Source organism: Hemiscyllium ocellatum, chromosome 35 (genome assembly GCF_020745735.1).
Source record: "Hemiscyllium ocellatum isolate sHemOce1 chromosome 35, sHemOce1.pat.X.cur, whole genome shotgun sequence".
NCBI classification, from domain to species: Eukaryota; Metazoa; Chordata; class Chondrichthyes; order Orectolobiformes; family Hemiscylliidae; genus Hemiscyllium; species Hemiscyllium ocellatum.
Genome location: NC_083435.1, coordinates 731,625 through 1,308,340, shown reverse-complemented (window position 1 = coordinate 1,308,340; position 576,716 = coordinate 731,625). Strand labels below are relative to the sequence as shown.

The window sequence follows — 576,716 nt, the reverse complement described above, 5'->3', positions numbered from 1 at the left end:
AACCATGTAAAAGCAATATATAGATCACTAGCTGAAAAGGATAAGATTGTATAAATGCTGGAATTAGACAGCTATGTCGCAAAAGCAGAAGGTGAGGACTGTAGATGCTGGAGATCAGAGTTGAAAAGTGTGTTGCTGGTAAAGCACAGCCAATCAGACAGCATCCCAGGTAAATAGTGCTGTGAGGAAGGCATATGGTGTACTGGGCTTTATTGGTAGAGGAATTGAGTTCCGGAGTCCTGAGGTCATGTTGCAACTGTATAAGACTCTGGTGCGGCCTCATCTGGAGTATTGTGTGCAGTTTTGGTCGCCATACTATAGGAAGGATGTGGAGGCATTGGAACGAGTGCAGAGGAGGTTTACCAGGATGTTGCCTGGAATGGTAGGAAAATCTTATGAGGAAAGGCTGAGGCACTTGGGGCTGTTCTCATTGGAGAAGAGAAGGTTTAGGGGAGATTTGATAGAGGTGTATAAGATGATTAGGGGTTTAGATAGGGTCGACACTGAGAACCTTTTACCGCTAATGGAGTCAGGTGTTACTAGGGGACACAGCTTTAAATTAAGGGGTGGTAGGTATAGGACAGATGTTAGGGGTAGATTCTTTACACAGCGGGTTGTGAGTTCATGGAATGCCCTGCCAGTAGCAGTGGTGAACTCTCCTTCTTTATGGTCATTTAAGCGGGCATTGGATAGGCATCTGGAAGTTATTGGGCTAGTGTAGGTTAGGTAGGATTCGGTCGGCGCAACATCGAGGGCCGAAGGGCCTGTACTGCGCTGTATCTTTCTATGTTCTATGTTCTATCCAAGGAGCAGTTGAGACAATATTTCAAGCATAAGCTCTTCATCAGGAATGTACGAATTTCCCAATTAAAAGCTTATGCTCGAAAAGTCGACTCTCCTCTCCTTGGATGCTGCCTGACTGGCTGTGATTTTCCAGCATCACACTTTTGACTTTGAGCTATGTAGCAAAAGCAGAGTAGTAAATTTGGGGGAATTTAATCTTAATACAGACTGGGAGAAACAGACAAGTAGCTGCCAGAAATGTGAATTTCCTGAGTGCGTCCAGGATAGTTTCCTACAGCAATATATCTTGGATGCAACAAAGAAGCAAGCAAGGTTGGATCCAGAAAATCCAAGTCCTCAACCGAGGATTCAACAGCACCATAGTTAAGAAGGCCTACAGCGGGTCAGACCCATTTGCCACATTTCGGACGTCACACCATCTCCTGCACCTCACAACAGCAATAAGGTTCCCATTGTCCTCACCTATTACCCCACCAGCATTCACATCCAGAGGATCATTAGCCGCCATTTCTGCAACATCTAACTGGATTCTACAACCAAACACAAATTAACCTTCCTTTCTTGTCAGCCTTCTGTAGGGACTATTCCCTCTGAGAAACACTCTTCTTTCATTCCCAAGACCCCCATAGTCCATGGCACCTTTCCCTACAACTGCAGAAGGTGAAACACCTGCCTGTTTACTTCCTCCCTCTTCAGTGCCCAAACTACTCTATTCACTACTCACGATGTCCTTTCCTATCCAAAAGGGAAACAAAGCGTAGACCGGGTGACAGCTTTGTAGAACACCCAAATAATTATAAAAGTGTAAGGAAATTTACCATAAGAACAAATTTAAAAACTTTGTATCCACATGCCTGCAGGATCACAGTTAAGGATCTTCTCGGGAGTAGTGACCACAGTATGATAAAATTCAAAATTCAATTTGGGCTGAGAAAGTGTAGTCCCACATTAGTGTTCTGGAATTAAACAAAGGAATTTATATAGGCATGAAGACAGATTTGGCCCGAGTAGAATGGGCAAAAAGGCTAAAGGATAAAACAGTGGATGAGCAGTTACAATTGTTTGAGGAGCTACACAATTTCTCACAACTAAAATATATCCCCGTGAGGAAGAAAGATGGTAACAAAGGGGTTAAAAAAATCCATGACTAAACAAGGAGATTAAGGACAATATAAAGTCAAAAATTAAAGTATGCCATATTGCAAAGGCCATGGCAGGTTGGAAGACTCAAACATAAACAAAGGGGTTCTAAAAAATTAATAAAAAGAGTAAATTGCCATGAAGAAATAAGAACTGTACAAATGGATATAAATAGGTTAGGATACTGGGCCAAAATGTGGCAGTTGGTGTTTAACGTGGATAAGTGTGAGGTAATGCATTTGGTTTGGAAAAATGGGAAAGCGACCTATTACCTAAATGTGGAGAGACTTCGGGGTGCTCTGGTACAAAAGGATCTGGGTGTCCTCGTTCATAAGTCACAGAAAACTAGTCATGTAAGTACAGTAGATTATAAAGTAAGCAAATAGAATGTTGGCTTTTATGGCCAAAGGAATAAAATATAAAAGTAAGGAAATATTGTTGCAACTGTACAAGGCATTGGTGAGACTGCATCTGGAGCATTGTGCATAGTTTTGGTCGCCTTATTTGATGAAGTTATTGTGGAATTGTGGCATTAGTGGCAGTTCAGAGGATATTCACTAGATTGATCCCAGAGATGAGGGGTTTGTCATATGAAGAGAGATTGAACAGTTTAGGCCTATACTCTCTGGAATTTAGAAGAATAAGGGGAGATCAAATTGAAGTATTCGAGATGATAAAAGCTGTGGATAAAATAGACGTGGAGTGGATGCTTCCTCTTCTGGGACATTCTAGGATGAGAGGTCATTCTAGGAAAAGGAGTAGCAAATTTAATACAAAGTTGAGGAGAAACTACTTCTCTCAAAGGGTTGTGAATCTGAAGAATTCACTCCCCTAAAGTGAGGTGGATGCTGGGACAGTGGGTAAATTTAAGGAGGAGTTAGACAGATTTTTAATTGGTAATGGATTGAAGGGTTATGGGGAGAAGATAGGGAAATGGCGGTGTGTAGCATGTCAGCCATAATTGATTGACTAATTCTGCTCGTATATCTCATGAACCTTATGAGTGTTATGAACCTTATGTGGATGAATGAACAGTTGATTATGCCTGACAGACCTCATTGCATTTTTTTAAGAGGTCACAAAGATGATGGATAGAGGTAAGTCAATGGATGTTGTTTATTTGGACTCTTGTGCGGCCAGTGACATTTCCTGTATGTGGGATTGCCTAAGTCACAAGATGTGCCCAAGGCTTCTTATCTGTCTCAAATTTGCATTAGAATCAAAGAGTGTGGTGCTGGAAAAGCACAGCCGGTCAGGCAGCATCCATGGAGCTGAAGAGTCGATGCTTTGAGCAGAAGCATTTGCTCAAAACATTGATAGGAATGGCATTCTTGATGAAGAGCTTTTGCTCAAAACGTCGACTCTCCTGCTTCTCAGATGCTGTCTAACTGGCTGTGCTTTTCCAGCACCACACTCTTGACTCTGATTTCCAGCTGCTACAGTCCTCACATTTGCATTACACTTTCTTGACCTCCCTGCAATATCTAAACTTACATGTTTAATTTGCTTTACTAATTGAAACTTTACAAACTATAAATTAGTTGAGAGTCTTTTTTCTTACTTACCAATCAGCTCTCTCTTCTACAATTGTAAATTCTTTCCCGTCCTATTTTAGATATCTATGCCTTTCCAAATTCTTGGTATGGAAATAAAGCCATTAACAGCAGCCACTCAATAACAAATCAATTCAAGGGTTTGCTGTGATGTTAGTCTTAGACTGTTTTCCCTTCTCCTCATACTATTTTAAGTGGTGTCTGCTTCTTCTCTCTCCCAATCAGATTGTCTGAGTTCTCCTCTCGCTCACTCAGTTAGGTGTTGGGAGACTGCATCTGAGTCCTCCTCTTGCCCTCTCAGTTTGATGCTGGTGAATGTATCTGGGTCATCCTCTCTCCCTCTCAGTTTGATGCTGGTGAATGTATCTGGGTCATCCTCTCTCACACTCAGTTTGATGCTGGTGAATGTATCTGGGTCTTCCTCTCTTCCATTCAGCTAGATGTTGGGAAACTGTATTGGGATCCTCCTCTCTACCACTCAGTTAGGTGTTGGTGACAGTATCTGGATCTTCCTGTGTCCCACTCAGTTAGGTCCTGTTGTTTGTTCTGGCTTCAGCATAGAGATCAATCATCTGACAAACAATATGTCTGAACTGATGTGGTTATACAAACTCCAAATTGTTGTTTTATATATTTCGGGATTTTCTGGTCATGGGAATTTCTTCCTGCAGCAGCATATATGATGTATTGATCTGAAACAGAGAGAAAGCATGGTCTGTAGAGTCATTGATGAAACCACTGCAGATAAAATGACTGTGTGCAGAATCATTGAAGAAGCACCAGCACAGGCTGGACTGGTCTCAGGAGTTGCTGTTTGGATAGTATGGATCCTGACCCTGTCCTCAACATTATTGAAACCAGATAAACACTTGTTCTGACAGAATCAGGTCTAGATTGATGTATAATGAATAATGTATTTTTTATATAATTTATTTTTAAGTTTGGATGTTTGAATTTTGAATCAGTGACACTGGGATTTTTTCTGCAAGTTTGAAAGGGGTTGATGATTAAATTTTAAGTATTTCTGTCACCATGGTGATTTATGAGAGAATGGTTTTTTGTTTACACTAGGAGAGTTAACAACAGAGCAAGGTGAATAGACGTGCCTCAGAATTTCTGTTAAAAATTTCTAGACTTTTGTTTAAACTTAGGGCAAACATCCAGAACTTGAAAATAATGTTTTGTTTTAAGTTTCAGTTTGAGGTAGCTCTGCAGAAGTTTGGGAACGGATAAAGCAATGCTCTTGAGAAATGAAGAAGATAATACAAATAGATTATCTTAGAGCAAGAAGTTGAGTAAATTCCCAGATCAGAAGTGTTTAAATAAAACCCTGAAGAGATTATTCTAAGCTGAATATGCATAAACTCAGGTGCATGAAAACTCCAGGTAAAGGCAATCACATGTTCTAGATGGGGAACTGAAGTCATAGTTAAATTAAATGTATTCAGATATTAGGGAAATAGATTATTTTCTAGTGTGACTCTGCAAATGGTATTCGTTTGGGGATTGTTTTGTGGATTGTAGACAATAGATAATAGGTGCAGGAGTAGGCCATTCTGCCCTTTGTGCAAGCACAATCATTCATTATGATCATGGCTGATCATTCTCAATCAGTATCCTGTTCCTGCCTTATCCCCATAACTCTTGAATCCACTATCCTTAACAGCCCTATCCAACTCTTTCTTGAAAGTATCCAGAGACTTGGCCTCCACAGCCTTCTGGGGCAGAGCATTCCATACACCCACCACTCTCTGGGTGAAGAAGTTTCTCCTCAACTCTGTTCTAAGTGGCCTACCCCTTATTATTAAACTGTGTCCTCTGGTTCAGGACTCGCCCATCGGCGGAAACATGCTTCCTGCCTCCAGAGTGTCCAACATGAGTGTTTTCGGATGAATGGAATTATATTTTACTGATAGCTTCACAACTGTGCTATATGTTAATAGTTTGGGTTTATCTAATGATCTAACAAATCAGATTTCAGTGTGGATTCTGACCTATCCAACAAAAACAGCTGGAACCATGACAACTGGCAACACATAATTATTTGGAGCAGTATCCATCTCGAGTTTAGGAGCAAGGAAGTCTAATTGCAGTTATACAAGATTTTTAGTGATCCAGCATATGGAAGACTTTGTGCAGTCTACGGTCTCCCTATCTAAGAAAATATATACAGTACTTGCCAGAAACAAAGAGAGAGAATTTAGAGGAATGACAGGAGATTTAATTTAAACATAGATAATTCTAACTGGCAGGACTGATTGTATGCAAAGATGATACTTTCTCTGGCCACAGGTTATAGAACCAGGGGTCACTGACTCAGGATATAAGGTAAAAAAATTTTCTACATTCGGAGGGTGTGAACCTGTGAAATTCACTGCCACATAATACTGTGGAAGTCACATCACTGAATCTATTGGTGGAAGAGATAGATTTCTAGAGGCTAAATATGTCAAGATGCATGGGAGAGAACAAGGGCATGGTATTAAGATAAAGGATAAGCTATACTCATATTAAATGGCAGGGAAGTCTTGATGGACTGAAGGACCTACGTCCATTTCTAATTTCTATGGTTCCTAGTCTGTGGGAGAGCAACAAATATTTTATGAGGCTAATACCTTGGATGAAAAGTTTATCCTTTGAGGAAAGATGAAATACTCTGGACTATTATTGTCTGAAATTTAGAAGAACGAAAAGTGGTGACATTCACACGTACAAATATTTAGCACAGCAGGACTTCTTCATGGTTGAATATATGGAAGAGAAGTGACAGTGAACTAAATAATCAAATAATAACAAAGCATAACAGAAACTGGAGATCTGAAATAAAACCAGAAATTGCTGAAGAAACTCAGCAGCATCTGCAGAGAACAAAACAGAGCTAATGTTTTGAGTCTGGTATGACTCTTCTGAACTAATGGAAGCTGAAACTTCTGTTTTTAATCTGTTGACAAAGTAGGTGGAGGGGTGAGTGGAAGAGATGGTGAGGATGCCCAGATTTTTTTTTAAGTGTTTCATTTCATTGCCACTTCTCTTTCAGGTTTGTCCAACTTGAAGAAGTGCTGTCCTTCTCTCCAATAAGATTTCCATTCAAACCTTTCAGATTGTTCACCTTTATTGCTTTTGATCTCAGTTCTGCTGTTTGAGAATATATTTCTAAAACTCACTTTCACAGTACAATCCTCTTCCTCAATGACTGTCTCATGCTCTGCCTTACCCAGCATGGATTTCAACTGAAGTTCGATTCTTCATGATTGAAATTCACCCCTGATTACAGAGATCTATGATGCATACAATGCTCTTTAGGCAGCTGGTCACATTGCATCCTACGATCAACACTCAGTGTCATGTGTGCCACATGCACACTCTTGACTTCTTTCTCCATCAGCACTGTCTCACATCATCTCAAAGCTATCCATATGCCCAGTTCAATTTTATATTTTTGACTCATTTCGATGCCTTAACAGAAAGAATTTTAAAAGTAAATCATGGCCAGTGATAAGCATTGCTAGCTGGGACCAGCATTTACTGCTTATTCCTAGATGCCTCTTGAGAAGGTCTGTTGGCTTCTTGAACTGTTGCAGTCCACATGCTGTGCATAGACCTAAATTGCCCTCATGGAGGGAATTCCAGGATTTTGACACAGCAACACTGAAAGAGTGATGATATATTTCCAAGTCAGGATGGTTAGTGGCTTGGAGGGGAACTTATAGGGAGTGGTGTTCCCATGTGTCTGCTGCCCTTGTCTGTCTAGATCAAAGTGGTCATGGGTTTGGAAGGTGTTGCTGAAAGACCTTTGATGAATCTCTGCAGTGCATCTTGTAGATGTTGCACACTGACTGTCAGTGGTGGAGGCAGTGGATGTTTGTGTTTGTGTTTGTGGCATTAATCAAGTGGGTTGCTTTGTCTTGGATAGTGTCATGATTTTTATTTCTTTTTCTGAAATTGCTGCACTTCATTCCATCGGTTTCAACCCAATCATGTTCCCATACTTGCTGATGAGGGTGACAGGTTGTCATCTAGCATGCCAAACTCACACAACCCACTCACACCTCCTTCACAAAATCCATAAGTCAAGATTGCCCTGGCAAACCAACCATTTCAATCTGTTTTGCCCCACTGACCTTATTTCTTCCTGTCTGTATTTTTCTCCCATTGTCTAGGTTCTACATACAGTTACAATTCTTTTTAAGATTTACATCAGTTTTACAATTTTGAGTTTCCTGACCTAGCTGCCTCGTCTCCACCATGGACATGCAACTATTTCTGATCAGGATGGTCTGAAGGTTCTCCATTTCTTCCTTGAAAAGAGTCAGGAGTCCTTCACCTGACAAAAAAAAAACAGTGCGCAGAAAGCTTGTGATTTCAAATAAACCTGTTGGACTATAATCTTGTGTTGTGTGACTTCTGACTTTGTCCATCGCAGACCAACACTGGCATGTCATCTTTGAAAAGAGGCCTGAACAATTCCCATCAACTTCCATCTTCCTTTGTCTGGCTGAGCTCTTTCTTCCTTTAGCACTTCTCACTTTCTACACATGTTTCACAGCTATGTCTGTCTCATTGTGAACTATGTAGAATATTCCTTGTTCTAATTCTACCACAAATCCTTCTCCAATAAATCAATGATATCATTAGTAATGTTTCCTGTTCTCATCCAGGAATGGAAAAGTTCATCAGTTTTACTTTAAAATTTCATCCTGACCTTTCTGACCTTCACCTGGTCTCTGACTCTTCTAATTCTCTCACTTGACTTCACTGTTTCCATTTCTGGATAGAGGTTTTCCAACAATACTCACTGACTCCCACAGTTACCATGACTTCATTTTCACACAACTTGTTTACTGCCTGGACTCCATTCCAGTCTCCCAGTTTCTCTGTGTCTGCCATGCCTTTCTGATGAGACTGCCTTCCACAGGGCTGCCTCTAACAAATCCACCCTTTTCTTCAACTGATTATTCTCCACAATTGTAGTTGAAAGGGTTCTCAGCAAGGTCCAACTCATTTCTCACAGTTTTGCCTGAACTTCTTCAACTCCCTCTTCGGTCATTAAAAAGGTTAGGGTTAGAGTTAGGGTCCTCACTGGCCAAAGCATTATTCTCCACTTCGAAGGATCATCCTCCACCATTTCCACCACCTCCAGCAGTATGCCACCACCAAACGTACGCTCCCTCTCCTTATACTGTCAGCATTCTGCAAGGACCATTCTCTCCTCGAGACCCTGGTGCACTCCACCATCACTCATGTTTAACCCTTCTCCATGGAACCCTTCCATGCAATTGCAGAAGTTGCATTTCCGATTGCTTCATTATATCTTCCTTTGTGCTCCATCCAACAACGTAGCTACTGTTAGTGGGCATATCCGCTATTCCCACAAGTTACCTCATGCCTGTATCATTTTCCATCTCTACTCAAACTGTTTCTTCACCTTGGTTTTCACTTCATTCCTTTCTAACACTTCTGTCATTCTTAACTGGCCTGTACACTTCAAGATTTAAATCCAAATCCATGTCATCCTAAAGCGATACTTCAGTATTATCTATCAAGTCACTGATTTCTTTCTATTTGATCTCTCAGTTCATCTGCATTGTTCAAATGAGTCAAGAGTGTGTTGCGGGAAAAACACAGCAGGTCAGGCAGCATCCGAGGAGCAGAAGAATTGATGTTTCGGGCCACAGCCCTTCATGCATTGTTCAAATACTATGTGCATTCAGACATAGAACCTTTAATTCCATCCTTTTGCTCTTTTTGTAAACTTTAGTCTTATTGTTGGTTTATTCTTAGATTTGAACCCTATTAATTCTTGTAACAGCTATTTATCATTTGCTGAATTAATATCTTTCTCTTGCCCTTGACACTACTCTTTGATTAGGTAAAAACAATGACTGCAGATGCTGGAAACCAGATTCTGGAGTAGAGTGGTGCTTGAAAAGCACAGCAGTTCAGGCAGCATCCGAGGAGCAGGAAAATCACTATTCTTTGATTCAATATCTTCCTAAATTTGATCTCTTGCTCCAATATTTAGTTTAAAATTCTCTTGATTTCCCTAGTTATACAGCCAACATAGCACATTGGTTCAGTGGTTAGCTCTGCTACCTCACAACACCAGGGGCCTGGTTCAATTCCAGGCATGAATGAGTGCACATTCTCCCTGTGTTTTCATGGGGTTTCCTCTGGTTTTTCCCATAGTCCAACGATGTGCATTTTGGGTGAATTGGCCATGCTAAATTGCCCATAGTGTTTCAGGATGTGTAGGTTAGGTGCATTAGTCAGGGGTAAGGTAAAGTAATAGGGTAGTGGAATGGGTCTGGGTGGGATACGTTTTGGAGGGTAGGTGTGGACTTGCTGGGTCTAATGGCCTGTTTCCACACTGTAGGGGTTATATGTCTAAACTTTGTTCTTTTCCGGCCTATGTCTTTGGTACCTACAAGGATGACAATAATTGAATCATCTGCCTCTCACTGCAAGATTCTCACCAACCCTGGTGAGACAACATGGTTGTCTGAAGGCATGCTCTTTGCTGCAGAGACAATGTCAATCCCCCAACAACTGAGTTATGTTCCAAATCCATTCCTTCTCCCTCCTCCTTTTAAATGGCTTCCTGTACCATGATATCATGGTATGTTTGCTCATCCATCCTGCAGCCCTCACTCTCATCCAGGCAAGCTGAAAGATCATCAAACCTGTTGGATAATTGTAATAGCTACAACTCCTGTGTTCCGTCCCTCTGGTTTTCCTTACCTGCCTGACTCACAGTGAGGTTTTCTCATCTCTGAACACTGACCAAACCAGATGACACAAACCTAAACCTGATAAAAAGGATCCAGGTAACCTTCCTCCACCCTGGTGTGTCACAGCATCTCTATTTCAGTTCTAGCTGATATATTTTGAGTTGAAGCTGCTCAAAGTTCAAATACATGTCTCACACATGTTTACTCTGGAGCAGATAGGCATCCAGGAACTCACATATGCTGCAGCTCTGACACATCAACTGTCCTACTATACTTCATCTATTTTGAAGAATTATTCAATTTTTTAAATCATTTATGCATGAAACAACTTTTTGTTCATGTTTATTTAACCTAACTATCATTTGCTCCACTAAAGGAATAGAATAAACCTTTGTCACTTAGCAGGTGCTATTGCATCTTCTTCTCCTGCTGCAGGGAAAGAATCAATTCCTAAAGCTTATAAAGTTTAGAAGAAGCAAAAATGTACTTCCCTTCCTTAATTTACTTAATCATTAATGCCAATTTTGCAGTAAGATGGAATGCCTGCATGGTCTTATATTGTGAAGGCACAGGTTTGCAGCACGGTGGCTCAGTGGTTAGCACTACTGCCTCACAGCACCAGGGACCCAAGTTCAGTTCCAGCCTCTGGAAACTGGCTGTGTGGAGTTTACACATTCTCCTCATGTCTGTGTGGGTTTCCTCCCACAGTCCAATGGTGTGCAGGCTTGGTGAATTGGCCATGCTAAAAAGATTGCCCAAAGTGTTTAGGGATGTGTAGGTTAGGTGCATTAGTCAGGGGGAAATGTAGAGAAATGGGTTTGGATGGGATAGTCTTCAGAGGATTGTTGGGCCCAAGCATCTGTTTCCACACTGTAGGAATTCTAATTCTAATTTGGCTATACTAAGTAAAACAAGTACACTAATGTTCTGACACAAGGAAAAGTTAGACTAGAGAGATGCAATTGTGATAAAACCTCTGTGATTTGTATGTATTTTGGCATCATTTATTTTGGATTTTAAACTTGTGGCATTTGAGTTTGACATATGCCTATGGATGGTGGAGGTGGCAATAATTATTAACTTGTCAATATTCCTGGGCTTGTAATTGTTATAAGCCAGCATGACAGAGGGAATACCTGGGTGATAATGGGAAGACCCCATAGCTCAGAAAGCTTTTGGTTACCATTTACACAACTCCTTGTTCAAGTTAGATGTATTAAACAGTTTCTCCTAGAGAAAGGAGATAGTTGTGAAAAGTTAGGAAATAGGTTGCCTGAATGTAAGGATTTTAGTTTGAAAGTTCCATACCAGAAGTGTTTGATTAGAAAGTGAAAGGGGTTATCTGAAGCTGAGAAAATTTAAGCTCATTTGTTTAACTAATCAAGGAAACATTAGCAAATTCTCAAGACTGAGAATTGAAAACAACAGTTAAGCTAAACTTATCAATGTGATGGGGTTGGAACTTTATAAATGGATAGTATTTGGAAAAACATTGGTGAGACCACTTCAGAAGTATCGTGTCTGGTTCTGATCATCCTATTATAATTGAGGGGATTTAATGAAAATGAAATGAATGAATTAAATGAAATAGGTTCAGAAGAGATTTACTAGGATGCAGCTGCACATTTTGAATTATAAGGAAAGGCTGGATAGACTGGGACTTTACTGGAATGTAGTAGGTTGAGAGGTGACCTTATAGAACAAAGAACAAAGAAAATTTACAGCCCAAGAACAGGCCTATCGGCCCTCCAAGCCTGAGCCGATCCAAATCTACTGTCTATACCTGTTGCCCTATTCCTAAGCATCTGTACCCTCTGCTCCCCACCTACTCATGCATCTGTCCAGACGCATCTTAAATGAATCTCTCGAGGCTTTTAAACGTTAGGGTTAACAGTAGGTTCCTTTTCCCTAGGACATGGGATTTCAAGACTGGAGGGCACGTTCTTGAGGAAAGAGAGCGACCAAAGACATGGAGAGCAAAGTTTTTACTCAGAGGGTGGTTCGCGTGTGGAATGAAATTCCTAAGGAACTAGTGTATGTGGGCACAGTTACAACATTTAAAAGACACTTAGATAAGTACATGAATAGGAAAGGGTTGTAGGGTATGGGCCAGCAGCACGCAGGTGGGATTAATTACATTGGCATTATGTTCATTATGTTCGGTTGGAGCGAAGTGTCTGTTTCAATGTTGTATAAATCTATGAGCTTGTATTTTTACACTGTGTTTGGAAATCTTTCAAATTGTGTCAAATTTAAGCATCTTGGTTTATTCCAATTTATCCTCTTTTATGACAGATTGTAAAGGTACACCAGACAATTACAGAAGAGTCAGTTTAATTTCAGTGGTGGAGAAGCTTCTCGATTATTCAGGGTCAAGTAGTTGAAAAAGGTGGGTTGATTTGGAATACCGGAAGAAACATCAAAGCAGCGCTTCACACGAGGCCCCAACAGCACTGATGATGTTCCCTAGCCAGGGAACGAAACGTTTGCAGCAAAAACTTCCAGCTCGGCGAGCAGAACCACAACAACGGATACCCGAGCTACAAATCTTCAATCTGATTTGGAACAGTCAGTATGGATTTCTGGATGGGAACTCATGCTTGGCTAAACTGTATTTGTTTTGAGAAGATAATGGATAATCAGTAAGAGCAATGCTGCTGATGTAGTGTACATGGCTTTTCAGAAGGTGTTTGATATGTCACACAGCACATGAGAAAAGTTGTAGAACAGAGAGAACAAAGAACAAAGAAAATTACAGCATAGGAATAGGCCCTTCAGCCCACAAAGCCTGCACTGATCCAAATCCTCGACCTAAACCTGTCACCTATTTTCCAAGGATCTGTATCCCTTTGCTCCCTGGTGAAAGTGAGGACTACAGATGCTGGAGATTAGAGTCAAGATTAGAGTGATGCTGGAAAGGCACAGCAGGCCAGGTTTCCTGATGAAACGTTGATTTTCCTCTCCTCAGATGCTGCCTGACTTGCTGTGCATTTCCAGCACCACTCCAGTCTTGACTCTAATCCCTCTGCTCCCTGCCCATTCATGTATCTGTCTGGACACATCTTAAATGACATTGTTTATCTCGCCTATCCCACCTCCAGTAGCAATGCGTTCCAGGCCCCCACCACTCTCTGATAAAGAATATTCCACATACATTCCCTTCAAACTTTTCCCCTCTCACCTTGAACTCATGACCTCTAATAATTGAGTCCCCTATTCTGGGGAAAAAGCTTCTTGCTATCCACCTGTCCATATCTCTCATGATTTTGTAGACCTCAGTAAGGTTCCCCCTCAACTTCTGCCTTTCCAATGAAAATAATCCTAATCTACTCAACCTCTCTTCATAGCTAGCACCCTTTATACCAGGCAACATTCTGGTGAACTTCCTCTGCACCCTCTCCAAAGCATCCATATCCTTTTGGTAATGTGATGATCAGAACTGTGTGCAGTATTCCAAATGTGGCCGAACCAAATGTAACATGACCTGCCAACTCTTGTACTCAAAAACCCAACTGATGAAGGAAAACATGCTGTGCGCCTTCTTGACCAATCTATCGACCTGCATTGCCAACTTCAGGGTACAATGGACTCAAATACCCAGATCTCTGTACATCCTTTGTGGCATCCTTAAATACAGGTGAGGTACCGGAGGACTGGAAGGTTGCTCATATTGTCCCCCTGTATAAGAAAGGTAGTAGGAATATTCTGGGTAACAACAGACCAGTGAGCCTGACGTCAGTGGTGGGGAAGTTGCTGGAGAGGGTACTGAGAGATAGGATCTGTTTATATTTGGAAAGGAATGAGCTTATCGGTGATGGGCAACATGGTTTTGTGAGGGGGAGATTGTGCCTTACCAACTTAATAGAGTTGTTCGAGGAAGTGACCAAGTTGTTAGATGAAGGAAGGGCTGTTGATGTCATATACATGGACTTTAGTAAGGCGTTTGATAAGGTTCCCCATTGTAGAATAATGGAGAAAGTGAAGTCATATGGTGTGCAGGATGTTCTAGCTAGGTGGATAAAGAACTGATTGAGCAACAGGAGACAGAGAGTAGTAGTTGAAGGGAGTTTCTCGAAATGGAGAAAGGTGACCAATGGTGTTCCACAGGGGTCAGTGTTGGGGCCACTGTTGTTTGTAATATACATAAATGATCTGGAAGAGGGCACTGTTGGTAAGATCAGCAAGTTTGCAGATGACACAAAGATTGGTGGAGTAGCAGAAACCATAAGGGACTGTCAAACAATACAGGAGGATATAGATAGACTGGAGAGTTGGGTGAAAAAGTGGCAGATGGTTTTCAATCCAGACAAATGTGAGGTGATGCATTTAGGCAAGTCTAATTCAAGGGCGAATTATACAATGAATGAAAGATCCTTGGGAAAAGTTGATGGGCAGAGAGATCTGGGAGTGCAGGTCCATTCTACCCTGAAGGTTACTGCGCAGGTGGATAGAGTGGTCAAGAAGGCATATGGTATGCTTGCCTTCATCGGACGGGGTATTGAGTATAAGAACTGGCAAGTCATGTTAAAATTGTACAAGACATTAGTTCAGCCGCATTTAGAATACTGTGTACAGTTCTGGTTGCCACATTACCAAAGGATGTGGACGCTTTGGAGAGGATGCTGAGAAGGTTTATGAGGATGTTGCCTGGTATGGAAGGTGCTAGTTATGAAGAGAGGTTGAGTAGGTTAGGTTTACTTTCATGAGAAATAAGGAGATTGAGGGGGGACCTGATTGAAGTTTACAAAATCATGAAGTGTATGAGAGACAGGGTGGATAGAGACAAGCTTTTTCCCAGGGTGAAGGATTCAATAACGAGAGGTCATGCTTTCAAAGTGAGAGGTGGAAAGTTTAAGAGGGATACACGCGGTAAGTACTTCACACAGAGAGTGGTTGGCGTTGGAACGTGTTGCCAGCAGAGGTGGTAGAGGCAGGCACGGTAGATTCATTTAAGATGCATCTGGACAGATACATGAGTAGGTGGGGTGCAGAGGGATACAGATGCTTAGAAATTGACCAACAGGTTTAGACAGTACATTTGGATCGGCTCAGGCTTGGAGGGCCGAAGGGCCTGTTCCTGGGCTGTAAATTTTCTTTGTTCTTTATCAATTTTCACCAGGCTTTTCCATTTACTGTCTAGTTCGCTCTAGAATTGGATCTTCCAAAATGCATCACCTCACGTTTTCCTGGATTGAACTCCATCTGCCATTTCTCTACCCAATCTATCTACATTCTGCTGCATTTTCTGACAGTCTCTTTCACTATCTGTTACTCCATTAATCTAAGTACCATCTGCAAACTATACTTTCCTCCAGATCATTTATATATGTTACAAACAACAGTGGTCCCAGCACTGATCCCTGTGGAACACCACTGGTCACATTCTCCATTTTGAGAAACTTCCTTCCACTACTACTCTCAGTCTTCTGCTGCCAACCAGTTCTTTATCCATCTAGCTTGTAGACCCTGGACCCCATGCGACTTCACTTTGTTCATCAGTCTACCATGGAGAACCTTATCAAATTTTTTACTAAAATCCATGTATATGACATCTACAGCTCTTCACTCAACTTTGTCACTTCTTCAAAAAATTCCAAAAAGTTGGCAAGACATGACTTTCCCTGCAAAAACCATGCTGCCTATCACTGATAAGTCCATTTCTTCCAAATGTAAATCAATCCTATCTCTCAGTATGTTCTCCAATAGTTTCCTTACCACTGACATCAGGCTCACTGGTCAATAATAGGCCATGTAATAAAACAGCAGGAATAATGTGGATAGAAAATTGACTGAGTGGCGGCAAACAGAGATTAATGGTCAATAGATATTTTTCAGTCTGGAGGAAGGTTTGTAGTGGAGTTCCCCAGAGGTTGGTTTTGGGATCCTTGCTTGTTCTGACACATATTCATGATCCAAATGCTTTCCATGCTCAGTTCGAGCAGAATGGCAGTGGTGCAGTCGCGCCCTCCGTCACTGCTGCTGACATCTGATCCTGTGAATCAACCCAAAGAAAGTGTCGGGCCAAGGTGGTGCCCCCAGTCGAGCACTCATATTGTGCGTGAACCAAATGGCTGAGATATTCACCGACATCTTCAACCTCTCCCTCATAAAAGCCGAAGTTCCCACCTGCTTCAAGAAGACTACCATCATCACAGTACCAAAGAAAACAATGTGCCTAAATGATTACTGCCCAGTGGCTCTGACCGTGATAATCATGAAGTGCTTCAAAAGGCTGGTCATGGCCCACTTCAACTCCAAACTCCTACAATTTGCCTACTGATGTAACAGGTCTACAGTGAATGTGAGGTCCCTAGCCCTGTATTCAACCCTGGAACATCTGGACAAGGACACCTACATCAGATTCCTGCTTTTTGACTACTGCTCTACTTCTATCATTATCCCTGCCAGACTGATCTTAAAACTCCATGAAATTGGTCCCCACTCCACCTTCTGCAACTGGATCCTGATCTTCTGACCCACTCACTGCAATTGGTGAAGATAGTAACTGCATCTCCTCCACAATAACACTGGAGCCCACGTAGAATGTGTCCTCTGCTCCCTTACCGTACTCCCTGTACACCCATGACTGTGTTGCCAAATTCCAAATGAACGCAATCTACAAGTTCACTGATGATATCACTGTAATAGGATGAATATCTAACAAGAAAAGATTTACAAGGATGTTGCCTGGGTAGGAGGATTTGAGCTATGGGGAGAGGCTGAATAGGCTGGGACTGTTTTCCCTAGAGTGTTGGAGACTGTGGGGCGACCTTATAGAGGTTTACAACATTACAAGGGGCATGGATAGGGTAAAAAGTCTTTTCCCTGGGGTCGGGGAGTCCAGAACTAGACGGCATAGGTTTAGGGTGAGAGGGGAAAGATATAAAAGAGACCTACAGGGCAACGTTTTCACACAGAGAGTGGTACGTGTATGGAATGAACTGCCAGATGATGTGGTGAAGGCTGGTATAATTGCAACATTTAAGAGGCATTTGGATGGGTATATGAATAGGAAGGGTTTGGAGGGATATGGGCTGGGTGCTGGCAGGTGGGACTAGATTGGGTTGGGATATCTGGTCAGCATGGACGGGTTGGAAAAAGGGTCTGTTTTCATGCTGTACACCTCTATGACTCTAATAATGAGTCAAAGATCAGATGGGAGATACAGAGGGCTTGGTAATCTAGTGCCATGAAAACAACCTCTCTCTTAATGTCAGCAAAACTAAAGAACTGATCATTGACTTCAGAAAGAAAGGAGGAGAAAATGCCCTGTCTACATCAATGGAACTGAGATTGAGAGGATGAACAGGGTCAAGTTCCTCTGAGTGAGAAAACCGACAACCTGCCCTCAATTTCCCACGTAAATGCGACAGTCAAGAAGGCACAACAAAGCCTCTTCATCCCCAGGAGTCTCAGGAAATTTGGCATGTCTATATGGACCCTCACCAACTTCTATAGATGCACAGATGAAAACATAGTCTTCAAGTGCATAATGACCTGGTATAGCAATTGCTCTGCCCAGGATTGTAATAAACTACAGAAGGTAGTGTGCACATCCCAAATCATCACAGAAGCCATCTTTCCATTCATGGAATCCAGTTATATGCCTCACTACCGACAAAAGGCTGCCAACGTCATCAAAGACATATCGCACCCTGGTAATGATCTCCTACAACCTCTTCCATCAGGCAAACACATGCACCAGCTGTTTGGGTACAGATTCTTCCCAGCTGTTATTAGACGGATGAATGGTCTCTCTAGCCTCAAATATTGCTGATCTTGCTAACATTGATCTCGCCTAGCGTACGCCCTATGCAATAATAACCTGCATGCCTCTGCTAAGTCTTTTTACAACCTCTGATCTGTATTCCTTGCTTACTATGATCTGCCTGTACCGCTCATAAACAAAGCTTTTTACTCGGCTTCAGTACATGTAACAATAAATCAATCAATCATTCAATCAGGTTACTGGTCTTCAGTGGAAAATTTTGAAATGTGGAAGAATAATAAACTGCGAGGAGGAAAATGCAAAAGGACATTGAGAAGTTGGTGGAATGGGCAAATAGGTAGCAGGTGAGATTTAATAGGAAAAATTGGGAAGTGACACATTTTGGAAGGTTGAACATTACAAGACAATATAAAATGGCGGGGGTGCGAGAGGGGCTACAAGCCTAAAAGTGATGCAAGTGCAGAGGGACTTGTGGGTATATGTGCCCAGATCATTGAAGGTGGTAGGACAAGAATAGAGAGCAGTTAATAAAGCACATAGTGTCCTCAGATTTAATAATTGGGGCATAGAGTACAAGAGCAAGAAGGTGATGTTGAACTCGTACATGATACTTGTTAGACCTCTGCTGGAGTACTGTGTCCCAGTTGTGGGCTCCACATTACAGGAAAGATGTGAATACATTGGAGAGAGTGTAGAAACGATTTACAAGAATGCTTCCAGGGATGTGAAACTTCAGTGATGAGGATAGATTGAAGAAGTTGGGACTGTTCTCCTTGGAGAGAAGAAGGTTAATAAATCTGATGGAGTTTTTGAGAATCATTTCTGGGATGGATAGGGTGTATAGGGAGAAAATGTTCCCTCATGTAAAAGTAACAAGAATAAAAAGTCATAAATTTCAAGTGGTTTGCAAAAAAAGCAAATGTGACATGAGAGGAAAAAAAACATTTTCACTCAACCTGTACGAAGTTAGGGCATGGAATGTGCTGCCTAGAAATGTAGTGGAGTTAGATTCATTTGAGGCATTCAAGAGGATATTGGGTGGTTATTTGGATAGAAATAATGTGCAATGGTATGGGGAAAACGCAGGGGATTACTTATAAGACTATTTATAAGTAGAAGTAAGCCTTTAATCCAACAAGTTTGCTTTACTACTCAATGAGATCATGGCTGATCAGATAATTTTTTTCCCATAACCCTTGATCCCCTTACTGATGAAAAATTGATCTCATTCTTGAATATACTGAGTGATCCAGCCTTGACAGTTCTCTGGTAAAGAGAATTCCATTGATTGTACTCTTTCTTCATTTTCATCTATTTAAAGACGCTCTTGCTGTCTGTCTTGATATTGCTTGCAAGTTTACCCTCAAAATTTATCTCTGTCCTTTTTTTGTCTGTCTTTTGTTGGGTTTTAATCACTATGTAATTAGCACTAGCTATTTATATTCATTTGCAGAGTCTATATAGAACAATAGTCACATGGCCTCCTTCTGCACAGTAACCCATGTGATCCTACAATTAATGTTCACTATTATTAAAGCTTTTCAGCATTGCATGGTTCAGTTTCAGTGAATTAAAAGTCTTTTGAAATAAAAAAAGAGCCAAATATGATCTATCAAGCCAGATTTCAGTCAGAGATCTAAGTATCTTTATGAAGTGCACTCCTATCTCGGTTGGGACATTTATTTTTTTGCTTTCTGCCACAAAGTCAAGATTTTGATCTGATTTTTCACTTCTTCCTGGATCGCATGGGTTTATAGTTTTGTGTCCAGACTAGCACATTTGACCTTGTCTAAAATCTTGTTAAAATTGATAAAGGCAACATCAAACAAAGTGCCCTCACCAAATACCTGCACAAAAATTCAAATAGATTATTCCAACGCAAACTTCCAAGAAATAATTAGTGACACTCTTTGAGTAATCTATGCCTTTCCAAATGATGAATCGTCAGAACTTTCTCCAATTATTTCCTAACTACTATACCAGGGGGACTACCCTGTCCTCAATCTATCCTTTTGTCCCTTTGTAATCACTGGTGCAGCATTCACAGTCCACCAGCCAAGAACCTAGCCGGACTGGGCTGGAACATGATAGTCAGAGCCTCTGCTATTTCCTCAGCTGCTGCACTTTTCATTCTGGGATACAAATAATTTGGGTCTTGTGATGTATCCATTAGATGCTGAACATTTTACTACATATTCTCAGAGCATGGATGGAACTTACTTCAGTCTGATGTGGAGTGAGCAATGTAGGGAATGTGGTAAAATACAGAGACAATGAAAATAAAAAGAAAATCCAAAAGAACTGCAGATGCTGGAAATCAGAAACAGAAATTGCTGGAAAAACTCAGAGCAATCAGTGGAGAGAAATCCAAGTTTGCATTTTGGGTCCAGCTCTGAGGAAGCATCATTGGACCCAACACGATAACTCTGAATTCTCTCCACTGATGCTGCCAGACCTGACTTTTTCCAGGAATTTCTGGTTTTGTTTATGAATTGCAGTGTCTCAAAAGATATTGCCAAATTTCCCCTCAAGCCATAATTGATGAATTCAGAGTCTTGCAATCAACTTATTTTCCTGTATTCGCATGTCATTACTGTCTCAACCTGCCTTACTGAAAAGCCACTTCCAAGTTCCCTCTCCCTTCCTGACAAACTAGATGGCAAAAAGTCCCGATGTACAAATCAGGGTCGGTATCTCCTGACTGGAGATCACTGAATGCTTGTCCCGACCAGCATCCAAATATGGTCCATGAACACTATTTAGCACACCCTTTGCCCATAAAAATTGGCGTTAGCAAACCAACAACCTTACCACTTCATCAGAACTTTTCACTGATGTGCAGACTCTACATTAGCCTTCAACAATTTACTTTGGTGTTCAGGGTCAACCATGACCTGCCGCTTCTGCCAGGTTGCTTTGCATTCCTGTACATCTGCACATGAAGTATCCCATGGCACTTCACTTGTTCACTTAGACCTCATTCACTCTGTACTTACCTGGAGGCTTCTAGCATCTATTTCATTGGAACAGGAATATGCTGTTCAACCCATCAAGCTTGTTCTGTCATTAAATGAGACCATGGCTGATCTGTGGCCTAACTCCATATACCCCACCTTTGGCCCACATACCTTAACCTTTGCTCAATAAAAACATGTCTACCTCAGATTTAAAATTAACAACTGATCCAGCATCCACTATTATTTGTGGAAGAAAGTTGCAAATGTCTGTCACCCTTTGTGTGTCAAAGTGCTTCCTAACCTCTCTCCTGAACATTCTGACTTATTTATCAGATTGCAACACACAAGTAATCACATGCTCACACATAACACACACAAAGACATGCACACAAAAAGCAACACAGATACACAAACACACAGTTACACATGCTCATGCAGTCACATGCTCTCACACTCAGACATATGCATGCATTTCGAGACACACACAAACACACTCACACAATGGGTCAGACAGACACAGAGTGACACACACTCATATAAATGCACACATTCACACACATACGCATAGAATGACACACGGAAAAATAAACACATACAGATTGACACAGTCTCACACATACATGCACAGACACATACACATGGGCGCAAGTGCACTAAAATGCACACACAGAGACATTCTCTATCATACACTTTCACATTTGTACACAGAGATAGTCACACAGACACATAAACACACACTGGTCATCACTGGAGGTCCCTCACAGAAAAGGATGACTCTCTTCCACTCTCAGGATGAGAGTGTGGCTGTACAGACCAATGTGGCTACTGCAGACTCTCACACTTGGGGCAGATGGTGGTCATGGGAAGGCCTGAGTGAGGTGTCAGTGTGGTCGTGCACTCCTTTTGCTGTTTTCACCTGGCTTCTGCTTTTTTCCGACGGCAAGTCTCAATGTGCTTGAAGCCTTTCCAGATACTTCTCCTCCATTTTGGATGGTCTTGGGTCAGTGATTCATAAGTATCTATTTGAATGCTGCATTTCACCAATGACACCTTGGAGATTTCACTGAAGCACTTCCCCTGTCCACTTGTTTGGGGAGTCTCATGTTGGCTATAAGACCATAAGACCAAAAGACATAGGAGTGGAAGTAAGGCCATCTGGCCCATCGAGTCCACTCCGCCATTCAATCATGGTTGATGGGCATTTCAACTCCACTTACCCGCATTCTCCCCGTAGCCTTTAATTCCTTGTGACATCAAGAATTTATCAATCTCTGCCTTGAAGACGTTTAGCGTACCGGCCTCCACTGCACTTCGCGGCAATTAATTCCACAGGCCCACCACTCTCTGGCTGAAGAAATGTCTCTGCATTTCTGTTCTGAATTTACCCCCACTAATTCTAAGGCTGTGTCCACGGGTCCTAGTCTCCTCACCTAACGGAAACAATTTCCTAGCGTCCACTCTTTCCAAGCCATGTATTATCTATGTGGATGATATGCCCAGCTGATCACAGCCGATCAAGGGTGGTCAGTGTCTCCATGCTTATGATGGCGGCCTAGTCAAGGAAGGTGATATTGGTGTATCTTTCTTCCCATGCACACACACAGACACACACACACACACACAGACACACACACAGGTATACGCAAATAGGCACACTCACATATACACTGTCAGACACTCACACACATGCACACACTGACAGTGATACACGAACTCTCTCTCTCATGCACACATAGTCACACTCTCACACAGATACACTCTCATACACACACACACATACAAACATTGACATACAGAAGCACTCTCACACATATGCAGACACACTTTCTGTCTCTCTCACATGCACATAAAACACCATTTATAATGTGACAAAATAAGAAACTAAGACACATTATAAAGAACATGTTTTGTTAACATACTGTATCTTCAATTGTGATTTAAAGATACAGTAAGATTGTTGGAGAATTATCATAGGTTTCTCAACATATGCCCTGAATACCCTTAACCACACTGATTTGAGTTACGTTTGTTTCAAAACCATCAGTGCAGCAATAACAGTGAGGACATTTGCTACAAAATTGTAATTTTACTTCTTTATTCATGGGGCGGGTTGCACCTAAATTAGAAAGGGACTAACACACTGGCAGGGAATTTGCTAGAACTGCTTGGGGGGATTTAAACTAGCAAGGTAGGGGGGTGAGACCCAGGGAGATAGTGAGGAAAGAGATCAATCTGAGACAGGTACAGCTGAGAACAGAAGTGAGTCAAACAGTCAGGGCAAGCAGGGACAAGGTAGGACTAATAAATTAAACTGCATTTATTTCAATGCAAGGGGCGTAACAGGGAAGGCAGATGAACTCAGGGCATGGTTAGGAACATGGGACTGGGATATCATAGCAATTACAGAAACATGGCTCAGGGATGGGCAGGAATGGCAGCTTAATGTTCCAGGATACAAATGCTACAGGAAGGATAGAAAGGGAGGCAAGAGGGGAGGGGGAGTGGCATTTTTGATAAGGGATAGCATTACAGCTGTGCTGAGAGAGAATATTCCCAGAAATACATCCAGGGAAGTTATTTGGGTAGTACTGGGAAATAAGAAAGAGATGATCATCTTATTGGGATTGTATTATAGACACCACAATAGTCAGAGGGAAATTGAGAAACAAAATTGTATGGAGATCTCAGCTATCTGTAAATATAATAAGGTAGTTATGGTAGGGCATTTTAAATTTTTTCAAACATCAATTGAGACTGCCATGGTGTTAAACGTTTAGATGGAGAGGAATTTCTTAAGTGTGTACAAAACAATTTTCTGATTCAGTATATGGATGTACCTACTAGAGAAGGTGCAAAACTTGACCTACTCTTGGGAAATAAGGCAGGGCAGGTGACTGAGGTGTCAGTGGGGGAACACTTTGGGGCCAGCGACCATAATTCCATTTGTTTTAAAATAGTGATGGAAAAGGATAGACCAGATCTAAAAGTTGAAGTTCTAAAGTTGACGGTATTAGGCAAGAACTTTCGAAAGCTGATTGGGGGCAGATGTTTGCAGGTAAAGGGAGGCTGGAAAATGGGAAGTCTTCAGAAATGAGATAACGAGAATCCAGAGAAAGTATATTCCTGTCAGGGTGACAGGAAAGGCTGGTAGGTATAGGGGATGCTGGCTGACTAAAGAAATTGAGGGTTTGGTTAAGAAAAAGAAGGAAGCATATGTCAGGTACAGACAGGATAGATCGAGTGAATCCTTAGAAGAGTATAAAGAAAGGAGGAGTATACTTAAGAGGGAAATCAGGAGGGCAAAATGGGGACATGAGATAGCTTTGACAAATAGATTAAGGAGAATCCAAAGTGTTTTTACAAATATATTAAGGACAAAAAGATAATTAGGGAGAGAATAGGGCCCCTCAAAGATCAGCAAGGTGACCTTTGTGTGGAGCCACAGAAAATGGGGGACATACTATATGAATATTTTGCATCAGTATTTACTGTGGAAAAGGATATGGAAGATACAGACTGTAGGGAAATAGATGGTGACATCTTGCAAAATGTCCAGATTATCGAGGAGGAAGTGCTGGATGTCTTGAAATGGTTAAAGGTGGATAAATCCCCAGGACCTGATCAGGTGTACCCGAGAACTCTGTGGGAAGCTAGAGAAGTGATTGCTGGACCTCTTGCTGAGATATTTGTATCATCGATACTCACAGGTGAGGTGCTGGAAGACTGGAGGTTGGCTAACATGGTGTCACTCTTTAAGAAGGGTGGTAAGGACAAGCCAGGGAACTACAGACCTGTGAGCTTGACGTTGGTGGTGGGCAAGTTGTTGGAGGGAATCCTGAGGGACAGGATGTACATGTATTTGGAAAGTCAAGGACAGATTAGGGATACTCAACATGGCTTTGTGTGTGGGAAATCATGTCTCACAAACTCGATTGAGTTTTTTGAAGAAGTAACAAAGAAGATTGATGAGGGCAGAGCAGTAGATGTGATCCATATGGACTTCGGTAAGGCGTTCAACAAGGATCCCCATGTGAGACTGATTAGCAAGGTTAGATCTCACGGAATACAGGGAGAACTAGCTATTTGGATACAGAACTGGCTCAAAGGTAGAAGACAAAGGATGGTGGTGGAGGATTGTTTTCAGACTGGAGGCCTGTGACCAGTGGAGTGCCACAAGGATCGATGCTGGGATCTCTATGTTTTATCATTTACATCAATGATTTAGATGCAAGCATAAGAGTATAGTTAGTTAAGTTTGCAGATGACACCAAAATTGGAGGTGTGGTGGACAGCGAAGAGGGTTACCTCAGATTACGACAGGATCTGGACCAGATGGGCCAAAGAGCTGAGAAGTGGCAGATGGAGTTTAATTCAGATAAATGTGAGGTACTGCATTTTGGGAAAGCAAATCTCAGCAGGACTTATACACTTAATGGTAAGGTCCTAGGGAGTATTGCTGAACAAAGAGACCTTGGAGTGCAGGTTCATAACTCCTTGAAAGTGGAGTCGCAGGTAGATGGGATAGTGAAGAAGGCGTTTGGTATGCTTTCTTTATTGGTCAGAGTACTGAGTGAAGGATTTGGGAGATCATATTGCGGCTGTACAGGACATTGGTTAGGCCACAGTTGGAATATTGCATGCAATTCTGATCTCCTTCCTATCAGAAAGATGTTGTGAAACTTGAAAGGGTTCAGAAAAGATATACAAGGATGTTAACAGGGTTGGAGGATTTGAACTATAGAGAGAGGCTGAACAGGTTGGGGCTGTTTTCCCTGGAGCGTCGGAGGCTGAGGGGTGACCTTATAGAGGTTTACAACATTATGAGGGGCATGGATAGGATAAATAGGCAAAGTCTTTTCCCTGGGGTCAGAGAGTCCAGAACTAGAGGGCATAGGTTTAGGGTGAGAGGGGATAGATATAAAAGAGACTTAAGAGACAACTTTAACATGCAGAGGGTGGTGTGTGTATGGAATGAGCTGCCAGAGAATGTGGAGGCTGGTACAATTGTAACATTTAAGAGGCAATTGAATGGGTATATGAATTGGAAGGGTTTGGAGGGATATGGGCCGGGTGCTGGCAGGTGGAACTAGATTGGATTGGGATATCTGGTCGGCATGGACGGGTTCGCCTGAAGGTTTGTTTCCATGCTGTACATTTCTACGACTCTATGACTCTATGTAGCCATCACTGGCTGGACTGAGCATTTATTGTCCATCCCTCGTTGCCCCTTGAGAAGGTGACGATCAGCTGCTTTCTTGAACCATCTACTGAGAGCAGATAGCTCGTCTTCCATCACTTTACAGATGATTGAGAGTACACTGATGGGGCAGTAAATGCCTAATTATGTCCTGCTTTTTGTGTACAGGACATCGAACACAGAACATAGAATGTTATAGCACAGTACAGGCCCTTTGGCCTTCGATGTTGCACTGGCCTGTGAAAATAATCTAATGCCCACCTAACCTATACTGTTCCATTATTATCCATTTGTATGTCCAATGCCCATTTCGATGGCCTTAATGTTGGCGAGTCTACTACTGTTGCAAGCAGGCCGCTCCACATCCCTACTACTCTCTGAGTGAAGAAACTACCATACAATTTGTCCTGAATCTATCACCCCTCAATTTAAAACTCTGTCCCCTTGTGTTAACCTTCACCATCCAAGGAAAAGGCTTTCACTGTCTACCCCATTTAACCCTCTGACTATCTTATACGTCTTGGTTTAGACGCCTCTCAAAGTTCTTCTCTCCAATGAAAATAGCCTCAGTTCCCTCAGCCTTTCCTCGTAAGATCTCCCTTCCATACCAGGCAACATTCTAGTAAATCTCCTCTTAACCTTTTCCAAAGCTTCCACATCCTTCCAAAAATGTGGTGACCAGAATTGCATGCAATTCTCCAGATGCAGCCTTACCAGTGTCTCGTACAGTTGAAGCATAATCTAATTTCTCAATCTAGATTAGAATGGTGCTGGAAAAGCACAGCAGGCCAGGAAGCATCAGGCAAAAGCCTTTCATCAGGAATGAAGGCAGGGAGCCTCCAGGGTGGAGAAGTAAATGGGAGGGGGGTGTGGGTGGGGATGAAGGTGATAGGTCAGAGAGCAGGGTGGAGCAGTTAAGTGGGAAGGAAGATTGGCAGCTAGGACAGGTCATGAGGATGGTGTTGAGCTGGAAGGTTGGAAATGGGGTAAGGTGGGGGGAGGGGAAATGAGGAAACTGGTGAAGTCCATATTGATGCCCTGGGGTTGAAACATTCCAAGGCAGAACATGAGGCGTTCTTCCTCCAGGCGTCGGGTGGTGAGGGAATGACAGTGGAGGAGGCCCAGGACCTGCATGTCCTCGGCAGAGTGGGAGGGGGAGTTGAAATGTTGGGCCATGGGGTGGTGGGTTTGATTGGTGCGGGTGTCCCGGAGATGTTCCCTCAAGCACTGTGGGAGAAGGTGTCCAATCTCTCCAATACAGAGGAGACCGCATCGGGAGCAATAAATGACATGTGTTGAAGTGCAGGTGAAACTTTGATAGATGTGGAAGGCTTCTTTGGGGCCTTGGATGAAGGTGAGAGGGGATGTGTGGACGCAGGTTTTGCAGTTCTTGAAGTGGCAGGGGAAGGTGCCAGGAAGGGAGGATGGGTTGTTGGGGAGGGCATGGACCTGACCAGGTAGTCACGGAGGGAATGATCTTTGCGGAAAGTGGAAAGGGGTGGGGAGGGAAATATATGCCATGTGGTGGGGTCCAGAAATGTGATGTGACAGAAGTGGATGTGACAGAAATGTCAGCAGATGATGCGGTTTATGCAAAGGTTGGTAAGGTGGAAGGTGAGGACCAGGGGGATTCTGTCCTTGTTACGGTTGGAGGGGTGGGGTTTGAGGGCGGAGGTGCGAGATGTGGATGAGATGTGTTGGAGGGCATCTTCAATCACGTTGGAAGGGAAATTACAGTCTTTAAAGAAGAAAGTCATTTGGTATGTTCTGTGGTGGAACTCGTCCTCCTGGGAGTAGATACAGCGGCGGCAGAGGAATTGGGAATATGGGATGGCATTTTTGCAGGAGGTAGGGTGGGAAAAGGTGTAATCCAGGTAGATGTGGGAATCGGTGGGTTTGTAAACAATGTCAGCGTCAAGTTGGTCATCATTGATGGAGATAGAGAGGTCCAGGAAGGGAGGGAGGTGTCAGAGATGGTCCAGGTGAATTTAAGGTCGGGGTGGAATGTGTTGATGAAATTGATGAACCTCTCAACTTCCTCGCGGGAGCTCAAGGGGGTGCCAATGCAGTCATTAATGTATCTCATCCATGTCCCACTTAACCCACAACATCGTTCTGCACTATCCACAACTCTGCTTACCTTAGTGTCATCCACAAACTTACTAACCCATTTTCCTCCGCCCTCATCCAGATCATTTATAAAAATGCTAAACAGCAGTGGCCCCAAAACAGATCCTTGCCCCACACCACTGGTAACTGAACCCCAGGATGAACATTTCCCATCAACCACCATCCTCTGTCTTCTTTCAGCTTGCCAATTTTTGATTGAAACCTCTAAATCATCTTCAATCCTGAAACTCCATATTTTGTGCAATAGTCTCCCATGTGGAACCTTATCAATCACCTTACTGAAGTTCACATACAACACATCACTGCTTTACCTTCATCCTTCTGTTTGTTACCTTCTTGAAGAACTCAGGGTAACGAGGGAGAAAATAGGGCCCCTAAAAGATCAGCAAGGCGGCCTCTGTGTGGAGCCACAGAAAATGGGAGATACTAAACGGGTATTTTGCATCAGTATTTACTGTGGAAAAGGATATGGAAGATATATACTGTAGGGAAATAGATGGTGACACCGTGCAAAATGCCCAAATGACAGAGAGGAGGAAGTGCTGGATATCTTGAAACGTATAAAGGTGGATAAATCCCCAGGACCTGATCAGGTGTACCCGAGAACTCTGTGGGAAGCTAGAGAAGTGATTGCTGGGCCTCTTGCTGAGATATTTGTATCATCGATACTCACAGGTGAGGTGCTGGAAGACTGAAGGTTGGCTAACATGGTGTCACTCTTTAAGAAGGGTGGTAAGGACAAGCCAGGGAACTACAGACTGGTGAGCTTGACGTTGGTGGTGGGCAAGTTGTTGGAGGGAATCCTGAGGGACAGGATGTACATGTATTTGGAAAGTCAAGGACTGATTAGGGATACTCAACATGGCTTTGTGTGTGGGAAATCATGTCTCACAAACTTGATTGAGTTTTTTGAGGAAGTAACAAAGAGGATTGATGAGGGCAGAGCAGTAGATTTGATCTATATGGACTTCGGTAAGGCGTTCAACAAGGTTCCCCATGGGAGATTGATTAGCAATGTTAGATCTCACGGAATACAGGGAGAACTAGCCATTTGGATACAGAACTGGCTCAAAGATAGAAGACAGAGGGTGGTGGTGGAGGGTTGTTTTTCAGACTGGAGGCCTGTGACCAGTGGAGTGCCACAAGGATCGGTGCTGGGTCCTGTACTTTTTGTCATTTACATAAATGATTTGGATGCGAGCATAAGAGGTACAGTTAGTGGTTTTCCAGATGACACCAAAATTGGAGGTGTAGTGGACAGTGAAGAGGGTTACCTCAGATTACAACATGATCTGGACCAGATGAGCCAATGGGCTGAGAAGTGGCAGATGGAGTTTAATTCAGATAAATGCAAGGTGCTGCATTTTGGGAAAGCAAATCCTAGAAGACTTATATACTTAATGGTAAGGTCCTAGGGAATGTTGCTTAACAAAGAGACCTTGGAGGCAGGTTCATTGCTCCTTGAAAGTGGAGTCGCAGGTCGACAGGATAGTTTGGTATGCTTTCCTTTCTTGGTCAGAGTACAGGAGTCTGGAGGTCATGTTTTGGCTGTACAGGACATTGGTTAGGCCACTGTTGGAATATTGCATGCAATTCTGATCTCCTTCCTATCAGAAAGATGTTGTGAAACTTGAAAGGGTTCAGAAAAGATATACAAGGATGTTAACAGGGTTGGAGGATTTGAGCTATAGAGAGAGGCTGAACAGGCTGGGGCTGTTTTCCCTGGAGCGTCGGAGGCTGAGGGGTGACCTTATAGAGGTTTACAAAATTATGAGGAGCATGGATAGGATAAATAGACAAAGTCTTTTCCCTGAGTCAGAGAGTCCAGAACTAGATGGCATAGGTCTAGGGTGAGAGGGGAAAGATATAAAAGAGACCTAAGGGGCAACTTTTTGACACAGAGGGTGATACATGTATGGAATGAGCTGCCAAAGGATGTGATGGAGGCTGGTACGATTGCAACATTTAAGAGGCATTTGGATGGGTATATGAATAGGAAGGGTTTGGAGGGATATGGGCTGGGTGCTGGCAGGTGGGACTAGATTGGGTTGGGATATCTGGTCAGCATGGACAGGTTGGACTGAAAGGTCTGTTTCCTTGCTATACATCTCTATGACTCTATAACTCAATAAGGTTAGTGAGGCATGTCCTATCCTTCACAAAACCATGTTGACTATCCCTAATAAAATCATTCCTTTCCAAATGCTTATAAATCCTATTTCTTATAACCTTTTGCAACACCTTACCCACAACTGAAGTAAGGCTAACCAGGACTGTCCTGACTCCCCTTCTTAAATAAGAAAACAACATTTGTAATCCTCCAATCTTCTGGCAATTCTCCTGTCGACAATGATGACACAAAGAGCGAAGCCAAAGGCTCTGCAATCTCCTCCCTGGCTTCCCACAGAATCCGAGGATAAATCCCATCCGACTCTGGTGTCTTATCGATTTTCAGATCTTCCAATATTGTCCAACATCTTGCCCATTATTGAGTAAATGCTTGGGGAGTGGAAAGTACTGGAGCATAAATCTTCAGTGTAATTGCCAGGGCCCATAGTCTTTGCATATCCAGCATTTCCAAGCATTTCTTGATTTCACATGGAGTGAATCAAATTGGCTGGAAACTGGAGGAGGTCAAGATGGATTATCCACTTGGCACTTCTGACTGAAGGTTGCTGTGAAATTGCTGTCAGCCCTAGCTTTTGCACTCATTTGTTGGGCTCTTTCATCATTGAGGATTGGGATATCTGCAGAGCCTCCTTCTCCAGTGAGTTGTTTAATTGTCCATCACTATTCAAGAGCTTACACCTGATCCATTGATTGTGAGATCATTTAGCTCTATCTATCACTTGTGGCAGAACTGCAGAGCTTAGATCTGATCTGTTGGTTGTGGGATTGCTTAGCCCTGTCTATCACTTGCTGCTTACGCTGCTGGCATGCAAATAGTCCTGTTTGGTAGCTTCACCATGTTGGCATCTCATTTTCAGGTATGCCTAGTGCTACTCCTGGCATGCCCTCTTGCACTCTTAATTGAACCAGGGTTGATCTCCTGGCTTGATGCTAATTGATGAGTGGGGGATATGCCAGGCCATGAGTTACAAATTGTGCTGTCTGCTGCTGCTAATGGCCCACAATGCCTCATGGATGCCCAGTTTCCATTTGCTGGAACTATTCAAAATCTGTCCCATCTAGCACAATGATAATGCCACACAACATAATGGAGAATATTCTCGATAGAGGGTATCCTCATAGGCTCCACAAGGACTGTGCAGAGGTCACTGTTATCATCACTCATAACACTATTGTGAACAGATGCACCTGCAGCCAGCAGATTGATAATAATAAGGTCAAGTATGCTTTTCCCTCTTGTTAGTTCCCTCATCACCTGGCACATACCCAGTCTAGCAGCTGTGTCCTTTAGAACCCACTCAGCTTAATAAGTAGTACTGCAGCTAAGCCACTCTTGGTGGTGGACATTGAAATCAATGCACATCTTGCACCCTTGCCACCCTCAGTGCTTCCTCTAAGTGCTATGCAACATGGAGGAATACTGATTCATCAGTCGAGGGAGGTTGGTACATTTTAATCAGCCAGAGTTTTCCTGACCCATGCTTGATCTGAAGCCATTTGAATTCATGGGGTGTGGAGTCAATGTTGAGGACTCCCAGGCAACTTCCTCCTGATTGTAAATCAATGTGCTGTTGTATACCTCTGCTGGGTCTGCCCTGTTGGTGAGGCAGGTCATAATCAGGGAACTGACAAGAGGGAAAAGCATACTTGACCTCATCCTTATCAATCTGCCAGCTGCAGGTGCATCTGTCCGCAACAGTATCACGAGTGACGATAACAGTGAGACATCTCTCCCTGTTGTGGCATTAGACCCCAGATGTTAGTAAGCAGAACTTTGCAAGGTCAACAGGCCTGTTTTTGCCTTTGTTGTTTCTGGTGCCTAAGTCAATAACAATAAACTATCTAAAAATCTGAAGCAATCCAGTTTATTTTCTCTCCCTTGTTGCTGTAAGTTGTTGTTTATAACCATAAAGTCAGAGACTTTGTAACTTGTGAACCAGTCACTCTGTGCTTCCTGTGAAGTGAAAGAACCTGATGGAAAAGGTTAAAGAACTGAAGGAATTGGAAAATCAAATGGAAGATGCCATTTTGTCCACCCATAATGCCAATTTTTTTTTGTCTGCCTGTGGCTGTAAATGTGTGTTATGTTTAAGAAAGAGATTAGAGTTTTCATTGGTTTTTTATGCAATTATGCATGATGAATTGACATGCTTATGGGTCACACTTCCCCATTAAGTCATGATGTGCAGGCACTTAAACAGACGTCATTCACAAAATCCTTCCCCAATGAAATAATCTTCCTAGAGGAGTCTAAAAACTCTGTAATAGTTCTTTCACAGAAAGAACACAGTGAGTGGAATTGAAGGTCAGCAGGAGCCAGGCAGGCAACTACACTAGCTAATGAGAAACACAGAATACAGATCCATATCAAGGTGATTCAGCCCTTCTTTCCTGCTCTGACTTTCAATATGATTATGGTTAATCATTCAACTCAAAACACACTGTTCCTGCTTTCTCCCCATATCCTTTTATCCCATTAGGCCTGTGTCAATATCTTTCTTGAAAGTCTCCAAGATTCTGGCCTCAACAGTTTACAATGGTTGCAAGTTTCACAGATTCATCATTCTTTGAGTGAAGAAATTCTTCCTCATCACTGTTCTAAATGGCCTGTTAGAGTTATATGTCAACAATTCAAAGTTGTTTACCTGTAGTTCTATTTAGTATCTATTTAGTAAGCAAGACATTTTGCTCAGAGACATGTAATTATTAGGCTTAATCAAAAATAAATTCAGAAAATTAAGATTCACTTACTCAGGACATGCTGTAGGACAAGGACAAATATTGCCAAGGACAGCGAAAGTGAAGTCTCCATCAGAATCCCATGTTCCTAAAACCAAATGAGAAATCATGTGATTTTTAGGAACATGCGATTTCACCAGACATTTGTGCATAATTTCAGGACAATACCTGGACCTTAACAAATTTGTTTAAGAAACAAGTAATTTCTGTCAGAATCTCAGGAAAACTTTGAGATGCTGAAGGCAAGCCAAATAAACAAACTGGCTGGCCACCCCAATTTTTCGAGACCTTTTAAAATAGCAATTGATGCTCATGACTTGGAAGTGTGTGCAGCTTTGTTGCAGGATGATGAATTAAGAACAGAGAAGTTATTAGCTCTTGCTACAGAGCAGGAACTGCCCTTATCTTTGCAGTATAATCTACTTAAAGCTATTTCCCCTCAACAGCAAAGCTGTAAGATTTGAAGTTTTTAAAACTGTAAGTTACAAACTTTATAAGTGTGAACCAGCACCCTAGGCCTCATTCCTATTGAAGGGCTTATGCCCAAAACGTCAATTCTCCTGCTCCTCGGATGCTACCTGACCTACTGTGCTTTTCCAGCACCACACTCTCGACCTTTTGCCTCCTACAAACAAGCAAAAGTCTCTGGAGAAAAAAATAATGAGGAACAGCAACTCCTAACAAGCTGAAACGATCATCACAGCGCAGACCTCAATGAATTTTTTTGAGAAGGTGACCAAGCATGTGGATGAGGGTAGGGCAGTTGAAGTGGTTACGTGGATCTCAGTAAAGCCTTTGATAAGGTTCCATGTGGCAGACTGTTGGAGAAAATGCAGAGGCATGGGATTGAAGGTGATTTAGCAGTTTGGATTAGAAACTGGCTTTCTGAAAGAAGGCAACGAGTGGTGGTTGATGGAAAATATTCAGCCTGGAGGCCGGTTAGTGCTGGTGTGCCACAAGGATCTGTTTTGGGACCATTGCTGTTTGTCATTTTATAAACGACTTGGATGCAGGCATAGGTGGTTGGATTAAGAAGTTTGCAGATGACCCTAAAGTCAGTGAAGTGTTGAAGAATGTTGCAGGTTGGAGGAAAACTTGGACAAACTGCAGAATCGGGCTGAAAGATGGCAAATGGAGTTCAATGCAGATAAATGTATTGATGCACACCCATGTACATCGATCCCTGAAAGCTGCCACCCAGATTGATAGTGCTGTTAAGAAGGTATAATGTGTGTTAGGCTTTATTGGTAGAGGGATTGAGTTCCGGAGCCGTGATGTCATGCTGCAACTGTACAAAACACTAGTGTGGCCTCACTTGGAATGTAGTGTACAGTTCTGGTCGCCCCATTACAGGAAGTATGTGGAAGCATTGGAAAAGGTGCAGAGAGATTACCAGGATGTTGCCTGGTCTGGAATGAAGGAAAGACTAAGGGACTTGGGTCTGTTCTCAGTGGAGAGAAGAAGCCTAAGAGAGGATTGAATAGAGACATACAAGATAATCAAAGGATTAGATAGGGTGGACAGTGAGAGTCTTTTTCCTTAGATGATGATATCTTTTTGTACAAAGGAGCACGGCTGCAAATTGAGGGGTGATAAATTTAAGACAGATGTCGGAGGCAGTTCTTTACTCAGAGAATGGTAAGAATGTGGAATGCCCTGCCTACCAATGTAATTAATTCAGCCACATTAAGGGCATTTAAACTGTCCTTGGATAAGCACATGATCGATAATGTCACAACGTAGGGTTACGGTGCAACATCGGGGGCTGAAAGGCCTTAAAATCTGATTCATCCCCAAACTCCATCAACAGACACATTGACCTGGACACCATATACAAACCACTACAACTGAAACTGACACCCGGAAACGGCAAGAACATCCATCAACAGACACATCGACCTGGACCCCACATACAAATATCCCAACGGAGAATTCACCACAAGGGTACACAGGAAACCAACACACACAGACCAAGTCTTAAACTATGAAAGTAACCACCCCAACACAGACAAACGAAGCTGCATCAGGACACTATTCAAAAGAGCTACAACACACTGCAGTACACCAGAACTGCGAAAAGAGGAAGAGGAACATCTATACAAGGTATTCGCCAAAAACGGATACCCACGCAACTTTATCACCAGATGCCTAAGAGATAGACCGAGGAACGAGGACATGCCACAACCAAAAGGACTAGCCACTCTACCATACGTCAGGAGCGTCTCAGAACTGACAGCCAGACTACTGCGACCCTTAGGACTCATAACAGCACACAAGCCAACATCCACGCTCAGACAACAACTCACTAGAACAAAGGACCCAATAGCCAGCATGAGCCAAACTAACGTAGTTTACAAAATACCATGCAAGGACTGCACAAAATGCTATATAGGACAAACAGGAAGATAGCTAACAATCCGCATCCATGAACATCAGCTAGCCACAAAACGACACGACCAGCTATCTCTAGTAGCCATACACTCAGACAACCAGCAACATGAATTTGACTGGGAAAACACCACTATCATAGGACAAGCCAGACAGAGAACAGCCAGAGAATTCCTAGAAGCATGGCATTCATCCCCAAACTCCATCAACAGACACATTGACCTGGACACCATATACAAACCACTACAGCTGAAACTGACACCCGGAAACGGCAAGAACATCCATCAACAGACACATCGACCTGGACCCCACATACAAATCACTGCAGCTGAAACTGACACCTGGAAGCGGCAAGAACAAACCAGTATAAATACCGGAAGAAACATCAAAGCAGCGCTTCACACGAGGCTCCAACAGCACTGATGATGTTCCCTAGCCAGGGAACGAAACGTTAGCAGCAAAAACTTCCAGCTCGGCGAGCAGAACCACAACAACGGCTGAAAGGCCTGTTTTGCACTGCATTGTGCTATGTTCTGTGTTCTAACTACTGAACTGCCTTCTAACCGTAACATCCATTTTTTTTTGCTGGCTGTAGGGGAGCTTATAAAGATGGGGGGGGGGGGGGGGGGGGGGGGATAGGGGGCGTGAGAGATTTCACATCTAGAAGTTATTTGTCGATGGTTCATAATTGTTTATCTATTTATCTATAATAAATAGTAATTCTTTTTAAATTTGGAAAACCCAATCCAAGGACATTCTTTCAGGCTTAAAAACAGACACATCCCTTGATGCAGATGAATTGCATCCGAGAGAAGCAAGGTAGGAAATTGCAGAGGCTCTGACACAAATTTTTAATATCTTCTGGCCATGGTGTATGTGCCAGAGCACTAGAGGATGGCCAATGTGGTTCCACTTTTCAAAAAGCGTAGTAGCACTGAACCAGGAAATTACAGATGAGTGAGCCTCATGTTAGTGGTAGGAAAGCTATTGGACAACATTCTGAAGGAAAGAATTAATATCCATTTGGAAAAGTGTGGGTTATTTACGGATAGTCAGTATGACATTTTCAGAGGGAAGTTATGCCAAACAAAATTGTTTGAATTTTTTGAAAATGTGATCAAGTATGTGGATGAGGGAAGTTTAATGCATGCAGTTTACATGGATTTTAGCAATGTTTTTGACAAAGCCCCACATGGGTGACTGATTGAGAAGGAACATAGAAGATAGAACAGTACAGCATAACTACGGTCCCTTCAGTCCACGGCGTTGTGCCAAACATATCGCCAACATGTGTTTTTAAAATAGGATTTACTGCTAAAATAAAACCTTGGACTCAGCTGTCTAGCAAATCTCTGTGTAGATTAACACTGTTAAAAGTCACACAACACCAGATTACAGTCCAACAGGTTTAATTGGAAGCACTAGCTTTCAGAGCTCCTTCATTAGGTGGTAGTGCAGGGCTCAATCCTAACACACAGAATTTATAGCAAAAATTTACAGTGTGATGTAACTGAAATTATACATTGAAAAATTGATTGTCTGTTAAGCCTTTCATCTGTTAGAATACCACGATAGTTTCACTTCTTTCATGTGTTAATCACAAAACCTTTTTTTAAAAAGTTGCATTCTCAGGTTAGCTGTTAACAATGAGGATAGCTAGACAATATGTTGAAGGTGTTAGCCTTGATGACATTTTCTTCCTCTGGACCCATGGCGAGGAGTCACTGATAAAACTACACAGTGACATCAACAAGTTTCATCCCACCATCAAACTCACCATGGACTACTCTCAACTATTTGTCTCATTCTTGGACACATGCATCTCCATCAAGGATGGACACCTCAGCACCACACTCTACCACAAACCCACATACAACCTCACAATGTTACACTTCTCCAGCTTCCACCCAAAACATATTAAAACAGCCATCCCCTATGGACAAGCCCTACACATACATCGGATCTGTTCAGATGAGGAGGAATGCGATGGACACCTGGAAGTACTCAGGGATGCCCTCACAAGAACGGGGTACGATACCCAACTCATTGACCGCCAGTTCCGACATGCCACAGCAAGGAACCATAATTACCTCCTCAGGAGACAGACACATGCTGCAACTGACAGATGAAAGGCTTAACAGACAATCAATTTTTCAATGTATAATTTCAGTTACCATCACACTGCAAATTTTTGCATAAATTCTGTGTTACGAGCAAGCCCTCCACTATCACCTGATGAAGGAGCGTCGCTCCGAAAGCTAGTGTGCTTCCAATTAAACCTGTTGGACTATAACCTGGTGTTGTGTGATTTTTAACTTTGTACACCCCAGTCCAACACAGCCATCTCCAAATCATGACATTTAATGTATAACAGGAACACTTCAGTCCCAAAAATATGAACTTATTCAAGCCCTTCAGGTGAACTCAGTCAAGTCTGTCGGATGAAGGTGTTACTGAGAATGAGGGGGAAGTAATGGCTGACTGACATCATTGGTACACTGCTAATGGCTAAGGGATTTGATTTCATAAACCCATAATGGCAATGTGGTTGACTCTCAACTGCCATCTGAAAGGGCCTAACAAGACACTTAGTTGTATTGATCATCATGAAGTCTCAACAAAGAAATTAAATGAGACCAACCACCTAACATCAACCTAGGCACTGGAAACTAAAAGGTGAAACAATCCTATTGACCTTCCAAAGACCTCCTCACTAACATCTGGGGGCTAGTGAATAAATTGGGAGGATTAGTCAAGCAACAGCTTTACACATACTCACGCAATTATACCTTACAGACAATGTCCCAGATACCACCATCAACATCTCTGTATAAGCCTGTTCTATTGGCAGGACATATCAGAGGTAATGGCACAGTGGTATACAGTTGAGAGGGAGTTGCCGTGGGAGTCTACAACATTGACTCCAGAACCCACAAAATCTCATAACTTCAGGTCAAATATGGGCAAGGAAACCTCCTTATTATTAGCATATACCATCCTCCCTTCGCTTATGAATCAGTATTCCTCCATGTTGAACAATATTTAGTGGAAGCACTGAGGGTGGCAGGGGCTTAGGATCTACCTTGGTGGGCAATTTCAATATCCATCACCAAGACTGGTTCAACAGTAGCATATATTCCGAAGATACCACCTTCTACAGGGGGCACTTCAGAAATCTCCACCTTTATCCTTAACTGAGAATTCGCCCTCCTCATGGTTGACAGAGGTCTCAGACCCATCCAACCAATTCCCTGCACTTCTGCCCTCACTTACCCTTTTCCCTCCAACAGCTATAGGATCCTCCCTGTGCTCACCTTACATCCCACCAGCATCCACATCCAGAGGATCATTAGCTGCCATTTCCACCTCTGCAGCAGGTTGCCACCACTAGACACATATTCCTTCTGCATCAGCAATTCTTTCAGTTTTTAATTCCCCTCCCTGCCTTGTCATCTTGTCACAGGGACCGTTCCCTGTGGAACACCCTGGTTCACTCCTCTTCCACTACCAACACCATCCCAGACTCCTATGGCACCTTTCTACACAATTGTGTCAATTTACTTCCTCCGTCCTCATTAACCAGATGCACCTTCCAGATGAAGCAACAATTTACCTGCATTTCATTCAATCTGGCCTAGTATTCACTGATCATTGTGTACTTTCCACCTCACTGAGGACAAGAAATGCAGACTAGGCAACTACTTTCCAAACAACAAACATTCTATCCTCAAGAATGAGTTTTCATTTGCCCGCCATTTCAACGAACATTTCATTGGCCAAGATCTCTGTCTCTGCCTTGCTGCAATGGCCCAGGAAGGGTCAAAACAAACTGGAATAACAGCATCTCATTTTCTGTTTAGGGATTCTGCAGCCTTCAGGCAAAATTGAGTTAAAAAATTTTAGAATCTGAACATCTCTTCCATGTCCATTACCCAACTCCCACCACAGACCCTCATGCTTTCAGCATAACCAACCCATCTGCATCTACTTTAGTCTCTGTTGTCACCTTTTCTTTCTTCTTGGCATAACATCACCCATCCCCTCCTCTTCCAAAATCTTGGTCTCTCTTTGTGGACTCATCTCCACCTACCCTCTCACTTCTTGCCATTCCCATTCCCACCCCTTCTTCAGCAAAATGCCACCTTTACTTCCCTGCTATCAATTCTGAAAAAGAGTCACTGAACTCAAAACTTGAACTCTGCTTTCCTTCCACAGATGAATGTAGGAGTTTGGAGATCATGTAGTAGCTATACAGGACATTGGTTAGGCCACTTTTGGAAAACTGGGTGAATTCCGGTCTTCCTCCTATCAGAAGGAATGTTGTGATACTTGAAAAGCTTCAGAAAAGATTTCCAAGGAAGTTGCCAGAGTTGGAGGATTTGAGCTATAGGGAGAGGCTCAATAGGCTGGGGCTGTTTTCCCTGGAGCATCAGAAGCTGAGGGGTGACCTTATAGAGGTTTATAAAATCATGAGGGGCATAGATAAGATAAATAGACGTCTTTTTGCTGGGGTGGGGTAGTCCGGAACTAGACGGCATTGGTTTAAGGTGAGAGGGGAAAGATTTAAAAGGGGCAGAAGGTGGTCCATATATGGAATGAGCAGCCAGAGGAAGTGGTGGAGGGTGGTACAATTACAACATTTAAAAGGCACCTGGATGTATGTGAATAGGAAGAGTTTAGGGGGATATGAGCCAAATGCTGGCAAATGGAACTAGATAAATTTAGGATCCAAGCATCTATTTCCATGCTGTACATCTCTATGACTCTTTCACTCCATGAACTATTGGGTTTCACCAGCAATTTCTGTTTTTGTTACAGATTTTCAGCACCTGAAGTTTTTTGTTTTATTATTATGATCGAGCTAGTTGGGTCCAAAAATAGACAGCTACTAGTCTGGATCTGCAGTAAATTGTGAGGGAACCAACACGATGGAAACATTTACTTGAGCTCATCTAAAATACTAGCATTTGTCAGCTTAGATCCCAAGTCTGCTTGAGGTTTGTTTCTTACAATCTATTAGGTGAACACATTAGTACCCATCATTTTAAACTGCAAGTACCAGTAAGTTGAACATATAATGGTGCATTGGGTATCATCTCAGGTAACAAATTTGTGCCTGTCAGGTAGTTTGGAGATAGTAAAGATTGCAGATGCTGGAAAGTCAAAGTCAATAAATTGTGAAGCTGGAAAAAACATAGCAGGTCAAGCAACATCAGAAGAGCGGGAAAGTCGAGGTGTCCTGAAGGTCCTGCCAGAAATGTCAACACTCCTGCTCCTCTGATGCTATTTGACCTTTAGTACTTATTCCAGCTCCACATTTTACCAAGCCTGATAGGTGGACACATCAATGCCTATCAGGTGAACACATCACTGCCTGTCAGATAAAAGGGCCCAGCAGGCAAATTCATAGGTGCCTATTAGGTGTCCATATTAAGCTCACGAACACAATTAGTGCCCATTAGTAAAATACCAGTTAAGTAAACATATTAGTGCCTATGAGATGAACACATTAGTATCAGTCAGGTGTACATGTCAATGTCAATCAAGTGAACATATTGATCCAGTAAAGGAGCATGTCAGTGCCAGCAGGTAAAATGCATTAATGCCCATCCCATAAACAGATCAGTGCCAATCAAGTGAATATGCTTGTGCCTGTCAAATGAAAGCATCAGTGATTATCAGGTGTCCACATTAATGCTTATCAGGCAAATACTTTAGTGCCCATCAGTTGAACACATCAGTGCCAGTCAAGAGAACACATTGCAGTCTGTCCTTTGAACACATCAGCATCAGTCAGGTAAATACATTAATTCTCATCAAGTACATGCATTGGTGTCAGCTAGGAGAACACACTGCTGTCAATCAAGTGAACACATTGGTGCCAGTCCAGTGAATACATCTGTGCCCATCATTTTAACATTTTAGTGCCCATCAGGCAAACATAAAAGCATTAATCAGATAAAAATATTAATGCCAGCCATGTGAACACATTAGTGCCCATCAGGCAAATACATTAAATCATCGAAATGTTATAGCACAGAAAATGGCCCTTTGGCCCATTCCATCTGTGCTGGTCAAAATTAACCGACTCGCTATTCTAATCCTATTTTCCTTGGCCCATTGCCTCGTTTGCTTTGATTTCACTTGTACATCTAAATACTTCTTCATTATGATGATGGTTTTTGTTTCTCCCACTCTTACAGACCATGCGTACTGATTACCCTCTGGGTGAAAAGTTGATCCTCATATCACCTCTAAAGCCTCTGCCTCTTACTCTTAATCTATGTCCCTTACTCACTGAGTAGCAGGTTTCTTCCTGTCTATCTTCTTAGTTCTACCATCCTCACAAGCAGTGAGTTCCATGTTCCAACCACACTCTGGGTGAAAAAACCTTTCTTCACATCATCTCTAAACCTTCACTGATCCCTCCAACAAGGGGAACTTTTTTTTCCCCCTGTCTACACTATCTATGACCCTGATAATTTTACACATCTCAATCATGTCCCGGTCTCAATTTCCTCTGTTCTAAGAAAAATAACCTCAGTATAATCCAATCTCTCTTCATAAGTGAAACCCTTCAATGCAGAAAAACATCATCATCCATCTCTTCTTCCCCCTCTCTAGTGAAATCACATCCCTCCTGTCATGTGGATTCTAGAATTGCACACAATGTCAAATGAACACAGTGGTGTCAGTCGGGTGAAACAATATTGCCAGTAATGTGAACATATCAGCATTAGTCAGTGGAACTCATTGTTGACACTCAAACAAACAGATCAGTGCCAAGTCAGACAAACACAAGTGAACACATCAGTGCCAATGCATTGAACATCTCTGCCCCTGCCAAGTGAACATAATAAGTCAATCAGATGAATATAATATTGTTCATCAGGTAACCTCATTACTGTGCATTTGATGTTCACATCAGTGCCATCATATGAGTATATCAGTGCTCATCATCTGTCTACATTAATGCCCGTCATCAGTCATATTATTGCCCAAAACGTTAATACCTCAGTGCCCGTCAGATCACAACCCATCAGAACTGTGCACACCAGGGGAACACATAATAGTGCCTGTTATATGAACGAGCAATTCTCAACAGTTCTCTATATGAATGCCTGTCAGGTGAATACATTGGTGCCCATCAGGTAAACAAACTACTGCCAATCAAGTGAATACATCACTGCCAGTCAGGTAAATGCACTAGTACCTGTCAGGTGAAGACATTACTGCTAGTCCTGTGAAATTACCAGTGCCTATTTGGTGAAGAGATCAGTACCCATCAGGGGAAGACATTAGTGCTAGTCAAGTGAACATAACAGTGCCGATCAACTGAACATGTCTGTGCCTGACCTTTCAATGCATTAGTGCCCATCAGGTGGCCGTGACTGTGCCCATAAGGTAAAGACAAAAGCACCTCATCAGGCAAATTCATAATCACCCATCAGGTGTCTACATTAATGCTCATCAGGCAAATATATCAGTGCTGGTCTAGTGATCACATCAGCGTCAGCCACGTGAACACATCAGTGCTGACCACTGGATCACAGAGAGAGACAGTAGTTTTCACTTCTATGATATGGGGTCTTTGGTGGTCAATTACCTGCCGACAATCTTTGATGGCTGACTCACTCATTCTCTCATATGCTGCTGGAACAGAGCGGGGCACCAATGAAAATTCTAGAGGGTGATCTTCAGTAAAGATCAGAGTGGAACTGAATTTTAATGCATGGTAGGTGTGAGTGGAGTTTGAAGCCTGGGGAATGACTTGGCATTTCCAAATTCACATACTGAAAGGAGACACAGGGAAAAGACCCTGTGGCGGGAATTCTGTCCCCCACTTCCCAGATTCAACTCCATCGGTAAAGTGCATTACAATCCACATCAATGCTGTCGTTAACCCACTCCCACCTAAAGTAATCTCAACACCAAGGCCTCTGCTGAGTACCTGTCACCAGGTCCAACAGGTTTATCTGAAATTGCACAAGCTTTCAGAGTGCAGCCCGTTTGACGATAACCTGATGCCACGTGATTTCTGACTCTGCCCACCCCAGACCAACACGGGCACCTCCAGATCATGTCTATTATGACCAAACACGGTTTATGCGGAATTACGTACAATTTTGGAGAAACCATTCAATTTTCTGATCCTGATTTTAAAACAGTGCATTACAAGAAAGTGACACCTTTTCACATGAGAGAGAAAACTTGACACACTCACACTCGACTGTCAGCTCGTAGCTGGCACTGGCTTCACTGAACGGGTTTCGTACAAAACACGTATATGTGCCAGAGTCTGATTTTTGAGCATTTTTGATGACCAAAGTCCTGCTATTGTTGATCAATGTGTATCGGTTATTTTGAGCAGCAAATCCTGAGATGAGCCACGTGACAGATTGGATCGCCGTTGACACTGAACAGGTCAATGCAATTGTACTGTTCTCCAGGGTGGAATTACTACTTATTTGCGGCTTTCCAAGCTGATCTGGAACGAGATGAAACAGAAAAGTTTAATACGAAGGAGGAAGTGAAACACATCCTCAAGTACATACCTTTCATATGCATATCCTGTATCTATGCTGGAGAATTAAGAGGAACACAGCACGCACTCCATTGTAGGAGATGCTCATCACTGCGGTTGGATGTTAGGATTCTGGGGAGGAAAGCTCTGAGCAATAACTGAATGAGGCTTGGACTATTTCTGAAAGCCACAACGCCCTTTTAAATCATTACATTGCACAGATTCTGGGGGGAGCGCAGGGTGACAAAGGGAAGAGCAGGGTGAAGGAGTGGGAGAAGGGGTGAAGGAAAGGAAGAAAGGGATGAAGGACGGGTATGTGGAGGTGAAGGAGGGGTAGAAGTGGGTGGAGGGAGGGCAAAAGAGGGTGAAATGGGAGTGGGGTGAAGTGGGGGGAGATCATAGAGATCTTCAGGACAGAGAAAACCCTTGTGGGCCATCGCATCAAAGACAATTGGAAACAACCACCTAACTATTCTAATCCTATTTTTTGCCTTCTATAATATAGCATCACAAATGCACATTTAAATACATCTTAAGGAGAGATTTTGCCTCGAGCTCTCACCACCCTCTAGGTGAAGAAGCTTTTCTTCAAATCTCCTCTAAATCTCTGTCCCTTAATTAAATCAATGCCTTCTGGTCATTGGTCCCTCTATCAAAAGGAAATGTTCTTTCTGTCCAGTCTATCCATGTCGCTCACAATTTTGTATATCTCAATCATGTTTCAAAGAATCATATAACACCTACAGTATGGAAGTAAACCATTGAGCCCATTGAGTCTGCACTAACCCTCAGAAGAGCATAACACCCAAATCTCTCTGCAGTCCCTGCAAAGGTGCAATACCATGGCAAACCCACCTAGCCTGCATATCTTTGAACTGTTGGTGGAAACCAGAGCACCTGGCGAAAACACACAGACATGGGGAGAATGTGCAAACTCCACACAGAGGGTCACCCAAGGCTGGAATCAAACCCAGGTCCCTGACACTGTGAGGCAGCACTACTAACCCCTGAACTACAGTGTCACCCATAATATCCTGTCAATCATATTCTAATCCATAATATCTTTGCAGTCCTATTGTGGTCTTGTCTTGTCCAACCATGCATACATGTCGTTAAGATTAGGCGAACTTAATTTTGATCAGTAGCTTAGTCATAACCCATTTCCTATATGTTTTAAGAATAAGTCCTGATTATAATACATGAGTTATTTTTGAGTTCAGTAGGAAGCCTGGTGGACAGTTCTTTTACTCTGAACAGAAGTACAAAAGACAGATATATCAGTCATTTCAAAGATAAAATAAATGATTAACATCATTGTGATACTTTGCGGAGTAGTGAGGCTGGATTATCAGCACATTCCTCCCACCAGACTCATCACATAGTCACATTTGAAAGGATCAAAATTTCTGGCTATGGTTCCATCAGGAGGCCTGAGACATTCAGTAAAGTCAGACAAAGTTTCATAGGCGGAAATAGGTAACCTTTGTAATGGAACAGCTTTGTGCTTCAAAGCTCATCTGGGGATGAAGCATGAAATTATCATGAACAACTTCCCTTAGCCACAACCAGTTGCAAGAGAGAAGGATAGAATGGATGGTGAGGGAGTGGAGTTTATGATGGGGCTGAAGACAATGATCTCAGTCTTCCCAATGTTTGGTTCAAGAAAATGTCTGCTCATCCAATACTGGATATAGAATAAGAAACCTGAGAATGGAGAGACAGTGAGGGGCTGAGAGAGCTGCTGATGGTGTGTTTATGCAGCATTGGTGAAGGAATCTCTTCATTAGAGCTATATACAGCAAATTACATAAGAACTACAGTGGTTGGGATTTAATAGTAATGGGAACAAATGGACATTTCTGTGGCCTCAAAAACAATTCCAAGGTGGTATGCTGCCTCCCTGATGCCAGGATCAGAGATGTCACTGAATGGCTGCAGGCCATTCTGAAGGGAGGGGGCAAACTGCAGGTGATCATGTCACATATTGGTGCTGATGAAATAGGTAGAAAAAGGGATGAGGTCCTGCAAGCAGATTTTATGGAGCTAGAAAGTAGGTTAAGAAACAGGACCCAAAAGTAGTAATCCCTGGATTACTTCCAGTGCTTCATATATGTGAGTAGAAGTTAGTCCACATGAATGTGTGGCTGGAGAGATGGTGAGGAGAGAGTACTTGAGATTTCTGGGACAATGTTATCATTTACAGGGGCGATGGAACGTGTACAAGGTAGATAGATTGCACCAGAACTGGAATGGGACCAGAGGCTAGAGAAGAAATTGCGGGGGACCTGGCTGATTATTTTGCATCAGCATTAGCCATGTTTGAGATCCTGGAAGACCAGAAGATAGTGAATGTTGTGCCACTCCGGGGACAGTGCCAATATTTAAGAAAGGCTGCAAAGAAAAGCCTGGGAACTATCGACCAGTATGCTTAACATCTGTGCTGGCTAAGTTCCTTGAGAAGATTCTGAGGGATAAGATATCCATGCATTTGGAAAGACAGGGTTTGATCAGGAGGCGTCAGCATGGCTTTGCGAGTGGGAGGTCATGCCTCAGAAATTTGTTAGAGTTCTTTGATGAAGTGACCAGGAAGGTTGACAAGAGCAGGGTGGTACTAATGGATTTCAGTATGGTCTTTGATAAGGTTCCAAATAGTAGGCTGCTCTGGAAGTTAAATCGTATGGAATCCAGGGCGAGCTGGAAACTTGTATGCACAAAACTGGCTTGATGATATGAAGCAGAGGGTAATAGTGTAAGGATGCTTGTTAGTCTGGAAGCCTGTGACTAGTGGAGAGCCTCAGTGGTTGGTGCTGGGCCCATTACTGTTTGTTATCTATATCAATGATTTGGATAAGAATGTACAAGGCATGATTAGCAAGTTTGCTGATGACACAATATAGACAGTATTGTGGAGAGACAGGAAGATTATCACAAATTGCAGCAGGACCTTGATCAACTTGGAAAGTGAGCCAAGAAATGGCAAAAGGAGTTTAATATAGATATGTCTTGCATTTTGGAAAATCAAATCAAGGTAGGAGTTTCATGGTGAATGGTAGAGCCTTAAGGAGCGTAGTGGAACAGAGGGATCTTGGAGTTCAGGTTCACAGTTATCTGAAAGTGAAGTCACAGGTATACAAGGCGGTGAAGAAGGCTTTTGGCACATTGGCTGTCATCAGTCATGGCATTGAGTATAGAAATTGAGAAGTTATGTTGCAGTTATACAGGACATTGGTGAAGCTGCACTTGAAGTACTGTGTTCAGTTCTGGTCACCTTACTATAGGAAGGATGTTATTAAATGAGAAAGAGTGCAGAAGCAATTTATGAGGGTGTTGCCTGGACTCAATGGTCTGAGTTATAGGAAGAGGTTGGACAAACTAGTCTTTTGCTCTTTAGACTGTAGGAGAATTGAGAATGACAGGGTTGGGGAATTGAAGACTGGAGGACATCAGTTTAAGGTTAGAGGGGAAAGAATAAAAGGGAAATAGAGGGGCAACTTTTTTACACAGAGAGTGTTACACATATGGAATGAGCTGCCAGTGAAAGTGGTTGAGGTGGGTACACTAACAACATTTAAAAGACATTTGAACAAATATATGGATAGGAAAGGATTTGAAGGATATGGGACAAGTGCAGGGAAATGGGGTTACCATGGACAGACATTTGGTCAGAATGGATCGTTTTGGGCTGAAGGGCCTGTTTCTGTGCTGTAGGACTCTGTAATGGGGAGGTTTAGCTAATGCTATTGGGGAAGATTGAAACTAACCTGGCAGAGGATAGGTTCCAATGAGAAAGTTCAGCAGGGGAGGATTCCTGGCAAAAACTGAAAGAGACAGTAAGTGAATTAGGAAGGCTCAAAATTATAGGATAGTTAAGGCTTGAGAGAATTAGGCAACATTGGATGGTATTTATTCTAATGTTTGGAGTCGAATGAATAAGGCAAACCGGTTGAGGACACAAATTAAACCATGAGGGTATGAAGTTATTGCTAACACTGAGACATGGTTGAATGAAGGGCATGATCAGCAGTCAATATTCCAGGATACAGGGTTTTCAGGCGATTCAGGGAAGGAGATAAAAGAAGAATGGTTGTTGCAATATTGATCAGGGAATAGGTTAGAGCTGTAAGGAGAGATGACATCTTGGAAGGTTCCTCAAATGAAGCCATATGGGTAGAATTTAAAGACCACAAAGAAGCAATCACGTTGCTGGGAGTGTACAATAGGCTCCCTTAATAATCTGAGAGAAAATGAAGAGCAGATATGTCAAAAATTTCAGAGATGTGTAAAAATAACAGGGTAGCGATAGTGGGGGATTTCAACTTCCCCAAAATTAACTGGGATAGTCATAATGTGTAAGGCTCAGGAATGAAATTCTTAAAATGCATTCAGGAGAGCTCTTTAAGCCAGTACATTGAAGGCCTTACAAGACAGAAGGCAGGCTTGGATTTAATTTTAGATAATGAAACTGGGCAATTGGTTGAAGTAACAGTAGAGGTGCATTTTGCAGACAGTTATCATAACTCAGTTAGATTCAAGATTGTTGTGGAACAGTCCAAGGATGGGCCCGAAATTAAAGTTCTCCACTGGGAAAGGCTGATTTTAATAAGATCAGGTATGATTTGGCCAGAGTGGACTTGGAGCAGATACTTTTAGATAAATCTGTGTCAAAGTAGTGGGATGCATTCAAGAGGAAATAGGGAAAGTACATGGCCAAGATGTTCCAATGGAGGAAAAGCTGTGAACCCTGGATGTAAAGGGACATATAGGATGGGACAAAGAAAAGAAAAGCCTTCAGGGAGATATTGAGGTCTCAAAGCAGAAGCCTTGAGCAGTATAGAATGTGAAAGGGAGAGCTTAAAATGGAAATTAAGAGAGCAAAAAGGGACAAGGTAAAGGCATGTTAAATAAAGGAAAATCCAAAGTTATTTTACAAGTTCATTAATAATAAAAGAAAAACAAAAGAAAGACTTGGACCCATTCAAGACGTCAGTGGCAATTTGTGTGTGAAGCCAGAGGATTGTTAGTAGAATTACACATGAATACTTTGTGCTGCTGTTTACAAGTTACAGGGACAATGTGGGAAAACAGGGAGAAGTGTGCATAACCTAAAGAAATTAGTATTGACTGAGAGGTCCAGTGCCCCATTTTTCCAGCATTCGCCCCTATTTCCCCATCCTTTACCTCCATCCACCCCACATTCAGCTCTTATCCCCTACCTTCACTCTCATCTACCCCTCCTTTGCTCCCTTCCCCCTTCTTTCCATCTTCCCCTTCTTCACACCCACCTTACTCATCTTCTACCCGAATCTGCATCTCCTTATCCCCATCTCTTCCTCCTTCACTCTCATCTCTCATTTTTTTTAGATTAGATTACTTTTAGATTAGATTACTTACAGTGTGGAAACAGGTCCTTCGGCCCAACAAGTCCACACCGACCCGCCAAAGCGCAACCCACCCATACCCCTACATTTACCCCTTACCTAACACTACAGGCAATTTAGCATGGCCAATTCACCTGACCCGCGCATCTCTGGACTGTGGGAGGAAACCGGAGCACCCGGAGGAAACCCACGCAGACACGGGGAGAACGTGCAAACTCCACACAGTCAGTCGCCTGAGTCGGGAATTGAACCCGGGTCTCAGGCGTTGTGAGGAAGCAGTACTAACCACTCCATCTATCCCTCATTCATCCTCACCTCCCCATCCTGACACCCATCTGTCCCTCTTTCAATCCAATCTATCCCTCCAAATTTTTTTACCTCTCCTTCACCCCCATCTACCCTTCATTCACTCACTCATAGATTAAGGGAGAACTTGCCATTTGGTTACAGAACTGGCTCAAAGGTAGAAGACAGAGGGTGGTGGTGGAGGGTTGTTTTTCAGACTGGAGTCCTGTGACCAGTGGAGTGCCACAAGGTTCGGTGCTGGGTCCACTACTTTTCATCATTTATACAAATGATTTGGATGTGAACATAAGAGGTATAGTTAGTAAGTTTCCAGATGACACCAAAATTAAAGGTGTATTGGACAGCAAAGAGGATTATCTCAGATTACAACGGGATCTTGATCAGATGGGCCAATGGGCTGAGGACCGGCAGATGGACTTTAATTTAGATAAATGTGAGGTGCTGCATTTTGGGAAAGCAAATATTAGCAGGACTTATACACTTAATGGTAAGGTCCTAGGGAGTGTTGCTGAACAAAGAGACCTTGGAGTGCAGTTTCATAGCTCCTTGAAAGTGGAGATGCAGGTAGATAGAATAGTGAAAGAGGCATTTGGTATGCTTTCCTTTATTGGTCAGAGTATTGAGTATAGGAGTTGGGAGGTCACATTGCAGCTGTACAGGGTAATGGTTAGGCCACTATTGGAGTATTGTGTGCAATTCTGGTCTCCTCCCTATTGGAAAGATGTTGTAAAACTTGAAAGGGTTCAGAAAAGATTTACAAGGATGTTGCCAGAACTGGAGGATTTGAGCTATAAGGAGAGGCTAGGGCTGTTTTCCATGGAGCGTCGGAGGCTGAGGGGTAATCTTATAGAGGTTAATAAAATCATGAGGGACATCAATAGGATAAATAGACAAAGTTCTTTTCCCTGGGGTGGGGGAGTCCAGAACTAGAGGGCATAGGTTTATGGTGAGCAGGGAAAGATTAAAAAAAAACCTAAGAGGCAACTTTTTCACTGAGAGGGTGGTGTGTGTATGGAATGAGCTGCCAGAGGAAGTGCTGGAGGCCAGTACAATTGCAACATTTAAAATGCATCTGGATAGATACATGAATAGGAAAGGTTTCGAGGGATATGGGCTAGGTGCTGGCAGGTGGGACTACATTGGGTTGGGATATCTGGTCGGCATGGGCGAGTTGGACCGAAGGGTCTGTTTCCGTTCTGTACATCTCTATGACTCTATGACTGTTTGACATCTACCCTTCCTTTAGATTAGATTAGACTTACAGTGTGGAAACAGGCCCTTCGGCCCAACAAGTCCACACCGACCCGCCGAAGCGCAACCCACCCTTACCCCTACATTTACCCCTTACCTAACACTACGGGCAATTTTAGCTTGGCCAATTCACCTGACCCGCACATCTTTGGACTGTGGGAGGAAACCGGAGCACCCGGAGGAAACCCACGCAGACACGGGGAGAACGTGCAAACTCCACACAGTCAGTCGCCTGAGTCGGGAATTGAACCCGGGTCTACAGGCGCTGTGAGGCAGCAGTGCTAACCACTGTGCCACCGTGCCGCCCACTAACTTCCATCTACCCCTCTTCACACCATCTCCCCCTCCTTCTCTCCCATTACCCCCTCCTAATTCCATATCTCCCACTCCTTCACCCTATTTATCCCCTCCTTCATCCCCATGTCGCTCTCCTTCAACCACAACCGCCCTTCTTCATCTCCATCTCCCACATGTTGACACCATCCACTCATCTCCCACTCATTTATTTCTGTCTCCCTCTCCTTCACCCCTCTCAAACACTCCTCCATACACATCTCACCCTCCATTACTCCCATTTACCTCTCCTTCGCCCTTCTTTCACTCCCAGTTTCCCCTCTTCTATCACTCTCATCTTACTCATCCTCCGCCCTAATCCACTCTTCCTTATCCTTATCTCTCCCTCCTTTTCCTCCTATCTCCTCTTTTTCACACCCATCTACCCTCTTTTCACTCCCATTTTCCCCTCCTTTATCCTATCCCCTATTTCACTCCCATTTTACTCATCTTCCACCCTAATCTACACCTCCTTATCCCCATCTCTTCCTCCTCCGTTACTCATAGCTCCCCACCTCCACTCTCATCTACACCTTGTTCTCTTCCAACTTACCTCCGTTATCACTATCTAACTCTCCATCACCCCATCTCCCCTTCCCTCCTTCACCCATATCTACCCTTCCTTCACCCTATATCCCTCTTCGTTCCCCCCATCCAATCTTCTTTTAGCCCATCTCTCCATCTTCACCTCCATCTACCCTTCCTTTACTCCCATTACTCCCATCTCCCCCCATCTATCCCTTCTTTACTCCCACTTTAATCATCTTCCATTCTAATATACGCCTCCTTATCTCCATCTCTTCTGCCTTCACCCATCTCTCCTTTTTCACCCAATCTACCTCTGTGTCACCGTCATCTCTCCATCTTCACCTCATCTGTCCCTCTTTCAAACCAATCTAACCCACCAAACCTATTTACCCTCCTTCACCCCTTCTCCCTCTCCTTCGCCCCATCACACGCTCCTTCTTTTGTACCTCCTACTCCTTTACCATATTTATCCCCTCCCTCACCCCCATTTCACCCCATCTTACCTTTTCACTCCCATCTCCCTCTCTTTCACCCCATCGCCCTCTTTTTCACTTGCCTACCACTTCCTCACCCTCCTCTTCCCTCCTTCACTCCCATTTGCCCCTCTTTCATCCATATCTAGCCCTCTTTCACATCTCATGCTACCATTCTGTAGTGATTGGAACAATGTCAGCCAGGTAGATTTCATAGAATGTGAGTTTCCTGACTAAGGCTATTAATCTGATCCGATCAGGGAGCCCTGGCTGAGATATAATCAGGACTGTCAGGGGTTCTGCTCACTCTAAAGCTGGCTATGTGCTAGCTGGATCAGTGTCATGTGTTATGCTATAAATAAACAGTGACTTAGTGATGGGATATGGCTTGGTGATGGGGCAGATGGGAGTGAAAAGGGGGCAGATGAGAGTGAAGGAGGGATAAGATGGGTTTAAGAAAGGGGTAGACGGTGAAAAAAAGAGGAAGATGGTGTGTCATATGGAATTATTTCAGTAATGCCAAGAGAAAAACATGCCCCTGAAGAGATTCACTCATTACAGTTGTCTCTGAATTAGGGGAAGCATTTCTGATATCATGTCTTTATTTGGGAAGCTTGACTCATTTTATCCTGCCATTGAAGACTGGATCTAGTATGTAGAAATAATTCCTTACTTTTAATGGGCAAATGACATTGGAGTAGATGAAAAGCAACAACTAATACTCTTGAAAGTATATGGACTCAAAGCTTTTTCATTAATTAGGAGCCTAATTTTCGCAGGGGCACCTGATATGAAAACCTCTCACAGGTTGATAAATTTAGCTCAGGAATATTATGATTCCAAGCCTCCTCTAATTCTGACACATTATCGGTTTTACTTGACAGTTCCAGAACCAAGGGAATCCATTTCAGGATTTTTGACGAGGTTATGATGACTGGTAGAGGTAATAGATTTTTGAGAGATGGTTTATTACAGGGATTAATGATATAACCATGTAAAAGAGACTACTAGCTGAAGTTCAACTGGACTTCAAAGTCCTGACTTGTGTCTTGGAGATGATGCATAGACTATGGGGTGTCAGGAGGTGAGTTATCACCAGAGTTTCCCTAGTCTCTGACCTGCTATTGTAACCACTATGTTTATGTGGTGAGTCCAGTTGAATTTTTGGTCTATGACAACCTCAACGATGTTGACAGTGGGGGATTCAGTGATGGTGATGCAGTGAATGTCAAGGGGTAGTGGTTAGAGTGTCTCTTATTGATGATGGACATTGTCTGGCATTTGTGTGGCACGAATGTTATTTACCACTAGTCGGCCCAAGCCTGGATATTGTCCAAATCTTGTTGCATTTAAACACAGACAGCTTCAGTATCTGAGAAGCCCTGATTGGTGCTGACCACTGTGCAGTCATTGGCAAACATCCTCACTTCTGACCTTATGACAGAGGAAAGGTTGTTGATGAAGCAGCTGAAGATTGTTAGGCCAAGGACATTATCCCAAGGAACTTCCGCAGAGATGTCCTGGAGCTGAGATGATTGACCGTCCACAACCACACATCTTCCTTTGCGCCAGGTATGAGTCTAACCAGTGTAGTATTTGTCCCCTGATACCCATTGATTCCAGTTTTGCCTGGGCTCCTTGATGCCACACTTAATCAACTGCGGCCTTATGTCAAGGGCTGTCATTCTCACCTCATCTCTGGAATTCAGCTCTTTTGTTCATGTTTGAACCAAGGCTGTAATGAATTCAGGACCTGAGTGACCCTGGCAAATCCCAAACTGGGCGTCACTGAGCAAGTAATCGATGAACAGGTGCTGTTTGATAGCCCTGTTGGTGACCCCTTCCATTACCTGACTGATGATGGAGAGTAGGTTGATTGAGCGGTAATTGGCAGGGTTGGATTTGTCCTGCGTTTTGTGCACAGGACATACCTGGGCAATTTTCCACTTTGTCAGGTCCATGCCAGTGTTGTAACTGTACTGGAAGAACTTAGGTAGGGGAGCAGCAAGTTCTGGAGCATCTTCAGTATTATTGCCAGAATTTTATCAGGGCTCGCTGTCTTTGCAGTATCCTGTGCCTCCAACCGTTTCTTGATATCACATGGAGTGAATCAAATTGACTGGAAACTGATATTTGTGATGCTGGGGCCACTGGAGGAGCCCAAGATGGATCATCCACTCGACACCTCTGACTGAAGATTGTTGCAAATGCAGCAGCCTTATCTTTTGCACTGATGTGCTGGGCTTCTCCATCGTTGAGGTGGGTATATTTGTGGAGACTCTTCCTCCAGTGAGTTGTTCAATTGTCCACCACGATTCACGACTGATTGCAGAATTTAGATCTGATCCATTGGCTGTGGGGTCGCTCAGCTCTGTCTATCACTTGCTGTTTATGCCATAAGGCAAGGAAGTAGTCCTGTTTGGTCGATTCACCAGGTTGACCTCTCATTTTTAGGTATGCCTGATGCTGCTCCTGGCATGCCCTCCTGCACTCTCCACTGAACCATGGTTGATCCCCAGACTTGATGGTAATGGTTGAGTGGGGTATATGCCAGGTCATGAGGTTGCAGATTGTGCTGGAGTACAATTCTGCTGCTATTAATGGCCCATAGCACCTCATGTGCTGCTAGGTCAGTTCAAAATCTGCCAAGTGCCACACAACACAATGGAGGTTATTATCAATGCGAAAGCAGGACTTTTGTCTTCACAAGAACAGTGCTTTACCTATACTGTCATGGACACATGTTTCTGCATGCGGCAGATTAGTAAGGATGAGGTCAAGTATGTTTTTCTCTCTTGTTGGTTCCTTCACCACCTGCTGCAGACCGGTCGAGCAGTTATATTCTTTAGGACACAACCAGCTCAATCACTCATGCTGCTGCCAAGCCACATTGAAATCCCCCACTCAGAGTACATTTTGCACCCTTGCCACCCTCAGTGCTTCCTCCAAGTGGAGGAATACTGATTCATCAGCCAAAGGAGGACGGTACGTCGTAACCGATAAGTGGTTTCCTTCATGTTTAACCTAAAGCCATGAGACTTCATAAGGTCCAGAGTCGATGTCAAGGATTCTCTTGGCAACTCCCTCCTGACTGTATACCACTGCTGGGTCTGTCCTACTGGTAAGACAGGACATATCCACGTATGGTAATGGTGGTGGTATGGGATGTTATCTGTAAGGTATGATTCCATAAAAATGACTATGTCAGACTGTTGCTTGACCAGTCTGTGAGACAGCTCTCCCAATTTCAGCATGAGTCCCCAGATGTTGCTAAAGAGGACCTTGCATGGTCCACAGGGCTGTTTGTGTTTTCGCCGTCACCTTTTCTGGTTCCTAGTTCAAAGCCAGGTGGCTCATCTAGTTTCATTTCTTTGTTGTGACTTTCTAGTAATTGATACAACTGAGTGGTTTGCTAGGCCATTTCAGAGGGCAGTGAAGAGTCAACCACAGTGCTGTGGCTCTGGAGTCACATGTAGACTAGATCAGGTAAGGATGGCAGTTTCCTTCCCTAAAGGACATTAGTGAACCAGATGAGTTTTTCTGACAATTGATAATGGTTTCATGGTCATCAGTTGACTCTTAATTTCAGATTTTTTATTGAGGTCATCGCCTCCCCAACACTAGACAACAAGAGTCCCACCAGGCCTGAATTCAGTAAGACAATCCAGGAGATTGCTCACCTTGGAAAATCCACCTATATCTGGTTTGGAACAGTTCAACTGCTTAGCAACATCCAAATCAGAACCAATCAAAATAACCATCTGGTTAAATGGTCACCCAGTTCTAATGGAGGTCGATATCTGCATCAGGTACAGTTGTATCAGTGATTGTAGAGCCAGTCTAATCCAAAATTCACCATGGACACGAACTCTTAAGTTTGTGTAAGACCTCAGCTTCATGGGAACTAAAGCAAGGAATCCCTACAGATTAAGGGTACAACTTTGATTCCCATCTTTCATGATAAACAGCTGGTTCAGTTATTACTGGTTGTAGTAAAGGCTCAGGTCCAAGCTTGATGGAGTCAAATTGGTTGAGAAAGATTCAGTGTTTGTCTCAACATTTTACGATTAGAAATTGGCTGCCTGAGTGAAGTCCTAATTAAATACCCAGAACCTTTTCAGGGAGATCTAGAGACTATCAAAGGGGCCAAAGCCACCTTACACGTTGAGCAAAAAGCAATTCCATGATGCTGCAAGGCCCACCCAATGTCATTTGCTTTGCAGGCAAAGTAGGGGCAGAAATTAGGAAGCTGGAAGCATCACACCAGGTCAGTTTACAGAATGGGCAGCACCTGCCACATTAATTGTGAAGATTAAGTTAGATTACTTACAATGTGGAAATAGGCCCTTCGGCCCAACAAGTCCACACCGACCCTCCAAAGACCAACCCACCCAGACCCATTCCCCTACACCTAACACTACGGGCAATTTAACATGGCCAATTCATCTAACCTGCACATTTTGGACTGTGAGAGGAAACCGGAGCACCCAGAGGAAACCCATGCAGACACGGGGAGAATGTGCAAACTCCACACAGACAGTTGCCTGAGGCGGGAATTGAACCCGGGTCTCTGGTGCTGTGTGGCAGCAGTGCTTACCATTGTGCCACCGTGCTGCCCTAAAGTCTGACCATGGCTGATCTTTTTTCAATCGAAAATGTAAGGGTGCCAGGATGGAAGCCAGATTACGTACGAATTTTCACTAATAATTCACCAACCCAAGACCTATGCACTGGCACAGACGCGGAAGCTAGAGTACCTTTGTTCAATCTCATTTTATTTTCCACAACAGGTGTAATCCGGTCCTGTCAACTCTGTAGCCTAAGTATGTCACTTGTCTACTTTGCCTTTGTGGGGATTTTAAACAAACGGTGAACTGCTTTTCGCAACTGGATAAATACTCAACCCCTCACAAAGTGATCGTCTACACAAAGCTGGCGGGGGGGAGGGGGTGAGGTGGTCCTTCATGAACCATGCGTACTTGCAATTGTGGTTAGATGAAGATTCCCAGTGTCATAGTACAATTAATATCCTTAAGGGTTTGTATCAATATAGGAGACTGCCTTTTAGGGTATCATCAGCCTATGCCATTTTCCAAGGGACGATGGAGAACATTTTACGAGGTCTATCGTAGGTCACCATTTGTTGGATGCTGTGCTAATAACTGGGAAGACCGATAAACAGCACTTAGAATGCTTAGAATAAGTGCTTCAAAGTTTCTCCAAGACAGGGATATGCCTTAGGAGGGAAAAAATGTGTTCCAGGCACCCCAAGTGACCTACTTGGGCTACAGAGTTGACAAGAGAAAATCAAAAGTAACCCGGCCTCCATTCTGGCATCCTTACATTTTCTATTGTAAAAGGTTCAGCCATGTAAATGGTCTCTTGGCCAAGATGTAGCTTTTAGGGAAGTGAAGAAGCAGCTACCATCATCTAAGATGTTAGCACACTACAATCCCAAGTGAGTTGTGGTGCCGACATGTGATGCCTCCCTATATGATACTGAGGTAACATTGGCTCACAGATGGCCCAGTGGAGAGGAATAACTAAAGCTATGCTTTGGTTGATGCTGAATGAAGACAGACGCAGATAGAGATTCAAGGTTCAATGGTCATCTTTGGTATGAAAAAGTTCCACCAATACCTTTACAGATATAACTTTGTAATAGTAATGGACCACAAACTCCTGCTAGGGCTACTCAGACAGGAAGTATAGAGCCGTGCCACCCATAGCTCCAGGTTGATTTCAATGGTGGGCTCTTGGACAATAACAAGTTGGAACAATGTCAAGTGGCAAATGCAAATGCCTTGAGCTGCCTCCCACTGGCAGATTCAGCACCAGTGGTGCTACCACTGGATGAGTCTGTTGTACAGTCATAGAGTCATAGAGATGTACAGCATGGAAACAAACCCTTTGGACCAACCCATCCATGTCGACCAGATATCCCAACCCATTCTAATCTCACCTGCCAGCACCCGGCCCATATCCCTCCAAACCCTTTTTATTCATGTACCTATCCAGATACTTTTTAAATGTTGCAATTGTACCAGCCTCCACCACATCCTCTGGCAGCTCATTCCATACACGTACCACTCCCTGTGTGACAATGTTGCCCCTTAGATCTCTTTTATATCTTTCCCCTCTTACCCTAATACTATACCCTCTAATTTTGGACTCTCCCAGGCCAGGGAAAAATATTTTGTCTATTTATCCTAACCAGGCCCCTCATAATTTTGTAACCCCCTATAAGATCACCCCTCAGCCTCCAATGGTCCAGGGAAAACAGCCCCAGCCTGTTCAACCTCTCCCTATAGCTCAATTCCTTCAATCCTGGCATCGTCCTTGTAAATCTTTTATGAACCCTTTCAAGTTTCACAACATCTTTCTGATAGGAAGGATACCAGAATTGCATACAATATTCCAACAGTGGTCTAACCAATGTCCTGTGCAACTGCAACATGACTTCCCAATTCCTGTACTTAAAACTCTAACCAATAAAGAAAAGCATACCAAACGCCTTCTTCACTATCCTATCTACCTGCGACTCCACTTTCAAAGAGCTATGAACCTGCACTCCAAGGTCTCTTTGTTCAGCAACACTCCCTCGGTCCTTACCATTAGGTGTATAAATCCTGCTAAGATTTGCTTTCCCAAAATGCAGCACCTCGCATTTATCTGAATTAAACTCCATCTGCCACTTCTCAGCCCATTGGCCCATCTGGTCAAGATTCTGTCGTAATCTAGGTAACTTTCTTTGCAGTCCACTACACCTCCAATTTTGGTGTCATCTGCAAACTTACCAACTGTACCACTTATGCTCACATCCAAATCATTTACATAAATGACGATAAGTAGTGGACCCAGCCCCGATCCTTGTGGCACTCCACTGGTCATAAGCCTCCAGTCCGAAAAACAACCCTCCACCACCACCCTCTGTCTTCTACCTTTGAGCCAGTTCTGTATCCAAATGGCTAGATATCCCTGTATTCCGTGAGATCTAACCTTGCTAACCAGTCTCCCATGGGGATCCTTGTCAAACGCCTTACTGAAGTCCATATAGATCACATCTACCCCTCTGCCCTCATCAACCATCGGGTTATTTCTTCAAAAAACTCAATCAAATTTGTGAGACATGATTTCCCACATGCAAAACCATGTTGACTATCCCTAATCAGTCCTTGCCTTTCCAAATACATGTACATCCTGTCCCTCAGGATTCACTCCAACAACTTGCCCACCACCGATGTCAGGCTCACTGCTCTATAGTTCTCTGGCTTGTCCTTACCACCTTTCTTGAACAGTGGCACAACATTAGCCAACCTCCAGTCTTTCAGCTCCTCACCTGTGGGTATTGATGACACAAATATCTCAGCAATCACTTCCCAAGCTTCCCACAGAGTTCTATGGTATACCTGATCAAGTCCCTGGGGATTTATCCACTTTCATGTGTTTCAAGACATCCAGCACCTCCTCCTCTGTAATATGGACATTTTTCAAGATGTCACCATCTATTTCCCTACACTCTACATCTTCCACGTACTTTTCCACAGTAAGTACTGATGCAAAATACGTGTTTAGTATCTCCTCCATTTTCTGTGGCTACACACAAAGGCCGCCTTGCTGATCTTTGAGGGGTTCTATTCTCTCCCTAGTTACCCTTTAATCCTTAATGTATTTGTAAAAACCCTTTGGATTCTCCTTAATTCTATTTGTCAAAGCTATCTTATGTCCCCTTTTTGCCCTCCTGATTTCCCTCTTAAGTAAACTCCTATTGCCTTTCTACTCTTCTAAGGATTCACTCGATCTATCCTGTCTATACCTGACATATGCTTCTTTCTTTTTCTTAACCAAACCTTCAATATCTTTAGTTATCCAGCATCCCCTATACCTACCAGCCTTTCCTTACACCCCAACAGGAATATACTTTCTCTGGATTCTTGTTATCTCATTTCTGAAGGCTTCCCATTTTCCAGCCGTCCCTTTACCTGCGAACATCTGCCTCCAATCCACTTTCGGAAGTTCTTGCCTAATGCTGCCAAAATTGGCCTTTCTCCAATTTAGAACTTCAACTTTTAGATCTGGTCTATCCTTTTCCATCACTATTGTAAATCTAATAGAATTAAGGTCGCTGGCCCCAAAGTGCTCCCCCACTGACACCTCAGTCACCTGCCCTGCCTTATTTCCCAAGAGTAGATCAAGCTTTGCACCTTCTTTAGTAGGTACTTCCACATTATGAATCAGAAAATTTTCTTGTACATACTTAACAAATTTCTCTCCATCTAAACCCTTAACACTACGGCAGTCCCAGTCTATGTTCGGAAAGTTAAAATCCCCTAGAATAACCACCCTATTATTCTTACAGATAGTTGAGATCTCCTTACAAATTCATTTATCAATTTCCCTCTGACTACTCGGGGTCTATAATACAATACCAATAAGGTGATCACCCCTTTCTTATTTCTTAGTTCTACTCAAATAACTTCCTTGGATGTATTTCCGGGAATATCCTCCAACAGTACAGCTGTAATAATATCCCTTATCAAAAGCGCCACTCCCCCTCCTCTCTTGCCTCCCTCTCTGTCCTTCCTATAGCATTTATATCCTGGAACATTAAGCTGCGAGTCCTGTCCATCCCTGAGCCACGTTTCTGTAATTGCTATGATATCCCAGTCCCATGTTCCTAACCATGCCCTGAGTTCATCTGCCTTCCTTGTTAGGCCCTTTGCATTGAAATTAATGCAGTTTAATTTATCAGTCTGCTTTGTCCCTGCCTGCCCTGACTGACTCGCATCTGTTCTCAACTGTACCAGTCTCAGATTGATCTCTTTCCTCACTATCTCCCTGGATCCCACCCCTCTACCTTACTAGTAGGGGAGTACTTAAATCTCCCAAGTAACTCTAGCAAATCTCTCTGCCAGTATATTAGTGAGGAAATTCAAACAGCCAAAGTACAAAGAGATCTGGGAGTGCTAGTCCAGGATTCTCTAAATGTTAACTTGCAAGTTGAGACAGTGATTAAGAAATCAAATGTAATGTTGTCATTTATTTCAAGAGGGTTGGAATATAAAAGCAGTGATGTGCTTCTGAGACTTTATAAAGCTCTAGTTAGGCCCCATTTGGAATAGTGTTTCCAGTTTCGGACCCCACACCTCAGGAAAGACATACTGGCACTGGATGTGTCGAGCGGAGATTCACACGGATGATCCCTGGAATGGTAGGCCTAACATGCGACGAATGGCTGAGGATCCTGGGATTATATTCATTAGAGTTCAGAAGGTTGAGGAGAGATCTAATAGAGCTGAAAATGTGTTGCTGGTCAAAGCACAGCAGGTCAGGCAGCATCCAAGGAACAGGAAATTCGACATTTCGGGCCAGACCCCTTCATTCATTCATTTCTGATGAAGGGCTCTGGTCCGAAACGTCGAATTTCCTGTTCCTTGGATGCTGCCTGACCTGCTGTGCTTTGACCAGCAACACATTTTCAGCTCTGATCTCCAGCATCTGCAGACCTCACTTTTTATTCGAAGATTTTAACCTACTACGAATCCTCTTGCAAGGATGCCTTCCTTGAAGAAGCTCTCTTCCTCCCTCTACAAGGATTTCAGTGAGTCTCTCTCTCACTGCACCCCCCAGGTCATCTCCTCTGCACAGAAGCTCTTCAGCCACGTTCTCAAACAGACTCGCTACCACAGCCACATCTCCTTCCTCAGCACCTGCCTACGGAACCGACTGATCTCACACGGACTCCGGACTACATTCCAACCAACAAAATTTGGACCCAACCAGGACAACCTGTACCTGCAACAAATCCGAAGCCTCCAGCAACAGACCTCCCTCCGGATCCTCCACTCCACCCTTGCAGCCTTGCGTCGCTACCTACACCCCTCATTCCTGATGAAGGGCTCTGGCCCGAAATGTCGAATTTCCTGTTCCTTGGATGCTGCCTGACCTGCTGTGCTTTGACCAGCAACACATTTTCAGCTCTGATCTCCAGCATCTGCAGTCCTCACTTTTTACTCGAGAGATCTAATAGAAGCTTACAAGATAATGCATAGCTTAGAAAGGATGACCCTGGGAAGTTGTTTCCGTTAGGCGGGGAGACTAGGACCAGTGGGCACAGCCTTAGAATTAGAATGGGTCAATTTAGAATGGAAATGAGGAGACATTTCTTCAGCCGGAGAGTAATGGGCCTGTGGAATTCATTGCCATGGAGCGCAGTGGAGGCCAGACTTGAAAACATTTAAGGCTGAGATTGGCAAATATTTGATCTCTCAAGGAATGAAGGGCCAAGGGGAGAGTGCAGGTAAGTGGAGTTGAAATGCCTGTCAGCCATGATTAAATGGCAGAGTGGACTCAATGGCTGAATGGCCTTACTTCCAATGCCTTATGGTCTTATGGTAAAGGACAGCATATTATTTTGAGGAGCAAGAGTGAGTGTCACAAAGATCATCATCAGATTCTGGCTGAATGGTGGCTCAGTGGTTAGTACTGCTGCCTCACAGCGCCAGGGACCTAAGTTTGATTCCACCCTTGGGCAATTGTCTATATGAAGTTTGTATATTCTACCTGTGTCTGCATGGGTTTCCTCTGGATGCTTTGGTTTCCTCCGCAAGTCCAAAGCTGTGCAAGTTAGGTGGATTGGCCATTCGGATTTAACTGCAGTGTCCAGGAATGTGCAAATTAGGTGGGCTAGCCATGGGAAATGAGGGGTTACAGTGATAGAATAGGGGAGTGAGTCTGGGTAGGATGCTCTTTGAAGGGTCAGTATGGATTCCATGGGCTGAATGGCCTACTCCCATACTGTAGGGATTCTATGAACTCCAGTAGGGTCATCCAGGAGTTTTCAAAATGAAGATTTTGTTGAAATGTAATGCCTAGTGGCCAGGATTGAATGCTGACAGCTACATTGGATAGGCAGTGCCCAGCGTGCCAACAAAAATAGAAGTTATTGCTAGCAGCTCTCCCACATTTATGGGTAAACCCTGGACAGGGTAAACTTAGTTCCACATCGACCATGGCAGTCCTTTCATGAGCTCTATATTTTTCATCACTGTGGACACCCACTCAAAGTGTTTGGACATACATTGAGTTAATTCATCAGACATGGGGTTGACAATAGAAAAGTTGCAAGCATGTTTTGTAATACATGCACTCCCACAGGTGTTGGTCACAGAAAATGGGCCAATATTTACCAGCAGAGAATTTGAGTATTTCCTGAAGTCAAACGACATTTGGCATGTAAGGGCAGCCCCATACCATTCATCATCCAATGAAAGAGCAGTCCAAATTTTGAAGGCGGGCTTAATGAAACAGTGTACAGCAACATTTGATACCAAACTGTCCCAGTTCCTGTTTGATTATAGGACCACCCTCATGTAACTACATAGATAGCTCCAGCAGAATTACAATTGGCGAGAAGACACTGCACTAGTGAAATCTGATCTTCCCAGCTCTGTTGGCAGGGGGAAGGATGAAACAGATTTAGAATCACCAATGCCGGACAGAAGACTCTTTGAAGCAAAACAGGCAGTTTACCTCATGGGACAAAGTTTGGTTTTGAAACCACGGTAATGGCCCTGCATGGGTAACAGGCATGGTCGATGTGAGGTCTGGTTCTCTGACGTATAAAGTTCAGTTTGGTGAGACAGTCCTATACAAGCAAATGAGCCACACGAAAACTGCAACCTTGCAAACGTACCCGGCCCCTCAGAACATCAGGTAAGGCTGTCAGAACCTGTGGGATCGCAACCTCTGCCTAGCATTGAAAACACCTCTGAGGACGAGATGCGCACAGCAGATGTTGCAGCCTTGACACTGTTACCACCTGAAGAAGAGGATGAATTTCAGCTAAGGCGCTCCGGGTGCAAGAGACAGGCAATGGTTTGTTACACACCATCAGTAATTGAGGCAGAGTCGGATGAACACACCAGGAAAATCTGCAGGAGAAAGAACAGGCCTACGTCCCAGGACTTAGAGAGCAGTGGATATAGTAATTAGAACAATGTCAGCCAGGTAGATCTCACAGTATACCTGTTCCTTTATTGGGGCTGTTAACCTGCTACAAACAGATATAAACAGGAGTGTTGGCGTTTCTGCTCAGTTTAAGAGCTGGCTCTGTGCTAGCTGGCTCAGTGTCATGTACTATGCATGTGTAAATAAAGGGTGACTTGTTGATGGGATACCAACCTTCATGGAGTTATCTCCCCCTCTTTCACTCCTATCTTCCCCATCTTGCTCCTCCTTCACTCCCATCTACCCCTCCTTCACCCCCATGTCCCCCTGCTTCTCCACATTTTCCCTTCCATCACTCCCATCTACCCCTCCTTCACCCCCATGTCCCCCTGCTTCTCCACATTTTCCCTTCCATCACTCCCATCTACCCCTCCTTCACCCCCATGTCCCCCTGCTTCTCCACATTTTCCCTTCCATCACTCCCATCTACCCCTCCTTCACCCCCATGTCCCCCTGCTTCTCCACATTTTCCCTTCCATCACTCCCATCTACCCCTCCTTCACCCCCATGTCCCCCTGCTTCTCCACATTTTCCCTTCCATCACTCCCATCTACACCTTCTTCACACCGATCTCCCTCTCCTTCTCCACATTTTGCTTTTATTTATTCATTTTATGAGATGTGGACGTTGCTGGTTGGCCAGTATTTATTGTTTGGCCCTGGTTGCCTTTGAGAAGACGGTGGTGAGATGCCTTCTTAAACTGCTGATGGTTCACCCACAATACCATTAAGGAAGAAATGCCAGGATTTTGATCCAGTGACAGTGGAACAGTGATCTATTTCCAAGTCAGGATGGTGAGTGGCTTGGAGGGGAATTTGAATGTGGTGTTGTTCCCAAATGTCTGCTAGCTCTGTCCTTCTAGATGGAAGTAGTCGTGGCTTAGAAAGTGCTGTCTGAGAATCTTTGGTGAATTTCTGCAGTGCATCTTGTAGATAGTACACACTGCTGCTACTGAGCATCAGTAGTGGATGGAATGGATGCTTGTGGAGGTAGTGCCAATTAAGCTGGCTCCTTTATCCTGAAAGATATCAAGCTTCTTGATTGTTGTGGGGGCTGCACTCATCCAGACAAGTGGGTTGTATTCAATCACACTCCTGACTTGTACTGTGTATATGGTGGACAGATTTTGAGGAGTCAGGTGAGTTACTCACCACAGTATTCCTAGCCCCTGACCTGTTCTTGTTGCCACTGTGTTTATGTGGTGAGTCCAGTTGAATTTCTTGTCAATGATAAGCCCCAGGATTTTGACTGTGGGGAATTCAGTGATGGCAACACCGTTGAATGTTAAGGGTCAATGGTTAGATGGTGTTTTATTGGTGATGGCCGTAGTGTGGCATTTGTGTAGCACAAATGTTACTTGCCATTTGTCAGCCCAAACCTGGATATTTCCCAATCCTGTTGCATTTGAAAATGAACTGCTTTACTATCTGATGAGTCGTGGATGGTAGTGAACATTGTGCAATCATCGGTAAACATCCCCACTTTTGACCTTATGCTTGATGGATGGTCATTGATGAAACAGTTGAAGATGGTTGGGTGTAGGAAACTATCCTGAGAAACTCCACACCAGCAACCCACATGACCTGGGCATTGCTGCAACATGCTCAGCACTCAATACCAATAACTGCCAATTTCCAGATACTAACCTATAACTCATCCGCCTCATCCTTAACCTCAATGTCTTCACCTTCAACAACCAGCTGTTTATCTGGACACATGGAAGAATCATGGGGACCACATTTGCACCCCAATATGCCAAAAGGTTCAAGCACAAGTTCGAGCAAAACTTCTTGGCTGTATAGGACCTCCAACTAATGCTACACACCACATGCATTGACATTTTCTTCCTTCGAACTCATGGCAAGGAATCACTAAATCAACTACATGCCGATATCAACAAATTTCATCCCACCATCAGAGTCATCATGGACTACTCTTCATTCTTGGACACATTCTTGCCTTTCCATCAAGGATGGACACCTCACTACTTCACTCCACTGCAAGCACATAACCTCATGATGATTCACTTCTCTAGCTTCCACCTAAACATGTTAAAAAAAGGATCCCTTACTGAGAAGCCCTGCATGTACACAGGATCTGCTCAGATGCGGGGGAATGGGACAAACATCTACAGAGGCCGAAAGACACCCTCATAAGAACAGGATATGATTTTAAACTCACTGATTGCCAGTTCCAATGTGCCACAGTGAAAAACCGTAACAACCTCCTCAGAAGTCAGACGGGGACACGACCGAGTATCCTTCATCGTCCAATACTTCCCTAGAGCAGAGAAACAATGTCAGGTTCTTCACAGTCTTCAACATGTCATCGATAACGAGAAACATCTCACCAGAACCATCGCAACGCCTTCACTTCTTGCTTTCAAACAACCGTCAAACCTCAAAAAGACCATAGTTTGAAGCAAACTACCCAGCCTTAATGAAAACAGCGACCACATCACCATACAACCTTGCTAATGGCCAACCTCTGCATGTAGTGCCAGATCATTGACATGGATACGACCATCACACATGGAAATACCACCCACCAGGCACACAGAAGGTACACATGTGACTCGGCCAATGTTGTCTACCTCATTCACTGAGGATGCCTTGAGGCATACATTCTGGCAAGACAATGCAGACACTACAACAACGGATGAATGGACATGGCACAACAATTGCCAGGCCAGGGATGTTGTCTCCCAGTCAGGGAATACCTCAGCAGTCAAGGACATTCAGCCTCCAGTCTTCAGGTAAGCATCCTCCAAGATGGCCCTCGAGATACACAACAATGCAGAATCACTAAGCAGAAACTGATAGCCAAGTTCTGCACTCATGCAGATGGCCTCCACCATGTTCTTGGGTTCATGTAGTGCTACATGTAACCCCTTTATACTGTCTGTAGTTGTAAAATCTTTCTTACTCTTCTGTTTGGACACCATCACCTTGATAACTTAGAACATAAGAACTAGGATCAGGAGTCGGCCATCTGGCCATTCAAGCCAGCTCCGCGATTCAATAAGATCATGGCTGATCTTTTCATAGCCTCCGCTTCACTTACCCAACCTCTCACCACAACCCTGAATTTCCTTACTGTTCAAAAAATTATCTATCTTAGCTTTCTTTATATAATATATTTTTATTAAGAAAAAATAGAGTTTTAAATATTGCAATAAATACAAAACAATGCAATTCAAGACAGTACAAAAATAGTACAAAACTAAACCCAAATAATAAAAAAGATTCCCCAACCCACCCTCCTATATGAATGTATAAACATATATAGAGAAGTATAAATTTTTAAAAACCCTAAACTAGCTGTTTAATGAAATAAATAAATACCTAACAACAAACAAATAAATAGTAATAACTCGGCCCAGCCAAACAAAACACTCATACATTCACAGTTCCTTCTCCCTGGATATTGGACTTATGAAACACAATCGTTACGGCTATATAAAAGCCCTTGTTAGTGTGGCAAATAAATCTGTGTCCAGGTATTTCATTTCTTGTAAAAATTCTCAGTTTTGTGGTGTACCATATTTGTGAGAAAATCCAGGGGAATATGCTCCATAACAATCTTCCACCAACCTGACAGGCCTGGGTTTTTTTCGGATAACCAACCTAGCAAGATATTCTTCCTTGCACAGAACGTAAGAATATTGAAAAGTTTTTTCTGATGCGTGTCTGTAGGAAATACAATAGATAGGCCCAAAAGGAGAGAAATAGGGTCCTTCTCCTCTCCTACACCTAAAATCCTCTCCATTGCACCCAACACAGCACTCCAATATGTTTGAAGCCTGTCACAAGACCAAAGACAATGGGTAAGAGTGCCCGTGCAGACCTTGCACTTGAGACATGCTGAAGATACCCCTGGTTTAAATTTTGACAAACGGTCTGGGGTTAAGTGGACCCTGTGGAGAATCTTCAACTGTAAAGCATGGGTCCTATTGCAAACTGATACCTTCCTTGCATTCTCCCAAATATCCTCCCATGTCTCTGAAGAAACTTCAACATCCAGCTCTCTTTCCCACATCTTGCAGAGTCGATCAGACTCATCTGAGGTGGCACTCCCAAATTGGTGATATAAAGTACTGACAGAGAGTGTACTCTTAGCCCTTAGTACCCCTCTTTCTGTGTCAGATTTGTAGGGATTAGTCAAAAGTGTGGTCTTTTTTTGAATAAAATCCCTAACTTGAAAAAAACGAAAGAGATCTCTATTCGGTAACTCGTACTTCCGTACTAACTGATCGAAGGACATCATTACATCTCCCTCAAATAAATCACCCATGCAACATATACCCCTAGCTGCCCAATGTTTAAATCCTGAATCTATCATACCCGGTTGAAAACCCAGCATACCTACTAAAGGTGTAAACAAAGATGTTTTGCCAATATTGCCTTCCCTCTGCCAAATTGCCCTCCATGCTTTAACAGTATTGATGACTATTGGGTTATGGCAATATTCCCTAACTGTCCTCACCTTGTCCAAAAACAGCAAACTGGTAAGGGGGCGCCTTGCCTGGGAGGCTTCGATATCTAGCCATATTGAAAGAGGGTCCCCACAAACCCAATCACTCAAGTAGGTCAAAAGCGAGCTTAATTGGTCTGGAAGGTCTACTCCCCCCAATCTGTGAGGCAACTGCAGTTTGGCTAATTTAATGAGGGGCCGTTTACGGTGCCAGATAAAGGAGCTGAACCAACCGTTCAGTCTCCTGAGTGTTTGTTTATTGAAAATCAGGGGGAGCATCCGTATAGGGTATAGCAAATGAGGGAGAATATTCATCTTAATAAGCGCTATCTGACCCAAGCATGAGGCTGGAAGTGCCTCCCATCTTTGGAGATCTTGTATAATTTTTTCAAATAATTGAGTAAAATTGGCTTTGAACAACCAATCCAGAACTGGAGTAATGAATACGCCCAAATACACTAAATACACGAAACCCCTCTGTGACCACTTAAATGGGAATCTATAGTCACTCTCAAGAGCTAACTCTTTCGTAAGACCACCCAGAGGCATAGCCTCTGATTTAGCAAAATTAATCTTATACCCTGAAAAAGCACCAAACACGTGAATGCATTATATCAGGCAAGGCACTGAAACTGCTGGATTTGTCAAGAAAATTAGAACATCGTCTGCCTGCAGCGAGATCTTATGTAATGTTGACCCAACTTCTGGAGCTGATATATTGAGATCCCCACGAATGGCCTCTGCTAACCGTTCAATCACCAACGTAAAAAGTAATGGTGAAAAGGGACAGCCCTGCCAGCTGCCCCTAGAAATATTAAAATTGCTTGATCGTACCCCGTTGGTAATGACCGCCGCGAGAGATACACTGTAGAGAACCTTTTCCCATCTTACGAAAACTTCGCCCAGACCAAACCAATCTAGAGTATAGATCAACAAATGCCTTCTCTGCATTGAAAGAAATCACCAATCCCTGTATCAAGCTGCTGGCATGCTTGAATTACATTAAGCAGCCTCCTAACATTATTGGAGGCTCTGCGACCCTTTATGAAGCCCATCTGATCCTCTTTAATAATAAGACGGTAACACAGTCTCCAGCCTTAATGCGATAGCCTTAGAGAGGATCTTAAAGTCCACATTTAAGAGTGAGATGGGCCCATGTGAAGCACAGTCTTCCGGATCCTTCCGTTTTTTAAGGATAAGTGAAACATTGGCCTCTCTCAGAGATGGTGGGAGACAATCATGACTGTATGAATCATTAAACATATTCAGCATCAGGCCTGACAGTATACTTATAAATTCCTTACAGAATTCACTGAGAAGTCCATCAGGACTGGGCACCTTTCCACTCTGAAGCTGCCTCACAGCTTCCTGCACTTCTTGCTCTGATAATGGGGCATTGAGAAAGGACTGTTGTTTGGGAGTCACACCTGGGAGCTTCAGATCTCTAAAATAGGATTCCATTTTGGTCTGCCCATCCTCACAATTCTCAGACTGATATAACTAAGAGTAGAATCTCTGGAACGCCACATTAATCTTTTTAGAATCATACGTTAGGTTCCCAGATCCTTCCCTAATCGCTGTAATGGTTTGTGGGGCACTTCTCTTTCTGGCAAGGTATGCTAAGTATTTGCCTGGCTTGTCATCATCCTCATATAAGCTTTGCTTTGCCAGCTTCTTCTTTGCCGTCTGTATGAGCACGGAATTTAGTGCAGACCGCAGTGCCGTAATCCTCTGTAGTTTGAACAACGAGGGTCTGTCAAAATAGGCTTCCTCGGCTGCCTTCAACCGTGCTTCAAGGAGACGTTGCTGCTCACCCTTCTGCCGCTTTCTACTGGTGGTATATGAAATAACTAACCCCCTGGCATAAGCTTTGGCAGTTTCCCAGAGAACAGATGAGCTATCAACCGAGCCTATGTTGATGTCTAGGAATGCCCGAAATTCCCTAGAAAAATACTCCACAAACTTACTGTCCATGAGAATAAAGGGGTCCATTCGCCAGTACCTTGAATCCACTGTAACATCCTTAATCTTAACCATGAGGAACACTGGAGCATGATCAGAGATGGCAATATTACCAATCGTACAAGATGCCACCAGATCCAGGGTTACTGCAGGGGTCAGAAAAAAAATCAATCCTCATGTGACACCTAAGCGGATTGGAGAAAAACGTGAAATCCCTACCTGTAGGGTGGAGACACCTTCAGACATCCAGCAACCCTAATTCCCCACACAAACCCAATAACCGTTTAGTTTATGCAGAGGGTATCGAGGGACCTTTAGGCAACCTGTCTACTGTGGGGTCTATGTGGCAGTTAAAATCTCCCCCTATAATGATGTGCCGAGACTTGAGACTTAGCAGTTTAGAAAAAGCATCTATCAAGAATTTAAGAGGATGAGCTGGGGGACAATAAACATTTAAAATACCATATTCTTCCTCATTTATCAAGGCTTTAAGAATTACAAATCTCCTGTATGTGTCTTTAACACATTCCAACAATTTAAATGAGAGATTTTTCCTAACCAATATAGCCACTCCTATACTTCTGGTATTAAATGATGAAAAATAAACTCGGTCAAAGCCATTCTGCTGTAATTTCAGATGCTCCTTGTCATCCAAATGGGTCTCCTGTAACAAAGCAATATCCACCTTCTCCATTCTAAGACTCAAGAGTACCTTCTTCCTCTTAATTGGTGAGTGACTTCCCTTGATATTCCTGGTACACTGTTTAATCAAATCATTAGCCATAATCTTCAGCAATTACATTTAAATTCCAGAGAGGAGGAACCCAAACCACAAATTGCTGAGCCTTAGTGTCGCATGGTCCACCAAATATAAAAACTACATAAACTAAAACCACTACATTTAACAAACATACAAAATGATTAAAAATAAAAATCAACAAAAACCAGAAAACAAACCAACATTTAAGCACCAATAGCACTGAGATGGGGAACTCACCCACTGCCCGGAGGGGGCAACTACCCGTCCCGAACTGCCCATAAATAGGCATCTAACCATCTCAACCACCTTCACTTCTCCCAGCTAGAGCCGCACAGCAAGCACAAGCTAAAAAGAATAAACACCCCGTAGAATATCAATACGAATAAAAAAACAAAGGGGGAATAAATAAATACTAGGCCATCCTTTGGTATGTCCTAACTTAGAAATTTAAAATGTACATCTTAACCACCGCCAGACATAGTTTGAACCAAATTATTATCAATAGAGGGAAAAAAAGGGGGACAAACAAAGCTCCAACCGTATTTCCTCCATTTCTTTTACAGAATGATAAACGCATACCCAAGCAACAATATTTATACATACTACAACTGTTTAAATTTGTCCACAAAGTCTCTTGCCTTCTCCGATGTGTAAAGAGATGCATGGATCCATCTAAGGTGATCCGAAGCACTGCCGGATATCTCAGGGAGTACTGAATCCCAAGCTCCTTCAATCTTCTCTTGACACCATCATACAATTTTTGTTTCGGGATCAACGCCGCTGAAAAGTCCTGAAAAAACATGATCTTAGACCCCTTGTAAGTTAGGGCCTTTGGATCCTTCCCCTGGAGTCTGCAAGCCTTCATGATTCTCTCCTTATCCCGGTAATGATGGAACCGCACCAGGAAAGGACGAGGGCGTTGACCCAGATCCAACCTCCGTGCTGTGACCCGGTGAGCCCTCTCTATCTTCAATCCTCTCATGCCAGTCTCCAAGTCAAGGAATTTCAGAAGCCACTCTTCAACAAATTCCACAGGCCGCTCACCTTCCTTACCCTCGGGCAGACCAATGATCTGAATGTTTTTTCTCCTGCCCCTGTTTTCAAGATCATCCACTTGGTCACGCAAATTACGAACCTGCGTCTTCAGGGTTTGGATCTCATCCTTGAATGAACTGGCATCAGCTTCCACCACTGTGACCTTGTGCTGCACCTCATCCGTCCTCTTCTCCAGGTCTCCCAGCTGCTACTCATGCTTCTGCAGCATGAGAGAGACTGGAGCCAGCTTCTCTTCAATCTGTTTCCCCAAAATCTGTGAAATTTCGAGAGCGGGTTCATCAGATCCTGGAGAGTAATCGGCTCAGAGGCTGCTGCAGGCTGAGCTGCAGGCCCTGCCTCAGATGCTCCTCCTCCCTTTTTAGGCATTTCTGGACAGCTGAAAATACAGGTAAGTCAATTTTTAAATGTTTCTTGGGGCTCCACAATCTTTCCAATGCCCCAAGAAATCCTGATGACCTGGGTTGGGTGGGTTAAAGGACCATCCTGCTCCTGCCGCGATGCGAAGCTCTGCAGTGTGATCTTCTCAGATTGCCACCATCTTACATCCCCTATACAACTTAGCTTTAAAAATACTCAATGAGGAAGCCTCAACTATTTGACTGGGTAGAGAATTTCACAGATTTATAAGCCTTTGGATTAAGAAATTCCTTTCAATTCAGTCCTAAATCTGCTCCCTCTAATTTTGAGACTCTTGTTCTAGTTGTGCCTGCCAATGGATACATCCTCCCTGCTTCTATCTCATCTATTCCCTTTATAATTTTGTTTGTTTCGATAAGATCCCCATCATTCGCTGAAATTCCAATGAATATAATCCCAGTCTTCTCAGTCTCTCCTGATAAACCATCACTCACAATTCTGGAATCAACCTAGTGAACCTTCTCTGCAACCCTCCAGTACCACTACGCCCTTTACCAAGTAAGGAGACCAAAGCTGCATTCAGTACTCCACGTGTGACCTCACCAGAACCCTATATAGCTGTAACATAGCATCCCTGTTTTAAAACTCTATCCTTTCAGTAAAGAACAAAATTCCATTTGCCTTCATAATTACCTGTTGTACCTGTAAACTAACCTTCTGTGATTCATGTACAAGGATGGTGACTCAGTGGTTACCACTGCTGCCTCACAGCGACAGGGACCCAGGTTCAACTCCAGCCTCAGCTGACCATCTGTGTGGAGTTTGCACATTCACCTCGTGTCTGTGTGGGTTTCCTCCGGGTGCTCCAGTTTCCTCCCACAATCCAAAGATGTGCAGGTTAGGTGAATTGGCCATGCTAAAATGCCCACAGGTTTCAGGGATGTTTAGGTTAGGTGCATTAGTAGGGTATATGTAGAGTAACGGTGAATAGGTTTGGGTGGGATACTCTTCGGAAGGTCGGTGTGGACTTGTTGGGCTGAAGGGCCTGTTTCCACACTGTAGGGATGTTAAGACACCCAGGTCCCTCTACACAACTGCATGCTGCAATTTTTTACTGTATTGTTATTCTACCAAAATGGATCACTTCACATTTATCAACATTGTACTCTATCTGCTAGACCTTTGCCCACTCATTTAAACTATCTATACCACTCTGCAAATTTTCAGAGTCCTCTGCACACTTTGCTCTACCACTCATCTTAGTGTCATCTGCACTTTGACACACTACATGTGGTCCCCAATTGCAAATCAACCATGTAAATTGTAATAATTGCAATTCCAACACTGATCCCTGAGGCACACCACAAGTCCCTGATCGCCAACCAAAAAAGCACTCATTTATCCCCATTCTTTGCTTCCTGTTAGTTAACCAATGCTCTATCCATGCTAATACATTGCCTGTAATGCCATGCACCTTGACCTTATGCAGCAGTCTTTGTGTGGCACTCTCTTGAATACCTTTTGGAAATCTAGATACGGTGACAAGGTGGCACAGTGGGTGGGCGGCACGGTGGCACAGTGGTTAGCACTGCTGCCTCACAGCGCCAGAGACCCGGGTTCAATTCCTGACTCAGGCGACTGACTGTTGGAGTTTGCACATTCTCCCCGTTTCCTAAGGGTGCTCCGGTTTCCTCCCACAGTCCAAAGATATGCGGGTCAGGCGAATTGGCCATGCTAAATTGCCCGTAGTGTTAGGTAAAGGGGTAAATGTAGGGGTATGGGTGGGTTGCGCTTCGGCGGGTTGGTGTGGACTTGTTGGGCCAGAGGGCCTGTTTCCACACTGTAAGTAATCTAATATACCACATCCTTGAAGGCTAGGCTGCAATTCCAGAGTTCAGTTAATTTATCTTCACCCTGTTGTTCCCCTGTACAATAAGGGTAGTAGGGATAATTCCAGGTAACGATAGACCAGTGAGCCTGATGTCAGTGGTAGGAAAGTTGCTGAAGAAGGCACTGAGGGATAAAATCTATTTATATTTGGAAAAGAATGGGCTTATCAGTGACAGGCAACATGGTTTTGTGCAGAGGAGATCGTGCCTTACCACCTTAACAGAATTCAAGCTGATAGCTGAAGGAAGGGCTGTTGATGTCATATACATGGACTTTAGTAAGGCGTTTGGTAAGGTTTCCCATGGTGAGCTAATGGAGAAAGTGAAGTCACATGGTGTGCAGGGTGTTCTAGCTAGATGGACAAAGAACTGGTTGAGCAACAGTAGATAGAGAGTAGTAGTTGAAGGGAGTTTCTCAAAATGGAGAAAGGTGACCAGCGGTGTTCCACGGATCAGTACTGGAGCCAGTGTTGTATGTGATATACATAAATGATCTGGAAGAGGGCATTGTTGGTCTGATCAGTAAGTTTGCAGATGACACAAAGATTGGTGGAGTAGCAGAAAGCATAGGAGACAGTCAAAGAATACAGAAGAATATAGACAGACTGGAGAGTTGGGCAAAGAAGTGGCAGGTGGAGTTCAATCCAGGCAAATATGAGGTGATGCATTTTGAGAAGTCTAATTCTAGAGAGAACTATACTGTAAACAGAAAAGCCTTAGGAAAAGTTGATGAGTAGAGAGATCTGGGAGTTCAGGTTCATTGCATCCTGAAGGTGGCTGCACAGGTTGATAGAGTGGACAAGAAGGCATATGGTATGCTTGCCTTCATCGGTCAGGATAGTGAGTATTAGAGCTGGCAGGTCATATTAAAACAGTACAAGACATTGGTTCAGCCGGATTTAGGATATTATGTACAGTTCTGTTTGCCACATTACCAAAAGGATTTGAATACTTTGGAGAGGGTGCAGGGAAGGTTTACGAGGATATTGCCTGGTATGGAAGGTGTTAGCTGTGAAGAAAGGTTGAATAGGTTAGAATTGTTTTCATTAGAAAAAAGGAGATTGAGGGGGAACTGACTGAGGTCTACAAAATCATGAGGGGTATAGACAGCGTGGAAAGAGCTAAGCTTTTCCTAGAGTGAGGGATTTAATAATGAGAGGTCACGCGTTCAAGGTGAGAGGTGAAATGTTTAAGGTGAATATACGCAGCAAAAGTACTTTACATACAGGGTGGTAGATGCCTGGAGCATGTTGCCAGCAGAAGTAGCAGAGGCAGGCATGGTAGATTCATTTAAGGTGCATCTGGACAGGTGCATGAGTAGGTCGGGAGCAGAGGGATACAGATGCTTAGGAATTAGACAGTGGATTTGGATCAGCTAAGGCTTGGAGGGCTGAAGGGCCTGTTCCTGGGTTGTAAATTTCCTTTGTTCTTTGTGTTGCTGCTCCACCCTCTGACTGCTCCCTGAAGGCTAGGCTGTGACTCCCGAGCTCAGTGAATTTTATATCACGCTGTGCTGCTGCTCCACCCTCTGACTGCTCCCTGAAGGCTAGGCTGTGACTCCCGAGCTCAGTGAGTTTTATATCACGCTGTGTTGCTGCTCCACCCTCTGACTGCGCCCTGAAGGCTAGGCTGTGACTCCCGAGCTCAGTGAATTTTATATCACGCTGTGTTGCTGCTCCACCCTCTGACTGCTCCCTGAAGGCTAGGCTGTGACTCCCGAGCTCAGTGAGTTTTATATCACGCTGTATTGCTGCTCCACCCTCTGACTGCGCCCTGAAGGCTAGGCTGTGACTCCCGAGCTCAGTGAATTTTATATCACGCTGTGCTGCTGCTCCACCCTCTGACTGCGCCCTGAAGGCTTGGCTGCGACTCCTGAGCTTAGTGAGTTTTATATTCATTCTGTGCTGCGGCTATGCCGTCCAACTACTCCCTGCAGACTCAAACTCAGAACTTGTTATGACCTCTCTACTTTTACTAGTTTGTACAGTTTTGGATTACTTGTTACTTTGGTTAAACACTTGTCATAGAATTCTTCTATCATGTTATTCTGGCCATTTGCTTTGTCTCATCGTATTTTTAATTAATTAATTGGATCATAGATCATTCATTCACTTGCTTTTCAGCTATTGACACATTACTCACATCAATTGTAACTTCTGATCAACGTCTGAGAAGATTTGTTATTCTCCCTGCTGGCACACCGCTCACACAATTTGCACTATCTTTTGACACTTTTAGTTATCCAGAATTATCTTGCAATGATCTCTCCCCCTATAAATTCTGTGCCTGTGTGTATACCTTCACTTCATCTTACGAAGGAGCTGCACTTCAAAAGCTTTCTCACAATATGGAGAACGGATATTAGCTCTGATAATGTGGAGTCTGTATGGATTGAGTTGAAAAACACCAAGGCATAAATAAAATTAGTGGGTGTCACATATAGACCCCCAAACTGCAGTGGTGATGTTGGCAATGGCATTGAACAGGAAATTAGAAATGTGTGTGATAAGGGAATATCGGTGATTTTAGTGTGCACAACCAAATTACCCACAATGCTATAGAGAAAGAATTCTTGATGTATATATGGGATGGTGTTCTTGACCAATTTAAGGAGGAACCAACTAGAGGACAGGCCATCTTAGACTGAGTACTGTGTAATGAGAAGGGAAACATTGTCAATCTAGTGCGAGATCCATTTGGGATAAGTGACCCAAATGGCTAAGATAGCCAATCCATGGATTACAAAAGGAAATCAGAGACAGTATCTGCTCCAAGGATGAAGCACACAGATGGCATAAGATAAACAGCAAGACTGAGGATAGGGAACAGTTTAAAATTCAGCAAAGAATGACTAAGGGATTAATTAAGGAGGAGAAAATCAGTACAAGAGTAAGCTTGCAGGGAATATAAAAACTGACACTAAGAGTTTCTATAGGAATGTGAAGAGAAAGAGATTAGTAAAGACAAATTGTAGGTCGCCTACAGACACAAATGGGAGAAAGTATAATGGGGACAAAGAAATGACTGAGCAACTGAATATATAATTTGGCTCTGTTTTTACAAAACAGGACACAAATCCGATACCAGGAATGTTGGAAAACGTGAGATTTAGTGAGAAGAACTGAGGGAGATTGATATTAGTAGAGAAATGGTGCTGGAAAAATTTAAGGGATTGAAGGCAGATAGATGCTCAGGGCCTGATAATCTACATCCCAGATTACTTAACAAAGTGACTCCAGAAATAGTGGATGCATTGGTGGTCAACATCCAGCATTCTACAAACTCTGGAAGAATCCCTGCAGATTGCAGGGTAGTTAATGTTACTCTAGTGTTCAAAAAGAAAGGTAGAGAGAAACCAAGGAATTATACACCAGTAAGCCTAATATCAGTTGTGGGGAGAATTCTCAAATACATTATCAAGTTCTTGATAGTGGAGCATTTAGAAAGCAGTGGTAGGATCAGACAGAGTCGGCATGGATTTATGTAGGGGAAATCATGCTTGATAAATCTGTTGGAAATCTATAAAGATGTAATTACTTGAGTTGAAAAGGGGGAGCCAGTCAATGTGCATATATTTGGACTTGTGGAAAGTGTTTGACAAAGTCCCAGAAAAGAGATGATTGTGCAAAATTAAAGCACATGGGATGGGGGAAGTGTATTGAGATGGAAGTGTATGAAATGGGGGAAGTGTATTGTCATAGTTTTAAGCTGGTTGGAGGAAAGTATAGAGGGGATGTCAAATGCGGGTTCTTTACACAGAGAGTTGTGAGAGCATGGAATGCGTCGCCAGCAGCAGTTGTGGAGGCAGGGTCATTGGGGACATTTAAGAGACTGCTGGACATGCATATTGTTACAGAAATTTGAGGGTGCATACATGAGGATCAGTGGTTGGCACAACATCGTGGACTTAAGGGCTTGTTCTGTGCTGTACCGTTCTATGTTCTATGTTCTATGGATAGAAAACTGGTTGGTACAGAGAAAACAAAGAGTAGGAATTAATGGGTTCTTTTCAAATTGGTATTCCTGATGAAGAGCTTTTGCCCAAAACGTCGATTTTACTGCTCCTCAGATGCTGCCTGACTTGCTGTGCTTTTCCAGCACCACCCTAATCTAAACTCTGGTTTCCAGCACCTGCAGTCATTGTTTTTAACCTATCTTTTCAAACTGGCAAGGAGTAACTAGTGGGGTGCCACAGGGATTGGTGTCTCAAGGGTGCCCACTCTTGAGATGCTAGATCTGTACAAAGTCTGTCCTATTTAGCACAGTGATAGCGCCACAAAACATCATGGAAGTTATTCTCAATGTGAAGACAGGTCTTCATCTCCACAAGGACTATGCGGTGGTCTCTCTTACCAATACTGTCATAGACAGATGTATTGTAGCTGGCAGATTGGTAAGGATGAGGTCAAGTACGTTTTTCCCTCTAGTTGGTTCCCTCACCATCTGCCACAGACCTAGTCTAGCAGTTATGTCCTTTATGAACCAACCAACTCCATCAGTAGTATTGTTGTTGAGCCACTCTTGGTCGTGGAAATTGAAATCCCCACCCAGAGTACAATTTGTGCTCTTTCCATCCTCAGTGCTTCCTCTCAGCGTTGTTGAAATGGAGGAGCACCGATTCATCAGCTGAGGGAGGACAGTACATAGTAATCAGCAGGAGGTATCCTTGCCCATGTTAAATCTGAAGCCACTTCATGTAATCCAGAGTTAATGTCAAGGACTCCCAAACCAACTCCCTCTCGACTGTATACTACTATGCTGCCACCTCTTCCAGTGGGACAAGATGTATCCAGGGACAGTGATCGTGATATCTGAGACACTGTCAGTAAGGTATGATTCCATGAGTATGACTATGTCAGGCTGTTGCTTGACTAGTCCTAGACCTGGCACTAGACCTCACCCATCTCCAGATGTTAGTAAAAAGAATGTTGCAGGGTTAACAGGGCTGTTTCCATTGTCTATTCCAGTGCCCAGGTTGGTGCCAGGTGATCTGTCCAGTTTCATTTCTTTGAGACTTTATAGTGATTAGCAAAACTGAATGGCTTGCTTGACCATTCAGAGGACAATTGGGTGTGCGTCTGAGTCACACCTTGGCCAGACCAGGTGAGGGTGGCAGACTTCTTTCCCTGAAGTACATTAGTGAACCAGATGGGTTTTTCTGACAATCGTAAATAATTTCATAATTATACAGTAGGTTCCTAATTCAAATTCCACCATCTGCCATGGTGGGATTAGAACTCGGGATCCCAGAACTTTAGCTGAGTTTCTGGATTAATAGTCCACTGCTAATACCACTAACCCACCTTACCCTTTCTTCGCCCTCATTTTTTCTTCCTTGACCCCTATCTCCCCTCCTTCAAACTGTTCTGCCCCTCTTTCACTTCTATCACCCCCTCCTTCTTTCCCCTCTCCACCCTCCTTCACCCTATCTGCATCCCATCTCATCTCCCCATTTTATAATATAGATAAAACATAGAACAGCACTGCACAGGCCCTTCAGCTCACAATATTGCACCGAGCATTTATCTTAATCTAAACTCAATCTAACCTGCACACCCCTCAATTTACTGCCATCCATGTGCTTGTCCAGCAGACACATAAATCTCTCCAATGTCTCTGACTCAGCGATGACTATTGTCATTAAATTCTATGAACCCACCATTCTTTGCGTAAAGAACTGACCTATGACATCTCTCCAAAGCCTCCTCCAATCACCTTAAATTATGACACCTCATGACAGCCATTTCTGCCCTTGGGAAAGTTCTCTGGTTCTCTACACTATCTATGCCTCTCACTACCTTGTACACATCTATCAAGTCACTCTCTTCCTTCTTCTGTCCAGTGTGAAAAGCCCAAACTCATTCAACCTCTCTTCATAAGACAAGCCCTCCAATCAGGTAAAAACAATGACAGCAGATGCTGAAAACCAGATTCTGGATTAGTGATGCTGGAAGAGCACAGCAGTTCAGGCAGCATCCGAGGAGCAGTAAAATCGACGTTTTGGGCAAAAGCCCCTTTTGCCCGAAACGTCGATTTTACTGCTCCTTGGATGCTGCCTGAACTGCTGTGCTCTTCGAGCACCATTAGTCCAGAAGCCCTCCAATCAGGCAGGATCCTGGTAAATCTCCTCTGCACCCTCTGTAAAACATCTACATCCTTCCTATAATGTGGTGACCAGAACTGGGTTTTAGAGAGCTGTAGTAAAACCTTGTGGCTCTTAAAACTCAATCCCCCTATAAATGAAAGCCAACACATCATATGCCTTCTTAACAACCCTATCAACTTGGGTAAAAAGGAGAAAGTGAGGACTGCAGATGCTGGAGACCAGCATCCTGAATTCCTGAAGAAGGGCTTATGCCCGAAACATCGATTCTCCTGCTCCTCGGATGCTGCCTGGCCTGCTGTGTTTTTCCAGCACCACATTTTTCAACTATCAACTTGGGTGGCAATTTTGAGGAATCTATGCTCATGGACCACAAGATCCTGCTGTTTCTCCACACTGCGAAGAATCCTGTCTTTGTCCTTGTATTCAGCATTTAAATTCGACCTTCCAAAATGAATCACTTCACATTTATCCAAGTTGAACTCCATCTGTCACTTCTTAGCCCAACTCTGCATCCTGTCAATTTCTGTTGCAGCCTGCAACAGCCGTTGACACTATCTACAACACCACTGACTTTTGTGTCATCGGCAAACTTATTAACCCACCCTTCCACTTCTTCATCCAAATCACGTATAAAAAACTACAAACAGCAGAAGCCCAAGAACTGATCCTTTGGGACACCACTGGTCACTGACTTCCAGGCAGAATACTTTCCATCCACTACCACTCACTGTCTTCTTTTGGCCAGCCAATTCTGTATCCAGACAGCCAAATTTTCCTGTATCTCATACCTCCTAACTTTTTGAATAAGCCTATCAGGCGGAGCCTTATCAAATGCCTTACTGATATCCATATACATCACATCAACTGCTCGACCTTTGTCAACTTGTCTCATCACTTCCTGAAAGAACTCAATCAGGCTTGTGAGGCATGACCTGCCCCTCACAAAGCCATAGGCAAAAGTGAGGACTGCAGGTGCTGGAAACCAGAGTCTAGATTAGAGTGGTGCTGAAAAAGCACAGCAGGTCAGGCAGCATCCGAGGAGCAGGAAAATCAACATTTCGGCACAAAGCCATGTTGACTGTCTTTAATCAACCTATGTTGTTCCAAATAGTCATAAATCATATCTCCCAGAATCCTTTCCAGTAACTTGCTTACCACAGATGTAAGACTGACTGCTCTGTAATTCCCAGGGATTTCCCAATTCCCTTTCTTGAACAGAGGAACGACATTCACCTCCCTCCAATCAGTCAGTCCTACTCCCGTGGGCAGTGAGGATGCAAAGATCATGACCAGAGGCTCGACAATCTCATTCCTCACATTCTATAGTAGCCTTGGATGTATCTGGTCTGGGCCTGGGGACTTATCTATCTTGATGCTTCCCAGAATTTCCAACGCATCCACTTCCTTAATATCAATCTGTTCAAACCTATTAACCTGGTCAACGGTGTTCTCATTATCTTCGAGGTCCCTCTCTATAGTGAATACTGAAGCAAAAACTCATTTAGAGCCTTCCCTACATCTTCAGACTCCAGGCACAAGTTCCCTCCCCTGTTTGGCCTTACCCTGTCTTTGAACATTCTCGTATTCCTCACGTATGTGTGGAACACCTTTGGGTTTTCCCTAATCCTTCCCGCCAAAGCTTTGTCACGTTCCTTCCCAGCTCTCCTCAGGCCATTTTTGAGTTCTTTCCTAGCTACTCTGTAATCCTCTCAAGCAGTGCCAGAAAGCTGCTTCCTCAACCTTAAGTTAGCTTCTTTCTTCTTTTTGACATAAAGCTCCTCTTCTCTTGTCATCCAAGGCTCTTTTATCTTACCATTCCTTGCCTGTCTCAATGGGACAAAGTTATCGTACACTCATAAGAAGTGCTCCTTAAACAGAATCCACATTTTTGTTATGCATTTCCTGTAGAACAATTGTTCCCAATTTATACTCCACAGCTTTAGTCCAATCGCAGGATAATTTCCCCTCCCTCAATTAATTAACTGCCCATACTGTGTGTTCCTTTCCCTCTTCATGTCTATGGTAAAGGTAAGGCAGATGTGGTCACTGTTACCAAAATCTTCTCCCACCGAGAGATCTGACACTTGGCCTGGCTCATTGCCAAGCACCAAATCCAATATCGTTTCCCCCCTAATCAGCCTATCTATATCTTGAGTCAGGATTCCTGGACACATCGAACAAAATCAGCTTCATCTGCACTAAGGAGGTTCCAATCATATTGGGCATGTTGAAGTCACCCATAACAACAACTCTGTTACATCTTCTTTCCAATCTTCTTTAATTTTTCTGCTGCTCAAGGGGGTCTATAAAAAACACCCAATAAAGTGACTGCTCCTTTCATATTACAGACTTCCACCCATCCTGACTCAGTAGACAAACCCTCCTCAAATAGCTCCTTTCTACAGCTGTGATGCACTCTCTAATTAACAATGCTACTCCCACTCTCTTTTACTCCCCTTCCCTGATCTTCTTAAAAGATCTAAGCCCTGGAACATCCAGCAACCATTCCCCCCTGTGAAATCCGTGTGTCCATTATGGCACAACATCGTAGTTCCAAGTACTGATCCATGCTCTAAGTTCATCACTCTTATTCTTGCATTGAAACAGACACACTTTAACGCATTTGTTCATGGAATGCCCTGCCAGTAGCAGTGGTGGACTCTCCCTCTTTATGGTCATTTAAGCGGGCATTGGATAAGCATATGGAGGTTATTGGGCTAGTGTAGGTTAGGTAGGCTTCGGTTGGCGCAACATCGAGGGCTGAAGGGCCTGTACTGTGCTGTATTTTTCTATGTTCTATGTTCTATGTTCTATCTCTTTGCCCTATCAACTATATATTTTTCCTAACAGACTCTCTGCATTCTACTTCTGCCTGTTCAACAACTACCCCGTCCTCTGATCTGTAGCTCTGGTTCCCACCTCCCTGCCAAACTAGTTTAAACTCTCCTGGAGTGCTCCAGCAAATCACCCTCCCAGTACATTGGTGGCCCTCCTTCACGCACAGGTTCCACGTTCCCCAAAAGGTGTCCAATAATCTACGAATCTGAAGCCCTCCGTCCTGTACCAGCCCTGCAACCACATGATAAGCTGCACTCACTCCCTGTTCTTCACCAGCACGTGGCACCGGTCGTAATCCTGAGATTACTACTCTGCTCATCCTGCTTTTTAGTTTCCAAACAGGAAAGGTGTGGTAACAATGTTGAGTCTGCACTACAGGCCTCCCAACAGCAAACGTGAGATACAGCACAAATATGTAGAGAGATCATAGAAAGATGGTGGAGCAACAGGGTGGTGGCGATAGAAGATTTTAATTTTCCCAGCATTGACTGGGATTCACAGTGTTAGAGGGTTAGATTGAGCAAAATTTGTAAGAAGCATCCAGGAGGGTTTTCAAGAGCAATTATGTAAGTAGTCCAACTCACGAACGGGCTATACTGGACGTGGTGTTAGGAAATGAGCCCAGCCAGGTGATTGAAGTTTCAATGGGAGATGACTTTGGGAATAGTGATCATAATTACATAAGTTTTAGGATACTCATGGATAACTTTTTTCTCTGTTTTTCAGCGGCAGCATCAACTCGAAGGGTGGAAGCTTGCACCAGGGGCCTGCCGGGAGAGGTGAGTCACTGATTGTGCCTGAGAGAATTTTTGATGAGGGCTTGTCTGCTGAGGTAGCATGGGCTGAGGTTAGAAACAGGAGAGGAGAGATCACACAGCTTGGAGTTTTTTATAAACCTCCGCAGAGTTCCAGGAAGGTGGAAGAGAGGATTAGCAAAATTGTTCTGAGTAGGAGTGAAAGGAACAGAGTGTCATCATGGGGGACTTTAACTTCCCCAACATTGACTGGAAATGTAATAGCTCAAGTCCGTCGGATGGATCAGTTTTTGTCCAATGTGTACAGGAGGGTTTCCGAACAAAGTATGTTGAAGGGCCGACAAGAGGGGAGGCCACACTGGATCTGGTGCTTGGTAATGAACCAGGCCAGGTGTTTGATTTAGTTGTAGGTGAGCACTTTGGAGAGAGTGACCATAACTCATTTATGTTAGTTTAGCGATGGAAAGGGATAGGTACATGCCACAGGTCAAGAGTTATCGATGGGGCAAGGGCAATTATAATGCGATTAGGCAAGAATTAGGATGCATAGAATGCTGGTCTGGAGGGAAGGTCTTATGAGGAAAGGCTGAGAGACTTGGGTCTGTTCTCATTGGAAAGAGGCGGCTAAGGGGGGATTTGATAGAGACAGACAAGATGATCAGAGGATTAGATAGAGTAAACAATGAAAGACATTTTCCTAGAATGATGACGTCAGCTTCAACGAGAGGGCATAACTGCAAATTGAGGGGTGATAGATTTAAGACAGATATCAGAGGCAGGTTCTTTACACAGAGAGTGGTAAGGGCATGGAATGCCCTACCTGCTAATGTAGTCAACTCAGCCACATTAGGGAGATTTAAACAATTGATAGATCAGCACATGGATGATTTTGGGATAGTGTAGGGGGACGAGCTGAGGATAGTTCACAGGTTGGCGCAACATCGAGGGCCGAAGGGCCTGTTCTGTGCTGTATTGTTCTATGTTCTAAAGACAAGATTGGTCCTAAAGGAAGAGTGTTAAATTTGGAGAAGGCCAACTATACTAAAATTCGGCAGGAGCTAGGGAATGTAGATTGGAAGCAGCTGTTTGAAGGGAAATCCACATTCGATATGTGGGAGGCTTTGAAAGAGGTTGATCAGAGTTCAGCAGAGATATGTTCCTGTGAAAATGAGGGATAGAAATGGCAATACTATCCAACATCACCCCCCTGTCCGCACCCCAACCCAGTCCAACACCACCCCTCCACCTGCACCGCAACCCCGTCCAACACTGCCCCCTTCTCACCCCAACCCAGGCCAACACTGCCCCCCTGCTCACACCCCAACCCCATCCAACATCGCCCCCTCTCACCCCAACCCAGTCCAACACTGCCCCCCTGCCAACACCCCAACCCCGTCCAACACTGCCCCACGCCTGCACGCCCGCCCCCAAACCCGTCCAACTCCATCCTCCTGCCCGCCCCCAACTCTGTCCAGCACTGCACCCTGCCTGTACCCCAACCCCATCCAACACCATCCACCCATCCCCCAACTCCGTCCAACACCATCCCCGCCAACCCCCAACACCATCCAACACCGCCGCCTTGCACATCCCTCAACGCCGTCCAACACCGCCTCCCCACCTCGTCCAACACCAGCCCCCAACCACACTCCAACCCCATCAAACACCGTCCCCCTGGCTGCCCCAACCCCATCCAACACCAACCCCCACCCTCCCCCAACCCCGCGCAACACCACCCCCGCCCATCTCAACCCCGTCCAACACCGCCCCCAGCCCATCCCCCAACTCCATCCAACACAGCCCCCAGCCCATCCCCCAACTCCATCCAACACCACCCCCGCCCATCCCCAACCCCGTCCAACACCGCCCCCAGCCCATCCCCCAACTCCATCCAACACCACCCCCGCCCATCCCAACCCCGTCCAACACCACCCCCAGCCCATCCCCCAACTCCATCCAACACCACCCCCGCCCATCCCAACCCCGTCCAACACCACCCTCAGCCCATCCCCAACCCCGTCCAACACCACCCCTGCCCATCCCCAGCCCTGTCCAACACCACCCTCAGCCCATCCCCAACTCCATCCAACACCGCCCCTGCCCACCTCCAATACCATCCAACACCGTCCCCTCGCCCTTCCCCCAACTCCATCCAACACCATCCCCGCCCATCCTCAACACCGTCCAACACCGCCCCCAGCCCATCCCCCAACTCCATCCAACACCGCTCCTGCCCACCTCCAATACCATCCAACACCGTCCCCTCGCCCTTCCCCCAACTCCATCTAACACCACCCCCCACCCTCCCCCAACCCCGCGCAACACCACCCCCGCCCATCCCCTGCCCACCTCCAATACCATCCAACACCGTCCCCTCGCCCTTCCCCCAACTCCATCCAACACCACCCCCCACCCTCCCCCAACCCCGCGCAACACCACCCCCGCCCATCCCCTGCCCACCTCCAATACCATCCAACACCGTCCCCTCGCCCTTCCCCCAACTCCATCCAACACCACCCCCCCCCCTCCCCCAACCCCGCGCAACACCACCCCCGCCCATCCCCAGCCCCGTCCAACACCGCTCCTGCCCACCTCCAACTCCATCCAACACCGTCCCCTCGCCCTTCTCCCAACTCCATCCAACACCACCCCAGCCCATCCCCAACCCCGTCCAACACCGCCCCTGCCCACCTCCAATACCATCCAACACCGCCCCCAGCCCATCCCCAGCCCCGTCCAACACCGCCCCCAGCCCATCCCCAGCCCCGTCCAACACCGCTCCTGCCCACCTCCAACTCCATCCAACACCACCCCCGCCCATCCCAACCCCGTCCAACACCGCTCCTGCCCACCTCCAACTCCATCCAACACCACCCCCGCCCATCCCAACCCCGTCCAACACCACCCTCAGCCCATCCCCAACCCCGTCCAACACCACCCCTGCCCATCCCCAGCCCTGTCCAACACCACCCTCAGCCCATCCCCAACTCCATCCAACATTGCCCCTGCCCACCTCCAATACCATCCAACACCGTCCCCTCACCCTTCCCCCAACTCCATCCAACCCCATCCCCAACCCTGTCCAACACCGCCCCCAGCCCATCCCCCAACTCCATCCAACACCGCTCCTGCCCACCTCCAATACCATCCAACACCGTCCCCTCGCCCTTCCCCCAACTCCATCCAACACCATCCCCGCCCATCCCCAACCCCGTCCAACACCGCCCCCAGCCCATCCCCCAACTCCATCCAACACCGCCCCTGCCCACCTCCAATACCATCCAACACCGTCCCCTCGCCCTTCTCCCAACTCCATCCAACACCACCCCCCACCCTCCCCCAACCCCGCGCAACACCACCCCCGCCCATCCCCAGCCCCATCCAACACCGCCCCTGCCCACCTCCAATACCATCCAACACCGTCCCCTCGCCCTTCCCCCAACTCCATCCAACACCACCCCCGCCCATCCCCAACCCCATCCAACACCACTCCTGCCCACCCCCAATACCATCCAACACCATCCCCTCGCCCTTCTCCCAACTCCATCCAACACCACCCCCGCCCATCCCCAGCCCCATCCAACACCGCTCCCAGCCCATCCCCCAACTCCATCCAACACCGTCCCCTCGCCCTTCCCCCAACTCCATCCAACACCACCCCCGCCCATCCCCAGCCCCGTCCAACACCGCCCCCAGCCCATCCCCCAACTCCATCCAACACCGTCCCCTCGCCCTTCCCCCAACTCCATCCAACACCACCCCCGCCCATCCCCAGCCCCGTCCAACACCGCCCCCAGCCCATCCCCCAACTCCATCCAACACCGCTCCTGCCCACCTCCAATACCATCCAACACCATCCCCCCGCCCTTCCCCCAACTCCATCCAACACTGCCCCCTGTCCAAACCCCAACCTCGTCCAACACCGCCTCCCTCACACCCCACCCCCTATCCAACACAGCCCCCATTCTGCCATCAAGCCCCATCCAACACTGACCTCCACTCTCCCCAACACCCCCACCACCGCCTGCTCCCCCCATGCACTCCACCATCCTCCTCCACCCCCTCTCCGGGGCAGCTGGACTGGACAGCAACAACAAGGCTCCAAGTAGCACACATATACACTGCCAAACACACGACCCTTTACGGCAACTTTTTGACAGGTTCCACCTTTACCTGTACAGGGCAATGTTCAAGAGATTATCTGGGGAAGGGGGGTTTAGGGTACATCCCTCTGTAGAACTTCAAGGAAAGTTTGGGGGTAGAGAGAGGGTGGGAGGTCAGCCATTTGGAAACGGTGCCTGTTTAATCGTTGTAAACAAAAGATGTGATCAGTGTTGGAAACACATCTTGATGTAATGTTTCTATTGGGACCGAGAGATCGCCTTCGGGTAATCCAATATTTGGCCAATTGATATACGGATAATCAAGGTTCCTCTGTATAAGAAGCAAGAGGGTAATGAGGGAAAGGGTTGGCCCGCTCAAGGATCAAGGAGGAAAGGTATGTGTGTAGTCAGAGAAAATGAGTGAGATTCTTAGTGAGTGCTTTGCATCAGTATTCACCGAGGAGTGGCCAATGTTGAGGTAAGGGATAGATCTTTTATTACTCTAGGTCAAGCCGGCATAAGGAGGGAGGAAGTATTGTTTATTCTAAAAGGTATTAAGGTGGGCACGTCCCCAGGTCCAGATGGGATCTACCCCAGTTTACTGAGAGAAGCAAGAGAGGAAATAGCTGGGGCTTTAAGAGATGTCTTTGCAGCATCTTTGAAAAACGGGGGAGGTCCCAGAGGACTGGAGAATTCCTAATGGTGTTCCCTTGTTTAAGAAGGCTTGCAGGGGTAATCCTAGTAATTAAAGACCTGTGAGCCTGATGTCAGTGGTAGGGAAGCTACTGGAGAAAACACTAAGGGATAGGATTGATACCCATTTGGAAGAAAATGGGCTTACCAGTGATAGGCAGCATGGTTTTGTGCAGGGAAGGTCATGTCATAAAAACCTAATTGAATTCTTTGAGGAGGTAACAAAGTTGATTGATAAGGGAAGGGTTGTAGACGTCATTTACATGGACTATAGTAAGGTATTTTATAAGGTTCCCTACAGTGAGCTGATGAAGAAGGTGAAGTCGCATAGGGTCCAGGTGTTCTAGTTAGTTGGATAAAGAACTGGGCAACAAGAAACAGACAGCAGTAGTGGAAAGGAGTTTCTCAATATGAAGACCTGTGACCAGTGGTGACCCACAGGAATCCGTGCTGGGACCACAGTTGTTTGCGATATACATAAATGATTTGAGGAAGGTGTAGGTTGCCTCATTAGCAAGTTTGCAAATGACTTGATGGAGTAGCAGATAGTGAAGGGAACTGTCAGAGAATACAGCAGAATATAGATACATTGGAGAGTTGGGCAGAGAAATGGAAGATGGAGTTCAGTCCGGACAAATGTGAGGTGAGGCATTTTGGAAGATGCAATTCCAGAGCAAACCAAACTGTAAATGAAAAAGTCCAGGGAAAATTGGTGTACAGACCTGGGTGTTCAGGTCCATTGTTCCCTGAAGGTGGCAACGCAGGTCAGTAGAGTGGTCAAGAAAAAATGGCATGCTTTCCTTCATCGGACGGGGTAATGAGTAAAAGAGTTGGCAGGTCATGTTATAATTGTTTAAGACTTTGGTTCGGCCACATTTGGAACACTGCATACATTTCTGGTTGTGGCATTTCCAAAAGGATGTAAATGCTTTGGAGAATGTGCAGAGGAGGTTCACCAGGATGTTGCCTGGTATGGAGGGTGCTAACTATGAGGAGATGTTGAGTAGATTAGGATTATTTTCACTGGAAAGAAGGCGGTTGAGGGGGGACCTGATTGAGGTCTACAAAATCTATGTCCCTCTGTAACCCACAACATCCTTCAGCACTATCCACAACTCTGCCTACCTTCGTGTCATCTGCAAATTTACTAACCCATTGTGAGAGCGCCGCTTGCAAATGTTGTTGTTTCTGCTGAATCATGAGGGTAAGCTAGATATGCCTGCACAAACAGCTACAAGTCACTGTTTCTTGCTTCTGCAGAAAACCACAATCAGAGGTCATAAGGCTCAGTGTGGGCAAGAAGTGTTGATTTAGCAAGCATATACACAGCTTGCAGTGAAGGGGGATGCACACTAAAAGTAGACCACAGAGGGATATGGTAAAACAGCCAAGCTAACACCTACACTTTGTCATGTACAAGATCAAATAAGACAAGAAACAAACAAGAGTAAGGGACGACAGGCTTAGAGTAGTGAGAGAAGGAAACAGAGGAGGAGTGAAGCTAGAGCTTGTAATAGGATTTGATGCTTTGCATGCTAAGCCAATAAGGTAAAAGGGGAGTACCGAGAGACTCAGCTGAACTGTATAACTTGCAATGTAACATACAGATCAGTGTGCCTACTCTGTAGACACCCGCCTTGCAAGAGCGTGAATAAATTAAACTGCTGCTTCAGAGATTGTCTCGGACTGAAATTATTTAAGCAAGTGGGTTCTATTTCCCACAATTGGAGGCTCGTCCAGGAGATCTTCTATCGCCGGGAGGGAGTGGCTGGCCCTGGACACCGAGAAGACGCGTCCCATTCCCAGTTGAGAAGCGGTTTCGTGTCCGCTCCCTTGGGCGACTGGTAGGAATCCTTGAAAGGAGACATCTGGACCGTGCAGTTGGGAGAGTAAACCCGGCTCTGAACGTGGAGAAGGGCCAGGCAACTCCATGCATGGACCATGATAGGAAACTTGACTTTTAAGTACTGCCTTGGTAGCTGGGATTGCGTTCTAGTAGTAAATAAGTGACTAATGAAGAAACTCAATATGCGCTGTGCTGAGGGCAAGGAAAAAGCCTCTGGAAAAAAAGGGAAATGGAAATGGAGGCAGGGTCCCTGACAACATACATCCAGAAAGTCTGTTGGGCAGGATGTTGTGGAATTGGAAAACTAACACTTGTACAAGGGGAAAAGATAGGAAAAAGATGATTAAGTATTGTTGCTTTGTATGGACTAAGGAATCCATTCTTCGTCCTGCCATCTTCTGGCCAAAGACAGGTTGGATGAAGACTGTATTTGTAAATATTTGAATTTATATGTCAACAGAAAACAGCCTTACATTCAGGAGGAATCAGATTATGCTTCGTGTCAGAAGGGCTAGTAGCTGAAGGGCTACTGAGGGTACACTTTGTAACTAAATCATGGCCAGACATCCAGAAAAATATTCAAAAGATAGAGTGGTGAAGCAAGAAGCCTCTAGAGGTGTTGTTGCAGGAAGCTCAGAAAGTGTTTGTGAGATAGGTGTGTGTGTGTGTGTGTGTGTGTGTGTGTGTGTGTGGGTGGGGGGGGGAGGGGGGGAGGGGGGGAGAGAGAGAGAGAGAGAGAGAGAGAGAGAGAGAGAGAGAAAAGAGCTGTACAGCTAATAGAAAGTTTAACCCTTTGTGATTCAGTTTGAATGCACATTTGTTTGTTGGTGATTGAGTGTTTGTGCTTTGTTCCCGGGAGCTTGAGATCCGGGACTGTTTTGAATCTGATTTCTATTATGGAAACTTAACATGATTTCTTCTAAGGTTAAGGATTTACAGTGGTTATGAAATAAAATGCTAACTCCTGTTCTTTTTACTGGTCATGACTGTCTTACTATCAGTTTCTAATTAATCTCTTTTATTCTTACATAAAAGCAATTTATGGAGGACAGTTGAAGTTTCAGTTGATTGTTAAAATCCTATGGTTAATATCTGTGACCTTGGATTCTGCCATTATTCATACATTAGAATTTTTTTTAACTTGAACAGACAAATCCTTTTAAGACAGCTCCAGTTATTTTGTGACCTATAGCATTGTACTTGAACAATGACGGGTCAGGGCTACTTAAGAAAACTAATTTTGGATTTGAATTAAGGGACTAAAACTGGGTAATTATAGTGGATTTAAAAGTTGGGAACTGTATGCATTTTACATTTCAAATATTAAATACTGAATAAATAAATTTATATTACATAAATATATATTTACAAGTAAGGTTCCAAAATGTATAGTTAGGAACAGGCTTTAAAGTTAGACAAGCAAAAATCGATGAATTGGTATTTGAAGTTATAGGGAGCAAGAAATATTGCAATATTTCTTTAAAAAAATTCAAGGTCTAAACAAAACATTGGGTGATGAAGAATGGCCATTTGCTGGCCCTAAAGTGTTCAATTGGTTAAATCAGCTCAGCAATTGATCTGGCAACATAACATGAGAAGCAGAAACAAAAGGCAAAAATAATGCTCGCCATGGTTGATGAGGTAATAAAGAAAAGGACAAAACTAAAAGGATAATGAAACCGGAATGGTGGCAAGCAGCATGTTGAAAATAAAGAGAGGAGAAGAGATCGGGAAGGAGATGTTAAGAGGTCTGGAAGACAGGAACAAGGATCGAAGTGGAAATCCCCGCAGGCGGGATGTGTCTGTTTCCATGCTGTACATCTCTATGACTTTATGACTCTATTACTGTGGAAAGACAGGTAACTTTACAAGAGAGAGTCCAGATCTGAAAAAGGAAGCAAAGGCAGTACCGTTTATGAACCTTGGTAAAGAATAGGGGTGTCAGGGGTTCCTGCCCCCGGGGATCCACTAGGAACCTTTGATAAATTTAAAGGTGGGACCATACAAAGAAGACGTAGTTTTCCTAGTCGATACGGGGGAACAAGGTCATCCTTAAATTTTAAGCCCAAGGCAGCGGGAACAAAAGAGTTAATTGGATTATGGTGACAGTTTTGTGATGAGAGGCACGAAGAATCAGTTTTGCGCTCATGACAAGATACTGCCACCAAATTGGGGATTGATTTAACTGCAAATGGTGCTATGGAATCTGTTGAGGTTCTTAAAAATGAATGTGCTCGAGCAAAACAACTACAGAAACAGAATGAGATGTCACAAGTGACTGGTAAACAAACAGAACTGCGTAATTACAGTTTTTAAAATGTTTTAGTCACTTGTTGTATTTCCACACTGAATTACAGGTAATGATTATTTTGTTTGTATAATATATATAATTAATAATTAATATTTATAATAAATCGATTGTGCCAGCTTGAATCAATATTCATTGGCAGGATTCCTTCACACATTCTCAGTGATATTGATTCATGGTTAATTTAAAACATGACTGCATTGATTCATTGTTAATTAAAGAATGGAAAGCTACATTACTGGCCAGAGTGTGTGCAGGCAGTGGCAGCAACAGCCTTCCTGGTAGAGGAGAGTCGGAAACTTACTTCTGGGGGGGCCTTAATAGTCAGCACCCCACACCAGGTACGGACCATCCTAAATCAGAAAGCAGGACGATGGCTCACAGACTCTAGGATCTTGAAATATGAGACAATCTTAATAGAGCAGAATGACCTTATGTTAGTCACAGATAGTTGCTTGAATCCAGCTGCATTTCTGTGGCAGGGAGAAGGGGTGGCCATTGACAATCCAGAACACAACTGCCTTGATATTATTGAATATCAGACTAAAGTGCGGGTGGACTTAAGGGATGTAACGTTGCATGTGGGAGCTCGGTTGTTTATCGACGAGTCCTCCGGGGTGATTGTGGTAAAAAGGCACAATGGATATGCTGTAGGAGACGGGGTAGAGGGAAGCATTATTGAGGCTGAAAAACTGCCTAATGGCTGGTCAGCCCAAACTTGTGAACTCTATGCCCTAGAAAGAGCTCCCAGAACCTTAGAAAACAAAGAAGGAACAGTATATACAGACTCCAAATATGCGTTTGGAGTGGTACTTACCTTCGGAAAGATTTGGCAAGAAAGAGGACTGCTAAATAGCAGAGGGAAAGGCATAGCACATGAGGAATTGATAAAACAAGTACTGGAATCTCTGTTACTCCTGAGGGAAATAGCGGTAGTTCATATAAACAGACATCAGAAGGGGAACGAACCGGAAGGAAGAGGAAATAGACTGGCCGATGAGGTAGCTAAAGAAGCAGAGCTGAAAATCCTGAAGAAGGGCTCATGCCCGAAACGTTGATTCTCCTGCTCCTTGGATGCTGCCTGACTTGCTGCGCTTTTCCAGCAACACATTTCCAGCTCTGATCTCCAGCATCTGCAGTCCTCATTTTCTCTTAGCTAAAGAAGCAGCCCTGAATCCACAGGGAGCAGTGATATACTCCCTAATACCTGCAATTCCAGATCTTCAGGGTACCCCGTTGTTTACTGCAAAGGAGGAAAAGGAACTACAAGATTTAGGAGCTGCAAAGACAGCGGATGGGAGCTGGATGTTACCCGATGGGAGGGAAATGTTGAGTAAAATGATGATACAAGAGATTATGGCTTGGGGAGTGCAAGCAATGTGTGATTTAGTCTGAAGGAAAAATGGATGCAAAGGGACATATACGATAGCCAAACAGATGAGTGAGGGATACATTACATGTAAAAAAAACAAGAAGTTGTTAAGGAAACAAGTCCCAGGAGGGAGAGAACCTGGACTAAGACCACTTCAGAGCATTCAGGTGGATTATACCGAATTACCCCAAGTGGGAAGACTGAGGTATATACTGGTAATGATTGATCACCTATCTGGATGGGTGGAGGTGTACCCTTTAGCCACTGCCACCGCAAGTGGGGTGTCCAAGATAATACTCGAACACATAATCCCCAGATACGGGATAGTGGAATGCATAGACTCGGATCAGGGAACTCATTTTACTTCCAGGGTACTCCAGGGAGTAATGAAGGGTTGGGTATCTCCTGGGAGTTCCACTCCACCTTGGCACCCACCCTCATCAGGAAAGGTTGAGGGAATGAACCAGACAGCCAAGAAGCAGTTATCTAAATTGGACTAAGTGTTTACCTATAGCCCTTTTGCGAGTGCAAACGGCCCCAAGGAAAGATACAGGGCTGTTCCCTTATGAGATATTATTTGGCCTGTCCTATCTGGGAACGAAAGGAGAACTGCCAACCCTGGAGACTAAAGATTTGTTCTGAAAGAAATGTATACTGGGCTTGTCCTCCGCTTTACCCATCCTCAGGAAACAGGGTTTATTGGCACAGAGTTCACCCCATGAATTCACCGTCATCTGATTCATCCAGGGAATTGGGTCCTAGTCAAATCATGGACTGAGACCAAATTGCATCCAGACTGGGAGGGGCCGTACCAAGCACTCCTCACCACTGAAACAGCGATAAGAACAGCAGAGAAAGACTGGAGTCACTACACTCGGATCAAAGGGCCAGTGGAATCTCCAGTTGAGACAGAAGTCTGGACAACAGAATCGACTAAAGAGCCACTTAAAAAGTTGAAAAGACTTTAAATAACTAATTATACAGTAGCAGCGCGAGCGCAGGATAGTTTTTGTAGTATTGTATGCTATGTCTCTCGGTGCTGACTACACCCAACACCAGCTCCTCGAAAACCACGTTAGGGAACTGGAGCTGCAGTTGGATGAACTTCGGATCATTCGGGAGGCAGAGGGGGTTATTGACAGGACTGACAGACAGGTCGTCACTCCCCAGATAAAAGATAAAGACAGACGGGTGACCGTTAGGGGACAGAAAGGGAACCGGCAGGCAGTGCAGGAATCCCCTGTGGCCATTCCCCTCAACAATAAGTATACTGTTTTGGATACTGTTGGGGGGGAGGGATGACTTACCAGGGCAAAGCAGTGGAGCACCTGCTGCTCAGAAGGGAAGGGGGAAGAGGAGCAGAACAGTTGTCATTGGGGACTCGATAGTTAGGGAACAGATAGGAGGCTCTGGGTGGATGAAAGAGACTCACGGTTGGGGTGTTGCCTCCCGGGTGTCAGGGTCCGTGATGTCTCTGATTGCGCTTTTGGGATCCTTCGGGGGAGGGAGAGCAGTCCCAAATCGTGGTCTACATTGGCACCAACAACATAGGTCAGAAGAGAGATGGGGACTTGAGGCAGAAATTCAGGGAGCTAGGATGGAAGCTTAGAGCGAGGACAAGCAGAGTAGGTTTTCTCTGGTTTGCTGCCCGTGCCACGTGCTAGTGAGGTGAGGAATAGGGAGAGAAAGGAGTTGAACATGTGGCTACAGGGATGGTGCAGGAGGGAGGGTTTTGGGTTTTTGGATAATTGGAGCTCTTTCTGGAGTAGGTGGGCCCTCTATAAGCAGGTTGGTCTTCATCTAAACCAGAAGGGTACAAATATCCTGGGTGGAAAATTCGCTAAAGCTATTAAGGTGAATATAAACTAATACAGCAGGGGGATGGGAACCAAAATTGTAGGACACGTACAGAAGAGGATGAGAGTAGGGAGTTCCCAAAACAAGTATCTGACACTGGCAAGCAAGAACCTGTTTTGAAGTGTGTGTACTTCAATCTAATCTAACGCGAGGAGCATCTGAAATAAAGTGGGTGAACTGGCAGCGTGGGTTGGTACCTGGGACTTCGATGTTATGGCCATTACGGAGACATGGATAGAGCAAGGACAGGAATGACTGTTGCAGGTCCCAGGATTCAGATGTTTCAGTAAGAACAGAGAAGATGGTAAAAGAGGGGGAGGTGTGGCATTGTTGATCAGGGACAGTATTACAGTTGCAGAAAGGATGTTTGGGGACTCGTTAACTGAGGTAGTATGGGCTGAGATTAGAACCAGGAAAGGAGAAGTCACCATGCTGGTAGTTTTCTATAGGCCTCCGAATAGTCCCAGAGATGTAGAGGAAAGGATAGCAAAGATGATTCTCGATAGGAGTGAGAGAGGCAGGGTAGTTGTCATGGGGGACTTCAACTATCCAAATATTGACTGGGATCATGACATTACGAGTACGATAGATGGGTTGGTTTTTGTCCAGTGTGTGCAGGAGGGCTTCCTGACACAGTATGTAGACAGACCTACAAGGGGCGAAGCCACTTTAGATTTAGTACTGGGTAACGAGCCTGGCCAGGCGTTAGATTTGGAAGTAGGTGAGCACTTTGGAGACAGCGATCACAATTCTGTCAGGTTTACTTTAGTGATGGAAATGGATAGGTGTACTCCACCGAGCAAGAGTTACAGCTGGGGGAAGGGAAATTACGATGCAATTAGGAAAGATTTATGATGCGTAGAATGGAGAAGGTAAGTGCAGGGGATGAGCACATTAATAATGTGGAGCTTATTCAAGGAAAAGCTCCTGTATGTCCTAGATAAGTATGTACCTGTCAGGCAGGGAGGAAAATATAGAACACATGAGCCATGGTTTATGAAGGAAGTGGAATCCCTGGTCAAGAAGAAGAAGAAGGCTCATGTTAGGACAAAACGTGAAAACTCAGTTAGGGCGCTTGAGAGTTACAAGGAAGTCAGGAAAGACCTAAAAAGAGGAGACATGAGAAGTTGTTGGCAGATAGGATCAGGGTTAAACCTAAGGCTTTCCATAGGTACATCAGGAATAAAAGAATGACGAAAGTTAAATTAGGGCCAATCAAGGATAATAGTGGGAAGTTGTGTGTGGAGTCAGAGGAGATAGGGGAAGCACTAAATAAATATTTTTTGACAGTGTTGACGATAGAAAATGAAAATGTTGGCGAGGAAGATACAGAGATACTTACATCTAGACTAGAAGAGATTGAGGTTCACAAGGAAGAGGTATTAGAAATACTGCAGAGTGTGAAAATAGACAACTCCCCTCAGCCAGATGGGATCTATCCTAGGATCCTCTGGGGAGCAAGGGAAGAGACTGCCGAGCCTTTGGTATTGATCTTCAAATCATCATTGTCTAAAGGAATAGTGCTTGAGGACTGGAGGATAGCAAATGTGGTTCCCATGTTCAGAAAGGGGAGTAGAGACAACCTTGGTAATTACAGATCAGTGAGTCTCACTTCAGTTGTTGGTAAAGTGTTGGAAAAGGTTATAAGAGATAGGATTTATAGCCATCTGGAAAAGAATAATCTGATCAGGGACAGTCAGCATGACTTTGTGAAGAGTAGGTCATACGTAACGAATCTTATTGACTTTTTTGACAAAGTGACCAAACAGGTAGATGAGAGTAAACCGGTTGATGTGGTGTATATGGATTTCAGCAAGGCATTCAATAAGGTTCCCCAGAGTAGGCAATTTTACAAACTGCAGATGAATGGGACTATAGCAGACATAGCAGTTTGGATCAGTTTTGATGAAAAAAAACAGAGGGTTGTAGTTGATGGAACATTTTCATCTTGATGTCCAGTTACTAGCAGCGTACCACAAGGGTTGGTGTTAGGTCCACTGCTGTTCGGCGTTTTTATAAATGACCTGGATGAGGGCTTAGAAGGGTGGGTTAGTAAATTTGCGGATGACACTGAGGTTGGTGGAGTTGTGGACAGTGACAAAGGATGTAGTAGGTTGCAGAGAGACATAGATAGAATGCAGAGCTGGGCTGAGAGGTGGCAAATGGAGTTTAATGTGGACAAGTGTGAGGTGATACACTTTGGCCGGAGTAATCGGAATGGAAAGAACGGGGCTAATGGTAGGACTCTTGGGAGTGCAGATGAGCAGAGATCTCGGTGTCCCTGTACACAGATCCCTGAAAGTTGCCACCCAGATTGACAGGGTTGTTAAGAAAGCATACAGTTTTTTGGCCTTTATTAATAGAGGAATTGAGTTCCGGAACCAGGAGGTTATGCTGCAGCTGTACAAAGCTCTGGTGCAGCTGCACTTGGAGTATTGTGTACAGTTCTGGTCACCGCATTATAAGAAGGATGTGGAAGCTTTGGAAAGGGTGCAGAGGAGGTTTACTAGGATATTGCCTGGTATGGAGGGAAGGTCTTACGAGGAAAGGCTGAGGGCCTTGAGGCTGTTCTCGTTAGAGAGAAGAAGGTTGAAAGGTGAATTAATAGAGACATACAAGATAATCAGACGGTTAGATAGGGTGGACAGGGAGAGCCTTTTTCCAAATATGGGGACAGCAAACACGAGGGGACACAACTTTAAAGTGAGGGGAGATATATAAGACAGATGTCAGAGGTAGTTTCTTTATTCAGAGATTAGTAAGGTATGGAATGCTTTGCCTGCAACGGTAGTAGATTCGCCAAGTTTAAGTGCATTTAAGTCGTCATTGGACAGGCACATGGATGTACATGGAATAGTGTAGGTGGGATTGGCTTCAGATTAGTATGACAGGGCGGCGCAACATCGAGGGCCGAAGGACCTGTACTGCGCTGTAATGTTCTATGTTCTGCGTTCAATACCACTGTAGAATGGGAAGAATGTTTAGGTTCACTATATTAGCTTTTCTAGTCTTAGGATTCTGTCAGGCCATGGTATGGTCGTCTTACTTAGTGACAACGGTTCCAGAAAGTACAAATCCACAAGTCATAGAAACAGATGCCTACAGCCTGGTGGATTGTGAAGATGTAAGAGATGTAACTCAGAGGTATGTCTTAGGTTCTATGAAAAAGCCCCCAAAAGGGGAGTCATGGGATACGAATAACGGGATGAAAGTGTCCCGGAGAGAGAAGTGTAAGGGATATCTTTGGGATAAAGAATGGCGGAGGCAGGAACACCTCAGAGGTGATCTCTTGATTAATCCACTCGTTACAGTACACCAAGGCCCTTTCTGGCCAGCTCTTGGCTGTCCCGATAAAAAGTGTAACCCAATATATTTAACAATAAAGAAAACCTCATGGTATGAAGCAGTTTTAGGGGGAGAAACCTATCAGGTCCAGTTAGACCAAATATTTGGGATAGAGATGTAAGCAGGCAGGAAGAATTTCCTGGGACCTTTTTTTTAAATACAGGTGAAAGACAGAACCCGAGTAGGAGAAAGGAATTGTAGAGTCCCTTACTCTGACCCTAAGGTGATAAAAATTGTAGAGGTAAAGGACTTAAAGCAGACCATTGAAGTAGAAACAGGATATAGGGATACAAATGCCTGGGTTGAATGGGTCAAGTACACTGTGAAAAGTTTGAATAAAAGCAATTGTTATGCATGTGTCTCTGGGAGACCAATGGCCCAACTAGTCCCCTTTCCGTTCGGGTGGAAGCGAAACAGGAGGGGCATGACACACATGATAGCCCTGTATCAGGATGAGACAGCACGGAGTAATAAAGATTGTATGCCCCTTCTATTAAAGTTCCCTCCTTTAAAAAAGGAAGGCTTAAAGATGCCCCCCATGTTTTCTGCCGTGGTCGGAAATCACACAGCGTGTGTAAACAAGTGAGGAACAAGTCGGTCGAGATATTTGGGGGAGCTGAAATCATGTACCAAGACTGAGTACGTGACGGAAAAGAGAGGGAACTACTCAGCATTAAGGATTCCCCCAAGTGAATCTGTGGTGGTACTGTGGAGGGAAAATATTGAGACCCAGCCGACCTCCAGATTGGAGGGGCATGTGTGCAATTGTACAATTGGCAATTCTGTTCACCCTGGCATTTGGAAAGAAAGAGATAGTAAAGGAAGGGGGACAAAGTAAGAGATCACTACTGGGTACTTTGTTTGATAATCAGGTATATCTAGACTCGATAGGAATCCCAAGAGGGGTACCTAATGAGTTCAAGGCTCATAACTAGATCATGGCAAGCTTTGAATCAGCCCTCTTCTGGTGGGTAACATAAACAAAAACGTGGATTGGATAAACAATATTTTCTATAGGTTCATCAATTACACCAGAGCAAAGGTTCATCAATTACACCAGAGCCGAACAACCTGATGCAACCAGCAGAATGGCCTGGGAGAATAGAATGGCCCTAGATATGATCCTAGCAGAAAAAGGGGGAGTGTGTGTAATGTTCGGAGGGAGCTGTTGTACCTTTATTCGAAATAACACAGCCCCAGATGGGTCTACTACTCAAGCCCCGCAAGGTCTAACAACACTAGTTGAAGAACTAGCTGAAAATTCAGGAGTCAGCACATCATTCACCGGGTGGCTAGAATTGTGGTTTGGAAAGTGGAAGGGTGTGGTGGTTTCAGTCCTTACCTCCTTGATCGTAGTGGTGGGAGTACTAATCGCAGTAGGATGCTGTATCCTACCTTACGCACTAGGGTTAATCCAAAGGTTGATCGAACCAGTTTTGGCCACACAAATGCCTCGAAAGAACAATTGGGGGGAATGGCTCTAGTCGATGTGGGGGCAACAAGGTCATCCTTACATTTTAAGCCCAAGACAGTGGGAACAAAAGAGTTAATTGCATTATGGTGACAATTTTGTGACGAGAAGCACAAAGAATCAGTTTTGCGCTCATGACAAGATACTGTCACCAAATTGGGAATTGAATTAACTGCAAATGGTGCTATGAAATCTGTTGTGACTCTTAAAAATGAATGTGCTCGAGCAAAACAACTACAGAAACAGGATGAGATGTCACACGTGACTGGTAAACAAACAGAACTGCGTAATTACAGTTTTTAAAATGTTTAGCCACCTGTTGCGTTTCCACCCTGAATTATATAACATATATAATTAATAATTAATATTTATAATAAATCGATTGTGCCAGCCTGAATCAATATTCATTGGCAGGATTCCTTCACACATTCTCAGTGATATTGATTCATGGTTAATTTAAAACATGACTGCATTGATTCATTGTTAATTAAAGAATGGAAAGCTACATTACTGGCCAGAGTGTGTGCAGGCAGTGGCAGCAACAGCCTTCCTGGTAGAGGAAAGTCGGAAACTTACTTCTGGGGGAGCCTTAATAGTCAGCACCCCACACCAGGTACGGACCATCCTAAATCAGAAAGCAGGACGATGGCTCACAGACTCTAGGATCTTGAAATATGAGACAATCTTAATAGAGCAGAATGACCTTATGTTAGTCACAGACAGTTGCTTGAATCCAGCTGCATTTCTGTGGCAGGGAGAGGGGGTGGCCCTTGACAATCCAGAACACAACTGCCTTGATATTATTGAATATCAGACTAAAGTGCGGGTGGACTTAAGGGATGTACCGTTGCATGTGGGAGCTCGGTTGTTTATCGACGAGTCCTCTGGGGTGATTGAGGGTAAAAGGCATAATGGATATGCTGTAGCAGATGGGATAGAGGGAAGCATTATCGAGGCTGAAAGACTGCCTAACGGCTGGTCAGCCCAAACTTGTGAACTCTATGCCCTAGAAAGAGCTCTCAGAACCTTAGAAGACAAGGAACGGTGTACACAGTCTCCAAATATGTGTTTGGAGTGGTACATACTTTCGGAAAAATTTGGCAAGAAAGAGGACTGCTAAATAGCAGAGGGAAAGGCATAGCACATGAGGAATTGATAAAACAAGTACTGGAATCTCTGTTACTCCTGAGGGAAATAGCGGTAGTTCATATAAACGGACATCAGAAGGGGAATGAACCGGAAGTAAGGGGAAATAAACTGGCCGATGAGGTAGCTAAAGAAGCAGCCCTGAATCCACAGGGAGCAATGATATACTCCCTAATACCTGCAATTCCAAATCTTCAGGGTACCCCGTTGTTTACTGCAAAGGAGGAAAAGGAACTAAAAGATTTAGGAGCTGCAAAGACAGCGGATGGGAGCTGGATGTTACCCGATGGGAGGGAAATGTTGAATAAAATGATGATGCGAGAGATTATGGCTGTCCTACATCAGGGGAGTCATAAAGGAGTGCAAGCAATGCGTGATTTAGTCTTAAGGAAATATGGATGCAAAGTGTTATATACGATAGCCAAACAGATATGTGAGGGATGCATAATATGTAAAAAGGTAAACAAGAAAGTGTTAAGAAAACAGGTCCCAGGAGGGAGACAACCTGGGCTAAGACCATTCCAGGTAGATTATACCGAATTACCCGACTGTATGTTGGTAATAATTGATCATTTATCCGGATGGGTGGAGGCATATCCTCTGGCCACTGCCAGTCCCAGAAACTAAAGATTTGTTCTTAAAGTATATACTGGGCTTGTCCTCCTCTTTGTCTTTCCTCAGGAAAGAGGGTTTATTGGCACAGACTCCGCCCCTTGAATTTGCTGTACATCCGATCCGATTGGGAGATTGGGTCCTAGTTAAATCATGGACAGAGACTAAATTGCAATCGGACTGGGAAGGGCCATACCAGGCTCTTTTGACTACCAAAATGGCGATAAGGACGGCAGAGAAAGGTTGGACTCACTGCACCAGGATTAAGGGAACAGTCGAATCCGTGGTTGAGAAAGAAGTCTGGACAGCTGAATCAATGCAACAACCACTGAAACGCAGGCTAAAGACACTTTGAGTAACTGATTATGCAGTGGCGACACGAGCGTGGGATTATTTCTGTAAGATTGTACATTAAGTCTCTCAGTGTTTCAGCATGATTTTTAGAATGTTGGGGATGCTTAGGGTTATGATACTAGCTCTCAGTATTGGGATTTTGTCAAACATCGTCTTCATATGTGTTATTAACGGTCCATGAGTCTGACAATCCACAAGTAATAGACGCCGATGCATGCAGCTTAGTAAATTGTGGAGTTGTAGATAATCAGAGACAGTACAGCAGCTCAGAGATACATCCTAAGTCCTACGGGGATGGCCTAGGGGATGGTATTTGGATTAATCAACTTGTCACAGTACACCGGACCACCTTCCGACAAGCCCTTGATTGTCCCCATAAAATGTGTAACCCAATATACTTAATGATAAAGAAAACCACATGGTACAAAGCGGTTCTGGGGGGCGGGGCACCTATCAGATACAATTAAACGAAACACTTGGTTTAGAAATGAAAGCAATCGGAAAGGATTTCTTGGGCTGTTGTGTCCGAATTAGCGTAGGAAAGGGAAAACGTGCAGAACTACTGGATAATAAGATACAATCTTTCACCCCTCCCGATGACCCTTAGGTGGTAAAAATTATAGAGGTGAAGGACTTGAAACAGACCATCAAATTAGAAACTGGATATGGGGATGCAAATGCCTGGGTTGAATGGGTAAAGTATACGGAAAAAAATCTGAGTAAGAGCAATTGCTATGCATGTGCCTCTGGTAGACCAGTGGCCCAGGTCATCCCCTTTCCACTCGAATGGAATCGCGACAGGAAGGGCATGAAATGTAAGATACCCCTGTATCAGGATAAGACTGCATGGAATGATAGGAACTGCACCTCCCTATCCCTAATGTTTCCTCCCTTGGAGAAGAAAGACTTAAAAGCTCCCCCTACATTTTCAGCCGCAGTCGGAAATCACACGTCGTGTGTACGTAGACAAGGTACAAATCGGTCCAAAGACTTGGGAGAGCTGAAATTGAGAATGTCCAGTGGATCTGTGGTGGTACTGTGGAGGCAAAATATTGAGACGCACTCTACCTTTAGACTGGAGAGCGATATGTGCAATTGTACAATTAGCAATCCCATTCACCTTGGCATTTGAAAAGGAGAAGATAGCAACAAAAAGGGAAAGGAGTAAAAGATCATTATTAGACACCTCTTTTGATGATAGGATTTATCTAGACTCTATAGGAGTTCCTAGAGGGGTACTGGATGAGTCCAAGGCTCGCCATCGGATTGCAGCAAGATTTGAGTCGGGCTCTCTCCTGGTGGTTAACGGTTAACAAGAATGCGGATTGGATAAACTATATTTTCTATAATCAGCAAAGATTCATCAATTACACTAGGGATGCAGTCAAAGGCATAGCAAAACAGCTTGATGCAACCAGTAGAATAGCCTGGGAAAATAGAATGGCCAGAGATATGATCTTAGCTGAAAAAGGGGGTGTATGCGTGATGTTAGGAGGGAGCTGCTGTACTTTATTCCAAATAATACAGCATCTGACCGGTCAATCACTTGTGCCTTGCGAGGATTGACCACCTTAGCGGAAAAGCTGGCTGAGAATTCAGGAGTAGACACATCACTCACGGGATGGCTGGAATCATGGTTTGGGAAATGGAAGGGAGAAGTAGTGTCTATCCTTACCTCCCTGATAGTGGTAGCAGGGTACTGGTAGCAACTGGCTGTTGTATCATACCTTGTGTACAGGGACTAATCCAACGGCTGATTGAGTAAAAAATGAGGTCTGCAGATGCTGGAGATCACAGCTGCAAATGTGTTGCTGGTCAAAGCACAGCAGGCCAGGCAGCATCTCAGGAATTGAGACAGCCTTGGCAAAACAGATGCCCCTAAAAGTTATCAGGCAGAGGAACTCTACCTCTTGAACAATGAGAGGATGAGTGAGACCAAGATGGACGAAGTGTCAGGGATGATGCTTGCAAAATTTGGGGGTGACATATGAGGGAAATGCAGAAGACAGCAATTAAAAAAAAAACGAGGGGGGATTGTGAGAGCCGCTTGCAAATGTTGTTGTTTCTGCTGAATCATGAGGGTAAGCTAGATATGCCTGCACAAACAGCTACAAGTCACTGTTTCTTGCTTCTGCAGAAAACCACAATCAGAGGTCATAAGGCTCAGTGTGGGCAAGAAGTGTTGATTTAGCAAGCATATACACAGCTTGCAGTGAAGGGGGATGCACACTAAAAGTAGACCACAGAGGGATAGGGTAAAACAGCCAAGCTAACACCTACACTTTGTCATGTACAAGACCAAATAAGACAAGAAACAAACAAGAGTAAGGGACGACAGGCTTAGAGTAGTGAGAGAAGGAAACAGAGGAGGAGTGAAGCTAGAGCTTGTGATAGGATTTGATGCTTTGCATGCTAAGCCAATAAGGTAAAAGGGGAGTACCGAGAGACTCAGCTGAACTGTATAGCTTGCAATGTAACATACAGATCAGTGTGCCTACTCTGTAGACACCCGCCTTGCAAGAGCGTGAATAAATTAAACTGCTGCTTCAGAGATTGTCTCGGACTGAAATTATTTAGGCAAGTGTTTTCTATTTCCCACACCATCCTTCTACGCTCACTTCCAAATCATTTATAAAAATGACAAACAGTAGTGGCTCCAAAACAGATCCTTGTGACACACCACTGGGTAATTGACCAGGATGAACATTTCCCATCAACCACCCAACCTCTGTCTTCTTTCAGCTAGCCAATTTCTGATCCAAACCACTAAATCACCTTCAATCCTGAAATTCCTTATTTTGTGTAATAGCCTACCGTGTGGAGTAGCCTTACTGAAGTACCTTTTTGAAGTACTCAGTAGGGTTAGTAAGACACGTGTCTGATTTTCAGATCTTCCAATATCATCTAACATCTTCCCCATTATTGAGTAGATGCCAATGTTATAGCTGGACTGAAAGAGCTTGGCTTGGGGAGTGGAAAGTTCTGGAGCATAAATCTTCAGTATAATTGCCAGGGTCCATAGTCTTTACATATCTAGTGACTCCAACCATTTCTGGATTTCACATGGAGTGAATCAAATTGGCTGGAAACTGGAGGAGGTCAAGATGGATCATCCACTTGGCACTTCTGACTGAATGTTGCTGTGGAGTTTCTGTCAGCCCTATCTTTTGCACTCATGTGTTGGGCTCTTTCATCATTGAGGATGGGAATATTTGTAGAGTCTCCTTCTCCAGTGAGTTGTTTAATTGTCCTGATGTAACTAACAAAAAGTATTCATTAAGTGCTTCTCCTATGTCCTCAGATTCCACACACAACTTTCCACGACTATCTTTGATTAGCCCTAATCTTACTCTAGTCATTCTTTTATTCCTGATATTCCTGGTTTTCCTTGATCTTATCCACCAACAACTTCTCATGACCCCTCCTGCCTCTTCTTAGCCCTCTCTTTAGACCTTTCCAGCTAACTTATAACTCTCAAGCCCCCTAACTGAGCCTTCACGCCTCATCCTCACATAAACCTTCCTCTTCCTTCTAACAAGAGCTTCAATTTCTTCAGTAAACCATGGCTCCCTCTCTCGACCACTACCCCCCTGCCTGATAGGTACATACTTATCTAGGATCCGCAGTAGCTGTTCCTTGAATAAGTTCCACATTTCAAGAATGTCCATCCCTTGCAGTTTCCTTCGCCATCATAAGCATCCTAAATCTTGCCTAATTGTATCATAATTGCCTCTCCCCCCCCAATTTTACCTCTTTCCCTGCGGTATATTTCTATCCCTGCCCATTGCTATTTAAACATAACCAAATTATGGTCTCTATCAAAAAGTGCTCACCTACCTCCAAATCTAACACCTGGCCGGGTTCATTCCCAAGTACCAAACCCAATATGGCATCGCCTCTTGTTGAACAAAAACTGACCCATCTAAACTATTTAAACTATAGTATTCCCAGTCAATATTGGGGAAGTTAAAGTCCACCATAACAACTATCTGGAATGGTTAAAAGTAGATAAGTCTCCAGGACCAAGTGAAATGTATCCTGGGTTGTCGAGTGAGGCAAGGAAGGAAATAGCAAGGGCACTGGCAATAGTTTTCAATTCCTCTCTGGCTGCAGGAGAGATGTCAAAGCACTGGAAGACAGTTAATGTGTGTTCATTATTCAAGAACTGAGCAAGGGATAAACCAGTAAATTATAGGTGGTCATTCTGTAGTGGAGATATAATTGGAAGTAATTTGGAGAGGCACAGATTTTGTCCAGTGCAGACTCAACGGGCTAAAGGACCTTTTTCTTCTGAGCTGTAGATATCTGTGATGCTATAACACTATGATGGGAGAAATGAAAGGAACAAAACCTCCGCATTCTATTCAGCAAATAAATCTTTGTAGTGTGCTTACCGTACACATGGAGATGCACTGTAAATATACGGGATTTTGTAGAAAGGTCAAGGTATTCGTAGATTCCACTGTCATCTTCCCGCACGTTTGTTAGCACAAAGGTCCGCATGTCTGAATAGATCAAGATTCGTTTGTCATACGTAGGTGAAGGTTTAGAAATTGTAATATGAGTTGCTTCATATCTTATTATCTCCACATGATTGCGGGTAACAAAAATCCAGGCTGTCAGTGAGTTTGGTCGTCCCTTTTCCGGTATTGGAAATAGAACAGAGTCCCCTGCAACAACAACCATCTCAACTGGATCTGAAATAGAAAGCATATTAAATAGAATCATTGAAGAATCATTGAAGAAACAACAGCAGATGATATGACTGAATCCAGAGTCAATGCTAAACACCAGCAAAGACTGAACTGGTCTCAAGAGCTGCTGTTGGGACAGCATGGACCCTGACCTTGACTCTGTCCCAACCATCATTGAAATGAGACAAACACTTGTGACAGAATCAAATATGGATTGGTAACATGGAAAATGAGGATTGTTCTAGAAGAACCAACACGGATTTTTTAATGGGTAAACGTGTTGACTAATTCAGGATGGTTTTGAAGGGGATAATTATAAAAAATGCTATCGATCTGATGTCCATGGACTTTCAAAAAGCAATCAACACAGAAACACACAACAGATCTGTGAAAAAAAATCCAGTTCATGGAAAAAAAGGGCTACTGACAACTTGGATGAGCTGTGGATTGTAATGGAGTGTCTCAGGAATTAGATTATTAGATTCCTTACAGTGCGGAAACAGGTCCTTCAGCCCAACAAGTCCGAAGAGTGAACCCACCCAGACCTATTCCCCTACTAATGCACCCATTACTATGGGCAATTTAGCAAGGCCAATTCACCTGAATTGCACATCTTTGGACTGTGGGAGGAAACTGGAGCACCCAGAGGAAACCCACGTAGACACAGGAAGAATGTGCAAACTCCACACAGACAGTCGCCTTAGGTTAGAATCAAATCCAGATCCCTGGCGCTGCGAGGCAGTAGTGCTAACCACTAAGCCACTGTGCCACCCCAATTGATTGTGAGACCCTTGTATTTTCTGATCTTTTCTAGACATTTGTGTGGAAGGGACAATTTCAAACTTTTTAAATGATACAAAACTTAGAAGCATTGTACACTGTGAGTAGAACAGTGTAGAACTCCAAAAGGAGATGGACAAGTAGGTGGGGTAGCAAGTTGTTGACTAATAAGGTTCAATGTGCAGAAGTGTGAGGTGATTAACTTTGGTCATCAGAATATGGAGACACAATATAAAAGAGAGAGTATAATAATTAAACAACTATGCGCCCCTTCAAGGTTCGACAACTCAAAACAGATCAGTCAACCATGGCTAACAAAGGTAATTCTGGAAGTTATAATATTAAAAGAAACCTTCAATAAAGTTGCCAAAAAAATGAGTAATTCTAAGGATTAGGACAAAGTTTGGGAGAAGATTTGTAGCTCGGGTGCTCGTTGTGTTTCTGTTCACCGAGCAGGGAATTTATGTTGCAGACGTTTCATCCCCTGTCTAGGTGACATTCTCAGTGCTTGGGAGCCTCCTGTGAAGCGCTTCTGTGATCTTTCCTCCGGCATTTGTAGTGGTTTGAATCTGCCGCTTCTGGTTGTCAGTTTCAGCTGTCCGTTGCAGTGGTCGGTATATTGGGTCGAAACAATACATTATCAGCCACTTTCAGTACCCAATAGCAACAATACATTCTCCCAAGCTAACCTTTATCCACCTCTTTTACCAACTGTTTTTCTCTCTCTCTGGACTCCATCTCCATCTATCATTTACTCCCCTGCGTCCCCTCTACCGAATCCTATATGTGCCAACTTTTTCCAAGCTATCAGTTCTGAAGAAGGATCACTGGACCCAAAACATTAATTCTGCTTTCTCTCCCCAGGTGCTGCCAAGCCTGCTCAGTTTTTCCAGTAATTTCTCTTTTTGAAACTTACTGTCTCTGAGTTCTGTTAAAGATACTTTATTAATAACAAACTGCTACATTTTGTTTAACTTATAACCTTGGTGTCCAACAATTGGTGAGAAACAATTGGGCAATTTGGAAAGTCATTGAATGCTTGAATATTTTGGGAATCTAGTGATAGTGAAGTTGTTTTGGCTTGGCTTGCTTTCCCTATGTCATAACAGGTGGCTGAACAACTTGGGGCTATGAGCAAGGGACAGAGAAGCCTTTGGACTATCACTAGCTTAGATGTTTTCGCTATCTGTAGCTACCTGATGAAGCTACAGCGCAATGAAAGCTTGTACTTCCAGATAAACTTGTTGGACTACCATCTGGTGTAGTGTGGTTTTTAAGTTTGTCCAACACTGGCATCTCCACATCATTTTTACAGGTGAATCAGTCACTCTGTGCTCTTTATGAGCCAGTGGAAACATTTGGTGAAAGATCACTGAGAAGCAACATTATGACTTGTACGAATCAGAATAATCATCTCAGGACTACTGAAATGTTTTCTAATTTTACTTGCATCTATAAACCCTGATATTTTTCCTCTGTCTGTATCTGTGTGTGCAAGGGGGAGTTTATAAAGGGATGAAAGTTTTAATTAACAGTTATAATGTTTACTCGTATGTAAAGTCTAATTTCTTCTAATAAACAATAGTTTAAGTTCAGCAGAGAAAGTTAGTCCATGATTTCTGTCAAATTTGGTCGAGAAGACAAGTAAATCTGTTAACCTTGGTGTATTTCTAAAAATCATTAACTAGGAATAGCAGAGCTTGATTTCCAGCATGTTACCCCAATGAATTGTGACAAGCAATCAGAGGAATGTTGCAGCATATAAGGAGGCCGATCAACCCATCAAGCCTGCATGGAATGATTATCATTACCTCATCTTAATCTTCTGATTTTCCCTTCATAAAAATCTTCTCTCCACATTTTTCTTGCCAAGGAGAACAGTTCTAACCTCTTCAATCTATCCTCATCACTGAGGTTTCTCATCCCTGGAACCATTCTTGTAAATCACTTCTGCACTTCCTCCAATGCATTTCCATGTTTCCTATAATGTGATGCCCAGACCTGTAAACTGTAATCTAGCTGAGGGCTAACAAGTGTCTTATACAAGTTCAACATCATCTCCTTGGTCTTGTACTCTATCCCCTATCTGACCAGAAACATTGAAATAGGAACAGAATTGGGCATTTGGGTCTTCAGGTCTGCTCTGCCAATTATTGCTATGGCTGATCATCTATCTTAGTATTTTGTTCCTGCTTTCTCCCCATACCCTTTAATCTCTTTAGTTCTAAGGCCCATATCTAACTCGTTTTTGAAAGCATTCAATGCTTTACCTTCAATCATTTTCTGTGGCATAGAATTCTACAGGCTCATCACTCTCTGGATGAGGACATTTCTCCTCATCTCAGTCCTAAGTGGCCTACTGTCTTTCCTTAAACTTTGAACCCTGGTTCTGGACTTCCCAGTCACTGGAAATATTCTGCCTGAATTTACCCTGTCACGTTCTATCTTTCCACAACCAGAACATTCTTCCTCAGATAAGAAGACAAAAACTGCACACAATACTCCAGGTATGTTCTCATCATGGCCCTGCAAACTTACAGCAGGGTATCCATGCTCTTGTTCTTGAATCCTCTTGCTTTGGAGGCCAACATACCATTTACCTTCTTCACTGTTCTCTTCAATGCCTGCTGCACCTGTATGCTCACCTTCAGCAACTGGTGTATGAGGAGACCCAGGTATGGTCGCACCCTTTCCTAATCCATCACCATTCAGAAAAACACATTATTTCTACATTTTGTTTTCTGTCTGCCAACCATCTATCCTGTCTATTCATCTCAATATTCTACTCCAACATACTTTAATTTTTTCTGCTAATCTCTTAAAATGCATTTGGAAAGTCCAACTAAACCACATGCAATGGCTCCCCTTATCAATTCTACTCATGACATCCTTGAAAGATTTGTGAAGTTTTTCTCAAGCATAATTTCCCTTTCATAATTCCATGGTGACTCTGTCCGATCTTGTCTTCTATGAATGTGTAGCAAATTTACAAAAGGGACTAGAGTTTCAACGAGACATATGATATGTTAATCATTTTTATTTCTGTTTTGCTATGGTTAGAATGTTTGATTTGTAATGTGCGAAGTACAGAAACCAGTCAGTGTTCTCTGTTAGCCTGAGTCCATCAGAAAGTTAAATTGGGGATAAAAACAACAAGGAGAAAGTAAGGACTGCAGATGCTGGAGATCAGAGTCGAGAGTGTGATGCTGGAAAGCACAGCAGGTCTGGCAGCATCCAAGGAACAAGAGAATTGATGTTTCAGGCATAAGCCCTTCATCAGCATAGGTCCTGATGAAGGGCTTATGCCCGAAATGTCAATTCTCCTGCTCCTCAGATGCTGCCTGACCTGCTGTGCTTTTCCAGCACCACACTCTCAACAGAAAAACAAATACTGAACAAATTCAACAGGTCTGGCAGCATTCGTGGACAGAGAAATAGAGTTCGCCACACTTTCGGTCTTTATTTCAGTTTCTAGCATCCATGATATTTTGTTTTTTACCTGAGACCAATTAGGAGCTCTGAATACTTCAATTAAATTGAGAATATTTGTGACAATCTAAGGGTTGTGGGACTCAAGTATTAGTACATGTTCCCAAAGATAGTAATAAAAGTCATTTGCAAACATAGTAAACTATGGTGTGGGGAATTAAGTTTTCACCCAACTAGTGACTTGGGTTGAGAATACTCTGCCTGTAAGTGTGATAAAAGGAAGAATCATCAAGATGGCATTTGATGATGATTTGAATGAAAAGTCTGCAACGGTATAGGGAAAAGGCAGGAGAATGGCACTAAGTCATTGTGCTCTTTGGAGGTCTACTACAGACATGATGGGCCAAATGCACCAGTAACATGGAGTAGTGGGGTGACAAAAATAGCTCATAGCAAGTGATGTGAATCTGGAACTGACTGCCTATAAGGACCACAGAGGCAGATACCTTCAGCAAATTTAAGAAGCACTTGCGATACCAAGGAATATGGGTCTATGGGCCAAGTGCTGAAAAATGGGATGAGATTAGTTAAGTAGTAGTCTTTGAGGAGCATAGACTTGATGGACCAAAGGGCCTTTTCTGTGCTGTTAGCCTCTACGGCTTTATGACTATAATATTGAACTTGCTCATATGAGGGGAGATTGGTTCAACTAGATTAGATAACTTACAGTGTGGAAACAGGCCCTTCGGCCCAACAAGTCCACACCAACCCGCCGAAGCGCAACCCACCTATACCCCTACATTTACCCCTTATCTAACACTACGGGCAATTTAGCAAGGCCAATTCACCTGACCCGCACATCTTTGGATTGTGGGAGGAAACCGGAGCACCCTGAGGAAACCCACGCAGACACGGGGAGACGTGCAAACTCCACACAGTCAGTTCTGTATTAAGAACAACATAAGAATCAGAAGCAGAAGTAGGCAATTCAGTCTCTCAAGCCTTCTCCGTCATTCCACACCATCTTGGCTACTCTCAGCTCAGCCTTAACTTCACTTTCCTGCCCCCTTCCCATAACCCTTCAACGGGTGACTCATTGAAAATCTGTCCATCTCTTTATTAAATTTACTCAGTGTGAATTCCACTAATTCATTAAGCTTTGAGAGAAGTAATTTCTCTTCATCTCAGTTTTACATTATACCCTTTATCCTAAAACTATCTCTTCTTCTAAATTGTCCGACAAGAAGATAGACTGGAGAGTTGGGCAGAAAAGTGGCAGATGGTTTTCAATCCAGACAAATGTGAGGTGATGCATTTAGGCAAGTCTAATTCTCGAGCGAATTATACAATGAATGGAAGAGTCTTAGGAAAAGTTGATGGGTAGAGAGATCTGGAAATGCAGATCCATTGTACCCTGAAGGCTGCTGCACAGGTGGATAGAGTGGTCAAGAAGGCATATAGTATGCTTGCCTTCATTCGATGGGATATTGAGTATAAGACCTAGCAAGGAAAGCGCAGCAGGTCAGGCAGCATCCAAGTGTGGCCGTACCAGAGTTTTGTACAGCTGCAGTATAACCTCGTGGTTCCGGAACCCGATCCCTCTATTAATAAAAGCTAAAGCACTGTAAGCCTCCTTAACAACCCTGTCAACCTGGGTGGCAACTTTCAAGGATCTGTATACATAGACACTGAAATCTCTCTACTCATCTACATCGCCAAGAATCTTACCATTAGCCCAGTACTTTGCATACCGGTTACTCCGACCAAAGTGAATCACCTTACACTGGTCCACATTAAACTCCATTTGCCACCTCTCAGCCCAGCTCTGCAGCTTATCTATGTCTCTATAATCGACAACATTCTTCGTCACTATCCACAATTCCACCGACCTTAGTGTCGTCTGCAAGTTTACTAACCCACCCTTCTACGCCCTCATCCAGGTCCTTTATAAACATGACGAACATCAGTGGACCCAACACCGACCCTTGCAGTACACCACTAGTAACTGGACTCCAGGATGAATATTTTCAATCAGCCACCACCCTCTGTCTTCTTTCAGCAAGCCAATTACTGATCCAAATTGCTATATCTCCCACAATCCCATTCCTCCATATTTTGTACAATAGCCTACTGTGGGGAACCTTATTGAACGCCTTGCTGAAATTCATATACACCACATCAACCGGTTTACTCTCATCTACCTGTTTGGTCACCTTCTCAAAAAACTCAATAAAGTTTGTGAGGCACGACCTACTCTTCCCAAAACCGTGCTGACTATCCCTAATCAAATTATTCTTTTCTAGATGATTATAAATCCTATCTCTTATAACCTTTTCCAACACTTTACCAACAACTGAAGTAAGGCTCACTGGTATATAATTACCAGGGTTGTCTCTACTTCCCTTCTTGAACAGGGGAATCACATTTGCTATCCTCCAGCCTTCTGGCACTATTCCTGTAGACAATGACGATTTAAAGATCAATGTCAAAGGCTCGGCAATCTCCTCCCTGGCTTCCCAGAGGATCCTAGGATGAATCCCATCTGGCGCAGGGACTTATCTATTTTCACACTCTGCAGGATTTCTAATACCTCTTCCTTGTGAACCTCAATCCCACCTAGTCTAGTAGCCTGTATCTCAGTATCCTCTCAACAACATTGTCATATTCTAGAGCGAATACTGTTGAAAAATATTCATTTAGTGCTTCCCCTATCTCCTCTGACTCCACACACAACTTCCCACTACTATCCTTGATTGGCTCTAATCTTACTCTTGTCATTCTTTCATTCCTTAAATACCTATAGAAAGCCTTAGGGTTTACCCTGATCCTATCTGCCAACAACTTCTCATATCTCCTCCTGGCTCTTCTGAGCTCTCTCTTTAGGTCTTTCCTGGCTACCTTGTAACCCTCAAGAACCCTAACTGAGCCTTCACATCTCATCTTAACATAAGCTTTCTTCTTTCTCTTTACCAGAGATTCCACTTCCTTCGTGAACCATGGCTCCTGCGCTCTACAGCTTCCTCCCTGCCTGACAGGTACATACTTATCTAGGACACACAGGAGCTTTTCACGGGAGCTACAGTCAGTAAAAAAAGAAACCAAGAGACCTCAGTTTAGAAATATATTGCCCCTTGATGAGAAGGGCATTAGTTGTCACTTGCCTCTCGGGTGTTTCCTTTCTTCCTGGTGGTGGAAATTGAATAAATATTTGTACACCTTTTGTCTTTCACTGTGCCCTACACCTGAACACACACCACATGGGTGCTGGGGAAAATATAAGCACTACTGCGGTTAGGCGGTAGTGTGGAGTTTTATTTTTAAAAGTATGTAAACAGGAAATTCAGGGAGTCTCCTCACTCTGGAGACTAGCTTTGAGCTGGTTGCTCATAGCCTATGTACTGTGCACATGGAAATAAAGGGTGCCTTGGTGACAGGATACTGACCCCTGTGTAGTTAGTTCAGGCCTCAACACTGATCCCTGCGTAAATCCACTGGACGCAGGCTTCCAGTCACAAAGCACCCCTTGACTATCACCCTCTGCCTCCTGCCACTCAAATCAGTTCTGGATCCCATTAGATAAATTTCCTTGTATCCTATGGGCTCTTACCTTCCTTATCAGTTCCCATATGGGACCTTATGGAAACCCTTGCTGAAGCCCAAGTAAACTACATCAAATGCATTCCACTCATCGACAAACATGGTACAAAAGAAGTTAAAAAAAACATATATATATATTTATATATATATAAAATATAAATAGGAAAATAATACAAAAAAAAGAAAAAAAATAAACACAGGATTCAGAGAGTCTCCTCACTCTGGGAACTGGCACTGATCTGCCTGGTGCTACAGACCGTAAAAACAAAACCAAGAGACCTCAGTTTAGCAAAAAGAAAATATACAATTGCCCTTTGATGAGAAGTGCAGTGCTTGTCACTGGCCACTCAGGTGTCTCCTTTCTTCCTGGTGGTGAAAATTGAATAAAGATTTGTACACCTGTTGTCTTTCACTGTATCTCTCTCACACACACACACACACACGTGCTGCTGTATAAAATATAAGCACTACTCCAGTTAGGCGGTAGTGTGGCGGTAAAATATATATACAGGGATTTAGAATAACTCAGGTCAGGGAAGAAAATATATATATAATCAGGAGTTAGCCAGTGTACCTGCAGGGAAAAGTTTTCTTGACTGGGAGACAAAAAAAATAAAAACACAGGAGATTTATAGTCTCCTCAGGTCAGGGGACTGACTCTGAGAAAAAGAAATATGTATGTGTAGAGTCGGAATTTTCAGAGAAAGGTGGGCACCGCAGGGAGTGAGAGCATTATTTCCCCCTCCAACTCTATTTTGATTTAACACTGCCCTCCCCTTCACTGTTTGATCACGCAGCACTGCCCTTTGAGAAGGACACTGCTTGTCACTGGCCACTCAGGTGTTTCCTCTTATCCTGGTGGTGGTACATAAATAAAGATTTACACACTTGTTGTTTTTCACTGTGTCCGACACCTGCACACACAAAAAAGTGAAATATAAATAAAGATTTACACACTTGTTGAGTCACAGAAATGTACAGCATGAAAAGTTTTCCACTGTGTCCGACAAAAGAAAATCTGTCAAGCCAGAAAGCTCGATGATCCCATCACTTCAGAGGGGCTGACTGGCACCCTCCACCTGTGGTCATCGCCCTGCTGGCAAAGAAGGGGACCTTCGTTCTTTAAAGAACTGGCATCCAGTCTCCCTCCTTGGCATGGATTACAAAATTTTCACCAGGGTGATGGCTTCTCGCCTGGCTTCCGTGCAGACCTACATTATTCACCCAGACCAGTCCTACATGGTCCCAGGCCGGAGGATACACAACAACGTCCATCTGCTCCAGGACCTGATCCATTTCTGTTGACGGGCTGGTCTGTCGAGCACCTTCCTGTCCCCGACTCGGAATAGACATTCGACAGAGAGACACAAGCTTTTTCCCAGAGTGAAGAATTCAATAGCGAGAGGTCATGTTTTCAAGGTGAAAGGTAAAAAGTTTAAGGGGGATATACGCGGCAAGTACTTCACACAGAAGGTGGTGAGCGTTTGGAATGCGTTGCCAGCAGAGGTGGTAGAGGCAGGCACAGTAGATTCATTTAAGATGCGTTTGGACAGGTGCATGTGTAGGTGGGGAGCAGAGGGATACAGATGCTTAGGAATTGACCGACAGGTTTAGACAGTACATTTGGATCGGCTCAGGCTTGGAGGGCCGAAGGGCCTGTTCCTGGGCTGTAAGTTTTTTTTGTTCTTTGACAGGATCGATCAAGGGTACCTGCTTGGGACTCTGTGGGCATTCAGGTTCAGGACACAGTTCGTCACCCGGATCCGACTTTTGTACACCTCCACAGAGTGTCTGGTTAAATATAAAGGGCCCCTGACGGTGCCCCTTCGCTTTGGGAGAGGAGTATATCAAGGCTGCCCCCTATCTGGCCAAGTGTATTCTCTGTGCGTGCAGCCTTTCCTGTGCCTCTTGCGGAGGAAGTTGTTGGGGCTGGTTCTGCACAGCGTAGGCAAAGGGATGGTCATCTCAGCTTATGCTGACGATGTGCTCCTCACATTCACAGACCCAAATGATCTGGAGAGAATGCACAAATGCCAGGTGGTGTCCTCAGCGGCATCAACTGCCAGGATCAACAGGGTCAAATGTTCCAAACTACTGGTCGGGCCATGGCAGGTGGACTCTCTGCTGGAGGAGTTATGGGGGTTCATCTGGAGTACCACCTATCTGCTCTATCTGGAGGTCTACCTCTATCCCACTGAGGATTCCTGGCCAGCAAACTGGCAGGAGCCAGAGACCAAGGTCTTGGCTCACCTCAGCCATGGGACAGGACTGCTCCGAGTACTGTCTTACAGGAGTCGTGTGCTGGTCATAAATCAGATGGTGGCCACCATGTTGTGGTACCGGCTGGTACCTTTTGTCCCTCCTCCTGGTTTTGTCACTGATATCCAGAGAACATTGATTCATTTCTTCTGAGATAAAAAGACACATTGGGTCGCTGTGCAGATCCTGAGTCGCCCTATTAAGGAGGTGGTCAGTCGCTGGTGTCCACACCCAGGTGATGACTTTCTGCCTTCAGACCTTGCAACGATACCTTTACGTCGAGCTTCCTCCTAGGTGGTGCTGGTGATGTATTTTTTTCCGCCAGGTGCGTAACTTCAACTACGTCACGCAGCTCCTGTCCATCAACCGTAATGGTTAGGAGGTCGCTGTCAAGATGCTGCCTTGTCTTTTACCAGGAGCTGATCACTATCTGAAACACAGTCGAATCACATCACACCTACCCTCCGGAAGGAATAGTGGCTGTCGTCAGGGAGCCGTTGCTCAGGAACCCGCACCTCCATACTCGTGAGTTCAAGTGGTTGTCGGAGGGGAGGGCCATGGTGGCGAGGGTGACCAGGGTCGGGGACGTGCTGGGTGGCAGGGGTCTGGGCTGGAAGCTACCGCAGGATATAACGAGCAGAGCAGTGGAAGATGCCGGGTTCGTGGTCAATGCCATGTGACACCTTAAAGCAGCGGTGCTTGGACCCAACATAGTGCACCAGTTGGAGGATGTTCAGATGTGCGGTGGAATCCTGTCTGCGCTCACCCCTGCCCAGACAGAATTTCACATTATCCCCAAGGTCCCGTACTTCCTGCTGGAGCCTGTGCTCCACAACCTGAGCTGCCTCTGGTACTTCAGTTTGATCCCCTTCAGGGATGTATCACGGCAAGCTGCTGCTGCACGCCATCCACCTCTTTTTCCCTCATCCACTGCCTGCCTTGGCATGCCCATTTGCCACCAGGCGGTGGGGATCTCCAATGGAGGGCTCTCTACTTGGGAACCCTCCTCCTTTTGCTTGTGGATCTGGGGTGGAGGGTGCTGCACGCAGCAGTTCCCTGCAACTGCAGATTGCGATGATTCAAGGATTCCCAACCCAACTGCTTGTTCTGTGGTGCTGTGGACCATGTATGTGTTGAGTGTGGGCATTTGCACGCCCTTTCTGATTTTCTTAAAAACCTTCTTCTCTGTTTCTGGTTGCACTTCAGTCACATGTTCCTGATCTTTAGGCACCCCGTGCGGAGTGGGGAGGGTAGATCAGAGGATCTCCTCGTAGGTCTGATCCTGAGCCTGGCCAAACTGGCCATAAACAGGCTCAGACAGCGGGCCGTGGAGGGGGTCATTGTGGCCAATTGCCTGTCCCTCTTCCATGGCTACATCCGAGCATAGGTGTCCCTGGAGAAGGAGTACACGATATCTACAACTCTCTCGAGTTCAGGGAGAGGTGGGCACCGCAGGGAATGGAGTACTTTATTTCCCCCTCCAACTCTATTTTAATTTAATCCCTACCCTTTCCTTCACTTTTTTGATCATGCAGCATTGCCCTTTGATGAGAAGGGCATTGCTTGTCACTCGCCACTCTGCCATTTCCTTTCCTCCTTGTATTGGAAATTGAATAAAGATTTGTATATGTGTTGTCTTTCGCTGTGTCTCACACCTACACACACACAACATGGATGCTGGGGAAAATATAAGTACTACTGCAGTTAGTCGGTAGTGTGGGGGTAAAGAAAAATATATTAAAAAACAAAAAAAAATAAAAATAAAGAAATATATGTGGAGGGCTGAAGTTGGACTGGGCTGGACAAGGTCAGAAGTCATATAACATTAAGTTATAGTTCACCAGGTTCATATGAAATCACAAGCTTTTAGAGCACTGCTTCTTCGCCAACTGAAGCGACTGCACCTGACGAAGAAGTAACACTCCAAAAGCTTGTGATTTCAAATAAACCTGTTGGACAATAACCTGATATCTGACACTGATGAATATAAACCGGAAATTTATAATATCCTCAGTTTAGGGGACTGGGATGGATTGAGGATTGGCTGTCTGACAGAAGGCAGAGAGTTGGGATAAGAGGTTGTTTTTTGGAATGGCAGCTGGTGACAAGCGGGGTCCCACAGGGTTCAGTGTTGGGGCAGCAGCTATTCACGTTATATATTAATGGTCTGGGACTGGGGGCATTCTAGTGACGTTTGGTGATGATACGAAGCTAGGTGGACAGGCAGGTAGTACTGAGGAAGTGGGGAGGCTGCAGAAGGATCTAGACAGTTTGGGAGAGTGATCCAGGAAATGGCTGATGGAATTCAATGTGACCAAATGCAAGGTTTGCACTTTGGAAAAAAGAATACAAGCATCGACTACTTTCTAAACAGTGAGAAAATTCATAAAGGCAAAGTACAAAGGGATCGGGGAGTGCTAGTCGAGGATTCTCTAAAGGTAAACATGCAGATTGAATCCGTGATTAAGAAAGCAAATGCAATGTTGTCATTTATCTCAAGAGGGTTGGAATATAAAAGCAGCGATATAAATGGGTTAGGCCCCATTTGGAGTACTGTGTCCAGTTTTGGGACCCACACCTCAGGAGGGACATACTGGCACTGGAGCGTGTCTAGCGGAGATTCACAAGGATGATCCCTAGAATGGTAGGTCTAACATACAAGGAACGGCTGAGGATCCTGGGATTGTACTCATTGGAGTTTAGAAGGTTAAGGGGAGATCTAATAGAAACTTACAAGAAAATACATGGCTTAGAAAGGGTGGATGCTAAGAAATTGTTTCCATTAGGCGAGGAGACTCGGACCCGTGGGCATAGCCTTAGAATTAGAGAGTGTCAATTCAGAACAGAAATGCGGAGACATTTCTTCAGCCACAGAGTGGTGGGTCTGTGGAATTCATTGCCGCGGAGTGCAGTGGAGGCCGGGACACTAAATGTCTTCAAGCCAGAGATTGATAAATTCTTGATGTCACAAGGAATTAAGGGCTACGGGGAGAATGCGGGTAAGTGGAGTTGAAATGCCCATCAGCCATGACTAAATGGTGGAGTGGACTCGATGGGCTGAATGGCCTTACTTCCACTCCTATGTCTTATGGTCTTATGGTCTTATGAACTAATTCCAAACTGGCTGGCCAGCCACAACCAGTGTACTGTGCACAAGCAACTAAAGAGTAACTTAGTGATGAGATACTTGCAACAGTCATCTTGGCATCATAGTGAAAGTGAGGACTGCAGGTGCTGGACATTAGAGTCGAGAGTGCTGGAAAAGCACAGCAGGTCAGGCATCATTCAAGGAGCCCGAAAATCAGGCAAAAGTGCTTCATCAGCAATCTTGGCATCATGCCTTTATTTGAAAGGCTTGACTCATTTGATCCTGCTGTTGATCACTGGGCCCAGTATGTGGAAAGAATGCAGTATATTTTCTGGGAAAATGACACTGGGGCAGATGAAAAGCAATGGGGTATCCTTCTGACAGCTTGCGGACCCACAGCATTTTCGGTTATAAGGGGCTTAACTTTTCCAGAGGCAACAGACGCTAAAACTTTCCAAGACTTGCTGGAGTTCATTGAGGAATGTTACAACCCCAAACCTTCTCAAATTCTGAGCTGCTTAGGTTTTATTTGGTTGTTAGAGATTCAGGGGAATCCATATCAGGTTTTTTATAAGAGGTTGAGATGACTGGCAGAAGCATGAGATTTTCAATTAACTCTGAATGAGATGCTGAGAGACTCTTTGATATCTGAGATAAATAAGCTGCAAATGTGTTGCTGGTCAAAGCACAGCAGGTTAGGCAGCATCTCAGGAATAGAGAATTCGACGTTTCGAGCATAAGCCCTTCATCAGGAATAAGAGAGAGAGAGCCAAGCAGGCTGAGATAAAAGGTAGGGAGGAGGGACTAGGGGGAGGGGCGATGGAGGTGGGATAGGTGGAAGGAGGTCAAGGTGAGGGTGATAGGCCGGAGTGGGGTGGGGGCGGAGAGGTCAGGAAGAGGATTGCAGGTTAGGAGGGCGGTGCTGAGTTGAGGGAACCGACTGAGACAAGGTGGGGGGAGGGGAAATGAGGAAGCTGGAGAAATCTGAATTCATACCTTGTGGTTGGAGGGTTCCCAGGCGGAAGATGAGGCGCTCCTCCTCCAGCCGTCGTGTACACGACGGCTGGAGGAGGAGCGCCTCATCTTCCGCCTGGGAACCCTCCAACCACAAGGTATGAATTCAGATTTCTCCAGCTTCCTCATTTCCCCTCCCCCACCTTGTCTCAGTCGGTTCCCTCAACTCAGCACCGCCCTCCTAACCTGCAATCCTCTTCCTGACCTCTCCGCCCCCACCCCACTCCGGCCTATCACCCTCACCTTGACCTCCTTCCACCTATCCCACCTCCATCGCCCCTCCCCCTAGTCCCTCCTCCCTACCTTTTATCTCAGCCTGCTTGGCTCTCTCTCTCTTATTCCTGATGAAGGGCTTATGCTCGAAACGTCGAATTCTCTATTCCTGAGATGCTGCCTAACCTGCTGTGCTTTGACCAGCAACACATTTGCAGCTGTGATCTCCAGCATCTGCAGACCTCATTTTTTATCTGAGATAAATAAGGTAACCATGCAGAACCAGCTACTAGCTGAAGCCCAACAGGATTTCAAACAGGCACTACAACCGGCTTTGTCATTAGAAGAGAAAGAAATAAAAGGGACCAAAAGGGCAATTTTTTTCACATGTATAGAATGATCTGCCAGAGGAAGTAGTGGAGGCTGGTACAATTACAACATTTAAAAGGCATCTAAATAGATATATGAACAGTAAGGGTTTAGAGAGTTATGGGTCAAATGGGCAATTAGGACTAGATTAATATAGGATACCTGGTAGGCATGGATGAATTGGACCAAAGTGTCTGTTTCCGTGCTGTATGTCTCTAGGACTCTATGACCTGCCTGACTGAACTTGGGGAACACCACTTGAGTGCAGACAATTACAGAGTCTCGTGCAGGGCATATCTTGAGCAAAGGGACCCTAGATCAGCCCACAACAGAGCCCTACAACAAAGCTGAGCCTTGGCCGAGTGGTTAAAAGGTTCTTCAGGATCCAGACCAGCAAGCCATTGTAGTTGCTGCCAGTGTGCAGACTCAAGACAGCAAAGAAGTCATAGAACATAGAACATAGAAAAATACAGCACAGTACAGGCCCTTTGGCCCTCGGTGTTGCACCGACCCAAGCCCACCTAACCTACACTAGCCCACTATCCTCCATATGCCTATCCAATGCCCGTTTAAATGCCCATACCAATTGTGTAGTCTGACACCTCAGTTTGCCTTTGAGGGAGAGTCCACCACTGTTACTGGCAGGGCATTCCATGAACTTACTCAGGCCTGCCTTGAGTAAGAGAACTCATAGGCTGGTACCCAGGAGAGTGCATATCATGAAATCACTACATGTGGGTTGGAACAACTAAATTGCTTAGTGACATTCAAGTCGGAACTAATTAAATAAATGCTTGGTTAAATGGTCACCCAATTCCCATGCATGTTGATACTGGCACGGCTGTATCTGTGGTTGCAGGATATATCTTTAACAAGATTCGCTTGGGACACCAACCCTTAAATTTGCACAAGTCCTTAACCAGACTGAGAACTGGGGAAATATTGCAGATTAAGGGTATGACTTCCATTCTAGTCTCCTATGAGTAGCAGTTGGTGCAGTTACCACTGATGGGAGTAAAAAGTTCAGGTCCAAGCCTATTGGGACAGAATTGGTTGAGATAGATTCACCTAGTTTGGCTCAACGTTCTTCAATTAAAAAATGACTGTCTCAGTGAAGTCCAAATTAAATACCCAGACATTTTTCAGGAAGGGCCTGGGACTATCAAAGGGGCTAAAGCCATCTTATATGTCGACCAGAAAGCAATTCTGAGATTTTGCAAGGCCCACTCAGTGCCATTTGCCTTGCGGGCAAAAGCAGAGGTAGAATTCAAGAGGTCACAGTGCAAAAGAATAATCAGACCAGTGCAGGTTGCAAAATGGGCATCACCTGTCATACCAATTGTGAAGGAGAAAGTGAGGACTGCAGGTGTTGGAGATCAGAGTCAAGAGTGTGATGCTGGAAAAGCACAGCAGATCAGGTAGTATCCGAGGAGTAGGAAAATGATGAAGGGCTTTTGCCCGAAACATTAATTCTCCTACTCTTTGGATGCTGCCGTGCTTTTCCAGCACCATACTCTCGATACCAATTGTGTAGTCTGACACCTCAGTTTGCCTTTGTGGGGATTTTAAGCAAATGGTAGATGGCTTCTGACAGCTTGATAAATACCCTCGCACAGGGGACTTGATGGCAAACTCAGTGGGGGGACTGTCCTTTACAAAGCTGGATATGAATCACACCTCCTTGCAATTGCAAGTGGATGAGGACTCCCAAAGGTATGCTATAATTCAGACCCATAAGGTTTATACCAATATACAAGACTGCCATTTGGGATATCATCAACCTGTACTCTTTACAAACTGACCATGGAGAACATTTTACAAGGGCTACCTCAGGTTGCCATTTATCTGGATGACATACTCATAACAGGGAAGACTAGTAAAACACACACAGAGAATTTGGACATAGTGCTTAAATGTTTCTCCCAGGTGGGCACATGCCTGAGATTCAGGTTCTCCATGTGACCTACTTGGGCTACAGAGTAGACAAGACCATGTTATACCCATTGAAAAATAAACGTGAGGGTAATCAAAGGAACCCCAGCTCCCACACCTATACCAGATCTTCGGTCTTTACTTGGGTTCATGAATTATTACGGAAGATTCATACATAACATGGCCTCCATCTCGGCACTCATCCACCTGCTATCGAAACGGGCCAGTCTCATGAATGGTCATGTGGCCAAGAAGTAGCCTTTAGGGAATTGAAAGCAGCATTCGTCATCGAAGGTGTTGGTCCACGATGATCTGAAGTGAGAGGTAAAACTGACATGCAATGCTGCTCTGTGCCATATTGTGTCATGTTGGCTTATTGGTGGTTCAACAGAGAGGAACATCAAATAGCCTATGCTTCCAGGTCTTTGGCTGATGCCAAATGCAAAGGTGCCCTGATAGAGAAGAAAGGTTTGGTTGTCATCTTTGGTATAAGGATGTTCCACCAATGCCTTTACAGATGGGAATTTGTCATAGTAACAGTTCACAAATCCACGCTGGTGCTACTGAAGGAAGATGGTGCCGCCCATGGCTTCCAGTAGACTTTAGCATTGAGAATTCTCAGCACATACAATTCAAAGTTAGAACACCATCCAGGAAGCTAAGTCACGAACGTGAGCCGCTATACCATTGGCAAATACTCCACCATTGTGCCTCCCCTGGAACAGTCCATTTTTGGTTTTAAACTTCCTGGACATCCTTCTAGTCACTGCTGACAATATCTGACTGTGGACATAAAAAGATCTTGTCCTAGTGAAACTAAAACTGCTGGTGGCAATGGAGAAACAGAAGGACCATTACAACCAGGATTGAAATTCTTCTGGACCCAATGAAACCAGATCACCACTGAGAACAGGGTATAATTGTCCACAGCAAGGGTGGCTGTCCCGAGTAAAGGTCATCCTCAAATATGGCTGAACTCCACTATGGTCGTCCAAGGGTTTCCAAAATGAAGATGCTACCAAAAATCTATGTTTAGTGGCGTGTGTTCAATGCCAACATAGTTGCAACGGTGGGGCAGTGCCCAGAGTGCCAACAAAGTGTCGAATTGCTATCAGCAGAGTCTCCACATCTGTGGTAATGGCCGGGTAAACCCTGGATTCGGCTGCATGTCGACTATGACAGTCCTTTCGTGGGATCAGTGTTCCTGGTTATTGTGGACACCCATTCAAAATGGTTGGATGAGCATAAAAATCATTCAGCAAACTAAGGGATGACAATTGAGCAACTGCGGCCATCACTTGCAATACATGGACCCCCAAGTATTGGTCATGAATTTGAATATTTCCTGAAGTCCAAATGGCATTCAGTACATCAGGTCAGGTCCATACCATTCATCGTCCAATGGCTGAGCAGAAAGACTGGTTCAAGTGTTGAAGGCTTAAGGAAACAGTCTACAGCGTCATTTGATACCAAGCTATCGCCGTTCCTGTTTAATTATAGGACCACCCCACACACAACAGGAATAGCTCCAACAGAGTTGCTGATGGGGAGAACACCCCACACCAAGTTAAATATGATATTTACAAACTTGGGGAAGGGTTAAACAACAGCAGAAAAGCCAAGGCTGGTCATATGCCTCCTCTAAGCAAGAGAGACAATTTAGTTCAGGGGATGAGATTTGGTGCAGGAACCATGAGAATAGTCCTGTATACGTACAAGGTAAGATTAGTATGATTAGTATGACAGGGCGGCGCAACATCGAGGGCCGAAGGGCCTGTACTGCACTGTAATGTTCTATGTTCTATTAAGGTTGATGCAAGATCAGGTTCTGAGACTTACAAAGTTTGGGTAGATGGTATAGTCCTGAACAAATACCTGAAAGCTGTTATCTTGCCAACTGGGCAGGATCAAAGCATACCTGGCCCCTCAAACCAGACAGAAGACAGTCAGAAACAGTATGTTCTCCCCCTCCATGTAGTTTAAGGAAACCTCAGGGTCCAAGATGGATCGAAACCGTTATTGCCGGAAGGAGGAGGAAACTCTCCTAAGACCTCAGGACCCAATAGGCAGGCTACAGCCCAGTAAACAATTGAGGGTGATTTAGCAGTTTGCATCAGAAATTGGCTAGCTCTAAGAAGAAAGATGGGAAATGTTCATCCTGGAGTTCAGACACTAGTGGTGTACTACATATACCTGTTTTGGGGTCCCTGTTGATGGTCTTTTTTTAATAAATGACCTGGATGAGGGCACAGAAGGATGGATTAGTAAATTTTCAGGGGGACAGAAATAAGCTGCAGAACTGGGCTGAGAATTGTCAAATGGAATTAAAAGCAGAAAAGTGTGAGGTGAACCACTTTGAAAGGAGTAACAGGAATAGAGTACTGGCTAATAGTAGTGTGGATGAGCAGAGAGATCTCAGTGTCCATGTGCATAGATCTCTGCAAGTTGCCACCCAGGTTAATAGGGCTGTTAAAAAGGCATATGGTGTGTTAGCTTTTATGGGTAGAGGGATTGAATTTCAGAACCATGAGATCATATTGCAGCTGTATAAAACTTTGGTGCAGCTGCACTTGGTGTATTGGGTACAGTTCTGATTGCTGCATTATAGGAAGGATGTGGAAGCACTGGAAAGAAGCACTGCAGAGGAGATTTACCAGGATCTTGCCAGGTATGCAGGGAAGGACTTATGAGGAAAGGCTGAGGGACTTGAGGCTCTTTTCGTCAGAGAGAAGGTTGAGAGGTATCTTAATAGAGACATACAAGATGATCAGAGGTTTAGATAGAGTGGACAGTCAGAGCCTTTTGGATGGTGATGGCTAGCGTGAGGCGACATAGCATTAAACTGAGGGGTGTTAGATATAGACCAGATGTCAGAAGTTGGCTTTTTACTCAGAGAATTGTAAGGGTGTGGAATATCCTGCTAGCAACAGCAGTGGAAATGGTCATTGGATAAACAAATGGATGATAATGGAACAGTGCAGGTTAGACGGGCTTTAGATTGGTTTCACAACACTGAGAGCCGAAGGGACTGTACTGCACTGCAAGTTTACATGTGTAAGAGTCCAAGTCAGAGGAAATGAACCTGGGGGTGAAAACTTTGCAGAAAAAGCTACAAGAGAAAGACAAGGTCTAAATCTCTGGATTTAGGACTGAAGGGATGTAGTTATTGGAACTAGGTGGTTATTGACTACGAGATCCTTGATTGGGGTGGTTAACCTGGGCCAGGTTGGCCCTGGCTGACCAATAAAATTAGGAAAGCCCTGGCTGACCAATAAAACACAAGGTTCTCAGGGAGGGGTGAGCACCGCAGGGAGTGGAGTGTGTTATTTTCCCCTCCAACTCTATTTTGATTTATTCCCTGCCCTCCCCTTCACTGTTTGATCACGCAGCATTGCTCTCTCTCTCTCTCTCTCGAGAAGGGCACTGCTTGTCACTGGCCACTCGGTTGTTTCCTTTCTTCCTGGTGGTAGAATATAAATAAAGATTTACACACTTGTTGTTTTTCACTGTGTCCGACACCTGCACACACATGACATGGATGCTGAGGAAAAAATAAGCACTACCGCTGTCAAATATTAATTCATAGTTTTCTTTTTCTAGCTCTCAGAGTGAACGGGATGTCTGAGCCCATGTTTTTTTTCTTCTTTATTTTTCCCTTCATTACCGCTGTCAGGGAGTGGAGTGTGTTATTTCCCCCTCCAACTCTATTTGATTTATTCCCTGCCCTCCCCTTCAGTGTTTGATCACGCAGCATTGCTCTCTCTCTCTCTCTCTCGAGAAGGGCACTGCTTGTCACTGGCCACTTAGGTGTTTCTTTTCTTCCTGATGGTGGAATGTCAATAAAGATTTGCATACTTGTTGTTCTTCTCTCTGTCTGACACCTACACATGCACGACATGGGTGCTGGGGAAAAATAAGCACTACCGCAGTTGGGTGGTAGTGTGGGGTAGAAAAAGAAAAAAAAGCAAAAAGAAGAGAAAAAGAAAAAAAGTAAAACTGAAGAGAAAAAGAAAAGCTGAGATAAAAAAGAGATGTGAAGAAAAAAACACAAGGTTGTACTGTTTCCTTTTTGATATTATAAGGTGGGATTTTGTCGTACGGTGAGGCTTGGGATCTAGCTTTGCCACCCTTTTCCCAAGTAAATTGCTGTTACTTGTGTACGGCTGTTCATGGGTTAACTTTGTTTGTAATTTGTACTGTTCAATAAAATTTTAAAAAACACCAGGTTGCCCTGTGCATCATCATTCCAGGGAAGGGGACAGGGTGTCCTAGAGATGGCTGGAAGATGAGTCAGGGCAGTCCACAGGCCGGATGGTGAGTCAGGGTGGTTAAGAGCCAGATGATACGTAGGGGCAGACTGAGAGCTGGAAGGCTGGTAGGCCATCCTCAGTGCTGTCATCCTGGGCAGGTACTGGGGTGGGCTGTCCTAGAGGTGGCCGGAAGGCGCAAAAGGATGGTTAGGGAAGCTGGAAGGTGGGTAGGTCGTCCTGATCACTGTCATCCCTGGGCGGGGGAAAACTCTACGGGTTGTCCTAGAGGTAGCTGGAAGGTGTATCAGGACCAAGCTGGAAGGGGTACGGGGTGGACTGAGAGCCGGAAGGAGCTTAGGGACAAGCTGCCTTAGAGTGAACGGAAGGTGGGAGGGATGGGTGGCTTGCTGGGTGGGGGATCAATATTCTATGCACTGTATCTTATTTGATTGGATTGTCTTGTATGTATTACTGTTAATTTTATGATGAATGAAAGTGAGATTTGAGGTTTGTCCTCATTTCCTTGAAAACTGGTTGAACGGTGGGGTGTGGGGTCTGTCATTGCCTTTCCTGTGTAAATTGCTGTTTCTTGTACATGGCTGTTCATGTTAACTACTTGTTTGTAATTTGTAGTGGCTAATAAAATAAAAAAATATAAACACAAGGTTGCCCAGTGCACTGTCGATGCAGAGAGTTGGATAGGCTGTCCTAGAGGTGGCTGGAAGGTGTGTTGAACAGTCCACAGGCCGGGGTGGGCGAGAGCCAGATGGTGCTTAGGGGTGGACCAAGAGCTGGAAGGGGCATAGGGTTGGGCTGCCTTTGAGTAGCCGGAAGGTGGGAGGGGCACCTAGCTTGCTGGGTTGCGGGTGAGTCTGTGTTTTGTGCACTGTTCTCATTTGATTGGACTGTCTTGTCTGTTTTTTACTGTTTCCTTTTTGATGACTGAAGATGGGATTTGAGGTTTGCCCTCATTTCCCTGTTAACTGATTGCACGGTGAGGCTTGGGGTTTGGCCTTGCTGCCCCTTCCCCTGTAAATAGTTTTTTTGTGTGAACTGCTACTTTTTTATTGTTAACTGTTTGTATTTTGTACTGTTTTATAAAATAAAAAAAGGAGGTTCAACATTATTTATTTTTAAACTCTAATAACAGATCTCTGCAGTTGAGTAAGTCACATGGCAGTGACTCTAGAAGCCATTTTGTGGCCCTGTCTGTGACTGCCCTTTGATGAAGCTATTTCTCAGAGTTTTTGCTGATTTGTTTACTAACTTCTGTTAGTAAAATGACCTTGCACCTGTGCTTGTCCATAGATTCGTCCTGCTTTCTGTACAAGAGCATTGTTAAACCGAGGCACATGCTTATCTGCTTCTAATTTCTGTAGATAGTGTGCTGTTTGTCTTGTCATGGTCTCGTATAATTAATTGTTAGCCAAATCAATTTGTAACTCCTTAAAGAAAGCCCGGTCTATTCTTAATGAATGGTCACTGTCTATCTTTCCATGATATATCATAAAATAAACTTTGTCAATACTCAAGGCTTGATATAAGAATTTTCTCCAACAATATGATGTGATCCAGCAGGATTCCTTGTTTGTGGGATCTTGAGCAAACCTTAAATTATCCTGACTTGATTCAACAGGCTGGTCCCAAGTTACGGAGAGACACTGAGACAAGAAGGATTATGGGATCATACGGCTTTCTGCATGATCCTGACCTAAGCAAACAGGCTGACCCCAAGTTAGGGAAAGATGCTGAGGCAAGACGGGACAGAAAAAGCCGCTGCTGTACAAAAGTAAAAATTTAAGCAGACCTTGAGGAAGTGACAATGGCACCAATGTTTGCCTTTGTTTGTTTGTTGTTCATTTTTACACAGTTTGTAGATCCATCCTACAAAACTGAAGAAGTCCCAATGGGGTATGAGGACTTTGAAAATTAAGAAAGAAGGCCCTTCCCGGGCACCAGTAAATCATGTCCCACTAAAGTGGACAGCCTACATTTATTTGTCCCCATGAAGAGGATGCAGAAGCCCCACCGTAAACATATGAAATGCAACAATTAATGTAGGAGATCCCCGGTTCCATCAGGGTCATTGGCTAATATTGTTTGGAAAGAGACGGGTGATATGTTATTTCCTTTACCTCCGATCTATAGGGGTGATCCCAAGGCAACTAGCCTTATGAAGGCTCATTTAAATTGAAAAAGATTGATAACCCGAGGACAAACATTGAGGGAAGGCACAGCGACCTGTCTTAGGATACTAATTACATGCTCCAGTGTTTAGATAAATTTAAAGAAGTTGCGAAAGGCCATCACCCCTCTAAAAACAAAAATCGCCGTCAGCTGCCCAAAGCTAAGAAAAATGGGTGAATGAAAACCTGGGAACAACTGCAACGGCTAAAAGGTATTTTGACTCGCACTTAGAGAGAAAGTCTTTGCTTAGCGGCTATGTGTCACAGCCAAGATTTATGGAGCTAAACTCCCTAATTTGATTTCTGGAAAGTGAATGTCTCATATGAGCAAGGAATAAACCAAAAGCTAAAACTGAGATAGGAAGAAAGTTAGAAAATGTTCATAAGTGTGAGAGAGAGTCCAGCTTTCTGTAATCACACTCATTGAACTAAGTGTTAACTCTTTGTGGTTTGTTTTGAATGTATTTTTGTTCATTGGTGGTTGCATGTGCTTCTTGTTTCATATCTCTTATTTTGAACTTGAGATCCAGGAAAGTTTTGATTTGAGTCTACATTCTGAAAATCCATGCTGATTTGAAAATGTAGTCTGTGCCTTTTATCAGTCTGGGTCATGCATGGTTAATGTAATGACCTTTTGAGGGACTATTAGTACTAATGCAAAACAAAATCTGCTAGGAAATGTTGATTTAAAAATTTGGGTTGTAAAGATTGGTAAAAATTATCTCTTAGAATTGGAATTTATCACATTTGGAATTTCATTTTCTGGCAAGAATGAACTTCCAAATACTGTTTTAACAGGTAAACTAATCTTTAATTCCAGATGAAATAATTTTCTCATTGTAAATATACTTTGTGAAAATTGGAATTTTGGAAATGCAGTCCTGTTTGAACTAAACTTTGGTCAAATGTTCTAAAATCTGAGTAAAGCGATGAAGATGTGGGGGTGATGGTGAACAATATTTGGGTGAGACTTGCTGAGTTCCTCATGCAAAGGACTGGCACTGAAACAACAGGATGAATAACCTTCGGTGCTATAGTCATTCTGTTGTTGTTATATGATAAGCTTGCTTAAGAGTATGAAAATCTAATTGCTGGTGATTTCAGTTAAATCCTTATATCCTTAGTTTTCAGTTAAATCCTTAATGTATTAATGACAGGGCAGAAAAGGAAATTTTAAAGAATTAAAAGCAAAAATTTCAAAGGTAGGTCACTCACTCTTGGGGAAATTGCAACATTGGGCATGAAGAAACAAATCAGCAACCAAAAATAGCAGTTGCAGTGGGTACACTGAAAGTTTGGAACAGAACAATAGTCAATCAACATTTTTTAAAATTTAGAAAATTTGAAATGGAAGTGCTAGAAATGTTACTAATGACTGTAAATGTATTATTTAAACACTTTATTATACTATATATGTAAGTCTTGATTCTATACCCTCTGTACAAGTGAGGAAACTAGGAAGCCAGGATGTGGCCTCTAGTGAACAGACAGTAAACCTAATTTGAAAGAAAAATTGTGAGAAAAAGTGCATATTATTAATTAAAGAATGGAAGGATAAAGTACATAGTAAATGGAAAGATATCTTACTGGCCAATTGGAGGAATAGTGCATGTGATAGGGGCTAGAGGTATGTACAGCAGATGGAACTCCCAAAAGTTGGGAGATTTTAATAGCTGTGTGTGAATGGGTATATGGGAGGCAAAAAAAAGGAAACAGGAGAAACACTGTAAGGGCACTAAGGCTGAGGAAGCAAAAAAAAAGGTTGAAGCAACAGCGCTGTGAAAAAGAATCTAAGTTCGACTCAGGATCCTGAGCTTATGTCTGGCATACCAACACTATTTGAGGATGAGGATGACACTGATAGGGATGACGAGTGACGATTTTATCCGAGGATACCCACTAAGCCCCAAACATCTTCTGATAGTGCAAACACACTCCCTGATTCTAAACCTTCCCCTTACTCTGAAGATGAAGGATCTGGTATCAGTCTCCAGCTTCATAGCCAACATTATAGGGATGAGCAGCCTGGACCATCCTCAACCAAGGGCAGTCCTGGGAAACAAAGTAATGTTAATGAACCAAGCTGCTGACCGCAAAGAGAAACTGGCCCAATTTTGTCCACAAAAAGAAACTGGCCCAATTTTGTCCACAAAGAGAAACTGGACTAATTTGATCAGTATGTCCAAAGGAGAGTATAGATGTATAGTGCCACTCCTCAAGACTTGTTTGATCTTTGCTGTTATGAACCTGTCCCCTGAAGAAGTTACTAAGTAACAAGGACAGATGGGCCAGAGTAGTGCAGGGCTTGTCTGCAGTTATGAGCACTTGAAGGAGAGTTTCCCAACAAAGATGCATAGGCAGACCACTCATCCAGTCATTAGAGTGAGCCTTACAACAACTTGTAAACATTAGTGACGTTCTAGAATGTGAATCCAAACCTGGTGAGTCAGAAGGTGATTAATGGGAGCGGTTTGTTGCCTATTACAGAACATTTGCAGCTGATCAAGCCTTTAACTGAGAAGCTGACTCACCTTTGTTTAATGCTATGCTTTTGGAACATGTTCCTTCTGGTGTTGCTAACATGTTCTGGACACACAGTATGAAGTAGTCCAGGAATTTCCGGGCGCAAATGAGGTGAGCGGTGGTCTTCTACTTGGATGGCCAGAACGAGCCCAAACCACGATCCAAGTTACAAGTAAAAACCAACTATGTCCAGTGACTCGCGATCCCTATACCCCATGTGCCAACTCCAACAAGGTTGATTGGGACCAGGATATCAACTGGGTGCGGAACCTACCTCAGATGCCCATCTAGCGACCACTGCTGAGTAACCCTTTCCCAAGAGAACCCTGGAAAGGGGGACAGGCAGGCTCCAGTACTACACCTTTGGAACTGGGAACAAGACAGCGACAACCCACAGGGGCAAATTGCAGGCCCTTGTTTTAACTGTGGGAGATATAGCTACTATAAAGCGAAGATTCTTTATCGTTACCTTGGAACTACCACAGGGATCGACATGCTTGCATAATGGAAAATCAGCAAATATATATATACTGATTGTCATTATGCTTTTGGCATGGCCCATGATTACGGAGCCTTGTGGGAACACAGAGGATTTTTTAATTTCCACAGGACAGCCTATTAATCATGCTGTTTTGTCCAATCAGTCTGGCAGTTATCAAATGTTCGGCTCAAACTGGTGCAACTGATACAGTCTCCAAAGGAATGAGAGGGTAGATGCTACTACCAAGCAGACAGCCTTGCACTCCAAACATCTGGTCCCATTGGGTTATCAGCAAAACCTGGTTAGACAAAGTACAAGGTCAGATTAGAGTGGTGCAGGAAAAGCACAGCAGGTCAGGCAGTATCCGAGGAGCAGGAAAATCAACATTCATCAAGAAGGGCTTTTGCCTGAAACATCGATTTTCTTGCTTCTGTGCTCTTCCAGCACCACGCTAATCTCCAGCATCTGCAGTACCCACCTCCGCATAGTATAAGGGTAGGTATGCCAGATCTGGGTGAAATACAGAAATTACAGGGGGACAGCCAGTGCTCAAAAGTACAAACTATGGACTCAAGTGGGGTGCTCCCTCGATACTCAAACCAAGCTATGGCTCACCCCATGTGACAAGTTTGTGTTCCTTCTTTGCTCCCACTTTTCTTAATTAACGATGTGCAGAATTGTACACACTTGGGCGAGGAGGAAATGGTTAATACTTTATTACAAATCTGGTGGCACCTGGATTTCCAGAAAGCAGCAAAGAGCTGAAGCATGTTTGATTTGTAAAAAGACAAATGCTGTAATCATCCCTTTGCCTGGTGGGCTTTTTGCTGGTCTTCAGCTTGATTTTATTGAATTACTTCGAGTACATTGTTATAAATATTGTCTAGTAATAATAGATGTATTTAGTCGATGGATCGAAGCCAATCCAATGACTGATAATACTGCTACAACAGTGGTGAAAAAGTGGGAAAATATCTGCACAGGTTAACCAAAACTCTTCAAACTTTACATTCACAAGTACACCAAGCCTAGAATTGACCAGGGAAGTTGGAGCCAAGGTGGGAAGGACCGTTTCAGGTGTTGCCTACCACGCCCACGGTAAAAGTGCAAGGACAACTCTGCTGGATTCAGAGAACCGACTGTAAACAAGTCAATGGACAAACAGACAAGGATTAAGGGAGAAAGATGCAGAGTATACTGGTGACTTTGGGGGATTTCACTTTGAGGGCGGAAGAATTTCAGGTCGACACCGCTTTGTCCCTGGCAGGCGATTGAAATGATCTGTACATCATACCTTTTTGTATTTGGCTTATCAGAGTGCCCAAATGACAGGGAAAGAAATTGATTGCTGTGTATGTGCACATGTACTGCCCTATTCACAGGGGAGTATTCCTTTATGGCCTGACTCCTTTAGCTGGCCCAAGGTGGCCGAATGGTTAATATGCCGGAACTCTTCTGGTGATCCTGATAAAAGCTGAGGACATGCGAGAATGGCAGTCAATGGGTTATGACATGACCCTATTCAGAGATTGGTACCAATCTGGCTATAACAGATCCTACGCGCTGAAATTCGTCACCCTGATATTGACGAATACCCCTTTGAATCCGAACCTTTACCGCTGCATAACCCCCCCCCCCCCCCCCCACCAACCCCCCATCCCCGGCTCTGGCTATGTTCCCCCTTTTGCCGAGGCTCCCGATCTGTTCCTTTGATTGGTCTTAGAGGGACTAAGGAAAATATTTTCGTGACCCTGCTCTGTGACTGCGTTTGGGGAAGCCATTTCGCAGAGCTTTTGCTGTGTTGTTTACTAACTGTCATTAGTAAAATGACCTTGCACCTCTACTTGTCCATTGATTAATTCTGCTTTCTGTAAGAGAGCATTGTTAAACTATGGTACTTGCTTATCTGCTTCTAACTTGTGTAGGCAGTATGCTATTTGTCTTGTAGCTGTCTTGTGTAATTAACCGTCAGCCTAGAATTTGTAATACTATCTAAACTTGTGCCGATTTGTAACTCTTCGAAGAAAACCCAATCCATTCTTGATGCATGGTCTTTAGATTACTTACAGTGTGGAAACAGGCCCTTCGGCCCAACAAGTCCACACCGACCCGCCGAAGCGGCAACCCACCCATACCCCCACACATACCCCTTACCTAACACTACGGGCAATTTAGCATAGCCAATTCACCTGACCCGCACATCTTTGGACTGTGGGAGGAAACCGGAGCACCCGGAGGAAACCCACACAGACACGGGGAGAACGTGCAAACTCCACACAGTCAGTCGCCTGAGGCGGGAATTGAACCCAGGTCCCTGGCGCTGTGAGGCAGCAGTGCTAACCACTGTGCCACCGTGCCGCCGTCTCTGTCTCTCTTCCCATGATATGTCATGAAATAAACTTTGTCAATACTCAAGGTCTGCATATAAGAATTTTCTCCTAACAGTGACTAATGTTCTAGGAGTTACTGGATTACTTTAAATAGTCTGCACATTAACTTCTGAGATTACAGAATTTGTAGCCTTTTTACACTTATCTTATCAGTGTGCATAAGGTGACCCCCTACAATGCATTGACACCAAAATCTCATGCTTGTGGAGAGGCATTCACACATTATCTGAATAAATTGTTTAGTTGTCTTAACCAGCATCTACTTCACATTAAATTGTTCTATTGAGTTTCCAGGTGACTTTATTTTTAAATAACGTGTAACAAATTCAGGATTTGATCAGGAACTTTTCCAAAGATGTAGTGCCAGTAGTTTAAATACAGCTACCAGAAGGCTAAATACACAGTATTTTTTCTCTGTAATAATAATGGAAGCATATGACTGACTTTAACTTTTGAATGTGTAATCAATACTTTAAAGTAAACTATGATCTAAGCTTGTGAACAATACTTAGTTACAATGTAATACAAATTAAATTTCTACTTTCGCTTTTATGGAAGGAGCCAAACCATAAAGAATCTGAAAAATTAGATGTAGTATTGCAGCTGTAGCACTGGTAACTGTAAGAAAAATCTGTTTTCTATTTACGGGTGTTTTATTGTGTGAAGTCTGTGGACTTTTAGCCACTTATTGTACATTATATTACCTCGAGCTTCCAGTCACCATACTCTTATAAGAAGGATGTGGAAGCTTTGGAAAGGGTGCAGAGGAGATTTACTAGGATGTTGCCTGGTATGGAGGGGAGGTCTTACGAGGAAAGGCCGAGGGACTTGAGGCTGTTTTCGTGGGAGAGAAGAAGGTTGAGAGGTGACTTAATAGAGACATATTAGATAATCAGAGGGTTAGATAGGGTGGACAGGGAGAGCCTTTTTCCAAGTATGGTGACGGTGAGCACGAGGCGGTATAGCTTTAAATTGAAGGTGATAGATATAGGACAGATGTCAGAGGTAGTTTCTTTACTCAGAGTAGTAAGGGTATGGAATGCTTGCCTGCAACTATAGTAGATTCGCTAACTTTAAGTACATTTAAGTCGTCATTGGATAAGCACATGGACGTACATGGAATAGTGTAGGTTAGATGGGCTTCAGACTGGTATGACAGGTTGACGCAACATTGAGGGCCGAAGGGCCTGTACTGCGCTGCAGTGTTCTATGTTCTTTTCTTAAATTTGATTTGAAAGTAACATGTTTTTTATCCAAGGCCTTTTTCATTCTCTCCCTCTGTTCTGCTGTCTGACACTGCCCGGCCTTAAAGTAGCTTTATGATAGATCCATGTTCTCGATGCTTCAGCTATGCTGTTATACATTAAATGATGTTGTGTAAGCATTACATTTAATATTTTATACTGTTCTGCCAGAAAATTGATTTGGGTGTTTATGTTTTATTTGTATTTAAACTCCAATAAAAGTTTATCTTAGACCAAAAAAAATTTTTAAAAATCAAAAAAAATTCAGAAGGTTTAGAATCTCCTCAGTTCAGGGACTGGACTCCAAGCTAGCTGGTCACAGCCAGTGTATTGCACACAAGTAAATAAAGAGTGACTTGGTGATGGATACTGACCTTTGTGCAGCTATTTCAAAGACAATCTCCTCATCTTTAAAATCAATCTCATAAAGCTCCCCTAAACTGCTTCTAATGCGTTTACATCCCTCCTCAATACTCCAGATGTGGTATCATTCATACGTTGTATAGCTGCAGCAACATTTCCAGACTTCTACATTCTATTGCTGCCCAACTTGCTGAGTTTCTCCAGCATTTTCACTTCTTATTTCAGGATTTTATTCCATTCAATTAAGTCAACCTTCTCCCTTTTAAACTCCAGCAGATACAAGTTCAGCTGCCCAACCATTCTCATAAGACAACTCACTTATTCCAGGTATCAGTCGAGTAAACATCCTCTGAACTGCCTCCAATGCATCTACATCTTTCCTTACATTAGGAGACTAAAACTGTACACAAAATTCAAGATGTGGTCTCACCAATCCCCTGTATAACTGAAGAATGATATCTTTGTTTTTATGTTCAATTCCTCTCTTAATAAAGGATCCTACTGGCCTTGTTGACTACGTGTGTAACAACCTCTTGTGACTGACTATAAGACATAGCAGCAAAAATAGGCCACTGGATCCATTGAGTCTGCTCCGCCATTCGATCAGATTTGTTTCTCAACTCCATTCTCTTGCATTCTCCCCATAACCCTTGATCCCCATATCAATCAAGAACCCATCTATCTCTGTCCTTCATGTGTTCAATGACTTGGCTTCCACAGCTTTCTGTGGAAATTAGTTTCATAGATTACCTACCCTCTGGCTGAAGAAATTCTTCCTCATCTCAGTTCTAAAAGGTCATCCCTTCACTCTGAGGCTGTTGCATGAGAAAACCCAAATCCCTTTGTATCTTGGAGTTCCGCAGTCATTCTCCATTTAAGTAATACTCTGCTGTTTCATTCTTTCTGCCATTTTCTACATTACCCCATCAGCAGAATTTTAGCAACTCACTCAACTCATCTATATCTGTCAGCAATGTCCTTATAACTTTTCCACAATAGACTTTCTGATCTAACTTGATGGTACATAAGAACATAAGAAATAGGAGCAGGAGTGGGCTACCAGCCCCTCAAGCCTGCTCTGCCATTCAATAAGATCATGGCTGATCTTTTCATGGACTCAGCTCCTCACTTAGTCGCCCGCTCACTGTAACTTTTAATTCCTTTACTATTCAAAAATCGATCTATCTTTGCCTTAAAAGTATTCAATGCGCAAGCCTCATTTATTGCATTGGGCAGGGAATTCCACAGATTCACAAGTCTTTGAGTGGAGAAGCTCCTCGTGAACTCAGTCCTAAATCTGTTCCCTCCTAGTTAGAGGTCATGCACACCTCCCCCCTCCCACCCACCCCCAACAAGTTCTAATTTCACCCACAAATGAAACAACCTCTCCGTTTCTATCTTATCCCTTCCATTCATAATTTTATTTGTTTTTATAAGATCCTCCCGCCCATTCTTCTAAATTCCAATGAGTACAGTCCCAGTTTATTAAATCTTTCCTCATAAATCAACTCTCTCAAATTCTAGAATCAACCTAGTGAACTTCCTCTGCATCCCCCTTGACCTCACCAGCACCCCATACCGCTGCAGCATAACCTGTCTGTTTTTCAACTCCATTCCTTGAGCAATGAAGGACATTATTCCATTTGGTTTCTCAATTACCTGCTGCAAACCAATTTTTTGTGAATCATGCACAAGGACACCTGGGTCCCTTTGCACAGCAGCATTTTTCACCATTTAACTAATTGTCCATTTGGCTGTTACTTGCATCAAAAATGGATGACCTCACATTTACCAACATTGTGCTCTATCTGCAAGACACTTACCTACTCACTTAACCTATCTATATCCCTCTACAGACTTTCAGTGTCCCCTGCACACTTTACTCTACCACTCATCATAGTATCATCTGCAAACTTTGACACACTACACTTCTTCCCCAATTCCAAATCATCTCTGTAAATTGTAAACAATTGTGATCCTAACACTGATTCCTAACGCACACCACTAGCCATTGATCTCCAAACAGAAAAATGTCCATTCATTTCCACTCTCTACTTTCTGTTAGTTAATCAATTCTCTATCCATGCTAATACATTACTCATAATGCTGTGTATCTTGATCTTATGCAGCAACATATTTTTTATGCAACACTTTGTCAAATGTCTTCTGGAAATCCAAATACTCCACATCTACCAGTTTCCCAAGTAAGCTGACATAAACCACTGGCACATAACACCACTACCTAAAACTCTAATCCACTTATAAACTCTTCCATGCACACAGACAAACAAATAGATTCTGGAAGAGGTAGAAAAAACTTGAAAGTCAGTTCAGGAGCTTTTGCTTCCCAATTTTGATGTTGAGATGATCCTTCTTCAACTAACCAAGTCCTCTGTCCAACTGTCTTTCTCTGGGAGCTTCCACTGGTTGTAAGAGTGACAGATTCATTTCGAAAAAATCACAGCTCTCAGTACCTGCTGCAAGAGAAACTGAATTTCTTCAATTTCAAACTGAGCTAATTTTCTGCAACTTAACATCTATGCACCACAATCGGAAGATTGTCTCCTTTTTGCTCCTACTTCCCATCGGTGCATTTCCTAATTCTGTAGTGGAAGGTACCTGCTGCAAGGTTTGAGAGCAAACGGATAGTCACAGGGACACTTATGTCTGGACGGACCAGACATACCGAGAGTTTTCTGGCCAGAGGCAAGTTGACCCTTCTCAGCTTCAAGTTTCACCGGCCACAGGGGGCAAGCAGGGTGGGAGAGAGGCCCTAGCCACTTTGGAGTGTCCTGAGTGAAGACTTCTATGGGGCCTGTATGCAGTTTCTCCTCCACCTGGAGTACACACCATGTTCCCTATTTTCCTCGACTTTAGTCGAGGGACCAGTGCCTGGGCTGATGGAATGGAGGCTTATGTGCCTCTCCAGCAGTTCCTGAGAGTTCTGGGCATGGTTTTCCTTGATAGCTACCACCTATTCATTGGTGCAGACAGATAGTGATGTGATTCACTACACTTTGAAGCTTCTGGATAATGAAGGCTATCGTATCCCTGTGTCGGTCTGCTCCTATTTCTCACTGTGCATGTGGATGAAGACCTGATTGCCAACATTAACATTGCCAAGGTCCTTTGCTGCTTGAGTTCCAGCCTTCCTCCAAGTGTTAGGAGCTTGGGAAATTTCTTCCCAGGGCATCTCTAGAGATGTTGCAATGAGTGCTCACGATATTATGCTTCCATACTTTCTAAGCCTGACACTCCCGAAGAGCTAAAAAAACAAAAGTACAGCAGATGTTGTAAATAAGAAACAAAAACAGAAATTGCTGGACAAGCTCAGCAGGTGTGAAGAGAAATCAGGGTTAGCATTTCGGTTCCAGTGACCTTTCCTCAGAACTGATGGTAGCTAGGAAAATGTCAGTTTTAATGCAGAAAATAGGGTGGTGGTGAGGCTAAGGAGTAAACAATATGTGAAAATCCAGCCCCAACAGAGAGAAGAATAGTAGGACAGACAAATGAGTGGATAACAATCTGGCTTGTGGCTAACAATGAGTTGTGTACAATAACAGACTATGTAGTCACAAGACCTGGTGTCTTGGTGTGGGGACTACGACACAGGAGAGTTCAAGCCCAAGGTTAGTGAATTCGATACTGTATTGAGTACAGAGGCTGCAGGGTCCCCAAACAGAAATGAGATGTTGTTCTTCCAATTTATACTGAGCTTCACTGGGGCACTGCAGCAAGCCTGAGACAGAGAAATTGGCCAGGGAACAGGGTAGTGTGATGGAGTGGCAACTAACTGGAAGCTTGGAGTCACTTTTACAGGCAGAATCTAAGTGTTCTGCGAAGCAGTCACCCAGTCTATGCTTTGTTTCCTCAATGTTGAGATGACCACATTGTAAGCAGCGAATGCAGAAGACTAGATTGTGTGAAGTGCTTCACTTGAAAGTTTTGTTTAGGCCCTTGGCAACAGAGGAGGGAGGAGGTAAATAGGCAAATGTTACATCTTTGCCAATTGCAGGCAAAGGTGCTATGGCACTGTGCAGGGAGGAGTGGAGAGAACGGGACCTGGGAGTGAAGAAAGAGTCGAATAGGATATGCCAGACGGAAATGTCCTTTCAGAAGGTGTCTAGTGGTGGCATCTCGCTGGGAGGTGGTTGAAATGGCGGCTGATGATTTTCTGGATGAGGATGCTTGTGGTACGGTGGTAACATCAAGAAGAAACTATTACGGGAGGGAAGTGAGGGGGTGAGGGACGAAGTATGGGACATGGATCAGACTGGTTGAGGGCCCTGTCAACAACAGTGCCGGGAATCCTCAGTCAAGGAAGAAGGTGAGCGCTTCGAAGGCTCCCTGGTTAAAGTTGGCTTCATTGGAACATAGGTGACAGAGACGGAGGAACTATTTCCACTGAGGTTTCAGTATCCAGGATGGTAGTGGTTGCAATAGGGAAACTTGCCAATGCCAACACCAAAACCTTGGTACTGTTATCCTCAGAGATCAGAAGGTGACTTCTGGGAAAAGCTGGACATTTCTATGAGGTGGTGGTAGGCATGTTGGCTGCACCTACAGAACAGGATAGGATTCTCTCCATGTTTAGATGAGAGATTTACTGTCTGGCACCTCTCCAGCAGAATGAGCTCACTCTCACCTCAGGCTTTCTTCTCCTGAAATGAGAAAATAAAGATATGAAGTGAAATGAGAGTGGGTAGCATGGCTGTTAATCTTAATGGGTGAAAGGTGATAAGGTGTTCCGAGGTTATGAGTGGGAGGTTTCGAGGCTATGTAAGGTTAGTGATATCGGAGTTTGGGGAGGGTTGAGAATGAACATAGAACACAGAACTAAACAGCACATGAATGGACCCTTCAGCCCATGTTGTGCCAAAGGCAGCATGGTGGGCTCAGTGATTAGCACTGCTGTTTCACAGAGTCAAGGACCTGGGTTTCATTCCAGCCTCAAACTATCTGTGTGGAGTTTGCACATTCCCCTGTGTCTGCGTGGGTTTCCTGCGGGAGCTCCTGTTCCTTCTCACAGTCCAAAGCTGTGCAAATTCGGTGAATTGGCCATGCTAAATTGCCCGTAGCGTTCAGAGATGTGTCAGGGAAAATGTAGAGCAATAGGGTAGGATAGGACTGACAGGTTTAGACAGTACATTTGGATCTGCTCAGGTTAAGAGGGCCGAAGGGCCTGTTCCTGGGCTGTAAATTTTCTTTGTTCTTTGGGAAAAGATCTGCGTGGGATACTCTTGATGTGGACTTATTGGGCCAAATGGCCTGTTTCCACACTGCAGGGATTCTATGAACATGATGCCAAGTTAAAATAGTCCCTCTGCCTGCCCTTGGTCTGTATCCCTTCAGTCCTTGCATATTCATGTGCTTATCTATGAGTCCCTTAAACACCCCTATCACATCTGTTTCCACCACCACCCCTGGCAGCAGTTTCCAGATTCCTACTAATCTCTGTGTAAAAAACATGCTCCTCAGATCTCCTTTGAACTTTCCCCACTCAGCTTAAATGCATGTCCTCTGCTTTTAGACATTTCAACTCTGGGAGAAAGGGTTTCTGGCCAGAAACCCCATCTGTGCATCTCATAATTGTATAAACTTCTGTCATGTTTCCGCCTCAGTCTCTGCCGCTCCAGAGGAAACAGAGTAGGCTTTTCTAGCCTTTCCTTATAGTTCATATCCTCTAATCCAGACAGCGTCCTGGTAAACCTCTTCTATACCCCTTCCAAAGTCTCCACAGTAATGTGGTAATCAGAATTGAATGCAAAATCTGTAAGTGTGGCCTAATCAAAGTCTTATAAAGCTGCAACAAGACATCCTGACTCTTGTACTCAACTCCCTGACCAATAAAGGCAAGTATGCCATTTGCCTTCTTTACCACTCTATCTACTTGTTTGGCCACTTTCAGGAAGCTGTAGATTTGAACCCCAAGATCCCTCTATACATCAATGCTGTTCAGGTTTCTGCCATTAACTGTACACTTTTCCTTAAAATTTGATCTCCAGAAGTGCAGCGCCTCACACTTACCCAGATTACCCAGACACAGAGCTGGGCTGCAAAGTGGCAGATGGAGTTCAACATGCAAAAGTGATTGCAGGGTTAAAGCCAGTGTAGAGGGTCAGAGGAATCTTGGGGTCCATGTCCATTGATCCTCCAAAGTTGCCACCAAAGTTGATAGGGTTGTTAAGAAGGTATATGGTATATTGGCTTTCATTAGCAGAGGGATTGAATTTAAGAACCGTAAAGTTATGCTGCAGCTCTATAAAGCCCTGGTTGGAGTGCAGATGAATGAGAGGTGACTTGATAAGACGTACACAAGATGATGAGAGGCACAGAAGAATGGATAGCTAGAGGTGGAAATGGCTATCAAAAGGGGGCATAATTTTAAGGTGATTGGAGCAAGGTTTAGGGAAGATGTCAAAGGTTTGTTCTTTACACAAAGAGTAGTGGGAGCATGGAACACGCTGCCTGGAATGATAGTAGAGTCAGATGCATTAGGGACATTAAAGTGACTCTTGGATAGGCATATGGATGATAGTAAAATCTAGGGTATGTAGGTTAGTTTGAGCTTAGAGTAGGATAAAAGGTCAGCACAACATCGAGGGTCGAAGGGCCTGTAGTATGTTGTACTGTTTTATGTTCTAAACTCCATTTGCCATTTGTCTGCACACATCTGCAACTGATTTATACCTCACTGTATCCTTTGAGTCTTCTACACTATCCACAACTCCAATTATATTTGTGTTGTCTGAAAACTTACTAATCCACCATTCTATATTTTATCCATATCATTTATATATGTCGCAAACAGCAGAAATCACACTATGGATCCATGCAGAATACCACTGGTCACGGACCTCACCAGAAAAACACCCTTCCACCACTACCCTCTGCCTTGAGTGAGGTAATATGTTGCAGAAAAAGAGTCATAGAAATATAGAAAGCAGGAGCAGGTGTAGGCTGCTTAGCTGTTCAAGACTGCTCCACCATTCAAAGGGACTGTGGTTGATCATCCAACTCAGTTTCCAAACCCACTTTTCACCCATAACTTTGCTTTGTTTAATTCCAAATACTGTATCCAATACCTTCTTGAAATTCAATGTTCTGGCCTTGAGTGCTTTCTGTGGCAGAGATTTCCATAGGCTCGCTATATTCCAGGTGAAGACATTCCTCTTCAATTCAGTTGCAAATGGCCTACCCACACCTTTAGTGGGTGACCTCTGCTTCTGGACTCTATGGTCATTGAGAAATCCTTCCTGTGTTAGTGAGAATTGAAGGACATAACTCTTGGTGGGAGGTGTGTACACTAGTAGATAGAGTAAATGTGAGGTTAAAAGTCACACAACACCAGGTTATACTCCAATAGATTCAATTGGAAACACTAACTTTCAAAGCGCTGTTCCTTCATCAGATGGTTGATGAAGGAGCAGCGCTCCAAAAGCTAGCATTTCAATTTAATCTATTGGGGTATAATCTGGTGTTGTGTGATTTTTAACTTTGTACACCCCAATCCAATAACGGCATCTCCAAATCATAAGTGTGAGGTGACAGAGAGAAGAGGATGATACTTATTGTGTCACTGTGAAAAAGATAATTGAGGGTTTTTTTGCATCACCCCCAAATTCAGACTCAGAACTCTACTGGTTCTCCAAAAAGAGGGCTCCTCTCCTTTGTGATTCCCCTCAGCCAGATCTCCAGACCCCTGTCAGAGAAATGAAGTACTATTTTCCCCTTCTTCAAAATGTTCACAATCTGTCCTTGAGAGAGCAGGGCACCCTTGGATTGCCAGTGCTCATTTGAGTACACAGAAGCCTTTTGAAGGTGCAATGAGTGCAACAGATACCAGTCTTTTGGTGAATATCCACTGAGTGTGAGTTGTCCTACGAACAGTGCATGGACCAGGATCAAATATGAGTAATACAAAGGAACGGGGTAGGTAGTTAATGGAGTCAGTTTGATAAAAAAACAGTCAGAAAACTCGCTCAGAGTCTCAGGAGAAATCCCTCCAAAAACGTCAATGCAAGTTGGACTTAACCAAAGATAGTAAGATTCAGATCTAAATATTCTCTTTCACCTGCCATTTCCTTATTTTCTACAATAAACTCCCCATTCTCACTCTCCAGAGGACCAAAACTCATTTTACTTAGTTTTTCTGTTTAGATACTAATATCCATCTATTTTTACAGTCCACCCCTTAGGTTTTTTTTATAAATTGGAATATAAATATTTTTATTACTCTGAAATATCCCCTTAAATATCTACAATTACATCTGTACTGATCTATCTCCGAGGCTAGTATGTCAACTCTCTTCTGCTAGTGTGCTGACCTCTTGAACTAATGTCAACCTTAAATTCACAATTCTAGTCATCCTGAAACCATCATCACCTTCATTGGGGTAATTAGAGATGGTTGAATAAATGCCCAACTAGCCAGCGATGCCCATACCCCACGAATTTGAATAAAAAAGTCAACTCCAGTTTTCATCCTTGTAAATGGGGGACAAGAGGAAAATTACTCACTGCGGAATTCCTAGCCTCTGACAATGTAGTTAATTTCTAAGAGCCTTTACAGTCAATGGAACTTGGTGAGTTACATCCATCAACTTGAACTGAACTCAAAGCCAGTTCCCAGTGACAAAGGGAAATTATATTAACCAATAGTATTCCTGGTTCCCTTGGTGGAACACAATATTGGTCGCTCTCTAAAGCCTGAGGCGATAAAATATATCCTAATGTAAATAAACAACACAATGTCTGGAGATTTATAATTAGCTACATTCACCCATAGGTACAGTCCACTGAAACCTGTTCACCAAACCTTACAGCTTGGCTTTTATTTCTTGAAATGTTTTAGCACAGACATCCTTCTAGGAGAAATGCTGTATTAGTAACTTTAAACTGTAACCGTATTAGTGGGTGGCACGGTGGCACAGCAGTTAGCACTGCTGCCTCACAGCGCCAGAGACCTGGGTTCAATTCCCGCCTCTGGCGACTGACTGTGTGGAGTTTGCACGTTCTCCCCCCGTGTCTGTGTGGGTTTCCTCCGGGTGCTCCGGTTTCCTCCCACAGTCACAAAGATGTGTGGGTCAGGTGAATTGGCCATGCTAAATTGCCCGTAGTGTTAGGTAAGGGGTAAATGTAGGGGTATGGGTGGGTTGCGCTTCGGCGGGTTGGTGTGGACTGGTTGGGCCGAAGGGCCTGTTTCCACACTGTAAGTAATCTAATCTAATCTTAAATACAGATAAGTAAATCAGTTTTACCTTGTGACTCATTCAGGTGATGCCATGTTAACAGAAATGCAAGAACAAAATAAATCTTCATATCACTGTAGACACCCAGTGGATTCAATGTAAGATCAAAAATGACATCAACAGTAATCTCGAGGAACAAGCATAAATTGCAGAGATGGTATCCTGTCAGAGACGAGTTGTCACAATCCCAATCACTTTATTCAACAGTTCTGCTGGAGCTGACAATGAGCACAGTGTGACCCAGAGACGGAGCCTGCAGATAGCACCAGAACCTGAAGAGAGAAGCAAGTGAATTATTCATAGACAGCACCAAGTGTGAGTGAGAGTGAGAGAGAGAGAGAGAGAGAGAGAGCATATCTTTGATTCATGTAGCACAGAAAGTGGGAGAGAAAGAGAGAGTGTATATTTATCTATATCGTTCAAATATGTTTTATCTCAATGGAGTATTGGAAATGAAAACCCGTTATCCCTGAGATTGTCATAAAAGTTAAAGATTTATTTAAAAATACACAAAATTCCCTATTTAACTGACATCTCGACCCATGTTGACAGAAAGCATGGGCCAGGCTTCTCTACAAAAAAAAGTTTTATTACAAATAAATAGAATCTAGCCACAGATAACTCTAGCATAAAACTCTACTGGTTCAAACATGTATTCTCTTATAAACTCCCTCTCACTAAGACAGACAGAAAAAAACAGACTTATTAACAGATATAGAGACTGGGAAAGCAATTCAGTGATTGCTGAGATGATTTTTATGATTCTTGCATTAGTCATAACACAGCTTCTTGGTCATCATTCTCTGGATGCTTCCACGAATTTGCAAGAGGTACAGGATTAGCTGGTACACTTTTAAAAGGTCTCCGATTCACTAAAATTCACAGTTTGTAACAAGTTCTGAAGGAAACATAAACTGTTTTTCTTCAGCTTAAAGTGCTGTCATACTGCAGAGAACAGAAAGACCACTTGAGTTGGTGGAGGTCTGTTGGCTTTTCTGTATCTTATTTCTGGCTCCAAGCTGTTCAGATCCCTATAAGCCAATAATATAGTTGGTGGCAGGCAGAAGGCCTTTGTCATCAATTACTGGTTACTAGTCCATGGATCAATTAGCTTCTTGTCTCCAACCCAATCTCCGTTTGCATGGAACCCATTAGCTCCAGCTCATCTACAAATTTTAATCTAAATACAGCTTGAATAAACAGCTCTGAACACAGTATTAACAAGTGTCAGGTTATTTGCTTTTAAAACAAGCAACAATCCTCAATAATCCTTGGTCTTTATAACAGTTTGTTTTTCATTTCAGTTTACAATTAAAAATACAGAAAAAACAAAATGATATCATCTTTACACATACAGAAAAGAAAGTAAAAGGATATACATATATTATTCACATATAGTCCTGAGGGAGAATGAATATCTCTCTCATTCATATTCAGCAAATACAGACACATCACCTACATCATCCACACACATTAGCATTTTATCAGTCACATACAGACCAGAGAGAGAGAGAGAGAGACACACACGTATGGTCAAATAAATCACACAAAGAGAACGAGACCATCTTTATTAGACCAAACAGCTCAAAAAGAGAGAGAAAAACATGTGGGTCATTCACATACAGCACAGAGAGAGGGAATCTAGACACTCACATACAATTCAGAGAGAGAGTGAGAGAGAATCTATATCATTCATACACAGCCCAGATAATGAGTAAGAGATCAAGTGGGTCATTCCTATAAATCAGAGAGAGAGAGAGAGACCATTTACATCAGTCCCATACAGCTCAGAGAGTCAACATGTGTGTTTCCATGCTGTACATTTCTATGACTCTGACTCACATACAGATACAGAGAGACAATCTATCATTCACTTACAGCCCAGACAGTGCGAGACATGGAAAGGTTAAGTGGTCATTACAGAGAGAGAATTTGTACTATTCTCTCAAAGGATAGTGAATCTGTAGAATTCTTGACCACAGAGGGCTGGTGAGGCTAGGTCCTTAAATCTATTCAAGGTGGAGACAGACATAGTTTTCATCAGTAAGGGAATCAGAGGTTATGAGGAAAAAGCAGGAAAGTGGAGTTGAGGACTATCAGATCTGCCATGATCTCATTGAATAGCAGAGCAGACTTGAGGGTTGAATGGCCTACTTGTGCTTTTATGGTCTCATAGTTTAATATACATACAACTCAGAGAGACCATGTGAATCACTGACATACAGCCAATAGAAAGAACAGATAGAGAGCACTCAGAAATTGGCAGAGTTCACCTCTCTACTGTGATTGAAGAGAATGATAGCAGAATCAGTACAATGAAAAAAATAAGCCCAAAGGAACTTGAGAAATTGAAATAACAGCTGCAACACAATTATCATAAGGAGATATTTTGTGGGTAAATTTCAATTTAATTGACTTTTAGCATTAAGTATGCCAAGTAATTTAACCTTATTTCTGATAACTTCAGTCAATGATCCAATCAGTCAAAAACATGGCAGGGAATTTCAGTCCCATTGAATGAGTATTGTGTTCCATATGGATTTCAGGATATATCTATGACTCCGTCTTATGTCCTGGACAAATTCATATGCTGGAAGTCAAAGGGAGGAACTCAAGATCTTGGCTCCAGAGCTTTAGCTGGCAACATTTAGCAGTGCCGAGTGAATGGAAGGCCTGAAACTGGATATTGGCACCCTACAGCTAAGAAGGTGGCAAACAGAGCATGAATGAGTGACAGACAATCACGAAGAAGTAGGCATTGACTGCAAGATATCTACATTCTGATGATCCTTGCTGATGTTATGAGTGGACAACACAGATCCCAAACTGAAACCTAGCTTAATAGGTCGTATTATGTTTTAGTTTCAACAAAGTGAAACATAACAACAAAATACTGAAAATTTTGTCTTAACAATAAAACATAATGTTACTAACAAAAGAAATGAAGATAACATAGAATAAACCAAACAAGATAGTTAATCACACAAATCCAAAGATTTTTAAACACAAAGTAAATGTATAATCCTGAAACACTTCTTTATTAATTTAGAGAAAAACATCAGCTTTTGTGTAGTACCCTTAACACACTGCTGGTACAGTACACAAAAAGACACCTTGTACAGTCCCAAAATTACCATACATTTGGTACTCACACTGGAGTCTCTAACACCTTGTTAGGTTTATGTTATTCTTGATTTTAACTTAGCTTCTTTGTGCAGCTATTACACTCCTAAGCTTAAAAATACACTGCTTTAAATTGCTTCTTTAGGGTTTAGAGTCATACAGCACAGAAAAGGCCCTTCAGTCCATTGAGTCACTGACAACAACAAAAAGAGCAAAGAACAAAACAGAAGTACAGCACAGGAATTTCAGCCCAGCCAAGCCCATGCAGATCATCATGCCCTGACTAAACTAAACATGAAACCTTCTGCCCTTATTCGATCCGTATCCCTCTATTCCCTCCCTATTCATGTAAGCGTCCAGCTGCTTCTTAAATGTCACCAACATGCCTGCTTCCACCACCTCCTCCGGCAGTGCGTTCCAGGCGTGATAAATGTCCCTCGCACATCTCCCTTAAAATTTCTGAAACAAAAACAGAAGTCACTGGAAAATCTCAAGAGGTATGGGCTGCATCTGTGAAAAGAAATCAGAGTGAACATTTTGGGTCCCTAAGGGTCACCAGACCCAAAACGTTAGCCCTGATTTCTCTTCACAGATACTGTCAGGCCTGCTGAGATTTTCCAGCAACTTCTGTTTTTCTTTCTGATTTACAGCATTGGCAGTTCTTTCAGTTTTTACTTTACTTAAACTTTCCCCATCTCACCTTGAACCTGTGCCACCCCTCCTTGTAATTGAAGCTTCAACTCTGGGAAAAAGCCCCTGACTATTTACCCCATCTATGCCTCTCATAATTGTGTAGACCTCTATCAGATCTTCTCTCAGCTGTCTTCTTTCCAGTGAAAACAATCCTATCTTTTTAACATTTCCTCATAACCAATGCCCTCAAGACCAGGCATCAACCTGGTGAACCTTCTCTGCACTCTCCAAAGCTTCCAAATTCTTCCAGAAGTGTGGCAACCAAAACTGCACACAATATTCCAAATGCAGCCAATCCCGAGTTTCATATAGCTGCAACATGGTTTGCCAACTCTTGTACTTCATGCCCTGGCCAATGAAGGCAAGCATGCCAAATCCCTTTTTTAATCATGTTGGTGACTGTGTTGCCACTTTAGGGAACTGTGGACGTGCATGCCCAGATATGTTCATATTCCTGACGGTCAGCCACTTAGTGTAATTTGCATCTAAATTTGATTCTCCAAAATGCATCACCTTACATTTTCTGTATTAAACTTCGTCTGCCACTTCTGTGCTCAAGTTGCCAATCCTATTGTATTCTTTCACAATTGTCAGTACTATCAGCAACTCCACCAATCTTTGTGTCATCTGCAAACTTACTAATCAGACCACCCACATTTTCATCCAGATCATGTATGTATACTACAAACAACAGACAATCTAAACCTGATCCCTGTGGAATACTATTTGCCAGTCTCCATTCTGAAAAATACCTGTTCACCACTATCTGCTGTCTTCAACGACCAAGCTAGTCTTGTATCCATCTGGCCAGCCCACCCCGAATCCCATGTGATTTTAGTTTTTGTACTCAACTGCTATGTGGCACTTTTATCAAATGTCTTCTTACAAGTCTACATACTCTACATCCACAGTCCTTCCCTCATAACTATCTTTGTCATCTCTTCAAAAAAATTCAATCAGGTTGGTGAGACATGGCCTTCCCATAAATAAACACACTGCCTGTCACTAATTAGTCCATTTTCTTCAAATGTGCATATAGCTTGTCCCTCAATATCTTCTCCCAAGAGCTTCACCACCACAGAGGTCAGGTTCATGAGCGTATAATTTTCTGCATTATTCTTCTTCCTTTCTTAAACAAGGGAACAACATTGGCTAATTTCTGGTCCTCTGGAACCTTGCACGTGGTCAAAGATGGAGGTGGGGGTAAAGGTGATAGGTCGGAGAGAAGGATGGCGCGGATAGGTGGGATGGAAGATTGATAGATGGGACGGTGCTGAGGTGGAAGGTTGGAACTGAGGTAAGGTAGGGGAGGAGAAATGAGGTACCTGGTGAAGTCCAAACTGATGCCATGAGGTTGAAGGGCCCCAAGGCGGGAGATGAAGCATTCTTCCTTCATTCATCGGGTGGTAAGGGAGTAGCGATGGAGGAGGCCCAGGATCTGCATATCCTTGGCAGAGTGGGAGGCAGAGTTGAAATGTTCAGCCATGGGGCAGTGGGGGTTGATTGGTGCGGATTGCCTGGAGATGTTCTGTGAAGCGCTATGCGAGAAGAGAACATCTTGCTGTGCTATTCCAGCACCACTCTAATCTTGACTATGAACTAATCTAAGGTCATCACAATAGACTATCCCATCATCATTCAATGCTGATCCAAGGACTGTTTACATGTTCCTAATGTGGTTGAGTTAACTACATTGGCAAGTAGGGCATTCCACACCCTTGCCACTCTCTGAGTAAAGAACCTGCCTCTGACATCTGACTCAAAACTATCACCTCTATATTGGTAGCTATGCCCCTCGTACAAGCTGATGTCATCATCCTGGGAAAAAGACTCACTGTCTACTCTATCTAACATTCTGATCATCTTATGTGTCTCTACCAAATCCCTTCTTGGCCTTCTTTTTTCCAATGAGAATAGACCAAAGTCCCTCAGCCTTTCCTCATAAGACCTTTCCTCCAGACGAGGCAACATCCTGGTACATCTCCTCTGCACCTTTTCCAATGCTTCCACATCCTTCCTATAATGGGGCAACTTCCTGATGAAGGGCTCTGGCCCGAAACGTCGAATTTCCTGTTCCTTGGATGCTGCCTGACCTGCTGTGCTTTAACCAGCAACACATTTTCATCTCTGATCTCCAGCATCTGCAGACCTCACTTTTTACTACAACCAGAACTGTACACAATATTCTAAGTGTGGCCACCCTAGCGTTTTGTACAGTTGTAGCATGACATTACAGCTCCGGAGCTCAATCTCTCTACCAATAAAACCCAACACAATATCCCTTCTTAACAGCACTATCAACCTGGGCTGGCAACTTTCAGAGATCTAGGTACATGGACTCCAAGATCCCTCTGCACATCCAGACCACCAAGAATCTTTCCATTGACCAGTATTCTGCCTTCCTGCTATTCTTCCCAAAGTGAATCACCTCACATTTATTTGAATTGAGAACTCCATTTGCCATCTCTCGGCCTAATTAGGCAGTTTATCCAAGTCCCCCTGCAACCTGCAACATTCTTCCACACTGTTAAAAATCACACAACACCAGGTTATAGTCCAACAGGCTTAATTGGAAGCACTAGCTTTCAGAGCGCTGCTCCTTCATCAGGTGGTTGTGGTGTATAAGATTGTAAGACACAGAATTTATAGCAAGAGTTTACAGTGTGATTTAACTGAAATTGTATATTGAAAAAGACCTGGATTGTTTGTTAATTCTCTCATCTGTTAGAATGACCATTTTGGTTTCAATTCTTTCATATGTAAATCGCAAAACTTTTTTAAAAGTTACATTCTCAAATGAATTTTAACAATTTAACATGGTATCATGTTGGCCCAGATAATGCATTGAAGGTGTGAGCTTCCCTGTGTGAGACTGTCTTCCACACAGTCCATTACCCCACCAACTTTAGTGTCATCTGGAAACTTACTAACCCATTCACCGATGCCTGCATCCAAGTCATGTATAAACATAACAAACAGCAGTGGTCCCAAAACAGATCCTTGCGACACACCACTAGTAACTGGACTCCAAGCTGAATATTTTCCATCAACCACCACTCGCTGCCTTCTTAGAGAAAGCCAGTTTCTAATCCAAACTGCTAAATTACCCCTAACCCCATGCCTCAGCATTTTCTCCTTCCCCCACCTCACCCCAGTTCCAAACTTTCAGCTCAGCACTGTCCCTATGTCTTGTCCTGCCTGCCTATCTTCTTTTCTACCTATCACCTTCATCTCCTCCCCCACTCACCTATGGTACTCTATGCTACTTTCTCCCCACCCCCATCCTCCTCTCACTTATCTCTCCACCCTTCAGGCTCTCTGCCTGTATTCCTGATGAAGGGCTTTTGCTCGAAATGTCAATTTTACTGCTCCTCGGATGCTGCTTGAACTGCTTTGCTTTTCCAGCACCACTCTAATTTAGACTCTATTTTCTCCAACAGCCTACCATGGGGAACCTTATCAAAGGCTTTTATGAAGTCTATATACACCATGTAGACTGCCCTACCCTCAACCATATGCTTGGTCACCTTCTCAATGAGGTTTGTGAGACATGACCTGCCCTTGACAAAACTATGTTCACTATCTCCAATTGAATTGTTGCTTGCTAGATAATTATAAACCGTATCTCTTATATCCTATCCATAACTTTTCCTATATCAGACATAAGGCTCACTGGTCTACAATTACTGCCCTTCCTGAACAAGAGCACAACATTTGCAATCCTCCAGTCCTCTGGTACTAAACCTGTAGACAATGATGACTCAAAGATCAAGGCCAAAAGCTCCAACATTTCCTCCCTAGTTTCCCAGAGAATCCTCTGACAAATCCCATTCAGCCCAGGGGACTTGTCTCCTTTCAATCCTTCTAGAATTGATAACACCTCCTCCTAACTAAGCTCGATCCTTCCCAATTTAATATCCCATATCTCATTCTTCTCCTCTACAATATTCTCCTTTTTCCAAGCAAAAACAGATGAGAAATATTCATTTAGCACCTCTCCGATCTCCACAGGGTCCATGCACAACTTCGTAATTCCATCTTTGACTGGTCCTATTCCTACCCCCTATTCCTCACACACTTATAGAAAACTTTAGGGTTCTCCTTTATTCTACCTGCTAAAGATTGCTCATGTCCTCTCCTTGCTCTTAACTCTCTCTTCAAATCCTTCCAAGGTAATCTGTAAATCTTCTTTCATAAAGCATGGTTCCCTTACCTTATCACTTCCTCCCTATCTGACAGGGACATACCTATCAAGGACACGCAATATCTGTTCCTTGAACCAGCTCCACATTTCGACTGTCCCCAACCCCTGCATTTTGCTACCCTATTCTATGCCTCCTAAATCTTGCCTAATCGCATTATAATTGACCATCCCCCATTGATAACTTTTGGCCTGTGGCATAGCCATATCTTTTTCCATCATTAAAAGAACGTAACTGAATGATGGTCACTCTCTCCAAAGTGCTCACCTACCATTAAATCAAACACCTGGCCTGGTTCATTACCAAGCACCAGATCCAGCGTGGCTTCCCCTTTTGACAGCCCTTCGACATACTGTGTCAGGAAACCCTCCTGCACGCATTAGACAAAAGCTGATCCATAAACAAAGTTATAGCATTTCCAGTGAATGTTGGGGGAAGGTAAAGTCCCCCATAATGACCACCTTGTTCCTTTCACTCCTAGCCAGAATCGTTTTGCCAATCCTCTCTTCCACATCCCTGGAATTCTGCGGAGACCTATAAAAATCTCCCAGCAATGTGACCTTTCCCCTCCTGTTTCTAACCTCAGTCCATACCACCTCAGTAGACAAGACTTCATCAAAAGTTCTTTCAGCCACTGTTATACTGTCCTTGATTAACAAGGCCACACCTTCCCCTCTTTTACCACCTTCCCTGTTCTTAATGAAAGATCTAAATCCTGGAACTTGCAACATCCATTCCTGACCCCGCTCTCTGTCTCCAAAATGGCCATAACATCAAAGTCCCAGGTACCAGGGTATTTGTCCAGTTTTAAGTGAGTCAGAACTCCATTACTTCCCCATTTTCTATGTCAAATTGTGCAAGTTGTTCACTGTCCCTTTACTTCAATTCTGTATCTTTGTTTCCCTTTTCTCGAGTGATGAATGAACAGAAGCATTCATTTAAACACCCTTGTGGCTTCACACACAGATTATCCCCTTAATCCCTGATTGGCCCTTCTCTTTCCAAAGTTAACCTCTTCCCTTTAATGTGTTTATAAAATAACTTAGTATCTCCCAAATCCTGTTGCAAATCCTTTCTCGTGACCCCCTTTTTGCTTTTCTGATTGCTTTCTTAAGTTCCATCTTGCACTTCCCATATTCCTGTCGGGCTGCTGCTCAATTGCTCACTTTGGCCTTGCTAAAAACCTTTCCCTACTTCCTCATCCAGATCTGAATTGTCCTAGACATCCAGAGTTCCCTGAACTTATTGGTCCTACATTTCCCTCTGAAGAGTAAATTTAAGACCTATACCTTCCTTAACTCCTTTGTGAATGTACCCCATTCTCTGCTGTAGTCTTACCTTTCTTTGCTGTAGCATGATGTGGATATTTTATCAACATTCTGTGTTCACCGCCCCCCCCTCCACTTCCTGCCCGAAACTAGTTTAACTCTTTCCCACAGAACTAGCAAACCTATCTGCATGGATATTGATTCCAATGTGGTTCAGGTATAGACCTTGCCACTTGTACATGTCCTACTTTCCCCAAAAGATTTCATTTCATTTCAATACTGCCAGTCTGACACTGTCAAAATTTCTTTCACTATATCCTTCCCTTCTCAGAAGTCAGGAAAGAAAGTCCTGAAGATACCTCACAGTGAAGCAATCAAGGTAGAGTGTCCTGCAGCCAATTCTTGTGGAAAAAAAAGAGTGGCATCACAGAAAATCTGAAAGTTCATTATCAAAAGCACTGAGTTTTTGTTTACTGGCTGAAAAGGAAAGGCTATTTACCTAAGGATTGAGATAGGCAGTGGGACCTGTGAGGAAGCAGAGTCAAGTGGAGGAGGGTTACATATGGCTTAGGCTTGAGGCCTAAGTCACACATGGAGTGTGACCTACAAGGGAGCAGCTTGGAATAGGTTTGAACCAGAGGATTAACAAAACTAAGAGTGATATCATAGGAAAACTCCATGTTAATTGGTTGTAGGGTCACAGAGAGGTGCAGCAACGAAACAGGCTCTTCAATCCAACTCGTCCATGCTGACCTGATATTCTAAATTAACCTGATCCCATTTGCCAGCATTTGGCCCATATCCTTCTAAACCCTTCTTATTCATATACCAATCCAGATGCCTTTTAAATTTTGTAATTGTACCAGCCTCCACCGCCACCTGTGGTTCATTCCATATGCCTCTCTGCATGAAAAGGTTGCCCCTCAGGTCCCTTTTAAATCTTTCTCTCTCTCACCCGAAACCATACCATCTGGACTCCCCTACACTTGGGAAAACACCTTGGCTATTCACCTTGTCCATGCTCTTCAGGATTTTACACATTTATGTAAGGTCAGCTCTCAGCCTCCGACAGCCCCAGGAAAAAAGCCCCTCCCTATAGCTCAAACTCTCCAAACCTGCAAATATTGTAAATGTTTTCCAAACCCTTTCAGGTTTCACAACATCCTTCCTATAGCAGGGAGACTAGAACTGAATGGAGCATTCAAAAAATGGCCTAACCTATGTTCTGTACAGCCACAAAATGTCCTCCCAACTCCTTTCCTCTATGCACTGACCAATAAAGGCAAGTATACTAAGTGCATTCTTCATTGTCTACCTGCGACTTCGCTTTCAAGAAACAATGAACCCGTATCCAAGATTTCTTTCTTCAGTAATACTCCCCAAACCTTACCATTAAGTGTCCAAGTCCAGCCCTGATTTGCCCTACCAAAATGCAACACCTCACATTTATCTAAATTACATTCCATCTGCCACACCTTGGCCCATTTGCCCATCTGATCATAGTCCTATTGTACTTTGAGGTAACCTTTGCTGTCCATTACACCACTAATTTTAGTGTCATCTGCAAACTTACTAAGCACAACTTCTATGTTCCTTTCCAAGTCATTTTAGTTAGAAATTTCTGAAATGGATTGTCTACAAGCTGCTGTAAGTTACATAAGTACTATATTTTAAACAATTTTGATGAACTTAGAAAGTTAAGGCCAATACAACCAGACAATAAAAGAAACATAAGGTAAGTAAAGACTTAAAGTAAGGTCTCCAATGACTTGAAGCTAGGACTTTGCATTGCAACAGGAGCAAAATAATGTCCCCATCACAATTAGTGTTCTTTATTGAGAATAGCTAATAAGCTTATTCTAAAGAGAAGACATGACAGTGGAGATTGCACCCGTGATATGCTCCTCTTGCACTTTGTGGGAAGACTTGGGCACTTCCTAAGTTCCTGGTGACCATGTGCAAAAGTGTTTCCACCTGCAGCTACTGGCTAATCACATTTCTGGGCTGGAGCTGTAGGCGGACTCACTATGGAACACCCCAGATGCCAAGATTGTGTGGACAACATTTTCAATGAGGTGGTGACAGAGCAAGTAAAGACTGAACAGGTAGAAAGGAAATGAGTGACCCACCGACACAGTAGAGGAAGGGATATAGTGCAGAAGACCAGTGTGGTCACTCCCTTCTCTAATATACACACTGTTCTGGATGTAGGTTTGCTCACTGAGCTGGAAGGTTCATTTTCAGATTTTTCATCGCCATACTAGGTAACATCTTCAGTGAACCTACAGACGAAGCACTACTGATGATTCCTGCTTTCTAATTATATGTTTGGGTTTACAGAGTCATAGAGTCACAAAGATGTACAGCACAAAACCAGATCCTTCGGTCCAACTTGTCCATGTTGACCAGATATCCCAACCCAATTTAGTCCCACCTGCTAGCACTTGCCCCATATCCCTCCAAATCTCCTATTCATACATCCATCTAGATGCCTTTTAAATGTTGCAATAGTACTAGTCTCCACCACTTCCTCTGGCAGCTCATTCCATACACGCACCACCCTCTGCATGATAAAGTTGGTTTCTTTGGGCTGGTGATGCCACTTCCTATGGTGATGTCATTTCCTGTTCTTTTTCTCAGGGGGTGGTAAATCGACTCCAAGTCAATGCGTTTGTTAATAGAGTTCCAATTAGAATGCCATGCTTCTAGGAATTCTTGTGCGTGTCTCTGTTTGGCTTGTCCTAGGATGGATGTGTTGTCCGAGTCGAAGTGGTGTCCTTCCTCATCTGGATGTAAGGATACGAGTGAGTGAGGGTCATATTGTTTTGTGGCTAGTTGATGTTCATGTATCCTTGTGGCTGTTTGTCCAATGTAGTGTTTGTTATAGTTCTTGCACGGTATTTTATACATGATGTTAGTTTTGCTTGTTGTCTGTGTATAGGGTCTTTCAAGTTCATTAGCTGCTGTTTTAGTATATTGGGCAAAGCCCATATCTGCAACTGATCTGTATCCTACTGTATTTTTTAACAACTTCTACACTATCGACAATTCCACTGATCTTTGTGTTGTCTGCAGATTCATGCTCACTGAACAAGTGATATAGCACAGAATTCTGCTTGCTTGGTTGCTTGTTATTCTATATGATTGCTATTCTACATGACCACTATTATTCCCAGATCTCCTGGACTGTTTTCTAATTTATTTCAGAGTGAATACATGGCACCTTAGAAAAATGTGCATACTACAAAATGAATAAATTGGATCCATGCCCAAATCATTTACCAGGATCCGTTCACTCTCCTTGACAGTAGGGTTGAGATGAGAAGAAAATAATGCTCTATTCTGGCTGTATCAAGAACAATTTGAATTGACAGAAACTTTCAATGCAGGAAAACAGTTTGTGATGCTTCAGGGAAAATACGAAGAAGGACAAAGCAAAAGGCAAGATAAAGTTTCCAAAAGTGTTGATTAAAGTCAGGTTTTAAGGATTGACAAGATGAGGAAGCTGAGGAGACAGACAGGCTGAGGGACAAACTTTCAGAGCATAATGTCTAGACACCTGGAAACATGGTTGCTTTAGAGGCCAAAATTGGACAATGAACGTGTCAGGGACAGGAAAGAGGGAAAATAAAGCGTTTGTCTCCGTGCTGTATGACTTTATAACTTTATAAAATTAACAGAAGTTCAGAAACAACGAAGCATTGAATGACGAAGAGCCAAAATAAGTAAGGATCAACACTTGGAACAAGGGAAAGTAGGAAGATCAGTACATTTTGGTTTATTGAGAATGAAATACCATACAGTGAGTAATGAGTCAAGAGATGATTACAACAGAGAAATATTTTTGACGTCTAAGTCAACAGTCTTTGTCGGGGACAATAAGGGATCTGAACGTCAGTTTGAAATAAATCAGGACATCAAGGCTACACCTTCGCATAAACCAAATCATCCGCTGACATTTCCGCCACCTCCAAACGGACCCCTCCACCAGGGATATATTTCCCTCCCCACCTCTTGCCGCCTTCCGCAAAGACTGTTCCCTCTGAGACTTCCTGGTCAGGTCCACACCCCCCCCGCTACAACCCACCCTCCCTTCCTGGCACCTTCCTGGCCACTGCAGGAATTGCAAATCCTGCGCCCACACCTCCTCCCTCACCTCCATCCAAGGCCCAAAAGGAGCCTTCCACATCCATCAAAGTTTTACCTGCACATCCACCAATATCATTTATTGTATCAGTTGCTCCCAATGCGGTCTCCTCCACATTGGGGAGACTGGACGCCTCCGAGCAGAGCGCTTTAGGAAACATCTCTGGGGCACCAATCAACCACACCGCCCTGTGGCCCAACATTTCAACTCCCCCTTCTACTCTGCCGAGGACATGGAGGTCCTGGGCCTCCTTCACCGCCGCTCCCTCACCACCAGACGCCTGGAGGAAGAACGCCTCATCTTCCGCCTTAGAACACTTCAGCCTCAGGGCATCAATGTGGACTTCAACAGTTTCCCCATTTCCCCTTCCCCCACCACACCCCAGTTCCAAACTTCCAGCTCAGCACTGTCCCCATGAGTTGTCCTACCTGCCTATCTTCTTTTCCACCTATCCACTTCACCCTCTCCCCCACCGACCTATCACGTTCATCCCCTCCCCCACTCACTTATTGTACTCTATGCTACTTTCTCCCCACCCCCACCCTTCTCTCATTTATCTGTCCACCCCCTCCAGGCTCTCTCTCTGTATTCCTGATAAGGGCTTTTGTCCGAAATGTTGATTTTATTGCTCTTCGGATGCTGCCTGAACTGCTGTGCTTTTCCAGCACCATTCTAATCTAGATTCTGATTTCCAGCATCTGTAGTCATTGTTTTCACCTGCCAGACTCAAGGAGTGTCAGTCCTTGCCATGTGTCCGAGCTTGTGAATTCTGGTATTTTTCTAGGAGAGTGGGTTCAAATCCCACTCCTGACTTTCCTGTTTGGCCCATAACAAAACTTCCCTTCCACCCAAATTTTACATTTCTGTGGCCAGCAGTGAAAAAGCAGAATGGTGTGTTGCTTCCCTGGTGCCAGGATCAAGGATGTCTCAAAGAGGGTGCACAATGTTCTCACAGGGGAGAGGGGCCAGCAAGAGGTCATTGTCCACATTGGAACCAATGATATATGAAGGGAAAAGGTTGAGATTCTGAAGGGAGATGACAGAGAGTTAGGCATAAATTTAAAAAGGAGGTCCTTAAGGATAATGATATTTGGATTACTCCCAGTGCTACGAGCTAGTGAGGACAGGACTATGAGGATAGAGCAAATGAATGCATGGCTGAGGAGCTGGTGTATGGGAGAAGGATTCACATGTTTGGATCACTAGAATCTCTTTTGGGGTAGAAGTGACCTGGACAAGAAGGATGGATTGCACTGAAATTGGAAGGGGACAAACTGGCAGGGAAATTTGCTGCTCAGGAGGATTTAAACTGGTAAGGTGGGGGGATTGGGACCCAGGGAGATAGTGAGGACAGAGATCAATGTGAGACTGGTACAGTTGAGAACAGAAGCGAGTCAAACAGTCAGGGCAGGCAGGGACAAGGTAGGACTAATAAATTAAACTGCATTTATTTCAATGCAAGGGTCCTAACAGGGAAGGCAAATGAACTCAGGGCATGGTTAGGAACATGGGACTGGGATATCATAGCAACTACAGAAACATGGCTCAGGGATGAGCAGGACTGGCAGCTTAATGTTCCAGGATACAAATAGACAATAGACAATAGGTACAGGAGTAGGCCATTCTGCCCTTTGAGCCTGCACCACCATTCAATATGATCATGGCTGATCATCCTGAATCAGTATCCTGTTCCTGCCTTATCTCCATAACCCTTGATTCCACTATTCTTGAGAGCTCTATCCAACTCTTTCTTAAATGAATCCAGAGACGGGGCCTCCACTGCCCTCTGGGGCAGAGCATTCCACACAACTACCACTCTCTGGGTGAAGAAGTTTCTCCTCATCTCTGTCCTAAATGGTCTACCCCATATTTTTAAGCTGTGTCCTATGGTTCAGCACTCACCCATCAGCAGAAACATGTTTCCTGCTTCCAGAGTGTCCAATCCTTAATAATCTTATATGTCCCAATCAGATCCCCTCTCAGTCTTCTAAACTCAAGGGTATACAAGCCCAGTGACTCCAGTCTTTCAGCATAAGGTAGTCCCGCCATTCCAGGAATTGAAATGCTACAGAAAGGATAGAAAGGGAGGCAAGAGAGGATGGGGAGTGGCATTACAGCTGTGCTGAGGGAGGATATTCCCGGAAAGACATCCAGGGAAGTTATTTGGGTGGAAATGAGAAATAAGAAAGGGATGATCACCTTATTGGGATTGTATTATAGACCCCCTAATAGTCAGAGGGAAATTGAGAAACAAACTTGTAAGGAGATCTCAGCTATCTGTAAGAATAATAGGGTGGTTGTGGTAGGGGATTTTAACTTTCCAAACATAGACTGGGACTGCCATTTGTTAAAGGTTTAGATGGAGAAGAATTTGTTAATTGCGTACAAAACAATTTTCTGATTCAGTATGTGGACGTACCTACTAGAGAAGGTGCAAAACTTGACTTACTCTTGGAAAATAAGGCAGAGCAGGTGACTGAGGTGTCAGTGGGGGAATACTTTGGGGCGAGCGACCATAATTTTATTAGATTTAAAATAGTGATGGAAAAGGATAGACAAGATCTAAAAGTTGAAGTTCTAAATTGGAGAAAGACCACTTTTGACAGTACGAGGCAACAACTTTCGAAAGCGGATTGAAGACAGATGTTCGCAGGTAAAGGGACGGCTGGAAAATGGGAAGCCTTCAGAAATGAGATAACGAGAATCCAGAAAATGTATATACCTGTTAGGGTGAAAGGGAATGCTGGATGACTAAAGAAATTGAGGGTTTGGTTAAGAAAAAGAAGGAAGCACATGTAAGGTATGGACAGGATAGATCGAGTGAATCCTTATAAGAGTATAAAGGAAGTAGGAGTATTTTTAAGAGGGAAATCAGGAGGGCGAAAAGGGGACATGAGATAGCCTTGGCAAATAGAATTAAGGAGAATCCAAAGGGTTTTTACAAATACATTAAGGACAAAAGGGTAACTAGGGAGAAAATGGTGTTGGAAATTCTGGAAAGGGTGAAAATAGATAAGTCCCCTGGGCCTGATGGCATTTATCCTAGGATTCTCTGGGAAGCAAGGGAGGAGATAGCAGAGCCATTCGCCTTGATTTTTATGTCCTCTTTATCCACAAGAATAGTGCCAGAAGACTGGAGGATAGTAAATGTGGTTCCCTTGTTCAAGAAGGGGAGTGGGGATAACCCTAGTAACTATAGGCCGATGAGTCTCACTTCTGTTGTGGGCAAAGTCTTAGAGAGAATTGTAAGGGATAGGATTTATGAACATCTGGATAGGAATAATGTGATCAAGGATAGTCAGCATGGTTTTGTGAAGGGCAGGTTGTGTCTCACAAACCTTATTGAATTCTTTGAGAAGGTGACTAAGGAGGTGGACGAGGGTAAAGCAGTAGATGTGGTGCATATGGATTTTAGTAAGGTGTTGGATAAGGTTCCCCATGGTAGGCTACTGCAAAAAATACGGAGGTATGGCATTGAGGGTGCGTTAGAGGTTTGGATTAGGAATTGGCTAGCTGGGAGAAAACAGAGGGTAGTAGTTGATGGTAAAGGTTCATCTTGGAGTGCAGTTACTAGCAGTGTTCCACAAGGATCTGTATTGGGACCATTGCTGTTTGTCATTTTTATAAATGACCTGGAGGAGGGGCTTGAAGGCTGGGTGAGCAAGTTTGCGGATGATACGAAAGTCGGTGGAGTTGTTGACAGTGAGGAAGGATGTGGCAGGTTACAGCGGGATATAGATAAGCTGCAGAGCTGGGCAGAAAGATAGCAAATGGAGTTCAATGTAGGTAAGTGTGAAGTGATTCACTTTGGTAAGAGTAACAAGAAGATGGAGTACTGGGCTAATGGTCGGATACTTGCTAGTGTGGATGAGCAGAGGGATCTTGGTGTCCATGTGCACAGATCTCTGAAAGTTGCCACCCAGGTAAATAGGGCTGTGAAGAAGGCATATGGCGTACTGGCTTTTAGTGGTAGAGGAATTGAGTTCCAGAGTCCTGAGGTCATGTTGCAGTTGTATAAGACTCTGGTGCGGCTGCATCTGGAGTATTGTGTGCAGGTTTGGTCGCCATACTATAGGAAGGATGTGGAGGCACTGGAATGGGTGCAGAAGAGGTTTACCAGGATGTTGCCTGGTATGGTAGGAAGATCGTATGAGGAAAGGCTGAGGCACTTGGGGCTGTTTTCATTGGAGAAAAGAAGGTTTGGGGGTGACTTGATAGAGGTGTACAAGATGATTAAGGGTTTAGATAGGGTTGACAATGAGAACCTTTTTCCACGTATGGTGTCAGCTATTACGAGGGGGCATAGCTTTAAATTAAGGGGTGGTAGGTATAGGACAGATGTTAGGGGTAGATTCTTTACTCAGTGAGTCGTGAGTTCATGGAATGCCCTGCCAGTAGCAGTGGTGGACTCTCCCTCTTTATGGGCATTTAAACGGGCATTGGATAGGCATATGGAGGATAGTGAGCTAGTGTAGGTTAGATGGGTTTGGGCGGTGCAACACCAAGGGCCAAAGGGCCTGTACTACACTGTATTTTTCTATGGTCTATATTCTATGTAAAATAGGACCCCTCGAAGATCAGCAAGGCGGCCTTTGTGTGGCGCCACAGAAAATGGGGAAGATACTAAATGAATATTTTGCATAAGTATTTACTGTGGAAAAGGAAATGGAAGATAAAGACTGTAAGGAAGTAGATGGTGACATCTTGCAAACATATTACTGAGGAGGAAGTGCTGGATGTTTTGAAATGGGTACAGGTGGATAAATCCCCAGGACCTGATCAGGTGTACCCAAGAACCTGGTGTACCTGATCAGGGCGGCACGGTGGCACAGTGGTTAGCACTGCTGCCTCACAGCGCCTGTAGACCTGGGTTCAATTCCCGACTCAGGCGACTGACTGTGTGGAGTTTGCACGTTCTCCCCGTGTCTGCGTGGGTTTCCTCCGGGTGCTCCGGTTTCCTCCCACAGTCACAAAGATGTGCGGGTCAGGTGAATTGGTCAAGCTAAATTGCCCGTAGTGTTAGGTAAGGGGTAAATGTAGGAGTATGGGTGGGTTGCGCTTCGGCGGGTCGGTGTGGGCTTGTTGGGCCAAAGGGCCTGTTTTTGGGCGGCACGGTGGCACAGTGGTTAGCACTGCTGCCTCACAGCGCCAGAGACCTGGGTTCAATTCCCACCTCAGGCGACTGACTGTGTGGAGTTTGCACATTCTCCCCGTGTCTGCGTGGGTTTCCTCCGGGTGCTCCAGTTTCCTCCCACAGTCCAAAGATGTGCGAGTCAGGTGAATTGGCCATGCTAAATTGCCCATAGTGTTAGGTAAGGGGTAAATGTAGGGGTACGGGTGGGTTGCGCTTCGGTGGGTCGGTGTGGACTTGTTGGGCCGAAGGGCCTGTTTCCACACTGTAAGTAATCTAAGAACTCTGTGGGAAGCTAGAGAAGTGATTGCTCAGCCTCTTGCTGAGATATTTGTATTATCAATGGTCACAGGTGATGTGCCTGAAGACTGGAGGTTGGCAAACGTGGTGCCACTGTTTAAAAAGGGCAGGAAGGGCAAGCCAGGGAACTATAGACCGGTGAACCTGACCTCGGTGTTGGAGGGAATCCTGAGAGACAGAATGTACATATACTTGGAAAGGCAAGGACTGATTAGGGATAATCAACATGGCTTTGTGCATGTGCAATCATGTCTCACAAACTTGATTGAGTCTTTTGAAGAAGTAACAAAGAGGACAAAGGGCAGAGTGGTAGATGTGATCTGTATGGACTTCAGTAAGGCGTTCAACAAGGTTCCCCATGGGAGACTGGTTAACAAAGTTAGATCTCATGGAATACAGAGAGAGTTAGCCACTTGGATACAGAACTGGCTCAAAGGTAGAAGACAGCGGGTGCTGGTGGAGGGTTGTTTTTCAGACTGGAGGCCTGTGACCAGTGGAGTGCCACAAGGAGCGGTGCTGGGTCCTCTATTTTTTGTCATTTACATTAATGATTTGGATGCGAGCATAAGAAGCACAGTTCATAAGTTTGCAGATGACACCAAAATTGGAGGTGTAATGGACAGCGAAGAGGGTTACCTCAGATTACAACATGATGTGGACCAGTTAGGCCAATGGGCTGAGAAGTGGCAGATGGAGTTTAATTCAGGTAAATGCGAGGTGCTGCATTTTGGGAAAGCAAATCTTAGCAGGACTTATACACTTAATGGTAAGATCCTAGGGAGTGTTGCTAAACAAAGAGACCGTGGAGTGCAGGCTCATAGCTCCTTGAAAGTGGAGTCGTGGGTCTTACCCGAGCTTCAGGGTTGGAATCCAGAACGAATTTTGTTAAAGACTGGTTCATAGAATCGTAGAATCCCTACAGTGTGGAAACAGGCCATGAGCCCCAACAAGTCCACAATGACCCTCGGAAATGTATCCCAACCAGACCCATCCGCTACCCTATTACTCTACATTTCCCATGACTAATGCACTTCTCCTACACATCCCTGGACACTATCGGAAATTTAGCATGGCCAATTCACCCAACCTACACACCACTGGCCTGTGGGAGGAAACCAGAACACCCGGAAGGAGCCTATGCAGACATGGGGACAATGTGCAAACTCCACACAGACAGTCTCCTGAGGCTGTAAACTGAACCCGGATCCCTGGTGTTAGAGGCAGCAGTGCTAATCACTGAGCCATCATGCCATCCTGATACAGCTGCACAGGTATCAACCTCCACTCGGACCAGGTAATCATTTAACCAGACATTTATTTTTATTGATTCCGATTTGGATGTTGCCAAGTTCCAAGCCAAATGTAAGTGGGCTTTCCAAGGTGTGCACTCTCTTGAATACTCATCTATGAATTCCCTTTCTCAGTTCAGGTCAACTGGGAATCTTTTGCTGTCTTGAGTCCACATAGCAACAATTACAATGGCTTGCTAGCCTGAATCCTACAGAAAATTTAGACTATTTGGCAGAATAGGGTCTGTCCAAAGACAGAAGTGGAAAGTTTTGTGTAGACCCTGTGGAGAGCAGAGAGGTGCTAAATGAGTATTTCTCATCTGTTTTCACTCAGGAAAAGGAGAATATTGTAGAAAAGGCTGAGATATGGGCTATTAAGCTTGAAGGGATTGATGTTAGTAAGGAGGAGGTGTTATCAATTCTAGAATCTATGAAAGTAGATAAGTCTCCGGGCTGAATGTAATTTATCCAAGGATTCTCTGGGAACCTAGGGAGGAGATGGTGGAGCCTTTGGCCTTGATCTTTGAGTCGTCATTGTCTACAAGCTTAGTACCAGAGGACTGGAAGATTGCAAATGTTGTGTCCTTGTCCAAGAAGGGAAGTAGAGATAACCCAGGTAATTATGGACCAGTAAACATATTGTCTGTTGTAGGAAAAGTTTAGGAAAGGATGATAAGAGATAGGATTTACAATCATCTAGCAAGGAACAATTTGATTGGAGATAGTTAACATGGTTTTGTCAAGGGCAGGTTGTGTCTCACAAACCTCACTGAGTTTTTTGAGAAGGTGACCAAGCATTTGGAAGAGGGCAGGGGAAGTGATGTGGTGTACATGGACTTCAGTAAAGCCTTTGATAAGGTTCCACGTAGTAGGCTATCGAAGAAAATGCGGAGGCATGGAAGTGAGGGTGATTTAGCAGTTTAGATTAGAAACTGGCTTTCTGTAAGAAGCCAGTGAGTGGTGGTTGATGGAAAATATTTAGCCTGGAGTCCATTTACTCGTGGTGTGTCACAAGGATCTGTTTTGAGACCACTGCTGTTCGTTATTTTCATAAATGACTTGGATACTAGCATAGGTGGCTGGATTAGTAAGTTATCAGATGACATTAATGCCAGTGGAATGGTGGACATTATGGAAGAATGTTGCAGATTACAGGGGGACTTGGATAAACTGCAGATTGAGCTGAGAGGTGGCAAATGCAGATAAATGTGAGGTGATTCACTTTGGGAAGAATAAAAGGAAAACAGAATACTGGGTCAATGGAAAGATTCTTGTAGTGTGGATGTGCAGAGGGATCTTGGTGTGCAAAGAACAAAGAACAAATAAAACTTACAGCTCAGGAAGACACCCTTCAGCCTGAGCCGATCCAAGTGTACTGTCTAAACTTGTCGGTCAATTCCTAAGCATCTGTATCCCTCTACTCCCCACCTACCCATGCATTTATCCAGACGCATCTGAAATGAATCTACCACCTCCGCTGGCAACGCATTCCAGACACCCACCACCCTTTGTGTGAAGTACTTGCCACGTGTACTCCCCCCCCCCCCTTAAACTTTCCACCTCTCACCTTGAAAGCATGACCTCTTGTTACTGAATCCTTTACCCAAGGAAAAAGCTTGTCTCTATGCACCCTGTCTATACCCTTTATGATTCTGTAAACCTCAATCAGGTCCCCCCTCAATCTCCTTTTTTCTAATGAAAATAAACCTAACTTACTCAACCTCTCTCCATAGCTAGCACCTTCCATACCAGGCAACATCCTCGTAAACCTTCTCTGCACCCTCTCCAAAGCGTCCACATCCTTTTGGTAATGTGGTGACCAGAACTGTGCACAGTATTCTAAATGCAGCTGAACCAATGTCTTGTACAATTTTAACATGACTTGTCAGCTCTTATACTCAATACCCTGTCCAATGAAGGCAAGCATATTATATGCCTTCTTGACCACTCCACCACCTGTGCAGCAACCTTCAGGATACAATGGACCTGCATTCCCAGATTTCTCTGCCCATCAACTTTTCCTAAGTGTCTTCCATTCATTGCATAATTCGCTCTAGAATTAGTCTTGCCTAAATGCATTACCTCACATTTGTCTGGATTGAAATCCATCTGCCACTTTTCCACCCAACTCTCCAGTCTATCTATATCCTCCTATTCTTTGACAGTTCCTATGCTTTCTGCTACTCCACCAATCTTCGTGTCATCTGCAAACTTGCTGATCATACCAACAGTGCCCTCTTCCAGATCATTTATGTATATTACAAACAACAGTGGCCCCAACACTGACTGCTGTGGAACACCACTGGTCACCTTTCTCCATTTCAAGAAACTCCCTTCAACTACAACTCTCTGTCTCCTGTTGCTCAACCAGTTTTTTATCCACCCAGCTAGAACACCCTGCACACCATATGACTTCACTTTCTCCATTATTCTACAATGGGGAACCTTATCAAACACCTTACTAAAGTCCATGAATATGACATCAACAGCCTTTCCTTCATCTAACAACTTGGTCACTTCCTCAAAGAACTCTGTTAAGATGGTAAGGCATGATCTCTCCCGGACAAAACCATGTTGCCTATCACTGATAAGCCCATTCTTTTCTAAATATAAATAGATCCTATCCCTCAGTACCCTCTCCAGCAACTTTCCCACCACCAACGTCAGGCTCACTGGTCTGTAGTTACCCGGAATATCCCTGCTAACCTTCTTGTACAGGGGACAACATGAGTAATCCTCCAGTCCTCCGGCACCTCACCTGTATTTAAGGATGCCACAAAGATATCTGTCAGGGCCCCAGCTATTTCCTCTCTCACCTCCCTCAGCAACCTAGGATAGATCCCATCCAGTCCTGTGGTTTTGACCACCTCAATAACCTCTAGCCTACCCAACACACCTTCCCTACTTATGTCAACGTGATCCAGATTAATCAAACTTCTATCTCTAATCTCAACATTCATCATGTTGCTCTCCTCAGTGAACACTGATGCAAAGTAATCATTCAGAATCTCACCAATTCTCTCAGATTTGACACATAGCCTTCCTTCATTATCTTTTAGTGGACCAATCTTTTCTCTAGTTACCCGCTTGCTTCTTATATAAGAATAAAATGCTTTGGGATTCTCCTTAATTCTGCTTGCTAAAGCTATTTCATGAGCCTTTTTAGCCCGTTTGATTCCTCGTTTAAGACTTGTCCCAATCTTCCGATATTACTCCAGGGCCTGTTCTGTTCTTAGCTGCCTAGACCTTACGTACGCTTCCCTTTTCCTCTTGGCTAGTCGTACAATTTCCACGGTTCACAAATCTTGCCTTTCCTATCCTTTGCCTTCAATGGGACATGCCTATCCTGCACTATCTTTGAAAGCCTCACACAAATGTGGACTTCTGTTCAAATAGTTGTGTCCAATCCACATTTCTGAACTCCTGCCTAATTTTGATATAATTGGCCCTCGCCCAGTTTAGTATTCTTCCCTTAGGACCACTCTCATCTTTATCTACGAATATTCTAAAACTTACAGAATTGCGGTCATTGTTCCCAAAGAAATCCCCTACCGCAACTTCTACCACCTGTCCTGGCTCGTTCCCCAGTACCAGGTCCAATATGGCCCCTTCCCTTGTCGGACTGATGACATACTGCTCTAGAAAACTCTCCTGGACGCTTCCTACAAATTCTACCCCATCCAGACCTCTGACGCTAAGAGGTACCCCAGTCAATGTTGGGAAAATTAAAATCTCCAATCACCACTACCCTAATGCCTCTACATCTTTCCATAACCTGTTTACCTATTTGTTCTTCTACCTCACCCTCACTGTTGGGAGGCCTGTAGTACAGCACCAACAATGTAACTGCATCCTTCTTATTTCTCAGCTCCACCCATAAGACCTCACTGCTCACACCCTTCATAGTGTCTTCCTTTAGCACAGCCGTGATATCATCCCTGACCAGCAATGCAACTCCTTCCCTGCCTTTCACTCTCCCCCCCCTGTCTTTACTGAAGCGTCTATATCCTGGAACATTTAGTTGCCAATCATCATGCCCTTCCTTCAACCAAGTCTCTGTGATTGCAATAAAGTCATACTCCCAGGCACCAATCCAAGTTCATCTGCCTTACGCACTATGCATTAAAGTAGATGCATTTCAGGCCACCCATTCTTTTGCGCTTATTCGCTCTCTGCCTACTCTTCCCTTTATTAATGCTATCTACATGATTTTTACAGTCTCCAGTCTCTACCTCGCTGCCTACATTTTTTTTCTTCTGGTTCCCAGTCCCTGGCACATTAGTTTAAAACCTCCCCAAAAGCAGTAGCAAAAACTCCCCAAGGACATTGGTTCCAGTCTGGTTCAGATGTGGACCATCCATTTTGTAATAGTCCCACCTTCCCCAGAACCTGTCCCAATGTCCAACAAATGTGAACCCTTCCCTCCGACACCATCTCTCAAGCCACATGTTCATCGTGCCTATTATTTTCATTTCTACACTGGCTAGCACGCGGCACTGGTTGTAATCCCAAGATCACTACCTTTAAGGTCCTCCTCTTTAACTTCTCTCCTAGCTCCCTGAATGCTTCTTTCAGGACCTCATCTTGTTTTCTACTTATATTGATAGTGCCTATATGCACCAAGGCAACTGGCTGTTCACCCTCCCCTTTTAGAATGCTTTACAGCTGATCGGTGACATCCCTGTCCCGAGCACCTCAGAGGCAACATACCATCCTGGAGTCCCATTTTTGGCCACAGAACCGCCTATCCACTCCCCTCATAATTGAATCCCCTATGACTATGGCCCTTTGAGTCTTTTTCGCACCCTTCTGAACAGCAGTACCCGCCAAGGTGCCATGATCATGACAACTGCTGCCCTCTCCTGGTGAGCCATCTCCCCCAACAGTATCCAAAACAGTATACCTGTTTTGGAGGGAGATGACTGCAGGGGACACCTGCACTGCCTTCCTATTCATTTTCTGTCTTTTGGTCACCCATTCACTGTCTCCCTCAGCAATTCTAACCTGCATGTACATAGATCCCTGAAAGTTACCACCCAGTACTGTTAAGATAGCGCTGATAGTGCTGTTAAGACGGCATACGGTGTGTTAGGTTTTCTTTGTAGAGGGATTGAGTTCCAGAGCCGTGATACCATGCTGCAAATGTACAAAATACTAGTACGGCCACGCTTGGAATATTCGCCCCATTACAGGACGGATGGGGAAGCATTGAAAAAGGTGCAGAGGAGATTTACCAAGATGTTGCCTGATCTGGAACAAAAGTCTTCTGAGGAAATGCTGAGGAACTTGGGTCTATTCTTATTGGAGGTAAGAAGGCTAACAGGGGACTTAATAGAGACATACAAAATGATCAGAGGATTAGATAGGGTGGACAGTGAAAGTCTTTTACCTCAGATGATGATGTCAGCTTGCATGAGGGGGCATAGCTACAAATTGAAGGGTGGTAGATTTAAGAGAGATGTTAGAGGCAGTTTCTTTACACAGAGAGTGGTAAGGGCGTGGAATGCCCTGCCTGCCAATGTAGTTCACTCAGCCACATTAGGGCCATTTAAACAGTCCTTGAATAAGCATATAGATGATGATGGGATAGTGTAGGGTGATGGGCTTAGATTGGTTCACTGCTTGGTGCAACATCGAGGGCCAAAGGGCCTATTCTGCGCTGTATTGTTCTATGTTCTATACTCTCAGCAGAATTGACACATTTTCTCATTTTTACACCGATATTCAAAACCTATTTTACATCTTAATTTCTCTATTACCACTATTCACACTCTTTTTGTCTTATGTTCTTGGCAGCTTCAACAGCATAAAGAAATCACCTTCCAACCTCTTCAGTTTTCGAGAATTGTATCAGAGTCAAAATGCAGACTCTGTGTTTCTCTCTCCGCAGTTGTAGCCAGAACAGATGAGTTTATCGTGCATTTTCTTTTTTTTTCAGATTGCTAACATCCACATTATTTTGCTATTATAATTTTCCATGTCTTGCTATCCTGAGTTTAGGCTATGCTTTCTTTATCATACATCACTGATTAACAAAGCCATATCTCCACTAGTTCCTTGTTTCCTGATATTCTTACTCTTGACAATTCATGTTCTGATCCATGACATCTGGCAGCTATGTATTTATAAAGGCTACCAGATATTTTTTCTTACTGTTTGCCCTCTCGGTTCATCTGTTGTATTTGAAATGGTATATGCATTCAGACACAAAGACATAATTTTCAATGTTTATCTGTTGGTTAATTTGGAGATTCATACTCCCTGAACCTTCCTGCCACAGGAAGGGAATCTCATGCTGATCTTGCTTTTATGCACCTCCTGTGCAGCCATTACTTTGTATTCCTCGCTTTGATTAATCACCCTCTGATCTGTCCTTGTATGTTAACATCAGCCTCTACTATACGCAAAACAGAACTTTTCACTTTACTTAGGTACATTGACAACAATCAAACCAAATCAAACAGTCTGTTTATCAGTTTTCAAGATGATCACATTTCCCTTTGGCCTTCACCATTGAGATAACATACCTCAGTTTACAGCACTGTCATACAATGTCACGGTTAATGCAGTGAGCAGGACCTTACCCTCAGGGTAGATCCCCAGCCCTGGTGCCTGAGTCTCTGCAGTCCACAAACTCACCCGATAGTGAGTTTGCACCTTTCTAGCACCTTTCCGGTGGGGTGATCTAAGCCAGGGATTTTGTCCCGCAGCGCTTTGGTCCAGGGGATCCTGAGTCGGGTGATCAGGTCCCAGTGACCCAAACTCCCCTTCCCGTGATCTTTTCCCGGTGAACACACCCCCTCCACCCTAGTGACCTGGTCCCTGTGATTACCCCCTCCCCCTGGGGGGGGTCAGTTCCCAGGGATCCACACTTCCCTCCTGGTGATGCCCCCACTGGGTGTTCTGGTCTCAGTGATCCCCCCAGGTGATCTGGTCCCGGTGACCATCCCCTAATCCAGATGATTTGGTCCCAGTGACCCCCACCCTCCCTGGTGATCTCCTCCCGGGGATCCCCCCCCAGGTGATCTGGTGCAGAGGATCCTGCCCCAAGTGATTGGGGGCAGATGTTCGCAGGTAAACGGATGGCTGGAAAATGGGAAGCCTTCCGAAATGAGAGAATGAGAATCCAGAGAAAGTACATTCCTGTTAGAGAGAAAGGAAAGGCTGGTAGGTATTGGGAATGCTGGATGACTAAAGAAATTGAGGGTTTGGTTAAGAAAAAGAAGGAAACACATGTAAGGTATAGACAGGATAGATCGAGTGAATCCTTATTAGAGTATAAAGATTAGGTTACTTACAGTGTGGAAACAGGCCCTTCGGCCCAACAAATCCACACCGACCCGCCGAAGCGTAACACACCCAGACCCATTCCCCTACATTTACCCCTTCACCTAACACTACAGGCAATGTAGCATGGCCAATTCACCTAACCTGCATATTTTTGGACTGTGGGAGGAAACCCGAGCACCCAGAGGAAACCCATGCAGACACGGGAGAATATGTAAACTCCACACAGAGAGTCACCTGAGGCGGGAATTGAACCCAGATTTCTGGCGCTGTGAGGCAGCAGTGGTAACCACTGTGCCACCGTGCTCCCAAAGGAAGTCGGAGTATAGTTAAGAGGGAAATCAAGAGGGGAAAAAGGGGACATGAGATAGCCTTGGCAAATAGAAATTAAGGAGAATCCAAAGAGTTTTTAAAAATTCATTAAGGAATGAATGAGTAACTTGGAGGGGAATAGGGTTCCTCAAAGATCAGCAAGCCAGCCTTTACATGGAGCCACAGAAAATGGGGAAAGATACTAAACAAGTATTTTGCATCAGTATTTACTTTGGAAAAGGATATGGAAAATATAGACTGTAGGGAAATAGATGGTGACATCTTGCAAAATGTCCAAATTACAGCGGAGGAAGTGCTGGATGTCTTGAAATGGGTAAAGGTGGATAAATCCCCAGGACCTGATCAGGTGTACCCAAGAACTTTGTGGGAAGCTAGAGAAGTGATTGCTGGGCCTCTTGCTGAGATATTTGTATATCGATAGTCACAGGTGAGGTGCGGAAGACTGGAGGTTGCCTAACGTGGTGCCACTGTTTAAGAAGGGCGGTAAAGACAAGCCAGGGAACTATAGACTGGTGAGCCTGACTTCGGTGGTGGGCAAGTTGTTGGAGGGAATCCTGAGGGACAGGATGTACAGGTATTTGGAAAGGCAAGGACTGATTCGGGATAGTCAACATGGCATTGTGCATGGGAAATCATATCTCACAAACTTGATTGAGTTTTTCGAAGAAGTAACAAAGAAGATTGATGAGGGCAGAGCAGTAGATGTGGTCTATATGGGAAGGCCGGTGAAGACAAGCCAGGGAATATAGACCGGTGAGCCTGACCGTCGGTGGTATGCAAGTTTTGGAGGGAATCCTGAGGGATAGGATGTACATGTGTTTGGAAAGGCAAGGGCTGATTAGGGATAGACAACATGGCTTTGTGCGTGGAAAATCGTTTCTCACAAACTTGATTGAATTTTTTGAGGAAGTAGCAAAGAGGAATGAAGAGAGCAGAGCAGTAGATGTGATCTATATGGACTTCAGTAAGGCGTTCGACAACGTTCCCCATGGGAGACTGATTGACAAGGTTAGATCTCACAGAATACTGGGAGAACTAGCTAGTTGGATATAGAACTGGCACAATGGTAGAAGACAGAGTGTGGTGGTGGAGGATTGTTTTCAGACTGGAGGCCTGTGACCAGTGGAGCGCCACAAGAATCGGTGTTGGGCCCTCTACTTTTTAGACAATAGACAATAGGTGCAGAAGTAGGCCATTCAGCCCTTCGAGCCTGTACCGCCATTCAATGTGATCATGGCTGATCATTCCTAATCAGTATCCGCTTCCTGCCTTATCTCCATAACCCTTGATTCCACTATCTTTGAGAGCTCTATCCAACTCTTTCTTAAATGAATCCAGAGACTGGGCCTCCACTGCCCTCTGGGGCAGAGCATTCCACACAGCCACCACTCTCTGGGTGAAGAAGTTTCTCCTCATCTCTGTCCTAAATGGTCTACCCCGAATTTTTAAGCTGTGTCCTCTGCTTCGGCACTCACCCATCAGCGGAAACGTGTTTCCTGCTGCCTGAGTGTCCAATCCTTTCATAATCTTATATGTCTCAATCAGATCCCCTCTCAGTCTTCTAAACTCAAAGGTATACAAGCCCAGTCGCTACAGTCTTTCAGTGTAAGGTAATCCCTCCATTCCAGGAATTGACCTCGTGAACCTACGCTGCACTCCCTCAATAGCCAGAATGTCTTTCCTCAAATTTGGAGACCAGAACTGCTCACAGTACTCCAGGTGTGGTCTCACCAGGGCCCTGTACAGCTGCATAAGCACCTCTTTGCTTCTATACTCAATTCCTCTTGTTATAGAATATAGAACATAGAACATAGAAAAATACAGCGCAGTACAGTCCCTTCGGCCCTCGATGTTGCGCCGACCGATGCCTATCTAACCTACACTAGCCCAATAACCTCCATATGCTTATCCAATGCCTGCTTAAATGACCATAAAGAGGGAGAGCTGCAAATGTGTTGCTGGTCAAAGCACAGCAGGCCAGGCAGCATCGAGATGCTGCCTGGCCTGCTGTGCTTTGACCAGCAACACATTTGCAGCTGTGATCTCCAGCATCTGCAGACCTCATTTTTTACATAAAGAGGGAGAGTCCACCACTGTTACCGGCAGGGCATTCCATGAACTCACAACCCGCTGAGTAAAGAATCTACCCCGAACATCTGTCCTATACCAACCTCCCCTTAATTTAAAGCTGTGTTCCCTAGTAACAGCTGACTCCATTAGCGGAAAAAGGTTCTCACTGTCAACCCTATCTAAACCCCTAATCATCTTGTACACCTCTATCAAATCTCCCCGAAACCTTCTTTTCTCCAATGAGAACAGCCCCAAGTGCCTCAGCCTTTCCTCATACGATCTTCCTACCATGCCAGGCAACATCCTGGTAAACCTTCTCTGCACCCGTTCCAATGCCTCCACATCCTTCCTATAGTATGGCGACCAAAACTGCACACAATACTCCAGATGAGGCCACATCAGAGTCTTATACAACTGCAACATGACCTCAGGACTCCGGAACTCAATTCCTCTACCAATAAAGCCCAGTACGCCATATGCCTTCTTCACAGCACTATTTACCTGGGTGGCAACTTTCAGAGATCTGTGTACATGGACACCAAGATCCCTCTGCTCATCCACACTACCAAGTAGCCTACCATTAGCCCAGTAATCCATCTTCTTGTTACTCTTACCAAAGTGAATGACTTCACACTTAGCTACATTGAACTCCATTCGCCACCTTTCTGCCCAGCTCTGCAACTTATCAATATCCCGCTGTAACCTGCCACATCCTTCTTCGCTGTCCACAACTCCACCGACTTTCGTATCATCCGCAAACTTGCTCACCCAGCTTTCAAGCCCCTCCTCCAGGTCATTTATAAAAATGACAAACAGCAATGGTCCCAAAACAGATCCTTGTGGAACACCGGTAGTAACTGCACTCCAAGATGAACCTATACCATCAACTACTACCCTCTGTATCCTTCCAGTCAGCCAATTCCTAATCCAAACCTCTAATGCACCCTCAATGCCATACCTCCGTAATTTTTGCAGTAGCCTACCATGGGGTACCTTATCGAACGCCTTGCTAAAATCCATATACACCACATCTACTGCTTTACCCTCGTCCACTTCCTTGGTCACCTTCTCAAAGAACTCAATAAGATTTGTGAGGCACGGCCTGCCCTTCATAAAACCATGCTGACTATCCTTGATCACATTATTCCAATCTAGATGTTCATAAATCCTATCCCTTACAAAATAAATCTTATCCCTTATGAAGACCAGCATGATATTAGCCTTCTTCACTACCTGCTGTACCTGCATGCTTGTCTTCATTGACTGGTGTACAAGAACACCCAGATCTCTCTGTACTGCCCCTTTACCTAAGTTGATTCCATTGAGGTAGTAATCTGCCTTCCTGTTCTTGCCACCAAAGTGGATAACCATACATTTATCCACATTCAACTGCATCTGCCATGCATCTGACTACTCACCTAACTTGTCCAGGTCACCCTGTAATCTCCTAACATCCTCCTCATATTTCACCCTGCCATCCAGCTTTGTATCATCAGCAAATTTGCTAATGTTATTGCTGATACCATCTTCTATATCATTAACATATATTGTAAAAAGCTGCGGTCCCAGCACGGATCCCTGCGGTACCCCACTGGTCACTGCCTGCCATTCCGAAATGGAGCCGTTTATCACTACTCTTTGTTTCCTATCAGCCAACCAATTTTCAATCCAATCTAGTACTTTGCCCCCAATACCATGCGCCCTAAGTTTACTCACTAGCCACCTATGTGGAACTTTATCAAAAGCTTTCTGAAAGTCCAGGTACACTACATCTACTGGATCTCCCTCATCCATCTTCAGAGTTACATCCTCAAAAAATTCAAGAAGATTAGTCAAGCACGATTTTCCCTTCATAAATCCATGCTGACTCTGTCCTATCCTGTTACGACTATCCAGATGTGCCGTAATCTCATCCTTTATAATAGGCTCCAGCATTTTTCCCACCACTGAGGTCAGACTAACTGGTCTATAATTTCCTGCTTCCTCTCTCCCACCTTTCTTAAAAAGTGGTATAACATTAGCCACTCTCCAATCCTCAGGAACCGACCCCGAATCTATCGAACTCTGGAAAATAATCACCAACGCATCCGCGATTTCCCGAGCCACCTCCTTCAGTACTCTGGGATGTAGACCATCAGGCCCCGGGGACTTAACAACCTTCAGACCTAACAGTCTCTCCAACACCAAATCCTGGTAAATACAGATTCCCTTAAGTTCAGGTCCTTCAGTCACTGTTACCTCAGGGAGATTGCTTGTGTCTTCCCCAGTGAACACAGATCTGAAGTACCCATTTAATTCTTCTGCCATTTCTTCTGTCATTTACATTAATGATTTAGATGCGAGTATAAGAGGTACAGTTAGTAAGTTTGCAGATGACACCAACATTGGAGGTATAGTGGACAGCGAAGAGGGTTACCTCAGATTACAACAGGATCTTGACCAGATGGGCCAATGGGCTGAGAAGTAGCAGACAAGTGTGAGATGCTGCAGTTTGGGAAAGCAAATCTTAGCAGGACTAAATAAAAGCAAATTACTGCAGATGCTGGAATCTGAAACCAAAAAAGAAAATGCTGGAAAATCTCAGCGGGTCTGGCTGCATCTGTAAGGAGAGAAAAGAACTGACATTTCGAATCTAACTGACCCTTTACAGATGCTGCCAGACCTGCTGAGATTTTCCAGCATTTTCTCTTTTGGCTAAGCAGGACTTATACACTTAATGGCAAGATCCTAGGGAGTGTTGCTGAACAAAGAGACCTTGGAGTGCAGGTTCATAGCTCCTTGAAAGTGGAGTCGCAGGTAGGGGATACTGAAGAAGGTGTTTGGTATGCTTTCCTTTATTGGTCAGTGTATTGAGTACAGGAGTTGGGAGATCATGTTGTGGCTGTACAGGACATTGGTTAGGCCACTGTTGGAATATTGCATGCAATCCTGGTCTCCTTCCTATTGGAAAGATGTTGTGAAACTTGAAAGGATTCAGAAAATATTTACAAGGATGTTGCCAGGGTTGGAGGATTTGAGCTATAGGGAGAGGCTGAACAGGCTGGGGCTGTTTTCCCTGGAGCGTCGGAGGCTGAGGGGAGACCTTATAGAGGCTTACAAAATTATGAGGGGCATGGATAGGGTAAATAGTCAAAGTCTTTTCCCTGGGGTCGGGGAGTCCAGAACTAGAGGGTATAGGTTTAAAGTCTGGTTGAAGATTTGTAGCTCGGGTGTCCGTTGTTGTGGTTCTGTTCGCCGAGCTGGAAGTTTTTGCTGCAAACGTTTCGTTCCCTGGCTAGGGAACATCATCAGTGCTATTGGAGCCTCCTGTGAAGCGCTGCTTTGCTGTTTCTTCCGGTATTTATAGTGGTTTGTTCTTGCCGCTTCCGGGTGTCAGTTTTAGCTGTAGTAGTTTGTATGTGGGGTCCAGGTCGATGTGTCTGTTGATGGATGTTCTTGCCGTTTCCGGGTGTCAGTTTCAGCTGTAGTGGTTTGTATATGGGGTCCAGGTCTATGTGTCTGTTAATGGAGTTTGTGGATGAATGCCATGCTTCTAGGAATTCCCCAGCTGTTCTCTGTCTGGCTTGTCCTATGATGGTAGTGTTTTCCCAGTCAAATTCATGTTCCTGGTTGTCTGAGTGTATGGCTACTAGGGATAGCTGGTCGTGTCGTTTTGTGGCTAGCTGATGTTCATGAATGCGGATTGTTAGCTGTCTTCCTGTTTGTCCTATATAGTGTTTTGTGCAGTCCTTGCATGGTATTTTGTAAACTACGTTGGTTTGGCTCGTGCTGGCTATTGGGTCCTTTGTTCTAGTGAGTTGTTGTCTGAGTGTGGAAGTTGGCTTGTGTGCTGTTATGAGTCCTAAGGGTCGCAGTAGTCTGGCTGTCAGTTCTGAGACGCTCCTGACGTATGGTAGTGTGGCTAGTCCTTTTGGTTGTGGCATGTCCTCGTTCCGTGGTCTATCTCTTAGGCATCTGGTGATAAAGTTGCGTGGGTATCCGTTTTTGGCGAATACCTTGTATAGGTGTTCCTCTTCCTCTTTTCGCAGTCCTTGTTGATAGGTTCGGCCTCCTGTGTTCTGTTATGTATGTCCAGTAGGTTGGCTATTGTTTCTCTGGCTAGGGTTTTGTCAATTGATGTGAACAGTGCCGTCACGTCGAATGATACCATGGATACTTCTTTGTCTATGTGTGTATTCCTGATGATGTCCAAGAATTCCTGTGTTGACTGTATGGAGTGTTTGGATCCGCTGACTAGGTGTTTCAGTTTTTGTTGTAGTTCTTTGGCCAGTTTGTATGCTGGTGTCCCTGGTAGTGATACTATGGGTCGGAGTGGGATGTTTGGTTTGTGTACTTTGGGTAGTCCGTAGAATCTGGGGGTGTTGTTGCTTTCAGGTTTCATTCTTTGCCGGTCCGCTTTGGTTATCTGTCCATTTTTTTGTAGATTCCTTAGTGTGTTGATTATTCTATTGGTGAGTTGTGGTGTGGGGTCGGAATCCTTCATTTGGTAGGTGTTGGTGTCTGCGAGTAGTTGTTGTGCTTTATTGATGTAGTCTGATTTATCTAAGATGACCGTCATTCTGCCTTTATCTGCCGGTAGTATGATTATGTTCTTGTCATTTTTCAGTGCTTTCAGTGCTTCCCTCTCCTTGGTGTTGAGGTTATGTGTATGTCGTTTTCTTATCATCATAGGTACGACCGTTTGTCTCACTGTTTGTTGGCCCATCTGGTCAAGATCCTGTTGTAATCTGAGGTAACCCTCTTCGCTGTCCACTATACCTCCAATGTTGGTGTCATCTGCAAACTACTACAGCTGAAACTGACACCCAGAAGCGGCAAGAACAAACCACTATAAATACCGGAAGAAACATGAAAGCAGCGCTTCACAGGAGGCTCCAATAGCACTGATGATGTTCCCTAGCCAGGGAACGAAACGTTTGCAGCAAAAACTTCCAGCTCGGCGAACAGAACCACAACAGAGGGTATAGGTTTAGGGTGAGAGGGGAAAGATATAAAATAGACCTCGGGCAACTTTTTCACACAGAGGGTGGTGTGAGTATGGAATGAGCTGCCAGAGGAAGTGGTGGAGGCTGGTACAATTGTAACATTTAAGAGGCATTTGGATGGGTAAATGAATAGGAAGGGTTTGGAGGGATATGGGCCAGGTGCTGGCAGGTGGGACTAGATTGGGTTGGGATATCTGGTCGGCATGGACGGGTTGGACCGAAGGGTCTGTTTCCGTGCTGTACATCTCTATGACTATATGGCCATTCCCCCCCCCCGGTGATCTGGTCCCGGTGACCCCCCCTCCGGTGATCTGGTCCCGGTGACCCCCCCCGGTGATCTGGTCCCGGTGACCCCCCGGTGATCTGGTCCCAGTGACCCCCCCGGTGATCTGGTCCCGGTGACCCCGCCTCCGGTGATCTGGTCCCGGTGACCCCCCCCGGTGATCTGGTCCCGGTGACCCCCCCGGTGATCTGGTCCCGGTGACCCCCCTCCCCCCGGTGATCTGGCTCCGGTGACCCCCCCCGGTGATCTGGTCCCGGTGACCCCGCTTCCCCCCGGTGATCTGGTCCCGGTGACCCCCCTTCCCCCCGGTGATCTGGTCCCGGTGACCCCCCCCGGTGATCTGGTCCCGGTGACCCCCCTTCCCCCCGGTGATCTGGTCCCGGTGACCCCCCTCCCCCCGGTGATCTGGTCCCGGTGACACCCCCGGTGATCTGGCCCCGGTGACCCCCCGGTGATCGGGTCCCGGTGACTCCCCCCCGGTGATCTGGTCCCGGTGACCCCCCCCCGGTGATCTGGTCCCGGTGACCCCCCCGGTGATCTGGTCCCGGTGACCCCCCTCCCCCCAGTGATCTGGTCCCGGTGACCCCCCCTGGTGATCTGGTCCCGGTGACCCCCCTTCCCCCCGGTGATCTGGTCCCGGTGACCCCCCCGGTGATCTGGTCCCGGTGACCCCCCCGGTGATCTGGTCCCGGTGACCCCCCTTCCCCCCGGTGATCTGGTCCCGGTGACCCCCCTTCCCCCCGGTGATCTGGTCCCGGTGACCCCCCTTCCCCCCGGTGATCTGGTCCCGGTGACCCCCCTCCCCCGGTGATCTGGTCCCGGTGACCCCCCTCCCCCCGGTGATCTGGTCCCGGTGACACCCCCGGTGATCTGGCCCCGGTGACCCCCCGGTGATCTGGTCCCGGTGACCCCTCCCCCGGTGATCGGGTCCCGGTGACCCCCCCGGTGATCTGGTCCCGGTGACCCCCCGGTGATCTGGTCCCGGTGACCCCCCCGGTGATCAGGTCCCGGTGACCCCTCCCCCGGTGACCCCCCCGTGATCTGGTCCCGGTGACCCCCCCGGTGATCTGGTCCCGGTGACCCCCCCGGTGATCTGGTCCCGGTGACCCCCCCCGGTGATCTGGTCCCGGTGACCCCCCCCGGTGATCAGGTCCCGGTGACCCCTCCCCCGGTGATCGGGTCCCGGTGACCCCCCCGGTGATCAGGTCCCGGTGACCCCTCCCCCGGTGATCGGGTCCCGGTGACCCCCCCGGTGATCGGGTCCCGGTGACCCCTCCCCCGGTGATCGGGTCCCGGTGACCCCCCCGGTGATCTGGTCCCGGTGACCCCCCCCGGTGATCTGGTCCCGGTGACCCCCCCGGTGATCTGGTCCCGGTGACCCCCCCGGTGATCTGGTCCCGGTGATCTGGTCCCGGTGCCCCCCCCGGTGATCGGGTCCCGGTGACCCCCCCCGGTGATCTGGTCCCGGTGACCCCCCCCGGTGATCTGGCCCCGGTGATCTGGTCCCGGTGCCCCCCCCGGTGATCGGGTCCCGGTGACCCCCCCGGTGATCTGGTCCCGGTGACCCCCCCGGTGATCGGGTCCCGGTGACCCCCCCGGTGATCTGGTCCTGGTGACCCCCCCCGGTGATCGGGTCCCGGTGACCCCCCCGGTGATCTGGTCCCGGTGATCGGGTCCCGGTGACCCCCCCGGTGATCGGGTCCCGGTGACCCCCCCCGGTGATCGGGTCCCGGTGACCCCCCCCCGGTGATCGGGTCCCGGTGACCCCCCCCGGTGATCTGGTCCCGGTGTCCCCCCCCGGTGATCGGGTCCCGGTGACCCCCCCGGTGATCGGGTCCCGGTGACCCCCCCGGTGATCTGGTCCCGGTGACCCCCCCCGGTGATCGGGTCCCGGTGATCTGGTCCCGGTGACCCCCCCCGGTGATCGGGTCCCGGTGACCCCCCCCGGTGATCTGGTCCCGGTGACCCCCCCCGGTGATCTGGTCCCGGTGACCCCCCCCGGTGATCGGGTCCCGGTGACCCCCCCCGGTGATCTGGTCCCGGTGATCGGGTCCCGGTGACCCCCCCCGGTGATCGGGTCCCGGTGCCCCCCCCCCGGTGATCTGGTCCCGGTGACCCCCCCCGGTGATCGGGTCCCGGTGACCCCCCCGGTGATCGGGTCCCGGTGACCCCCCCGGTGATCTGGTCCCGGTGACCCCCCCCCGGTGATCGGGTCCCGGTGATCTGGTCCCGGTGACCCCCCCCGGTGATCTGGTCCCGGTGACCCCCCCGGTGATCGGGTCCCGGTGACCCCCCCCGGTGATCGGGTCCCGGTGACCCCCCCCCCGGTGATCTGGTCCCGGTGACCCCCCCCCGGTGATCGGGTCCCGGTGATCGGGTCCCGGTGACCCCCCCCCGGTGATCTGGTCCCGGTGACCCCCCCCCCGGTGATCTGGTCCCGGTGCCCCCCCCCCGGTGATCGGGTCCGGGGATCCCGCTCTCTCTTACCGCTGCCCCCGGGGCCGAGCTCCTCCGTCTCTTCACCGAGCGACAGCGACCGTTATCCCCGGGGTCTCCCCAGCGACCCGCACGGACCGGGGGCGGGGCGTCTCGTGGAGGGGGCGGCAGGTGCGACGGAGGGGGCGGGGGCCTGATTGAGGGGCGGGGCCTGGTGGAGGGGGCGGGGCCTGATGGAGGGGGCGGGGCCTGATGGAGGGGGCGGGGCCTACTTGAGGAGCCGTGTTCTGGAGGGGGGGCGGGATCCAAGGAAAAGGCTGTAACAAGAGGCGGGAGAAGTGGGCGTGGCTTTGGCGAAGGGTGCTTTTCTTTTCAGCGGGCGGGGCTTGTGGAAAGAGCAGGCCGCAGGGATGTGCGGGCAGTTAAACATACTCTGCGGCTGGGCCTGATTGGAGGGACTGGGGCCTGAGGGCTGGGTTCGCACTGGGAGAGAGATAGTGGGGCCTGAGGGAGGCAGTGGGCGGAAGAGGCCAGGGCCGGGGGGAGAGGGCGGGTCCAGAGGGAGAGGGCGGGGCCGGAGGGAGAGGGCGGGGCCGGAGGGAGAGGGCGGGTCCAGAGGGAGGGCAGGGTTTGAGGGAGAGGGCGGGGCCAGAGGGAGAGGGCGGGGCCAGAGGGAGAGGGCAGGGTTTGAGGGAGAGGGCGGGGCCAGAGGGAGAGGGCGGGTCCAGAGGGAGAGGGCGGGGGTCTGAGGGAGAGGGCGGGGCCAGAGGGAGAGGGCGGGGTCTGAGTGAGAGGGCGGGGCCGCAGCGAGAGGCGGGGTCTGAGGGAGAGGGCGGGGTCTGAGAGAGAGGGCGGGGTCTGAGGGAGAGGGTGGGGGGGTCTGAGGGAGGGGGCGGGGCCGCAAGGAGAGGGCGGGGTCTGAGTGAGAGGGCGGGGCCGCAGCGAGAGGCGGGGTCTGTGGGAGGGGGCGAGGTCTGAGGGAGAGGGCGGGGCCGCAGGGAGAGGGCGGGGTCTGAGTGAGAGGGCGGGGCCGCAGCGAGAGGCGGGGTCTGAGGGAGAGGGCGGGGTCTGAGAGAGAGGGCGGGGTCTGAGGGAGAGGGTGGGGGGGTCTGAGGGAGGGGGCGGGGCCGCAAGGAGAGGGCGGGGTCTGAGTGAGAGGGCGGGGCCGCAGCGAGAGGCGGGGTCTGTGGGAGGGGGCGAGGTCTGAGGGAGAGGGCGGGGCCGCAGGGAAAGGGCGGGGTCTGAGTGAGAGGGCGGGGCCGCAGCGAGAGGCGGGGTCTGTGGGAGGGGGCGGGGTCTGTGGGAGGGGGACATTGCGGGAAAGCATCATGACAGGGAGACTGTGTTGACCAAAATTAAAAATCACTCAACACCAGGTTATTCCAAATAAACTTGTTGGAAGTATGAGCTTTCAGAGCGCTGCTCCTTCCTCAGGTAACTCCTGGGGATTGACCATAAAACAGAGTTTATTGCATAAGATCATAGTAAGATAAGAAGATAAGAGCTAGGATTAGGAGTACCGTCCGGCCCTTTGAACCTGCTCCGCCACTCAGTAAGATCATAGAACGCAAAACATGGAAAAATACAGCACAGAACAGGCCCTTTGGCCGATGATGTTGTGCCGAGGTTTAATCCTAATGTCAAATATAGTAACAACTTACGCATCCCTCAGTCGCTTAAATGTCCCCAATGACTCTGCTTCACGACCACAGCTGGCAACACAATCCATACATTCACAACTCTCTGCGTAAAGAACCTACCTCTGACATCTCCTTTATACCTTCCTCCTAATATCTTCAACTATGACTTCTTGTGCCGGTCAATCCTACCTTGGGGAAAAGTCTCTGGCTATTGACTCTTATCTATTCCACTCATCTTGTATACCTCGATCAGGTCTCCTCTCTTCCTCCTCTCCAGAGAGTAAACTCTGAGTTTATTCAACCTTTCTTCATAAGGCAAGCCCTCCAGTCCAGGCAGCATCCTGGTAAACCTTCTTTACACCCTCTCCAAAGTCTCTATATCTTTCCTAGATCCGCTGTATCATTACACTGACCAGAGCTGGACACAGTGTTCCAAGTGTGGTTTCACCAGGGACTTGTAGAGCTGCAGCAAAACCTCTGTTAATGAAAGGTAAAACAATGACTGCAGATGCTGGAAACCAGATTCCGGATTAGAGGTACTGGAAAAGCAGTTCAGGCAGCACCCGAGGAGCAGCAAAATCGATGTTTCGGACAAAAGCTCTACTCTGTTAATGAAAGCCAAAGCATCATATGCTTTCTTAACAACTCTATCCACTTGGGTGGCAACTTTGAGGGATCTATGTACTTGCACACCCAGATCCCTCTGTGCCTCCACACTGCCAAGAATTCTGACTTTAATCCTATATTCCGCATTCGAGTTCGACCTTCCAAAATGCATCCCTTCTCATTTATTCAGGTTGAACTCCATCTGCCATTTCTCAGCCCAGCTCTGCATCCTGTCTATGTTGTGCTGCAGTCTGCAGTAGCCCTCGACACAATCGATAACACTTCCAACCTTTGTGTTACCTGCAAATTTACTAATCCACCCCTCAACCTCCACACCCAAGTCATTTATAAAAACTACAAAGAGCAGAGGCCCAAGAACAGAGCCTGCAGAACACCACTCTCCACTGACCTCCAGGCAGAATACTTTCCATCTACAACCACTCTCTGCCTTTTGTGAGCCAACCAATTCTGAATCCAGACAGCCAAATCCCCCTGTATCCCATACTTCCTGACTTTATGAATGACCCTTCCATGGGGAACCTTATCGGATGCCTCACCTCCACTTATCTCCATTTTTACCATATCCCACAATTTATTTATTCTACAAAAAAAAAGTATCTACCTTAGCTTTAAAAGCAATTACTGAAGTAACGTCAACTACTTCCCTGGGCAAGAATTTCCATAGACTGACAACCCTTGGGTGAAGAAGTTTCTTCTTAGTTCAGTTCTAAACCTCCTTCCTCTCATTTTGACGTGATGCGCTCTTGTCCTAGTTTTACCTACCAGTGGAAGCATCCTATCTATTTCAGTTTTATCGCATCCATTCATAATTTTTGTAACATCACCCCTCATTCTTCTGAATTCCAATGAATATAATCCCAATCTACTCAGCCTGTTCTCATAAATCAACCTGGTGAACCTCCTCACACCCCCTCCAGTGCCAGTGCATCCTTTGTTAAGTAAGGAGACCAGATCTACATACAGTAATCCAGGTGTGACCTCACCAGCACCTTGTACAGCTGTAACATGACCGAGGTAAAAACAATGACTGCAGATGCTGGAAACCAGATTCTGGATTAGTGGTGCTGGAAAATCACAGCAGTTCAGGGATCATCCGAGGAGCAGTAAAATCGACATTTCGGGCAAAAGCCCTTCATAACCTCCCTACTTTTAAACACAACCCCTTAGCAATGAGGGACAAAATTCCATTTACCTTCGTAATTACTTATTGTACTTACTGACCAACCTTCTGTGATTCATGCACAAGGAGACCAGGTCCCTTGGCAAATCAGCACGCTGTAACATTTTATCATTCAAGTAATAATCTATTTTGCTGTTACTCATTCCAAAATGTATGACTTCACATTTGCTAACATTATGTTACATCTGGCAGACCTTTGCTCACTTACTCAATGTATCTATGTTCCTCTGCAAAGTTTCACAGTCCTCAGCACACTTTGCTCTGCCACGAATCTCAGTGTCATTGGCAAATTTTGACACTGTATATATGGTCCCCAACTCCAAACTATCGATTTTAATTGTAAATAATTGTGGTTCCAACACCAATCCCTGAGACACATCACCAGTCAGATTGCCAGCTAGAACAGCACTCATTCATCCCCAGTCTTTGATTCCTATCAATCGATCATTCCTCTCTCCATGCTAATACTCTATCCCTAACACCATGTATTCTTATCTTATGCAGCAGCCTCATGTGTGGCACCTTATCAAAGGCCTGTTGGTAATCTAGGTACACCACATCCACTGGATCTCTGTTGTCCATCTTGCTTAAAATGTCTTCATAGAATTCCAAAAGATTTGTGAAGCATGACCTGCCCTTCCTGAATGCATGCTGTCTCTGTGTAATGGGATATTTTCTATCGAGATGTCCTGCTATTTTTTCCTTCGATGATGTTAAGCTCACTGATCTGTAATTTCCCATCATTTGAGGAGAAAGTGAGGTCTGTAGATGCTGGAGATCAGAGCCGAAAATGTGTTGCTGGAAAAGCGCAGCAGGTCAGGCAGCATCCAAGGAACAGGAGATTCGCTGTTTCGGGCATAAGCCCTTCATCAGCCCTTCATCTTCATTCCTGATGAAGGGCTTATGCCCAAAACGTCGAATCTCCTGTTCCTTGGATGCTGCCTGACCTGCTGCCCATTTCCTATCATTTGTCTACTTCTCTTTGCAAACAGTGGTGTCACATTTGCTATTTCCCAATCTGGTTGGACTGCTCCAGTGAGAAAGCTTTTAGCCTTACGTATAACACGTTACATATTACAGGAGATGCGGGAAAGTGCTTGACCATGATGGGGGGTGGGGGTTTGGGGGCATTTGTTCAAAAGAATTGGGGATACCTGTCCTTAGTGTAAATGGATCAGTGTAAATAGGCTGAGAACATTTATTTAATTGTAGAATGTGTGGCAGTACTTCCTTCTCATGCCAGGGGCTGGAAGATTGTGCATATTTCACAGTATGATGTCAGATAACTTAGATTACTTTGATTACTTACAGTGTGGAAACAGGCCCTTCGGCCCAACAAGTCTACACCAACCTGCCAAAGCGCACCCACTCTGACCCATTCCTCTTTGTTTACCCCTGCACCTAACACTACAAGCAATTTAGCATGGCCAATTCAGCTGACCTGCACATTTTTGGATTGTGGGAGGAAACCGGAGCACCTGGAGGAAACCCACACAGACACGGGGAGAATGTGCAAACTCCACACAGTCAGTTGCCTGAGGTGGGAATTGAACTCGGGTCTCTGGCGCTGTGAGGCAGCAGTGCTAACCACTGTGTCACCCATAGCTAAATTTCTGTTTATATTAAAGACTCATACTCAATAGGAAAATAACCTGTAATTTAGTAAGCTGAGTGGAATATGCACGTAATTTAACAATCCTGCTACATTTTCATGTATACCACATTGAGCAGATTTGAATTTATGAAGCTCAGCTCCCTCATCTTGACTGTTCTGGAATGTGAATGCCTCATTCCCCTTCCAGGCTGGGAAAACACGAAGGCTGAAACTGACATAGTAAGGAAGTTGGGAGATGTTCATGTGTGAGTGAGAGGGAGAAGCATTCTTCTGTAAATTACATTCACTGAGTGACGGGTTCAAGGGACAGAGAGACAGACAGACAGACAGGACAGAAGCTAGTGGAAAGGTTAACTGTTTGTGGTCTGATTTGAGTGAACACTGGTTTGTCATGGGTTGAATGTTTGTGTGTTCTTCCCTGGAGCCTGAGATCTGGGAATGTTATGAATTTAATTTGTATTCTGGGAATCTAAGATGATCAAAGTTTGTGCGAAGATTTGTAGCTCGGCTGCTTGTTGTAGTGGTTCTGTTCGCCGAGCTGGAGGTTTTTGTTGCAAACGTTTCGTCCCCTGGCTAGGAGACATCATCAGTGCTCTGGAGCCTCCTGCGAAGCGCTTATAAACTAATGTAGTTTATAAAATACCATGCAAGGACTGCACAAAACACTATATAGGACAAACAGGAAGACAGCTAACAATCCGCATACATGAACACCAACTAGCCACGAAACGACACGACCAGCTATCCCTAGTAGCCACACACTCAGACAACAAGCAACATGAATTCGACTGGGAAAACACTACTATCATAGGGCAAGCCAGACAGAGAACAGCCAGGGAATTCCTAGAGGCATGGCATTCATCCACAAACTCCATCAACAAACACATCGACCTGGACCCAATATACCAATCACTACAGCGGACAGCTGAAACTGACACCCGGAAGCGGCAAGGACAGACCACTATAAATGCCGGAAGAAACATCAAAGAAGCGCTTCGCAGGAGGCTTCAGAGGACTGATGATGTCGCCTAGCCAGGGGACGAAACGTTTGCAACAAAAACTTCCAGCTCGGCGAACAGAACCACTACAATCTAAGATGATTTTAAAAGAAGAAGCCATTTTGTAGGACAATGTATACTGGGCACGTTAGCTGAGCGAGGTTACCTCATGACCTTTCCCACATTGTATAGACTAGTCCCTCATTATGATGTACTGTTAAAAGGGAAGGTTATCTAGCCAAAGCAATCGGCCATTTGGGGCCTGGCCTGGCCTGACTACACCACTTTGATGTGCATGTAGCTTAATTAGTCCAGTGTACTCAGACCTGTCAATGAGTTTCTTGTCCTCTGCAAACTTTTGCCATTTTATTGCTGCTTATCTGATTAAGGACATGTGTCATTTTTGTAATTTTAATACCAAATTCTGTACAAAGACAGCTTGTTTGCAGCAATAACGAGAGGAGCCGAGAGAACTCTTAGGGGTAAGAGCTGGTGCCGCTACTCTGCTAATGGTTTTAGAACCTTAGCTCAAGCCTGGCTTGTGGGTATCTATGGTATAGCGTAACATTGATGCATTGGTAAATCAAGGAAATAATTTAAACTAAACTGTCTGTAAGAGTTTTATATTCCAGACCAGCACAGAGTATGATCTTCGGGACGAATCAAGGGAGGCTTACATGTTGAGTCCATCAGGGATTCCCTGAGCTGTCTCGAATAGGTACTTTAACACCAAAGGTCAGCAAACTTTGGAACATTATTACCAGTCCACCTGTTATTTCTCCCACCATCTCTTTTAGTAACCTGGGATGCATTCCATCAGGGCCAGGAGACTTATCTATCCTTAGCTCCATTAGCTTATCCAACACGAGCTCTTCTGTAATATTAATTGTTTCCAGGTCCTTCCCTGCCACTCACCACCCTGACTTGGAATAGTATTGCCATTCTTTCAATGTCATTAGAACAAAATCATGAATTCCCCTCACCAACAGCATTCTGGCTCTATTTATTGCACACGGACTGCAGAGGTTCAAGAAAGCAACTCACCACTGTTGTGATTATAACGAGGTCAGGCAAGTGGACATCATAGAATATGAATTTCATCAGGTAAGCTGACAGATATAAACAGGAGTGTCAGGTGTTCTTTTCACACTGAGAGCTGGATCAGTGTCAAGGACTTTCCACAGGTAGATAAAGGGTTACTTGATGATGGTATATCAGCTTCTGCAGAGTTATTTCAACCACCACCGTCTCAAGGAACAGGGAATAAATGGTGATCCAGCCAGCAAAGCCCAACTCCCTTGAGTAAATTTAAAAACAACTTATCCGCATTATTCAAAGACTCCTTGCATTGCGATAAATGTTATCCAGCATTGCCAAACCTCTTTGTGCTTTGACGTGATTATGCATATACTGCCTTCTGGACTGATTTGGTTCTTCTATACACTTATCTACGCATCACCCATACTGCACCTCCACTCTACATTCCATCCTTGCTAAGTCTGCTTAAACCCCTTGAACTGCATAAGCAAACACGCCCTGAGAATGCCAGTTCTGTTCCAGTTCAGATGAAACCTGTCAGACTTGTACAGTCACACCCTTCCCAGAAATACACCCAGTGATCCAAAATTTACAGTTGTCCCTCCTGCTCAAACTCTTTAGCTGTTCATTTAACTGCTGTATCCATCTGGCTACAATCACTAGCACAAGCCACCAAGAGTAAACCAGAGATTACAACTGCAAAGTCCTGCTTTCTAACTTGATGTCTGGGGATCAAGAACATCTCAGAACAGTTACAGGACCTCTGGCAAGGTAGACTTCATGGTACCAACAACATAGATTTTAAAATGGATGAGTTCCTAAAACAGAGCATAGGGAAGGAAGAAGAAAAGCATAACCTCAAAGATAGTGATCTCAGGATTACCACTGAGCTAGGCAGAGTAGAAATGGCAGGATATATCTACATTGGAGAGATAGGATGCCAACTCATGGAGTGTTTCAGGGAATATCTCTGGGACACATTCACCAAACAACCCCACCATCCTGTGGCCCATCACTTCAAATTCCCCTGCCACTTCCTCAATGGCATGAAAGTCCCGGGCCTCCTCCACCACCAAATCAAAGCCACACACCAAATGAAGGAAGAACACCTCATCTTCCACCTTGGGACCCTTCAATCACATGGCATCAACATCGTCACTAGTTTCCAAATCTTCTCTCCTCCCACCTCATCCCACATCCAACCCTCCAACTTGCCACCACCCTTTTGACCTGTCCTATATGTCCACCTTCCTTCCCACCTATCCACTCCACCCTCTCCTCCGACCTATCACAATTATACCCCCACTTGAAGCCACCTATAGCCTTCCCACCTACCTTCCCCCCAGTCCCACCATGACTCCCTAATTATCTCTCATCTCCCTTCCCCATCCACATTTGTGATGAAGGGCTAATGCCTGGAATGTCGAATCTCCTGCTCCTCAGATACTGCCTGACTTGCTGTGCTTTTCCAGCACCATCTTTTTCAACTCTGACTCTCCAGCATTTGCAGTCCTCACTTTCTCTTGGTTGCAGTTCAGTACATGAATGAGAAGCAATTGAAATAAAGTGAATGAATTACTCACACAAACAAATGGGTATGCCAGAGCTGGGATTATGGAGATATGGCTGCAGGGTGACCAGGGATGGGAACTAAACAGCTGGAGGTATTTAGTAAATATGAAGGACAGACAAAAATAGAAAGGCAGTGAAATTGCATTACTGGAAAAAGAGAGAATAAACACAATATTGAGGAAAACATTAGCTCAGACAGTGTAGAATCAATGTGGGTTGGATTGATAAATACCACGGGGTAAAAAAAACATTAGTGAGGGTGATATACAGATTTTCAAGCTATTGTGATGATGTTGGAAATGGCATTGAACAGGAAATCAGAGATGAATGTGGTAAAGGACCATCTGTAGTTACGAGTGACTACCGTCTGCATATAAATCAGGCAAATCAAATTAGTCACATACCTTAGAGAAGGAATTCCCAGAATGTATATGAGCTAGTTTTCACCGCTGCAGAGTTCCAAGGAGGTGGAAAAGAGGATCAGTAAAATGATTCTGGGTAGGAGTGAAAGGATCAGGGTGGTCATTACGGGGAACTTCAACTTCCCCAACATTGACTGGAAATGCTATAATGCTATGATGTCGGATGGATCAGTTTTTGTCCAATGTGTGCAGGAGGGTTTTCTGACACAGTATGTTGAAGGGCTGACAAGAGAGGAGGCCACACAGGATCTGGTGCTTGGTAGTGAACCAGCCAGGTGTTTGATTTAATGGCAAGTGACCATAATTCGGTTACGTTTAGCTTAGCGATGGAAAGGAGTAGGTCTGTGGTGCAGGGTGAGTTAGAGATGGGGGAAGGACAATTATACTGTGATTAGGCAAGACTTAGGATGCATAGAAAGGGATAGCAAAATGCAAGGAATGGGGACAGTTGAAATGTGGAGCTGGTTTAAGGAACAGATTTTGTGTATCCTTGATAGGTATGTCCCTGTCAGGCAGGGAAGAAGCAATAACGCAAGGGAACTGTGGTTTACTTAAGCTGAGGAAGGAGGCTTATATGATGTTGAGACGAGATGGTTCAGATGAGGCAATAGAGAGGTACAGATTAGCTAGAAAGGATTTAAAGAGAGAGTTCAGAAGAGTAAGGAAAGAACATGAGCAATCTTTAGCAAATAGAATAAAGGAGAACCCTAAAGCTTTCTATAGGTATGTGAGGAATAAAAGGATGACGAGGGTCGGAATAGGGCCAGCCAAAGACAGAAGTGGGAAGTTGCGTGTGGAGACTATAGAGATTGGTGAGGTACTAAATGAATATTTCTCATCTATTTTCGCTAAAGAAAAGGTGAATATTGTAGAGGAGAAGAATGAGATACAGGACATTAAACTACAAAGGATTGAGGTTAGTAAGGAGGAGGTGTTATCAATTCTAGAAGGAGTGAAAGTAGACAAGTCCCCTGGACCCGATGGGATTTATCCAAAGATTCTCTGGAAAGCTAGGGAAGAGATGTTAGAACTTTTGGCCTTGATCTTTGAGTCGTCATTGCTTTCCAGGTTTCGTACCAAAAGACTGAAAGATTGCAACTGTTGTGCCCTTGTTCAAGAAGGATAGTGGAGATGACCCAGGTAATTATAGACGATTAAGCCTTACATCTGTTGTAGGAAAGGTTTTGGAAAGGATTATGAGAGACAGGATTTATAATCACCCAGCAAGAGAGACAGAGAGAAAACCTGCACAGTTACCGCCTTTGCTGCTTGAATTTGTGTATCGCTGGACATCGGAGTGCATCTGGGAAAATTAACAGTGAAATTCACAACTAACCTTGGAGGAACTGTTGGGCGAAGTTCACAGCACAGAATCAGAGAAGTTAATTGTTGTTTTAAGTCTGTCCAAGAGAAAGGCTGCAGTAGTGAGTATAGTGGATTCTTTCTTGATTATATGTTTTTGGAGATAAGTCTCTTGATTAAACTTAAAATATAAGCCATAGCTATTAATTTAACCTGGGGCAGTGTTTGTAGAGGAATAAGACAGTGTTATTTTCTGGGTCTGTAGATTGTGAAGGAGCAAAAATGGCCTTTGCAGTGATATGTGCTTCTTGTCAGATGGGGGAGTTTAAAGAGAGTTTAAGGTTTACTGTGGATTATATCTGCCATAAATGCTGTTGGATGCGAATCTTATCAGATTGAGTGGATGGGTTGGAGAGACAGATAAAAGCGATGAGGAATTTGCAACAGCAACAGTATGTGATGGATGGCAGTTATAGGAAGGGGGGAAAGTCTCAGATACAGCCACATATATGGATTAACTCCAGGAAGGGTAAGAGAGGTCGGCACCGAGGGTTGGAGTCTTTTGTGGATATACCCATTTCAAACAGGTATGCTGTTTTGGAAAATGTAGGGGGTGATGGATTCTCAGGGGAACGTAGCACAAACAACCAAGTTTCTGGTATTGAGAATGGCTCTAACGCAACAAGGGTACGTCAGCTTCCAGGAGATCAATTGTGTTAGGGGATTCTGTAGTCAGAGGTCCAGACAGATGTTTCTGTGGCCAGCAGAGAAAAAGCAGAATGGTGTGTTGTTTCCCTAGTGCCAGAATTAAGGATGACTCAGAGAGGGTGCAGAATGTTCTCATGGGCGAGAGGGACCAGCAGGAGGTCATTGTCCACATTGGAACCAACGACATTGGAAGGGAAAAGGTTGAGACTCTGAAGGAAGATTACAGAGAGTTAGGCAGAATTTTAAAAAGGAGGTTCTTAAGGGTAGTAATATCTGGATTACACCCAGTGCTATGAGCTAGTGAGGGCAGGAATAGGAGGATAGAACAGATGACCATAATTCTACTTGTTTTAAAACAGTGATGGAAAAGGATAGACCAGATCTAAAAGTTGAAGTTCTACATTGGAGAAAGGCCAATTTTGATGGCATTAGGCAAGAACTTTCGAAAGCTGATTGGAGGCAGATGTTCACAGGTAAAAGGACAGCTGGAAAATGGGAATCCTTCAGAAATGAGAAAACAAGAATCCAGAAAAAGTATATTCCTGTCAGGGTGAAAGGAAAGGCTGGTAGGTATAGAGAATGCTGGATGACTAAAGAAATTGAGAGTTTGGTTAAGAAAAGGAAGGAAGCATATGTCAGGTATAGACAGGATAGATCGAGTGAATCCTGAGAAGAGTATAAAGAAAGGAGGAGTATACTTAAGAGGGAAATCAGGAGGGCAAAACAGGGACATGAGATAGTTTTGGCAAATAGAATTAAGGAGAATCCAAAGGGTTTTTACAAATATATTAAGGACAAAAGGGTAACTAGGGAGAGAATAGGGCCCCTCAAAGATCAGCAAGGTGGCCTTTGTGTGGAGCCACAGAAAATTGGGGAGATACTAAATGAATATTTTGCATAAGTATTTACTGTGGAAAAGGAAATGGAAGATATAGACTGTAGAGAAAAAGATGGTGACATCTTGCAAAATGTCCAGATTGCAGAGGAGGAAGTGCTGGATTTCTTGAAACGGTTCAAAGTGGATAAGTCCTCAGGACCTGATCAGGTGTACCCTAGAACTCTGTGGGAAGCTAGAGAAGTGATTGCTGGGCCTCTTGCTGAGATATTTGTGTCATCGATAGTCACAGGTGAGGTGCCGGAAGACCGGAGGTTGGCAAACGTGGTGCCACTGTTTAAGAAGGGCGGTAAAGACAAGCCAGGGAACTATAGACTGGTGAGCCTGACCTCGGTGGTGGGCAAGTTGTTGGAGGGAATCCTGAGGGACAGGATGTACAGGTATTTGGAAAGGCAATGACTGATTCGGGATAGTCAACATGGCTTTGTGCATGGGAAATCATATCTCACAAACTTGATTGAGTTTTTTGAAGAAGTAACAAAGAAGATTGATGAGGGCAGAGCAGTAGATTTGATCTATATGGACTTCAGTAAGGCCTTCAACAATGTTCCCCATGGGAGACTCATTAGCAAGGTTGGATCTCATGGAATACAGGGAGAACTAGCCATTTGGATACAGAACTGGCTCAAAGGGAGAAGACAGAGGGTGGTGGTGGAGGGTTGTTTTTCAGACTGGAGGCCTGTGACCAGTGGAGTGCCACAAGGAGCGGTGCTGGGTCCTCTACTTTTTGTAATTTACATAAATGATTTGGATGCGAGCATAAGAGGTACGGTTAGTAAGTTTGCAGATTACACCAACATTGGAGGTGTAGTGGACAGCGAAGAGGGTTACCTCAGATTACAACAGGATCTGGACCAAATGGGCCAATGGGCTGAGAAGTGGCAGATGGAATTTAATTGAGATAAATGCGAGGTGCTGCATTTTGGGAAAGCAAACCTTAGCAGGACTTCTACACTTAATGGTAAGGTCCTAGGGAGTGTTGCTGAACAAAGAGATCTTGGAGTGCAGGTTCATAGCTCCTTGAAAGTGAAGTTGCAGGTAGATAGGATAGTGAAGAAGGCATTTGGTATGCTTTCCTTTATTGGTCAGAGTATTGAGTACAGGAGTTGGGAGGTCATGTTGCAGCTGTACAGGACATTGGTTAGGCCACTGTTGAAATACTGTGTGCAATTCTGACCTCCTTCCTATCGAAAAGATGTTGTGAAACGTGAAGGGTTCAGAAAATATTTACAAGGATATTGCCAGGGTTGGAGAGTCTGAGCTACAGAGAGAGGCTGAACAGGCTGGGGCTGTTTTCCCTGGAGCGTCGGAGGCTGAGGGGTGACTTTATTGTGGTTTACAAAATTATGAGGGGCATGGATATGATAAATAGACAAAGTCTTTTCCCTGGGGTTGGGGAGTCCAGAACTAGAGGGCATAGGTTTAGAGTGAGAGGGAAAGATATGAAAGAGACCTAAGGGGCAACTTTTTCACGCAGAGGGTAGTATGTGTATGGAATGAGCTGCCAGAGGATGTGGTGGAGGCTGGTACAATTGCAACATTTGAGAGGCGTTTGGATGTATATATGAATAGGAAGGGTTTGGAGTGATATGGGCTGGGTGCTGGCAGGTGGGACTAGATTGCATTGGGATATCTAGTTGGCATGGACTGGTTGACTGAAGGGTCTGTTTCTATGCTGTACATCTCTGACTCTATGATTCTAAGCAACAATTTGATTGCAGTTAGTCAACATGGTTTTGTCAAGGGCAGGTCATGTCTCACAAACCTCATTGAGTTTTTTGAGAAGGTGACCAAGCATGTAGATGAGGGTAGAGCAGTTTACGTGGTATACATGGACTTCACTAAAGCCTTTGATAAGGTTCCATTTGGTAGGCTGTTGGAGAAAATGCAGAGGAAGGGGATTGAAGGTGAATTAGCAGTTTGGATTAGTAACTGGCTTTCTGAAAGAAGGCAGCAAGTGACAGTTGATGGAAAATATTCAGCCTGGAGTCCAGTTTCTCATGGTGTGGTTTTGGGACCACTGCTGTTTTTCATTTTATAAATGACTTGGATGCAGGCATAGGTGGCTGGGTTAGTAAGTTTGCAGATGACACTACAGGAGTAGTGGACAGTGTGGAAGAATGTTGCAGGCTGCAGGGGGACTTGGATAAACTGCAGAATTGGACTTAGAGGTGGCAAATGGAGTTCAATGCAGATAAATGTGAGGTGATTCACTTTGGTAAGAATAACAGGAAGGTAGAGTAGTGTGGATGTGCGGAAGGATCTTGGAGTCCATGTACATAGATCCCTGAAAGTTTCCACCCAGGTTGATAATGCTATTAAGAAGGCATATAGTGTGTCCGGTTTTATTGGTAGAAGGATTGAGTTCCAGAACCTTAGTGAAATACTGCAACTATACAAGATGGTAGTGTGGCCCCATTTGGAACATTGTGTACAGTTCTGGTTGTCCCATTACAGGAAGGATGTAGAAGCATTGGAAAAGGTGCAGAGGAGATTTACCAGGATGTTACCAGACCTGGAGGGAAGGTCTTTTGAAGAAAGGCTGAGAGACTTGGGTCTGTTCTCTTTGGGGAGAGCAAGGCTAAGAGGGGATTTGATAGAGACATACAAGATGATCAGAGGATTAGATAGGGTAAACAGTGAAAGTCTTTTTCCTGAGATGCGAGGGGGCATAGCTACAGATTGAAGGGTGATAGATTTAAGGCAGATTCTTTATTCAGAAAGTGCTAAGGGCTTGGAATGCCCTGCCTGCCAATGTAGTTAACTCAGTCCTTGGATAAGCACATGGATGATGATGGGATAGTGATGATGGACAGGCTTAGATTAGTTCACAGGTTGGCGCAACATCGAGGGCTGAAGGGCCTGTTCTGTGCTGTATCGTTCTATGTTCTAAGAAAGGGAAAATAGAGTCAGAGAGTAAGTTTGCGGGGATGATAAGAACTAACTGCAAATGTTTCTGTAGCTATGTTAAGAGAAAATTATTGGTGAAAACTAATGCTGGTCCCTTAAGATCAGAAAAAGGGAAATTTACAAAAAAATAGTTGACGGATTAAATTCATATTTCACTTCTATCTTCACAAAGGAGAACACAAATAACAGACCAGAAATAAAAGAGAATACAGTATTTAATGAGAGGGAGGAACTAAAACAATTCTGTATTTGTAGAACAATGATTGGGAGGAATTGATCAGATTAAAGACTGATAAATCTCCAAAGCCTGGTAATCTACATCCCAGAGTACTTAGGGAGGATCTACTTAGGGAGGATCTACTTAGGGAGGATCTACTCAGGGAGGATCTACTCAGAGAGGATCTACTTAGGGAGGATCTACTTAGGGAGGTGGCTAGAAGTAGTGGATGCCCTAGTTGTCATCTTCCAAGATTCCATAGACTGTGGAACAATTCCTACAGATTGGAGGAAGCTTAATGTAACCCCACTATTTAAAAAGGGAGATAGAAAGAAATAAAGACAATGAATTATAGATGAGTAAGTCAGAGTTCAGTAATTGAGAAGATGCTAGAGATCATTATCAAAGATTTTATAGCAGAACATTTAGAAAACATTGGCAAAACAGATGCTGTCAGAATGGGTTTACAAAAGAGAAATCATGCTGACAAATCTACTGGAATTCTTTGAGAATGTAACTGGCTGGTTTGATCAGGGGAGCTGATTTATTTGGACCAAAGTCCAATGAAAGGATTAATGTGTAATATTCAAACACAAAGGATTAAGAGTGATGTATTGAGATGGGTAGATGTCCTGACCCAAAACATCAACTTTCCTGCTGATTTGATGCTTCAACTGCACATTTTATTAACTTTGACTTGTAGCATTTAAAATCTGATTAAAGATTTGTAGCTCGGGTGTCCGTTGTTGTGGTTCTGCTCGCCGAGCTGGAAGTTTTTGCTGCAAACGTTTCGTTCCCTGGCTAGGGAACATCATCAGTGCTGTTGGAGCCTCGTGTGAAGCGCTGCTTTGATGTTTCTTCCGGTATTTATATTGGTTTGTTCTTGCCGCTTCCGGGTGTCAGTTTCAGCTGCAGTGATTTGTATGTGGGGTCCAGGTCGGTGTGTCTGTTGATGGATGTTCTTGCCGTTTCCGGGTGTCAGTTTCAGCTGTAGTGGTTTAGAACATAGAACATAGAACATAGAAGGATACAGCGCAGTACAGGCCCTTCGGCCCTCGATGTTGCGCCGACCGAATCCTACCTAACCTATACTAGCCCAATAACTTCCAAATGCCTATCCAATGCCCGCTTAAATGACCATAAAGAAGGAGAGTTCACCACTGATACGGGCAGGGCATTCCATGAACTCACAACCCGCCGTGTGAAGAATCTACCCCTAACATCTGTCCTATACCTACCACCCCTTAATTTAAAGCTATGTCCCCTAGTAACACCTGACTCCATTAGCGGTAAAAGGTTCTTAGTATCTACCCTATCTAAACCCCTAATCATCTTATACACTTCTATCAGATCTCCCCTAAACCTTCTCTTCTCCAATGAGAACAGCCCCAAGTGCCTCAGCCTTTCCTCATAAGATTTTCCTACCATTCCAGGCAACATCCTGGTAAACCTCCTCTGCACTCGTTCTAAAGCTTCCACATCCTTCCTATAGTATGGCGACCAAAACTGCACACAATACTCCAGATGAGGCCGCACCAGAGTCTTATACAACTGCAACATGACCTCAGGACTCCGGAACTCAATTCCTCTGCCAATAAAGCCCAGTACACCATATGCCTTCCTCACAGCACTATTTACCTGGGTGGCAACTTTCAGAGATCTGTGTACATGGACACCAAGATCCCTCTGCTCATCCACACTACCAAGTAGCCTACCATTAGCCCAGTAATCCATCATCTTGTTATTCCTACCAAAGTGAACGACTTCGCACTTAGCTACATTGAATTCCATTTGCCACATTTCCGCCCAGCTCTGCAACTTATCTATATCCCGCTGTAACCTACCACTTCCTTCCTCACTATCCACAACTCCACCGACTTTTGTGTCATCCGCAAACTTGCTTACCCAGCTTTCAAGTCCTTCCTCTAGATCATTTATAAAGATAACAAAAAGCAATGGTCCCAAAACAGATCCTTGTGGTACACCGCTAGTAACTGCGCTCCAAGATGAACATAATCCATCAACTACTACCCTCTGTCTCCTTCCAGCCAGCCAATTCCTAATCCAAACCTCTAATGTATCCTCAATGCCATACCTCCGAAGTTTTAGCATTAGCCTACCATGGGGAACCTTATCGAACGCCTTACTAAAATCCATATACACAACATCTACTGCTTTACCCTCATCCACTTCCTTGGTCACCTTCTCAAAGAACTCAATAAGGTTTGTGAGGCACGACCTGCCCTTCACAAAACCATGCTGGCTATCCCTGATCACGTTATTCCTACCCAGATGTTCATAAATCTTATCCCTTACCATTCTCTCTAAGACTTTGCCCACCACTGAAGTCAGACTCACTGGCCTATAGTTACTAGGGCTATCCCTACTCCCTTTCTTGAACAATGGGACCACATTCGCTATCCTCCAGTCCTCTGGTACTATTCCCGTTGACAACGACGACATAAAAATCCAGGCCAATGGCTCTGCTATCTCCTCCCTAGCTTCCCATAGGATCCTGGGGTAAATGCCATCAGGCCCAGGAGACTTATCTATATTCATCCTTCCCAATATTCCCAAAACCTCTTCCCTGCATATTTCCAGGGCATCCATTCTAATTATTTGTGATTCCATATTCACATCAGCAACAGTGTCCTGTTCCTGAGTGAATACTGATGAAAAGTACTGATTTAATGTCTCTCCAATCTCCTCCGCCTCCACACACAACTTCCCACTACTATCCTTGACTGGACCGATACCTACCCTAGTCATCCTTTTATTCTTGACATACCTATAGAAAGCCTTTGGGTTTTCCCTAATCCTACCAGCTAAAGACTTTTCATGTCCCCTTCTCGCTTCTCTTAGCTCCCTCTTTAGCTCCTTCCTGGCTACCTTATAACTCTCAATCGCCCCTACTGAACCTTCACGCCTCATCTTTACATATGCCGCCTTCTTCCCTTTCACAAGGGACTCCAATTCCTTACTAAACCACGGCTGCCTCACAAGGCCCTTTACACCATGCCTGACTGGTACATACCTATCGAGGACACGCAGTAGCTGCTCCTTGAACACTCCCCACATCTCATTAGTGTTCTTCTCTTGAAGCCTGTTTTTCCAATCCACACATCCTAAGTCATGCCTCAAGTTTGTATATGGTGTCCAGGTCAATGTGTCTGTTGATGGAGTTTGGGGATGAATGCCATGCTTCTAGGAATTCTCTGGCTGTTCTCTGTCTGGCTTGTCCTATGATAGTGGTGTTTTCCCAGTCAAATTCATGTTGCTGGTTGTCTGAGTGTATGGCTACTAGAGATAGCTGGTCGTGTCGTTTTGTGGCTAGCTGATGTTCATGGATGCGGATTGTTAGCTGTCTTCCTGTTTGTCCTATATAGTGTTTTGTGCAGTCCTTGCATGGTATTTTGTAAACTACGTTAGTTTGGCTCATGCTGGCTATTGGGTCCTTTGTTCTAGTGAGTTGTTGTCTGAGCGTGGATGTTGGCTTGTGTGCTGTTATGAGTCCTAAGGGTCGCAGTAGTCTGGCTGTCAGTTCTGAGACGCTCCTGACGTATGGTAGAGTGGCTAGTCCTTTTGGTTGTGGCATGTCCCGAGATAGACCGAGGAACGAGGACATGCCACAACCAAAAGGACTAGCCACTCTACCATATGTTAGGAGCGTCTCAGAACTGACAGCCAGAATACTGCGACCCTTAGGACTCATAACAGCACACAAGCCAACATCCACGCTCAGACAACAACTCACTAGAACAAAGGACCCAATACCCAGCATGAGCCAAACTAACGTAGTTTACAAAATACCATGCAAGGACTGCACAAAACACTATATAGGACAAACAGGAAGACAGCTAACAATCCGCATCCATGAACATCAGCTAGCCACAAAATGACACGACCAGCTATCTCTAGTAGCCATACACTCAGACAACCAGCAACATGAATTTGACTGGGAAAACACCACTATCATAGGACAAGCCAGACAGAGAACAGCCAGAGAATTCCTAGAAGCATGGCATTCATCCCCAAACTCCATCAACAGACACATTGACCTGGACACCATATACAAACCACTACAGCTGAAACTGACACCCGGAAACGGCAAGAACATCCATCAACAGACACATCGACCTGGACCCCACACACAAATCACTGCAGCTGAAACTGACACCCGGAAGCAGCAAGTACAAACCAATATAAATACCGGAAGAAACATCAAAGCAGCGCTTCACACGAGGCTCCAACAGTACTGATGATGTTCCCTAGCCAGGGAACGAAACGTTTGCAGCAAAAACTTCCAGCTCGGCGAGCAGAACCACAACAACTTGTAGCATCTGCAGTCCTTACTATCACCGAGAAGGGTAGAAAATTGGTTAGCAAACAAAGATAGTAGACAGTGACGAGTGGTTTACATCAAGGGTCGGTACAATGGTCCCAGCTATTTATAACATATGGTAATGATTTAGATGACAGAACTAAATATAATGTCTCAACACTAATAGATAACACAAAGCTGGGTAAGGAGGGTGCATAGATGTCACAATGTGATTTGAACAGGCTGAATTTATGGGAAAATGCAGATACAGTATAATGTGGATAAATGTAAGTTATCTTGAGAACAAAAACAGGAAGGTAGATTATTAATGGAAATATTTGGAAAAGGGAATGTTCGATGAGACCTGGGTGTCCCAGTGCACCAGTCACTGAAAGTAAGCGTAGATGCAGCAGGCAGGAAAGAAGGTAAACTGCACAGTTGCCTTCGTAGCTGAGATGATTGGAGTACAGCGACAAGGCTGTCTTTCAGCAACTGTACATGGCATTGAGTGGGGGGGGGGGGGGGCGGAAGGGGGCAGTGGCTACACCTGGAGTACTGTGTGCAGTTTGGGTCTCCTTATCTGAGGAAGGATGTTCTAGCTGTACAAGGAGTGCAGCGAAGTTTTTCCAAGTTGATCATTGGGATGTCAAGACAGACTGAGGTCAGATTGTATCAGTTAAGACTGTATTCATTGGAGATGAGAAGAATGAGGGACAATCTCACAGAGGTCTATGAAATTCTAACAGGATTAAACAGGTTAGATTCAGGAGGGATGTGCTTGATGGGAGGGGAATCCAGAACCAGGAATCATAGTTTAAGGATAGGGGCAAACAGTTTGGAATGAGATGTGGAGAAATTTCTTCATCCGCAGTGGTGTGCCTTTGGAATTCACTAACATAGAAAATGGTTGAGGTCAAGCCATTTTTTTTTTCAAGAAGAAGATAGATATAGCTCTGATGACTCAGGGGATCAAGGAATAGTGTTGGGAGGGTGGGATTAGAGAACTGAGTTCGATTATCAGCTATGCTGATATTGAATGGTGGAGCAGGCTCAAGGGGCCGAATGGCCTACTCCTGCCCCTATGTTTTATGTTGCTGTGTTTCTCATGACAGTTAGAGAGATATGCAGAAATAGTTGTCTAAAGTGTCCTGCAAACACAGTCTCAAGAAAAAGTCAGTGGATGGACTGATATTTCACATCCAGTGAACACAGTAAGACTGGACAGTGAACACATGAATGTCATACAGTGAACACATCAGTGACTAGGGTAAAGTGAGGACTGCAGATGTTGGAGATTACAGTTGAAAGATTTGGTGCTGGAAAAGCACAGCAGGTCAGGCAACATCTGAGGAGCAGAATTGGTGTTTCAGGCATAAGCCCTTCATCAGGAATATAGGGGTTAGGGAGTGAGGGATGGGAACTGAGAGATAAATAGGGATGGGGGCTGGGGGGGGGAGATAGCTGAGAAGGCAATAGGTAGATTAAGGTGAGGGGTGATGGTGATAGTCTGGAGTGGAGGGTGGAGCAGCTAGGATGGGAGGATGATGGACAGGGTAGGACGGTTCAAGAGGGCATTGCTGAGTTGGTGGGTTGGATCTGGGATGAGGTGGGGGAAGAGGAGATGAGGAAACTGATAAAATTGACGTTGATACCATGTGGGTGGAGAGTCCCAGGGCAGATGATGAGGTGTTTTTCCTCCAGGGATCGGTGGTTAGGATTTGGCAGTGGAAGAGACCCAGGACTTGCATGTTGTTCGTGGAATGAAAAAGGGAGTTGCCCCCCCCCCCCGCTTAATAGTTGTATTATTGCTAGAGATCTGAGAGAGACTCACAGTTGGTGTGTTGCCTCCCAGGTGGCAGGGTTCATGATGTCACCGATTTTTTTTTCAGGATCCTTTGGGCCCCATTCGTGGTGCACATAGGCCCTAACGACATAGATAGGAAAAGGAATGGGGATTTAAGGCAGAAATTCAGGGAGCTAGGGTGGAAGTTTAGTGCTTGAACAAACAGAGTTGTTATCTCTGATTTGTTGCCCATGTGCTAGTAAGGAGAGGAATAGGGAGAGAACACATGGCTACAGGGATGGTGCAAGAGTGAGGGTTTCGGACACCTGGATAATTGGGGCTTATTCTGAGGCAGGAGGGACCTCTACAAACAGGGTGGTCTCCACCTGAACCAGAGGGATACCAATATCCTGTTTGGGGGGGAGGGGGGCAGCGGGGAAGGTTGGAGAATTTGCTAATGTTCTTTGGAAGGGTTTAAACCAATTCAGCAGTGGGATGGAAACCTAAATTGTAGTTCCAGTGTCCAGGAGATTGAGAGGAGTGAGGTCAGAAATGAGGTTTCAAGGTTTCAAGAGTTCATTGGCAAGCAGGAAAATGGTTTGAAGTGTGTCTATTTCAACACCATGAGCATCCAGAATAAGGTGGATGACCTTGCAGCATGGGTTGGTACCTTGGACTTCAATGTTGCAGCCATTTCAGAGACAAAGATAGAGCAGGGACAGGAATGATTGTTGCAGGTTCTGGGATTTAGATGACTCAATTAGAACAGAGAAGATGGAAAAAGAGGGGGAGGTGTAGCATTGTCAGTCAAGGGTAGTATTACGGTGTCAGAAAGGATGTTTGAGGATTCTTTATGTCATACTGAGATAGTATGGTCTGAGGTGAGAAACAGGAAAGGAGAGGTCACCCTGTTGGGAGTTTTCTATAGGCCTCCAAGTAGTTCCAGAGATGTAGAGGAAAGGATAGCAAAAACAGTTCTGGATAGGAGCGAGAGTAACAGGGTAGTTGTTATGAGCTGGAGCAAATATTGACTGGAAATGCTATAGTTTGAGTACCTTGGGTCAGTTTTTGTCCAATGTGTGCAGGATGGTTTCCTGACACAGTATGTAGACAAGCCAAGGGGCAAGGGCACATTGGATTTGGTACTGGGTAAGGAACCTGGCCAAGTGTTAGATTTAGAGGTAGGTGAGCACTTTGGTGATAGTGACTACAATTCAGTTGTTTAGTTTAACGATGGAAAGAGATAGAAAGGCAATTATGATGCAATTAGGCAAGATTTAGGAAGCATAGGATAGGGAGGGAAACTGCAGGGGATGCGCTCAATTGAAATGTGGAGCTTATTCAATTAACATCTACTGCATGTCCTTGATAAGTATGTACCTATCAGACAGGGAGGAAGTGGTCGAGCAAGGGACCCGTGGTTTATTAAAGAAGTTTAATCTCTTGTCAAAAGGAAGAAAAAGGCTGATGTAAGGTTGAGACATGAAGGCTCAGGTGCTTGAGGGTTACAGGTTAGCCAGGAAAGACCTAAAGAGAGAGCTAAGAAGAGCCAAGAGGGGACATGAGAAGTCACTGGCAGATAGGTTCAAGGAAAACCCTAAAGCTTTCTATAGGTATATCAGGAATAAAAGAATGACCAGAAAAAGTTGAGGGCCAATCAAGGATAGCAGTGGGAAGTTGTGCATGGAGTCTAAGGAGATAGGGGAAGCACTAAATGAATATTTTTCGTCAGTATTCCCACTGGAAAAAGACAATGTTATCAAGCACAATACTGACATACAGGCAACTAGACTAGACAGGACTGAGGTTCACAAGGAAGACGTGTTAGCACTTTCTGGAAAGTGTGAAAATAGTTTATTCCCCTGGGCCGGATGGGATTTATCCTAAGATTCTCTGGGAAGCCAGGGAGGAGATTGCCGAGCCTATGGCTTTGATCTTTATGTCATCATTGTCTACAGGAATAGTGCCAGAGGAGTGGAGGATAGCAAATGTTGTTCCCTTATTTAAGAAGGAGAGTAGAGACTATCCTGGTAATTATAGACCTGTGAGCCTTAATTCGGTTGTGGGTAAAGTGTTGGAAAAGGTTATAAGAGATAAGATTTATAATCATCTAGAGAGGAATATGTTGATTAGGGACAGCCAACACATTTTTGTGAAGGGTAAGTTGTGCCTCACAAACCTTATTGAGTTCTTTGGGAAGGTGACCAAATAGGTGGATGAGGATAAAGTGGTTAATGTGGTATATATGGATTTCAGTAAGGCATTTGATAAGGTTCCCCATGGTAGGCTATTGTACAAAATGGGATTGAGGATGATTTAGCAGTTTGGATCAGAAATTGGCTAGCTGAAAGAAAACAGAGGGTGGTGGTTGATGGGAAATGTTCATCCTGGAGTTCATTACTACTGGTGTACCACAAGGATCTGTTTTGGGTCCACTGCTGTTTTCCATTTTTATAAATGACCTGGATGAGGGCACAGAAGGTTAGGTTAGTAAATTTGCGAATGCCACTGAGGTAGCAGAGCTATGGATTGTGCTGGAGAATGTTGAGGTTACAGAGGGACATAGATAAGCTGCAGAGCTGGGCTGAGAGGTGGCAAATGGAGTTTAATGTGGAAAGGTGTGAGGTAATTCACTTCGGAAGGGGTAACAGGAATAAAGAGTACTGGGCTAATGGTAAGATTCTTGGTAGTGTAGATGAGCAGAGAGATCTCAGTGTCCATGTACATAGGTCCCTGAAAGTTGCCACCCAGGTGGATAGAGTTGTTAAGAAGCCATACAGTATGTTAGCTTTTATTGTTAGAAGGATTGAGTTTCAGAGGCTGTTTCATTAGAGAGCAAGTTGCGAGGTGACTTAATTGAGACATCAAAGAAAATCAAAGGGTTAGATAGGGTGAACAGTGAGAGCCCTTTTCCTTAGATGGTGATGGCTAGTGTGAGTGACATAGCTTTAAATTGAGGGGTGATAGGAAGAGGACAGATGTCAGGGTTCGGCGGGGGAGATAACTGAGAATGCGATAGGTAGATGAAGGTGTGGAAGAAGGTGATACATCAGAGAGGAGGGTGGAACAGAGCGCTGGGAAACACAATGGACAGGTCAAGAGGGCTGTGCCCAATTGGAGGCTTGGGACTGGTATGATGTTGGGGGGAAGGAAAATGAGGAAACTGGTGAAATCCACATTGATCCCATGTGTTGCAGGGTCCCAAGGTGGAATATGAGGCATTCTTCCTCCAGGCGTCAGGTGGTAATAGTTTGGTAATGGAGGAGGCCCAGGACTTGCATGTTTTTGGTGGAGTGGGAGGGGGAGTTGAAGTATTCAGCCACGAGGCGGTGGGGTTGATTGGTGCAGATGTCCCAGAGATGTTCTCTGAAATGAGCCATAAGCTGGTGCCCTGTCCCCCCAATGTAGAGGAGACCACATCAGGTGCAATGGATACAGTAGATGACATTGGTGGAGGTACAGGTAAATTTCTATCGGATGTGGAAGGATCCTTTGGAAGAAGCCCTTTGATGGACGGCTTATGCCCAAAACATCAATTCTTCTGCTCCTCAGAATCTGCCTGACCAGCTGCTTTTCCAGCACTATACTCGACTCTAATCTCCAGAATCTGCAGTTCCTCACTTTCTCCTCCTGATTCATGGATAAGGTTATCAGTCATTTTCTGGATTGTTGTCTGGTAAAGCAACATTTGGAGTACTTTGTACAATTCCAGTACAATTCCAATTCAATTCCAGTACTGAAGGAAGGATATAGAACAAATTGGAAAGAATGCCAAAAAGATTTATAAAGATGTTTTGGAGACTAGGAGGTTTGATTTATAAGGAGAGGCTGGATAGACTGGGATATTTTACCCCTGGAATGGAGAAGGCTGAGGGGTGACCTTGTAGAAGTTTATAAAATCATGAGGTGCACAGATATGGTGCATAACCAAGGTATTTTCCATGGCGGAGAAGAGAACAATAGGGCCAGGGCCTGCTTCCGTATTGTATGACTCTTAAAAGTTGATTTAGTTGATAAAGTTCAGAATGGCAGGAGAATAGAGTGCTTTGAAATGCTCCTACTGCAATATGTGGGAAATCAGGGATGCTTCCATTGTCCATGGGACTCCATATACAGGAAATCTGTTCAGCTGCAACTCCTGATTTTCTACATGGGAGCAGCTGGAGTTGAGGATGGACTCACTACAGAGCATCCATGAGGCACAGAATGTTGTGCATAGTAGTGTTAGGTGAAGTGGTAAATGTAGGGTAATGGGTCTGGGTGGGTTGCTCTTTGGAGGGTCGGTGTGGACTTATTGGGCGGAAGGGCCTGTTTCCACGCTGTAAGTAATCTAATCTAATCTAATCCTATATTCTGAAAGGCGATGGTGAGCAGTCAGAAGTTATGATCCATATTGATACCAATGATGTATGTGTTACGACAGGGGTAAACTCTCCTGCTTAATTTATAACCAGAAAGGATGTATCCCATGCAGTAATCTGTGAAAATGCGAGAAGTCAAGAACTATTTAAAGTAAAAATAATAAATTTATTTCTTAAAATGTAACAGAGAATAATTAACTAACAACTATTTACAACTCCTTCCTCTAACCTATTTTTTACTTTCCTTTCTATACCATCAGCCCAATAAAACCCCCAATTAAGATTTACTGAAAAATTCAAATTTCAAAACTAGCCAGTAGTTGAATCTTCTCATTTTATCTTCCTCTGTAGATTTACTCTCTTAAAGCTACAGTACACCCACACCTTCATAACACCTCACCCCTTAAGAAAGAATGAACCATCATAATGAAAAGTTGGCTTCATTTTTTTTCTATTCTTTAAACACATTACCATAATATACTGATAACTTTAATCCAAGTTCACCTTAACTTCTTCCCATATAAATACAAATCTCACTTAAACTTTATCAGCATCTGCAATTACATTCTTATGACAAGTACGATTTTAAAATTAAAAGTCTGTAACATTAGACTCCAATGAACAGTCTTTAAAGCATTCTAAGGATGTAAGCAGATTGTGATCTGTGTACACAACTGTCTCTGACACATTGTTCGTGACAGACACATTAAAATGTTGTAAGGCCAGTACCAGAATCAATAGTTATTTTTCGATTGTGGAGTATTCCCTCTGATGGATGTTGAGCTTCTTCGAAAAGTAACTGTGGGATATAGTAAAGCAGTGTTACTTCTGCAACCATAATTGTTTATTAACATCAGTATATTATTGTTTCAGCCAAATTAATAATTGCTTATTAACACCAGTATCAGCCAAAAGCTGAATTAATGATTGCTTATGTAAGGCAAAAATAAAAACTAACACAGGAATGAAAACTGTGTGGAAGAAAAACATAGTTACTTTTCATTAGCTAAAATGTGCATACAGGAATGAACTGTGCCTGCAAACAATGGAAGATGTTACAGACAGACAGATAAGGTGAAAAGAACATCAAGATACGTCAAGCTCAGCGCATTTCCGTCATGTCAGCACTGAATCGAGCCAAGTCACTTACAAATAAGGGATAGGGGTGAGGGTTGCCCGGCTTGGAGTAGGGGGAGAAGTAAACAAGGGCAGAGCACAGCTGGGCAGGGGCAGAACAGAATAAGGAATATTGATAGGTTTGAAGGCCAATGAGGTAAACGGGGAAGTACCGAGAATTAAACTGTATAAATTGTGGAGTAATTTCTGGATCAGTGTGGCTACTTGCTAGTCAGCCCTTCATGCAAGAATGTTTCAATTAAATTCGCTGCTTCAGAATTTGACTTGGACTGAAATTTATTACATTGTGAGCTCTGTTTCTCGCAATTTGGGTGCTCGTCCGGGGTGTCCATCATCACCAGCAGGGTAGGCACTGTCGACAGCTGGGAAGATGCGTCCCATTCCTTTTAGATTAGTCCCATGTTCCTCGGCGGTGGGTTCCCCTTCTGGTTGACTGATCAAGATCCAATGAGAGTCCATCTGAATCAGGTGAAAGGCTGTAAGTAGGCACAGGGAGCCAAGCAACTCTGTGCACAGACTAAGGTAGGAAATTGACTTTTAAGTACTGCCTTGGTGGCTGGAATTGAGTTCTAGTAGTTAATAAGGGACTAACGAAGGAACTCAATATGGGCTGTGCTGAGGGAAAGGAAAACACCTCCGGGGAAAAAGTAAATGCAAATGGAGGTGGGGTCCCTGACAACATACCTCCACAAAGTCCGCTGGGCAGGATGTTGTGGAATAGGAAAAAGATAGAGGGGAAAAGATAGGAAAAAGATGATTACAAGGCAAAAAAAAGGAAAAAGATGATTAAATATTGTTGCTTTTTATGGACTAAGGAATCCATTCTTCGTCCCACTGTCTTCTGGCCAAAGTACGGGTCAGAAGAAGACTGTGTTTGTAAATATTTGAGTTTATATGTCAAAGAAAAACAGCCTTACATTCAGGAGGAATCAGATTATGCTTCGTGTCGGAAGGACAAGTAGCTACTGAGGGTACACTTCGTAACTAAATCATGGCCAGACATCCAGAAAAAGATTCAAAAGATAGAGTGGTGGAGCGAAAAGCCTCGAGAGTTGTTGTTGCGAGAAGCTCAGAAAGCGTCTGTGAGATACGGTGTGTGCGTGTGTGAGAGAGAGAGAGGAAAGAGCTGTACAGCTCATAGAAACTTTGACATTTTGTGATTCGGTTTGAATGCACATTTGTTTGTTGGTGATTGAATGTTTGTGCTTTGTTCCCGGGAGTTTGAGATCTGGGACAGTTTTGAATCTGATTTTTATTATGGAAATTGAACATGATTTCTTTTAAGGTTAAGGATTTTACAGTGATTATGAAATAAAATATTAACTCCTATTCTTTTTACAGGTCATAGCTGCCTTGTTATCAGTTTCTAACCAATCTCTTTTATCCTTACATAAAAGTGATTTATGGAGGACAGTTGAAGTTTCAGTTCAACATTAGATTAGATTCCCTACAGTGTGGAAACAGGCCCTTCAGCCCAACCAGTCCACACCGACCCTCCGAAGAGTAACCCACCCAGACCCATTTTTTTCTGAATAATGCAATTTTAGAATGGCCAATTCACCTGACCTGCACATCTTTAGACTGTGGGAGGAAACCCACACAGACGTGGGGAGAATGTGAAAACTCCACACAGACAGTCACCCGAGGCAGGAATCAAACCTGGGACCCTGCTGCTGTGAGGCAGCAGAACTAACCACTGAGCCACTGTGCCACCCTGTGCCTGCTCAGAGACATCTTTAACCCTGGTTCCAGGGAGGCAAATCCTATCGTTAATTTCTGTGACCTTGGATTCGGCCATTATTCATGCGTTGGAGTTATTTTTAACTTGAATAGACAAATCCTTTTAAGGCAGCTCCAGTTTTTTCATGACCTATAGCATTGTAATTGAGCAATGACTGGGCAGGGCTACTTAAGAAAACTAATTTTGGATTTAAATCAAGGAACTAAAACTGGGTAATTATAGTAGATTTCAAAGTTGGGAACTGTATGCATTTTAGATTTTAAATATTAAATACTAAATAAATGAATTTATAATATTATAAATATATATTTACAAGTAAGGTTCCAAAATGTATGGTTAGAAACAGGCTTTAAAGTTAGACAAGTTTAAATTGATAAATTGTATTTGAGATTACAGGGAGCAAGAAGCTCCTGGTATTTGAAGTTACAGGGTGAAGTTACAGGGTGAAGTTACAGGGAGCAAGAAATATTGCAATATTTCTTTTAAAAAAATCAAGGTCTGAACAAAACATTGGATAATGAAGAATGGCCATGGTTAAATCAGCTCAGCAATTGATCTGACAATGTAACATGAAAAGCAGAAACAAAAGGCATAAATAATGATAGCCATGGTTGATGAGGTAATAAAGAAAAGGACAAAACTAAAAGGATAATGAAACCGGAATGGTGGCAAGCAGCATGTTGAAAATAAAGAGAGGAGAAAGGATCAGGGAGGAGATGTTAAGGGGTCTGGTAGACAGGAACAAGCATCAAAGTGGAAATCCCCACAGGCGGGATGTTATTACTGTGGAAAGACAGGTCACTTTAAGAGAGAGTGACCAGATCTGAAAAAGGAAGCAAAGGCAGTATTGTTTATGAACCTTGATAAAGAATAGGGGTGTCAGGGGTTCCTGCCCCCGGACACCCGCCAGGAACGCTTGATAAATTTAAAGGTGGGACCTTAAAAAGAGGACGTAGTTTTCCTAGTCGATACGGGGGCAGTAAGGTCATCTTTATATTTTAAGCCCAAGGCAGCGGGAACAAAAGAGTTAATTGCATTATGGTGACAGTTTTGTGATGAGAGGCACGAAGAATCAGTTTTGCACTCATGACAAGATACTGCCACCAAATTGGGGATTGAATTATCTGCAAATGGTGCTATGGAATCTGTTGTGACTCTTAAAAATGAATGTGCTCGAGCAAAACAACTACAGAAACAGGATGAGATGTCACACGTGACTGGTAAACAAACAGAACTGCGTAATTACAGTTTTTAAAATGTTTTAGTCACAAGTTGCGTTTCCACCCTGAATTATATAACATATATAATTAATAATTAATATTTATAATAAATCGATTGTGCCAGCCTGAATCAATATTAATTGGCAGGATTCCTTCACACATTCTCAGTGATATTGATTCATGGTTAATTTAAAACATGACTGCATTGATTCATTGTTAATTAAAGAATGGAAAGCTACATTACTGGCCAGAGTGTGTGCAGGCAGTGGCAGCAACAGCCTTCCTGGTAGAGGAGAGTCGGAAACTTACTTCTGGGGGGGCCTTAATAGTCAGCACCCCACACCAGGTACGGACCATCCTAAATCAGAAAGCAGGACGATGGCTCACAGACTCTAGGATCTTGAAATATGAGACAATCTTAATAGAGCAGAATGACCTTATGTTAGTCACAGACAGTTGCTTGAATCCAGCTGCATTTCTGTGGCAGGGAGAGGGGGTGGCCATTGACAATCCAGAACACAACTGCCTTGATATTATTGAATATCAGACTAAAGTGCGGGTGGACTTAAGGGATATAACGTTGCATGTGGGAGCTCGGTTGTTTATCGACGAGTCCTCCGGGGTGCTTGTGGTAAAAAGGCACAATGGATATGCTGTAGGAGACGGAGTAGAGGGAAGCGTTATTGAGGCTGAAAGACTGCCTAACGGCTGGTCAGCCCAAACTTGTGAACTCTATGCCCTAGAAAGAGCTCCCAGAACCTTAGAAAACAAAGAAGGAACAGTATATACAGACTCCAAATATGTGTTTGGAGTGGTACTTACCTTCGGAAAGATTTGGCAAGAAAGAGGACTGCTAAATAGCAGAGGGAAAGGCATAGCACATGAGGAATTGATAAAACAAGTACTGGAATCTCTGTTACTCCTGAGGGAAATAGCGGTAGTTCATATAAACGGACATCAGAAGGGGAATGAACCGGAAGTAAGGGGAAATAAACTGGCCGATGAGGTAGCTAAAGAAGCAGCCCTGAATCCACAGGGAGCAGTGATATACTCCCTAATACCTGCAATTCCAGATCTTCAGGGTACCCCGTTGTTTACTGCAAAGAAGGAAAAGGAACTAAAAGACTTAGGAGCTGCAAAGACAGCGGATGGGAGCTGGATGTTACCCGATGGGAGGGAAATGTTGAATAAAATGATGATGCGAGAGATTATGGCTGTCCTACATCAGGGGAGTCATAAAGGAGTGCAAGCAATGCGTGATTTAGTCTTAAGGAAATATGGATGCAAAGGGACATATACGATAGCCAAACAGATAGAACATAGAACAATACAGCGCAGTACAGGCCCTTCGGCCCTCGATGTTGCGCTGATCCAAGCCCACCCACCTACACTAGTCCACTGTCCTCCATATGTCTATCCAATGCATGTGAGGGATGCATAACATGTAAAAAAAACAAGAAGTTGTTAAGGAAACAAGTCCCAGGAGGGAGAGAACCTGGACTAAGACCATTTCAGAGCATTCAGGTGGATTATACCGAATTACCCCAAGTGGGAAGACTGAGGTATATACTGGTAATGATTGATCACCTATCTGGATGGGTGGAGGCGTACCCTTTAGCCACTGCCACCGCAAGTGGGGTGTCCAAGATAATACTCGAACACATAATCCCCAGATACGGGATAGTGGAATGCATAGACTCGGATCAGGGAACTCATTTTACTTCCAGGGTACTTCAGGGAGTAATGAAGGGTTGGGTATCTCCTGGAAGTTCCACTCCACCTTGGCACCCACCCTCATCAGGAAAGGTTGAGGGAATGAACCAGACAGTCAAGAAGCAGTTATCTAAATTGGTAGTAGAAACCAGACTCCCTTGGACTAAGTGTTTACCTATAGCCCTTTTGCGAGTACGAACGGCCCCAAGGAAAGATATAGGGCTGTTCCCTTATGAGATATTGTTTGGCCTGTCCTATCTGGGAACGGACACCTCCTCCCACCCTACCCCCTGTAAAAACGCCATCCCATATTCCCAATTCCTTCATCTCTGCCGCATCTGCTCCCAGGAGGACCAGTTCCAATACCATACAACCCAGATGGCCTCCTTCTTCAAGGACCACAGATTCCCCCCAGACGTGATCGGCGATGCCCTCCACCACATCTCCTCCACTTCCCGCTCCTCCGCGCTTGAGCCCCGCCCCTCCAACTGCCACCAGGACAGAACCCCACTGGTTCTCACCTACCACCCCACCAACCTCCGTATACAGTGTATCATCCGCTGTCATTTCCGCCACCTCCAAACGGATCCCACCACCAGGGATATATTTCCCTCCCCTCCCCTATCAGCGTTCCGAAAAGACCACTCCCTCCGTGACTCCCTCGTCAGGTCCACACCCCCCACCAACCCAACCTCCACTCCCGGCACCTTCCCATGAAACCGCAGGAAATGCAAAACTTGTGCCCACACCTCCCCCCCTTACTTCTCTCCAAGGCCCCAAGGGATCCTTCCATATCCGCCACAAATTCACCTGCACCTCCACACACATCATCTATTGCATCCGCTGCACCCGATGTGGCCTCCTCTATATTGGGGTGACAGGCCGCCTACTTGCGGAACGTTTCAGAGAACACCTCCGGGACACCCGGACCAACCAACCCAACCACCCCATGGCTCAACACTTCAACTCCCCCTCCCATTCCACCAAGGACATGCAGGTCCTTGGACTCCTCCACCGCCAGACCATAACAACACGACGGTTGGAGGAAGAGCACCTCATCTTCCGCCTGGGAACCCTCCAACCACAAGGGATGAACTCAGATTTCACCAGTTTCCTCATTTCCCCTCCCCCCACCTTGTCTCAGTCGAATCCCTCGAACTCAGCACCATCTTCCTAACCTGCAATCTTCTTCCTGACCTCTCTGCCCCACCCCCACTCCGGCCTATCACTCTCACCTTGACCTCCTTCCACCTATCGCATCTCCATCGCCCCTCCCCCAAGTCCCTCCTCCCTACCTTTTATCTTAGCCTGCTGGACACACTTTCCTCATTCCTGGAGAAGGGCTTATGCCCAAAACGTCGATTCTCCTGTTCCTTGGATGCTGCCTGACCTGCTGCGCTTTTCCAGCAACACATTTTCAGCTCTGATCTCCAGCATCTGCAGACCTCACTTTCTCCACGAAAGGAGAACTGCCAACCCTGGAGACTAAAGATTTGTTCTGAAAGAAATGTATACTGGACTTGTCCTCCGCTTTACCCATCCTCAGGAAACAGGGTTTATTGGCACAGAGTTCACCCCTTGAATTCACCGTCATCTGATTCATCCAGGGAATTGGGTCCTAGTCAAATCATGGACTGAGACCAAATTGCATCCAGACTGGGAGGGGCCGTACCAAGCACTCCTCACCACTGAAACAGCGATAAGAACAGCAGAGAAAGACTGGAGTCACTACACTCGGATCAAAGGGCCAGTGGAATCTCCAGTTGAGACAGAAGTCTGGACAACAGAATCGACTAAAGAGCCACTTAAAAAGTTGAAAAGACTTTAAATAACTAATTATACAGTAGCAGTGCGAGCGTAGGATAGTTTTTATAGTATTGTATGCTAAGTCTCTCAGCGCTTCAATACCACTGCAGAATGGGAAGAATGTTTAGGTGCACTATATTAGCTTTTCTAGTCTTAGGATTCTGTTACGCCACGGTATGGTCATCTTACTTAGTGACAACGGTTCCACAAAGTACAAATCCACAAGTCATAGATACAGATACCTACAGCCTGGTGGATTGTGAAGATGTAAGAGATCAAAGGCAAATACAGAAACTCAGAAATACGTCTTAGGTTCTATGAAAAAGCCCCCAAAAGGGGAGTCATGGGATAAAACTAACGGGATGAAAGTGTCCCGGAGAGAGAAGTGTAAGGGATATCTTTGGGATAAAGAATGGCGGAGGCAGGAACACCTCAGAGGTGATCTCTTGATTAATCCACTCGTTACAGTACACCAAGGCCCTTTCTGGCCAGCTCTTGGCTGTCCCGATAAAAAGTGTAACCCAATATATTTAACAATAAAGAAAACCTCATGGTATGAAGCAGTTTTAGGGGGAGAAACCTATCAGGTCCAGTTAGACCAAATATTTGGGATAGAGATGTAAGCAGGCAGGAAGAATTTCCTGGGATGTTGTTTTAAATACAGGTGAAAGACAGAACCCGAGTAGGAGAAAGGAATTGTAGAGTCCCTTACTCTGACCCTAAGGTGATAAAAATTGTAGAGGTAAAGGACTTAAAGCAGACCATTGAAGTAGAAACAGGATATGGGGATACAAATGCCTGGGTTGAATGGGTCAAGTACACTGTGAAAAGTTTGAATAAAATCAATTGTTATGCATGTGTCTCTGGGAGACCAATGGCCCAACTACTCAATAGACAATAGACAATAGGTGCAGGAGTAGGCCATTCAGCCCTTCGAGCCTGCACCGCCATTCAATATGATCATGGCTGATCATTCCTAATTAGTATCCTCTTCCTGCCTTATCTCCATAACCCTAGATTCCACTATCTTTGAGAGCTCTATCCAACTCTTTCTTAAATAAATCCAGAGTCTGGGTCTCCACTGCCCTCTGGGGCAGAGCATTCCACACAGCCACCACTCTCTGGGTGAAGAAGTTTCTCCTCATCTCTGTCCTAAATGGTCTACCCCGAATTTTTAAACTGTGTCCTCTGCTTCGGCACTCACCCATCAGCGGAAACATGTTTCCTGCTGCCAGAGTGTCCAATCCTTTCATTATCTTATATGTCTCAATCAGATCCCCTCTCAGTCTTCTAAACTCAAAGGTATACAAGCCCAATCGCTACAGTCTTTCAGTGTAAGGTAATCCCTCCATTCCAGGAATTGACCTTGTGAACCTACGCTGCACTCCCTCAATAGCCAGAATGTCTTTCCACAAATTTGGAGACCAGATCTGCTCACAGTACTCCAGGTGTGGTCTCACCAGGGCCCTGTACAGCTGCATAAGCACCTCTTTGCTTCTATATTCAATTCAAGGCAAGCATGCTATTAGCCTTCTTCACTACCTGCTGTACCTGCATGCTTGCCTTCATTGACTGGTGTACAAGAACACCCAGATCTCTCTGTACTGCCCCTTTACCTAAATTGATTCCATTGAGGGAGTAATCTGCCTTCCTGTTCTTGCCACCAACGTGGATAACCATACATTTATCCACATTAAACTGCATCTGCCATGCATCTGACCACTCACCTAACTTGTCCAGGTCACCCTGTAATCTCCTAACATCCTCATCACATTTCACCCTGCCACCCAGCTTTGTATCATCAGCAAATTTGCTAATGTTATTGCTGATACCATCTTCTATATCATTAACATATATTGTAAAAAGCTGCGGTCCCAGCACGGATCCCTGCGGTACCCCACTGGTCACTGCCTGCCATTCCAAAATGGAGCCGTTTATCACTACCCTTTGTTTCCTATCAGCCAACCAATTTTCAATCCAATCTAGTGCTTTGCCCCCAATACCATGCGCCCTAAGTTTACTCACTAACCTCCTATGTGGGACTTTATCAAAAGCTTTCTGAAAGTCCAGGTACACTACATCTACTGGATCTCCCTCATCCATCTTCAGAGTTACATCCTCAAAAAATTCAAGAAGATTAGTCAAGCATGATTTCCCTTTCATAAGTCCATGCTGACTCCATCCTATCCTGTTACTACTATCCAGATGTGCCGTAATTTCATCCTTTATAATAGGCTCCAGCATCTTTCCCACCACTAAGGTCAGACTAACTGGTCTAGAATTTCTGCTTTCTCTCTCCCACCTTTCTTAAAAAGTGGTATAACATTAGCCACCCTCCAATCCTCAGGAACTGACCCCGAATCTATCGAACTCTGGAAAATAATCACCAACGCATTCACGATTTCCCGAGCCACCTCCTTCAGTACCCTGGGATGTAGACCATCAGGCCCTGGAGACTTATCAACCTTCAGACCTAACAGTCTCTCCAACACCAAATCCTGGCAAATATAGATTCCCTTAAGTTCAGGTCCTTCACTGTTACCTCAGGGAGATTCTTCCCCAGTGAACACAGATCTGAAGTAACCATTTAATTTTTCTGCCATTTCTTTGTTCCCTGTAATATTCCCCTGTTTCTGTCTTCAAGGGCCCAATTTTAGTCCTAACCATTTTTTTGCCTTGCACATAATTAAAAAAGCTTTTACTATCCTCCTTTATATTATTGGCCAGATAACCTTCATACCTCATTTTTCCTTTGCGTATTTCCTTCTTAGTAATCCTCTGTTGCTCTTTAAAAGCTTCCCAGTCCTCAGTTTTCCCACTTATCTTTGCGATGTTATACTTTTTCTCTTTTAACTTTATATGTTTCTTAACTTCCCTCGTCAGCCACGGCCGCCCATGCCTCCTACTGGGATCTTTCTTCCTTTTAGGAATGAACTGATCCTGCAAGTTTCACCATTATTCCTCCACTGTCATCCCTGCTAAGGTATTGCACCATTGAACTTTGGCCAGCTCCTCCCTCATAACTCCATAGTTCCCTTTATTCAACAGAAGTACTGTCACTTCCGACATACCCTCTCCCTCTCAAATTGCAGATTGAAGCTTAATGTATTATGGTCACTACTTCCCAATGGCTCCTTCACTTCGAGGTCCCTGACCAATTCTGGTTCATTACACAATACCAGATCCAGAATTGCTTCTCTCTGGTCGGCTCCAGCACCAGCTGTTCTAAGAATCCATCTCTGAGGCACTCCACAAAGTCTCTTTCTTGAGGTCCAATACCATCCTGATTCTCCCAGTCTACCTGCATGTTAAAATCCCCCATAACACCAACTGTAGTAACATCTTTGTGACAGGCCAATTTCAGCTCCTGATTCATCTTACACCCGACATCCAGACTACTGTTTGGGGGCCTGAAGATGACTCCCAAGAGGGTCTTTTTATCCTTAGTATTTCTCAGCTCTATCCACACTGACTCTACATCCTCTGACTCTAGGTCCCCCCACTCAAGGGACTGAATATCCTCCCTTACCAACAAGGCCACCCCACCCTCTCTGCCCGTCAGTCTGTCCTTACGATAGCACATGTAGCCTTGAATATTCATTTCCCAGGCCCTGGCCACTTGAAGCCACGTCTCAGCTATGCCCACAATATCATATCTGCCAATTTTCAAAAGAGCCTCAAGCTCATCCATCTTTTTTAGATTAGATTACTTACAGTGTGGAAACAGGCCCTTCAGCCCAACAAGTCCACACCGACCCGCCGAAGCGCACCCACCCAGACCCCTACATGTACCCCTGCACCTAACACTATGGGCAATTTAGCGTGACCAATTCACCTAACCTGCATATTTTTGGACTGTGGGAGGAAACCGGAGAAAACCCACGCATACACAGGGAGAATGTGCAAACTCCACACAGTCAGTCGCCTGAGGCGGGAATTGAACCCATGTCTCTGGCGCTGTGAGGCAACAGTGCTAACCACTGTGCCACCGTGCTGCCCACACATGTCTCATGCTTCGTGCATTCATATATAGTATTTTTAATTTGTTACTGCTCTCACCCTTCCCGTCAACCCCTATTTCACTCAACCTTACAGCATGATCCCTTTCCGAGTTTTCTGCCTCACTGATACAGTTGTCTTTCTTGACTTCTCTTGTTCTAACTTTCCCTTCAATTTCTTTTTTAAACATCCAGTTTGTCCCCTCCCCCCGCTATTTAGTTTAAATGTAGCGGTGTTGCAGTCGAAAACCTGCCTTTCAGAATGCTGGTCCCTAACCTATTAAGGTGCAAACCGTCTCTCTTGTAGAATTTATGCTTACCATAAAATATACCAGTGATCCAAGAACTTAAATCCTTGCTTCCTGCACCAGTTCCCCAACCACATGTTCAAATCCATTATCTCCCTGTTTCTGGCCTCACCAGCCTGAGGAACTGGAAGCAAACCGGAGATAACCACCTTGGACGTCCTGCTTTTCAGCCTTCTTCCTAGTTCTCCGAAGTCCCGCTGTAGTGTGTTCCTCCTCTTCTTCCCGACATCATTTGTGCCGACATGTACCACCACCTCTGGCTCTTCACCCTCGTCCTTGAGGATTTCCTGCACTCTGTCCGCGATGTCTTTTACCCTGGCGCCAGGAAGGCAACACACCATCCTTAAAACCCGTCTGCTGCCACAAAAACCCCGATCAGTTCCTCTCACGATGGAGACCCCTATTACCACGGCTCTGTGCGATGTCCGACTCTTCCGCTCTGCCTCTGCGCCAACTTTTGATTGACAGACCTGGCCGCCTTGCGAACTGGCAGTGTCATCAGTCTCTACTGTTTCCAAAAGCTTCAACTTGTTCCTGACAGGTACTTCTCCCGGGGTCTCTTGCAGCTATCTCCTCTCTGCCTTCCTCATCGTCTGCTCTCTTCTGCTCTCTTCTCGCATAATTGGTGTAATAACCTCGCTGAAGCTCTTGTCCAGAAGGTCTTGTCTAGTCCCCTTTCCGCTTGGGTGGAAGCGAAACAGGAGGGGCATGACATGCATGATAGCCCTGTATCAGGATGAGACTGCACGGAGTAATAAAGATTGTATGCCCCTTCTATTAAAGTTCCCTCCTTTAAAGAAGGAAGGCTTAAAGATGCCCCCCATGTTTTCTGCCATGGTCGGAAATCACACATCGTGTGTAAACAGGCGAGGAACAGATCAGTCCAGATATTTGGGGGAGCTGAAATCATGTACCGAGACTGAGTACGTGACGGAAAAGAGAGGGAACTACTCAGCATTAAGGATTCCCCCAAGTGAATCTGTGGTGGTACTGCGGAGGGAAAATATTGAGACCCAGCCGACCTCCAGATTGGAGGGGCATGTGTGCAATTGTACAATTGGCAATTCTGTTCACCCTGGCATTTGGAAAGAAAGAGATAGTAAAGGAAGGGGGACAAAGTAAGAGATCACTACTGGGTACTTTGTTTGATAATCAGGTATATCTAGACTCAATAGGAGTCCCAAGGGGGGTACCCAATGAGTCCAAGGCTTGTAACCAGATCACGGCAGGCTTTGAATCAGCCCTCTTCTGGTGGGTAGCAGTCAACTAAAATGTGGATTGGATAAACAATATTTTCTATAATCAGCAAAGGTTCATCAATTACACTAGTGACACAATTAAAGGTATAGCTAAACAACCTGATGCAACCAGCAGAATGGCCTGGGAGAATAGAATGGCCCTAGATATGATCCTAGCAGAAAAAGGGGGAGTGTGTGTAATGTTCGGAGGGAGCTGTTGTACCTTTATTGCAAATAACACAGCACCAGATGGGTCTACTACTCGAGCCCTGCAAGGTCTAACAACACTGGCTGAAGAACTAGCTGAAAATTCAGGAGTCAGCACATCATTCACCAGGTGGCTAGAATTGTGGTTTGGAAAGTGGAAGGGTGTGGTGGTTTCAGTCCTTACCTCCTTGATCGTAGTGGTGGGAGTACTAATCGCAGTAGGATGCTGTATCCTACCTTGTGCACCAGGGTTAATCCAAAGATTGATCGAAACAGCTTTGGCCACACAAATGCCTCTAAAGAACAATTGGGGGGAATGGCTCTACCTGATAAACAATGAGGGAATAAGTAACCTTGGGGAAATTTCCAAAATAAATGAAATTTCGGAAAAGATACTGGTCAATTTGGAAGCGACATATATAAAAAAATGCAGAAGATAACAAATGATAATTAAAGAAAAAGGGGGCAATTGTGGGATATAGTAAAGCAGTGTTACTTCTGCAACCATAATTGTTTATTAACATCAGTATATAATTGTTTCAGCCAAATTAATAATTGCTTATTAACACCAGTATCAGCCAAAAGCTGAATTAATGATTGCTTATGTAAGGCAAAAATAAAAACTAACACAGGAATGAAAACTATGTGGAAGAAAAACATAGTTACTTTTCATTAGCTAGTATGTGCATACAGGAATGAAATGTGCCTGCAAACAATGGAAGATGTTACAGACAGACAGATAAGGTGAAAAGAACATCAAGATACGTCAAGCTCAGCGCATTTCCGTCATGTCAGCACTGAAGCGAGCCAAGTCACTTACAAATAAGGGATAGGGGTAAGGGTTGCCCGGCTTGGAGTAGGGGGAGAAGTAAACAAGGGTGGAGCGCAGCTGGGCAGGGGCAGAACACAATAAGGAATATTGATAGGTTTGAAGGCCAATGAGGTAAACGGGGAAGTACCGAGAATTAAACTGCATAAATGTGGAGTAATTTCTGGATCAGTGTGGCTACTTGCTAGTCACCCCTTCTTGCAAGAACATTCCAATAAAATTCGCTGCTTCAGAATTTGACTCGGACTGAAATTTATTATATTGTGAGCTCTGTTTTGTCTCCAGGGTTGGCAGTTCCCCTATCATTCCCAGGTAGGATAGGCCAAACAATATCTCATAAGGGGACAGCCCCATATCTTTCCTTGGGGCCATTCACAAGAGGGCTGTAGGTAAACACTTAGTCCAAGGGAGTCTGGTTTCTACTACTAATTTAGATAACTGCCTCTTGAGTGTCTGGTTCATTCTCTCAACCTTTCCTGATGAAGGTGGGTGCCAAGGGATGTGGAACTCCCAGGAGATTCCGAACCCCTTCATTAGTCCCTGGAGTATCCTGGAAGTAAAATGGGTTCCCTGATCTGAATCTATGCATTCCACTATCCCGTATCTGGGGATTAAGTGTTCGAATATTATCTTGGGCACTCCTTTCTCTAACCTATCTTTTACTTTCCTTTCTATAATACTAGTCCAATAATACCCCAATTAAAATTTACTGACAAATTCAAAATTCAAAACTAGCCAGTGGTTGAATCTTCTCATTTCATCTTCCTCTGTAGATTTGCTCTCTTAAAGCTACAGTACACCCACACCTTCATAACACCTCACCCCTTTAGAAAGAATGAACCATCATAATGAAAAGTTGGCTTTATTTTTTTTTCTATTCTTTAAACACATTACCATAATATACTGATAACTTTAATCCAAGTTCACCTTAACTTCTTCCCATATAAATACAAATCTCACTTAAACTTTATCAGCATCTGCAATTACATTCTTATGCCATGTACGATTTTAAAATTAAAATTCTGTAACATTAGACTCCAATGAACAGTCTTTAAAGCGTTCTAAGGATGTAAGCAGATTGTGATCTGTGTACACAACTGTCTCTGACACATTGTTCGTGACAGACACATTAAAATGTTGTAAGGCCAGTACCAGACTCAATAGTTATTTTTCGATCGTGGAGTATTTCCTCTGGTGGATGTTGAGCTTCTTCGAAAAGTAACCAACTGGCAGTTCAATCCCATCCTCATCTTCCTGTAGGAGTACAGCTCCAACTCCTACGTCACTCACATCAATGGTGCAGCTAAAACTGGTTTGATGGTTAATATTGATTTCAAGTGGTCGAATGCCTCTTGGCATTGCTCCATCCACCAAAACGTTGTGTTCTTCTTCAGCAAATCAGTTAATGGTGCCACTATACTGCTGAAGTTTGGAACAAACTTCCGATAGAATCTGCTAAGTTCTAAGAATCAAAGCACCTCTTTCTTCGAGGTTGGTTGTGGAAATTCCTTGATGACCTTCTTCTTTGCATTCTTTGGGGTCAACCTTCCATGACCGTTGCTATGTTCCAAGAATGTCACCTCTAGATTTGCGAATTCAGTTTATCACCAGTTCTGCTTCTCATAGTTGTTTAAAGAGCTTTGCCAACTGTATGATGTGTTCTTTCCTAGACATACTAAAAATCATTGCATCGTCCAAATAGACCCTGCAGTTTGTTAACCCAGCCGCAATTCTGTTTATGAGTCTTTGGGATGTGGTGGGTTCATTCTTCATTCCAAAGGGCATCACTTTAAACTGATATAGCCAATCTGGGGTTATAAATGCAGAAATGTTTTTTGCTGACTCTGATAAAGGTACCTGCCAGTAACCAAGTATTAAGTCCAACTTGATGATGTAGCTTGCTTGTCCGACTTTCTCAATACAGTCCTCCAATCTAGGAATTGGATATGAGTCCGATTTTGTAACGGCATTGACCTTCCGATAGTCCATGCAGCATTGAGTCCTGTCCAGTTTGGGAACTAAGGCAGTTGGAAAACTCCACTTGCTCTGGCTTGATTCGATGATGCCCTCGTCGAGCATGGCCTTCACCTCCTTCTGGACCTGTCTGGCTTTGAAAGGATTAAGCCAACATGGGTGTTGTTTTATTGGAGCAGTATTCCCTGTGTTGACTTCATGTACAATAAATTAGTCCTCCCCATCTGATTTTAACATATACCCTTATACTGCAGTAACAAATCTTTCAACTGTGTTCTATGCTCCTGAGACAGATAGCTTACTAACCAATCTCATTCCTCAAGTACTTCTTCATTTTTTAATCTATTGTGAGGCACATCATAATCCACATCATCTGGATTTGATTCCTCACTCTGTGGGGCAGTAACTAACATCTGTTTCTCCAGTTCTTTCTCTCTAGAATAATACAGGTTCAACATGTTCACATGACATACCTGATACAGTTTTTTTCTATCTGGCATCTTTACTACCTAGTTCACCTGACTCAGTTTTTACTCAATTTGATAGGGACCACTAAACCTGCTATTGAAGGGATCTCTTATCACTGGTAACAGTACTAACACGTCATCCCTTTTGGGAAAATGTGAGTCTCATAGCTTTTATCTGCCACCTGCTTCATTCTATACTGTACCCTCTTTAAGTGCTGTTTAGCTAACTCACCTGCTCAATTTAATCTCTCCCTCACCTCCGATACATAATCTAAATGTGAGATCTCTGACTTTGATCCTGTATATTTTTCTTTAATTAATTTCAAAGGGCCTTTTGCTTCATGCCCAATTATTAACTCGAAGGGTGTGAACTGAGTAGATTCATTTTGGGCGTCTCTAATGGCAAATAATACGAATGGGATACCTTGATATCAATCATTCAGGTAATCCTGACAGTATGCACTCAAATCTCCTTAAATAGCCTAGCAGTAAAATTTGACTCTTGGTCCGACTGATTCTCCCTGGGTAGCTCAAACCACGTAAAGAAAGCTACTAACTCCTCTACTACCCTTTTTGCCTTGATATTCCATAACGAAATTGCCTTCAGAAATCCGGTGGACACATCCATTATGGTTAACACGTATTGGTTTCTACTTTTAGTACTTGGGAGAAGCCGTGCACAATCAATTATAACCCGCATGAAAGGTTCTTGAAATGTGGGAAAATAGCAACAAATGCGCTGGTTTTATTACTGCTTGTGGCTTACCTACGTATGGCATGTATGACATGTACAGCAAAAGTTGACCACATCTTTGTGCATTCCAGGCCAATGAAAATGTTTTTGTATCTTAGCCTGAGTCTTTTGTACCCCTAGGTGACCTCCTAGAGATAGTTTGTGTGCTAACCGTAACATGTCCTGTCTGCATGCCACTGGCAACAAAATCCAGTGCACTTCGGCCCATTTCTCCTCGGTACTAACCTGCCATGGTCTCAATTTCCATCTTAGGATTCTAACTTTCAGAAAATAACCCTCGAAATATTCTCTGCCTCCTTTCCAGAGTATGCATCCACACGTCTCTTAGCCTTTCAGGACTAAACACTTCTGTCTGACCCTCTGTCTGTTCAGGTTTTTCCTGCACCATTATGACAAACTGGGTATTTGCTAACTGAACCTCAACTCCTTCATCTTTCTCTTTACTTTTTGCTTCATGCTGTGAGTCATGATCGTGGAATCTGGTTACTATATAGTCTGGAAAAATACTACAATATTTCTGCTTTAACTCCTTGGTTTTTCGGTCTTCTTTTGGCTTCTCCATAAGAGGTGTCACTCCCACCTTGGATCCTGCCAAATCATTCCCAAGAACAAACTGAATTCCTTAGAAATGACACTCTGTCAATCACTCCCACTGTAACTTCCCCTGTCTTGAGTTGGCACACCAACCTGATCTTATATAGGAGGACATTAAATTTCTGTTCATCTATCCCACAAATGTTCACAGTCTCAGGTAACAGGTCAGAAAGAGTGCATATTCACTCATCTCTTACAATCAGCGACTGGTTAGATCCTGTATCTTTCAAAATTATAACTTGTTGTCCTTCTCCCCCTGTACTTTCTGAGTAAACTTTACCCACAAAGGCAAATTCTTTGGAGATATCAGGTACTAACTCCAAACCCAGGCCCTGCCTAGGCTGTACTTTCCTCCAGCTCCTCGGCCCATCTTGTGGTCTCCTGTACTACGTTCACTGATGTTACTGGCTTAATTTCTTTTACCACATCTTTACTCACAGTGTCTTTCTTTAACGACTAGCACTGTGACTTTACATGTCCCACTTTCAAGGAAAACCCAAAGAAATTTCATACACATGTTGGTAAGAGAGTAGCTGCAGAAAAGATAGGTCCACTCAAGGCCCAAGCAAGAAATTAGAGAAATTATTTCACAATTCAGTATTCTCCCTCGTGTAGTATCATCTACAAATTTTAATTACCTCAATATCCAACTCCAAATTGTTTATATAGACCATAAAAGGTAAGGGTCCCAACACTGATTCCTGGGAAACACCACTTTCAACTAGTCTCCAAACTGAGTAATGGCTATCTCTACTTGCCCTCTGTTTCCTAACTTTTCGTCAACTTGTAATCCCAAGCATTTGTAATTTGCTAACCAAACTACCATATAGGGTAGATAGGCGAAGTATTTTCCCTGGGGTTGGGGAGTCCAGAACTAGAGGGCATAGGTTTAGGGTGAGAGGGGAAAGATATAAAAGGGACCTAAGGGGCAACTTTTTCACACAGAGGGTAGTATGGGTATGGAATGAGCTGCCAGAGGATGTGATGGAGGCTGATACAATTGCAACTTTTGAGTGGCATTTGGATGGGTATATGAATAGGAAGGGTTTGGAGGGATATGGACCGGGTGCTGACAGGTGGGACTAGATTGGTTTGGAATATCTGGTCGGCATGGACGGATTGGACCGAAGGGTCTGTTTCCGTACTGTACATCTCTATGACTCTATGTACAATGTTCACAGCACTGCCTTCATCCACTGCCTGTGTCAATTCAACAAAGTGTTCAATCCAGTTTATCAGACATGTCCTGCCTTAACATGTTAGCTGTCTAGTATTAACATATTTTCCTCTAAGTGTATGTTTGTTTTATCCCACATTATGACTTCTATCAGTTTTCCATTGTTAATGTCGCACTGACAAATTTATATTTCTTATGTTATTCTCTGTCCTTTGTTTAATCAACAGTGTCACATTAGCAATCCTCCAGTACCCTGGGATAATTCCGTGTTCCAAGAGCTTGGAAAATTTCAGTCAACAGCTTGGCAATTTGCTTCCTTATCTTCTTTGCAATCTAGAATACATGCAATTCAGGCCTAACAACTTCTCTACCCGGAGTACAGCTAGCCGTTTTAGCACATTTTCTTTACCTAAGACTGTACTGCTCAGTTGCTCAACACCCACATTTTCAACTGGGTCAACATCACCATTTTCTAATTTGGCAACGACAGCAGCAAAATATTTAACTACAGACAGTGTTCCATCAACAGAGTATTTTGACTATAGACAGCAATAGATCTCCAACATTTCACTTAGATTAGATAACCTACAGTGTGGAAACAAGCCCTTTGGCCCAACAAGTTCACACGGACCCTCCGAAGAGTAACCTACCCAGATCCATTTCCCTCTGACTAATGCACCTATTACTATGGGCAATTTAGCATGGCCAATTCACCTGATCTGCATATCTTTGGACTATGGGAGGAAGTGCACGCAGACATAGGGAGAATGTGCAAACTCCACACAGACAGTCACCTGAGGCTGGAATCAAACGTGGGACCCTGGTGCTATGAGGCAGCTGTTTTAACCACTGAGCCAGCATGCCACCCAATCTACAGATGAATCAGATGATCAATTTACAGACCATGTTTCATCTGTAAACATTGTTTTATCTGCAGTGTTTTATTTAGTCAATGTTTAATCAAAATAGTTTTTTTATTATCTGGACTGTTTCATCTACAGATTATTTCACTTGCAGACAGTATTTCATTGACAGACTGTGAATCATATTCACAGTGTTTCATCTACAGTCAATGTTTATTCTCCAGACAATGTTTCAACTATAGACAGTGGTCATTCCACAGACACTGTTTCACCTACGATGTTAATTCTGAAAAAGTGTGATACATCTATAGACAGTGTTTCATTGGGAGAAAGTCTTTCATCTATGGATAGTGTTTCATCAACTGTCTCCCAACAAAACACTGTTTATAGCTGTATCACCATCTTCAGAATTAACATTGCAGAAAAAAACACTGTCTGTAGATTAAATAGTGTGCACATGGATCACTGTCTGTTGATTAAACATTCTCTGTCAATGAAACTGTCTTGAAATGAACACTGTCTGTTGTTGAAACACGGCTTATGGAGGACATGTCCCATGGCTGTATCAATGGTGCTGTGGTGGAGGTGGTCAAGAACATCAGGCTACAAGCAGTAAATATCACCAATGATCTATCCTGTCCATCCATATCCACGCTACAGTCAAGAATGTACACCAACACCTCTATTTCCTCAGAAGGCTAACGAAATTCGGCATGTCCACAATGACCTTACTAAGTTTTATGGGTGCACCATACAAAGCATCCAATCCAGATGCAGCACAACTTGGCATGGCAACTGCTCTGCACAAGTTCACAAGAAATTACAGAGAGTTGTCTAGTCAGCCCAGTCCATCATGAAATAGACAAATATTATGGGGAGGTGATGGCCTAGTGGTATTATCACAGGACTGTTAACCCAGAGACTCAGGTAATGTTCTGAGGACCCGTGTTTGAATCTCATCATGGCAGATGGTGGAATTTGATTTCAACAAAAATCTGGAATTAAGAGTATAATGATGACCATGAATACATTGCTTATTGTTGGAGAAAACCCATCTGGTTCACTAATATCCTTCAGGGAAGGAAACTGCCATCCTTACCTGGTCTGGCCAATGTGACCTCAGACTGAAAACAATGTGGTTAACTCTTAATTGCCCTCTGGGTAATTAGGGATGAGCAATAAGTGCTGGACTAGCCAGTGATGCCTTCATCCCAGAAATGAATAAATCACGGTGGCTCAGTGGTTAGCACTGCTGCCTCACAGCACCAGGGTCCCAGGTTCAATTCCAGCCTTGGCGACTCTCTGTGTGGAGTTTGCACATTCTCCTCGTGTCTGCGTGGGTTTCCTCCGGGTAGTCCATTTTCCTCCCACAATCCAGGTAAATTGCCCATAGTGAGAGGTGCATTAGTCAGAGGGAAGTGGGTCTGGGTGGGTTACTCTTCGGAGGGTTGGTGTGGATTGGTTGGGCTGAAGGGCTTGTTTCCACACTGTAGGGAATCTAATCTAATCTAAAAATGGGCAGGACACTGGAAGGACACAGCAAGCCAGGCAGCATCAGAAGTCAAATTTTGGGTGTGTGTAGGGGGAGCTGCAGATATAAAAGGGGTGGTAGGGGAAGGTTGGTGAAGTGGGGATAGGTGAAGACCAGTGGAGGGTACAACCTGGTTGGTCAATGGGAGGAATGAGTCTGGTTGGTGGCAGGGAGTAGTGGAAGGGATGAGGAGGGGCTGGGAAGGGAGTCGGGGGATGGGACAGGAGATTATTTGAAATTGGAGACCTCAATGTTGAGTCCTCCAGGCTGTAGGCTGCCCAGGCAGAAGATGAGGTGTTGTTCCTCCAATTTGCTCTGTGGTTCGTTGTGGCAATGGAGGAGGCCAAGAATGGTTATGTTGGAAAGGAGTGGTTAAGGGGAATTGAAATGGGCTGTGACTGGGAGGTCCGGTTGGCTCCTGCGGGCCCAGCTGCAATGCTTGGTGAACAATTCCTTAGGTTTATGTTCAGTCTCCCTGATGCAGAGAAGACCACATTGGGAGCATCTCATGCAGTAAACTAGGTTGGAAGAGAGGCAGGTGAACCTCTGTTTCACTTGGAAGGAGCCTTGGGTAGAGGTGAGGGAACTGGTGTACTGGCAGGTTTTGCATCTTTTCCAGTTGCAAGAGAAGGTACCTGGGGTTCAGTGAGGAGAGTGGCAGAAACCAAGTTCTGTCAAAGGGAACAGTCCTTGCGGAAGGCAGAGAGGGGTGAGGAAGGGAAAATGTTCTTGCTGGTGAGATCTAGTTGGAATAGGAAGAAGTGTTAAAGGATGTTGTGTTGGATGCAGAGACTGATGGGGTGGTAGTACATCATGAAAATCAACCTTCCTTCCACTGACTATGTCAACACTTCCTGCTGCCTCAGGAAAGCAGTCAACATGATCAAAGACCACTCCCACCCCAGTTATACTCTCTTCCATCAGGCAGGATACAAAAGTTTGAGAGCTCACACAAATAGAACAGCTTCTTCTTTGTGATTAACAGTCCTCTCTTATATGAGAGTTCATATAACTTCACTGTAACTTTTCTGAAGCTATAACACTGCATTCTGCATTACAGTCATAGAGATGTACAGCACAGAAACAGGCATTTCAGTACAACTCATCCACACTGACCAGATATCCTAAATTAACCTAGTGCCATTTGCCAGCACTTGACCCATATCCCTCCAAACTCTTCCTGTTCATGCACCTATCCAAATGCCTTTTAAATGTTGTAATTGTATCAGACTCCATCACTTCCTCTGGCGTCTCATTCCAAACAAGCACCACCCTTTGAATGAAGAAGGTTACTTCAGAGGACAAAGTGATCTTGATCAGATGGGCAAATCGACTGCAGAGTGGCAGATCAAGTTTAATTTAGATAAATGCGAGGTGCTGCATTTTGGAAAAGCAAATCAGAGCAGGACTTATACACTTAATGGCAAGGTCCTGGAGAGTGTTGCTGAATAAAGAGACCTTGGAGTGCAGGTTCATAGCTCCTTGAAAGTAGGCAGACAGGATAGTGAAGGAGGCGAGCATAAGCCGTTATGCCCACATTCCTGAAGAAGGGCATATGCCTGAAACGTCAATTCTTCTGCTCCTCAGATGCTGTCTCACCTGCCATGCTTTTCCAGCACCATACCTTTAACTCTGAATACGCTGGGGCTGTTTTCCCTGGACCATAAGAGGCTGAGAAGTAACCTTATAGAGGTTTACAAAATCATGAGAGACATGAATAGAATAAAGAGACATGATCTTTTCCCTGAGGTGAAGGAGTCCAGAAGTAGAGGGCATAGATTTAGGATGAGAGGGGAAAGATATAAAAGGGACCTAAGGGACAACGTTTTCACACAGAGGGTGGTACATGTATAGAATGAGTGTCAGAGGAAATGGTGGAGGTTGGTGCAATCACAGCATTTAAAAAAACATCTGGATGGGGATATGAATAGGAAGGGTTTACAGAGATATGGACCAAGTGCTGGTTATTAGGACTAGATGAGGTTAGGATATCTGGTCAGCATGGAAAGTTGGACTGAGGAGTCTGTTTCCATGATGTACATCTCTATGACTCTCACAACCCCTTTAGTTCCTTTTAAATCTTTCCCCTTCACCTTAAATCTATACCCTCTAGTTATGGACTTCCCAACCCAGAGAAAAGACCTTGTATATTTATCCTATACATGCCTCTCTTGATTTCATAAACCTCTATAAAGTCACCCCTCAGCTCACTCCATTGACGCTTCAGGGAAAACAACCCCAGCCTATTTAGCCTCTCCTTATAGCTCAAATCCTCCAACCCTGGCAACATCCTTGTAAATCTTTCCTGAACTCTTTCAAGTTTCATAACATCCTTCCTATCGGAGGAAGACCAGAATTGCACACATTATTCCAAAAGTGACCCAACCAATGTCTTGTCACAACATGACCTCCCAAATCCTAACCTCAATGTTCTGACCAACAAAGGAAAGCATACTAAATGCCTTCTTCAGTATCCTATCTACCTGAGACTCCTGTTTCAAGGAACTACGCCCCTTTACTGTGAGTCTCTTTGCTCAACAATATTCCTCAGGACCTTACCAGTAAGCATATAAGTCCTGCCCTTGCTTGCTTTTCCGAAATGCAGCACCTCACACTTATCTAAATTAAAGTCCATCTGCCACTCTTCAGTCCATTGGCCCACCTGATCACTAACTGGCTTTCCCTCCTATGTTCACATCCAAATCATTTATGTAAATGACAAAAAGTAGTGGACTGAGCACCAATCCTTGTTGCACATCACAGGTCACCGGCCTCCAGTCTGAAAAGCAACCTTCCATCACTACACTGTCATCTACCTTTGAGCCTATTCTGTATACAAATGTCTAGTTCTCCCTGTATTCCAAGTGATCTAACCTTACTAACCAATCTACCATGAGAAACCTTGTCGAATGCCTTACTGAAGTCCATTAGGATGATGTCCACTGCTCTGCCACTAACAATCCTCTTAGTTCTTTAAAAACTTCAGTCAAGTTAGTGAGACATGATTTCCCATACACAAAGCCATGTTGACCCTCCCTAATCAGTCCTTGCCCATTCAAATACATGTAAATCCTGTCCCTCAGGATTCCCTCCAACTATTTGCCCACCACTGATGTCAGGTTCACCAGTCTATAGTGTCCTGGCTTTGCCTTATGACCTTTCTTAAATAGTGACACCACATTAGCTAACCTCCAGTCTTCTGGCACCTCACATGTATCTATGATTCAAATATCTCTGCAAGGGACCCAGCAGTCACTGCTCTAGCTATCCACAGAGTTCTAGGGTCTATCTGATCAGGTCCTAAGGATTTATCCAGTCTTTATGCATTTGAAGACATTCAGCACCTTTTCCTCTGTAATATGGATGTTTTTCAAGATGTCACCATCTATTTCCCCAAATTCTGTATCTTCTGTCTCCACAGTAAACACTGATGCAAAATACTTGTTTCGTATCTCCCCCAGATCATGCACTTCCACACATAGGCTGCCTTGCTGATCTTTGAGGGGTCCTATTCTCTCCCAAGTTATCCTTTTGTCCTTAATGTATTTATAAAGTCCCTTTGGATTCTCCTTAACCTTATTTGTCAAAGCTATCCCATGTTCCCTTTTTCCTCTCTTGATTTCCCTTTTAAGTATACTCCTATTGCCTTTATGCTCTTTTAAGGATTCATTTGACCTCTGCTGTCTATACCTGACATATGCTTCATTCTTTTTCTTGAAGAAAACCTCAATTTCTCCAGTCCTCCAGCATTCCTTGCACCTATTAGCATTTCCTTTCACCCTAACAGGAACTTACTATCTTGTTATCTCATTTTTGAAGGCTTCCCATTTTCCAGCCATCCTTTTGCCTGCAAACATCCGCCTCCGATCATCTTGTGAGAAGTTCTTACCTAATACAGTCAAAATTGTGTTCAATGACCATGACATACTTATGTAAGGTACGATTTATCTGTTTGGCACGCAAAACAATACTTTTCACTGTATCTCTATACATTTTACAATAATAAATCAAATCAAATACATAGTGCTCCATCTTCAATCAGTGTTTCATTGACAGTTTCACCTCCAGACCCTGCTTCACCTACAGACAGTGTATCATCTACAGAGATTGCTTCATCTGCAGTGTTGCATCTTCAGATCACGTTTCGTCCGAGCACAATCCTTCATTTGCAAAGGATGTATCATCTTCAGTATTTCAGTAGCAATATTTCTTCTTCAGTTTCAAGTACAGTGTTTCATCAATAAAAAAGTGTTCATTATGAAAATGATACATCTACTGACTGTTTCACTGGGAGACAGTGATACATCTACAGACAATGTTTCATTGGGAAACAGTCTTTCAGTTACAGACAGTGATGCATCTACAGTCTTTCATCTACAGTGATCCACCTGCAGTGTCCAATCGATAGACAATATTTCTTCTCCAAGGCAAAAGTGAGGACTGCAGATGCTGGAAACCAGAGTTTAGATCAGAGTGGTGCTGGAAAAGCATAGCAGGTCAGGCAGCATCCAAGGAGCAGGAAAATCGACGTGTTGGGTAAAAGCTCTTTTCAGGAATAAAGGCAAGAGCCTCCAGGGTGGAGAAATAAAAGGGGGTGGGATGGGGCTTGGGAGGAGGTAGCAAAGAGTACAATAGGTGAATGGGGGTGGGGCTGGAGGCTCCTGCCTCTATTCCTGATGAAGGGCTTTTGCCCGACATATCGATTTTCCTGTTCCTCGGATGCTGCCTGACCTGCTGTGCTTTTCCAGCACCACTCTGATCTAAACCCCAATATTTCTTCTCCAGACAATGTTCATTCTGAAGACATTGCTATCTACACCTATTCTACTAACTTCACTGTTTTGTGCAGATATAACTCAGTTCCCTCAGCTTCTGCAACTCCTTTAGAATTTTACCTCTTTTGTTATATTATCTGACCATGTTCTTTCTACCAAAAATGTATCACCATATGTTACTTTGCATTGAACTTCCATCTGTTACTTATCAGCCCACTCCATCAACCTGTCTATGTTATTTAGAAGATATATACAATTCTCTTCATAGTTTACAATGCATCAAAGATTTGTATTCTCCACAAGCTTTGAAATGGTCCCCTGCAAACCAAAGTCTAGTGTAATGAACTAGGCCAGACCACTCAGAACATTTTTAAGCAGGCAGCCCTAGAACATGACTTTGCAATTTGTTTCGGTAAGTGTACAGTGAACATGATGCGGAATAGGTTAAATAGTTTGACTACTAGATTTTAAAACAGACAAAAACTTTTTCACAAAATTACACAAGAAACACAAAGAACAGAATAAAGAACCCCTACAGAACTAAATCTATCTAAACTAGACTTAATTATGCTGTTCCACATCTTCTAACAATATTTCATCAGGTGACAGCTGTTCACCTACAGTGATACAGCGAAAGGCAGTGTTGAATGCATAGCATTTTCATCTATGATCTACCTGCAGTGTTTAATTCATAAATAGTGTTTAATCAATAACAAGATTTCTTTTCCAGTGTCCATTCTGAAGGCAGTAATACATCTATAATGTTGCATCAGGATAGTCTTTCATGTACAGAGTGTGATACAGCTAGCTATAATCAATTCAGTGTGACATCTACAAACAGTCTTTCATCTATAATGTTTCATCAACACATAGTGTATCATCTACAGTGTTTCACCTAGATACCATGTTACATCCGCAGTGTTTCATTTAGTGTTTTATCTCCAGTCACTATTTCACATAAAGGAAGTGTTTAATTAACAGTTTTTAATCGAGAGACAGTGTTTCATGTGCAGTGTTTCATCGACACTGTTTCATTTATAACAGCATTCCATCTACACTTAGCATTTCACCTACAATTTTTCAACTACAGATAGTGTTTCACCTACAGTCAGTGTTTCATCAACAATGTTTCATCTTCAGATGTTTTTCATCTGTAGACTGTGACTTGTAGATGAAACCCTTTCTGCTATCAAACTAATGAGCATAGTTAGCCTGCACAGTGAGTAACATAGAATATAGAACATTACAGCATTACAGCACAATTTAGGCCGTTCAATACTCAATGTTGTGCCAACCCGTGAAACCAATCTAAAGTCCATTGAACTTACACTATTCCATTAACATCCATATGTTTATCCAATGACCATTTAAATGCCCTCAATGTTGGCAAGTCCACTACTGTCACAGGCAGTGCATTCCACACCCTTACTACTCTCTGAGTAAAGAACTACCTCTGGCATCTGTCCTATATCACCTCTCAATTTAAAGCTATGTCCCCTTTTGTGCTTACCATCACCATCCAATGGAAAAAGGTTCTCACTGTCTACCCTATCTAATCCTCTGACCATCTTGTATGCCTCTATACCTTCTTCTCTCTCAAGAAAGCAGCCTCAGGTCCCTCAGCCTTTCTACCGCCCCCTTGAACATTAACCCAACCCCACCCCCCACCCCCATCCCCAGAACATACAGAACCTCATCACCTCAGGACATCTCCCACCCACAGCTTCCAACCTCGTAGTCTGGGAACCCCGCACCGCTCAATTCTCCCTCCTTCCCAAGATCCACAAGCCTGACCACCCCGGCCGACCTATTGTCTCAGCATGCTCCTGCCTCACCTACCTTGATACTGTCCTATCCCCCAATCCAGGAACTCCCATATACATTCAAGACACCGCCCATGCTCTCCACCTCCTCCAAGACTTCCATTTCCCCCGTCCCCCAATGCCTCATCTTCACTATGGACATCCAATCCTCCATCCGCCATGACCCGGGCCTCCAAGCCCTCCGTTTCTTCATCTCCTGACCTCCCCAACAGTATCCTATTCGTTTTATTGAATTGGTCCTTACTCTTATCAATTTCTCCTTTGAATCCTCCCACTTCCTCCAGACCAAAAGGGTAGCCATGAGCACCAGTATGGCCCCCAGCTATGCCTGTCTCTTTGTTGGCTACGTAGAACAGTCCATCTTCTGGAGCTACATTGGCACCACTCCCCACCTCTTTCTCCGCTACATTGATGACTGCATTGGCGCCACCTCATGCTCCCGCGAGGAGATTGAGCAGTTCATCAACTTCACCAACACATTCCACCCTGACCTTAAATTCACTTGGACCATCTCTGACACCTCCCTCCCCTTCCTGGATCTCTCCATCTCCATTAATGATGACCAACTTAACATTGACATTTTTTACAAACCCACTGACTCCAACAGCAACCTGGACTACACCTCTCCCCACCCTACCTCCTGCAAGAATGCCATCCCGCATTCCCAATTCCTCCACCTCCGCTGTACCTGCTCCCAGGAGGACAAGCTCCACCACAGAACACACCAGATGGCCTCCTTCTTTAGAGATCGCAATTTCCCTTCTCATGTGGTTGAAGATGCCCTCCAACGCATCTCATCCACATCCCGCACCTCCACCCTCAAACCCCACCCCTCCAACTGTAAAAAGAACAGAACTCCCCTGGTGCTCACCTTCCACCCTACCAACCTTTGCATAAACCACATCATCCGCCAACATTTCCACCACCTCCAAACGAACCCCACCACCAGAGATATATACCCCTCCCCACCCCTTTCCGCAAAGGCCATTCCCTCCATGACTACCTGGTCAGGTCGACACCCCCCAAAAAACCACCCTCCCATCCTAGCACCCTTCCCTGCCACCGCAGGAATTGCAAAACCTGTGCCCACACCTCCCCCTCACCTCCATCCAAGGCCCCAAAGGAGCCTTCCACATCCATCAGAGCTTCACCTGCACAGCCACCAATATCATTTATTGTATCCGCTGCTCCTGATATGGTCTCCTCTACATTGGGGAGACTGGACCCCACTTGTAGAGCGCTTCAGGGAACATCTCCGGGACACCTGCACCAATCAACCCCACCGCCCCGTGGCCCAACATTTCAACTCCCCCTCCCACTCTGCTGAGGATATGCAGGTCCCGGGCCTCCTCTACCGTCGCTCCCTCACCACCCGACGCCTGGAGGAAGAACGCCTCATCTTCTGCCTCAGAACACTTCAACCCCAGGGCATCAATGTGGACTTCATCAGTTTCCTCATTTCCCCTCCCCTCACCTTACCCCAGTTCTAACCTTCCAGCTCAGCACTGCCCTCATAACCTGTCCTACCTGCCTATCGCCCTTCCCACCTATCCGCTTCACCCTCCTCTCTCACCTATCACCTCCATCCTCACCCCCATTCACCTATTGAACTCTTTGCTACCTTCTCCCCAGATCCACCCCACCCCCATTTATCTCTCCACCTTGGAGGCTTCCTGTCTCTATTGCTGATGAAGGATTTTTGCCCGAAACGTCAATTTTCCTGCTCCTCAGATGCTGCCAGACCTGTTGTGCTTTTTCAGCACCACTCTGATCTAAAGTCTGGTTTCCAGCATCTGCAGTGCTCACTTTGTCTTTACATATAAGACCTTCCCTCCATGTTAGGCAACAGTCTAGTAAACCTCCTCTGAACCTTTTCCAATGCTTCCACATCCTTCCTATAATATGGCGACCAAAACTGTACTCTATGCGCCAAGTGTAGCTATTTTGTGCTACCAAGAATCTTACCATTTGCCCAGGATTCTGTATTCCTGCTACTACTTCCAAAGTGAATCCACCTCACACGTTTCTGCAATAAACTCCATTTGGTGCCTCTCAGTCCAATTCTGCAGCTTATCTATGTCTCTCTCTGTAATCTGAAACATTCTTCCACATTGTCCACAACTCCACTGACTTTACTGTCATCCACAAATTTACTAATCCACCCTGTTACACCCTCATCCAGATCATTTATAAAAATGATGAACAGCAGTGGCTCCAAAACAGATCCTTGCGGCACATGACTAGTAACTGAACTCCAGGATGAATATTTCCCATAACTGCCACCCTCTGTCTTCTTAAAACTAGCCAATTTTTGATCCAAACCACTAAATCACCCTCAATCCCATGCCTCCATATTTTCTCCAATAGCCTACCATGGGGAACCTTATCAAACATACACATCATACATCCACATACACCACATCAACCACTTTCTCCTCATCTACCTGTTTGGTCACCTTCTCAAAGAAGTGAGGAATTAGAGTTAATCCAGTGAAAATAGTAAGGACATACATGGAATACATTACAACACATTAATATATGTACTCTATTTCGGTGTTTTCAATACAGTGAGCACACTAAATATGCACAATGAATATATTTGTGTTCATCCAGTGAGAACAGTATATTTGTACTCCATACATATTAGTGATAATCCAAACAGCACCTTAAGCACATACAATGAACATATTAGTATCAAACCAGTGAACACAGTAAAATTTACAGTGAATTCATTAATTTTTTTTATTCATTTATGGGATGTGGGCATCACTGAGAGGCCAGTATTTATTGCCTATCTCCAGTTGCTTTTTGGGAAGGTGGTGGTGAGTTTCCTTCTTGAATCACTGCAGTCAATGTGCTGCAGGTAGACCCACAAAGTCCACAGGGAATAGAATTCTGGGATTTTGACTCACCAGCACTGAAGGAACAGCAATGTATTTCCAAATCAGGATGGTGAGTGGCATGGAAAGGAACTTACAGATGGTACTGTTCCTGTGTTTCTGCTGCTCTTGACTTTGCAGCTTAAGTGGTCATGGGTTTCTAAGGTGTTTATGTGATTCTTTGATGAATTGCTGCAATAAACCTTGTAGATAGTTTGTAGCACTGCTGCTACTGAGTTTTGGTGGTGGAGGAAATGGATGTGATGTCAATAAGGTGGGCTGCTTTGTCCTGATGATATCAAGCTTCTATAGTGTTATTCAAGTGCGCCCATTGAGGCAAGTGGGAAGTATTCCATCACACTCGTTACTTATGCCTTGCAGAGGACTGACAGCCTCTGGGGATTCAGGAAGTGAGTTCATCACTACAGTATTCTTAGCCTGTGACCTGCTCTTGCAGTCACTGTATTTAGATAATGTGTCCAGTTGAGCTTTGTCAATGGTCACCCCAAGGATATTGACAGAGGGGATTTCAAAGGTGGTGGTACCATTGAATATCAAGGGAGCAGTCGTTACATGACCTCTTATTGGAGATGGTCAAAGCCTGGTACTTGTGTGGCACAAAGTTTCCTTGCCACTTGTCAGCCAAAGCCTAGATATTGTCCAGACCTTGTTGCATTTAAGCACTGACTGCTTCAGTATCTGAGGAAACACAGAAACATAGAAAAGAGGTGCACGAGTGGACCATTCGGCCCTTTGAGCCAGCACCACCATTCAATACAATCATGGCTGATCATGCAATTTCAGTATCCCATTCCCACCTTTTCCCCATGCCCCTTGATCCCTTTAGCTGCAATGGCCACGTCCATACCCCTCTTAAATATATCCAATGAACTTGCCCTAACAGCTTCCGATGGGAGAAAATTCCACAGGTTTACAATTCTTCCTCATCTCAGTCCTGAATGGCTTATCCCTTATTCTTGAACTGTGACCCCTAGTTCTAGACCTCCCCAACTTCGCAAACCAGGCAACAAATCCACACTGACCCTCCAAAGAGATGCTGCCTGACCTGCTGATTTCTCAGCATTACACTTTTCGACTCTGATCTCTAGCATCTGCAGTCCCCACAGTTTCCTCCAAAGAGCATCCCACCCTGACCCATCAGCCATCATAATCTTGTAATCTTTCACTTCCCATGGTTAGTATACCTAACCTACACATCCCTGAACACTATAGGCAATTTCACATAGTTTTATATGTTTCTATGAGATTCCCTTTCATTCTTCTAATTCCAGCAAATACAAGCCCAGTCGATCCAGTCTTTCCTCATGTCAGTCCTGCCATTCTGGGAATCAGCCTGGTGAACCTTCGCTTGACTCTCTCAAAAGCAAGAATGTCCTTCCTCAGACTACGAGACCAAACTACACACAATACTCAAGGTGTGGCTTCATCAAAGCCTGCGAAACATCCTCACTTCAATATTCAAATCCTGTCACTGTGAAGACCAGCATGCCATTAGCTTTCCTCACTGCCTGCTGCACCTGCATGCCAATGTTCAGTGACTGTTCCACCATGACACCCAGGTCTCATTGCTCCTCACCTTTTCCAAAGCTGCCACCATTCAGATAACAATCTATGTTCATATTTTTGCAACCACAGTGGATAATCTCTCAATTATCCACATTATATCGCATTTGCCAATTAGTTGCCCACTCAGCCAGTCTGTCTAAATCACCCTGCGCCTCTTAGCAACCTTCTCACTGCACATACTGCTAGCCAGTTTAGTGTCCTCTGCAAATTTGGAGATATTGCATTTAATTCCTTTGTCCAAATTGTTAATGTATATTGTGAACAGCTGAGGTCCAGCACTGAACTCTGCGGCACTCCATTTATTATTGCTCACCGCTCTGAAGAGTAGCTGTTTATTCCAACTCTCTGCTTCCCATCTGTTAATCAATTCTCTATCCATGTCAGTACATTATCTCTTTAATTTTCCTTACTAATTTCCTGTGGGGAACCTTGTCAAAAGCCTTTGAAAATCCAGATACACAGCATCTACTGATTCACTCATATATACTTTACTGATCACATCCCCAGAAAGAACAAAGAACATTTACAGCCCAGGAACAGGCCTTTGGCCTTCTAAGCCTGTGCCAATCCAAATCTAGTCTAAACTTGTCGGCCAATTCCTACGCATCCGTATCCCTCTACTCCCCACCTAACCATGCATTTATCCAGACGCATCTGAAATGAATCTACTGTGCCTGCCTCTACCACCTCTGCTGGCAACGCATTCCAAACACCCACCACCCTCTGTGTGAAGTACTTGCACATGTATCCCCCTTAAATTTTCCACCTCTCACCTTGAAAGCATGACCTCTCGTTATTGAATCCTTCACCCCGGGAAAAAGTTTGTCTCTATCCACCCTGTCTATACCCTTCATGATTTTATAAACCTCAATCAGGTCCCCCCTCAATCTCCTTTATTCTAATGAAAATAAACCTAACCTACTCAACCGCTCTCCATAGCTAGCACCTTCCACACTTGGCAAATCCTCGTAAACCTTCTCTGCACCCTCTCCAAAGTGTCCACATCCTTTTGGTAATGTGACGACCAGAACTGTACACAGTATTCTAAATGCAGCTGAACCAATGTCTTGTACAATTTTAACATGACTTGCCAGTTCTTATACTCAATACCCCATCCAATGAAGGCAAGCATATTATATGCCTTCTTGACCACTCTATCCACATGTGCAGCAACCTTCGGGGTACAATGGACCTGCACTCCCAGATCTCTCTGCTCATCAACTTTTCCCAAGGCTCTTCCGTTCATTGTATAATTTGTTCTAGAATTATTCTTGCCTAAATGCATCACCTCACATTTGTCTGGATTGAAAACCATCTGCCACTTTTCCACCCAACTCACAATGCTTGGTGTTGTGGTTCTGTTTGCCGAGCTGGGAATTTGTGTTGCAGACGTTTTGTCCCCTGTCTAGGTGACATCCTCAGTGCTTGGGAGTCTCCTGTGAAGCGTTTCTGTGATCATTCCTTCGGCATTTGTCGTGGTTTGAATCTGCCGCTTCCGGTTGTCAGTTCCAGCTGTCCACAGATTCAATCAATAAGCACATCGACCTGGACCCAATATACCAACCACTGCAGCGGACAGCTGGAACTGACAACCGGAAGCAGCAGATTCAAACCACTACAAATGCCGGAGGAAAGATCACAGAAGCACTTCACAGGAGGCTCCCAAGCACTGAGAATGTCACCTAGACAGGGGACGAAATGCCTACAACACAAATTCCCAGCTCGGCGAACAGAACCACAACGAGCACCCGAGCTACAAATCTTCTCACAAACTTTACTGATGATTAATAAGTTGACTGATGGAGCAGTAATTGACTGGGTTGGATTTGTCCTGCTTGTTATGTACAGGACATACCTGGGCAATTTTCACATTGTTGTGTAGTAATTGTGCTAATGTTGTAATTGTACTGGAAGAGCTTAGCTCGGAAAGCGGCAAGTTCTGGCACACAAATTTTCAGTACTATTGCTGGAATGTTGTCTGGACCTAAAGCCTTTGTAGTATCCATAGTATCCAGTGCCTCCAATTGTTTCTTGATATCACATGGAGTGAACCAAATTGGTTGAAGACAGGTTTCTGTAAATGCTGGGGACCACTGAAGGAAGATGAAATGGATCATCCACTCAGCATTTCAGGCTGAGAATGCTTCCTCCATTTCTTTTTCAATGATATGCTAGGCGCTTCCATTATTGATATCAATCCTATGAATCAGTAAGACCAGACTGTGATGACATGACAGCATGTCTCTGATTTGCAAATGTGTAACTTACAAATGCTCTCACTTACAAACAGCTCAGAAATGGGGTGGGGGTGGGGGGATAATTTTAATTATCTGGCATGTAAATGATTCCTGCACTTGTGAACGGTTATTTCATATTGTACTGCATTATGAGCCAACCAGTGTGCAGTGTACAACTCAACTTGTAATGGACTCGAGAGAGAAAGCCATTCACATTCTGGTACTGCTTGTTGCATCAATCCAGTGAACACAGTGGTGCCGTACAGTGAATGTGCTATGTCAATCAAATGGACATAACAAAACTGTAGCTGTATTTATTTGAATCCAGTGAAAAAAGTAAGACTGTTCTGAGAGTACATCATGTCAATTCATTGAGAACGGTATATTTGTACAGCAAATCCATTAGTTTCAAGTCACCAAACACAGTAAGGCTGTGCACATTAGTCTCAATCCAGTGAGCACTGTAAGGATGAACAGCGAACACATTGCTGATAATCTTGAGCAGACTGTATGTCCGTACAGTGAATGGGTCACTTGTAGAGCCAAAAATTTCATACAGCACGGAAACGGACCCTTTGGTCCAACTCATTCATGCTGACCATGTTTTCCAAATTAAATGAGTCCCAGTTGCCTGTGTTTCACCCAAATCCCTCTAAACCTTCTTATTTATGTATTTGTCCAAATATCTTTTAAATATTGTAACCAAATCTACCACTTCCTCTGGCAGTTAATTCCACATCCGAACCAACCTTGTGTGGAAAATGTTGCCTCTCAGATCCCTTTTATACTTTTCTCCTCTCTCCTTAAAAATATTGCTTCTAGTTTTGAATTCCCCTACCCTCGGGAAAAGAACTTTGCTATTCATCTTATCTATGCCCCTTATGATTTTATTAACCTCTTTGAGGTCATCCCTCAACTTCATACACACTGGTAAGAAAATTCCAACTTATTCAACCTCTTGTTATAATTGAAACACTCAAGTTCCAGCAACTTCATTGTAAATATTTTCTGAACCCTCTCCAATTTAATAATATGAAGACAGTACGGCTGTAGAGTGAGCACATTGGTGTTAATCCAGTGACCAGAGTAACGCTGTACAATAAATACGTCAGTATCAATGCACTGAATATGTTAAGGTTGCATAGTAAATATGATATTGTCAAGCCAGTGAAAGCAATAAGGCTGTACAGTGAATCCATCAGTGGTAATCCAATGTAATGCTTAGGCATGTACATTGTATAGGCTCGTGTCAATCCAGTGAGCACAGGAAGGCTGGACAGTGAATACATTTATGTCAACCGAATTAATACCTGATGCCTGCACAATGAATACTTTAGTATTGATCCAGTGAACATATTAAGGCTGTGCAGTAATTTTCTTTTAAAATCCAATGAACACCTTAAGCCCAGGCAATGAACACCTTAGTGTCAAACCAATGAGCACAATGAATGCATAAGTGACAACCCATTGAAGACAGTACACTGAATACTGTGTCAATCCATGGGCCAGTAAGGTCGAACAGTGAATAATGTAAGCCCATAAGATACAGGAGCAGAAGTAGGCCATTCAGCTCCAACATTCAATCATGGCCGAAGTGTTTCTCAATCCTTCTCCTCATAACCTTTGACTCCCTTACCAATCAAGAACCCATCTGTCTCTGTCTCAAATACACTCAATGACTGGGCCCCCGCAACCCTCTATTCACAGATTCACTACATTCTGGCTGAAGAAATTCCTCCTCATCTCAATTCTAATGGGTTGACCCTTCACTTTGAAGTTGTTCTCCTGGGTCCTAGTCTCTCCTGGTGAAAACATTCTTTTCATATTCACTCTATCCAGGTCTCTTAGTATTCTCTAAGTTTCAATCATAACCCCCTTCATCCATCTAAACTCCACTGATAACTGACACATTATCCATTCCAATACCTTGCCCTGAACAAGATGCGTTCTTATCCTAGTTAACAGCCTTCAGTGTGGCACATTGTCAAAAGCCTTCAGGAAATCCAAATTGATCACAACCACTGGCTCTCTTTTGTCTAACTTATCCACTACTTCTTCAAAGAATTCAAACTGATTTGTCAGGCATTATCTCCCCTCCCCTTGATGAAGCTGTACTGACTCATTCCAATTTTACCATGCATTTCCAAATGCTCCACAATTTCATCTAAAATCTTACTAACAACCAAGATCGGGGTAACATTTCCTGTCTTCCATCTCCGTTCTTTCTTAAATAGGTGTGTTACATTTGCCACATTCCAGTCCTTTAGGACACAGAGATTCCAGAAAGATCACCATCAATGCCGTAACAATCTCCTCGGTGATCTCCTTCAGAACCTGAGGCTGAGGTTCATGTAGTCCATATGATTTATCCACCTCCAGACCCTTCAATTTCTCCAGCATCTTCTCCTCAGTGATGTCCACTACACTCACCTCTGCCCCGAATCTCTTGAAGTTCTGGTATGTTGCTGGTGTTTTCCACACTGTGAACACTGTTATGAAGTTGAAGGCTGCATTATAAATGGGAGGAGTGTTGAGCTGCGGGGGAAAAGTAGCTGGGAATGCAATGGGTTGACGAAGGTGGGGGAGAGGGTGATAGGGTCAGAGAGGAGGGTGGAACGTATAGATGGGAAAGATGATGGACCGGTCAAGAGGGCAATGCAGAGTTGGATGCTTGGGACTGGGATAAGGTGGGGGGGAGGGGAAATGAAGAAACTGGTGAAATCCAATTAATTCCGTGTGGTTGCAGGGTCCCAAAGCAGAAGACGAGGTGTTCTTCCTCCAGGTGTCGGGTGGTTAATGTTTGGCGATGGAGGAGGCCCAGGACCTGCATGCCCTTCGTGGAGTGGGAGGGGGAGTTGTGTTCAGCCACAGCGCAGTGGGGTTGGTTGGTGCAGGTGTCCAAGAGATGTTTTCTGAAACGATCCGCAAGTTGGCGTCCTGTCTCCCCGATGTAGAGCAGACCACATCAGGTGCAACGGATACAGTAGATAACATTTTTGGAGATACAGGTAAATTTCTGTCAGATATGGAAGGATTCTTTGAGGCCCTGGACAGAGGTGAGGGGGGAAAGTGTTGGCGCGGGTTGTGCACTTCTTGTGGTGGTAGGGGAAAGTGCCGGGGGTGGGCTGAGGGCGAGTGGGGTGTGTGAACCTTGCAAGGGAGTCGCAGAGGGAATGGTCACGCCGGAACACTGATAAGGGTGGGGAGGGAAATATATCCCTAGTTGGAGAGGGGGTCTGTTTGTTGATGGCAGAAGTGGCAAGAGATGATCCAATCTATACAAAGCTTGGTGGGTTGAGGTTGGGGTGAAAAGTGTCAGTGAAGTTCTGTCTATTGTGTAATGAATTTGAAAGACCCTTTACAGACACCAAGCAAAACATTTACAAAATACTGTGCAAGAACTGTAACAAACACTTCTTGGAAAAACAGGCAGAAAACTAGCCATCAGGATACATGAACACCAACTAGCTACAAAATGACATGACCCTCTCTCACTAGTATCCTTACATACAGATGAGGAACGACACCACTTAGACTGAGACAACACATCCATCTTAGGACAAGCCAAACAAAGACACGCAAGAATATTCCTCGAAGCATGGCATTCCAAAGAAACCCAAACATATAAGTAGAAAGCAGGAATCATGTACAGTGCTTTGCCTGAGGCCCACTGAAGACATTGCCTAGTAGGGTGACGAAATGTATGGAAATGACCCTTCCAGCTCAGCGAGCAAACCTACATCCGGAACCTCAACCCGAGCTACAAATCTTCTCAAAACTCACTTACCTCAATACATGGGTTTCCTCAACCACTTCAGAAGCTTCTCCCGGCTTCTGGAAGTGCACAGGTGCCATTTAGCCATGACCGCTCCCGCCACCCCACAGACCACAGTCACTGCCAAACACACTGCCTCCACCTCCAGGCCCACTTTTTCAATCAAGACTCCCACCTGCAAGGGTTCTCCCATGTCCAACACACCTCCACCTGGACACCCTGTGCTGGTCTGTTACCCACCCTTCATTTCTAACTGCCACTGTGACAATGATCACCTCAACCTATCCACTCCCCTCACCAACTCCAACCTCCTGTCCTTGCAATGCACAGTCTTCCACTCCCTCTGCTTCAAGCCGAATATCACCATCAAACCAGCAGACAAGGGGGGCACTGTGGTAGTTGGTGCACCAACTTCTACATCCCTGAAGCAAGACGCCAACATGCAGACACCTCCTTTTCCTGTCCACTCAACCACGACTTCACCTCCCATCACCAAACCATCATCTCTCAGACCATCCGCAACCTCATCATACATGAACCCCACACCTCCCGATTCTACCTCCTACCGAAGATTCACAAACCTGACTTCCTCAGTCAACTCATCATATCAGCTTGCTCCTGTCCCACTGAACTCACCTCTGCATACCTTGACACTTTCCTGTTCCCCCTTAGTCCAGGAACTCCCCACCTACATTCTGGACACCACCCACGCCATTCACCTCCTCCAAGACTTTTGTTTCCCTAGTCCCCTATGCCTTATCTTCACCATGGACATCCATGTACACATCTATTTGCCATGACAAAGGCCTACAAGCCCTCCATTTCTTCCTCTCACACCGTTCCAACTAGTACCATTCCACTGACACCCTTATCCCCCTGGTTAAACTGGTACTCACGCTTAACTTCTCCTTCCAATTCTCCCACTTCCTCCAAACCGAAGAGGTAGCCATGGGCACCCACATGGGCCCCAGCAATGCCAGCCTCTTTGTCAGGTGCATGGAACAGTCCATCTTCTGCAGCTACACTAGCGCCTGCCTCCACCTTTTCCTCTGCTACACCAATGATTCAATCACTGTTACCTTGAGCTCCCATGAGGAGGTTGAACAGTTCATTAACTTTACTAACACCTTTCACCCTGACCTCAAATTCACCTGGACCATCTCTGAAACCTCCCTTCCCTTCCTGGGCCTCTCCATCTTCAGTGACTGACTAACCATGGACATCTACTACAAACCCACGGACTTCCTCAGCTACCTGGAGTACACCTCCTGTCATCCTGCCTTCTGTAAAAGTGCCATCCCTTATTCCCAATTCCTCTACATTAGTTCCCAGGATGACCAATTCCACCATAGAAAATCCCAGATTGCCTACTTCCTCAAAGGCCACAATTTTCTCCTCCCATGTGGTCGATGATACCCTCCAGCACATCTCCTCCACTTACGGCACTTCTGCCCTTGAACCCTACCCATTCCAACGCAATAAGGACAGAACATCCTCACCTTCCACCACACCAACCTTCTGAAACAGCAAATCATCCTCTGCCACTTCCTCCACCTGCAGACACTCCCCATCCACCCCCAATAGGGATATATTTCCCTCTCCACCCCTATCACTCTTCCAGAGAGACCATTCCTTCCGCGACTCTATTGTCAGATCCACGCACCCCCATCATCCCTTACCCCACTCACGGCACCTTCCATTGCCACCGCAGGAAATACAAAACCTATGTCCACACCACCCCTCACATCCATCCAAGGTCCAAAAGAATCCTTCCACATTCGAAAGAAATTTACCTGTACTTCCACAAATGTCATCCACTGTATCCGTCCCACCTGATGTTGTCTCCTCTACATCGGGGAGACAGAAGGCCAATTTGTGAATCATTTCAGAGAACATCTCTGGTACAGCTGTTCCAACCAATCCCACCACCTCATGGCTAAACACTTCAACTCCCTCTCCCACTCCATCAAAGACATGCAGGTCCTGGGCCTCCTCCATCACCAAACACTAACCACCTGACACCTGGAGGAAGAACACCGCACCTTCCACCTTGGCACCCTGCAACCACATGGGGTTAATGTGGATTTCATCAATTTCCCCTCCCCGACCTTATCCCAGTCCCAAGCCTCCAACTCTGCACTGCCCTCTTGACCTGTCTATCATCTTTCCTATCTATCTGCTCCACCCTCTTCTCTGACCTTTCATCTTCCCCCCACCACCTTCATTCCCAGCTACCTTCCCCCAAGCCACACACCCTTCCCATTTATCTCTCAGCCCTCCCAGCCCATAAGCCCAATTCCCGACGAAGGGCTTATGCCCGAAATGTCGATTCTCCTGCTCCACTGATGCTGCCTGACCTGCTGTGCTTTTTCAGCACCACACTCTTGACTCTGATCTACAGCATCTGCATTCCTCACTTTCTCCCATCTTTTCATTATGATGATTCAATTTTTCTTCAGGGGGAGGTATTATGTAGTTGACGGTGTGTACTGTACCTTTAAAAGAGAGTGGATGTTGTTTAACACTGAGAGCTTACAAGCACCTGTCATTTGACTAGCTAGCAGCCTCAGGGGGTACTAGAAAATTGAAAATATGTAACATTTGGCTGCAAAATAGTTACCTGAGTTGTTCTGACAACAATTTGAATCTAACTAATAAGTTTAAATTATGCTCCAGGATATTAAAACCTAATCGAGTTTGAATTCCTTGATTTGCTAGTCTCAAACCAATGAGACAATCCGATGTTTAGAGCATAAAGAAGCAGACATTTTGAAAGTTAAACAGAGAGTAAACTCCCATTGAGAGTAAACTACATTGAGAGAGACTCCCATTCATAACACTCTTGACCAAAGGTCCCTTTTTCACATGAAGCAACTTTGCAGTAAAAGACAGAAGACGACCCAGGGAGATATTCAGCCGAAAGAAGGAGAACACCAGAGATGATAGCCACTGTGTGGTTTTGAAATTAAGCTGATGGAGTTTTATGGGAACAGTATATTGTTGTAGAGTTGGAGGCAGATAACAAACATTAAGTGAAAAGAGGCTTAGAGTTGTAAATAGTTGTTGTTTAATGTTCACTGTTAGAGTTAAAAAATAAATTGATTTTTTTTTCTTTAAATAGTGGAATTTGGGAGTTCTTTGCCACTCATATTTTAGCAGATTACGAGGCGAAGAGAGCTTTTCTGAGTGATTAGTTTAATTCACGGAAGGGTTCACAGCCGTGCCAACAACAACATTGATGCAAAGTACCTATTCAGTTCCTCCATGATTTCTCTGTTCCCCATTATTACTTCTTCAGCCTCATTTTGCAGCATCCGATGATCACTCTTGCCACTCTTACCTTTCAGATATTCCGAAAGACTCTTGCATTTATCTTTATATTACTGGCTAGTTCACACTCATATCTCAACTTTTACCTCCTTCGTACTTTCTTACGTTATCTTCTGGTTTTTAAAGGCTTCCCACTAATCTTTACCGCATATGTTACATACACTACAATGATGTCAATAATACCCACTGGTAAGCAAAAGAGAATTCTATCAAACAAAGAAACGTGAATATGGAAATTTGAAACTAAAATAGAAATTGCTGGATAAACTCCGCAGTTCTGGTAGCATCAGTGGAGAGAGAAACAGAGTTGATATTTCAGGTGCAGTGACCCTTCTTCAGTACATTTTTAATTTCTTTTACAAAGGGAGAAATGTGAGGTTAGTAGAAAAGACATTAGTGCACTCTATGTGAAAAGAATTTTGCACATTGTGTGGAATGCTAAAGAATCTTAGAAACCCCACTGTGTGGAAGGAAGCCATTTGCCCGTTCTACCCTCTGAAGAGCAACCTACCCAGATGCAACTCCTATCCTATCCTTATCACCCTACATTTCCCATAAGCTACATATCCCTGGACACTAGGGACAATTTAGCATGGTCAATCTACCTAAACTGCACATCTTTAGAGTATGGGAGGAAGCTAGAGCACCCAGAAGAAACCCACACAAATAAAGAAGAATGTGCAAACTCAACAAATGGTCACCCAATTGTTGGGTGAATTGAATGCAGGTCCTTGGCATTGTGGGGCAGCACTACTGACCACTGAGCCACTGTCTCACCAATCCTGAAAATAAAAGTGCTTCTTGTGAAGAGCGTTGATCGGTTGAACATATCAGTACACATTGTGGACAATCATTTGAACATATGGGTCACAATCTTGGACACAAATAGTCAACTATTAGATGCATACAACTTGGATTGTGAAGGGATTTGTACTCACAGTTGAATATATTATTGAGCATCATCGGTTTCTGTCTGTTGAATAGATTAATGCCTATCAGTTAAGTTTATTAATGCATGTCATGTGAACACATCAATACCAGTCAGGTGAACAAATTAGTGACAACCAAATGAACACATCGATGTCTGTCAGTTAAACACATCGATATCCATCAGGTAAAAATATCAGTGCCAGTCAGATGAACACATCTATGTCAGCAAAGTGAACATATTGATGTCCCGTCAGGTGAACACATTGATGCCCATCTTGTGAGCACATCAATATTCGTCAGGTAAATGGTTCAATATCTGTCAGGTAAACACATTGATACCCATCAGGTGAACACATGTATGTAAGCCAAGTGAACACATCAATGCTTGTCAGATAAACACGTTGATGTCCATCAGGTGAATACATGTACGTAAGCCAAGTGAACACATCAATGTTTGTCAGGTAAACACATTGATGCCCATCAAGTGAACAGGTCCATATCTGTCAAGTAAACACATTGTTAACCATCAGATGATCACATCTCTGTCAGTCAGACGAACACATTGGTGCCAGTCAAGTGTGTACATCAATATCTATCATTGGCACTCATCAGATGAACACTTCTTTATCAGTCAGATGAACAAATCGCTGCTAGTCAGGTGAATACTTCAGTGTCAGTCAGGTAAGCACACCTGTGTCAGTCAGTTAGATGAACACATCCATGTCAGTCAAGTGAAAAGATATCGGTTTCAGTCAGATGAACGCATCATTGCCAGTCAGGTGAGCACATCAGCCCTGATCAGATGAACACATCAGTGCTGATCACATGTGTGTGACAGCAGTTTTCAACTCATGTGACGGGGTCTTTGTGATTAAATGGCTGCCGACAATCCTTGACCCCTCATTCACTCATTCTCTCATATGTTGCTGGAGCAGAACAGAGCACCAAAGGAAATTCTAGAGGGTGATTTAAATTTAGATTTAGATTTAGATTAGATTACTTACAGTGTGGAAACAGGCCCTTCGGCCCAACAAGTCCACACCGACCTGCCGAAGCGCAACCCACCCAGACCCATTCCCCTACATTTACCCTTCACCTAACACTACGGGCAAATTAGCATGGCCAATTCACCTAACCTGCACATTTTTGAACTGTGGGAGGAAACCGGGACACCCGGAGGAAACCCATGCAGACACGGGGAGAACATGCAAACTCCACACAGTAAAGATCAGATTGGGACTGAACTTTAATGTGTAGTAGATATGAGTGGAGTTGAAGGCCAGAGGAATGACTTGGCATTCTAATGTCCAAACTCACATTCTGAAAGGATATATGGGGAAAACACCCTGTCATGGGAATTCTGTCCTCCAGTTCCTAGATGCAATTCCATTGGTAAAGTGTATGACAAGGACCCAAGGCCACAGTCTTAGGGTAAAGAAAAGACTTTTTAGAATGGAGATAAGGAGAATTTCTTTCAGACAGAGAGTGAATCTATGGAATTCAATGCCACAGAAGGCTGTGGAGGCAAGGTCATTGAGCATATTTAAGACAGAGATAGATGGGTTCTTGATTGTCAAGGGATCAAGGGTTATGGGGAGAAAGCAGGAGAATGGGGTTGAGAAACTATCAGCCATGGTTGAATAGCGGAGCAGACTTGAAAAGGTTGAATAGCCTATCTTAGAACGTAGAACAGTACAGCACAGTACAGGCCCTTCGGCCCTCAATGTTGTGCTGACCTTTTATTCTACTCTAAGATCAGACTAACCCACATACCCTTCATTGTACTATCTTCCATACGCCTATCCAAGAGTCACTTAAATGTCCCTAATGTATCTGAGCTGAAAATGTGTTGCTGGTTAAGGATGAAGGACTTTTGCCCTAAACGTCGAATTTCCTGTTCCTTGGATGCTGCCTGACCTGCTGCGCTTTAACCAGCAACACATTTTCAGCTCTGATCTCCAGCATCCGCAGACCTCACTTTTTACCCTAATGTATCTGACTCTACTACCACCACTGGCAGTACATTCCACGTACTCATCACTCTCTGTGTAAAGAAACGACCTCTGATATCTCTTTTAAACCTTCCTCCAATCACCTTTAAAATTATGCCCCCTAGAGATAGCTGTTTCTGCCATGGGAAAATGTCTCTGACCATCCACTCTATCTATGCCTCGCATCATCTTGTACTCCTCTATCAGGTCACCTCCCATCCTTCCTTGCTCCAAGAGAAAAATCCAAGCTCCCTCAACCTTTCTTCATAAGACATGCCCTCCAGTCCATGCAGCATCCTGTTAAATCTCCTCTGCGCCTTTCTAAAGCTTCCACATTCTTCCTATAATGAGGCAACCAGAATGGAACACAATATTCCAAGTATGACCTAACCAGGGCTCTATGGCACTACAGGATAGCCTCATGGCTCTTAAACTCAATCGCCCTGCTCATGAAAGCCAACACACTATACACCTTCTTGACAACTCTATCAACTTGGGTGGCAACTTTGAGAGATCTATAGACATGAACCCTATGATCCCTTTGTTGTTCCACACTGCCAAGAATCCTGCCTTTAATCCTGTATTGTGCTTTCAAATTCAACCTTCCAAAATGGTCACTTCGCACCCTTCCAGGTTGAACTCTATCTGCCACTTTTGCCCAAAACATCGATTTTCCTGCACCTCGAATGCTGCCTGACCTGCTGTGCTTTTCCAGCACCACTCTAATCTAGACTCTGATCTCCAACATCTGCAGCCCTCACTTTTGCCTTTGTCTATCTGCCACTTATCAGCCTAGCTCTGCATCCTGTCAATAAATATCCTGCTGCGACTTACAACAGGCCTCCACACTATCCACCACTCCACCAACCTTCATGTCATCAGCATACATACTAACCCACCTTTCCACTTCCTCATCCAAGTCAGTTATAAGTATCACAAAGAGCAGAGGTCTCAGAACTTATCCCTGCCACCACTGGTCACTGAGCTTCAGGCTGAAACCACAAACCTATGTCTTCTATTGGTTGGCCAATTCTGTATCCAGCCAGATTTCCCTGTATCCCATGCCTCCTTAACTTTGGATGAGCCTACCAAGGGGAACCTGAACAAACGCCTTGCTAAAATCCATGCATGCCACATCCACTGCTCTACCTTCATCAATGTGTTTTATCACATCCTCAAAGAATTCAATAAGGTTTGTGAGGCATGACCTGCCTCTTGCAAAGCCATGCTGACTATTTCTGATCAAAGTATGGTTTCCCAATTAACCATAAATCCTGTCCCACAGAATCCTCTCCAATACTTTGCCCACCACAGACGTAAGACTGAGTGGTCTGTAATTCACAGGATTATCCCTATTCCCTTTCTTGAACAAAATAATAATTTGTCACCCTCTAATCATTTAGCACTACTCCAGTGCCCAGTGAGAATGCAAAGGTCATTGTCAATGGCACAGTAATCTCTTCCTTTGCTTCCTTTAGTAATCTTGGGTATATTCCATCTGGCCCAGGGGATTTATCGATCCTTATGTTTTTTCAAAATTTCCAGCACATTCTTCTTCTTAACATCAAGCTGTTTGAGCACATCAGTCTGTTTCACGCTGTCCTCAGAAATGTCAATGTTTCTCTCAGTAATGAATATTGAAGCAAGGTATTCATTAAGGATATCCCCTACAACACCAGGCACAAGTTCCCTTCACTCTCCTTGATCGGACCTACCCTCATTCTGGATGTTTGCTTGTTCCTTACATGAATGTAGAATGCCCTAAGGTTTTCCTTAATTCTACCTGCTACAGCTTTCTCATGCCCACTTCTTGCTTTCCTATGTCCATTCTTCAGTTCCTTCCTGGCTACCTTGTAACTTCTAAAGTCCTGACTGATCCTTGCCTCCTCAACCTTAAGTTAGCTTCCTTTTTCCTCTTGCCTTTATGTTCCACATCCCTTGTCGCCCAAGGTTCTTTCAACCTACCATCCCTTCCTTGCTCAGTGGGACAAACCTGTCTAGCACTGTCGGCAAGTGCTTCCTTAACAGCCTCCAAATTTCTGTGTACTTTTTCCTGAGAATATCTGTTCCCAATTGAGGCGCCCCAGTTACTGCCTAATAGCATTGCAATTCTCCCTCCCTCAATTAAATACTTTCCTCACACCATCTGCTCCTATCCCTCTCTGTGAATATAGTAAAGGTTAAGGAGTTGTGATCACTATGATTGAAATGCTCTCCACCAAGTGATCTGAAACCTGACATGGTTCGTTGCCAAGCACCAAATCCAATTTGACCTCCCCTCTAGTCAGTCTTTCTACACATTGAATCATGAACCCTTCCTGGACACATCTGACAAAAACTGTTCCATCTAAACTATTTGAACTAAGAAACTTCCAATCAATATTTGGGAAGTTAAAGTCACCCATGATGATAACCTTGTTATCATTTAATGAACCATAGGATCTCTATAGTGTAGAAACAGGCCATTTGGCCCAAGTCCACATTGACCTTCTGATGGGTACCTGCCCAGACCCCTTCCCTTACATTATTAGTCGACATTTCTCTTGACTAATGCACCTAACCTACACTTACTGAATACTATGGGAAATTTAGCATAGCCAAATCACATAGCCTACGCATTTTTGGACTGTGGGAGAAACTGAAGGACCCGGAGGAAACACATGCAGACATGGGGAAAACGTGCAAATTCCACACAGACAGTCATCCAAGGCTGGAATAGAACCTGGGTGCCTGGTGCTGCGAAACAGCAGTTCTAACCACTGAGCCACAGATTAAAACAACTAACTCCCTAAAGGTTCGTAGAATCGTTACAGCATAAAACCAGACTATTCAACCCCTCTGATGGGAATCCCATCCCTTAATCTTGTAATTCCCAGGGGCAATCTACCTGGCCTACACATTTTTGGACTGTGGCAGGAAACCCGCGCAGACACAGGAAGAGCATGCAAACTCCACACTGACAATCACCCAAAGCTCCAACCGAACCTAAGACCCTGAATTTAGCAAAGTCCAATGCAGGATACAACACCAATGCAGTAATCAACGAAATGGAGGAAGAGTTGGATCAGTACAGGTGTATGTACTGAAGAGAGACTGCTCAATATAACCGACAAAGAGGCAGGTGCCCATGGCCACCCTCCGGATTTGGAGAACGTGAGAAGAATTGAAAGAAAAGTTATTGAGGGTGAGGACTACTTCAGTGAGGTGGAGGAGGGTATCAGTGGGGATGGAACTGGATGGGTCTGTTGGAGAGGAAAAGATTGAGGGCCTTCAGGCCATCATACCAAAGATGAAGTGCTGGAGGCCAGGGAATTGGAAGTTTCCGAAGAGTTGGAAGGCATGATTTGTATCCTGAATATAGGTGGCAAGTGCCTGGACCAAGGGAGAGGACATGGAGTTCAGGTAGGAAGAAATTAGTTTGGTGTGGCGGAGACAATGGATCAGCCGGGGAAATTGGGCTTGTGGATCTTGGGGAGCAGGTAGAACCGGGCAGTGTGGAGCTGGGAGACTGTGAGGTTGGAGGCAATGGAGGAAAGCTCATTGAAGACGATGAGGTCATGGATAGTATGGGAGATTGTGGCTTGATGGGTGATGGTGCAGTCATGGTCAAGGTGTTGGAGAGCTGGCATTCGGCGTCTGCAACAGTGAGGTCCGTCCTCTGGACTACCATCGCCTCACAAGTTTAATAGTAAAGCAGGGATTGGTGTGGAGAGAGTGCAGTGGAGCGCAATTCCTCTGCCTCAATCACATCTGCTCTGACAAGGAGACATGCCACTGCAAAGCATCCCAGGTGTCCTACTATTTCAAACAATGCTTTCTTCCCCCCTCTGTCATCCAGACAGCCCTCAACTGCATCTCCTACTTTTCCCGCTCCACACTCACCCCTCTGAACATGCAGTGCTCGCATAATCAAAAAAGATGCAACAACTGTCTATACACCAACACCCTCACCTCTATCCAGGGCTCTAAACAGTCCTTCCAGGTGAGACAGAGGTTCACCTGCATCTCCTCCAACTTTGTCTACTACATCCGGTGTTTCCAATGTGGTCTTCTCTACATTGGTGAGTTGAAGAGTGGGGTGCTGGAAAGGCACAGCATCCGAGGAGTCCTAACCCTAACCTACTCCTCAGGTGCTGCCTGAACGGCAGCATCACACCTTTTCCAGCACCACACTCTTCAAATTTGATCTCCAGCATGTGCACTCCTCGCTTTCTACATCAGTGAGACCAAATGTAGACTAGGTGACTGTTTCACCGAACATCTTTGCCTGGTCTGAAATGGCCAACCTAACCTCCCGGTCACTGCCCATTTCAATTCTCCCTCCGACTCCCCATCCAACATGTTCATCCTTTGGTCTCCTCCTCTGCAAGTCGAATGAACAACACCTTGTCTTCCGCCTGGGCAGCTTACAACCTAAAGGATTTAACATTAAGTTCTCTAAATTCAAATAACATTACCACCCATCCCCCAGCTCTCTTTCCAGCCACAACTCCTCTTTTCTATTCCATCTATCAACCTTCCCTTCCAGTGACCAACAGGATCCATCACTCCCATCAAACAACCAGAGTGTACCCACCATCTTTGTCCATCTATCACTACCTCACCATTCCGCTACTCTCCCCACATCCCTCCCCCACAATGCCTTTATCTGTCGCTCCCCCTATACCCACATCTCGTCGTGAAGAAGGGTTAATAGCACAAATGTTGACTTTGCCACCTCCTAGCTTGCTGTGTACTTCCAGCTTTTTGTCTACTTAGGAATTATGTTGAATTACACACACTTTTGGAGAAATCATTCCATTTTTCAATTCTGATTTAAAAACAGTGCATTACAAGAAAGTGACAGCTTTCCACACTAGAGAGAAAAGCTTGACATACTCACATTTGACTGTCAGCTCATAAAAGGCGCTGGATTCACTGAACGGGTTTTGTATGAAACAACCGTATATGCCAGAGTCTGATTTCTGTGCGTTTTTGATGACCAAAGTTGCGTTATTATTGATCAATGTGTATCGGGTATTAGAAGCACCTCCTGTTATTGCAAGCCATCTGATAGACTGGATGTTTCCTGATAATGTACAGGTTAATGCAATAAAACTGTTTTCCAGGCTGGAATTGCTGGATATGTCAGGTTCATCAAGCTGTTCTGGAAAGAGATGAAACAGAGAATTTTAATACTCAGGAGTGAGTACTAACTCACATGGTCCTTCCACAATCATAGTCTGGGTCAGAAGCTAATTCCTGGAGAATAATGTGGTGTAAAGACACAATTGCAATCAGCAAGTCTCCAACCAAATCTGCTCACAGGACACAAACCAGCAATGTCACTCCAGGGAACCATGAAGATGGTCACTGTTAAAAATGGACACAATAAGGGATGTGGCAAACGCTCGTTGATGGAGCGGAGATTGGAACCCTGCAAATCCTTCAGCTGTCATTTGTAAATCAGATTAGATTCCCTACAGTATGGAAACAGGCCCTTCGGCTCAACAAGTCCACAGCAGCCCTCCAAACAGTAACCCACCCAAATCCATTCCCTGACCCTATATTTATCCTTGACTAATGCACCTACACTACGGACAATTTAGCATGGTCAATTCACCTGACCTGCACATCTTTGGATTGTGGGAGGAAACCTATGCAGACACAGGGAGAATGTGCAAATTCAACGCAGATAGTCATCCAAGGCAGGAATTGAACCCAGGTCCCTGGTACTATGAGGCAATAGTGCGAACCACCATGCTAACACTCAGCCACTGTGCCACCCTAGAATTGGAAATTAAACTCTAGCTATTGGGCACAGGGAGATCTGGATGAGACACATATCTAACCTTGTGGAGATCTGCAGGTCTCTGTTCAGTACACTGGTCTGAACTGATCCAGTCAGGGATAGTCTCTGCCCTGAAATTACTGGGTTTGAACCTGTTAGTGATTCATACTGAAGTGTGTAATCGCTGGGAATACTACATTTGTCTTTCATACGTGAACACTAATTCTGGAAGGAAACACTCAAGTGGTGTGGCACGGTGGCTTAGTGGTTAGCACTGCTGCCTCACAGTGACAAGGACCTGGGTTTGATTCCAGCCGCAGGCAACTGTCTGTGTGGAGTTTCCACATTCTCCCTGTGTCTGCGTGGGTTTCCTCCCATAATCCAAACATATGTAGGTCAGGTAAATTGTCCATACTGTTAAATGCATTAGTCAGGGGTAAATATAGGGTAGGGGAATGGGTCTGGGTGGGTTACTCTTCGGAAAGTTGGTGTGGATTTGTTGGGCCAAAGGGCCTGTTTGTATACTGTACGTAATCTAATCTAAAAAAAGTGAGGTGTCAGAAAAAGTCATGGATTTGAAAGGTGTTTCTCTCTGGACACATGCGACCAATTTGGTGAATATTTTGGGTTTTTATTTTAGCTTTCTGTTGTTTATTATGTTTTGATTTGTGTTATTTTTAGATTAGATTTTTATTAGATTAGATTAGATTTACAGTGTGGAAACAGGCCCTTCGGCCCAACAAGTCCACACCGACCCGCCGAAGCGAAACCCACCCATACCCCTACATTTACCCCTTACCTAACACTATGGGCAATTTAGCATGGCCAATTCACCTGACCCGCACATCTTTGGACTGTGGGAGGAAACCGGAGCACCCGGAGGAAACCCACGCTGACACGGGGAGAATGTGCAAACTCCACACAGTCAGTCGCCTGAGTCGGGAATTGAACCCGGGTCTCAGGCGCTGTGAGGCAGCAGTGCTAACCACTGTGCCACCGTGCCGCCCACTAAGTGGATTATGATAAGTGGATTGTGAGTTCTATCAAGTGGTTTTGAGGAGAAGGCAGGAGGTGCTTCATGAAATATGAAAAGGAGCTGCAAATGTGGAAGACTCAATAGCCAGTGGTTTAAAACAGAGCTAAGTAATTCTCAATTCTGAATATCAATGACACAATTATAAAGTAGCATCCCATTCCTACACTCAGGGAGCCACTGTTCTGGCTCAGGATGAGAGAAGACAAATTCAAAGTTGGCCTTTCGGAGACATTGTTTGTGTCAGCTCAAGTCTCGCACTCTGTACAGGAGGTCATACTGCTTCAATAATAGGCCACTAAAGGCTGTATAAATCAACTTCTACCGAATAGCCTCAGCCCAATCTCTGTACTAGCGCCACACCGAGCAGCAGTAAAGTGGAGAAAAGCTGAAGTTGACCATGTAAAGAAATGGAACACAACCAACACCTCACTTCATCCCTGAGTGAAGAACTTTGACCCAGTATTTCCTTCAGTGAGAAGTGAGAGAATGGAAGAGTAAAGCAGAAGTTGTGAGGAGAGGTATAGAAGGAGAGAGGGAAAGGGAGATACAACGAAATGGAGAAAGGAAGAGGGAAAAAGAAGTGTGAGAGACTGGAAGGAAACAGGAAAATATCAAGTGGAAAACAGAATGGGTAAGAGAGGGAGGGCCAGGAATAAGTAAGACAGGGAATGTGCGATAGAGGAAATTGTAGAGGGGACATGAATATCTCTAGATTTCCTCAAAGCACTCCATTGAGAAAATGGGAAACCTCCAGGATTGCTGCAACCGTTTTTTTAACTCATTTGCCAGATGTAACATCACTGGCTCCCCAGCATTTATTGCCCATCCCTCGTTGCCTTTGAGAAGGTGGTGGTGAGCTGCCTTTTTGAACTGCTCCTGTCCACTTGCTTTAGGAAAATCACAATGCTCTTAGGGAGAGAATTCCAGTATTTTGACCCAGCAACATTGAAGAAATGGCAATATATTTCCAAATCAGGATGGAGAGTGGCTTGGAAGGGAACTTGAAGGTAGTAGTGTTCCCATGTATCGGCTGCCCTTGTCCTTCTAAATGGAAGTGGTTGTGGGTTTGAAAGGTACTGTCTGCAACGTTTGATGAATTTCTGCAGTGCATCTTGTAGATAGTACACACTACTGTTACTGAGTGTCAGGAATGGAAGGAGTGGACGCTTGTGAATGTGGTGCCAACCAAGCAGGCTGCTTTGTTCTGGATTGTGTCAAGCTTCTTGGGTGTTGTTGGAGCCATCCAGGCAAGTGGGCAATATTTCATCACACTCCTGGCTTAAGCCTTGGTGGACAAGTTTTGGGGAGTCAAGAGGTGAGTTATTCGTCACAGTGTTCTTAGAGTCTGACCTGCTCCTGTAGCCACTGTATTTATATGGTGAGTATATTGGTCAATGATAACCGCCAGAATATTGACAGTGATGACTACCATGTGATTGTGCTGGGAAGTGATGCTGACTGTGGTGAACAGCCACCCAATACTCATGGTGCACAACAACAACTTATATTCATGTAACATCTTTAACATAATAAAATATCTCAAGGCATTTCACAGAGACATCAAACATAACATCAGAACAAACTGCATGAGGAAATGTTTGGATGGATGAGCGAAAGCTTGTTCAAAGTGGATAGTTATAAGATGTTCTTGTCGGAGGAAAGTGAGGGGGAGGTGGAGAGGAGAAGAGAAGGAATTCCAGATAGCTAAAGGCATGGCCATCAATGATGCAACAATAAAATTGAGGGATTGATGAGAGAGCAGAATTAGCTGTTTGTAGATATTGCAGAGGGATGCAGGGATGGAGGAGCTTGCAGAGATAGGAAATATCAAAGCCACAGAGTGATTTGAAAACAAAGATAAGAACTTTAAAATTGAGGAGGCAATGACGTTGAATGAATGCAGGGACATGGACAGCAGAGTTTGAGATGACTTTGTTTCCAGAGGATGAATTAGGGAAGTTGGTCAGGAGTGAGTTGGAATAGCCAAACATGGAGCTAACAGAACATGGATGGGATGAGTTGAGGCAAGGTGAAAGCCAGTTGATGTTACTGAGAATGTAATTGATGGTCTTATTGAAGGTGTGTGGTTAAAACTCATTCTGGCAACAGGCATTCACTATAGAGACATAAAGAATATCACAGGAGCTGAAAGGGTGAGAGGAGCTTTTTTTAATTCATGTGGGACTTGGGTGTCACTGGCTGGCCAGTATTAATAACCCATCCATATTTGCCCTTGAGAAGGTAGTGGTGAGCTACCTTCTTGAATCGCTGCAATACATTTGCTATGAATTGACCCACAATGCCAGTAGGGAGGGAATTCCAGGATTTTGACTCAACGACTGTGAAGAAACAACGGTACATTTCCCTTGTCCTTCTAGATAGAAGTGGTCGTGGGTTTGGAAGGGTCAAGATTAGAGTACTTCTGGAAAAGCACAGCAGGTGGGCCAACATCCACAGAGCAGGAAAATCGACATCTCGGGCAAAAGCCTGGGAGCCTCTGGGATGGAGAGATAAATGGGAGGGGGTGGGGGTGGGCAGAAGGTAGCTGGGAGTTCAATAGGTGGATGGAAGTGGGGGTAAAGGTGATAGGTTGGAGAGGCGAGGAAACCCTCCTCTCCAACCTATTTTTTTTACCCCCATCTCCATCCACCTATTGCACTCTCAGCTACCTTCTCCCCAGCCCCAGCCCCCTTCCATTTATCTCTCCACCCCCAGACTTCTAGCCTCATTCCTGATGAAGGGCTTTTGCCTGAGATGTCGATTTTCCTGCTCCTTGGATGTTGCCCAACCTGCTGTGCTTTTCCAGCACTACTCTAATCTTGACTCTAATCTCCAGCATCTGCAGTACCCAGGGTTTGGAAGGTGCTGTCTAAGGATTTTTGATGAATTTCTGCAGTGCATCTTATAGATAGTACACACTGCTGCTACCGAGCGCCGGTTGTGGAGGGATTGAATGTTGTAGATGTGGTGCCAATCAAGCAGGTTGCTTTGTCCTGAATGGTGTCAAGCTTCTTGAGTGCTGTTCGAGCTGCACTCATCCAGGTAAGTGGAGAGTACTCCAACCCATTCCTGACTTGTGCCTTGTAGATGGTGGATAGACTTTGTGGTATCAGGTGGTGAGTTACTCACTGCAGTATCCCTAGTCTCTGACCTGCTCTTGTAACCACTATGTTTATGTGGTGAGTCCAGTTGAGTTCCTGCTCAATGGTAACCTCAAGCATGTTGACAGTGGGGGATTCAGTGATGATGATACCATGACAGCAATAGCTTAAAATAACTGCAATTATAAGGGCAAGGTCCTGAGGAATTTAGTAGAACCAAAGGCCAACATTTTATATCTTAGGATGTTTCAAAAAAGGTCTGCTGAGATCAAAGGTGTAATGTTTCGCAGGGAGATGGATAGACTGCGTGATAAGGGAGTAGAGTTTATAATGGGGCTGAAGACAATAACTTCAGTCTTCCCAATGTTTAATTCAAGGAAATTTCTGCTAATCCAATACTGGATATGGGATAAGAAACCTGAGAATGGAGAGTGCGAGTGAAGGGTTGCTGCTGGTGGTGTTTATGCAGCAGGTAATGAATGTCTCTCAGTTAGACTTCTATCCATCTGTGCAACAAATTACTTCAGAACAGGTAAGGTAAAAAGAGACAAATCTTATTTAATTCAAGAAACATAATCAAATAGGCAATATGACTGTGCTTACTGAACACGTGGAGTGTCACTTCATTTATGACGCGAGCAAATCGACGGCTAATTAAATTGTAGATACCGCTGTCAGGTTCCTGTACATTCTGCAGTACAAAGGAGAAGTCTAGTGCTTCATACTGAATTCGATTTTTGTACTTCTTTCTGACTTCAACATTGGGTTTAGAACCTTTAGTAAACGTTACAATGTCTGAACGTATGTGGTCAGAGAAAACCCAAACTACTCTGCTATATATTTGGGGATTATGTGTTCCTGGGAATTTAACATCGCTTCCTGCAGCAGCATTAATGACTTTTCCTGAAACAGAGAGAAAATACGTTCGAGAGAATCATTGAAGAAGTACCAGCACAAACTGGACAGGTCTCAGGAACTGCTGTTGAGACAGCACAGATCCTGACCCTGTCCCCATCACATTCCTAAAACCAGATAAACACTTGTTCTGACAAAATCCGAAATGGACTGACAAGACATGAACATTTTGAGCTGTATTTTTTTTGTGTACAAGAGCAAGGAAGCCTCCCTGCAGCTGTACATGACCTTGAAGAGACCATGCCTGCAGTGGAATATGCAGTTTTAGTCTTCTTACTTAAGTAAAGATACACTAAAAGGAGAGATGCAAACGTTCACTACATCAATTCCTGGGATGGCAGGTTTGCCCTTTGCTGTGAGGTTTGTTTGATTGGGCCTAAATTCAATGGAGTTGAGAAGAATGAGAGTTGTGATGAAGCTGCTCCTTTAACAAGGTTATGCAGTCCTTGGTGTTTTTTTTCAGAGGTTGTAAACGACACAGGCTCTGAAAGTCTGGGTGTTGAAGGGTTTTAAGGCCACTTAGTTTACAGAAAACAGATACTGCATCAGGTAGAAGGCTTTCGAGTTAAAAAAAACTTGTATAATGGAAGGGGAGTGGCCAGTTCTCCCAGTTCAATTTTTCTCTGATTTGGTTTCTTTGTAGCAGTGTGTGTGTGAATGAAGGCTGCTGGAACCGGGTCCCGGCTGGTTCTCTCTCTGATTTTTACCCTGAAAGAATTTGTGTTTGATTTTACCTTTTGTGCCAAGGGGTGTTTATGGGGATTGGAACAGCATCCTTAAGTGGATTGATCTGTTGGATTTATGGATTGGATAAGTTATTTGGGATTCTGTTTACTGTTCTTTGTGTTTCATTCAGTAATCTTGTAAATAAATTGTTTTAACACTAAGTGGTTTGACCAGCTGATTCTCTCCTGGAACATTTCCATTTCTTTCCTTTTTCATTCATCTAAGTTAAGACTAAGTTAAGCTTCAGATTAAAAATGGCAGGAGATCTGAGAACCGTGTTATGCTCCTCTTACTCTATGTGGGATTTCAGGGACACAGCTGACTCCTTCACATGCAGGAAGTGTGTCCAGCTGCAGCTCTTGTTTGACTGCATGACAGCTCTGCAGCTGCAGATGGATTCTCACTTTGGAGCAGACACGATGCTGAGGGGGTCGTGGAGAGCAAGTATGGTGAATTGGTCACATCGCAGATTAGGGTTGCTGAGGGAGAAAGGGAATGAATGACCAAAAGGCAGAGAAAGAACAGGAAGGCAGTGCAGGTGTCCTCTGAAGTCATCTTCAAAACAGGACTACCTGTTGAGGGAGATGGCTCACTTGGGGAAGGCAACAGTAACCAGGTTCATGGCAACGTGGCTGGCTCTGCTGATCAGAAAGGGGTGGGGCAAAACAGTGGAAGGGCTGTAGTCATGGGGGATTTAATTGTAAGGGGAGTAGATAGATAGCTCTGTGGTCGAAAACGAGACTCATGAATGGTATGTTGCTTCCCAGAAGCATGGGTCAGGGATGCCTCACATTGGCTGCAGAACATTCTGAATAGAGAGAGTGAACAGCCTGTTGTGGTGCATAAAGGCACCAATGATATAGGTATAAAACAGGATAAGGGCCAACAAGTGGAATTTAGGGAGTTCGGTGCTGAGTTAATGAGTAGGACCTCAGAGGTAATAACCTCAGGATTGCTACCAATGCCACATGCTCGTCAGAGTTGAAATGAAAGAATATGCAGAATGAATGTGTGGCTTGAGAGATGGTGCTGGAGGGAAGGGTTCAGATTTTTGGGACATTGGGATCGGTTCTGGGGGAGATGGGACTATTACAAATTGGACAGTCTACACCTGGGCCGGTCGGGAACCAATGTCCTTGAGGGTGCTCTTGCTAATGCTGTTGGGGATTATTTAAACAAATGTGTTAGAGGAATGGAAACTAAATGAGAGGTTAGTAGACAGTAAGGAAGTAGCAACTAAAGCCTGCAAGAAACTAGAAAATGACGTAAACATGATAAGGGGAATAGTGGGCAGGCAATACATGATGAACGCAGAGGGACTGGTGGTCTGAGGTGCATTTGTACAAATGCAAGAAGAGTAGTAGGTAAGGCAGATGAACTTAGAGCTTGGATTAGTATCTGGGAGTATGATGTTCTTGGTATTACTGAGACTTGGCTGAAGGAAAGGCATAATTGGCAACTAAATATCTCAGGATATCGATGCTTCAGGTGGGATAGAGAGGAAGGTAAAAGGGGTGGAGGAGTTGCATTACTGGTCAGAAAGAATATCACAGCTGTGCTGAAGAAAGGTACTATGGAAGACTCGAGCAGTGAGGCAAGATGGACAGACCTCAGAAATAGGAAGGGTGCGGTAACAAGGTTGGGGCTGTATTACAGGCCTCCCAAAAGCAAGTGTGAGATAGAGGTACAAATATGTAAACACATTATGGAAAGATGTAGAAGCAACAGGGAGGTGGGGATAGGAGATTTTAGTTTTTCCAACATTGACTGGGAGTCACTTCGTGTGAAAGGTCTCGATGGGGCAAAATTTGTAAGGAGCATCCAGGAGGGTTTTCCAGAGCAGTATGAAAATAGTCCAACTCGGAAAGGAGACATACTAGACATGATGTTGGAGAATGAGCCAGGTGCTTTAAGTTTCAGTAGGGGATTACTTTGGGAATAATGATCACAATTTCGTAAGTTTTAGAAGACTCATTGACAAGCGTGGTCCTAAATGAAGAATGCTAAAATTGGGGGAAGGCCAACAATACCAAAATTTGGCAGGAGCAGGGGAATGTGGATTGGGAGCAGCTGTTTGAAGGTAAGATCCACATTTGATATGTGGAAGGTTTTTAAAGAGAGGTTGATTAAAGTGCAGAACTGACATGTCCCTGTGAAAATGAGGGACAGAAATGGCAACATTAGGGAACCATGAGTGACAGGTGAAATTGTGAGACTAGCTCAGAGGAAAAAGGAAGCATGAATAAGGTCTAGGTGACTAAAGACAAACAAAGCTTTAGAAGAATATCAGGAATGTAGAGCCAATCTGAAATAAGGAATTAAGAGGGCTGAAAGGGATTGTGCGGTACCTTTAGCCAACAGGGTTAAGGAAAATCCCAAAGCCTTTAATTTGTATATAAAGGGTAAGAGCGTAACTGGAGAAAGGTTCGGCCCACATAAGCACAAAGGAGGAAGGTTATGTCTGGAGTCAGAGAAAATGGGTGAGATTCTTAATGAGTACATTGCATCAATATTTTCCGAAGACAGGGACATAATGGATGTTGATGTTAGGGATAGATGTTTGATTACTCTAGGTCAAGTCAGCATAAGGAGGGAGGAAGAATTGGATATTCTAAAAGGCATTAAGGTAGACAAGTCCCCATGTCCAGATGGGATCTATCCTGGGTTACTGAAGAAAGCAAGAGAGGAAATAGCTGGGGCCTCAACAGATATCCTTGCAGCATCCTTGAACACGGGTGAGGTCACAGAGGACTGGAGAATTGTTAATGTTGTTCCCTTGTTTGAGAAGGGTTGCAGAGATCATCCAGGTAATTATAGACTAGTGAGCCTAACGTCAATGGTAGGGAAGCTGCTGGAGAAGATGCTGAGGGATAGGATCTATTTACAGTTGGAAGACAATAGGCTTATCAGTGATAGGCAACATAGTTTTGTGCGGAGAAGGTCATATCTTACCAACTTAACAGAATTCGTTGGGGAAGTGACAAAGTTGATTGATGAGGGAAGGGCTGTAGATGTCATATGCATGGACTTCAGTAAGGTGTTTGATAAGGTTCTCCATAGTAGGCTGACGGAGGTGAAGTTGCATGTGGCCCAGGATGTACTAACCAGATGGATAGAGAACTGGCAGGGCAATTGGACACAGAGAGTAGTAGTGGAAGAGAGTTTCTCAAAATGGAGACCTGGGATCATGCTGGAACCACTGTTGGTTGTGATATACATATATGATTTGGAGGAAGGTATAGATGGTCCGGTTAGCAAGTTTGCAGATGATATTAAGATTGGTGAAGCATCAGATAGTGAAGGGGACTGTCAGAGAATACAGCAGAGTATAGATAGATTGCAGAGAAATGGCAGGTGGAATTCAATCTGGGCAAATGCGAGGTGATGCAATTCAACAGCAAACTATGCAGTAAATGGAAAGGTCCTGGGGAAAATTGATTTCTAGTGAGATCTGGGTGTTTGGGTCCATTGTACCCTGAAGGGCAATGCAGGTGAGAGTAGTCAAGAAGTCATTTGGCATGATTTCCTTCAATGGATGGGGTACTAAGTACAAGAGTTGGCAGGGCACATTACAGTTGTATAAGACTTTGGTTCGGCCACACTTGAAATACAGTTCTTGTTGCCACATTACCAAAAGTATGTGAATGCTGTGGAGAGGATACAGAGGCGGTTTACTAGGAGATTGCCTGATATGGCGGGCACTGGGTATGAAGAGAGGTTGAGTAAATTAGAATTATTTTCATTAGAAAGACCAAAATTGAGGGGGGGACCTGATTGAGATCTATAAAATCATGAGAGGTATAGATAGGGTGGACAGTGGGAATATTTTTTCCAGTTTTGGGAACTCAATCATGAGGGGTCAGGAGTTCAAAGTAAGAGGGAAATGTTTAGGGGAGATATGCTTGGAAAGTTCTGCACACAGAGGGTGGTGGGTGCCTGGAACACATTGCCAGCGGAGGTGGTAGAGGCAGTGGAGGTGGTAGAGCATGACAGCGTCATTTAATATGGATCTAGACAGATATGTGAATGGGCAGACAGCAGAGGGATACAGACCCTGAGAAAATATGTGAGAGGTCCAGGATGAAGGGCTCTGGCCCGAAACGTCGAATTTCCTGTTCCTGGGATGCTGCCTAACCTGCTGTGCTTTGACCAGCAACACATTTTCAGCTCTGATCTCCAGCATCTGCAGACCTCACTTTTTACTCGAAGCTGTTAACATATAGAATCAGTCATGATCATGTGGACAGGGCTCAATAGGCTGAATGCTCCACTCTGCTCCTGTTTTATGTTTCTATTGCTGATGTTTTATTTTTATTTAGCTATATTTGTTGAAGGCCTTCTTGTTGTGTTACCAAACAACTTTCTGCACCAAATCTGATTAAGCTAACCACATCATTTATAAATATAAACAGAAGATGGTGGAGAAATTCGGCAGGTCTGATAGCAGTTGTACAGAGAGAAACAGAGTGGGTGCTTTGATTCTAGCATGACTGTTTTTCAATTAAACCTGAAACATTATGTCTATTTTTCTCTGCAAAGATGGAACTTGCTGAGCTTCATTCAAACCTTCTGCTTTTATTTCAAATTTCCAGCATCCACAGATTTTTGTTTCAATATACCACTGCATTAATTGCTGTTCCCATCCCTTTGACATTTGATGTCTCTATCCTACTACATGATGTCCCAGGAACCTTTCTGCCCTCAGTGGATATTCTGGAATTCATCGGCATCCCTGACACAAGTGCCATCTTTAAAAGGCTGCTGTGCGCCCAGACAAGCACAAGTAATCTGGAGCTGCCTTGATGAAACCTGACCTTTGCCCTGGACATAGTAGACAGGAAGAAATTAGCACTCCACTTTGGAGACAGGGTCCTGGATCTCCTGCTGGGTGAAGTGTTGCAGAGGTGGAAATTACTCTTTGCTTCAGACCAGGAATGCAGGCCACAATACCAGGCAATATCAGTTAGAGGAATGCCCAGCAACATAGGAAGAAAGATAATGACCTTATCCAATCCGCCAATATGCCAAGTGATAAGCCTTTGGAATTTCACCACCCCTTCTCTGATATCTCACACTCTCTGTATCTCTGTTGCTGCACCCACATCCTGCCAAGGCACGTTCTCTTTCATTCTCACTGCAGGCAACATCTTACCCAATCTATTTCACTCACCATAACATGTGACACCAGAAACATTGCATGCCCTCTGTGTTGCCTACTTACTCATTCTGGCCATCTCCCCATATGCACTACAGTAATAACTGGGCTACCCACATCTATTTCCTGTAAAACCCATCTCTCTCTCTGTCTCTCTGTCTCTCTCTCTCTCTCTCTCTCCCCCCCCACTCTCCTTTCTCTCTCATTCCAGGAGGAAAACAGCCCCCAGGAGGGCAGAAAAAGATGATTGGTGTGGCACATATCATTCAGCTCCTCACCTCTTATGAGAAAAAGCCTGAACAGTCTTTCCAAGTGAAGCAGCATTTCGCCTCTACATCCTCCAATCTAATGTATTCATTGCACCCAGTGTGGCCTACTCTACATTGGAGAAATCAAACACAAGCCAGATGATCACTCTGCAGAACACCTCTAGTGTGTGTGCAAGCATGACTCCAACCTTCCTGTAGCCAGTCATTGGAACACAGCATCCTGCTCGCATGCTCACTTATCTGTCTTTGGCATGCAGCAATGTTCCAGTGAAACACAGTGCAAACTGGAGGAACAACATCTCATAGTGTCATATACTTAGAGAGATATACAACGTGGAAACAGATCCTTCGATCCAACTCGTCCATGCCAACCAGATATCCTATACAAGTCATTTACCAGTATTTGGCCCACATCCCTCTAACCCCTTCCTATACATATACCCATCCAGATGCCTTTTAAATGTTGTAGTCATACCATCCTCCACCACTTCCTCTGGCAGCACATTTCTTCAATGCACCACCCTCTGTGTGAAAAAGCTGCCCCTCAGGTCTCTTTTATATCTTTCCCCTCTCACCTTAAACTTTTGCCATCAAGTTTTGAACTCCACCATCCCAGGGAAAAGACCTTGCATATTGACTCTATCCATGCCCTTATTATTTTATAAACCTCTAGAAGGTCATCCCTCAACCTCTATCACACCAGGAAAAATAGTCCCATCTATTCAGCCTCTCCTTATAGTTCACACCCTCCAACTCTGGCAACATCCATGCAAATCTTTTCTGAACTCTTTCAAGTTTCACAACATCTTTCCTGTAGCAGAGAGACCAGAATTGCATGCAATACTCCAAAGGTTGCCGAACCAATGTCCTGTATAGCCGCAATATGACCTCCCAACTCCTATACTCAATGCACTGACCAATGAAGGCAAACATATCAAACAACTTCTTCACTATCCTATTATGGCTGTTAAGAAGACATACGGTGTGTTGGCTTTGAATAGTAGAGCGATCGAGTTTCGGAACCATCCGGTCATGGTGCAGCTGTACAAAGCTCTGGTGTGGCCGCACTTGGAGTATTGTGTACAGTTCTGGTCACCACATTATAGGAAGGATGTGGAAGCTTTGGAAAGGGTTCAGAGGAGATTTATTAGGATGTTACCTGGTATGGAGGGAAGGTCTTAGGAGGAAAGATTGAGGGATTTGAGGCTGTTTTCATTGGAGAGAAGAAGACTGAGAGGTGACTTAATTGAGACATATAAGATAATCAGAGGGTAAGATCAGGTGGACAGTGAGAGCCTTTTTCCGAGGATGGTGATGGATAGCACGAGGGGGCATAGCTTCAAATTGAGGAGTGATAGATACAGGACCGATGTCAGAGGTAGTTTCTTTACTCAGAGAATAGTACGGGCGAGGAATGCACTGCCTGCAACAGTTGTTGATTCGCCAACTTTACAGGCATTTAAATGGTCATTGGATAGACATATGGACAAGAATGGAATAGTGTAGGTTAGATGGGCTTCAGATTGATTTCACAGGGCAGTGCAACATTGAGGGCCGAAGGGCCTGTACTGTGCTGTAAAGTTCTATGTTCTATGACTCCACTTTCAAGGAACTGTGAAAGTGCATTCCAAAGTCTCTCAGGACCTTACCATTAAATGTATTTGTCCTGCCCTGATTTGCCTTTCCAAAATGCAGCACCTCTCATTTATCCAAATTAAACGCCACCTGCCATTCCTCAGCCCATTGGCCTACCTGATCAAAATCCTGTTGTACTGTGAGTTAAGATTCTTCACTGGCCACTGCACCTCTAATTTTAGTGTCATCTGCAAATTTACTAACCATACCTCTTATATTCACACCCAAATCATTTGTATAAATGACAGAAAGCAGTGGACCCATTACCGATTCCTGTGGCACACTATTGGTCTCGGGCCTCCAGTCTAAAAAGCAACTCTCCATCACTGTCTTCTACCTTCAAGCCAATTCTGTATCCTTTCTGATTACTTTCAGTGTGGAAACAGGCTCTTCGGTCCAACAAATCCACACCAACTCTCCGAAGAGCAACCCACCCAGATCCATTCCCCTACATTTACCCCTTCACCTAACACTACGGGCAAGTTAGCATGGCCAATTCACCTAACCTGCACATTTTTGTGTTGTGGGAGGAAACTGGAGCACCCAGAGGAAACCCACGCAGAGAATGTGCAAACTCCACACAGACAGTTGCCTGAGGCGGGAATTGAACCCAGGTCTCTGGCGCTGTGAGACAGCAGTGCTAACCACTGTGCTACCGTGCCGCCCCATATTCCATGTGGCCTAACCTTGCTAGACAGTCTACCATGAGGAACCTTGTCGAGCACATTACTGATGTCCATATAGATCATATCCACCCCTCTGCCCTCATCAAATCTCTTCATTACCTCTTCAAAAAACTCAATTAGGTTAGTGAAGCACAATTTTTTCATCTTCAGACTAGCCACATAACACCTTCTGCACTTAATATTGAATTCAACACCTTCATATTGTGAATTGACTCCTAGTTTTTCCCTTTCTTTTAGCTTTACTTATTACATTTTCTGTCACCGTATTCTCCCCCACCACTTCTGTTCTTTCTAGTCTGGCAGTTGGACACACCATTGTTCTGCCATTCTCACATTCTGATCACTTAATCTGAACAATCAACATCTTTTCTCACCACACACTCCCCTACCCCAACTATAGCATAAATTCTGCCCCTTCTACACTTCACTTCAGCTCTGAAGAAGCGTCAGCTAGACTTGAAATGTCAGCTTGCTCTCTCTCTCTCCATAGAAGCTGCCAGACGTGCTGTGATCTCCAGCATTTTTTGTGTCCAGTACAGATTCCATCACCTGCAGTAATTTGTTCCTACAATGTGGTGAAGATTAGTGGGAAACCAAAGGATTGGGAAGCCTTTAAAAACCAGCAGAGGACAACTAAAAGGGCATTTGCAGGGGTGGGCACGGCAGGAGGGATGGTAAAGATGAAATATGGAAAAGAAAACTGAAAGAACTTTTTTTTAGATATTGAAACAATAAGAGAGAAGGAAGAGTGAACATTAGACTGCTTGAAAATGAGGCTGGAAAGTGGTAATGTGGAACAAAGAAATGAGGTAGGGGAGATTCATTGCATTAGTCTTTAAAGTGGAAGACACCACTAGCAATATCATGAGGGTCAGGGGCAGAGGTGAGTGTAGGGACCATCACTAAGGAGAAAGTGCTGGAGGTGCTGAAAGGTCTGTCGGTGAATAAATCACCCAAATCAAATGGACTACACGCCAGAGTTCTGAAAGGGATAGCTGAGAACATTGTAAAGGCATTGGTGGTGGTCTTTCAGGAAGAATAAGGAGAGGCAGTAGGCTAGTGGTATCGCTAGACTATTAATCCTGAAAGTCAACTAATGCTGAGCCACAGCACATGGTGAAATTTGAATTCAATAAAGAAAATGTGGAAGTAAGAATCTACTGACGAGCATGAAACCATGTCATTCATCAGAAAAATCCATCTGGCTCACCAATGTCCTTCAGGGAAATAAACCTGCCATCCTTACCTGACTGGACTACATGTTACTCCAAGCCTAACAGCAATGTGGTTGGCTCTCAACCATCTGCTGAAATGGTCTAGCAAATCATTTAGTAGTATCAGTCACAACAAAGTCTCAAAGAAGTGAAACCAGACAGATCATGTCATTGATATTGGCATTGGAAAAGACAATGGCAGAAACAACTGTCGACCTTGCAAAATGTTCCTCACTCGCATCTGGGGGCTACTACCAAATTAAGAGAGTTGTCTCACAGACTAGACAAGTAACAGCTTGACACAGTCATATTTATGGAATTACATCTTATAGACAATGTCCCGGACACCACTGTCTCTGGAAAAGTTATGTCCCATTGGCGGGATAAACTGAGCAGAGGTGGTGGCACAACAGTATACAGTCAGAAGGCAGTTGCCCTGGGTTCAGGTTAAAAATGGGCAAAGAAACCTCCTGAATTAGCAATTCCCTCCCTAAAGGTATTTTATGTCAACTCACAGCAGGTTCAAGAAAGCAGCTCAACACTACCTTCTCAAGGACGATTAGAGGTAGGCAATAAATGCTTGCCCATCAGTGATCGCCACATCTCACACATAAATTAAAAAATGTAACTGATGTGAGGGAGGATCCCAGAGGACTGGAAATAGGCTAATGCAACACCATTATTTAACAAGGGAGGGAGGCAGAGGGTGCTGAAAATGTGTTGCTGGAAAAGCACAGTAGGTTAGGCAGCATCCAAGGAGCAGGAGAGTCGACGTTTCGGGCATGAGCCCTTCTTCAAGGGAGGGAGACAGAGGATGGCTATTATAGGCACTTTAATCTGACCTTGGTCAATGGTAACATTTTAGAATACGGGTGGCATGGTGGCACAGTGATTAGCACTGCTGCCTCACAGCCCTAGAGACCTGAGTTCAATTCCCGCCTCAGGCAACTGTCTGTGTGGACATTGCACATTCTCCCTGTGTCTGTGTGGATTTCCGCCAGGTGTACCAGTTTCCTCCCACAGTCCAAAGATGTGCAGGTTAGGTGAAATGGCCGTGTTAAATTGCCCATAGTGTTAGGTGAAGGGGCAAATGTAGGGGAATGGGTCTGGGTGGGCTGCTCTTCGGAGGGTCGGTGTGGACTTGTTGGGCCGAAGGGCATGTTTCCACACTGTCAGTAATCTAATCTAAAAACAAATCCATTGTTAAGGATGAGATTGCAGAATACTCAGAAGTGCTTTGTAAAATAGGGCAGAGTCAGCACAGCTTCATCTGTTAAGAGTTCTTTGAGGAGATAACAAGCAAGTTAGACTAAGAAGAGCCAAGGGGACATGATCTAACCAAACCAAACTGAAGAAGTCATGTCACAGGAGCATTGTGACTTGATTGGTTGGTAGGAAATCTGCAAAACTAATTAATAAATAATTAACTAACCATGGATTAACTAACCAACAAAGTAATTAACTGTAGAGATGGCTGGGCAGGTGATGTGCTGCAACTGCATAATGTGGGAGCTGGCTGAACTTCCGTGACCATATCTGCAGCAAGTGTTGGTCACTGGAGGAACTTTGGCACAGAATTGATGAGCTGGACTCTGAACTTTGGACACTGTGGCACATTCAGGAGGGGGAGTTACCTGGACCCTCTGTTTCAGGAGGCAGTCACACTGGTAGATTAAATACCACAAATTCAATCAATGGTCAGGGAGAGCTGGGTGTGACTGCATTTGCGGGATGTAGAGGGTCTCTGCATTCAGGAACAGAGGAGCCTCAGCTCTTGACCTTGTCCAATAAATAAAAGGTACTTTCTCCCTGTGTGGATGAGAACAAAGGCTGTAGAAGGATGAGCCAGCTGACCTTGGCACCTTAACAAAGGAGGCCATTCAAGAGGGGGAGCAAAAAATCAGGTGGTAGTTGTTGGGGATTCTATAATTTTGGGAATGAATAGCATCCTTTGTAAGCAGGATACAAAGTCTCGCATAGTGTGTTGCCTGCCCACTGCCAGGGTGAGGGACATCTCTGACTGGCTTGAAAGGATATTAGAGAGGGAGGGGGAGGATTCAGTTGTTTTAGTCCACATCGGGATAAACAACATAGGCAAGGCTAGGAAAGAGGATCTATTTAGGGATCATCAGAAACCAGGAACTAAATTAAAGAACAGATCCTAAAGGGTTTTAATCTCTGGATTACTGCTCAAGCCACGTACAATGTGAGAATAAGGGAAATAAACACGTGACTAAAAGAGTAGTGAGAGAAAAAGAAAGGTTCCTTTTCACGGGGCACTGGCATCAGTATCGGAATAGGAGGGATCTGTACTGTTGTGACAGACTCTACTAGAACCAAGCTGGGATCAATGTTCTTGTGAGAAGAGTAAATAGAGTAGTCAACAGGACATTAAACTAGAAAGGGGGGGAAGGTAAAACTCCAAGGAGTATAATGGCCAATGGGAAACAAAGCAGCAAGTTAATATGTGGGGTGGCATGTGGCTCAGAGGTTAGCTGTTGCCTCACAGCACCAGAGACCCAGTTTCGATTTCCACTTCGTGTGACTATGGAGTTTCCGCATTCTCCCCATGGCTGCATAAGTTTCCTCCGGGTGCTCCAGTTTCCTCCCACAATGCAAAGATGTGCAGATTACGTGAATTGGCCATGCTAAATTGCCCATACTGTTCCATAGTATTGCCCATATGTAGATTAGGTACATTAGTCAGGAGTAAATGTAGAGTAATAGGGTAGGGGAATGGGTCTGAGTGGGTTACTCTTTCGAGGGTCAATGTGGACTTGTTGGGCCAAATGGCCTGTTTCTACACTGTAGGGATTGTATTCTATTCTATCTGAGGGTGGATTCAACTGCATTGAAAATTTTGAGAAAAATGAAAGGAAAGGAGAACACAGGAGAGGTTAGTAAAGTCTCCTACTTAGTAAAGTAGGACAGAGTGGAAATGTTTAGGGATCAAACTTCAAGCACACTTAACAAATGACAGTCAATACAGGATTGAAGGGGGTTTATCCAAATGCACCCTGTATACGAAATAAGTTAAGTGAGCTTGTGGCGCAGTTTGAAATTGGCAGGTATGACGTGGTGGACATCATGGAGTTGTAGATGCAAGGGAATCAGGGACTGGGGGCTAAATATCCAAGGATTATACATCCTATTGAAACAACAGAAAGTTGGGCAGAGGCCTTATTAATAAGAAATGAAATTAAATTAATAGTGAGGAATAGTGAGGTCAGATGATGTAGAATCTGTGTGGGTAGAGTTGAGAAACCACAAAGATATAGGCCTTTAAGCTGTAGTCAGCTTTTGGAGTACAAGATACACCAGGAGACAGAAAAGATGTGTAAGAAAGGCAAGGCTACAATGATCATGGGAAATTTCAATATGAAGCTGGACTGGGAAAATCAGGATGATACCGGATCGCAAGAAATTTGTGGCACGTCTATGAGATAGCATTTTAGAGCAGTTTGTGGTGGACCCCATGAGTGAACAGGTAATTCTGGATTTAGTGTTTTGCTATGAGGTAGACTTGATAAGGGAGCTTAAGGTGAAGGATCCCTAAGGAGGCAGTGACCATAATATGATCGAATTTACTCTGAAATTTGAAAGGGAGAAGGTAGAATCAGATGTAACGTATTACAGTTGAATACAGGCAACTATAAGTGCAATGAGGGTGGAGCTGACAGAACTGACTGGGAGAGGACCCGAGCATGAAAGACAGTGGAACAGCAGATGAAGAAGTTTCTGGGAATAATTCAAGAGACAGAGCAAAAATTCATCCCTACGAAAAAGAAGCATACTAAAGGGAGGATGAGGCAACCACAGCTGACAAAGTAAGTCAGGGACAGTATAAAGGCAAAAGGCAAAGCATTTAATGTGGCAAAGAGCATAGAATATAGAACAGTACAGCACAGAACAGGCCCTTCAGTCCACAATGTGTGCCAACCACTGATCCTCATGTATGCACCCTCAAATGTCTGTAACAATATGCATGTCTCGTAGTCTCTTAAATGTCCCCAATGACCTTGCTTCCACAACTGCTGCTGGCAACGCATTCCATGCTCTCACAACTCTCTGTGTAAAGAACCCGCCTCTGACATCCTCTCTATACTTTCTTCCAACCAGCTTAAAACAATGACCCCTCATGTTAGCCATTCCTGCCCTAGGAAATAGTCTCTGGCTATCGACTATATCTATGCCTCTCATTATCTTGTATATCTCAATTAGATCCCCTCTCCTCCTCCTTTTCTCCAATGAAAAAAGTCCGAGCTCAGTCAACCTCCCTTCATAAGATATGCCCTCCAGTCCAGGCAGCATCCTGATAAACCTCCTCTGAACCCTCTCCAAAGCATCCACATCTTTCCTATAATAAGGCGACCAGAACTGGACGCAATATTCCAAATGCGGTCTAACCAAAGTTTTATAGAGCTCAATTCCCCTGTTAATGAAAACCAAAACACCATATGCTTTCTTTACAACCCTGTCCACTTGGGTGGCCATTTTAAGGGATCTATGTACCTGTACACCAAGATCCCTCTGTTCCTCCACACTGCCAAGAATCCTATCCTTAGTCCTGTACTCAGCTTTCAAATTCGACCTTCCAAAATGCATCACCTCGCAATTATCCAGGTTGAACTCCATCTGCCACCTCTCAGCCCATCTCTGTCAATATCCCGCTCAACTTTCTTCTAACGAAAACAGCCTCAAGTCCCTCAGCCTTTCCTCATAAGACCTTCCCTCCGTACCAGGCAACATCCAAGTAAATCTCCTCTGCACCCTTTCCAAAGCTTCCACATCCTTCTTATAATGTGGTGACCAGAACTGTACACAATACTTCAAGTGCGGCCGCACCAGAGTTTTGTACAGCTGCAGTATAACCTCGTGGTTCCGGAACCCGATCCCTCTATTAATAAAAGCTAAAACACTGTAAGCCTTCTTAACAACCCTGTCAACCTGGGTGGCAACTTTCAAGGATCTGTATACATAGACACTGAGATCTCTCTGCTCATCTACATCGCCAAGAATCTTACCATTAGCCCAGTACTTTGCATACCGGTTACTCCGACCAAAGTGAATCACCTTACACTTGTCCGTATTAAACTCCATTTGCCACCTCTCAGCCCAGCTCTGCAGCTTATCTATGTCTCTCTGTAACCTACAACATTCTTTGTCACTATCCACAACTCCACCGACCTTAGTGTCGTCTGCAAATTTACTAACCCACCCTTCCATGCCCTCATCCAGGTCGTTTATAAAAATGACAAACAGCAGTGGACCCAACACCGACCCTTGCGGTACACCACTGGTAACTGAACTCCAGGATGAACATTTCCCATCAACCACCACCCTCTGTCTTCTTTCAGCAAGCCAATTACTGATCCAAACTGCTATATCTTCAACAATCCCATTCCTCCGCATTTTGTACAATAGCCTACTGTGGGGAACCTTACCGAACGCCCTGCTGAAATCCATATACACCACATCAACCGATTTACTCTCATCTACCTGTTTGGTCACTTTCTCAAAGAACTCAATAAGATTTGTGAGGCATGACCTACCCTTCACAAAACTGTGCTGACTATTCCTCATCAAATTATTCTTTTCTAGATGATTATACATTCTATCTCTTATAATCTTTTCCAACACTTTATCAACAACTGAAGTGAGGCTCACCGGTCTATAATTACCAGGGTTGTCTCTACTCCCCTTCTTGAACAGGGGAACCACATTTGCTATCCTCCAGCCTTCTGGCACTATTCCTGTAGACAATGACAATTTAAAGATCAATGCCAAAGGCTTAGCAATCTCCTCCCTGGTTTCCCAGAGAATCCTAGAGAAAATCCCATTTGGCCCAGGGGACTTATGTATTTTTACACTCTGCAGGATTTCTAAGACCTCTTCCTTGTGAACCTCAATCGCACCCAGTCTAGTAGCTTGTATCTTAGTGTTCTCCTCAACAACATTGTCATTTTCTAGAGTGAACACTGTTGCAAAATATTCATTTAGTCCTTTCCCTATCTCCACTGACTCCACACACAACTTCCCACAACTATCCTTGATTGGCCCTAATCTTACTTTTGTCATTCTTTTATTCCTTAAATACCTATAGATAGCCTTAGGGTTTACCCTGATCCTAGCTGCCAACAACTTCTCATGTCTCCTCCTGGCTTTTCTGAGCTCCCTCTTTAGGTCTTTCCAGGCTACCTTGTAACCCTCAAGTGCCCTAACTGAGCCTTCATATCTCATCCTAACATAAGCCTTCTTCTTCCGCTTGACCAGAGATTCCACTTCCTTCTTAAACCACGGCTCCCGTGCTCTACAGCTTCCTCCCTGGCTGACAGGTGCATACTTATCTAGGAAACATAGGAGCTTTTCCTTGAATAAGCCCCACATTTCTAAAACTGCCCATCCCCCACAGTTTCCTTCCCGATCCTATGCTTCCTAAATCTTGCCTAATTGCATCGTAATTGCCTTTCCCCTAGCTGTAACTCTTGCCAGTGGCGTACAACTATCCCTTTCTATCACTAAAGTAAACATAACAGAATTGTGATCGCTATCACCAAAGTGCTCACCTACTTCCAAGTCTAACATTTGTCCAGGCTCATTATCCAGTACCAAATCTAATGTGGCCTAGCTCCTTGTTGGCCTGTCTGCATACTGTATCAGGAAGCTCTCCTGCACACACTGGACAAAAAACTGACCCATCTATAGTACTTGTACTGTAGTATAGTGTTCCCAGTCAATATTTGGACAACTACCCTATTTCTCTCACTCCTATCGAGAATCATCTTTGCTATCTTTTTCTCTACATTTCTGGAATTATTCGGAGGCCTATAGAAAACTCCCAACAGGTTGATCTCTCCTTTCCTCTTTCTAACCTCAGCCCATACTACCTTAGTTGACAAGGTCCCCAAACATCCTTTCTGCAACTGTAATACTGTCCTTGACCAACAATGCCACACCTCCCCATCTTTTACCATCTTCTCTGTTCTTACTGAAACATCTAAATTCTGGAACCTGCAACAACCATTCCTGTCCCTGCTCTATCCATGTCTCCGAAATGGCCACAACATCGAAGTCCCAGGTACCAACCCAAGCTGCAAGTTCACCCACCTTATTCCGGATGTTCCAAACCAACTTCTTGCTTGCTGGTGTCATCTTGTGTCCCTGAAACTTGATTTGGCCCTCCCTACTCTCAACCTTTTCTATACTCGAACTACAATCTCGGTTCCCATTCCCCCCCGCTGGATTAGTTTAAACCCACCCCAATAGCTTTAGCGAATCTCCCCCCCAGGATATTGGTACCCCTCTGGTTCAGATTAAGACATCCTGCTTGTCGAGGTCCAACCTACCCCAGAAAGAGCCCCAATTATCCAAGAATCCAAAACCCTCCCTCCTGCACCATCCCTGTCGCCACATGTTCAACTCCTCTCTCTCCCTATTCCTCGCCTCACTAGCACGTGGCATGGGCAACAAACCAGAGACAACAACTCTATTCGTCCTAGCTCTAAGCTTCCATCCTAGCTCCCTGAATTTCTGCCTTAAATCCCCATCTCTCTTCCTACCTATGTCATTGGTGCCTATGTGGATCGTGACTTGTGGCTGATCCCCCTCCCCTTAAGGAGCCCAAAAACACGATCAGAGACATCACGAACCCTGGCACCTGGGAGACAACACACCAACCGTGAGTCTCTCTTGTCCCCACAGAACCTCCTATTTGTCCCCCTAACTATGGAGACCCAATGACTACTGCTCTATTCCTCTTCCCCCTTCCCTTCTGAGCAGCAGGGACAGACTCTGTGCCAGAGCCCTGTGCCCCACTGCTTTCTCCAGTAAGTCCCCCCCACCTCCAAAAGTATCTGAAACTGTATACTTATTGTTGAGGGGAATGGCCACAGGGGTTCCTTGCACTGCCTGCTGGTTCCCTTTCCGTCCCCTGACTGTAACCCATCTGCCTTTTTCTTGTACCTGAGGAGTGACTACCTTCCTGTAACTCCTCTCAATAACTCCCTCTGCATCCCGAATGATCCAAAGTTCATCCAGCTATAGCTCCAGTTCACTAACGTGGTTTTCGAGGAGCTGGAGTTGGATGCACTTCGTGCAGATGTAGTCAGCAGGGACACTAGTGGTGACCCTTACCTCTCACATTCTGCAGGAGGAACATTCAACTGCCCTAACCTCCATTCCCACTATTCTAAATTCCCAAAGAGACTGCTGAAAAATAAGGAATAAAAAATAAACTTGTTACCTTACCAATCTGGTGCACAGAACCTTTTTTTTGGTTAGAGGAGGAGGATGGGTGGGAGACACTACCCAAGTAGTGTTTCGGGTAACGCAACCACACAAATATATCACTTCCCAGAAGTCCTTCGCTCCTCCCTCGCACCTCTCGGCAAATGGAGGCCCAGATGCCTGAAGTAAGGTTTTTTAAACAGTTCGACTCACCTTTCCAGAAGTCCTTCAATCATCCCTCGCACCTCTCAGCAAAAGAGAGGCAAAAGACATTGGACCACTGGAAATATAGTCGTGGGGAACAAAGTAATGGCTGAGGAACTGAAGAAGTACTTTGCATCAGCATTCATGCTGGAAGACATTAATACTATCCCAAAACTTCCATTGAGTTGGGGGGTGGGGTGGCTGTTGCGCGGTGGCAGAGATAAATGTAGTGGCCATCACCATGGAGAAGATGCTGGAAAAATTGAAAGGTCTGAAGGTGATTATATCATCTGGAGCAGATGGACTACACCCCAGAGTTCTAAAGGAGTTAACTGAAGTTATAGTGAAGACGTTAGTAATGATCTTTCAGGAATCACTGGCGTCAGGGTGGGTCCCAGAGGACTGGAAAATCGTATATGTACCCTCCCTGTTTAAGAAGTGAGAAAGACAATTGATGGGAAATCACAGGTTGATTAACCTGATTATGGTCATTGCTAAGATTTTGGAGTCCATTGTGAAGAATGAGATTTCTGAACATTTGGAAGTGCATGGTTAAAGAGAGCAAAGACAGCATGGTTTCACCAAGGGGAGGTCATGTCTGACAAATTTGCTATAATTCTTCAGGGAGGTAACAAGCAGGTTAGATCAAGGACTCCAACGCATTTTATCTACTTGGACTTCCAGAAGGCCTTTGGCATCATGCCTCAAAGGAATCTGCTGAGTAAGACAAGGGCCCACGGTGTCACAGGCAAGGTACTAGCATGGATAGCAGATTGGCTTTCTGGCAGAAAATAGAATGGGGATAAAATGATTCTTCTCAGAATGGCAGCCGGTTAAAAAGTGGTGTTCCACAAAGGTGAATGTTGGGACTACAACCTTTCACTTTGTACATTAATAATCTTGATGAAGGAACTGAGGGCATTCTGGCTAAGTTTGCAGAGGATACAAAGATAGGTAGTGAGACAGGCAGTATTGAGGAGGTGGAGAGGCTGCAGAAGGATTTTGACAGGTTAGGAGAGTGGGCAAGAATCCTAGAATCCCTACAGTGTGGAAACAGGCCATTTGGCCCAACAAGTCCATCCTCCGAAGAGGAAGTTGTGAAACCTATCAGCTATGTTTGAGTGATGATGGGCTGAATAGCCTAATTCCAGCTCCTATATCTTAAGGCTTTATCTGTTTGGATTTCCAGAATGCCTCTGACAAGGTCTTACACAGGAATCTGTTAAATAAGAGAAGAGCCCATGGTATTAAAGGCATGAATAGAAGATTGGCTGACTGACAGAAGGCAGACAATACGGATAAAGCATCCTTTTTCAGGATTGCAATTGCGATTGGTGACTAGTGGAGTTCCATAATACGTTCACAACCTGTACGAAGGAATTGAGGGCACAGATAATAAAAAGACAGTAGTGGAGGGACAGTAGTGCTGAGGAAGTGGGGTTGCTACAAAAGGACAGGTTAGGAGAGTAGGCAAAGAAGTGGCAGATGGAATACAACGTGGAAAATGTGAGGTTTTGCACTTTGGTAAGAACAAATATTTTCTAAGCGGGAAAAGGCTACGGTTAAAATGAAGCACAAATGATTTGGATTTCCAAATTTAGGATTCTCTTAAAGTTAACATGCAGGTTCAGCTGCCAGTTTGGAAGAAAAATGCATTCACTTCGACTGTACAAAAGCAGGGATATGATGTTGAGGCTGTTTAAGATTCTGGGCAGACAGCATTGAAATATTAAGAGTCATTTTGAACCCAATATCTAAGCAAGGATGTGCTGACATAGGCAGGTGGGGGGTTGGGGGGGGGAATGCCTGTCCAGAGGAGATCCACAAGAATGATCCTAAGAATTATACACTTGTCCTAACAGGAGTGGCTGAGGACTCTGGATCTGTACTTAATGGAGTTTAGAAGGATGAATGAAGAGGGTTATAATTGAACTGCCCGGAAGGTAGATTTCCCTCTTAAAGACTTACCTTGTAAATCAATGGCGTCCATTTGCAGCAGTGGAGACCAGGGGACAGTCTTACCTCATGAATAGGCAGAGCGAAGCTCAGCAGGAGTGGACGAGGACACGAGGATTGCTGGGAACATGAACTGATGTACTCGCAGTGTGGATAAAACTGAAAGACTACACGTGTAGTGTCTCCCACCCATCCCCCTCTTCCTCTAACCAAAGGAAAAACGTGTATGCAGGGTTGGTCAGGTAAGGCTTTTCTTTCATTCATTAATCTATGCTGGAAATTTAGAATGGGGGGATAGAAGTTGGTGCAGTTGTATGCTCTTCTTGCAGGATGTGGGAAGTAAGGGTTGGCACTGGTGTCCCTGCTGTCTTTGCCCATGAGAAGTGCACCTCACAGACCGCGTCAGAGAACTGGAGCTGGAGCTGGAGCTGGTTGAACTTCGGATCATTCGGGAGGCTGCAGGGTGTGGAATTATAGGCAGATAATCACACCTAAATTACAGGAAGTATGTCTATTTTAATTCAAGAAGTATCAGGAATTTAGAGGTGAACTTAGAACATGGATCAGTACTTGGAACTATGATGTTGTGGCCATTACGGAGACTCAGATGTCACAGGAGCAGGAATGGGTTGTTGGATGTTCCAAAGTTTAGATGTTTCAAAAGGAATGGGAGGAAAGGTAAAAGAGGCAATGCTAATAGGAATAGTATCACAGCTGCAGAAAGAGAGGTCGTCGAGGAGGGTTTGTCTACAGAATCAATATGGGTGGATGTCAGAAACAGGAAAGGAGCAGTCAATTTCTTGGGAGTTTTCTACAGACCGCGCAATAGCAACAGAGACACAGAGGAGCAGATTGAGAGGCAGATTTTGGAAAGATGTAGAAGTAATAGGGTTGTTGTTAACTTCCCTTGTATTGATTGGAACCTTCTTAGTTCAAATGGTTTGGATGGAGCAGTTTTTGTTAGGTATGTCCAAGAAGGGTTCCTGGCTCAATATATAGATAGGCCAACCAGAAGGGAGGCATATTGGATTTGGTGCCTGGCAATGAACCATACCAGGTCTCAGATCTCTTGGTGGGAGAACATTTCAGTGATAGGGATCGCAATTGCCTGACTTTTACTATATTCATGGCGAGGTACTGGAGCAGATAGTATGGGAAAGTATTTAATTGGGGTTGGGGTGGGGGGGAATTGGGAAACTGGGGCACCTTAATTGGGAACAGATGTTCTCAGGGAAAAGCACGACAGAAATGTGAAGCTGTTTAGGAAGCACTTGCTGATAGTGGTGGATAGGCTGCTCCCACTGAGGCCAAGGAAGGGATGGTAGGTTGAAAGAATCTGAGGTGACAAGGAATGTGGAACATCTAGTCAAGAAGAACGAAGATTACTTAAGGTAGAGGAGGCAAGGATCAGACTGGGCACTAGAGGGTTACAAGTAGCCAGGAAGGAACTGAAGAATGGACTTAGGAGTATGAGAACGGGGCCTGAGAAAGCTCCAGCAGGTAGAATTGCAGTGGCTCAGTGGTTAGCACTGCTACCTCATAGCGCCAGGGACCCAGGTTAGACTCCAGCCTTGGGCAACTGTCTGTATGCAGTTTGCACATTCTCCCCGTGTCTGTGTGTGTTTCCTCCCACAATCCAAATATGTGCAGGTTAGGTAGGCCAAACTAAAGCGCCCATCGTCTTCAGGGATGTGGAGGTTTGGTGTGTTAGTCAGAGGTAAAGTGCAGAGTAATGGATCTGGGTGGACTTGTTGGGCCGAAGGGCCTATTTCCGCTCTATCCAGATTCTATGAGTCTATGAAGGATGGAGAGGGAGAAAGTGGGGACTGCAGATGCTGGAGATCAGAGCTGGAAATATGTTGCTGGAAAAGTGCAACAGGTCAGGCAGCATCCAAGGAGCAGGACAATCGACGTTTCAGGAATCCTGAAGAACAGTTCATGCCCGAAACATTGATTCTCCTGCTCCTTCGATGCTGCCTGACTTGGTGCGCTTTTCCAGCAACACTTTTTCAGCTATGAAGGATGGAGGAAATCCCTGAGGCATTCTACACTTCTGTGAGGAACAAGAGGACGGCCAGAGTGAGGGCAGGGCCAATCAGTGATATATGAAGGGAACCTTGCGCCGAGTCCAGGGACGTCCTTAAAGAATACTTTGCTTCAATATTCACTACTGAGAGGGACCTTGACATTTCTAAGGACAGCTTGAAACAGACTGATATGCTTGAACAGATACATGTTAAAAAGGAGGATATGCTGTAAATTTTGAAAAACATAATGATAGATAAATCACCTGGGCCAGACAGGATGTTCCTACAGATTTCTGCGCCTGTGGCGATGATCTTTGCATCCTGTCTACTGGAGTAATTCCCGATGATTGGATGGTGCCAAATGTTATTCCCTTGTTCAAGAAAGGGAATAGGGATAATCCTGGGAATTATAAACCAGTCAGTTTCACCTCTGTGGTGGGTAAAATACTGGAGAGGATTCTGAGAGACAGGATTTATGATTACTTGGAAAACCATAGTTTGATTAGAGATAGTCAACACGGCTTTGTGAGGAACACAAACCTTATTGAATTCTTTGAGGACGTGACAAAACACATTCATAAAGGTAGAATAGTGGATGTGGAGTACATGGATTTCAGCAAGGCATTTGTTAAGGTTCCCCATGATAGGCTCATTCAGAAAGTAAGGGGGCATGGGATACAGGGAAATTTGGCTGTCTGGATACAGATATAGCTTGCCCATAGAGGACAGATGGTGGGGTGGCAGATGGAAAGGACTCAGCCTGGAGCTTTAGACTAGTGGTGTTCCACAGAGCTGGTTCTTGGATCTCTGCTCTTGACTTGGATGAGGACGTGGAAGGGTGGGTTAGTAAGTTTGCCAATAACACAAAGGTTGGTGGAGTGGTAGATAGGTTGGAGGGCTTTTGTAGGTTACAACAGGATGCAGAACTGGGCTGATAAGTGGCAGATGAAGTTCAAACTCTCCAGAACACAGATAGGAGTAGGGAAGGAAATATACCCCTGGTGGTGGTGTCTGTTTGTAGGTAGCGGAAATGGTTGAGGATGATATGATATATCCAGAGGTTGGTGGCGTGGAAGGTGAGGACCAGGAAGGGTTCTGTCCTTGTTGCAATTGGAGGGTTGGGGTTCAAGGGCAGAGGTGCGAGAAGAGGAGAAGATGCACTAGAGTTCATAGTTGATCACGTGGGAGAGGAAATTCCGGTGTTGGAAGGCCATTTGGGATGTTCTATGGTGGAACTGGTCCTCCTGGGTCCACCAACGATATATTTCTCTCCCCACCCCTATCTGCATTCCAGAGAGACCGTTCCCTCCGCGACTGCCTTGTTAGGTTCCTGACCCGCGACCAACCCACCCTCTACTCCCGGCATCTTCCCCTGTCACCGCAAGAAGTGCAAAACCTGTGCCCACACCTCCCCCTCACCTCCATCCAAGGCCTCAAAGGATCCTTCTATATTTGCCAGAGATTGACCTGTACTTCCACACATATCATCTACTATATCCATTGCTCTCAATATGGTCTCCTCCACATTGGGAAGACAGCACGCCAACTTGCGTAACATTTCAGAGAACATCTCTGGGACACATGCACTAAACAGCCCACTGTCCTGTGGCTGAATACTTTAACTCCCCCTCCCACTCCACCAAGGACATGTAAGACCTGGGCCTGCTCTACTACCAAAATCTAGCCACCTGACACCTGGAGGAAGAACGCCTCTTCTTTTGCCCTGGGACCCTCCAACCACACAGGATCAATATGGATTTCACCAGTTTCCCCTTCCCCCACCTTCTCCCAGATCCAATCTTCCAACTCGGCAACGCCCTCTTGAACTGTCCTACCTGTCCATCTTCCTTCGCACTTATCCACTCCACCTTCCTGTCCGACCTATCACTTTCATCCGCACCTTTATCTACTTATTGTCTTCCTAGCTACTTTTCCTCCAGCCTTATTTCTCTCAGCTTGCTTGGGCCACCCCTTCCTGATGAAGAGCTTATGCTGGAAATGTTGATTCTCCTGCTCCTCGGCTGTGGTTTTCCAGCACCATGCTCGTCAACTCTGATCTCCAGCACCTGCAGTCATCACTTTCTCCTAATGCTTCTCCAGAAAGCCCTGGTTAGACCACACTTGGAATATTGTGTTCAATTCTGGTCACATCAGACATAAGATAGCTTTGGCAAGTGGAACTAAGGAGAATCCAAAGAGATTTTACAAATACATAAAGGACAAAAGGGTAACTAGGAAGAGAGCAGGGCCCCTCAAAGATCATCAAGGCGGTCTTTGTGTGGATTGCAGAAAATGAGGGAGATACTAAATGAGTATTTTGCATCAGTATTTACTGTGGAAAAGAATATAGAAGATATTATCTGTAGGGATACAGATGGTGACATCTTGCAAGAAATCCATATTACAAAGGAGGAAGGACTAGATGTCTTGAAACAGGTAAAGGTGGATAAATCCCTAGGACCTAGAACTCTGTGGGAAGCTAGAGAAGTGATTGCTGTGCCTCTTGCTGAGATATTTGTATCATCGATAGTCACAGGTGAGGTGCCAGAAGACTGGAGATTGCCACTGTTTAAGAAGGGCATGCAATTCTGGTCTCCTTCCTATTGGAAAGATGTTGTGAAACTTTAAAGTGTTCAGAAACAATTTACATGGATGTTGCCAGGATTGGAGAATTTGAGCTATAGGGAGAGGCTGAACAGGCTGGGTCTGTTTTCCTTGGAATGTTGGAGGCTGAGGGGTGACCTTATAGAGGTTTACAAAATTATGAGGGGCATGGATAGGGTAAATAGGCAAAGTCTTTTTCCTGGGGTTGGAGAGTCCTGAACTAGAGGGCATAGGTTTAGGGTGAGAGGGGAAAGATATAAAACAGAACTACGGGGCAACATTTTCACGCAGAGAATGGATAGCCAGAGACTTTTTCCCAGGGTGGAAATGGCCATCATGGGGGGGGGGGGGGGGTTATAATTTTAAGGTGATTGGAAGAAGGTTTAGGGGAGATTTCAGAGGTAGGTTCTTTGCACAGAGTCGTGGGTGCATGGAGTGCACTGCCAGCAATGGTAACAGTCAGATACATTAAGGACATGTTAGTAACTCTTAGATAGGCACATGGATGATGGTAATATCAAGGGAAAGTAGGTTAGTCTGATGTTAGAGTAGGATAAAAGGTCAGCATAACATCGAGGGCTGAAGGGCCTGTACTGTTCTACATTCTCTGAAACCTACCGAGTCCTGAGAGGCCTCGACAGAGTGCAAGTGGAGAAGACGTTTCCACAGGTAGGAGAGGCTAGGACCTGAGGTCACAGCCTCAGGGTGAAAGGGTGACCCTTTAGAACTAGGATGAGGAGGAATTTCTTTCAGCCAAGTACGGTAAATCTTGCATTTCTTTACTGCAGAAGACTGTAGAGGTCAAGTCATTGAGTACCTTTAAGGTGGTGATATATAGTTTCTTGGTTAGCAAGGGTATCAAGAGTCATGAGAAAAATACAGGAAAATGGCGTTGAGAAACATATCAGCCAGGTTCTAAGGTAGCGCAGACTCAACAGCTGCTGTACCTCATGTTCTTATTCTCTACATGTGGTTGTTTCTGACCCAAGCTGTACAAAACTCTGGTGCGGCCGCACTTGGAGTATTACATGTAGTTCTGGTTACCACATTATAGGAAGGATGTGGTAGCTTTAGAAAAGGTTCAGAAGAGATTTACTAGGATGTTGCCTGGTATGGAGGGAAGGTCTTACGAGGAAAGGCCGAGGGACTTGAGGCTGTTTTCGTTGGAGAGAAGAAGGTTGAGAGGTGACTTAATTGGGATATATAAGATAATCAGAGGGTTAGATAGGGTGGACAGGGAGAGCCTTTTTCCTCGGATGATGATAGCTAGCACGAGGGGATAGCTTTAAATTAAGGAGTGATAGATATAGGACAGAAGTCGGAGGTAGTTTCTTTACTCAGAGAGTAGCAGGGGCGTAGAACACACTGCCTGCAACAGTTGTCAACTCGCCAATTTTAAGAGCACTAAAATGGTCATTGGATAGACATATGGATGAAAATGGAATAGTGTAGATTAGATGGACTTCAGATTGATTTCACAGGTCGGTGCAACATCGAGGGCCGAAGGGCCTGTACTGTGCTGCAATGTTCTATCATCTTTTCCATCTCTCTTGCTTTTCCAAAAGGTCGAATATCGCTGACCGCTCATTTCCCTGTTTTGATCTCCTTGTAACAATGTTTCCATAATGGCTGAGATCATATTCATTTACCTTAATTGGTGCTGTCAATTTATCTATTTTATTCCAAATACTTAATGCATTGTGATTCAAAGCCTTTAAATTTGTTCAGTTGTCAAATTGACCGACACTTTTGAACTTTCATGATGTAAAATGACATTCACACATTTAGTCCCTTTTTATTTTCTGGTAACAATCAGCCCTACCACTAACTTGCAAAGCACCATCTTGCATTTTGGTACAACAAACAGGGCAGGACTTATCCAAACAATGGGACGACCTTGGGGAGTGTTGTAGGACAGAGGGACCGAGGGACCTTGGGGTGCAGATACATAATTCTTTAAGATTTGCATCAAATATAGGCAGGGTGGTTAAAAAGGCATTGTTTGCTTTCATTGCTCAGTGCTTTGAGTATAGGAGTTGGAAGTCATGTTGAAGTTGTACAGGACATTGATGAGCTTAAAAATGTGTTGCTGGAAAAGCGCAGCAGGTCAAGCAGCATCAAAGGAGAAGGAGAATCAATGTTTCGGGCATAAGCCCTTCTTCAGGAATGAGGAGGGTTTGCTAATCAGGCTAAGATAAAAGGTAGGGAGGAGGGACTTGGGGGAGGGGCGTTGGGAATGCAATAGGTGGAAGAAGGTTAAGGTGAGGGTGATAGGCCGGAGAGGGGGTGGGAGCGGAGATCGGGAAGATTGCAGGTCAAGAAGGCGATGCTGAGTTTGAGGGTTGGGACTGAGAAATGGTGGGGGAAGGGGAAATGAAGAATCCCTTGTGGTTGGAGGGTTCCTAGGCGGAAGATGAGTCACTGTTCCTCCAGGTGTCGTGTTGCCATGGTCTGGCGATGGAGGAGGCCAAGGACCTGCATGTCCATGGCAGAGTGGGAGGGGGAGTTAAAGTGATCAGCCACGGGGCAATTGGGTTGGTTGGTCCAAGTGTCCTGAGGACACCCCATGCTGGCCTCTTATCCGCCCTCGATTTCTTCATAGCCAACTGCCGCCGTGACATTGACAGCCTCAACCTGTCCACCCCTCTCACCCACTCCAACCTTTCACCGTCGGAAAGTGCAGCCTTCCACTCCCTCTGCTCCAACCCCAACCTCACCATCAAACTGGCAGACAAGGGAGGCGTGGTGGTAGTTTGGCGCACCGATCTTTATATTGCTGAGGCTAAACGCCAGCTCAGGGGCACCTCCTCCGACTGTCCCCTTGACCATGACCCCACCTCCCACCACCAAACCATCATTTCCCAGACCATCCATAACCTCATCACCTCAGGGGATCTCCCATCCACCGCCTCCAACCTCATAGTCCCACAACCCCGCACCGCCCGTTTCTACCTCCTGCCCAAAATCCACAAACCTGACTGCCCTGGCCGACCCATTGTCTCAGCCTGCTCCTGCCCCACCAAACTCAGTTCTGCATACGGTCCTGTCCCCCTTAGTCCAAGAACTCCCCACATACGGTCGGGACCCCACACACTCCCTCCACCTCCTCCATGATTTTCGCTTTCCCGGCCCCCAACGCCTTATCTTCACCATGGACATCCAGTCCCTGTACACCTCCATCCCCCATCACGAAGGCCTCAAAGCCCTCCGCTTTTTCCTTTCCCACCGAACAAACCAGTACCCTTCCCTACTGACACTGTCCTTCGACTGACTGAACTGGTCCTCACTCTTAGTAACTTCTCCTTCCAATCCTCCCACTGCCCCCAAACCAAAGGAGTAACCATGTGCACCCGCATGGACCCTAGCTATGCCTGCCTCTTCGTTGGATATGTGGAACAGTCCATCTTCTGCAGCTACACTGGCACCACCCCCCACCTTTTCCTCCACTACATTGATGACTGTATCAGCGCTACCTCGTGCTCCCACGAGGAGGTTGAACAGTTCATCCAATTTACTAACACCTTCCACCCCGACCTTAAATTTACCTGGACCATCTCAGACTCCTCCCTCCCCTTCTTAGATCTCTCCAACTCTATCTCTGACGACCGACTCAACACGGGCGTATACTATAAACCGACTGACTCCCACAGCTACCTAGATTACACCTCTTCCCACCCTGCCCCCTGTTAAAACGCCATCCCATATTCCCAATTCTTTCGCCTTCCCCGCATTTGCTCCCAGGAGGACCAATTCCAATATCGGACAACCCAGATGGCCTCCTTCTTCAAAGACCTCAATTTCCCCTCAGACGAGGTTGACGATGCTCTCCACCGCATCTCCTCCACTTCCCGCTCCTCCACCCTTGAACCCCGCCCCTCCAATCGCCACTGGAACAAGAACCCCACTAGTCCTCACCTACCACCCCATCAACCTTCAGATACCTCGGATCATTCTTCGTCATTTCCGCCACCTCCAAACGGACCCCACTACCAAGGATATATTTCCCTCCCCACCCCTATCAGCATCCCAGAAAGACCACTCCCTCCGCGACTGCTTTGTCAGACACACACCCCCCCACCAACCCAACCTCCACTCCCGGCACCTTCTCCTGCAACCGCAAAAAAGGCAAAACTTGCGCCCACACCTCTCCCCCTCACTTTCCTCCAAGGCCCCAAGGGATCCTTCAATATCCATCAGAAATTTACCTGCACCTCCACACTCATCATTTACTGCATTCGCTGCACCCGATGTGGCCTCCTATACATTGGGGAGACATGCCGCCTACTTGCTGAACTTTTCAGAGAACACCTCTGGGACACCCGCACCAACCAACCCAACCGCCCCGTGGCTGATCACTTTAACTCACCCTCCCACTCCACCAAGGACATGCAGGTCCTTGGCCTCCTCCATCGCCAGACCATGGCAACACAATATCTGGAGGAAGAGTGACTCATCTTCCGCCTAGGAACCCTCCAACCATAAGGGATGAATGCAGATTTCTCCAGATTCTTCATTTCCCCTTCCCCCACCATTTCTCAGTCCCAACCCTCAGACTGAGCACCGCCTTCTTGACCTGCAATCTGCTTCCCGACCTTTCCGCCCCCACCCCCTCTCCAGCCTATCACCCTCACCTTAACCTCCTTCCACCTATCACATTCCCAATGCCCCTCCCCCAAGTCCCTCCTCCCTACCTTTTATCTTAGACTGCTTGGCACACCCTCCTCATTCCTGAAGAAGGGCTTATGCTCGAAACATCGATTCTCCTTCTCCTTTGATGCTGCCTGATTGCTGCGCTTTTCTAGCAATACATTTTTAAGCTCTGATCCCCAGCATCTGCAGTCCTCACTTTCTCCCAGGACATTGATGAGGCCTCTTGTGGAATGCTGTGTCCAGTTCTGGTCACCTGGTTACAGAAAGGATATTATCAAGCTGGCATGAGTTTGGAAGATATTTACCAGGATGTTGCCGGGTATGGAAGGTTTGAGTTATAAAGAAAGGCTGGATAGTCTGGGACCTTATTCACTGGATTGTAGGAGGTTGACAGGTGACCTTATAGAAGTTTATAAAATAATGAGAGGTACGGATAGAGTTAATGGTAGTTGTCTTTTCCCTAAGATGGGAAATTCAAGACTGGGGGCACATTTTTAAACTGAGAGGAGAGATATTTTAAAAAGACATAAGAGGCAAACCTTTTACACAGAAGATGATTTGTATTTAGAATGAACTTCCTGAGGGAATGGTGGATACAGCTACAATTACAATGTTTAGATGACATTTGGATAGATATATGAATGGAAAAGGCTTGAAGAGATATGGTCCAGGAGCAGGCAGATGGGACTAGTTTAGTTGGGATTATGTTCAGCATTACTGGTTGGACCGAAGGATCTGTTTCCGTGCTGTATGACTCTATCACTCTAAAGCATAATGTGATGAAATACTCCCCACCGGCCTGGATGCGAGCAGCTTTAACAACACTCAAAACACTTGACACCATCCTGGACAAAGCTGCCCGCTTGGTTGGCATCACGTCTACAAACATCCACTCCCTTCACCACTGACACTCAGTAGCAGTAGGATGTACCACGTACACAATGCACTACAGAAATTCACCAAGGCTCCTCAGACTGCACCTCCAAACCCACAACCACTACCATCTAGAACAAGGACAGCAGATACATGGAACACCACACCCTATTTATTCTCAAAACTCTTTAACGTAGACTATTCTCTAGTGTAAAAAAGAAGTAAATCAGTTTTACCTTCTAATTCACTCAGGTGACGCCATGTGAAGAGAAATGCAAGAACAAAATAAATCTTCATGTCACTGTGAACACCCAGTGGATTCAATGTAATCTCAAGGAACACGCACAGGTTACAGAGATGATATCCTGTCAGAAACGACTCAAGACAATCCAATCACTTTCTTCTCCAATTCTGCTGGACCTGACACTGAGCACACTGTAACCCAGGGAAGAAGTATCTTCAGACAGCACCAGAATCTGAAGAGAGAAACATGATGGATTATTCATAGATACTCAGAGAGAGAGAGAGAGAGATTGTGTCTGTGTGTGTGTGGGCGAGAGAGAGAGAGAGAGAGAGAGAATAGTGAGACACCATGTCAGTCATTCACAAACAACTGAAAGAAAAACCAGTCCCACACAATCCATAATCAGTTAATATCCTGCAGAGTCAAATCCCACTCACTCCCCCAACTCTTTTATGTCCCCACAGTATAATCACACTCACTCCACAAATACTTTAATATCTGATCACACTCACTCACAATCACTCAACAAATGCTTTAATATTCCCCACAGTCTAATCTTCTTCATTCCCAAACTCTATGCCACAAGATAATCCCACTCACTTTGCAAACCCTTTAATGTCCCACGCAGTTTAATCTTGTTCATTCCCAAATCTTTTAATAGCTCAGAAGCTTCACTCACTTCAACCCTTTAATACTCCTCACTCATTCCACAAATCTTTTATATCTTAAACAGTCTAATACCTCTCACTCCCTAAACCCATTAATACAACACAGTCCAACCCACTCATTCCTCAAAATCTTTAATATCACCCAGTTTAATCCACTCATTTCCCCAAAAAGCTTTAACAGCCCCCAAATGTAATCTCTCATTCCCCTGACAATTGAATATTCCCCAGTCTAATCATCCACTCACCAAATTGTTTAATACTCCACAGTCTAATCCCACTCATTTCCTGATCTTTAATATCCATCATTCTAATTCCAATTGCTTCCCAAAGCCTTTAACATCCCCCTATCTAATCCCACTCATTCCACAAACCCTTTTAATATTCCCCATCTTATTCAAGTCATTCCCTTTACCATTTAATATCCCACACTGTCTAATTCAACACACGCACAAGAACCTGATATCCCAGTCTGATCCTACTCATTGCTCAAAACCCTCTAATATTCCCCATCTAATTGCACTTGCTCATCAAAGCCTTTACTGTCACCTAGCTTAACTTCAATCATTACCCAAGATCTATAAGGTCCACTGTTTTATTTGACTTACCCATCAAATTTGATCCCACTCACTTCCCTTATCCTTTAACAACCCCTCAAACTAGTCACACTCATTCCCAACAATTTAATATTCATCTTCCAATCCCATTCACAACCCAAACCATTTAATATCCCCCACAACTGAAGCCCACTCATTCACAAATCCTTTTATATTCCACTCAGTCTCATTCCAATCATACTCAAACCCTTTAATGTCTCAGTCTAATTCCACTCATTCCACAAACCCTTTAGTATCTCATACAGTCTAATCTCACAATGCACAATTTTTTTTTAATGGTCACAACCTAATCCCACTCATTCATACACTTTAATATCCTATGCACTCCTCTGGCCCTTTAATAACCCCCAATTTAAACCCACTCATTCCCCACAGTTATCCACTGTTAAACATTCCATGCATTCAAATTCATTCCCCGACTCGGCATGGATAGGATAAATAGACAAAGTCTTTTCCCTGAGGTCGGGAAGTCCAGAACTAGAGGGCATAGGTTTAGGGTGAGAGGGGAAAGATATAAAAGAGACCTAAGGGGCAACTTTTTCACGCAGAGGGTGGTACGTGTATGGAATGAGCTGCCAGAGGATGTGGTGGAGGCTGGTACAATTGCAACATTTAAGAGGCATTTGGATGGGTATATGAATAGGAAGGGTTTGAAGGGATATGGGCCAGGTGCTGGCAGGTGGGACTATATTGGGTTGGGATATCTGGTCAGCATGGACAGGTTGGACTGAAAGGTCTGTTTCCTTGCTATACATCTCTATGACTATGACTCTTTAATATTTTCCAGTCTAATTCAACTCATTCCCTGAATCTTTAATATCTCAGTCTAATTCAACTCAATCACTAAATCCTTTAATATTCCCAGTCTAATCATGATCACTCCCCAAAACCTTTCATATCCTACAGTCAAATCTCATTCTCCAACACTTTTAATATCTCACACTGTCTAATCTCACGCACTCTCCAAACCTTTACATATCCCACAGTCTAATCCCATTCATTTTCAAATCCTTTTAAAATCTGCACAGTCTAATCTCAATCATTCTCCAATCCTTTTAAAATCTGCACAGTCTAATCTCAATTATTCTCCAATTCTTTTAATATCCCTCAATCTAATCCCACTAACTCTTCAACCACTTTAATGTTACCACAGTCCAATCCCACTCATTCCCCAAATTGCTAAATCCCCCAGTGTAACTCCACTAATTCCCTTGACTTTTTAATATCCCCCAGTCGAATTCCACTCACTCTCCAAACCATTTTACATTCACAGTCTAGCTCCATTCACTCCCAATCTTTTCATATCATTCAGTCTAATTCCACTCACTAGCCAAACCCTTTCATATCCCACAAATTGTAATCCTATTCATTTCGGAAGCCTTTAATATCCCAGACAGACAATCAAGCCCAAACTCTTTAACATCATAGTATAATCCCATACATTCCATAAACCCCTACTATCCCAGTCTTATCCCACTCACTTGCCAAACCTTTGTTATTCCCCACTCCATTCCCACACATTTCTCTGACCCTTTATATTCCCAATTTATAAATTGACATGGGCAATATGGGTGTCACTGCCTGGCCAGCATTTACGCCCCATCCTTAGTTGCCCATAAGAAGATGATGGCGCCTTCTTAAACCACTGCAATCCAAATGCTGTAGGTAGAATATCATGATCAGAGGGAGGAAGCGACCTAGCGACACTGAAGGAATCAGGATATATTTCCAAGTTTGGAACTTGTGACATTGAAGGGAAGGTGCAGGTGGTAACAGTTGTTGACAGTGAGGAAGGATGTGGCAGGTTACAGCGGGATATAGATAAGCTGCAGAGCTGGGCAGAAAGGTGGCAAATGGAGTTCAATGGAGGTAAGTGTGAAGTGATTCACTTTGGTAAGAGTAACAAGAAGATGGGGTACTGGGCTAATGGTCGGATACTTGGTAGTGTGGATGAGCAGAGGGATCTTGGTGTCCATGTACACAGATCTCTGAAAGTTGCCACCCAGATAAATAGTGCTGTGAAGAAGGCATATGGCTTACTGCCTTTTATTGGTAGAGGAATTGAGTTCCGGAGTCCTGAAGTCATGTTGCAGTTGTATAAGACTCTGGTGTGGCCTCATCTGGATTATTGTGTGCAATATTGGTCGCCATACTATAGGAAGGATGTGGAGGCACTGGAACGGGTGCAGAGAAGGTTTACCAGGACGTTGCCTGGTATGGTAGGAAAATCGTATGAGGAAAGACTGAGGCACTTGGGGCTGTTTTCATTGGAGAAAAGAAGGTTTAGGGGTGACTTGATAGAAGTGTACAAGATGATTAGGGGTTTAGTAGGGTAGACACTGAGAACCTTTTTCCACATATGGAGTCAGCTATTATGAGGGGGCATAGCTTTAAATTAAGGGTGGGTAGGTATAGGACAGATGTTAGGGGTAGATTCTTTACTCAGCGAGTCGTGAGTTCATGGAATGCCCTACCAGTAACAGTGGTGGACTCTCCCTCTTTATGGGCATTTAAATGGGCATTGGATAGGCATATGGAGGATAGTGGGCTAGTGTAGGTTAGGTGGGCTTGGATCGGCGCAACATCGAGGGCCGAAGGGTCTGTACTGCGCTGTATTTTTCTATGTTCTATGTAATGTTCCCATACATCTGCTGCCATTGTCCTTCCAGATGGAAATGGCTGTGGTTTTGAAAGCAGCTGTTTAAAGAGCTACTCACTGCAGAACCACAACCAACTTCTTATGTGCTTGGTATGACTCCAATCAGTTTGTTCCCTGATTCCCATTGACTGCAACTTTGCTAGGGCTCCTTGGTGCCACACTCAGTCGAATAAGACCATAAGATAAAGCAGAATTAGGCCATTCATGTCTGCTCCACCATTCAATCACGGCTGATATATTTCTTAACCCTATTTTTGCGCCTTCTCTCTGCAACCCCTGATTCCTTTACTAATCAAGAACCTATTTATGTCTTAAATACACTCAATAACCTGGCCCCACAACCTTCTGTGGGAATGAGCTGCACAGATTTACCATTTCTGGGTGAATAAATTCCTCCTCACCTCAGTTCTAAAGGATTGTTTACTCAAAGGCTGCACCCTTCGGTCAGTTTTTCCTACTAGTTGAAACATCTTCTCCACATCTACTCTATTCACGCCTCTAAGTATTCTGTAAGTTTTAAAAAGATGCCCCTTCATCCTTCTAAATTCCATTCCCAGGATCCTCAATTGGTCCTCATATAACAAGCCAAATATAACATATTTGGCGGCACGGTGGCACAGTGGTTAGCACTGCTGCCTCACAGCACCAGAGACCTGGGTTCAATTCCCGCCTCAGGTGACTGACTGTGCGGAGTTTGCACGTTCTCCCCGTGTCTGCGTGGGTTTCCTCCGGGTGCTCCGGTTTCCTCCCACAGTCACAAAGATGTGCAGGTCAGGTGAATTGGCCATGCTAAATTGCCCGTAGTGTTAGGTAAGGGGCATGGGTATGGGTGGGTTGTGCTTCGGCAGGTCGGTGTGGACTTGTTGGGCCGAAGGGCCTGTTTCCACACTGTAAGTAATCTAATCTAAAAAAAAAGCCCTTCATCCTCAAGATCAATTTTGTAAATCTCATCTGGATCCCCTCCAATGCCAACACACCTTTCTTTATATATGGAGCTCAAACTTGCTCGCAACATTCCAAATGCAGTCTGACTAGAGCCTTGAACAGGCTCAGCAGTACACCTCTGCTCTTGTATTCCATCGTTCTGGAGTTTGCTTTCCAAACTGCTAATTGAACCTGCATGTTAACCTTAAGAGAATCCTCAACTAGGACTCTCAAGTCTTTACGTGCTTTAGATTTCTGAAGCCTTTCCCCATTTAGAATGTAGATGATTCCTCAATTTTTCCTTCCATTGCACAGAGTTATAGTCATAGAGATATAGAGCACGAAAACAGATTCTTCGGTCCAAGTCGTCCATGCCGACTAGATATCCCAACCCAATCTAGTCCCACCTGCCAGCACCTGGCCCATTTCTCTCCAAACCCTTCCTATTCATATACCCATCCAGGTGCCTTTTAAATGTTGCAATTGTACTAGTCTCCGCCGCTTCCTCTGGCAGCTCATTCCATACACGTACCACCCTCTGTGCGAAAAGGCAGCCCTTTAGGATTCTTTTATATCTCTCCTCTCTCATCCTAAACCTACGCCCTCTAGTTCTGGACTACCCCACCCCAGGAAAAAGAACTTGCCTACTTATCCTATCCATGCCTCTCTATAAGGTCACCCTTCAGCCTCTGATACTCCAGAGAAAACAGCCCCAGCCTGTTCAGCCTCTCCCCATAGCTCAAATTCTCTAACCCTGGCAACATCCTTGTAAATCTTTTTTGAACCCTAGAAAGGTGATCAGAATTGCACACAATATTCCAACAATGGCCTAACCAATGTCCTGTTCAGCCACAACATGACTTCTCAACTCCTGTACTCAATACTCTGACCAATAAAGGAAGCATACCAAATGCGTTCTTCACTATCCAACATTGTAGTCCAGGTCATTTCTTTGCCCAAACGCATTCTTCACATTGAGAAGGGAATCTGCCTTTTCAACATCACGGGATCTGGTTTTTTTTAGGTTTCTGGGTCAGATTATTAGGTTTCCCGCCCCAAGTGTGGGTGATCTGGTCTCGGTGATCCCCCGGTGATCTAGTCCCAGTGATCCCCCTGGGTGATCTGGTCTTGGTGTCCCCTGGGTGATCTGGTCCCGGTGATTCCACCGGGTGATCTGGTAATGGTGATCCCTCCCCTGGGTGATCTGGTCCTAGTGATCTCCACCAGGTGATCTGGTCCCAGTGATCCCTTCCTGGGTGATCTGGTCGTGGGGATCCCCCAGTTGATCTGGGCTCAGTAATCCCCAGTTGATCTGGTCCCAGTGATCCCCGCCAGGTGATCTGGTGCCAGTGATCCCCCTGGGTGATCTGGTCTTGGTGATCTCCTGGGTGATCTGGTCCCAGTGATTCCACCCCCAGGTGATGTGGTCCCGGTGACTCCCCCCAGATGTTCTGTTCCCGGCGATTCCCCCTGGGGTGATCTGGTCCCAGGGATCGCCCCACAGTTGATCTCGTCTCAGTAATCACCGCCCCCCGGTTGATCTGGTCCCGGTGATCCCCCACCCCAGGTGATCTGGTCCCAGCGCTCCCTCCCCCGGGTGATCTGGTCCTGGTGACTCCCCTCCGGTGATCTGGTATGATGATCCCCCGGGTAATCTGGTCCTGATGATCCCCAGGGTGATCTGGTAACAGTGATCCCTCCCTAGCTGATCTGGTCCCAGTGATCTCCATCGGATGATCTGGTCCCAGTGATCCTTTCCTGGGGTGATCTGGTCATGGGGAACCCCTTGTTGATCTGGTCTCAGTAATCCCTGGTTGATCTGGTCCCAGTGATCCTCTGGGTAATCTTGTCCAGGTGATCGACTACCCAAGTGATCTTGTCCTGGTGATTTCCCCCAGGTGATCTGATCCCAGTGATCCCCACTTGGGTGATCTGGTCCCGGTGATCTGCCCCGTCAGGTGATCCGGTCCTGATTATTCCCGCAGGTGATCTGATCCCAGTGATCCCCGAGTGATCTGGTGCCCGGATCCCTCCCCTGGGCGAACTATTCCTGGTGATTCCCCCACCACAGGTGATCTGTTCCCAGTGATCCCCCGAGTGATCTGTTCCCAGGCATCCCCCAGGTGATCTGGTCACAGGGATCCCCATGGGTGATCTGGTCCAGGTGATACATCCCTGGGTGATTTTGTCCCAGTGATCCACTTCCCAGGTGATCTGGTTCCGGTGATCCCCCGGGTGGTCTGGTCCCAGTATTTCTTCCCAAGTGGTATGGTCCTGGTGATCCCCCACCCTGGGTGATCTGGTCCCAGTGATCCCCTGGGTAATCTGGTCCTGGTAATCCCCTAGGTGATCTTATCCCAGTGACCCCCACTGGGTGATCTGTTCCCCAGTGATCTCCCAGGTGATCTGGTCTCAGTGATCCCCTGGGTGATCCCTCCTCAAGATCGTCCTCAATATCCCTCCTCAGATGATCTGGTCCTGGGATCCCCCAGTTGATCTTGTCTCAGTAAAGAACCCCTGGTTGATCTGGTCCCGGTGACCGCCCCGGGTTATCTTGTCCCAGTGATCCCCCTCCCGGGTGATCTGGTACCAGTGATCCCTCCCCTGGGTGATCTGTCCCCAGTGATCCCCCACCACCGGTGATCAGGTCCCTGTGACGCACCCTGGGTGATCTGGACCTGATGATCCCCTGGGTAATCTGGTCCCAGTGAGCCACGGCCTGGGGATCTGGTTCTGGTGATCCACACAGGTGATCTTGTCCTGGTGATCCCCAGGTGATCTGGTCCAGGTGACCCACCACTGGGTGATCTGGTCCCAGGGATCCTCTGGGTGATCTGGTCCTGGGCATCCCCTTGGTGATGTAGTCCTGGTGATTCCACAGGTGATCTGTTCCTAGGGATACCCAGGTTGTTCTGGTCCCAGGGATCCCCTGGGTGATCTGGTCCCAGGGATCCCCCAGGTCATCTGGTCCTGGTGTCTTCCGGGTGATCTGGTCCCAGTCCCTCCCCGAAGTGATCTGGTCCCGGTCCCCCCGGATGATCTGGCCCCGGTGATCCCCTGGGTGAACTGGTCCTGGGGATCCCCGGGTGATCTGCTTCTGGGGATTCCCCAGGTGATCTGTTCCTGGTGATCCCTCCCCTGGGTGATCTGTTCCCAGTGATCTCCTGGTGATCTGGTCCCAGGGATCCCCCAGTTGAACTCATCTCGGTAATCACTCCCCTAGTTGATATGGTCCTGGTGACCCGCCCCAGGTGATCTGGTCCTGGTGATATCCCACCCTGTCTGATCTGGCCCCTGTGACTCCCCTCTGGGTGATCTGGTCCTGATGATCACCTGGGTAATCTGGTCCTGGTGAGCCATCCCCAGGTGATCTGGTCCCAGTGATCCAGACTGTTAATCTGGTCACGGTGATCCCCAGGGTGATCTGATCCTGGTGATTCCACTCCCATGTGATCTGATCCTAGTGATCCCACCTGGGTGATCCGGTCCCAGTTATCTGCCTCCTTGGTGATCTGGTCCTGGTGATTCCCCGGGTGATCTGATCCCAGTGATCCACAGTTGATCTGGTCCCGGTGATCCCCCGGGTGATCTTGTACCGATGATTCCCCTCAGGTGATCTGATCCCTGAGTGATCTGGTCCCAGGGATCCCTCCCCTGGTGATTTGGTCTCTGTGATGCTCCACCTGGGTGATCTGGTCCCGATGATCCCCCTGAATAATCTGGTCCCAGTGAGCCACCACCTGGGGATCTGGTCCTAGTGATCCACATGGTTGATCTGGTCCCAATGATCCCCTAGGGTGATCTAGTCCCAGTGATCCCCCTGGGTGATCTGGTCCCGGTGACCCCCCGGTGATCTGGTCCCGGTGACCCCCCTCCACCCCCGGTGATCTGGTCCCGGTGACCCCCCTGGTGATCTGGTCCCGGTGACCCCCCCGGTGATCTGGTCCCGGTGACCCCCGGTGATCTGGTCCCGGTGATCTGGTCCTGGTGAACCCCCCCGGTGATCTGGTCCCGGTGACCCCCCGGTGATCTGGTCCCGGTGACCCCACTCCCCCCGGTGATCTGGTCCCGGTGACCCCCTCCCCCCGGTGATCTGGTCACGGTGATCTGATCCTGGTGACCTCCCCGCCGTGACCCCCCCGGTGATCTGGTCCCGGTGATCTGGTCCCAGTGACCCCCCCCGGTGATCTGGTCCCGGTGACACCCCCGGTGATCTGGTCCCGGTGACCCCCCGGTGATCTGGTCCCAGTGATCGGGTCCCGGTGACCCCCCCGATGATCTGGTCCCGGCGATCTGGTCCCGGTGACCCCCCTCCCCCCGGTGATCTGGTCCCGGTGACCCCCTCCCCCGGTGATCTGGTCCCGGTGACCCCCCCGGTGATCTGATCCCGGAGACCCCCCGGTGATCAGTTCCCGGTGACCCTCCCGGTGATCTGGTCCCGGTGACCCCCCGGTGATCAGTTCCCGGTGACCCCCCCGGTGATCTGTTCCCAGTGACCCCCCGGCGATCTGGTCCCGGTGACCCCCCGGTGATCTGGTCCCGGTGATCTGGTCCCGGTGACCCCCCTCCCCCCGGTGATCTGGTCCCGGTGACCCCCCGGTGATCTGGTCCCAGTGATCGGGTCCCGGTGATCTGGTCCCGGTGACCCCCCCCGGTGATCGGGTCCCGGTGACCCCCCTCCCCCCGGTGATCGGGTCCCGGTGACCCCGGTGATCTGGTCCCGGTGACCCCCGGTGACCCCCCCGGTGACCCCCCCGGTGATCTGGTCCCGGTGACCCCCCCGGTGATCTGGTCCCGGTGACCCCCCCGGTGACCCCCCGGTGATCGGGTCCCGGTGACCCGCCCGGTGATCTGGTCCCGGTGACCCCCCCCCCGGTGATCGGGTCCCGGTGACCCCCCCGGTGATCTGGTCCCGGTGACCCCCCCCGGTGATCGGGTCCCGGTGACCCCCCCCCGGTGATCTGGTCCCGGTGCCCCCCCCGGTGATCGGGTCCCGGTGACCCCCCCCGGTGATCTGGTCCCGGTGACCCCCCCCGGTGATCTGGTCCCGGTGACCCCCCCGGTGATCGGGTCCCGGTGGCCCCCCCGGTGATCTGGTCCCGGTGACCCCCCCCGGTGATCTGGTCCCGGTGACCCCCCCCGGTGATCGGGTCCCGGTGACCCCCCCCCGGTGATCGGGTCCCGGTGACCCCCCCCCCGGTGATCTGGTCCCGGTGACCCCCCCGGTGATCTGGTCCCGGTGACCCCCCCCCGGTGATCTGGTCCCGGTGACCCCCCCGGTGATCGGGTCCCGGTGACCCCCCCCCCGGTGATCGGGTCCCGGTGACCCCCCCCCCGGTGATCGGGTCCCGGTGACCCCCCCCGGTGATCTGGTCCCGGTGACCCCCCCCGGTGATCGGGTCCCGGTGACCCCCCCCCCGGTGATCGGGTCCCGGTGACCCCCCCCCCGGTGATCGGGTCCCGGTGACCCCCCCCCCCGGTGATCGGGTCCCGGTGACCCCCCCCCCCGGTGATCTGGTCCCGGTGACCCCCCCCCCGGTGATCTGGTCCCGGTGATCTGGTCCCGGTGACCCCCCCCCCCGGTGATCGGGTCCCGGTGACCCCCCCCCGGTGATCTGGTCCCGGTGACCCCCCCCCGGTGATCTGGTCCCGGTGATCGGGTCCCGGTGACCCCCCCCCGGTGATCTGGTCCCGGTGATCGGGTCCCGGTGCCCCCCCCCCGGTGATCTGGTCCCGGTGACCCCCCCCCCGGTGATCGGGTCCCGGTGCCTCCCCCCCGGTGATCGGGTCCGGGGATCCCGCTCTCTCTTACCGCTGCCCCCGGGGCCGAGCTCCTCCGTCTCTTCACCGAGCGACAGCGACCGTTATCCCCGGGGTCTCCCCAGCGACCCGCACGGACCGGGGGCGGGGCGTCTCGTGGAGGGGGCGGCAGGTGCGACGGAGGGGGGCGGGGCCTGATGGAGGGGGCGGGGCCTGATGGAGGGGCGGGGCCTGATGGAGGGGGCGGGGCCTAGTGTAGTCTGGGGTCAGGAGAGGGCGGGGCCTGATTGAGGGGGCGGGGTCTGGTGGTGTGGCGGGTCCCAGTGGAGGTTGGGGTCTGGAGAGGGCGGGGCCTGATTGAGGGGGCGGGGTTTGCTGGACGTGGAGATGGAGGACAGGGCAGAGGCGGGGTCTGATGGAAGGGGCGGGGTCTGACTGTAGGGGCGGAGTCTGGGTCGATGGCAGGGTTTGGTGGAGGGTCTGTCTGAGAGAAAGGGTGCGGTCTGAGGGAGTGGGCGGAGTCTGAGGGTGGGGGCGGGGTCTGAGGGTGGGGGCAGGTCTGATGCAGGTGGCTGGCAGAGGGAGGGGATGGTGTCTGTGGTAGGGGTGCATGCTGGGAGTCATGGTGGGGGTGACTGGGTGAAGGTTGCAGTCTCAAGAAGGAAAACACTGAAAGGTATGTAAAGTGGAGGGGGTCGGGGGCGAAGTGAGGTCTGGCAGAGGTGCCTGGGGAAGAGCAGGGGCTTGTGTCTGAGGAGGAGTGGGTCCTGAGGGGGGGAGTGGTGGTCCTAGAGGTATGTCTGAGGGAAGGGACAGAACCTCAGGACGGGGAGGAGTCTTCAGCCAGGGTGTAATGACCTGGTGGAGAGTGCAGAGCCTTAGGGGAATTGATGAAGAGGGGGGTCATTGAGTTTCTGAGGGAATGAGTGTGGTTGAGGATGAACCTTGCAGAAAAGCTAAAGATGTGCTTGTGGCCCATTGGTCATGTCCATACCCCTGAATTGGGAGGCCTGTGTTCAAGTCTCACCTGCTCAGGAGCTGTGTAATGACATTTCTGAACAAGGTGACGAGAAAAATAAGTTAAATTACAAACTAAAATAGATAAGGGAGAACAAGTGAATTTGGTATACTTGGATTTTCCCAAGGCTTTTTGGCATGAATCAAGAATTGCTTAACAGACAGAAGACAGAGAGTGGGAATTAATTATTACTTTCACTAGTGATAAGCAATGACTAGTGGCATACTGCCAGGATCAGTGCTTGGGCCCCAGCCATTAAGTGGTGACAAGAGGTGGGAACCAAATGCAACATTTCCAATATCTCTAAACTTGAAACATTAACTCTGCTTTACCCCACAGTGTTTTTGCAACATTTGCAAGTTTATTGACAATACAAAATTGAACGGGATTGTGAGTTGTCAATAAATGCAAGGAGGCTCCAAGGGGGCAAACATATGGCAGATGCAATAGCGAAATGTGAAGATATATACTTTGGTGTAAACAAAAAGAAAGGAAGAGTATTATTTCAATATATTGTACAAAGAGATTTGGATGTTGCTGTATACCAGTCAATGAAAGTGACAGACAGAAGGGGATATGTAATAAGCAGTTGGGAAGGCATTTGTGCATGACCTTCATTGCAAGTGGATTGGAGTTCATAAGTCAGGATGACTTACTACAGTGACGTAGGACCTTGGTGAGATCGCGCCTGAGGTCCTGTGCGCAGTTTTGTTATATATGCAAGGTCGTGCCTCGCAATCCTTATTGAGTTCTTTGAGAAGGTGACCAAACAGGTAGATGAGAGTAAACTGGTTGATGTGGTGTATATGGATTTCAGCAAGGCGTTCGATAAAGTTCCCCACTGTAGGCTATTAGGAGAAAGTGAGGACTGCAGATGCTAGAGATCAGAGCTGAAAATGTGTTGCTGGAAAAGCCCAGCAGGTCAAGCGGCTCGTGCCCGAAACGTTGATTCTCCTGTTCCTTGGTTGCTGCCTGACCTGCTGCGCTTTTCCAGCAACACATTTTCAGCACAGTAGGCTATTGTACAAAATGCAGAAGAATGGGAATGTGGGAGATATAGTAGTTTGGATCAGTAATTGGCTTGCTGGAAAAAGACAGAGGGTGGTGGTTGTTGGGAAATGTTCATCCTGGAGTCCAGTTACCTGTGGTGTACCGCAAGGGTCGGTGTTGGGTCCACTGCTGTTCGTCATTTTTATAAACGACCTGGATGAGGGCGTGGAAGGGTGGGTTAGTAAATTTGCAGACAATACTAAGGTCGGTGGAGTTGTGGATAGTGACGAAGGATGTTATAGGTTACAGAGAGACATAAATAAGCTGCAGAGCTGGGCTGAGAGGTGGCAAATGGAGTTTAATATGGACAAGTGTGAGGTGATTCACTTCGGTTGGAGTAACCGGAATGCAAAGTACTGGGCTAATCCCAGTGAAGTGCAAGGAAATGATTTGTACTTTGTAGGACGGACAATGGGACATGATGAAATAAAGCTCCTGGGGTCTGAAGGTTCGCCAGACCTGAACGAGTCATTTTGCCTGGTTATCAGCAGCAGCTTGTGGATTTACAACAGACATAAGTGGATATTTGGCAGATGGTGATGGCAGAGGGAGGGGTTATTCATCCACAGGCTGGAGAGAAATATTACGAAGGGGATTATCTCGGGAGGTGTAGGGCTGTTGTTCCGATGAGTGATCAATATGAGATCTAGTGCAATATGCTACAGGCTGTATGGCAGCTGAAGCAGAACTAGAAAGTATATTCGGGTCCAGGGTGAGCAGTTTGAGATGTGAACTTCAAAGCTTCCTCATTATCTGCATTACTTGAATCATGAAAGAGTTGGCCTAGCAGACAAACTGGGAGGACCCTCCCTATCTCGGCCGGTCTGTCTCTTTACTTTTAATTGTTTGTTTCGCAGCTGCTTTGTCGTAAGTTCTGATTTTTTAAAAAATCCCGCAATGCACACTCAAATTTCAAAGTCTCCCAATCTATCCATTTACCATTTGAGTACTCGTCAATCCCCCGTTTACGAGAATTATATCTCCAGTCATTAATCGCGAGTTCTCTTGGCGCCTAGTGGACTCCTGCGCCCAATGTGGAAAAATAGATTTTCATTGAGAACGTTCTTGTCAATTGAACAGCCTTTCTGGAATATTTGCGATTTTATCGATCCCAGGTACACCGTTGTGGCCAAACGTGTTTACCCAATTTATTTAGCACTGCTATCAACAGCCGATAGAAATTACATACTAATGCCTGCCCCATACTACAGCACACACAGCTCTGTTATTCCAGGCCCAATCTGGAAATTAAAAGTCTGTCTGATTTCTTTCAAAGAATCCTCAAAATAAATTTTAACAAAAAAACCCAGCACGGACTTCCCGGTCAAACAACATCTGGGTCCCTGATCCACTCCGCTCAGTCCACTGAAAAAAATTAGAATTTAGATTCGCAAACCGCCATCTGTTTGTGTGCTCTGCAAGGGACCAGTGGTCGCAGCAGCCCACCGAGGGCCAGAGACGAATCCAGGTTAAAATCAGCTCACTTTGATGCTGGACCACTTTGGCTGGCTCCCTCTCGCAACACCAAATGTTGAAACGATTTTTAATCAGCAAAAGTCTGTGAGAGCAAACTCAAAACGTAAGACAAGATTCAAAAACAACCTTGAACTGAACAATGTTCAGCCTTTATTAAAAGAAATACCCCGTGCAGATTAGTTTTTGGCTAAAAAACATAAAAGAGGGAGAAACCAAAGGTCCCAGGAAGTTTTTTGTGTCTTTATAAAGGAAAGGATATCATTTATGTCCTTTACAATATGCTGAGAAATGACAGCTTATGATGAAATGTTGTAGTGGTTCTGTTCGCCGAGCTGGAAGTTTTTGTTGCAGACGTTTCGTCCCCTGGCTAGGAGACATCATCAGTGCTATTGGAGCCTCCTGTGAAGCGCTGCTTTGATGTTTCTTCCGGTATTTATAGTGGTCTGTCCTTGCCGCTTCCGGGTGTCAGTTTCAGCTGTCCGCTGTAGTGGTTGGTATATTGGGTCCAGGTCGATGTGTCTGTTAATGGAGTTTGTGGATGAATGCCATGCCTCTAGGAATTCCCTGGCTGTTCAGGGAATGTATCACCTGGGGATCACTGGGACCAGATCGCCCGGAAGGATCCCCAGGACCGGATCATCTGCGCTGACAGATGAGAAGGGAGTGATACCGTTTTGACTATCTTGTGGCATACCCAACACAATTCTGGCCTGTCTCTTTGCTCCTGAATGCTGACCCATCCACAAAAAAAGTCATATCTGGATTCTGAAGTGGTGAATCCTGTAAATCTGGTCTAGGGCTGTAAATTTCATTAGTTACAGTGACACAATCAGGTGGGTCTCCATCTCCTTCAGTGGGGAGAAGGCTGGCAGGGTTAAGGATGTTACATCACTTTATTATAATGTTAGGCATCTCCAATAACACAGTATTACATCTGAGCCAACATGCTACTGACATGTGTGCTGTCTTTTGCTTGGAAAGCAGTAAGGGTACTGCATGTGGGAGCAGGAGGGTTAATTCACCATAGCCGACTCTATCCCTGGATGCTACAGCAGCCTTTTTAGCTGTGGCCACAGCTTACAGGCATTTAGGCAATCCTGCCATATGGGGTCTAGATTAGCCAAAAAATATGCTACTGGCCTCAATTTTCCCCAAGATCCTGCAACAGCACAGCTGTCATGCAGGCTCACTTCTCATCTACCGTTTGTAGAAAAGGCTTGTTTGGATTCGGAATCCCCAGTGTAGGTGTAGCTTGGAGCACCTTTTTCAATTGAACAAAGGCACTCTCGGCCTCTGGGGTCCACTGCAACAGGCTCTGGTTCTGCAACCCTTTTCCATGGGCTATGTCACTTAGGGGTGCCTCAAGGGTTGCATAATGTGGGATAAACATCCTACAGTAGGAGCACATGCCCAAAAAGGATAGTAATTGTTTCTTCGTGTGAGACTTTAGAATTTGCTGGATTGCTTGAACTCTGTCCAGACCAATGGCCTTTCCTTGTTCAGATATTAAGTGACCTAAGAAATTCACCTGTTGTTGCACAAATTGTAGCTTTGTGAGACTGGCTTTGTGTCCTTCCCTCGCTAGATGGCAGAGCAACGCAAGGGCATCCTTCTCATGTTGTTCCTTTGTTGGTACCGCTATTAAGTAATCATCTACATACTGTAGAAGCGCTGACCTCAGGGTTAAAACAAGAGTCTCCAGACTCCTGCGTAGAGCCCCATTATATATGGTGGGGGACTCACAGTAATCTTGACAAAGTCCCGTGAAGGCATATGATTTCCCTTTGAATGAAAAAGCAAACCAGAATTGACAATCTGGGTGCACCGTTACACTAAAGAAGGCATTTGCTAAATCCACAACAGAGAACCATTTCCTAACCGGTGGAATTTGAGCTAATATCGTATAGGGGTTGGGAACATTTGGGGCGCATGGGACAACAGCGTTATTGACTGCCTGCAGGTCCTGAACAAATCTCCATTCCTCCGGTTCACCAGAAATGTTTGCCTTTTTGAATGGAAAAATGGGGGTTCTCACCGGTGAGTTTTCACAGGGGATTATCACTCCAGCCAAAAAGAGGGATCCAACGACTGGAGTAATTCCTTCTATGGCCTTGGGTTTTAACGGGTATTGTACTCTGTAAGGATGATACTCAGACTTCAGGGTTATTCTTATGGGTTCACAGCCCCATATGAGCCCCACATCATGAGCACCTTTAACCCAAGACTCAGTAGGGACTGTTTTTAACCTTGGCTCTGAGACTTCTATCTTAGGGAAATGCCAGGCTACCCTCCGAGGTCCTTCAGGGCTAGTGGGGGTTACCTGGACTGTCCTATCTGCCTAAGTTAGGCAATTTAGTTTCTTCTTATATGTTCGCATATCTGCATTGCACTAGATACCCACATCGTCCCTGAAGACCCAACTTTTTGTTCTTTGTGCCTTTTGTACCAATGGTCCCAAATTCTGCCACCTGTCGCTGGATGCCTTCGCCAGTGACACATGAGGAAAAGAACCTTCCACATCAACAAGACAGGAGTGACTTGCCTGTAAATCTGGTCTTACCTTAGATAAGTTCACACTGACTGCACATCTGTGATCATTCCAATAAAATTCGCACAATAACCACTGATCTGCTTTAACCAATCTCCTGAACCAATCGCACGGTGGCACAGTGGTTAGCACTGCTGCCTCACAGCGCCTGAAGACCCGGGTTCAATTCCCGACTCAGGCGACTGACTGTGTGGAGTTTGCACGTTCTCCCCGTGTCTGCGTGGGTTTCCTCCGGGTGCTCCGGTTTCCTCCCACAGTCCAAAGATGTGCGGGTCAGGTGAATTGGCCATGCTAAATTGCCCGTAGCGTTAGGTAAGGGGTAATGTAGGGGTATGGGTGGGTTTCACTTCGGCGGGTCGGTGTGGACTTGTTGGGCCGAAGGGCCTGTTTCCACACTGTAAGTCTAATCTAATCTAAAAATTCTCATATGATTCATCAGGACCATCGCGGTGTAGGTGTGCTGTGCAGTGCAGCATGTCCCCAGCAAGAAAATTGGTGTTAATAGGATTAACGTGGTTACTCACTCCCAGGGTGAGTGAATTGCTCACTGAACTTACTGCTCTCTGGCTTAATCGCCACTCATCGACATACATCAGGGGTCATGGGTCATATTTAACAGCCTGCACTGGTAAATCTTCCCTTTGAACTACCTGCAAGTCCAGAGTATTGAGCAAATCTAACCCCAGTCTCCCTATGAGATCCTGACCCATCAGATTTAAAGGACAGAATTCTAATGACAAAACTGAGAATTGGAATTTTTCCCCATTACTAGTTTTGCACAATAGGGGTGCAGAAAATCCCTCATGTCCCATGACTCCTGATGCACCCATTGTGTTCAGGAACCTTCCACTCATCTTTATTAGCATTGATTGTCTAAACTGGCTTAATTGAAGGACTGAATATGGTGCCTCTGGATCGACCACAAAGGTAACCGGTGTACCTCCCACATATAGCATAGAGGTTGGCATTGACTTATATGCATCAATGTTATATTGAACATATAGTCCACACTTTGCAATCTCAGTGCTCAATATAGAGGTGGGACATGTCTCAGTGGCCGCAAGGTTAGTAGAAGAGATTAGCGTAGGAGAGTCTTCATTGCTAGGCATAAGGGAAAGGGGCTTACCTGTACCTTGTGGGCTGCCCACCCTCACCTCAGCCTTCCCCTGTCAGTCACCCTGCTGTCCAGCCCCTGGGCCAATTGAGGCTGTCTGTGCAGATACTGTCTTATCCAGTGATCCATTGCTCCACAAACAAAGCATCCACCAGATCTACCTCTGCCAGCACCTCTTCCACTCTCTTTTTCTGCAGCACCTCCCTCCAGTGGCTGGGTGACCATCTGCATCAGAGTAAGCTGAGCTCTGTGTGCTTGCTGTTCCATCTTCTCTTGGGCCAGCAAGTTTTCAGTATGTATCGCCTGTTGTTCTATCAAATTCAGCTTTCCCGTGTCCCGGGTAATACATGTGTCTTTTACCTTTTTCGCTTTTCATCCTTCATTCCATTGATGAAGCTGTTCCTCAGGTGTACCTCATACTGCGTGATTTCTGTCGCCGTTATGTCCTCAGGTGGTCTCAGTCCACTATGGGCGTCATGGACTTCAGTGAGGCATATAAGGTACTGGGACAGTCTCTCACCTTCTTGTTGTTTACAGATTGCAATTTTGGTCATGTCCATTCAAACTGGGAAAGCCTGCCTACAGGCAGCTGCAACAAAAGCATCAAAGTCCTGGTTCTCTTCTGCTTGCGGGTTGGTTGATCTGGCATGAACATTTACGGTTGGCTGTTTATGCTTGATTTTGGTGATATCAGCACCCAGTTTATATCCTAAGAGACGTCTCATCTCAACTTGACAGAACTTGACACAGAACTTTGTCACTTCTTCAGCGAACTTATTATCTCCAACCTCGTGTGGGTCAGGCAGCTGTCCATAGACACTTTCCAAATCCTTCATGGTCCGTGGTCGGTGAACCAGCACTGGGCAACCTCTGGACCTGCAACCTCAACCATTGGTGCTTGCAGAACTACTTGGTTAGATTATTGTACGCCAGTAGTCTTGCTGTCTGATTCATCGTCCATCGTGGAGTGATCACGGACAGGCTCTGGATGCCTCTCCATCTTGGAATGGCCATCTTTCTTTTGGACTTCTTGCTTTGATCTGTTGCGGGTATGAAGTGCTACCGATGATTCAGCAGACCCTGAGGTGGTGGCTGCTGACTTGGAATCTTTGCCAGGCAGATCTCGTAGGGGGGCTGTAGGTCTCGAAGGGCAGTCATCAAGATCAGGATCTGGAACAGACTTAAAACACTGTACAGCTTCGTTAGGTTGTTTTCCGTGTGCATCTGCATGTGTGCTGGTGTTTGTACGTGTATTTGATCTATCTTTTACTTGAGATTTCCTTTCTCTGATATCAGCCTCAGCCTTCCACATGTTATAAGCACTCCAATTCATAGGTTCTACTTTTCCCTTCAGTTTCTCCTTCTCTCGTTCCTCCAACCTCGACCTCAATATTTCCAACTGCCTTTCACTAAAACGTCCTCCTTCCAGAAAACCACATTCCTTGATCCACAATGCTAACTGCTTTACAGACTCTGAGCCATAATTATTTAGCATGTATTGTATTTTTGGTTGGCCATTGCAAGTCCTCTGTGGACCCTCTTTTTGTTTGCTCTTGCCAGAGCCTATTTTCAGTGTTATTGAAAGTGTTCCGCTCTCTCTCTCTCGCAGTACCGTTATCTTTTCCCTTTGACTTACTTTTACCTCCAGAGGCTCCCTCTCACATTGGGCGTGTTCGCCTCAATGCCTTGCTTTTTGTAAACCAAGAATCCACGTACCCAGTATGTCTTTGGCGTGTCCAACTCAGCCGGTGGTGGTTCCAAGTCTAAAACCACCCATAAACTTGTTGTCTCTTAAAAGCTCTAGAGACAGCAATCCCTTCCCTTGGGTTTTACTTGAATACTACGCAAGAGTTCACTGGACCCTTTTCCTGCCTCATTTATTCTCTTAGAATGAGTCTCTATGTAGGATTACCTAAGCCCCAACTCTTACCCTGACCCTATTCAGTGCTCAAGATAAAGTGAAAGACCTTCAAGGTGCTGGCAACTACAGCTCCTGGAATCTTCAGAATATCACCCAGTTGCGGGATCCCGGATGAGCCCCCAAGTTTACTGTCATGGTAATTGAATTGACTTGACTCAACTGCTAGCAAGAGCAAAGAAAAAGCTTTATTTTAAAAACTGCATGCAGAGCCGGTACACTTTGCAAAAATACCTCATGTAAGGGCAGTGAGCATAATTCACATATTCTTCTTATACCATTCTTATCACACTCTCAAGGACAAGGGCTGGGAAGACTCAAGTTCTTGTTTTCTCATTCCCTTGCCGTGGACATAACTGTCTTTATGTTATTCCTTAGCTTGGCTGAATTCGACTGCTCCCAATGCCATGTTTCCAAAGTTCAGCAAAGCCCAGCTGTCTCCACTGCAGAATTCAGCAAAGTGTTTGCAAAGTTCAGCAAAGTATTAAATTTAGCAAAGCATTCTCCTTCAGATTTCACAATTAATGGAAAATTAACAAATTTAACATTTCACCTTCTGATTTTCCAGTGCTCTTGGCCATAGAACATAGAACATAGAAAAATACAGCGCAGTACAGGCCCATCGGCCCTCAATGTTGCGCCGATCCAAGCCCACCTAACCTACACTAGCCCATTATCTTCCATATGCCTATCCAATGCCCATTTAAATGCCCATAAAGAGGGAGAGTCCACCACTGTTACTGGCAGGGAATTCCATGAACTCACGACTCGCTAAGGCTCTCACTTTACAGGCTCTCTCTTTCACCATGATACTTTCCTGTCTTCTTTTGTCAGCCATGGCTGTCTAATGCCCTCTGGATAATCTTTCTTTTCTTTGGGATGAACCACTGTGCTGTGTCCTTAATTACACCCAGAAACCCCTGCCGTTGTTGCTCTACTGTCCTTCCTACGAAGCTCTGCTTCCAGTCGATTTTCGTCAGTTCCTCTCTCATGCCTCTGTAATTATCTCTATTTAACTGTAACACCATTACGTTTGACTTGGCCTTCTCTCTTTCAAACTGCAGAATGAACTCTACCATATTATGATTGCTGCCTCCTAAGTGTTCCCTTATTTTAAGATCTTTTATAATGTCTGACTCATTACATAGCACTAAATCCAGAATAGCCTGCTTCCTTGTGGGCTCCATCACAAGCTGTTCCAAAAAAAATCATCCTGTAAGCATTCCATGAATTTCCTTTCTTTGGATCCACTGGCAAACTTATTCATCCTGTTCACCTGCATATTGAAGTCCCCCCATGATCACCGTGACCATGCCTTTCTGACATGCTCCATCTATTTCCTGCTACATCTTGCACCCCTAATCCTGACCACTGTTAGGAGGTTTGTACATAACTCCCATTATGGTTTTTTGGCCTTTGTGGTTCCTCAACTCCACCCACACAGACTCCGCATCATCTGACCCTATGTCATTCAGTGCCATTGATTTAATTTCATTCTTAACTAACAAGGTAACCCCACCCCCTTTGGCCACCTCCCTGTCTTTTCGATAAGTTTTAAATCCTTGGATGTTTAACTGCCAGTCCTGAACCCCCTGCAACCACGTCTGTGATGCCTACCACATCATAATCATTCATGATAATTTGTGCCATTAATTTATCTACTTGTTACGAATAGTATGAGCATTCAGGTAAAGTGCCTGAATGCTAACTTTCTTATCTTTTTTAGAGATGTGAGAAACAGAGCTCACAATATAATAAATTTCAATCTGAGTCAAATTCTGAGCAGCGAATTTTATTAAAACATTCTTGCAAGAAGGGGTGTCTAGGAAGTAGGCACCCTGATCCAGAAATTACTCCATAATTTATGCAGTTTAATTCTCGGTACTTCCCCGTTTACCTCATTAGCCTTCAAACCTATCAATATTCCTTCTTGTGTTCTGCCCCTGCCCAGCTGCGCTCTGCCCTTGTTTACTTCTCCCCCTACTCCAAGCCGGGTAACCCTCACCCTTACTCCTTATTTGTAAGTGACTTGGCTCGATTCAGTGCTGACATGACGGAAATGCGCTGAGCTTGACGTATCTTGATGTTCTTTTCACCTTATCTGTCTGTCTGTAACATCTTCCATTGTTTGCAGGCACAGTTCATTCCTGTATGCACATACTAGCTAATGAAAGGTAACTATGTATTCCTTCCACATATTTTTCATTCCTGTGTTCGTTTATTTTAATTAATAAGCAATTATTAATTTGGCTGAAACAATTATATACTGATGTTAATGAGCAATTCTGGTTGCAGAAGTAACACTGTTTTTACCCAATATCCCACAGATATTGGAAATCATAAGATGTCCTAAGTTATCCTTCCTTTTTGCTGCATTCTTAGTCTGCCTTGAATGTAAACCCACCAGCACATGTGCGATCCTGTTGCTTACCTTTCCATTTAACTCCATATTCCCTGTTGCTTTCGCTTTCCCTTGCCCTCGACTCATAAGTTTAAAGTTCTACTGACTTTAAAGAACACATTAGATACATTCAGCCTACATTCTTTTATAACAAATATTTCATTTTTACATACATATAGAAGCTTTTATATTCCATTGTTTTATGTTATTTTGCTAGCTTGCATTCATAATACAGTATTGTGGGGAACATTTAACATTGCATGATGAAAAAAATTGGCCAACTCTCAAATTATAGATCAATAAGTTACAAAGGGAGTGGCAAAACGTCAGAAACAGCATTCATGAAAGGCTGAAAGTAAACAAATCCTGTAACCTTGGTAAAACATTCTGTAATCTTCTTCCTGGTTCCTGGTATATTTTGAACTGCAGATTTTAGCCTAAACAAAACGTCCATACACAGACAGAAAGTTATGGAATGATGTGAATGACTGATATTTTGAAAAACCAATAAAGCAAAGTTCAGTCTTATGGATGGTAAACATTTCATCATAGGTGTTCAAAGTTTGTGCGAAGATTTGTAGCTCGGGTGCTTGTTGTAGTGGTTCTGTTCGCCGAGCTGGAAGTTTTTGTTGCAAACGTTTCGTCCCCTGGCTAGGAGACATCATCAGTGCTCTGGAGCCTCCTGCGAAGCGCTTCTTTGATGTTTCTTCCAGTATTTATAGTGGTCTGTCCTTGCTGCTTCCGGGTGTCAGTTTCAGCTGTCCGCTGTAGTGGTTGGTGTATTCCCTGAACAGCCAGGGAATTCCTAGAGGCATGGCATTCATCCACAAACTCCATCAACAAACACATCGACCTGGACCCAATATACCAACCACTACAGCGGACAGCTGAAACTGACACCCGGAAGCGGCAAGGACAGACCAATATAAATACCGGAAGAAACATCAAAGCAGCGCTTCACAGGAGGCTCCAATAGCACTGATGATGTCTCCTAGCCAGGGGACGAAACGTCTGCAACAAAAACTTCCAGCTCGGCGAACAGAACCACAACAACATTTCATCATAAGCTGTCATTTCTCAGCATATTGTAAAGGACATAAATGATATCCTTTCCTTTATAAAGACACAAAAAACTTCCTGGGACCTTTGGTTTCTCCCTCTTTTATGTTTTTTAGCCAAAAACTAATCTGCACGGGGTATTTCTTTTAATAAAGGCTGAACATTTTTCAGTTCAAGGTTGTTTTTGAATCTTGTCTTACGTTTTGAGTTTGCTCTCACAGACTTTTGCTGATTAAAAATCGTTTCAACATTTGGTGTTGCGAGAGGGAGCCAGCCAAAGTGGTCCAGCATCAAAGTGAGCTGATTTTAACCTGGATTCGTCTCTGGCCCTCGGTGGGCTGCTGCGACCACTGGTCCCTTGCAGAGCACACAAACAGATGGCGGTTTGCGAATCTAAATTCTAATTTTTTTCAGTGGACTGAGCGGAGTGGATCAGGGACCCAGATGTTGTTTGACCGGGAAGTCCGTGCTGGGTTTTTTTGTTAAAATTTATTTTGAGGATTCTTTGAAAGAAATCAGACAGACTTTTAATTTCCAGATTGGGCCTGGAATAACAGAGCTGTGTGTGCTGTAGTATGGGGCAGGCATTAGTATGTAATTTCTATCGGCTGTTGATAGCAGTGCTAAATAAATTGGGTAAACACGTTTGGCCACAACGGTGTACCTGGGATCGATAAAATCGCAAATATTCCAGAAAGGCTGTTTAATTGACAAGAACGTTCTCAATGAAAATCTATTTTTCCACATTGGGCGCAGGAGTCCACTAGGCGCCAAGAGAACTCGCGATTAATGACTGGAGATATAATTCTCGTAAACGGGGGATTGACGAGTACTCAAATGGTAAATGGATAGATTGGGAGACTTTGAAATTTGAGTGTGCATTGTGGGATTTTTTTAAAAATCAGAACTTACGACAAAGCAGCTGCGAAACAAACAATTAAAAGTTTGTTTTTAATCCCGAGATAGGGAGGGTCCTCCCAGTTTGTCTGCTAGGCCAACTCTTTCATGATTCAAGTAATGCAGATAATGAGGAAGCTTTGAAGTTCACATCTCAAACTGCTCACCCTGGACCCGAATATACTTTCTAGTTCTGCTTCAGCTGCCATACAGCCTGTAGCATATTGCACTAGATCTCATATTGATCACTCATCGGAACAACAGCCCTACACCTCCCGAGATAATCCCCTTCGTAATATTTCTCTCCAGCCTGTGGATGAATAACCCCTCCCTCTGCCATCACCATCTGCCAAATATCCACTTATGTCTGTTGTAAATCCACAAGCTGCTGCTGATAACCAGGCAAAATGACTCATTCAGTCTGGCGAACCTTCAGACCCCAGGAGCTTTATTTCATCATGTCCCATTGTCCGTCCTACAAAGTACAAATCATTTCCTTGCACTTCACTGGGATCTGCTTTTCCTAACACTTGTTTATAAACTATCATTGAACATAGAACATTACAGCACAGTACAGGCCCTTCGGCCCTCGATGTTGCGCTGACCAACCTGAAGCCCATCTAACCCACTCTATTCCATGTACGTCCATATACTTATCCAATGACGACTTAAATGTACTTAAAGTTGGTGAATCTACTGCCGTTGCAGGCAAAGCATTCCATACCCTTACTACTCTCTGAGTAAAGAAACTACCTCTGACATCTGTCCTATATCTATCATCTCTCAATTTAAAGCTTTGCCCCTGTGTTTGCTGTCCCCATACTTGGAAAAAGGCTCTCCCTGTCCACCCTATCTAACCCTCTGATTATCTTATATGTCTCTATTAAGTCAGCTCTCAACCTTCTTCCCTCCAACGAAAACAGCCTCAAGTCCCTCAGCCTTTCCTCATAAGACCTTCCCTCCATACCAGGCAACATCCTAGTAAATCTCCTCTGCACCCTTTCCAAAGCTTCCACATCCTTCTTATAATGCATTGACCAGAACTGTACACAATACTCCAAGTGCACCAGAGTTTTGTACAGCTGCAGTATAACCTCGTGGTTCCGGAACTCGATCCCTCTATTAATAAAAGCTAAAACACTGTATGCCTTCTTAACAACCCTGTCAACCTGGGTGGCAACTTTCAAGGATCTGTGTACCTGGACACTGAGATCTCTCTGCTCATCTACACTACCAAGAACCTTACCATTAGCCCAGTACTTTGCATTCCGGTTACTCCAACCGAAGTGAATCACCTCACACTTGTCCGTATTAAACTCCATTTGCCACCTCTCAGCCCAGCTCTGCAGCTTATTTATGTCTCTCTGTAACCTATAACATCCTTCGTCACTATCCACAACTCCACCGACCTTAGTATCGTCTGCAAATTTACTAACTCACCCTTCTACGCCCTCATCCAGGTCGTTTATAAAAATGACGAACAGCAGTGGACCCAACACCGACCCTTGCGGTACACCACAGGTAACTGGACTCCAGGATGAACATTTCCCAACAACCACCACCCTCTGTCTTTTTCCAGCAAGCCAATTACTGATCCAAACTACTATATCTCCCACATTCCCATTCTTCTGCATTTTGTACAATAGCCTACTGCGCTGAAAATGTGTTGCTGGAAAAGCGCAGCAGGTCAGGCAGCAACCAAGGAACAGGAGAATCAACGTTTCGGGCATGAGCCGCTTGACCTGCTGGGCTTTTCCAGCAACACATTTTCAGCTCTGATCTCTAGCATCTGCAGTCCTCACTTTCTCCTAATAGCCTACAGTGGGGAACTTTATCGAACGCCTTGCTGAAATCCATGTACACCACATCAACCAGTTTACTCTCATCTACCTATTTGGTCACCTTCTCAAAGAACTCAATAAGGTTTGTGAGGCACGACCTTGCATATATAACAAAACTGCGCACAGGACCTCAGGCGCGATCTCACCAAGGTCCTACGTCACTGTAGTAAGTCATCCTGACTTATGAACTCCAATCCACTTGCAATGAAGGTCATGCACAAATGCCTTCCCAACTGCTTATTACATATCCCCTTCTGTCTGTCACTTTCATTGACTGGTATACAGCAACATCCAAATCTCTTTGTACAATATATTGAAATAATACTCTTCCTTTCTTTTTGTTTACACCAAAGTATATATCTTCACATTTCGCTATTGCATCTGCCATATGTTTGCCCCCTTGGAGCCTCCTTGCATTTATTGACAACTCACAATCCCGTTCAATTTTGTATTGTCAATAAACTTGCAAATGTTGCAAAAACACTGTGGGGTAAAGCAGAGTTAATGTTTCAAGTTTAGAGATATTGGAAATGTTGCATTTGGTTCCCACCTCTTGTCACCACTTAATGGCTGGGGCCCAAGCACTGATCCTGGCAGTATGCCACTAGTCATTGCTTATCACTAGTGAAAGTAATAATTAATTCCCACTCTCTGTCTTCTGTCTGTTAAGCAATTCTTGATTCATGCCAAAAAGCCTTGGGAAAATCCAAGTATACCAAATTCACTTGTTCTCCCTTATCTATTTTAGTTTGTAATTTAACTTATTTTTCTCGTCACCTTGTTCAGAAATGTCATTACACAGCTCCTGAGCAGGTGAGACTTGAACACAGGCCTCCCAATTCAGGGGTATGGACATGACCAATGGGCCACAAGCACATCTTTAGCTTTTCTGCAAGGTTCATCCTCAACCACACTCATTCCCTCAGAAACTCAATGACCCCCCTCTTCATCAATTCCCCTAAGGCTCTGCACTCTCCACCAGGTCATTACACCCTGGCTGAAGACTCCTCCCCGTCCTGAGGTTCTGTCCCTTCCCTCAGACATACCTCTAGGACCACCACTCCCCCCCTCAGGACCCACTCCTCCTCAGACACAAGCCCCTGCTCTTCCCCAGGCACCTCTGCCAGACCTCACTTCGCCCCCGACCCCCTCCACTTTACATACCTTTCAGTGTTTTCCTTCTTGAGACTGCAACCTTCACCCAGTCACCCCCACCATGACTCCCAGCATGCACCCCTACCACAGACACCATCCCCTCCCTCTGCCAGCCACCTGCATCAGACCTGCCCCCACCCTCAGACCCCGCCCCCACCCTCAGACTCCGCCCACTCCCTCAGACCGCACCCTTTCTCTCAGACAGACCCTCCACCAAACCCTGCCATCGACCCAGACTCCGCCCCTACAGTCAGACCCCGCCCCTTCCATCAGACCCCGCCTCTGCCCTGTCCTCCATCTCCACGTCCAGCAAACCCCGCCCCCTCAATCAGGCCCCGCCCTCTCCAGACCCCAACCTCCACTGGGACCCGCCACACCACCAGACCCCGCCCCCTCAATCAGGCCCCGCCCTCTCCTGACCCCAGACTACACTAGGCCCCGCCCCCTCCATCAGGCCCCGCCCCTCCATCAGGCCCCGCCCCCTCCATCAGGCCCCGCCCCCCTCCGTCGCACCTGCCGCCCCCTCCACGAGACGCCCCGCCCCCGGTCCGTGCGGGTCGCTGGGGAGACCCCGGGGATAACGGTCGCTGTCGCTCGGTGAAGAGACGGAGGAGCTCGGCCCCGGGGGCAGCGGTAAGAGAGAGCGGGATCCCCGGACCCGATCACCGGGGGGGAGGCACCGGGACCAGATCACCGGGGGGGGGGTCACCGGGACCCGATCACCGGGACCCGATCACCGGGGGGGGGTCACCGGGACCAGATCACCGGGGGGGGTCACCGGGACCCGATCACCGGGACCAGATCACCGGGGGGGGTCACCGGGACCCGATCACCGGGACCAGATCACCGGGGGGGGGGCACCGGGACCAGATCACCGGGACCAGATCACCGGGGGGGGGGTCACCGGGACCAGATCACCGGGGGGGGGTCACCGGGACCCGATCACCGGGACCAGATCACCGGGGGGGGTCACCGGGACCAGATCACCGGGACCAGATCACCGGGGGGGGTCACCGGGACCAGATCACCGAGGGGGGGTCACCGGGACCAGATCACCGGGACCAGATCACCGGGGGGGGGGGTCACCGGGACCAGATCACCGAGGGGGGTCACCGGGACCCGATCACCGGGGGGGGTCACCGGGACCAGATCACCGGGACCAGATCACCGGGGGGGGTCACCGGGACCAGATCACCGAGGGGGGGTCACCGGGACCAGATCACCGGGACCAGATCACCGGGGGGGGTCACCGGGACCCGATCACCGAGGGGGGGTCACCGGGACCAGATCACCGGGACCAGATCACCGGGGGGGTCACCGGGACCAGATCACCGGGACCAGATCACCGGGGGGGGTCACCGGGACCAGATCACCGAGGGGGGGTCACCGGGACCCGATCACCGGGGGGGGGGTCACCGGGACCAGATCACCGGGGGGGGTCACCGGGGGGGGTCACCGGGGGGGGTCACCGGGACCAGATCACCGGGGGGGTCACCGGGACCAGATCACCGGGACCAGATCACCGGGACCAGATCACCGGGGGGGTCACCGGGACCAGATCACCGGGGGGGGTCACCGGGACCAGATCACCGGGACCAGATCACCGGGACCAGATCACCGGGGGGGGTCACCGGGACCAGATCACCGGGGGGGTCACCGGGACCAGATCACCGGGGGGGTCACCGGGACCAGATCACCGGGACCAGATCACCGGGGGGGTCACCGGGACCAGATCACCGGGACCAGATCACCGGGGGGGGTCACCGGGACCAGATCACCGGGACCAGATCACCGGGACCCGATCACCGGGGGGGGTCACCGGGACCAGATCACCGGGGGGGTCACCGGGACCCGATCACCGGGGGGGTCACCGGGACCAGATCACCGGGGGGGCACCGGGACCAGATCACCGGGGGGGTCACCGGGACCCGATCACCGGGGGGGGTCACCGGGACCCGATCACCGGGGGGGGTCACCGGGACCAGATAACCGGGACCCGATCACCGGGGGGGTCACCGGGACCAGATCACCGGGGGGGTCACCGGGACCCGATCACCGGGGGGGGTCACCGGGACCCGATCACCGGGGGGGGTCACCGGGACCAGATCACCGGGGGGGGTCACCGGGACCCGATCACCGGGGGGGTCACCGGGACCCGATCACCGGGGGGGGTCACCGGGACCAGATCACCGGGGGGGGGTCACCGGGACCAGATCACCGGGGGGGGGTCACTGGGACCAGATCACCGGGGGGGGTCACTGGGACCAGATCACCGGGGGGGTCACCGGGACCAGATCACCGGGGGGGGTCACCGGGACCCGATCACCGGGGGGGGCGGTCACCGGGACCAGATCACCGGGGGTGGGTCACTGGGACCAGATCACCGGGGGGGTCACCGGGACCCGATCACCGGGGGGGTCACCGGGACCAGATCACCGGGGGGGAATCACCGGGACCAGATCACCTGAAGGGATCACTGGGACCAGATCACTCGGGGGATCCACGGGACCAGATCACTCGGCAGGTTCCATGGTGCCAGATCACTTGCTGGGATCCCGGGACCAGATCACCCAGGGGGATCCCCAGGACCAGATCATCCGGTGTGATTCCCGGGACCAGAACACTGGGGGATCCCAGGGACCAGATCACACGGGGAGATCCTTTGACCAGATCACTCGGTGTATCACCAGGACCAGATCACCTGGGGGATTCACCAGGACCAGATCACCTGGGGGGATCCCGGGAGAAACAGCAGGACCAGATCACCTGGGGGGATCTCCGGGTCCAGATCACCCGTGGGGATCCTGGGACCAGATCACCCGGGGGATCCCCGGGACCCGATCACTCATGGGGATCCCCGGGACCAGATCACTCGGCAGGTTCCATGGTGCCAGATCACTTGCTGGGATCCCCGGGACTAGATCACCCAGGGGGATCCCCAGGACCAGATCACCCAGTGTGATTCCCGGGACCAGATCACTGTGGGGATCCCAGGGACCAGATCACACGGGGAGATCCTGGGACCAGATCACTCGGTGTATCACCAGGACCAGATCACCTTGGGGATTCACCAGGACCAGATCTCCTGGGGGGATCCCGGGAGAAACAGCAGGACCAGATCACCGGGGGGGGGGCACCGGGACCAGATCACCGGGGGGGGGTCACCGGGACCCGATCACCGGGGGGGGTCACCGGGACCCGATCACCGGGACCCGATCACCGGGGGGGGCACCGGGACCAGATCACTGGGGGGGGGGTCACCGGGACCCGATCACCGGGGGGGGTCACCGGGACCAGATCACCGGGGGTGGGGTCACCGGGACCCGATCACCGGGACCCGATCACCGGGGGGGGGCACCGGGACCAGATCACCCGGGACCCGATCACCGGGGGGGGTCACCGGGTCCCGATCACCGGGGGGGTCACCGGGACCCGATCACCGGGACCCGATCACCGGGGGGGTGGGTCACCGGGACCCGATCACCGGGGGGGGCACCGGGACCCGATCACCGGGGGGGGTCACCGGGACCCGATCACCGGGACCCGATCACCGGGGGGGGTCACCGGGACCCGATCACCGGGGGGGCACTGGGACCAGATCACCGGGGGGGGTCACTGGGACCAGATCACCGGGGGGGGTCACCGGGACCCGATCACCGGGGGGGGTCACCGGGACCCGATCACCGGGGGGGTCACCGGGACCAGATCACCGGGGGGGTCACCGGGACCCGATCACCGGGGGGGGTCACCGGGACCCGATCACCGGGGGGGGTCACCGGGACCAGATCACCGGGACCAGATCACCGGGGGGGGTCACCGGGACCAGATCACCGGGACCAGATCACCGGGGGGGTCACCGGGACCAGATCACCGAGGGGGGGTCACCGGGACCAGATCACCGGGGGGGGTCACCGGGACCAGATCACCGAGGGGGGGTCACCGGGACCAGATCACCGGGACCAGATCACCGAGGGGGGGGTCACCGGGACCCGATCACCGGGGGGGTCACCGGGACCAGATCACCGGGGGGGGTCACCGGGACCAGATCACCGAGGGGGGGTCACCGGGACCAGATCACCGGGACCAGATCACCGGGGGGGTCACCGGGACCAGATCACCGAGGGGGGGTCACCGGGACCCGATCACCGGGGGGGGTCACCGGGACCAGATCACCGGGGGGGTCACCGGGGGGGTCACCGGGACCAGATCACCGGGGGGTCACCGGGACCAGATCACCGGGACCAGATCACCGGGACCAGATCACCGGGGGGGGTCACCGGGACCAGATCACCGGGGGGGTCACCGGGACCAGATCACCGGGGGGGTCACCGGGACCAGATCACCGGGGGGTCACCGGGACCAGATCACCGGGGGGGTCACCGGGACCAGATCACCGGGACCAGATCACCGGGGGGTCACCGGGACCAGATCACCGGGACCAGATCACCGGGACCCGATCACCGGGGGGGGGGTCACCGGGACCAGATCACCGGGGGGGTCACCGGGACCCGATCACCGGGGGGGTCACCGGGACCAGATCACCGGGGGGGGCACCGGGACCAGATCACCGGGGGGGTCACCGGGACCCGATCACCGGGGGGGTCACCAGGACCCGATCACCGGGGGGGTCACCGGGACCAGATCACCGGGACCCGATCACCGGGGGGGGTCACCGGGACCAGATCACCGGGGGGGGGTCACCGGGACCCGATCACCGGGGGGGTCACCGGGACCCGATCACCGGGGGGGGTCACCGGGACCCGATCACCGGGGAGGTCACCGGGACCCGATCACCGGGGGGGGTCACCGGGACCCGATCACCGGGGGGGTCACCGGGACCCGATCACCGGGGGGGTCACCGGGACCAGATCACCGGGGGGGGTCACTGGGACCAGATCACCGGGGGGGGTCACTGGGACCAGATCACCGGGGGGGTCACCGGGACCAGATCACCGGGGGGGTCACCGGGACCCGATCACCGGGGGGGGCGGTCACCGGGACCAGATCACCGGGGGGGGTCACTGGGACCAGATCACCGGGGGGGGTCACCGGGACCCGATCACCGGGGGGGATCACCGGGACCAGATCACCGGGGGGGAATCACCGGGACCAGATCACCTGAAGGGATCACTGGGACCAGATCACTCGGGGGATCCCCGGGACCAGATCACTCGGCAGGTTCCATGGTGCCAGATCACTTGCTGGGATCCCGGGACCAGATCACCCAGGGGGATCCCCAGGACCAGATCATCCGGTGTGATTCCCAGGACCAGAACACTGGGGGGATCCCAGGGACCAGATCACACGGGGAGATCCTTTGACCAGATCACTCGGTGTATCACCAGGACCAGATCACCTGGGGGATTCACCAGGACCAGATCACCTGGGGGGATCCCGGGAGAAACAGCAGGACCAGATCACCTGGGGGGATCTCCGGGTCCAGATCACCCGTGGGGATCCTGGGACCAGATCACCCGGGGGATCCCCGGGACCCGATCACTCATGGGGATCCCCGGGACCAGATCACTCGGCAGGTTCCATGGTGCCAGATCACTTGCTGGGATCCCCGGGACTAGATCACCCAGGGGGATCCCCAGGACCAGATCACCCAGTGTGATTCCCGGGACCAGATCACTGTGGGGATCCCAGGGACCAGATCACACGGGGAGATCCTGGGACCAGATCACTCGGTGTATCACCAGGACCAGATCACCTTGGGGATTCACCAGGACCAGATCTCCTGGGGGGATCCCGGGAGAAACAGCAGGACCAGATCACCTGGGGGGATCACCGGGACCAGATCACCCCGTGATCACCAGGACCAGAACACCTGGGGGATTCACCAGGACCAAATCACCTGGGGGGATCCGGGGGAAATCACCGGACCAGATCACCCGGGTGGATCCCTGGGTCCAGATCACCCGAAGGGATCACTGGGACCAGATCACCCGGGGATCACCGGGTCCAGATCACCCGGGGGGATCACCGGGACCAGATCACCGCAGGCAGATCGCTGGGATCAGATCATCCGGGGGATCACCGGGACCAGATCACCCGGGGGTAATCACTGGGACCAGATCACCGGCACCAGATCACCCAGTGGATCCCTGGGACCAGATCACCTGAGGTGATCACCGGGACCAGATCACCCAGGGTGTCATCGGGATCCGATCACCCAGGGGTCCCGGGACCAGATCATTGGGGGGTTCCCAGGACCAGATCACCCAGGGGATCCCAGGACCAGACCTACCGGGGGAATCACCGGGACCAGATCACCCTGGGGGTCACCGGGACCAGATCACCCGGGGGGGTCGGTGGGATAAGATCACCCGGGGGATCTCAGCAACCAGATCACCCTGGTGGACCACCGGGACTAGATCACCTGGGGATTCACCAGTACCAGATCACCTGGGGGATCCCGGGGAATCACCGGGACCAGATCACCTGGGGGGATCACCAGGACCAGATCACCTGGAGGATCCCCAAGACCAGATCACCCGAGGGGATCACTGGGGCCAGATCACCAAGGGGATCACCAGGACCAGATCACCCGGGGATCCCCGCGTCCAGATTATCTGGGGGGGTCACCAGCACCAGAACACAAGGGGATCCCTGGGACCAGATCACCTGGGGGAATCCCCAGGGCCCGATCACCTGGGGATCACCGGGACAAGATCACCCTGGGGATCACTGGGACCAGATCACCCGGAGGGATCCCCAGGACCGGATCATCTGGGGATCCCTGGGATCAGATCACCCAGCAGGATCCCCGGGACCAGATCACCCGGGGGATCCCCGGGACCAGATCACCCAGAGGGATCTCCGTGACCAGATCTCCCGGTGGGATCCCCGTGACCAGATCTCCGGGGGATCACCGGGACCAGATCGCCTGGGGGATCCCCGCGTCCAGATCACATGGGGGGTCACCGGGACCAGATCACTGGGGGGGGGGCACCGGGACCAGATCACCGGGGGACATCCCCTGGACCAGATCACCCGGTGGAATCTCCGGAATCAGATCACCTGGGGGGACATCTGGACCAGACCACGCAGGGGGGTATCCCTGGGACCAGATCACTCCGGGGGATCCCGGGACCAGAGCAGCCAGGGATTCCCTGCGACCAGATCACTCGAGGGATCCCAGGACCAGATCACGTGGGGGGTCACCTGGACAAGATCACTGGGGGGGGTCACCGGGACCAGATCATCTGGGGGGATCACCGGGACCAGAGCACCCAGGGGGACACCGGGACCAGATCACGCAGGGGGTTATCCCTGGGACCAGATCACCGGGGGACATCCCCTGGACCAGATCACCCAGTGGAATCTCTAGAATCAGATCACCCGGGGGATCACTGGGACCAGATCACCCGAGGGATCCCCGGGACCAGATCATCCAGGGGGATCCCCGGAACCAGATCACCCGGGGGTATCACTGGGACCAGATCACCGGGGTATCCCTGGGACCAGATCACCCGGGTGATCGTCGGGACCAGATCACCCTGGGGAATCACTGGGACCAGATCACCTGGGAGTGGGGATCACCGGGACCAAATCACCCAGGGGGACACCGGGACCAGATCACCCGGGAGATCACCAAGACCAGATCACCTGGGGTGGGGATCACCAGGACCAGATCAACCGTGGGTGGGGATCACCGGGACCAGATCACCCAGGAGGATCACAGGGTCCAGATCACCCGGGGGGACACCGGGACCAGATCACCCGGGGGATCACCGGGACCAGATCACCCGGGGGTGGGGATCACCGTGACCAGATCACCCGGGGGATTGCCGGGACCAGATTACCCAAGGGATCCCTGGGGCCAGATCACCTGGCGCCAGATCATCTAGGGGTAATCACCAGGACCCGATCACCCGGGGGGAATCACTGGGAACAGATCACCTGGGCAGGGCAGATCACTGGGACCAGATCACCTGGGACCAGATCACCCGGGGGATCCCTGGGCCAGATCACCTGGTGGGATCACTGGGACCAGATCACCCGGGGGATCACTGACCTAGATCGCACCCCCCTCATCGGAAAGGTGGTAGTGTTTGTCTGAGTTTGTGGACCGCAGAGAGTCAGGGGCTGGGGATCTACACTGAGAGTAAGGTCCTGCTCACTGCATTAACCATGACATTGTATGACAGTGCTGTAAACTAAGGTATGTTATCTCAATGGTGAAGGCCAAAGGGAAATGTGATCATCTTGAAAACTGATAAACAGACTGTTTGATTTGGTTTGATTGTTGTCAATGTACCTAAGTAAAGTGAAAAGTTCTGTTTTGCGTATAGTAGAGGCTGATGTTAACATACAAGGACAGATCAGAGGGTGATTAAACAGAGCGAGGAATACAATGTAATGGTGTGCAGGACGTACACAAAAGCAAGATCACCATTAGATTTCCTTCCTGTGGCAGATCACCTGGTTGGGGAGGGTGGGTCACGGGGTGCAGATCACCCGGGGGGATCACCCATCCCTACATGGGACTGGATCCCACCACCTGATTCCCCCAGACCCTAGGATTGGGGGGGGGGGGCAGATCCACCGAAGCCTCCAAAATCATTCCCATCGAAAAACAGTGTTGCACGAGTTGGCCTTTCAGCCCGAGTGTCCCTTCTGTGACCACACACTTCCCCCTCCTCCCCCCTGACACACACACTTCCAGTCTCCAGCCTTTTCCCCAGAACTGTCCTGAGTGAACATCTCTCTGTCTCCAGATTAGAGTGGTGCTGGAAAAGCACAGCTCAGCAGGTTAGGTAGCATCCAAGGAGCAGGATCATCGACATTTCGGGCAAAAGCCCTTCATCAGGACTCTGTGTCTCTGTCTCCAGCCTTGAATATAACTGAGTGATTGAGGCAGCCTGGAGAGCCCACCCCTCACAGCCATGATCACTGGCCAAGTGCTTCCGCACCCTCCAACAGAGCCAGCCTTGCCAGTCCATCTTTCAGAGATAAGGGGCTCAAAACTGCTTACACAATCCAGCTGTGGTCCTGGCTAGTATCTTGCATAGTTTTAACAAAATTTCTCAAAACCTGCAGCATCGAGCAGTTGTTTCGGTTTTTATTTAGTATTTAACTCACTACCACATCTCTTCCAGGCATGCCCACCTCGAAGAAGAAACGCTCCTCTCTCTGAGGGGATTTCCATTCCAATCCTTTTTTTCTTATCCACACTCAGTAATTTCACTGCCACATCTGCTGTTTGACCAGGTATTTGCTAAAACTCATTTCCACAGTCAAATCACATTCATCAGTGACTGCCTCAGGCTCAGACTCACCCCACATGGATTCTAAATCAAGTTTCATCACTTGTGCTTTGAATCCACCCAGGATCACAGATATCACTTGACAGCTGCTCATGCCTCACCCTGAGATCCCAAGTGTCATGTGGCATCATATACACACTCTTGACCTCTGTCCAACAGCATCGCATTACACTGGCTCAGGGTTGCATCACTCTGCAGATCCACTTCATCTAGTTCTGGGGAAGGGTCACCGGACCTGAAATGTTAACTCTGATTTCTCTTCAAAGATGCTGCCAGACCTGCTGAGTTTTTCCAGCAACTTATGTTTTTGTTCCTCAAAACCTAGACTTGGTTTTGAAGAAGCTGGCTAAAATACAGACCTGGACAGTTTGAATTATAACCCAGCTTCAGAGTTTGTAAAACCTGACCTGGACCCCAAAGTCAGGATGGCCAATCCTGCTCCACAAAACCCAAAACTGAATGCACAAAGCCCCAGACCCTAAGTCCGAGAAAATAAAACAGATGTGGTTTCCCAAAACACGGGCCTGTAAAAACTGTTCTCCTGAAATTTGTCACCTGTATTCCCAAAAATAATATCCAGACCAGCAGAATTTAAATTGTCTCGCTATAGAGGCCAACATACTATCTGCCTTCTTGACCACCTGTGATACTTGCATGCTTACTCTTAGTGACTGGTGTAGGTCTATTTGCACACTCTTCTCTCTCAATTTATAGCCATTCAGACAATAACGTGCCTTCCTGTTTGCTACCAAAGTAGGCGACCTCACATTTATCATGTCATACTGCACCTGCCATGCATTTGGCTTCTTGTTCAGTTTGTCCAAATCACATTGAAACAGTTCTGAATTCTCCTCAAAGCTTACCTACCCCATCAACTTTGTGTCATATCCAAATTTGAAAATGTTACATTAGTTTCCTCATTTATATCATTAAAATATTAGTGAATAGCTGGTGCCCAAGCACTGATCCTTGCAGTAATCCCACTAATTGCTATCTGCCATTCAGAAAATGACTAGATTAGATTAGACTTACAGTGTGGAAACAGGCCCTTCGGCCCAACAAGTCCACACCGACCCGCCGAAGCGAAACCCACCCACACCCCTACATTACCCCTTACCTAACACTACGGGCAATTTAGCATGGCCAATTCACCTCACCCGCACATCTTTGGACTGTGGGAGGAAACCGGAGCACCCGGAGGAAACCCACGCAGACACGGGGAGAACGTGCAAACTCCACACAGTCAGTCGCCTGAGTCGGGAATTGAACCCGGGTCTTCAGGCGCTGTGAGGCAGCAGTGCTAACCACTGTGCCACCGTGCCGCCCACTGACAGGATATAAAGGATAGGACTAGTTTATTCCTATCCTTTATATCCTGTCTACTAACTAGTTTTCTATCCATTTCAATACACTACCCCAATGCCATCTGTTTTAATTTTACATGCTAATCTCTTACGTGGGCCTTTGGCAAAAGCCCTTCTGAAAGTCCAAATGAACCAAATCCGCTGACTCCTCATCATCAGCTCTACTAACGTCCTCACGGAATTCCAATAGATTTGTCAAGCAATTTGCCTTTGTAAATCCATGCTGACTCTGTCTGATGTTGTCACTGTTTTCTAAGTGCTCAGCTATTAAATCTTTTATGATGGATTCTGAGATTTTCCAAGGTATTGATGTCAAGCGGACTGATCTATAATTCCCAGTTTTATATATGTGAGGCGCCTACATACGTCTTCAATAATCTTTTTGTCTTCACAGACCTATAGAAACTTTTACAGTGAGTTTTTATGTTCTCTGCAAGCAAACTCTTGTGGTCTATTTTGCCCTTCTTCGTCAATCCTTTGATTTTCCTTTGCTGAATTCTAAACTGCTCCAACTCCTTAGGTCTGTTTGTTTTCTGGTCAATTTGTAAGCCTATTCTTGGATCTAACACTACCTCTAATTTCCCTTGAAAGTCATGGTTTGGTCACCTTTCCTATTATATCTTTGCGGAGAAAGTGAGGTCTGCAGATGCTGGAGATCAGAGCCATCGCCAGACCATAACAACACGACGGTTGGAGGAAGAGCGCCTCATCCTCCGCCTGGGAACCCTCCAACCACAAGGGATGAACTCAGATTTCTCCAGTTTCCTCATTTCCCCTCCCCCCACCTTCGAGTAAAAAATGAGGTCTGCAGATGCTGGAGATCACAGCTGAAAATGTGTTGCTGGTTAAAGCACAGCAGGTTAGGCAGCATCTCAGGAATAGGGAATTTGACGTTTCAAGCATAAGCCCTTCATCAGGAATGAGGAGAGGGTGCCAGGCAGGCTAAGATAAAAGGTAGGGAGGAGGGACTTGGGGGAGGGGCGATGGAGGTGGGATAGGTGGAAGGAGGTCAAGGTGAGGGTGATAGGCCGGAGTGGGTGGGGGCGGAGAGGTCAGTAAGGAGATTGCAGGTTAGGAGGGCGGTGCTGAGTTGAGGGAACCGACTGAGACAAGGTGGGGGGAGGGGAAATGAGGAAACTGGAGAAATCTGAATTCATACCTTGTGGTTGGAGGGTTCCCAGGCGGAAGATGAGGCGCTCCTCCTCCAGCCGTCGTGTTGTCATGTCCTGCCGGTGGAGGAGTCCAAGGACCTGCATGTCCTCGGTGGAGTGGGAGGGAGAGTTAAAGTGTTGAGCCACGGGGTGGTTGGGTTGGTTGGTCCGGGCGGCCCAGAGGTGTTCTCTGAAGCGTTCCGCAAGTAAGCGGCCTGTCTCCCCAATATAGAGGAGGCCACATCGGGTGCAGCGGATGCAATAGATGATGTGTGTGGAGGTACAGGTGAACTTGTGGCGGATATGGAAGGATCCCTTGGGGCCTTGGAGGGAAGTGAGTGTGGAGGTGTGGGCGCAAATTTTACATTTCTACTATAAACCGACTGACTCCCACAACTACCTGGACACACCTCCTCCCACCCTGCCCCCTGCAAAAACTCCATCCCATATTCCCAATTCCTTCGTCTCCGCCGCATCTGCTCCCAGGAGGACCAGTTCCAACACCACACAGCCCAGATGGCCTCCTTCTTCAAGGACCGCAGATTCCCCCCAGACGTGATCGTCGATGCCCTCCACCGCATCTCCTCCACTTCCCGTTCCTCCGCCCTTGAGCCCCGCTCCTCCAACCGCCACCAAGACAGAACCCCACTGGTTCTCACCTACCACCCCACCAACCTCCGCATACAACGTATCATCCGCCGTCATGTCCGCCACCTCCAAACGGACCCCACCACCAAGGATATATTTCCCTCCCCTCCCCTATCAGCGTTCCGCAAGGACCACTCCCTTCGTGACTCCCTCGTCAGATCCACACCCCCCACCAACCCAACCTCCACCCCCGGCACCTTCCCCTGCAACCGCAGGAAATGTAAAACTTGCGCCCACACCTCCACACTCACTTCCCTCCAAGGCCCCAAGGGATCCTTCCATATCCGCCACAAGTTCACCTGTACCTCCACACACATCATCTATTGCATCCGCTGCACCCGATGTGGCCTCCTCTATATTGGGGAGACAGGCCGCTTACTTGCGGAACGCTTCAGAGAACACCTCTGGGCCGCCCGGACCAACCAACCCAACCACCCCATGGCTCAACACTTTAACTCTCCCTCCCACTCCACCGAGGACATGCAGGTCCTTGGACTCCTCCACTGGCAGAACATAACAACACGACAGCTGGAGGAGGAGCGCCTCATCTTCCGCCTGGGAACCCTCCAACCACAAGGTATGAATTCAGATTTCTCCAGTTTCCTCATTTCCCCTCCCCCCACCTTGTCTCAGTCGGTTCCCTCAACTCAGCACCGCCCTCCTAACCTGCAATCTCCTTACTGACCTCTCCGCCCCCACCCCACTCCGGCCTATCACCCTCACCTTGACCTCCTTCCACCTATCCCACCTCCATCGCCCCTCCCCCAAGTCCCTCCTCCCTACCTTTTATCTTAGCCTGCTTGGCTACTCTCTCTCATTCCTGATGAAGGGCTTATGCTCGAAACGTCGAATTCCCTATTCCTGAGATGCTGCCTAACCTGCTGTGCTTTAACCAGCAACACATTTTCAGCAGCACCTCCCCCCACCTTGTCTCAGTCGAATCCCTCGAACTCAGCACCGCCTTCCTAACCTGCAATCTTCTTCCTGACCTCTCCGTCCCCACCCCACTCCGGCCTATCACCCTCACCTTGACCTCCTTCCACCTATCACATCTCCATCGCCCTTCCCCCAAGTCCCTCCTCCCTACCTTTTATCTTAGCCTGCTGGACACACTTTCCTCATTCCTGATGAAGGGCTCATGCCCGAAACGCCAAATTTCCTGTTCCTTGGATGCTGCCTGACCTGCTGCGCTTTTCCAGCAACACATTTTCAGCTATTATACCTTTGCGCCAGACAGGAATGAACAATGGTTGCAGTTAACCCAAGCATTCTTTGAATGTTTGCTATTGCTTTTCCACCATCATCCCTTTAAGTAACATCCCCAATCTATCATAACCAGCCCGTGCGTCATTCCATCATAATTTCCCATATTTATATTAGTACCCTAATCTTAGAATCAAGTGCATCATTGTCCACCTTGATGAAGAATTCTATCAAATTATGGTCACTCATCTCCAAGGAATTTAGACAATAGACATTAGGTGCAGGAGTAGGCCATTCTGCCCTTCGAGCCAGCACCACCATTCATTATGATCATGGCTGATCATCCTCAATCAGTATCCTGTTCCTGCCTTATCCCCATAACCCTTGATTTCATAACTTCACAACTGGATTGCCAATAATTTCTTACTCATTGCAGTATACCCAGTTTGTTGGTTCTTTAATGTATTTTCACTGCTCAGCAACTCCAGGAGAAATGCCAGGAACAACAACAATCACTCTGCATGGCCACCATTGATCTAACTAAGACTTTTGACTCAAGTCAATCAGGAAGTAATATAGCATCAAGAGTGTGGTGCTGGAATAGGACAGCAGGTCAGGCAGCATCAGAGGAGCAGGAGAATCAATGTTTTGGGCAAGTGCCCTTCATCAAGAATGATCCTTATTCAGAATGCTGTCTGACCTGCTGTGCTTTTCCAGCACCACATTGTTGACTCTGATCTCCATGTCTGCAGTTCTCACCTTCTCCTAAGTGTTATAAAAAACCGTGTCATGTGAAATTCATCAAGCGAGTCAAGCCAGGTGTCATCACCACCACCCTTTTCTCCATCTTCATCATCACCATTCTTCATCTTGTCAAGAACACACTTCTCAATGATGTGGAGATATGTACAGGATGATTAGAAAACTTTTCAACTTCAGTCTGTTGAAATCCAAGAAGGGTAAAACATTGGCCTTGCTTTTGGAATTTCAGTCTATAGATGACAATGTCATCTCTGCTTTCTCAGAAGAAAGTTCTAAAGCCTCACTTAATGCCTTTGTGGAAACGTAGCAAAGAATTGGTCTTGGTTTCAACTTCTAGAAGACTCAGGGCAAATTCCAGTCCATTCCACCATTCAGATCAATGGAAAAGTCCTGTCAAACATAGAAAGTTTCCCTTACCTGAGAAGCTAACTCATCTGAGGCTGACATCGATACAGAGATCCAACATCACATCTAATCTGTGAATGCCACATTTGGGCTTTAAATGATGAGAGTCTTCAATGACCGTGACAGCTGTGCTGATACCAAGATTCTTGTATATAAAGCAGTCATCATTCTAACTCTTCCATATGGCTCAGAAATGTGGACAATGTAGAGATGCCACCTCAAAGCTTTTGAGAAATACCATCAACACCATTTGAGACAAATTCTGTGCATTCTGAGGACAAACATCTAACATCAGAGGATTAGATAGGGTAGACAGTGGATAATCTTTTTCCTAGGATGATGATGTCAGCTTGCACATGGAGGCAACTACAAATTGAGGGTGATAGATTTAAGACAGATGTCAGAGGCAGGTTCTTTACGCAGAGAGTGGTAAGGGCGTGGAATGCACTACCTGCTAATGCAGTCAACTCAGCCACATTAGGGAGACTTAAATAATCCTTAGATAAGCACATGAAAGATGATGGGATAGTGTAGGGGGACTAGCTGAGAATAGTTCACAGGTCAGCGCAACATCGAGGGCCAAAGGGCCTATTCTATGCTGTGTTGTTCTATGTTCTATCATTGTCTTTGAAGCAATTAAATTATCAGCATCAGCACGGTCATCCAAAATCAACTCCACTGGGCTGGCCATGTGCTTAAGCAGCCTGCATTCTGACTGGAGAAAGTGAGGTCTACAGATGCTGGAGATCAGAGCTGAAAATGTGTTGCTGGAAAAGCGCAGCAGGTCAGGCAGCATCCAAGGAACAGGAAATTCGACGTTTCGGGCATAAGCCCTTCCTGATGAAGAGTTTATGCCCGAAACGTCGAATTTCCTGTTCCTTGGATGCTGCCTGACCTGCTGCGCTTTTCCAGCAACACATTTTCAGCGCTGCATTCTGATTGCCAAAGCAAAGCTTTTTCACCCAGTTCAAGGAAGATACACGAACAAAAGGAGAACAAAGGAAACGTTTCAAAGACATCCTGAAGGCTTTTCTCAATAAACGCAACATAGATGTCAACATATGAGAGACCCTCCTTCAGAAGAAACTGAATTGGAGAAAACCTCTACATGAAGGGATACAATTCTCTGACTACACCTGTTGGTAAGCAAAATTACAGAAAAGGAGCTGGAGAAAGGATTGTCAAAGACCAATTCCATCTCCTGGAAACACCTACCAAACGTGTAATTGGAGATGCAGCTCTAGGATCAGGCACATTGGCCACACAGGGAACCATAGACCATAACCAGTAGCACAGAATTTCCTGGGCGGACAATCATTACTTGTCAGCAGGTGAATGCTGACTAGAGTCCAAAAACCATCCTGTATGCACACCAATAATGCCTTCTCTGTGGTATTGTTACTAATTTGATTTGCTCAATCTGTATGCAGATTAAAGTCATCCATAATTACAGATGTTCCTTAATTACATTCTAATTTCCTGTTTAATGCCATTCCAGTGTCACCCTACAGTTAGGGGTTTGTACATAACTCTCTCTAATTTTATTTGTGTCTCTTGTGTTTCTCAGCTCTACCTGTACAGATTCAACATTGTTAATGCTGTTATCTTCCTCATTTGTATTCATTTACTCTTTAACCAGTAATGCATTTCTACCTTTTATCTATCTTTCTAAATACTGAATACCCCTAGTGTTTAGTCCCAACCTTGGTTATTCCTGTAGCCATGTTTCTATAATTCCAACTATATCAGTTTGTGCAATTAATTTATCCACTTCATTGCAATTCCCCTACACAAGAAGACACAAAGCCAAAGGCTTGACTTTTTAAGATTACTTTTCCCTTTAACATTATTTTTCACTGTGGTCCTGTTTTGATCCTGAGCTTTGATTTCTCTGCCTATCACTTTCCCCCCACTGCTATTTTAGTGATGATGCTGCATTGGTAATGTCAATAGACTAGCCGTCCAAGAAACTGATAGAGAAAGGGCAGTGAATAGCTTGTAATATAAAGGTGAATCATAAAGCTTATTTAGACATATGAGAAAGAAAATATTTGAGGAGACAGTTTTGGGCCAGTTGCAGATAGATGACAGAATTTGGAGCCTTTACAATGGAAAACAGTGGAAAAAGTAAACAATTACTTTGTGTCTGTATTCACAAAGTCAATAAAATCTCTTAGAAGTACAAAATGAGAAACTCAAAGTTTGTTTCAATGGAGAGGTAGCTGTTAAGAGATTAATTGGACTGAAGGATGATACCAGGTGAACCACATCCCAGAGTGTTGAAGGAACTGGCTAGAGAGATAATGCATGGATTGATGATATATTTTTCAAAATTCCATCCATTCTGGAAAGGTTCCTGCAAATAACAAAGTAGAAAATGGAATCTCGTATTTAAAAAAGAGGCGGGAGAAAGAGAGAGAGAGAGAGAGGAATTACAGATCTGTTACCTGATGTCAGTTGTATGAAACATAGAACATAGAACAATACAGCATAGAACAGGCCCTTCGGCTCATGATGTTGTGCTGAACATTTGTTCTAGCTTAAGCACCTATCCATGTACCTATCCAATTGCCGCTTAAAGGTCACCAATGATTCTGACTCTGCCACTCCCACAGGCAGCACATTCTATGCGCCCCGCCACTCTCTGGATAAAGAACCTACCCCTGACATCTCCCCTATACCTTCCACCCTTCAACTTAAATTTATGTCCCCTTGCAACACTCTGTTGTACCCGGGGAAAAGGTCTCTGACTGTCTACTCTATCTATTCCCCAATCATCTTATAAACCTCTATCAAGTCACCCCTCATCCTTCGCCATTCCAATGAGAAAAGGCCTCGCACTCTCAACCTATCCTCGTACGAACTATTCTCAATTCCAGGCAACATCCTGGTAAATCTCCTCTGCACCCTCTCCAAAGCTTCCACATCTTTCCTAAAGTGAGGCAACCAGAACTGCACACAGTACTCCAAATATGGCCTTACCAAGGTCCTGTACAGCTGCAACATCACCTCAAGACTCTTGAATGCAATCCCTCTGCTAATGAATGCTAATACACCATAGGCCTTCTTACAAGCTCTATCCACCTGAGTGGCAACTTTCAAAGAGCTATGAACATAGACCCCAAGATCCTTCTGCTCCTACACCTTACTAAGAACCCACCGTTAACCCTGTATTCTGCATTTTTATTTGTCCTTCCAAAATGGACAGGCTCACACTTGACAGTGTTGAACTCCATCTGCCACTCCTCAACCCAGCTCTGCATCATATCTAAGTCCCTTTGCAGCCGACAACAGCCCTCCTCACTATCCACAACTTCACCAATCTTCGTATCGTCTGCAAATTTACTAACCCACCCTTCGACTTCTTCTTCTAAGTCATTAATAAAAGTTACAAACAGCAGAGGACCCAGAACTGATCCCTGCGGAACTCCACTTGTAACTGGGCTCCAGGCTGAACACTTACCATCTACCACCACTCTCTGACTTCGACCAGTTAGCCAGTTCTCTATCCAACTGGCCAAACTTCCCACTTTCCCATGCCTCCTGACCTTCCGCATAAGCCTACCATGGGGAACCTTATCAGATGCCTTACTAAAATCCATGTACACTACATGAACTGCTCTACCCTCATCCACATGCTTGGTCACCTCCTCAAAGAATTCAGTAAGACTTATAAGGCAAGACCTACCCCTCACAAATCCGTGCTGGCTGTCCCTAATCAAGCAGTGTCTTTCCAGATACTCATAAATCCTATCCCTCAGCACCCTTTCCATTACTTTGCCTACCACCGAAGTAAGACCAACTGGCCTGTAATTCCCGGGGTTATCCCTAATCCCTTTTTTGAGCAGGGGCACAACATTCGCCACTCTCCAGCCCCCTGGCACCACCCCCATTGACAGTGAAGACGAAAAGATCATTGCCAACGATTCTGCAATTTCCTCTCTTGCTTCCCACATAATCCTAGGATATATCTTGTCTGGTCCGGGGTCTTGTCTATCCTCAAGTTTTTCAAAATGCCCAACACATCTTCCTTCCGAACAACTATCTCCTCTAGCTTACCAGTCCATTTCATACTCTTCAACAATACGGTCCATCTCATTTGTAAATACTAAAGAAAAGTACTCATTCAAAACCTCTCCTATCTCTTCCAACTCAATACACAGTCTCCCACTACTGTCCTTGATCGGACCTGCTCTCGTTCTCGTCATTCTCATGTTTCTCACATAGGCATAAAAAGCCTTGGGGTTATCCTTGATCCTACCCACCAAAAATTTTTCATGCCCTCCCTTAGCTCTCCTAATCCCTTTCTTCAGCTCCCTCCTGGCTATCCTGTATCCCTCCAACGCTCTGTCTGAACCTTATTTCCTCAACCTTATGTAAGCCTCCTTCTTCCTCCTTACAAGACATTCAACCTCCCTCGTCAACCAAGGTTCCCTCACACGACCATCTCTTTCCTGCCTGACAGGTACTTACATATCAAGGACACGTTGTACCTGTTCCTTGAAAAAGTTCCACATTTCAACGACATCCTTCCCTGATAGTCCATGCTCCCAATGTATGCTCCTCAGATCCTGTCTTGCAGCATCGTATTTTCCCTTCCCCCAATTGTAAAACCTGCCCTGTTGCACGCACCTATCTCTCTCCATAACCAAGGTGAAAGTCACAGAATTGTGGTCACCATCACCAAAATGCTCACCCACTAACAAGCCCATCACTTGTCCCGGTTCGTTACCAAGTACCAAATCCAATATGGCCTCCCCTCTGGTCGGACAATCTACATACTGAGTTAGAAAAGCTTCCTGGACACACTGCACAAACACCACCCTGTCCAATCTACTTGATCTAAAGAGCTTCCACTCAATATTTGGGAAGTTGAAATTGCCCATGACTACTACCCTGTGGCTTCTGCACCTTTCCAAAATCTGTTTCCCAATCTGTTTCTCTACATCTCTGCTGCTATTGGGTGGGGCCTATAGTAAACACCCAACAAGGTGACTGCTCCTTTCCTATTTCTGACTTCAGTCCATACTACCTCCAAAGGCAATTTCCCTCTAACTGCCTTTCTGCAGCCGTTATACCATTTCTAATTAGCAATGCCACCCCCTCTCCTTTTTTAACCACCCCCCTAATCTTACTGAAACATCTGTATCCAGGAACCTCCAACAACCATTCTTGTCCCTGTTCTATCCACGTTTCCATGATGGCCACAACATCGTAGTCCCAAGTACCGATCCACGCCTTAAGTTCACCCACCTTATTTCTGATACTCCTTGCGTTGAAGTATACATACTTGAGCCCATCTCTGTGTCTGCAAGTATTCCCTGTCAGTGCTACCTTCTCCACAGCCTCCCTACATTCTTGGACATCCTGAAAAAAACCAGCTAACCTACTTGCTGGACTACAAGTCCGGATCCCATCCCCCTGCCAAATTTGTTTAAACCCCCCCCGAAGAGTGCTAGCAAACCTTTCTCCCAGGATATTGGTGCCCTTCTGGTTCAGCTGCAACCCGTCCTGCTTGTACAGGTCCCACCTTCCCCAGAATGCAGTCCAATTGTCCAAATACTTGAAGCTCTCCCTCCTATACCATCCTTGCAGCCACATGTTCAACAGCACTCTCTCCCTATTCCTTGCCTGACTGTCACATGGCACCAGCAACAACCCAGAGATGATGACTCTGTCCATCCTAGCGTTTAGTTTCCAGCCTAACTCCCTGAGCTCCTGAATGACCTCCTCACTCCTCTTCCTACCTTTGTCGTTGGTGCCGATGTGCACACGCCTTCTGGCTGCACACTCTCCCCCTTAAGGATTCTGAAGACACGGTCCGAGACGTCTCTGACCCTGGCACCTGTGAGGCAACAAACCATCCGAGAGTCTCACCCATGTCCACAGAAGCGCCTGTCTGTCCCTCTAACTATACTGTCTGCTATAACTAGCGCTCTCCTCCTCTCCCCCTTTCCCTTCTGGGCCTCAGAGCCGGACATTGTGCTGGAGACCCGATCACTGCAGCTTACCCTGCTAGGCCATCCCTCCCAACAGTATCCAAAGCTGCATACTTATTGTTGAGGGGAATGACCACAGGGAATCCCTGCACTGCCTGCTTCCTCCCCTTCCCACCTCTAACTGTTACCCAGCTACCTCTGTTCTCTGGTGTAACTATGTCCCTGTTGCTTTTACCTATCACCCTCTTAGCCTCTCAAATCTATTATGTTCTCCAAATCTATTATGAAGGCTGAGATACCTGGGCATTTAGAAAAGTATGATCTGAGTGGGTTGAGACAAAATGTATTTATGAGAGGGAAATCATGTTTGACAAATCTATTTTGAAGATGTTATTTGTAGCATAGTAAAAGCAGAACCACTGGATGAAATGTATTTAGATTTTTAGAAGATGTCTAATCTGGTCCAACAGAGGAGTAAATAAAATGAGAGCACATGAGATTGGGAGCAATTTAATGCTCTGGGTAAAGAAATGGTTAATGGATAGAAAGGGAGTTGCAAAATTTACAGAGAATGCTGGAGAAACTCAGCTGGTCTACAGCATCTGTGGAGTGAGAAACAGAATTAACGTTTCAAGTCCTGCATGACTCTTCTTCAGAACTGTTCTGAATACCTCCTGCATTCTCTTTTTGGTGATAGTCATTGCCTGGCACTTGCACTGTGTGAATGGTGCTTTCCACTTGTCAGCCCAAGCCTGGGTATTGTCCAGCTCTTGCTGTATTTGGGCGTGGACTACATTGTGTTGTGAATGGTGCCGAACATTGTGCAATCATTGGTAAGCGACCCTACTCCTGAGCTTGTGATAGAAGTAAAATTGTTGATGAAGCAGCTGAAGATGCTTGGGCCAAGGAAGTTACCCTCTGGAGCTCCTGTAGAGGATGTTGAAGGAAGTGAGAAGAGAAATTCAGAACATTTTGAAGAAGGATTACTGAAGTTGAAAGGTTAACTCTGATTTCTCTGCCAAATGCTGCCAGAGTTAGTTTTTCCAGCAATTTCTGTTTTTGTTTCTGATTTCCAGCATCCGCAGATATTTAGGTTTTCTTTCAAAAGGACATTGACAGTTTGGTGGAATGGGCGAATAGGTGGCAGTTGAGGTTCAATGCAGATTAGTGTGAGGTCGAAAGAACATTGAAAGGCAGTATAAAATAGGGGATACAATGCTAAAAGCGGTGCAAGAGCAAAGGGACTTGGGTATATACATGTGCAGAATTCATTGAACGTGGCAAACAGGTAGCGAGTGCAATAAGTAAAGCAAAGATTGTTCTCAGCTTTATTAATGGGGACATAGAGAACAAAGATCAAGGAGGTGAAATTAAACATGTACCAGACACTCACTTGATCTCAGTAGGAGTATTATAGGAAAACTGTGAATGCATTGAATAGTGCCCAGAAGGTATTTACTGGAATGGTTCTAGGGAGGAGAAGCTTCATCTATGAGGATAGATTGAAGAAGTTGGGACTGTTTTCCGTGGAGGGAAGAAAACTGAGAGGAGATCTGGTTAAGGTTTCAAAATCATGTGTGAGCTGGATAGAGTAGTTTGGTGAAGCTGCTTCCACTTGTAAAAGGATCAAGATTTATTTTCTCAGGAGCCTATATTCACTTCGACCTCTCGCTTCCTTATTCTTTATTTAATTAACTATCTTATTGTTAGTTTTTTAATATTCCTTATTAGTTTGGCCTCATAGTTTATTTGCTCTGTGTTATTATATTTTGAGTCCTTCTTTGCTGGATTTTGAATTTAAACCACTCTTAAGGGCTATCACTGTTTTTTTTTCTTCATTATTTGCTTTTTTCTTTCAACTTAATACTGTCCTTAACTTTCTTAGGAGAAAGTGAAGACTGCAGATGCTGGAGATCAGTGTCAAAAAGTGTGGCGCTGGACACGCACAACAGGTTAGGCTGTATCCAAGGAGCAGGAGAGTCGACGTTTGGGCATAAGCCCTTCATCGGGAATGTGGGCTGGGGGAAAGAGGGCTGAGGGATAAATAGGAGGGTTATGATGGTGGGAAAGTAGCTGGGAAGCCAATAGGTAGAAGTGATAGTGATAGTTTGGAGGAGAGGTTGGAGCTGATAGGTAGAAAGGAAGATGGACAGGTAGGAAAGTTCAAGAAGGCGGTGCCAAGCTGGAGGGCTGTTTCTGGGATGAGGTGGGGGGAAAGAGGTCAGGAAACTAGTGACGTTGATGTTAATACTGTGTAGTCGAAGGGTCCCAAGGCTGAAGATGAGGCATTCTTCCTCCAGTCATCGGGTGGCTTGGATTTGGCTGTGGAGGAGGCTCAGCACTTATATGTCCTTGGCAAAGTGGGAGGGGTAGTTGAAGTGGTTAGCCATGGTTGGTTTATTCTCTTCGAATCTTTTCTCCTTTCTGATATATATTTTTGCTAAGAGTCATGAATTACGTCCTTAACTACCTGCCACTGCTTGCTTACTATCACTCCTACTAATCTCTACCCAGTTCACTTTAGCCAAATCTATCCCAATTTCAGTGTAATTCACTTTATTTAAGTTAAACACAATCATTTCCAGCCAGGTTTCTCACACTTAAAAGGAATATTAAATTTCATTATTTTATGATCACTCAGAGGTCATTTATTAAACCTGCCTCATTACCCTTTACCAAATGCAAGAGAGTCTATTCCTTGGTTGGTCATGGACTGGACGCAGTATTCCAAGGGTGGTCTAACCAAAGTTTTTTAGAGCTGCAACAAGATTTCGCGACTCATAAATTTAATTCCCCTGTTAATGAAAGCCAAAACACCATATGCTTTCTTTACAACCCTGTCCACTTGGGTGGCCATTTTAAGGGATCTATGTACCTGCACACCAAGATCCCTCTGTTCCTCCACACGCCAAGAATCCTATCCTTAATCCTGTACTCAACTTTCAAATTCGACCTTCCAAAATGCATCACCTCGCATTTATCCAGGTTGAACTCCATCTGCCACCTCTCAGCCCATCTCTGCATCCTGTCAATGTCCCGCTGCAGCCTACAACAGCCCTCTATACTGTCAACGACACCTCCAACCTTTGTGTCGTCTGCAAACTTGCTGACCCATCCTTCAATCCCCTCACCCAAGTCCTTAATAAAAATTACAAACAGTAGAGGCCCAAAGACAGAACCCTATGGAACACCACTCACTATAGACTTCCAGACAGAATATTTTCCTTCTACTACCAATTGCTGTCTTCTGTTCACCAGCCAATTCTGTATCCATAAGACCATAAGACATAGGAATGAAGTAAGGCCATTCGGCCCATCGAGTCCACTCCGCCATTCAAACATGGCTGATGGGCATTTCAACTCCACTTACCCGCATTCTTCCCGTAGCCCTTGATTCCTCGTGACATCAAGAATCTATCAATCTCTGCCTTGAAGACATTTAGCGTCCCGGCTTTCACTGCACTCTGCGGCAATGAATTCCACAGGCCCACCACCCTCTGGCTGAAGAAATGTCTCCGCATTTCTGTTCTGAATTGACTCTCTCTAATTCAAAGGCTGTGACCACGGGTCCTAGTCCCCTCGCCTAACGGAAGCAATTTCCTAGCGTCCAACCTTTCCAAGCCATGTATTATCTTGTAAGTTTCTATTAAGTCTCCCCTTAATCTTCTAAACTGCAATGAATACAATCCCAGGATCCTCAGCCGTTCCTCGTATGTTCACTAACCATTCCAGGGATCATCCGTGTTAATCTGCGCTGGACACGTTCATTCAGACAGCTAAGTTCCCCTGTATCCCATTCCTTCTGATCTTCTGAATGAGCCTACCCTGGGGAACCTTATAAAATGCCTTGCTGATGTTCATATACACCACATCCGCAGCTCGACCCTCATCAACTTTTCTAGTCACATCCTCAAAGAACTTGATAAGGTTTGTGAGGCATGACCTGCCCCTCACAAAGCCGTGCTGACTGTATTTAATCAAGCCATGCTCTTCCATGGTCATAAATCCTATCCCTCAGAATCCTTTCTAACACCTTGCAGACGACAGACGTGAGACTGACTGGTCTGTAATTGCCGGGGATTTCCCTATTTCCTTTCTTGAAGAGAGGAATTACATTTGTCTCTCTCCAGTCCTCAGGTACGACTCCAGTGGAGAGCGAGGATGCAAAGATCTTCGCAAGTGGTGAAGCAATTGCATTTCCCGTTTCCCAAAGCAGCCGAGGACAAATCTGGTCAAGGCCTGGCGACTTGTCAATCTTAATGGTTGTCAAAATTTTCAGCACATCAGCTTCCTCTATCTCTATCCATTCCAGCATGCACACCTGCTCTTCAAAGGTTTCATTCACTACAAAGTTCGTTTCTTTTATAAAGACAGAAACAAAAAACTCATTTAGGGCTTCCCCTACCTCCTCAGACTCTACACACAAGTTCCCTATGCTATCCCTGATCGGCCCTACTCTTTCTTTGACCATTCTCTTATCCCTCACATAAGTGTAAAATGCTTTTGTGTTCTCCCTAATCCATTCTGCCAAGCCTTTCTCATGCCCCCTCCTGTCTCTCCTCAGACCATTTTTGAGCTCCTTCCTTGCCTCCCTGTAATCCTCTAGAGCTGAGCTTGACCCCAGCTTTCTCCACCTTCTGTAAGCTACCTTTTTCCATTTGACAAGAAGCTCCACCGCTCTCGTCATCCAAGGTTCCTTTATCTTATCACTTCTTGCCTGTCTCAGAGGTACATATTTATTCATCACTTGCAACAACTGTTCCTTAAACAGTCTCCACATGCCTATAGTGCCTTTACCATGGAACAGTTGCTCCCAATCCATGCTTCCTAACTCATATCTAATTGCATCATAGTTTCCTCTTACCCAATTAAATATCCTCCCATTTTGCCTCATCCTCTCCTTCTCCATAGCTATATAGAATGTGAGGCAGTTGTGGTCACTATCACCAAAATGCTCTCCCACCACAAGATCTGATACCTGCCCCAGCTCGTATCCGAGCACCAAGTCTAGAATGGCCATAGGAAGCATGGTTTTGTGCGGTGAAGGTGTTGCCTTACCAACGTGGTAGAATTTTTTGAGGAAGTGACAAAGTTGATTGATGAGGGAAGGGCTGTAAAAGTCATATACATGGACTTTAGTAAGGTGTTTGATAAGGTTCCCCATGGTAGGCGGATAGAAAAGGTTAAGTCACATGAGGTCTCAGGTGTACTAGCTAGATGAATAGAGAACTGGCTGGGCAACAGGAGACAGAGAGTAGTAGTGAAAGGGAGTTTCTTAAAGTGGAGATCTGTGACTAATCGTGCTCCACAGGGATCCATGCTGGGACCACTGTTGTTTGTGATATACATAAATATCTAGAGGAAGATATAGGCGGTCTGATTAGCAAGTTTACAGATGACATTAAGGTCGATGGAGTATCAGATATTGAAGGGGACTGTCAGAATATAGATAGGTTGGAGAGCTGGGTGGAGAAATGGCAGATAGCGTTCAATCTGGGCAAATGCAAGGTGATGCATTTTGGAAGATCTAATTCGAGAGCAAACTATACAGTAAATGGAAAAGCCCTGGGGAAAATTAATTTTCAGAGAGATCTGGGTGTTCAGGTCCATCGTACCCTGAAGGTGGCAATGCAGGTCGATAGAGTGGTCAAGAAGGCAAACAGTATGCTTTCCTTCATTGGATGGGGTATTGAGTACAAGAGTTGGCAGGTCATGAATTGATTCCACCACATTTGAAATACTGCATACAGTTCTGGTCATCACATTACCAAAAGGATATGGATGCTTTGGAGAGGGTGCACAGGAGGTTTACCAGGATGTGCTTGGTATGGAGGGCACTAACAACGAAGAGAGGTTGAGTTAATTAGGATTATTTTCATTAGAAAGGCGGAGGTTGAGGGGGAATCTGATTGAAGTTTACAAAATCATGGGAGATATAGACAGGGTGGATAGCAAGAAGCTTTTTCCCAGAGTGGGGCACTCAGTTACTAGTGGTAACAGGTTCAAGGTGAGAGGGGAAAAATGTAAGGGAGGTATGCATGGAAAGTTCTTACACAGAGGGTGGTGGATGCCTGAAACACACTGCCAGTAGAGGTGGTAAAGATGGGCATGATAGTGTCATTTAAGGTAGATACATGAATGGGCAGGGAGCAGAGGGATACTGATCCTTAGAAAATAGGCGACAGGTTTGGAGAGGATCTGTATTGGTGCAGGCATGGAGGGCTGAAGAGCCTGTTCCTGTGCTGTAATTTTCTTTTTTCTTTGTTCTTGTTCTTTATTTTACGGTAACTATTCATCCCATCACTAACCTGCAATCTTCCCACCTCCATTACTTTTGATTTTCTAATTTTCTGTGCAACACTAACAATGAATGTTTTCAGAAAGAAATTACATATAGTTCTTGGGGCTCAAGGGATCAAAACGTCTGGGGAGACAACATGAACTGGACACTAAGCTGGACAATCAACCATAATCATTTGGGGTGGCATGGTGGCACAGTGGTTAGCACTGCTACCTCATAGTGCCAGGCTCCCAGGTTTGATTCCTGCCTTGGGCAACTGTCTGTGTGGTGTTTGCACATTCTCCCCATGTCTGCGTGGGTTTCCTCTGGGTGCTCCGGTTTCCTCCCACAGTCCAAAGATGTGCAAGTCAGGTGAATTAGCCATGCTAAATTGCCTATTGTGTTAGGAGCATTAATCAGGAGTTAAAAGGGTAGGGTAATGGGTCTGGGTGGGTTACCCTTCGGAGGGTTGGTGTGGACTTGTTGGGCCGAAGGGCCTGTTTCCAGACTGTAGGTAATATTGAATAGCAGAGCAGGCATGAATGGTTGAACAGACTACTTTGTCCCAATCTTTTCTGTTTCTGTGTGTTGGTCCATAAATGACTGGAATATGGGGAATGCTATTTAATGAAATCTCCAAATAGATATACTCATACTTGGAAACTGTAATGATTAACCTGATAGCTACTTTGCTGTCTTTTCTCGCCTCTTACTTGAATTTGTCACACCTTCCCTCACGTGATCTCTCATCACCACTACTCTACTGCCTGAGCCAAACAATTTGTCAGAACATTTGTCTTGGAGTGTTTACATTGAAGATTGTCCCAAAGGTTCAGTATCCGTACCAGTATCCCATGAACTGAGACCAATTTCTCCAACACCACCTGTGCTTTTAACTGTCTGATCTTAATCACTCTATATTAATTTGTGTAGCTTTGGTAAGAATTCAGAGGTTATGAGGTTAGTTCAGGCATGGTTAGTCCCAAATGACTCACCTACTTCAATATAAGTGTATAGCCAGCCAGCTGTATTAGGCATTGATTCAGATAGATTAAGGTGACACTAATCTATCCAATCTGATGTTATCACTGTCATAGAGTCATAGAGATATACAGCATGGAAACAGATCCTTCAGTCCAACCCATCTATGCTGACCAGATATCCCAACCCAATCTAGTCCCACCTGCCAGCACCTGGCCCAGATCCCTCCAAACCCTTCCTATGCATTTACCTATCCAAATGCTTCTTAAATATTGCAATTGTACCAGCCTCCACCATTTCCTCTGGCGGCTCATTCCATACACGTACACCCTCTGCATGAAAACGTTGCCGCTTAGGTCCCTTTTATATCTTTCCCCTCTCACCCTAAATCTATGCCCTCTAGTTCTGGACTCCCCCGCCCCAGGGAAAAGACTTTGTCTATTTTTCCTATCTATGCTCCTCATAATTTTGTAAACCACTATAAGGTCACACCTCAACCTCCAATGCTCCAGGGAAAACAGTCCCAACCTGTTCAGCCTCTCCCTGTAGCTCAAATCCTCCAACCCTGGCAACATCCTTGTAAATCTTTTCTGAACCCTTTCAAGTTTCACAACATCTTTCCAATAGGAAGGAGACCATGATTGCACACTATATTCCAACAGTGGCCTAACCAATGTCCTGTACAGCCGCAGCATAATGTCCCAACGCCTATCCTCAATACTCTGACCAATAAACACCTTCACACCAAACACCTTCTTCACTATCCTATCTACCTGTGACTCCACTTTCAAGGAGCTATGAAACTGCACTCCAAGGTCTCTTTGTTCAGCAACACACCCTAGGACCTTACCATTAAGTGTATAAGTCCTGCTAAGATTTGCTTTCCCAAAATGCAGCACCTCGCATTTATCTGAATTAAATTCCATCTGCCTCTTCTCGGCCCATTGGCCCATCTGATCAAGATCCTGTTGTAATCTGAGGTAACCTTCTTCGCTGTCCACTACGCCTCCAATTTTGGTGTCATCTGCAAACTTACTAACTGTCCCTCTTATGCTCACATCCAAATCATTTATGTAGATGACAAAAAGTAGAGGACCCAGACCAATCCTTGTGACACTCCACTGGTCACAGGCCTCCACAAACCCCTGTGTTTGAGTAGAGACAGTTGAGTTATACATTAGCCATTATGGGAAGCAGGAATATTCAGTACAGCTCTCAAGAGTCCCTAGTCATTATGCCAACTTAAGCAAAGTATATATACCTTTTGCGAGCATGAAATAAACCATAACTAAGGCAATTGCCTCTTCTGTAAAACTCTCCAGTGATGTATCCTGTGCATGGTCAGGAAGGATGGGTCCTTGATAAGCATATACCTATCAGACAGGGAGGTCATTGTTGAGAGAAGGAGCCATGGTTTACTAAAGAATATGAAGCTCTTGTCAAGAGGAAGAAGAAGGCTTATATGAGGATAGGTGTGCAGGCTCAGATAGGGGGCTTGGAGTGTTATAAGTTAGCCAGAAAAGATCTAAAGAGAGAGCAAAGAAGAGCCGGGAGGGGACATGAGAAGTTATTGGCGGATAGGATCAAAGAATACTCTAAGGCCTTCTATAGGTATATCGGGAATAAAAGAATGACTAGAGTAAGATTAGGACCTATCAAAGATAGTAGTGGAAAGTTGTGTGTAGAATCTGAGGGCATGGGGAAGCGCTTAATGAATACTTTTTGTCAGTATTCACATTGGAAAAGGGCAATGTTCGTGAGAATACAGAGATACAGGCTACAAGATTAGATGGAATTGAGGTTGACAAAGATGAGGTTTTAGCAATTTTGGAAGGTCTAAAAATAGATGAGACCCCTGGGCTGGTTGGGATTTATCCTCGGATTGTCTAGGAATCCAGGGAGGCGATTGCAGAGCCTTTGGTTTCAGTCTTTATGTCATCATTGTCAACAGGAGTAGTGCCAGAAGACTGGTGTTGTTCCCTTGTTTAAGAAGAGGAGTCGGTACAACCCTGGTAATTTTAGGCCAGTGAGCCTTACTTCGGTTGTGGGTAAAGTGTTGGAAAAGGCGATAAGAGATCTGGAAAGGAATAATTTGATGAGGGATAGTCAACACGGTTTTATGAGTTTTATTGAGTTCTCGAGAAGGTGGAAAAACAGGTGGATGAAGGTAAAACGATTGATGTGGCGTATATGGAGTTCAGTAAGGCATTTGATAAGGTTCCACAAGGTAGGCTATTGCACAAAATACGGAGTTTCGGGATTGAAGTTGACTTAGCAGTTTGGATCAGAAATTGGCTAGCTGAAAGAAGACAGAGGCTGGTAGTTGATGGGAAATGTTCATGCTAGAGCTCGGTTACCAGTGGTGTGCCACAAGGATCTGTTTTGGAGCCACTGTTGTTTGTCATTTTTACAAATGATCTGGGTGTGGAAATAGAAGGATGGGTTAGTAAGTTTGCAGATGACACTAAGGTAGGCAGAGTTGTGGATAGTGCCCAAGGATGTTGTAGGTTACAGAGGGACATAGATAAGATGCAGAGCTGGGCTGAGAGGTGACGAGTAGATATTAATGTGGAAAAATGTGAGGTAGTTCACTTCACAAGAAATAACAGGAATGCAGACTACTAGGTAAAATTCTTGGCAGTGAAGATGAACAGAGGGATCTTGACGTCCAGGTGCATAAATCCATGCAAGTTACCACTTGGTTGATAGGGTTGTTAAGAAGGCATATGGTGTGTTGCCATTTATTGGTAGAGGGATTGAGTTTCGGAGCCATGAGGTCATGCTTCAGCTGTACAAGACACTAGTTAGGCCGCACCTGGAGTATTGGATGTAGTTCTGGTTACATTATAGGAAGGATGTGGAAGCTTTGGAAAGGGTTCAGAGGAGATTTACTAGGATGTTGCCTGGTATCAAAGAGAGGTCTTATGAGGAAAGGCTGAGGAAACAGGCTGTTTTCATTTGAGAGAAGTAGATTGAGAGGTGACTTAATCAAGACATATAAGATAGTCAGAGGGTTAGATAGGATGGACAGTGAAAGCCTTTTTCCTCAGATGACAAAGGCTAACATGTAGGGACTTGCAAAGTTAAAAATCACACAACACCAGGTTATAGTCCAACAGGTTTAATTTGAAGCACTAGCTTTCAGAGCACTGCTTCTTCATCAGGTGGTTGCTGATGAAGGAATAGCGCTCTAAAAGCTAGTACTTCCAATTAAGCCTGTTGGACTATAACCTGGTGTTGTGTGACTTTTAATTTTGTACATCACAGTCCAACACCAGCATCCCCAAATCATGAGGGGACATAGCTTTAAGTTGAGGAGTGATAGATTTAGGACAGATATTAGGGGTAGTTTCTTCACTCAGAGTAGTAGGGGCATTGGACAGCCTGCCTGCAGCAATAGTAGACTCGCCGATGTTAAGGGCATTTAAATGGACATTGGACACACATATGGATAATAATGTGACAGTGTAGGTTAGATGGGCATCAGATTATTTTCACAGGTCGGCACAACATTGAGGGCTGGAGAGCCTGTACTGTGCTGTAACGCTGTATGTTCTATGACAGATCACATCCACAGTGAGACACAACTTGAGAAAATATGTAGTTTGGGGAATTTGAAGACAGTGTCACAATTTGTTGGGAAGGGGAAGAAAGAGGTACATTTTGCTTGCTTATTTTGACTCATAGTTTGTTAGACTTTTTTTTAACCAAAATAAATTGAAATCCAGGATCAGGGCTCAGCACAAAAGAAAGAGTTACATCACAGAAAACTGTAAGTCCATTGGTTGGTAGTAGCTATTGATTTGATTAGTTATTACAGATTACTTTCAAATTGAAGGTAAATGGGGAAATATTTACAGATTACAAAATGAAAGACAGTCAGAAACTTTTAAAAATCAAGTTAAGAACTGAGTAAATAATATACAACCAGGCAGTGTGTTGTATGTGCATGATGTGTGAGCTGGTAGCAGGTGTTAGTTGCTTGAGGAAAACAAACACTGCAATACATCAGGGAGGGAGATAGTTACCTTGACACTGTGTTTCAGGAGGCAGTCACATCCCTTTATTATGGACCAGACCAAACTCCTCAAAATATATTAAGAAGCTAGCCTGGACCTAACTTTTTCTTATTTTAAAGGTAAATGTAAGGTGCTGTGTTCCAGCTGCAATTTGATTGGTCAAACTGCCAGTTTTGTAGCAAAACTCACTTTAGTCATGCATTCTAGTTAAAATACAACAAAAGAGTAAAATAAGTAAAAGGATTGGCTTAGTTGTAACTTTATTGGAACATTTAGCAGAATAATAGATTAGTTAGCTCCTAAACAGTCATTGTTCCCATCAAACACCCTTGGCAAAAGGCAAATTCAGATAATAGATTATCTCACATACAACCCCCGCAGTCCAGGAGGAAAAAAATCAAGAGTTTGACTACACCCAGTCGGGCTGTTTCTATTGTTCCAACTTTAAAAAAACCCTGGGTTCACAAGCTGTCTGCGAATTTTCAATAGCTATCTCAATACCTCTGTCTTAAAATTTGCCGTAAAACAAAAGAACAAAGTAAACCTCTTAACGACAAAATAATGTCATAGTATTATTCGATTAACTCCTTCATATTTAGTCAGTCATCAGGCTCAGGAGAGTGTGCCGACAAGTGAGACAGGTAATGAGATCCAGGAGGGAATGCTAACGAAGCTTCAGCCCTTGAGCTTATTTAACAGCTTTGAGATTCTTGCTCCCAATGAGGATGAGAGTGGGCCTGGAGGGAGAGTATGCAAACTGACCATAGCATCATGATACAAAGAGTCTTTCAAGAAGGGGAGAAAAGAGAAATGTAGTTGTAACAAGGGACAGTATGGAAAATGTTAAAATGGAGGGAGGGCTCAGCAGAGGTTTTTAAAGATAACAGAAGAATTAATAGGACAGAATGTAGGCAAGGGTCAGGAATCTAACTTCAGGCACAGGACATAAAGGGACAACCATGAGAAAGGGTGCAGTCAACTCAGGGCTGAGGGTGTTGTCCTTAAATACACGCAGTATACAAAAGAAGGTAAATGAGCGGCACGGTGGCACAGTAGTTGATACTGCTGCCTCACAACGCCAGAGTCCTGGGTTCAATTCCCGCCTCAGGCGACTGACTATGTGGAGTTTGCACATTCTCCCTGTTTCTGCATGGGTTTCCTCTGGGTGCTCCGGTTTCCTCCTACAGTGCAAAAAATGTGTAGGTTAGGTAAATTGGTCATGCTAAATTTTCCGTAGTGTTAGGTGAAGGGATAAATGTAGGGGAATGGGTCTGGGTAGATTGTGGGTCGGTGTGGACTTGTTGGGCCGAAGGGCCTGTTTCCACACTGTAAGTAACCTAAGTAATCTAGGCTTGTGGCACAGATTGAAATTGGCAGATACGATGTTCTGGGTATCACAGAGAGGTGGCTGCAAGGTGATCAGGTCTAAATATTGAAGGATACAATAGATTGAAAGGACAGGGAGTTGGGCGCAAGGGATTGGTTTGCTGTGTTGGTAAGAAATGAAACTAACTTGATTGCAAAAAGTGTTACAGATTTGGAAGACGTAGTATCTGTGTGGGCAGAGTTGAGGAACTACAAAGGAAAAAGCCCCTGATGGAAATTATGTACAGGACTCCTAGCAGTAGTCAGTATGCAGGGCAGAAAATAAATCAAGAGATAGAAAAGGCATGTAAGAAAGGCATTATTCCAATAATCATAGAGGATTTCAACATGAAAGTGGATTGGGTTTGATAGTAGATCTTAAGAAAAGGAATTTTTGGTAAGTCTAGATTTTCTTTTTGGGAAACTTGTGACAGATCCTAAAAGGGAACAGACAGTTCTGGATTCAGTGATGCATCATGAGGGACCCTCTTGTGGCACAATGGTACTGTCCCTACCCCTAGACTAGGAAGCCCGGATTCAGGATCCACCTGCTCCAGTGATGTGTATTAGTATCTCTGAACAAGTTGATTACAAAAAAGTATAGCTAAGCCAAAATTTGAGATAGACTTGTTTGAGGAGATGAAGCTGAAGGAACCTCTGGGGGGCAAGTGACCGTAAATGATAGAATTCACTCTATAGTCTGAGAGGGAGAAGCTGGGATCAAATGTAATGGTATTATAATTGAGTAAAGCTAACCACAAAGACATGCGGGAGGAGCTGCCAGATTTTATTGGAAGAGGAGCCTAACAGGGAAGACAATGGAGCAACAATGGCAGGACTTTCTGGGGTAATTTGGGAGGCACAGCAGAAATTCATCTCAAGAAAGAAGAAATATATTCAGAGGAGGATGAGAGTGACAAGGGAAGTCAGGGAGATCATAAAAGCAAAAGAAAAATCAAACAATAAGGTAAAGGTACATGGCATTATGGGTAACATATTAGCTTGGATAGTGGATCGGCTAACTAACAGAAAACAAACAGTACGATGGGTGTTTTTCTGGTTGACAATCAATGGCTAGTGTGTGCCTCAGGGATCAGTGTTGGGACTTACATAGATAATTTGAAATTGGGGAGTAAATGTAATGTGTCAAAATTCACAGATGATCTGCTATGATTTGCTATGATCTGCCTCTACTCGCAAAATAGAGATTTTCACTATACTTCCTACATATGATGACAATAAATCAAATCAAAGATAATACGAATATGAGTGGTAGAGCAAAGTGTGTAGAGGACACTGAAAGTCTGCAGAGGGATATAGCTAGGTTAAGTGTGTGGGAGAGAGTCTGAAAGATGGAGTTCCAGTGTTAGTAAATGTGAGGTCATCCTCACATTTGGTGCAAATAACAGCAAATGGACTATTATTTAAATAGTGAAAAATTGCAGCATGCTGCTGTGCAGAGGGACATGGATGTCTTTTGCGCATGAACCACAAAAAGTTTTTTTGCAGCAGGTAATTTGAAAGCAAATGGAATAGTGTCCTTTATTGCTAGTGGGATGGAGTTTAAAAACCAGGAGGTTATGCTGTAGCTGTATATGGTGCTGGTGAGGCCACACCTGGAGTACTATGTACAGTTTTGGTCTTTCTTACTTGAGAAGGGATTTTCTGGCACTAGAGGGGATGCAGAGAAGGTTCCATAGGTTGATACTGGAGTTGTGGGTGTTGGCTTACAAGGAAGATTGAGCAGATTGGGACTATCTTCGTTGGAATTTAAAAGAATTGGGGGCTGAATCTTACAGGAACATATAAAATTAGGAAGGGAATAGGTAAGATAGAAGCTAGGAGATTGTTTCCACTGGCAGGTGAAATTAGAACTAGGGGACATAGCCTCAAAATAAGGGGGAGTACATTTAGGACTGAGTTGAGGAGGAACTCCTTCTCCCAAACAGTTGTATATCTGTGGAATTTCCTGCCCAGTGAAGCAGTTGATGCTACCTTGTTGAATATTTTTAAAGCGAAGATTAATAGATTTTTGAACAGTAAAGGAATTAAGGGTTATAGCGCGTGGGCAGATAAGTGGAGTTGAGCCCATGAAAAGATCAGCCATTATCTTATTGAATGAGAGATCAAGCTGGGTGGACCAGATGACCTTCTCCTGCTCTTATTTCTTATGTTCAATATGGTGAAGATTAGTGGGAAGCCAGAGGTTTGGGAAGCCTTTGTAGACCAGCAGAGGATAACTAAAAAAAAGCAAATGAAGGGGGGTGGGTGTGTGTATGGGGGGTGGGGGGGGGGGATGGCAGATGAAATATTGGGCTAAGCTATCTAGTATTATAAAAGGAGATTGCAACAGCTTTTTATAGATATAGAAAAAGTAAGAGATGCAATAATGGACATTAGACTGTTGGAAAATGAGGTTGGAGAAGTTCTAATGGTGAACAAAAAAATTTCCATTAGTTTTCACAGTGGAAGTCGCCATCAGCAATACAAAACTTCAAGAGAATCAAGGGCCAAGATAAGTGTAGTGGTCATCACTAAGGAGGAGATGCTAGGGAAGCACAAAGGTCTGAAGGTGATTAAATCACCCAGACCTGATGAACTACACCCCAGAGCTCTTTGGGAGACAGCTGAAGAGTTAGTAGAGACATTGGTGTTGATCTTTCAGGAATCACTGTCGTCAGGGAGTGTTCCAGAGAACTGGAAACAATGACATGGGAAGGGAAAGGTTGAGATTCTGAAGGGAGATTACAGAGAGTTACGCAGAAATTTAAAAAGGAGGTCCTCGAGAATAGTAATATCTGGATTACTCCTGGTGCTATGAGCTAGTGAGGGCAGGAATAGGAGGATAGAGCAGATGAATGTATAGCTGAGGAGCTGGTGTATGGGAAAAGGATTCACATTTTTGGATCATTGGAATCTCTTTTGGGTAGAAGTGACCTGAACAAGAAGGACGGATTGCACTGAAATTGGAAGGGGACTAATATACTGGCAGGGAAATTTGCTAGAGCTGCTCGGGAGGATTTAAACAAGTAAGGTGGTGGGGGTGGAACCCAGGGAATTGGTGAGGAAAGAGATCAATCTGAGACTGGTACAGTTGAGAACAAAGACAAGTCAAAGAGTCAGCGCAGGCAAGGACAAAGCAGAGAGGAAGGTAGGACTGATAAACTACAATTATTTCAATGCAAGGGGCCTAACAGGGAAGGCAGATTAACCCAGGGCATGGTTAGGAACATGAGACTGGGATATCATAGCAATTAGAGAAACATGGTTTAGGAATGGGCAGGACTAGCAGCTTAATGTTCCAAGATACAAATGCTACAAGAAGGATAGAAAGGGAGGCAAAAGAGGTGGGGAGCAACATTTTTGATAAGGGATAGCATTACGGCTGTGCTGAGCGAGGATATTCCCAGAAATACATCCAGGGAAGTTATTTGGGTGGAACTGGGAAATAAGAAAGGGATGATAACCTTATTGGGATTGTATTATAGACCCCCTAATAGTCAGAGGGAAATTGAGAAACAAACTTGGAAGGAGATCTCAGCTATCTGTAAGAATAATAGGGTGGTTGTGGTAGGGGATTTTAACTTTCCAAATATAGACTGAGACTGCCCCATAGCGTTAAAAGTTTAGATGGAGAAAAATTTGTTAAGTGTGTACAAGACAATTTTCTGATTCGGTACATGGATGTACCTACTAGAGAAGGTGCAAAACTTGACCTACTTTTGGGAAATAAGGCAGGGCAGGTGACTGAGGTGTCAGTGGGGTAGCACTTTGGGGCCAGCGACCATAATTTTATTAGATTTAAAATAGTAATGAGAAAAGGATAGAACAGATCTAAAAGTTGAAGTTTTAAATTGGAGAAAGGCCAATTTTGACAGTATTAGGCAAGAACTTTCGAAAGCTGATTGGGGGCAGATGTTTGCAGGTAAAGGGATGGCTAGAAAATGGGAAACCTTCAGAAATGAGATAGCGAGAATCCAGAGAAAGTATATTCCTGGTAGGGTGAAAGGAAAGGCTGGTAGGTATAGGGAATGCTGGATGACGAAAGAAATTGAGGGTTTGGTTAAGAAAAAGAAGGAAGCATATATAAGGTATAGACAGGATAGATCGAATGAATCCTGAGAAGAGTATAAAGGACGTAGGAGAATACGTAAGTGGGAAATCAGGAGGGTGAAAATGGGACATGAGATAGCTTTGGCAAATAGAATTAAGGAGAATCCAAAGGGTTTTTACAAATACGTTAAGGACAAGAGGTGTTCAAGACAATGAGAGGCATAGATAGAGTTGATAGCCAGAGACTTTTTCCCAGGGCAGAAATTGTTAACATAAGGGGTCATAGTTTTCAGCTGTTTGGTGGAAAGTATAGAGGGGATGTCAGCGGCAGGTCTTTACGCAGAGAGTTGTGAGAGCATGGAATGCGTTGCCAGCAGCAGTTGTGGAAGCGAGGTCATTGGGGATATTTAAGAGACTGCTGGACATGCATATTGTCACAGAAATTTGAGGGTTCGTACATTAGGTTTACCTTACATGAGGATCAATGGTCGGCACAACATCGTGGGCTGAAGGGCCTGTTCTGTGCTGTACTGTTCTATGTTCTATGACAAAAGAGTAACAAGGGAAAGAATAGGGCCCCTCAAAGATCAGCACGGTGGCCTTTGTGTGGAACCATAGAAAATGGGGGAGATACTAAATGAGTATTTTGCATCAGTATTTACTGTGGAAAAGGATATGGAAGATATCAACTGTTGGGAAATAGATGGTGACATCTTGCAAAATGTCCATATTACAGAGAAGGAAGTGCTGGATGTCTTGAAACAGGTAAAGGTGGATAAATCCCCAAGACCTGATCAGGTATACCCTAGAGCTTTATGGGAAGCCTGAGAGGTGATTGCTGGGCCTCTTGCTGAGATATTTTTTTTTAGATTAGATTACTTACAGTGTGGAAACCGGCCCTTCAGCCCAACAAGTCCACACCGACCCACCGAAGCGCAACCCACCCATACCCCTACATTTACCCCTTACCTAACACTACGGGCAATTTAGCTTGGCCAATTCACCTGATCCGCACATCTTTGGACTGTGGGAGGAAACCGGAGCACCCGGAGGAAACCCACGCAGACACGGGGAGAACGTGCAGACTCCACACAGTCAGTCGCCTGAGTTAGGAATTGAACCCGGGTCTCAGGCGCTGTGAGGCAGCAGTGCTAACCACTGTGCCACCGTGCCGCCCGCTCTGTGGGAAGCTAGAGAAGTGATTGCTGGGCCTCTTGCTGAGATATTTGTATCATCGATAGTCACAGGTGAGGTGCGGAAAGACTGGAGGTTGGCTAAGGTGGTGCCACTCTTTAAGAAGGGTAGTAAAGACAAGCCAGGGAACTATAGACCGGTGAGCTTGACGTCGGTGGTGGGCAAGTTGTTGGAGGGAGCTGAAAATGTGTTGCTGGTTAAAGCACAGCAGGTTAGGCAGCATCCAAGGAACAGGAAATTCGACGTTTCGGGCATAAGCCCTTCATCAGGAATGAAGAGCTTATGCCCGAAACGTCGAATTTCCTGTTCCTTGGATGCTGCCTAACCTGCTGTGCTTTAACCAGCAACACATTTTCAGCTGTGATCTCCAGCATCTGCAGACCTCATTTTTTACCCGAAGTTGTTGGAGGGAATCCTGAGGGACAGGGTGTACATGTATTTGGAAAGGCAAGGACTGATTCGGAATAGTCAGCATGGCATTGTGCGTGGGAAATCATGTCTCACAAACTTGATTGAGTTTTTTGAAGAAGTAACAAAGAGGATTGATGAGGGCAGAGCAGAGATGTGATCCATATGGACTTCAGTAAGGCGTTCAACAAAGTTCCCCATGGGAGACTGATTAGCAAGGTTAGATCTCACGGAATACAGGGAGAACTAGCCATTTGGATACAGAACTGGCTCAAAGGCAGAAGAAAGAGGGTGGTGGTGGAGGGTTGTTTTTTTAGGCTGGAGGACTGTGACCAGTGGAGCGCCACAACGATCGGTGCTGGGCCCTCTACTTTTTGTCATTTACATAACTGATTTGGATGCAAGCATAAGAGGTACAGTTAGTAAGTTGCAGATGACATCAAAATTGGATATGTAGAGGACAGCAAAGAGGGTTACCTCAGATTACAATAAGATCTGGACCAGATGGGCCAATGGGCTGAGAAGTGGCAGACGGAGTTTAATTCAGATAAATGGGAGGTGCTGCATTTTGGAAAAGCAAATCTTAGCAGGACTTATACATTAATGGTAAGGTCCTAGGGAGTGTTGCTGAACAAAGAGACTTTGGAATGCAGGTTCATAGCTCCTTGAAAGTGGAGTTACAGGTTGATAGGATAGTGAAGAAGGCGTTTGGTACGCTTTCCTTTATTGGTCAGAATATTGAGTACAGGAGTTGGGAGGTCATATTGCAGCTGTACAGGACATTGGTTAGGCCACTATTGAAATATTGCCTGCAATTCTGGTCTCCTTCCTATTGGAAAGATGTTGTGAAACTTGAAAGTGTTCAGAAAGGATTTTTGAAGATGTTGCTAGGGTTGGAGGATATGAGCTCTAGGAAGAGGTTGAATACGCGAGGGCTGTTTTCCCTGGAGCGTCAGAGGCTGAGGGTTGACCTTATAGAGGTTTACAAAATCATGAGGGGCATGGATAGGGTAAATAGTCAAAGTCTTTTCCCTGGGGTCGAGGAGTCCAGAACAAGAGGGCATAGGTTTAGGGTGAGAGGAGAAAGATATAAACGAGACCTAAGGGGCAACATTTTCACACAGAGGGTAGTACGTGTATGGAATGAGCTGCCAGAGGAAGTGGTAGAGACTGGTACAATTGCAACATTTAAGAGGCATTTGGTGGGTATATGAAGAGGAAGGATTTAGAGGGATATAGGCCGGATGTTGGCAGGTGGGACTAGATTGGGTTGGGATATCTGGTTGGCATGGACGGCTTGGACCGAAGGGTCTATTTCCATGCTGTACATCTCTTTGACTCTATAACTGGAAAATGGCTAATGTAACACCTCTGTTGAAGAAGGGAGGGAGGCAGAAGACAGGATATTACAACCTGACCTTGATTGTTCACCTTGATTTTTAGAATCCCTTATTAAGGATAAGATTGTGGAATGCATGGTAAAGTAGGAATGAGTCAGCACAACTTTGTCAATGGGAAGGCATGCCTGACTGGTCTGTAAGATTTCTTTGAGGACATAACAAGCAGGTTAGGCAAAGGAGAGCCAGTCGGTGTGATCTATTTGTATTTCCAGAAGGCCTTTGACAAGGTGCCATATAGGTGGCTACTACATAAGATAAGACGCCATGTTGTTATGGGCATGGTACTGGCATGGCTAGAGGATTGACTGACTGGTAGAAGGCCGACTTGGGGTAAAGGGTGGCATGGTGGCTCAGTGGTTAGCACTATTGTCTCACAGACAGGGGATCCAGGTTCGATTTTCCAACTGTCTATATGGAGTTTGCAGATTCTCCCCATGACTGCGTGGGTTTCCACCGGGTGCTCCGGTTTCCTCCACAGTCCAAAGATTAGATGGGTTGACAATACTAAATTGCCAGTAATGTCCATGGATATGTAGGTAGGTCAGTTAGCCATAGGAAATGTAGGGTTACAGGGATAGGGTAGGAGGTGGGTCTGGGATGGATGATCTTTGGAGGATTGGTATGGACTCAATGGGCCAAATGGCCTGTTTCCACACTTCAGGGATTCTATGAAAGGAGCTTTCTTCAGCATAGTAGCCAGTGACTACAAATTCCTTTATCTGAAATCCGTGGGGCCAGTTGCATTTTTGGAATTTGGAATTTTTCAGATTTCGATTTCAGAATGAATGACATTTTCACAGTGAAATAAAAAAAACCTATTTGCAGATGCATATGTGAATTGTACAGATGCTGAGACACAATTGACGCCTGACAGTGCTGGGCTAAACCGCCAAGTCACATCTGAGAATGTAGTTCGAGTGGGTGTGGAGTTAGGTCATCTGTTTGCGCGCCAAATGACACTCCAGACTCCACAAAAACATTTCAGATTTCGGAGCTTTTCAGATTTCAGATAAAGAATTGTGTACCTGTAGTGGAGTTTCGCAGGGGTCAATTTTGGGACTACAACAATTCACATTATGTATTATCAATTTGGATTGAGGAACTGAGGACATTTTTGTTGATGGCACAAAGATAGGTGAAGGGATAGGTAGTGTTGAGGACAGGGGAGGCTGCAGAAGGACTTAGATAAACTCGAAGAGTAGACAAAGAAATAGTAGATGTAATACAATTTAGGAAAGTGTGAGATGGAACATCATCTTCATAAGGATTGTGTGGCGGCCAGACTTACTATTACTGTCAAGACTGGATGCCTGCATGATACTCTGTCAGGAATAGTGCTGCCAAGCTACTCTTGGTGATGGGTATTGAAATACCTTAGCTGAAAATGTGTTGCTGGAAAAGTGCAGCAGGTCAGGCGGCATCCAAAGAGCAGGAGAATCGACGTTTCGGGCATGAGCCCTTCTTCAGGAATGAGGAGAGTGTGCCAAGCAGGCTAAGATAAAAGTAAGGAGGAGGGACTTGGGAGAGGGGCGTTGGAAATGCGATAGGTGGACGGAGGTTAAGGTGAGGGTGATAGGCCGGAGTGGGGGGGGGGCGGCGGGGGGCAGAGATCAGGAAGAAGATTGCAGGTTAGGAAGGTGGTGCTGAGTTTGAGGGTTGGGACTGAGACAAGGTGGGGGGAGGGAAAATGAGGAAACTGGAGAAATTTGAATTCATCCCTTGTGGTTGGAGGGTTCCTAGGCGGAAGATAAGGCCCTCTTCCTCCACCCGTCATGTTGCTATGGTCTGGTGATGGAGGAGTCCAAGGACCCGCATGTCCTTGGTGGAGTGGGAGGGGGAGTTGAAGTGTTGAGCCACGGGGTGGTTGGGTTTGTTGGTCCAGGTGTTCCAGAGGTGTTCTCTGAAACATTCCGCAAGTAGGCGGCCTGTCTCCCCAATATAGTGGAGGCCATATCGGGTGCAGCAGATGCAGTAAATGATGTGCGTGGAGGTGCAGGTGAATTTGTGGCAGATATGGAAGGATTTCTTGGGGCCTTGGAGGGAAGTGAGGGGGGAGGTGTGGGGGCAAGTTTTGCATTTCTTGTGGTTGCAGGCAAGGTGCCGGGAGTGGAGGTTGGGTTGGTGAGGGGTGTGGACCTGACCAGGGAGCCACAGAGGGAGTGGTCTTTTCAGAACGCTGATAGGGGAGGGGAGGGAAATATATCCCTAGTGGTGGGGTCCGTTTGGAAGTGGCAGAAATGACGACGGATGATGCGATGTACATGGAGATTGGTGGGGTGGTAGGTAAGGACCAGTGGGGTTCTGTCCTGGTGGCGATTCCAGGAACGTTTCAGAGAACACCTCTGGGACACCTGGACCAACAAACCCAACCACCCCATGGCTCAACACTTCAACTCCCCCTCCCACTCCACCAAGGACGTGCAGGTCCTTGGAATCCTCCATCGCCAGACCATAGCAACACGACGGCTGGAGGAAGAGCGCCTCATCTTCTGCCTAGGAACCCTCCAACTGCTAGGGATGAACTCAGATTTCTCCAGTTTCCTCATTTCCCCTCCCCCCACCTTGTCTCAGTCCCAACCCTCAAACTCAGCACCACATTCCTAACCTGCAATCTTCTTCCTGACCTCTCTGCCCCCACCCCTACTCCAGCCTATCACCCTCACCTTAACCTCCTTCCATCTATCGCATTTCCAACGCCCCTCGACCAAGTCCCTCCTCCCTACCTTTTATCTTAGCCTGCTTGGCACACTCTCCTCATTCCTGAATTCGGGAATAGTCGATTCTCCTGCTCTTTGGATGCTGTCTGACCTGCTGCACTTTTCCAGCAACACATTTTCAGCTCTGATCCCCAGCATCTGCAGTCCTCACTTTCTCCATTGAAATACCTCACCCAGGAATAATATTAAAATAGACACCCTTTTAAGGGTAAATCAGAACAGCTAGTATGAGAGTAAGTGTTGCCCATCCATCTTTGTATTATGACTGCTCTCCACCTCTGATCCAGAAGTCCTGAATTCAAGTCTCACCTGCATCAGAGGTACATCATAACACCCTTGAACAGGTTGAGAAGAAAATATGATTTGGTGGTGCTTTTAGCAAAGCAAACTAAATAAAAACCATGTTCTTCTATGACTGTGCCCTGGTGTTCTTATACAGGGAGCAAATGGTGTCCGTAATGCTCAAGGCTTTTTGAGTGAAGTAGGCATTGTCGGGGCTGGAATTAAATCCACCTCTGATGCTGCTTTTATGTAGTTCCCACCTTTTTTTCTCCACTTCTTTTATTTTTTATTATTGCTGCACTGCACCTTGTAATTTGTAATTTATTGTTGTTAATCAGGTAATACATATTGGGGGAGATGATAGCTTAGTAGTATTATCGCTTGACCCTCTAATCCAGAGATCCAAGTAATTTTCTGGCAACCCAGATTTAAATCTCACCATAGCAAATGGTGAGTTTGAATTCAGTTAAAAAAACTGGTAATCTTCTAATGATGACCATTGTCTGATGAACTTTCCTTCCCTCAAGGATATTCATCAACTAGATGGATTTTTCCAGACAATCTAGTGAGTCGCATCTAGATTAACATGAGTGGCGACAGAAACATTCATTTGTCACCCTAATCTTGAATCTTCAATGACTATTATTATTCTGACCTTTCACCCCTCCAGTCTGTACAACTGAACCAGCCATGAAATGATGGCTGTTGGTGTACTTCCCCAGGAACCATCAATCTCAAGGGTATTCAAAGCAAGCTGTACTGGGGGGTGCTCCCGCACTCCTTGACTGCCTGATTGTCACCTTTCTGTACACACTGTCTGAAACTGTAGGGTGACTACCTTCAGAAGCTTGGTCTGCCTATAGTTCTGAGCTTCCTGATACAGTGAAATATCGACAGTGACTGCTTAAACTCTGCAAACTAAAGTTTGACCTCCTGTAGCTGATATGTCTTTTGAGCTGATGAGAAATGCCTTGAAATTCCCAAGTAGAATTTTGGATGTAGGCTTGCTCACTGAGTTGAAAGGTTCATTTCCAGATGTTATACGACCTTACTAGGTAATATCTTCAGTAGACCTCATGCAAAGCAATGCTGAAAATTCCTGCTTTCTATTTATATGTTTGGGTTTCTTTGGGTTGGTGATGTCATATCCTGTGGTGATGTTATGTCCTGTGGTGAAGTCACTTCCGGTTCCTTTTCTCAGGGGGTGGTAGATGGGGTCTAACTCAATATGTTTGTTGATAGAGTTCTGGAACGAGCAAACCTACATCCAAAACCTCAACCTGAGCTACAAATCTTCTCAAAACTCCCAAGTAGAATAGATTAGCTTTAGAAGAAAAGGAGTTCTGCCATAACTTTGTGAGATTGTTAAATAAACCTGCCAGAAATGCACTAAAATTGTTCTGCTTGATCTGGCTTCAGGTATAGTCTCGTTACATGAAATATTTAGATGTCTGATATCCTGCTGCTGTTTCATGTTTACTGGGACATCACTTTGTTTTTCCTGTTCTTCCAATTCTGCTGTGATAGCTCTGTCCAAATCTGAAACACCTCCTGCAGTGATATTTTATTTTTACACACATTCTCTCTCTCTCTCTCTCTCTTGATCACTTTTTTTTGGTGCATGTGAGTGATTTACATAGTCTCTCTGTCTCTTGCTAGCTTCTCTGGATTGTATGTAAACATTTTACATGGTCTCACTCTCTATCTCACTCTTTCTCTGGGCTATTTTGTAGTACATATTGAGGCTTTGACCAGAAAAAAAGGAGGTAAAAACAACGACTGCAGATGCTGGAAACCAGAGTCTAGGTTAGAGTGGTGCTGGAAAAGTACAGCAGGTCAGGCAGCATCCAAGGAGCAGGAAAATTGACGTTTCAGGCAAAAGCCCTTCATTATCCTGATAAAGGGCTTTTGCCAGAAACATCGATTTTCCTACTCCTCAGATGCTGCCTGACCTGCTGTGCTTTTCCAGCACCACTCTAATCCAGAAGAAAAGGAGGCATGGCTCAAACACAGGCAGCTGGGATCAAGAGAATCCCTGGAGGTAAATGAGGGATGCACGGAAGAAAGAAATCAGGAGGGTGAAAAGGTGGTGTGAGATAACCTTGGCTGAGAAGGTTAGGGTGAATCCAAAGGGGTTCTTTAAGTATATTAACAGAAAAAGAATAATGGGAGAGAGAAAACAGGAACCCTCAAGGACCAAAGTGGACATGTATGTGTGGAACCACAAGAAATTGGCAATATCCTCAATGAATAATTCTCCTTTATGTTCACCATGGGGAAAGACATGAAGACTTGGGAACTTGAGGAAGTTAGTGGTGATATCTTGGGGACAGTCCATTACACAGTAGAGGAGGTGGGCATATTAGAATGTATGATGGTGGATAAATCTATGGTCCTTACCAGATATATCCAAGAACCCTGCAAGAAGCTAGAGAAGAAATTGCAGGGCACTGACTGATATTTTTGCATCATTGTTAGCCACGGGTGAGGTCCCGGAAGACAGGAGGGTAGCAAATGTTATGCCCTTATTCAAGAAGGGCTGCAAAGAAAAAAACAGTAAGCCTTTGGTGGGCAAGTTACTTGAGAAGATTCTGATGGGTAAAATATGCATGCATTTGGAAAGACAGGGTTTGGTTAGGAGTAGTCAGCATAGCATGGTGCATGGGAGATCTTGTCTCACAAATTTGTTTGAGTTCTTTAATGAACTGACCAGGAAGATTGATGAGGACAGGGTGGTAGACATAGTCTATATGGATTTCAGTAATGACTTTGTTAAGGTCCAAATGGTAGACTGCTCTAGAAGGTTAGATTGCTTGGATTCCAGGGGGAGCTGACAAATTGGGTACATAATTGGCTTGATAGACGGAAGCAGAGAGTAATGATTCAAAGTTTGGGAGAAGATTTGTAGCGGGTGCTCGTTGTTGTGGTTCTGTTCACCGAGCTGGGAATTTGTGTTGCAGACATTTCGTCCCCTGTCTAGGTGACATCCTCACTGCTTGGGAGCCTCCTGTGAAGCGCTTATGTGATGTTTCCTCCGGCATTTATAGTGATTTGTACCTGCCGCTTCCAGTTGTCAGTTCCAGCTGTCCGCTGCAGTGGCCGGTATATTGGTTCCAGGTCGATGTGCTGGATCCAATATACTGGCCACTGCAGCAGATAGCTGGAACTGACAACCGGAAGCGGCAGGTACAAATCACTATAAATGCCAGAGGAAAGATCACAGAAGCGCTTCACAGGAGGCTCCCAAGCACTGAGGATGTCACCTAGACAGGGGACGAAATGTCTGCAACACAAATTCCCAGCTCGGTGAACAGAACCACAAGAACAGAGGGTAATGGTGGAAGGATGCTTGTTGGACTGGAGGCCTGTGACTAGTGGGGTCGATGCTGGGCCCAGTGCTGTTTGATATCTATACATATGATTTTGTTATTAGATTAGATTCCCTACAGTGTGGAAACAGGCCCTTCGGCCCATCCAGTCCACACCAACCCTCTGAAGAGTAACCCACCCAGATCCATTTCTCTCTGACTAATGCACCTAACACTACGGGCAATTTAAATCACGGCCAATTCACCTGACCTGCACATCTTTGTGACTGTGGGAGGAAACTGGAGCACCCGGAGGAACCCCACGCAGACACAGGGAGAATGTGCAAACTCCACACAGACAGTTGGCCGAGGCTGGAATCAAACCTGGGACCCTGGTGCTGTAAGGCAACAGTGCTAACCACTGAGCCACCGTGCCGCTTGGATAAGGATGGTTACATAAGTCTCCTGAGTTGGGATAACATGGGAAATGGAGAAGTTTTCTGATGCTGCTCTCGATTAAGAAAGTATTTGATTTCACATCTTTTGAAGAACTTGTTTTCTTTGCAAATTTGAACATGGGCAAAGTGGAAGAAATGGCCTAAAGGTGGAAGCAGTGGATTTCTTGCATTTTACAAATGCAGTAAGTCTTCATAGGTAACAAGTCTATGTACAAGGTACAATTAGTAAGTTTGCAGATGACACTAAAATAGGTGGTATTGTAGACAGTGAGGAACATTATGAGAAATTTCAGTAGGATCTTGATCAGCTGTGCAAGTGGACGGAGAATTGGCAAATTGAGTTTAGCATAGATGACTGTGAAGTATTGCATTTTGGAAAGTCAAATCAAGGTAGCAGTTTCGTGGTGAATCATAGGGCCTTGGAATTCAGGTGCACAGTTCTCTGAAAGTGGAGTCACAGGTAGGGCAGTGAAGAAGGCTTTAGCACACTGGCCTTCACTGGTCAGAGAATTGAGTATAGAAGTCAGGAAGTTATATTGTAGTTGTACAGGATGTTGGTGAGGCCATATTTGGAGTATCATGTTCAATTTTGGTCACCTTGCCATAGGAAGTATATTATTAGATGGTAAAGAGCGCAGAAGAAATTTACAAGGATGTTGCCAGGACTCAACGGACTAAGTTACGGGGAGAGGATGGAAAAGCGAGGACATTTTCCTTAAGAGCGTTGGAGGGGGGGATCTTATGGAAGTTTACCAGATCATGAGAGGCATGATTAGGGTGAATGCACTCAGTCTTTTTCCCAGGCTTTGGAAATTGAAGATTAGTGGGCATCAGTTTAAGGTAAGAAGGGAAAGAATAAATTGGAACCTGAGAGGAAACTTTTCACAAAGAGGGTGGTATGCCTATGGAATGAGCTGCCAACGGAAGTAGTTGAGGCTGGTATATTAATAACATTTCAAAGGACTTTGGACATATACATGGATAGGAAAGGTTTAGAGGATATGGGCCATGTGCAGGCTAATGGGGTTAGTGTGGATGGATGCTTTGGTTGACATGGACCAGTTTGGGCTGAACGCCCTGTCTCGTGCCCTCGGACTCTATGACTCTAAATACATGGTCTTGTTTGTTCTTGTTCTCTGTCTGTCTCTGCTATATGTGAATAATAGAAATGCTCGCTATCTATGAATAATTCACTTGCTTCTCTCTTCAGGTTCTGGTGCTGTCTTCAGACTCCCTCTCTGGGTCACAGTGTACTCATTGTCAACTCCAGCAAAATTGTTGAATAAAGTGATTGGGATTGTGATGAGTCATCCTGACAGGATACAATATCTGCAATCTGTGCCTGCTCCTCGAGATTACTGTTGATGTGATTTTTGATCTTGCATTGAATCAACTGGGTGTCTGCAGTGACATGAAGATTTATTTTGTCCTTGTATTTGTCTTTACACAGCACTATCTGAGCAAGTCAGAAGGTAAAACTGATTTACTTCTGTGTTTTTAAAGCGACTAATACAGCATTTCCACTGGGGGAGGACGGAGGGGAGTCTGCCTTAAAAAGCTTCAAGAAGCAAAAGCCAAACTGTAAAGTTTGGTGTACAGTTTTCAGTGCACTGTACTTATTGGGGAATGTGGGTAACTATCTTTGGACATTGTGTCATTTATTTACAGTAGAATCTGTGTACATGAGATCACCTCAGGTTGTAGAGAATGATCTAGATTCTGTTTCACCATAGAGATAGGAATACAATTGGTTAACATCATGTCCCTTTGTCACTGGGAACAAGCTTTGAGTTCAGTTCATGCTCCTGTTTTCATTGGCTAAGGTATTAATTCACAACTTTCACAAATAAAGTGCTTTATGGTCAAAGTAATATTTTTAAATTATAGTGCCTATTGCAATCATAGAATCATGAATAGTTACAGCACAGAATGTTGCCTGTCAATGTGAAAATAAAAACCTTACAAATGGATATATAGGAGCACCTCGACATATGAACGACCCCGTTAACGTACAAATCAGTTTACGAACAGGATTGTACGTAAAATTTGCTTCAACTACGTACGAAATTCAAGGTACGAACGAAGGTATGAATGCAAAAAGCCCGTGTGCGACCACATGATTTCATTGTTCTGCTTTGCTACACGCTTGTTGAACGCAAAAGCTCTTGGGCCCAGCGTGATCTCATTCAGTTCGTCTTTGGCGCGTGCGCTGTGAACAGCCACCCAAGCATTCCTATGCTATCCGAACAATGGGAAAAACTGATTCAGTTTGTGAACTTTTTGGTTCGCGAACCGGGTCCCAGAACAGATTAAGTTCTTAAGTCGAGGTGCTACTGTAGATAGGTTAGGAGAGTGGGCCAAAGTGTGGCAGGTGGAGTTTAACATGGATAAGTGCGACGTCATGCGTTTATGCTGGTGTCGGACTGGGATGGATAAAGTTAAAAATCACATAACACCAAGTTATGATCCAACAGGTTTATTTGGAAGTACTAACTTATGGAGCACTACTCTGAAAGTTAGTACTTCCAAACAAGCCTTTTGGACTATAACCTGGTATTATGTGATTTTTAACCATTATCTTAATGGGGGGAGACTTTGACGTGCAATGGTGCAGAGGGATCTAGGTGTACTCGTTCATGAGTCACAGAAAACCAGCATGCAGGTACAGCAGATAATAAATAAAGCGAATGGAATGTTGGCTTTTATAGCTAAAGGAATAGAATATAAGGGTCAGGAAGTATTGTTGTAACTATACAAGGTATTGGTGATACTGCACTTAGAATATTGTGCAGTTTTGGTCTCCTCGTTTGTGGAAAGATGTAGTTGCATTGGAGGCAGTGCAGAAGAGGTTCAATAGATTGTTGTATAAAGAAGTTGAACAGTTTAAGCATATACTCCATAGAATTTAGAAGAATGAGGGAAATCAAATTCAAATTGATAAAAGGTGTGGATGAAATAGACGTGGAGCAGATGCTTCCATTTGTGGGGCATTCTGGGACGAGAGGTCATAGTCTTGGGATAAGGGGTAGCAAATTTAAAACAGAATTGAGGAGAAACTACTTCTCCCAAAGGGTTATGAATCTGGAATTTGCTACCTCAAAGTCAGGTGGAAGCTGGGACAGTGATTTAAGGAGGAGTTAGACAGATTTTTAATTGCTAATGAGTTGAAGGATATGGAGAGAAAGCAGGAAAATGGGGGTGAGGAACATATCAGGAGAAAGTGAGGACTGCAAATGCTGGAGATTAGAGTCAAGAGTGTGGTGCTGGAAAAGCACAGCAGATCAAGCAGCATCCAAGGAGCAGGAGAATTGATGTTTCGGGCATAAACCCTTCATTTGAAATGAGGCTTATGGAATGAGGGGCTAAGAAATAAATGGGACGGGGGTGGGGCTGGGGGGAAGTAACTGAGAATGCAGTAGGTAGATGAAGATGGGGGAGAAGGTGATAGGAGAGGAGGGTAGAATGTATAGATGGAGAAGATGATGGACAGGTGAAGATGGCAGTGCAGAGTTGGAGGCTTGGGAGTGGGATAACATGGGAGATTGGGGAAATGAAGAAACTTGTGAAATCCACATTAATCCTGTGTGGTTGCAGGATCCAAGTGAGCAGATGAGGTGTTCTTCCTCCAGGTGTCGGGTGATTACGGTTTGGAGATGGAGGAGGCTCAGGGCCTGCACATTCTTGGTGGAGTGGGAGGGGGAGTTGAAGTGTTCAGACACAGAGCGGCGGAGTTGGTTGGTGTGGGTGTCTCAGAGATATTCTCTGAAACTATCCGCAAGTTAGCAACCTGTCTCCCTGATGTCGAGACTACATTAAGTGCAATGGATACAGTAGATGACATTGGTGGAAGTACAGGTAAATATCTGAAAGATGTGGAAGGATCCTTTGGAGACTTGGACGGAGGTGAGGCTGGAGGTATGGGCACAGGTTTTGCACTTCTTTTGGTAGCAGGGGAAGGTGCTAGGAGTGAGGTGTGGGCTGTGGGAGGGCTAGAAACTGATAAGGGAGTCGCGGAGGGAATGGTCTTTCTGAAACGCTGATAGGGTTGAGGAGGGAGATATATCTACAATGGTGGGGTCTGTTTGTAGATAGCGGAAGTGGCAGAGGATGATGTGACATACACAAAGGTTTTTGGGGTGGAAGGTGAGGACCAGGAGGGTTCTGGTTGCTGGGGTGGAAGGTGAGGACCGGGGGGCTCTGGTTGGTGGGGTGGAAGGTGAGGTCTGGGGATTTTGTTGGTGGGGTGGAAGGTGAGGACCAGGGAGTGTTCTGGTTGGTGGGGTGGAAGGTGGGGACCAGGGGTTTTGTTGGTGGGGTGGAGGGTGAGGATCAGGAGGGGCTCTGGTTGGTGGGGTGGAAGGTGAGGACCGGGAGTTTTGTTGGTGGGGTGGAAGGTGAGGACCAAGAGGGGTTCTGGTTGGTGGGGTGGAAGGTGAGGACCAAGAGGGGTTCTGGTTGGTGGGGTGGAAGGTGAGGACCAAGAGGAGTTCTGGTTGGTGGGGTGGAAGGTGAGGACCGGGGGGGGTTCTGGTTGGTGGGGTGGAAGGTGAGGACCGGGGGGGTGCTGGTTGGTGGGGTGGAAGGTGAGGACCAAGAGGGGTTCTGGTTGGTGGGTGGAAGGTGAGGACCAGGAGGGGTTCTGGTTGGTGGGGTGGAAGGTGAGGACCAGGGAGTGTTCTCGTTGGTGGGGTGGAAGGTGGGGACCAGGGGTTTTGTTGGTGGGGTGGAGGGTGAGGATCAGGAGGGGCTCTGGTTGGTGGGGTGGAAGGTGAGGACCGGGAGTTTTGTTGGTGGGGTGGAAGGTGAGGACCAAGAGGGGTTCTGGTTGGTGGGTGGAAGGTGAGGACCAAGAGGGGTTCTGGTTGGTGGGGTGGAAGGTGAGGACCGGGAGTTTTGTTGGTGGGGTGGAAGGTGAGGACCAAGAGGGGTTCTGGTTGGTGGGTGGAAGGTGAGGACCAAGAGGGGTTCTGGTTGGTGGGGTGGAAGGTGAGGACCGGGGGTTTTGTTGGTGGGGTGGAAGGTGAGGACCAAGAGGGGTTCTGGTTGGTGGGGTGGAAGGTGAGGACCAAGAGGGGTTCTGGTTGGTGGGGTGGAAGGTGAGGACCGGGGGGGGTTCTGGTTGGTGGGGTGGAAGGTGAGGACCGGGGGGGTTCTGGTTGGTGGGGTGGAAGGTGAGGACCGGGGGTTTTGTTGGTGGGGTGGAAGATGAGGACCAAGAGGGGTTCTGGTTGGTGGGGTGGAAGGTGAGGACCGGGGGTTATTGTTGGTGGGGTGGAAGGTGAGGACCAAGAGGGGTTCTGGTTGGTGGGTGGAAGGTGAGGAGCAAGAGGAGTTCTGGTTGGTGGGGTGGAAGGTGAGGACCAGGGGGGTGTTCTGGTTGGTGGAGTGGAAGGTGAGGACCAGGAGGTGTTCTGGTTGGTGGGGTGGAAGGTGAGGACCGGGGGTTTTGGTGGGGTGGAAGGTGAGGACCAGGGGTTTTGTTGGTGTGGTGGAGGGTGAGGATCAGGAGGGGTTCTGGTTGGTGGGGTGGAAGGTGAGGACCAGGAGGGGTTCTGGTTGGTGGGTGGAAGGTGAGGACCAAGAGGGGTTCTGGTTGGTGGGTGGAAGGTGAGGACCAAGAAGGGTTCTGGTTGGTGGGTGGAAGACAAGGACCAGGAGGGGTTCTGGTTGGTTGGGTGGAAGGCGAGGACCAGGAGGGGCTCTGGTTGGTGGGTTGGAAGGTGAGGATTGGGGGATCTGGTTGGTAGGGTGGAAGGTGAGGACCAGGAGGGATTGTGGTTGGTGGGGTGGAAGGTGGGGAACAGGGGGATTCTGGTTTCCCCCTTCCCGGTCCTCACCTTGCACCTCCGTATACATCGCATCATTCTCCACCACCTACAAATAGTATCCACCACTAGGGATATATTTCCCTCCCCACCCCGTCAGAATTTCGGAGAGACCATTCCATCCACAATTCCCTTGTCAGAGCCACGCTTCCCCCCACCAGCCCACGCCCCACTCTCAGCACCTTTCCCTGCCACCACAAGAAGTGCAAAACTCGTGCCCACACCTCTCTCTTCATCTCTGTCCAAGGCCCCAAAGGATCCTTCCACATCTGACATAAATATACCTGTACTTCCCTCAATATCATCTACTGTGTCCGTTGCATCCGATGAGCTCTCTATGTTGGGGAGACAGGATGCCAACTTGCAGATAGTTTCAGGGAACATCTCTGGGATACACCACACCAACCGACCCCACTGCCCCATGGCTGAACACATCAACTCCCCCTCCCACTCCACCAAGGTCATGCAGGTCCTGGGCCTCTTCCATCACCAAACTTTAGCCACCTAATGCCTGGAGGAAGAACACCTCATCTTTTGCCTTGGGACCTGCAACCATATGGGATTAATGTGAATGTCACCAGATTCCTCATTTCCCAGCTCTCCAACTTATCCCAGTCCCAACCCGCCCCCCCCCGACTCTGCACCGTCCTCTTGACCTTTCCATCGCCTTTCCCATCTATTCACTCCACCCTTCTTTCCAACCTATCACCTTCTCCCCCACCTTCATCCACCTATTGCATTCTCAGCTACCCTCCCTCCAGGCCACACCTCCGTCCCATTTATTTCTCAGCCCTCCAGCCGACAAGCCTCATTCCTGATGAAGGGCTTATGCTTGATACGTTGATTCACCTGCTCCTCGGATGCTGCCTGACCAACTGTGCTTTTCCAGCACCACACTCTCGACTGAGAAGCATATCAGCCACAACCAAAGAGCAGAGCAGACTCGATGGGCTGAATGGCCTAATTCTGCTCCTCTATCATATATACTTATAAACCTATAATGCTGCTGTTCCATGTAAGAGCTATAAAGCCGATCAGATTCCCTCTTTTCTGGAGTTCTGCATTTTTCTTTTGTTGCCTATCAAATTTCCTTTGTGAAAGTACAACTGAACATCCGTCCACCCCACTCTCAGGTAGTGCATTCTAGGTGCTTTAAAGTGTTATCATGTGGTTCCAGACTCTTCTACCACTGGAAACAGTTTCTCTCTGATCAACTCTAATTTGACTTGATTAATTCAAAACAATCATAAACCACATAATTTGATCAGTGGTCAGGGACAGGTGGGTATGGCTGTGAGTGAGCTGAAAATGTGTTGCTGGTCAAAGCACAGCAGGCCAGGCAGCATCTCAGGAATAGGGAATTCGACGTTTCGAGCATAAGCCCTTCATCAGGAATGAGAGAGAGTAGCCAAGCAGGCTAAGATAAAAGGTAGGGAGGAGGGACTTGGGGGAGGGGCGATGGAGGTGGGATAGGTGGAAGGAGGTCAAGGTGAGGGTGATAGGCCGGAGTGGGGTGGGGGCGGAGAGGTCAGGAAGGAGATTGCAGGTTAGGAGGGCGGTGTTGAGTTGAGGGACCTGTACACCTCCATCCCCCATCACGAAGGACTCAAAGCCCTCTGCTTCTTCCTTTCCCGCCGCACCAACCAGTACCCTTCCACTGAAACCCTCCTTCGACTGACTGAACTGGTCCTCACCCTGAATAACTTCTCTTTTCAATCCTCCCACTTCCTCCTAACTAAAGGAGTTGCCATGGGCACCCGCATGGGCCCCAGCTATGCCTGCCTCTTCGTAGGATATGTGGAACAGTCCATCTTCCGCAACTACACTGGCACCAACCCCCACCGTTTCCTCCGCTACATTGATGACTGCATTGGCACTGCCTCGTGCTCCCACGAGGAAGTTGAACAGTTCATCAACTTTACTAACACCTTCCATCCCGACCTTAAATTCACCTGGACTGTCTCAGACTCCTCCCTCCCCTTCCTAGACCTTTCCATCTCTATCTCGGGCGACCGACTCAACACAGACATCTACTATAAACCGACTGACTCCCACAGCTACCTGGACTACACCTCCTCCCACCCTGCCCCCTGCAAAAACTCCATCCCATATTCCCAATTCCTTCGTCTCCGCCGCATCTGCTCCCAGGAGGACCAGTTCCAACACCGCACAGCCCAGATGGCCTCCTTCTTCAAGGACCGCAGATTCCCCCCAGACGTGATCGACGATGCCCTCCACCGCATCTCCTCCACTTCCCGCTCCTCCGCCCTTGAGCCCCGCTCCTCCAACCGCCGCCAAGACAGAACCCCACTGGTTCTCACCTACCACCCCACCAACCTCCGCATACAACGTATCATCCGCCGTCATTTCCGCCACCTCCAAACGGACCCCACCACCAGGGATATATTTCCCTCCCCTCCCCTATCAGCGTTCCGCAAGGACCACTCCCTTCGTGACTCCCTCGTCAGATCCACACCCCCCACCAACCCAACCTCCACCCCCGGCACTTTCCCCTGCAACCGCAGGAAATGTAAAACTTGCGCCCACACCTCCACACTCACTTCCCTCCAAGGCCCCAAGGGATCCTTCCATATCCGCCACAAGTTCACCTGTACCTCCACACACATCATCTATTGCATCCGCTGCACCCGATGTGGCCTCCTCTATATTGGGGAGACAGGCCGCTTACTTGCGGAACGCTTCAGAGAACACCTCTGGGCCGCCCGGACCAACCAACCCAACCACCCCGTGGCTCAACACTTTAACTCTCCCTCCCACTCCACCGAGGACATGCAGGTCCTTGGACTCCTCCACCGGCAGAACATAACAACACGACGGCTGGAGGAGGAGCGCCTCATCTTCCGCCTGGGAACCCTCCAACCACAAGGTATGAATTCAGATTTCTCCAGTTTCCTCATTTCCCCTCCCCCCACCTTGTCTCAGTCAGTTCCCTCAACTCAACACCGCCCTCCTAACCTGCAATCTCCTTCCTGACCTCTCCGCCCCCACCCCACTCCGGCCTATCACCCTCACCTTGACCTCCTTCCACCTATCCCACCTCCATCGCCCCTCCCCCAAGTCCCTCCTCCCTACCTTTTATCTTAGCCTGCTTGGCTACTCTCTCTCATTCCTGATGAAGGGCTTATGCTCGAAACGTCGAATTCTCTATTCCTGAGATGCTGCCTGGCCTGCTGTGCTTTGACCAGCAACACATTTTCAGCTGTGATCTCCAGCATCTGCAGACCTCATTTTTTACTCGATGGCTGTGAGTGAGACAGGTAGAGGGATCAAAGAAATAGACTTGCAGGAGTCTCAGCCCTTGTTCTTGTTTAACAGATTCAAGAGTTTTGCTCCCTGTGTGGATGGGTATGGGGAATTTAGGGAGGATGAACCGACTGAGTGCAGCACTGTGGTGCAGGGAGTCATTAAAGTTGAGGGGTGGGCAGGCGGAGAGGAGAGAAATGTTATTGTAATTGGGGAGATTATAGTTAGAGGCATAGATACTTTTCTCTGTGACCAGGATCGAGAGCCCTGAAGGTGTGTTGCCTGCCTGGTGCTCAGGTTCGGGATATCTCAACTAGGCTGCACTGGAACTTCGAGTGGGAGGCTAAATATCCAGTGGCCGTGGTCCATATAGATACCAACGACATAGATAAAACTAGGGCAGAGGTTCTGCTAAGAGTTTGAACAGCTGGGAGCAAAATTAGAAAGCAGAACCAAAAAGGTAATAATCTAAATTACCTGAACTAATTGGCACAGGGTTAATAAGATTAAGCAGGTAAATGCGTGGCTCAAAGACTGGTGTGAGAGAAATGGGTTTGAATTCATGTGACATTAGCACTGGCCGTTTAACTCTCTGCTCTTCTATATGCGTTCCCCCTACTTCAGAAAGTGAAATTTTGAACTCCTGTCTAAATGCCAATTTCTGAAGTTCAAACTCCTGCTCTTTCTCCCTTTCCTCTCTGTCCTTTTCTTGCTCTTCTCTCTTTCTCTCTCTTCTTCTTTTAATTGCAACTCCTTGTCTTTTGCCTCTCACTGAAGCTGCTTAATTTTCAATTGAATTTTAGCAAATTTAAATGCTGAGCTATAACTGTGATTATATCTCCTTTCCTCATGGAAGGGGGCAGCTGCAACTTCAGCTTGTCTGTTATTTCCAGCAGCTTGGCCTTAATTACCTTTTATAAATCCCCCAAGGTCACTTCTTGCACCCCCCAGAAAACTCTTGGTGCTTGAAAGAGCAATTGCTATTCCAAGCGGTGTTTAAACCAACCGAAATCAACATCCAGAACAAAAAACATTACACCTACCACCTGCTGCCTTCGAGTCCAGCAAACCTAATCCCAATTTGGAACTATAGAACAAACTATAGAACCCCAGGACTTGATCAGGTGTACCCTAGAATTCTGGGAGAAGCTGGGGAAGTGATTTCTGGGCTTCTTACTGAGATATTTATATCATTGATAGTCACAGGTGAGGTGCAAGAACACTGGAGGTTGGCAAACGTGGTGCCGCTATTTAAGAAAGGTGGTAAGGACAAGCCAGGGAACTATAGACCAATGAGCCTGATGTCAGTGATGGGCAGGTTGTTGGAAGGAATCCTGAGGGACATGTATTTGGAAAGGCAAGGACTGATTAAGGATAGTCAACATGGCTTTGTGCATGACAAATCATGTCTCACAAACTTGATTGAGTTTTTTTGAAAAAGTAGCAAAGAGGATTGATGAGGGCAGAGCGGTAGATATGATCCATATGGACTTCAGTAAGGCTTTCGACAAGGTTCCCCAAGTGAGATGGGTTAGCAAGGTTAGAATTCAGGGAGAACTAACTATTTGGATACAGAACTGGCTCAAAGGTAGAGGATAGAGGGTGTTGGTGAAGTGTTGTTTTTCAGACTGGAGGCCTGTGACCAGTAGAGTGCCACAAGGATTAGTGCTGGGTCCGCTACTTTTCATAATTTATATAAATGATTTGGATGTGAGTATAAGAAATGTAGTTAATAAGTTTGCAGATGACACCAAATGGAGGTGTAGTGGATAGCGAAGAAGGCAACCTCAGATTACAACGGGATCTTGATCAGTTGGGCCAATGGGCAAGGAGTGATAGATGGAGTTTAATTTAAATAAATGTGAGATGCTGCATTTTGCGAAAGCAAATCTTAGCAGGACTTATACACTTAATGGTAAGGTCCTAGGGAGTGTTGCTGGAGCTCAAACCTTGGAGTGCAGGTTCATAGCTCCTTGAAAATGGAGTCACAGGTAGGTAGGATAGTAAAGAAGGTGTTTGGTATGCTTTCTTTTTTTGGTCAGACTATTGAGTATAGGAGTTGGGAGGCCATGTTGCGGCTGTACAGGATATTGGTTAGGCCACTGTTGGAATACTGCACGCAATTCTGGTCTCCTTCCTATCGGAAAGATGTTGTGAAACTTGAAAGGGTAAGGGTTCAGAAAAAAACTACAAGGATGTTGCCAGGGTTGGAGGATTTGAGCTAAAGGAAGAGGTTGAATACCCTCGAGCATCGGAAGCTGAGGGGTGACCTTATGGAGGTTTATAAGATCATGAGGAGCATGGATAAGATAAATAGACAAAGTCTTTTTCCTGTGGTGGGGGAGTAGAGGGCATAGATTTAGGGCGAGAGGGGAAAGATATAAAAGAGACCTATGGGGCAACTTTTTCATCCAGAGGGTGGTACGTGTATGAAATGAGCTGTCGGAGGAAGTGGTGGAGGCTAATACAATTGCAACATTTAAAAGACATCTGGATGGGTAAATGAAGAGGAAGAGTTTGGAGGGATATGGGCCAGTTGATAGCAAGTGGGACTAGGTTAAAAACAATGACTGTAGACGCTGGAAACCAGATTCTGGATTAGTGGTGATTAGATTACTTACAGTGTGGAAACAGGCCCTTCGGCCCAACAAGTCCACACCAACCCGCCGAAGCGACAACCCACCCATACCCCTACATATACCCCTTACCTAACACTACGGGCAATTTAGCATGGCCAATTCACCTGACCCGCACATCTTTGGACTGTGGGAGGAAACCGGAGCACCCGGAGGAAACCCACGCAGACACGGGGAGAACGTGCAAACTCCACACAGTCAGTCGCCTGAGGCGGGAATTGAACCCAGGTCCCTGGCGCTGTGAGGCAGCAGTGCTAACCACTGTGCCACCGTGCCGCCCCAGCATCCGAGGACCAGTTGCTGCCTGAACTGCTGTGCTCTTCCAGCACCACTAATCCAGCAAGTGGGACTAGTTTGGGTTGGGATATCTAGTCAGCATGGATGAGTTGGACCAAAGAGTCTGTTTCCATGCTGTACATCTCTATGATTCTAAATCCCACAAAGAGCCCCAATCTGTTGTGGACCAGGCAAGACTCCCCTCTAGCAGAAATGGCAGTGCAGGGAGAGGACTATCCCTCCTGCATGATGTTTGAGCTGAGAGATGCCATTAGTGTCCCAAAAAGTACATCTGCAGGAAATGCATCCAACTCTTGCTCCTCCAAGACCGTGTTAGGGAACTGGGGTGGGAGCTGGATGAACTGGGAGCTGGGAGGCAGAGGCTGTGATAGATTAGAATTACAGGAAAGCAATTGCTCTTAGGCATGAAGAAAGCTGGGCCACTGTTCAAAGGGGGAGAAACCAGTCAGTGGAAGGATCCCCTGTGGTCATTCCCCTGAAAAAGAAGTATACCATTTTGGATACTATTGGGGGGGGATGACTTACCAAGGGTATGCAATGGGGTGCAGGTCTCTGGGACTGAGTCTGTCCCTGTTGCGCAGAAGGGAAAGAGGGAATGGAGGAGAGTGTTAGTCATTGGGGACTCAATAGTTAGACGGTCAGAAAGAAGTTTTGTTGGGTGCGAAAGAGACTCACGGTGTGTTGCCAAGGTCTGTGATGTCTTGGATCGTGTCTTTGGGGTCCTGAAGGGAGAGGGTGACCAGCCCCAAGTCATGGTCCACTTAGGTACCAACGACATTGATAGAAAGAGGGATAAGGATGTAAGGCAGGATTTCAGGGAGCTAGGGTGGAAGCTGAGAGCTAAAACAAACGGAGTTGTTATCTCTGTTACCCGTGCCACGTGATAGCGAGGCAAGGAACAGGGAGAGATATCAGCTGAACACGTGGCCGCAGGGATGGTGCAGGAGGGAGGGTTTCAGGTACTTGGATAATTGGGGCTCATTTTGGGGAAAGTGAGACCTCTACAAACAGGATTTTGTTCACTTGAACCAGAGAGGTAGTAATATCCTGGGTGGGAAATTTGCTGGTGCTATTCGGATGGGTTTAAACTAGCTCAGCAGGGGGATGGGAACCTGAGGTGTAGTTCCAGTACACAGGAGGATGAGAGTAGAAAGGGCATGGATAGGATTTCATGGTCACAGGAATGTGCTGGCAGACAGCAAGCTAGTTTGAAGCGTGTCTACTTCAACTCAGAAGTATCCAAAATAAGGTAGGTAAGCTTGCAGCTTGCATAGGTACCTGGAACTTCGATGTTGTGGCCATTTTGCAGACATTGATAGAGCAGGGTCAGGAATGGATGTTGCAGGTTCTAGAGTTTAGATCTTTCATTAATAACAGGCAGGTTGGTAAAAGAGAAGGAGGTGTAGCCTTGTTAGTCAAGGATGGTATAACGGTGGGTGAAAGAATATTTGACGAGGACTCGTCTACTGAGGTAGTATGGGCTGATGTTAGAAACAGGAGAGGAGAGGTCACACTGCCGGGAGTTTTTGTAGGCCTTTGCTGAGTTCCAGGGAAGTGGAGGAGAGGATCGGCAAAATGATTCCGGGTAGGAGTGAAAGGATCAGGGTGGTCATTATGGGGGACTTTCACTTCCCCAATAATGAGTGGAAATGCTATAACTCTAGTATGTCGGATGTATCAGTTTTTTTCCAATGTGTGCAGGAGGATTTTCTGACACAGTATATCGAAGGGCCGACAAGAGCTGAGGCCACACTGGATCTGATGTTTGGTAATGAACTAGGCCAGGTGTTTGATTTAGTGGTATTTGAGCACTTTGGAGACAGTAACCACAATTCCGTTACATTTAGCTTAACAATGAAAAGGGATAGGTTCCATGCCACAGGGCAAGAGTTACCAATGGGGAAAGGGCAATTATAATGCAATTAGGCAAGACTTAGGAGGGATAGAATGGGGTAGCAAAATGCAGGGGATGGGTACAATCGAAATGTGGAGCTGGTTTAAGGAACAGATATTGTATGTCCTCGATAGGTATGTCCCTGATAAGGTAAGGGAGCCATGGCTTACTACAGAAATTGCATCTCTTGTTAAGTGGACGAAGGAGGCTTATGTGACGATGAATTGAGATGGTTCAGATGAGGCGATGAAGAGTTACAGGTTAGCTAGGAAGGATTTAAAGAGAGAGTTAAGAAGTGCAAAGAGAGGACATGAGCAGTCTTTAGCAAATAGAATAAAGGAGAACCCTAAATCCTTCTGTAGGTATGTGAGGAATAAAAAGATGACTAGGGTAGGAAGAGGGCCAGTCAAAGACAGAAGTGGGAAGTTGAAGGTGGGCCCTATGGGAGACCGGCGAGGTGCTAAACGAATATTCCTCATCGGTTTTCATTCAGGAAAAGGAGAATATTGTAGAGGAGAAAAATGAGATATGAAATATTAGAGTAGAAAGGATCGAGGTTAGTTATGAAGAGGCGCTATCAATTCTAGAAGGAGTGAAAGTAGATAAGTTCCCTGGGCCATATGAGATTTATCCAAGGATTCTGTGGGAAGCTTGGGAGGAGATGGCAGAGCCTTTGGCTTTGATCTTTGAGTGCTCATTATTTACAGATTTAGTACCAGAGGACTGGAGGATTGCAAATGTTATGCCCTTGTTCAAGAAGGGCAGTAGAGATGGCCCAGGTAATTATAGACCAGTGAGCCTTAAGTCAGATGTAGAAAAGGTTTTGGAAAGGATTATAAGAGATAGGATTTATAATCATCTAACAAGCAACAGTTTGATTGGAAATAGTCAACATGGTTTTGTCAAGGGCAGGTCATGTCTCATAAACCTCATTGAGGTTTTTGAGAAGGTGATCAAGCATGTGGATGAGATTACAGCAGTTGATGCAATGTACATGGACTTCAGTAAAGCCTTTAATAAGGTTCCACATGGTAGGCTGCTGGAGAAAATGCAGAGGCATGGGAGTCAGGGTGATTTAGCAATTTGGGTTAGAAACTGGCTTTCTGAAAGAAGACAGTGAGTGGTGGTTTTTGGAAAATATTCAGCCTGGAGTCCAGTTACTCGTGTTGTGCCACAAGAATCTGGTTTGGGACTATTGTTGTTTGTTATTTTTATAAATGACTTGGATGCAGGCATAGGTGGATGGGTTAGTAAGTTTGAAGATGACACTAAAGTCGATGGAGTGGTGCACAGTGTGGAAGAATGTTGCAGGTTGCAGGGGGACTTGGATAATCTGCAGAATTGAGCTGAAAGGAGTTCAGCGCAGATAAATGTGAGGTGATTCACTTTGCGAAGAATAACAGGAAGGCAGAATACTGGATCAATGTAAAAATTCTTGGCAGTGTGGATGTGCAGAGGGATATTGGAATCCATGTTCATAAATCCCTGAAAATTGCAACTCAGTTTGATAGTGCTGTTAAGAAGGCATATGGTGTGTTAGGTTTTATTGATAGAGGGGCTGAAAATTTGTTGCTGAAAAAGCGCAGCAGGTCAGGCAGCATCCAAGGAGCAGGGGAATCGATGTTTCGGGCATGAGCCCTTCTTCAGAATCCTCGCAGGTGTGAGACACAGTGAGAGACATTCCTGAAGAAGGGCTTATGCCTGAAACGTCGATTCTCCTGCTCTTTGGATGCTGCCTGACCTGCTGCGCTTTTCCAGCAACACATTTTCAGCTCTGATCTCCAGCATCTGCAGTCCTCACTTTCTCCTCCTTTATTGATAGAGGGATTGAGTTCTGGAGTCGTAATGTCATGCAACCAATCAAAACACTAGTGTGGCCTCACTTGGAATATGGCGTGCCGTTCTGGTTGCTCCCTCATAGGAAGGATGTGGAAGCATTGGAAATCTTGCAGAGGAGACTGACGAGGATGTTGCCTGGTCTGGATGGAAGGTCTTATGAAGAAAGGCTGAGAGACTTGGGTCTGTTCTCATTGGATAGAAGAAGGCTGAGAGGGGATTTGATAGAAACATACAAGATGATCAGAGGATTAGGTAGGGTAGACGGTGAAAGTCTTTTTCCTGTGATGATGATGTCAGCTTGTACGAGGAGGCATAACTACAAATTGAGGGGTGATAGATTTAAGACAGATGTCAGAGGGAGGTCCTTTACTCAGAGAGTGGTAAGGGCGTGGAATGCCCTGCCTGCCAATGTCGTTAACTCGACCACTTTAGGGAGATTTAAACAATCCTTGGATAAGCACATGGATGATGATGGAATAGTGTAGGGGGATGAGCTTAGATGATTTCACAGGTCAGTGCAACATCGAGGGCCAAAAGGGTTGTTCTACACTGTATTGATCTATGTTCTAAAACATTTCAAGAAAGTATTCCTGACCCGAACTTTGCCAGTTATTTTAAACAAGTGGGATTATTACACATTGGATAGACTACACCTGGGCAGGACTGGAATCAATGTCCTTTGGGCTGCTTTTGCTTACACTGTTGGGGAGAGTTTAAACTAATGTGGCAAGGGGATGGGAATCAAATGAGGTGGTTAGCGGACAGTAAGCAGGTAGTAACTAAAGCCTGTAAGGAATCAGATAATGAAGTCAGTGTGACTAAGCGAATTAGTAGGTAGGGAGCAGATGATGAATGCAGAGGGACAAGTGGTCTGAGGTGCATTAGTTTTAACGCAAGAAGTATAGTAGGTAAGGCAGATGAACCTAGGGCTTGGATTAGTAACTATGAGTATGATGTTATTGTTATTACTGAGACTTGGTTGAAGGAAGGGCAAGATTGGCAACTAAATATCACAGGATATTGATGCTTCAGGTGGGATAGTGAGGGAGCTAAAAGGGGTGACGGAGTTGCATTACTGGTCAGGGAGGATATCACAGCTGTGCTGAAGGTGGGTACTATGCAGGACTCGATCAATGAGCAAATAGAGCTGAGCAATAGGAAGGGGCTGTACTACAGGCTTCCCAATAGCAAGCATGAGGTAGAAATACAATTATGTAGACAAATTGTGGAACGATGTAGAAGCAGCAGGGTGGTGGTGATGGCAGATTTTAGTTTTCCCAACACTGACTGGGATTCACTTCGTGTTAGAGGTTTAGATGGAGCAGAATTTGTAAGGAGCATCTAGGAGGGTTTTACAGAACAGGATGTAAATGTGTGAAGGGAAGGGGCGATACTGGACCCGGTGTTACAGAATGAGTCCGGCCAGGTGGTTGAAGTTTCAGTCGGGGCTTATTTTGGCAATAGTGATCACAATTCCATAAGTTTTACAGTACTCATGGACAAAGACGAGAGTGGTCCTAAAGGAAGAGTGCTAAATTGGGGAAAGGCCAACTATAGCACAATTCGGCCAGAGCTGGGGAATGTGGATTGGGAGCAGCTGTTTGATGGTAAATCCACATTTGATATGTGGCTTTTAAAGGGAGCTTGATTAGCGTGAGGACAGACATGTCCATGTGAAAATGAAGGATAGAAATGGCAAGATGAGGGAACCATAGTTGTAAAATTCTAAAGAACCATAGGTAAAATTGTGAGAGTAGCTAAGAGGAAAAGGGAAGCATATGTAAGGTCTAGGCAAAAGTGAGGACTGCAGATGCTGGAGATCGGAGTCTAGATTAGAGTTGTGCTGGAAAAGCGTAGCAGGTCAGGCAGCATCCAAAGAGTAGGAGAATCGACATTCCTGATGAAGGGCTTTTGCCCAAAACATTGAATCTCCTGCTCCTTGGATGCTGCCTGACCTGCTGTGCTTTTCCAGCACCACTCTAATCTATACATAAAGTCTAGGTGAATGAAAACAGACGCAGCTTTGGAAGAATATCGGAAAAGTAGGACCAATCTGAAACGAGGAATTAAGAGGGCTAAAGGGAGTCATGAAATATCTTTAGCAAACAGGGTTAAGGACAATCCCAAAACCTTTTATTTGTATATAAGGAGCAAGAGGATGACTAGAGAAAGGTTTGGCCTACTCAAGGACAAAGGAGGAAAGTTATGCATGGAGTCAGAGAAAATGGGTGAGATTCTTAATGAGTACTTTGCGTTGGTATTTAGCGAGGAGAGGGACGTGATGGATTTTGAAGTTAGGGATAGATGCTTGATTGCTCCAGGTCAAGTCAGCATAAAGAGGAAGGAAGTGTTGGGAATTCTTAGAGGCATTAAGGTGGACAAGTCCCCAGGTGCGGATGGGATCTATCACAGGTTATTGAGGGAAGCGAGAGAGGAAATAGCTGGGGCCTTAACAGATATCTTTGCAGCATCCTTGAACACGGGTGAGGTCCCAGAGGACTGGAGAATTGCTCATGTTGTCCACTTATTTAAGAAGGGTCACATAGATGATCCAGGTAATTATAGACAGGTGAACCTGACATCAATGGTAGGGAGTCTGGTTGAAGATTTGTAGCTCGGGTGTCCGTTGTTGTGGTTGTGTTCGCCGAGCTGGAAGTTTTTGCTGCAAACGTTTCGTTCCCTAGCTAGGGAACATCATCAGTGCTATTGGAGCCTCCTGTGAAGCGCTGCTTTGATGTTTCTTCCGGTATTTATAGTGGTTTGTTCTTGCCGCTTCCGGGTGTCAGTTTCAGCTGTAGTGGTTTGTATATGGGGTCCAGGTCGATGTGTCTGTTAATGGAGTTTGTGGATGAATGCCATGCCTCTAGGAATTCCCTGGCTGTTCTCTGTCTGGCTTGTCCTATGATGGTAGTGTTTTCCCAGTCAAATTCATGTTCCTGGTTGTCTGAGTGTATGGCTACTAGGGATAGCTGGTCGTGTCATTTTGTGGCTAGCTGATGTTCATGGATGCGGATTGTTAGCTGTCTTCCTGTTTGTCCTATATAGTGTTTTGTGCAGTCCTTGCATGGTATTTTGTAAACTACGTTAGTTTGGCTCGTGCTGGCTATTGGGTCCTTTGTTCTAGTGAGTTGTCTGAATGTGGAAGTTGGCTTGTGTGCTGTTATGAGTCCTAAGGGTCGCAGTAGTCTGGCTGTCAGTTCTGAGACGCTCCTGACGTATGGTAGTGTGGCTAGTCCTTTTGGTTGTGGCATGTCCTCGTTCCGTGGTCTATCTCTTAGGCATCTGTTGATAAAGTTGCGTGGGTATCCGTTTTTGGCGAATACCTTGTATAGGTGTTCCTCTTCCTCTTTTCGCAGTTCTGGTGTACTGCAGTGTGTTGTAGCTCTTTTGAATAGTGTCCTGATGCAGCTTCGTTTGTGTGTGTTGGGGTGGTTACTTTCATAGTTTAAGACTTGGTCTGTGTGTGTTGGTTTCCTGTGTACCCTTGTGGTGAATTCTCCGTTGGGTGTTCTTTCTACTAACACGTCTAGGAATGGGAGTTGGCTATCCTTTTCCTCTTCTATCGTGAATCGTATTCCTGTGAGTGTGGCGTTGATGATTCGGTGTGTTTTTTCTATTTCTGTGTTTTTGATGATTACAAAGGTGTCATCGACGTATCTGATCCAGAGTTTGGGTTGGATTTGTGGTAGGGCTGTATGTTCTATCCTTTGCATAACTGCCTCTGCGCGCTTTTATAAGAATAAAAACCTTCCCAGCTAAGCTAGCGCGACACCAGCTTCCGGGACCACTAGGCGCTTAAAAAAAACTTTAAATTTTAACCATTAAAAAAAAATAACTGGACTATACCGCGACTTAATAAAAACACCACCAGACAGCCGTTACCTGCTCCACCGAGAGTCTTATTTTGAAACTTAAAAGCCTTTTGCCTGAAGTAGTGTCTGTTAGCTATAATCAAATCAGCTCTAAAACCCCTCAACTTAGACTTTACAGAGTCTGTGCCTTTTATAACCTCTCTGAAAATAAACAAAGACACTGTAACTTTGTTAAAGGAGCAGCATCACCACAAAGCACACTGGACAAATGAATGACGAGAAGAGGGATGGTTAATACAGGACTGAAAGTTGTTATATCTGAATGTGTGCAGTATAAGGCATAAGGTAAATGAGCTTGTGGTGTGGATTGAAATTGGCAGGTTTGGCGTGATCAAGAATGTGGCGCTGGAAAAGCAGGCCAGGCAGTTTCCAAGGAGCAGGAGAATCAACGGTTCATGCATAAGTCCTTCATCTTATGCTCGAAACGTCGATACTCCTGTTCCTCAGATGCTGTCTGGCCTGCTGTGCTTTTCCAGGGCCACACTCACAACTCTGCTGTTCAGCATTTGCAGTACTCACTTTCTCCTAGGTACGGCATGGTGGGCATCACGGAGACATGAGTGCAAGGCGATCAGGATTGGGAACTGAATTTTAAGGATTTCCATCCTATTGAAAAGATAGGCAGGTGGGCAGAGGTGGTGGGGTTGTCTTATTAGTAAGAAATGAAACTAAATCAATGGTAAGAAACAAAGTGGGGTCAGATGGTGTAGAATCTGTGTGGGTAGAATTGAGGAATTGCAAAAATTTGAAAAAAACGTAGAGGGAGAGTTATGTGCAGTGGTCTAGAGCTGGGGTGCAAGATACACCAGGAGATAGAAAAGATGTGTAGGAAAGGCAAAGTTACAGTGATTATGAGGAATTTCAATTTGCAGGTGGACTGGGAAAATCATGTTAGTAGTGGATTGCAAGAAAAGGAATTTGTGGAATATCTGTATGATATCTTTTTGGAGCAGATTGTGTTGGAGCCCACAAGGGAAATGGCAATACTGGATGTAACGTGCAATGAGGCAGACTTGATAAGGGATCCTAAGGTGAAGGAGGCTGTGGTCATGATATGATTGAATTTACTCTGCAATTTGAGAGAGAGAAAATAGAATCAGTGCTAATGGTGTTACAGCTGAATAAGGGCAACTACAGACGGATGATGGAGGAACTGAGTAGAATTGACTGGGGGAGAGGCCAAGAAGGAAAGACAGTGGAACAGCAATGGCAGGAGTTTCTGGGAGTAATCCAGGAGACACAACAGAGATTCATTCTGAGACAAAAAAAAACACATGGTACAGGGAGGATGAGGCAACCATGGCTGATGAGGGAAGTTATGATAGCATGAAAGCAAAAGACAAAGCATATAATGTGATGAGGTGCAGTGGGAAACTAGAGGATTGGGAAGGTTACAGAGGGCAACAAAAAACAAAAAAGGAGGGAGAAGATTAAATATGAGGGTAAGCTAACCAGTAAAATAAAGGAAAACTGTACGAGTTTCTTTAGATATATAAAGGGCAAAAGTGGACATTGAGCCAGCTGGACGATAGGAGAAAGTGAGGTCTGCAGATGCTGGAGATCAGAGCTGAAAATGTGTTTCTGGAAAAGCGCAGCAGGTCAGGCAGCATCCAAGGGGCAGGAGAATCGACGTTTCGGGCATGAGCCCTTGGGCTGACCTGCTGCGCTTTTCCAGCAACACATTTTCACCAGCTGGACGATACTACTGTAGAGATAGTAGTGGGGAACAAAGAAATGGCTGAGGAGCTGAATAATTATTTTGCATCTGTCTTCACATTCAAAGACGAACAATATCACATATCATTTCCACCACAAATTCACCTACACCTCCACACACATCATTTACTGCATCCGTTGCAACCAATGTGGCCTCCTCCATATTGGGGAGACAGGCCACCTACTTGCGGAACGTTTCAGAGAACACATCTGGGACACCCGGACCAACCAACCCAACCACGCCGTGGCTCAACACTTCAACTCCCCCTCCCACTCCACCAAGGACATGCAGGTCCTTGGACTCCTCCATCGCCAGAACATAACAACACGACGGCTGGAGGAAGAGCGCCTCATCTTCCGCCAGGAACCCTCCAACCACAAGGGATGAACTCAGATTTCTCCAGTTTCCTCATTTCCCCTCCCCCCACCTTGTCTCAGTCCCAACCCTCAAACTCAGCACCACCTTCCTAACCTGCAATCTTCTTCCTGACCTCTCCGCCCCACCCCCACTCCGGCCTATCACCCTCACTTTAACCTCCTTCCACCTATCGCATTTCCAACGCCCCTCCCCCAAGTCCTTCTTCCCTACCGTTTATCTTAGCCTGCTTAACAAACTCTCCTCATTCCTGAAGAAGGGCTCATGCCCAAAACGTCGATTCTCCTGCTCCTTGGATGCTGCACCTTTCCAGCAACACATTTTCAGCTCTGATCTCCAGCATCTGCAGTCCTCACTTTCTCCTAATAAATTAAGGCAGCCTGGCGCAGTTTTATCTAGCAACACGGAGGTTAAAAGCTTCTGTTCCATGCAGAAATGGCACAATTACATTCGAAAATGTTTTTTAAGAGACAGCACAGCCTTAATTACAAGAAGACTTCAATATGCAGGTGGACTGGGTAAATAATGTTGCTAGTGGATCCAAAGAAAGGGAATTCATGGAATGCTTACAGGATGGCTTTTTGGAACAGCTTGTCATGGAGCCCACAAGGGAGCAGGCTATCCTGGACCTAGTGCTTTGCAATGAACCAGACTCTATAAAAGATCTTAAAGTAAGGGAACCCTTAGGAAGTAGCGATCATAATATGGTAGAGTTCAGTCTGGAGTTTGAAAGAGAGAAGGCAAAATCGGATGTAATGGTGTTACAGTTAAATAAAGGTAATTATGAGGGCATGAGAGAGGAACTGACAAAAATAGACTGGAAGCAGAGGCTAACTGGGAAGACAGTAGAGCAAAAATGAAAGGAGTTTGTAGGTATAATTGAGGACACTATCCAGAGGTTCATCCCCAAGAAAAGAAAGATTATCCGGGGAGGGATTAGACAATCATGGCTGACAAAGGAAGTCAGGAAATGTATTAAAGAAAAAGAGAGACCCTATAAAGTGGCTAAGAACAGTGAGAAATCAGAAGTTTGGGAAGGATACAAAAACAAACAGAGGATAACAAAGAGTGTAATAAGAAATGAGAGAATCAAATATGAAGGTAGGCTAGCCAGTAATATTAGAAATGATAGTAAAAGTTTCTTTCAGTACATAAGAAGCCTAGTGATGGGAGATAAGGAAATAGCAGGAGAACTTAACAAGTACTTTGCGTCAGTTTTCACAGTGGAAGACATGAGTAATATCCCAACAATTAAAGGGAGTCACGGAGCTGAGTTGAGTATGGTTGCCGTTACGAAAGAGATAGTGCTAGAAAAGTTAAAAAGCCTTAAAATTGAAAAATCTCCTGGCCCCGATGGGATACACTCTAGAGTTCTGAGAGAGGTGGCTGAGGAAATAGCGGAGGCGTTGGTTGAGATCTTTCAAGAGTCACTGGAGTCAGGAAAGGTCCCGGATGATTGGAAGATGGCTGTTGTAACCCCCTTGTTCAAGAAAGGATCAAGACAAAAGATGGAAAATTATAGGCCAATTAGCTTAACCTCGGTTGTTGGTAAAATTCTAGAATCCATCATTAAGGATGAGGTTTCTAAATTCTTAGAAGAGCAGAGTCTGATTAGAACAAGTCAACATGGATTTAGTAAGGGGAGGTCATGCCTGACAAACCTGTTGGAATTCTTTGAAGAGGTGACAAGTAGGTTAGACCAGGGAAACCCAGTGGATGTGGTCTATCTAGACTTTCAAAAGGCCTTTGATAAGGTGCCACACGGGAGGCTGCTGAGCAAGGTGAGGGCCCATGGTGTTCGAGGTGAGCTGCTGGGATGGATTGAGGATTGGCTGTCTAACAGAAGGTAGAGAGTTGGGATAAAAGGTTCTTTTTCGGAATGGCAGCTGGTGACGAGCGGTGTGTTGGGGCCACAGCTATTCGCATTATATATTAATGATTTGGATGAGGGGACTGGACGCATTCTAGCGAAGTTTGCCGATGATACGAAGTTAGGTGGACAGGCAGGTAGTACTGAGGAAGTGGGGAGGCTACAAAAGGATCTAGACAGTTTGGGAGAGTGGTCCAGGAAATGGCTGATGGAATTTAACGTGAGCAAGTGAGAGGTCTTGCACTTTGGCAAAAAGAATAAAAGCATAGACTACTTTCTAAATTAGTAAAGCCAAAGTATAAAGGGATCTGGGAATGCTAGTCGAGGATTCTCTAAAGGTAAAAATGCAGGTTGAGTCCATGATTAAGAAAGCGAATGCAATGTTGTCTCTTATCTCAAGAGGGTTGGAATATAAAAGCCGCGATGTGCTACTGAGACTTTATAAAGCTCTGGTTAGGCCCCATTTGGAGTACTGTGTCCAGTTTTGGTCCCCACACCTCAGGAAGGACATACTGGCACTGGAACGTGTCCAGCGGAGATTCACACGGATGATCCCTGGAATGGTAGGTCTAACATATGAGGAACGGCTGAGGATCCTGGGATTGTATTCATTGGAGTTTAGAAGATTAAGGGGAGACTTAATAGAGATGTACAAGATAATACATGGCTTGGAAAGGGTGGACGCTAGGAAATTGTTTCCATTAGGCGAGGAGACTAGGACCCGTGGACACAGCCTTAGAATTAGAGGGGGTCAATTCAGAACAGAAATGCGGAGACATTTCTTCAGCCAGAGGGTGGTGGGCCTGTGGAATTCATTGCCACGGAGTGCAGTGGAGGCCGGGACGCTAAATGTCTTCAAGGCAGAGATTGATAGATTCTTGTTGTCTCAAGGAATTAAGGGCTACGGGGAGAACGCTGGTAAGTGGAGTTGAAATGCCCATCAGCCATGATTGAATGGCGGAGTGGACTCGATGGGCCGAATGGCCTTACTTCCACTCCTATGTCTTATGGTCTTAAGACCAATCGAATGTAATAAGATAACATGATTTACAGCGGGTTAATCCAGTGATTTTTCCTCGGAAAGTGTTCTTAATTACAAGAAAAGTCCAATCAACTGTAATATGGTGACATGATTAACAGCAGCTAATCCAATGACATTTGCTGAGAAACAGATTGTTTTACTCACAAAATCATCCCATCCTTGCTAGTTCAAGGTTAGTTCAAATACCAAATCACTGTCTTATGATTCATATTATGAAAACTCCATTGTTTTCTCTTATCTCTAAATACAACCAACTCAGCAAAGCATCCGTTCAAGTTCACAGTGTCAAAGAAAAATCTAAAGCCATTTTCGTTATGTTATTTTAAATTGAAAAGCCATTTTGTGGTTAATAAAAATCTACATATACTTATTGCTTCTGGCAACAGCCTAAATTCAAGGCTACTGAGTAAGACAAGGGCCCATGGTAAGGTGCTCACATTTGTGCGAAGATTTGTAGCTCGGGTGCTTGTTGTAGTGGTTCTGTTCGCCAAGCTGGAAGTTTTGATTGCAAACGTTTCGTCCCCTGGCTAGGAGACATCATCAGTGCTCTGGAGCCTCCTGCGAAGCGCTTCTTTGATGTTTCTTCCGGCATTAATATTGGTCTGTTCTTGCCGCTTCCGGGTGTCAGTTTCAGCTGTCCGCTGTAGTGATTGATATATTGGGTCCAGGTCGATGTGTCTGTTGATGGAGTTTGTGGATGAATGCCATGCCTCTAGGAATTCCCTGGCTGTTCTCTGTCTGGCTTGCCCTATGATAGTAGTGTTTTCCCAGTCGAATTCATGTTGCTTGTTGTCTGAGTGTGTGGCTACTAGGGATAGCTGGTCGTGTCGTTTCGTGGCTAGTTGGTGTTCATGTATGCGGATTGTTAGCTGTCTTCCTGTTTGTCCTATATAGTGTTTTGTGCAGTCCTTGCATGGTATTTTATAAACTACATTAGTTTTGCTCATGTTGGGTATTGGCTCCTTTGTTCTAGTAAGTTGTTGTCTGAGCGTGGCTGTTGGTTTGTGTGCCGTTATGAGTCCTAGGGGTCGCAGTAGTCTGGCTGTCAGTTCTGAAATGCTCCTGATGTATGGTAGTGTGGCTAGTCCTTTTGGTTGTGGCATGTCCTCGTTCCGTGGTCTATCTCTTAGGCATCTGTTGATAAAGTTGCGCGGGTATCCGTTTTTGGCGAATACCTTGTATAGGTGTTCCTCTTCCTCTTTTCGCAGTTCTGGTGTACTGCAGTGTGTTGTAGCTCTTTTGAATAGTGTCCTGATGCAGCTTCGTTTGTGTGTGTTGGGGTGGTTACTTTCATAGTTTAGGACTTAGTCTGTGTGTGTTCTTTTCCTGTGTACCCTTGTGGTGAATTCTCCGTTCGGTGTTCTCTGTACTATCACGTCTAGGAATGGGAGTTGGCTATCCTTTTCTACTTCTCTCGTGAATCGGATGCCTGTGAGTGTGGCGTTGATGATTCGGTGTGTTTTTCTATTTCCGTGTTTTTGATGATTACGAAAGTGTCATCGACATATCTGACCCAGAGTTTGGGTTGAATTTGTGGTAGGGCTGTTTGTTCTAACCTTTGCATAACTGCCTCTGCTATGAGTCCCGAGATTGGTGATCCCATGGGTGTTCCGTTGATTTGTTCGTATATCTGATTGTTGAATGTAAAGTGTGTAGTGAATGACGAAAGAATCAAATCCTTCCACAACGTGTCAGGTACAGACCACCAGTCAATAATCCACAAGCCAGGTGTTAGGACGGGCTACCGTCCCCGTGTTCGTTTGAAGGAGAGAAACACTGGATCTGATTCAAAATATAACCTGGTTTAATGAGAGAGAGCCGTACAAAATACAGTGAGATTTGCTGCTCACTGGAGAAAGCGCCTTCTGATCTATTGTTCTCTTTGTCTAGCTTTTTAGCCCCCTCGCATCCCAGTGCTACATCCTTATTTGGTAGGATACGGTATACTCTTATGGGATTGGTCCCAAAGCTGATAACATTCTGTTATCTCAGTATGAGCTACGTGCAATCTAACACGGTTTCAATGTCCTGTTATCTGTTCACCCTCCCTGGGGCCTCTTCATGCCATCAGCTTTTCAGTCTGTTCTTAGTGTAACATAATGGCTTACTGTTGTCTAGTGAAGCTAACAAGTTCCAGACTTGCTAATACTACCTTACGTGAGCACTACCTAACAATAAAGTTTCTTACACTGCCTAACCTTAATAATGGATCCCAACACTCCCTCCCTTGGCCTCGAAAGAGGCCACACAAAATACAGCAGTTCGCGCGCAGCAGTCAGGACCCGGACGGTCGGTGAGCGCCCCTCCGTCGCTCCTTTGCAAGACCGACCATTTAGCTAAACCCGGCTTGTCTGACTCTAGGGAGACATAGTTATAGGGGATAGGAGTCCCTAAGCAGCATACAACTACACAAAGCATTCCGCACCGCAAAATCGCTACTCTATGCGCCTCTCCAGTTCGCATACAATCGTTAAGGCACGAGAAGCAGTGAAATAATACATAACAGACATAAGCACTCAAAAGTTGTAAACATATACAAAAAGCCACCTCAAAACCAACAAAACGATTACTGAGTATGATAACAAAAGCGAAGAGAACCAGAGGAAAACACAAAGTGGATGAGTTAGGACGCCTGCAGAATGAAGGTCTGCTGTCCAAAGAACACCCAATTGTACAACCTCCCAGTAAAATCGGTCGTATTATACCATGACATCTTAAAATAAATTTTCAAACTACTGACATAGTGTCAAATCTTTTTTGCAATAGGATTCAATGAGCTCTCCTTCCTTCCCAAAGGTTTGTTGTTAAGTCGGTTCTGGAAGATGACACAAAACTGGCATTTTCCTTTGTCAAAAATACGGTGAATACAATGTCAAACTGCTGGGTCCACGATTTTCCTTATATCAAGCTGCTTTGCAAGCCAGAAACTTGACCAGATTCCCGACACGGATACAAAAGCCAGGCATCTGTTAAAACCACATGACCACAGGACATTATTCTGAAGGTCAATGCACGACTGTGCCTGTCTTAGGTTGTCCCTCACTCGAGGAATCTTACCCGTCATTGGCTAACCAGTCACCTTCACTTGACCAATAAAAACCCACATCCATTTTACAGCTGTCAAGTACGGACACGGGCAGTGGTAACTGGCATATCATTGTGAACAGTGGCCGTCGAGACCAATCGAAGCCATTTAGGAATACCAGATGATGGCTAGGAATCTCTTGAGTGAACAATAGTCTCTTGAGTCTCGAGGCATATAGCACTTCACAATCTCTAACTGCAGCATAAAAGCACAAATTTACCTGTTTTCAATTTGAACGGGAAAGAGAGAGAAAAAAAATACACAACTAGGGGGTCTCTGCACCTCAGCCCTCACATTCTGAGGCCCTAATATGGGAAGGATTAGAAATGAGAGATACAGTTATAAAGTAAAATCATAAGTTGTCCCGTGCTTCTCTCTCAGGCATATCTCCTCCATTCCCTCTGATACCGATCCCGTAATCTTTCCATGGGGTGCCCCCATCACAGGCTCCTCCAGCACCGCTGCCTGGTATGCGGGTGGGGGGTTATCCTTTCCCGCCAGGGCATGGTCGATCATTCGTGTCACAAGCGTCCTGATACATGGTATACAACAACAACCACAGGTAATAAAGATAGCAACAGAGATGCATAAACCAAGAGCCAGCTGTCCCAGCACAGTTCCCCATCTACCGAATGTGCTATTCAGCCAATCTATCACTGGGTTTTTTAACCCCTGACTGCTCAGAAATGATGCCAGTTGTCGTTCCCCTCCATGTCGTTATCAAAAATCATAAGCGGAATGGCTCTTTCTTCCCTTTTTAGATCAGGACACTCCCGCCCAAAATGCCCTATCTTTCCACAATAATGGCATCCTGCCTGTGGAGACCTTCGTCTCTGCCCCTGTCGCTCAAACTCTCTATCAAATGCTCCTCCATGTCTCTCCCTACTCCCTTTCTTCCCTGCCCTACATGCTATCACTCGCTGCTCCGGTTGCTCACTTTTGGCTGCATTCTTCCCCTAATTACCTCATTAACCGCAGCTACCATCATTTACGCGTTCTGCTCCTGTCACTCGCCCTTTCTCTCTTTACAAACACTTTCTGTGCCCCTCCTAACAATGCGTGATGACAAAATGTTCAAGAACAAACCTTTCAGCTCAGTGAGTAAACTTAGAACCTGAGCTACTTATCTTCTCAAAAACTGCAAATACACTTCCTTTCTGAAAGATAGTCCTAATTTACTAAACTAGGCAAGATTCACCTGTGATCTGTTGTTGAATCTCAGAAGAGATTAGCGTCTGGTATTTGTACTGTAACCCACACCCATTATCCATTCACAAATTAATTACAGACCCATAAGCTCCTCCTTCAACAGGGGTAGGGTCATCTTCCAGTTTTTTGAAATCTTGTACTAAATTCATATCCAGTACTTAATAGTGAACAAGGGGAATAAGTCCCTTACTCTTAACCACAACTAAAATTTAGTGAATGAAAAGGCTAAAGTTAATCATAGCTGTCTTTGTACAGCCTACTAGGTATGTGTCCAGATGCTTAATAACGAAGACCTGTTCAAAGTATTAAAAAGGTTTTAGCCACCATCAGATCTGCATAATTGAAAAAATGAAGAGAAAGTGCTTGACTTGAAGTCTGTAGGAATATAAATGCAACATTTTAGTACACAGTGTTATATTACCAATATGGAAAAATCTATCTGATTTCTTATCTCATCTTTCCTAGAACCGTCATAACCAGGTTTGGAATTGTGGAATTAAAATTAGGTGTTTGACCACAGTTGTATTAGGAATTGGCACAAAATCTGTGTGACCAGGACTGAATCCCTCCTGTTAGTGAATAGCTGTGAAAAGTACTATATAACAAACAGAAATTTAAATCCAGACTTTGTAATGGAAAAATATAATATTACTCTATCATCCAAGCATTCTTAAGACTTAAAATTTATTCCTCTTCAGAAAATCCCATGTCCCTCTAGAACTAAATTTCGAATCAACCTTGTGCAAATAAACCATTTAGCAAAATTGATACCATAATGATTTCATTCACTGTAGAGTGCGAAGCTTGAATAGATAGAGTTTCAACACCCATTCCACGCAATAAGCTCAGCTCAGAATCTAAGCAAAACCGATGGCAGAATATTGGCATCTCAAAATCATTGATTACTGAGGCTAAAGCAGTAGCACGATGGATCATGTAAAAAATGCTTGCCTGCAGGTCTTAGAAAAGACAGACATAGAGACCTACTAAACTTCCCCCACAAAACTAAATATTAAATTGAGAGAGAAAAAAATGCTGTTTGATTATTTTGATAAACTGCGAACAACTCCGGATGGTGCAAATGTCTTGTTAACACAAACAAAAGATCGAGAAAATAGAAAAAATAACAAAACGCATTGAAGTAGAAAACCATCTGGAGAGGGAGGGAGGAAAGAACAGCAGCAGGTTTCACTTTCCGTAACACCATGCCTTCAACAGACGAGCGCTCCAGTATCCCCATATAAGTTTCCTTTTTTCCCTAGTAAATAGTATCTTTAAATTAGACATTAAACCAGCCCACATATACATACTGGGTTTTTATCATAGATTAATCTGTTCTGAAAATTCTATCAAATTCTCAACCAAGACCGTTATTTCCCCTTATATGTTCCGACCTCCCCACTAGTGAGGGGAACACACACTCACCTAATCTCCTCGTTTTCTATCGGTACTTTCCAAAGGGGACAAATCATTACGTTCTTCCATTTTCCTTTCTTCTAAGAAATATTGCAATGTCCTTAGATTCCCACATCCTTAAACACCAATTTACCAATTCATGCTTGTCTTACTTTAATGCCTGTAACTAACTTGTAAGCATATCTATATATTTACGTCCATTTATCCAGTATTCAATTTTCAAAATGTAAAATGCATACAGTTACCAATTTTGAAGACCATTGTGATTACTCAGTTTTAGTTCCCCATTTTAGATCCAAAATTAGTTTTCTTAAGTACTTCTGGTCAATCATTACTCAATTAAAATACTTTAGGTCGTAAAAATAATCAGAGCTGTCTTACAACAATTTGTCAATTCAAGTTAAAAACTTCTAACGCATGCACAATGGTCGAATCCAAGGTCACAGATAATAACCATGGAAACTTTCGTTTTTTACAATTACCCACTGTCGAACGAAACTTCGACTGTCCTTCATATATTGCTTTTATGTAAAAATAAAAGAGGTTAGTAAGAAAAGTAGTTAGGGAGTCATGACTCATAAAAGAACAGAAGTTATTAGCCTTAAAAAATCATGTTAAGCTCACATAAAAAGAAATCACTTTAAACAGCAGTCCTGGAACTCAAGCTCTAGAAACAAAAAACAAGAATTCAATCACCAAGCAAACAGATGCATCTAAATCATGTTAAGTTAACATAAAACGAAATCACTTTAAGCAGCAGTCCTGGAACTCAAGCTCTAGAAACAAAACTTACTCATTCAATCACCAACAAACCAATGTGCACTCAAACCAAATCACAAAGGGTTAAATGTTTTGCTAGCTATACATGCGCTCTCTCTCTGTTTGCACAGTCCTTTGTGAATCCCCTTACCCCTAACCCTTATTTCTCGCATTCCTTCTATCCGTCCTTCTCTTGGTTCCTCTTCCCTTTGTCTCCGTCACCTTCCCTTTTGCTTTATCTATCTCTGTTTGTTCTGAAGCTTCAGTTTGTTATTTTGGTTAAAAGAAAAATTAACTCTGTCTGCAACTTGACCATGAAGTCACTGTCAACATAATACTGGGTCCAGGGCACTACATATTTTGGCTCTATATTGTTTTAATTTTAAAAATATCTCAATGTCGCTTATACAACTGTGAATTAAACTCAATGGGAGTTCCCTAGCCAATCAGAGCTCTCCATTGCTGAATGGGAGTTCCTCGTCCAATAGAAAAAAAACACACACACACACCTGGCTGCCGCAGTCCATTGAAAAAAAAATCACAGAAATTCACACCCACTTGAGAAAAGCAATCAAACTGCCGGCTGTGCAAACAGAAACCCCTTGAAAAAAAATCATTATAAACCACAAGCAATTTCACCCCGGTGGCAATGGAAACCAGAGAGAAAAAAAAATTTGGAAGTCAATGACTGCCCAGACCATGCAGTATTTATACATTAAAACATATTCACAATTTATTTGGAAGTTGTACTTGCTATGAAGTGACACAGGGAGGACATAAAAGGGAACTTTATAGGTTCAGGAATTATACCAAAGTTCAAAGGTTTTTTTCTTGTAACGTTTTAAAAACTTTACTCACGCAAAATAGAGCGTCTGAGCTATAGCCAAATCCCACTATACAAATACTCTAATCTCTGGACTAGAAATTGCTTCGCTTATAATCCTTATCTGCAGTGACTGCAGCTTTAATATTTTATTTTGAAATTGAATCAACAATTAGTAATTTAGAACATTAATTATTAAAATCAGTTTGTATTTCATCACAGATTACTAAATTCCATATTAATTTAGTTGCATTATTGTCTTTATTCCTACAATATAGATATTTCAAGCTTTTTGGACCCTATCCAATAAGATGCACTCTAAACAAGATTTTTTTTTTGAATATTAATTTGTTTTCCGACGTGTTACCTGGTGTGATAAATTTTGAGCACGATTACCTGCTGTCTCTTCTATATTTATAAGAACATTGGAAGAGTTGGATGGAAAACTCTTTTTCTACTAGAACATATTCAAATTCACAAAAATTGCCAATACAAATAGTAATAAGTTTTACTTGGTATTTACATCATTTGTTATTCTAAATATGTACATTATGTATATCTGTATTTACAAGAAGGTTTATACAAAGTGCATAAACCGCATCTCATCAGGCTTTTTCAAAAAAATGCATAATCTTAGGGTCATGGAAATGAGAGATTCCTCGCAATCCCCACCTGTACTCCTCGGAGTACAATAAATCTAGTATTCCTTACATTTTTTTTATATTCTTTGCCGAGATCCAAAAACTCTTTTCTGCCTCTCCTGCCCTCTGGGGTCTTCTTTCATAACACCTCATTACTCTTTCACTTGCATAGTTGATTTAAAAGCCTGCCCCCCCTTGTTTCTGTTTCTATCTTTCTTTGTCACTATCTCCGTCGTTTCCCACTGTAAGCTGTTGTCAAAAATAAAGTTTCCTGCTGTCCACCTTTTAATACTTTCATTTAAACATAAAAATTTCTCCCAAAAAAAAAATGGGGATCAACCTTATCAGATACCACCTAATCTTTTCTCCCTCTCTCAATATCTATTAAAATTCTATCCTGAAAGAAAATCACGTTAAGCATTCATGAAATTATAATCAAAAATAGCACACTGAATCAAATGACAGGCAACAAATTTTAAACATAAAACTATTACCAAACAGATGAATTCAAGCCAAAGCACAAAGTGTTAAACTGCTTGTTAGCTGAGAATGCCTTCAGCCAGTCTCTCTCTCTTTCACACAGACACACTGCCGGCGCACACACCATGCACTCTCTCTCTCTCTCTCTAGGGCAACAATGCAAACTTCTCTCACAGACTTTCACACACAAACTCATCTTCTCTCACAAACTTTTACAAACACAGAAATACTTATACACACATACAGACGTTTACACACCCAGAGACTCTATCTTTCTCACAAACAAAGTCCCTCTCACACACACATACACACACACAGTCGCTCTGTCCGTAACTCTGTGCCTGTCTCTGTCCCCGGTCCTCTGTCTTTTGTCTCTCTCTCCACCACGGCACTCCTGGGTGTCGGGCGCACGAATGCACCACCTCGACTCCTGAGAAAGCCAGTCCCGATCAGCGCTTGTCCTCTGGTCAAGGGAAGTATATTTTACTCCCCAGTCCTTAGTGCAGGAGGGAAGCCTACGCTTTACCCGACTTCGTCTTGCGCGGGGGGAAGCCTACGCTTTACCCGACTTCGTTTTGCGCGGGGGGAAGCCTACGCTTTACCTGACTTCGTTTTGCGCGGAGGGAAGCTTAAGCTTTACCCGTAACAATACTTTCAGCGCCCACCTAGAGGACTTTTTCTCTTTAAAACACTAACCACCTCTAGGACTTCTAGTGCCCACCTAGAGGACTTTTTTTTTAAAACACTACCCACCTCTAGGACTTTCAGTGCCCACCTAGAGGACTTTTTTTTTAAAACACTACCCACCTCTAGGACTTTCAGTGCCCACCTAGAGGACTTTTTTTCAAAACAATAATACTCACCACCCCTAGGACTTTCAGAAACCGCGCGGCCGGGATGACCCTTCACCTAGGGGACTTTTCTTCATAAATAAACGGTCCGACTCTCCCTCGGGCTGCCAAGCCCACAATTTCGGTTGGCAAAGAGTTGTGAGACGCCGAGCAAATAAGAATTTAGCGTATTCAAATCCCTACTGGAGATCTTTTTTGAAAAAGGCGCCTCCGAGCCTGATTAGAAGTGGCCGGCCGTTCGGCGACCTCTCAATCCCTGCCAACAGGCGTGTCTCCACTCCCTCCACACGTTCGGGGTCACCAAATCTGTTAGGACGGGCTACCGTCCCCGTGTTCGTTTGAAGGAGAGAAACACTGGATCTGATTCAAAATATAACCTGGTTTAATGAGAGAGAGCCGTACAAAATACAGTGAGATTTGCTGCTCACTGGAGAAAGCGCCTTCTGATCTATTGTTCTCTTTGTCTAGCTTTTTAGCCCCCTCGCATCCCAGTGCTACATCCTTATTTGGTAGGATACGGTATACTCTTATGGGATTGGTCCCAAAGCTGATAACATTCTGTTACCTCAGTATGAGCTACGTGCAATCTAACACGGTTTCAATGTCCTGTTATCTGTTCACCCTCCCTGGGGCCTCTTCATGCCATCAGCTTTTCAGTCTGTTCTTAGTGTAACATAATGGCTTACTGTTGTCTAGTGAAGCTAACAAGTTCCAGACTTGCTAATACTACCTTACGTGAGCACTACCTAACAATAAAGTTTCTTACACTGCCTAACCTTAATAATGGATCCCAACACAGGGAAACAGCCAAGCAGAACGGACTCAGGATGATCCAGGTAATGATCACAGACGCTCACAACCGACTGCACAAATACAAACAAGAAATTGCATGCCAAAAGTCGTTAATTTCAAAGACCGCTAATCATGAATGGACCCGGACCATAGAACAGGCTGTCACTATAGGACAGAACAGGACAACACATTGCAAAAAAACGGCACTAAAAGAAAAACTGGCCAAACTAACACACAAAAAAGAGGACACTACAACACACACCTGGGTTAAAAACCCCTCCCACAGACAGCTCACAGACATGGAAAGAACTATACTGTCCAAGGGACTCAACTACAACCACAGGGACGCCAAGACAGCAGACTTCCTAGCAGCACTGGAATGCACACTCAGGAACAATGGACTGACTGAAGAGACACAACAAACAGTGAGACAAACGGTCGTACCTAAGATGATAAGAAAAAGACAAACACATAACCTCAACACCAAGGAGAGGGAAGCACTGAAAGCACTAAGAAATGATAAGAACATAATCATACTACCAGCAGATAAAGGCAGAATGACTGTCATCCTAGATAAATCAGACTACATCAAAAAAGCACAACACCTACTAGCAGATACCAACACTTACCAAATGAAGGATTCGGACCCCACACCACAACTCACCAATAGAATAAATAACACTCTAAGGAATCTACGAAAAAATGGACAGATAACCAAAGCGGACCATAGACAAAGAAGAAACCATGGTATCATTCGACGTGACGGCACCGTTCACTTCGATTGACAAAACCCTAGCCAGAGAAACAACAGCCAACCTACTGGACATACATAACAAAAACCAGGAGGCGGAACCTATCAACAAAGACGGCATACTTAAACTACTGGACTTATGCCTCACTACACACTTTACATTCAACAATCAGATATACGAACAAATCAACGGAACACCCATGGGATCACCAATCTCGGGACTCATAGCAGAGGCAGTTATGGAAAGGTTAGAACAAACAGCCGTACCACAAATTCAACCCAAACTCTGGGTCAGATATGTCGATGACACTTTCGTAATCATCAAAAACACGGAAATAGAAAAAACACACCGGATCATCAACGCCACACTCACAGGCATCCGATTCACGAGAGAAGTAAAAAAGGATAGCCAACTCCCATTCCTAGACGTGATAGTACAGAGAACACAGAACGGAGAATTCATCACAAGGGTACACAGGAAAACAACACACACAGACCAAGTCCTAAACTATGAAAGTAACCACCCCAACACACACAAACGAAGCTGCATCAGGACACTATTCAAAAGAGCTACAACACACTGCAGTACACCAGAACTGCGAAAAGAGGAAGAGGAACACCTATACAAGGTATTCGCCAAAAACGGATACCCGCGCAACTTTATCAACAGATGCCTAAGAGATAGACCACGGAACGAGGACATGCCACAACCAAAAGGACTAGCCACACTACCATACATCAGGAGCATTTCAGAACTGACAGCCAGACTACTGCGACCCCTAGGACTCATAACGGCACACAAACCAACAGCCACGCTCAGACAACAACTTACTAGAACAAAGGAGCCAATACCCAACATGAGCAAAACTAATGTAGTTTATAAAATACCATGCAAGGACTGCACAAAACACTATATAGGACAAACAGGAAGACAGCTAACAATCCGCATACATGAACACCAACTAGCCACGAAACGACACGACCAGCTATCCCTAGTAGCCACACACTCAGACAGCAAGCAACATGAATTCGACTGGGAAAACACTACTATCATAGGGCAAGCCAGACAGAGAACAGCCAGGGAATTCCTAGAGGCATGGCATTCACCCACAAACTCCATCAACAGACACATCGACCTGGACCCAATATACCAACCACTACAGCGGACAGCTGAAACTGACACCCGGAAGCGGCAAGGACAGACCAATATTAATGCCGGAAGAAACATCAAAGAAGCGCCTCGCAGGAGGCTCCAGAGCACTGATGATGTCTCCTAGCCAGGGGACGAAACGTTTGCAACCAAAACTTCCAGCTTGGCGAAGAGAACCACTACAAGGTGCTCACATGGATAGAAGCTTGGCTGTCTGGAAGAAATCAGAGAATGGGGATAAAAGGGTGCTTGTCAGGATGGCAGTGGTGTTCCACAAGGCTCAGTGTTGGGACTACAACTTTTCACTTTGTACATTAATAATCTTGATGAAGGAACTGAGGGCATTCTGGCTAAGTTTTCAGAGGATACGAAAGTAGGTAGTGAGACAGGCAGTATTTAGGAGCTGGAGAGGCTGCAGAAGGATTTGGCCAGGTTAGGAGAGTGGCAAAGAAGTGTCAGATGGAATACAGGACGGGAAAGTGTGAGGGCATGCACTTTCATAGGAAGAATAGATGTATGGACTATTTTTTAAATGGTGAAAAAATTTAGAATTCCGAAATGCAGAGACTTGGGAGTTCTAGTCCAGGATTTTCTCAAAGTAAATTTGCAGGTTGAGTCAATAGGAAGGCAAATGCAACAAAGGCATTTATTTTGAGAGACTTGAATATAAAAATAGGGATGTACTTCTAAGCCTCTACAAGGCTCTGGTCAGACCACATTTGGTTTGGGCCTCAAATTGCAGGAAGGATGTATTGGCCCTGGAGTGTGTTCAGAGGAGATTCACGAGAATAGTCCCAGGAATGAAAAGCTTAACATATGGGGAATGTTTGAGGACTCTGGGTCTATACTCCATGGAGTTTAGAAGGATGAGGAGGGGTATCTAATTGAAACATACAGAATACTGAATGGCCGAGATAGGGTCAATGTTGGGAAGATACTTCCATTGGTAGGAGAGACTGGGACTCAAGGGCACAGCCTTAGAGTAAAGAATGGAGATAAGGAGAACTTTTTGAGCCAGAGAGTAGTGAATCAATGGAATTCATTGCCACAGAAGGCTGTGGAGGCCAGGCCATTGAGTACATTTAAAACTTGATAGGTCAGTTCTTGAGTGTCGAGGGGATCAAGGGTTATGGGGAGAAAACGGGAGAACGTGGTTAAGAAACCTATCAGCCATATTGAATGGTGGAGCATACTCGGTGGGCTGAATGGCCTCATTTCTGCTCCTTTGTCTTATGCTCTTAAAACAGACAAACAGGAACTGAAATGGGCCATTCAGTCACTTGAGCCAGATCCTCTATTTCATATGATGTTGACTGAACTCACATCCACAAACCCACTTACTCCTTCTCTCTCTCACTTCACAAATAATCTATCTTGCCTTATAAATAATAAAGGTCTCTGCTTCCACAACCCTTTCAGTGAAAGTTCCAAAGCCGCACAAAAAGTCACTCTGTTTTAAATGAATGTTCACTTATTTTTGAACAGTCGGTCCTAGTTCTAGATTCTCCCACAAGATAATTCATTCTCTTTATGTCTAACTTTCAGGATCCTGGATGTTTCATTCAAGTTGTCTTTTTCACCTCAGGAGAAACACCAGCGGTTGTAAGCTTAGCCTGTCCAATCATTCCTATTAAGGCAAATCCGCTCATTACAGTTATCAGTCTAGTAGATCTACTCTGATCTACTTCCAACCCATTTAGATACTTTCTTCTGTAAGGTAACCAGTATTGCACACAATACTCCACATGTGGGCTCACCAATACCCTATAGAACTGAAAATTAACTTCACAAACATGTATATTCAATTCAGTTTGCAAACAATTATAACAGTGCTGAAAATGTGTTGCTGGTTAAAGCGCAGCAGGTCAGGCAGCATCTAAGGAACAGGAAATTCGACGTTTCGGGCATAAGCCCTTCATCACGAATGAGGAAAGTGTGTCCAGCAGGCTAAGATAAAAGGTAGGGAGGAGGGACTTGGGGGAGGGGCGATGAAGATGTGATAGGTGGAAGAAGGTCAAGGTGAGGGTGATAGGCCGAAGTGGGATGGGGGCGGAGAGGTCAGGAAGAAGATTGCAGGTTAGGTGGGCGGTGCTGAGTTCGAGGGATCGACTGAGACAAGGTGGGGGGAGGGGAAATGAGGAAACTGGAGAAATCTGAGTTCATCCCTTGTGGTTGGAAGGTTCCCAGGCGGAAGATGAGGCGCTCTTCCTCCAACCGTCGTGTTGTTATGTTCTGGCGATGGAGGAGTCCAAGGACCTGCATGTCCTTGGTGGAGTGGGAGGGGGAGTTAAAGTGTTGAGCCACGGGGTGGTTGGGTTGGTTGGTCCGGGCATCCCAGAGGTGTTCCCTGAAATGTTCTGCAAGTAGGTGGCCCGTCTCCCCAATATAGAGAAGGCCACATCGGGTGCAGCGGATGCAATAGATGATGTGTGTGGAGGTGCAGGTGAATTTGTGGCGGATATGGAAGGATCCCTTGGGGCCTTGAATTATAACATTCCATTAACATTCTTATTTACATGCAGACTAAACATTTGTGTTTTTTGCACCAAGGCAACCAGATCCTTCTCCATCTCAGAGCTCAGATAAAGAAGCATAATAAGCAGTTAGTTACAGTTGCTTTTCTTTATTCTTTCTTGGGATGTCAATGTAACTCATAAGGCCAGAATTTGTTACCCAATCATAATTACCCTTGAACTGAGTGACTTGCTAAGATCATAGTCGTCGAGTCCTACAGCAGACAGGCCATTCAGCCCAGACTGGTCCATGCCGGCCAAAGTGTTCATCAACGTCAACTCCATTTGTCTGCACTTGGCCCATATCCTTCTAAACCTTTCCTATTCATGTAGTTGTCCAAATGCCTTTTAAATGTTGTTAATGTACCAGCTTCAACCACTTCCGCTGGCAGCTCATTTCATATACATACCACCATCTGTGTAAGAAAATTGCTGTTCAGGTTCCCATTTATTAGAACATAGAAAAGTACAGCACAGAACAGGCCCTTTGGCCGACAATGTTGTGCCTAGATTTAATCCTAATGTAAAATATAGTAATAACCTACGCACCCCTCATTCACTGCTATCCATGTGCATGTCCAGCAGTCGCTTAAATGTCCCCAGTGACTCTGCTTCCACCACCACCGCTGGTAACGCATTCCATGCATTCACAACTCTCTGTGTAAAAAACCTACCTCTGACGTTTCCTTTATACCTTCCTCCTAATATCTTCAAACTATGACTTCTCTTGCCAGTCAATCCTGCTCCAGTGAAACCCATGTCTCCGTTATTGCCACAACATTGTAGTGCCAAGTATTGATCCATCCCCTCTAACTTTAAACTAATTCCATCTCATCTTCAATTTCCCAACTCTGGGAAGAAGACTGAGTGCATTAATCCTATAATTTTCTTATACACTTTTATAAAATTTCACCCTCAGTCTCCTACACGCAAAAGAAAAAGTCCTCGCTTGTCCAACCTCTTCCTATAATTCAGACACTGGAGTCCTGGCGATATCCTTGTAAATTTCTTCTGCACTCTTTCCCATTTGATAACATCCTTCATAAAGCAAGGTGACCAAAACTGAACACTATACTCCAAGTACGGCCTGACCAATGTCCTGTACAACTGCAATATAACTTCCCAAATTCTATACTCATTGCCCTGACTGATGAAGGCCAGTGTGGAATTTGGAAGCACCGTTGGAGTTCAGTGCAGAGGGAAAAAGGTATTTTATGCTTGTTGTTTTTAGTTCGTAATTTGAAAGGTTATTTTTTAACCATGATAAATTGAAGCCCAGGATTAGGGCCCCAGCGCAAAAGAGTGACATCATAGGAAGACCGTAAGTTCATTAGTCGGTAATAGCTATTAATTTGACTATTTATTACAGATTGCTTTCAAATTGAAGGTAAATGGGGAAGTATGTATAGACAAAGTAAAAGACAAGTAGGAAAAATCAAATTAAGAACTAAATAAAACAGTTGCAGGGCTAGGCAAAGTGTTGGACCTACGTGATGCAGAAGCTGGTGGACCCCACTGTGGTTCATGGTAACCACATCTGGAGCAGGTGTTGTTGTTTGAGGAGTTCTGGCTCAGAGTTGGGGGTGCCACAGTAGCTCACTGCTGCTTCAAAGCACCGGGACCTGGGTTCGATTCCAGCCTCAGGCAACTGTCTAAAGTTTGCACATTCTCCCGTGTCTGTGTTGGGTTTCCTCCCAAAGTCCAAAAATGTGCAGGTTAGGTGGATTAGCCATGGGAAATATAGGGTTATTGGCTAGGGGTGTTCCTGCGTGGGATGCTATTTGGAGAGTTGGTATGGACCTGATTGGTTGACTGGTCTGCTTCGACACTGTAGGTGATCTATGAGTTGATGAGCTAGAGTTTGAGCTTCGAACAACCCATTCAATTAACTACATCGTATTTGGTCAGGGATAGGAGGGTGTGACTATGATTGAGGCAGGTAAAAGAATCCAGGAGGTGGTGCTGAAGGAATCTTATCCCTGAGCTTATCAAACAGGTTTGAGATTCTTGCTGTATGGATGGGAGTATGGGTAATAGGGAGGATGAGCATACTGACTATAGTACCATGGCCCAGAAAGCCATTCAAGATTGGAGAGAGAAAAGAGAAATGTAGAATTAATTGGTGATAGTGGAGTCAAGCCATTGCTCTTTGGCAAAGATCGAGAGTCCTGAAGGTCTGGTGCCCACATTCAGAAAATATAATTGGACTGCAGAGGAACTTGGATGGGAAGGGGAAGTGGAAAGATCCAATTGATGTGGTCCAAATAAATACTGTTGATACAGGTGGAATGAGGAAGCAGGTTCTGCTGAGGGAATATGAGCAGCTCAGAGCTAAATTAAAAATTAGAACCAAAAAGGTAATAATCTCTAATTACTACCCGAGCCACAAGCAACTTGGCAGGAGCAACATGGTTAAAGAGCTAAATACATGGCTAAAAGATTGGTGTTGGAGAAATGGGTTCAAATTCATGGGGCATTAACATCAGTAGAGTCATAGAGTAATACAGCATGGAAGCAGGCTCTTCGCTGAAACTGGCCCATGCTGACCATGGTACCCACTCAGGTAGTCCGGATTGCCTGCATTTGGTTCATATCCCTCTAAATCCTTCATGTCCATGTACCTATCCAAATGTTTTTTAGATGTTGCTATTTATTGTACCTGCCTCAACCACTTTCTCTGGCAAACCATTCCAAATACACATCGCTCTCTGCGTGAAGTGGTTGTCCCTCAGATCCTTCCTAAATCCTTCCCCACTCACCCTAAACCTATGTCTTCTTGTTTTCAATTCCCCATCCCTGGGAAAATGCATTCATTCTATCTATGCCCCTCATGATCTTATACACTTCAATAAGGTCACCTGTAATTCCCCTGTGTTCTGAGGAATAAGGTTCTACCCTGGCCAACCTCTTCCCATATCTCGTCCTGGCAACATCTTCTTTGCACTCTTCCCAGTTTAACTGTCTTTCCTATAACAGGGTGACCAAAACTGTACACAATACTCCAAATGCAGCCCCACCAATGAATTATACAACTGTAACGTAACATACCTAGTCCTGCACTTAATGCCTAAACAGATGAAGGCCAGCATGCTAAATGCCCTCTTCACCACCATATCCATCAATGACGCTGCTTTCAACAAACTATATGCTTGTACTCCTAGGCCCCTCTGTTCCACAACACTCCTCAGGATTTTACTATTTACTGTACAAGACGTCCCTTGGCTTGACTTTTCAAAGTGCAACACCTCACACTTATCTATATTGAATTGCATTTGCCAATTCTCAGTCCACTTCCCCATCTGATCAAAATCCTTCTCACTATCAACGATACCTCTTAATTTTGTATCATCTGCAAACTTAGTAATTATGTCTTGTATATTCACATCCAGATCATTTATGTAAATAACAAATAACAAAGGTCCCAACGCTCATTCCTCTGGCACACCACTAGGCACAGGCCTCCAGGCTGAGGAGCAACCTTCAACCATTGCCCTCTGCTTCGTACCATTGAGCCAATTTTGAATCCAATTAACTGGCTTTGTGGAATTCCAAGACACTGGGGAATGTGGGAACTATTCCAATGTGGTGGGCTCCACGTGAATCATGTTAGGTCCAGAGTCCTGGCAACTCGCATAACTAGGGCTATGGATGGGGCTTTAAACTAAATGGGGAAGAGCAGGGTTTCAACTGCATGGAAGATTGTGGAAAAACTTAAACTGAGGGAGGGCTCAGCAGAGGTTATTAAAGTTAACAGAACAAGTAAAAGAACAAAGAGTGTGGAAAGGTTCAGAAATATAACTTCAAGCATAACAGATGAGGAGACAACTATGAGAAAGGAGCGGTCTTCTACTTAAATACATACAGTGTATAAAACAAGTTGTACCGTTATGAATGTTCACAATATGTTGTTCTCCTTTGAGTGCTTGGTTTCTGAGGTGAAGGAGAATGGGTTGTTGTTTCTCAGTTCTGTGAAAATCTTATGTTTTTTGAAAAGAAGTCAGAAATTAATTTTGAATGTTGAGTTCAAAACATCATTTACAAGAAGTCATACGTTTTCAGCTAAATGACCAGCAAGCCACAAAGGGGAAGTAATTGTGCATGTATTTGATAACTTGAGTTTGCAGCTCAGAGAGAGATACAAGGTGCTTTTGTGATTTCAGTTTAAGATATTATTGAGCATGTCACACTCAAACGGAAGTCTAGCTTAGTAGATCCTATTTTGACTTTTTCGTTTTGGTTTAAACTAGACAATGATTAACCAAAATTCCCACGCACCACGCTACAGATTTGATTTTAATTGTGCAAAGGAAGTGAAGATAAAGTAGAATAAACCAAACTATTTATGATGTGGAGGTGCCGGACTGGGGAGGACAAAGTTAAAAATCACACAACACCAGGTTATAGTCCAACTAAAGAATATAGCGTTGTGTGAATGCACAGAATTTTGCTGAAAAGAAACCAATTTCAATCATATGATTTGATCAAGAAGTTTTCGTGTGATAATAAACTTCACTGAACCTTGAGTGTCTGTAAGGGTGCTGCTTGGATAAGGAGTATACATTCTTCCTTCTGATGTTTGTTATCAGATCTTTCACATGTTTCTTGGCCAGCGTATTATAATCTGTGTTTTTCTTTTGTGTATTTTGGGTTATTTTGTAAAAAGGGCACGTGCTTACTGATGTTATTAAACAAGTCGGATCTCATACAAGTATGGCTTGATATATCATATCTTATTTTAATTTAACAAGGTGGTCTTTCACTGAAATGCATTTGAAAAGTGTGGAGCTGGAAATGCACTGCTGATCAGAAAGCATCCGAGGAGCAGGCGAATCAACATTTTGGGCAGAAGCCCTTCATCATGAATTTCGGGGACTGAGAAGGGGGCTGAGAGATAAATAGGAGGTCGAGGGTAGGGCTGGGGGAAGGTAACTGGGAAGGCGATAGGTAGATACAAGTGAAAAGATGATGATGATAGCTCGAAGGGGAGGGTGGTTCAATAGGGTGTTGCCGAGTTGAAAGCTTGGATCTGGGATGAGGTGGGAATAGGGGAGATGAGGAAACTGGTGAAATTGATGTTTATGCCATTTGGTTGGAGGGCCCCAAGGCAGAAGATGAGGCGTTCTTCTTCCAGGCATCGGATGGGTTGGATTTGGCAGTGGATGAGGCCCAGGGCTTGAATGTCCTTGGCGGAGTGGAAGGGGGAGTTGAAGTGGTTGGCCACAGCACGGTGGAGTTGTTTGGTGCGTGTGTCCCAGAGATATTATCTGAAATATTCCGTAAGTTGGCATCCTGTCTCCCCAATCTAGAAGAGACCACATTGACAGTAGATAAAATGTTTAGATTTGCAGGAAAGTTTCTGCCAGGTGTGGAAGGATCCTTTGGGGCCTTGGACAGAGATGAGAGGGGAGGTGTGGGGCGCAGGTTTTACACCTCTTGTTGCAACAAGGGAAGGTGCCGGGAGTGGCGGGTGGGTTGGTGGGAGGCATGGACCTATCGAGGAAGTTGTGGAGGGAATGGTCTCTGTGGAATGCTGATAAGGTGGGGAGAGAATTTTATCTGTGGTGGAAGGGTCTGCTTATAGGTGGCAGAAATGGCGGAGGATAATGCTCTTTATCTGGAGATTAGTGGGGTGAAAGGTGAGAACCAGAGGGGTTCTCCTTTCACTGAAACACAACCAAAGAATGTTGCAGTTTTGGATTTAACAATAAAATAGAAGTTTATTACACAAAATAAAATAAGATAAATTCAACACAATTTTGAAGATTTCAAAATACATGGCAAAATACAATACTCTATCTATTCCAATAGCACTCCTTTATTGTATTCAAGAAACAGACAGAATTCTCTTCTCTGTCACGTCTACAGGTACTTTAACTGTTGCTTTTAATTCCCATTCTTGAAAACTTGACAGTTTCTTCCTTGAGTGCCCAGGTAACTGATCTTAGATATTCGCAGCTTCAAGTATAACCTCAAGGTTCTAAGCATTACTTCTCATCTGGAACTTTCAAACCAAACTCTTCACCAGTCACGTTCTAGATTGGCTTCTTCAGGAGAAATTGTTTTGCACATCTCACTTCCATCAAGATATCTGAAAACTGAAACCAGAAAGATTTCCACAATATGGGTATTTCCCAGAAGCCAAGTACAAAGAAGAGCTCACAATATTCCCGGAAGACTTGCATATATTTTTTAACCACCCATGTTCAACTTGTTCAAAATAGAAACGCTAAAATGAATGATATTAAAAATATGTCATGCACCTCACATCTCAAGAGACTGAACTCCTTTGTAAAATAATTGAAAAATAATGGTCATGGTCTATCAAGTCAGGTTTCACTCTGGAAACTGTCTTGTACAGTTACCGTCAGCTTGGATCATTAGAAGATTAGATCTAAAGAAGATGATTGCAGTTTTTGGATGTCAATCATCTTGGTTGCAGCTCATCCTTGCAGGGGTTGAATGATTTTTGTCAATTGTCATGTGTATTTACAGTGAGAAAACAGTAAATAACAGTGAAAAGCTTTTCCGCTGTCGCCATGATCCAGCGCCATTTAGAATTGTTTAAAAATAAGAAGAAAAATGAAACGTACAGCCTAAGTAGTGTCCATCAGTCTACACCAATGTGAATCAAAGTTGAAGTTGCTGTTTTTCAAGTGCCATCTTTCATTGAATATAGAACATAGAACAATACAGCGCAGAACAGACCCTTTGGCCCTCGATGTTGTGCTGGCCTATGAATTATTCTCAGTTCGTCTCCCTACACTATCCCAAAATCATCCATGTGTTTATCTAAGGACTGTTTAAATCTCCCAAATGTGGCTGAGTTGACTACCTTAGCAGGTAGGACATTCCATGCCCTTACCACTCTCAGCATAAAGAACTTGCCTCTGACCTCTGTTTTTAATCTATCACCCCTCAATTTGTAGTTATGCCCTCTTGTACAAGCTGACGTCATCATCCTAGGAAAAAGTCTTTCACTGCCTACCCTGTCTAATCCCTGATCATCTTGTATGTCTCTATCAAATCCCCCCTTAGCCTTCTTCTTTCCAATGAGAACAGACCCAAGTCTCTCAGCCTTTCCTCATAAGACTTTCCCTCCAGACCAGGCAACATCCTGGAAAATCTCCTCTGCTTCCACATCCTTCCTGTAATGGGGCGACCAGAACTGTACACAATATTCCAAGTGTGGCCGCTCTAGTGTTTTGTACAGTTGCAGCATGATATTGCGGTTCCGGAACTCAATCCCTGCTGAGTCAATTCTCCATCACCACCACTTTGCCGCCACCAACATTAGGGTAACATGCCTTGCTGCTGGGCCCACTTCATTGACATCACTGTTTTCCCTTCTGCCACTGCTTCATCACAACCACCACTGGACCCAACCAATGACAACGTGCTGGTTGTGGTGAAGCAGTGGCAGAAGGGAATCACATTGATGTCAATGAAGTGGGCCCAGCAGCAAGACATGCCTGTGGTGGGCCCACTTTCTGTTTCCATGAGATCCACGCTGGCTAACTCGCTGCTGCCATGAGTCTATGTTAGGATCCCTCGCTTCTGTTAATGCCATCTGAGTTCAGGACAAGAGTTAAGAAAAGGAAAATAAAAGAAAAGAGAAGAAATAAAAGATAAAAGGAAAGAAAAAGGAAAGAAAGGAAAGAAAAGCGGATGAGGCTGAAGGTTATTAAGGTGGACAAATCCCCGGGACCTGATGGGATCAATCCCAGATTGCTGAGGGAGGTGAGAGAGGAAATAGCTGGGGCCCTGACAGATATCTTTGTGGCAATCTTAAACACAGGTGAGATGCCGAAGGACTGGAGGGTTGCTCATGTTGTCCCCCTGTACAAGAAGGGTAGTAGGGGTTTTCTGGGTAACTACAGACCAATGAGCCTGATGTCAGTCGTGGGAAAGTTGCTGGAGAAGGAACTGAGGGATAGGATCTATTTATATTGTTGGGACAGATCCTCTGTCCCCGTGTTCGTTTGGAGGAGAGAGACACCGGGTCTGATTAAAAGTATAAACAGGTTTAATGAGAGAGAATCGTACACAGTACAGTGAGGTGTCTAGCTCACTGGAGAAGGCGCTTTCTGACTATTTTTTTAATTTGTCTATCCTTTTGTTCTCTCACATTCCAGAGTTACATCCTTATTTGGTAAAATGCAGAATTTTCGTGTGTCATTGGCTCTCACCTGATAACGTTCTATTACCTCAGTTTGAGCTACGTGCGTTTAGACACGGCTCCAATGTCCTGTTATCTCTCACCCTCCCTGGGGCCTCTTCAGGCTATGCCATCAGCTTTTCAGTCTGTTCTTAGTGTAACATAATGGCTTACTGTTGTCTAGTGAAGCTAACAAGTTCCAGACTTGCTAATACTACCTTACGTGAGCACTACCTAACAATAAAGTTTCTTACACTACCTAACCTTAATAATGGATCCCAACAATATTTAGAAAAGAATGGGCTTATCAGTGATAGGCAACATGGTTTTCTGCAGGGGGATATCATGTCTAACCAACTTAAGTGACCAAGTTGATAGATGAAGGAAGGGCTGTTAATGTCATATACCTGGACTTTAGTAAGGCATTTGATCAAATTCCCCATGGTAAACTAATAGAGAAAGTGAAGTCACATGGTGTGCAGGATGTTCTGGCTAGGTGGATAAACAACTGGTTGAGCAACAGGAGACAGAGAGTAGTAGTTGAAGGGAGTTTCTCAAAATGGAGAAAGGTGACCAGTGGTGTTCCACAGGGATCAGTGCTGGGAACACTGTTGTTTGTGATATACATAAATGATCTGAAAGAGGGCACTGTTGGTATGATCAGCAAATTTGCAGATGACACGAAGATTGGTAGAGTAGCAGAAAGCATAACAGACTGTCAAAGAATACAGGAGGATAAAGATATACTGGAGAGTTGGGTGGAAAAGTGGCAGATGGAGTTCAATCCAGATAAATGTGAGGTGATGCATTTAGGCAAGTCTAATTCTAGAGTGAATTATACAATGAACGGAAGAGCCTTAGGAAAATTTGATGGGCAGGGATATCTGGGAGTGCAGGTCCATTGTACCCTGAAGGTTGCTGCACAGGTAGATAGACTGGTTAAGAAGGCATATAGTATGCTTGTCTTCATTGGACGGGGAATTAAGTATAAGAGCTGGCAAGTCATGTTAAAATTGTACAAGACATTGGTTCAGCTGCATTTAGAATATTATGTACAGTTCTGGTCATCACATTACCAAAAGGATGTGGACGCTTTGGAGAGGGTGCAGAGAAGGTTAATGAGGATGTTACCTGGTATGGAAGGTGCTAGCTATGAAGAGAGGATGTTGAGTTTATTTTCATTTGAAAAAAGGAGATTGAGGGGGGACCTGAATGAGGTTTACAAAATCATGAAGGGTATAGACAGGGTGAATAGACACAAGCTTTTTTCCAGGTTGAAGGATTCAATAACGAGAGGTCACACTTTCAAGGTGAAAGATGAAAATTTTAAGGGGGATACACGCAGCAAGTACTTCACACGGAGGGTGGTGAGTGCCTGGAATGCATTGCCAGCAGAGATGGTAGAGACAGGCACAGCAGATTTATTTAAGATGCGTCTGGACAGCTGCATGAGTAGATGCGGAGAAGAGGGATACAGATGGTTAGGAATTAGGCGACAGGTTTAGACAGTAGATTTCGATTGACTCAGGCTTGGAGGGCTGAAGGCCCTGTTCCTGGGTTGTAAATTTTCTTTGTTCTTTGTTCTATGAGCCTGAGCTCAGAAACCCAACACCACACCAGTTTAATGACATAGGTTCCTCAGGATAGTAAACATCTTGCTGTTTTGTATGACTGACCTGCTATCTTAATGGCAGAAATGGAGATGTTGGTTGCTGCTTGCACAATGTTCAACATGGTTCATGACTCCACAGACACTAAAGCAGTCCATGCCCATATGTGATAAGACCTGGACAATACTTAGGTTAGTAATTGCCAAATAATAGATCGATTTTGTGTTGTAAAATAAACCTCTTTCCTTACTTCTATCATCTCGCCTATTCATAATCAAGACTGTGATTTAATGTTTCACCAAGTTTTAACAGTGGTGCCACGTTCTGTGTCAACTCCTCCCCCCTAACCCCCCAACTTTTATTGTGTGCTCTGACTTTGCAAGGGTCACAACAATGTTGGAGTTAACTTAAACCAGAAGTCAGTTTAAGTTAACTACATCACCAGAAGGTGATGTAGAATTTAAATGGGTAAAGATTCAATTATTCATAACTTTAACACAAATGAATGAAGGGAAATCAATTTATCAATTCCCTGGCTTTTAAAGTGGAGTCCAAAAGTTCAAAACTAGATTTAGCAGTCTGAAGTTTCTTTGTGTGAACAGTTGATTGGTTAGCCAGTAGTTGAGCAGTTGTATGAAGTTCCTTCTCTTTAATAATTCCTTTGAAGATCTTCTGAGGAAGTTCTGCTGCAATATGTCTTCTGTCTCACCATTTGAAGACATATGTTTTTACTTGTCGGGTACACACATACAGATTAATGAGTCCTTTTTACAATCCAGAAGCTTTTCCTTTGCAGCCCCTCAATGGATGTTTTGATTTTGTCAGTAGAAGTGGTATAGACAAGCACTGACCCCTTTTGCTTACTATTTCAAAATAACGTAGAAAAAGGCATACTGTGGGTATCATATGACCAAGCTTCTTAGAGATGAGAAGCAATTACCATTGAGAAAAAGGTCTGTATTGAAGGTAACCAACTATCTATTACCCACCTCACTGGTTAAGGAGAAAGTTAATAGCATCTTCTTTTGTAAAAGGGGTATAGCTACTTTGTAAGGGATTGTCTTGGAGACAATCATCTCTGTAGCAAATTATAACACAATTCATTCTAATCAATGTGTCCCTCTGGAGTTCATTAAACAAGTTTTTCAAACAGACATTTCATCTTTTGTTAAGCAACCCAGTCGCTGATTACTTGCATCAGCCCATTTTATTTTTGAAATTTCCTGCCTTTCTGACAATTCATACACTTGTCTCTTTTCAACAACAGTTGCTGCTAAGTGGACACTATCCCAGAGTGAGTGATTATCAGTATAGTAGTCTATATATAAATGTTTTTTTCAATTGATCTTGATGTAGGAACTCCTTTAAAATATACAAAATACATGGCCATGAATATTGCTTCTACCAATACTCATTACTTTGGATGTAGGTTTGCTCGCTGACCTTGAAGGTTCATTTCCAGACATTTCATCACCCTACGAGGTAACATCTTCAATGGGCATCAGGCGAAGCACTGATGAAAAATTCTGCTTTCTATGTATATGTTTGGGTTTCTTTGGGTTGGTGATGTAATTTCCTGTGGTGAAGTCACTTCCTGTTCCTTTTCTCAGGAGGTGGTAGATGGGGTCTAACTCAATGTGTTTGTTGATAGAGTTCCAGTTGGAATGCTGTGCTTCTAGGAATTCTCGTGCGTGTCTTTGTTTGGCTTTCCTAGGATGGATGTGTTGTCCCAATCGAAGTGGCATCCTTCCTCATCCATATGTAAGGATACTAGTGAGAGAGGGTCATATCTTTTTATGGCTAGTTGGTGTTCATGTATCCTGGTGGCTAGTTTTCTGCCTGTTTGTCCAATGTAGTGTTTGTTACAGTCTTTGCACGGTATTTTGTAAATTACATTAGTTTTGCTTGTTTACTGTATAGGGTCTTTCAAGTTCATTTGCTGCTGTTTTAGTGTGTTGGTGGATGTGTGGGCTACCATGATGCCAAGGGGTCTGAGTAGTCTGGTATTCATTTCTGAGATGTCTTTGAGTAGGGGAGAATGGCTAGGGTTTCTGGACGTGTTTTGTCTGCTTGTTTTGGCTTGTTCTGAGAAATTGGCAGACTGTGTTCATTGGGTACCCATTCTTTTTGAATACACGATATAGGTGTTTACCTCTGCTCTGCGTAGTTCCTCTGTGCTGCAGTGTGTGTTGGTAGCCCACCAACACACTAAAACAGCATCTAATATAGAAAGCAGGAATTTTCAGCAGTGCTTCGCCTGATGCCCACTGAAGATATTTCCTCGTAGGGTGATGAAATGTCTGGAAATGAGCCTTTAAGCTCAGCGAGCAAAGCTACATCCAAAACCTCAACCTGAGCTACAAATCTTCTCAATATTCACTATTATTACTTTTGATTCCAAAGCTAAGGACAACATTGTAATTCCTTCTCACAACAAAATAGAATTAATCATACTGTTCTCGAAAAATCATTGGAAAAGTAGCACGTATGACATCACTAAAAGTTACTGATTTCACTTTTTCTAAGTCACCTATTCTGAATGAATGCTGTTCTGAATTTAATTTTATTCATGTCTTATTAGTTTTTAGAGCTTCTCCAACAGTAGTATACTTTGACTGGATAATATAAAAACTTGATCTGCCTACTCAGGTGTGTTAAGTTTTTGGAGGAGATGGGACTTGATCCAGAGTCTTACCCCCTTAGTTATAATTTGTCCCAACTCCTCTACAAGGTGGTGGCAGAGTAAGATGCTCCATCCGGAACTTCTCTGCTCTGCTCATTTTTGTTTCTTTCTCGTTCTTTTTTACCCTCCTTCCTGCTTTTTTGTGAACTTATGACTCCGACTTACCCAGAGGGGTATAGAAGAACTGAACTCTGGAGGTGAATCCCGGAGCTGTGAGGAAGCAATCCCAGAGCGGCGGCCAGTGAGAGGAAGCAGTCTTGGGTGGAGGCCAGCGAGGAGAATCAATTTCCAGAGCGGAGGCCAGTGAGGGGAAGCAGTGTCAAGCGGAGGCTTGTGAGACGGATCGTGTCTCATAGTAGAGACGAGCAAGGAGAAACTGACCTGTGTGGAGGCTATTGAAGGGAATCGAGTTCCGGAGCAGAGAATGGCACAGGGAAGCACTTCCAGAGAAAACTTATCTTGGACCAGCTGAGAGCTGGTGCAAAGCAGGCTGGAGACTTGGAATGGTGCAGTGCTGCGGTTGGATTGGGGTCTGGCACGGATTGTCAGATCCTGAGCTCAGCTGCTGCAATGTAATGATTATGTGTACTTTGTTCAGGATGTAGGTTTGCTCGCTGAGCTGGAAGGTACATTTTCAGATGTCTTGTCACCATACTAGTTAACATCTTCAGTGAGCCTCCAGATGAAGGACTGCTGGTGTTTCCTGTTTTTGATTTATATGTTTGGGTTTCTTGAGTTGGTGATGTTATTTCCTGTGGTGATGTCATTTTCTCTGGTGATGTCATTTCCTGTTCTTTTTCTCAGGGAGTAGTAAATCGGATCCAAGTCAATGTGTTTGTTGATGGAGTTCTGGTTGGAACTGCAGATGAGGAAGGACACAACTTTGACTGGGACAATACATCCATTCCTAGGACAAGCCAAACATGAGAATTCCTAGAAGCATGGCATTCCAACCAGAACTCTATCAGCAAACACATTGACTTGGACCCGATTTACGACCCCCCTGTGAAAAGAACAGGAAATCACATCATCATCAGAAATGACATCACCACAGGAAATACCATCACAGGAAAGAAACCCTAACATATAAATAGAAAGTAGGAATCATCAGCAGTGCTTCGTCTGGTGGCTCACTGAAGATGTTACCTAGTATGGTGATGAAACATCTGAAAATGAACCTTCCACCTCAGCAAGTAAACCTGAGCTACAAATTTTCTCAAAGCTTGCTCGTATGTACTTTGTTCATATGGCTGTAATGAATATCCTTTTAACTATGTATTATTTCTGCAAAGTAATGCAGCTACTTTTCTTTTTTTATTCCTTGTTTGACTCTAAGATTTGTACCTCGGTAAGTGTACATAAGAATGCACAATAAGAGCCGACATTGTAAAGCTTTTCACTGTTCTCCTGTACGTCTGTACTTGAATACACATGACAATAAAAAAATACTGTAATTTATTCTAATACTGACATTGCCACTGGTATCACAAGAGCCCTTCAATAGGTTGCATTTGTTTTTTTGTCATGTCCAGAACGCTTTTCATGTGAACTCTTTCTCACAGCTCAAAATTACTGCCCATTTTCATCTATTATCCACCGTTAGTAAATCCCCCATGTTTTCCAATTGATTAATTTGTTCCATGCAAAAACTGCTCAGGGCACTGCAGACCACGAAAGAGGGTCTAGGGGAGAGAGAGGGAGAGAAGGAGGAGGCTAAATCAAAATGGAGCTAGAGAAAGTTCAATAGTGTGCTTTTATTTTAAATCAAGCTGTTCAGTGATGTCATTACTCATCTCTGGAGCAGATGGGACTTGAACCTCGGTTTCTCAGTCAAAGAGCGCCCCCAGCGTGGTCTGTTTTTTTCTTAAAATTTGGGTAAAATAGTGGCCTTTTTTCCCCAATCACCCGTAGTAATTTTATTTTATTTGTTTTAAGACAAAGTACATTGTCTTGAGTAGACATAGCATCTAGTTTGTGTGAGTAGCTATTTTAATTGCCCACATAAACCTCTTAATTGATCTACTCCTCCTTAGTTATATGAGCCTTCCTTTTATGAGAATTTGTGTTCTGATTTATGGGATCCTATTAACATTCATTCACAGTAATTCTCAATTTTCTGTTTTGTGTCAGTTCCTATATAATTAAAAGCTTTTGAAGCATGACTTTCAATTTTAAATTCTGCTTTAAGCTGACTAATGACAATTCGTACACATTCCTATCCCATAAGGGAATGTGGTGGTGCGGTAGAAATGTCACAGGCTAATATGTGGCTTTGGCTTCAAACCCAACCATAGTTGATGGTGAAGTTCTAATCCCATAAAAATCTGGAATTTAAAAAAAAGCCCTAACCGTTGTTGTCAAAACCCATCTGGATCAAATTCCCTACAGTCTTTGCACAAAAAAAATCTGTATTGTCCCGTGTCTGCATGGGTTTCCTCCGTCTACTCCGGTTTCAAAGAAATGCAGATCAAGTGAGTTAGCCATGCTAAATTGTTCATAGTTGTTAGGTGCATTAGTCAGAGTGGAGTGGATTACTCTTCGGACAGTCGGTGTGGACTTGTTGGGCCGAAGGGCCTGTTTCCACAGGGAATCTAATCTAACCTAAAGGTACCCGAAAATGTTCCCCAGTGATGCTAATAAAATATGAGAGAGACTTCTTTGAACTGGAGACTGCCCAATTGTAATAGGATGGGCCTTGTTGAGAAGTATCAAGCATGTGAAATGTTATTTATTGTTTATTATTAATGCGTCTATTATTTAGGCCGTAAAAATACTTATATTGCTTCCAAACAGTCCACTAAGTTAGCTTCCTCTTTGATGTGGATGGGAGTGAATAAAGAATTCCCTTTCCAGCTGATTCCCCTGCTAACATGCAGCTTTAATATAAATTGATCTACATTGCCAAGTATTTGTTGATAACAAAGCCAAGAAAGTTTTCACAATCAGTTTTCCTGAGGATGCAATGTTATTTTTTCTTTAAAACCTTTTGCCATTATTTTAGTCTAGTTAAGCCTTACATGTTCATCAGAAACAAAAATGTGTTGCTGGAAAAGCACAGCAGGTCAGGCAGCATCCAAGGAGCAGGGGAATCGACGTTTCGGGCATAAGCCCTTCTTCAGATTCCTGAAGAAGGGCTCATGCCCGAAACATCGATTCTCCTGCTCCTTGGGGGTTGCCTGACCTGCTGCGCTTTTCCAGCAACACATTTTCAGCTCTGATCTCCAGCATCTGCAGTCCTCACTTTCTCCATGTTCATCAGAAAGTATCTTTCACCTACATATCTATCGATGTGAAAGGATTGGCTGTCTCCTATCTAGCACCTCTGTGTATATTCCAAATTTTCTCCAGGTTTGTAATTCCTGTTGTTTGGGATTTTTTATGAACTTGTCTTGTAGTTTGTTTGTGGACACTTACTGCCCACATAGACTCATACTCATAATGTTATTCCCAGTTCATATTATATTTCTTGACTTTGTTAAACTAGGCCCTATATCCTGTCTTCTATCTGTTTCTGAACTGCTACTATTTGATCACCCTCTCCCGTTAATGAGTCATTTCAATAAAATGTGACCTGTGTCTGCTCCCAGGCTCACTGTTTGAACTTACATTGTTTTGTTGTGTTCCATTTTTGTGCTTTATATTTCCAGTCTCATTTTCTGTCCCTCATTTTGGATATTCACTCAGCTCTGCTCTACTTATGTAGTTGCATTTCTCCATCGAATAACCCTTTGTGGTCAATATTTAATATTAATCACTACTTTTGATAATTGTCCTCTGAGATATCATTGGCCAAGCTGACAGTTTGACACTTGTAACTAGGCAATTCTTGGCAATGAGATGAATCTGGCTCTTTGTTATTTCTTGTAATATCTTAAGAATTTGCAAATTTGTAGTCCATTCTAAGCAGTCTTGAAGAGTGTACATGAATAATTTTGTTCCCATTCTATGCAAATGAAATAACTCTACAGAGGCAGATACCCTGTAACCAAGTCACCCTTTATTTACAAATGAACAGTCCTTGACTATCGTAATACCTCATTTTTTTAGAACAAAGAACAAAGAAAATTTACAGCCCAGGAACAAGCACTTCAGCCCTCCAAGCCTGAGCCAATCCAAATGTACTGTCTAAGCCTGTTGGTCAATTCCTAAGCATCTGTATCCCTCTACTCCCCACCTACTCATGCATTTATCCAGATGCATCTTAAATGAATCTACAGTGCCTGCTTCTGCTGGCAAAGCGTTCCAAAAGCCCACCACCCTCTGTGTGAAGTACTTGCCACATGTATCCCCCTTAAACTTTCCACCTCTCACCTTGAAAGCATGACCTCTTGTTATTGAATTCTTCACCCTGGGAAAAAGCTTGTCTCTATCCAACCTGTCTATACCCTTCATGATTTTATAAATCTCAATCAGGTCCCCCCTCAATCTTCTTTTTTCTAATGAAAATAACCTAACCTTCTCAACCTCTCTTCATAGCTAGCACTTTCCATACCAGGCAACATCCTCGTAAACCTTCTCTGCACCATCTCCAAAGCGTCCACGTCCTTTTGGTAATGTGGTGACCAGAACTGTACACAGTATTCTATATGTGGCCGAACCAATGTCTTATACAATTTTAACATGACTTGCCAGTTCTTATACTCAATACCCCATCCAATGAAGGCAAGCATATTATATGCCTTCTTGACCACTCTATCCATCTGTGCAGCAATCTTCAGGATACAATGAACCTGCTCTCCCAGATCTCTCTGCCCACCAACTTTTCCCAAGGCTCTTCCGTTCATTGTATAATTCGCTCTAGAATTAGACTTGCCTAAATGCATCACCTCAAATTTGTCTGGATTGAAAACTATCTGCCACTTTTTCACCCAACTCTCCAGTCTATCTATATCCTCCTGTATTCTCTGACAGTCCCTTATGCTTTCTGCTACTCCACCAATCTTCGTGTAATCTGCAAACTTGCTGATCATACCAACAGTGCCCTCTTCCAGATCATTTATGTATGTTACAAACAACAGTGGCCCCAGCACTGACCCCTGTGGAACACCATTAGTCACCTTCTCCATTTCGAGAAACTCCCTTCAACTACTACACTCTGTCTCCTGTTGCTCAACCAGTTCTTTATCCACCTAGCTAGAACACCCTGCACGCCATGTGACTTCACTTTCTCCATTAGTCTACCATGGGGAATTTAATCAAACGCCTTACTAAAGTCCATGTATATGACATCACCAGCCCTTCCTTCATCTATCAGCTTGGTCACTTCTTCGAAGAATTCTATTAAGTTGGTAAGGCATGATCTCCCCCTGCACAAAACCATGTTGCCTATCACTGATAAGCCCATTCTTTTGTAAATATAAATAGATCCTATCCCTCAGTACCTTCTCCAGCAACATTCTCACCACCGACGTCAGGCTCACTGGTCTGTAGTTACCTGGAATATCCCTACTACCCTTCTTGTACAGGGAACGACATGAGTAACCCTCCAGTCCTCTGGCACCTCACCTGTATTTAAGGATGTCACAAAGATAGTTAATGTCAGACAGATCTCCCTGATTGGACCAGATTTATAGCCCCATATTGTATCACATCCAGCTGATTGATCTCATTACAATCACATTTCCAATAACCCTTTCGGGCCTCTTCAATCTTTCAGTCCCTCTCTGTTATTATAAACCATATCTCCCTGATTGAAACTACTTTTCAATGGCTTTATAACTTGGGGCTCACTGAATTATTTGGAAGACTTCTGTTTTTAAGAGCCTTTGTGCAGTGTGCAGTGCATTCAAATGCTCTGAAAAAATGAACTAATTGTAGCTCCTTTCCAAACTGGGACTTGATCACTCATTACTGATGAAACTGGAGACATGGTAACAAGGTGATTGAAGCTGGGGACTAAATATTCAGGGTATGTAACCTTTCTATTGATATACAGGAAAAGAAGGATGGTATGGTGGCTTTGTTACTAAGAATTGGAATTAATATGCAAAGAGGAAAGATTCTTAGTTTGGAAGATGTAGAATTTATGTGGATGGAGGGGAAGAAATTACATGGGAACATAGGAACTAGAATAAGCCATTCAGCCCCTCAAGCCTGTTCACCATTCAATAAGATCATGGCTGATTTGTGGCCAACTCCATATATTTGCCTCTGGCCCATATCCTTTAATACCTTTTCACAAAATAAATTAAAAGTTGTAATTAATTAGCAAGTGGAAAAAGACACTGGTAGGTGTAGTCTGTAGTGCCCTAAGAGTAGTTGTTCTGTAGGACAGAGATGAGACAAGAAGATAATGACAGCATTAAGGGCTACGGGGAGAATGCGGGTAAGTGGAGTTGAAATGCCCATCAGCTGTGATTGAATGGCGGAGTGGACTCGATGGGCCGAATGGCCTTACGTCCACTCCTATGTCTTATGTCAAAAAGGCAGTACACTACAAAGGCAATGGGTTTAATCTTCATCTTGCCAAAGGTAGTCACATGGAAAAATATATTGAGTGCCAAGAAAATATAATTTGAATCAATTCAACCAGAGGTCTGACTATTTTAGATCTTGTAATGCATAATGAGGCAGTTTTAATAAATGATCTCAAGAGTAAATGATTCCCAAGGAACAGTGATCTTAACATGGTAGAATTTAGCTTTCAATTTGAGAGTGAGAATTTTGGTTGGAAACAACTCTCCTAAAGCTTAAATAAATGGAATGAGGATCAAGTTGGTTGGAGTGAACTAGGAAAGGGGTTTAGCAGAAAAAACAGTTAATGAACAATGATAGATATTTGAAAAGACAGTTCATGACTCAAGGTTATAATCTTTAACTTATTAATTATATTGTTTATCTTATTAATCTTTAACAGACATTAAGCTAACTGGCCTATAGTTACCTGCTTTTTGCGTCCTTCCTTTTTAAATAAAGTTGTTACACTGGAAAATTACCAACCTTCTGGGACTTCTCCAAAATCTAAGGATTCTTGGAAGGTTTCTACTAGTGCTATCCTTAAGCTGCTTCCTTTGATAGCCTAGGATGCAACCCGTCAGTGATGTAGAGTCATAGAGTCATAGAGATGCACAGCATAGAAACAGACCCTTCGGTCCAACCTGTCCATGCCGACCAGATATCCCAACCCAATCTAGTCCCACCTGCCAGCACCCGGCCCATATCCCTCCAAACCCTTCCTATTCATATACCCATCCAAATGCCTCTTAAATGTTGTAATCATACCAGCCTCCACCACATCCTCTGGCAGCTCATTCCATACACGTACCACCCTTTGCGTGAAAACGTTGCCCCTTAGGTCTCTTTTATATCTTTCCCCTCTCACCCTAAACCTATGCTCTCTAGTTCTGGACTCCCTGATCCCAGGGAAAAGACTTTGTCTATTTATCCTATACATGCCCCTCATAATTTTGTAAACCCCTCAGCCTCCAACGCTCCAGGGAAAACAGCCCAGCCTGTTCAGCCTCTCCTTATAGCTCAAATTCTCCAACCCTGGCAACATCCTTGTAAATCTTTTCTGAACCCTTTTAAGTTTCACAACATCTTTCCGATAGGAAGGAGACCAGAATTGCACGCAATATTCCAATAGTGGCCTAACCAATGTCCTGTACAGCCACAACATGACCTCCCAATTCCTCTAGTAAAAAATGAGGTCTGCAGATGCTGGAGATCACAGCTGCAAATGTGTTGCTGGTCAAAGCACAGATGCTGCCTGGCCTGCTGTGCTTTGACCAGCAACACATTTGCAGCTCCCAATTCCTCTACTCAATACACTGACCAATAAAGGAAAGCATACCAAACGCCTTCTTCACTATCCTATCTACTTGCAACTCCACTTTCAAGGAGCTATGAATCTGCACTCCAAGGTCTCTTTGTACAGCAACATTCCCTAGGACCTTACCATTAAGTGTATAAGTCCTGCTAAGATTTGCTTTCCCAAAATGCAGCTTATCAGTCTTTTAGCCTATTAGTTTCCCTCACACTTTTTTCTCATGATATTTATTTCCTCTCCTCCATTTACCTCTTGAATATTTATAAATTTTGGATTGCTATTTGTGTCTTCTACTGTGAAGACTGATGCAATGTATTTATTCAAATCTTTTGGTTCCTCATTATTATTTCCCGAGCCTTGTTCTCTTAGGAACCTATATTCAGTTTGGTCTCTCACTTCTTTTTTATGTATTTAAAGAATCTCTTAATGTCTTATGTTTTATTTTCTCTCAATGTGATGCTCTCTTTAACTTCCTTCCTTAACCATAGTTGACTTATCCCATTCCTAGAATCCTCCTTCCTCACTAGGGTATATTTTGAGATACTTTGCATGAATGTTTACAGTAGAGAACATTCGAGAACAAACCAGTGGACCAAATGGCTTATTTCTGCTCCTTCGATTTATTGCTTTGTTGTGTGATTTTTAACTTTGTCCAGCCTAGTCCAACACTGGCACCTTCACATCAATATTGCTTTATAGTGCTCCTGAATGGTGGGTTGGCTCAATAAAAGTGAATTGCCTGCTCCTGTTCCTATTTTTAGCAATGATTCTTCTCCCATTAATCTAATCTGCTGTTGCTTCTGTAATGAATGTGACAAACTCAGAGCATGGATCAGTACTTGGAACTATGACCATTATGGGGCAGGAATGGCTGTTGGGTGTTCCAGGGTTTAGATATTTCAAAAGGAACAAGGGGGAGGTAAAAGAGGTGGGCGATTGGCATTGCTAATCAGGGATTGCATCAGCTGCAGAAAGGGGGGTCATCAAGGAGGGTTTGTCTCCAGAATCAGTGTGGGCAGAAGTCAGAAAAAGGAAAGGAGTAGACATCTTATTGGGAGTTTTCTACATGCCCCCAATAGCAAGAGAAACATGGAGGAGCAGATTGGGAAGTAGATTTTGGAAAGCTGCAGATGTAACAGGGTTGTTGTCATGGGTGACTTTAATTTCCCTAATATTGATTGGAACCAACTTAGTTCAAATATTTTGGATGGAGCAGTTTTTGTCAGGTGTATCTAGGAAGGGTTCCTAATGCAATATATAGATGAGCCGACTCGAGGGAGACCATATTGGATATGGTGCTTGGCAATAAACCATACCAGGTGTCAGACATCTGGGTGGGAGATCATTTCAGTGATAGTGATCACACGTCCCTGAGCTTATGCTGGAAACATCGATTCTTCTGTTCCACAGATGCTGCTTGACCAGCTGTGCTTTTCCAGCACTACACTCTTGACACTAAACTCATGAAGAGGGATAGGAGTAGATGGTATACGAAAGTAATTGGGGAGAGGGTATTATAGTGCTATTGGGCAGGAACTGGGGGACCTAAATTGGGAACTGATGTTCTCAGGGAAAGACATGACAGAAATGTGGAAATTGTTTTGGAAGCACTTGCTGAATTACCCACTGAGGCAAGGAAGGGATGGTAGGTTGAAAGAACCGTGGGTAACAAGGGATGTGGAACATAAAGGCAAGAGGAAGAAGGAAGCTTACTTAAGGTTGAGGAGGCAAGGATCAGTCAGGGCTCTAGATGGTTAAAAAGTAGCCAAGAAGGAACCAAAGAATGGATTTAGCAGAGCTAGAAGGGGGCATGAAAAATCCTACCTTTAGGAGGTAGGATTACGGAAAACCCTAAGGTGTTCTGCACTTGTGAGAGGAACAAGAGGACAGCTGGAATGAGCATATGTCCGATCAGGAATAGTGGAAGGTTCTTGCACCTGGAGTCGGAGGATGTAGGGGAGGTCCTTAATGAATACTTTGCTTCAGTATTCACTGTTGAGAGGGAACTTGATGTTTCTGAGGATAGTGTGAAACAGACTGATATGCTAGAACAGGTTGATGTTAAGAGGAGGATATGCTGAAAACTTTGAAAAACATAAGGATAGATAAATCCCTGGGCCAGATGGGATCTACCCGAGGTTATTACAGGAAGTGAGGGAAGAGATTGCTGCACCTTTGGTGATGATCTTTGTGTCCTCATTCTCCACCTGAATAGTGCCAGATGGTTGGAGGGCAGTAAATGTTATTCTCTTGTTCAAGAAAAGGAATAGGATTAATTCTGGAAATTACAGACCAGTCAGTCTTATGACAGTGGTGGGCAAAGTATTGGAGAGGATTCTGAGTGACAGAATTTATGATTACTTGGAAAGCCATAATTTCATTAGAGATAGTCAGCATGGCTTTGCGAGGGGCAGGTATGGCTCACAAACTCTATTGAATTCTTTGAGAATGTGGTAAAATATGTTGATGAAGGGAGAGCAGTGGATGTAGTGGACATGGATTTCAGCAAGACAATAAACAATAGGTGCAGAAATAGGCCATTCTGCCCTTCGAGCCAGCGCCACCATTCATTATGATCATGGCTGATCATCCTCAATCAGTATCCTGTTCCTGCCTTATCCCCATAACCTTTGATCCCACTATCCTTAAGAGCCCTATCCAACTTTTTCTTGAAAGGATCCAGAGACTTGGCCTCCACAGCCTTCTGGGGCAGAGCATTCCATACACCCACCACTCTCTGGGCGAAGAAGTTTCTCCTCAACTCCGTTCTAAATGGCCTACCGCTTATTTTTAAATTGTGTCCTCTGGTTTTAGACTCACCCATCAGCGGAAAGAGTGTCCAATCCTTAATAATCTTATACATCTCAATCAGATCCCCTCTCAGCTTTCCAAACTCAAGCATATACCAGCCCAGTCGCTCCAATCTTTCAGCGTAAGATAGTCTGCCATTCCGGGAATTGATCTCGTGAACCTACGCTGCATTCCCTCAATAGCCATAATGTCTTTCATTGTTGTGGTTCTGTTCGCCGAGCTGGAAGTTTTTGCTGCAAACGTTTCATTCCCTGGCTAGGGAACATCATCAGTGCTATTGGAGCCTCCTGTGAAGCGCTGCTTTGATGTTTCTTCCGGTATTTATAGTGGTTTGTTCTTGCCGCTTCCGGGTGTCAGTTTCAGCTGTAGTAGTTTGTATGTGGGGTCCAGGTCGATGTGTCTGTTGATGGATGTTCTTGCCGCTACCGGGTGTCAGTTTCAGCTGTAGTGGTTTGTATATGGTGTCCAGGTCCATGTGTCTGTTAATGGAGTTTGTGGATGAATGCCATGCCTCTAGAAATTCCCTGGCTGTTCTCTGTCTGGCTTGTCCTATGATGGTAGTGTTTTCCCAGTCAAATTCATGTTCCTGGTTGTCTGAGTGTATGGCTACTAGGGATAGCTGGTCGTGTCGTTTTGTGGCTAGCTGATGTTCATGGATGCGGATTGTTAGCTATCTTCCTGTTTGTCCTATATAGTGTTTTGTGCAGTCCTTGCATGGTATTTTGTAAACTACGTTAGTTTGGCTCATGCTGGCTATTGGGTCCTTTGTTCTAGTGAGTTGTTGTCTGAGTGTGGAAGTTGGCTTGTGTGCTGTTATGAGTCCTAAGGGTCGCAGTAGTCTGGTTGTCAGTTCTGAGACGCTCCTGACGTATGGTAGTGTGGCTAGTCCTTTTGGTTGTGGCATGTCCTCGTTCCATGGTCTATCTCTTAGGCATCTGGTGATAAAGTTGCGTGGGTATCCGTTTTTGGCGAATACCTTGTATAGGTGTTCCTCTTCCTCTTTTCGCAGTTCTGGTGTACTGCAGTGTGTTGTGGCTCTTTTGAATAGTGTCCCGATGCAGCTTCGTTTGTGTGTGTTGGGGTGGTTACTTTCATAGTTTAGGACTTGGTCTGTGTGTGTTGGTTTCCTGTGTACCCTTGTGGTGAATTCTCCGTTGGGTGTTCTCTCTACTAACACGTCTAGGAATGGGAGTTGGCTATCCTTTTCCTCTTCTCTCGTGAATCGTATTCCTGTGAGTGTGGCGATGATGATTCGGTGTGTTTTTTCTATTTCTCTGTTTTTGATGATTACAAAGGTGTCATCGACGTATCTGATCCAGAGTTTGGGTTGGATTTGTGGTAGGGCTGTATGTTCTATCCTTTGCATAACTGCCTCTGCTATGAGTCCCGAGATTGGTGATCCCATGGGTGTTCCGTTGATTTGTTCGTATATCTGATTGTTGAATGTAAAGTGTGTGGTGAGGCACAGGTCTAGTAGTTTAAGTATGCCGTACTTGTTGATAGGTTCGGCCTCCTGTGTTCTGTTATGTATGTCCACATACATAACAAAACACAGGAGGCCGAACCTATCAACAAGGACGGCATACTTAAACTACTAGACCTGTGCCTCACCACACACTTTACATTCAACAATCAGATATACGAACAAATCAACGGAACACCCATGGGATCACCAATCTCGGGACTCATAGCAGAGGCAGTTATGCAAAGGATAGAACATACAGCCCTACCACAAATCCAACCCAAACTCTGGATCAGATACGTCGATGACACCTTTGTAATCATCAAAAACAGAGAAATAGAAAAAACACACCGAATCATCAACGCCACACTCACAGGAATACGATTCACGAGAGAAGAGGAAAAGGATAGCCAACTCCCATTCCTAGACGTGTTAGTAGAGAGAACACCCAACGGAGAATTCACCACAAGGGTACACAGGAAACCAACACACACAGACCAAGTCCTAAACTATGAAAGTAACCACCCCAACACACACAAACGAAGCTGCATCAGGACACTATTCAAAAGAGCCACAACACACTGCAGTACACCAGAACTGCGAAAAGAGGAAGAGGAACACCTATACAAGGTATTCGCCAAAAACGGATACCCACGCAACTTTATCACCAGATGCCTAAGAGATAGACCATGGAACGAGGACATGCCACAACCAAAAGGACTAGCCACACTACCATACGTCAGGAGCGTCTCAGAACTGACAGCCAGACTACTGCGACCCTTAGGACTCATAACAGCACACAAGCCAACTTCCACACTCAGACAACAACTCACTAGAACAAAGGACCCAATAGCCAGCACGAGCCAAACCAACGTAGTTTACAAAATACCATGCAAGGACTGCACAAAACACTATATAGGACAAACAGGAAGACAGCTAACAATCCGCATCCATGAACATCAGCTAGCCACAAAACGACACGACCAGCTATCCCTAGTAGCCATACACTCAGACAACCAGGAACATGAATTTGACTGGGAAAACACTACCATCATAGGACAAGCCAGACAGAGAACAGCCAGGGAATTCCTAGAGGCATGGCATTCATCCACAAACTCCATTAACAGACACATGGACCTGGACCCCATATACAAACCACTACAGCTGAAACTGACACCCGGAAGCGGCAAGAACATCCATCAACAGACACATCAACCTGGACCCCACATACAAACTACTACAGCTGAAACTGACACCCGGAAGCGGCAAGAACAAACCACTATAAGTACCGGAAGAAACATCAAAGCAGCGCTTCACAGGAGGCTCCAATAGCACTGATGATGTTCCCTAGCCAGGGAACGAAACGTTTGCAGCAAAAACTTCCAGCTCGGCGAACAGAACCACAACAACGGACACCCCAGCTACAAATCTTCAACCAGACTTTAAATAATGTCTTTCCTCAAATTTGGAGACCAAACCTGCGCACAATATTCCAGATGCGGTTTCACCAGGGCCCTGTACAGCTGCAGAAGGATCTTTTACTTCTATACTCAATTCCTCTTGTTATGAAGGACAGCATGCCATTAGCTTTCTTCACTGCCTACTGTACCTGCATGCTTGCTTTCATTGATTGATGTACAAGAACACCTAGATCTTGTTGTACTGCCCCTTTACCTAACCTGACTCCATTTAGGTAGTAATCTGCCTTCCTGTTCTTGCCACCAAAGTGGATAACCACATATTTATCCACATTAAACTGCATCTGCCATGTTTCCGTCCACTCATCTAGCCTGTCCAGGACACCCTGTATTCTCCTAACATCCTCCTCACATTTCGTCCTGCCACCCAGCTTTGTGTCATCAGCAAATTTGCTAATGTTACTTTTAATACCTTCATCTATATCATTAGTGTACATTGTAAAAAGCTGTGGTCCCAGCACTGATCCTGCGGCACACCACTGGTCACCACCTGCCATTCCGAAAGGGAGCCGTTTATCACTACTCTTTGTTTCTTGTCAGCCAACCAATTTTCAATCCATGTCAGTATTTTGCCCCTAATTTTGCTCACTAACCTCCTATCGTGGGACTTTATCAAAGGCTTTCTGAAAGTCCAGGTATACTACATCCACTGGATCTCCCTTGTCCATCTTCAGAGTTACATCCTCAAAACATTCCAGAACATTTCCCCTTCATAAATCCATGCTGACTCTGACCTATCTTACTGATATGGTTCCCCATGGTAGGCTCATTCAGAAAATAAGGTAACTTGGGATACTGGGAAACCTGTCTCTCTGGATACAGAATTGGCTGGCCCACAGAACAAAAAAGGGTGATGGTAGATGGATAGTATTCAGCCAGGAGCTCAGTGACCAGTGGTTTTCCGCAAGAATCTGTTCTGGGACCTCTGCTGTTTGTGCTTTTTATAATTGACTTGGATGAGAAAGTGGAAGGGTAGGTTAGTAAGTTTGCTGATGAGACAAGGTTAGTGGAGTGGTGGGTAGTGTACAAGGTTGTTGTATGTTGCAACGGGACATTGACAGGATGCAGAACAGGGCTGATAAATCACAGATGGAGTTCAGCCTGGAAAAGCATGAAGTGATTCACTTTGGAAAGTTGAATTTGAATGCTGAATGCAGGGTTAATGGCAGAATTAGAAAGCGTATGGTGTGTTGACTTTCATTAGTAGGGGATTGAGTTTAGAAACTGTGAGGTTATGCTGTAACTCTGTATTGTGTTCAGTTGAAGCTGTTGAGAGGGAGCAGAGGAGATGCACCAGGATGCTGCCTGGATTGGAGGGCGTATCTTATGAAGAAAGATTGAGGGAGCTAGGGCTTTTGTCATTGGAGTGAAGAAGGATGAGCGGTGACTTGATAGAGGTGTACAAGATGATGAGAGGCATAGATAGAGTGGATAGAACATAGAACATAAAACAATACAGCGCAGAAGAGGGCCTTTGGCCCTCGATGTTGCGCTGACCTGTGAATTATTCTCAGCTCGGCCTCCTACACGATCCCAAAATCATCCATGTGCTCATCTAAGGATTGTTTAAATCTCCCTAATGTGGTTGAGTTGACTACATTAACAGGTAGGGCATTCCATACCCTTGCCACTCTCTGCGTATTGAACCTGCCTGTGACATCTGTCTTAAATCTATCACTCCTCAATTTGTAGCTATGCCTTTTCGTATAAGCTGGCATCATCATCCTTGGAAAAAGTCTTTCACTGTCTGCCCTATCTAATCCTCTGATCATCTTGTATCTTTCTATCAAATTCCCCCTCAGCCTTCTTCTTTCCAATGAGAACAGACCCAAGTCTCTCAGCCTTTCCTCATAAAACCTTCCCTCCAGACCAGTCAACATCCTGGTAAATCTCTGCACCATTTCCAATGCTTCCACATCCTTCCTGTAATGGAGCGACCAGAACTGTACACAATATTCCAAGTGTGGCCGCACCAGCATTTTGTATAGTTGCAGCATGATATTGCAGTTCCAGAACTCAATCCCTCTACCAATGAAACCAAACACACCAAATGCCTTCTTAACAGCACTATCCACCTAGGTAGCAACTTTCAGAGATCTATGCACATGGACTCCAAGATCCCTCTGCACATCCACACTACCAAGAATCTTTCCACTGACCCAGTACTCAGCCTTCCTGTTATACTTCTCAAAGTGCATCACCTCACATTTAGCTGCATTGAACTCCTTTGCCACCTCTCAGCCCAATTCTGCAGTTTATCCAAGGCCCCCTGCAACCTGTAACATTCTTCTAAACTGTCTACTATTCCACCGACTTTAGTGTCATCTGCAACTTTACTAATCCATCCACCTGTGCCTGCATCTAAATCATTTATAAAAACGACAAACAGCAATGGTCCCAAAACAGATCCTTGCGGTACACCACTAGTAACTGGACTCCAGACTAAATATTTTCCATCAACCACCACTCGCTGCCTTCTTTCAGAAAGCCAGTTTCTAATCAAATCTACTAAATCACCCCCAATTCCATGCCTTTGTATTTTCTCCAACAGCCTACTATGTGGAACCTTATCAAAGACTTCACTGAAGTCCATGTATACCACGCCAACTGCCCTATCCTCATCTACATGCTTGGTCATCTTCTCAAAAAACTCAATGAGGTTTGTGAGACATGACCTGCCCTTGATAAAACCATGTTGACTATCTGAAATCAATTTGTTGCTTGCTAGATGATCATAAATCTTATCTCTTAGAACATAGAACATAGAAAATAGAAAAATACAACACAGTACAGGCCCTTTGGCCCTCGATGTTGCACCGACCCAAGCCCACCTAACCGACACTAGCCCACTGTCCTTCATATGCCTATCCAATGCCCCTTTAAATGCCCATAAAGAGGGAGAGTCCACCATTGCTACTGGCAGGGCATTCCATGAACTCACGACTCGCTGTTTAAAGAATTTACCCCTGACATCTGTCCTATACATACCTCCCTTAATTTAAAGCTATGCCCCCTCGTAATAGCTGACTCCATACGTGGAAAAAGGTTCTCATGGTCAACCCTATCTAAACCCATAATCATCTTGTACACTTCTATCAAGTCATCCCTAAACCTTCTTTTCTCCAATGAAAACAGCCCCAAGTGCCTCAGCCTTTCCTCATACGATCTTCCTACTATATCAGTCAACATCCTGGTAAACCTCCTCTGCACCCATTCCAGTGCCTCCACATCCTTCCTATAGTATGGCGACCACAAAACCATGCTGACTATCCATTATCACATTATTCCTATCCAGATGTTCATAAATCCTATCCCTTACAATTCTCTCTAAGACTTTGCCCACAACAGAAGTGAGACTCACCGGCCTATAGTTACTACTCCCTAGTCCCCTTCTTGAACAAGGGAACCATATTTGCTATCCTCCAGTCTTCTGGCACTATTCCTGCAGACAACGAGGACTAAAAATCAAGGCCAGTGGCTCTGCAATCTCCTCCCTTGCTTCCCAGAGAATCCTAGGATAAATGCCACCAGACCCAGGGGACTTATCTATTTTCAGCCTTTCCAGAATTTCCAACACCTCTTCTCTACATACCTCAAAGCCATCCATTCTAATTGATTGTGACTCAATATTCACATCGGCAACAATGTCCTGTTCCTGAGTGAATACTGATGAAAAGTATTCATTCAGTGTCTCTCCAATCTCTTCAGACTCCATGCACAACTTCCCACTACTATCCTTGACTGGACGTATTCCTACCCTAGTCATTCTTTTATTCCTGGCATACCTATAGAAAGCTTTTGGGTTTTCCCTCATCCCACCAACCAAGGACTTTTCATGTCCCCTCCTTACTGCTCTTAGCTCTCTCTTTAGGTCCTTCCTGGCTACCTTATAACTCTCAATCACCCCAATTGAACCTTCACGCCTCATCTTTACATAGGCCGCCCTCTTCCCTTTAATAAGGGATTCCAATTCCTTATTAAACCACGGCTCCCTCACACGACCCTTTCCTCCCTGCCTGACAGATACATACTTATCAAGGACACTCAATAGCTGCTCCTTGAACAAGCTCCACATATCGATTGTGCCCTTCCCATGGGCACCCGCATGGGCCTGAACAACTTCTCTTTCCAATCCTCCCACTTCCTCCAAACTAAAGGAGTTGCCATGGGCACCCACATGGGCCCCAGCTATGCCTGTCTCTTCGTAGGATATGTGGAACAGTCCATCTTCCGCAACTACACTGGCACCACCCCCCACCTTTTCCTCCGCTACATCGATGACTGTATCGGCACTGCCTCGTGCTCCCACGAGGAGGTTGAACAGTTCATCAACTTTACCAACACCTTCCAACCCGACCTCAAATTCACCTGGACCGTCTCAGACTCCTCCCTCCCCTTCCTAGACGTTTCCATTTCTATCTCGGGCGACCGAATCAACACAGACATCTACTATAAACCGACTGACTCCCACAGCTACCTAGACTACACCTCCTCCCACCCTGCCCCCTGTAAAAATGCCATCCCATATTTCCAATTCCTTTGTCTCCGCTGCATCTGCTCCCAGGAGGACCAGTTCCAATACCGTACAGCCCAGATGGCCTCCTTCTTCAAAGACTGCAGATTCTCCCCAGACGTGATCGACGATGCCCTCCACCGCATCTCTTCCACTTCCTGCTCCTCCGCCCTTGAGCTTCGCCCCTCCAACCGCCACCAAGACAGAACCCCACTGCTTCTCACCTACCACCCCACCAACCTCCGTATACAGCGTATCATCCACCGTCATTTCCGTCACCTCCAAACGGACCCCACCACCAGGGATATATTTCCCTCCCCTCCCCTATCAGCATTCCGAAAAGACCACTCTCTCTGTGACTCCCTCGTCAGGTCCACACCCCTCACCAACCCAACCTCCACTCCCGGCACCTTCCCCTGCAACCACAGGAAATGCAAAACTTGCGCCCACACCTCCTCCCTTATCTCTCTCCAAGGCGCCAAGGGATCCTTCCATATCTGCCACAAATTCACCTGCACCTCCACACACATCATCTATTGCATCCGCTGCACCGATGTGGCCTCCTCTATATTGGGGAGAAGGGCCACCTACTTGCGGAACGCTTCAGGGAACACCTCTGGGACGCCCAGACCAACCAACCCAACTACCCTGTGGCTCAACACTTTAACTCCCTCTCCCACTCCACCAAGGACATGCAGGTCCTTGGACTCCTCCATCGCCAGAACATAACCACACGACGGTTGGAGGAAGAGCGCCTCATCTTCCGCCTGGGAACCCTCCAACCACAAGGGATGAACTCAGATTTCTCCAGTTTCCTCATTTCCCCTCCCCCCACCTTGTCTCAGTCGATTCCCTCGAACTCAGCACCACCCTCCTAACCTGCAATCTTCTTCCTGATCTCTCCGCCCCCACCCCACTCCAGCCTATCACCCTCACCTTGACCTCCTTCCACCTATCACATCTCCATCACCCCTCTCCCAAGTCCCTCCTCCCTACCTTTTATCTTAGCCTGCTGGACACACTTTCCTCATTCCTGATGAAGGGCTTATGCCCGAAACGTCAAATTTCCTGTTCCTTGGATGCTGCCTGACCTGCTGCGCTTTAACCAGCAACACATTTTCAGCTCTGATCTCCAGCATCTGCAAACTTCACTTTTTACCCTTCCCTTGAAGTCTACTTTTCCAAGCCACCCATCCTAAGTCATGCCTCACCGCATCATAATTTCCCTGCCCCAGCTATAACTCTTGCCCTGCAGTGCACACTTATCCCTCTCCATCACTAGAGTAAAAGTCACCAAAATTGTGGTCACTGTCCCCAAAGTGCTCACCTACCTCCAATTCTAACACCTGGCCTGGTTCGTAACCCAGAACCAAATCCAGTATAGCCTCACCTCTTGTTGGCCTGTCTACATATTGTGTCAGGAAACCCTCCTGCACACATTGGACAAACACCGACCCATCTAACGTACTTGAGCTATAACTTTCCCAGTCAATATCTGGAAAGTTAAAGTCCCCCATAACAACCACCCTATTACTTTCACTCTTCTCCTGAATCATCCTCGCAATCGTTTCTTCTACGTCTCTAGGACTATTAGGAGGCCTGTAGAAAACTCCTAACAGGGTGACCTCACCTTTCCTATTTCTAACCTCAGCCCAAACTACCTCAGGTGGCGAGTCTTCATCCATCGTCCTTTCCACCGCTGTAATACAATCCTTGACAAGCAATGCCACACCTCCCCCTCTTTTACCCCACCTCTGACCCTACTAAAACATTTAAACCCTGGAACCTGCAACAGCCATTCCTGTCCCTGTACTACCCATGTCTCCGTAATAGCCACAACATCGAAATCCCAGGTACCAACCCATGCTGCAAGTTCACCTACCTTATTTTGTATACTTCTTGCAATGAAGTATACACACTTCAAGCCACCTTCCTGTTTACAGGCACCCTCCTTTGAGATTAATGCCATGTTCCTAACCTCCCTACACTCAAGGTCCTGCACCCTAAAGCTACAGTCCAGGTTCCCATGCCCCTGCAGAGTTAGTTTAACCCCCCCCAAAGAGCACTAGCAAACCTCCCCCCAAGGATACTGGTGCCCCTCAGGTTCAGGTGTAGACCATCCTGTTTATAGAAGTCCCACCTTCCCCAGAAAGAACCCCAGTTATCCAGAAACCGGAATCCCTCCCTCCTGCACCATCCCTGTAGCCACGCATTTAACTGTTCTCTCTCCCTATTCCTCGACTCTCTACCACGTGGCACAGGTAACAAACCAGAGACAACAACTCTGTTAGTTCTAGCTCTGAGCTTCCAACCTAGCTCCCTGAAAGCCTGCCTAACATCCTCACTCCTCTTCCTACCTATGTCGTTGGTGCCAATGTGAACCACGACTTTGGGCTGCTCCCCTTCCCCCTTAAGGACCTGGAAAACATGATCAGAGATGTCACGTACACTTGCACCTGGGAGGCAACATACCAATCGTGAGTCTCTCTCATCCCCGCAAAACTGCCTATCTGTGCCCCGAACTATCGTGTCCCCAATAACTGTTGCTGTGCTCTTCTCCACCCTTCCCTTCTGAGCAACAGGGACAGGCTCCATGTCAGAGGCCTAAACCCCATTGCTTACCCCGGTAAGTCGTTCCCCCCAACAAGTATCCAAAAAGGTATACTTGTTCTTGAACGGAATCCTTTCCAAAACCTTTCCTACAACAGAAGTAATGCTCACTGGTCTATAATTACCTGGCTCATCTCTGCTGCCCTTCTTGAACAAGGGCACAACATTTGCAATCCTCCAGTCCTCAGGTACTAAGCATGTAGACAATGACCACTCAAATATCAAAGCTAAAAGCTCTGCTACCTCCTACCTAGCTTCTCAGAGAATCCTCAGATAAATCCCATCTGGCCCAGGGGACTTGTCTACTTTCACTACTTCTAGAATTGATAAAACCTGTGCGTAACTAACCTCGATCCTTTCTAGTCTAATATCTCGTACCTCATTCTTCTCCTCTACAATATTCTCCTTTTCCTGAGTGAACACATGAGAAATATTCATTTAGCACCTCTCCGATCTCTACAGGTTCCACACTCAACTTCCCACTTCTGTCTTTGACTGGCCTTATTCCTACCTTAGTCATCCTTTTATTCCTCACATACCTATAGAAAGCTTTAGGGTTCTCCTTTATTCTATTTGCTAAAGACTGCTCGTGTCCTCTGTTTGCTCTTCTTAACTCTCTCTATAAATCTTTCCTAGCTGATCTGTAGCTCTCCATCGCCTCATCTGTACCATCCCGCCTCATCAACACATAAGCCTCCTTCTTCTGTTTAACAAGAGATGCAATTTCTGTAGTAAACCATGGCTCCTTTACCTTATCACTTCCTCCCTGCCTGACAGGGACATACCTATCAAGGACACGCAATATTGTTCCTTAAACCAGCTCCACATTTCAATTGTATGCATCCCCTGCATTTTGCTACCCCATTTTATGCATTCTAATTCTTCCCTAATTGCAATATAATTGCCCTTGCCCCATCGATAACTTTTGACCTGTGGCATGTACCTATCGCTTTCCATCGCTAAACTAAACGTAACTGAGTTATGGTCACTCTCTCCAAAGTGCTCACCTACAACTAAATCAAACACCTGGCCTGGTTCATTACCAAGCACCAGATCCAGTGTGCCCTCCCCTCTTGTTGGCCCTTCGACATACTGTGTCAGGAAACCCTCCTGTACACATTGGACAAAAACTGATCCATCCTACGTACTAGAGCTATGACATTTCCAGTCAATGTTGGGGAAGTTAAAGTCCCTCATAATGACCACCTGTTCCTTTCACACCTACCCAGAATAATTTTGCTAATTCTCTCTTCCACCTCCCTGGAACTCTGCGGAGGCCTAAAAACGCCAAGCAGTGTGACCTCTCCTCTCCTGTTTCTACCTCAGTAGATGGGTCCTCATCAAAAATTCTCTCAGCCACCATTATACTATCTTTGACTAACAAGGCCATACCTCCCCCTCTTTTACTGCCTTGTCTGTTTTTCATGAAAAGTCTAAACCCTGGAACCTGCAACGTCCATTCCTCAACCTGCTCTATCCATGTCTCCGAAACGGCCACAACATCGTAGTCCCAGGTACCTATCCATGCTGCAAGCTCACATTCCTTATTTCAGATACTTCTGGCATTGAGGTAGACACACTTCAAACCAGTTTGCTGTCTGCCAGCACATCCCTGAAATCCTGTCTCTGTCCTTCCTACTCTCATCCTCCTGTGCACTGCAACTACACCTCCAGTTCCCATCCCCCTACTGGGTGAGTTTAAACCCACCCGAATAGCACCAGCAAATTTCCCACCCAGGATATTAGTACCCCTCTGGTTCAAGTGAAGACCATCCTGTTTGTACAAGTCCCACCTTCCCCAGAATGAGCCCCAATTATCCAAAAACCTGAGACCCTCCCTCCTGCACCATTCCTGCAGCCACTTGTTCAGCTGATACCTCTCCCTATTCCTTGCCTCGCTATCATGTGGCACGAGTAACAAACCAGAGATAACAACTGTGTTTGTTCTAGCTCTCAGCTTCCACTCGAGCTCCCTGAAATCCTGCCTTACATCCCAATCCCTCTTTCTACCGATGTTGTTGGTACCGAATGGACAACGGCTTGAGGCTGGCCACCCTCTCCATTCAGGACCCCAAAGATAGCCAGAGACGTTTTCCCATGGCAAAAATGTCTATCATGAGCAGGCATAATTTTAAAGTAATTGGGGGAAGGTTTAGGGGAGATGTCAAAGAATGAAGAACAAAGAAAATTTACAGCCCAGGAACAGGCGCTTTGGCCTTCCAAGCCTGAGCCAATCCAAATGTACTGTCTAAACCTGTCGGTCAATTCCTAAGCATCTGTATCCCTCTGCTTCCGACCTACTCATGCATCTGTCCAGACTCATCTTAAATGAATGCTTGCCTCTACCCCTTCTGCTGGCAACGCATTCCAAATGCCCACCACCCTCTTCTTGCCATGCGTATCCATCTTAAACTTTCCACCTCTCACCTTGAAAGTGTGACCTTTCATTATTGAAATCTTCATCCTGGGAAAAAGCTTATCTCTATTCATTCTGTCTGTACCCTTTATGATTCTGTAAACCTCAATCATGTCCCCCCTCAATCTCCTTTTTTCAAATGAAAATAAACCTAGCCTACTCAACCTCTCTTCATAGCCAGCACCTTCCATACCAGACAACACCCTTGTAAACCTTCTCTGCACCCTCTCCAAAGCATCCACATCCTTTTGGTAATGTGGCGACCAGAACTGTATACAGTATTCTAAATGGGGCTGAACCAATGTCTTGTACAATTTTAACATGACCTGCCAATTCTTATACTCAATACCCCGCCCAATGAAGACAAGCATACTATATGCCTCCTTGACCACTCTATCTACGTGTGCAGCAACCTTCAGGGTACAACGGGCCTGCATTTCCAGATCTCTCTGCCCATCAACTTTTCCCAAAGCTCTTTCATTCATTGTATAATTCACTCTAGAATTAGACTTGCATAAATGCATCACCTCACATTTGTCTGGATTGAAAACCATCTGCCAGTTTTCCAACCAACTCTCCAGTCTATCTATATCCTCATGTATCCTCTGACAGTCCCTTATGCTTTCTGCTACTCCACCAATCTTCATGTCATCTGCAAACTTGCTGATCATACCAACAGTGCCCTCTTCCAGATCATTTATGTATATTACAAACAACAGTGGCCCCAACACTGACCCCTGTGGAACACCACCGGTCATCTTTCTCCATTTTGAGAAACTCCCTTCAACTCATACTTTCTCTCTCCTGTTGCTCAACCAGTTCTTTATCCACCTAGCTAGAACACCCTGCACACCATGGGGAACCTTATCAAATGCCTTACTAAAGTCCATGTATATGACATCAACAGCCCTTCCTTCATCTCTCAACTTGGTCACTTCCTCGAAGAGCTCTATTAAGTTGGTAAGGCATGATCGCTCCCGGACAAAACCATGTTGCCTATCACTGATAAGCCCATTTTTTTCTAAATATAAATAAATCCTATCCCTCAGTACCCTCTCCAGCAACTTTCCCACCACTGACGTCAGGCTCACTGGTCTGTAGTTACCCAGAATATCCCTACTTCCCTTCTTGGTCGGGGGACAACATGAGCAACCCTCCAGTCCTCCGGCACCTCACCTGTTTTTAAGGATGCCACAAAGTTATCTGTGAGGGCCTCAGCTATTTCCTCTCTTGCCTCCCTCAGCAACCTGGGATAGATTCCATCTGGTCCTGGGGATTTGTCCACCTTAATAACCTCTAGCCTACCCAACACGTCTTCCCTACTTATGTCAATGTGATCCAGACTAATCAAACTTCCATCTCTAATCTCAAGATTCACCATAGTCCTCTCATTCAGAATTTCATCCATTCGCTCAGGTTTGACACATGGCCTTCCTTCAGAGACAGTTCTTTCCACAGAGCGTGGTGGTGCGTGAAATGCAATGCTGGCAATGGTAGTAGAGTCAGATACATTAGGGACATTTTAGCGACTCTTGGGTGGTCACATGACTGTTAGTGAATGAACGGTATGTAGGTTAATCTTATCTTAGAGTAGGATAAATGGCCTGCACAACATCGTGGGTCAAAGGGCTGTACTGTTCTATATTCTAAAGTAGATTTCCTTTCTTTCCAGAGAAAATCATCATGAATGCTAAATTAGGGAGTGATGTTACATTTCCTGGACCGAAAGTCCAGACAGGACATACTTCCTTGAAATGGATTTACGCTAATGGCAAGAGTACTTTAATTTTGACGTTTGTTACTGAGAATAATCAACGCATCGGTCAGCCATCAAACTGGTACAAAAACCGCATTACGTATAATGCAAACACTCTGTCCTTCATGTTGAAGAATATAAGGGCAAGTGATGAAGGAACTTACATATTAAGGGAAACTGCACATGGTGCAATCATCAGTGTGAAGCTCATCGTTAACAGTAAGCACTGTAAACTACCAATTTGATTGTGTTTTTTGAATGTACCTCTCCCAACCTGAGTAATGTGCTGCACATAACAATAGAATTCTAACTCTCAGCGTCCTTCACCCAGCTGCATAAGCACCAGTTCAACCCCTCACTATCTCTGTTCTCAGGTTTCTTATCCCATATCCAGTATTGGATGAGCAGAAATTTCCTTGAACTAAACCTTAGGAAGACTGAGGCCATTGTCTTTGGATTCCATCATAAACTGAAAAGTGTACAGGGAATGACAAACCTATGTATAAAGCTTTGAAGGTGAGTGAAATAACTGCACAGAGGCCAGTATGCCATCACCAAGTCAGCCTTTCTGAATTTCTGCACATTAAACTGGCTGTAGCCAGGCAACTTTGAATTAGTCCCCAGAACTGAGGAGATGCTAAATCTGCTGTATATATTAGTCAGCTAGGGATTTCCTGATTGGCCCAGGTTAATAACCCCAATCAAGTTCCTTGTATTCAACGAGGTCCATCTGGTTCCAATCCCAAAGTCCAGGGATGTAGGCTGGTCTTATCTGTTGTAGATTTTCCTGCATTGTTTCCACCCCAGGTCCAGTTTCTCTGTTTTGGACTCTGACACTGTTGACAAGTACCAGACCATAGCATGCCTCTTGCATTTAGAGAGCCCTGGGAGAGATTCCTCTTCTTCTTCCAGCAGTAACAACACTGCATCCATCTCGAATTCAGAGGTTTCCTTGGGTTGGGATATCCGGTCAGCATGAACAGATTGGACCGAAGGGTCTGTTTCCATGCTGTACATCTCTATGACTCTAGACGGAGGGGGAGAACCTACTGTTTCTGACTGCTCTTCTGGCTGTTCTGAGGGGCCAGATATGTTCTGCTCCTGCCCCATTTGCAAGGTAACAGCTTTTCAGGTGATCCATGTGTTTGTTCAGGACTCTATCACCTACTCAAACTTTGTAAGTCATGGGACCTGACCTTGTGTCAACCTCGCTTTGTACCCCTACAGGGCCAGTCCCATGGTTCCTGCACCAAACTTCGTCCCCTGAATTAAGTTCTCTCTCTTGCTTAGAGGAGGCATCTGCCCAGCATTGACATTCCTACTACTGTTTCACCTCCCCCAGGTCTGGGAACATGTAATTTAACCTGGTGCGGATTCTTCTTTCCATCAGCAACTTTGCTGGAGCTATCCTTATTGTTGCGTGTGAAGTGGTCTTATAATCAAATAGTAACTGGGATAGTTTGGCATCAATTGATGCTGTCAGATGCTTCTTTAAGTCTACCTTCAATGTTTGAACCACTCTTTCCATTAGACCATTGGATGAGCGGAATGTGCCGAATGTCACTTGATTTTGGAAAATATTCAAATTCCCTGCTGATAAATGAGACCCCATTGTCTGTGACCAATACTTCCAGGAGTCTGTGTACCATGAATGATGCTCACAGCTTCTCAATCACCATCCCTGCAGTTGCTAAATGAACTTTATGCATGTCCAACCACTTTGAATGGGTGTCCACAATGACCAAGAACAGTGAGCCAATGAAAGGACCAGGACAGTCAACATGCAGCTGAGTCCAGAATTTAGCTGGCCATTCCCATGAATGTGAGGGCACTGGTGGTGGCAATCTTTGTGCAAATTGGCATTGTGGGCAATGCCCCAACAACGCAGTCGTGTCAGTATCCAGACATAGCTTCTTGGTAGTGTCTTCATCTTGGAAACCCCTAGATCACTCTAGTGGAGTTCAGCCAGTATCTGGCAGTGACCTTTACATGGGACAATCATCCTTGTTCCCCATAGTAATATGCTATCCTCTACGGTGATCTGGTCTCAACAGTTCCAGAGAGGTTTCAATCCTGGTTGCGATAGTCATTCTGTTTCCCCCGTTGGCTTTGCCATTAGAAAATGTGGCAAGTGCAGAACACCCCAATGGAACTATCTGACTGAGCTTGGGGAACACTATTGAGTATCGGCAATCACAGAGATTGTGCAGCGCAAATCCTGAGGAGAGGAACCCCACACTGGAGCAAATAATGCTAATGCAAAAAGGTGAAGGAGAGGGTAGGGACTACATCAGAATAGAATGGAGGGGGAAATAAAGCACTCCATTTCCCACGGTGCCCACGTCTTCCTAAAGGGGCCAAGAGTATTGGTAGACACTGCGTGGTCCTCCAAGGGCACTTGGGTCTGAATGTACCTGCGAAAGAGCAGCAGGCAGTCAGCCATAAGAACCCCTGCCATAGCTTGCTGCTTGGACCTGTTAATGGCCAGCATGTCCAGGCCCAGGAGCAGACCCACGAGGAGAAGCTCTGATGTACACTCTGTCTCTGCACCAGGTGCTCAGGAGCATGGGGCTGAAATGCACCCAAAAATGTTAAAGAAGATCCTTAAGAAAACTAAAAAAGGAGTGCAGATGCCCACACCCCATATATATATATATATATATATAATACACACACACACACACACACACACACACACACACACACAGTCCATGGACTCCACAGTGCCACAGAACAATTGGGCTGGAAGATGTTTTTTCCTTTTTTTTATTTTTTTTTCTCTAAACTCCCTGTTTATATATCGAGTCATAGAGATGTACAGCACGGAAACAGACCCTTCGGTCCCACCTGTTCACGCCGACCAGATATCCCAACCCAATCTAGTCCCACCTGTCAGCACCCAGCCCATATGCCTCCAAACCCTTCCTATTCATATACCCATCCAAATGCCTCTTAAATGTTGCAATTGTATCAGCCTCCACCACTTCCTCAGGCAGCTCATTCTATACACATACCACCCTGAGGTCTGTTTTATATCTTTCCCCTCTCACCTTAAACCTATGCCCTCTAGTTCTGGACATCCTGATCCCAGGGAAAAGACTTTGTCTATTTATCCCATCCATGCCCCTCATAATTTTGTAAACCTCTATAAGCCTCCAACGCTCCAGGGAAACCAGTCCCAGCCTGTTCAGCCTCTCCCAATAGCTCAAATCCTCCAACCCTGGCAACATCCTTGTAAATCTTTTCTGAACCTTTTCAAGTTTCACAACATCTGTCCGATAGGAAGGAGACCAAAACTGCATGCAATATTCCAACAGTGGCCTAACCAATGTCCTGTAGAGCCACAACATGACCTCCCAACTCCTGTACTCAATTCTCTGACCAATAAAGGAAAGCATACCAACTGCCTTCTTCACTATACCTTGCCCCTCTCACCCTAAAGCTATGCCCTCTAGTTCTGGACTTCCCCACCCCAGGGAAAAAGCTGTCCATTTATCCTATCCATGCCCCTCATGATTTTATAAGCCTCTGTAAGGTCACCCCTCAGCCTCCGACGCTCCAGGGAAAACAGTCCCAGCCTGTTCAGCCTCTCTCTGTAGCCCAAATTCTCCAACCATGGCAACATCCTTGGAAATTTTTTCTGAAACCTTTCACGTTTCACAACATCTTTCCAATAGGAAGGAGACCAGAATTGCACACAATATTCCAACAGTGGCCTAACCAATGTCCTGTACAGCTGCAACATGACCTCCCAACTCCTGTACTCAATACTCTGACCAATAAAAGAAAGCATACCGAACGCCTTCTTCATTATCCTGTCTACCTGCGACTCCACTTTCAAGGAGCTATGAACCTGCACTCCAAGGTCTCTTTGTTCAGCAACACTCCCTAGGACCTTACCATTAAGTGTATAAGTCCTGCTAAGATTTGCTTTCCCAAAATGCAGCACCTCACATGTATCTGAATTAAACTCCATCTGCCACTTCTCAGCCCATTGGCCCATCTGGTCAAGATCCTGTTGTAATCTGAGGTAACCCTCTTCGCTGTCCACTACATCTCCAATTTTGATGTCATCTGCAAACTTACTAACTGTACTTCTTATGCTCGCATCCAAATCATTTATATAAATGATCCAGCACCGGTCCTTGTGGCACTCCACTGGTCACAGGCCTCCAGTCTGAAAAACAACCCTCCACCAGCACCCTCTGTCTTCTGCCTTTGAGCCAGTTCTGTATCCAAATGGCTAGTTCTCTCTGTATTCCAAGAGATCTAACCTTGCTAATGAGTCTCCCATGGGGAACCTTGTCGAACGCCTTACTGAAGTCCATATAGATCACATCTACTGCTCTGCCCTCATCAATCTTCTTTGATACTTCTTCAAAAAACTCAATCAAATTTGTGAGACATGATTTCCCACGCACAAAGCCATGTTGACTATCCCTAATCAGTCCTTGCCTTTCCAAATACAAATACATCCTGTCCCTCAGGATTCCCTTCAATAACTTGCCCACCACTGAGGTCAGGCTCACCGGTCTATAGTTCCCTGGCTTGTCCTTACCACCCTTCTAGAACCCTTCTTTATGCAAATTAAACTTCATTTGCCCTCTTCAGCCTTGACCCAATTGATCACGGTCACTTTGTAATTTTAACTTTTTCATGATCCACTATACCACCAATCTTGGTGTCATATGCAAACTTACTAATTATGCTTTCTATATTCTCACCTAAATCATTCATATAAATGACAAATAAAAGTGATCCATGTAGTACACTGCTGGTCACAGGCCTCCACTCTGAAAAACAACCCTCCATTACCACCCTTTGTCTTCAGCCGTTAAGCCATTTATGCAGTTGGTAAGCTCACACTAAATCCTATGTGATCTAACTTCACAAATTAGTCTACCATTTGTTTATATCTCTCTTGATTTTGTAGACCTCAATCAGGTTCCCCCCTCAATCTCTGTCTTTCTAATGAAAATAATCCTAATCTACTCAACCTCTCTTCATAGCTAGCACCCTCTATATACAAGGCAACATCCTGGTGAACCTCTGCACCCTCTCCAAAGAATCCACATCTTTTTGGTAATGTGATGACCAGAACTGTGTGCAGTCTTCCAAATGTGACTGTACCAATGTCTTATTCAACTATAACATGACCTGCAAACTCTTGAACTCCAAAGCCTGTCCGATTAAGGAAAGCATACCATATGCAACCTGTTAACCTGCGTCGCCACCTTTAGGGTACAATGGACCTGAACACCCAGATCTCTCTGTACAGCAAATATCCCCAGGGCTTTTCAATTTACCGTTTAGTTTGCTCTAGAATTGGATCTTCCAAAATGCATCACCTTGCATTTGCCTGGATTGAACTGCACCTGCCATTTCTTTGCCCAACTCTCCAATCTGTCTAGATTCTGCCGCATTTTCTGACAGTCCCATTCACTATCTGATACTCCACCAATCTTAGTATTATCTGCAAACTTGCTAATCAGACCACCGACCTCTTCGTCCAGATCATTTATATATATCACAGCCAACAGTGGTCCTACCATGGATCCTGATCAATCACCGCTGGTCACAGTTCTCCACTTTGAGAAGCTCCCTTCTACTCCTACTCTCTGTCTCCTGTTGTCCAGCCAGTTTTCTGTCCACATCGCTAGTACACCCTGAGACCCCATGTGACTTCACTTTCCCCATCAGTCTACCATGGGGAACCTTATCAAACGCCTTACTGAAGTCCATGTAAATGAGATTTACAGCCCTTCTCTCATCAATTAACTTGGTCACTTCCTCAAATAATTCTATTAATTTGGTAAGACATGACTTTCCCTGCCCAGAACCATGCTGTCTATCACTGATAAGTCCATTTTCTTCCAAATGAGAATAGATCCTATCCCTCAGTATCTTCTTCGGCAGCTTCCCTACCACATCAGGCTCACCGATTTATAATTCCTTGATTATTACTGCTACCCTTCTTAAACAAGGGGACAACATTAGCAATTTTCCAGTCCTCCGTGACTTCACCCATGTTCAGTGATGCTGCAGAGATGTAGAACATAGAAAGGTACAGCACAGAACAGGCTCATGGGCCCACGATGTTGTGGCAAGGATTATTCCTAATCTAAGACAAAATAACCTAACCTATGCACCCCTCAATTCACTGCTGTCTATGTGCATGTCCCACAGTTGTTTAAGTGTCCCTAATGACTCTGCTTCCACCACCACGACTGGCAATGCATCCCATGCATTCACAACTCTCTGTGTAAAGAACCTACCTCTGATATCTCCTCTATACCTTCCTCTTCACACCTTAAAATTATGGCCCCTCGTGTCAGTCAATCCTGCCCTGGGGAAAAGTCTCTGGATATTGTTTTTATCCATGCCTCTCATTACCTTGATACTTCGATCAGGTCACCTCTCTTCCTCCTTCTCTCCACAGAGAAACGTCCGAGCTTACTCAACCTCTTTTTTAAAAATCACACAACACCAGGTTATGGTCCAACAGGTTTAATTGGAAGCACACTAGCTTTCAGAGTGTCGCTCCTTGACTATCACCTGATGAAGGAGCGACACTCTGAAAGCTAGTGTGCTTCCAATTAAACCTGTTGGACTATAACCTGGTGTTGTGTGATTTTTAACTTTGTACACCCCATTCCAACACCGGCATCTCCAAATCACAACCTCTTTTTACAAGACAAGCGTTCCAGTTCAGGCACATCCTGGTAAACCTTCTTTGCACCCTCTCCAAAGCCTCTGTATATTTCTTCTAATAGGGAGACCAGAACTGGACACAATATTCCAAGTCTGGTCTCACCAGGGTTTTGTACAGCTGCAGCAAAACCTTGCGGCTCTTAAACTCAATCCCCCGTTAATGAAAGCCATAACACTATATGCTTTCTTAGCAACCCTATCCACTTGGGTGGCAATTTTGAGGGAACTATGCACTTGAACACCAAGATCTCGCTGGTCCTCCACATTGCCAAGAATCCTGTCTTTAATCCTTTTTCAGCATTCAGGTTTGACCTTCCAAAATGCATCACTTTGTATTTATCCAGATTAACTCAATCTGCCATTTCTCAGCCCAGCTCTGCATCCTTGTCTATGTCACGCTGTAGCCTCAATAGCCCTCGATACTATTGAGGGTACCTCCAACCTTTGTGTCATCAGCAAATTTACTAACCCACCCCTCAACCTCCTCATCCAATTCATTTATAAAAACTATAAGGAGCAGAGGCCCAAGAACAGAACCCTGCAGGACCCCACTCACCACTGACCTCCAGGCAAAATACTTTCCATCTACAACCACTGTCTGCCTTTTGTCAGCCAGCCAATTCTGAATCCAGATAACCAAATTTCCCTGTCTCCCATACCTCCTGACTTTATGAATGAGCTTACCATGGGGAACCTTATCAAATGTCTTGCTGAAGTCCATATACACCACATCCACTGCTTGGCCTTCGTCGACCTGTCTTGTCACCTCTTCAAAGAACTCAATATGATTTGGGAGGCATGACCTGCCCCTTACAAAACCAAGCTGACTGCCTTTAATCACTCAATGCTTTTCCAAATAGTCATAAGTCCTCTCCTTCAGAATTCTTTCCAAAACTTTGCTGACCACAGAAGTAAGACTGACTGGTCTGTAATTGCCAGGGATTTCCCTATTACCCTTCTTGAAAAGAGGAACAACATTCGCCTCCTTCCAATCCTCCGGTATGACTCTCATGGAGAATGATGAAGTGAAGATCTTTGCCAGCGGCTAAGCAACCTCCTTTCTCACTTCCTGGAGCAACCTAGGATAAATCTGGTCTGCACCTGGGTCTTATCAATCTTAATGTTTGCCAAAATTTCCAACACATCAACTTCATCAATCTTGATCTGATCAAGCCTATTTCCCAGCTCTTCAAAGTTCTCATTCACAACAAGGCTCCTTTACCAAGTGAAAACCAAAGCAAAAAAATCATTTAGGGCTTCCCCAATCTGCTCAGACTCCACACACAAATTCCCTCCGCTATATCTGACTGGCCCTACCTTCTCCTTGATGATTTTCTTATTCCTCACGTATACAGTCATAGAGATGTACAGCACGGAAATAGACTCTTTGGTCCAACTCATCCATGCCAACCAGATATCCCAACCCCATCTAGTCCCACCTTTTAGCATCCGGCTCATATCCCTCCAAACCCTTCCTATTAATATACCCATCCAGATACCTTTTAGAACATGGAACAATACAGCACAGAAAAGGCCCTTCAGCCGTCAATGTTGTGCTGACCTGTGAACTAATCTAAGCCCATCTCCCTACACTATCCCATTATCATTAATATGCTTATCCAAGGATTGTTGAAATCTCCCTGATGTGGCCGAGTTAACTAAATTGGCAGGCAGGGCATTTCATGCCCTTACCACTCTCTGAGTGAAGAGTTGCCTGTGACATATGTCTTAAATCAATCACCACTCAATTTGTAGTTATGCCCCCTTGTTCAAGCTGACGTCATCATCCTAGGAACAAGACTTTCACTGTCTACCCTATCTAATCTTCTAATCAACCCAACTGGATTTGGGTTCTCCCTAATCTTCCTTCCAAGCCTTTTTCATGCCCCCTCATGCTTTCCTCAGTCCATTTCTGAGCTTCTTTCTAGCAAGCCTGTAATCCTCTAAAGCTGTGCTATAACCTTCCTTCCTCCACCTTACATAACCTGACTTCTTCTTTTTGATGAGAAGCTCCTCTGTTCTCATCATCCAAGGCTCCTTAATCTTGTCCCTTCTTGCCTGTCTCAGAGGAACAAATTTATATCTCACTTGCAACAACTGCTCCTTAAATAGTCTCCACATGTCTTTTGTGCCCTTTCTGTAGAACAATTGCTTCCAATCTGTACTTCCCAACTCCAGTCTGATAGTATTTCCTTTTCCTCTATTAAATATCTTCCTTGGTAATTGTTCCTTTCCCTGTCCATTGCTGTGATAAATGTGAGGCAGTTATGGTCACTGTCACCAAAGTGCTCTCCCACCATGAGATCTGACTCCTGTCCTGGCTCATTGCTGAGCACCAAACCTAAAATGGCCTCTCCCTTCGTCGGCCTGTCTACTTATTGAGTAAGGAAATCCTCCTGAACACACCTGACAAAAAACAGCTCCATCCAAACCATCTCCACTAAGGAGGTTCCAGGGAACATTGGGAAAGTTGAAGCCACCCATAACAACAACCCTGCTACATCTGCACTTTTCCAACATCTGCCGGCCAACGAGTTCTTCGATCTCCTTACTGCTATTAGGGGGTCTGTAGAAACCCCAATGAGGTGGCTACTCCTTTGCTGTTCCTAACTTCCACCCATACTGACTGAGTAAACAAACCTTCCGTGACAATCTTTGATTCTGTAGCTGTGATGCACTCTCTGATTAGCAATGCTACACCCCCTCAATTTTTTCCACCCTCCCTGTTCTTTTTAAACATTCTAAATCCTAGAACATCTGGCAACCATTCCTGCCCCTGTGAAACCCAGCTCTCCATTATGGCCACAACATCATAATCCCAAGTACTGATCCAAGCTCTAAGTTCATCACTCTTATGAAAAAACTTTCCTGATAGATTCACTAAATCCTGTCACTACCCCATCTACAACTACCCCCTCTCAGATTTGTAGCCCTGGTTCCCACCCCCCTCGCAAACTAGTTTAAACCCTCCTAGACTACATGACCAAATCTGAGATTACTACCTCTGAGGTCTTACTTTTAACTTGGCTCCTAACTCCCTAAATTCTGCTTGTCGGACCTCATCCTGTTTTTTACCAATATCATTTGTTCCTTTATGCACCAACGACGACTGGCTGTTCACCCTCCTGCCAACCCTCAGAATGTTCTGCAGCCGATCTGCAACTTTCCTGAACTGTGCACATGGGAGGCAACTTACCATTGGGGAGTCTTATTTTCGATGACAGAACTGCCTATCTACTGCTCTTATAATTGAATTCCCTTTGTCTGTAGCCCTTCCACTTTTTTTCCTGCCCTTCTGAACAGCGGAGCCACCAATGGTGCCATGAACCTGGCTACTGTTGCCTTCACATAGTGAACCATCTATTTCCACCAGTATCCAAAATGTTATACTTGTTTTGGAGGGAGATGACTGCAAGATACACCCGCACTGCCTTCCTGCTTTCTCTGCCTTTTGGTCACTCATTCCCTTTCTCCCTCAGCAATCCTAATCTGTGGTATGACCAATTCGCTACACATATTATCCACAACCCGCTCAGCATCATGGAAAAAGAACAAAAAAGAAGAAAAGAAATTTTAGAGCCCAGGAACAGGCCATTTGGCCCTCCAAGCCTGTGCTGATCCAAATCCACAGTCTAAACCTAACGCCCAATTCCTAAGGAACTGTATCCCTCTGTTTCCCACGTACTCATGCATCTGTCCAGATGCACCTTAAAAGAATCTACCATGCCTGTCTCCACTACCTCTACTGGCAACATGTTCCATGCACCTACCACCCTCTGTGTAAAGTACTTTCCATATGTATCCCACTTAAATTTTTCTCCTCTCATCTTGAACGCGTGACCTCTTGTTATTGAATTCCTCACCCTGGGTAAAAGCTTATCTCTATCCACCCTGTCTAAACCCTTCATGATTTTGTAGACCTCAATCAGGTCCTCCTTCAATCTCCTTTTTTCGAATGAAAACAATCCTAACCTACTCAACCTTTCTTTGTAGCTAGCACCTTCCATCCCACGCAACATCCGCATAAACCTTCGCTGCACCCTCTCCAAAGCTTCCACATCCTTTTGATAATGTGGCGACCAGAACTGTACATAGTATTCTAAGTGTGGCCAAACCAATGTCTTGTACAGTTTTAACGTGACCTGCCAGCTCTTATACTCAATACCCCGTCCGAAGAAGGTAAGCATACTATATGCCTCTTGAGTAAAAAATGAGGTCTGCAGATGCTGGAGATCACAGCTGCAAATGTGTTGCTGGTCAAAGCACAGCAGGCCAGGCAGCATCTCAGGAATAGAGAATCCGATGTTTCGAGCATAAGCCCTTCATCAGGAATGGGTTGTCCTGGTTGGGTCCAAATTTTGTTGGTTGGAATGTAGTTCGGAGTCCGTGTGGGATCAGTCGGTTCCTTAGGCAGGTGCTGAGGAAGGAGATGTGGCTGTGGTAACGAGTCTGTTTGAGAACGTGGCTGAAGAGTTTCTGTGCAGAGGAGATGACCTGGGGGGTGCAGTGAGAGAGGGACTCACTGAAATCCTTGTAGAGGGAGGAAGAGAGCTTCTTCAAGGAAGGCATCCTTGTAAGAGGATTCGCAGTAGGTTAAAATCTTCGAGTAAAAAATGAGGTCTGCAGATGCTGGAGATCACAGCTGCAAATGTGTTGCTGGTCAAAGCACAGCAGGCCAGGCAGCATCTCAGGAATAGAGAATTCGATGTTTCGAGCATAAGCCCTTCTGATGAAGGGCTTATGCTCGAAACGTCGAATTCTCTATTCCTGAGATGCTGCCTGGCCTGCTGTGCTTTGACCAGCAACACATTTGCAGCTATATGCCTCTTGACCACTCTATCCACCTGTGCAGCCAGCTTCAGGGTAAAATGGACCTGAACTCCCAGATCTCTCTGGCTTATCAACTTTTCCCAAAGCTCTTCCGTTTATAGTGTACTTTGCTGTAGAATTAGACCTTCCAAAATGCATCACCTCACATTTGCCCGGATTGAACTCCATCTGCCCCTTCTCCACCCAACTCTCCAGTCTATCTATATTCTCTTGTATTCTTTGACAGTTCCCTATGCTTTCTGTGACTCCACCAATCTTCGTGTCATCTGCAAACTTACTGATCCTGAAGAAGGGTTCATGCCCGATACGTCAATCTCCTGCTCCTTGGATGCTGCTTGACCTGCTGCACTTTTCCAGCAACACATTTTCAGCTCAAACTTACTGATCAGACTACCAGTGCCCTCTTCCAGATCATTTATGTATATCACAAACAACAATGGCCCGAGCACTGATCCCTGTGGAACCCAAAGGACTAGCCACACCACCATACATCAAAACATTTCTGAACTGACAGCCAGACTACTGCGGCCACTAGGAGTCATAACAGCACACAAACCAACAGCCACTCTCAGACAACAACTCACCAGGATGAAGGACCCAATACCCAGCATGAGCAAAACCAATGATGTGTACAAAATCCCATGCAAGGACTGCAAAAAACACTACATAGGACAAACAGGAAGACAGCTAACAAACCGCATCCATGAACACCAACTAGCCATGAAACAACATGACCAGCTATCCTTAGTAGCCACACACTCAGATGACAAGCAACATAAGTTTGACTGGGACAACACTACTATTATAGGACAAACCAAACAGAGAACAGCCAGAGAATTCCTAAAGGCATGGCACTCATCCACAGATTCAATCAATAATCACATCGACCTGGACCCAATATACCGACCACTGCAGCAGATAGCTGGAACTGACAACCGGAAGCAGCAGAGACAAATCACTATAAATGCCGGAGGAAACATCACAGAAGCGCTTCACAGGAGGCTCCTAAGCACTGAGGATGTCACCTAGATAGGGGACGAAATGTCTGCAACACAAACTCCCAGCTCAGTGAACAGAACCACAACAACCGGCATGATCTCCCTGCACAAAACCATGTTGACTATCACTGATGAGCCCATTTCTTTCCAAACATAAATAGATTTCATCCCTTAGTACCTTCTTCAGCAACTTTCCCACCACTGACATCAGGCTCACTGGTGTGTAGTTACCTGGAATATCCCTACTACCCCTCTAGTACATGGGGACAACCTTAGCAACCCTCCAGTCCTCCGGCACTTCACCTGTGTTTAAGCATGCTACAGAGATATCTGTCAGGGACCCAGCTATTTCTTCTGTCACCTCTCTCAGCAACCTGGGGTAGATTCCATTCGGTCCTGGGGATTTGTCCATCATAATATCCTTTAGTCCACCAAACGCATCCTGCCTCCTTATGTCAACGTGATCCAGAATAAACAAACTTCCATCTCTAATCTCAACATTCATCATGTACCTCTCCTTAGTGAACACTGATGCAAAGTGATTATGGACGCTCCAAAGTGAGTCGATCCGTAGCTCCAGAAGTGTCATGCAGTCTAACAAGAGTTGCACTGGACACATTTCCTGCACATGAATGGGTCAGGGACATCAGCCACTTCCCTGAGCTCCCACATTGAGCAAGAGGAGCATAACAGAGTTCTGAGAACTCCATAAGAACCTAAGACATAGAAATGGAAGAAAGGCCATTCGGCCCACGAAGTCCACTCCACCATGGCTGATGGGCATTTCAACTCCACTAACCTGAACTCTCCCAGTAGCCCTTAATTCCTTGCAAGATCAAGAATTTATCTATCTCTGCCTTGAAAACATCCAACGTCCTGGCCTCCGCTGCTGTTTTTAATCTTAAACTTAATTTAATCCAATTATAATATCAAATAATAAATAAATAAATAGGAATCAATTGTTTTTTTACCAATCACATGATAAAAAGGAAACAGAAAAACCTTACCTTCTCAACACACCATAGATAAACAGCATGAGCAAAACCAATGTAGTGTACAAAATCCCATGCAAGGACTGCACAAAACACTACATAGGACAAACAGGAAGACAGCTAACAAACCGCATCCATGAACACCAACTAGCCACGAAACGACATGACCAGCTATCCTTAGTAGCCACACACGCAGGTGACAAGCAACGTGAGTTCGACTGGGACAACACTGCTATTATAGGACAAACCAAACAGAGAACAGGGAATTCCTAAAGGCATGGCACTCATCCACAGATTCAATCAATAAGCACATCGACCTGGACCCAATATACCGACCACTGCAGCGGACAGCTGGAACTGACGACCGGAAGCGGCAGATTCAAACCACTACAAATGCCGGAGGAAAGATCACAGAAGCGCTTCACAGGAGGCTCCGAAGCACTGAGGATGTCACCTAGACAGGGGACAAAACGTCTGCAACACAAATTCCCAGCTCGGCGAACAGAACCACAACACCATAGAATTTGTTTGATGAGAGGAGGAGTGCGAGTGGGACACACTACACGTGTAGTGTCTCGAGTTCAGCCGCTGTGCAAACATATCAGTTCACTCCCCTTCCCAGAGTGCAATTCGACTGCTCCCATTTAGCTCTGCACCTTCACTACTGCTGAAAGTGGAGGCGGCTGACTCTCGACGTAAGGCCCTTTAGAGGCAATTTTATCCTCCCGGCAGTGACTGGGTCCTCACTCTCACCAATCCCACTACTGCTGAAAGTGGAGGCGGCTGACTCTCGACGTAAGGCCCTTTAGAGGCAATTTTATCCTCCCGGCAGTGACTGGGTCCTCACTCTCACCAATCCCACTACTGCTGAAAGTGGGGGCGGCTGACTCTTGACGTAAGGCCCTTTAGAGGCAATTTTATCCTCCCGGCAGTGACTGGGTCCTCACTCTCACCAATCCCACTACTGCTGAAAGTGGAGGCCAAGTAAACGATGTTTCCACTCGGCCCTTGTCAATTTTCTTGATTACTTCCTCAAAAGACTCAATCAAATTTGGGAGGCAAAATTTCCCTTGCATAAAGCCATAACACCATAAGACATATGAGCAGAAATTCGGCGATTCAGCCCATCAGGTCAGCTCCACCATTCAATCATGGCTGATTAGTTTCTCAATCCCATTCTCTTCCTTTCTCCCCATAACCCTTAATCGTCTTTACAATCAACATAGAACATAGAAAAATACAGCGCAGTACAGGCCCTTTGGCCCTCGATGTTGCGCCGATCCAAGCCCACCTAACATACACTAGCCCACTATTCTCCATATGCCTATCCAATGCCCCTTTAAATGCTCATAAAGAGGGAGAGTCCACCACTGTTACTGGTAGGGCATTCCATGAACTCACGACTCGCTGTGTAAAGAATCTACCCCTAACATCTGTCCTATACCTACCACCCCTTAATTTAAAGCTTTGCCCCCTCGTAATAGCTGACTCCATACGTGGAAAAAAGTTCTCATGGTCAACCCTATCTAAACCCTTAATCATCTTGTACCCCTCTATCAAGTCACCCCTAAACCTTCTTTTCTCCAATGAAAACAGCCCCAAGTGCCTCAGCCTTTCCTCATACGATCTTCCTACCATACCAGGCAACATCCTGGTAAACCTCCTCTGCACCCATTCCAGTGCCTCCACATCCTTCCTATAGTATGGCAACCAAAACTGCACACAATACTCCAGATGTGGCCGCACCAGAGTCTTATACAACTGCAACATGACCTCAGGACTCCGGAATGCAATTCCTCTATCAATAAAAGCCAGTACGCCATATGCCTTCTTCACAGCACTATTTACCTGGGTGGCAACTTTCAGTGATCTGTGTACATGGACACCAAGATCCCTCTGCTCATCCACACTACCAAGTATCCGACCATTAGCCCAGTACTCCATCTTCTTGTTACTCTTACCAAAGTGAATCACTTCACACTTACCTACATTGAACTCCATTTGCCACCTTTCTTCCCAGCTCTGTAGCTTATCTATATCCCGCTGTAACCTGCCACACCCTTCCTCACTGTCAACCACTCCACCGACTTTCGTATCATCCGCAAACTTGCTCACCCAACCTTCTAGCCCCTCCTCCAGGTCATTTATAAAAATGACAAACAGCAATGGTCCCAAAACAGATCCTTGCGGAACACCGCTCATAACTGCACTCCAAGATTAACCTTTACCATCAACTACTACCCTCTGTCTTCTTCCAGCCAGCCAATTCCTAATCCAAACCTCTAATGCACCCTCAATGCCATACCTTCGTATTTTTTGCAGTAGCCTACCATGGGGAACCTTATCAAACGCCTTACTATAATCCATATACACCACATCTACCATTTTACCCTCGTCCACTTCCTTAGTCACCTTCTCAAAGAATTCGATAAGGTTCATGAGGCACGACCTGCCCTTCACAAAACCATGCTGACTATCCTTGATCACATTATTCCTATCCAGATGTTCATAAATCCTGTCCCTTACAATTCTCTCTAAGAGGTTGCCCACAACAGTAGTGAGACTCACCAGCCTATACTTACTAGGGTACCTATCTATCTCTGTCTTAAATATACTCAATGACCTGGCATCCACAGCTTTCTGTGGCAATGAATTCCATAGATTCGCCACTCTCTGGCGGAAGATGTTTCTCATTATCTTTGTTCTGAAAGGTCTTCCCTTCACTCTAAGGTTGTGCCCTTGGATCCTAGTCCTTCCTGTCAATGGAAACATCTTCCCAACCTGCACACGGTTCAGGCCATTCAGTATTCTGTAAGTTTAAATTAGATCCCCCCTCATCCTTCTAAACCCAATCAAGCCTAGACCCAGAGTCTTCAAATGTTCTTCATATGTTAAGCTTTTCATTCCTGGGACCATTCTCGTGAAACTTCTCTGAACACGCTCAAGGGCCAATACTTGTGGGCCCAAAACTGCACACAATACTCCAAATTTGGCCTCACCAGAGCCCTGAGAGCCTCAGAAGTACATCCTTGCTTTTATATTCAAGTCCTCGCAAAATAAATGCCATCATTACATTTTCCTTCCTAACTACTGACTCAACCTGTCGATTTACTTTGGTAGACTCCTGGTCTAGAACTCCCAAGTCTCTTGGTGCTTCAGTCTTCTGAACTTTCTCCCCATTTAGAAAATAGTCCATGCCTCTATTCTTTCTACGAAAGTGCATCACCTCACACTTTCCTAAGTTGTACTCCATCTGCCACTTCTTTGCCCACTCTCCTGACCTGTCCAAATCCTTCTGCAGCCTCCCCACCTCTTCAATGCTGTCCCTCTACCCATCTTTGTATCGTCTGCAAACTTAGACAGAATGCCCTCAGTTCCTTCATCTAGATTGTTAATGAATAAAGTGAAAACTTATTCATCAACACTGAGCGTTGCGGAACACCAGTTGTCACTGGCTGCCACCCTGAAAAGGACACTTTTATCCCTACTTTCTGCTGACGGCCAAGCTTCTATCCATACTAACGCCTCTAACACCATGGGCCCTTAGCTTATTCAGTGGCATCCTATGCATCAACTTGCCAAAGGCCTTCTAGAAGTCCAGGTAGATAACATCCACTGGTTCTCCTTGGTCTAATCTGTTTATTACTTCTTCAAAGAATTCTAGCAGATTTGTCAGGCATGACCTAGTCTTGATGAAACCATGCTGACTCTGCCCTATTTTGCCAAGCACTTCCAAATGTTCAGAAATCTCACCCTTCACGATGGATTCCAAGATCTAATTGTTCTGTAATTTTCCCTCTTCTGACTTAGTCCCTTTGAACTAGAGGAGGTGAAAAACTTGACCTATTCTTGGGAAATAAGGCAGGGCAGGTGACTGAGGTGTCAGTGGGGGAGCACTTTGGGGCCAGCGACCTTAATTGTATTCGTTTTAAAATAGTGATGGAAAAGGTAGACCAGATAAAAAAGTTGAAATTCTACATTGGAGAAAGGTCAATTTTGACAGTATTACGTGAGAACTTTCGAAAGCTGATTGGAGGCAGATATTCGCAGGTAAAGGGATGGCTGGAAAATGGGAAGCCTTCAGAAATGAGAATCCAGAGAAAGTATATTCCTGTCAGGGTGAAAGGAAAAGCTGGTAGGTATAGGGAATGCTGGACGACTAAAGAAATTGAGGGTTTGGCTAAGATAAACAAGGAAGCATGTCAGGTATAGACAGGATAGATTGAGTGAATTCTTAGAAGAGTATAAAGGCAGTAGGAGTATACTTAAGAGAGAAATCAGAAGGACAAAAAGGGGACATGAGATAGCTTTGGAAAATGGAATTAAGAAGAATCCGAAGGGTTTTTACAAATATGTTAAGGACAAAAGGGTAACTAGGGAGAGAATAGGACCCCTCAAAGATCAGCAAGGCGGCCTTTGTGTGGCACCACAGAAAATGGGGGAGATACTAAATGAATATTTTGCATCAATATTTACTGTGAAAAAGGATATGGAAGATATAGACTGTAAGGAAATAGATGGTGACATCTTGCAAAATGTCCTTATTACAGAGGAGGAAGTGCTGGATGTCTTGAAACGGGTAAAGGTGGATAAATCCCCAGGACCTGATCAGGTGTACCCAAGAACTCTGTGGGAAGCCAGGGAACCGATTACTGGGCCTCTTGCTGAGATATTTGTATCATTGATAGTCACAGGTGAGCTGCCAGAAGACTAGAGGTTGGCAAATTGGTTTAATAAAGGTGGTAAAGACAAGCCAGAGAACTATAGACCGGTGAGCCTGACCTCAGAGATGGGCAAGTTGCTGGAGGGAATCCTGAGGGACAGGATGTACATATATTTGGAAAGGCAAGGACTGATTAGGGATAGTCAACATGGCTTTGCGCGTGGGAAATCATGTCTCACAAACGTGATTGAGTTTTTTGAAGAAGTAATAAAGAAGATGTGATCTATATGACTTCAGTAAGGCGTTTGACAAGGTTCCCCATGGCAGACTGGTTAGCAAGATTAGATCTCATGGAATAAAGGGAGAACTAGCTGTCTGGATACAGAACTGGCTCAAAGGTAGAAGGCAGAGGGTGGTGGTAGAGGGTTGTCTTTCAGACTGGAGGCCTGTGACCAGTGGAGTGCCACAAGGATCGGTGCTAGGTCCTCTACGTTTTGTCATTTACATAAATGATTTGGATGCGAGCATAAGAGATGCAGTTAGTAAGTTTGCAGATGACACCAACATTGGAGGTGTAGTGGACAGCAAAGAGGGTTACCTCAGATTACAGCTGGATCTGGACCATATGGGCCAATGGGCTGAGAAGTGGCAGATGGAGTTTAATTCAGATAAATGCGAGGTGCTGCATTTTGGGAAAACAAATCTTAGCAGGACTTATACACTGAATGGTAAGGTCCTAGGAAATGTTGCTATACAAAGAGACCTTGGAGTGCAGGTTCATAGCTCCTTGAAAATGGAGTCGCAGGTAGATAGGATAGTGAAGAAGGTGGTTGGTATGCTTTCCTTTATTGGTCAGAGTATTGAGTACACAGGGTGGGAGGTCATGTTGCAGCTGTACAGGACATTGGTTAGGCCACTGTTGGAATATTGCTTGCAATTTTGGTCTCCTTCCTATCAGAAAGATGTTGTGAAACTTGAAAGGGTTCAGAAAAAATTTACAAGGATGTTGCCAAGGTTGGAGGATTTGAGCAACAGGGAGAGGCTGAACAGGCTGGGGCTGTTTTCCCTGGAGCGTCGGAGTCTGAGGGGTGACCTTATAGAAATTTACAAAATTATGAAGGGCATGGATAGGATAAATAGACAAAGTCTTTTCCCTGGGGCCGGGGAGTCCAGAACTAGAGGGCATAGGTTTAGGGTGAGAGGGGAAAGATATAAAAGAGACCTAAGGGGCAACTTTTTCATGCAGAGGGTGGTGCGTGTATGGAATGAGCTGCCAGAGGATGTGGTGGAGGCTGGTACAATTGCAACATTTAAGAGGCATTTGGATGGGTATATGAATAGGAAGGGTTTGGAGGGATATGGGCTGGGTGCTGGCAGGTGGGACTAGATTGGGTTGGGATATCTGGTCAGCATGGACGGGTTGGATTAAAGGGTCTGTTTCCATGCTGTACTGTTCTTTGACTCTAAAACTCTAAACGATTTTTCGTCATCTGCGACCCTCCCTGATTCGTGTGATTCCTAAAAGATTACCACTAACGCTTCCACTATCTCTTCAGCTATCTTCCTTCAAACTCTGGGGTGTAGTCCATCTCGTCCAGATGATTTATCCACCCTCTGCCCATTCAGTTTTTTCTAGCACCTTTTCCTTAGTGATGGCCACCATACTCAGCTCTGCCCCCTCACTCTCTTGAATTGTTGGGATATTACTCATGTCTTCCACTGTGAAGACTGACGCAAACTAATTAATCAGTGCCTCAGTCGTTTCTTTGTCCCCACCACTATCTCTCCTGCATCTTGTTCCAGCAGCCCAATGTCCACTTTTGTCTCTGTTTTGCCCCAATATATATCTAAAGGAACTCTTATAGTTTTCTTTATATTACTGGCTAGCTTACTCTCATAGTTAATCATCTCCCTCTTTTTTTTGTTGCCCTCTGTTGGTTTTTGTAAGCTTCGCAATCATCTGGTTTTTGACAGTTCTTTGCTACCTTATATGCTGTCTCTATTGCTTTTATGCTATCCCTGACTTCCCTTGTCAGCCATGGTTGCCTCATCCTCCCTTTACCATGCTTCTTTTTCCTCAGGATGAATCTCTGCTGTGTCTACTGAATTACTCCCAGAAACTCCTGCCATTGCTGTTTCACTGCCTTTCCTGCTGGGCTCCTCTCCCAGTCAATTCTGGTCAGCTCCTCCCTCATGCGTCTGCAGTTGCTTTTATTCAGCTGAAACACCATTACTTCTGAATCTATCTTCCCTCTCTCAAATTGCAGAGTAAGTTCAATAATGTTATAATTAGATTAGATTAGATTACTTACAGTGTGGAAACAGGCCCTTCGGCCCAACAAGTCCACACCGACCCGCCGAAGCGCAACCCACCCATACCCCTACATTTACCCCTTACCTAACACTACGGGCAATTTAGCATGGCCAATTCACCTGTATGATCACTGTTTCCAAAGGACTTCTTCATCTACGGACCTTATCAAGTCTGCCTCATTGCACAAAACTAAATCCAGTATTGCCTGTTTACAGTGGACTTCATTGCAAGCTGCTCCAAAAAGCATCTTGTAAACCATTACACAAATTCCTATTCTAGTAAACCACTATCATCCTGATTTTCCTAGTCCATCTGCATGAAATACCCCCACGATCACTGTAACTTTGCCTTTCCTACACACCTTGTCAAGCTGTACCCCAGCTCCTGACTATTATTTGGAGGCCTGTGCATGACTCCAACCAAGGTTTCTTTACCTTTGCGGTTCCTTAATTCTACCCAGAAAGATCCTACACCATCTGACCCTACTTTGTTTCTTTGATTTAATTTCACTTCTTACTAACAGGGAAACCCCATTCCCTCTATCCACTGCCTATCTTTTCGACAGGATGTATGTTCTTGAATATTCAGTTCCCAATGCTGATTCCCTTGCAGCCACATCGATATGATGCTCACTACCTGCCAATTTTGATGTGCTCCACAAGCTCATTTGCCTTATTCCTTATACTGTGTGCATTCAGATATAACACTTTCAGTTCTTTAGTAACGTCCCTCTTCTTATTGTGATTCATTTATCTAGTGTGCGTGAAGTTCGATTGCCAACCCTTCCAGATACTCTGTCCTGTTTTTCTCTGTGCTGGAGATTTTAATAACCTCTTCTGTATTCTGCGCTCTTACCTCCTGCTTTAAATCTGGTTTTCTAACTTGCACTCTGACTGAAACCAACCTCCCTCCCCCTCTATCCCCCATTCAGTTTAAAGCCCTGTCTACAACCCTAATTATGCAATTTGCTAGGACTCTATACTTGCATCTAAACTAGAAGAGATTGAGGTTTACAAGGAAGAGATATTAGAAATATTGCAGAGTGTGAAAATAGGCAAGTCCCCTGGGCCAGATGGGATCTATCCTAGGATCCTCTGGGAAGAGATTGCTGAGCTTTTGGCATTGATCTTCAAATCATCATTGTCTACAGGAATAGTGCCTGAGGACTGGAGGATACCAAATGTGGTTCCCTTGTTCAAAAAGGGTAGTAGAGACCAGTGAGCCTCACTTCAGTTGTTGGTAAAGTGTTGGAAAAGGTTATGAGGTTTAGGATTTATAACCATTTAGAAAAGAATAATCTGATCAGGGACAGTCAGCACGGTTTTGTGAAGGGTAGGTCGTGCCTAACGAATCTTATTGACTTTTTTGACAAAGTGACCAAACACGTAGAGAGTAAACTGGTTGATGTGGTGTATATGGATTTCAGCAGGGTGTTCGGTAAGGTTCCCCACAGTAGGCTATTGTACAAAATGTGGAGGAATGGGATTGTGGGAGACATAGCAGTTTGGATCAGTAATTGGCTTGCTGAAAGAAAACAGAGGGTTGTAGTTGATGGAACATGTTCATCTTGGTGTCCAGTTACTAGCGGTGTACCGCAGGGTTGGTGTTGGGTCCACTGCTGTTCGTCATTTTTATAAATGACCTGGATGAGGGTTTAGAAGGATGGATTAGTAAATTTGCAGACGACACTAAGGTCGGTGGAGTTGTGGATAGTGACGAAGGATGTAGTAGGTTGCAGAGTTACATAGATAGGATGCAGAGCTGGGCTGAGAGGTGGCAAATGGAGTTTAATGCGGACAAGTGTGAGGTGATACACTTTGGCCGGAGTAAATTGGAATGCAAAGTACTGGGCTAATGGTAAGATTCTTGGGAGTGCAGATGAACAGAGAGATCTCGGTGTCCATGTACGCAGATCCCTGAAAGTTGCCACCCAGATTGACAGGGTTGTTAAGAAGGCATACAGTGTCTTGACCTTTATTAATAGAGGGATTGAGTTCCGGAACCAGGAGGTTAAGCTGCAGCTGTACAAAGCTGCTCGGCCACATTTGGAGTATTGTGTACAGTTCTGGTCACCGCATTATAAGAAGGATGTGGAAGCTTTGGAAAGGGTCCAGTGGAGGTTTACTAGGATATTGCCTGGTATGGAGGGAAGGTCTTACGAGGAAAGGCTGAGGGCCTTGAGGCTGTTCTCGTTAGAGAGAATAAGGTTGAGAGCTGACTTAATAGAGACATACAAGATAATCAGAGGGTTAGATAGGGTGGACAGGGAGAGCCTTTTTCCAAGTATGGGGACAGCAAACACGAGGGGACACAACTTTAAAGTGAGGGGAGATAGATATAAGACAGATGTCAGAGGTAGTTTCTTTATTCAGAGAGTAGTAAGGTATGGAATGCTTTGCCTGCAACGGTAGTAGATTCGCCAAGTTTAAGTGCATTCAAGTCGGCATTGGACAGGCATATGGATGTACATGGAATAGTGTAGGTAGGATCGGCTTCAGATTAGTATGACAGGGCGGCGCAACATCGAGGGCCGAAGGGCCTGTACTGCGCTGTAATGTTCTATGTTCTATGTTCTATGACTCAGGTCCCAGCATGGTTCAGGTGATGACCATCCCATCGGAACCAGTTCCTTCTTCCCCAGTACTGGTGCCAATGTCCCATGAATTCGAACCTATTTCTCCCACACCAATCTCTGAGCCACGCATTTACCTGCTTAATCTTATTGACCTTGTGCCAATTAGCTGGTGGCTCAGGTAGTATTCCAGAGAACCTTTTCAGTTCTTTATAATTTATTGATTTTTAATTTACCTCCTAGCTGTTCATACTCCAGGTAGGGATTAATGAATAACACTCAGCATGGTTGTGTCAAACAAAAGTCATGTCTAACCAATTTAAATTGATTTTTTCTAAGAGGTGACCAGTTGTGTAAATGAGGGCAATGCCTATGAGCTTCAGCAAGACTTTTGATGAGATCCCGTATGGAGACTAGTAGTGAAAGTAAGAGGCCATGGGATCCAAGGAAATTTAGCAAATTGAAACCACAGTTGGCTGAGTGCCAGGAAAGCAGAGGGTGATAGTTGAGGAGAGTTCTTCTGTCCAGAAGTTGGTGAGCAGTGGTGTCCCGCAGGGTCAGTGTTAGGGCCATTGCTGTTTGTGGTTTATATAAATGATTTCCATCTGAACGTATGAGGACTGATCAGAGATTGATAGATTCTTGTTGCCTCGAGGAATTAAGGCCTACGGGGAGAACGCTGGTAAGTGGAGTTGAAATGCCCATCAGCCAAGATTGAATGGCGGAGTGGACTCGATGGGCTGAATGGCCTTACTTCCACTCCTATGTCTTATAGTCATGTGGTCTTGTGGTAAGTTCACAAACGATACAAATGGATTTTGATGGATTGGTAAATACTAAGGAGGATAACCTTAGAATATAAAAGGATATAAGCAAGCTGGTCAGATGGGCTAGTCAGTGGCAAATATAATTAAATTTGAATAAACGTGAGGTTATATATTTGGGCAGGATAAGTAAGGAATAAAGGGGAGCACTAATGATCAGAGCGACCTTTGTGTGTCTACCCCTTTCCCTTCAGGTAGCAATTCAGATGGATAAAGTGATTAAGAAGGTAAATGGAACTGTTGCTTTCACTAGTTTAGCATAGAGTTTAAGAGCAGGGAGATTAAGCTAGAACTATATAAGATATTCATTATGCACTAAGTCGAGTATTGTGTGCAGCTCTGTCTTCTGCATTATAGGAGGGATATGATTGCACTGCAAAGTGTGCAGAGGAGATTCACCAAGGGCAGGAGAGATTCAGTTATGAAGAGAGATCATATAGACTGGTGTTGTTTTCCTTAGAGCAGAGGCGATTGAGAAGGAACATAATTGAGATGTATAAAATTATGAGAGGCTTGGATAGGGTAGATATGAATAAACAGTCAGTCTTGATGGAGGGATCAGTTATTAAGTAATAGTACATGCAATTGGAGAGATATTGAACAGATGCTGAAGCAGCACGCAAGTGATAGGCCAAAGAGTCTTTTTCTGTGCTGTGACCTCGATGACTCGAAGTGCTTGAAGGAAAGCCAGTGACAAATCAATGAGGGACATTCAGGAGGAAGACTATCCAGGCATGAAGTGAAATAGGAAATTGCGAAAGCAAAGACATACGATAACATAGAGGCCAGTAAGATTGAGGCAAACCAAAGTGCTGGATCTTACACTTTTTGGCCAAGTGCAAGTTGCATTGAGTTTTTCTGTGGAATTTTATCCATGAGACCTACTGAGTTTGCTCATTATCTCTTACCAAACTGACCTCATTAACTATCTACCCAAACCCAATGGCATAAATCATGTCTGATTCCATCTCCCATCTGACTACGCATCATACTGAAAAAAAATCAGTACTTAGGGGATAGCACCAAAATTCCTTGCATCTGAGGAGATGAGGGCCTATCAAAGATATCCATGATAACTTATGTGTGATGACAGAAGATGTAAGCAAGCTTTGAAATGAATACTTCTTCTCCTTATGCAAATGAGAAGGTTGATGCAGAGATTTTCGTTCAAGAGGAGCAATGTGAAATAATAAATTAGAAGAAAAATACTGGAGGGACTAGAAAAATGACTAGAACTGGATCAATTTAATCTGGCTTCCTTTGAGAATCATTTTCCAATCCTAACTTGATACAGGTAATGTACCAGAGGATTGGAGATTTGCAAATGTTGTCCCATTGGTCAAACAGGGTGAGGGATAGTCCAGTGAATCTGACCTAGGTGTTCAGCAAACTATTGATCTAATATCGAGCGATATTATTTTGTTACTATCTTCTTCCATGAAATGTGAGTGTTGCTGACAAGGGCAGCTATCCTTGATTATCCTAGAATTGAGTAGTTTGTTGGGCCATTTCAGAGGACAACAGAGCCCATCCACATTGCTGGGTCTGGAGTCACATGTAGGCAGAAAGGAAGGATGGCAGATTTCCTCCCCTAAAGAACGATAGTGAAGCAGATGGTTTTTATGACAATCGACAATGATGTGTAAGATGATAGCCATGTTAGTGGTATTGTAAGTAAACTAGTAATCAAGAGATAGATGGTGGAATTTCGATTGAATATAATATCTAGATTGAAATTCTAATGATGACCATGAAATGATTCTTGGAAAATGGCATAGGAGTAGGGCAGATAAATGTATGGCTGAAGAAGGAAGATTTTAGATTCCTGAAACACCAGGACCATTTTTGGGGAATGTAGGACCTTTATAAGTGTGATTGGTCTGCAGCAATTTGTAGGAAAATCTACAGCAGGACAGTGAGGGGTTTTAAAAAGGAAATGGGGAAAAGTACAGGGCCAGCATGTTCCCTCTCGGGTGATATGTAGAAGCAACAAGCCCAAATAACCCTGAATGTCTACAAATATTCAGGACTCAAAAAGAGGCTTTTAGCAGGTAGAAAGTGAGTAAAACAATAAAGGCCATAGTGGAGTATAGAAAGTGCAGTGAGAGGTGGGGGTGGGGATGGGAAAGGGCGCAGTGTGGATGGGTGAGAGGAGAGTTGAGACAGCAATTAGGTAAACAAAGAGGGAACATGAAGAAAAAACACTGATAGTTAAAATTAGGAAGAATCCCAAAATACTTTATAACTATTTTAAGGGGAAGAGGATGGCCGGACAAAGAGTAGACCCCATTAAGGATGAAGGGGACAACCTGCACATGGAGCCAGAGGACATTGGTAGCGTATTAACTGAAAACTTCACAACTGTCTTCATTTTGGAGAAGGAAGATTAGTTACAGAATTCAGGAAGAGGGACTATGATGTTCTTGAGCAGATTGATATAGGGATAGGGAGTGAGGAGGTATTGAGAGTTTTGACAGGCTTAAAAGTAGACAAATTCCCAAGGTCCAGGTAAGTTGTATTTCGAGCTACTCTGAGATGTAAAGGAAGAAATTACAGGACTCTGCCCAAATTGGTTTTTTTCCTGACTATAGCAAAGGTGCCAAAGGATTGGATAACAGGTAATGTGACTCCACTTTTCAAGAAGGGTGGTAGAGATAAACCAAGAAATGACAGACCAGTGAGTCTTGCATCAGTAGTTGGGAAACTATTGGAAAAATTATGAAGGGGAATATTAATCTCCATATAGAGAGGCAAGAGATCAGAGATAGTCAGCATGGCTTTGTCAGAGGGAGGTCATGCCTAACAAATTTGATAAAATTTTTCGAGAAAATCCTCAGATGTGTGGATGAGGATAGTGCAGTTGAAGTAATTTGTATGGATTTCAGCAAAGACTTTGATGAAGTCCCATATGGGAGACTAATAAAGAATATAAAACCACATGGGATCCAGGCTAATCTGGCAGCTGGATCCAAAAGTGGCTGAGTAGTTTGTAGTGATTGTAATGAGGTTAGCCAGCTGAACCTCATAGAATATGAGTTCGCTGATTGGGGTTGTTAATTTGGCTCAGTCAGGGAGCTGAGGCTGACATATTAAAAAGGATGAATGTCAAAGAGACTGACCCTCTGGTACCTGACACTGAATGAAGCAAATACTATAGTCAAGGACTGGTTCAATCCTGCTGTCAAGACCTGGACCCAGTATGCGGAACGAATGTGTTATTTTCTGGGCAAACGACGTTGTGGCAAGTGAGAAACAATAAGTAATTCTCCTGACAGCCTGTAGACCTGCAACCTTTTCTGTCATTAGAAGCCTAACCTTTCCTGAGACACCAGATAGGAAAACCTTTCAAGAATTGACTGACAGAATTAAGGAATATTATGAATCCAAGCATCCTCTGTTTCTGAGATGCAAGTGCTTTTACTAGTCAATTCAAAAGCCAGGGAAGTCTGTATCAGGAGTTTTGACTAGGTTAAGATGACTGGTAGAAGCCTGTGACTTTGGTTTAACCCTGAATGAAATGCTTAGACACTGTCTGGTATGTGTGGGTTAATCATGTAACTATACAAAAACACCTGCTAGCTGTATTTCAAACAGATGCTGCAACTGGCTTTATCATTGAAAATGTGGCATGTGGGGCATATCAGTTGCAGGGTATTCCAATGGAAGTTGACACCGTCACCAGTCTAGCAGTTTGGGGAACACCACTTGAGTGCAAGCAATTACATCGCCTCAATCAGGGTCAGAGGGACTTTTGGTCATCCCATAGTAAAACCCCAAAACAAAGCCAGGATCCTGGCTGGCAAGCCATTGTAGTTGTTACCGTTATGGGAATTCAAGACAGCAAAAAAGTCGTACTAGAATTAAATTGAATAAGATAACTCATAGGCTGGTATCCAGGATAGTTTAAACCTTGGAATGTCCACCTACATCTGGTTTGGAATATCTAAATTGCTTAGCAACAGCAAATTCAGAACCAATCAAGATAAACATTTGTTTCTAACAGAAGTCAATACTAATGTGATCATATTAATGATCACAGAACCAGTTTTTAATAAAATGCATTATGGACTCTATCCCTAATTTTATGCAAGACCTCAGCTAGGCTGAGAATCTATACTAGGGAATCTTTACAGTTTAAGGGTACAACTCAATTCCGTTTTTTTATGAAAAGCGGCTGGTTCAAAAACCAGTGACTCTGCTAAAAAGCTTGGCCCCAAGCTTGATGGGGCGAAATTAGTTGTGAGAGATTAACCTAGATTGGATCAACATTTTTCAATCAGAAAATGACTTTCCGAGTCAAGTCCTAATTAAATACCCAGCAGTCTTTCAGGACTATCAGAGTCATAGATTAATACAGCATGGAAACAGGCCCTTTGGTTCAAACGGGTCCATGTTGACCTTGGTGCCCGCTCAGCTAATTCCAGTTGCCTGCTTTTGATCCATGTGGCACAGTGGTTAGCACTGCTGCCTCACAGCGCCAGAGACCCGGATTCAATTCCCACCTCAGGCAACTGTCTGTGTGGAGTTTGCACATTCTCCCCGTGTCTGCGTGGGTTTCTTCCCATAGTCCAAAAATGTGCAGGTTAGGTGAATTGGCCATGCTAAATTGTCCATAGTGTTAGGTGAAAGAGTAAATGTAGGGGAATGGGTCTGGATGGGTTGCTCTTCAGAGGGTCGGTATGGACTTGTTGGGCTGAAGGGCCTGTTTCCACACTGTAAGTAATCTAATCTAATCTAATCCTTCCCATCCATGTACCTATCCAAATTAGATTAGATTACTTACAGTGTGGAAACAGACCCTTTGACCTAACAAGTCCACACCAACCCTCCGAAGAACAACCCACCCAGATCCATTCCCCTACATTTACCCCTTCACTGAACACTACGGGCAGTTTAGCATGGTCAATTCACCTAACCTGAACATTTTTGGACTGTGGGAGGAAACCCACGCAGACACGGGGAGAATGTGCAAACTCCACACAGACAGTTGCCTGAGCCGGGAATTGAACCCGGGTCTCTGGCAGCAATACTAACCTCTGTGCCACCGTGCCAAATGTTTTTTTTAAATGTTGCTATTGTACCTGCCTCAATTACTTTCTCTGGCAGCCATGTATGCACTGCCGTCAGTGTGAAGAAGTTACCCCTCTCATCTTGCTGGTGCCAAGGCCAACTTGCATGTTGACCATTTCACAATTCTGCAAGGGCCAAATGCCATTTGCCTTATGGGGAACAAGTAGAGGCAGAAATCAGAAGGCTGGAAAATGAAGGAATCATTATATCAGTCCAATTTGTTGAATGGGCAGCACATGTACTAATTTTAATGCCTGACGAGTCTTTATGGGGATTTTAAGTACAATATTTTTCGCACTTAGATAAATGCCCAATGCCTCAAAGAATTGATATGCAAAGCTAGTAGAGGGGAGGTTATCCTTTGCAAAGCTGGGCATGAGCAATGTTTACTTGTGCCACACTATCAGAAGGAAATGATGACATTGGGGAGGGTGCAGAAGAGATTTACCAGGATTTTAACTGAGATAAAAAGTCTCAGTTATGAAGAGAGACTAGATAGACTGAGTTTGTTTTTCTTGGACCAGGGGAGGCCTGAGGGGGTAGCTGACTGAGGTATACAAAATTATGATAGACATAGACAAAGTAGATTGTGAGAATCTTTTCCCCATGGCAGACATTTAGGGTGAGGTGCAAGTGGTTTGGAGGGAATCTGAGGAAAAGCCTCCTTTATCCAGATGGTAGTAGAAATATGGAACATCCTGCCTGAGAGGGTGAGAGAGGAAGATGCTTCCACAGCATTTAAAGTATCTGGACAAGCACATAAAATGGCTAAGGACCTAATGCAAGCAATTGGGATTAGTGTAGGTTGGTGTTTGTTGACCTACAGGACCTTTGTTTCTGTACTGTATGACTCTATGAAATGTCAGTATCTAGACTGGATGAATGTCGGAAGCAACTTTGCTAATGTTTCCTCTCTGGCCTAGGTACATTTATCCTCAGAAATGGGGAGTGCTGAATTAGGTGACAGTGGTGGTATTTAATAATGCTGGTGCATGTGGCGGAAAGGCGATGAGATGTCCTGAGGATGTAAGGAGGCAGTACAGAGGGCATGCATGCTTAATGGTAGAGCAATTAGGGTGGGTGAGAGCATGAGGGAAGGTTTTCAATGCAGTTGTGGGAGTGGTTAAGCATGAGTGGGAAGTGAGTGCATTGCCAGACTTAGAGTGTGAGATAACAGTCAGAGGAGTGTGACACCTAACCAGATGGAGTGGAGAAGGCTATTGACTTTTTTATGGCACTGCTGACTATTCCACTGTGGAGGTGGCACTGGCCTGGGCAGTGACATTGGACCAGGTTGGAAGTGTCCAGGAACCCCGCACTGCCCGGTTCTACTTTCTTCCCAAGATCCACAAGCCTGACCACCCTGGCCGACCCATTGTCTCAGCATGCTCCTGCCCCACTGAACTCATCTCTACCTACCTCGACACGGTCCTATCCCCCCTAGTCCAGGAACTCCCCACATATATTCGAGACACCATCCACGCCCTCCACCTCCTCCAAGACTTCCGTTTCCCCGGCCCCCAACGCCTCATCTTCACCATGGATATCCAATCCCTCTACACCTCCATCCGCCATGACCCGGGCCTCCAAGCCCTCCGTTTCTTCCTCTCCAGACATCCCCAACAGTACCCTTCCACCGACACTCTCATTTGTCTGGCCGAACTGGTCCTCACCCTTAACAATTTCTCCTTTGAATCCTCCCACTTCCTCCAGACCAAAGGGGTAGCCATGGGCACACGTGTGGGCCCCAGCTATGCCTGTCTCTTTGTTGGCTACGTAGAACAGTTGATCTTCCATAATTACACCGGCACCACTTCCCACCTCTTCCTCCGCTACATTGATGACTGCATTGGCGCCACCTCGTGCTCCCGCGAGGAGGTTGAGCAATTCATCAACTTCACCAACACATTCCACCCTGACCTTAAATTTACCTGGACCATCTCTGACACCTCCCTCCCCTTCCCGGACCTCTCCATCTCCATTAATAATGACTGACTTGACACTGACATTTTTTACAAACCCACCAACTCCCACAGCTACCTGGATTACACCTCTTCCCACCCTATCTCCTGCAAAAATGCCATCCCATATTCCCAATTCCTCCGCCTCCGCCGTATCTGCTCCCAGGAGGACCAGTTCCACCATAGAACGCACCAGATGGCCTCCTTCTTTAGAGACCACAATTTCCCTTCCCACATGGTTAAAGATGCCCTCCAATGCATCTCGTCCACATCCTGCACCTCCGCCCTCAGACCACACCCCTCCAACCGTAACAAGGACAGAATGCCCCTGGTGCTCACCTTCCACCCTACCAACCTTCGCATAAACCAAATCATCCGCCGACATTTCCACCACCTACAAAAAGACCCTACCACCAGGGATATATTTCCCTCCCCACCCCTTTCCGCTTTCCGCAAAGACAGTTCCCTCCGTGACTACCTGGTCAGGTCCACACCCCCCTACGACCCACCCTCCCATCCTGGCACTTTCCCCTGCCATCACAGGAACTGTAAAACCTGTGCCCACAACTCCTCCCTCACCTCTATCCAAGGCCCTAAAGGAGCCTTCCACATCCATCAAAGTTTTACCTGCACATCCACTAATATCATTTATTGTATCCGTTGTAACCGATGCAGTCTCCTCTACATTGGGGAGATTGGGCGCCTCCTAGCAGAGCGCTTTCGGGAATATCTCCGAGATACCCGCACCAATCAACCACACCGCCCTGTGGCCCAACATTTCAACACCCCCTCCCACTCTGCCGAGGACATGGAGGTCCTGGGCCTCCTTCACCGCCGCTCCCTCACCACCAGACACCACCATCTTCCTCCTCGGAACATTTCAACCCCAGGGCATCAATGTGGACTTCAACAGTTTCCTCATTTCCCCTTCCCCCACCTCATCCTAGTTTCAAACTTCCAGCTCAGCACTGTCCCCATGACTTGTCCGGACTTGTCCAACCTGCCTATCTTCTTTTCCACCTATCCACTCCACCCTCTCTTCCCTGACCTATCACCTTCATCTCCTCCCCCACTCACTCATTGTACGCTATGCTACTCTCTCCCCACCCCACCCTCCTCTAGCTAATCTCTCCATGCTTCCAGCTCACTGCCTTTATTCCTGATGAAGGGCTTTTGCCCGAAACGTCGATTTCGCTGCTTGTTGGATGCTGCCTGAACTGCTGTGCTCTTCCAGCACCACTGATCCAGAATCTGGTTTCCAGCATCGGCAGTCATTGTTTTTACCTGGAAATGTCTGTTGACACAGCCTCTTCTGCTGGTCCTAGATTAGATTCCCTACAGTGTGAAAACAGGCCCTTAGGCCCAACAAGTCCACACCAACCCTTCAAAGAGTAACCCAGCCAGACCCATTTCCCCTCTGACTAATGCACCTGACACTCTGGGCAATTTATCGTGGCCAATCCAGCTGACCTGCACATCTTTGGACTGTGGGAGGAAACTGAAGCATCCAGAAGAAACCCACACAGACATGGGGAGAACGTGCAAAATCCACACAAATAGTCACCCGAAGCTGGAATCGAGCCCATGTCTCTGGCACTGTGAGGCTGCAGTGCTAACCACTGACCCATCATGCCACCCCATGCCATCCTCTGAGAAAGGTTGTTTTTATCTCTGGGTTGTGTCAGTTTGGAACTCTTTGACTCAGAGAAAGGAGTGGAGCCTGTCTCATTGAAACTTTTTAAGGTGGAGGTAAACAGCTTACATTCTGTTAGACAGGCAATCAATCACGGTTGAGAGGAATGCAGAATTCAGAACACAAACAGATTAACCACGATCGTAATGAATAGTGAAGCAGGCTTGAAGGGTCAAATGTATATTCCCCTCCTAATTTGTATGTTTGAAGGTCACACAAAGATTTCATTTTTTTTATATTGAACAAATGTCATCTGAAAAGGATTAAGTATTTCAACAGAATGGACTTTGCTCCCTCACTGCCTAATTTGCTCCATGATCAATTGCTCCAGTATTATTCAAACAGACTTCTTTGATCCATCTTATGTCTGATTCTGGGATCTACTGTCAGCAACGGGAATGTGTTGTCAATCCATACCTCATTCTGTCAGTGCAAGTACGTATCTGGTTTCATAATGATGTCCCAACAGCGCCTCCTCAGACCAGTCCAGTCTGGCTGGTGTTTTGCACTGGCTCTGAGCACGTTCATTTTATCTGCTGTTGTGTTTTGCTGATTGTATATAATATAATTTCTCTCTATTTCAGTTACAGTTGAAATAGTTGCGGAAGAAGGAAGTGATGTTAAAATCCCTGGACCGGGAAATCCTGAGAAATATACTTTGACGATTTGGACCTTCTCTCGACTCTTGCAGACATTAAACGTTGTTGAATTTTCTGGACTGCCCGATGTATCCAAAGATCATGTCACACCTGAATATAAAGACCGAACTGTCACAGATGCAAGTACTCTTTCCTTTGTACTACAGAATGTAAAGAAGACAGACTCTGGGACCTACAAATTACACAACGTGGCTTCAAACGATATCTTAAAACAAGTGGAGCTCAAAGTGATCCATCAACAAAGTGAAGTACCTATTTGATTATGTTTGTTGAATTAAGTAAGATTTGTTTCTTTTACCTCTCCTGTTGGAACATAGAAAAGTACAGCACAGAACAGGCCCTTTGGCCCACGATGTTGTGCCGAGGTTTAATCCTAGTGTAAAATATAATAACTTACCTACACACCCCTCAACTCACTGCTCTCCATGTGCATGTCCAGCAATCGCTTAAATGTCCCCTATGACTCTGCTTCCACCACCACCACTGGCAACGCATTCCATGCATTCACAACTCTCTGCATAAAGAACCTACCTCTGATGTCTCCTCTATACCTTTCTCCTAATATCTTATATCTATAACTCCTCGTACCAGTCAATCCTGCCCGGAGGAAAAGTCTCATCACTGGCTATTGACTCTATCTATTCCAGTCATTATCTTGTACACCTCAATCAGGTCTCCTCTCTTCCTCCTTCTCTCCAGAGAAAAAAGTTTGAGCTTATTCAACCTTTCTTCATAAGGCAAGCCCTCCAGTCCAGGCAGCATCCTGGTAAACCTTCTTTGCACCCTCTCCAAAGCCTCTGTATCTTTCCTATAGTGGGGCGACCAGAACTGGACACGATATTCCAAGTGTGGTCTCACCAGGGACTTGTAGAGCTGTAGCAAAACATCACGGCTCTTAAACTCGATCCCCCGTTAATGAAAGCCAAAACACCATAGGCTTTCTTAACAACCCTATCCATTTGGGTGGCAACTTTGAGGGATCTATGTACTTGCACACCCAGATCCCTCTGTTCCTCCACACTGACAAGAATCCTGTCTTTAATCATATATTCAGCATTCGAGTTCGACCTTCCAAAATGCATCACTTCGCATTTATCCAGGTTGAACTCCATCTGCCGTTTCTCAGCCCAGCTCTACATCCTATCTATGTCGTGTTGTAGCTTGCAGTAACCCTCAATACTAACGATGGTATCTCCAACCTTTGTATCAGCTGCAAGTTTACTAACCAACCCCTCAGCCTCCTCATCCAAGTAATTTATTAAAACTATAAAAAGAGCAGAGGCCCAAGAACAGAGCCCTGCGGGACCTCACTTAACACTGACCTCCAGGCAAAATACTTTCCATCTGCAACCACTCTCTGCCTTCTGTCAGGCAACGATTTCTGAATCCAGATAGCCAAATCTCTCGGTATCCCATACTTCCTGATTTTATGAATGAGCCTAACATGGGGAACCTTATCAAATGCCTTGCTGAAGTCCATGTACACACATCCATTGCTCGATCTTCATCGACCTGTCTTGTCACTTCCTCAAAGAACTCAGTAAGATTTGTGAGGCATGACCTGTCCCTCACAAAGCCATGCTGACTGCCTTTAATCACACTATGCTTTGCCCCCTCATACAAGCACATGTCATCATCCTAGGAAAAAGACTTTCACTGATCATCTTGTATATCTCTATCAAATCCTCTCTTAGCCTCCTTTCCAATGAGAACAGACCCAAGTCTCTCAGCCTTTCCTCATAAGACCTTCCCTCCACACCAGGCAACATCCTGGCAAATCTCTTCTGCACCTTTTCCAATACTTCCACATCCTTCCTGTAATGGGGCGACCAGAACTGCACACAATATTCCAAATGTGGCCGCACTAGCATTTTGTACAGTTGCAGCTCAGGTTTCTGATCCCAAATCCAGTATTGGATGAGCAGAAATTTCCTTGAATTACATATTAGGAAGACTGAGGCCAAATTCTTCAGCCTCGTTATAAACTCTACATCCGCACCTCTCATTCTATCCCTCTCGTTGGTAAACATTACATCAATAATCTCAGCAGCCCTTTCTCAAAAGACTAAGATATAAGGTATCAGACGTCAGTCTTTCTCTACAGTGAATACCTGCTGTCAGAATGAGTTTTAACTACACATCCACACCCTCAATAAAACCATCTACTACCACCTGAGTAACATCAACTGACTGTCCTCCTGCTTCAGCTCATCTGCTGCTGAAACCCTCATCTGTGTTTTGTGAGCTCTATGTTTGGCTATTCCCATACACTCCTGACCAACTTTGCCAATTCACCATCTGGAAATGAAGTTGTCTAAAACTCTGCTGCCCATGCCCCTACAACCATCCAACATCGTTGGTTCCTTGATTTTTAAAATTCTTTTTCTTGTTTTGAAATTCCTGAATGGCTTTGACCTTTCCTATCTCCACAAGCTCCTTCATCCCTGCATCCCTCTGCAATGTTTTGAGAATCCCTCATTTTTATTATTGCATCATTGGTGGCTGTACTTTCAGCTGCTTGGGCCTTAAACTCTGAAATTCTCTCCCTACTCTTCTCCACCTCTCCCAAACTTTCCTCTTTCAAGAAACACCTTATAACTTTCCATTTTGAACAAGCTTTGGCTCATCCATTCAAACATCTCCTGATGTGGTATTTTCTGATGTTGTGTTTTATGCCTCTGTGAAATGCCTTGGAATATTTTGTTATGTTAAAGATGTTAAATGCGTACAAATTGTTGTGCACCATGAGTATTGGTTGGCTGTTCACCACAGAGAGCATCACTTCCCACCACAATCACATGATGGTCATTACTTGTAGCAATCCTGGGGGGTTTCCATTCTTTCATTGAGGAAATTTGGAGTTGTTCGTGTCCCCTCTACAAATCCCTCTTGCCTCTCCTTCTCTCTCTTACTTTCTCCTGTCTTTCTCTCTGACCTCTTTCATTGTCCACTTACTATTTTCTTGCATCCTTCCAGACTTTCATTCTCATTTCTCCATCTTTATTTTGCCTCTTCATCATATTTCCTTTTCCCTGTCTCCATTGCTACCTTTACCTTCTGCTTTACTCTTCCATTCTCTCACTTCTCACTGAAGGAAATACTGGGTCAAAGTTCTTCACTCAGGGATGAAGCGAGGTATTGGTTGTGTTCCATTTCTTTACATGGTCAACTTCAGCTTTTAAAATCCTCGAGGAGAAAGTGAGGACTGCAGATGCTGGAGATCAGAGCTGAAAATGTGTTGCTGGAAAAGCACAGTAGATCAGGCAGTATCCAAGGAGCAGGAGAATCAACATTTCAGGCATAAGCCCTTCTTCAGGAATAACTTCAGCTTTTCTCCACTTTACTGCTGCTCAGTTGTGGGTGCTAGTATAGAGATTGGGCTGAGGGTATTCAGATAAGCCAGCAGCCGAGGAGCAGGAGAATCGATGTTTCAGGCATGAGCTCTTCATCAGGAATGAGGCTTGTGAGCCAAGGGAGTTGAAAGATAAATGGGAGAAGTGGTGGGGTTGGGGGAAAGGTAGCTGAAAGTGCAATTGGTAGATGAGGGTGGGGATCATGGTGATAGGTTGGAGAGGAGGGTGGAGCAGATAGGTGGGAAGGTAGATGGACAGATAGGACAAGTAATGAGGGCACTGCCAAGTTAGAATGTTGGATCTGGGATAAGGTGGATGGGGGGGAAATGAGGAAACTGGTAAAATCCACATTAATCCTATGTGGTTGGAGGGGCCCATTGCAGAGGAGGAAGCGTTCTTCCTACAGGCATTGGGTAGTTCGTGTTTGGTGCTGGTGGAGGCCCAGCACCTGCATGTCCTTGACGGAGAGGGAGGATGAGTTAAAGCGTTCACAGGGCATTGCGGTTGCTTTGTGTGTGTGAGCTAGAGATGTTCTCTGAAACGTTCTGCAAGTAGGTGTCCTGTCTCTCCACATGAGGAGACCACATCGGGAGCAATGGATACAGTAAATGATGTGTAGAAGTGCAGGTAAATATATAGTGGATGTGGAAGGCTCCTTTGGGGCCTTGGATGGAGGTGAGCGGGGAGGTGTGAGCACAGGTTTTACAATTCTTGCGGTGACAGGGGAAGATGCCAGGATGGGATGGTGGGTTGGTGGGGACAGTGGACCTGACAAGAGAGTCACAGAGGGAATGGTCTTTACAGAATGCAGATAGGAGTGGGGAGGGAAATATATCTCTGATGGTTAGGGTATGTTTTTAGGTGGCGGAAATGACGGAGAATGATATGATGCATCCAGAGGTTGATGGGATGGAAGGTGAGGACCAGGGGGGTTCTGTCCTTGTTGCAGTTGGAGAGACAGGGTTTGAGGGCAGGGGTGCGGGAAGTGGATGGGAGGTACTGGAGGGCATCATCAATCATGTGAGAGGGAAAATTGCGGTCTTTGAAAAAGGAGGCCATCTGGCATGATCTTTGGTGGAACTGGTCCTCCTGGGAGCAGATGTGGTGGAGGGGGAGGAATTGGGAATAAGGGATAGCGTTTTTACAGAAGGTAAGGTGGGAGGAGGTGTAGTCCAGGAGAATATCTCCGGTACACTTGCACGAAACAGCCTCGCTGCCCTGTGGCTGAACACTTTAACTCGCCCTCCCACTCTGCCAAGAACATGCAGATGTTGGGCCACCTCCATCGCCAAACCCAAACCACCTGACACCTGGAAGAAGAATGCCTTATCTTCCACCTTGGGACCCTCCAACTATACAGGATTCATGTGGACTTCACCAGTTTCTTCATTTCCCCTCCCTCATCTTATCCCAGATCCATAGTCCTCATGACCTGTCCTCCCTGTCCATCTTCCTTCCCACCTATCCGCTGCACCCTCCTCCCCGACCTATCACCATTACCCCACCTTCATCTACCTATCAAACTCTGAACTACCTTCCCCCAACCCCACCCATGTATCTCTCAGCCCCTTGCCCACAAGCCTCATTCCTGATGAAGGGCACACGCCCGAAACGTCAGTTAGAGGCATAGAGTCTTAGGGATGTACAGCATGGAAACAGACCCTTCGGTCCAACCCGTCCATGCCGACCAGATATCCCAACCCAATCTCGTCCCACCTGTCAGCACCCAGCCCATATCCCTCCAAACCCCTCCTATTCATATACCCATCCAAATGCCTCATAAATGTTGCAATTGTACCAGCCTCCACCACTTCCTCTGGCAGCTCATTCCATACCCATATCGCCCTCTGTGTGGAAAGGTTGCCCCTTAGGTCTCTTTTATATCTTGGCCCTCTTACCCTAAACCTATGCCCTCTAGTTCTGGACTCCCCCACCCCAAGGAAAAGACTTTGCCTATTTACCCTATCCACGACCCTCATAATTTTGTAAACCTCTATAAGGTCACCCTTAGCCTCTGATGCTCCAGGGGAAACAGCCCCAACCTCTCCCTATAGTTCAAATCCTCCAACCCTGGCAACATCCTTGCAAATCTTTTCTGAACCCTTCCAAGTTTCACAACATCTTTCTGATAGGAAGGAGACCAGAATTACACGCAATATTCCAAAAGTGGCCTAACCCATGTCCTGTACAGCCGCAACATGATCTCCCAACTCTTGTATTCAATATTCTGATCAATAAAGGAAAGCATACCAAATGCCTTCTTCACTATCCTATCAACATGCAACTCCACATCCAAGGAGCAATGAACCTGCACCCCAAGGTCTCTTTGTTCAGCAACACTCCCTAGGACCCTACCATTAAGTGTATAAGTCCTGCTAAGATTTGTTTTCCCAAAATGTAGCACCTCGCATTTATCTGAATTAAACTCCATCTGCCACTTCTCAGCCCATTGGCCCATCTGGTCCAGACCCTGTTGTAATCTGAGGTAACCCTCTTCGCTGTCCACTTCACCTTCAATTTTGGTGTCATCTGCAAACTTACTAACTGTACCTCTTATGCTCGCATCCAAATCATTTATGTAAATGACAAAAAGTAGATTCTTGTGGCACTCCACTGGTCACAGGCCTCCAGTCTGAAAAACCGCTCTCCACCACCACCCTCTGTCTTCTACCTTTGAGCCAGTTCTGTATCCAAATTGCTAGCTCTCCCTGTATTCCATGAGATCTAACCTTGCTAATGAATCTCCCATGGGGAACCTTGTCAATCGTCTTCCTGAAGTCCATCTAGATCACATCTACCGCTCCTGCTCCTCACATGCTGCCTGATCTGCGGTGCTTTTCCAGCAGTGCACTCTTGACTCTGATCTCCAGCATGTGCTGCCCTCACTTTCTCCTGAGACTATTCAGTTGAAATTGATTTCTACAGGCCTTAATGGCCTTTTATTGAACCAAGATCAACTCCAGGACAGAATGCGAGACCACATCTGATGCAAATACTCTCTCCTAGAGGCCAACTTTGAATTTGTTCTCTCTCATCCTGAACCAGAACAGTAGCTCCCTTAGTGTAGGAATGGGATGCTACTGTATTATTGTGTCATTGATATTCAGAATTGAGAACCAATTAGCTCTGTTTTAAACCACTGGCGAATCTTCCACATTTGCAGCTCCTGCTCATATTTTCTGATGCACCTCCTGCCTTCTCCTCAAAACCATTTGATAGAACTCACAAAGCATAATAGACAACAGAAAGCTGAAATAAAAACCCAAAATATTCACCAGGTTGGTAGCATCTGTGTGGAGAGAAACACCCTTCAAGTCCATTGCTTTTTCTCTGAGTCCTCACTTGAATGTTTCCTTATAGAATTACTGTTCACGTATGGACGACGAATGTAACATTCCCAGCCATGTACACAATTTCAGCATGAATCACACATCTAGGTTCAAACCCAGGCTCCAAACAGCTCTCAGTCATTTCAGGGCACACAGTATTCCCGGCTGTGTCAATTGAGGCCAGTATACTGAATGGGGACATGCACATATCCACAAGGTTGGGTATTTTTTCAGGATGTCCAAGAATGTAGGGAGGCTGTGGAGAAGGTAGCACTGACAGGGAATACTTGCGGACACAGAGATGGGCTGAAGTGTGTATACTTCAACGCAAGGAGCATCAGAAATAAGGTGGGTGAACTTAAGGCGTGGATCGGTACTTGGGACTAAGATGTTGTGGCCATCATGGAAACGTGGATAGAAGAGGGACAGGAATGGTTGTTGGAGGTTCCTGGTTACAGATATTTCAGTAAGATTAGGGAGGGTGGTAAAAAAGGAGGGGGGTGGCGTTGCTAATTAGAAATGGTATAACGGCTGCAGAAAGGCAGTTCGAGGGGGATCTGCCTTTGGAGGTAGTATGGGCTGAAGTCAGAAATAGGAAAGGAGCAGTCACCTTGTTGGGTGTTTACTATAGGTCCCCCAATAGCAGCAGAGATGTGGAGAAACAGATTGGGAAACAGATTTTGGAAAGGTGCAGAAGCCATAGGGTAGTAGAAATGGGCGATTTCAACTTCCCAAATATTGATTAGAAGCTCTTTAGATCAAGTAGATTGGACGGGGTGGTGTTTGTGCAGTGTGTCCAGGAAGCTTTTCTAACTCAGTATGTAGATTGTCCGACCAGAGGGGAGGCCATATTGGATTTGGTACTTGGTAACGAACCGGGACAAGTGATGGGCTTGTTAGTGGGTGAGCATTTTGGTGATGGTGATGGTGACCACAATTCTGTGACTTTCACCTTGGTTATGGAGAGAGATAGGTGCCTGCAACAGGGTAGGTTTTACAATTGGGGAAGGGTAAATACGATGCTGCAAGACAGGATCTGAGGAGCATACATTGGGAGCATAGGCTGAGAGGAAAGGATGTTGTTGAAATGTGGAACTTTTTCAAGGAACAGATACGGTGTGTCCTTGATATGTAAGTACCTGTCAGGCAGGAAAGAGATGGTCGTGTGAGGGAATCTTGGTTGACGAGGGAGGTTGAATGTCTTGTAAGGAGGAAGAAGGAGGTTTACATAAGGTTGAGGAAACAAGGTTCAGATGGAGCGTTGGAGGGATACAGGATAGCCAGGAGGGAGCTGAAGAAAGGGATTAGGAGAGCTAAGAGAGGGCATGAAAAATCTTTGGTGGGTAGGATCAAGGATAACCCCAAGGCTTTTTATGCCTATGTGACAAACATGAGAATGATGAGAACGAGGGTAGGTCCGATCAAGGACAGCAGTGGGAGACTGTGCATTGAGTTGGAAGAGATAGGAGAGGTCTTGAATGAGTACTTTTCTTTAGTATTTAAAAGGAGAGGGACCGTATTGTTGAAGAGGAGAGCATGAAACAGACTGGTAAGCTAGAGGAGATACTTGTTAGGAAGGAAGATGTGTTGGGCATTTTGAAAAACTTGAGGATAGTCAATCCCCCAGGCCTGATGGGATATATCCTAGGATTATGTGGGAAGCAAGAGAGGAAATTGCAGAACCATTGGCAATGATCTTTTCATCTTCATTGTCAATGGGGGTGGTGCCAGGGGACTGGAGAGTGGCGAATGTTGTGCCCCTGTTCAAAAAAGGGAATAGGGATAACCCCGGGAATTATAGGCCAGTTAGTCTTACTTCAATGGTAAGCAAAGTAATGGAAAGGGTGCTGAGGGATAGGATTTATGAGTATCTGGAAAGACACTGCTTGATTAGTGTCAGCCAGCACGGATTTGTGAGTGGTAGGTCTTGCCTTACAAGTCTTATTGAATTCTTTGAGGAGGTGACCAAGCATGTGGATGAGGGTAGAGCAGTGGATGCAGTGTATGTGGATTTTAGAAAGGCATTTGATTAGGTTCCCCATGGTAGGCTTATGCGGAAGGTCAGAAGGCATGGGATAGTGGGAAGTTTGGCCAGTTGGTTAGAGAACTGGCTAACCAGTCAAAGTCAGAGTGGTGGTAGATGGTAAATATTCAGCCTGGAGCCCAGTTACAAGTGGAGTTCCGCAGGGATCAGTTCTGGGTCCTCTGCTGTTTGTAATTTTTATTAATGACTTGGAAGAGGGAATCGAAGGGTAGATCAGTAAATTTGCAGACGATATGAAGATAGGTGGCGTTGTGGATAGTGAAGAGGGTTGTTGCCGGCTGCAAAGGGACTTAGGTACGATGCAGAGCGGGGCTGAGGACTGGCAGATGGAGTTCAACCCTGTCAAGTGTGAGGTTGTCCATTTTGGAAGGACAAATAAGAATGCGAAATACAGGGTTAACGGTAGGGTTCTTAGTAAGGTGGAGGAGCAGAGGGATCTTGGGGTCTATGTTCATAGCTCTTTGAAAGTTGCCACTCAGGTGGATAGAGCTTGTAAGAAGGCCTATGGTGTATTAGCGTTCATTAGCAGAGGGATTGAATTCAAGAGTCGTGAGGTGATGTTGCAGCTGTACAGGACCTTGGTAAGGCCACATTTGGAGTACTGTGTGCAGTTCTGGTTGCCTCATTTTAGGAAAGATGTGGAAGCTTTGGAGAGGGTGCAGAGGAGACTTACCAGGATGTTGCCTGGAATTGAGAATAAGTCGTATGAGGATAGGTTGAGAGTGCTAGGCCTTTTCTCATTGGAACGGCGAAGGATGAGGGGTGACTTGATAGAGGTTTATAAGATGATCAGGGGAATAAATAGAGTGGACTGTCAGAGACTTTTTCCCCGGGTACAACAGAATGTTACAAGGGGACATAAATTTAAGGTGAAGGGTGGAAGGTATAGGGAGGATGTCAGGGGTAGGTTCTTTACCCAGAGAGTGGTGGGGGCATGGAATGCGCTGCCTGTGGGAGTGGCAGAGTCAGAATCATTGATTAGATTAGATTAGATTACTTACAGTGTGGAAACAGGCCCTTCGACCCAACAAGTCCACACCGACCCGCTGAAGCGCAACCCACCCATACCCCTACATTTACCCCTTACCTAACACTACGGGCAAGTTAGCATGGCCAATTCACCTGACCCGCACATCTTTGTGACTGGGGGAGGAAACCGGAGCACCCGGAGGAAACCCACGCAGACACGGGGAGAACGTGCAAACTCCACACAGTCTGTCGCCTGAGTTGGGAATTGAACCCGGGTCTCAGGCGCTGTGAGGCAGCAGTGCTAACCACTGTGCCACCGTGCCGCCCATTGGTGACCTTTAAGTGGCAATTGGTGCATGGATAGGTGCTTAAGCTAGGACAAATGTTTGGCACAACATCGTGGGCCGAAGGGCCTGTTCTGTGCTGTATTGTTCTATGTTCTATGTATCTCACCAAAATCTTCCTGTGTCCAATATCCAGACGTTAATTTCCAATTTGCAAACATTAGCTGAAGAAATTTCAAGGTCCCAATCTCAGCTCCATCAATGAGCATTTGCCACATCTTTTATTGTGTCCATTTTCAAAGTGACCATCTGCAAGATTCCTGAGAGTGAGACTGCTGGTTTGTGTCCTGTGAGCAGATTTGGTTGGGGACATTCTTATTGCAATTGTGTCCATACACCACATTATTCTCCAAGATTTAACTTCTGACCCAGGCTGTGACTGTGGAAGGACCACATACTCTTTCCTGAATATTAAATCCTGTTTCATCTTTTTCCAGGTTCTGATCCAAACAAGCCTCAGATATCGAGCAATTCCAGCCTGGGGAACACTATTATTGCTTTGACCTGTTCAGTGCCAGTGAAAGTCCTGACTATCGAGTGGCTTGCATTTGGAAAAGCCATTCATGATGTGCGATACAGATTAGTCAATAATAACAGGACTTTGATCATTGACATGGCAGAAGAATCAGATTCTGGCACTTACACCTGTATTGTATACAGTGAACATGGCAAAACCAGCAGCTCTTACCAGCTGAGAATCGAGCGTGAGTGTGTCAAGTTTTCTCTTTAACGTGTAAGAGTGTAGGTATCTTGTACTTTGCAGTGATTTTAAGTCTATGTGATATGAGTAGCTTCTCCAAAATAGCCTCGATTACAGCATAACATGTCCTACAGTGCTTTCAGGAAGCAACAAACAGCTAGATAATGGGAAACATGTAGATGTGATGTATCTGGATTTCCATAAGGCATTTATTAACATAATACTTCAAAACTGACTGCTGAAACAACCTCAGGCATCCAGCAGAACCTACTGGAATAGATAGGGAATAACTTAACTGCTAAGAAACTGATAATAAGGATCAATCAACAATTTTTCTGTTGTCAAGCTGTCACAAGTGAATTGCTGCAGGGATCAGTGCTGGAGCCTTATCTATAGACAAGCTCAATCAATGTTATGGTGAAGGGATGGAAGTATGACTCCTAACATTTGCACCTGACACCAAGTTAGGTAGCAGAGGAAATGGTGAGAAGGACATCAGCAGTTTGTAAAGGGCTTTGGGCATAAGTCAAAGAACTGCAGATTCTGTTAGAAACCTGAGTTCTTCTATTTATGCTGACGATAGGGGCAGAGTAAAGGTGAAGGAATGAACCGAGCATACAGAGTTGGAACCAAGGGAGAGTAAAAAAGGATAGGCAAGCACAGAGTTGCTGATAAATGAACTGGGAGACAAATGCTGGGAAGGCTGCTAATAAGAAGTGTAAATGGAACTGCTCCTTGGAGCATCTGGTCCCAGAATAGCTAACCCATTTTTATCTATGCACCCTTCTCTGTCTTCTTTCCCCAGCTGCTATCAGTTCTGATGAAGGGTCACTGAACTTAGTGTTGACTGTTTTTCCTCTCTGTATGTGCTGTCAGACTTGCTAAGGGGCATAGATAGGTTAATTGAATGGACAAATGTTTCACATATGGGATATAATATGGAAAAATGTGATCTAGTCCACTCTTGAAGGAAGATTAGAAATATACTAAAATTAATTGGAGGGGGAGAGAGAGTGTGTATAATTACAGAACTCTGTAATCATGAGCATTATGGATGTTAGGAAGTAAGATTGTTCAGCCCATTGAGACCACTGAGCTAATCTAACTGATTATGTTTTTGACACTGCCTTATGCCATTTTCACCACGATCCACATGATGCCATTAGTGCCAGAAAACTATTGATTTCCAGCTTGAATCTGATTTATGGCTGAGCTTCCACAATTCTCTGGGATAGCGAATTCCAAAATGCACCACCCGCTGTGTGAAAAAATTCTTCCTCGTTTCCCAGTTAAATTTCCTGCCCCTTATTATGTGACTTTGTCCTCTGGTTCTAGAGTCATCAGTCAGGAGACACCTCCTGTCCAAATATACCCTGTCACACTCTAAGAATTATTTAGGTTTTAGTGAAATTGCTACTCTTTGTTTGTGTTTTTGAGCCTTCTTCCACAGCCTTCTTCAGTGGAGCTGGGTTTATTAAATATCTTTAACACAGAAGTAGATAGCCACTTCCTGGAGCCATCATACAGTTGAGTTTAAACTTTCTCAGCTTCAAACAAGCCCTTCAGGGTTATACTCAAACATGGGCCGCACTGGAATTACTATTACATTCCTTACTCAAAATATTTTCTTTACAAATTAACCTTGTAGAAGTTTATAAAATCATGAGAAGCATGGATAGGGTGAATGCCCAAGATCTTTTTCCTAGGGTAGGGGAGGCCAAAACTGGAGGGCAGAGATTTAAGGTGAGAGGGGAAAAAAATTAAGAGGGACCTGAGGGGCAATCTTCATACGCAGAGAGTGGTGCATGTATGGAACAAGTTGCTAGAGGAAGGAGTTGGGCAGGTACGTTCACAACATTTAAAAGAATCTGGATGGATACAGAAATAGAAAGGGTTTAGATGTGGCTAAATGCTGATGAGATTAGATCAGTTTAGGATATCTGGTTGGCATGGACCAAGTGTCTGTTTTTGTGCTGTCTGACTCTGTGATTTTAAATTGTAACTATCTCCTCCCTTTCATTGGAGCAGCTTCAGCTTCAGCTAAGAACTCAACAGACTTTCCCCAAACTGAAGAAGTTGTGCCACGATGTGCACTTGGTTCATTTGTAAACTTTGTCAATTTAAACAAAAGAGGCTATATCTTTCAAACTGAATTCAAAGAATGCACCAAGCTTACAGAAACAATCACTGTTATTCCGTAAACCCTTTCAGATACTTTGAAAATTCCATATGCCATTAGTTCAAAATTTAAAACTCCAAGCTTAGAAATAAATGATATTAAAGCATATATACCTCAAACATCCAATGTATACCTCCTCACAAAGCATGAAAATATATCTTTTGGAGGCACTCATCAAAATTATCTTAAGATTACCTCTATGTCATAGTAACAGTAATAGCATGTTGACATTAAATATGCAATGATTTATTTACTAACGTCATTAAACTAGAGTCCATCAGTCCATATCACCCAATGTTCTGCATAAGTACCAGCGATAAAGTGTATACAGTAAGATTTTATTTTCAACTTACACTCTTGGAAAACTCAGTTCAATAGATATCCCAAAATTTTCCTCAAAATTAAACGGTGTTGGTCTGTATAAATAACTATTTCTTTCATATTTTAGCTGATGTATATTTCAGAACCAAGTCACGCTGGTACAAGACTCAATATCTCTTTTCTCAATAGTGTGGAGGTGCCAGTTTTGGATTGGAATGGACAAAATTGTAAAGAAAACACAGACACTAGGATATAGTCCTTTATTTGAAAGTATAAGCTCTTGGAGAGTGGCTCCTTCATCAGGTAGCAGGATACATAGTACACAGAATTTATAAGGAAAAAAAACAGGAACATACAAATGACTTGATGTATTAGACCAAGCTAGATTGCTGTTAAGTCAGACTGATTTTATTTCCAAAGTAGAAATTTATAAATTGTTACATTGACTGACTGACTGCCTGTAGATTGTGTGCTCTTTAAATAAAATAGAATGAACCTGAAAATGCAAATTCACCCCGTGGATTTACATATGTGTGTGAGGGAGGGGGAAAGATTTTTTTGGGGGGGTGTGCCTCCCCCTCTCCCACACATACTTTCCCTCTTCCCCTCAGACACATACATACATGTACATACTCTAATATATGTCTATGGGGTTAATTTGCATTTGCAGATTCATTCTATTTTATTCAAAAAGCATACCGTCTATAGGCAGTCAGTCAGTGACATTTTTTAAAATTCCTACTTTGAAATAAAACCAGTCTGACTCCAGATTGGGATGCAGACAGACTCTGACCTCACACTTTTTAATGCATTGTCTAAGCTGATGTGTCACCTTTTTTTATGAACAGATAGTTTAAGGTTTTATCTCAGGGCAGTGACTCAAAAGAAGTTGTGGGATTTACATATTAACCAATCAAAATTTGCATCCCCATTCTGAGTGATTAAAGACTTAACAATCATCTACGTTTGTTTAAGACTTGCTTCATTGTATGACACTGATCTTTTACTTATAAATTGTGTCCTATGTATCCTGCCTCATTAGCTACATGATGAAGGTGCAGTGCTCTGAAAGCTTGTACTTTCAAATAAACCTGTTGAACTATAACCTGGTATTATGTGATTTTTAACTCTTTTCTCAATGGTTGATTTTTTTTATTACAATGTGCTCAATCTCTTTAAGATATAACTGACATGCCTTCTATATCCATATTGTCATCTTGCAGTAAAATAGCTCCCACATTATCATTGACAGCCACTTTGGCTTCATGAAAACATTTTTAGCACAGCTTTCAAGTTTTCATATTCTTATGTCCGTTCAAATTTCCAGCATGTTTGGTAAATATGCAACAACAGGTCCAAAGTTTGGATCAAACTTGTGATAAAATTCCCTCATGTCAATACAGTGCAAAATTTCATATTTTGTCTAAGGCATAGGAAAACCCAAAGTAGCTCATAGTTTCATTATTTATGTACTACTTGGCCTTGTCCCGTAGTGTGACTGAAGTAAATCACTTTTTTGCTTTCACAAATTCACTCTTGATAAAATTTAAAACTAAGTTGGCTTTTACAGTTGACTAAACTGTTCAGTTAAATGGTATAAATGTTCTCAACAAGTTTTACGTAACACAAACTGTCAGTGTAAACATCACAATTACAAAGTCCTTCATTGACATTTTTGGTTAATTGTTGAAACATTTCTACAGCATCTTTCATTCCAAATGGGTTGAATTTGAATTGATAAAGTTCACGCAGTATTACAAAAGCTAATAATTGTGTAGATCTCTCAGTCAAAGAACATGGAACAGTATAGCCCTTTGGCCCATGATATTGTGCTGAACTAATCCCCTCTGCCTGCCCTCAGTCCACATTCCTCCATTCCTTGCATATTCATTTGCTTATCTAAAAGCCCCTTAAGTGTCCCTATCGTGTCTGCCTCAACCACTACCCCTGACAGTGCTTTCCAGACTCCTACCATGCTGTGTAAGAAAACTTGCCGCTCACATCTCCTTTGAAATTTCCCGCTCTTGCCTGAAATGCAGGACCCGCACTATTAGACATTTCAATAGCTGGGGCCTTACCAGATATCTTAGCAGCATCCTAGAACACGGCTGAGGTCCAGGCCAATATTGTCCCCTTGTTTAAGAAGTGTAGTTGGGATAATCCTATAGATTGATGAGCCTCATTTTAGTGGTAGGGAAGCTACTGGAGAAGATACTGAGGGATAGGATCTATTTACATTTGGAAGAAAATGGGCTTATCAGTGATAGGCAGCATTGCTTTGTACAGGGAAGGTCAGGTCTTATCAACTTAATAGAATTCTTTGAGGAAGTAACAAAGTTGATTGAGGGAAGGGCAAAAGAAGTCATATACATGCACTTCAGTAAGGTGTTTGATAAGGTTCCCCATGGTAGATAGATGGAGAAATGAGGCTGCATGGAATCCAAGGTGTGCTAGCTAGATGGATAGAGAACTGACTGGGCAACAGAAGACAGAGAGTAGTAGTAGAGTTTCTCAAAGTGAAGAACTGTAATCACTGGTGTTTCACAGGGATCTGTGCTGAGACCACTGTTGTTTGTGATTACACAAAAATGATCTGGAGAAAGGTATAAGTGGTCCGATTAGCAAGTTTGCAGATGCAGTAAGATTGGTGGAGAATCAGACAGTGAAGGGAACTGTAAGAGAATGTGGCAGAACATAGATAGATTGGAGAGTTGGGCAGAGAAATGGCAGATGGAATTCAATCTGGGCAAATGCGAGGTGATGTATTTTGGAAGATCCGATTCAAAAGTAAACTATACCATAAATGGAAAAGCCCTGTGGAAAATTGATGTACAGAGAGGTCTGGGTGTTCAGGTACATTGTACACTGTCGATAGTGGTCAAGAACGCATACGGCATGCTTTCATTCTTCAGACAGGGTATTGAGTACAAGAGTTGGCAAGTCATGTTACATTTGCACAGGGCTTGATTCATCAGCATTTGGAATACTGCATACAGTTCTGGTCACCTCACATTAGCAAAAGGATGTGAATGCTTTGGAGAGGGTGCAGAGGAGGTTCACCAGGATGTTGCCTGGTATGGAGGATGCTCACTATGAAGAGAGGTTGAGTAGATAAGGATTATTTTCATTAGAAAGATGGAGATTGAAGGGGACCCAAATCATGAGAGGTATCGACAGGGTGGATAGCAAGAAGCTTTCTCCCCATCGTGGGGGACTCAATTACTAGGGGTCATGAGTTCAAGGTGAGAGGGGAAAAGTTCAAGAGAAATATGTGTGGAAAGTTCTTTATGCAGAGGGTGGTAGGTACCTGGAACGTGCTGCCAGCAGAGGTGGTAAAGGCAGGAATGACAGCGTCATTTAAGACTTATCTAGACCTGAATCTGACTGGGCAGGGAGCAGAGGGACACCGATCCTAGGAAAATAGGTGACCTATTTTATACAGAAGATCTGGATTAATGCAGGCTTGGAGGGCCAAAGGGCCTATTCTTGTATTGTAATTTTCTTTGTTCGTTTGTTCTTTGTTCAACTCTCAGAAAAAGATTCTGACCGTCAATTTTATGTTTGCATTTCACAATTTTATAGACTTCTATCAAGTCTCCCCTCAGCCTCCACTGCTGAGGAGAAAACAACTTGAGCTCATGCCCTCTAATTCTGACAGCATTCTTCTGCATCTTCTCCAAAACCTCCACACCCTTCCTGTAATGTGGCCACCAGAATTAAATGCAATACTCTAAGTGTGGCCTAACCATGGTCTTATAAAGCTGCAACATGATATCCTGACTCTTGTACTCAGTTCCCCAACCAGTAAATCAAACACACCATACACCTTCTTTGTCACCCTATCTTCTTAGGTGACAAATTTCAGGGAGCTATGCTCTTGAACCCCAAGATTCCTCTGTACATTAATGTTGTTTAGAGTCCTGCCATTAATTATATACTTCTCCATTATATTTGATCTCCCAACATGCAGCACTTCACACTTACCTGGATTAAACTCCATCTGCCATTCTTCCACTCATATCCTCATTGGATCTATTTCCCACTGTATCCTTTGGCAACCTTCTACATTATTTACAACTTCACCGATCTTTGTATTGTCTGCAAACTTACCAACTCATCCATCTATGTTCTCGTCCAAGTCATTTATATATATATATATATATATATATATATCACATGCAGCATGGATCCATGCAGAACACAACTTGTCACATACCTCAGCCTGAAAAACACCCACCACTACCCCCTATTTGCTGGGCAAGCCAATTCTGAATCCACGATGCAAAGTCACATTGGATCCATGGATCTAAATCTTCTGAATGAGCACAGCCTCAGGGATCTTGTCTGAAACCTTACCAAACATCATGTAAATAAAATCCACTGCACTACTCTCATCAATCACCTTTATCACCTACTCAAAACATTAGTAAGATGTGACCTGCACAAAGCCGTGCAGACTGTCCCTAATTAGGTCATGCTTTTCCAAATTTGTGTCAATCATGTCCCTAAGAATTCTCTCCAATAGCTTCCCAACCACTGACGTGAGACTCATTGATCTGTACTTTCCTGGATTATCCCTATTTCCCATCTTGAACAAGGAACAACATTAGCTACTCGCCAGTCTTCTGGGACCTCTCCAATGACTAGTGGACGTACAAAAATCTTGGTCAAAGCCTCAGCAATCTCCTCTCTTGCCTCTCTCAGTAACCTAATAGAGTTACTAATATCATTTCAGCAGGTTGATTTTTGTGACAAATCATGTGTATCCAATTTACTCAATACAGCCTTCTAGGAATAGGATGTAAGTTAGCTTTCACTACCGTGATGATTTCGTGATAAAAAAATACAAAATCTTTGTGACTGAACCGGTTTTGGGACCATTATGATAGATGACTCAGTTTGAAGTCATCTCGATAGCATCATGTTTTAGCCTCCAGCAAGCTATCTAAAACTTTTAGCATTCTAAGTTTGATTGTAGGATGGTCAACTTTTGAATTTCCCACTTCATAGAAATGGAAACATAAAAAATAGGAGCAAGATTAGACTGGCCCTTTGAATCTGTACTGCCGTTCAATATGATCATGGCTGATCATCCAACTCTATTGCCCTATACCTTTTGATCCATTGATCCCTAAAAAAATTTGCATTAGTGGGATATGGGGATTGCTGTCTAGGTCAGCATTTATTATCCGTCAGGTAGTTGAAAATTAGCTGCTCTGTATCTAGAATCACATGTAGGCCGATAAGCCTAACTGTCTTTTTCCCTAAAGGACATTAATGAACCAGATGGATTTTTCTCAACAATCAACAACACTTTCACGGTCACCATCAAATTCTTAATTGCAGACTTTTTTCCAATTCCACCATCTGCCAAAGCAGGATTCAAAGTAGGATCCCCACAACATTACCTTGGTCTCTGGATTAATGATAATACCACTCAGCCATTGCTTTCCCTATATCTTTTTCCTTCGTGAAAACATGCAATGTTTGCACTTCAGACACTTCCTGTGGCAGAGAATTCAATAAGCCCACCACTCTCTGAATGAAGAAACTTCATTCTCAGTCCAAAATGTTCTACCCATATCCTTAAAGTGGGACTCCTGGTTCTGGACACCCCATCTCTGGGATTTGTTTAAGATTCATTTTCCAGGACAACCTGGGGTTGATGTCTAAAAGGCAAGACAAAACCGCTGTGAGTGACTAAGTAGTCACAAAATTAATAGAGTTGTTAAGAAAATGCGTATGGTATTTTGGCTTTCATTAACAGGAGGATTGAATTTAAGAGCCGCAAGGTTTTGTGGCAGCTCTATAAAACCCTGGTTAAATCACACTTGGAATATTGTGTCCAGTTCTGGTCACCTCATTCTTGGAAAGATGTAGATGCTTTTGAGAGGGTGCAGAGGATATTTACCAGGATGTTGCAGGGCTTGTCTTATGAAGAGAGGCTGGGTGAGCTAGGGCTTTTCACACTGGAGAGAAAAAGGAAGAGAAGTGACTTGCTAGAGGTGTACAAGGTAATAAGAGGCAGAGCCTTTTCCCCAGGACAGAAATGGCTGGTTACAGTAATTGGTGGAAGGTATAGGGGAGATGTCAAAGGTGGGTACTTTACGCAGAGAGTGGTGTGTGCGTGGAATGCATTACCAACCATGATAGTGGTGTTAGAGACATTAGGGACATTTGACTTACTGCTGGACAAGCACATGGACGGCAGTAAATTGAGGTGTATGTAGGTTAGGTTTGATCTTAGATTAAGATAAATTCTCGGCACAACATCGTGGGCTGAAGGGCCTGTACTGTGCTGTACTGTTCTATGAGCACCAGGAAAACAAGTTAAGACCCTTGAGATGTCCCCTCTTCCACTGGATGAGCTGGAAGCCTGTCCTTGCATGCAAAGCCATCTGGCAACAGCATTGCAATGTAAGATGTCAGTGAGCTCTAAAGTGCAACAGTGAAATGCTGACTGTATTAAAATTGAGTTCTGAATGTACTCTGTTGGTAAAGTGGGATTGATGCATTTGCCAATTCCAACATCAGTAGAGAGAGTTTGCAGGCAATCACTACACATCAGGTATGCCCTGAGCTATTGAGGAATGCTGGATATTTAATTGCAACCAGTAGTTAACTGCTCAGACTTCCATATCAGGAATTGTTGCTGCTTACTTTCTCTCCATTGCCTTGGAAAGTCACAAGCTGTACCTAGGCGAGGTCAGATTAGATGAGATGTCAATGCATGCAAATAGGACTCTTGCTGCTCACTAACAACATTTGTGTCTCTCTGTAAAAGACCTTGAGTGAAAATCAAACTTTGTTTCCTTGACATCAAGAAGCTAATCTTTCCTTTCTTACCAACTCAATTCATCGCTGTCCTTATAGTTGGGGTATATATTCCTTCCAGTGATAATGCTAAAGAGGCACTTTATGAACTGTATGGTGTGACTAGTGGCCTGCAGATTGAACACCCTGATGGATTGTTTATTGTTGCTTGAGATTTCAACCATGCAACTCTCAAGACTGTGCGCCCTAAATTCCATCAGCATGTGGAGTTTGCGTTGAAAGGGGACAACACACTGGATCTAGTTGACACAAACATCCCCAACACATATAGGGCAGAGCCCAACCCCACCTTGGCTCCTAATCCCAGTATACAGACCACTCATCAGCCATGTCAAACCAGTTCTGAAGCAGGTGAAAACCTGGCCAGGAGGAGCCACTTGTGCTCTCCAAGACTGTTTTGAGTGCACTGACTGGCACGTGTTCAGGGAGGCAGCAACCGATGGTGATACAATCAACTTAGAGGAGTAAACGGTGTCAGTGATTTGCTACATTAGCAACTGTGTTGACGACGTCAATGTGTCCAAGACCATCACTTCTCACCCCAACCAGAAGCTGTGGATGACCATAAAGTTGTGTGTGCTGCTGAGGACCCGTGATTCAGCCTTCAGTGCAGCCCTAACAACAGCAAGGACGAACCTGATCGGGTCCATCAAATGCACAGAAAATACACAGCCAACTTTCAGGACAGCAGTGATATGCGGAGCATGTGGAAGAGATCCAAGCCATCACCAACCACAGAACTGCATCACCTGCTTGTACTGGTGATGCCTCTCTCCCAGATGAGATGAACAACTTTTAAGCATGGTTTGAGTAACAAAAGGCAGTGAGGAAGTCCAGCTCTCCCCCACAATGACCAGGTGCTGTCTTACCACGGCCGATGTGAGGAAAACCTTATGCAGAGTCAACCCATGCAAGGATACTGGCCCAGATAATATCCCTGGCAGAGTGCTCACGGGCATCTTCAACATTTCCCTGAGCTATGCTATAGTTCCAACATGTTTCAAGCCTGCTACCATCATCCCCATGCTGAAGAAGTCTTCAGCGTTCTACCTCAATGACTACCACCCCATTTCACTTATACCCATCATAATGAAGTGTTTCAAGAGGCTCGTGATGAGGCATATTAAGACTCGGTTCCCCCCCCCCGCCCTTATTGGACACCGTGCAGTTCACATGGCGTCCCAACTGCTCAACAGATGAAGCAATTTCCATCATCCTCTATCTGGCCCTCACCCACCTGGAGAAGAAGGACATCTATGTCAGATTACTGTTCATTGACTTAAGTTCTGCGTTTAACACCATCATTCCTCAGCACCTGATTGGAAAGCAGAGTCTCATGGGCCCAACTACCTCCCTTCATAACTGGATCCTGGATTTTCTGACTGGGAGACCTCAGATTGGGTACAGAATCTCCAACACCAACACACTGAGCACAGGGGCTCCCCAGGACTGTGTGATCAGTCCATTGCTGTTAACCCTGCTGACACACGACTGTGAAGTAATGCACAGGTTGAATCACATCAAGTTCACTGATGACACGTCTGTAGTGGGTCTTGTCAGCAGGAACAACAAGTCAGCATAGACGGAGAAGGTACAGCGGCTAAGAAACTGGTGCAGAGCCAACAACCTATCTCTCAACACGGATAAAATGAAAGAGATGGTTGTTGACTGAAGGAGGGCACAGAGCGACCATGCTCTGATGGACATTGAAAGCTCCCCCCGTGGAGATCGTGAAAAGCACCAAATTTCACAGCATCCATCTGGCAGAGAATCTCACCTGGTTCCTCAACATTAGCTCCATAGCCAAGAAAGCCAAGCAGCATCTTTACTTTCTGCATAGACTGAGGAAATCCCACCTTCCACACCCCATCTTCACCACATTCTACAGAGGGTTCATTGAGAGTACCCTGAGTTGCTGCATCACTGCTTGATTCGGGAATTGCACCATCTTGGATCGTAAGACTCTACAACAGGTAAGGAAGACAGCTGAGAAGATCATCGGGGTCTCTCTTCCCTCCATTACAGACATTTACACAACACGCTGCATCCAAAGGCACTTTGTCCAATTATGTAGCTTGTGCTGTCTGTGTAGCACTGCCTTGTTTTTTTACTGTATCAGTTGCATATGGTGGAAACAACAAATAAAGGCTTTTATTTATTTCAAAATTGTGCTTTATTCATAAAATATTGTGATGATCTGTACAATTGGTCATGCCATACATATGTAAATATTCCATTTCTTGGCATACAGAGACAGAGTAATCATTCATTTTTCAGGTCTATACGATTACTATCCACATATTTAGCAGGAGGGTCTACGGAGCCCCCTTACTGCATCGGACCCCTGTGCCTGGGCAGGCAGATGTTACACGGTGGTCTTTCCCCACCGCGCCTTGGCGGCAGCTGCCCCAAGCTTCAGCACGTCCCTCAACACATAGTCCTGGATCTTGGAATGTGCCAATCTGCAACACTCAGTCGGGGTCAACTCCTTCAGCTGGAAGATCAACAGGTTTCGGACCACCCAGAGAGCATCCTTCACCGAGTTGATGATCCTCCAGACACAATCGATGTTTGTCTCAGTGTGCGTCCCGGACAACAGACCCTAGAGCACGGTGTCCTGCGTCACGGCGCTGCTCAGGACGATCCTCAACAAATACCACTGCATTCCTCTCCAGACTTCCTCTGCATAGGCACATTCCAGAAGGAGGTGTGTGACAGTCTCGTTCCCCCCGCAGCCGCTTCGAGGGCAGCATGCAGTGTGGCTGAGAGTCCGGATGTGCATAAAGGATCTCACAGATAGACCCCTTCTCACCACCAGCTAAGCCATGTCTTAGTGCTTGTTGGAAAGTTCTGGCGATGAGGCATTCTGCCAAATGACTTTGATAGTCTGCTCAGGGAACCACTCGATAGGATCCGCCCTCTCCTTTTCCCGAAGGGTCTCAAGGACACTCCACGCTGACCACTTCCTGAAGGACTTGTGGTCAAAGGTGTTTTTCTTCATAAACTTCTCCACGAAGGACAGGTGATACAGAACGGTCCAACTACTTGGAGTGTTCCGTGGCAGCGAGGCCAGGCCCATCCTCCGCAACACCGGGGACAGGTAGAACCTCAGTATGTAGTGACACCTGGTGGTTGCGTACCGGGGATCCACGCACAGCTTGATGCAGCCACACACAAAGGTGGCCATCAGGGTGAGGGTGGCATTGGGTGTATTGTTTCCCCCGTCGTCCAGATCTTTATACATCGAGTCCCTTCGGACCAGGTCCATCTTTGATCTCCATATAAATTGGAAGATGGCCCGAGTGACTGCAGCAGCACAGGATAAAGGCTTCTTTACCTTTTGGTTAGAGGAGGTGGAAGTGGGGGAAGCACTGAGGGTTTAATCACTCCTTCACACCAGTTCCACTGCAATATTTAGACCAGTCGTGGTGACTGCAGTGCAATTTCCCAGAATTCCTTTCAGTGACATCTCTCCCACCATTGGATCTCTACCATTGGATGCTCTTCCTTGTGTCAATCACTGAAGATGTCCTGTTGCAATCTAATACTCTGCCGCCATCTGATTCTTGTCAGCTTCCAAAAATGTGCTTAGTATCACTTCTCTGATTATTATAATTTTTTTGAGTTCCTCCCTTCTATTTAAGAGACATGAAAATGCAGTGATAGATTAGTTTAGAATAGCATCATGTCAGGACAGACATGGTGGGCTGAAGGGCCTGTTGTTTGTGCTGTATTGTTCTATGTTCCATTTCATATCCTGATTTACAGCAGTTTCTGGGTTATTTCTTATTTTCTCTACTATTAAAGCTGATGCGATAAACCCGTTCAATTCATTGGCAACTTTTTAATTTTGTGTAGTTTGGGATAAACTTCATGAGGATGACATGGAGTCAAAATTTAAACATAGAACAGTACAGCACAGTACAGACCTTTCATACTTCGATGTTGTGCTGACTTTATAGCCTATTCCAAAATCAAACTAATGTATATACCCTTTATTGTACTATCTTATCTGTGCTGATCCAAGATTCACTTAAATGTCGCTGATATATCTGAATCTACTATCACAGCTGGCAGTGCATTCCACACATTCACCACTCTCTGTGTCAAGAACCTACCTCTGACATTTCCCCTAAACCTTCCTCCAATTACTTTAAAATTATGTCTCCTCATGACAGCCATTTCTGCTCTGGGAAAAAGTCTCTGGCTATCCACTCTATCTATGCCTCTCATCATCTTGTACACCTCTATCAAGTCATCACTCATCCTTCCTCGCTCCAATAAGAAAAGCCCTAGCTCCTTCAACCTTACTTCAGAGACTTGCCCTCCAGTCCAGACAGCATCGGGGTCGGCACGGTGGCACAGTGGTTAGCACTGCTGCCTCACAGCGCCTGAGACCTGGGTTCAATTCCCGACTTAGGCGACTGACTGTGTGGAGTTTGCACGTTCTCCCCGTGTCTGCGTGGGTTTCCTCCGGGTGCTCCGGTTTCCTCCCACAGTCACAAAGATGTGCGGGTCAGGTGAATTGGCCATGCTAAATTGCCCATAGTGTTAGGTAAGGGGTAAATGTAGGGGTATGGGTGGGTTGCGCTTCGGTGGGTCGGTGTGGACTTGTTGGGCCGAAGGGCCTGTTTCCACACTGTAAGTAATCTAATCTAATCTAATCATCCTGGTAAATCTCCACTGTACCCTCTCTAACGCTTCCACATCCTTCCTATAACGAGGCAACCAGAATTGAGCACAATATTCCAAGTGTGGCCTAACCAGGGTTCTGTAAAACTGCAGTATAACCTCTCAACTCTTAAACTCAATCCCCTCTGCTAATGAAAGCTGATACACTATATGCCTTCTTAACAACTCTATCAACTTAAAGAAATAAGATCAAGGATATTAAGGCTGTAACGATTGGAATGACAAGGACAGTTTTGTTTCTTGGTTATGGAAAAGAGAGAAAAGTCAGCTCTTGTAGCGGGTGGAGGGAAGATCCCCAGAAAGTGCGAGATCACTACTGGCTTTGATGCAATAACTTATGCTTATTTGTGGGATCATTGTTCAGACATTGAGATTCTACATGTGGGAGTGGGTGAACAACATCGTTAATGTGGGCTGCCATGCATTTTACCTATAGAATTGGATCTAGGATTTGAGGGACAGAATTCCCAACACACGGTCTTTTCCCCGTGTGTCTTTCAATAGGTGAGTCTGGAAAGTGGAATGCCAAGTCACTCCCCTGGCTTTGAACTCCACTTACACCTACCAGACATTAAAATTCAGTCACACTCTGACCTTTACTAAAGATCACCCTCTGGAAGTTTCATTGGTGCCCTGCTCTGCTCCAGCAGCATATGAGAGAATGAGTGAATGAGTAATCAAGGATTGTCAGCAGGTAATTGACCACCAAAGACTCCATCTCATAGAAGTGAAAACTGCTGTTGCTCCATGTATCCAGCACACCTGATCAACACTGATGTGTTCCCCTGACCAGCACTGATGTGCTCATCTGATTGGCAATGACGTTCACCTGACTAGCACGAATGTGTTCACCTGACTAATGCTGATGTGTTCACCTGACTGACACTGATGTGTTCACCTGACTGGCACCGATGTGTTCACCTGACTGGCACCAATGTGCTCACCTGACTGACACTGATGTGTTGTCCACACTAGCACCGATATGTTCACTTGACTGGCACTGATGTGCTCACTTGACCGACATTGATGTGTTAGTGTGACTAGCACTGATGTGTTCACTTGGCTGGCACTGATGTGTTCACTTGACTGGCTCTGATATGCTCACCTGACTGGCAGTAATGTGTTCACCCTGCTGGCATCAATGTGCTCACCTGACTGGCAATGATATATTGACCTGACGAGCACCAATCTGTTAACCTGACTGACACTGATGTGCTCACCTGACTGGCAGTAATATGTTCACCTAACTGGCAATGATGTGTTCATCTGACTGGTTCTGATATGTTCACCATGATGACCACTAATGTGTTTACTTGACAGGCACTAATATGTTTACTTGGCTTAGACTAATATGTTCACTTGATGGGCATTGGTGTGTTAACTTGCCTGGTATTGAAATTATTATATGACGTACATTAAGTGTTATGCTAATGTTTATCTAATGATCACTAATTCAATGTGATAACCTGGCATGCCAATAAAATGTTCTCATGTTGGACAAAAACACATTTTCCTCATGGATTCTGATAGGCTGACAGGCACCAATGTATTCACCTGACTGGCACTAATGTGTTCACCTGATCAGCACAAATGTTACGGACCAGACCAAACCACCTGCAAATATGTCAAGGAGATAACTTCGACCCAAAATTTTATCATACTTAAAAGCAAGTGTAATGTGCTGTGTTCCAGATGTAATTCGATTGGTTAGACTGCTCAGCTTTAAGCAAAATATATTTTATTCTTAACCTACAGTTAAAATACAAACAAAAGAAAGAGGAATTGGTGTACCTTTAACTCTAGTGGAAAACTTAAAAGAATAATACATTATTTAAATATTAAAACTGCAACTGTGACAATGTAGTAACGTCCCATAAACACACTCTTGGCAAAGATAAAGTCAGTAAAATAGATTCTCTCAAATGCAATGTTTCTCCAGTCCAGGAGGAAAGAACATCAAGAGAAAATTGTGGGAGAATGAGAGAGAGAGATAACTTGTGTTTAAATCCCTGATTGCTGAAAACTAAAGTCCTGGTTCTGTGGGAACCTGACCCCACCCATTCATAATGCTCCTGTTGTTTCAACTTTAAAAAAGCCTAAGGCCTTTCAAGCTAGTTACTTTATTGGCTTGGAACAGACCACTTGATACGTCTGTCTCAATCTGTCTACATAAGAAAAACTAGGACAAAATGCATCTCTCAAAGCCATAGTATTGTCAGACTCATGTGTTCATATGATTGGTATTAATGTGCTTATGTGACTAGCATTGACGTTATCATATGATAGGCACTGATGTGCTTATCTGACTGGCACTAATGTGTTAACCCTGACAGGTTTGTGTGATGAACTCTATAGTTTATACTCGTCTGGCACTAATCTGTCTAATTGTCTTGCATAAATGTGTTCACCTATCATGCCCTAATACATTCACGTGATGGATATTAATGTGTTCAACTGGCTGACATAAATATGGCTCTTCTCTATTTGCCATTGGGTAATGATGTTTTCCACTAACTGGTATAAGTTCGTTGAGCTCATGGGTACTAAAATCGGTCCCTGATGACCAACAAAATATTCACGTGATCAACACAAATATATTGAACTTATTGGCACAGATATATTCAACTGACACTCCAAAGGTACTCAGTTGACAAAGAATAATGTGTCTGATTGGCGCCAGTGTGTTCACCAGTGTGTGCTAAGATGTTTACCTGATAGGCACCAAAGAATGCATGATGAATGGTAGGATTCTGCGAAGTACCAAGGATTCGTGTAGAACAGCATAGCACAGGAACACCTCGATGTGTTGCCGAACATGAAGCCTAATTACACTAATCCCTTCTGCCTGTCCTTGATCCACATCCCTCCATTCCTTGCACAATCAAAAAGTCCCTTAAACAGCGTTATCATATCTGCCTCCACCCAAAACCCTTAGCAGTGCATTCTAGACATCTATTATGCTCTATGTAAAAAAACTTGCCACTCACATCTCCTTTGAAATTTTCCTTCCTTACTTTAAATTCACATCCCCTAGTATTAGATATTTCAAATCTGGAAAAGGATTCTGACCATCAACCCTATCTATGCATCTCATAATTTTATAGATTTCTTTCAAGTCTCCCCTCAGCCTCTACTGCTCCAAAGAAAACAACCCTAGTTTTTCTAGCCTTTCCTTATAGCTCATACCCTCTCACTCAGGCAGCATCCTGATAAATCTTTTTTGCACCCTCTCCAAAGTCTCCACATCCTTCCTGTAATGTGGCAACCAGAATTGAAAGTAATACTCTAAGTGTGCCGTAACCAAGGTCTTATAAAGCTGCAACATGACATCCAGACTCTCGGACTCCATGTCCGTCCAATCAAGGCAAGCATGCCATACACCTTCTTTACCACCCTATCTCCTTGTGTGGCCACAATCTCAACATCCCTCTGTATACCAATGCTGTTCAGGCTTCTGCTATTAACTGTTCCTTAATATTTGATCTCCCAAAGTGCAGTACCTCACACTTGCCTGGATTAAACTCTATCTGCCATTTCTTTGCCCATATCTGCAAATGACCTGTATTCCACTGTATCCTTTGTTGACACATCCATCCTCATTTTCATCAAAGTTCTTTTCATATGTATCACAAGCAGTAGAAATCCCAGTATGGATCCCTGCGGAGCACCATTAGTCATGATCTCCAGTCAGAAAAACACCCTTTCACCACAAACTTCTGCCTTCTACGGACAAACCAATTTTGAATCCAGGTGGCCACACCACTGTGGATCCCATGCATCTTAATCTTCTGGATCAGCATACCCTCAGGTATCTTGTCTAAAGCCTTACCAAATTCCGTGTAGACAGCGTCCGGGTTCTACCCTCATCGATCACCTTCATCACCTCCTCAAAAAATTCAATCAAGTTAATGAGACTTGACCTGCCCTACACAAAGCATGCTGATTATTCCTAATTACGCAATGCTTTTCCAAATGTGCGTAAATTCTATTTCTAAGAATTCTCTGCAACTGCTTCCCAACCACTGATGAGAGACTCAGCGATCTATAGTTTCCTGAATTATCTCTATTTCCCTTCTTGAACAGAGGGACGACATTATCTATTTGCCATTTCTCCAGGACTTGTCCAGTAGCTAGGAGAAAGTGAGGACTGCAGATGCTGGAGATCAGAGCTGAAAATGTGTTGCTGGAAAAGCACAGCAGGTCAGACAGCATCTAAAGAGCAGGAGAATCGACGTTTCGGGCATGAGCCCTTCCTGCTCTTTGGATGCTGCCTGACCTTTTTTCCAGTAGCTAGCCAAGATACAAGGAACTTGGTCAAGACCCCAACTCTCTTGCCCCTCTCAATAAGCTGTAGCAGATCGCATCAGGCCCTAGTGACGTATCCACCTTAATGCTCTTAAGGAGACCAACACCACTTCTTTTTTGATCTCAAAATGCCCCAGCATATTATCATGCGCCATACTAATCTCACTATCCTCCATATCCTTTTTCTGGATGAATACTGTTATGAAGGTATAAGGGGTAGTGTACCTTTAAGAGAGTTGAAGGACTTAGCAAATGCATAGAGTTCTGGAGAATTTACAATGTAACATTTGGTCCAACAGCTAACAGTACCTGGTTAGCTATGAGACAAAAAACAAATTCAAAGTTAGCCAATCAATTTAAATTATGCCCCAGGGTACTAAACTCCAATCAATTTTGAATTCAGTATTTTGACAATATTAAAAGTAATGAAATGATTGGATGCTTTAGGGGTATAAGACCAGGAAAAATTGAACGGTTGGAGGAAAACTGCCAAAAGACCAACAGATGTAGGCTGCAATTAAGAACTCACTCAGAAGTACCTGTCTGGAGGATGAGCTGACACAGGAATAAAAGATCGACACTGACCTGGAGAGCAAATAAGATACCAAGAGAAGGTTTGACAGCTGATTTTGAAATTTGAATTTTTCTGTAAATCTTAATCGGGGGGTTAATTGGAGCAGGATTGTAGAAGGCAAGGTAAAAGCTAGGTTTAGATAAATGAGTTGTAAACAGCCCTCCAAGCCTGCGCTGATCCAGATCCTGTATCTAAATCTGTCACCTAATTTCTAAAGATCTGTATCCCTCTTCTCCCTGTTCATTCATGTATCTGTCTAGATATATCTTAAATTACTCGTTCCCAGCTCTACCACCTCTGCTGCAACACGTTCCAGGCCCCCACAATCCTCTGCGTAAAGGGTTTTCCATGCATATCTCCCTAAACCTTTTCCCTCTCACTTTGAACTCATAATCCCTAGTAATTGAGTCCCCCACTCTGGAAAAAAGCTTCTTGCTATCCACCCTGTCTACACTTCTCATGATTTTGTGGACCTCAATCAGGACCCCCTCAACATCCGTCTTTCTAATAAAAACAATCCTAATCTGTTCAACATCTATTCGTAGCTAGCACCTTCCATACCAGGCAACATTCTGGTGAACTTACTCTGCACTCTTTCCAAAGCATCCATGTCCATTTAGTAATGTGGGGCGACCAGATCTGTATGCAGTATTCGAAATGCGGCCAAGTCAAAGTCCTGTGCAACTGTAACATGACCTGCCAATTCTTGTACTCAATACACCCATCCAATAAAGAAAAACATGCCGCATGCCTTCATGACCACTTTACTGACCTGTGTTGCCACCTTCAGGGAACAATGGACATGAATACCCAGATCTTGTCAATTTTCCATTTACTATATTCTTCATTTTTGAATTGGACCTTCCAAGATGCGTTACCTCGCCCGGTAACTCCAGCAGCCATTTCTCTGCCCAACTCTCCAATCTATCTACATTCTGCTGTATTTTCTGACCTTCCTCTTCACTAACTGCTACTTCACCAATCTTGGTGTCATCTGCAAATTTGCTAATTAGGCAACCGATACCTTCGTCCAAATCATTTCGATATATCACAAACAATGGTGGATCCAGAATGGATCCCTGTGGAACAGCACTTGTCACAGGTCTCCATTTTGACAAACTCCCTTCCACTACTACACTCTGTCTCCTGCTGCCCAGCCAGTTCTCTATCCATCTGGCTAGTACACCCTGGACCCTATGCGACTTCACCTGAGCCATCAGCCTAACATGGGGAACCTTATCAAACACCTTACTGAAATCCATGTTTATGACATCTACAGCCCTTCCCCATCAATCAATTTTGTCACCTCCTCAAAGAATTCTATTAGATTTGTAAGACATGACCTTCCCCACACAACCATGCTGCCTGTCACTTATAAGCCCATTTTCTTTCAAATCGGAATAGGTCATATCCCTCATTATCTTCTTCAGCAGCTTCCCTACCATTGATGTCAGGCTCTCCGGTCTACAATTATCTGGATTATTGCTGCTACCCTTCTTACCTTCTTAAACAAGGTGACAACTAGCAATTCTCCAGTCCTCCAGGACCTCATCTGTGTTCAAGCATGTTGCCAAGATATCTGTTAAAGCCCCAGCTATTTCCTCACTTGCTTCCCTCAGATCCCACCCTGAGGACTTGTCTACCTTAATGCCTTTTAGAATACCAAAATTTTCTCCCTCCTTATGCTGATTTGACCAAGATTACACAAAGATTTACCCAAACCTCAACATCCGTCATGTACCTCTCATCGGTGAATATCGATGCAAAGTACTCATTAAGAATCTCACCCATTTTCTCTGACTCTATGCATAACTTTGCTCCTTTATCCTTGAGTGGACTAACTCTTTCCCTCTTTGCGCTCTTGCTTGTTATATATGAAAAAAAGGCTTTGGGATTTTCTTTAACCCTGTTTGTTCAAGATATCCCATGATCCCTTTTAGCCCACTTAATTCCTCATTTCAGTTTGATTCTACATTCCCAATACTCTTCCAAAGCTTTGTCTGTCTTCAGTAGCTTAGACCTCATGTATGCATCCTATTTTCTCTTAGCTCATCTCACAAGTTGACATGTCATCCATGGTTCCCTAACCTTGCCACTTTGATTCCTCGTTTTCACAGGAGCAGAACTCTCCTGAACTCTAATCAACCTCTCTTTAAAAACCTCCCACATATTGAATATGGATTTACCTTCAAACAGCTGCTCCCAATCTACATTCATCAGCTCCTGCCGATATTTGCTATAGTTGGCCTTCCACCAATTTAGCGCTCTTCCTTTAGGACCACTCTTGCCTTTGTCCATGAGTAGTCTAAAACTTATGGAGTTGTGATCACTATTCCCAAAGTAATGCCCTACTGGACCATCAACCACCTTGCCAGGCTTGATTCCCCAATACCAGATCCAGTGCGGCCTCTTCCTGAGTTGGACTATTTATATACTGCTCTAGAAAACCTTCCTGGATGCTCCTTACAACTTCTGCTCCATCTAAACCTCTAACACTAAGTGAATCCCAGCCGATGTTGGGAAAATTAAAATCCCCTAAAACCACCACCTGTTGCTCCTACATCCTTCCATAATCTGTCTACATATTTGCACCTTTATCTCACATTCGCTGTTGGGAAGCCTGTAATACAGGCCCAACATTGTTACCGCACCCTTTCTAATTCTCAGCTCTGCACATATTGCCTCACTGCTCAAGGCTTCCATAGTGCCCTCTTTCAGCACAGCTGTGATATTTTCTTTGACCAGTAACGCAACTCCTCCACCCCTTTTATCTCCCACTCTATCCAACCTGAAGCATTGATATCCTGGGATGTTTAGCTACCAATCATGCCCTTCCTTCAATCAAGTCTCAGTAATAGCAGTAACACCATGCTCCATGGTACTAATCCAAGCCTTACCTACTCTACCTCTCGCATTAAAACAAATGCACCTCAGACCACCAGTCCCTTTGCATTCATCATCTGTTCCCTGCCTCCAATTCCCCTTAGTCACATTGACTTCATTATCTAGTTCTTTACAAGCTTTAGTTACTGCTTCCTTCCTGTCATCTAACCTCATTTGGTTCCCAACTCCCTGCCACATTAATTTAAACCCTCTCCAACAGTGTTAGAAGAAGTGTCCCCAAGGACATTGGTTCCAGTTCAAACCAGGTGGAGACCATCCAATTTTAATCATCTCACCTCTCCCAGAACCTTGGATAATAAAGGCATATGAAATATTTGCCTTTATTATCCAAGGCATAGGCTTGAAGGGTAAAGGGATTATGCAGAAAATGTATGAAATGTTGCTTAGGCCGCAGCTAGACTATTGTGTGCAGTTCTGGAATCCAAGATATAGGAGGGATGTGATTGTACTGGATAAGATGCAGAGGAGATTCACCAGGACGTGTGGACTGGAGAGTTTTAATTAAGACGAGAGACTTGGATAGACTGGTATTGTTTTTCTCAGAAGGGGAGAAAGTGAGGTCTGCAGATGCTGGAGATTAGATCAAAGCCAAAAATTGTGGTGCTGGAAAAGCACAGCTGGTCAGGCAGCATCTGAGGAGCAGGAGAGTCGGTGTTTGGGTATAAGCCCTTCATCAGGAGTTGAAAGGTGGGGCAAGGGTGCTGAGAGCTAAATAGGAGGGGCATGGGGCTGGTAGGGAAAAGTAGCTTGGTAGGTGATAGGTGAATGCAGGTGGGGGGAGATGGTGATAGGTCGGAGCGGATAGTGGAATGGAAAGTTGGGAAAGAAGATGGACTTGTTCAAGAGAGCAGTGCTAATTGGAGGGCTAGATCTGGGATAAGGTGGGGGGGAGGGGAGATGAGGAAACTGGTGAAATCAATATTGATGCCATGTGGATGGAGGGTCCTTAGGCAGAAGATGTTCTTCCTCCAGGCATTGGGTGGCTAAGATTTAGCAATGGAGGACGTCCAGAACTTGCATGTCCTTGGTGGAGTGGGAGCAGGAGTTGAAATGGTTGGCCACAGGGCGGTAGGGGTTTTTGGTGTCTGTATCTTGGAGATATTCTCTGAAACATTCCACGAGTCTCCCCAGTGTAGAGGAGACCATATCGAGAGCAACAGACACAGGAGATGAGGTGTTTGGATATGCAGGGAAATCTCAGCCGGATGTGGAAGGACCCTTTGGGGCCTGCAATGGAGTTGAGGGGGAGATGTGTGCACAGGTTTTACAACTCTTGCAGTGGCAAGGGAAGGTGAACAGTTCATCAACTTCACAAACACCTTCCACCCTGACCTCAAGTTCACCTGGATCATCTTGGACACCTCCCTCCCCTTCCTGGACCTCTCCCTCTCCATTTTCAGCAAGCAACTTGATACGGACATCAACTTCAAATCAACAACTCTCTGCCCACCTACTTTCCTGTAAACATGCTATCCCTGACTCCCAATTTCACTACCTATGCTGCATCTGTTCCCAGGAGGAACAGTTCCACTCCAGAACATCCCAGATGGCCTCCTACTTCAAGGACCGCAATTTCTCCTCCCACATGGTCAACAATGGCCTCCAATGCATCTCCTCCACTTCCCGTTCCTCCAACCTTGAACACCACCCCTCCAACCGCACAAGGGTAGAAGCCCCCAGTCCTCACCTTCTACCCCACCAATGTCCAGATACAAAGCATCATCCTCTGCCATTTCCACCACCAACAGTCAGACGCCATCACCAGAGATATATTACCCTCCCCAACCCTATCAGCATTCCAGAGACCATTCCCTCCATGACGCCATTGTTAGGTCCGTAACCCCCACCAACCCACTGTATATAACCAGCAGCTTTCCTTTCCACCGCAAGAGGTGTAAAACCTGCACCCATACTTCTCCCATTACCTCTATCCAAGGCACCAAAGGGTCATTACACATCCGGTGGAGATTTTCCTGCACATCGAAACACCTCATCTACTGTGTCCATTGCTCTCGATGTGGTCTCCTCTATATTGGGGAGACAGGGCACCTGCTTGCGGAGCATTTCAGAGAACATCTCTAGAACACATGCACCGAACAAGCTCATCGTTATGTAGTCGATCACTTGAACTCCCCCTCCCACTCCGCCAAGGACTTGCAAATCCTGGACCTCCTCCACCACCAATTCCTCATCACCTGGCACCTAAAGGAAGAACGCCTCACCTTCCACCTACAACAACACGGAATCAATATTGATTTCACCAGTTTTCTCATCTCACCAGCCCCCCACCTCAACCTAGATCCAACGTTCCAACATGGCACTGCCCTCTTGAACTTCTCCACCTGTCCATCTTCCTTCCCAATTATCCACTCTGAACTATCACCATCACTCCCCACCTGCATCCCCCTCCTAGTTACCTTAGTCCCCTTGTGCCACCCACATTCCTGATTAAGAGCCATGCCCGAAACATTGACTCTCCTGCTTCTTGGATGCTGCCTGACCCGCTGCGTTTTTCCAGCACCACACTCTTGTTTTTCTTAGAGCAGAGGAGATTCATGATTAAAATATATGGTAATGTGGAGGAAGAAATGTGTCACTTGATGGAGGGATCAATGATCAAGACCATCAGATTTAAGGTAAGGAGCAGAAGGTTTAGAGGAGATTTGAGGAAAATTTCTTTCATTCAGAGAATGGTGGGAATTTGGGACTCACTGCCTGTAGGGATGTTAGAAGCAAAAACCTTCATAACATCTACAGGGTTTTTAGGTGTGCATTTGCAATGCCAAGACATACAAGACTATGGGCCATGGAAAATGACATTAGAATAGGTGGTTGTTCTGATTGGTGCAGACTCGATGAGCTGAAAAGCGTTATTTCTTTGTTCTATGTTTATGATTTATAAGATAAGACCATAAGATATAAGAGTGGAAGTAAGGTCATTCAGCCCATCGAGTCCATTCCACTATTCAATCATTGGTGATGGGCATTTCAATGCCACTTCCCCGCACTCTCCCCATATCCCTTCATTCCTTGCAAGGTTAAGAATTTATCAATCTCTGCCTGAAGACATTTAACGTTCCAGCCTCTACTGCACTCCGTGGCACTGAATTCCACAGGCCCACCACTCTCTGGCTGAAGAAATGTCTCCTCATTTCCATTCTAAATTGACCCCCTCTAATTCTAAAGCTGTGCCCATGGGTCCTAGTATCCCTGTGTGACAGAAACAAACTCTGAGCATGCACCCTTTCTAAGCTATTCTTGTAAGTTTCCGTTAGATCTCCCCATAACCTTCTAAACTCTAATGAATACAATCCCAGGATCCTCAGCCGTTCATTATATGTAAGGTCTACCATTCCAGGGATCATCTGTGTGAATCTCCGCTGGACACAGTCCAGTGTCAGTATGTCCTTCCTGAGGTATGGGACCCAAAATTGAACACAGTATTCCAAATGGGGCCTATCTAGAGCTTTATAAACTCTCAATAGCACATCACTGCTTTTACGTTCCAACCCTCTTGAGATAAATGACAACATTATATTTGCTTTCTTAACCAGGGACACAATCTGCAAGTCAAGCTTTAGAGAATACTGGACTAACACTCCGAGATCCCTTTGTACTTTGGCTTTATGAATTTTTTCACCATTTAGAATATATTCTATGCCTGTATTCTTTTTTCCAAAGTGCAAGACCTTGCATTTGCTCACACTGAATTTCATCAGCCATTTCCTGGACCACTCTCCTAAACTGTCTAAATCTTTCTGCAGCCTCCCCACCTTCTCAATATTACCTGCCTGTCTGCCCAACTTTGTATCATTGGCAAGCTTCACCAGAATGCCCTAGGTCCCTTCATCTAGATCAGTAATATACAAAGTGAACAGCTGCGGTCCCAACACAGAACTCTGCAGTATACCACCTGTCACTAGCTGTCATTCCGAAAAAGAACCTTTCATTCCAACTCTCTGCCTTCTGTCAGACAGCCAATCCCTAATCCATGCCAGTAGCTCACCTCGAACACCATGGGCCCTCACCTTACTCAGCAGCTTCCCGTGAGGCACCTTATCAAAGGCCTTTTGGAAGTATAGATAGATAACATCCACTGGGTTTCCCTGGTCTAACCTACTTGTTACCTCTTCAAAGAATTCAAAGAGTTCTGGTCACTGTATTATAAGAAGGATGTGGAAGCTTTGGAAAGGGTGCAGAAGAGATTTACTAGGATATTGCCTAGTATGGAGGGAAGATCTTACAAGGAAAGGCTGAGGGATTGAGACTGCTTTCGTTAGAGAGAAGAAGGTTGAGAGGTGACTTAATAGAGACATATAAGATAATCAGAAGGTTAGATAGGGTGGACAGGGAGAGCCTTTTTCCAAGAATGGTGACAGCGAGCACAAGGGGGCATAGCTTTAAATTGAGGGGTGATAGATATAGGACAGATGTCAGAGATAGTTTCTTTACTCAGAGAGTAGTAAGGGTATGGAATGCTTTGCCTGCAAGGGTAGTAGGTTCGCCAACTTTAAGTACATTTAAGTCGTCATTGGACATGCATATGGAAATTCATGGAATAGTGTAGGTTAGATGGGCTTCAGATTTGTATTACAGGTCGGCGCAACATCGAGGGCCGAAGGGCCTGTACTGCGCTGTCATCTTCTATGTTCTATGTTCTATAACAGGTTTGTCAGGCACGACCTCCCCTTACTAAATCCATGTTGACTTGTTCAATCCGACCCTGCACTTCCAAGAATTTAGAAATCTCATCCTTCAAGATGGACTGTAGAATTTTACCTCCAACCGAGGTTAGGCTAATCGGCCTATAGTTTTCTGTCTTTTGTCTTGATCCTTTCTTGAACAAGGGGGTTACATCAGCAATTTTCCAATCATCTGGGACTTTCCCTGACTCCAGTGACTTTTGACAGATCACAGTCAGCACCTCTGCTATTTCTTTAGCCACCTCCCTCAGAACTGTAGGATGTAGCCCTTCGGGGCCAGGATATTTATCAATTTTTAGACCTTTTAACTTTTCTCGCACTTTCTCTTTCATAATGGCTACCATACTCCACTCTGCCCCCGATTCTCCTTAATTGTTGGGATATTACTCATGTCTTCCACTGGGAAGACTGACGCAAAGTACTTATTAAGTTCTTTGGCAATTTCCTTATCTCCCATCACCAGCCTTCCTGCATCAATTTGGAGTGGGCCAATGTCTACTGTTGCCTCTCATTTGTTTATTGCGTCTTGAAAGAAACTTTAACTATCATTTCTAATATTATTGGCTAGCCTACCTTCCTACTTGATCCTCTCCTTCCTTATCTCTCTCTCTGTTTTCCTGTTTGTTTTTGAAGCCTTCACAATCTTCTGATTTTCCAGTGCTCTTGGCCACTTTCTTTTTCTTTGATACATTTCCTGACTTCCTTTGTCAGCCAGGAAAGAAAGGGGGGGAAGAATAAAAAATCGCTAATGGTAGGGGACTCAATAGTTAGACAGATTGATAGGAGATTTTGTGGTCAGGAACGGGACTCCAGGAAGGTATGTTACCTCCCCGGTGCCAGGGTCCAGGATGTCACCGATCGTGTTTGCAGGATTTTGAAGGGGGAGCATGAGCAGCTAGAAATCGTGGTACATATTGGCACCAATGATACAGTCAAGAAAGGGATTGAGGATCTGAAAAGTGACGACAGAGAATTAGGTTGGAAGCTGAAGAGCAGGACGAGTAGGGTAGTATTCTCAAGTTTGCTACCGATACCACGGGGTGAGGTGAGGAACAGGCAGTGAGTGCAGCTTAGCACGTGACTGCACAGCTGGTGCAGGAGGGAGGGCTTCAGAAATTTAGACCATTGAGATGCCTTCTGGGGAAGGTGGGATCTGTACATGAAGGATGGGTTGCACCTGAATGGAGGGGCACAAATGTCCTGGGTGGAAGATTTGTCCGTGTGGTTCGGGAGGGTTTAAACTAGTTTGGCAGGGGTTAGGAATCAGAGCTACATATCTGTGAGGGACGCAGTTGTAGAAAGGGCAGTGACAGGATATGGTGAATCTATCAGGAAGGTTATTCGTGTGAATGGAATAAAGAGATCAGTTAAAGTGTGTCTGCTTTAATGCAAGGAGTGTCAGAAATAAGAGTGAAGACCCTAGAGCATGGATCAGTACTTGGGACTATGATGTTGTGGCCATAATGGAGAGGTGGGATTCACAGGGGCATGAAGGTTTGTGGGAATGTTCCAGGGCTTAGAACGTTTAAAAGGAACAGGGAGGGTGGGGAAAAAGGAGATAGTGTAACATTGCTAATCAGAGAGTGCATCACAACTACAGAAACTTGCACTCTTTCTAGTTTAATGATATCCTTTCTCTATTAGGGCAACACAGTACTCCAAATGTTAATCTCTTTGGGCACATTCACTTATCCGATATTGATGGGTTGATCTTGTTCACTCAGGAGTTTTTAATGTGCCGGGTTGGCAGTCATTAATGAGTGTATGTGCCAGCTGCTGTGAGCCACTGAGTTGATCTGATTGATATTACCTGTTATGGACTAGGCTAGATCATTCAAAACCTTCTTCAGCTGGCTGCTCAAACCAGAACTTTGCTTCATTTGCCATCCTATAGAATCCTTGCCATCTCTATAGATTATGATGGTTTCTCCAGCAAGTTTTAATGCTGAGTTACTGCTGTAATGATCTTTCCTTTCCTCACAGAAGCAGACAGGTCCAATCCCAGTTGCTCTGCTAATTCCTGCAGCTTGGTCTTATTCACCTTTTGCAAAACTTCCAAAGTGACCCCATCCACTCCAGAAAACTTTTGGCCACTGAGAGAGCCATTACTTTCCTAAGCTTTGTCCACCCAACCAAACTAACACCTGAAATAAAGACACCAGCACCTACCACTCACTGTTTAAAATCCTACAAAGAACCCCCCCAATCTGTTATGTCCAGGCCAGACCACTCAAAACATCCTGAAGCAGGCAGCCCAGACCATAGCTTTGCAATTTGTTTCAGTAAGTGTACAGTGAACATTACCTGGATTAAGACAGCAAGGTTGACTACCAGGTTTTAAAACAATAAAATGTATTCACAAAATTTCACAATGAAACACAAAGAACAGAATAAAGAATCCCAACAGACATCAGTTTATCCAAACTAGACTTAATTATACTGTTCTGAATATACACAACAGTCCCAATAAGCAAACTCCCTTAAAAACCAGTACAAATAGAACACATGCTTACAGGTTAAAGTTAGAACAGCAGAAAGAGAACGTTTGTTTCCACACAGCTCACTGTTGAACTCCCAACTAGTTCTAGACTGAACTAAACTGCTCAGCTACAGAGCTGAATACTCCCCTTTCTTTTGACAGAAGTAAGGACAGCAGATGCTGGAAACCAGAGTTTAGATTAGAGTGGTGCTAGAAAAGCATAGCAGTTCAGGCAGCATCCGAGGAGCAGGAAAATCAACGTTTCGGGCAAAAGCCCTTCATCAGGAATGGAGGCAGGGAGCAGGTAGGACAGGTCATGAGGACAGTGCTGAGCTGGAAGGTTGGAACTGGGGTAAGGTGGGAGGAGGGGAAATGAGGAAACTGGTGAAGTCCACATTGATGTCCTGGGGTTTAAGTGTTCCGAGGCAGAAGATAAGGCGGTCTTCCTCCAGGCATCGGGTGGTGAGGGAGTGGCAGTGAAGGAGGCCCAGGACCTGCATGTCCTTGGCAGAGTTGAACTATTGGGCCACGGGGTGGTGGGGTTGATTGATGTGGGTGTCCCGGGGATGTACCCTAAAGCACTTTGAGAGGAGACGTCCAGTCTTCCCAATATAGTGGAGACCCCATCGATAGCAACGGTTGGGGCCTTGGATGGAGGTGAGGGAGGAGGTGTGGGCACAGGTTTTACAGTTCCTGCGGTGACAGGGGAAGGTGCCAGGATGGGAGGGTGGGTCGTAGGGAGACGTGGACTTCAACAGGTAGTCACGGAGGTAACGGTCTTTGCGGAAGGCGGAAAAGGGTGGGGAGAGGAATATATCCCTGGTGGTGGGGTCCGTTGGCGGAAATGTCATCAGTTGATGTGGGTTATGCGAAGGTTGGTAGGGTGGAAAGTGAGGACCAGGGCGTTCTTGTTACAGTTGGAGGAGTGGGGTTTGAGGGTGGAGGTGCGGGATGTGAATGAGATTCATTGGAGAGCATCTTCAACCACGTGGGAAGGGAAATTGCGGTCTGTAAAGAAGGAGGCCATCTGGTGTGTTCTGTGGTGGAACTGGTCCTCCTGGGAGCAGATACGGCGGAGGCAGAGGAATTCGGAATACAGGATGGCATTCTTGAAGGAGATAGGGTGGGAAGAGGTGTAATCCAGGTAGCTGTGGGAGTTGGTGGGTTTGTAAAAAATGTCAGTGGCAAGTCGGTTGTTATTAGTGGAGATGGAGAAGTTCAGGAAGGGGAAGGAGGTGTCAGAGATGGTCCAGGTGAATTTAAGGCTGGGGTGGAATGTGTTAGTGAAGTTGATGAACTGCTCAGCCTCCTCATGGGATGCAGTCATCAATGTAACGGAGGATGGAATGTTCCACGTAGCCGAGAAAGAGACAGGCATTGCTCAGACCCATACGGGTGCCCACGGCTACCCCTTTGGTCTGGAGGAAGTGGGAGGATTTGAAGGATAAATTGTTAAGGGTGAGGATCAGTTCAGCCAAATGAATGAGTGTCATTCATTTGAGGATGTCAGGAGAGGAAGAAACGGAGGGCTTGGATGCCGTGGTCATGACGGATGAAGTTGTAGAGGGATTGGATATCCATGGTGAAGATGAGGCATTGGGGTCCAGAGAAACGGAAGTCTTGGAGGAGGTGGATGGCGTGGGTGGTGTCTCGAACATATGTGGGGAGTTCCTGGATAGGGGGGAATAGGACAGTATCGAGGTAGGTGGAGATGAGCTTGGTGGGGCAGGAGCATGCTGAGACAATTGGTCAGCTGGGGTGGCCCGGCTTGTCGATCTTGGGAAGGAGTAAGAATCAGGCATTGTGGGGTTCCTGAACTATGATGTCGAACTATGAGGTTGGAAGCTGTGGGTGGGAGATCTTCTGAGGTGATGAGGTTTTGTATGGTCTGGGAGATGATGGTTTGGTGATGGGGGGTGGGGTCAGAGTCGAGAGAGCAGTAGGAGGAGGTGCCTTCGAATTGGCAAACTGGCTTCAGCAGTGAAGAGGTCAGTGTGCCAAACTACCACTGCACCCCCTTTATCCCGCTAGTTTGATGGTGAAGCAAAAGAAGTGGAGAGCTGCATGTTGTGAAGGTGAAAGGTTGGAGTGGGGGAGGGGGGTAGACAGTTTGGGGTGGTTAATGTCTTGGCAGCAGTTAGAAATGAAGAGATCGAGGGCAGGTAATAGGCCAGCGCGGGGTGTCCAGGTGGATGCAGTGTGTTGGTGGCAAGTGAAGGGGTCCTCGGAAGGTGGGTGAGAGTCCTGATTGAAAAAGTAAGCTCGGAGGTGGAGGCAGTGGAAGAAGTGTTCGATGTCATGACGTGTATTGAATTCATTGATGTGTGGACAGAGGGTGATAAAGATAAGGCCTTTGCTGAGGACTGGCCGTTCGTCAATTTCCACCCTATCAACCTTCGCATAAACTGTATCATCCACTGACATTTCTGCCATCTCCAAACAGACCCCACCAACAGAGAAATATTTCCCTCCCCACTCCTTTCCGCTTTCTGCAAAGACTGTTCCCTCTGTGACTACCTATTGAGGTCCATGCCCCCCTACAACCCACCATCCCTTCCTGACACCTTCCCCTGCCACTGCAGGAATTGCAAAACCTGCGCCTACACCTCCCCCCTCACCTCCACCCAAGGCCCCAAAGAAACCTTCAACATCCATTAAAGTTTCACCTGCACATCCACCAATGTCATTTATTGTATCCGTTGCTCCCGATGTGATCTCTTCTACACTGGGGAGACTGGACACCTCCTCGCCGAGCACTTTGGGGAACATCTCTGGAGCGAAGGAGGAAGAGAGGAGACCTGATAGAGGTGTACAAAATAATGAGAGGAATCGATAAGGTCAATAGCCAGACAGTTTTCCCTAAGGCAGGATCGACTGGTAAGAGACGTCATAGTTTGAAGATGATAGGAGGAAAGTATAAAGGAAACGCCAGAGATAGGTTCTTTACACAGAGAGTTGTGAATGCATGGAATGCATTACCAGCGGTGGTGATGGAAGCAGAGTCATTGGGGACATTTAAGTGACTGCTGGACATGCACATGGATAGCAGTGAGTTGAGGGGTGCATAGATTGTTAGTATATTTTACATTAGGATTAAATCTCGGCACAACATCGTGGGTCAAAGGGCCTGTTCTGTGCTGGACTTTTCTATGTTCTATGTTCTATCTCTGGGACACCCGCACCAATCAACCCCACCGCCCCGTGGCTCAACATTTCAACTCCCCCTCCCACTCTGCCGAGAACATACAGGTCCTGGGCCTCTTTCATTGCTGCTCCCTCACCACCCAACGCCTGAAGGAAGAACGCCTCATCTTCTGCCTTGGAACATTTCAACCTCAGGGTATCAATGTGGACTTCACCAGTTTCATCATTTCCCCTCCTCCCACCTTACCCCAGTTCCAACCTTCCAGCTCAGCACTATCCTCATGACCTGTCCTACCTGCCAATCTCCCTTCCCACCTATCCACTCCAACCTTGCTCTGACCTATCATCTCCATTCCCACTCCCATTCACCTATTATACTCTTTGCTTCCTTCCCCCACCCTCCTCTCTGACCTATCACCTCCATTCCCACCTCCAATCATCTATTGTACATTTTGCTTCCTTCTCCCCAACCCCAAATCCCTCTCCCCACTTATCTCTCCACCCTGGAGGTTCCCTGCCTTCATTCCTGATGAAGGGCTTTTGCCCGATATGTTAACTTTCCTGCTCCTTGGATGCTGCCTGACCTCCTGTGCTTTTCCAGCACCACTCTAACCTAAACTCTCCTTTCGTTATACAGGTCATTTCTAAAACATGATCACATTGACCTGAAGTCTCATCTCTTTACATATAAACAAAAAGGCCCTTTAACCTCTGTATCAAACCAGTCTAATGAGCACCGAGAATGGTTTATTATGCCTCTGAGAAAATCCAAGGACGTAGTATCCTTGAGAAAAGGAACAGCTTTTAGAATTAAAAAAACAGCTTTGTGGCATAACATGTATACTGGAAAAGCTCAAATGTGATCATGTTTACTGTATTCACCTGACAAGTACTCATATTCATAATGTGTTCATCTGATAGATCACAGTGTATTCAACTATTAAGCACAGATATATTCACTTGGAGGGCGCTAATTTTTAGCTGAACATTAATGTGTTCATTTAACAGGCATTAATTGACACTGATATGTTAATCAGTACTTTCTGATATGTTGGATATGGTGAGGACTGCAGATGCTGGAGAAGTCAGAGTCAATAAAATGTGGCACTGGAAAAAGCACAGCAGGTCAGGCAGCATCTGAGGAGGAAGAGTTGACGTTTCAGCTTAATCCTTCATCAGGATTATTACAGACCAGTGTATGCAACTGACTGACTCAAAGTGATTACTTGTAGGCACTAATGTACTCAACTGAACTGCAGTTTCACCTGAAACTAGCCCCAATATGTTTCTGAATCTGTTCATAGATGATATTAATATACTTTAAATGTGCTCAGGTCATGGGGTATATATATTCGCCTGACAGGCACTTCTATGTTGGCTGGATAAATATAAATACTTTCACATGATGGCTATCGATGACACAAACATCTTCAGCAATAACTTACTTATGGAATGGCAACAAACAAGTTTCTTCAATGGACACATTTAATCTCAGCAGGAAATATCTAATATGCTCATCTGAAGCCATCTAAGTTGTTTAGCAGACATAGAGGAAAGTTTTTATCTGATAGATGCTAATGTATTATGATGATAGGAACTAACATTTTCAACTGACTGGCACAGATATGTTCATCTGTTGTGTTCCAAATGTCTTTGCCTTCTGAGTACTGACTTGTTCAGCTGACAAGCTGTAATGTGGTAACATGACAAAATTAATATCTCTTTTAATGGTCACTGGTGTGTCCACTTGACTGACACAAAGGGATTCTCCTAACAGATGGTAATATGTTCAGCTCATGGGCATAAATATGTTTATCTACCTGAAAGACATTGATGTGTTATGATGAAAGCAAAATGGTGTCAATACCAGAGATCCAAACTAAAACCAGGAAGTACTGGGGAAACTCAGCAGGCCTAGCCAATCTGTGAAGAGAGAACCAAAGTTAATTTTTCGAGCCCAAGAAGCTTCATATCACTTTGAAACATTAACTTTGTTTCTCTTTTCAGATAGAAAAGGAATATTTTTGCTGGCTATCTAATGTGTTCACCTGATGGTCAATAATATTTTGATTTGTCTCACTAATATGGCACAAATGTATCTACCTGATGGGCACCTATAGTTTCAACAGATTGGTACAAATGTGTTCAGTTGACCAGCAACAATGTTTACGCTTACAGGCACTGACTTGAGTCATAGAGATGCATAGGACAGAAACAGAGTCTTCAGTCCAACTCATTCATGCCAACCAGATACCCTAACCTGATCTTGTCCCATTTGCCAGCACTTGGCCCATATCCCACTAAACCCTTCCTATTCACATACCTATTGTCTATTATTGACACTAATAGGTTGACGTGACAAGCATATGTGTTTATCTAATCAACATTAATATATTCACTGACACTGATGTGATTGATGAATCTTTGTTCGCACCTGATAGGCTGCAATGAACGAACAATGTTCACCTCATTGTTGAAAATGTGTTGCTGGTAACGTGCAGCAGGTCAGGCAGCATCCAAGGAGCAGAAGAATCGACATTTCGAGCATGAGCCCTTCTTCAGGAATGAGGAAAGTGTGCCAAGCAGGCTAAGATAAAAGGTAGGGAGGAGGGACTTGGGGGAGGGGCATTGGAAATGCGATAGGTGGAAGGAGGTTAAGGTGAGGGTGATAGGCCAGAGTAGGGGTGGGGGCAGAGAGGTCAGGAAGGTGGTGCTGAGTTCGAGGGTTGAGACTGAGACAAGGTGGGAGGACGGGAAATAAGGAAACTGGAGAAATCTGAGTACATCCCTTGTGGTTGGAGGGTTCCCAGGCGGAAGATGAGGCGCTCTTCCTCCAGCCGTCGTGTTGCTATGGTCTGGTGATGGAGGAGACCAAGGACCTGCATGTCCTTGGTGGAGTGGGAGGGGGAGTTGAAGTGTTGAGCCACGGGGTGGTTGGGTTGGTTGGGTTGGTTGGTCCGGGTGTCCCAGAGGTGTTCTCTGAAACGTTCAGCAAATAGGCGGCCTGTCTCCCCAATATAGAGGAGGCCACATCGGGTGCAGCAGATGCAGTAAATGATGTGTGTGGAGGTACAGGTGAATTTGTGGCGGATATGGAAGGATCCCTTGGGACCTTGGAGGGAAGTAAGGGGGGAGGTGTGGGCGCAAGTTTTGCATTTCTTGCGGTTGCAGGAGAAGGTGCCGGGAGTGGAGGTTGGGTTGGTGGGGGGTGTGGATCTGACGAGGGAGTCACGGAGGGAGTGGTCTTTTCGGAACGCTGATGGGGAGGGGAGGGAAATACATCCCTGGTGGTGGGGTCCGTTTGGACGTGGCGGAAATGACGGTGGATGATACGATGTATATGGAGATTGGTGGGGTGGAAGGTGAGGACCAGTGGGGTTCTGTCCTGGTGGCGATTGGAGGGGCGGGGCTCAAGGGCAGAGGAGCGGGAAGTGGAGGAGTTGCGGTGGAGAGCATCGTCGATCACTTTTGGGGGAAATTGTGGTCTTTGAAGAAGGAGTCCATCTGGGTTGTACAGTATTGGAATTGGTCCTCCTGGGAGCAGATGTGATGGAGACAAAGGAATTGGGAATATGGGATGGCATTTTTACAGGGCCAGAGGGGGAGGGAGGTGTAGTCTAGGTAGCTGTGGGAGTCAGTCGGTTTATAGTAGATGTCCGTGTTGATTCAGTCACCTGAGATAGAAATGGAGAGGTCTAGGAAGGGGAGGAAGGAGTCTGAGACAGTCCAGGTAAATTTGAGGTCAGGGTGGAAGGTGTTGGTAAAGTGGATGAACTGTTCAACCTCCTCGTGGGACTACACCTAGACTATACCTCCTCCCAGCCCATCTCCACCGCATTACCAATGCTCTCCACCGCATCTCTCCACTTCCCGCTCCTCCAACTTTGAGCCCCGCCCCTCCAATCACCACCTGGACAGAACCCCACTGGTCCTCAACTACCACCCCATCAACCTCCATATACATCGTATCATCCGTCGTCATTTCCGCCACGTCCAAACGATCCCCACCACCAGAGATGTATTTCCCTCCCCTTCCCTATCAGTGTTCCTAAAAGACCACTCCCTCTGTGACTCCCTCGTCAGGTTCACACCCCCAACCAACCCAACCTCCACTCCCGGCACCTTCCCCTGCAACCGCAAGAAATGCAAAACTTGCGCCCACACCTCCTCCCTTGCTTCCCTCCAAAGCGTAAAAAATGAGGTCTGCAGATGCTGGGGATCACAGCTGAAAATGTGTTGCTGGTTAAAGCACAGCAGGTTAGGCAGCATCTCAGGAATAGGGAATTCAACGTTTCGAGCATAAGCCCTTCATCAGGGCTTATGCTCGAAACGTCGAATTCCCTATTCCTGAGATGCTGCCTAACCTGCTGCGCTTTAACCAGCAACACATTTTCAGCTGTTCCCTCCAAAGCCCCAAGGGATCCTTCCATATCCGCCACAAATTCACCTGCACCTCCACACACATCATCTATTGCATCCGCTGCACCCGATGTGGCCTCCTCTATATTGGGGAGACAGGCCGCCTACTTGCTGAACGTTTCAGAGAATACCTCTGGGACACCCACACCAACCAAGCCAACCGCCCCGTGGCTCAACCTCCCACTCCACCAAGGACATGCAGGTCCTTGGACCTCTCCATCGCCAGACCATAGCAACATGACGGCTGGAGGAAGAACGCCTCATCTTCCACCTGGGAACCCTCCAACCATAAGGGATGAACTCAGATTTCTCCAGTTTCCTCATTTCTCCTCCCCCCACCTTGTCTTTGTCCCAACCCTCGAACTCAGCACCACCTTCCTGACCTCTCCGCCCCCACCCCTACTCCAGCCTATCACCCTCACCTTAACCTCCTTCCACCTATCGCATTTCCAATGCCCCTCCCCAAGTCCCTCCTCCCTACCTTTTATCTTAGCCTGCTTGGCACACTTTCCTCATTCCTGAAGAAGGGCTCATGCTCGAAACGTCGATTCTCCTGTTCCTTGGATGCTGCCTGACCTGCTGCACTTTTCCAGCTACACATTTTCAGCTCTGATCTCCAGCATCTGCAATCCTCACTTCCCCCTTGACTGTTGCCAATATGTCCATATGATGGGTTTGAATGCTTCAACTGTTGTACACTAATATGTTCTTTTTTTATCAGTGATTTGTTCACCTTATAAGCTCAAAGGAATTGGAACTTAGCATTGCCTAGCACTTGCATGGTGCAAATGCTACTTATCATTTACCAGCCCAAACCTGGATATTGTCCAGGTCATAATGCTTCAGTATCTGAGGAGTCGCGAATGAACATTGTGCAATCATTGGCAAATATCCTCACTTCTGACCTTTTGCTGGAGGGCAGGTCTTTGATGAAGAAGCTGAAGATTGTTGCGCCTAGTACACTACCCTGAAGAACAGAGTGTCCTAGAATTGAGATGACTGACCTTCAACAACCACAACTATCTTCCTTTGTTCCAGGTATGTCTCCAACCAGTGGAGAGTTTTCAATTACTCATGTTGCCTCAATTCTGCAAGGTCTTCTTGAGGTCAAAGTTGGTAGAGTGTTGCTTTGATGTCAAGGGTATTCGCTGTCATGTCACTTCTGAAATTGCACTCTTTTGAACCAAGGCTACATAAGACATAAGAAGTTGGAGCTTCCAGAGGCCATCCTGCCTGGCAAACGTGCTCTGCCAATTCATAAGATTATGACTGATATGATATATGATTGTGGCCTTATTCGTATTTTCTTTCTCAACTGTTTCAAATAAGCCTTTAATCCCTTATGAATCATAAATCTGTCTATCTCAGCCTTGAATAAATTCAATTATCCAGCCTCTACTGCTACGTTTGGAATAAGATCTCAGAAATGAAATTCCTTGTCATCTCCATTTTAACTGAGAGAGACCTTTAAGTTCCACCATGAGGGGAAGCATTTCAACAGCATGTACTCTTTCAAACTTCCTTAGAATACAATAGAAACATAAAACTAGGAGTAGGCAAAGATGAGAGTAGTGCTGGAGGAGCAGGCATAGGCCATTCGGCCCTTTGAGCCTGCTCCACCATCCAATGTGATCATGGCTGATACTCAATCTCAATGCCACATTCCTGCCTGCCCCCTATATTTCTTGATGCCTTTAAAATAGAAAAAAGCGTTATCGCTTTCCTGAATATATCCAGTAGCTTGGACTCCACAGCCATGAGTGGTAGAGAATTCCATAGGTTCATGACCCTCTGAGTCTTTCCTCATATCAGCACCTAAATGGAAAACTCTTGAACTGGAGAGACACACACTACTCTAATCTATGCCTGCTCCTAGTTTTATGTTTCTAGTGTATTCTAAGCAAGTTTGAAAGGGTACATGCTGATGGAATGCTTCCCTCATGGTGGAACTTAAAACTAGGAGACAGTTTAAAGAGAACTCTGTGGGAAACTAGAGAAGTGATTGCTGGGCCTCTTGCTGAGATATTTGTATATCGATAGTCGCAGATGAGGTACCGGAAGACTGGAGGTTGGTAAGCATGGTGCCACTGTTTAAGAAGGGCGGTAAAGACAAGCCAGGGAATTATAGACCGGTGAGCCTGACCTCGGTGGTGGGCAAGTTGTTGAAGGAACTCCTGAGGGACAGGATGTACATGTATTTGAAAAGGCAAGGACTGATTTGGGATAGTCAACATGACTTTGTGCGTGGGAAATCATGTCTCACAAACTTGATTGAGTTTTTTGAAGTAACAAAGAAGATTGACCAGGGCAGAGTAGTAGATGTGATCTATATGGACTTCAGTAAGGCATTTGACAAGGTTGCCCATGGGACACTGATTAGCAAGGTTAGATCTCATGGAATACAGGGAGAACTAGCCATTTGGATACAGAACTAGCTCAAAGGAAGAAGACAGAGTGTGGTGGTGGAGGGTTGTTTTTCAGACTGGAGGCCTGTGACCAGTGGAGTGCCACAAGGATTGGTGCTGGGCCCTCTACTTTTTGTCATTTACATAAATGATTTGGATGCGAGCATAAGTGGTACAGTTAGTAAGTTTGTAGATGACACCAAAATTGAAGGTGTAGTGGACAGCGAAGAGGGTTACCTCAGATTACAACAGGATCTGGACCAGATGGGCCAATGGGCTGAGAAGTGGCAGATGGAGTTTAATTCAGATAAATGCGAGGTGCTGCATTTTGGGAAAGCAAATCTTAACAGGTCTTATACACTTAATGGTAATGTCCTAGGGAGTGTTGCTGAACAAAGAGACCTTGGAGTGCAGGTTCATAGCTCCTTGAAAATGGAGTCGCAGGTAGATAGGATAGTGAGGAAGGCGTTTGGTATGCGTTCCTTTATTGGTCAGAGTATTGAGTACAGGAGTTGGGAGGCCATGTTGCGGATGTACAGGACATTGGTTCGACCACTGTTGGAATATTGCATGCAATTCTGGTCTCCTTCCGATCGGAAAGATGTTGTGAAACTTGAAAGGGTTCAGAAAAGATTTACAAGGATGTTGCCAGGGTTGGAGGATTTGAGCTATAAGGAGAGGCTGAACAGGCTGGACTGTTTTCCCTGGGGCGTTGGAGGCTGAGGGGTTTACAAAATTATGAGGGGCATGGTTAGGATAAAAAGACAAAGTCTTTTTCCTGGGATCGGAGTGTCCAGAACGAGAGGGCATTGGTTTAGGGTGAGAGGGGAAAGATATAAAATAGACATCGGGCAACTTTTTCATGCAGAGGTTGGTACGTGTATAGAATGAGCTGCCAGAGAATGGAGGGCTTGGAGGCCCTGGTCATGGCGGATGGAGGTGTAGAGGGATTGGATATCCATGGTGAAGATGAGGTGTTGGGGGCCGGGGAAACTGAAGTCTTGGAGGAGGTGGAGGGCGTGGGTGGTGTCTCGAACGTATGTGGGAAGTTGCTGGACTAGGGGGGGATAGGACAGTGTCGAGGTAGGTAGAGATGAGTTCAGTGGGGCAGGAGCATGCTGAGACAATGGGTCGGCCAGGGTGGTCATGCTTGTGGATCTTGGGAAGGAGGTAGAACCGGGCAGTGCGGGGTTCCCAGACTATGAGGTTGGAAGCTGTGGGTGGGAGATCTCCTGAGGTGATGAGGTTCAGTATGGTCTGGGAGATGATGGTTTGGTGATGGGGGGGTGGGGTCATGGTCGAGGGAGCAGTAGGAAGAGGTGTCCTCGAGCTGGCGTTTAGCTTCAGAGGTGTAGAGGTCAGTGCGCCAGACTACCAATGCGCCCCCTTTATCCGTTGGCTTAATGGTGAGGTTGGGATTGGAGCAGAGGGATTGGAGGGCTGCGCGTTGTGAGGGTGAGAGGTTGGAGTGGGGGAGGGGGGTAGACAGGTTGAGGCGGTTAATGTCCCGGTGGCAGTTGGAAATGAAGATGTTGAGGGCAGGTAATAGGCCAGCGCGGGGTGTCCAGGTGGATGCAGTGTGTTGGAGGTGGGCAAAGGGGTCCTCGGAAGGTGGGCGGGAATCCTGATTGTGAAAGTAAGCTCGGAGGCGGAGGCAACGGAAGAATTGTTCGACATCATGGCGTGTATTAAAATCATTGATGCGAGGACGGAGGGGGATGAAGGTGAGTCCTTTGCTGAGGACTGATCGTTTGTCCTCAGTGAGGGGGAGGTCTGGGGGGATGGTGAAAACTCGGCAAGGCTGGGAGCTGGGATCTGGTGTGGGTGTGGAGCTGGGAGTGGGGTCGGAGCCAGTACCTGGAGTGGGTGTGGTGGTGGGGGAATGGGGGTGGAGTCATGAACAGGGGTAGTGTTCCCCTCAGGGTTCTGGGGGGTGGGGATAGTGACAGTGGGGTCTGTGGGGGGCGTGTCAGCAGAATGCAGGTGAGTTGCGCTGGTGGGGCGGAAGTGGTGGCAGGAATGGCAGTAGGGGTGGCGGAAGTCACTGAGCATGTGGCATCAGCGAACTTGTCTTACTTCAAAAGCTTTCGTAAAATTTTGGGATCTAGGCGCCGCCTCTCTGATTCCTAAAATAACCATCTCTCGAAAGTCCCTCATTTCTCCTCTATCATGTTCATCCATACCCTTCCATCGTGGGTCTATATTGGGGAATTTGTTTTCAGCTGGTATTACTCCCTCGTCCACAGGGTGTCTCTTTTCCCATTCCCTGAGTGCAGCTCTTCTCATCATACCCCTTTCTTCCCCGAAAATAGTGTCCCCATAATACTCATCAGTTCACCCCAGGTATACAAAGTCGGCCCCAGGAATTGATCCAACTGTTCTGCCAACCCTACTGGATCTTCATTCAATCTTTTCATTTCTCTTTTAAAAGACCTCACTTCACTACTGGTCAGCGGTGCATTAACATATCCGATTTTGCCATTACCGATGGGTACTTCACTAAGGGGATATATTTGTGCCAATGCCCCACCTATGTCCCCCTCTTCCCTTCTTTTTACTGCTAATCTCGTTCTAATCAGACTCAAAGGAAGGTCTTCCCCCGGACCTTTTTTAGGTTCTTGTACCAGAGGGGGTGCTGTGGGAGAGGGAAACGACAGGCCATTATTATCATTGTTATATGGGGGAGGGGGTAAACTTGACAAAGGATCCCACCGGGAATCCTTTGTTTCCTCATTGCCTTCTTCCGTTTTTGACTTTAAGAATTCAAATTTTCGGGCTCCCTATCCAACAGGTAGCGTAGTCAGATTCTTTATAGGAGCACTTATGTTTCCTATTTACATATATATTTAAATCTTGACATTACCAATCCACGTCTGACCCATATTTAGGCCAAAGTACATTTGGGGCTTTAATGCTTTCCTTAGTCCACTCATAACAACAACATTTTATCATTTTCTTTGTCTTTTCCTCGCGTCCGAGGATTGTATTTCCAATCTGTTAGCATTTTTCCTAAAGGACTGTCCAGTGGGATATAGTCTTCAGATGTCTCTCTCATGTCTCTTTCTACATCTAAATTGCTATTCTTATTTCCCATTTTAATACTTGGCTGTTTTCTTTACATAATTTCAATTAACCTCTCTGAAGTTCGATGTTACCTTCTTCCACACCCACTTCAGGTTCCTAATCTCCGCTTGGGGGTTTCCCTTCTTAATAACCGATCTAAGGCTGGGTGATCGAATCAGTTGGACACCTTACTTGTTAGATTAATCTAGCCAATTAAAGAGCTTTATTCTCTATTTTTTAAGTTGCCAATTCCCCCGTACTTCTCGTACGGAACCGACCACCAAGGTAATACAAGGTCAATTTTCATACCTTGGTCTGTGCACAAAAGTTACCTGGTCGAATGCACGCCCCGTCCCACGGCAATACCAGTCAGCAAAATAGTTATCAATCTAGGTCGCCTGAAATTTACCTTCACCCGGGTCTTATGTACACAAGAGTAACCCGACTGAACCACCACGTCTTAGTGCCCTTCACACCGCGGCGAAACAGCAAGTACTGCTGCAAATCCAGGCCGCCCGCGAATGCGGGTCTTAAGTCTATAAGAGTTATCTGACCAACCCGCCGTGTCTTAGTGCGCCTCGCTCGTGGCAAAGACTGCCAACAAAACAAAACCCACTGCCTACCCCGGTCGCCCGGATAATACTTATTTAAGACCTTTCTCTTACCTGGGTCTTGTGCACAAGATTTACCCGACCGAACCCGCCGTGTCGCGTCTCTCCGTTTTGTTTCCAGGGTCTCTCAGTCTGGATCTCGCTCGCCCAAGCCGCCACGGCAATGGGGGAAAGTAGAGACCACTGAAATCGGCGGGGTGCACCTTCTCCAATTTTTCCGAAATTGCCGAACGACCAGAGCTTGGGATCCCGGACGAGCACCGAAATCTGTAAGGAACAAACTCAATAAAATTTTAGACAAGCCCAAAAAATCTGGAAACTAGACAATTTATTACGGACTTGCAAGTACGGGCTGCAACTGCACAAAGCAATTGAGCGAATTAGACTTGGGTTAGTTTACAATGATACCTTTGAGCTGAGTGAGGTCACCTCTCCAGACTCCTAATTACCCAATCTCTCTTTCTAGGCGATACAACTGTCCATCTTCGCTCCACCCTTGTTACTTCCCCTTCCCCACGTTGGCAACCTTCGTCCCTGTTAGTGCTGACATTCTCATTATTTTGTCAATAGTACATCAAGATATAGTTTAACATTTTGTATCAATACTGCTGCTACATTCCATCCTCCGTACACTTCATCCATTTTGTATCATTTTTGTACAGCTCAGTCATTTTAGTTATCTCAGTTTTTTTGCTGAAAACTTATTTTAAAAGAGTTAACTTGATCCAGAATTAGCATTTAATTAACCATAATTAAAAGTAAAGATATACTTCCCTAAGTACCTGCAGAATTAATAGTTTTTCTGCTGGACCCCTTTTCTTCATGTTTTTATATATCTGCGAAAACAACACTTCCTTTCATTTCTAACAGGAGCAACGGATACTATAAATGATATTGTGGATCCTTTGTCTGTCCAACTGTTTACTCTATCTTTGGGCTCTATCTCCACCTACCATTTACTCTCCTCCTTCCCTCCACCCCAAGTCTGTATCTCTTTTTCCCAGCAACCATCAGTTTTGAGATGGGTCACTGGACCTAAAACGTTCACTCTGATTTCTTTCTACAAATGTTGTCAGACTGGCTGAGATCCTCCAGCAATTTCTGTTTTTGTTTCAGATTTCCAGCATCCACAGCTCTTTTGTTTTGTTTTTAATCTGGTGATATTATTCTTTACGTTCTGGCAAGACAAACAGAAAATAATTACTTAGCTTCTCTGCAATTTATCTATATCACATTATAAATTCTGTATCATTACCTGTAATGGACTTGCAATTTTCTTTGTTACTATTTTTCTTTCTCACACCTATGAAAACTTTTGCAATGTTAAAAAAAGATCTTATTGATCTATATTAATATTCTATTCTCTCTCCCTTTATCAATTTACTGGGCTTCCTTTGCTGAATTCTAAACTTCTGCCAGTCCTCAGGCTTACAACGCCTTTGACACCTCTACAGGTATCCTCCTTTGGATCTAATATCTTTCACTTCCCTTGTTAGCAGTCGCTCTCTTGCTTTTCCTATTAGTTATTTTTGCCTTATAGGAATGGATTTTTTTTTTCAATAACCACATGTTAATTCTTTGAAAGCTCACCATTGTCTACCTACCATCGAGTTTGAAAATGTATTTTTACACTCAGCCAATCCCTTTTCACACTACAGATTCCTCAGTAGTTCCCTGTCACTGTCCACTTTGTCTCCTTTCCTAAAGACAGTGGTGATGGCAGCATCCCTGAAATCAGCAGGGAACTTTTCTTTGTCCCATATTTTCAAGAAAAGTTGATAGAGATGATAGGTAAGAGCTGCCCCTCCATATTTGAAAATCTCTGCTGGAATCTTGTCTTCTTCTGTAGCTTTTCCATTCGTCATGTGTCTAATGGCGGCTTCAACATCTGCCGCACTCGATGGAGTCGAAGATCAGCTTTGATAGGGAGTTGAAGGATTTCCTCAAACATATCCTTGTTGACGACTGTCTCCTGTTTAGGAGTTCCTTGAAGTGTTCTCTCCATTGGAGGCTGATATTTTCTCTGCCTCTCAAAAGGGTTCCATCCTTACTCTGCATCAGTTTGAAGCCAAGGGCATTGAGTCTGTGTGTTGCCTTGGTGGCATGAAGACACTGTGTGTGTTGTGCTTGTCAGCAAGGAGTTTGCAGCTGCTCAGCTTTCTCAGTCCACCATAGGTTCTTGTTTCTCTCAGTTCTTCATTGTAATTTAGCCTTTGTGATTTTAAGAGTTCTTCTCTTTACCTCACTGGTGATGCTGCCTCACTGGTGATGTTGCCTCACTGGTGATGTTGCCTCACTGGTGATGTTGTCTCACTGGTGATGTTAACTCACTGGTGATGTTAACTCACTGGTGATGTTGTCTCACTGGTGATGTTACCTCACTGGTGATGTTACCTCACTGGTGATGTTACCTCACTGGTGGTGCTGCCTCACTGGTGATGTTGTCTCACTGGTGATGTTGTCTCACTGGTGATGTTACCTCACTGGTGATGTTACCTCACTGGTGATGCTGCCTCACTGGTGATGTTACCTCACTGGTGATGTTGTCTCACTGGTGATGTTGTCTCACTGGTGATGTTACCTCACTGGTGATGTTACCTCACTGGTGATGCTGCCTCACTGGTGATGTTACCTCACTGGTGATGTTACCTCACTGGTGATGTTGTCTCACTGGTGATGTTACCTCACTGGTGATGTTACCTCACTGGTGATATTACCTCACTGGTGATGTTGCCTCACTGGTGATGTTACCTCACTGGTGATGTTGCCTCACTGGTGATGTTGCCTCACTGGTAATGTTGTCTCACTGGTGATGTTACCTCACTGGTGATGTTGCCTCACTGGTGATGTTACCTCACTGGTGATGTTGTCTCACTGGTGATGTTGCCTCACTGGTGATGTTACCTCACTGGTGATGTTGTCTCACTGGTGATGTTGTCTCACTGGTGATGTTGTCTCACTGGTGATGTTGCCTCACTGGTGATGTTGCCTCACTGGTGATGTTACCTCACTGGTGATGTTGTCTCACTGGTGATGTTGCCTCACTGGTGATGTTACCTCACTGGTAATGTTGCCTCACTGGTGATGTTGCCTCACTGGTAATGTTGTCTCACTGGTGATGTTACCTCACTGGTGATGTTGCCTCACTGGTGATGTTACCTCACTGGTGATGTTGTCTCACTGGTGATGTTGCCTCACTGGTGATGTTACCTCACTGGTGATGTTGTCTCACTGGTGATGTTGTCTCACTGGTGATGTTGTCTCACTGGTGATGTTGCCTCACTGGTGATGTTGTCTCACTGGTGATGTTACCTCACTGGTGATGTTGCCTCACTGGTGATGTTACCTCACTGGTGATGTTGTCTCACTGGTGATGTTGCCTCACTGGTGATGTTGCCTCACTGGTGATGTTACCTCACTGGTGATGTTGTCTCACTGGTGATGTTGCCTCACTGGTGATGTTACCTCACTGGTAATGTTGCCTCACTGGTGATGTTGCCTCACTGGTAATGTTGTCTCACTGGTGATGTTACCTCACTGGTGATGTTGCCTCACTGGTGATGTTACCTCACTGGTGATGTTGTCTCACTGGTGATGTTGCCTCACTGGTGATGTTACCTCACTGGTGATGTTGTCTCACTGGTGATGTTGTCTCACTGGTGATGTTGTCTCACTGGTGATGTTGCCTCACTGGTGATGTTGTCTCACTGGTGATGTTACCTAACTGGTGATGTTACCTCACTGGTGATGTTGCCTCACTGGTGATGTTACCTCATTGGTGATGTTGCCTCACTGGTGATGTTGCCTCACTGGTGATGTTGTCTCACTGGTGATGTTACCTCACTGGTGATGTTACCTCACTGGTGATGCTGCCTCACCGGTGATGTTGTCTCACTGGTGATGTTACCTCACTGGTGATGTTACCTCACTGGTGATGTTGCCTCACTGGTGATGTTGCCTCACTGGTGATGTTGTCTCACTGGTGATGTTACCTCACTGGTGATGTTACCTCACTGGTGATGTTACCTCACTGGTGATGTTACCTCACTGGTGATGTTGTCTCACTGGTGATGTTGCCTCACTGGTGATGTTGCCTCACTGGTGATGTTACCTCACTGGTGATGTTGTCTCACTGGTGATGTTACCTCACTGGTGATGTTACCTCACTGGTGATGTTGTCTCACTGGTGATGTTACCTCACTGGTGATGTTACCTCACTGGTGATGTTGCCTCACTGGTGATGTTGTCTCACTGGTGATGTTGTCTCACTGGTGATGTTACCTCACTGGTGATGTTGTCTCACTGGTGATGTTGTCTCACTGGTGATGTTACCTCACTGGTGATGTTGCCTCACTGGTGATGTTGTCTCACTGGTGATGTTACCTCACTGGTGATGTTACCTCACTGGTGATGCTGCCTCACTGGTGATGTTGTCTCACTGGTGATGTTACCTCACTGGTGACGTGGTCTCACTGGTGATGTTACCTCACTGGTGATGTTACCTCACTGGTGATGCTGCCTCACTGGTGATGTTGTCTCACTGGTGATGTTACCTCACTGGTGATGTTGTCTCACTGGTGATGTTACCTCACTGGTGATGTTGCCTCACTGGTGATGTTGCCTCACTGGTGATGTTACCTCACTGGTGATGCTGCCTCACTGGTGATGTTGCCTCACTGGTGATGTTGCCTCGCTGGTGATGTTGTCTCACTGGTGGTGTTACCTCACTGGTGATGCTGCCTCACTGGTGATGTTGTCTCACTGGTGATGTTACCTCGCTGGTGATGTTGTCTCACTGGTGATGTTGCCTCACTGGTGATGTCACCTCACTGGTGATGTCGCCTCACTGGTGATGTTACCTCACTGGTGATGTTGCCTCACTGGTGATGTTACCTCACTGGTGATGTTACCTCACTGGTGATGTTGCCTCACTGGTGATGTTGTCTCACTGGTGATGTTGCCTCACTGGTGATGTTGTCTCACTGGTGATGTTGTCTCACTGGTGATGTTACCTCACTGGTGATGTTGCCTCACTGGTGATGTTACCTCACTGGTGATGTTGTCTCACTGGTGATGTTGCCTCACTGGTGATGTTACCTCACTGGTGATGTTACCTCACTGGTGATGTTGTCTCACTGGTGATGTTGCCTCACTGGTGATGTTGTCTCACTGGTGATGTTACCTCACTGGTGATGTTACCTCACTGGTGATGTTGTCTCACTGGTGATGTTACCTCACTGGTGATGTTACCTCACTGGTGGTGTTGTCTCATTGGTGATGTTGTCTCACTGGTGATGTTGCCTCACTGGTGATGTTGTCTCACTGGTGATGTTACCTCACTGGTGATGTTACCTCACTGGTGATGTTGTCTCACTGGTGATGTTACCTCACTGGTGATGTTGTCTCACTGGTGATGTTACCTCACTGGTGAGGTTACCTCACTGGTGATGTTGTCTCACTGGTGATGTTACCTCACTGGTGATGTTACCTCACTGGTGATGCTGCCTCACTGGTGATGTTGTCTCACTGGTGATGTTACCTCACTGGTGATGTTGTCTCACTGGTGATGTTGCCTCACTGGTGATGTTACCTCACTGGTGATGTTGCCTCACTGGTGATGTTGCCTCACTGGTGATGTTACCTCACTGGTGATGCTGCCTCACTGGTGATGTTGCCTCACTGGTGATGTTGCCTCGCTGGTGATGCTGTCTCACTGGTGATGTTACCTCACTGGTGATGCTGCCTCACTGGTGATGTTGTCTCACTGGTGATGTTACCTCGCTGGTGATGTTGTCTCACTGGTGATGTTGCCTCACTGGTGATGTCACCTCACTGGTGATGTTGCCTCACTGGTGATGTTACCTCACTGGTGATGTTACCTCACTGGTGATGTTACCTCACTGGTGATGTTGCCTCACTGGTGATGTTGTCTCACTGGTGATGTTGCCTCACTGGTGATGTTGCCTCACTGGTGATGTTACCTCACTGGTGATGTTACCTCACTGGTGATGTTGTCTCACTGGTGATGTTGCCTCACTGGTGATGTTGTCTCACTGGTGATGTTACCTCACTGGTGATGTTACCTCACTGGTGATGTTGTCTCACTGGTGATGTTACCTCACTGGTGATGTTACCTCACTGGTGATGTTGTCTCACTGGTGATGTTGTCTCACTGGTGATGTTACCTCACTGGTGATGTTGCCTCACTGGTGATGTTGCCTCACTGGTGATGTTACCTCACTGGTGATGTTGCCTCACTGGTGATGTTACCTCACTGGTGATGTTACCTCACTGGTGATGTTGCCTCACTGGTGATGTTGTCTCACTGGTGATGTTACCTCACTGGTGATGTTGCCTCACTGGTGATGTTGTCTCACTGGTGATGTTGTCTCACTGGTGATGTTGCCTCACTGGTGATGTTGCCTCACTGGTGATGTTGTCTCACTGGTGATGTTACCTCACTGGTGATGTTGTCTCACTGGTGATGTTACCTCACTGGGGATGTTGTCTCACTGGTGATGTTACCTCACTGGTGATGTTACCTCACTGGTGATGCTGCCTCACTGGTGATGTTGCCTCACTGGTGATGTTACCTCACTGGTGATGTTACCTCACTGGTGATGTTGCCTCACTGGTGATGTTACCTCACTGGTAATGTTGCCTCACTGGTGATGTTGCCTCACTGGTGATGTTGCCTCACTGGTGATGTTACCTCACTGGTGATGCTGCCTCACTGGTGATGTTGTCTCACTGGTGATGTTACCTCACTGGTGATGTTACCTCACTGGTGATGTTGCCTCACTGGTGATGTTGCCTCACTGGTGATGTTACCTCAGTGGTGATGTTACCTCACTGGTGATGTTGCCTCACTGGTGATGTTGTCTCACTGGTGATGTTACCTCACTGGTGATGTTAACTCACTGGTGATGTTGCCTCACTGGTGATGTTGCCTCACTGGTGATGTTGTCTCACTGGTGATGTTACCTCACTGGTGATGTTGTCTCACTGGTGATGTTACCTCACTGGGGATGTTGTCTCACTGGTGATGTTACCTCACTGGTGATGTTACCTCACTGGTGATGTTGTCTCACTGGTGATGTTGCCTCACTGGTGATGTTACCTCACTGGTGATGTTACCTCACTGGTGATGTTGCCTCACTGGTGATGTTACCTCACTGGTGATGCTGCCTCACTGGTGATGTTGCCTCACTGGTGATGTTGCCTCACTGGTGATGTTGCCTCACTGGTGATGTTACCTCACTGGTGATGCTGCCTCACTGGTGATGTTGTCTCACTGGTGATGTTACCTCACTGGTGATGTTACCTCACTGGTGATGTTGCCTCACTGGTGATGTTACCTCACTGGTGATGTTACCTCACTGGTGATGTTGCCTCACTGGTGATGTTGTCTCACTGGTGATGTTACCTCACTGGTGATGTTACCTCACTGGTGATGTTGCCTCACTGGTGATGTTGCCTCACTGGTGATGTTGTCTCACTGGTGATGCTGCCTCACTGGTGATGTTACCTCACTGGTGATGTTGTCTCACTGGTGATGTTACCTCACTGGTGATGTTGTCTCACTGGTGATGCTGCCTCACTGGTGATGTTACCTCACTGGTGATGTTACCTCACTGGTGATGTTACCTCACTGGTGATGTCTCACTGGTGATGTTACCTCACTGGTGATGTTGCCTCACTGGTGATGTTGCCTCACTGGTGATGTTGTCTCACTGGTGATGTTACCTCACTGGTGATGTTGTCTCACTGGTGATGTTACCTCACTGGTGATGTTACCTCACTGGTGATGTTGCCTCACTGGTGATGTTACCTCACTGGTGATGTTGCCTCACTGGTGATGTTGTCTCACTGGTGATGTTGCCTCACTGGTGATGTTGTCTCACTGGTGATGTTACCTCACTGGTGATGTTACCTCACTGGTGATGTTACCTCACTGGTGATGTTGCCTCACTGGTGATGTTACCTCACTGGTGATGTTGCTTCACTGGTTAAGCCATTTAATGTTGAACTTTTTTTCTGACCTGTTTCTTTATCTTCAGCTGCTTCTGGTGACATTTGATGGACATTGAGGAGTGAATGAGCTGGTGGTCTGTCCAGTAGTCAACTGCATTGATCACCACTTTGGTGATGAGGACATCTTTTAGTTCACGGGATCAAATGGTAATGTAGTCATTCATGTGCCAATGCTTTACTTGTAGATGCCTCCAAGAAGTTTTAACTTGTTTTTTTTTGGCAGAACGGTGTATTGGTGATGACCAGCTAGTGTTTCGCATGATTGATGAGCTGGAGAATCCCATTGAAGTTGCAGTTTCCAGCTCCTTCTTTTCCAATGGTTCCTTCTCAGACTTAGTTATCATTTCAAACCTTAGCGTTGAAGTCTCCATGGAGGGTAATTTGATCATCCTTCAAGATGTTAATGAGTATGGTGTGCAGGGTGGAGTAGACATGAAGGGTGTGGCCTAAGCACTCACAAGCAACGCCTGCTGGTTAATGTCAAGTTGTAGATAGAGAGTCATGAGGTGATTGTCAATGCCGACTGGGCTTTCTGAGAATCAGGAATAAAGGCAGTGAGCCTGAAGCGTGGAGTGATAAGCTAGAGGAGGGTGGGGGTGGGGAGAGAGTAGCTGTGGGAGAGGGACTCCCTGAGATTCTTGTAGAGAGAGGAGGAAAGCTTCTTCAAGGCAGGCATCCTTGCAAGAGGATTCACAGTAGGGTTAAAATCACCGAGGTAAAAACAATGACTGCAGATGCTGGAAACCAGATTCTGGATCAGTGGTGCTGGAAGAGCACAGCAGTTCAGGCTTTTGCCTGAAACGTTGATTTCGCTGCTTGTTGGATGCTGCCTGAACTGCTGTGCTCTTCCAGCACCACTGATCCAGAATCTGGTTTCCAGCATCTGCAGTCATTGTTTTTATCTTTCTGCGAATCAGTTAGAGTTTGTTCTTGATAGCACATCCAATTCTGTATATCCTGTGTTGGTCCTCAGGTTTTCCTCTCCAGAAGAAGGTGTAACCACAACTTTCTTCCCTCAGCTGTTGTTCGCCTGCTCTTCGGGTCTCCTGCAGGGTAACAGTATCATTGTTGAAGTGCCTGGGTACACTGAGCAATAAGGACAGATAGAAACATGGAAAATAGGTACAAGAGTAGGCCAATTGGCCCTTTGAGCCAGCACCACCATTCAATATCATCATGGCTGAGCATGCAGTTTCAGTATCCCATTCCTACTTTCTCTACGTACTCCTCGATTCTTTTAGTCACAAAGGCCATGTCTTGCCCCTTTGTTTTGGATGATTGTTTTGCTCATTATCCATGAGGGTTCATACATTCCAGATTCTAAAATTGAGTTTAACTTTGATTTTCAGACTGCATGGGATGTGATTTCCCAGCCTTGCTGGTGATGAAACACACTAATATTAATGCATTTCCCCCCCCCCCCCCCAGGATGAGCACAGTGTATCCTGAAGAAGATGTGAAGATCGATGTGGAAATGCTCTCCTGTTTCAATTCTAGAAGTGAAACAACAAGTGAAATTCTCCTGACTACATGCAAGTATGAAGCTAGGGACCTCCCAGTCTCTCAATCCTGTTCCCATATGGAAGGTGTGTGTGTGTGTGTGTGTGTGTGTGTGTGTGTGTGTGTGTGTGTGTGTGTTTAGGGTTGGGTGCATGTCAATGGGTGTGTCTGGTGATGTGTCTCTGTGTTTTTGAGGGGTGTGAGTATGTCTGTGGGTGTGGGTGTTTTTGGAGAGTGTATAAGACCATAAGACATAGGAGTGGAAGTAAGGCCATTCGGCCCATCGAGTCCACTCCACCAATCAATCATGACTGATGGGCATTCAACTCCAGTTACCAGCATTCTCCCCGTAGCCCTTAATTCCTTGTGATATCAAGAATTCATCAATCTTGATGATAAATTTTGAGGGGTGTGGCTGTGCGTGTGTGGGAATGTGTATGTGGTGGCATGTGGGGGGGCAGTTTGGGTTTGTTGAATTCTTCTAGGTAGAAGCCTTGTGTGGGCACACCCTTACCGTGGGAATACTGTTGCACATCAGCATACAGGCTCTCCTTGACAGAAGGCAGATCCAGCTCCAATGACAAGGCACTTTTTTGCAAGATTTGTGAAGGTTTGTAGCTCAGGTTGAGGTTTAGGGTGTAGGTTTGCTCGCTGAGCTTTAGGTTTGATATCCAGACGCGTCATTACCTGGCTAGGTAACATCATCAGTGGTCACCTCCAAGTGAAGCGAAGCTATTGTCTCCTGCTTTCTATTTACATGTTTGTCCTGGAAGGGATTTGTGGTGATGTCATTTCCTGTTCGTTTTCTGAAGGATTGATAGATAGTATCTGGATCTATGTGTTTGTTTATGGCGTTGTGGTTGGAGTGCCAGGCCTCTAGGAATTCTCTGGCACGTAGACGATGTTGGTTTTGTCCATGGGTTGTACTGGGTCTTTTAGGTTAGTTCGTTTTTGTTTGAGAGCGTTGGTGGGTTTGTGTGCTACTAGGATTCTGAGGGGTCTTAGTAGTCTGGTTGTCATTTCTGAAACTTCTTTGATGTATGGTAAGGTGGTTAGGATTTCTGGCTGTGTTTGGTCTGCTTGTCATGGTTTGTTCTTGAGGAATCTTCGGACTGTGTTTTTTGAGTATCCGTTCTTCTTGAATACGTTGTATAGGTGGTTCTCCTCTGTTTTCCGAAGTTCGTCTGTGCTGCAGTGTGTGGTGGCTCATTGGAATAGTGTTCTGATACAGCTTCGTTTGTGTGTGTTGGGATGGTTGCTGGTGTAGTTAAGTATTTGGTCAGTGTTTGTCGGTTTTCTGTATGCGCAGGTTTGTAATTCTCCCTTGTCCTTTCTTTCTACTGTGACATCCAGGAATGCAAGTTTGTTGTCGGTTTCTTCCTCCTTGGTGAACTTTATGTCTGTGAGGATGTTGTTGATGATGTTAAATGTCTTTTCTATCTTGTTTCATTTTTGTGATGACAAAGGTGTCATCTATGTAGCAGACCCAGATTTGTGGTTTGATGGTTGGTAGGGCTGTTTGTTCTAGTCTTTGCATTACCGCTTCTGCTATGAATCCTGAAACCAACGTCATCTACAAAATTCCAAGCAAGGACTGCCACAAACACTACATAGGACAAACGGGAAGAAAGTTAGCCACCAGGATACACGAACACCAGCTAGCCACAAAAAGACACGACTCTCTCTCCCTCGTAAAATTACCTCCCTACACACAGAGGAAAAAAAACACCATTTCGACTGGGACAACACATCTCTCCTGGGACAGGCTAAGCAAAGACATGCCAGAGAATTCCTAGAGGCCTGGCACTCCAACCACAAGGCCATAAACAAACACATAGATCTAGATACCACCTATCAACCCCTCAGAAAATGAACAGGAAATGACATCACCACAAACCCCAGGAACCCCACCCAGGACAAACATACAAATAGAAAGCAGGAGACATCAGCTTCGCTTCACTTGGAGGTGACCACTGGTGATGTTAACTAGCCAGGTAATGACACGTCTGGCTATCAAACCTACAGCTCAGCGAGTAAACCTACACCCTAGATAAGGCACTCCCAGTGACTGGGGACCTCCCTATTCTGTAAAGCCTTACCCACCATTACAGCTGATCTCACAAAAGTATCTTCCACTTGGATCACTGCTGTTTTAGATTGCAGTTTGTTTTGTTCCTCCTTTCTGATTTTACTATCATGGGTAGCTTTTCCAGTGCCACACTTTTTGACACTGCACTATGTCTGTTCACCCTTTCTCTTACATTATCCCTTTACTCCTCTACAAACATGTTGTAATTGTGCCTTGTTTATTTTCTTCTGAGTAGAAAGTACCAATTCAATCCCTTTCACACTTTAATTTACACTTTTGTTTTTGCATTTCTTTCCTTTCTCCACCAGTTATAAGGAAAATTAATCACCAATCAGCCCAAGTGAATCTGGCTCTTTGTAAACTGTCATAGTAGAAACTCAACGACTAATCAGCTTATGAGTTTTCTTTGACACCACCACATTTTGCCCACAACATGAGTAGAATATAGTTGGTAGACTGTAATAATTGTTATGACATGGGTAAACCCTCCTGCTGAATGTAAAACCAGCAACATAGAAATGATTTATCCCATGTGGTAATCTGTAAATATTCAAGTGGCCAAGGACTATTTAAAGTAAAATTAATAACTTTATTTCTTAAAGTATAACAGAGAATGATTAACTAACCACTAATTACAATTTCTTTCTCTAACCTATCCTTTACCTTCCCTTCTATAATACTGGTCCAATAAAACTCCCAATTAATATTTACAAAACAACATGGGCCGCACGGTGGCTCAGTGGTTAGCACTGCTGCCTCACAGCGCCAGGGACCTGGGTTCAATTCCCGCCTCAGGCGACTGACTGTGTGGAGTTTGCACGTTCTCCCCATGTCTGCGTGGGTTTCCTCCGGGTGCTCCGGTTTCCTCCCACAGTCCAAAGATGTGCGGGTCAGGTGAATTGGCCATGCTAAATTGCCCATAGTGTTAGGTAAGGGGTATATGTAGGGGTATGGGTGGGTTGCGCTTTGGCGGGTCGGTGTGGACTTGTCTTCAGATCTTCCTGTCTTCTTTTCTCCTTGTTATGAATTTCTACGTCACAGATTACTGATCGAGAAGGTACTTTTAAGAGAGATGCTTTTTCAAGCAGTCTGGTCCATGTAAGGCTTGGCAGTTCTCCTGTCAACTGTTCGATTTTCCTCCAGACTTATACCCAGAGCATCAGGTTGTGTCATTGGCTTTTAAGATTGTCAATATACTCAATTCAAACTTGATTGGAAATTGGTATTTTATCGGGGTATAATTTAAACTGATTGGCCGGATTCAAATTTGTTTTTGTCTCTAGTCAATGAACTACTTGAGTTGTTCAATCCTGTATTACATACATTGTTGCCTTAATTAGAACATTTGGTGTTGTCCAATAGTTCTGCTGCTTTTAATTCTCTTAAATGTACACCCACATCTTCATAACATAATAAACTCCATTGATACAGTCGAGTTCACGAGACTTTGATATCTTTTCCCAAAGGCGAAAGGGTTCTGATCAGTATGTTCCAGTGTTTCTCTGCGCCTGTGGTGAGCATATACTTCAAAATCTCTAAGCGGCGGTAGCAATCCAATGGTCTTTTTTTATAACCAGATAGATCTTGTAGTGTTGATTTAGTTTTTCAGAAAAGTAACACACTAGCTTCTAGTAACAGTATGTTTCCTGTACTGCTCAATATCATCGAGAAATATTCAGGGTAGCACACATCACTCCTATGGCAGGACATGTCAAAATCAAAAACAGACAGATTCGTAAAAGTGAACATTTTTACTGGCCAGGTCTTCATAAGGATGTCGGCCTAGTGCTGGAAGATGGGATTGGTACATGTAACTGTGGTGGTACAGACTCTATGGGCCGAAGGGCCTCTTCTCTACTGCATGATTCTACGATGCCATCTGGTAGAAATTTGCAAAATCCTATATGTATCATAAGGTGATACAAACTACCACTATACTCCTAGACTAACTCTGGAGGAATCATTTATCAAAGTATTGGAAAATTGTGCAAAAGCCCGAAACATGGATTGTCCTGCTCCTCCGATGCTGCCTAACCTGCTGTGCTTTTCCAGCACCGTTCTCATCTAGACTCTGGTGTCCAGCATCTGCAGTCCTCACTTTTGCCTGCTTGATTTTCGCAGGCCATACCTTTCAAACAATCACTGCTTGGGCAGTGGTCGAGAAGCTAACCCAATTCTTCACTCAATATGAATTCTTGACGGAGATACAGTCATATAAAGGTTCCAATTTCATGTCTGAAATTGTTCAGAAAGTAATGTGTACATTACAGTTATATTCATCTGCATATCACCAGCAGACCCAAGGAGCTTTAGAAAGGTTCCATCAAACTCCCAAAACAATAATGCCTTTCATATCATCACAGTTGTCAGAAAGAACTAAGCTTCTGCTGTTTGTCACTGAGCGAGTCGACTCTGTTTAGTCCTTTTGCGTTAGTTTATATTCATGAGGTCAGGAATCCTCTGAAATCATTCAAAGAAACGTTTTTGGAATTAACAAATTATTCAAATTATGTATCAAATGGTCCAAGTAGATCAAATGACAATAGGAGATCAATTAAACAGCAGTGATCATATTGTAAGACTAATACTGCCATAGAAAACAATATGAGTCAATTCAGAGTAAGAAGAATCAAGTGGCAGTGAAATGACTTGAATTGGGCAAGAACAGATCTGGGCAAGAAGGACTGGAATCAATAGTTCATGTGAGAAACAGAAACTGAGGTATTGTGACAGTACTGAAGCAGTCCATGTCCAAATACAGCAAAAATATCCAGGTAGCAAGTAAGTTTCATGTCAATTGGAAAGATGACTTGGAAATATATCACCATTCCTTCAGTGTTGCTGAGCTAAAATCCTGGAATTGCCTCCTTAATGGAACTGTGGGTCCATCTGCAACACATGGGCTGCCACAGTTCAAGAAGGACGTTCGCAAGGGGCAACTAGGAGTAGGCAATAATTATTAGCCTAGTCAGTGATGCTTATGTTCTGAAAGTGAATTTAAAAAAAACAAATGACAGAATATGACAATCCCCAACAAGACAGAATTTAACCATTGCCTCTTCTCATTCTGTAGCAGTCCATTGCTAAAGTCAACATCTTAGGGGTTACCATTGACCAGAAACAGAACTGGATTAGCCATATAAATACAGTGTCTACACAAATAAGTCCAAGGCAAGGAAATCTGCAGTGAATAATCACCTCCTGACTCCCCAGAACCTGTCAATCCCCTTGTGGAAGGATCAAAAACCAGGGAATATAGATATAAGGCACAAAACGTCAATGGGGAATTTAAGGATTAATATTTTCACCTGGAGGGTGTTACGTATGTGGAACTATCGGAGCAGCATGGTGGCTCAGTGGTTAGCATTGCTGCCTCACAGCACCAGGGACCTGGGTTAAATTCCAGCCTCAATCGACTGTCTATGTGGAGTTTGCACATTCTCCCAATGTCTGTGTGGGTTTTCTCCAGGTGCTCCAGTTTCCTCCCACAATCCAAAGATGTGCAGGTTAGGTGAATTGGGCAAAAGTGAGGACGACAGATGCTGGAAACCAGAGTTTAGATTAGAGTGGTGCTGGAAAAGCACAGCAGGTCAGGCAGCATTCGAGGAGCAGGAAACAAATCGATGTTTCGTGCAAAAGCCCTTCATCAGGAAAGGTCAGGTGAATTGGCCATGCTAAATTGCCCATAGTATTAGGGGAATGGATCTGGGTAGATTACTCTTTGGAGGGTCGATGTGGACTTGTTGGGCCCAAGGGCCTGTTTCCATACTGTAGGGAACCTAATCCAAATGTCTGAAAGGGTAGTTGAAATAACTCTGCAGAGACACCGTCCTGACGTGCCATTGGCTGCCACCAGCCTCACACTGTCCCCAGGCTCAGCCTCAATCAGGAGGACTTGGGCTGCTCTGATTCCAGGAGTATGGTGTGGTGGTGCTACAATAGTAATATTTAAAAGTGACCTTCTCCATGACAGATGAAGTTGTACCTTTGATGGTAGCTGTGAGGTCAAAATTGAAGATTGCCGTAATTGTAGATTAGGGAAACAAGATACCTGAGATAGACATATAATTCTTCTCAAAAGAAAATGTAACTCAATATCCTTCAAATAAGTCTGGTAAAACCATTCTTATTATAAGGGATTCAAAAAAGACCCAAACCTTTTTTGCTGGAGAAAGGCATAACTTTTCAGCAAAGAACATAATGATGGCGATGGTTTCACTGAAAAGGCATGAGTGGGGATTCTATTGCCTTAGTGTTGTTTAGCTCAGGGCACTTTTCTCTCCATTGACTTTGTACATCCTGGTATCATAAAAATCCCTACAATGTGGATACAGGCCCTTCGGCCCAACAAGTCTCATTGACCTTCCAAAGAGTAATCCACCTCGACCCATTCCGCTACCCTATAGTTGGTAAGGCAATCTATTTAGCCTGCATCATTCTGCATCAAAGGTGTATGGGATTCTTATTTATGAAGGAGGTTATTATGAAATTCTATGGATCTCAAATATAATCTCAACCGTAAGTGCTTATCTTCATGTCAACAAAGTTATTTTCTTCACTCTCCCAAATACTAATGAAATGAATCCAGGCTGTTTCAAACGTTCTTGATTTACTCCTAGTTTCATCCACGAGCTGTGGACATTTTTTTGTCCCTAATAACCCCTTGAGAGGGCAGTGGTGAGCTGCCTTCTTGAACCTCTGCAATCCAGTTTGGACAGCACAGTGAACTCAGTGATTAGCACTGCTGTCTCACAGGGCCAGGGACCCAGGTTCAATTCTAGCCTTGGGTTTATGTCTGTGTGGAGTCTGCACATTCTCCCTGTGGGTTTCCTCTAGATGCTTTGGTTTCCTTCCACAGCCCAAAGGTGCTCAGGTTTGGCCATGGGAAAGTGGGGTTACAGAATTGAGGTGGATCTGGGTGGAATGCTGTTTAGAAAGGTGGTGTGAACTTGACGGGCCAGATGGTCTGTGCTATAGGCAGAGCCACTATGCTGTTAGGGAGGGAATCCCAGGATTTTATCCCAGCGACAGTGAAGAAACGGTGATTTATTTCCAATTCAGGATGAGTGGCTTTGAGGGCAACTTGCAGGTAGTGATGTTCCCATATATGTTCTGTCCTTGTCCTTCTAGATTGAAGTGTTCATGGCTTTGGAAGGTACTGTACAAGGATCATTGGTGAATTTCTGCAGTACATCTTGTCGATAGAACACACTGCTGCTATGGAATGTCGGTGGTGGAGGGAGTGGATGTGCTGACAGCAAGGCAGACTGCTTTGTCCTGGATGGTGTCAAGTTTCTTGAGTTTTGTTGGAGCTGTACTCATCAAGGCAAGTGGGCAGTAATCCATCACACTCCTGACTTGGGTGACAAGTCTATGGCTTTATTTTTGTCCAGGGTGTTTTTTAATGAAGAAAGGTTGATAGTGAGGTGGCATGCAGTCTACTCAGAGTCGCTAGGATAAACAGTTTGTGAGGCATTGGGATATTTTTGTTTCAAATTTTAAAGAGTAGAAGCAGCCTTAATGGGTGGAATCAAGCTCCCATAGAACCAGAACTTTTAGTTTTAGTTTCTCAGTAGCAGCATGTTGCTGGGTCTTAAAGCTGGGTTTGGAAACTGTAATACATCTCCCCCTGCTACTCTCTCTCTTTCTCGGTTTTCTCTTGATGTTTTTCCTGCAGAACTGGAGAATTGCCTGTAAGACAATCTATTTTACTGAATTTTGCCTTTTGCTAAGGGGTGTGTTTATGCATTGTTACTGTATTAGAACAGTTAATTAGCTGTAATTAATATATATTATTTTATTAAATATTTTGATAGTTACAGTTAAGCCAATTCTTTTATTTTCATTTTATCTGTATTTTAATGTTAGTCTAAAAATGAAGTGTTTTGTTTAATGTCAAGTAGTTTGACCAATTGAATTGCATCTGGAATGCAACACCCTACACTTATCCTGAAAATAAGGAAAAGTTAGGGTCTAGACTATCTTCTGAATATATTTTGAGTGGCTTTGGACTGATCTATAACAAATTAAGGGTTCAGCTGGGATCGGAATCTCTAATTCCAGCCTGGGTTTAAGATTGTTGGAGTCAAAGGCAGTAATTGGTGAGTGTCAGTGTGGTGCATTCATTTGGTTAAATAGGGTATGCCTTGTGTAATAATGGCTCTCTCAGTCACTCAGAGTTTCCTGGAGGTGGAAGAAAGTGAACAAGGCAAACCTTCCAGAACTGGCAAATCAACTGGAATTGGAGTTACCTGCACCTGAGAGGAAAGTGGAGAGGTGTGTGTCAATCACACAGCATTTACACTTGCCAGGAGTGTGATCAGAATCTTTGAGAATGATTAAAATTCAGTTGCAAATGAAGGAACTTGACAGAGAGGCATAAAAAAGGAAAGAACAGCCCAGGGAAAAGAAAAAGAAAAAATAAAACAAGGAAGTGAAATAGTTTGAATTACAATTAAACTCAGAGGAAAAAGAACAAAGGAAAGGAAGGCTCGAAGAGAAGAAAGGAAGAAAGTGAGAGAAGGAGTTTAAAAAGTTTTGAACTTCAGAAGTTGAAACTGAAAACTGACAATTGACTTAAAATAGTGGAGGTAGAGGCAAAAAGTAGGAGTAGTGATGAAGATAGTGGTGGAGAACCGTTCCTTTACAGCCAAAGACCTGGTGGGGATCTGTTCAAGCATTGTCTAAGTTTGATGAGAGGATGTAGAAGTCTTTTTGTAGAAAAAAGATCTGCCGCCCTGCCCACCCACATGGTCACAAAAATAACACAGAAGCTGACCTGCAAATCACAGAAATCAAGCCTGCCAACACATACAGAACATATCCACAATGCTCCAGTCTTGGCCAAACAGGCTAACAAAGAAACCAGACATGGCCAAGCTATTCCCAGACCAGAGAATACACTTCCCAAACAACCTTCACAGTAAAGCTCCCAGCCCAGATTAGCACTGCAGTACCAATACCCTAAGGGCAGGCTCATTTCCCATTGAAACCGATACCGCATTAACAAAGAGGCAGAATGAGAGACCCCGGAAGACTTCGCTCACAGGAGGAACACAATGGACACACCCGAATGCCAGGAGATGGAATATTTACACATATTTGCACATTTACACATACTGCAAGGAAGTGTACCAAACAACCAGGAACACAATAGACAACTACCAGCTGATCCGACCAAAGAACACACCCGTGAATTAAACACATTGATCAGAACTTTGGATCCAGGCCTTCAGAGTTCCCCACACACCCTCATCCCACGTACTTCTCGTGTAGGCACTTCTACCGCCTTCCAAAGGTACACAAAGCCAACACACCGGGACGTCCCATCGTGTCGGGCAATGGGACCCTGTGTGAGAATCTCTCCAGCTATGTTGAAGGCATCTTGAAACCGATTGTACAGGGGATCCCCAGCGTCTGTCGCAACACTCCAGATTTCTTACAGAAACTCAGCACCCAGGGACCAGTCGAACCGGGAACATTCCTCATTTCAACATACTACACTAGCATCCCCCACAATGATGGCATCGCGGCAACAGCCTCAGTACTCGACACCAACAACTGCCAATCTCCAAATACCATCCTACAACTCATCCACTTTATCCTCAATCACAATGTCTTCACCTTTGATGACCAATTCTTCATCCAGATACATGGAACAGCCATGGGGACCAAATTTGCACCCTAATATGCCAACATCTTCATGCACAGGTTTGAACAAGACTTCTTCTCTATGCAGGATCTCCAACCAACATTATACACCAGGTACATTGATGACATTTTCTTCCTCTGGGCCCATGGCGAGGAGTCACTGATAAAACTACACAGTGATATCAGTAAGTTTCATCCCACCATCAAACTCACCATGGACTACTCTCGACTGTCTGTCTCATTTTTGGACATGTGCATCTCCATCAAGGATGGACACCTCAGCATCACACTCTATCACAAACCCACAGACAACCTCACAATGCTACACTTCTCCAGCTTCCACCCAAAACATATTAAAACAGCCATCCCCTATGGACAAGCTGTAAAGGTACACTGGATCTACTCAAATGAGGAGGAATGGGCACCTGGAAGTACTCAGGGATGTCCTCATAAGAACGGGATATGATGCTCAACTCGCCAGTTCCAGCAAGGAACCTTAATGACCTCCTCAGGAGACAGACATGTGCTGCAATCGACAGGGTACCCTTTGTTGTTCAGTATTCCCAGGAGCTGAAAAACTACGCCATATTCTTCTTGACCTGCAACACATTATCAATGAGGATGAGCACCTCACCAAGACCTTCCCCACACCTCCACTGTTTGACTTTAAACAACCACCAAACCTCAAACAGATCATTGTTCATAGCAAGCTGCCCAGCTTTCAGGACAACTCCATACAACCCTGTCACGGTAGGTGCTACAAGATGTGTCAGAGTGTGGACATGGATACCACCATTACAGATGGGGACACCTCCCCCCATGTACATGGCAGGTACTCATATGACTTAGCCAACGTTACCTATCTTATACGTTGCAGGCAAGGATGCCCGGAGGCATGGTACATTGGGGAAACCGAGCAAAGTCTACAACAACGGATGAATGGGCACCACACAACAATCAACAGACAGGAGGGTTCCCTCCCAGTTGGGGAACACTTCAGTGGTGCAGGACATTCGACCTTGGACCTTCAGGTGACCATTCTCCAAGGCAGACTTTGGGACAGGCAGCAGCGAAAAGTAGCCGAGCAGAGGCTGATAGTTAAGTTCCATACCCATAGGGAGGGCCTCAACCGGGACCTTGGGTTCATGTCACATTACAGGTGACCACCATTGCACTATATACACACACAGACACTCCTACACACAAACATATACATTTACACACATACTCATGCATTCTCTCAGAGACTTAGACCACTCTACACTCACGCACACACATAAATACTCTCTCTCACAGACACTCACAACCCCCCACCTGAAACGTATACACACATACACACCCTCACAGACTTAAGACACTCTACACTCACATACACACACATATGCACTCTCTCTCACACTCACATTTCCCCAACCCAGACATGGTTTGGAAATGCTGGTGTTGGGCTGGGGTGTACAAAGTTAAAAATCACACAACACCAGGTTATAGTCCAACAGGTTTAATTGGAAGCACACTAGCTTTCGGAGCGACGCTCCTTCATCAGGTGATTGTGGAGGGCTCGATCGTAACACAGAATTTATAGCAAAAATTTGCAGTGTGATGTAACTGAAATTATACATTGAAAAATTGATTGTCTGTTAAGCCTTTCATCTGTTAGAATACACTGATAGTCTCACTTCTTTCATGTGCAAATCACAAAACTTTTTTTAAAGTTGCATTCTCGGGTTAGCTGTTAACAATGGTGATAGCTAGACAATATGTTGAAGGTGTTAGCCCCCTGTGCTCTCTGTCTATGACCTGATGTTTAGATTGATTCTAATCTAAAAAGTGAGAAAACATAAATTCCTGCAGTTTTTGAGCTCAGAGTTCGACATGAATGTATGCAGTTTTTGAACAAAGTGCAATGTAACTGTGCAAGTTCAAATTCACCCCACAAAATATATGTGTGTATGTGGGTCTTTGTCTGTCTGTGTGCGTCTGGCTGTCTGGGGTGGTGTGTGTGTGTGCAGTGCAATGGTGATCACCTGTAATGTGACATGAACCCAAGGTCCCGGTTGAGGCCCTCCCTATGGGTACCGAACTTAGCTATCAGTCTCTGCTCGGCCACTTTCCTCTGCTGCCTGTCCTGAAGTCCACCTTGGAGGATGGTCACCCAAAGGTCCGAGGCTGAATATTCTGGACCACTGAAGTGTTCCCCAACTGGGAGGGTGCCCTCCTGTCTGTTGATTGTTGTGCGGTGCCCATTCATCCGTTGTTGTAGCCTTTGCTCGGTTTCCCCAACGTACCATGCCTCCGGGCATCCTTGCCTGCAACGTATGAGATAGACAATGTTGGCTGAATCACATGAGAACCTGCCATGTACAAGGTGGGAGGTGTTCCCAAGCGTAATAGTGGTATCTATGTCCACAATCTGACACGTATTGCAGCGCCTACCGTGATAGGGCTGTATGGAGTTGTCCTGAGAGCCGGGCAGTTTGCTACGAACAATGATCTGTTTGAGGTTTGGCGGTTGTTTAAAGGCAAGTAGTGGAGGTGTGGGGGAAGGTCTTGGTGAGGTGCTCATCCTCATTGATAATGTGTTGCAGGTCACGAAGAACATGGCGTAAGTTTTCAGCCCCTGGGAAGTACTGAACAACGAAGAGTACCCTGTCAGTTGCAGTACGTGTCTGTCTCCTGAGGAGGTCATTAAGGTTCCTTGCTGTGGCACGTCGGAACTGGCGGTCGATGAGTTGAGCATCGTACCCCGTTCTTGTGAGGGCACCCTTGAGTGCTTTCAGGTGTCCGTCACATTCCTCCTAATCTGAGCAAATCCGGTGTATGCGTAGGGCTTGTCCATAGAGGATGGCTGTTTTAATATGTTTTGGGCGGAAGTTGGAGAAGTGTAACATTGTGAGGTTGTCTGTGAGTTTGCAGTAGAGTGTGGTGCTGAGGTGTCCGTCCTTGATGGAGACGCACGTGTCCAAGAATGAGACAGACAGTCGAGAGTAATCCATGGTGAGTTTGATGGTGGGATGAAACTTGTTGATGTCACTGTGTAGTTTTATCAGTGACTCCTCGCCATGGGTCCAGAGGAAGAAAATGTCATCAATGTACCTGGTGTACAATGCTGGTTGGAGATCCTGCATAGAGAAGAAATCTTGTTCAAACCTGTGCATATTGGGGTGCAAATTTGGTCCCCATGGCTGTTCCGTGTATCTGGATGAAGAATTGGTTGTCAAAGGTGAAGACGTTGTGATTGAGGATAAAGTGGATGAGTTGTAGGATGGTGTTTGGAGACTGGCAGTTGTTGGTGTTGAGTACTGAGGCTGTTACGGTGATGCATCCTTGTGGGGGATGCTAGTGTAGAGTACGGAAATGTCCATTGTGATGAGGAATGTTCCTGGTTCGACTGGTCCGTAGGTGCTGAGTTTCTGTAAGAAATCCATAGTGTCGCGACAGAAGCTAGACATCCCCTGTACAATAGGTTTCAAGATGCCTTCCACACAGCCGGAGAGATTCTCACATAGGGTCCCATTGCCCAACACGATGGGACATCCCGGTGTGTTGGCTTTGTGTACCTTTGGAAGGCAGGAGAAGTCGCCTACATGAGAAGTACGTGGGATGAGGGTGCATAGGGAACTCTGAAGGACTGGATCCAAAGTTCTGATCAGTGTGTTTAATTCTCGGGTGTGTCCTTTGGTCGGATCAGCTGGTAGTTGCCTGTCGTGTTCCTGGTTGTTCAGTTGTCAGTACACAACCCAGATAGAAACACACACACAGACCCACATGCACACATATACATATACGTTTGTGGGGTGAATTTGTACTTGCAGAGTTACATTGTACTTTGCTCAAAAATTGCATGAATTTATGTAAAACTCTGTTATCTCACTTTTTAGATTAGAATCAATCTAAACATCATGGCACAGACAGAGAACACAGGGGCTAACACCTTCAACATATTGTCTAGCTAACACCAATTGTTACAATTAATCTGAGAATGAACCTTTTTAAAAAATGTTTTGTGATTTACACATGAAAGAAGTGAAACTATCATGGTATTTGAACAGATGGCAGACTCAACAGACAGTCAAGATTTTTTTTAATGTATAATTTCAGTTACATCACACTGTAAACTTTTGCTATAAATTCTGTGCCTCACAATTGTGTCCTCCACAACCACCCGATGAAGGAGCGGTGCTCAGAAAGCTAGTGTGTTTCCAATTAAACCTGTTGGACTACAACCTGGTGTTGTGTGATTTTTAACATATTTGCACAGTTGGGAAATACAATGAAGAATCTGGAAGACATTTTCACCCACTGGGGCAGAGCTAGCCACTAGGTCAGGATTGGACACAATTTAAAATGGCAGGTTCGCTTACCTTGCTGATAGAAAGGGCCAGCTGACTGACGCCAAACTGCCAGAACATTCCACCCAATGGATCAGAGACCTCAAACAAGGATCGCGGCGAAATTGACAAATGGTTTATTAAACAAAGCAATATCACGGAAGAGAATAAACCAGGCCGAGACAGAACTGGTTCTCTGCACAGATGGTCAGAATGCTCTTTCCAGAACAGAAGGTGCAGGCTTTGTAGAGGTGCAACATAAAGGTGGTTTTTGTAAATGGCGAAAATTGTAAAGCGATTAAAACCAGATTAAACTGAATGGAAGTTAGTCAAGCATCCAGCAGGAGCAATTCATTGGTAATTGACACAGGAAATTCCATCTATGAGTGGGTGACAATGTCTTCCAGAGGATTCTAATCCACTACAGCAGCATTTCAGCACTGAGCTGGTTAACCCTGCTCCAACAAAGCAGGCCAATGAGCTCTCCAGTTATACCCAAATTGTGCCCATTTCGGCAGTTGTGTGCTTTGACTTGAGCCGGAGAGCCAGGGAAAAGATGGACCAGCAGAGATTCCTGGCGGGACAGAAGGAAAGACCACCCATTAAATTATCGCTTAAAAGATCTTAAGAGCGGGGAAATTGACGAAGGTAGCAGCTGCTGGTCTGTTTTTTTTTGTCTCGTGGTTTGTTTTGCAGATTGTAAGTGTTTGTCTGTGGTCTGCCATTGCATTGCCTGCGTGATTTTACCAGTATTCCTCTGCCTTGTGCTTGTAGACTGTGTTAACCCGGCAACCAGGAGGTTGTTTTTTTTTACCAAGGGTCCATGCTACGATCTCCTAGGTATAATTTTTTTATCAAACAGTGCAGGGGAGGGCAGGGATTAAATCAAGGTCCCCCTGTCTATTTATTTATTTATTTTTGTGCTTATTTTTTCCCCAGCACCCATGGTGTGTGTGTGTGTGTGTGTGTGTGTGTGTGTGTGTGTGTGTGTGTGTGTGTGTGCGCGAGACGCAGTGAGAGACACAAAGTGCACAAATATTTATTCAATTCCCACCACCAGGAAGAAAGGAAACACCCGAGTGGCCAGTGACGAGCAGTGCCCTTCACATCAAAGGGCAATGCTGTGTGATCAAACAGTGAAGGGGAGGGCAGGGACTAAATCAAAATAGAGTTGGAACCAGGAGGTTGTTCACAATGCGGTCAGTCATTAACTTGTTCTGTGCTCGAGTGCTGATTTAACGAGAGGTGACTGACTGACTGCTGGGCTGTCTGGAGGCAGGTGCATTCGCTGAATTCCTGAAAAACCGTTTGACAGCATGGGAGCACGAAACCCCACCCTCTGGCAGGGAGTGCCACTGAGCTGCAGGAGGGCAACAGCTTGCAGCCGTCAAACATGGACAAAAAGACCATCAACAGGTACGGTAACTGGGTTACCTTCAAGACAAAAGTAACAGCTGGCTCCCCGGCAGACACAGTGCTCAATCAAACAGGGGACAGCCGATATCTCATCCCCATCACTGGGGACCTGCTCCCATGGAAATTGGCCATATGGGGGGTCCTTCAAGTTAGCGGGAGGGAATGGGGGCCCCTCCTGGGACACTGCCTGCATGCTGCAGTGTCTGGGAAAATTCAGGGAAATTGTAAAGAGGCATCAGCCCCCTAAAGTGAAAGATCGCCGCCAAAGCCCCCCTAAAACAGACCCCAGCCCACACCCCCCCCCCAATGCCCTGCAGTACCCCAGGCTGCCCCTCCCACCTCCAGAATCAGACCTGCTGCTAGAGGAGGTGGCTGAATTCGTCACCACCCAACCCCAGGAGGGCTGCAACAGGACATGGGACCAAAGATTTAACACAGCTGCCAAACATCACCAGAAACATCACCAGAAACAACCAGCTGCCACTGCTACCAAAAACCAACAGGGCACAGACCATCAACTCCCTCGCATCATGATCGGTTCCACTCTGATGGACAGGCCCTGGACTCATGCAGAGGTCTGGACCATGCTGCAGGACGCCCCAGGTCAATGCCATTCCCAGGTCAAGGCTAATGCAAATTTCAGCCTTGTTTAATTGCCTGCCCCAGATATACAGACCCTGCTGCAACTAGTATACAGATCTGACTGGTGAATTGTTCATTCCGACATAGAATTCCCTACCCGACCCTGAGACTCGTCTCTGGAGCAGGAGTGCTGGCTGAATAACACTGTGAAACCAGTGATACAAACCAGTGCCAGGCAGCACGCTGGGTTTGCTGCGGTAACCCCATGCCTGCAAAAAGCAGAGGAGTCGCTACCAAATTTCAGAGCCCATTTTAGGGAAGTCTGGATTGTTCAGTAGACATCCGGTTGTTAGGAAATCAATAACTTACAGTACAGACTTTTGTAAACTGCTTGTTGCTGGCCTATGCCTGAATATATAAATCACACAACACCTGACCTGATAAACAACTAAATGGGGAGGCACATTGACAACCTGTACAGAAATCAGATGTTCCCCATTCCCAGCCAGAAAGGGGTGTGCCTTCAGACTTCTAGACACATAACACCAGACTACTGGACACACAACACCTGACTACTGGACACATAACATCTGACTACTGGACACACAACACCTGACTACTGGACACACAACACCTGACTACTGGACACATAACATCTGACTACTGGACACACAACACCTGACTACTGGACACACAACATCTGACTACTGGACACACAACACCTGACTACTGGGCACACAACACCTGACTACGGGACACATAACATCCGACTACTGGACACACAACACCTGACTACTGGACACATAACATCTGACTACTGGACACATAACATCTGACTACTGGACACACAACACCTGACTACGGGACACACAACACCTGACTACTGGACACACAACATCTGACTACTGGACACATAACATCTGACTACTGGACACACAACACCTGACTACTGGACACACAACACCTGACTACTGGACACACAACATCTGACTACTGGACACACAACACCTGACTACTGGGCACACAACACCTGACTACGGGACACATAGCATCCGACTACTGGACACACAACACCTGACTACTGGACACATAACATCTGACTACTGGACACATAACATCTGACTACTGGGCACACAACACCTGACTACGGGACACATAACATCCGACTACTGGACACACAACACCTGACTACTGGACACATAACATCTGACTACTGGACACATAACATCTGACTACTGGACACACAACACCTGACTACGGGACACAGAACACCTGACTACTGGACACACAACATCTGACTACTGGACACATAACATCTGACTACTGGACACACAACACCTGACTACTGGACACACAACATCTGACTACTGGACACACAACACCTGACTACTGGGCACACAACACCTGACTACGGGACACATAACATCCGACTACTGGACACACAACACCTGACTACTGGACACATAACATCTGACTACTGGACACATAACATCTGACTACTGGACACACAACATCTGACTACTGGACACACAACACCTGACTACTGGACACACAACACCTGACTGCTGGACACACAACACCTGACTACTGGACACATAACATCTGACTACTGGACACACAACACCTGACTACTGGACACACAACACCTGACTACTGGACACACAACATCTGACTACGGGACACACAACATCTGACTACTGGACACATAACATCTGACTACTGGACACACAACACCTGACTACTGGACACACAACACCTGACTACTGGACACATAACACCTGACTACTGGACATATAACTCCTGACTACTGAACACATAACATCTGACTACTGGACACACAACACCTGACTACTGGACACACAACATCTGACTACTGGACATTTAACTCCTGACTACTGGACACACAACACCTGACTACGGGACACACAACACCTGACTACTGGACACACAACACCTGACTACTGGACACATAACACCTGACTACTGGACACACAACCCCTGACTACTGGACACATAACATCTGACTACAGGACACATAACATCTGACTACGGGACACACAACACCTGACTACTGGACACACAACATCTGACTACTGGACACACAACACCTGACGACTGGACACATAACATCTGACTACTGGACACACAACACCTGACTACTGGACACACAACACCTGACTACTGGACACATAACATCTGACTACAGGACACACAACACCTGACTACTGGACACACATCATCTGACTACTGGACACGCAACACCTGACTATGGGACACACAACATCTGACTACTGGACACATAACACCTGACTACTGGATAGACAACATCTGACTACTGGACACACAACACCTGACTACTGGACACATAACACCTGACTACGGGACACACAACATCTGACTACTGGACACACAACACCTGACTACTGGACACACAACACCTGACTACAGGACACACAACATCTGACTACTGGACACATGACACCTGACTACTGGGCACACAACACCTGACTACTGGACACATAACATCTGACTACTGGACACACAACACCTGACTACTGGACACACATCATCTGACTACTGGACACGCAACACCTGACTACGGGACACACAACATCTGACTACTGGACACATAACACCTGACTACTGGATAGACAACATCTGACTACTGGACACACAACACCTGACTACTGGACACACAACATCTGACTACTGGACACACAACACCTGACTACTGGACACACAACACCTGACTACAGGACACACAACATCTGACTACTGGACACGCAACATCTGACTACTGGACACACAACACCTGACTACTGGACACACAACATCTGACCACTGGACACAACACCTGACTACTGGACACATAACACCTGACTACTGGACACACAACATCTGTCTACTGGACACACAACACCTGACTAGTGGACACACAACACCTGGCTACTGGACACATAACATCTGACTACTGGACACAACACCTGACTACTGGACACACAGCATCTGACTACTGGACACACAACACCTGACTACTGGACACACAACATCTGACTACTGGACACATAACACCTGACTACTGGACACAACACCTGACTACTGGACACATAACATCTGACTACTGGACACATAACCCCTGACTACTGGACACTCAACATCTGACTACTGGACACACAACACCTGACTACTGGACACACAACATCTGACTACTGGACACTCAACATCTGACTACTGGACACACAACACCTGACTACAGGACACATAACATCTGACTACTGGACACATAACCCCTGACTACTGGACACTCAACATCTGACTACTGGACACACAACACCTGACTACTGGACACACAACATCTGACTACTGGACACACAACACCTGACTACTGGACACATAACACCTGACTACTGGACACACAACATTCGACTACTGGACACAACACTTGACTACTGGACACACAACACCTGACTACTGGACACACAACACCTGACTACTGGGCACACAACACCTGACTACTGGACACATAACATCTGACTACTGGACACATGACACCTGACTACTGGGCACACAACACCTGACTACTGGACACATAACATCTGACTACTGGACACACAACACCTGACTACTGGACACATAACACCTGACTACTGGACACACAACATTTGACTACTGGACACAACACTTGACTACTGGACACATAACATCTGACTATGGGACACACAACACCTGACTACTGGACACACAACACCTGACTACGGGACACATAACATCTGACTACTGGACACACAACACCTGACTGCTGGACACACAACACCTGACTGCTGGACACACAACATCTGACTACTGGACACATAACACCTGACTACTGGACACACAACGTCTGACTACGGGACACACAACACCTGACTACTGGACACATAACCCCTGACTACTGGACACTCAACATCTGACTACTGGACACACAACACCTGACTACTGGACACACAACACCTGACTGCTGGACACACAACATCTGACTACTGGACACACAACACCTGACTACTGGACACACAACACCTGACTACTGGACACATAACATTTGACTACTGGACACACAACATCTGACTACTGGACACACATCTGCCTACTGGACACACAACACCTGACTACTGGACACACAACATCTGACTACTGGACACACAACACCTGACTACTGGACACACAACATCTGACTACTGGACACACAACATCTGACTACTGGACACATAACACCTGACTACTGGACACAACACCTGACTACTGGACACATAACATCTGACTACTGGACACATAACCCCTGACTACTGGACACTCAACATCTGACTACTGGACACACAACACCTGACTACTGGACACACAACATCTGACTACTGGACACACAACACCTGACTACTGGACACATAACATCTGACTACTGGACACATAACCCCTGACTACTGGACACTCAACATCTGACTACTGGACACACAACACCTGACTACTGGACACACAACATCTGACTACTGGACACTCAACACCTGACTACTGGACACACAACACCTGACTACTGGACACATAACACCTGACTACTGGACACACAACATTTGACTACTGGACACAACACTTGACTACTGGACACACAACACCTGACTACTGGACACATAACACCTGACTACTGGACACACAACATTTGATTACTGGACACACAACACCTGACTACGGGACACACAACATCTGACTACTGGACACACAACACCTGACTACTGGACACACAACACCTGACTGGTGGACACACAACATCTGACTACTGGACACACAACACCTGACTACTGGACACATAACACCTGACTACGGCACACACAACATCTGACTACTGGACACACAACACCTGACTACTGGACACACAACATCTGACTACTGGACACACATCTGCCTACTGGACACACAATATCTGACTACTGGACACACAATATCTGACTAGGGAGTGTAAGTCAGGAGCTAGGCAGGGTTGCCCAGATGCCCCCACATTTCCCCAGCAATGACAAAACTGAGCAGATAGGGAAAGCCCTAAATGAGTTTTTTGCTTTGGTTTCACCAAGGAACGTTTTGTAAATGAAAACTTCGAGGAGCTGGGATATAGTCTTGACCAGATCAAGATTGATGAAGATGATGTGCTAGAAATTTTGGAGAACATTAAGATTGATAAGTCCTCAGGGCCAGACCAGATTTATCCGAGTCTGCTCTGAGAAGAGAGAAAGGAGTTAGCTAAGCGGCTGGCGAGGATATTTGCCTCCTCAGGAGTCGTACCGGAGGATTGGAAGGAGGTGAATGTTGTTCCTCTTTTCAAGAAGGGTAATAGGAAATCCCTGGCGATAACAGACCAGCCAGTCTTACGCCTGTGGTCAACAAGGTTTTGGAAAGAATTCTGAGAGATAGGATTTATGACTATTTGGAAAAGCATAGTGTGATTAAAGGCAGTCAGCATGGCTTTGTGAGGGGCAGATCATACCTCACAAATCTTACTGAGTTCTTTGAGGAGTTGTCAAGACAGTTTGACGACGGTTGAGCAGTGGATGTGGTGTATATGGACTTCAGCAAGACATTTGATAGGGTTCTGGATTAGTGGTGCTGGAAGAGCTCAGCAGTTCAGGCAGCATCCAAGGAGCAGCGAAATTGGCGTTTCGGGCAAAAGCCCTTCATCAGGAATAAAGGCAGAGAGCCTGAAGCGTGGAGAGATAAGCTAGAGGAGGGTGGGGTTGGGGAGAAAGTAGCGTAGAGTACAATAGGTGAGTAGGGGAGGGGATGAAGGTGATAGATCAGGGAGGAAAGGGTGGAGTGGATAGGTGGAAAAGGAGATAGGCAGGTAGAACAAATCCGGACAAGTCATGGGGACAGTGCTGAGCTGGAAGTTTGGAACTAGGGTGAAGTGGGGTGTAGGCTCATTCATAAAGTCAGGAAGTATGGGATACAGGGAGATTTGGCTATCTGGATTCAGAATTGGCTGGCTGACAGAAGGCAGAGAGTGGTTGTAGATGAGAAGTATTCTGCCTGGAGGTCAGTGTTAAGCGGGGTACTGCAGGGGTTCTGTTCTTGGGCTTCTGCTCTTTATAGTTTGTATTAAATGACTTGGATTAGGAGGTTGAAGTTAGTAAATTTGCAGATGACACTAAGGTTGGAGGTGTCATTAGTATTGAGGGTTACTGCAGGCTGCAGCACGACATAGACAGGATGCAGAGCTGGGCTGAGAAACGGCAGATGGAGTTCAACCTGGATAAATGTGAAATGATGCATTTTGGAAGGTCGAACTCGAATGCTGAATATAGGATTAAAGACAGGATTCTTGGCAGTGTGGAGGAACAGAGGGATCTGGGTGTGCAAGTACATAGATCCCTCAAAGTTGCCACCCAAGTGGATAGGGTTGTTAAAGCATATGGTGTTTTGGCTTTCATTAACGGGGGATCGAGTTTAAGAGCCGTGAGATTTTGCTGCAGCTCTACAAGTCCCTGGTGAGACCACATTTGGAATATTGTTCTGGTCGCCCTACTATAGGAAAGATACAGAGGCTTTGGAGAGGGTGCAAAGCAGGTTTACCAGGATGCTGCCTGGACTGGAGGGCTTGCCTTATGAAGAAAGGTTGAATAAACTCAGAGTTTTCTCTCTGGAGAGAAGGAGGAAGAGAGGAGACCTGATCGAGGTTTACAAGGGAATGAGGAATAGATCGAGTCAATAGCCAGAGACTTTTCCCCAGGGCAGGATTGACTGGTACGAGGAGTCATAGTTTGAAGATATTAGGAGGAAGGTATAAAGGAGATGTCAGAGGTAGGTTCTTCACGCAGAGAGTTGTGAATACATGGAATGCGTTGCCAGCTGTGGTGGTGGTGGAGGCAGAGTCACTGGGGACGTTTAAGTGACTGCTGGACATGCACATGAATAGCAGTAAGTTGAGGGGTGCGTAGGTTAAGTTACTATACTTTACATTAGGATTAAATCTCAGCACAACATCGTGGGCCAAAGGGCCTGTTCTGTGCTGTACTTTACTATGTTCTATGTTGAGGTTGGGGGAATGGCTCTTTCTTTCCTGATGGACTCCTGGTCCACTCATTCGTCTGCACCTCCCTCAGTGGAATTTAGTCCAAGCTTGAAAACTGTCCGAACTGTGGGGCCTTCAGGAACACTCATGGTAGAACTACTATCCCATCCCATGCAGTTCAGCATAGGACCCGCCACAGTCCCAGACGCCGCCATCATCTCTGCCTTCTGCCCAGGAGCTCTCCTGGGTCACCAGATGCTGTGCAAGGTAATTATCAACATTCACTGCTCTCCCTAAGGACTCTTGTTCGAGATCCCAGGTGCACAGTATTCTATGCTGCACGCAGCCAGCCAGACGAGGCACACTCCTGCTACACCAGGTTGTGCCCGCTAGAAGCTACCCACACCATTCTTGACCCTCTCCTCTCCCGGCTATCAACCACCCCTGCATCGTCCACGTTATTCTCCCTCTGGTGGGTGACACTGACAGGCCGCTTTGTCTGTCAGTTTCACTGTGTGGTTTCCAGCCTTCAGGAACCAGCATCAACATCTCACAGACTCACATCTCGAGCTCACCTCCACACTAACGATCACTGGCAGATACTTTGTCGGATCGCAGGAGAAGTGTAACTCAGCGCAGAGCATGCTGCGCTGGTCTATAAAGACCCAACAGCGGGTCCACACATTTCCCTTATTATTAAGAAGGTCTGGCGATGGAGGAGTCCAAGGACCTGCATGTCCTTGGTGGAGTGGGAGGGGGAGTTGAAGTGTTGAGCCAAGGGGTGGTTGGGTTGGTTGGTCCAGGTGTCCCAGAGGTGTTCTCTGAAACGTTCCGCAAGTAGGCAGCCTGTCTCCCCAATCTAGGGGAGGCCACATCGGGTGCAGCGGATGCAGTAAATGATGTGTGTGGAGGTACAGGTGAATTTGTGGCGGATATGGAAGGATCCCTTGGGGCCTTGGAGGGAAGTGAGGGAGGAGGTGTGGGCGCAAGTTTTGCATTTCTTGCGGTTGCAGGGGAAGGTGCCGGGAGTGGAGGTTGGGTTGATTGGGGGGTGTGGACCTGACAAGGGAGTCACGGAGAGAGTGGTCTTTTCAGAACACTGATAGGGGAGGGAAATATATCCCTGGTGGTGGGGTCCGTTTGGAGGTGGCGGAAATGATGACAGATGAAACGATGTACATGGAGGTTGGTGGGGTGGTAGGTGAGGACCAGTGGGGTTCTGTCCTGGTGGCGATTGGAGGGGCGGGGCTCAAGTGTGAAGGAGCGGGAAGTGGAGGAGATGCGGTGGAGAGCATCATCGATCACGTCTGGGGGGAAAATATAGCCTTTGAAGAAGGAGGCTATCTGGGTTGTACAGTATTGGAATTGGTCTTCCTAGGAGCAGATGCAGCGGAGACGAAGGAATTGGGAATATGGGATGGCATTTTTACAGGGGGCAGGGTGGGAGGGAGGTGTAGTCTAAGTGTAGTCCCACGAGGAGGTTGAACAGTTCATCAACTTTACCAACACCTTCCACCCCGACATCAAATTCACCTGGACCGTCTCAGACTCCTTCCTCCCCTTCCTAGACCTCTCCATTTCTATCTCGGGCGACCGAATCAACACAGACATCTACTATAAACCGACTGACTCCCACAGCTATCTAGACTCCACCTCCTCCCACCCTGCCCCCTGCAAAAACTCCATCCCACATTCCCAACTCCTTCATCTCCGGGGTTAGGTGTGCGGACGGAGATCAGTGTGGGAACGTGGTGATGGTGATCGGTGTGGGGGCAGAGATGCATGCGGCGTGTTCGTTGTGCAGGTGAGTGATGTCACTGGGGGGCGGAAGTGGCTGTGGCGACAGCAGAAACAGTGTTGTTTCTGATAGCCGTGCATCCCACGGAGGCTGTGAATCTGTCGGCGATGGTCTTCCTGGCGATCGTGGAGGCGGTTGTCTGGGCGGCGATCGAGGAAGGCTGCAAGGTCAGTGGGGGCGGAAGTGACGTCATGGTTCATGGCAGTGGTTGGTGCCGCGGGCGCTGCATCGGCCGTGTGGTTAATGGCACACGAGTTATTTTGGAGGCCAATGGAAGATTCTGGAACAGTTGAGGAACCCAGAGTGTGGGGGTAAGTACATGAAAATTTTTGGTACTTACAGTCTTTAATTTCCGATATGGCTAGGAAGAACTGTTTGTTTAGTGTATGGATTCTTCTGTGGATGAAGAACAGTAGAGGTCCTTTACAAGTTTGTGAGAGTGTTGTCCTGAGCTGGGGTCGGGCTGATTGCAGGGAATGTAGGTAGCGACGCATGGCTGCAAGGGTGGAGCGGAGGATCTGGAGGGACGTCTGTTGCTGGAGGCTTCGGATTTGTTGCAGGTACTGGTTGTCCGGGTTGGGTCCAAATTTTGTTGGTCTGAACGTAATCCGGAGTCCATGTGGGATCAGTCGGTTCCTTAGGCAGGTGCTGAGGAAGGAGATGTGGCTGTGGTAACGAGTTCTGTTTGAGAACGTGGCTGAAGAGCTTCTGTGCAGAGGAGATGACCTGGGGGGTGCAGTGAGAGAGGGACTCACTGAGATCCTTGTAGAGGGAGGAAGAGAGTTCCTTCAAGGAAGGCATCCTTGCAAGAGGATTCGTAGTAGGTTAAATCTTCGAGGAGAAAGTGAGGACTGCAGATGCTGGGGATCAGAGCTGAAAATGTGTTGCTGGAAAAGCGCAACAGGTCAGGCAGCATCCAAGCAACAGGAGAATTGATATTTCAGGCATGAGCCCTTCTTCAGGAATGAGGAAGGTGTGTCCAGTAAGCTAAGATAAAAGGTAGGGAGGAGGGACTTGGGGGAGGGGCGTTGGAAATGTGATAGGTAGAAAGAGGTTAAGGTGAGGGTGATAGGCTGGAGAGGGGGTGAAGGCGGAGAGGTCAGGAAGACGATTGCAGGTTAGGAAGGCGGTGCTGAGTGCGAGGTTTGGGACTGAGACAAGGTGGGGGGAGGGGAAATGAGGAAACTGGAGAAATCTGAGTTCATCCCTTGTGGTTGGAGGATTCCTGGCAGAAGATGAGGCGCTCTTCCTCATTTCCCTCATCTTCTGCCAGGAACCCTCCAACCACAAGGGATGAACTCAGATTTCTCCAGTTTCCTCATTTCCCTCCCCTCCCCTATCAGCGTTCCAAAAAGACCACTCCCTCCATGACTCCTTCGTCAGGTCCACACCCCCCACCAACCCAACCTCCACTCCCGGCACCTTCCCCTGCAACCGCAAGAAATGCAAAACTTGCGCCCACACCTCCCCCCTTACTTCTCTCCAAGGCCCCAAGGGATACTTCTACATCCATCAGAAATTCACCTGCACCTCCACACACGTCATTTACTGCATCCGCTGCACCCGATGTGGCCTCCTATACACTGGGGAGACAGGCTGCCTACTTGCGGAACGTTTCAGAGAACACCTCTGGGACACCTGCACCAACCAACCCAACCACCCCGTGGCTGAACACTTTAACTCCCCCTCCCACTCCACCGAGGACATGCAGGTCCTTGGACTCCTCCATCGCGAGACCACAGCAACACGACGGCTGGAGGAAGAGCGCCTCATCTTCCGCCTGGGAACCCTCCAACCACAAGGAATGAATTCAGATTTCTCCAGCTTTCTCATTTCCCCTCCCCCCACCTTGTCTCAGTCGATTCCCTCGAACTCAGCACCGCCCTCCTAACCTGCAATCTTCTTCCTGACCTCTCCGCCCCCACCCCACTCCGGCCTATCACCCTCACCTTGACCTCCTTCCACCTATCGCATTTCCAACGCCCCTCCCCCAAGTCCCTCCTCCCTACCTTTTAGCTTAGCCTGCCTGGCACCCTCTCCTCATTCCTGAAGAAGGGCTCATGCTCGAAACGTCGATTCTCCTGCTCCTTGGATGCTGCCTGACCTGCTGCGCTTTTCCAGCAACACATGTTCAGCCCTTATTATTATTATTATTATTAAGAACTCCTGACTCCCCAAAGATCCAGCAACCATGATAGCACAGCTTGCACTGCTATCACCACTACATTTCATACCCCTTGGGCAAGACACACTCCCTTTAGTGGAGATTGCACAGATTGGCCATGATGAGTTCTGTGTGTGCTGTGCTCCCACGTTACTACAAGTAACTTTTACAAAACAGAGCCCCAGCACTGGCCCCTCCTACAAGAGCTCCCTCTCATGAGCTGATCTCCTATACTCACTGTGAACTTGAACCATGCAGGCCAGGTATTGTCCGCTCCACCCTGTGCAATTACACACAGGCAGGGAGCCATCCTACCATCAATATGACAACACCCGTTATCATCTGCAGCAGTAGAGGAGGTGAAACCAGTTATTGACTCAGTCTGCAACAAGGAATCCTAGTGCCCACAGCCAGGCCATGTGAAAGGTCCATCTTACCTATCCCTAAGCACGGGAGACCCGGAAAATTGCGCTTTGTGCAAGATCTTAAGGCTGTCAATGCCGTTGGTATTCCCTGGTCCCCTGTAGTCCCGGACACAAATGCTATCCTGACCAGTATTCCTGCATCTGCTTCTCTGTAATCGACCTATGCTCCACCTTCTTCCTGATTGAATTGTCCCGAGAGCCAATAACTTTTTGCTTTTGCATACGGTGGCTGCCAAAATAGATGGACCCAGCTTCCCCAAGGGTATATGGAGAGCCCTATAGTTAATGCTGCTGCAGGACACTGCACCCTGTCCACCCTCCACCTGCCACGGCACAGCACCCTCCTCCAGTACTTCCACCTTCATTGTTCCATACATGCACGATATGATGGCCTTGCTCCACTGTCCGGCGCAGGATGGCCAGAGGATGTCTGTCAAGAAAATGCAGCTCCATCAGCAAAAGTCCAATACCTGGGATACGACCTTTCACATGGCCTCAGGACAGCGTCCAAGGAGTGGGTGGCTGCAATCACTCAACTTTCCCCCCCACCTGCCTCAAGGACGCAGCTGCAAGTTTTTTGGGGGGATGGTAAACTACTGCAGGCACTGGATGCCTGATCCCTGCCACTGATACACTCCTGTGGGAGGCAACTTCCCCTAAACAGCCAGTCAAAGTGGACACCTGACATGGGACAGGCATTCACTGAACTGAAGCAACAACTAATCTCCACTCCTACTCTGAGAGTCCAGATTACCCACAGCCTTCTATCTTTATGTAACTGAGTCAGAAGGGTTTGTGTATGGAATATTAACGCAGCTCCATGGGGATCTCCATCACTGTTGCCTTTTATTCTGTACATTTACCACCTGCTGTGAGGGGAATGCTGGCATGTGTGTGCACAGAGGTAACAGTCACAGTAGAAAAGGCCATCCCCATTGTGCTAGATCACCAATGTACTGTATTGGTCCCACTTTCAGTCTCCCTGCTGCTTAATGTAGCAGCAATCCAACATTTTACTGCAACTCTGAGAACTGATTACAAGGTCGCTTTGCTATCTAAGGCAAACCTTTCCCTACAGCACGCCCCAGCCTTGAACCCCACCATCCTACTCCCGCTCACCTAGCATGTTGTTGCAGACAACCATGACTGTTTGGACCTGGTTCAGCAGGTCATTACCCCACGTCCGAGACACCACTAGCAAACCCTTATCTGATTCTTCTCACAGACGGCTCTTCCTTTTGGCCATCAGACCAAAGCACATTAACAGGATATGCCATCTGCACCCCCTTCACCACCCTCAAATCATTACCAGACAGGATGTCCTCACGAGAGCCTGCATCCTGGCAAAGGGTAGTATGGCCAACATCTACACAGACTCCAGATATGCCTTTGGAGTTGTTCATGACTTTGGCTCGTTAAGGAAGCAGAAGGGGTTCATCACCTCAGCAGGGACACCACTCCAATGTGTTCTACTCATCGCCAACCTCCTAGAAGCAGTCCTTCTACCCTCTGCTCTAGCAATTATAAAATGTGCCACCCACACCTCTGCTACTGATTCAGTCATCCACGGAAATTCCTCAGCTGATGCAGCCACCCAGGATGCTGCACCACATGCGGCTACCTATGTCCTGCAGAGGCCCATGGTGGCAAAACCTCCAGAGTCCCCTGACCTTCTTGATGCAGTCTGAGCAGCTCAGCAAGCTGCCCCACCAGAACAGAGGGTCACTGGGGCCACACAGTCACCCTCCCTACAGGTTCTGATCCACCCTGGTGACCACATCATCTGCCTGAAAGCCTACCTACACTTACTGGCCCTGGCAGCACGTGGAATTGAACACCCTGGCAAGAGAGGGATGATCCATGCTGTCAGCCATTCCTGGTACACACTGGGGTTCCCTGAAAGTGTAAAAGCCCTGCTGTCACAGTGCCTCACCTGTCTACAGAACATTACAAGGGAGCCTGTGGCCAAATATGACAACTTACCAGTTCCTGAGGGGCCATTCACCCACCTCCAGATAGATTTCTGCCCACAAGCCTCAGAAACAGGGATACAAATGTGAGAAATGGGGAAGGGTGTTGTTTTCACAGATATAGCATAAAGGGTAGTGATAATAAGCTTCAGCACAGCGCTGACAAACAAGTAGAGAGGGCAGCTGCAGGCAAAGATCAGATTAGCAAACTTCTGGGAAAAACAAGATTGTGCAGGCAGGAAAACAGAACAACAGAAAACACTAGCACAGCAAGTGTTCATATAGTTACAAAACGGGTGCAGCTAACGGCCCAAGGAGATAGAAGTAGAATCTAATCAATAGACAATAGGTGCAGGAGTAGGCCATTCAGCCCTTCGAGCCTGTACCGCCATTCAATATGATCATGGCTGATCATTCCTAATCAGTATCCTGTTCCTGCTTTATCTCCATAACCCTTGATTCTACTATCTTTGAGAGCTCTATCCAACTCTTTCTTAAATGAATCCAGAGACTGGGCCTCCACTGTCATCTGGGGCAGAGCATTCCACACAGCCATCACTCTCTGGTGAAGAAGTTTCTCCTCATCTCTGTCCTAAATGGTCTACCACGTATTTTTAAGCTGTGTCCTCTGGTTCGGCACTCACCCATCAGCGGAAACATGTTTCCTGCTGCCTGAGTGTCCAATCCTTTCATAATCTTATATGTCTCAATCAGATCCCCTCTCAGTCTTCTAAACTCAAAGGTATACAAGCCCAGTCGCTCCAGTCTTTCAGTGTAAGGTAATCCCTCCATTCCGGGAATTGACCTCGTGAACCTACGCTGCACTCCCTCAAGATAAGGAGAAGTCAAGTAGGGGCAGTCAGGTCACAAGTTAGGCAGATAACTAGGGTGATTGGGTAATGTAGGAGTTGGGAGAGGTGACCTCATGCAACTTAAAGGTATAACTGTATGCTTGTTTCAATGCTCATTTGCTTTAGCATTTGATACCCTTTCTTGCAAGATCATAAAATAAATTGTGTTGTTTCCAGTTTTGGTGGTCTTGGCTAATTTTGTTAAGTTTGTTTCTAACACAAATACATCCGAGTTATTGTAGACATATTTTCGAAATGGCTCAAGGCATTCCTCACCATAAAGGATGACGCCTGAACAGGAGTAAAGTGTCGCCTGTGGGATGTTTTTCCAAGATTTGGAGTCTCAGGGAACATAGAAACAGAGGGAGGGGGGCCCTTTCACCACGAAGCTCATTACTGCGGTCAGTGAAGACATAGGGATACCCTGGAGACACCCCATCTCCTACCAGCCCGGTCATCAGGAATGGTAGAAAGAATGAATGACACCCTCAAAACCACCCTCCACAAAATCACTCAGGACTTGGCCACATGCTCTGCCAGTGCTGCTGTACACAATTAGAGGACGTACCCAATGAAACAGCTCCCAGTCCATGACAACAGCAACCAGGGCTACGCCTTGTGGCCGCAGACAAAATTCATGTCATTGTATGTTTTGTAGGTTTGGGTTCCTGTCCAGATGGTATTGAAAGTGGAATTGTGGGCAAACATGATGGGCTTACACCTTTTGAGGTGCCCATGGGATGGACCATGCCCACAGCCACCAGACCCCCAAAACACTAGCCACTGACACAGTGCTGCTCTTAACACAGGAGGCTAATTTATTTCATTCAAGCCCTTAGTAGAAGGGTCACTTTAAACCATGATTTGGTAAAAGCTGTGCTAACCACACCACACCACAGCACTTCACCAATTTAAACCTGGGCACTATGTAGTGACACAGTCACTGCCAAAAGATTCTCTCTCTCCCCTGAGTAGAAAGGACTATAACTGGTCTTGTTCTCGACCAGGGGCAGCTGTAAAGCTCCAAGGGAGACCGGAATGAATGCATGTGACCCGGTACAAGAGGGTTTCACCTCCAGAGAAGAATGACTAAGCAGGACAGGATGCAGCTCCAGACGGGATGCACAGGCATCCTACTGCTTGCCGCAGCCATCAGGATCATTACACTTGGCTTGACCAACACATCCCTGCGGATCGGTAACAGGGCACACAAAATGGGACTCTTAATCCACCTCGAGCTGTGGGCAAACACTTCTCATGCCCCACAGATATGCCCAGAGGGTGAACTAGAACCAACTGCTGTGTCTGTGCCCACATCCCTGCCCATTCCCACAGGAGGCATTTCTCTAGCTGCAGTCCCTTTTAACATTGCAGAGATGGCAGAATGGTGACTGCATTCAGACAGGTTTTCTGAGGTCACAACTTTCAACCTGCCAACTAGATCAGCCATTCATGAGGCTAATAGTGCAGACCCACTGGTAATCTGCAGGCTATCGCCCAGACAAATTCACAGGATGGTTCTACCCAACGTATAACCTCTCACACGAAACCCCAGCCTTGACCATCACTGCCACAACTGGATGGGGACCGCCCTTAGGAGCCATCTGCCTGCCAAGATGCCAGCCTTCTGCATGGGAGACTGGCTGAAGCTGATGTGCTAACTCACTGTTCCTGACCTGTGCAGCACACTGGTCCACAGCTGAGTGGAGAATCCTACATTTACTTGCCCCCATCAAGTCTGCCCACAATTCCACTTTCAATACCATCTGGACAGGAACCCAAACCTACAAAACATACAATGACACGAATTTTGTCTGTGGCCACAAGGCGTAGCCCTGGTTGCTGTTGTCATGGACTGGGAGCGGTTTCATTGGGTACGTGGTACCATTCATTTACCAGTCCCTGTCCTCTCCGTTCCGGAAGCTTCCCACCGGACATCAAACAAGCCCTCACTGCAGTAGATGAGGTCGTCTCCCTATTTGTGTCCACTTATGCAACCCTATACCTGGACATAGAGGCACATCAGCTGGCCACCATGCCAGAGGAGATAATGAATGCCAAGGCTAAAGCACTTGCCTAACAGTAGATGCAACCACAATTAGCATTGTCACCCTACAAAATAGAATGGCCCTGGACTACTTGCTGGCCGAAAAAGGGGGCTTATGCGTCCTCATTAGCGTGGACTGCTGTACCTATATCCCTGGCCTCAGCGAAAGTATAACAAACCTGACGCACCACATCTGACAAGCTGCTGCAGTCCTACATGGACGAGAGTCCCACTGGCATTTGTGGATCTGGGCAACCTTCTGGTTCGGCCTGTGGGGCACCATCCTGCTGCAGGGATTGATATCCCTTATTGCCATTCTTGTGAGTATCGCAGTCATAGTCATGGCCCTCCGTATGTACAGCATTGTTAATTCCTGCCCCCTGCACCACCCAGTTATTAGAGTCCACTGGAGTGAGATCCCCACCCCTGACACAGCCTCTGCTCTGTCAGATTCAGACACCAATGACTACCTCTCTGACACCGAACGCCCAACACCTGACAAAGCCCCCCTGCATCTGGCTGCATCTC

The 576,716-nt window shown here is 45.2% G+C and overlaps 1 protein-coding gene and 1 long non-coding RNA gene across 2 annotated transcripts; both read left to right on the top strand.

Moving 5' to 3' along the window:
• The first annotated feature begins 212,291 nt into the window (after window positions 1-212,291).
• LOC132832702 (uncharacterized) lies at window positions 212,292-423,476 on the top strand. The gene is made up of 4 exons (XR_009646969.1): window positions 212,292-212,458; window positions 286,617-286,818; window positions 372,496-372,757; window positions 423,004-423,476. It is a non-coding gene; the product is annotated as an uncharacterized LOC132832702 (long non-coding RNA).
• A 24,095-nt stretch (window positions 423,477-447,571) lies between these two features.
• Window positions 447,572-492,469, top strand: LOC132832701 (uncharacterized). Its single transcript, XM_060850798.1, has 3 exons — window positions 447,572-447,867; window positions 480,861-481,183; window positions 491,412-492,469. Exons 1-3 carry the CDS (start codon window positions 447,576-447,578, stop codon window positions 491,475-491,477), a joined length of 681 nt encoding a protein of 226 aa, XP_060706781.1. The 5' UTR covers window positions 447,572-447,575; the 3' UTR covers window positions 491,478-492,469.
• Window positions 492,470-576,716: the final 84,247 nt, after the last annotated feature.

What these genes read in the sequence shown, in the direction of transcription:
- LOC132832701 (XM_060850798.1), top strand. Translation starts at nt 447,576, where the DNA reads ATGAATGCTAAATTAGGGAGTGATGTTACATTTCCTGGACCGAAAGTC. An exon ending in TGTGAAGCTCATCGTTAACA is followed by an intron (nt 447,868 to 480,860) that starts GTAAGCACTGTA and finishes TCTCTATTTCAG; the next exon opens with TTACAGTTGAAATAGTTGCG. An exon ending in TGATCCATCAACAAAGTGAA is followed by an intron (nt 481,184 to 491,411) that starts GTACCTATTTGA and finishes ATCTTTTTCCAG; the next exon opens with GTTCTGATCCAAACAAGCCT.